Raw genomic sequence first — 487,587 nt, forward strand, 5'->3', positions numbered from 1 at the left:
AATCAACAGGCGAGCGCAACGCAACAACGCAACAACAAAGACCAAACCCCATTAGCCGATCAAAGCATCTTTAAGAGTCAATTTTGTGGCTTAGCATGCACATGCACATACAGATATACACAGAAATGTATATGTGCATATATGCTTACACATGTATGTATGTATATGTACTCACATACACATAAATGTTTGCTCTAAATGATGATCGGGCTTAGCGAAGCGCGTGACTAAGTTGCAACTTCGGAAGCATTTATCATGACGATGGCCAGCTGCCTCCGCCTCCGCCTCCGCCACCGTCCCCACCCCTCACCACTGCCACCGCTTGTGCCCTCACCTCAGACTCAGGCTCATCATGGCATGTGCTATGAATGATGATTAGAGCTGAGCTGCAATTGCTGTGTGTGGGCGATGTGGGCGGGGTCGCAGTTGTGCCAGAATGCCATTTAATGTTAACAAATTCATTTTTGGCGACAAACGGAAACGGAAACATTGCAGAGCTCAGCCGAACCGAGGGCAGTAGTTGAGCGCGACAGAGACAGAGAGAGAGAGAGAGAGAGAGATACCATGCCATATAGCAATTCACGGCTGCGTCGCCCTTTGGCCATGGCGAATGTCCATCAGTCAAGCGGTAGGCAGGCCCTGCTATCCGTCTGTCCGCCTGTCCGCCTGTCCCCACCCCCACTCTTGCCCCTTGCATCCTGTCCTGGCCTGTCCGGACTCTCCAGCCACTGATAAACGCACGTCACACGTCAGCTCTGGGTAGTCCGAGTCCTTTTGCCTTTGTGGATTGATGGCTGGACAGATTGAACATAGCACGTTGTTGTTGTTGTTGTTGTTATTGTTGTTGCTGTTGCTTGGCTCTGATGGACGTTTAATATGCGTTTTAGACAAGGATATACCTCACAGTTCACAGCAGTGCAATGCCTGCCTGGCTGCCTGGCTGGCTGCATTGCTGCATGGCTGCATGGCTCGTTGCATGGCCTTCGGCACCGCTCCCGCCCGCCATTGCCCAGCCAGTGCGTGGCTCGTTTTGCAACGCCTGTAAATGTATTTGGGCACCGAATTCGTCATGGCCAGAGATGTTGGTCAGCTGCAACAACAACAACAGCAGCAGCAGCAGCAAGAGTAACAGCAACAGCAACAGCAACAGCAACAGCAACATGCGCTCTATAGCATTGTTTTGTATTAAATGCTATCATGCTGCCGTGTCCGGGCCACATCCAACGTTGCACGTTGAACGTACCATCGCATATTGTTCATATGAACTCGGCTCGTTGTTCATAGCTTGTGCGTTAATGCCCCAAACCTCCGGCCTCCTCCAGTTGCCCGTTGCCCATTGCCCGTTGCTCGTTTCTTGAGGCTAGTCGTAGGTGTGAATGCGCGCACATGTGTCGAACAAAGGCGCAGTCAACCACCCACCTACCCCACCTGCCTGTCCTGTGTTCAACCCCTTGCTCACTCCCCTCCCCTCGGTACCCCGCCCTGCTCCACCAGCTACAGTCCACGCACACGAGCCACAACATCGAGCATTTCAAGTGTGGAGCCGCTTAAGGTTCCCGTTCGAAGCTGGAGCTGGGGCTCTGCTGGCAAACAACAGACACGCATGTGCATGTCCACAACATTAATAATGTTGCCCCGATATTAGCCACGCATATTAACTTTCCCATGTGTCGGTGTGTGTTTCGAGACGCCTATTGTTGTTATGGCTGTGCATGCCTATCTATACATGCATGTGTATGTGTATGTGTGTGTGTGTGTGTGTGAGTGTGTTTATGTTTAAGGTAACGATTTAAGATGTAATGTGCACACTTCCTAATTGCTGCTGCTTGTGTTATTGCCAGCCCAAATGTGAAATCAAATGAAATGTATCTTTAAGATACGAATACAGGGAAGTGTTTTTTCAAAGATACAAAAGTAGCTGAGAACTAGGAAATGCCATCAGAGCTATACGAATTGTATTAGATAGTATCAATTAAGAGCTATAAAAGTATTTGATGAAATGATATCGATTAGGCGTTGCAAGAGTATCCTAGACTTAACTCTGAGAGAAATAATATCAAATAATATCAATCAACAGATAAAAAAGTATCTGCGACCTATTAGACAACATGAAATTGTATCTAATATAAAATACAAACGTAACTTTCATATATTGAACGTAATTTTGTTTTAAATAATATTTAAAAGATTCAAATTTATCTGAGAGCTATTAGCTTTTCCTATGATATGCAGCAAATATCTTTTAGATACAGATACTTTTGTATATGAAATATGAAATAACGTAGTTGTTAGCCCAGAGCGCGAATATCTATAAATGGAAACTCTAGAGCAACTGCAATGAATAAAAATATATATAGATTTTTTTTTTTTTTTTCAGTTTCATAAAAGACGGCAAGTATTTTTACATAATTTTTTATTTCCATATCTTTTCCCTTCATCAAGGTTTTCTTTTCATCGTTTGTAGTAGCTTTTCTGCTTTTACCTTTTGTTTGTTAACAATTTTTTTTTGTTTTATTTATTTTTTTGCTTTGTTTGTTTATTATTGATTTGCTTGGCTTCTCCAACTATCATCTACAAGATTTTCCATGATAAACATACGGATGTCCTTATGCTTCTTCTAGTGGTTGTTGTTGCTCTTGTTGTAGTTGCTGTTGTTGTTGTTGCTGTTGTGTTTGCATCAATTAATAAACTTACGCATTAAGCTAACACTAAATACTTTTTACAATAATAATAATAATAATAATAATAATAATGATAATAATAATAATAATTATATCAATAATAAGTGTAATAGGGTGATGCGGCCCAGGCCCAGCTTCAGTTCCCGGGGCCAATCCATAATAATATCAATTGAAAACTCATATCGTTAGCTGGTTTCATTTTATGATTTCTATATATATATATAATTTTTTTAGAGATATATAGAAATTTATATTTGTTTTATAGCTGTTCTTGCATCTGCTTTCGGCTTCTCCTTAGATTTTGCATTTTTTTTTTTTTAATTTTTCTTTTATTTTCCTTTTAATATATATAATATTATATATATATTTTTTGCTAGTTTTACATTTTGATATTACATTTAATTAGCATTTTCAAATATTGTGTGTTTTTTTTATATATATTTTTGCTTTATTTATCATTCATAGATTTGTTTATAATAAATTATGTTGCTTAAAAGCTAGGACCACAAAAAAAAAAAAAAAAAATAGTTTACTATATGTGCTGTTTTATATAGCTTTACATACAATATATATATGCATACGCCTTTCCTTTTTATATATATATACGTCTTTTTATATATTCCGTTTCTTTTTTTTTTTTTTTTTTTTTTTTCACATATATATGTATGTATATATCGAAATATATATGTATATATATTCATATATATATGAACTTAGTGGCTAGAAAACTACACAAGTACATGCCTAGTTACGTTTATGTTGTTAGACAACGATTATAAAATATGTTTATTTATATATGTTTTTGTATAATAAAAAAAAAAAAAAGTAAAAAAAAAAAATATTAGACAAACAAATTTGTTTTTAATTATAAAAAATGTGCTAATATACAAAAAAAAAATATTATATTTTGTTTTTTTTCCACTTTTTTTTTTTCTTTTTGCTTGCTAACACGATTTTTAGGCTACGTATTTGTGATTTTGTTTTTAATGTTTTTCGAATTATTTTTACTGTTTTATTTTTATACACACATACACATAAATAGTTTATTACAGACAAGACGTTTAGTAATGTGTTTTACTTTTTTAGTTTTACATTTTTAGCTTTTCCTTGCATTAGTTAGATTAATAAAAAAAAAAAAACATTTATATATTTATATATATAAATATTTATAGATATATATATAGCTTTATGTGCAGCGCCCATTCAATGTACATTTAGAGATTTTTGTTTTGTTTTTGCTTTGCTTTCGCTATAAATTTTTAAAAATAATTTACAAATATTTTGGCGCAGTCGTAAAAAAAAGAAGACTAAAACAATAAACAGAATAATAATAAAAACAACGAAACCAAAGCTGAGCAGCTGTTTTTGGCCAAAGGCAGCGCATTTTGGTTTATGGGCTAGGCGTTGCGGCGGGGGTGCGGGGCAGGGCCAGCCAACGACGACGAGACTTCTCCTCATTTGAATTGCGAGAGAGCGAGCGCGCAATGCAACAGCCCTCTCGCTCGTATACGACGCGTGCTGCTTACGAGTCGCTAGTGTGGCGAAGCGAGATGGCAATAGTGTACGCGCAGTGGGCGGCGGCAGAGACGACGACGACAACGACGACGACGCGACGAAGCTTTGTCATTGCTGCTGCTGTTGTTGTTGTTGTGGTTGTTGTGGTTGCTGTTGTTCTGGCTCTAGCTGCTACTCCTCCTCGTATTGTTTTTGCTGTTGTTGTTGTTGGTGGTGCTGCTGCTGCCGCTGCGTGTAGGTCTTGAGAAACAGCAGGCGCGTTGCCAACTGTTTTGTATATTACCAAACAAGCCCTTCATTTTGCATATTCTGCGGTTCGCTGAAGTTCGCCGAGCTCATGAACTCTGGAGATGCGGTGCGCGGGCCATTTTGTTGTTGCTGCTGTTGCGTTTGGCTTGCTTGTTGCGCATTCTGGGCCGCCTGCTGCTGCTGCTGTTGTTGCTGCTGCTGCTGCTGCTGTTGCTGCTGCTGCTGCGCGGCCGCCTGTTGCAGCAAGTGCTCGGCGGCATTTGGCGGTGGCGGCGGCGGCGGCCCCACAGCCGTCTGCAGCTGCATTGGCGGTGCGCCCGCCTGACTCAGAAATGTTGACTCGGGCGTCAGGCCAAATTCGTTCACCATCGGTATGGGACCACTGTGATCCATTGGCCCACCTGTTTGATTTCAGAAAGAGAGCGAGAATAAGAGAGAGAAAGAGAGAGTTAGATATTTGAGCATTTTTTACAGTTTAATTTTTATATATCTCTAATTCTGAGCAAATACAATTACTTTATTATAAGAATTGAAGAGATTAAAGAATTTATTTTAATATTTTGACTGATTGCTGCCAGAAAATTAGAAACCGTTTTAATACTTTTGTTTAATAGTAAATAAGGTGAATTTTGAATATATGGAATGTATTTCTATATTCTAAGAATTTTTAAAATAATAGTAACTTTTATTTTATATTATTCTTATCATTATTATTGTGAAATATTAGCGTATCTCTTCAAATAGTTAAAGTTCGTGTGTAATTAAAGGTTGGCAAAAAAAATTCTTAAAGAGGCAAATAAATTAAAATATGCCTAAACTAAATTTAGTTTATCTAAAGAATGAAACATTAATTAAAATACAATTCCTAATTTATATGACTTGAGTGTAATATTCATCTAGTGATAAGCTCGAATTTAATGCCTTTTCCAAACTAACTTCTTCTGTCGTTGAATAATACTGTAGATAATATTGTATTATTGGTCATATATCATGTTATGGCTATATTACCTGGCGCATTGAAGGGCATCGGTCCGCCGGGATGGCCGGGAAAGAATGGGCCGTCGTGCGGATGGAAGGGCCCGCCGTAGCCAAACTCGAATTTAGCGTCTGCAGCAAAGTAGGGAAAGCCGGGTCCATCGTCTAGCCCGCCCGGCGAGAGATTCATGGGAAAGCCGCGCATCTTGCGCGCGCCGCCAAAGAACGGCGGACGGCCCATGCTGGTGATTTGCTTCATGCGACGCTCCTTGGATCGCTTGTTCTGGAACCAGACCTGCGGATAGATGAGCGGAGAGTGAGCCATGTTATATGTTGGATGTTGCTTGTTGTATGTTGTATGTTGTATGTGGTATGGCCAGTGTGTCAGTCAGTCAGTTAGTCAGTCAGCCCCCTCCCCCCCCTCTCCTTTGCGACCCCCCTCCAACTGTGTTTTGTTGTTGCATTGATGCTACCGCCAGCCACACCGGGCGGCCGTTGCAAAATTAGCCCTAGCCTCGGTCCCAGCTCCGCTCTGTACAGCGGATCGGGGCATTTTACGAGGTTCTGCATCGTTTCGGGTGCTCCAGAAGCACCGTGCACAGCATGCCAAGTAATAAAATAAAAACATATTTCAAAATTTTTAGTGGCACCTTTTCGCATTTCGCTTTTTGCCCAGGCCGCGCTTTGTCTCCTTTTTTTCCTTTTTTGGTTTTTGGTTTTGGGCTCATCGTTTTTAATATTTTGTGTTGTTGTTTTCATTTTATTTTCATTTTTTTTTTTTTTTTTTTTTACTTTTTGGCATTTTAATATTCATATCTTGGACGCGTTTTTAATGATCTTTTGCTGGCGGTCAACGAAACTGTTTTCAACTCGGACTTGAACTGATTTCTGTGCTGTGCTCTTTGCATTTTAGCTATGGCAAAGTTTTCTCAATGAAATGATTTGATTTATGTGTTTGGTTTTTGTGTTTTTCTTCCTTTTTCAGCTTGCTGTATTCTGTGTGTCCTTTCCGTCCATCCGTCCCGTCGCCCGTCCTTCCGTCCGTCTGTCTGTCTTTCTTTATATATTTTTGGCAAATAGCTTCCAATGAATTTGGCTTAGATTCTGCGGATTCAGCGTCTGGGGGCCTGGGCTATGGCCATGCAGCAGCATCATCAGCAGCTGTTGTTCCCGTTCCCGTTCTAAGAGGCAATTTAAGCGTGAATTTTAATGATGAGCGCCGACGTCGCCGTCGTCGTCGTCGTCGTCTGCAGTTCATTTGAATTTCTGAGCATTTTTATGAACTCAACTCGGCCGAAACCTACGCCAGCCTCAGCCACAGCATAGACATGCATATGAGCTGGGGTGCTCTGTCCCAGCCACTGCCCCACACACACACACACTCTCCACTCTCCTCTCCCCACTCGCCACTCTGACTCAAGAAACTGACATTTTGTGGCACAACGAGCACACATTTCACTAGAAAAGCCTTTCGGCCTGTGAGAACTCCAATTTTAGCATTGAGTGCGGCTGTCGGCGCACAGGATGCACACAAAAGGAAGTAACACGCTGTGCATGGCCTGACACCCAACCTGGCCACAGGCTCAAGCTCCAGCTCAGATCAGCGTTTGACATTAAGTCCGAGTCCGTGTCGAGCAGTTGGTCAAGCGTGTGACTCTCCTGACAGCAGCGCTGAGCTCGAATCTGAATCGGAATTTGGCTTTAACATTGACTTTGACTTTGACTTTGACTTTGAGTGTCGACTGAGCATTAGCCACATTCATGGCAGGCAAGAGCTCGCAATGAACTGGAACTAGTTCATTTGGATATTGATGAGCCGCAGTGGTTCAATTTGCGGATACAATTTAAGCTAGTTCAGTTACTGCACTGATTTACAAAAAGTGTGTAAACACTAAGAGGAACTGGTTCCTTTTATGATGATGAGCTGGAACTAGTTCAACTGGCTTTCAACGTAATAAATTAGATTTGCAAATATACAAATATAGATTTGAAAGCCTATGTGCTGAGCATATGATGAATTTGAACTAGTTCACTTCACTAACCACTGATCGCTGCTAAAATTTGATAAGTTCCTTTGCTAAACAGGTTCCATTTATGCTCATGAGTTGAAACTAGCACACATTCATATATTTATATATATGTATATGTATGCGGATTTAAAAACTAGTTTCATTTACTGCATGTGCATATAATGAACTTGAACTAGTTCACTTCCCCAGCTACAGATCCCTGCTAACATTTGATGACTTCTTTTGGCAAACACTAACATGAAATGGCTCCATTGCCTTTAATGAACCGGAACTAGTTCCATTTCGGTTTTTTGTTTGTGTTTACTAGACGTCACATTTCAATTACTTGGAAACCGCAAGATAATAAATAAAACCGCATAGCTGCAGACCCTGCACCCGCATTGGCCATTGGCCCAAGGCAAGGTACGTGGCACACACACACACACACATACATATGTGAATGCGTGTGTGTTTGTTTGCTTTATTTTTGCTATTTGCCCCTTCTGGTCCCTGCGGTCACACAATTTTTCATTTTCATATGCGCAACAACAATGAAAATAAAGGAAAACAAAATTGAGCGAAATACAAACTAGAAAATGGGCAGCGAATGGGGGCAGGGCCAGAGGGTGGGCAGGGAAAACAGAAGCAACAACTCTTTTCTAAAATATGCATTTACAATAGTTTGTTATTTGGTATTTGTTTTTACCGCAATGTTTCCATTCTTCTCCTTTTTTTTTTTGCAATTTAGCTGAAGCTTTAGTATTTTCTGTTTTTTTTTCTCCCACTTTTTTTTTTGCTATTGTTTTGCTGCTCGACAAAGAAAAACAGCAACAAATGGCAAAGAAAATGAAGGAAAGCGAATGAAAAAAGAAATAGAATAATGGCAAATGCGTGTGGGCGTTTAGAGTGGAAAATGGTGGGCGCAGTGGGCGGGGCGGGACACTCAATGGAGTGCGGTTAACAGTCAGCGACCGAGCTGTAGCTAGAACCAGATCCATTATGAACAGCGCACAGAAATATGTTTATACTCTATTGAAGCTGCATGGAAATTGAATGGCTCGGGAATGGATGTAGCTCGTTGTACTCCGAAGCCATTGAAAATGGGCGTGGCCATTCAATTTGTGTGTATTTGACGGAAGGAGGCGTGGCATATCCAGTACAGTATTAAATATAGTATTTATAGAGAGAGAAAGATAAGGATCAACAGCCAAGTCAATCTAGCTATGCTCGTCTGTCAGTCCGTCCAGCCTTCTCTTTGTCTGTCAGTGCGTTCATCCCTCAGTAGGCTGTCCGTCCGTCCGTTTATCCGTCAGTGTATTCGTCTATCTATCCTTTTGTCTGTTCATCTGTCTATCCGTCTGTCCATTCGTCCGTCACTTCGTTTGTCTCTTCGTTTGTCCGTCTCTCTGCACATCCGTCCGTCTGCTCGTATTTAGGAACCTGCTCTCCTTAAAGCCTCAATATAAAAAGCTCTTAAGAGTAATGCCCCACTATAAAGTCTATGGTATAAAGCCAACGCCACTTGAATAGTTCTCCTGTAACTGCCTTAAATATAGATTAAAGACATGGATATAGATCCAGCTTAGTTCTGATGTCTCTCCAAGTTCTGCTTCAGGGACTCGCAATATCTCAAGGCTCACTAAATACAATTTCAGCTTCAGCATGTTCCATCATTTATTTCCTATACATTATACACTTATACATATGTTTTTAAAATTTCCCCTAAGAAGCCCTTGCAAATTGCGCTCCTTATTTCGCTTGTCTGTGTGCGTCTGTGACTGATCGAACTTTAATTTTGAGGCTGGCTATCTATCTGATCCTGACGTTCGACGTGCGCCTCACAAGAGCTCTCTGGGCTATGCTGTGTTCCGATATGTTATGATATGATATAATATGATATAATGCGCTGCCAGCCAAATTGTTGGCCGTTTTGCGGTAATTTGGACAGCGCTTATAATATTTTATTTCCGCACTTGAGAGCGGCAATTGGGGAAGTTGGGAAGTCGGCCTGTTTGGCTGCCGAGCTATGGGGCTATGGGGCTGTCGGGAACGAGGCGCAACAAGAGATGAGAAATTTGTTTTCAATTTCGTGTAGCTTTCAACAAATTTGTTGTTTGAGGCGCAGGCGGCGGCCAAAGCTGCGGCCGGGTGCGACGGGGCGGCACTGCTCGCAAAACATTTGAACATTTAGTTAAATTATAGGTTAGGCCCTGACATAAAAGGGCAAACAACGTAACATAATGGCCGTGGTAGCAATCAGGCTCTCAGCCCGCGCCCCCCTCACCAAGCGAAACATAACAAAATGATTATTGCGCTTTTGACTCGCTCGAACGGACCAACTGGAGGGCAGACGATGGGGCGAGGGGGAGCGCGTGGGGGGGACGGAGTAGAGCCGATGGCAAGCTTGGAGGGTATGTGGATAAGGTGGCCCTGTTGTTGGCTGGCGGCTGCCACTTGGCAGCTCCTCGGCTCGGCGTTGTGTTGAAAATTATAGCAAATTATGTTAAACGGCAGCTCCTCGGCGCGGGTGGGGCTCGGGTTCGCCCCAATCGCCCCGCTTGGGCCGCCGTTTACCCCCGCGCTGACCCCGCTCCGTGGCCCCATTAAAGAGCTTAACATATAATTTGTGCCAGCGCTCAGCCAAAAGTCAAAGTTGCTTCATTGTGACCCGCTTGGGCTCTGGGCTTCGATTTCAGTGCCTGCCCGCCACATTTGGGGGCATGCGGCATGCTGCAAATGTGTGTCACGTATTCGCGCGCTGATTGACATGATTTGGCTGCGGCTCCATTTCCAATGCGATATATGAGCAGGCGGCAATCAGCACTCGGCACTCGGCAGTCGGCAGTCGGCATAGGAGCAATCGACCATTCGAGCATTTAGATTAAGATGCTCATCAGCGTTAACCCCTTGTTGCCGCTGGCTCTCAGCAGCTGCAACTGTATTGGTATGTCTACGATCGGATTATCGCTAATAGCTCACGTCAACTATGAACTATGAGCTAAAGCCAATTTCTCTTTAGCATTAGTGCAACTGTTCTAGATTTACTCTTCCCCTCTCTCTCTCTCTCTCCCTCTCCCTCTCCCCCTGTCTCGGTGATATTTTATTTACTATGCGTCTGCGTTAATGATACGTTTCTCTGTACAACTGTGTGCACTTGCGTTTCATTAGCTGATTTTTTGGGCTATTGTTGGCCCGGCTGGAACCTGCTGAGAGGCCGTGACTGGGCATTTCTCGTAGCGCCTGTCACGCCCCCATCGCGGCAGTACACGGACTACCAGCTAAAACAAAAACTATCGACTACCGGCCACAGCTGCTGTACGATATACATAGAGATATATGTCGGGGTATCTATATACTTGTAGAGACAGGCGTGAATTGGCTTCGAGTAAGAGTTAACAGATAATTAACTTTGGCTGCTGCTGCTGCTGCTGCTGGCCATTGGTAGCTGTTGTTTTTCCCATAGTTTAGTAGGTGTTGCTGCCGCTCATCAGTCAGCCGCAAGTCGAGGTAGCTGCTGAGCGGCTCCTCGGGCTGCGTGACAAGGCAATTCTCGCTTAACCCCAGATGAAATGGTCTCAAATGTTGGTTTCGATTTCAATGTGAGTTTCAGTTTGTGTGCTCTCTCTCTCTCTCTCTCTCTCGCTCGCTCTCTCTCTCTCTCTGTCTCTTTATTTGTGGCGCCTGGTCGCAAGAGAATTAATAGCCAGCTGATGAGTTGTTGAAATTATAATTTTCAGATTCGCCCAGCTCGGCCCTCCCTCCCTCAACCTCCTGGCTGGCGCATATCAATATCTATGTATATACACTACTATTTTCATGAACCCAGCTGTATGTATGTGTGTTTAATACATTGAGAAATTCATGCCAAGTCATGTTTGGCCCAGGCGCCGCCTAAGACCCGGCCACAGACTCCAACTCCAATTGTAAGTTTGGCCAACTCCATTTTCAGTTTTTGACCTCCAGTGTCTGTGCTTTGCTTAGCGGCGAGCTCTTCACATCTTGTTCCATGGGTAAATGCGTTAAATTAGCCGCTTTTGTGGTTCTTTTCAATGGGGTTTGTTGCTGTTGTTATTTGTTTTGGCCGCAACGAGTCTAATTGTTGCTTTCAAATGGCCAAAAGCCTGGCTCTTGCGGTTGCCGCTCACCGATAACATAATTAGCCACAATCAACAGATTCAAGACTCTTTTTGTTTCATTAGATTTAGTTATTTTATATTTGTATTTTTTTTTATTTTTTATTTTCATATATTTTTTATTTGGTTGTCCATAAAACTTGAAATGCAATCAAACAATTTCCGCTCAATTAATAAACGCGTCGTTCACCGAATCTTCGACTAATTAGTGCAGCAATTTTAACGCCACTTTCAAAGAAACTGAGAGGGAGGGAGAGGAAGAGACCGAGACGGGTTTGGTCAAAGTGAGGGCGGGAGAACAACAAAAATTTGTCAACTTCCGTGGCCCAAAATGCAAATCGACAGAAAAAAACAAGTAAGAAAGCTCCAGTCGAGACTGCTCGACTAGGAGATACCCTGAACCCTCCAAGCTGATATTCTAATCATTCTGCACTTCTTTTATGCACACATACATACACATGCATCCACACGCACGCATAAGCCTGCGCTCTGCTAACTGCGCAGTAAGCAGCGACTGCGCTTGGGCTGCGCTGCAGTGTGGGCAATATTATGAGAATTTATTTTTTAAATAATTTCTTTTGTAGACATAAGATCTTAATGAAACTTTCAGAGTGTAATCATATGATGAATATGGGTGTACATTCCAAAGCACAAGTCTCTAGTATTTGAAATACGCTTTTTACAAAAGTGAGGGTGAGGGGGTGAATTTAAGGGTGGGGGGTAAATTTTAACAAAAACCGAAATTGTATAAATTGCATATAAGCATACATTAAAAATTTGGAGACTCTAGCAATAAGGGTGTAGAAGATATAATTTTATAACTGGTTTTCGATAAGGGTTTTTATCGATAAAAAAAAGATCGGGATGAGTTATCGATTTTTAATGATAAACTTGATATGCGCGCTGTAATTACGGACATTTAAAAAAAAATTTGAAGTCTCTAGCTCTTATATCTTCTGAAATCGACGCGTTCATACATACGGACGGACGGACGGACGGACGGACGGACGGACGGACGGACGGACGGACGGACGGACGGACGGACAGACAGACGGACAGGGCCAAATCAACTCAGCTCGTCGCCCTGATCAAGAATATATATACTTTGTGGGGTCTGCCACGCCTCCTTCTGCCTGTTACATACTTTTAACAAAACCATTATACCCTGATTTCCCATTTTCAATGGGTTCAGGGTATAAAAAGAAACCGACAGCAATAAAAATCAGAAAAAAATAAAACTTAACCCAAAGTCGAATAAAAAAATTATTATAAATCGTCGCTGCGATAAAACCAAATGTAAATCAACTCGAAACGCGCTCGAGATTCGTATGTTGACAAATAAACGCCTCTGCGAGCGGCTCGTCTGGGCGACACTTGACAAATGCCTCGCGGCGACAGCGCCACAGCGTCTCCCCCACATCCGCCGATGGCGTCTAGCGGTATCTCCGCACAGATCGTCGCCGAGTGGCGCCAGTCGAACGAACGCACGCCACATTAAGCGGGGCTCCAGCTCGAGCGGTCATCCGTATGATTTGCCTCCCGCTGGCCCGCCGTACTCCCGCTCACCTCACAGCTCTCCCTCCCTCGTCCGCTTTATTTGTTTATAATTTTTCAAAGCTTAGTTTGCTCGACGTTGGCGTAAATGGAGCACACGCATTAAAACAAAAGCCGAACGACTCCAAAAGCCCCAAACACACACGTCGAAGCACCGAAAGGGCAGCCAACTGAAAGTCACACGAGCCGTGGCCTAATGGCTGATCCATTTGGGCCAAGTGCTCTGGTATCTCTAGCTGCAACAGGTTGCACGATGCGATAGCCAAGCTCGAGTCGTGACAGTTTGGATCGTCGTCGGCTTGCCGGAAGTTGAGGCCATGTCCACGGCTTGCTTTTATTTTCGGATTTTATTATAACAGATTGAAGATCTGGGCATTTCATTTATTTACTTTTTATTGTTGACAAATCGAGTGTGAACAAGCTTTTCAAATTGAACATTGTGGCAAAGCCGAAAGCTGATTGAATGCCCCGATAGATTATCAACAGATAGATTATTGAGCAAAACTTTCTTTATAAACGAAATAATTGACGATATTTTTTCCCTTTTTAAACCAAATAAGAATCATGTACATAATAAATAATAAATAAGAAATTTATTTGAAGCTGATTTGAATATTAAATAAAAATTCTGAAGATTAGGTGTATAAAGTAATCATGAAAAAAATTCAATAATAGTTAATTAAAGTTCTCGATCCTAAACCTCAGAAAAGTTCTATGAAAACTGTCTTACATGCCTTTTTCAAAATTTTTAATGAAGCATGTTCCAAAAGTAAACAAATTCTAATATTATTTTATTTTGTTGTGGAAAAAACTGAGTTTTAAGGAAAACAAATTGTGGATAAATAGCCCGAGAGATGTGGAAAATATGCAACATTAAGAGAAAGCACGATGGCTGAGCTATTCATAAAATGATAATATCTACTATATACAGGCACTCAACTCGATCATTGGTAACCCGTTAAGTCAAAATCGCGATAAATCGAAAAAATAATAGAAAATTGAAAAAGAAAAAACAAAAAAAAATTGCTATCGATAATTCTCGATAGTTTAAATTTGTATGTAAATCGGAAGAAAAAACTAATACCCTTGCCATATCGAACTATCGAAACTCGACTGCATAATTCTATTTTATTTTCAGTATTACTTTATTTGCAATAAGCATTTTTAACTATTGAAGTCTTTGCTCTATTTTCAAATTGACATCAACTCAAAGATTGCTCAAGCTGGATTTGTATTTCGTCTCAAGTCTCAAGCCGCCATCAAGGCGCAGCCAATGTCGACACTCGGCCTTGGCTGGCTTTGGCACATCAGGCCTGGCCTAGGCCTATTGTCACACTTTGATGGCGCCGCAATCGGCCGCCTTGATCGGCATCAACTTGTCGTTAGCAGCAAAAGTCACACGTAGCCGGCGAATTCTGCGAGTGCTCGACGAGCAGTAGTCAAGTAGCATTTGAGCCGAGCTACATACAAATTGACTTGGGCCATTGGGAGTTGGCCAACAAATTTGTGGGCCCATAAAATCAAATCAAAAACTTTTGCCTATTATTATTATTGTTTTTATTTTGATTTTTTTTTTCTGGTTTTGTTTTACCTTTTTTTGATGATGTTGTGATAGCTATTTGGCTATAATGCTCAAAGCATGCCAATGATTTATGTGTGGTGCGGCTTTTGTGGTTGCTGCTGGTTGTCTTGGCTTGGCCACGTAACTGGCCAGTGGCTAAGTTGACTCTCATACACCGTGTATGCCTCTCTCTCTCTCTCTCTCTCTCCCCCCTTTGGGCATCTTTAGCAGCAGCAGCAGCAGCCGCTCACCTGTCATGTCAACGAGTTATGCCTGCCAATCGCAGCAGCGCGTCAAATTTATGCAAAATTTCTCTCCCAACCCCTTGGGCCTCGGCCATCCGCCATCCGCACCGACGGCCCCCTCCTGTCAAGTGGGGGGCGTGTCAGGGCTGCCCCGCTGTGCGCTGTCGGCAAAGTTCTAAGCAAGTTTTTGTGTCACGCTGCTTCTGTCTGTGTCTGATGCTGTGGCATGTTCTTGTTGTTGCTGTTGTTGTTGTTGTAAAATTTATTATAAGATGTGGCGCATGCTGGGCAACAGCCGAGCGCACTGCTGGCCCAGAAATCGGCTACAGCTCAACTGCTTGGCGTTGACATTTTCGTTAGATGTTGCAGCAAAGCCAAAAGCAAATGCGGACAACAAATTGCTCCACGCTCTGTGGCAACTGTGGCAACTCTTTGATGCCACCAGGCACAGATCGAATTACCAAACGAACATCAAACATTTCTAGCCCCCTCTCTGTCCATCTGCAGCGGCGCTGAAGCCGCTGAGGGCAGATGGCCTCACATTTTGGGCGCACCGCATGCATTTTCCTGGTAGTTGCAGCTGACTGACAACTTGTTATTGGATATTGTTGATTGCAGTAACAGACAAGAGACAAGAGACGAGCGGACAAGCGGACAAACAGACTACAGCAACAACAAGTGATTCAGCTGTCAGCTGCTTGTCACTCGCAAAGTTTTTAAAGCCGCGCAAAAAGTAAAAAAGTGAAAGAAAAAGCAAAACAAAAATCAAAATAAAAATTAAATAAAATTGAAAAAAAAGAACAACAAAAATGCAACATTAATGAAGATGCAAAAGTTGACAGCGCACAGCTGTGTGTGTGCGTGTGTGTGTGTGTATGCATGTGTCTCTGTAAGCTGCTCGAAGCAAGGCGATTAAGTCAACGTCAGCGACATCGTCAGCAGGCGTCGCCTCCTCTTCAACTTGTTGGCATTTGTCACTTTCGTTTAGATTTGAAGAGGGCAACGGCAACAGTAACACCAACAACAACAACAACAACGACAACAACTGTTGCCCATAAAGAGGTGTTGATTGTGTCACACTTGTCGCGTTTAAAGACTCAACTAAAAAAGACGCGACACGCTGCCTAAATATCCTTTAACTGTAACCAATGACACATCAAAGGCGGCACAGCCCTTGCCTCTACCTTTGTCTCTCGACCCCTACCCCTACCCCTACCACTACCCCGGCCGCTGCCTGTGTCTGTGTCTGTGCCCCTACAACGGTTGCGCATGCGTAATCCCCGTTAAATGTTTCGTTTTCCATCGTTTTTCTTGTGGGAAACGCAACGAGAGCTGAGCACATTCAACATCTGTGTAGAGGCTCTAGCTGTGCGTGTGTATTTGGGGGCGTGGCATTGAGAATTTGTAAGTCAAACCTGTTGAAAATCGAGAACAAGGTGCATATCAATGCGCTGCCACAGCGCTAATGATGTTGTTGTGTTTAATGTGGGCCTGCGTATGCTGCGGATATCCCTGACAGCTCAACAGATGCGAGTCAGTCCGACGGACAGCCAGCCCAGGGATATCAATTGCCAGCCCATAATATCCTGTCATCGGTCTGCCAATGCCTGTCAATGCTTTGCTCTACTAACTCTGATCACATTGTGGGAGAATCTATTCAAGCTGTTGCCACTCTCCTCAGCTAGCACTGCTATAAACTTTAGTAATACTCCATGTTTATAGCTCTTATGCTGCTGGGCGTTTTGTTAGCCTCGAGACACGACACACGTGACAGCCGCATTCATTCAGTCGCTTTGCTAACTGCTGCAACATCTCAACATGCTCGCTTGCAATTAATAAACTCGACTCTGGCTAAGCCGTCATATGGCAATGGCTCATCTGCCGCGGCGGCTGGCTAATCATGGCCTGGCATATTGCCTCTATTTCCACACTTCCGTGTCAGCATTTTCACGTAGGCTCTCCAACTGGGCCGTAATTGGCCACAATTGCATCGCATGTTAGCTAACATTTGCATTTTACATGGCTGTTAGCCGTCGAGCGCCGTTCTCAGCGCTTCTCATGGCAGGCAGCAACAAGCTCGTTAAGGTTTTTAAACGTTTCTCTCTTTTCGCTATTCGCTCTGGCCGTTTTACCTTTACCCTCCGCTCTCTCTCTCTCTCTCTCACCCTCTTCCTCTACTCTTTTAATGCCTTTAGGACAGCCCTTTTATTTCGGTGGGCGTTGCAATGCAGCTTTTTGGGACTGAAGAATTTCTCAGCAAACATTTCACACACATTCGGAGATTTGATATATATGTATATACATATATATGGATGTATATTTGTATGGATACTAGTTGCTTTTAAGGCTCTTTCTTGTGTTTTTATTTTTATTTTTATTTTTATTTTTTTTTTTTTGTATTTTTGCAGTTGGTTCAGCGCAATGAACTTCCGTTTTTATGCGCGCCCCCGCCTTATAGACGCTATAGACGGTTTTGCGGGGCCGGCATTAATTTTATTTTTATTGTATTTGGTTTGTTGTTTTTACTGACATTTTTTCCATTGTTTGTTGTTATTGTTCTTGTTGTTGTTGTCGTTGTTCGTAAAACCACAGCGAAAGAGCAGTGCAATGAAGCGTTGCAAGGCGGCAACCACGACGTTGAAATATCGCGCCGGACTATTTTTTATGATTTGGCTTTTAAAAAATGTTGAAAACAACAACAACAACAACAGCAGCAGCAGCAGCAGCAACATCGTCAGCAACAGCAACAACAACAACAACAATAACTGGCTCGGGAGCCGCAACTTTGCTTTAGTTTAAACATTTGCCACTCGAAACGCGCTTAATTTATGCGTTTTTTATGCTGATGAAACGCAGACAGGAACTCGGCAAAACTAACCACGTCAAGCCAAAGCCAAACCAAAGTCTCTGTCTTAGTTTTTTTTTTTGGTCATTCTGGGGGCTAGCCGGGCCGAGCCCCAGCCCAGCGTACCTGAAGACAAATTCGGAATCGTTAAAGCGCAAAATTGAAGCATTGAAATTTTGAATAAAAAGGCAAGTTGAATCTTTTGTAAGTCGGAAGAAAAAGTTCATTTTGATGAGAGGTAATGCCTATTCGGCTACCTCTAATCACATATGCGAAATCTGAGAAACTCTTTTCAAAAACTGATGCTGATTGCATATACTCAAGATATCTTATTGATCTCCCTTCGAAGACTACAGTGATCCCTCCTCTAGAACTTCCCCTGGTAGTTAGAACTCGTTGAGGACTCTGTGGATTTGACCTCCCATTGGTCCTTTGCTTTAGATACTGGATCTAGCGAATATATAGATATGCTGCAGCTGACAGTTGTTGGCTACGCCTGAGCACACAATGTTTGGGTCGGCCGTTCGGTGCGAACCACCGAGCTTGAGCTGGGACTAGGCCAGCAGTTGGAGAAGGAAAACTCACCTGTATCACGCGCATGGGCAGTCCCGTTTCCTTGGCCAGTTGCTCCCTAATATGGCGTGTCGGTTTCGGTGTCTGATTGAATGCCGTTTTCAGTACCTCCAGCTGTTTGGCCTTGATGGTGGTGCGGGGTCCGCGTCGCTTCGAGCCGTTGGCATCGTCGGGACTTTTGTTCTCCGCCTGAGAATCGCCGCGTCCATCGGGATCACCGTCCAAGGAGCCCTGCAAGCACCAACGAAAATGATAGTTAAATGAGTAACATATTTCGATATATATGTATGTATATATGGAGTATATATAAATGTCTATACAGATATGTGGTCTGGAGCGAGCTGCTCATAATCATTTGCCAATCATTAATCAAATGGGGCTGACGTCGGGTCTACAAAGTGCGGCCCGCTTTCCCACTCCATGGCACTCAATTCCATTCATTACTTTGTCTGCATGCATATGTATTGGTTCGAAACGGAAACCTGTTAATGATGCAAGCCAATCCACTTCACTACACTCTACTCCACTCAACACACACACACACGCACACTCACACACGCAGACAGAGTTAGTTTACACTTAGCTCCCCACACACACATTCGGTGTTTATCAAGCGAACTTACCTGATCGGAATCGTCATGCGTATTTTTACTATCGGTGCTCATGCTTTGTACTGATATATCCGAGGTGCCCAACGGTCCACCCGCTGAGTCTGGCCCATTTGGTCCAAGCACGCCCAATCCCAGCGCCGGTCCACGCAAATGTGGCGGATCATCGTCGTCTTCGTCTTCGCTCGCCGAGCCCATTAATGAATCTGTGCGAGAGATGAAAGATTATGAGTTTCTCTTTACCCTCTTTATACATCTGTTGATGATATACATATACATATATGTATGTATATATATACACATTTATGAATATGTAGCAGAATGCAAATGGAAGGAGCTCTACAACGAATTGGAAACGAATTCTACAACAAATTGTTGTACAATGAAGGCCGAGAGCCACTTAAAATACAATTGCAATAAATAATATTTGTGCTGGGCTAAGCCAAAAACGACGCCCCGAACGTTCGTTTCGGTCACGTGTCGCCATTTCATGCACTAAGTAGCCCAAGCCCAGAGACCACACCGCACCGCAGCGTACCCCGCCCTTAAATCCAACTCCTGCTCCTGCTCCTGCTCCTGCTTCTGCTCCTGCTCCTGCTCCAGCTCTAGCTCGTTCCATGGAGTCACGTGTCAAATGCAGTGGCTCTAGCGCTCTGGTGTTTGCCGCTCCGTTGATGCCCAAATAAGTTGATTAAGGCCCTCTCCTTTACCAAACGGAACCAGACTCTGGTATGCCTGGTACGCCCGTCCGCCCGTCCGTCCGTCCGTCTGTCTGTCTGTACGTAACTCTTATCGCTGAGCTGTATGCCATATAAAATGCTGACACGCGTCGTTCACATTCCCATTCACATTCCCATTCACATTCACGTTCACGTTCACATTCACGTTCGCGTTCACATCATCGTCATCCTGCAACGCTCTAGATAAGCGCCGCACGAGGCCACAGAGTCGTCCATGGCCGTTGGCATAGCGTTGAAACGTGTCACTCAAATGGCTCGATTCGATTGTCTTCTCAGATCTCCAGCTCCCCCTGCTGCTCTAGCCCCCTTTTATTTTTGTCTTTTTAGCAAATCTCGGCCTGCGCCCCTGGGGACAGTTTGCAGACAGCGCATCCACCTGACTAAGGGTTGCGGCTGCTGGCCCTCCCCTGGGCAAGTCTGTTTCTCCTGCACGAGTTGGCCTCTCAGCCAGTTGGCAGCATTTGAGACTTGCCGAAAAATAAATTACACTTTATTATGCATAATCTAATCCGCAGCAGATGCGGCCCACAAGCACCAGCACGAGCAGACTCGATAAGGGTGTAGCAGGCGGACGGGCGAGACTTGGATCTGGCTCTGATTTGTGCTGCATGTCGCGCAATATGCCTTGAATTTGGCGCCCGGCTCGAAGTCATTAGCCTCAGTTGCAGCCAGCAGTCGCTGTTTAATTCAACGTCCCAGGCGAGTCATCCACCTGTCAGACAGTCAGCTGGCAACTGGAGATCCTGGAGGCAGGAGCGACTCGGGCTGGGTGGGGGGTGGTTAGAGGCATAGAGCCATACAGCCGGAGTCAGTGGCATCGCCACAGCCAAAGCTTAACGCATTACGAGCTGCTGTCTCTTGCATCAGCATGCAAATCCCAGCCAGATGATGACCATAATGCAGCTGTGTATCGCTTGCCAAATCGCAAGTGACGAGCAGGAAGAGAACTCGCTTCGATTCAAATACAAATGCTAATATGCGTATATGCCAGACAGCCAGACAGCCAGACAGCAAGCCAGCAGGCCAGCGGACAAGCAAGCGAGTGAAGGTTAATTGCACTCAGGTGATAGAACTGTTGAGCGTTTCGGACAGCGGAAAAAATTGCAAAATTGCTGCGATGCCGCAGTCGGAAATGCCAAAACTCTGCGAACTGTGTCGGAGCTGATGGCCGCTTAGGCGTTAGGCAAAAGCCGTCTGAGAGGCGAAACGAGTGACAGGTTCAGTAGAAGCAGAGAAAAAAAAAAACTGGAAATGAAGATTCATAATATCATATTTAACAAGGAAAAGTAAGTGAGGAGAAAAGAGAGAGGGGAGACAGAGGGAGATCCTTAAGCGTGAAGAAAATCTGATATTAATAAAAGGGAATTCTTAGTTAGGAAGAAGGAGAAAGAGGGACAAAGAGAGATCCTCAAGCGTGGAGAGAACTTTCGATATCAAAAAGGAAATCCTTATCGAGGAAGAAAGAGAGAGAGGGACAAACAGATATCCTTAAACAAATCCTTAAACCTGAAGAAAAGAATTTCTAGTTTCTGGCTACAAAAGAAGTTAATGATGTTCAGATATTTACGATAATGAAAAGAGGAAAGCGCACCAAGCAGCTCTATACATATGACATACTTCAACTAAGCCTCCTTAGGCCTTGCCTCATCTTAGTAGGGAAGCACTCGCTCTAGTAGCTCAGTGCCTGCTGCACTTAAGCTGCTTATCTTTTGAAGCAAAGCTTACAATCTGATCACAGCTTCAAGTAGTTGTTTGTTCTCCCCCGAAAAAGTTTCCCACGAGAGAGCCTCAAGTTGAGAAGTTCGCTTAAGTTGCGTCAGGTGCGCACCCTTCAGGCAGCTCACAGACTGCTTTGTAGTTGTATTTTCAGATCAAGCGTTTCTTTATAATCTTTCAATTGACCCGCAGCAGCGACCAGCCAGCTAAACCACCCAACCACCCAGCCACCCAACCACCCAACCATCCAACCAACAAAACAACAACAGCAAGTGAAACGAAACGGAAACTTGAAGTGTTTACCAGCATCGCTTACATGTCGCCAGTTGACAATAGAATCGAGAGCGCGAGGGAAACCCTTGGACCACAAGCGGAACCATCCAATATGGCATGGAAGCCTGGTCCATGGCGCGCCATGGCGTTCCATATGGGCGCTTTAAGTTGTTGTTAACACATGTTAATAAACACGCGACCGATGGGCGATTGAAGGCGACTCGGCGCTGGAAGGAGGGCTGAAGCAGAGACGTTACAGTTCAATGTGTGTGCGGCACGAGGAGGGTTGTCAGTACCAGCAACAGCAACAACAACAACAACTTGGCTGAAGCATCACTCAAATTAACTTTGAAAACCATTCAGGAACACTTCATTTGATTGCCACAAAAACCTTTGCAGCAATGTTTGCCACAGCCACAGCCACTGCCACTGCTGCTGCTGCTGCTGCTGCTGTTGTTTGTAATTGTTGTTGTAGCAATAGCAATTATGCCATTGAGAGCAACCCTCTGCCACACATTGCCACCCCCTGATGTCTGGCAGCGCCTGCCCGGCAGCCATAAAAGTTCAAACACTCATTTTTCGCTTAGGAAAATATATACATATATAGTAAATTTTTACTTTTTTTTTTCCTTTCGTTTCGTTTCGTTTCTTTTGCTTTTTGTATTTCGCGTTTTGTGTGTCGCCTTTTGCCCCCAGTGTGGAGGAGGCTCGTTCATGGCGAACGGCTCTGTTTGGCCAGCGCAAACAGCAGCCAGCGGCGTTCTCGAGGAAGTCGCACAAGTGCAGCGACGGCAACGACAGCATCCTTGAGCCTTGAGCCCATCCGTTTGACTGACAGCCAAGCAAACACACAAACAGACAGCCAATGGGCGGAGGGAGTGGGGGCAGAGGACTGGCAAATAAATAAACAGTGGCGCATGTTGGCCAGCCATGCCCCCAATTGAACGCCCACTTGCTTGTTTGCATAGTCAAGTGCGATGTTTGGCAACGCATCTTGCAACAGTCGAGCGTTGCGTTGTCAGCATCCCCCGACCCCCGACCCACAGGCCCACAACCCCCAACCCGCAACCCGCAACCCCTGAGCTGATTTCAATGCCAAGTCCCATTCAGTTAAGCCCATTCAAAAAGCCTACGCCCAACCCCTGAAAACGCTTCACAAATGCTTTGCATATTTTTAGACACACGTAACTCCACGGCTATGATAACACGTCTGCTAGGTTTACTTATCCAAGAACATAGAAAAATGGAACAGAGAAACTGTTAAAGGATAAAAGTCTTCCATTTCAGATTGTGTAAGACAGAGATATATTAAATAGGAATAATAAACAGGTAAAGAGAGAAAAAATCATGGAAATCAGACAATATTTCAACTACCTAAATAAACATAGAAGGCGAAATTCAATGAATAATAAAGTTCGAAGTGCTTTATATGAAAGAATTATGAATGAGTTATAGAATGAGTCGAGTAGAGCTTATATGTGAGGCTAGAGTAAACTGTGTGTCTAATATTCTCTCTCTCTCTCTCTCATATTACCCAAGGCTGAGCTACCTATGCATATCTGAATAGCACATCAGTAGACGGAGTTGCCAACTATATCAAGAATGATCTTCTGGATCTTAGTGTATATTGAAGAGGTGTACAACTATCGATGGTATTATTGCCCAATATCTCTTTGAATGTACTCTCTTGCATTATCGAAGGCGCCCACTATAGATATTTCTCCACTTCTAGTATATTGCAATAACTGAACAGTCTAGCATCACGATAGGATTGCCACCTATAGCTGACAGGGCTGCCACCCATGTGTGACTAGCAAATCATTTGAGAATTGCATCTCCTGCACTTTAGTAACAGCTTAACTATTAGTCAGGGTTGTCGCATCGAACTTAGCCAGAGCTTAAAGATTAGTCAGGGTTGCCACCTAGTCGAAAGACGTCGACTTGAGTTTCGAGCGCTATTTCGATGAGCAACTAAATACACCTTTTCGGGTGACAAGTGCACAAGTGGCTCAGGGGTTGTGTGGCTAAGCCACCCCCACACCCTTAACGTCAAATTACCCCACCCCTAAGCACTGCGTACCCCGCACGCCACTCGAAGAGGGCATAGACAAAGCGCACACACATTAATTTCGAATTAGTTTTGCATCATGTGGTTCACGATGCAGAAAAATCGACTCTGCCGCCGTAGCTGGCAACCCTCGACGATTCTTAGGGGGACGCAAAGATGATGATGATGGTGCTCCCCACCAGCAGCAGCAGCAGCAGCAGCAGCAGGAGCAGGAGCAGCATCGAGAGACTCGATGAATTGCGTTGGCTCAGCTGGGACTGGAACTGAAATTGGGCAGGGCCTGGCGGACGGGGAGCGTGTGTTTATGGCCAACTATTAAGTGCACACAACGTACGCGGCATGAAAAATGCGGCATGGACGTGGAACAGATCGCTGGATTTTCTACATGAGCGCATACTGAAAGTATCCGTGAGTCTTCGTCGTCGTCGTCGTCGTTGTCGTTGTCGACATTGCCGACGTCGTCGTCTTCATTCATGCAAGGCATAGAGAGAGGCGGCGCAGAGTGGCTGCGGCTCAAGTTTGTTGGCTGTAAAATTAGGTTAATTCCTGTCAGTGCGTTGCTGATTTGAATTGTCACACACACACGCAACCACACACACACACACACACACACACACACACACACACACACACACACACGTACGCACACACTCATATAGCCATGTGAACCATATACAAGTCAAGATATATGCACCTGGTTCTGCAAGAGCTTCAGCTTAAACCTGACTGCGCCTCAGCCACAGCTGCAAACATCTTTCGACCATGGGATTTACTTTTGCCATTCCCATTGACGGCCGTTGACGTTTTTACCTTTGCCTGAATATCACTGCTCACTTCTCAGTTCTCAGTGTTCGGTTCTCAGTTGCAGCTTGAAGCCCCCAGCTCCTCGTTCGCTGTCGTTCGGCTTAGTGCGCCGGCTCTAATCCGCATATATGATATGTCTCTGCTTCCTCTTCTCTACTCTACTTCTTGTCGTCGCTGTTGCAGTTGCCGACTGAGCTGCTCCAGCGAATTGCGCAAGAAATGGCAACGCGACTCAAAGTGAGCTAAAAGCTAGCTAGAGGAAGCCTAAGTAGGCCTTTGCCTATGACCAGACTATCCTGATCGTTACAGTATTGATGGATAATAAGTTTCGCAATAGATTAATGATTATTTATAATATATATTCATAATATATATAATTTAATGATATATTGTCTCATTTTGCAAATAGAACTTTTATATATATATAAGATTTAGTTACTCTTTTCTGTAGTATTCATATTCATTCATTGAAATTTCTTTTAGAATAAATTAATCATTATGCAAATAAATATTTCGGTCTCATTAGCTTTACATAAATTGAATTCCTAAAATTTAAAAACAAACTGTTTCAGTTGCTTAATTAAATTATGTTTCTCTTATGTTTTTTCATTAATTTTTTAATATCGACTGATTGAAGGGTTGAAGAAATCAAAATGAGTTGAGCTGTTAAGTTGAATGCTAGAGCCATCGATAGTTGCGCAAAAATATTTATTAAAATTTAAATATTAAATTTGTATTAAATATAGCCTATAGTTATAGCCTATAATAATTAATCCTGCCACTATCTTCTATTAATTATTATAAGTTCAAGAAATCATTAGAATCATCATTTAAATCAGACAAATTTGCATTTCATAAATTTCCGGCCAGATATTTGCGAATAATTTTGCTCTGCTAAAGTTAAAGATTTCCTTAGAGCTTTGCTGATATTTTAGCTATCGATTTATTGAATCTTTATCTTAAATTAAATGATACTAAATTATTGTTAATTTTTGCTATGAACTAACCAAAGACTGTAATTATCCAAGTTAACTAAAGACAGTTTCGAGAGAGCTGCCAAAACTATTCCAGAGAAACTTTGCCAATTCATTGTAAGCTGCCTCAAACTCTATCTTTGTGTTGAAATCAGGTGCAACTACTTAGTAGTTGTGTGTGGGTGTGTGTGCGTGTGTGTGTCTCGTCTGTGATTGCACTTAATGGATGCTGAAGGGGAAGCACTGCTGCACTGAGCACAAACAAATCTGCGAACCACAAGTTTCGCTTGGCCTTTGTTGTTGTCACTTTCATTGTCATTGTTCGAAAGCAGAAAGAGAGAGAGCGAGAGAGTGAGAGAGTGAGAGAGAGAGTGAGTAGTTGTAGAGAGTCGCTGACAGTTTATTTGTCATGCAATTTATGCTTTGACGCCTGCTGTTTCAGAGCTCTTCTAATGCTTCTTCTTCTTCTTCTTGTTCTTCTTCTCGTTGCAGTTGCTGTTGAATTGTGTGCAAAGTGCAGCGTCAAGTTTTGCAATTGTTTGACTGCAAGCAGCGTCCCACGCCCCACTATACCCCGCCCCGGCCGAGGCGCTGCCACAGCAGTCAGAGGGAAGAGTGAACCGAAAAACTGAAAACTGTTTTTGACACTTTGAGCAGACTTTGTTTGACGGCCAAGGAAATGCTGCCGACAGATACAGCCAACAGCCAACAGCCAACAGCTAACAGCCAAGAGCCAACAGCCAAGAGCCAACAGCCAAAGTTAAAGCCAAGGCAACGAACGCCAAATGAATTAAACAAACGAATTTCAGTTGCTGCTGCTGCTGTTGTTGACTATTTGCGAGGGTGCAGTAGCAACAGCAACAACAACAACAACAGCAACAACAAATACCACAACAATTTGTGACGCCGCATCAAAGCATGAAAAGCGCGCAAAGCAACCAGCAAAAAGGGAAACATGAAAATGCCAACGAAAATGAACTGTGCGGGCAGCAGAAGGGTGAGGGGGTGTGGGTGGCTGAAGGTGGGTGTTAGTGAGTGAGCAACTTCATTTGGCCAGAGGGTAGCAGCCAAAGAGCGAAAGAGAAAAGGAGTCTATAGCAGTGAATGCAAGAGAGAGAGAGAGATGGAGAGAGCGATAGAGAGAGCGGGGGAAGGGCGAGCGGTGGGGTTGGGGGAGCTAGTGTGCGTGCATGCCACACTTTACACATCGCTGGGCATGCCAAGTGGCTGACTAAGGGCAAAAGTGAAGAGTGGCTGGGCAGGAGGGCGGGACGTGGGGGAGTCCGCCCATACAGTGGGCGGGCGGGCGTCCTCAGTGGGGCGTCTCGAGTATTTGTCTATAAATTTTAAATGTTGCACGCAACATAAATCGAAAAACAAGCACAAACTAACACAAAAGACAACGGCACAACAAGCCAAGACGCCGACAGCCCGAAGGCACATGAAATTGGAACAGTTAACGTAAATAGAAAGTGGAAGTGGAAGTGGGGATGGGAGATGGCAGGGGAGGTGGGAGTGGAAATGCAAGTAGAGTTGCCAAACTGTCATTCACAATGGGCAAGCCGACAATCGGTGCACCGGACACCGCGAACACGTGCTGTGTCCCCCCCACTCCCCTCGGTTGACTGACCTTGACGTGTTGCCCTCCGCTCAGCTGTCGCTGTCGACGGGCATTAAATGCCAGCAGAGGCGAACGTCTGCCGCTGACATTTCGGAAAATATATTTTCGATCAATTGCTTTCCCCCAATTATATAGAAATACTCGAAATGCTTCTGGCTAAGCTCAACCATTGACATATTTCCACAGAATTGTTGGACTAACTAATGTCGAGTCCTGTGCCTGGCCTCAGCTAAAGTTCAACGTCATTAACTAACAAGACCCCATATACTCCCTGGATATTATCTATATATATATATCTATATATCTATTATATATATTGTCATCTATATCTAAAGAGGTATCAATAAATAAAAGCTAAGTTAACTAATAATTACGATTGTAATGACGATTCTATTGATGAAGCATCATCACCTGGCCGAGAAACGAGCGGTTAGGTTATTATAGACCTAACTTCTAGGTAACTATATGAGGTTAAGTGCTCTTCTCTTATTTATGACCAATTACAATGGGGGCCTGTGCTGAAGATACTACTGAAGCTCCCCAGCCCCAAGTGTCCAGCGCCCAGTGCCCAGTCCCCAGTCCCAATTCCCCATTGGCAAAGGTCCGCCCAAGACATTGTTTTGATTGGCAGGAGGAACAAAGGCGGCTTCCAATGATTAAGGTATAAAAGGCAAGGTAGTTAAGGGTTGGGGTTGAGCCTGGGCTTGGGGTTGGGCTTGCTCTAGGTTCAGAGTCGATTTCAGTTTCAGTTTCGGGTTCGAGTTTGGGTTTGGGTTTGGGTTTGCTTTTTGCTCTTGTATTTATTTTTATTCTTTTCTGTTTTTGGCTTGGGCTCAATGCGCTCTGTTACCTTTTGCTGTTGTTGTTTTTGTAATTGTTTTTGTTTTTGTTTTTGTTGCTGCTGCTGTTACTGCTGCTGTGGCTTGTCGCTTGTGGCAAATGCCGCTTGGCATGGCAGCAACAATAACAGCGGCAACCAAATTGCTCGCAAGTCGCATCAAAACCGGCCGCATTTGTGGGCATTTGTAAAGTGATCCTTTTTGCCATGTTGGTTTAACGGGCAGGACCTTTTTTCTGCCTCTCGCCGTGGCTGCTGTTGTTGTTGCTGCTGCTGTTGTTGTGCTTGTCGACGTCACCGTCGCCTAAAGCAACAGGATTTTCAGTCAACGCGCCCTGGCAAACGCGTTGAGCTGTGCCAAAAAGGATTTACATAGAGCACACCCAGGCCTACAGCTAAATGTGTGCCTGTGTGTGTGTGTATGTGCGTGTGTGTGTGTGTGTGTGTGTGTGTATTGTACAATATTTTAAATGCGCTCTGCTCTTATTTCTATTTTCTTTTCTCTTTTTTTGCTGTTGTATCTGAAATTGATACCAAGTTGCGTCTTTTTCCTCTCTCTGTCTCTGTCTCTCTCCCTCTCTCTGCCCTCTCTCACTTTCAAGCCCCATTCCCTTTGTTGTTTTTATTGCTGTTGTGTGTATGTGTTTTCTGTTATTCTTTCATTTCAACGCGCCTTCAAAAGGGTCGCTAAAGGTGTCTCAAAGACATGCAAAAACACAAAACAACACAAAAACTACATACACAAAAAAAAAGAGGAGAAGACAAGAAAAACAGCAACGGTAAACTTAACTGTAACAAAATGGCGTCCGACTAAATATATATATAGACTTTTTGCAAGGAAATGTAGCGTATATACACAGATGTAGCTGGAATATCTGCAGCCTGTGAAACGTTTACGAATGTCGTTATGAATAGAATGAGGCTGAAAATGAATGCATTGATAGGCATGGAAGTTAAAGAAGAACTATCATTAAATAAAGTTAACTTAAAGAGCAAGAGAAGAGAGAGAGAGAGAGAGAGAGAGAGAGTCAGAGCACAACGGAAAGAGGGAGATAGATACATATGTAAAGAGACATCGAGCAGAGTAATATGCTGATTATTGAATATCGAAAGATTTTGCAATTTATTTTGATTTCATTTCGTTCAAGCGACTTGTCTCTGAAATGCTGTTGTCATGCGGCTTAAGATTGTGAGGCAACAACAACAGCAAACATCCGAATGAAAAACAACAACAACAACAACAGCAACGAGAACTCAGCCGTTCTTCTGTCACATTGTCAGTCAGTAAGTCCGTCAGTCAGCCAGTCATTCAGTCCGTCGGCCCGTCGCATAGTCGAGCGCTGCTTCGACGGTTTCTCTCTGTGCTCCGTTTATTTAATCCGTAAAAAGATCTGTTTTTACAAATCCCCCGAGCTCGGTTCGCTGTACCATAATCTAGGCGCGCTGATCTCTGATCTATGATCGCGTGGGCAGGTAGACGACAACGACAGCAGCAACAACAGCAACAACAACAACAACAACAACGACACCAACGACAACGACAGCAACAACAATTGACTGTGGCCCGTTTAGGTTTACGTTGACGTTCCCAATTCCGATGCCGATACCGATCCGGGCAGGCTTAGGCTCGCTTTTCGACACTTTGTTTGGCACGGTTTAAGCCAATTGTTAATCGCCAGCCGGGCTACACCGCAGCCATGGGCGCAGCGCAAGGGGGTTACGAGACCGCCGGGCCGGGCCGGGCCGGGACGGGCTCGAGCCAGGGCATGTCCATGGCCATAATCCCAATTGACAAAAGTCAACAAAGCGCATCAATTCATTTGCAATTCATGCAGATGGAGATGGGATCTGTTGCTCTTGTTGTTGTTGTTGTTGTTGTTGTCGTGGCTGCTGTGCTGTCGTTGGCCTTGTTTCCTGCCAGCCTCAGTCTGCCTGCCTCAGTCGCTGTGCGTGTGGTCCTGCAGCTTGTGTTGTCAACAATTTGTCATGTGAGCAATCGAGCTCTGTGGCTTTGGGCGTGCCGGTGGGCGGCAATAGCGCTCGACTGGAGCAAGCGGCAGGGGGCGTGGCATTCGCAAATCGCTGCGAAATAATGTTTCAAATTAGCCCCAGAGACGTCGCATCTTTAAGCTAATTATGTTTCTTAATTAATCAAATGAAAGTGAAGATTTTCTTGGGAAATTGAGCTGAATGTAGGTAAATTCTGCTGCAGAGTCAAGTGAAGGCAAAGCTATTGCAAAGCACATTTGAAATGTGTCACAGTGAGGCAGATTATGCAAGAGATGTGTGCTATATAGCATCATATATAGGAGGATTACATGTGTATATATAGGGAGCTCATTTGAAGTGAGCAAATTGGCTCGATCAACTTAAATTCGTTTCCCTTTTTTAGTTTCTTTTTTTTTTTTAGCTTTTCAGGCCATGTGAGACTTGTTTAAGTTCGTCTTCGTTTCGTATATAATTTCATTGCTTTGTCTGTCCCACACGCCAATGTCCTGCATTTTCCAATTTTCCCAGCGGCCTTCGCTCACCCAATATATATATATATAAACATATATATATTTTCCGACTCTGTTTTGTTTTCTTCTTGCGTTTGTTTTGCTGTTGCTGTTGTTAGTTCTCTGATGCCTGTCAAACATATCAATTTCAAAGGGAACAACACATTTTTCCTGCACACACACACACACACATAGTCACTCTCAATAGCCCAAATTCGTGTTGTTCTTTTGTTGTTGTTGCATCTTTGCAGTTGTTGTTGTTGTTTATACATAAATTGTCTGTCAGCATTTTTGCCTACATAGATTTTTGACATATTTGTGTGATGGATTGCAACACCTGCTCCGCGCCCCCGCGCCCCCGCTCCACCGTTGCAAGCAAAACAATCGAAACAAAGTTTAAAAATATAAATCACAGTCAAATTTGCTTTCGGACAGGCTGCTGCTCGTTTTGTATCGCAAATTTATGTGTGTCTCCATGTGTGTGTGTGTGAGTGTGTGTGAGTGCTTTAAGCCCAGCCAAGCCAAACTACAACAGCAAATCGATTAACACATAAACGAACAAAATTATTGCGAAAAGATTCTTGTTGCAAATGTTTTGGAAACGATTTGCGACACTAATAAATAAGTCGGCCGATTCGCTGGGCCGTACATAACGCGCCGTCGGGCCATATCGGTGAATAGCGAGTAATTCACTCTTGCCGGCTGCTTATTTATTTATTTATATTTATTTATGCTCATTGCGTTTATCATTTGTGACATTTGCATAGCGCCGGCGGCGCGTGGGCTCCGCTCCCGGAACGCCAAAAGAAACGCCCGTGAAATTGTCACAGCTTGCTGATTTTTATGGCCATTCCGCCTCGGCCCCAGCCCCAGCCCCAGCCCCAGCCCCAGTCGCAGCCTCTGTTGAGTGCCGGTGCCCCCTCGTCGCGCTCTGCCGTCGGCCCGGCTTAAAAACTGCAGCGTCTCGAGCTTTATGTGACTGTAAAAATCTGCGCAAATTTATGCGCAAATGAATTGTGCATTTGATGGCAGCTGCCGATGCGAAGACCCAACGCGGGGCCAGGGGCAGGGGCAGGGCAGGGGCAGGGGGAAAAGGTAGCGCTGGGAGGAGAAAGCGAGTGAGTGAGTGTGGGACTGATGGGAGGCAGCCCCAGCAGCCCACTTGGTAACTGGCCAAAGCAAGCAGCAGCAGCAGCAGCAGGAGCAGCAGCCGCACGACTCTGCCCGGGCAGGTGGCAAAGCCAGCGGAAGAGTCGTGAAAGCCAACGGCAGCTCGAGTACTTGCTGCAGCGCATTCTGAATAATGATAAATAAAACTTGATGGATTTTCATGCATTAAACAGATTAAGACAACAGCTGCCAGGCGGCTTTTATGCCATCTCGGATCTGGCCATCTGAAATGCATTCGATAAATATTAAATGAAAATATTATGCAAGCTGCCTACCTATAATCTCTATGCGTCTATCTATCTTTCTATCCATCTAACTATCGATCTATATGTGTATCTATGTATGTATGTATCCATCTATCTATCTATCTATCTAATTACTACTATCTATCAATCTGTTTACCTATCTATCTAACTATCTATCTATCTATCTATCAATTTGCCTGTTTGTAATTTATCATATCTATATTCATATATTTATGTATTATTTTATATCTATATATATTATTTATATCCATATATCTGTACTGTGGTCTATTTTTCCAACAGCTATTTACCTTTGTCTATTTTTATCTATCCATATTCATCTATATTGAAACTCTCTAAATATAGAACTCTCAATCTATCATATGCATTTTCACAATGATATACATCATATGCAAATTTCATAAATAAATAAATATTCCTCAGCATATAGGTTATTCAAGTGGTTTAAGTAATTTGTGCAAAGCCCAATGTTACATCGATATATGTATATATATATGACTGATAATACTCTGTGTTGTATATTATTACTATAATATATAATATAGAACTATACTAAATTATACAATATATATATCTAAATGCAATATCTATCCACCTAAGTACAGAAGTTTTCGGATACAAATCATTATGAAAATCTATGATATGGTAGCTATACGTTATATCACTCGGATTCGATCCATTTGAAGCTACTCTCTAAGCGAATATTTATGGCAATGCCGTCTGTGAGCCAGCTCATTCTAAGCCATTGCAACACATATCGATGGCTTGCTCGGGGCTGTGGCCCACATTCGCGCTGAAATTGGAAATCATATTTGGCCATAATCATAATAATTAACGTTTCAATCTCCAGTTTCAAGTCTGAAACTCAACGGCAAGAGCCATGAAAATGCATTTGACCCACTTAGCGAGCAAAACGACCCACTCGAATGGCTGACTGACTCTGACTGCCTAACTGACTCCCTGACTCCCTAATTCCCAGTCGCCCTGACTGACTGCTGACAGTTGTCGTTTGCTATATATACATATACTATACATCAGCTTTTTGTTATATTTGTTTTCGTGTTTGCCGTGGCTTATCAGTAAAATACGAGCATATTTCGACTTATTTATTTTCCGTTTCATTTCGCTGTGTTGCTGTAAACTGACTCAGTGATCGACTGGCGGCAGGCTGAGGCTGGATAGCTGCATCGACAGTCACCCACAAAAAAAAAGTAAACCAAAAAGAAAAACTGAGTCACATTTTGGGGCACGGCCCCAGTTGTCAGCTGGCAGTTGGAAGTTTTTCATTTAGGCAAATGACTCACGTCAAATCGAATGAGTTGAGAATAGTTGGCCGAGAGCAGCGCACAACTAGCATCTCGGCCAACTGCTGCTGCTGCTGCTGCTGCTGCTGCCTATGATCGTAAGTAGTTGTTATTGCTGTTCCATTTATAGCCACTATTTAACGTTTTTTCAAGCGAAAAACTTTATTTTCACGCGCATTACAAGCACCTCAAAGTCGAAGTCAAGTCTGAAAAGTTAACCTAAAAACAAAGCGCAAGAAAATAAAAATTAAAAATATATATACCCAAAACAAAGCAATACACAGCACAAACAAAAACAACAACCAAAACCAAAAACAAAAAGCGAAATAAAAAAGGTTTCCCCGGTCGCTGTGTGTCTCTCTTACTCACTGTGGTAAAAGCCCATTAAAAATAGCTTTAAAGTGGCTGTAAAAATAAAGGCAAACTACAAATAAAATAAACATAAAATGCGCACCAAGTGCGGGCTTTGCCAGCAACGCCAAAGCAACAAAACACCAAAACACCAAACACGGTACACGGAATACAGAGTACGGAATACGGAATACGGTACACACCAAGCCAAGTGTAAGACAGTGCGCTCAGGTAAAGGCAAAGGTACACACAGAGGTGAGCACCTAGGGAAGCCAACACTGGATACGAAACGTGACAGAATTGAAAGACATCGAACATGAGGGCTATATATATATATATATATCTAGAGAAGTCTATATCTAACAACGTTAAAAAGTTATCTTTTTAATCGGCATTGACTAAAATATTTAGTATTTGACTAGAAGGAAATTCTCACGCGCCTCTTGCTCGAATAATTCTCGAGTTGAATTGAAAGTTTTAGCTGGACTTTGCTCATAGTTCGCTTTAGTTTTTATCATAATCAAGATATATGCAGAGTCAGAGCTACCTTCATTTTTGCTTACCAGACTCTAAGAACCCCTTTGAACCCATTTTCAATTGGTTCTGCGCATAAAAATGGCCACGCAGCAAAAAAAAAAAAAAAAATTGCTTTGATAATCGCAGACTAAAGGAAGTCGCCAAACTGAGAAAAAATAGGCAAGGACAAACGGCAATGCGAATGCTCGCAAATGACAGCAGAAAGGCATATGTCTGCCTGTGTGTGTGTGTGTGTGAATAACAACAATTATAATGTCAAAAAAACCACATACACACACACACAGAGGCAACCGCACACCACACACAAGCACAGCCACAGCTTGTCATTCAGTCAGCGATGCAGGCGACCGCAAAAAGCAGCCGCAGCATGTAAAAGCCCTCAACTGAAGCCGCTGCGAATGTCAGTGACTGCACACACACACACACACACACACACATGTATGTGATGTGCGCTGTACTTGTCAACTGGCTGTCAGTCAAAACTAACAAACTAAAATAAGCCAAACGCAGCTACAACTTTTCGTGTATATAAAATATCTGTGCTTATATATATGTACATATATAACATTTAAGCATAAGGTATCGGCTATATATATACCCATACATACATACGATATACACACAGTTCCGTTGGCAGTCTCAGCAAATGGAATTCAGCCAAGATTTGCTCTGAACTTTGCTTTGGGCCACAGCTTAAAGCCTTCCAGCTTAAAGCCAGCACAAGAATTTCGCAATCGCCCATGCCCGCCCTCATTTCCTTTGCCCAGGATTCTTGTATTTTATTTATGGTAACGAGCGGCAGCAGCAGCAGCAGCAGCAGCAGGAGCAGGAAAAGCAAACAAAACAGCAAAGAAGAAGCAGAAAAAATGGAGGAATTTTCAAAATCGATTTCGTATTTTTCGCAATTCTAAGCTTTTAGCCAGCTTTGTGCGGCCTTAAGCCAGCTTCATGCTACAATCCTACGGCACAAGTTGCCCCCATCCCCCGTTCCTGCGCACACCGTGTTGTCCACCTCATCGCCGCCTGTGCCACAGACATTTTGTGCACAAAGCTCTGCACATTTCCGTTTCCGTTTTGTATACATAACCTCAATTCAGCATTTTGGCATAGCCAGCACGAAGCACACGTCTTCACCAGTTCCCCTCTGCCCCTGCGCCATCCCGCTCGACACTCGACACCCGCCCGAACAGCGACCAATGTACTCTGCTCTCGATTTGAACACTCTGTCAAGCCAGCCAGCCAGCCAGCCAGCTAGACCTCCCCCCTCCCCCCTCCCCTTCCCATCCCCGTCCCTCTTCCGCCCCGCTGCCCAGATCACTCCCAGTGCCAGTTCCAGTCTATGAGCCAACAGCCTTACAAACGCCACCTGCAGCTCTGGCGCTTTGCGTGCTTTTGGTTTCGACAGTTGGATTTGTGCTGCGACCTCAGAGCAACCCCCAATCCATACGCCCACCCACCCACACACCCACCCACACACCTACACACTCGAAATGCTGTTCTATAGCTCAAAACTCCACTCGCAGCATCCATGGCCGCACAATTCTTTTGTTTCGTTTAGTTGAGTTTCTATTTTTTGCTGCTTCTATTATTGTTGTTGTTGTTGTTGTTGCTGTTGTTGCTGTTGTTGCTGTTGTTGCTGTTGTTGTTGCTGTTGCTGCCTTGTTGTTTTCTTAGCCAGCCGACAACGCCAAATCCGCCAAACCACCCTGTGGGGCTTAGTGCTAGCCAGCTGTGGGCCCCCTTCCCCTCCTCTCACTCACACTCCCAGCAACCCCAGCGCTGTGTCTAACACGATTTCTCTCTCGCTCTCGCTCTCTCGCTCGCTCGCTTGCTCTGTTCGTTTGCTCTCGTTCTTGCCAGCTGTATCTCTCTCCCTTGCACTTTTTTTTTTTTTTTTTGGCGCATTTCGCGCGTTTGTTGCCGCTGTCTCGCTCTAACCTTAGTTGCCGGCCCGCCTTTTTTTATTGTTGTTGTCGCAGTCGCAGTCGCTGTCAGCGTCAGCGTCGACGTTGCGTTTATCTCTGCGCTAGAGCCTCAGGGTTGCTCCCATTGTTGTTGCTGTTGTTGTTGTTTTTGGTAGTGTGCGGTGGGCTGGGCAGGGGGCGTTGGCGTTGGCGTTGGCAGCGCCATGTTTTCAGCGACAGTCCACGCACCAGTGGCGCCCTCTAGCGTCTCGTGCCATTTTTTGTTCATTCTGTTTCTCTGTGTGCCATTGTGGTTGCTGTTGTTGCTGTTGTTGTTGTTGTTGGGCTTTTCAAAATGGTTGGCCATGCTTGAAATATGACACGATTACACGTTGCCCGTTGGCGCCTGGGGGTTGGGCTGGACTGGCCTCGATTTGGTTGGGGGCCAAAGCCTTCGGGGTTGCCTGACAAGCATGGCAGAAGACCCAACAGCAGCAGCAGCAGCAGCAGCAGAGGCAGCAGAGGCAGCAGTAGAAGAAGAAGAAGAAAAGAAAAATGATGGCATGGGCAGTTTCCACGCCTCGCACGCTCGTAAATCTCACAAGTCGTGTCCCTTAACTTGGCTTGAAACAAGAAAAGGAGAGAAAAGAAATGAAAAGAAAAGAAATGTGCTCAACGACGAAACTTTAAGCTTAATTCTTGGCTTGTAGCTGAGGCTGTTTCATTTTAATGCCCAGCCAAAGACAATGCAACAAATTCATACACTAACTAAGCACGCCCCCCTCCCCCCACTCCCCTCTCGGTTAATAGCCACTCAATTTTTGATGGAAGATTTATGGGACAAGCAGCGACAGCATCAACAGCATCAACAGCACCAGCAAACAAACAGATAATAAGATCTGACTATAATGTTGATGGGCCTAAAGCGGGCTATGGGGCCTGTTGGCTGTAAAGTTCAGTCAGCCAGTCAGTCAGTCAGTCAAGCAGGCTGGCAGCCTGGCAGGCCTCGACTCGACAGTCGTTTGGGTCGAAAAGTCGCTCTAGTTTTAACGCCTCGGCAACGGGCTCGACAATGGCCTCGTAATTTGCCCTGGCACATCATCAACAAACACTTTGATGGGGCTCTCTCGCAATGCTTAGACACTTAAATGCCGTTGTTATTGTTGCCGATGTGTGGCGACCCTTTGAATGCTTACGAGTTGTCATTAAGCGCAAGTCGTTGCCAAACTCCCATAAACAATAACACCCAGAGCACTAAACTAATTCAAACCGAACCGAGCCGAACCAAACTGAGCTGAACTTCAACCTAACCCAATCTAAGCCAAGCCAACCCAACCCAGCCCAGCTCAGCCCAACCCACACCACTCAAACTGTTGTCGTGTCGCACGAGTCGTATAAAATGAGTGCCCGTAACCTGAGGACAGGTGTCGAATTGCCAGCCAGCAGGCGGGGCCCACTCATTCAAATATTGATGGATGAGCCGGGCGAGTGCGAGTGCGAGTGCAGCCGAGGCAGATCTTGAACAAAAGCCGATTTCAGTTAGCACCCAGCGGGCACATGAGTGCGAGTGGGAATGAGCAACGAAAATGAATCAGATATGCAATTTAAATAAATACTGAAATGCTGGTAAACTATATGAACTGATTAGATATATTCAATAAAAAAAACGGACTTCATTTGAATATATAAAGTGAATCATTAATATTCCATTAATATTCCAGGGGTGCTATTCATAATTCCTTTGTGAATGCATTCACAGTAAAGCACCTATATAGTTATAAATATGTATAGTTACATAAAATTTCTACATAGACTGTATATATATATATATATATATATATATATATATATATATATATATATATTATCTATATAGACTATCTACCTATATAGACTATTTATACTATTCACATCTATTCGAATTACATTCAAAATAAAGTGCCCTAGTTGTAAATCAACTGTTTATACCCTGAACCCATTGAAAATGGGAAATCAGGGTATAATGGTTTTGTGAAAAGTATGTAACAGGCAGAAGGAATCATCGCAGACCCCATAAAGTATATATATTCTTGATCAGGACGACGAGCTGAGTCGATATAGCCCTGTCCGTCTGTCCGTCCGTCCGTCCGTCCGTCCGTCCGTCCGTCCGTCCGTATGAGCAAAAGGATCTCAGAAGATATAAGAGCTAGAGAGCTGAAATTTGGCAAGCATACTCGTGTATACCATAGGCAGTACAAGTTTGCTTTATTTTTTCGATAACTCATCCGATAACTTTTTTATCGAGCATAATCGAAAAATCGACAATGTTTTTTCAGCTTATTTTGAACACTTTTAGACCTGGAGACTTCAAATTTGCGTTGTATATAAAGTTAATGGATACAAAGATTTTGTAATTTACAGATTTTGGATACCACGCCCCCTTCGCCCCCAATTTGTAAAAAACGCATTTCAAGTACTAGAGACTTGTGCTTTGAAATGTACACACATTTAAGCCATATGATTACGCTCTAAAAGTTTCATTAAGATCGTATGTCTACAAAAGAAATTATTCAACAAATAAATTCTCGTTATATTGCCCACACTGCAGTGCAGCCCAAGCGCAGCCGCTGCTTGCTGCGCAGTTTGCAAAGCGCGTGCTTATACGTGCATGTGTATGTATGTGTGCATAAAAGAAGTCCAGAATGATTAGAATATCAGTTTGGAGGGTTCAGGGTATCTCCTAGTCGAGCAGTCTCGACTGGAGCCTTCTTACTTGTTTTATTTTACCCCCATAATATGTGAGTACATTCTATGAAAAATATATGTGAATCCATTCAAATACATTCACTATTCAAACACTAATAACGAGTAAATCCATTGCACTCACATAGGCCACTTTTAGTCTATTCCGAATTTCAATCATTATATATATATGTATGTATTCTATTTATGCGTACAAAGTATATATAGTAAATATATGCAATTAATACTTTATCTAATTTAAATTTCATTCATTACATACCATATAACTCACATCTCTTAAAATACCATATAATTTCCTTCAACTTTAAAAGCTCAATTCAATATCAATATTCAATTCATAATCCAAACTTATTCACCTCCACACTCTATGAATACATTCAAATACATTCGCTATTCATACAGCATTAACGAGTGCATCAGCTACACTCGCATAGACGTATTCCGGTCTATTATTCATTTGATTCATTCGCATTGCCGGCGAGCATTCACTTGATTTACGACTCACACAAAACGAAGCAGAAGAAGATGAAGCAGCAGCAAAAAAAAGAAGAAGAAGAAAAAATGGCTATATAGTACTTCCGGTTTGGCGCTGCTCACAAATCAAAGCGCCTTTTATGTAAAATAGTTGGCAACGCGTGTTTAAGCAAATGATTTACGAATGCGTCTGGCATTAGATATGACAGCGGGGCAGGCGCTAGTTGGGGGCAGGCCAGGTCAGTAGGGGCCGGTGGGGCTGGGACTGCGGGACTGTGGACTGTAGACTTATCGCCGCAACAGCATCGTTCGCCAGCATCAAATTTTATTTTATTTTTATTTATTTTGGGCGAAAAATAGCCGCAAATTTATTGTCCAAAGGGAAAAAAAAAAAAAAAAACCAAAAATGCCGAAACGTAATGAAAAAAGAAGCAAAAAAAAAAAAAACAAAGAGAAGCCAACAGAAAAATATGTGAAAATATGCGAGAAAAGAGGTTACAGCTGCCGCACCGACTGCTGAGATGGGTTTAGTTGGACTTTCGGCTTTTGGTCATACGATGCTCTTGACTCTCACACATAAATGTATATAAGTGTGTGTGTGTATAAAATAACCCAAAGAGTCATAAAAATAAAAAATAGCCCAAGTAAATGTCAAATAAACTTTAACGGTTTTTCTTATTTTTCTTCGCTTACGAGTGTGTGAGTGTGTGTGTGTGTAACCAACACATGACTGTAGGCAGCTGGCCGGAGGGTGGGCACACGCAAGGTGGCCATAAAGTTTTTTTTTTTTTTTTTTTTTTTTTTTGAAGCAATGACCAAAAAAAGAGGCGAAAAAAACCGCCACATAAAATACAACAAACTGACCGAAACGAGCAGCAGCGACAACAACAACAACAACAAACAGTTGCTGCCACAGTTGCAAAAACTGAAACTGCAAATAAAAATAGTCCCCCCGAACGGTCAACAGCAGCAGCAGCAGCCGGCAGCAACAACAACCAGAACACAAGCACCCAACAGAGTGAGAGAGAGAGTGAGTGAGGGAGAGTGGAAGAGTGGGTGAGTGAGAGCCACAGAACCACACATAAGCCACATACTATATATTATGTGCACCGCCAAACGACAACCGTAAATCTGCGGTATTTTTCATGTGGCCATGAGGCAACAGCAACAACAACAACAGCAACAACAACAACAATGGTCAATGGCAGCTACGACAGCCTCTGGGCCAAGTTGGTAAGCTGGAAGCTGAAAGCTGTAAACTGTAAGCTGGCCAAAAGGGTCGGCTTGAACTTTGCCATTGCCGTTGTGCACTCTTTAATGTGGCCAGGATTTGGCTTTAAAGAGACAACAGCAACAACAACAACAACAACGACTACAACAACAACAGCCAGTCAAACTGTTGACTAAAATATTATTGTTTTTGTTGGTCAGCTGCGTCAATTGGCATGCTCAGAAATATTTGTTGTAATTTCATAAATAAACCAAATATATAATAATAAATATAAACAATTGGCTAACGATGTGCGCGACTTTTGAGCTTAACTGTTAAGCTTAACACTCGTGTCGTGGCTAGCATATGCAAAGAGAACTCTTGTGATTATGCTAGAGCTGAGTCTTGCTAGTCTCTCTAAAGAGACTTGGAAATCCTGCACAAATACGAGATATGTGAGATATTAAATGCTTGCTTTATTTTTACTAATCTTTTGCGAACTAAAACTTCATTCTTTAATTTGATTCTCTCTCTCTCTTTCTCTTTTATTCAGTTTCTCTGCGTCGCTCTTTGTCTCTGTCGCTTTTTGCCCGTCTTTCGGTCTCTTAGAATCCTTCACATATTTCTTCTTTCTCTCTTTCCTTATATCTTGTTCTTTCTATATATATCTCTCTCTCTCTTTCACTCTTTTTACCTTTCTCTCACTCTCTCTCACATTTTGGGTCTTTCTAGTTCAATCTCTCTCTCTCTCTAACTTTCTAGTCTATAAATGTCTTTCATAAATTTAACTTCTTTTCGGTTTCTTATCTATGTGGCTTATCACTTGCTCTCCAGCACTTGACTTGTTCTCTCACTCTCTATCCCTCTCCGTCATTCACTCTCTCTCTGCCTCTCTCTCACTCACTTTATTTAGTTTCCTTCTGTTCTTTTCATTGTTTATCGCTCGGCAAACAGTTTAATTTATATGACAAGCCATAAATTCACGCTTCAATTTTTCATTTCATCGATACTTCTTTTGGTGTTTGCTTGCATTATTATTCGCTATAGCTGTTCCATTTAGTCGGCGGTGCAATGCGGCGTATACGCAATTGGCTTAGTTTCTTTTCGTATCTATTTACGTTTTGTCTACGCACTTTCCGACGGCATTTTTCGCGTTGCATTTAGCGCCGCTTTTCCGTAGCACTAAGTGAAAAATCCGTTGCACGTAATTAACGCAATTAAAATCAAAACATTAATGACCTACGCTCGGTGCCAGGACGTCGACGCCGGCGTCGGCGCTGGCGTCGTCGTAAGCGTTGGCGTCAGCGCTGGCGCTAGAGCCCTCGTACACGTGAGCACACACACACACACACATACAGGCAAGTGGCAGCAGCGACGTTGATGCTGTCAACAATTTGGCCATCGTAACGCAAAAAATGTCCGAAATAAAATCAAGCCAAAATATTCTCAGCACAGCTGCTTAATGTTGTTTAATTGCCTGCATGTGCGTGTGTGTACGCGTGTGTGTGCGTGTGTGTGTAAGGCGCCATAAAGCATGCCTACTTATTGGGGCAGCAGCTCTCAGCCAGAAAACAAAAGGCAAAAAACAACCGAAAATGAATATAAAAATACAGGCAAAGCGCAGCCATTTTGTGGCTGAGCGCAAGGCAAATATTTCAGCCAGCGCTGCCAGCGTCGGCAGCGACGTCGCTGCGCAGACGCCAGGCTGCAGCGCCCCTGCGATGCGTGCGAGTGCGCAGCTGCCAGGAGAAAGCTGACAGAGCTAGCTCGCGCTCTCGCTCTTGCTCTCACTCTCACTCCTTCTCGCTGTCCTTCTCCTTCTCTCTCTCTCTCTCTCTTCCTTTCGCTCTCTTTTGAGTTCGGCGCTCGGTCGCCGCTGGCGTCGCCGTTGCCGTCGCTGCTTTCCCCAAGCAGCGAGCAGCGCCAACAAAAATGGCAGCGTTGAAATATTTAACGCCGCTAAGTATGCTACGAAAATATATCCCAAAAGCCACTGCCAGCAACAACAACAACAGCAACAGCAGCAGCAATTGCTGTAAAATTTAAAATTATTGCAGCAACACGAAAAACAAAGATGATGAAAATGAAAATATTCTGCGGCAGCCAAAAAGGAAATGCGAGGCGTTGCTGCGTGTGACAGCAGTCACCGACTCGCTCGCTCGCGCGCTCTCTCTCTCTCTCTCTCTCTCTCACACACTCTCTCTCTCTCTCTCGCTCACTCTATGCGTGTGCTCAGCATTTAAAGCTTTAATTGGCCCCCATAATTATGTCGCTCGGCAGCAACAACATTAAAGCAGAACCTTTAAGCTACAGACGGCTCTGAGCCCGACTGCCTCAGCCAGGGCCGTGCGAGGCCGTGCGAGCCGTCGTCTGCCTTAGCCAACTCTGCTTTTTTGGGCTTTAAAGCGAGCTGCAAAAGTGAAAACGATTGCCAGGCAATTAAAGCAGCTGCAGACTCAAGTGAATTCAGAATTCAGAATTAATTTGTTGGCTTGCATGGAAAACAAAATATATAGAAAATTGACTGGATATATTTCAGCATCGTAGTTTTTTCTTTCACTATTGTAGGGTATGTCAGTGCTCCCTAAGATAAACAGCCAATGTTTTCGCTCGCAAAGGTCAAAGCTAAAAATATTTGAAGCAGATTCAAAGTAAAGCCAAAAGGAAATAATTTCGATTGGCAGACAGAGAGAAATGGCTGCTGTAAATAGGAAAAGCTATTTGATTTTCTGTCGATACATATACATTATATTTTATTTATATATAATATGCGCCACATTAGCCAGTTTGAGCTTAAGAAAAATCGTTTCACATATGCAAACAAAATGCTTTTAATAAAACACAATTTATTATTGCTATTTAAAACGCTTTACGAATTTTGTTGAACTTAAGTCAACTTGAAGTCAAGTGTCTGACTGTGTGTGTGTGTGTGTGTGTGTGCGTGTTTGTTTGTGCGTGTTTGCGTGGTATTTCTATGCATGCGCTTTGCGTATTGTGTAAATATTTGCCAAGCATTTAGCTGCAAATGCTTAAACGTTTGCTGAGTAACTTCAAAAAAAAAATATAAAATAAAATAAAAAAATCAAATGAAACAAGTAAGAAAGCTCTAGTCGAGACTGCTCGACTACGAGATCCCCTGAACCCTTGGAGCAATAGATATTTCAATAATTTTTCGCGTCTTTCAGCTTACACAAGAAACACGCACACACACACACACACAGGCATACATACACACACACGCATACAGACACACGCATACATACACAAACGCATACACACACACATACACATACACACACACATACACAAACACATACACACACATACACAAACACATACACACACAAACACATACACACACAAGCATCCACGCATAAACGCATGGGCTGCAGTGTGCGCTTACTATGAGAACTTAATTGCTTAATAACTTTTATTGTGGACATACGATCTTCATGAAACTTTCAGATTATGATTATAACATGTATATGCATGTAATTGCCAAAGCACAAGTCTCTAGTATTTGAAATACGCTTTTTACAAAAGTGAGGGTGAGGGGGTGAATTTAAGGGTGGGGGGTAAATTTTAACAAAAACCGAAATTGTATAAATTGCATATAAGCATGCATTAAAAATTTGGAGACTTTAGCAATAAAGGTGTAGAAGATATAATTTTATAACTGGTTTTCGATAAGGTTTTTTATCGATAAAAAAAGATCGGGATGAGTTATCGAATTTTAATGATAAACTTGATATGCGCGCTGTAATTACGGACATTTTAAAAAAAATTTGAAGTCTCTAGCTCTTATATCTTCTGAAATCGACGCGTTCATACATACGGACAGACGGACAGACGGACAGACGGACAGACAGACGGACAGGGCCAAATCAACTCAGCTCGTCACCCTGATCAAGAATATATATACTTTGTGGGGTCTGCCACGCCTCCTTCTCCCTGTTACATACATTTCAACAAAACCATTATACCCTGATTTCCCATTGAAAATGGGTTCAGGGTATAAAAAGAAAAAAAATATACAAAATAATTCAATGGCAACAAAGCGAATTAACAACAGCAACAACAATGCCGGCCACTAATATCAAGAATTAGAATAACAAGCTTAAAGTTATTCCCACGATAATTTGAATGGCAAATATTTCTATATCAAACTATAAACAATTAGTGCAAACAAATGCAGCGCCACGCGGCGTTGGCTAAAAATTAAAATATTTGCACAAAGCAGCGGCAACAGCAGCAACAGCAACAACAACTATTGCAAATTGCGCCTAAATATACCCAAAGCGTCAACAGCTATCCCCTCGATCCGCCCGTTCGCCCCTCGCCTAGCCGCTGCAGTGTGTTTTGTTGCACGCGTCGTATGCGCAATTTTGTATTTATAGCTGATATCATTAGAGGCGAGGCGACCGCCCCATCAAAAAAAGAAAACAATGGGCAAAGCTTGATGCTGGCCCATGGAGCACATGGAGCGCCTCATCTCGCCCCGTCCCGCTCGCGCGCCCTGCAGGCGCAATTAGCATAGATGAGCCCCCAGCGAACGGAAGAGATTTACGATTTTCGGCCGGGCCGCACTTACCGCTCAGCGAGTTGTGGCCGCAGGATGGCGCCTTGCCCAGCAGATAGTCGTCCTTGCAGATAAACTTATTGTCATCCAGCACGTAGAGCTGCTCGCCGGTGCTCAGCTGCTTGCGGCAAATGCAGCATGTGAAGCAGTTCAAGTGGAACACCTTATCCCTCGGCTTACGCACCAGGTCCGAGGGCGCAATCCCTTGACCGCAGCCGCTGCACTTGGTGCCGTAACGTCTAAGCGGAGAAGCGGAGAAGCGGAGAAACGGGAAAGATAAGAGATTAGTGCGTTTGGTTGAATGCTTGATACTGTTGACTTATTTAGCAGAGCTTCTGGGAACGATTAAGCTGTTGCTATAGATATCTATAGCAAGGAGAAAGTTATTGGCAGTTGGATTAGCCGGATACTCTGAATGACGGAAACAGCCTATAGATGAAGTAACTGACAGATTGTCTGATTTACTAAGTGAATGCTTAGTAGTGTAACTGAATGAATGACTGATTCATTAATTGACTGATAAACTGTTTAACTGACTGATTTATCAACTGTAATACAGCCTGATTGATAGAGTTGCTGACTGACTGAAAGAGTTACAGACTTATTTAGTTATGATCTGATGGACTCTCTGGTTGTGGATCGTATAGCTGAATGATTGACCGCTGATTAATCTACAGAGTCATTGACTGATTGACTGATTGATTGATTTAAATATTGGACTATCTGATTGGCTAACAGACTAACTGACTGATCTATTGTTACTGACTGACTGATGGATTGCTAATAATAATAATATCTGATGGATGATTGGCCGATGGCCTGAATGACTGATGGCTGACTGGCTAATAGCCGTAGACTTGACCTATAGACTTATTTATTGATTGATTCATTGAGCTGATTGAATCATAGATTTGGATTGTTGACTTACTGATTGATGGATTGAACTGATTGAATCGGAGACTTGAACTATTGACTTATTGATTGATTGATTGATTGATTGATTGACCAGATTGAATCGTAGATTTGAATCATTGACTTAGTGATTGACGGATTGAACTGATTGATTCATAGATTTGGATTGTTGACATTTTGATTGATTGTTTGAACTGATTAAACTTTCTGATTTACTAAGCACAGCTCGATTCCTTGACTCACTGACTGAGTGATTGATTGATTGACTAATTGAATGACTGACCAAGTGAATGATCCACTGATTGATTGACACTGTACAGTACTGATTGATTACTTGCTGTACAGGCCAAGCCCTCAGACCTAAATGGCTTTAGGGCAAATTGATAGGAATTGACTTGAAGCCCTTTTTCCATACTCGCTCAGGCCTCAACTTAAAGCTCAGTCACTACAGTTGCTGTGTAGCTCTAAAGCTCAATAGTCTCGATTCTGCTTGCCAGCGACTCTTGCGCTTCAGCTAAAGTCACAAAAGATGCAAATGAAATGACCTGGAGCTGAATTGTGAATGCGTTTGCTGATAGCTGGCGACGAGTCTTGGCTATTATTGTTGTTGATTGGCTGTGCCAGTGTCCGGAGTGTCCAGAGTGTCCGGAGCTAACCATTGCCCATTGTGCAAGGCCCTTTGTCAGCTGCCAGTTGGCAATTGGCAATTGGCAATTGGCAGTTGGCTGTTAGCAGTTGGCAGTTGGCAGTTGGCAGCTGCATTTGATTTCATTTGATTTGTGCAGGTGTTTTGCATGTTAATTGATTTCGCTTCTCATTTCATTTTGCTGCTTCTTCTTTTGTTTTTTTATTTTTATTTTTTATTTTTTTATTTTCAATTAGAAAATTTTCTATGCAAAGTGAAATCAAATGGAAGCGCACAAAGGACTCTTGAGCCACAGCCAAAGGGTCCAAGCGTTGCTGAGCCGAGCTAACGTTCAACACTTGACTTTTATTCATCAGATTGATTGCTCTGGCTGGTTGCTTTGCTGATTGATTGGTTCGAGCTTTGATTTAAATGGCTGTCGCCAGTCAAGGGTCGCCAGCTCACTCACCTGAAGAAATCGTTGCGACAATACAGCTTGGACTCGCGGCTGAAGCATTTGTCTGTCAGGGGCTGCAGGCACTCGCAGCATCGCACACAGGACGCGTGCCAGGCTCGTTCCAGGACATTCAGCAGAAATTTGTCCAGTATCGGCTTATTGCAACCGGCACAAGGATCGCCCACGCCGACCGGCGGCTCGCTGCGACCTGCAAAGCAAATGCAAATGAATCACAATATAGTCGATGATTGTTTGTACGTAAGAGTAAAACTATCAATATGAGAGAAATAAATGAAGTTCTTAACAGACGATTAAACTGTTTAATGGGAGAATATGTGCTTCCCTCTCGCACTTGAACAGAGGAAAAGCTTGAGATTTGAGCAAAGCAATTTGCAGGAGCTGTTTACGGGCATTCCCTGCTCGAAATTAGCTTCGAGTGAAAAACGAAACTCGAGTGCTATTGTTGACCTTTGTTATTATGTGCTCTCTGTCCCTCTTGCTCTCCCTCTCACTCTTGACTGTTGAGCGCTAAAATCCTTTGAGGCGCAAATTAGCACCTCGCAGGTGCCTCAAGTAGAGGAGGGAGCCGGACGACGGACGACGCTCATTAAGCTTGCACATGTGTGCGTGTGTGTGTGTGTATGTGTGTGTGAGTGAGCAAATGAGCAATGCTTGTCTGAGCGCAAACATTTGACGTGCACTGTGCACGCAACGCATATAATTTACAAATGCACAAAAGAGAGAGAGAGGGAGATAGGGAGGGAAGGAGAGAGAGAATAAGTGAGTTAGAGAAGCAGGGGGCGTGGCTATGGCTATGGCCAATCCTCAAAAAAAAAAAAAAAAAAAAGAAAAGCAAAACAACTTAGACAAATTTGGCAAACGCACACAGTGGCAGCACCCGAGGGCTGCCCACTCATTTGCACCTTTTTCAAACAGAGTGTCCGACTGAGTGGCATATTTGCGCACAAGTGAATAACTTTGAATGGTGAATGGGACTGCTTGCTGCTGGCTGCTGGCTGACAGCTGAAGTTGAAGCTGAAACTTAAGCAGAAGCTAAAGCTGTAGCTATAGCTGGAGCTGTAGCTGGAGCTGTAGCTGTAGCTGTAGCCGAGGCTCGATTTCACCCTGCGGCCAGTTGGGGCTGCCTTGGCTGAGCTGGGCGTGGCGCACACCCCGATAACTGCAACCGTATAATGATAGACGCCAAGCACGGCCCGGGGGCTGAGTCGCCAGCTTGCCAGCTCGCCAGCTGAGGAGAGACCATAGTTCACCAAGAGGTTCCCATCTCCAACTGCTGCCTCTCTCCGTCTCTCTCGTCTACTGGCTCTGCTTTTGGCCGCTTCGGTCAATCAGTCAATGGGCAAAAGGCAGCTCCGCTTTGCGTTGGCCAAAAATGCAAAGGAAAAAACTTGCTGCACCCACGGGGCATATTTAAGCCGGGACCAGAGCTAATATATGTATAGGCGGAGGCGTGGTCATCATCATCATCAGCAGCAGCAGCAGCAGCAGCAGGAGCAGCAACAGCTCCACATTCAGGTAACAGACCGGTCAGACCGTTCGACTGTCTGTCCGATTGTGTGCGTGTGTGTGTGTGCGTGTGCGAAATGTATTTTCATTCAAAAAGTTTTGCACTTTATATGCCCAGGCAAGCGGAATGAGTCAAGTCAAGTGCAAAGGGCTGCCAAGGCAGAAGGGCACGGCCTCACATCCTGGCTAAGCCTGGTGAGAAGCAACTCCAAGCGAGCGCATTAATAATGCTATTAAAGACAAGTTTCGCGTTGCTCATACGCCCCGAGTGTCAGTAGCCAAAATGAATGAATGAATAGGTGAGCCAGCGAGCGACTGACTGAGTGAGTGTGTGAGTGAGTGAATGCTTGGACAAATGATGGAATGAACAAGCTGACAAACTGACAGCCAGCGCTCTCTGCATTATAAATGAGCGACTGACACACTGATTGATTGACGAATTGACTCATTCTGCAAGCAAAGAGCGGGCGAGCCAGATCCAGAGCCACAGACCCGAAGCCAACGACAGCCACAGCCACAGCCACTCCAACTTGGTCGCAACGTGGAGGGGGGGAGCTGTGTGAGGGGGCTGGGCTGGTGCTGTGTACCAGACCTCGCATATGTCAAAATTGACGGATGTTATCAATCATTTTATGCCGCTGCAGACAATTTTTAATGAAGGTTATAGACGTTTATAGACAGACGGACGGACAGACAGACAGAGAGTTCGACCGCAGCAGCAGCAGCAGCAGCGGCAGCAGCAGCGGCAGCAGCAGCGACAGCGACAACAGTTGCTGCAGTCCGTAAGACGTTTTGGCCCAGGTTAAACGGTTGCTTCGCTACATCATCATCTTCATCAACTCGCCCCAGCGAGCAGCCGCATTTGTTGCCTTCGCATTCGCATATTTCGGGGCGTTTACGTTGGCTGGCAAACTTTGCGAATTGTTCATAAAACAGCAGCAGCTGTTCCAAAAAAAAATTAAATAAATAAAAAGAAAAGTAAAAAGAATTCTCTTAACGAGCTCAAAGAGTTTACGTTTCGATAAGAAATGTTCTGGGAATCGAGCATCGTTTGTTGATGAATGGAGAGTTTATAGCGCTGACTATATAGAAGCAACTCTGCAGATGCTAATCGATGTATCAGACTCCACTCGAAATGATCTCTATGGGAACTCATGCTCTTTGCATTGGGGCAGAGCATTAACAATTCGCTATGAGCTTCTGTTTGCTGCCGGTTGTTGTTTGTTGTTTGTCGGCTGTCGGTTGTCGGTTGTCGCCTTTGTCGCTGCCTTCGTTGCTTCTGGCGCGTTTTTAAAACGCGACAAATTGTTGTTTGCAGACGCCGCCGTTGCTGTTGCTGCTGTTGCTGCTGCTGCTGCTGTTGCCGCTTAAGTGTCGCAATTTAAATATTGTTGAGTGCACTTTTGGCTACCGTTGGCCATTTATTTTGCGCTGAAATTTATGTAACGATGTGGAAAAATTGCCGCTACTGCAGATGCGACAAAGGCGGGACGAGACGCGGCGGCGGTGTGGCACGATGAGGCACGAAGTCAGCTCTAGGCAACGGAAAGAGCGTCCAAAATTCACTGTCAACAAAATGATTTGGTGTCTCGCTCGCACACACACACGCCGATATGGCAGCTCCCCTTCGGCGTGGCTGTCTCGCTTGCGCGCTGTGTGTGAATGGCAATCGCAATCGCAGGTTCATGGATCTCTTTTGGCCACTGTGCAGCCATTGACCGCTGGCAAGGAGAATGAAGCACGTACAAAGCATTTTGCACAACATTTTCCGCGCTCAACAAAGGCCAATAATTGTGTGTCCAGGCAGCCGAGTCGACTCCCAGAACCGCACAGACCTAGCTGCATTTATAATGCAGCAGCAGCAGCAGCAGCAGCAGGTTCTTCATGGCTCGCTGGGTCGGGCTGGGCAACACCCAAAAGGCCAGCCCCAAAACACAGCAAGAGGCAGCAACCATGGATGGACGATAGCAGCAGCAGCAGCAGCAGCAGCAGCAACACTAACAGCAGCAGCTGCCTGACCAAAACAATATATAAGTATACAATAGCAACTACAACAGCAGCAGCAGGAGCAGCAACTTTTTGCTTTGGCTGCGGACTGTGAAAAATTCATTCGACATCAGCGCAAAAAAATCTGCCTCAGCTTCAGCTTCAGTTTCAGCTTCAGCTTCAGCTGCAGCTTTAGCTTTTGTTGCAACTTGGGCCAAAAAGCACTTGTGCTGCAGCGGTTGCCTGCTGCGCCATGTTGGTTACGCCTATTGTATAAATCTCCACCCAGCCCGGCCCAGCTTACCCCTTAGCCCAGCCATCGCCTCCTTGCCCCCTTATAAAACGTGACTAAAATGTTAAAGCCACAAGAAGGAAAATCCAAACCAGCAGCCGTCGCTCAATCGCAATCATTATTTTTTTTCTCTCCCTCTGCCGCTCTGCCACTCTCCCTCTTTCTCTCTCTCTCTCTCGCTCGCTCGCTTTTCTTATGCTCTTTTCCGATAGCAAATCTTATGCAAAAATCCGAATGGAAATGCAGGCAGCCCACAAAAAATGAAGAAAAAGAAAAAAAAATAATAATAATAGAAAAAATACATAGAAATGAAAGCAAAGCAGAAAAGTGAAAGATATGGTGGTTGACAGCAGCGGCGCGCTCTACCAGTAGCATTTTGTGGTTATATGCGGCGTATGCGTAATGCCGTTTGCCAGCCAGCCGCAAGACGGCCAACTGCAAACTGCAAACTGCAAACTCGGCGCTGGCAAGTGATGTTTTCTCTTTTCTTTTTAGATTTTGGCTTTTAGCTATTTGCGAATGCTAATGAGGCACCCAAAATGCTAGGCACACACACTGAGCCAAAGCTGCAGCTGCAGCCGCAACCGCACTGCACTGGCAGCTGGAGCGACGGGCAACGGATTAGCAAAGGTGGCTTTAAGCAGTGGAGAAAAGCGGCGCATGAAAAGAGCTATAAAATAGTGAATTACGGATGAGGTCTTAGAAGCACGAATCTTAAGATGAGGAGGAATAGGAATATTTTAATAAGTATGAGAATCGAATAGAAGAGTTGCTCACTCGGTAAGCTATTACAAAACCCTTCACTCTCTCTCTCTCTCTCTATTTCTTTTACTCTTCCTCGCTGTCTATCGATATGACTTCGCGTTTATGTTTGCTTCTCTCTCTCTCTCTCTCTCACTCTCTCTCACTCTCACTCTCTCTGTTCCTATATTTCTCTCTCTTTCTCTCTATCTCTATTCCTTTATATCTCTCTATGGCTCCCTTTATATCTATAACTCTCCTTAAGCATGATTATAATTATATGTATCTATCTCGCTCTCCCTCTCTTTTACTCTCTCTCTCTGTCTCTCTCTCTCTCTCTCTCTCTCTCTCTCTCTCTCTCTCTCTCTCTCTCCCTCTCTCTCTGACTCTCTAGATCTGACTCCATCCCCATAGCTCTCTTTCTTTATCTTTAAACTCATCTTTATCTGTCTCTTTCTCTCTTTGTCTCTCTCTTTCACTTTCTCCCCCTCTTCATTCCTCTTTCTCTCTAAGTCTTTTGCAAAAGCTTTCCAAGTTTCTTTCCTCTTCAAACAAAAAAATAAAAAAAATCCAGCCAAAAAGTTGAAAACTTTCATGATAAGCTATACATGATATGGATTATATATACCAATATATGTACATATGCATATGTATGTACATGCATGTATGCGTGCACACTACTTGGTCACATAAAGACATGCGTTAACGTTAAAGAGCGCTCGTAAGTCTTTATGGGTCTCTGGAGGTGTTGTCACCTATCAAAGTGAATGCCTGCTTGGCATTTGCCTTTCTCCATGAACTGCGCCCTCGTCCCGTTTCAAGCATCTTGTGATGCGGTGCCGACGGTTTTTCTCTCCTCTCTTTGCATTTCTTTTGGGCCTTGGCTACTTGAGCTGCTATTTTTAATGCGATTCGCTGCGCCTGATTTGACATTTTGATTACATTCAGCGCGAGGGCTACGAGGGCATAAATAAATTAGTAGCTCGCTAGCACACCTATAAGGTGTATTTATATATACTAAATATATGTACATATATATACTAAATATATGTACATATATATATATTTACATATATATCTACGGAAAATCCATAAAGTATATTTAATGTTGCGTTTCACGCGTCTGAGCTTAAGTTCGTCATCGTCTTAGAAGTCAATGTTGTTGTTGTTGTTGTTGTTGTGTTGTTGATTTGGTTCGCTTGAAATATTTATACGAATCTAACACCTATTTCTATGGCCTTTTCTTTTCTTTCCTTTCTCTTCCTCTTTCTCGCTGTGCCGCTCACATTAGGCTGGTTAACATTTTAATTACATAATTAGCTGCGATTTCGTCGCAAATATTTTGAATATTTATGAAACAGTAGTCGAGCTATTCTCAAAGCTTTCAAGGGGTTTTAGCTGTTTTTCAGAATTTGATTGGACTAATCTATTCGGAAGGCAGACTGATTTATATTGGAATACAAATCACAAACCAGAACCAGATTCAGGGCATAAAATACTTTGCCATCTTGATTGATCTATTCGTTGATATGGAAATATGGAACTATATCATTAGAATCAACTATCAAGACATGCTTTGAATACATTCCAATGGAAACGGCACGAGAGGTCGATGCTTTTAACACATGCCATTCGTCATATAATTAAAACTCTATTTATAGAATTTAGATTTATCTATCTAGATTGCATATTTATATATATAGTTCGATTTCTAGGTTAGTATTTAAATGTCGGTATAAATATATTATTATAAAAACTTGCCACATAGCAGATAGCTTTATGTAGATATATCTAAATATATTTATACATATAAATATCATATATATCATATATAGATTTCAATATAGCTAGACTAGACATCTGACAACTTTCCTATAAACATTTCTACATTTATCTACATTTCTATACATCCATATATCTATCGATTATATCTAGATTCCTATGAAAATAGATTCGCAGTTGTTGTTCCATATGTTTGTTTGCTCCAAATATTCGCAGCTCGCTTGCTTTAAGAATCGTTTATCGATATAACATTTTAAGCAGTTGTCATTGCAAGGCAATCAAAATGAGTTGAATGTTGTATTATATGCATATTTATGTATGTATGCATATGTATGTCTGTATATATGTATATGTGCATTACTTGGTTCTTTGCTGCATTGTTTTTCTTTTGTTTTGCTTATCTTTTATCTCTTTCTTAGCCACTTGTTCGTCCAACTCTCTCGCTCTCTCTCTCTCACACACTCGCTTACTCTCAGCTTTGAATGCGCCTCAGCCATTTTCGCCATGTAAATTTTATATTTATATTTTGCTACATACAATCTCTCTCTTGTTGTTGTTATTGTTGCTGTTCGTGTTGCTGTTTTTATTTTATGCGCACACAAGATACAAAATACGCCTCTTTTTCTGTAACTCATGCATATAAAGTATCTGCTAGATACACAAGCGCACAAAGCGACATGAAAGTGGCTTTGCTTTGTTGTTGTTGTTGTTGTTGTTGTCGGAGTGCAGAAGGAGGCTAGGTGGAGAGGAGGCCTCGCTGCAGCAAAGGAGCAGCTCCTCCTCGCCAGCTGAAAGAAGGCGGCGGCAGCCAGAAGCAATGGCCATTGCCATCGTCGTCTCCATCGCGAAACTGTTTACTTTGCCATTATATTTCCAAAACCAAAACCAGTGGGGGCTGCCAGTCAGCTACCCCCATGCCCCGACCCGCCTGAATCCTGTGCCAGGGCAACAGCAACAAAAAAAAGTATATACATATATATATGAAGTAAAATAAAATAAAAGTATCTGCAGCTATCGCTCTTTGCCTATCAGCTGCCTTATATATCTGGCCATGCCCGACCGACTGTCATTGCCTACCCCCCAGCTCCGGCCCCTTCCCTACAACAGACAAACAAGTATGTTGTTGTTGTTGCTGCTCTGCATTAAAATTCATGTTGCGTTGCAAAATGTGAATGCGAGACAGCCGAGCAGCAGGGGAAAGGCCAGCAAAGCAGAGCAAAAACAAGACAAAGCGAGCGAAAAGAGTGAGCGTGGGGGGCGGGGGGGCGTGTGGGCGCACACACACAGCGTCCCAGTGCAAAGCCTTAGCTGCTTGGCATTGAAGACTTTTTGCTTTCCAGCTCACTTGATGTCCAACGTTGTCTGTCGTCTGTCGTCTGTCCCTTGACTTCCCCCTTGCTTCTTCTTCCCCGAGCAGCTGCGGACTCAGCAGGTTGCATGCAGCGCTCGGGTTTTTGTTTGATTTGTGAAAAGCGGCTTATTGTTGTTGCACGATCAGTTCGTCAACATGGCCATTAGCATATCCATGGCCAGTCACATTACCATACTCCATACATTGCACTCCATGATCCATGCTCCTTATACTCCATACTCCATGTCCCATATGCCCATTCCCATTCCCATTCCCATTCCCATTCCCATTCCCAATCCCAATCCCATGCTCATTCACATTCGCATTCGCATTGCCATTCCCATTTTCATTTCCATTTCCATTTCTCTGGCTCTCATCTTCATAGCCATCAGTCTGGCTGCCATCGTCATCAACATTGTCGTCAGAACGCACAGATTTTCATTTTTATAGGCTCGAGAGTTTTTTGTTTTTTATTATTTTCTGTTGCGTCCACATCAATGGGACGCAAGGCACTCTGTCTCCCTCTGACGACCTCTCTGTCTGTCTGTCTGTCTGTCTCTCTCGCCAGCACGGCTTTTGGGTGGTTCAGTGAAATGCGCCCACTCGTTTCATGATTCGCGTGGCTGTCGTGTCGTTGTCTCGCCTCGCTCGCTCGCTGCGCCCTCTCGACCAGCCACCCACCCGCCCACCTGCCCCATGTCGAGCTCGTCCGTGCCGTGGCGCTCGTCCTGCGGCTCGTCCTGTTGTGGCTGTTTGCGTTTGTCAGCAGACAGATAGCCAATGATAAGCCTTAGCGTATGAGTGATGTGCTCCTGTCCCGGCCTAAGCTGCCCTGTTCCAACCACCACCCTGTGCAGCCCGCGTGTGCAGCCACCCCCACGCAACCGCCCAACCATTCGATTGTTTCTTTTGGAAGATGGGCATAGCCCAAGTCCTACATACATTCATATTGAAATATATGCGTGGCCTTCAGTAAAGTGCGAATGCTGCTGTCAAACTTAGCTGGCAGTTTAACAGGGGCATGCATTTCAGTTAGTTGCTTGCTGATTAGATTAAATTTGGGACGGGTTGTCATCAAGTGTTATGGGACATCATAAGGACTTTCAGAGACGGTTCACATGGATTGCCAAAGAAAGCTCTCATCGATTTCAAACTCACTCATGAAACTACATAAATAAAATATAAGTAATATTTGTAATTTTCATCAGCTACATTAAGATATTTAGTTAAGTATATGATGAATGATGAATATGAAATTTAATAATAATGAAATTTACCTATCTATCTATATATCCATATATCTGTCTATCTATCTATTAATATTACTATTATTATTAATTTTTTTTTAATTATTATTATTATTATTATTATTATTATTAAAAAAAATTTTTTTTTAAAGATATAATATAGTTTTATTGCAGCTTCGGCAGAACATATACTAAAATTGGAACATTATTATTATATTTTTCGTTAATATGATGGTATTATTATTCTTAAAATTATTACTATTATTATTTTTATTATTATTATTATTCATATTACTATTATTTTTTTATATATATTGTCATCTATACAATTTTATAATAAAAACTTTTTTTTAAACATCAAATGAATAACCCAAATAAATTTGTCCAAAAAAGATTTCAGACTCGCGTAAAGCTTGCTAAATGCACAAAAAAAAATCCCTGTTTTTTTTATGAATCCATTGCAACAATTACATTATTTGTGGAATGTCTGGGCCAGAAGCGAAGCCCAGCCAAAATCCACAGACGTCTGCCAGCCATAAGCGACGAAGCTGTCGACCCAATAGCTCTGGCTCCTAAACCACATCACCCCTCCCTCCCCCTCCCACCGTTCACCATGCCTTTCCCTACCCTTCTCCTGCTGCTCTTAGAGTGCTGCGGCTGATGTCGCTGACGTTGCTTGTTTATTTTGTTAATATCAATGGAGTTGCGGCTGTGCAGGCAATACCCTTTGCACACACACACGCACACACACACATATGGCCCACACCCAAAAAGCTGGCAATGTTTGATGTGGTCGTTGAGGTTGGCCTGACATTGCCTATCGGTGCAATATATAACTATATAGACATATATATATTTCTGATTTATGTATACACATATATATATATATGTATATATAGCATATATGAAATCTATAGCTGACTTTTGTAGTGCTGCTGTTGTTGCTCTGGCAGCCGCTTGGAGCAGCCGCATTGATTGATTTTAAATGCTTTTGGTGTTGGCGATTCATTTAAAATTTATGTATTTGTAAATTTGCATTTTTCAATATTTAATGTGGCAGACATTGCTGCCACACGCACATGCACACTGCCAGTGCCACTGCCACTGCCTCGACTGTTCCTGCCTCTGCCCCGCCCCTAGCCATTTAGCTGAATGACTTTGGCAGCGCTTAATGCGATTAAAGGTTTAAAGTTTTGTGCCAAATAAAGCGTACGGCCCAAACACTCAGCCACGACCAGCCCCGCCCCCCAAACCCGCCAACTTGCCCCCAAACTATTGTAGCTGCTTCATTGCCCCGGCTGCAAAGTGCATTTCGTTAAATTTGCAATTGCAAATTTTGGCAATGGGCTGGCTCAAAGCACAATGCCAGATGCGATTGTAAAATGCTTTGATTTTCTAACTGGCCTAACCACAACAACAACAGCAACAGCGACAACAAAAGCAACAACAACAACAGCAACAACATCATTGAACCATTTACTTGGTAACATAATATTATGTTATATTCTAATTATGAACGCCTCCGACTCTGTATGCATATGCTTCTTTCTCTCTCTATCTCACTCTCACTCTCACTCTCTCTCTCTCTCTCTCTCTCTCTTTCTCTTTATATACACTTTGTTGTGAAAGTCTTAGGTCTTGCCTTTGCCTTGGCTATTTTGCCTATCAAATGTCTTTTAATTGGTTTTCACATTAATTTTGCAAATTTATTGCTTTTAAGTGTAGAGCCGCAGAGCTTCCACCGCCCTCCGATTAATGCCACCCCCCGCCTGTGCCAGCATGCAGCAATGCAATTAATAATAAACAACATGTGAGAAATTTGTTATGTGACTTTGACAGCCCAAATGATATTTGAAATCAACTCTCAAAGCGTTCAGCCGGCTGACCGCAAAACTTTGGTCCAAAACATTCAATTGCCCTGCAACGCCTGATTGCTTTAGGAATCCCCAAAGCCCCCCGCATCAGCCCACCCACCGCTCTCGCCCTCTCTCTTTGCAGCCCCTATTGCTGCTGCCCCTGGCCATTAGCTTCATAAGCTGCCGCAGAGTTGGCGATAAGCGCAATTTATGCGCTGCTCTGATTCTGGAATTCGGTTTGCTGACTTTCGCCCAAAGTCAAACAGTCGAAAAAAAAAGTTAAGCACACACACACACACAAACACACCCAGCGAGAGGGAAAATTTCGAAAATAGGAAAGTACTGAAAATACAGAATGTTCTTATCAGCATATCTCGGGTTCACTCGGGCGATTTTGTGACAAAGCATTAACCTTGACTGCGGCTATGCACGTAGAGCTGAGCAACCCTCAGAGGGCTGGAGCTGGAGCCGTGGACTCTGCTTAGGGTGGCAGAAGTCAACACAGAAACATTGCCTTATCGGCACCAGCATCTGGAGCAGCAGCAGCAGCAGTAGAAGCCGCAGCAGCCAGCCGCTAAATCTTGCCCAGCTGCCGTTAACGGCTTCGATTGTGCACTGAGCGATAGAGATAGGGAGTGAGAGAGAGAGGGCTATCTGATTACAGCACTTGCAGCCAGATATATAGAGCACAATAGAGATGGCAATAAATTTTGCTTGTTGTAGTTGAGTGCAAGAAATATGCAAAAAGATTTTTGTTTTTCATGAAAAAAGCTATATTTATGGCTGACTGACCAAAGAACATTTAACTAAATTTTTAAATAAAAACAAAGATTTGCTTTATTCAAAAATTGAATAGCTCAGAAGAAAGTGCTACATCCTTTGGAGCTCATTCCTGTGTATGGGAATTGGAATTGGTAAAAGAGTTAGTGGAGTTAGAGTGTTGAATGATGATGGATAGATGATAATAAACTGATTTTAGAATGTTTACTCATTAATATAGATAGATGATATGATATACAGACTAGTTTTACTTTGAAGTTAGACTTTATCTTGATATATAAATACATATACAGTATAATCCGGTTATTACCGTACGGTTATTGCGACGAAAATTCTGGTCCTCAGTAAAACCTATACGAGCAAACTTATACGGTTATAGCTTCTTCCAGGTATGTCTTCCAGGTACCCTTGAGCGTTGTTATAAACGGACTCTACTGTATATAGTATATATAATATCCATATTCACAATACTTCAATATACCAGAGACAATCTGCACTAGTCTCACTACTCTTAGAGCTTCTATCAGTAAAATAACTGCGCGTATCAGGAGATCCTAAGCTGATCCTGACAAGTTCAGGCGAATTTCGAGTTCAACCACTTTATAGTTTCCTTAAATTTATAAGGCTCATAGATTTAGGTATTTCTCGTGTTTTGGCGTTTCACAAAGATATTGCTTCTTAGGCATTTGCCACGCCTCCTTCTGCCTATTACATACATTTTCACAAACACATTTTATGCTGTTTTTCCAATGGGTCCAAGGTATGAAAATTTACACTAAATTCTCAATAGTTGCTTATGATATAGGATATGTAACATAAGTAGGATATATATAGCTAATGTTTAAGTCCAAGTTAGTTTCGATTTCATATTAATAAATGGAATATATGGCTGACTAAGCCGAAGTTCAGTGCTGAAATCAATTTGATTCTGTGTTGGAGATTGAGTCAGTTTGGCTCGGTTCGGTTCGGTTTGGACTCGGTTCGGTTCGATTTGGGTTAGGCAAACGTTGCGTTGCAATTCGCCATGGTTCGTTGCCAAACAAATTTCACGTTTACGCTGCTCTTCGGTAATGACGACGGCATTGCCGCCCGCTGCTTCTTCTTTCAATACAAATACACACACGTACACATATTAGTATGTGTGTGTGTAGCTAAAGATATATTCATATACATATACATATATAGTTATTTTCGTGTGGTTTGTGCTGCGTTTTGAAGTTTTGCCGCAAATGATTTGGCAACAACAACAAAAACAACAACAACAGCAACAACAACAGCAACAAAAACGAGCAACAGCCGCGACACGTGTATGCGCGCGATTTTGATTAATTAATTTGCATATGAGTATTAAAAAGTAAAAACGTGCCTTCAGTTGTTGCTGTTGTTGTTGGTTGTTGTTGCTGCTGCTGGTGATGAGAGGGCGCCTGCAACATGTTGCTGTGCGGCGTGTCAACAACAACGGCAACATGGGACGTCGTGCAGGCAGCGAATGCCTATAAATACCATTTGCCGCCAAGTTTATAATGCAGCCATAATCAAATTAATAAACGCACAATAAAAACGCATAACAAATTGCCGCTCATTGAGATCGAAGCGGCGAACAAAAGGCGGCGAGAGCCGATTGCCCCGAGATCTTCAACAAATGTTGAAAAGCAGCAAAGCGAGAACCGAGCTAAAGCTATTCAGATGAAGATGGAGACACACTGCGAAGGTGTTGCTATTGCAGTTGTTGTTGTTGCTGTTGCTGCTGCTGCTGATGTTGTTGTTATTGTTGTCATTGTTGTTGCTGCCGCTGCGATCGGCAACCAGCGACAGCAGCAACATTACACGCATCATTATGTTGAGCGTTTTTCGGTTATTGATGATATAGACCCGGTTCACAGGGACGCCCGCACCGTCTGCAATGCTTCACTTGCTGCACACACAGACAGAGAGAGGGAGAGAGAGAGAGGGTGAGAGAGTGCTATACACCGAAAATAAAGGAAAATAAATATATATTCAACCTAATGGGAGCACCACGCAAAATTGTCAATTTGTATCAAGTGGAGCTTGTCATGGGAGAACTGAATTTATTTAGCTCTTTTATTATGAAGATTTGTTGTATATGAATATCGATATATGTAGATGAATATATGTATTATATATATGAATATATCATTTTGCATGAAGTTCTCTAAAGCTTGTCCACTAGAACAGAGGAATGTATACATATTCTGATCCATAAGTCATACAGATAGCCATTTTTTAGATATTCCTTAAAAGATATTTAAAGTCTGATATAAATATTTATTTATGAATTTTAGTGTATAGCATTAGCAAATTAGAATCCCATCGTTCACTGCCAATTTGTACCAAGCTAAATCGCAAATCACTATAAATCGAAAAAAAATGCTATCCTCTTGGAAAAAATTCGTTTTCAATAATTCTCGATAATTTGAATTTCTATGTTAATCGAAAAAAAAAAAAAAAAAAAACTGATTGCTTGTCATTTCGAATTATTGGGACTCGGCTGTATTTCTATATATTGTATTTACTTCTATCTATAAAGATTAGCTATATATATATATTGAATACTTTGAATCAATATTATTTTAACAATACTGCCGTACTTGTCTTATCCTCGTTACCCTTACCCCTCGTTCTTTCTCTCTTTCTCTCTAGCTATATTTAGCAAACTGTTCTTAAGATCACACTCAATACAACCGTCTCTCTCTCTTTCTCTCTCTCTCTCTCTCTCTCTCTCTGTCTCTCTCTACCTCTGTTCGTCTCTCTATTTATCATCTTGTGTTTTCTGCATCTCCTTCTGTAACCTGCAAACTTTTCACAGCATGTTTCACCAATTAAGTAAGGATTATATCGTTTTGAACAACTTTGTCGGGTGGCTATTGCAGTCGCGGCTGCCTTGACTACGACTGGGACTGGGACTGGGACTACGGCTGCGGCTGCGGCTGCGGCTGCTGTCGGAGCACTCGGAACTAATCGCATTTAGCTGCGGTCATCTGCGCCGCGATCGTTTTTCTTTGGGCTTGGTTGGTTCCAGCCGAACGAGCGAACGAACGAGCGACCGAACCGAAGACAACTCGCAAGACGGGCAACCTGGGCGGGGGCAGAGGCCAGGCCCAGTCGACGCTGTCCTGACTTGGACTTGCAACTTGCGGGTTAAAGTTCATTACCACACCCCCTCTGCCCACGTCCCCCCTCCTCGACCCTTACACCCCCTACGGCGACTGTGGCTGTGGCTGCGGCTGCGTGAGAGCGCGTCAAGTGGCTCAATTGGGAACTCGCTACAAATTGTTGTTCGTTTTATTGGTTGTTTTTATTGTTTATGGGCAATAGTTGTTGTTGCTGTTCTCTGTTTCCCTGCGTTGGCGAATCACTTGGTTATAAATCAATTCCTGAGGCTTTGGCTACCGTTTCAGCTATGGCGGAAGCGTAATTTTAAATGAATAAACTCCTAACAAGAAAACAGAATGGGAAAAAATAGAAAAATAGAATAATAGTAGAAACAAGCAAAATCACAACAACAACAACAACAACAACAGTTGCCAGCTGCTCATTGTTGAGCTCTAATTAAGGAAAGCGAAAAACTAAATCAACTTTGTTGTTGTTTTTTTTTTATGGACTTCTAATTTCTGTGGTTTTGGTTAGTTCTCGAAAATATATTTATTTACTTCAAAGTCTGTTTCGGTTGCTCGGTTTATGGCTCCCAATGTCCCGTGTCAAGTGTTAAACAACCTGTTGAGTGCATTTAATGTTGTTGCTGTTGTTGGTATTGCCGGGGCTGTAAATCAAGCCAAAAAGGCGATAAGCCACACAAATGAATTGTGGACCAGTCGAAATGGTCACAGACAACAACAACAGCAACAGCAACAACAACAACCACGACAACAATAACTTATAAAAAAGCGCAATAGAACCTGTTGATGATGTCGACAGCAGCCACTGCCCCCTGCCCCCTGCTCCTGCTCCAGTCACAGTCTCAGCCTCAGCTAGTGAATCCATTCGTGGACTTTCCGCTAAAAAAAAAAAAAAATGCTGCCTGCGCTTTTTGTTATTGTTTTTTTCTGTTTTTCATTATTATTGTTGTTGTTGTTGTTCTACGCGAAGTCGAGCTCAAGTTGTGCTTGCACTGAAATTTATGGCGTATAAATTATCTCACACGTTGACTATTGACAGCTCTAAAATAATCGTAAAACGGCAAAGAAATCATAAAAGAGCCACGAAGCAGCACCGAAACGAGAACAGACGCAGCAGCAGTCGCACCACCGAAGCCATTCAATGTGAATTACTATTTCAGCTCCAAGCTAAACTGCAAATACCAAAAAACGAAATATATATATATATATACATATATATAGATTGTCAGACAGGCGACGACGTTGGCCCCAAAGCAACGTCCTATGTGGCCGTGTCGTGGCATAGGCCAGGCCAAGCCCCACCGCTCGCGGCCTGTACCGCACAGTCCTGGCCCAAGCGTTCTGCACAAAATGGAAAAGTTCCCAACAGTTGGGGGCCCATAACTTGCATATCGGGCCAGCCAGGGATCGGAAAGGGGCGGGACGGGCCGGGACGGGACGGGAGGCGACTCGTCGCCGAGTTTCGGAGACAGCTAGCGATAAGTATTCAATTCCTGACGGCCGTCAAATAATTTGTACTTTGGCCAGCTTTCGGCAGCGTCTCAGATCTGTAATATGCCAGAGATCGGCAGCCATTCGCTACCCTATAGCAGGCATCGGGCGAGCAGCCATGATTTATAATGCCAGCGCTATCATTAGCTATAGTAGTATATACACATATATGCAGCCGTATCTGCTTTGCATTTCATCTTAGCCCGAAACGAGTTTCATTACGAACGCTCAAATCTAAACTAATTTCGCGCTCGTATTATGACATTTGGCATCAAGAAAACAATCTGTCATTTCAGCCGAGAGAGAGATAGAGAGAGAGAGAGAGATATTTAAATGTGCTCGACTTGTTTGCCAGTCTTTGTAGATATGTACCGACATATGTATATCTATACATGTTTGTACTTTTAATATATTCCGATTTGGCATTCCTAAAACATTTTAGTTTAGAAATGCAAGCTAAATTTGATTTGACTTGAAAACAAAACTGAAATAAAAATACTAATTTGGTAAAGCAACCAAAATACCTAAATCAAAACTTATTTCGGTTTTTAATTCAGCAATTTTTATTTAGTTGTATTTATTTATTTATTTATTTATTTTTTCAATTTTAAATTATTACTTTTACAGAATCTATTCTATTTCCTGATGTTATATAATTTTTAAAATGTATTGTTTAGTATATGATTTAACAAAATTATTATTTTTATTATTTTAATAATATTATTTTTATTTTTATCATTTTATATATTTAGTTTTGTAATTTAATTTTTTAATTTTTAATTTACATTAATATTTGTATTATTTTTTTATCATTTCATATCTCAATTTGAAATGCATTTTTAAAAGCTGACATATTTTATATATTTAATATTATTTTATTTGTTTTTTAATATTTTATATCCTGAACGAATTAAAAATAGGAAATCTGGGAAATCTAATCGCTTTAATTTTTGTATTGTTATTTGTTATTTTAAATGTTGACATTTCTAATTGATTTCATTTGGTAATAGTTTTCATTCAATTTATTTTTTTATTTATTTTTAGAATTTTCTTTGCTTGGAAGTACGAAAACTGCCTTCTGATGCTTAAGAAACGACTCGCTGTTTATCAGATTCGATTTATATATTTGATAAACAATTTCTTGTGTTTAATATTATCATATATTTATTTTAAATAAATACACAATTTTAATTTCATATAATTATTGTACATTGACATCTAATTGCAAATGAAATATAGAACAAGAAAAGTGCATATAGCTATAAATATTAGAAGTGGCAATCCAACTTCTTCGTCTTCCATGTGGGCTGTGCAAAGCTGTGATTCCTTTAGAAGCAGCTGGACTCTTCGCAGCTAGATGAAAGGCACATCAAAGTGAGATTTGGACTGGAAGCGGCATCAACTATTTTGAGGTGACTTCAATCTTTTCATCTCAATCTCAACAGGGCAATTAATTCGATTTGATTGACATTCGACTGCGATCGTTCCGGGAACAATTAATGCAGAGCCTTTGGCGCATAATTTGTTTTCGCGAATTCCCAGAACTTTGCCCTAGCCGTGGCTATTTGTCGCGTGTCCGTTCAGCTACTTTAGGGCTACTGCATAATTTACGCCGTTTGGCACTTTATACAGATATCCACATGTGCATGCAGATGTATCGCAGTTAACCTGCAGATAATTCAGTTCGAAGGGCATTTAAGCACTCGACTTTTTGCTGTTTGTCCAACTAACTGCCCACAAATTGTGGCGGCCACCCAGTGGGCTGCTCTCTTCCCTCTTTCTCTCTTTCCTCTTGCTGTTGCGTTACTTTTTTTCTTTTCTTATGCATCTCAACGGCTCATTATGCTTCATAATTTATAGCTGCTTGCCACACCTATTTGGGGCGGTGGCGGCGGCGGCGGTGACAGAATGCATAGCCAAACATGAAATGCGCAATTCTTGAGGCTAAACGCGGCAGCCGGCTGCCGGCTACGCTTTTTGCCCAATAAATCAAAGGGGCTGTGCAAAAAATGGCCATAGAATCGACTTAAGACTGACAACTTTTTGTCTATTCAAGAATAGTTGCTGCCGTCGATGTTGCTGCCGTTCATGTTGCTGCTGCTGTTGCTGCTGCTGCTGTTGGTGCGGCTCGTAAACTGACTTGAGCAACTGTTGACCGTAAAAATGATGAAGAAAATGGCGCATAAAAAATGTTGACGTACTTGGAACTGCGACCGTTGACTAGAAGATCAGGCGAAGGTGGCAGCAGCAGCAGCAATTGCTATTGCAACAGCAGCAGCAGCAGCAACAGCAAATATTGTTGCCTGTGGCAGCTTGAGGCTTCCAGGCAGTTAGTCAGCCAGCTAGGCTCCACATGATGATGATGATGATGATGATCGTCATCATCAACTTGGAACAGTCATAAATGTTGATGAACAGCAGGCGAACTTTGTTATAGGCGTTGCTGCGCTTTTGTTGCCGCTGCTGCTGCTGCTGTGCAACGGCAACAACAAAATTGAAAAGATGCAACCACAAGATACAACAGAACGAACAAGAAGAAGCAGAGGCAAAAAGGTTGCAAATGTTTTATGGCTCTTTGGGCCGTGCGCTTTGTTCTATGTGTGTGCCCCATCTCTGTGGCCCGTTGCGTCGCATCTCAGTGCCGTTGACAGCTTTGACTTTTGACTTCTGTTGCCCCCCTTTTTGAGGCACGCCTAGCACTCCCGTCGCACACTCGGTGCAGCGGCTGTCCGAGCGAGCCCAGCAATTTATGAGTCGTCAGTTGGCAGTTGCCAAGTTGCCAAGTTGCCAAGTTGCCAACTTGCAACCAGCAGCAGCTACAGCAGCAGCAGCAGCAGCAGCAAGTTGCAAGCTGCAAGTCGGCAGTTTTATGGGCCGCTTTGAGTCCCATTTGGTGAAGTGCATGCACAAATCAGCAGGTTTACAAATTTGTTGACGCGATTTGTTGGCCACTTGGACAAAGAGAACAAAAAATAACAGAAGCGACAGCAGCAGCAGCAGCAACAGCAACAGCAGCAGCAGCAGCAAATGCTGTCAACTGGGTAACAAAATGCAAAGTTTTGGGCTGACATTAAACAGTCAGCAAAAGTGAAAATTTGACATGAGAGCAAATGAAATAAAACAAAGGCAAAACAGTCAAACAAACTACAACAAGCAACAACCAACAAACAACCAGCGAGCAGCAACAACAACCAGCAGTGGCAACAACAAGAAAACTTTTTGACAAGTCGCAGCAAACTTTTTAGCCCGCCGCACACAAAAACTTGTGCAAAGGCGCACAAAATGGGCGCAAACCAGGAACAAGAAGAAGTAGTAGAAGAATCAGAATGAGCAGAGGGGGCAGAGGGAGAGGGGGGAAGAGGTAGGCAGCAGCAGCAGCAGCAACAACAACAACAACAACAACAGTAGTTAGAAGAGTCCAGTGTTGGGTTTGGGGCTGGTGTGATACCCGACCCTGCAGCAAGTTCAAAAGTGCAAAACTTTGCTTCATGCTTAACCCAAAGCCGACGAGAGAAACTTTTCCTGTCCAGCCAAATCACAATCTTAACCCATGTGCGCCCCCTTCGCCCCCTCGCCCGATCCACATAGTTAATGCTCGTGAAGCAACAATTTGTAAACGCGAAATTTCTACAAATTCAAAAATAAAACAAAAAATTTAAGCACAAATCCCTAATGCAAAACAAACTTAATTTCAAGAACTTATGATTTATGTTTAACTAAATGAAACGAAATACAAAGAATTTTTTAGTTATATGTATAAAAAATTCAATGTCAACTATATATCCTCTACTTTAAAATACAACATTTAAATTTGCCAGTCTTTAGATATTCGAATACGAAATCCTATAGTACTATAGATACATAGTACATTATGGCAAGTATGATGTATTATATTATATTTTTATTTTTAATATCTTTATATTTTTAAGTTATTTTTATTTTTATTTATATACTATAAACCAATTTTTTTCCTAATCTGATATATATAAAATACACATAAAATATATTATTAGACTCCTCTATAAAGAACGTAAATTGAACTGAAGTCCCACTCGATTAGTTTATCACAATCAAAATTTGCGAAAATTTTTATAGAGAAATTGAATCGTTGCTAGATATTTTCTTAATATAAGAAATCTTAAGGAACTTGAAAATTGAGATTAAATATTTAGAGAATATTTAGCTCAATAAACAGCTATATAATTGGCTAAAATGTATCCTAGGTATCCCAAATCTTTGCTGATCTTTTGGTAGAGCTCGATCAGCCCTTGGATCTCTCTATTTACTGAGCCTTTATATAATCCCGATTGTATGAGTAGAGATCATTTTACTTTAAACTCTGAATATCATTCTGGCTATGAGCAAACTTTTTAGTCAGCTTTGCTGCAGATCTTTTTGTCAAGTTCATTGCGCATGCGTTTGGGTAATTGGGGCATTTGAAGCCTTGGGGCGGCTCATTTGAGATTACGCCCTTAGCCAAGGTCTGATCGGATCTGTGTTACTCACCTATGTTGTGCTGATTTGTGTGGAGGACCGCACCAAATGCCATTAGATCCTTGACGGGTGGTGCTCGGCTACCGAGGGCGGCAAAACCGTCGCCCAGAAATGACGCCAGCGCGACAGCCCTGAGGGGCGCTTTGGATGCCTCGGTGAGAATTTTGTTATCGAATATATCGAGGCTGGGGGGCGAGATGATAATGGTCACGCTGATAATGACACGCACACACACGCACTGACGCGACGAACGCGCACACACACTCACACACGGGGCTGAGCGTAAATGCGGATGCGGGCGCGACCAGTGGAGAGAGAAAGAGAGGTGGATACTAAAGGACAGAGCGATAAAGAGAGAGGGAGAGTGTGTGGGAGAGAGCGCGCGAGATGTGTGGAGCACGTGTGTGTTTGTTGTTGTGTTGTGTTTAATGCCGGCGGCAAAACACGCGACAGCTGGCAGCTGATATTTATTTGTTGTTGTTGTTGTTGTTGTTGTTGTTTTGATTTGTGTATGTTGTTAAACTTCTTCTTCTTGTTGTTGTTGTAGTTGATGTTGTTGTTGTAATCCACTTGGCACTTTCTTTTGCAGGCGAAGCTTTTTCTTGTTGTTGTTGTTGTATTCCTTGGCAAGTAACTCACTTGAAAAAAACTTGGGCAACAAATTCTTGTGTGCTCGAAAAAAAATCGAATCGCATCGAAACGCAACGCGACGCTTGGTAGGGACGCGCAACGCGACGGGGCAGCAGTTGGGGCAGCGAAACAAGAAGAAGAGAGAGTGCCAGAGAACAGCTGTTTAACAAATTTGGCTTCTTCTTGTTGTTGTTGTTGTTGTTGTGTTCGGTTGCACGGCTTTTTGTTGCTTATTTTGTTGTTGTTTTCGTTTTATTTACTTTTTTATTTATTTCGTTCTTTTTGGCAACGTCTTTCGAAAGAACGGCAGAGGCAACGATAACGGCAACGACAACGGCCACGGCAATGGCAATGGCAACGTCAACGGTAACGGTAACGGTACGTATCGATGGCGATTACGATAACGGGCCGCAACATGCGAGCGCACCACGCGAACGTCAAACAAAAACTGAAAACGGCGACGGCAACAACGGGCAGCAATAGCAACGAGGCGAACAGACCGAGAACTCGCTGCGTCGACAGCGACGGCGGCGACGACGACGACGACGGCGGCGGCAGAGCGAGCGCGAGCGAATGGCAATGCGAAGGCGAAACACAGCCAAACACAAACTGAACCGGTACCCGAGTCCGATACCTGATGCTGCTGCTGTTGCTGCTGTTGCTGCTGCTCGCGTCTGTCCTACCCCTTCTGAGTGCGGCTCGTGTACGAATCGCATGCGCGCTCACTCACACAGACGCAGGCACACACACGCGGCCTGCTCAATGGCAAACAATTTCCCCTGCGCATGCAGCTGCCTGCGCCAGAGCGAGACAACTAGCTGGTGCGCAGTATTGCTGCAAAAATAGCAATGGAGTCTGTTGCTGACATTTGTCGCAGTCATCGGCATCGGCATCGGCTGCGGCGACAGTTGCCGTTGCTGTTGCTGTTGCTGCTGTTGCTGGTGTGCTGCTGTGCTGTTGCTGTTGCTATTGCTGTTGCTGCTGCTGCTGCTGCTGCTGTCGACGTCGTCGTTTGCGGTTAGAAGGGGGCGTTGCTAAGCAACTGGTTTCGGTTTCGGTTTCATGGCAGAGGCGTTCGCATATCGCCGCCGTTGCTGCTCGCTGTCGCTGTCGCTGTCGCAGCTGCTGCGCATCCTCTCTGCCAGGCATTCGATTGTTGTTGTTGTCACTGTTGCCGCTGCCGCTGCCGTTGCCGTTGCCGTTGCCGTTGCTGGTTGGGGCAGAAAGTTTGTCGAACCAATGGCATTTTTCAATGTGACATTTGGCGCTTTTGCTCTTGTTGTTACAGTCACGTTCACGTTTCTGTCTCTCTGTCTGTGCACATGTGTGTGCCTGTGCGTGCAAGTGTGAGTGTGTGCTTGTTGTCTCTGTGTGTGCGTATGCCTGTGTGTGAGTTGTTGCCTTGCCAAGGTAAAATGTCAAATGCTTTTGGACTGTCAACTGTTGGTCGCAACTTTTCTTACTTGTGTGTGTATGTGTGTGTGTGTTAGTTTTTTTTTTTTTTTTTTTTTTTTTTTTTTGTTCTTTTGCATTTCTACTTTTGCTCTGTGCTTGCGCCAACTTTGCATTGGCAAGACGAAGCCGTAGCTTCTTAAAGCCCAAGTTTAAGCAACAGCAACAACAACAGCAACAACAAGAACAACAATAGCAACAGCAGGCTCTGCTGCCATCGCCAGAGTCTTGTCGTTAGCGTTGTCAAAGCCAGGAGCAGCAGCAACAGCAGCAGAAAAGCAGAAAAATTCAACGCCCCTTTGGCGTTTTAACGCATTGGAGCACAAAAAAAAAAAAAAAGAATTGGAAAAAAAAGACAACACAACACAGGCGTATATATGTATATAGAAGTGTGTCTTTGTGTGTGTGCGTGTATATTTGGTATTCCGGCAGCGTTCGCAGTTCGCATTCAACGTGACATGGTAATAAGCCAAAGATCAAGCGCAATAAAAAATGGGCAAAAAAAAGGAAAATAAAGCAACAAAAATAAAACCTTAAAAAAAATTCACGAAAAACTGCAAAAAAAAAAAATGCCAAACTTCAAATAGGGAAAGAAGAAGCAGCAGCAGCTGCTTGACACTCCCGAGGAGAGCGAGAGTGAGTGTGCGAGCGAGCCGGCACTAGTGCGACTGAGAGTGAGTGAGCGAGTGAATGAGCTTTGTTGTTGGCCAGTGGGTGGCGCCCGCTATCTTTCGCTGTATGTGTGTGTGTGTGAGTGTGTTTGCGTGCGTGTGAACGCCATTGTCGTTTGGTGCTGCTGTCGCTGCTGCTGCTGCTGCTACAGTTGCGGGACGCAGAGCGAAGCGCTGCCTGACTGACTGAGTGGCGCTTGGCGGCTGCTGCTGAAGCCTGATGCTGATGCTGATGCTGCCGCTGATGCGAGTGCTGCTGCTGCTGCTGCTGGCAACGCAGTCGCGCCTTCGCCTTCGACAGCTGGGGCATGTTGAGTGGGTGGGGATGGAACGTGAGCGGAAGCGGGAGCGACTTTGCCAGCCTTCTGTATTTCCTTTTTATACATTTGCTTTGTGTGTTTGCGTATATCTGTCTGTGTGTCTGTGTGTGTGTGTGTGTGTATGTGAGTCAAAAATATTGCACATTAGGGTGTTAAGCTGTGAAGTGCTTGGCTGCCTCTGCTTGCCCTGGTCCTGCGCCACATTGAGCACGTCTGCCTGCCATTCAGCGTATGTGCTTGTTTCTCACTGTGTGTGTGTGTGTGTGTGTGTGTGTGTGTATTGGCGCTTTAGTGTTTAGACCGCGCGCGCTCATTTGTCTGATGTTTCACTTGTCAATGTCCTTGCCCGTTGCAGTTGGCCGACTTACTCGCTTACCGCCCGCCCCTCCCTGCGCCCACTGCCGCCCACTCACGATACACGCAACGCGTGTCACGAATCCTGCGCCTGTCAGCTGTTGCCATTTAATACTAAATTGTTGTTGTTGTTGCTCCTGTTGATGTTGCCATTGTTGTTGTTGTTGTTGTTGTTGTTGTTGTTGTTGTTAAGCAATTTGCTATATTCGAAAGTGTTATCGAGGCGCGATTACTTGAGAAATATTAGAGAAATTAGTGTTACTTAAGTTATTGGCCAATTAATGCCTAAGCTTTGCCTATCTATCGCTGATATAATAAGCTGTATTCCCTTCTCAATCGAATTCGGAGATGCTAAGCTGATTTAAACAATTCCTGGAGCATGGAGCAGGGCGACCGAAATACTCCCTATTACTAAATAACTTTGCAAAATACTTATACCAAATTTGATCAACATAACTTTGAAAGTATTTGAGATATACTCTTATACACCTTAAGAGGAAGAAAAAGGACTTTTAAAAAAATCAAATTTATTGTTTTATTTATTTATTGTTATTTTTTTCTTATACTTAAAAATAAGTTGCACATTTGCCAAATTCAAAATATGGTGTAAATATGGATATCATATAAATTAAATAAATAAATTTAAATATATATGAAAGTGGGGAAAATTCTTTATGATGCTACACCACCTTATGAACACCTGATATATAATAATATTTGAGTACTTAGATATAATTTCTAAGGCTCTGGCTTGCTATCTAAAATTGCTGGCTTGCTTTCTATACGCTATAAATTTTAATCCCGCTTGCCACGCCCCCAGTAGCTACAGACATATGAGTGAGTACAAAAACTAGATGGACTCCTGACTCGACTCTTGATTCTTATCAAAAATATATCATCCTTATGAGATACTCGCTTTCTTATTCATATTAAAGAAATCCAATTAGGAAATTTGTCAATTTACTTTGATAAATTTGGATCCAGAGCCGGCAACGGCGCCCAACGACTGAATACATAGAAAGCATTCGGCAGAGAAATTCTCGCCTCGACTAGCAGCACAACTGTTCAAACACAGTTAAGTTTATTAAAAAAAAAATTATAAAATAAAAAAATAAAAAAAAAAAATAAATAATAACCAAGTTTAGGTGTCGAATGAAAGTCAATTATGGGGGTGAGCACTCTCTTTATATGATGTAAGTTGTCTGACGCACAGCCCCCGTTCGCCTCTTTAGCTCAGTGGCAGAGCACTGGTCTTGTAAACCAGGGGTCGTGAGTTCAATCCTCACAGGGGGCAATCTTTTTAAAAGTTCTGATAAGTGTTTATTAAATTTTTGCTTTTATATTAACAGCTAAACTAACAAAAAATATTTCAATTTTATTAAAATGACGCAATTGATTATTAATATATTCAACACTTTTTTCACACACTAATGAAAACTTTTCATGATTATAATAACTAATAATAAAAGTGGGGAAAATTCTCTCTATTATGCTACACCACCTTATGAATACCTGCTATATAATAATAATAATAATAATAATATTTGAGTACTTAAATATAGTTTCTAAAGCTCTGGCTTGCTTTCTATACGCTATAAATTTTAATCCCGCTTGCCACGCCCCCAGTAGCTATAGACATGTGAGTGAGTACAAAAACTAGATGGACTCCTGACTCGACTCTTGATTCTTATCTCCTGATATATTCTTATATATCATTCTTATGAGATACTCGCCTTCTTATTCTTATATATTAGTAATCTAAATCTTATATATTATATATTAGTAAACTAATCTACTTACGAAATTTGTAAATTTACTTTAATAAATTTAGATAAAAATACTTTTGATAGTTTGATAAATATCCATTAAAAATTAGGACTAAGGGTATTCAGTTAATATATATTTAAAATATTACTTCAGATCTTAAGTTTTTGTGCCTAAGCACTCCAAAGTTCCTTCAGTTACATCGTGATCAATGATCAATGAGTCTCCTTCGTTAGATATTTTAGTTTGCAAACATAGTTTTTCTTTTAATCTTCTCAATTTATTGTATTTTTATTTTAATATCTCACTGACTTATTGACTTGGGGACGTTTGGCCATATTTCATGATAGAAATGTTGCCCAGAGTCGAATAAATTTGGCATTTAAGAGCATTTGTTTGATTCCCATTGAGTTGAAGTGTCACAGAGATCAAATAATGATTCATATTTATTTTGCTTGCTTGTTGAACGATTCATAAATCCGTCAAAATATTAATTACCAAACAAAAATCTATTGAAAAACAAACATTGAATATCTTAACGATTTATCTACGAGTATTTTTCTTTTTTATTCACTTGTTTTTTCTACCATTGTTAAGCTCTGATATGTTGAGCTAACTGGCTTTATGTAACTGTAGAACAGTGTAAAGACTTCAGCTCCCGCCCGCTCAGCACTTGTCTCTGGGTTTCCTGTGAGCCGAGCTCTAATCTGAGCAAACTTGGGCGCAGCTGCTCCAGTTCCGCGTATCGGGCTGGCAATCTGTTTGCTGCACATTCAAATGGTTTGGCTAGCGGAATATTAGTTTTGGTGGTGCTGGTGGTGCTCACCTTGCGGCGCCATTTGTTGTAGCCGTGGCGGACGCCAAACAAATGTCAGTTATCAAAAATCGCTGGAGCAGACGAAAACGAGTAGCAAGAAAATGTTGGCCAACTGCTTGATATGGCCAGCAGCAGCAACAGCGACAGCACCACGCCCACTGTAAACGGCACTTCGATGGCAACAACAACATTCACAACAACAACAACAAGGATAACCACAATAGCTAAAGCAGCGAAACAAAAGCCGCGACGCTCCATAAACTTTTGGCTCTGGCGACGCGAGGCACGAGGCAAACAAAAAGGAGGCGAGTGTAGCCGAGATATGGCAGCTACCAGGAGTCAAGTGCCAGTGCCCCACGCCCACGCCCACGCCCACGACCCACCATTTGCCCTCTCTCTTTCTCTCACTCTCTCTCTCTCTCTCTCTTTCTCTGGTTCCGCTGGCTAAAGGACAGCCCCAATGGCAGGACGACCACGACTAGGACAACACTTGGCGATCGCAGAGCTCAGATATGCAAACACACGCGCGCAACGCCCTTCGCCTCCCCCGGGCCAGCACCACCTGCCCAGCCAATGTGTAGGGGGGGTTGGCATGGCGGGCGACCGACGATGCGACGCAAAGCGAACAACAACAACAATGCGACGACAAAAGCAACTCCTGCGACTGCAGCAACAACAATAGAGACTGAAGGAAAGAAATGGAAGGCGCAAGAGTCGACGACCACAAGATACCCTGTAGCCAATATGATTACTCTATAAGTTTAGATTGTTATCGATAATGAGTTTATGTTGATTATGTTTATTAATAACGAATATTAAATAAATTACAAAATGAAATACATTTATTTTTCAGAATTTTGGATTTTTTATAACTTAAAAAGTAAAAATAAAAATAATAGCATTTTACATATATTCAAGGCATATTTATAATATTAATAGGTTAAAAACTACCAAAAATGTACATAATTAAAAAAATAATATACTCGCTTTTTTATAGTCAATTTATGGGGTATTTAAAACCAAATCAAAGCCTGGCTAACAGTTGAGAGCGTTGTCGCTGTGTGGGCGGTGCGCAAGTGCCACGCCTAGCGTTGACTGCTTGGCGCCATAAGAGTTGCACCAACAATGACAATAGCTGCAACAACAACAACAACAACAACAACAACAATAAGCTGCTGTTGTGTGTCACTTTTGCTTGTTTGTTGCGGAAAAATACTTTTTCCTGAGATTTGAGCTCCGTTCTTAGCTTCGTGTGCGAGCTGCACACAATGGCTCGCCACTGTCTGTGTGAGTGTAAGTGTGTGTGTGTGTGTGTGTGTGTGCTGGCATTGCACTGATATGGCTGCAACAGCTGCACATGTGTGTCTTGTCTCTATTTGCGTCTCGCTCGCACATGGCACAGTCTTTATTCTAATATTTGCGATTTCTGATTTAGCCAGCGAGCGAGAGCGCTGCCCCTCACGTGCCACAAAATGTGGCACAACAGCACGCCCGCACTGCCACACACACACACACGCAGAGAGAGAGACACACACACACACACACACACACTCTCTCTAGCGCATGCAGTTACCGCAGCGCTTTGTTATTTGTTTTGGCAACATAAATGTCACTTGTTTGCAACTTGCTCCCCCCCCCCCCCCCCCCCCCCTCCATCTCCGTGGGCATCTTTTACAGGCCCTTGCCGCCCCCTGCCGGCCCTTGCTGCTGCCCATTCCTGTCCGTCCATTTACGGTATCTTTTCTCCATTTTGACATGTTGTCAACTTCACGTAACGTCATTCATTCCAAGTTTTGTGACATGCATGGCCCCGCCCATCACGCCTCTAGCTCGAGCATATCTATCCATGTACACAGTTAGCTAGTGCGTCACACGTCCCCCCCTACACCCACCACATGCCACGCCCCTCCTGCAGTCAGTTAAGCTCGTGCACTAGCCTTAAATTTTTGGAAAGTTTTTGGATCAGATTTTTGATTTCGTTACGTTTAGACAGACAAAAAGAGAGAGAGAGAGGGCGCAAGAGAAGGAGAAGCAAGGCAAACTGGTGAAGAGGGGGGGGGGGGGGGGAAGGGCAGAGAAAGGGATAGAGCATTTCTGAATCATGGCGACTTGGCATTTATTTAGTTGCGTCAACAATTCAAATGCAAATTTTCTCAGTTTGCAGTGCTTTGCTCTGCTCGCTGTCAGCCTCTCCAATGATACACACACACACATACACACACGGACACACACACACATACAGAGACTGTTATTTATGGTCTAGTTTTTGGCTTTGATTTGAGTGTCTCTGCTTTGAGCTTTAGTCTTCAGTTTTCGGTCTTATCGTCGTCTGCACTTTGCATTCGCTTGGCAAATGCCATTTTGTATCTGTATCTGTATCTGTGTGCATCTGTGTGCATCTGCAAATGCAGCAGTATCTGTGCAGCTCTATCTGTGCATCGGCTGAGTGAAGCATGCAAAATGCATTGTCAAATTAAACTGTGAACATTTTGCGCATAAATTGTGTCCATGTTTACAGCCAACGCCTTCGCCTCTGCCTTCGCCCTCTCCATGGCCCTTGCCTTCATTGAACGACACAGTTTTCGCAACATATGCAAAAGGTACGCAGACTTGGTTTTCATTTGTCAAAGCTCTACGCACTCCAGCGATTTGGGATTAATAGAAATTGTTATCAGAACATTGCAGTTCTGCTGCCCGATTAATAGTTCAACTCTTACACATGTCTGCCGCCAGCTGTAAGTTGTTGCAACAGCAAACATATTCTAGAACTTAACTGCATCCAAGTTCCACTGAGAAGATCGCAATTACAGCTTCAATTGCGTTGAGCTGCATTGCTTTAACTCAAGACTCAACTAGGCTCTCACACATACACACTACATATATACATATATATGTATGTATGTATATGGTTACATATATTTGTATGTGTGTACCACTTAAATGGATTTTCTACAGTTTGGCTCTCTTATTACGCATATTCAGTCCGAACATCTATTGTTGTCGTTGTTGTTGTTGTTGTTGTCGCTGTTGTTACTGCAACTTTTCGTCGGCCACAAAGAATAATGTAAAAAGTTGAATATGCATAAAGTTTCATTTGGTTTTTGGGCAGAGCCGTTAGAGCCCCGTCGGGACCAGCGCGCGCATCTCTCCGCTCCTGCTGCACACTTTGGCCAACAACAACAAGCAGCAACAACAACAATGAGCAAAACAGTAGCGATTACCAAAAAATAAAAATAAAATAAACAAGTGCTTGCAAGTGGGTTGTGAACGACTGCTAGATACGCTTTTGATTAATTGAGAATTTGGAATTATTTGCGGAACTGATGTGGATTTTTAATTCTCAACTCAAATTAAATAATCGCAGAATCAGATTTCTATTTATATACTTAATCAAAAAATATTCTATGTATAATTAGTCCAATTTTGATTTTATGCTTTTGATATATTTTTATATATTATATATTAAATGCTTTTGGCATTTCGAGCATTTTAATTCCATTATCCATTACTGATCTATATATTGAAATGATTTTGAGTACAACTTTAACCAAGTTAAGTAACAAGCATCGGAATCCATTTATGACATCCCAAGTTATTTTCAAATATTTATGAATCTATCAAAAAGTTCACAGATTTTTGTTATCGATGGAACTTTCTCTCTTTTGAAAGAACTGTTTTTAGTTAGAGAACATTTTTGACGTAATAAAACTTAATATTGTTACGTTACAATTCATCGATATAAGAAATCTTTTAAACTCAAGGAAATTAAGATTCAAGAATTTAATTTATTTATTTATTTCATCAGATTTTTTTTTTAACATAACATCTATGCTAAAGGAATCTGATGAAACTGAGTAAATGAAAATCTCCCACATATACTTCTCCCTCCTTATGTTACATACGCGTGCCGCAAAGCATTATACCTTTTCTTGCACCAGTTTCGATTGGGCTCAGCGTATAAAAAGACAAAGGTGTTAGAGCCACATAAATGTAACAAGATTTATGTTTGGTTTTCCGGCTGTCTGCTTGTTAGCCTAAAAGTTGGCTGCCTTTATGGTGGACAAAAGTAAATAACTGAAATATTTTGTCAAATACATTTCCCGTGCACTGCAATACGGCCTGAACTCTGGACTCAATGCCAAATGTGGGCTAAAGGACGTGGAGCAGGAGCAGGAGCAGGAGCAGCAGCAGGAGGAGGAGGAGCCCGTCGTGTTGGGTCAGGAAAATTGTGAACTACTACACGTCCCTTTGCTTGTTTCATGAGTTTTGGTGTGCTAATAAAATGGGAATCCCTCATGGACTTGACAACGTTGCCAGTTAAAAACGGAGCTTACCTATTCCAGCGCAAAACCAAACGATGCCTGAAACCGCAAGCGGGCCAATGGCGAGGGTGGTAACTAGAGTTTAAGAGAGAAAATAATTTGTAGATGTAAATGGGATAGAGAGAGAGAGTGATAGAAAGAGAAAGAGAGGGATAGAGTGTTGAAGAAGGAGGCAGATGAAGTGAAAGAGAGAGAGCGAGAGAAGCAGAGCAGCAGGCTAAGAAAAGGAAAGTAAAGAATTTAGAGAGAAGAAGAGAGACAGATAAGCGAGAAACATGTGCACAAACACGAAGGAAGGTAAAGAAACATAAAGCAAGCAAACCAGCTAAGGAAAGTAATGAAAAGGAAAGAGAGAGCACTACCAAAAGTCATGAAAATCTCATAGAAAGGCAGCAGAACGAAGCTAAATGTTTAACTAAGCTTTTTAGATTAGCATTAAATCAGTAGTCGCGCCTTGTGCGAAGTAAAACATAAATCAGTTGATATCAACGTCAAGTTGCAGAAAAAGTTCCTCCACAAGAAATAATATGCTCAGTCAATAAGCTGATTAATTGATGGGAATTAGCTCATCGTTAGTCGCTGATTTCAGTTGAGTTTAGCTTGAGCTGCAAGGACTTTTGAAGTTTTATAGCCATTGAGCTACCCTCGCAAGCTGGCATAGAAAATTGCTTGACGCTAACAGCGCTTATCTCTTTCCTTCTCATTCACTTGCCGTCCCGCTCTCCCCGTAGAGCAATCCAAAAATGTAGGTAAGTTCTGTTCCATGGATTTTGTTATTATTCTTTATACTTTTTTTTTGTTTTACTTCTGATTTTTTTTTTTTTTTTTTGCCTTTATTTTGTTTTGTTATTTTTGTGTTGAACATGGGAAAATGCTGGAAATTTATGCTTGCACAAAAAACGCTGAAAGTGGATACATTTACACAGAGCCGAACCGAAGCTGACGCTGAAGCTGGCTACGTGAGAATTATTGCGGCATTCGAAATGGGCAAAACGAATGTGCGGCTGGCTGGCTGGCAAAGGATAACACACGTAGCAGGAGCCGGAACTGGAGCGGGCATAAGATCCAACGAGCCAACCGAAGACCAGAGACCAGAGACCAGAGACCGGAGACCGGAGACAGGCGACAGCCGACAGTCGGACAGACACACGGACACACGAGCACACGGGCACAGAGTAGCTGCATTCCATAAATAAAATGGCGCACAAATGCCAGCCACAGATACAGATACAGATACAAATGTAGTCACAGGGCTAGAGCGAGAGGGCACATGCTGTGCGGCGCAAGGGAGACAGAATGAAAGAGAGAGAGCGAGAGAGAGAGAGAGTGAGCTGGCGTAAGCGAGAAAGAAAGCTAGGGAGAACAGGCATCACGAACGAAATCATCATGAATGGCGAACGTGACACAAATGACAAAATATCAGCCGCCCAGCTATGACTATGGCTGTGGCAGTGGCTGTGGCAGTGGCTGTGGCTGTGTCCGTGTCCTGCGTCCTGTGTTGTCCTGTTTGTCCCCATGTCCTGTGAGTCCATAGCTATGGCTATGGCTATGGCAATGGCTAAAGCTATGGCAACTGTTACTCTGCTCTGCTTGGATGCCGCTCCGGGGGCAGATTTGCGACCGACAGACACGCACACCCACATCGACACGCACCCACACACAAACACACACACACACACGCATAGCACGAACCACAGGCGAGTCAACTCTCTATATGTGTGAGTGCCTCTGTATGTGTGTATGTGTGTGTTTTCGATTTCGGTTTTATATCGCAACTGTGTGCAGTGTCAGCTCATTGTCCACTCAAGCTCGTCCCCCTCTCCGCCCACCCGCCTCCCCTGGCCACCGTCACATACATATCAGCTGCCCTCGGGCTTTGGCCATTTGCTCACTGATTCGGGCCACGCTGCCAAAGACAATATTTCAGATTTACAAGCATTGGCATTGTGCAAGTCATTGCGAAAGTCGTTACAAGGTTCCAGCCACAGCAGACTCGACTCTGTCCTCCATGGTCACTTTGCATCGCAGACACTCCTGGCCATATCTTGGCTACCAAAATCCAAAAGCCCCATGGCCATCATAAATACTGCTGCTTGTCGCATTGCTCTGCTGCCTGACATAAACTAAATAAGTTCATTTAAGCTGAAACAATTCGCATGGAATTAACGATTTTTATTCTGCAAAATTTGGGAAATCTCAACAGGATTTTCTATTATATTGAAGAACGAATAATATGAGTGGAATGAGTGTCTAGAAGGAGAATGAGTGTGAGAGCGAGAGAGAGAGAATGAGTTTTTAAAAGAGATAGGGAGGGAGAGAGAACTACAAAAAGAGAGAATGAGTGTGTAAGAGAGGGAGAAAGAGACAGAGGGAGAGAGCGAGTGATAGAAAAGGAGAGACGGAGAGAGCGAGTGATAGAGAGAAAGAGAGGGAGAGAAATGAGGAGAGCGAGAGATAGAGCGAAAGCGAGGAAGAGACCGAGTGATGGAGAGACAGATAGAGAGATATGTTGGAAAAGCAGCTACAGCTTGAGCATAACATATATGGCTAAGCTACCTAAATTTATGTGAATCGCGTAGAAAGGCGATTCTTTTCATGAATAGCAAATGCTTGATATATTCATTTCTTTTATTCTCTGATTCGCTATTTGAACAGACAAAGAAATTTACTTAGTGCTCATTAGACTTACATACAATTAGCTTCCACCTTTGTGAATCGCATAGAAAGGCGATGATCTTTGATTCAACTAGCGAACATAGAAATAAAAGTAATATAACATTTATGATCAGTAGCACGCTCAGCAAAGCTCTTTAAGATTTAGTTTAGTTCAAAGTTTGATTTAATATTGATTTCTGTAAAACATATATCAATGTACAAAAGCAACAGAAGTGGCTGTTGTTTCGCTGTGTTTGTACTTTGAACACGCCCACATTTGGCAGTGCCTAATCCGCTTGGTCTGGCATGTAGGGCCGGGAGTCAGCCAGTTTTTGGTTGGGTTAGTTTTTCTGTGTCATTAAACGGTCCATGGCTGGTGCTGGTGCTGCTGGGCTCAGTGTGGCTTTTATGGGATTTGATTTCTAATAAGCGGCAAGTGAGGCACGTCCAGAGTTGCCAGAAAGTCATTTGAGCGGCGCTCGTAGCTCGCCACTAGCTGCTCGGCATTTTTGGTTATGTTAGCCACGTTGACAGCCATTTTGTAGTTCCTGTTATTACTGGCTCTGTGTATGAGTGTCTGTGTGTGTGTGTGTGTGTGCGTGTGTGTGCACAGCAAGTCAGAAAAATGACACGAAAAAAATTTTACTTTTTGTTTCTTCTTCCGCTGCTCTTTCGCTTCGCGCTTCTCTCTCTCCCTCGCCCTCTCTCTTTCTCTCTCTATTTCTATCGCTTTTTTCGTTCTCTTTCTTCTCGTTTTTTTTTTGGTAAGGTTGCAAAAAGCTAAATTGAGTTTTTCCAACAACAACGATCTCTGCTGGGACTACAAACATGTGTGTCTGTGTGTGTGTGTGTGTGTGTGTGTGTGAGTGTGCGGGGAGTGAAGAGATAAAAGCAGCTGCCCATACTGCTTGGCAACGCGTACGTGTTTATGGCCACGAAAAGTTGCCGAACAAAACGATGCAAGCAAAAAAAAGACAGAAAAAAAGTAAGAATAAGTAAAAATATATGCATATATATACATATATATATGGAGAAAAAAATACTGAAATCAGAAGAAAAATGTGCGCACCGCACCGAACGAAGCAAACAGCATGCGAAAGCAAGCTGAAATGCGAATGCGAATGCGACTATGAATACGGGCACTCACTTGAAGAGAGCCAGGGGGGTGCATAAGAAGCGGCGGAGCAATTGCAGCAATCCGCAGGTCGACAGCACCCAAAGGAAACAATGACAGCTCGCAGCAAAAATGCGCTGCAATTGCAGTGAAATAAACTTGGCTACGCAAAGCCCTGCAGTAGATAAGAAGCCATAACAAAAGTCAACAAATAAATAAAGTGGGGAAATCAATTCAAGCTAAAATATAGCTCTATACCAAGTTGGTATTACCAGCTATATGTATTCTTCTCGTATATGCAGTCCATATATAACAATAAGAAATTATTCATAAATAACCAAATTACAAAACTAAATAACAATAGTCGTCAAATAAATATTTTAAGTCTTTTGAGAAGTTTGATGATTTGTATATTTGTTTTATTAACACAACTAAATTTTAATATTCCGATCATTTTGCTATTTATACACATTATATTATATATATTAAAATACAGTCAACTTTTTGTATATATAGCCAACCTCTGTGATTGTTATAATTGTTCAAGAGAAGTAAAACACATTAAATAAAATAAGTAAATAATTAATATCCAAATTTGTATATTATATTTTACTATATTTGATTACTATAATTTAAAAACGTTTTGCTTGTATATTGAACTATAACGTAATACAAGGATATAATAACTTTAAAATTATATATTGAAAATATATTTTACCATATTTTAATATTAAGATTTTTATATTTTTACTATTTTGTTAAAGTAAGAGGAAAACATTTAATTATTTAATTTTAACTATATTTTGATATTAATATTTTTGAAGAATTAAATGTTAAGCCCTACATAGTCAATGTAATATTTTATTGTAATATTTTATGAATATTACTAAGTTTTCTTACAAATTCTTAAGCTTCTGCCTCTCTAGCTTTTTTTTTCACTCAGGTTCTCTTAAGCGTTTGAAGCACTGAAATCATTTGTTTAGTGGTAAACGTTTTATTGATTACCTTTAGTCTATGGCCAGAAGAAGTGAACGAGAGAGGCAGTTTGAAGTGGAGAAGAAGAAGAGAAAACGAAAACCAATGCGTAAATGACAACGAGGCAATCCAAGTCGGTGAATGTTATGAATTATAGATATTGAAAACTATTCTATGTATGAAATTACCTACAAAAGTATACGTATATCTGTATAGATAAAGCTGCTATAAACTATCTATTTTACATCACGTTGTATATGCATGTGTATAAATGAAATGCACTGAGATTGTAATGCGACTCAATCGATAGGCCACGCATTCGGATTGTAGCTCAGTGCAATGAAGATGCTGGAAAAGAGAGTGTTTACTTTGTGCTGCGGGGCATAAAGTCCTCGTCTTGCCACATGTAGCTGCAACAAATAACACGCGAATATTGCGAGCGAGCGAACGAACCAACGAACGAATGAGCGAACGAGCTTCAGAATATTTCTCGTGGATTCCTTTGGCTTGGCTTTTTTTTTTTTCTTTCTTTTTTTTTCCTTTTTTTTTGCCGTTGCTGTTTGCGCAGACATTTATTTATTTACTCGCACTTGTCTTGAGCTTTAACAAGTTTTTATGAAAATTATTTATGGAAATATATGTATGTGTGTATGTGCCGGCGAACGGATGAAACTAGGCGGCTCCAGCTAGCTGTCCCTATCTGGCTAATATGGCGGCACCAGCACCAGCACCAGCACCAGCGCCAGCACTCAGTTTCGATGGCTTTGGTTAATTTCCAATTTGTGTTGCCATATTAAAAGTATTCTTGCGTAAGAAATTAGATGAGCAGCAGCGGCAGCCGCAACGATTTGCCGTCGGCCAGTTTTGAGCTGTCCAAGCGCAAATGTTAATCATACGCAACGTTGTGCACACAGCGTTAGCCTCAGCCACACACACACACACACACACACGCCCACTAGATTACAATTTGTGGTTTATTTGTTCAAGTGACGTTGTCTGTGCCTATGTCACTAAGAGCGCAAAACTGTAAGTACTTAAGGCAGCTAAATATAATTAAATATTTAAAACACATGCACATGCACATGCACATGCACACACACACACACACGCACTTGCAATTGCTTCAGGGGCAGCGCTTAATAACGTTTTAATGCATTTGCCAAAATTTATCTGCATACTTGCAGGCGCAACAGCAACGCTCATTAAATGCAGCAAATCAAAGCAATGTCAACGTTACAACAACAGGAACAACAACAGCAACAGCAGCAACTACAACGACAGCAACAGCAGCAACTACAACGACAACAATGAGTCTGACTAGAATCTGCTCAACGGTTGCCAAAGTACTTTAAACATAAACAAATTGAGGCTCAACGACTATTGAATACCCTTCGAAATGGGCTATCATATCATGTTGTATAAGGTTTTTTATCGTTATGGATATAATAGTATAATAGTGAAATAATAATATATGAACTATCTGAGAATCTGAGATGCTATTCATTAAAATAAAGATATGAGTGAAAGGAGAGAAAGGAGGAGAGAGCGAGAGAGAGAGAGAGAGAGAAAGAAAGGGACAGGGAGCGAGCAAGAGATTCTATGATAATAAACACTCATTCCTAGATAAATGCGATCACTTTAATAATTTCAATTCATCTAAAGTATGCGAATCTGATATCAAGGGGCTTTTCTAATTGGCCATTCAAATAAAGTCAAGCACTTTCAGATGTATATAGTATATATATGGCATATATAGTATAGGTAGTATATAGAACTAACGAGATTCCCCCAGTGGGCAGAGAATAAGAAGGATTCTTGATTATTGTTACTTGGAAAACTTTTATAATCTGCAGACTGTGCCTAAGTAGTCAAGTCTAAAGAGGTATATGAGGCAAAGCATGTATGAATATCTTAAATATGGCTTCAGTTGTTACAGATGTCGTACGCATTCCTACATACATAGCCACAGCCATGCCCAAGTCATTTCAGCTGCTCATCTCAGAGATCCTTATGAATATACATGCATGTATATGATTATGTATATGTATATGTATATGTTTGTATATATATGTGCATTTTGGTCTCAGCCATGGCCTTATCTATGTTGTTTATGTTAATTATATTTATTTTTGTATTGCTTTGTTTATATGCCAATCGCTTGATTAGTTTTCTAGTTGAGCTAATGGGCCATTCGTCTATGATCCAAATGGCGTCTAGTGTATGACGCTTAAGTGGCCAAAAGTGCAACTTGGTCAGAGAGAAGCCGGACGAGGGACAGCAGGGGGACACAACTTTCTGCTGTTGTGCGTAGTCCAGGTCCAGATTCCAGGTCCACTGCCACAATAACAATATAGAAACACACACGCACACACACACACACACAGGCACACAGGCACACTTAAATTACCTGGAGGGAATTTTATGAGTATCGTCGAGCAGCACTTGAAAGTTGAGCAGACGCTTCCTGGCACTGCGACAGCCACAGCCACAGTCATAGCTATAGCTATAGCCACAGCCAGCATGCAGGACACAGGCCACAGGACGCATGGGGCAGGCGAGACAGAGCAAGCAGAAAGGACGAACTCGTTGCTCATGTGTGCGCTGTGTGTGTGTGAGTGTGCATGTATGTGTGTGTGTGCTAATTGTGTATGCAACTTGTTGCATCAACGTCCTGGCACTGTTTTTGACACAGACACACACACACACACACACACACACACACACACTCTCACACTTACGCAGTGAAGCCCATTTTACAAGCAGAGTGCTGCCAACTGCTGCTTTGTTTGCACACACACACAAGCACACACATACACATACACAGCTACACTTTGTTGTTACTGTGCTTGTCTCTAAGTTACATTGTAAATGTTAGTTTTGTAATTAGAAAATTTTCTAACCAGCTAACGAATGTGATAAGGAGCTGTCAACATTTGGGGCCGAGCGGGGGGACAAGGGCAGTCTGTAGGGACAGAGATTTGAATAGGTTGGGCACTCACACATACACACACACACTCACACACACACACGAACACACTTACGTTGATGTGACATTTATTAGCTGCAACTTTTTTCATAAATCAAATGAAGAGCACGTTGGCAAAAAGTTGCGGCACTGCCCGAACCGAACCGAACCTAACCGAAGTGAACCACACCGCACCACAACGCAGCACACCGCACCGCACCGCACCGCAGCACATCGCATCGCATCGCAGCCGAACCGTGCCGAACCAGAAAGAACTAAAGCGAAAATGAACTGGCATTAAAAGCCATTAAAAGCGTAACGTGCCATTAAAAAAGAAACTTAGCGAACGCTGCCGACACATAAATCAATTTAGAAAATCAAACTGCAAGCGAACAGAACAGATTTAGTCGGAGCCCCCCCACAAAACTCGGGGGTTTTCGGTCTCAGTTTCAGCTCATTTGTCGGAAAGCTGCTGCGGCCCAAGACCCATAACTCATTCGGCCTGGCTGGGCTCCGGCGGGGCTAGGCGGCCTGGACGGGCCTGACGGGCTGCCAGCCAGCTGCCAGCTGGCTGCAACGTCTGATTGACTGCCAGAGCACTTTGGCCAAAGGTTGAAGATGCGACAGCCAGCGCCATTGCCACAGCATCCCATCGCATCGCATCGCATCGCATCGCATCGCCATCGCCATCGCCACTGACACATGCATTGGCGATAGCCAACGGCAGCTGTTTTGCTGCACTCGCAATGCAATGATTGCCCATGCACGGCTACTCGTCATGAGCTGTGAGCGGCGATTGCCTTGTGCACAGCCTTTTGCCAGCTGCATCAATTTAACGGAAGTTCCAATTTGCATTTCAACTTGACCAGATCTGGCACGTCGCGACGGTCACGTGCGCTGGCGCCAATTGTGATTTGATACCGTCGACGCAACCAATGCGTCGTATGCGTAATAAACAGACGCTGACAACAACAACAACAACAACATGAGCAACAACAACAACAACAGCAATGCGTACCACGCTGTTGCTATGTTGAGTAACTTGATTTTGCCTTGAGGCACATTTGCTTCCATTCGACTTAAGATATTGCAAAAAAAAAAAAAATACCAAACCAAGCAGACATACAAGATTCAATCTCTGCTACTTTAATGTAATTAGATATAAGCAAATTTGATTTGCATTAAATATAAACATATTTCGAAAATATTGCCATTTATTAATTTATGGATATAATTTAGCTCAAGTTTTTAGGGCAAATACAAAATTTTACTTTTAATTTCTATCGGATTTGGCGTTTTCTTATGCCTGTTCCATATTTAGTATATGGGCTAGTCTTGGTCACTGATAAACTATTTTTAATATATACACATCCTTGACTAATAATAATAGACTAATATTAAACTGAATAGCTCTTAAATACCATCAACTTATAAAAGAGGTATGAAGCACAGAGATTGAAGGAGGCCAAACCAATAATAATTACATATGATAGATAGTGTTCTAGTGTTATCAGACTCGAGCTAACAGCGAGAAAGTCGCATTCACCGACAGTGATGCGATTGTGGTTGTAAATGGAAACGATCGAGACATGAGCAGAGAGACGGTGCAGAAGGCAAGAAGTACGGTCTGTATTAAAGGGAGAGAATAAATTACATAGAACTGCGACTCGCTGCGAACTGAGAGCAAATGAATAATAGACAGTAAATAGAATCTGAAATGTCTCTTTTATATGTATCAAAAACAATCCATCCGAGACATAAACAATAAAGAAATAAACATATTTTATTAACGTAGTCATAAAAGTATAAATTCGGGCACAATGTATTGAATATATGAATATGTGTGCATGTATCCTTGTATATATGTATTTATATGTATATACATATATATTGTCTAAAATTTGCATATACAGTAGAATCCGGTTATAACGACGCTCAAGGAACCGTCGGTATTCCCGGAAAACGCTTTAACCATATAAGTTAGCTTATATAAGTTTGTCTGGAGACCGGAATTTTCGTCGCAATAGCCGTACGGGCTCTATAAGCGGAGTTGGTATAAACGTATTCTACTGTATAATATTTATAAGATCATTTAACCTTGCAAGGCCTTGTAGCACATAATAAAAACACAAATATAAAATCATATTTTCAAATTTCAAAACGAATATATTAATGATTATATTAATATATTTATATTGCTTTGTTTTCTTCTGTTACTCAACTTCAAAAGTGCCCAGAAAGACCTTTCATTTTGGTATATAGAAGATTCCAATTCAGCTCATAGAAGACGAGAAGTATTTAGTTCCTACATTCTGTTACTAGGGAATCTTTGGGTATGGACACTAGCCAATGACTCGAATTTTAAATTGTAAATCTCGTCTAGTTGAAACAATTGTCAATTAATTAATCAAATGCAAGTTTCACTTGAAGCGAACTGGCATAAATAATATTGGGCTCATCATTTGGCGAGCAAACCTCTGTTGCGCCGGCTTGATTAGAAACTATTGAATACATTAACTGTCATCGCCATTTCCTATGCCAGCAATCAATATGCGTTCTGTGCCAAGCGTGTGATTGAGTACGGCGCCCTCTGCACTTGAAGTTGAAAGTTTTCTTTGAGTTGAGTTTATGGGAGTGTCGATTGCCCGTGGGTTTTCAATTTTCCGCTTGTGTTCCATGTTCCACCTTCTGCAGCTCTTGGTTTTCTCTCTCTCTCTCTCTCTCTCTCTCTCTCTCTCTCTCTCTCTCTCTCTCTCTCTCTCTCTCTCTCTCTCTCTCTCTCTCTCTCTCTCTCTCTCTCTGTGTGTGTGTGTGGTTCTTTTGATATCGCGTGTTGAGGGAGCTGCGGGAGTGGGCAACGTTTTGCGTAATGCGCTCGACTGGCCGCTCGGTTTTTATGGGCCATTCGGAGCGTTTTGGCCATTTGTGATTTGTAATTAGATTTGCAGTCGACATTAACAGCAAACAGAAGCTGTTCCGTGGCATGCCCTGGCTACTGTTGCGCAACAAAGTGCGCGGCGGGACACCTCATAAAACGGCACTAACAATTGAAAATTCATTAGAGACGGCGACGATGACGGCAACAAATAGCAAATGTGAAAAACGGCCAACAGGCAAATGGCCAACGGCAAGCGGAAAAGCTGCAACAATACATACTTGCAGCCAGTGCACACGTTGCACGCACAAAAAGACCAAAAGCTAATTAGCCAAAACGTTAACGGCTGACGAGAGCCGGGGCTATGAAAAAGCTTCTCCTAATGACCCGCTGCATAAAAGTCCCAGCACCAGCTGCACACACACACACACACATACAGTCACTGTAAATGCGTCTCAGCGCTAATAACTCTCAACACATTGTATATGGACCGCACATGCAACGCAACACTTGCAACAACAACAACAACACCAACAACAACAAAACATACAAAGTTAACCAAAGGAGGCAATCAATTCTTAAGCATTTAGCAAATTATTTCCTAAAGTCCGAAAGGCAAAGAAATCTGCCGTGAATATTAAATGATATGTGTACTTAAGTATATATAGTATGTGATATCTGTATAATACATATATAGCAAACCTTAAAAGCTTCTTTCTCCCTCTCATGATCTAGTGTGAATATAGAAGCTTATGTATATACTGTGCACATATGTATATATGTGATATCTGAATAATATATAGCAAACCTGCAAATCTATCTATATAAAATTTGTCTCTCATGCTAGCTCTAGTGTCAATATTATATGATATATGTATGTATATATTTATATGATGTATTATGGGAATATAGCAAACCTGCAAATCTATAGATATCCTTCCTTCGAATCCATACATTCTCTATCTCTCTCTCTCTCTTTCTCTCTATCTCTCTCTCTCTCTATCTATCTCTCTATCTCAATATTTTTCTGTCTCTTTCTTGCTAACTCAACCTAATTTCAACAGCAGCACAAATTTTTTAGCACACAGCTATTTCACCAATTTAAAGGGTATGCAGCAGTCGTTCACTTGAGTTATATGAATGAGTTATTCTTAGCTATTTTTGCTTCAACTTGGAACGATTACTAAAAATGTTTATCATCACATTTAACTTATGTTTTACTTTGATCTCAAGTTTCAATTCCAAATATTTACTACTCTTTCTATCTATCTCTCTCTCTTTTTCTCTCGATGTCTATGCAAAATTTCAATATTGTCTGGGTGGACTGTGTACCTCATCAGTGGCAAATACTTTTGTAAGCAACTCTGTAAGCATACCGACAAGCCACAAAGTCCGTAAAGACAGCTAATCCGAATCAATATGTATCGATAAGCATCGAACAGCGTATTATGGGTAGCAGGAGCTGAGATCTATGGCAACAGCTCCGCCAGCTAGGCGCACAAACTTTTCTGCTGCGACTCAATGGCTCTGCACAAACACAGACACAGACACAGAGACACACACACACACACAGAAAGAAATAAAAGTTGTGAAATAAAAAGATGGGCAGAAGAAGCAGCAGCAGACAGGCAAACAGCCAGCTAACCAACCAGCCAACCAGCCAGAATGAAAAGAAGGCGCGCTCACACAGGAAATAATTTTGAAGAGCAGCGAGCCAAGCAGGCAACCAAAAAAAAAGCAGAAAGAAGTAAAGTACATATAGATATCTCTATATATACATATATACATACATATATCTGTATATACTGATATGTATATGAAGAAGGCGGCGAGAGAGGGAGAAAGCAGCAGCTCGAGTTGAAGCTAAACCAAACACGAAAACTAAACCAAAACCAAGACCAAAACTAAAGCCAAGGAAACATTGAAGAAACTTTACGTTTCGGTGGCACGTTTGAATTGCAAAACTACTAAAGCTGCCAGGCGAAGGGCTGGTGGGGAAGACGGAAGGCGGAAGAGGAGGCGAAGGCGAAGGCGAAGGCGGGGCGGTGCTGTAGGCAAGTGAATCGGTTATAGTCAATGCAAGGGCCAACCAGGTTCAGAGTCAGGTCCAGCCAGCAGCCAGCAGCCAGCAGCCGGCAGCCAGCAGCCATCAGCCAGGAGCAGAGCGCAGAAAACAAACTTCCAGAAGTTATTCAGTTCGCATAACGATAAACGCCCATCGTTTTATTTTGATTTCACAAACGCCCCTTGCCCCCTCTCTGTGTGTATGGGTGTGCAGTTGTAGTAGTAGTAGTAGTTTATATGCTGCTGCGTTTTCCGAGATGAAATTATGTTTATGGCTGCCGTTGCCATTGCCGCCGCCGCTGCTGCTGCTGCTGCTGCTGCTGCTGCCGCTTCAGTTGCCATTTGAATTGCACTTCTACTATCCACAAGTTGCAATTGCTCTTGCCTGCTGATGCTGATGCTGATGCTGTTGCCATTTCAAATACCCAGCAGTGTGCCATAGGTGGGGTATATAGAGTTGTTTAAGCTTGAACACTTCTTTGACTACAACCTCTAATAAGATTTCACTGGGATCTTAAAAGCATTATATCATATACATATAATATATTACCTATAGGTAAGCAAGCAAGATCCATTGACATGGGCAAATCATTGATCAACACGTTTTATACTCAATATACTACATATACTTAATATGCTATATATACTATAAAAATTTTCTATACTATGTATATTATATATATGTACTTTATATACTATACGACAGTCCCGAACGTGAAAGCGATTATATTTAAAGATTTATGTAAATCATTTGTTACCATTTGCTCCCATTATACGACTTGCGAAACCATGGTAAAAGGCTTACATTATATAAGAATATAAAATAAAATTCGTCGGTCTTCAGAGTGACGATCAGTTCAGCATAGATCGCTGTAGCTCACTCAGCTGAGTGCAGTATAAATCTCTATAGCTCATCGTCTCTGTTTGTATTACATATATAGATATATGTAGATATATATGTCTGCTCTATATTCGGTTCGAATTGTACACAATTATTTCTCATAAAGCTATTTCAACATTTTAGCATAGTTAATTCATAGACATATGTAGATCAACTAATAGATTTATGTAAAGATAAGCAAATAGATGGATAGAGAGATTGAGAGATTTGTTCTTCATATGAGTAAGCATATAGACAGAAAGAGAAACTGAAATGCATTGAAAAACCCCATTAAAATATGCTTTAATAATGCATTAAGAACTAACTTCACAGAGACAGCTTAAATTCATGCTGAGCAGAAACATCAAAGTTCTTCGTTAAGTTTAAAAATATATTAGTAACTCCATAAAAATGCGATAAATCAAAAAAAAAAAAAAATTTATCCCTTTAAAAAATTCGTTCTCGATAATTGTCGATAATTTGAATTTTTGTATAAATCGAAAAAAAAAAAACTGATTACCATTTCGAATTATCGGGACTCGATGGTATCTGTAAATATGTTGATACGGTTTGTATATGTACATATACAAACAATTTAGTTTTAGCTAATTATTTGAATTTTTTATTATAATAATTTATTTGTTAATTATTTAAAATTTTACAAAATAGTCTAAAATGACAGCAGCACTTTAGCGACCCAGCCAAATGTAGCTCTTTTTACCAGGGTATTTTAAATGTGAAGTTGCAGTTATTGTTGTTGTTGTTGTTGTTGCTGCACTGAAAATTGCTTGGGTTATGCGAGTGCGAGGAGCGCGCAGGCTGTGCAGCTCAAACCGCAACCGCCCGTAATCACGCCGCGTGCTGCTCACGTAGCAGCTCGGTCGAGAGCCGGGTCGAGTGCCTGGCCAGAGCTTAGACCCCAGTCGCTAGTCGCCAGTCCGCCAGTCCGCCGTCCACCAGTCCACCAGTCCGCCAGTCTGCAATATCAAATGGCCAAGCTGCACAAGCGGCAAGCTGCCATAGTCCATGCAGCGGGGCACGTCGCGATTGCGTCGGCTGCCGTTGCCATTTTTACCTTCACTTCAATGAGGACATTCAGCGCACGTTAACTTTTCGCTCAGCTCTCAACTCTGCTTCTGTAGTTGTTGTCGATGTTGTTGTTGTTGCTGCTGTTGTTGTTGTTGTTGTGATTATCATTATATCTGCAAGATTACCAATTATTTGTTGTTGCTGTTTCTGCTGCTGCCTGCACTATGCGCACTCCTGTTTTGCAACCATATCCAGCTCACACCCGCTCCCTCTCTCTCCCTCTATCTCTCTCTCTCTCTCTCTATCTTGCTATGTGTGTGTGCTTCTGCTGGTTATTTTTTATAATTCGCGTTAATTTTTCTTTTAAAATGAAATTGCATTGGTGCTGCAGCAGCAACAGCAGCTCCAATCCACAACAACTCGAACTCGAACTCGAAGCACTCCCGTCCAGCTTCGTTGTTGTCTCGATTATGTCAGTCGTGTGTTGCCTCCTCTTTGATGTTGCTTGCTTGATGCTCCCCAGCAGCTGGCTGGAACACGCTGCTGCTGCTGCCAATCTGAGCGTTTAACTTGGCCCATTCATTCGGCTCGCACTAATATGCATTATGCCCCTCTCTTGCCCGCTGCCCGCTCTCACTTTGCCTATGCTGAATGTAATAGTCGAAGCTCAGCGCTTCGCTCCGGCTTCGCTCCGACTTCGTTCCGGTTTCGTTCATTGAACTGCTCGACGAGCGTGTCGCATTTTTTTGGCCACTGGTCTTCAGATAAGACCCCATTTGGCCGAGGGGGCCAATCAATATCTAAGCTCTTCTAGGCAATTGAGCTATGGTATACAATATTTTGGCCACGACTGTCACTGAGCCAACACAAAGGAATGCAAATAATTGCTCGCAATTTCGATTTTAGTTTAAATCAAAATTCATTGAAGAGAACTTTAAGACACAAATCTAATTTCCTCTCTTTAGTTTTGCTTTGCATTGTGCAGGATATCTCTCTTTCGAGCCGTCTAGACTGCTGTCTGCTCCTCTGCTCCTCTTTTTCATTTTTATTTTATTTTTTTTTTTTTTTTTTTTTTTTTTTTTGCTGAATATTTTTTATTGCTTTCGTGTTGATGGGCAAAATGCATTTTGTCATTATTGCCATAAATAAATATTTGAATTAACGAGAGCTGGCGACAATGGCAACTTGCTGATGGTGATGACAACAACAACAACAATAGCAATAACAACAGCAACCACAACAACAATAACAACTTGCATAAAAATAAAAATAATAACAATGGCTTTAACTATGGCAATACATAGGACACGCACACATACACATATACATATACAGATGCATATGTGTTGATACGTATGTATGTGTGTGTTTGTACATATGTATGTAGCAATTTCTGTCAATATGCATTTTTGCAAAGATATATATGTATATATTTAAATATATATGTATGTATATGTATGTGTGTGTGGGCATATATTAATGTTGCATATACATGTTGCATGTGTTTGCTTTGTGTTTTTCATACACTCAAAGCGGGCATTGCGCTGGCTAAGTGAAACATCAATTATCGCTTCGCTAGAGGAGAGCTCATGTGACAATATGTATCCATATTTATCAGCTGGATTGATTAACTTTATCATCATGATATTTGATAAGCTGCATTAGCTCACTATATTATGTATAAAACTATATATATTTTATTAACTTTTACTCATGTTTTTTGCTTAGCAAAATCTGTCTACTTTTTAACAGGCCATAAACCTATATACATATATCATAATCTTCACATATATCAGTTGGGCAGAAAAGCAATATCATTTATAGACTGCATACAGGGCTGTCCATATTCGACGGACTTATTGCTTTTATGTTTTTAAATCAAAGAAGATTTGTTAACAGTACAAAGGATCGCTTTGAGCCTGAACGGCATATCGTGTCCGTCTCTGTCTATGTAGGTATACAAATGGGTCCGTCGAATATGGACAGCCCTTTATGCATATCAATATCTATCGATATCAATAGATCCCTTTGGTTCTACTTCAATAAGTGCCATACGAAGGCCCTACGATAGACTCTATATAGTAATACTAAACCTCACATATATCAGCTGCATCGTATACTGAACATAGAAAACATTATAATGAAAACTTTTTTTTTTTTTTACTTCCATAGTTTTTTCATTAAAATCAAAACATTTTCTCATTTATGGCTGCCACAATTACAGCCAACAATAAGAGCATTTCAACTTCAGTGTTCACTCTTAATTTTCTTTATTTTTTTCATTTTCATTTTATTTTTTAATACATGTTGCCGTGTTGTTTTTCGCTGTTGCATATGTACATATTTTGTTGTCGCAATTATTTTTGTTTTTTCTGCAGTTCTGATGTTGTTTTTTCTTCCTTTGCTTCCTTTTTTCATTTTTTTTTTTTTATGTTTTTTAATTTCATTTATAGATGTTTGTGCTGTTGCCCCTGCTGGTCCAATTACAATAATAATGACGATAATAGTAATAATAATAATAATAATAATCATTTTACGCCTCTGCAGTTTGGGTAAATATTTGAGTTTTTAAGCATATGCACATTCAGCTTCATTTCGTATTTTTCCTCCCGTTTGTTTGCTCTTCCCATTGTGCAGCAGTCAATGTAAACAGTCCGTCAATATTATTTAATTTTAAATTGCTTACGCCGTTGTCTGATTCCACGTAAAACTGCGGACAAAAAGAACACTAAATTAATTGAGTAATATCAGTAGCTAGTAAAGCTTTACATCATTTTTTGGTTATAAATGCAATTTGAAAGGCAGGTGATATTTAAGATATTTTGACTCAATAGGCATGACGAGTGCTTTTTTGTTTTTTTTTTTTTTTTTAGGTAATTAAGACATAAATCACATAAATTGTTGAAAGACTGAAATTAAGCAGAAATCTAAAAATTCCATTTGCAGCTTAATAAAGTGAATTCTGATTTAAAGTCAACTGAAGCTGAATATTTGTACTCAAAGCCCAAATCACAAGATGTATTTTGGTAGGACTGATCAAATACTTATATTATATTATATAGTTCAATATTCCAGTTCAGCATTTTAATTTCAAATTTACTATTTTTTTTATTATTTATTATTTTTATTTTATTTTTAAAATCTTTTTTATTTTATTTGTTTTATATATATTTATGTTTAATTTTATTTATTTATTAATTTTTATTTTTATAAATTTTTCCTCACATTTTATTTTTTTTTTTTTTTTCATTTAATTTTTTTTTTTTATCTATATATATTTACTAATTCATTTATTTTTATACCCTGAACCCATTTTCAATGGGAAATCAGGGTATAATGGTTTTGTTGAAATGTATGTAACAGGGAGAAGGAGGCGTGGCAGACCCCACAAAGTATATATATTCTTGATCAGGGTGACGAGCTGAGTTGATTTGGCCCTGTCCGTCTGTCTGTCCGTCTGTCCGTCTGTCCGTCTGTCCGTCTGTCCGTCTGTCCGTCTGTCCGTATGTATGAACGCGTCGATTTCCGAAGATATAAGAGCTAGAGACTTCAAATTTTTTTTAAAATGTCCGTAATTACAGCGCGCATATCAAGTTTATCATTAAAATTCGATAACTCATCCCGATCTTTTTTTATCGATAAAAAACCTTATCGAAAACCAGTTATAAAATTATATCTTCTACACCTTTATTGCTAGAGTCTCCAAATTTTTAATGTATGCTTATATGCAATTTATACAATTTCGGTTTTTGTTAAAATTTACCCCCCACCCTTAAATTCACCCCCTCACCCTCACTTTTGTAAAAAGCGTATTTCAAATACTAGAGACTTGTGCTTTAGCAATTACATGCATATCCATGTTATAATCATAATCTAAAAGTTTCATGAAGAACGTACGTCCATAAAAAAAGTTATTAAACAATTAAGTTCTCATAGTAAGCGCACACTGCAGCCCATGCGTGTTTATGCGTGGGTGCTTGTGTGTGTATGTGTTTGTGTATGTGTGTGTGTATGTGTATGTGTGTGTGTATGCGTTTGTGTATGTATGCGTGTGTGTGTGTGTCTGTATGCGTGTGTGTGTATGTATGCCTGTGTGTGCGTACGTGCCTGTGTGTGTGTGTGTGCGTGTTTCTTGTGTAAGCTGAAAGACGCGAAAAATTATTGAAATATCTATTGCTCCAAGGGTTCAGGGGATCTCGTAGTCGAGCAGTCTCGACTAGAGCTTTCTTACTTGTTTTATTTGTTTACGTTTTAATTTCATTTATTTATTTATTTATTTTTTAAATATTATTTCTTTATACCACTCAAAATGTGAGAAATTTCTATAATACTGTATATCATTTATTTAATAAAATCTAGTGTTGCCTCAGCTTCTGCTTGTTATCATCAGCTGCACCTTCTATGAAAAAAAAAAAAATCAAATAGTGTAAAACCAGCATCAAGCTTCTGCTGCTTCGCTTCGATCTGTTGCAATTCATTTTGTACACAGCGTTTTCTTGTGAAAACTAGACCAAACTTGACTCTTTATTTGACAGCAATCTCTAATATTAATTTACATATATTGCAGCAAGTTTAAAGAGATGTACTAGCTGATATACTTCTGGCTTTTTAGCAGTCAATTATTGTAGTAAATACTGTTTCTTAGTTATGATGGCAAAAGCTGTGCATATGGATATGCGCATATGGTTGAATAATAAATCCGTTGGCTGGGCTGGGGGAAAAAAGAAATGAAACGTAAAGTATACGCCCCCTTGGCCACTGGGCAGGGCTCGTTGGGCAAGCTGCGCATATGCCATGTAAATGTGACACGTAATGTTAATACGCGGCGCGCACACAAATCCGCAAATTCATTTTATATATAGAGAGAGATATGCACATATATATTCTATTATATGAACAGTTGCACAGATACATACATACATATATAAAGTATGTGTCTGTGTATTGGCTCGCATGAGATTAAATTGTAATTACTTTATTACTTAATAACAAAACCATTCATGCTGCTGAAGCTATTAAGAGTTATAAACTCGATTTTATTATTTTATTTTATATATATATATATATATCTTTTTTTGTGTATTTTTGCATTTCATTATTTTTTGCTCTTGATTACTTTAATTCCCAATTGATTTTTAGTGCAAATCATAAATGATTTAAATTTAATTGCAAGTGCGACTTCGATGATCAGAAGTGGGCGTGCCGCCGCCTGTTCGCAGGGCACTTTGATTGCAATCTCCGCTAAGTACGACAAATTAGACGTTTGACAAAGAAATTAATAGTGGAAAAAGCGAAGCGAGAAAAATGTGCATTAAAATGCAATATTTTATGCGATTTATGGGCTTTGCATTTTAATTGAATAGATTTCGATAGTCCGGTTCGGCCCGGCTCGATTGCTGTGGGCGTGGCATGCATGCTTTTTGCATGCACACACACACACACAGAGAGAGAGAGCTAATGTATATATAAGACTTTTGCAATCAGTTAATGGAATCTAATAAACGTGCGCGTATCTTACGGCCACATCTAATCGCAGGCGCACGACAGGGCTTGGCCGGGCCAGGCAAGACGGCCGCGGGGTTGGCTACAAGTACAACCAGCTACAGCTACCGGATCCCGGCTCCCGATATCTTCCCCTGCCACTGCCAGTGCCACTGCCACCGCCTCCTGCCTCCTGCCTCCCGTATCCCGTATGCCATATCGATGCCGGTCGAAGCAGCTCATATGCACTCAACACCAGCTACAAATGCTACTGCCAGCAGCAAGGCCACAGCCACTGCCATTGCCACTGCCACTGCCGCTGCCGCTGCCGCTGCCGCTGCCACTGCATCAGTGCTGCAGAGACTGCCACAACCGCTGGCAAGTGGTGTGTACTCTGTAATTAAGTCACATGGTCAACACACGGAGCGCACTGGGAAATAAGGCAACGCAGCAAGCAGCTCGAGTTACGCAACGGCAATGGCAGCGATCGACCCATTGAATGCGGCAGAAGGATGCAATATTTATCGATCGCAAAATGTCGGACGTCAGAAGTATCGATGGTGGAAGAAGAGTAACTAATGTTTATTATAGCTCATATTTTCTGGTAGTATATACATACAGGTATATGTATATGTATGTCTACCAAGCAGATTTCTTTTCGCAAATGAATTCGATCTATATGGCATATTTATTGTTATCGAAACTGAAGACATGAAAGGAAAGCAGCCTAAAAACAAGCATTCATAGCCAAAGATGTTTTAAATAACCCGTATGCAGTTATAATATTATTTCTATTCAAACCAATTATGAACAAATATAATACATATAAATTAAACTGATTTTGTTCCATTGATTTGATCCATTTGATTTGAGCAAAAATTACAATTTTCAACTAAAAACAAATTGAATATAAATAAATTAAAAGTAAATTAAAAGATGGAAAACTTATCTAAATTGTAAGTAAACCTGTATAATATATATTTATATCGAAAACCGCGACAAATCGGAAAAATTCGATCCCTTTGAAAAAAAAATCGTTCTCGATAATTCTCGACTGTATAATTAAACATATATGCATATATAATTAAACATATATGCAAATATTAATACATGAACAAAATGAAATATGAATTCAAAATAGCTGAGTATGAATAATTTAACTGAAACTGAATATGTATAGCAATTATATATATATATTTTGTCTGCATCAGCTTCTGCTTTTGTTATTATCTCATTTGTTTAGTCAGTCTTCCATTTGAGAATATCAGTGCATGCCTCTGAAAAATCCTTACTCCATACAAGTAAGTACAAACTAAAAGTGTAGTATGTTCTTAAAATATTTTCTGATATCAATTAGATATATAAGCCTGAGATGTGACAATGAGACGACCGCCTTGGCGCTTAGAGCAAGCGTATCTGTATTTAGCAATATGTATACAAATTTAGTTCCAGCAATTGCGAACAAGAGCGAGAAACCAGAAGGACTCTACTTGCTGAGAAAGCTATATTCCAACAGAGATTCAGTTATTTTAATCATATTATCATCCCAACTTTTATGTGTTCTTCCACTGCAATTTCACCCACATTTCATGTTTACAATATGTGAAAGAAAATTCTGAAAAGAAAAAGTCATGGAAATATCTTTTGCAGGCAATAGCTTGGCGTAAATTATCTAGACTCCCTCAAGAGTCATTTTCACCTCACCTTCGCCGTCACCTTCAGGAAATGTGGTTTCCAAATGACTTTTGCGCTTCAGTTTCAAATTTTCGTTTTTCGTTTTTTCTCATTTTTTTTTACAGTTTCGGGCAAATTGCTTTGCCTGCAGTTAATTAGTTGCTCGCTAAAGAAAGAAATTCAATTTCAAATTTCAATATTGAAAATATGTTTGGAAATGTTCTAAGAGTTTTTTCTTCTTTCAATTCGTGTCTTTTATTGTTATTGTGGTTGTTCTTTTAGTTTTTGACAATTTGGTGTGACTTGTGACGCGACTTGTTGGTTGATTTTTGATGAGATTTTCCCATAGTTGCTCGTTTGTATCTTGTTGTTGTTGTTGTTCCGCACACACACACACACATACACACTCAGAAATACATTTTGCTGCTGTCGCTTGAAGTGTCAGTTTTATTTCGTGTCCGCGTCAGTCAAGTCGCCAACAGTTTTGTAGCTGTAGTTGGGATTGGAGTTGGAGCTGGAGCTGGAGCTGGGAGTGGGAAAACCAACAAGCAGGACAGGCTAACAGCAAACAAAACTATGGGGACGATTTGGGCACCAAATGCCGCCGCGACTCTCCAGTCAACCAGCTAGCCAACTGTCGCCCAGCTACCACAGCTCCCCCTCCACTCGAACCTCCATCAGTGCCCTTAACATCCCCAGCGAGCAGCTGCCATCTGGCTGTCTATCGGTCTGTCTGTCTAGCTGGATGCCTGCCATTTGTTTACTGGGCCTGTCCATCTTTTTGTCACGAGTGCTGTCTGCCACGCCCACAATGAAGCGAAATTAGTTTGGCAGCCGGTCCACAGGTAGCACAGTGTGCAGCCAACAATAAACAACAACTTTTTCACACAAATGTAAAATTTTCAAACATTTTAAATAAATATCTAAGTAAACTATATTCATTTTTGATTATTTTTGTTTTTTATTTTAAAATTTGTTAAATATTTATCATTTACATCGAGTTTGGCCCCAGTGTGCAGCGACCGTTAATTAGCCCAGCTCAGCCCCAGTAAACGCGGCTGAAAATCTATTCGAAATTCCATTATTTTGTATTTTTTTTTCGAGCGCTGTTTTCTGCCTAAGTTTATTTTTTTTTATCATTTTTTTATTTTTTTCTTTTTCGCCATTTGTTTGTTAACTTTAAGATGCAAAGGCGATAAAAGCCGAGGGCATCATAAAGCGCTACAACAACAATTAACGAGGGCAACAACACGAGGTCGAGTGTGGGTCGAAGAATGCTTGTTGTTGTTGTTGTTGTTGTTTGCCTGCCCTGGCCTCGCCCGGTCTGGCCTTGTGGGCGGGGCAGCACTTGGGCTGCCGGCCTAACTGACTGACGGACTGGCTGGCTGCCTGGTTGGCTTATCGGCAGCAAGACCATCTCAATGACTTACTTAATCACATAGAGCAAATCTGGTTACAGGATATCCGCCGTGCACGGAGGCCATCAACATCAACAGGCGTTGACGACAGGACAGGACCTTTGGCAACAGCGACACACACTCACGCACACACACACACACAGATACACGCACGAACGGAAAGTCGCAGGACTAAGGACGGAAGGACTAACAGGCCCGGGCAGGAGGCACACAAATTGAAGCTCATCTACTTAACGCGGCTCGCTCGCGGCTGCCAACGTCGTCAGCGATGCGCTGAGTGTGTGTATGTGTGTGCGCGTGTGTGTGTGCGTGTGTCCTGCGCTCATCGTGTTGCCATATCCTGCGGCACAGTCGTCGCCCTCACACCATAATGGCCTCTCTCTCCCTCTCACACTCACTCTCTCCGTCTCTCTCGCTCTGCTTGGTTATGGTGTGCGTGTGCAGGTCTAAGGATAATCTTTGGCATAATTATTACAATGTCACCATGTTTCGGCCGCCGTCCTGGCGTCCGAGTGTCCTGCCCAGCCTGTCCTGCTGCCGAGTCTCACAATTTTTGCTCTCATCGCTATCATCTCATTTATTGCTTGCGGTGTTTGGCACGTTCCCTTGTGGTTTACAGCGTGAAATAAGATTTTCCTATGGCACAGCAGCAACACACAGCAGCAGCGGGACCTTTCTCCGCCTGCTCTTCTTCTTCATCATCTTCTTCTTCTGCTTCTTTATTATGATTATTTGTGCTCGTGTGCGTGCCGGTTCGAGCCCCGGTTGCCATGGTCCGGCAACTCTAGCTTCCCACACTCGCACACATCCTTGCTGCCCCGCCCACTCCCCGCTCTGGCGACAATGGGCGGTGACCTGCCACGTCAGCGCTCGGGCGAGATTTGGCTCCAGGTTCAAGTCACCAGCTCAGATGCTTGACACTTGCCTCGTCAGCGCCGACACTTGACACACGACACTGACACTCGCCACCGCTGCCAGCCACGTCCGGTGCCCATGTCCTGCCGGCTCGCAAGTGCGTTGATGCGTGCTCGTTGGCTCCGGCTGCCGCTGATGCTGCTGCTGCTGCTGCTGCTGCTGCGGTTACCGCCTCCTCCGAGAGTGGGCTAATCACGTAAGAAATGCGAGAAAGCCAAGAAAATCAAGAATTTCATGATTATTACAATTATAAAACTAATACTATGTGATCTGATGCGTTTCTTGTTGTTAGCCAAATGCGTTTGAAAACGATACTCTCTTTCGATTAAATCTTGGACAGCTTATTAAAATTACAGCTGATTAGAGGAGAATTGATTCAAATTGTCAAATCACATGCTAAAACATTTTAGGTTTTAACAAAATGCATGTAGAAAACAGAAGGAGGATATAGTGTTATATATATATATATATATATATATATACTGGATTGGGATAAAGAGCTGAATTTATATATTGGAGACACATCCATCTGTCTGTCGCCATCCTTGTGAAGTCTCATAACCCACAAAAGCTCGAGATATTTAAAATTCAATTTTAATTCAGTAGGCAGAGCAACGTTGAAGTGTGAATGTGTATATATGTGTATTATGTATGTAGAAGAGAGACAGAGAACGATTGAAATATCAGCTCTTCGGCTGTTCACAGAGGAATTCTGGGTCATTCTAAAGGGCTGAGGGTATATATAGCTTTTAATCGGTATATCCGGCTAATGCAGTCTAATTTCTTGATAACACTTTTTTAAATTTTTATTTATCTGAAATATTTTTGATTATTTTCAACAAAAATTTTTATTTACTCATATTTACCATAACTGTTCTTTTCTTTTTAATTTTTAATTTTTTTTTTTTTTTTTTTTGGCAAGAGTAACTAATTTTTAATTCTTCATTTAAATATCATTATTGAGTGTGGCTTGCATACCAAATATTTTAAATCTATCTTACTTGCAATAAAAATATGTGTTTATGATAAATACAGTAATGAAAATAGAATACAGTAATAAAATAAAATAATATATAAGCACTATATAAATTTACATAAATATACATTTATATATAAAGACAAGAATTCATAAACAAATATCCCCTTTTTATTGGGTACCAAATAAGCCTAGTGAAACTACGTTTTGTCTTAGTTCAATTTCGTTTGAAGTAAGTTTGAAGTTTTTAGTCAAGTTTTGAGGCAGCAAAACTGTGTCTTGGCAGGATTTCTGTTGTTGTTGTTGTTGTTGTTGTTGCTGCTGCTGCTGCTGCTGCTTATCCGGAATATTTGAGCACGCACTGACAGCAGAATGTGGGCTTAGGCCGTGGCAAACAAATTGCCAACAATAAGTCAGCAAAATTGAGCAACAACTGGGCGCAGGTAAAAATCGAAATGCTAGCTAAAGAGGCTGCCATGATGAGAGCCAGCTTAAAACCCTTTGCACATAATAAGAGTGAGACAGAGGCAAAGGCAGAAGCAGAGGCAGAGGCTGTTTTTGTGATTTAAGATAGCAAAGCGACCGGAACCCATCAGCTATCAAGCGGCACCCGCACTTGGCACTCTCAGTCGCTGTCTCTGCTGCCCGTCCTCGACTCTGCTGCGGTCCGAGCTGTGGCTTGACAAATGATGATGAGCCGCACGCGCAGCAGCAGCAACAACAACAACAACAAATGTTTAAAGACCATGCTGGCTGGCTTTGTATGCAAATCACCGTTGACACTTGCCGCTGCCACAGGCCGCACTCGGGTGCAAACTCTGTCTCAGAGGCAGAGGCAGAGGCACGGGCCGATGGCCGAGGCACAGGTACAAAGTGCAACCAGGCAGCAGCTGTGTGCCTCACACTAAGCTGTCGAGCTTAGCGACAAATCCACTCGTTGTTGCAGCCTTCGCAGCTCTTTGTCATCTTCTACATTCACATATGTACATATAGCTTGCTCTCTCTCTCTATCTCTCTCTATCTCGCTCGGCGTGCGCTCCCATCTGTTCGCTGTGGCCGCTTAATGTTTAATGCGCTTTTCGCATATCACACAATATGCAACAACAAAACTTTTACAACACTTTTGTTGCATTGACATTTTCGCACCTCTCGCACCTCGTGCAGGTCAATGAAATGAAATGCTCTCGGATTTTAGCCTCAGGCTTATCAGTTTTTTACTGAGTAAAGTACTTTAAAATCTGCATTGATGAAAAATATTGTCGATAATAATATATGACTGTGTATATACTATATAGATCCATCTGAAATACTACTCTGCATTGCTCGATGCTGTATCGAGAGGCAAATGTCTGCCAGTCTGTCTATTGCTATGATTTTAATATTTAATAATATCCTTATATTTAGATAAGCAATTGATGTTTGTCAAGTTTGCATCTGAATCAAAATTGCATTTTGTTAATTTGCTGCGCTGAACGCGAAAGCAAAACAAGCTGCAATTGAGAATCGAGTGGACACAGCCACAGCAACCAATCAGAGCGAGAATCTGTCGGAAATAAATATGCGAATCTTGTCAAAATATATGCGCATATAGTGAATATAACAATAAAAACAATTTATAGAAAAATCAATGCATGCATGCTGTTCAATTCGGTGTACTAAAATTAGAGTTAGCTATTGAGGGATCATCTTTAAAGATATAATAATTATATACTGTCAACTTTTATAGATATATGTATAAAGATCAAGTTTTTGTAGTGATTCATATTTTTGAAATATGTATTAAAATTATTAGAATAAATTTTAATCTTAATTTTAGTTGCAACAATTGAATTCAGTATCATATTCAATCTTATTAATTATTATTATTTGCTGCAAGAGTGAAGAATTCGTATGGGAAAACATTTATGCGGCTAAAAAAAATATTTATATGCAAGAAAGTTAGTTTTTATTATACATAATAAGTAAGTATTTTTAGTAAGTATTTAAGTATTTTTAGTTTTTATTATACATAATATAATATTATATAGTGTAATTTTGGGTTTTTTATGTATATATTTTCTCATAAGGATATATCAATTTTATTTTATTTTACTTTTTCTTTTTTTTTTTTTTTTTTTTTTTTTTTTTTTGAATAGGACTATATATTTAATTATGTATTTGCTTCATTTTCAAACTGAACTTACAATAATAATATAATTTTTATAAATATAGAAAAATATTCTGTGTGCTATTTATAATTTTAGGACTTTATTCTTATGTAATATTTGACAATGCCCTTAAGCATGTATGAGTATGTATATGTTACTTGTTAATTGTTAATATTACTTGTTATGATGTTAATATGTTACTCCACATCTGTACATTTAATGAAAATATAGTTTTAGAACCTGTTTATAAATATAAAATGTATATAATAAATTTGATGTCCATATAAAGGTTTTAAATGTCTGTAGATAATTTTATAATATAATTTCTAAACAGTGTACATATTTTTTTAAATTTTAATCTTTAAAAGGTTTATATTTTTAAATATTATTAATATATTATAAACTATTTGTTAATTGAGTAGTATTTAATTCATTAAAATTGAATTAGTACATCAAAATCAATGCATTTTTATATTTCCCGAAAATATCTAGTGAATTGTGATTTGAGCTCAAGCTCCCCCAGCATCCCGTAGATAATTAGAAAAATATACGCACTTGACTTGATTTATGCATAAGCATCTATCCAATTTGCCAGAGTCCGCAGTGGCTCGAGCGATTCTTACGTATGTTAGACATCAATTTCGAAATCTGCTCGTGATGAGTGTTTGAATAATTTACGCTTTTACATATAATTTAAATTGCAATTTATTTTTTCCTTTTTTATAATCAGATATTTTCCACAGCTCATCTTCATTTTTCCCCCCATTTTTTGCTGCTTTGCCATACGCGCTGCTCAAATGAAGCAACAGCCATTTTTATGACAGCTTTTCCCCACCTACCCGGAGCAGTCTTTCATGACAACTCATCTGCATACAACAAATTGACGCATCAGCAATTCACACACACACACACACACACACATGCTCACTCACAGTTACGCATAGATGTTACATGACAGCTCTTCATAATACTCTATAAAGTGCAGAGTCATGGATAATACTCTAGTTTTTCACTACTGCAAACCGTTTTCCAATCAATCAACATATTTGAGAATGTTTGACCATTTGTAAAATGTATTAGAGATATTTATGTAATTGTCTATAGATATAAATTGAATCTATCCGTTTGGCTTTGAAGTATTTAGGAAGGTATTCTCCTATTCGCATCCTATATAATTTACATTTGAATACAAAGCATATATCATATTTAAATACATAGCATACACACTTATATATATGTATATATTTAATATTATACAATATATATGTATATATACCGACGTTTTTTTTTTTTTGCAGTCGGCGTTCAATATATGAAGCTGCGCGCGTGTTTCTGTAAATATGCACAACTGAATGCGACGTAATTTTCTATTTAAAATTTCTATTTTAATATAAATAAATTGTGTTTGACTGTGCACATGTGTGTGTGTGTGTGTAAATGTGTGCGCAGCACGAAAAATTATTTTAATTTTCAATAAAAATGCAAATATTTTTATATTATTTATTTGGTGCCACATTCAATATGTGTGACACGCACATACGCACACTCACACACATGCATATATAATAGATATTGCACCACATTTGTTCAACTGTTCAGCGGATATTGGCAATCTGGCAGCTGCTACCTGCATTGACAAAGCGCTCATCCTTCAATTCATCAATTGCTCCAATACATAAATAGATCCGATATGATAAATATCAAAACTAATAATACTAATAGTAATCATTTCGTAATCATTCATAAGGCTATGCCTATTATTTAGCAAGCAAGTTATGATCACAAATTTCATCGATTTCCATCCATCGAGTGTCATATCATTCAGCTTCTGTCATGCAGTCTCTGAGCATTTAGCTTCTGCCATAGATTCGCTAGAAGATCTAATCTAAGAGCATTTATATATAGGTGAATCATGAATATGCTTTCTATTTCATGAACAATGAGTTCATATTATTCAGTCTTTCGCATTTATGTACCTTACATCGAGTCTTGTAGCATTCAGCTTTTGTCATGCAGAGTCTCGTAGCATTCAGCTTTTGTCATGCAGCTACCCGAATTCAAGAATTGTTTTTGTTACATTCACTAGAAGAGTTGAGCCTATGCCTAGGCTATGCCTTAATTTACCGAATAAATTCCGATCAATATTTCCACAAAGTTCATAGATGTTTTATCCATCGAGTATCATATCATTCAGCTTCTGTCATGCACTCTCTGAGCATTTAGCTTCTGCCACAAATTCTAACAGCATTTATATATCAGTGAATCATGAATATGACTCTATTTCATGAGCAATGAATTCATTTATTCAGTCTTTCGCATTTTATGTACCTTACATCGAGTCTTGTAGCATACAGCTTTTGTCATACAGAGTCTCGTAGCATTCAGCTTATGTCATGCAGCTCCTAATTCAAGAATTGTTTTTGTTACATTCACTAGAAGAGTTGAGCCTATGCCTAGGCTATGCATTATATTACCGAATAAATTATGGAAATGATCTAAATCGATAAATAGTTATCGAAATCGATAAATAGTTATCGAAATCGATAAATAGTTATCGAAATCGATAAATAGTTATCGAAATCGATAAATAGTTATCGAAATCGATAAATAGTTATCGAAATCGATAAAAATCATATCATTCAGCTTCTGTCATGCAGTCTCTGAGTATTTAGCTTCGCCACAAATTCTAACAGCATTTATATATCAGTGAATCATGAATATGATTTCTATTTTATGACCAATGAATTCATTCATTCAGTCTTTGACATTGATGCACCTTACATCGAGTCCTGTAGCATTCAGCTTCATGCAGTCTCTGAGCATTTAACTTCTGCCACAAATTCTAACAGCATTTATATATCAGTGAATCATGAGTATGATTTCTATTTTGTGAACAATGAGTTCATATTATTTAGTCTTTCGCATTTATGTACCTTACATCGAGTCTTGTAGCATTCAGCTTTTGTCATGCAGAGTCTCGTATCATTCAGCTTTTGTCATGAAGCTGCCCTTATTCAAGAATTGTTTTTGTTACATTCACTAGAAGAGTTGAGCCTATGCCTTAGCTATGCCTTCTATTTACCGAGTAAATTCCGATCAAAACTTCCGCAAGATTCATAGATGTACTATCCATCGAGTCTCATATCATTCAGCTTCTGTCATGCAGTCTCTGAGCATTTAGCTTATGCCATAGATTCGCTAGAAGATCTGATCTAACAGCATTTATATATCAGTGAATCATGAATATGCTTCTATTTCATGAACAATGAGTTCATATTATTCATTTATGTACCTTACATCGAGCATTCAGCTTTTGTCATGCAGAGTCTCGTAGCATTCAGCTTTTGTCATGCAGCACCCTAATTCAAGAATTGTTTTTGTTACATTCACTAGAAGAGTTGAGCCTATGCCTTAGCTATGCCTTCTATTTACCGAGTAAATTCCGATCAAAACTTCCGCAAGATTCATAGATGTACTATCCATCGAGTCTCATATCATTCAGCTTCTGTCATGCACTCTCTGAGCATTTAGCTTCTGCCACAAATTCTAACAGCATTTATATATCAGTGAATCATGAATATGACTCTATTTCATGAGCAATGAATTCATTTATTCAGTCTTTCGCATTTTATGTACCTTACATCGAGTCTTGTAGCATACAGCTTTTGTCATACAGAGTCTCGTAGCATTCAGCTTATGTCATGCAGCTCCTAATTCAAGAATTGTTTTTGTTACATTCACTAGAAGAGTTGAGCCTATGCCTAGGCTATGCATTATATTACCGAATAAATTATGGAAATGATCTAAATCGATAAATAGTTATCGAAATCGATAAATAGTTATCGAAATCGATAAACAGTTATCGAAATCGATAAAAATCATATCATTCAGCTTCTGTCATGCAGTCTCTGAGCATTTAGCTTCTGCCACAAATTCTAACAGCATTTATATATCAGTGAATCATGAATATGATATCTATTTTCAAATAGCAAGCAAATATTCCACAGTTTCATAGCGGTCGATAAATAGTTATCGAAATCGATAAATAGTTATCGAAATCGATAATAGTTATCGAAATCGATAAATAGTTATCGAAATCGATAAAAATCATATCATTCAGCTTCTGTCATGCAGTCTCTGAGCATTTAGCTTCTACCACAAATTCTAACAGCATTTATATATCAGTGAATCATGAATATGACTCTATTTCATGAGCAATGAATTCATTTATTCAGTCTTTCGCATTTTATGTACCTTACATCGAGTCTTGTAGCATACAGCTTTTGTCATACAGAGTCTCGTAGCATTCAGCTTATGTCATGCAGCTCCTAATTCAAGAATTGTTTTTGTTACATTCACTAGAAGAGTTGAGCCTATGCCTAGGCTATGCATTATATTACCGAATAAATTATGGAAATGATCTAAATCGATAAATAGTTATCGAAATCGATAAACAGTTATCGGAATCGATAAATAGTTATCGAAATCGATAAATAGTTATCGAAATCGATAAAAATCATATCATTCAGCTTCTGTCATGCAGTCTCTGAGCATTTAGCTTCTGCCACAAATTCTAACAGCATTTATGTATATATCAGTGAATCATGAATATGATTTCTATTTTATGACCAATGAATTCATTCATTCAGTCTTTGACATTGATGCAGCTTACATCGAGTCCTGTAGCATTCAGCTTTTGTCATGTTTGTCAAATAGCAAGCAAATATTCCACAGTTTCATAGCGGTCGATAAATAGTTATCGAAATCAATAAAAGTTATCGAAATCGATAAATAGTTATCGAAATCGATAAATAGTTATCGAAATCGATAGGTAGTTATCGAAATCGATAAATTGTTATCGGAATCGATAAAAAATCATATCATTCAGCTTCTGTCATGCAGTCTCTGAGCATTTAGCTTCTGCCACAAATTCTAACAGCATTTATGTATATATCAGTGAATCATGAATATGATTTCTATTTTATGACCAATGAATTCATTCATTCAGTCTTTGACATTGATGCACCTTACATCGAGTCTTGTAGCATTCAGCTTTTGTCATGCATTCAGCTTTTGTCATGCAGCTGCCCTTATTCAAGAATACTATCCATCGAGTCTCATATCATTCAGCTTCTGTCATGCAGTCTCTGAGCATTTATATATCAGTGAATCATGAATATGCTTCTATTTCATGAACAATGAGTTCATATTATTCATTTATGTACCTTACATCGAGAATTCAGCTTTTGTCATGCAGAGTCTCGTAGCATTCAGCTTTTGTCATGCAGAGTCTCGTAGCATTCAGCTTTTGTCATGCAGCACCCTAATTCAAGAATTGTTTTTGTTACATTCACTAGAAGAGTTGAGCCTATGCCTTAGCTATGCCTTCTATTTACCGAGTAAATTCCGATCAAAACTTCCGCAAGATTCATAGATGTACTATCCATCGAGTCTCATATCATTCAGCTTCTGTCATGCACTCTCTGAGCATTTAGCTTCTGCCACAAATTCTAACAGCATTTATATATAGTGAATCATGAATATGACTCTATTTCATGAGCAATGAATTCATTTATTCAGTCTTTCGCATTTTATGTACCTTACATCGAGTCTTGTAGCATACAGCTTTTGTCATACAGAGTCTCGTAGCATTCAGCTTATGTCATGCAGCTCCTAATTCAAGAATTGTTTTTGTTACATTCACTAGAAGAGTTGAGCCTATGCCTAGGCTATGCATTATATTACCGAATAAATTATGGAAATGATCTAAATCGATAAATAGTTATCGAAATCGATAAACAGTTATCGAAATCGATAAACAGTTATCGAAATCGATAAACAGTTATCGAAATCGATAATAGTTATCGAAATCGATAAATAGTTATCGAAATCGATAATCGTTATCGAAATCGATAAATAGTTATCGAAATCGATAAATAGTTATCGAAATCGATAGGTAGTTATCGAAATCGATAAATAGTTATCGGAATCGATAAAAAATCATATCATTCAGCTTCTGTCATGCAGTCTCTGAGCATTTAGCTTCTGCCACAAATTCTAACAGCATATCAGTGAATCATGAATATGATATCTATTTTCAAATAGCAAGCAAATATTCCACAGTTTCATAGCGGTCGATAAATAGTTATCGAAATCGATAAAAAGCTATCGAAATTGATAAATCGTTATCGAAATCAATAAAAGTGATCGAAATCGATAAATAGTTATCGGAATCGATAAAAAATCATATCATTCAGCTTCTGTCATGCAGTCTCTGAGTATTTAGCTTCGCCACAAATTCTAACAGCATTTATATATCAGTGAATCATGAGTATGATTTCTATTTCGTGAACAATGAGTTCATATTATTCAGTCTTTCGCATTTATGTACCTTACATCGAGTCTTGTAGCATTCAGCTTTTGTCATGCAGAGTCTCGTATCATTCAGCTTTTGTCATGCAGCTGCCCTTATTCAAGAATTGTTTTTGTTACATTCACTAGAAGAGTTGAGCCTATGCCTTAGCTATGCCTTCTATTTACCGCTAGATTCGCTAGAAGATCTGATCTAACAGCATTTATATATCAGTGAATCATGAATATGCTTCTATTTCATGAACAATGAGTTCATATTATTCATTTATGTACCTTACATCGAGCATTCAGCTTTTGTCATGCAGAGTCTCGTAGCATTCAGCTTTTGTCATGCAGCTGCATGCTACCTAATTCAAGAATTGTTTTTGTTACATTCACTAGAAGAGTTGAGCCTATGCCTTAGCTATGCCTTCTATTTACCGAGTAAATTCCGATCAAAACTTCCGCAAGATTCATAGATGTACTATCCATCGAGTCTCATATCATTCAGCTTCTGTCATGCACTCTCTGAGCATTTAGCTTCTGCCAAATTCTAACAGCATTTATATATCAGTGAATCATGAATATGACTCTATTTCATGAGCAATGAATTCATTTATTCAGTCTTTCGCATTTTATGTACCTTACATCGAGTCTTGTAGCATACAGCTTTTGTCATACAGAGTCTCGTAGCATTCAGCTTATGTCATGCAGCTCCTAATTCAAGAATTGTTTTTGTTACATTCACTAGAAGAGTTGAGCCTATGCCTAGGCTATGCATTATATTACCGAATAAATTATGGAAATGATCTAAATCGATAAATAGTTATCGAAATCGATAAACAGTTATCGGAATCGATAAATAGTTATCGAAATCGATAAATAGTTATCGAAATCGATAAATAGTTATCGAAATCGATAAATAGTTATCGAAATCGATAAAAATCATATCATTCAGCTTCTGTCATGCAGTCTCTGAGCATTTAGCTTCTGCCACAAATTCTAACAGCATTTATATATCAGTGAATCATGAATATGATATCTATTTTCAAATAGCAAGCAAATATTCCACAGTTTCATAGCGGTCGATAAATAGTTATCGAAATCGATAAATAGTTATCGAAATCGATAAATAGTTATCGAAATCGATAATAGTTATCGAAATCGATAATAGTTATCGAAATCGATAAATAGTTATCGAAATCGATAATAGTTATCGAAATCGATAAATAGTTATCGAAATCGAGCATTCAGCTTTTGTCATGCAGAGTCTCGTAGCATTCAGCTTTTGTCATGCAGCTGCATGCTACCTAATTCAAGAATTGTTTTTGTTACATTCACTAGAAGAGTTGAGCCTATGCCTTAGCTATGCCTTCTATTTACCGAGTAAATTCCGATCAAAACTTCCGCAAGATTCATAGATGTACTATCCATCGAGTCTCATATCATTCAGCTTCTGTCATGCACTCTCTGAGCATTTAGCTTCTGCCAAATTCTAACAGCATTTATATATCAGTGAATCATGAGCAATGAATTCATTTATTCAGTCTTTCGCATTTTATGTACCTTACATCGAGTCTTGTAGCATACAGCTTTTGTCATACAGAGTCTCGTAGCATTCAGCTTATGTCATGCAGCTCCTAATTCAAGAATTGTTTTTGTTACATTCACTAGAAGAGTTGAGCCTATGCCTTAGCTATGCCTTCTATTTACCGCTAGATTCGCTAGAAGATCTGATCTAACAGCATTTATATATCAGTGAATCATGAATATGCTTCTATTTCATGAACAATGAGTTCATATTATTCATTTATGTACCTTACATCGAGCATTCAGCTTTTGTCATGCAGAGTCTCGTAGCATTCAGCTTTTGTCATGCAGCTGCATGCTACCTAATTCAAGAATTGTTTTTGTTACATTCACTAGAAGAGTTGAGCCTATGCCTTAGCTATGCCTTCTATTTACCGAGTAAATTCCGATCAAAACTTCCGCAAGATTCATAGATGTACTATCCATCGAGTCTCATATCATTCAGCTTCTGTCATGCACTCTCTGAGCATTTAGCTTCTGCCACAAATTCTAACAGCATTTATATATCAGTGAATCATGAATATGATATCTATTTTCAAATAGCAAGCAAATATTCCACAGTTTCATAGCGGTCGATAAATAGTTATCGAAATCGATAAATAGTTATCGAAATCGATAAATAGTTATCGAAATCGATAAATAGTTATCGAAATCGATAAAAAATCATATCATTCAGCTTCTGTCATGCAGTCTCTGAGCATTTAGCTTCTGCCACAAATTCTAACAGCATTTATATATCAGTGAATCATGAATATGATATCTATTTTCAAATAGCAAGCAAATATTCCACAGTTTCATAGCGGTCGATAAATAGTTATCGAAATCGATAAATAGTTATCGAAATCGATAAATAGTTATTGAAATCGATAAATAGTTATCGAAATCGATAAATAGTTATCGAAATCGATAATAGTTATCGAAATCGATAAATAGTTATCGAAATCGATAAAAATCATATCATTCAGCTTCTGTCATGCACTCTCTGAGCATTTATCTTCTGCCACAAATTCTAACAGCATTTATATATCAGTGAATCATGAATATGATTCGAGTCTTGTAGCATACAGCTTTTGTCATACAGAGTCTCGTAGCATTCAGCTTATGTCATGCAGCTCCTAATTCAAGAATTGTTTTTGTTACATTCACTAGAAGAGTTGAGCCTATGCCTAGGCTATGCATTATATTACCGAATAAATTATGGAAATGATCTAAATCGATAAATAGTTATCGAAATCGATAAACAGTTATCGAAATCGATAATAGTTATCGAAATCGATAATAGTTATCGAAATCGATAAATAGTTATCGAAATCGATAAATAGTTATCGAAATCGATAAATAGTTATCGAAATCGATAAATAGTTATCGAAATCGATAAATAGTTATCGGAATCGATAAAAAATCATATCATTCAGCTTCTGTCATGCAGTCTCTGAGTATTTAGCTTCGCCACAAATTCTAACAGCATTTATATATCAGTGAATCATGAGTATGATTTCTATTTCGTGAACAATGAGTTCATATTATTCAGTCTTTCGCATTTATGTACCTTACATCGAGTCTTGTAGCATTCAGCTTTTGTCATGCAGAGTCTCGTATCATTCAGCTTTTGTCATGCAGCTGCCCTTATTCAAGAATTGTTTTTGTTACATTCACTAGAAGAGTTGAGCCTATGCCTTAGCTATGCCTTCTATTTACCGCTAGATTCGCTAGAAGATCTGATCTAACAGCATTTATATATCAGTGAATCATGAATATGCTTCTATTTCATGAACAATGAGTTCATATTATTCATTTATGTACCTTACATCGAGCATTCAGCTTTTGTCATGCAGAGTCTCGTAGCATTCAGCTTTTGTCATGCAGCTGCATGCTACCTAATTCAAGAATTGTTTTTGTTACATTCACTAGAAGAGTTGAGCCTATGCCTTAGCTATGCCTTCTATTTACCGAGTAAATTCCGATCAAAACTTCCGCAAGATTCATAGATGTACTATCCATCGAGTCTCATATCATTCAGCTTCTGTCATGCAGTCTCTGAGCATTTAGCTTCTGCCACAAATTCTAACAGCATTTATATATCAGTGAATCATGAATATGATATCTATTTTCAAATAGCAAGCAAATATTCCACAGTTTCATAGCGGTCGATAAATAGTTATCGAAATCGATAAATAGTTATCGAAATCGATAAATAGTTATTGAAATCGATAAATAGTTATCGAAATCGATAAATAGTTATCGAAATCGATAATAGTTATCGAAATCGATAAATAGTTATCGAAATCGATAAAAATCATATCATTCAGCTTCTGTCATGCAGTCTCTGAGCATTTATCTTCTGCCACAAATTCTAACAGCATTTATATATCAGTGAATCATGAATATGATTCGAGTCTTGTAGCATACAGCTTTTGTCATACAGAGTCTCGTAGCATTCAGCTTATGTCATGCAGCTCCTAATTCAAGAATTGTTTTTGTTACATTCACTAGAAGAGTTGAGCCTATGCCTAGGCTATGCATTATATTACCGAATAAATTATGGAAATGATCTAAATCGATAAATAGTTATCGAAATCGATAAACAGTTATCGAAATCGATAATAGTTATCGAAATCGATAATAGTTATCGAAATCGATAAATAGTTATCGAAATCGATAAATAGTTATCGAAATCGATAAATAGTTATCGAAATCGATAAATAGTTATCGAAATCGATAAATAGTTATCGTAGATGTACTATCCATCGAGTCTCATATCATTCAGCTTCTGTCATGCAGTCTCTGAGCATTTAGATTCTGCCATAGATTCGCTATCAAACAGCATTTATATATCAGTGAATCATGAATATGCTTATATTTCATGAACAATGAGTTCATATTATTCATTTATGTACCTTACATCGAGCATTCAGCTTTTGTCATGCAGAGTCTCGTAGCATTCAGCTTTTGTCATGCAGCTGCATGCTACCTAATTCAAGAATTGTTTTTGTTACATTCACTAGAAGAGTTGAGCCTATGCCTTAGCTATGCCTTCTATTTACCGAGTAAATTCCGATCAAAACTTCCGCAAGATTCATAGATGTACTATCCATCGAGTCTCATATCATTCAGCTTCTGTCATGCAGTCTCTGAGCATTTAGCTTCTGCCACAAATTCTAACAGCATTTATATATCAGTGAATCATGAATATGATATCTATTTTCAAATAGCAAGCAAATATTCCACAGTTTCATAGCGGTCGATAAATAGTTATCGAAATCGATAAATAGTTATCGAAATCGATAAATAGTTATTGAAATCGATAAATAGTTATCGAAATCGATAAATAGTTATCGAAATCGATAATAGTTATCGAAATCGATAAATAGTTATCGAAATCGATAAAAATCATATCATTCAGCTTCTGTCATGCAGTCTCTGAGCATTTATCTTCTGCCACAAATTCTAACAGCATTTATATATCAGTGAATCATGAATATGATTCGAGTCTTGTAGCATACAGCTTTTGTCATACAGAGTCTCGTAGCATTCAGCTTATGTCATGCAGCTCCTAATTCAAGAATTGTTTTTGTTACATTCACTAGAAGAGTTGAGCCTATGCCTAGGCTATGCATTATATTACCGAATAAATTATGGAAATGATCTAAATCGATAAATAGTTATCGAAATCGATAAACAGTTATCGAAATCGATAATAGTTATCGAAATCGATAATAGTTATCGAAATCGATAAATAGTTATCGAAATCGATAAATAGTTATCGAAATCGATAAATAGTTATCGAAATCGATAAATAGTTATCGAAATCGATAAATAGTTATCGGAATCGATAAAAAATCATATCATTCAGCTTCTGTCATGCAGTCTCTGAGTATTTAGCTTCGCCACAAATTCTAACAGCATTTATATATCAGTGAATCATGAGTATGATTTCTATTTCGTGAACAATGAGTTCATATTATTCAGTCTTTCGCATTTATGTACCTTACATCGAGTCTTGTAGCATACAGCTTTTGTCATACAGAGTCTCGTAGCATTCAGCTTATGTCATGCAGCTCCTAATTCAAGAATTGTTTTTGTTACATTCACTAGAAGAGTTGAGCCTATGCCTTAGCTATGCCTTCTATTTACCGCTAGATTCGCTAGAAGATCTGATCTAACAGCATTTATATATCAGTGAATCATGAATATGCTTCTATTTCATGAACAATGAGTTCATATTATTCATTTATGTACCTTACATCGAGCATTCAGCTTTTGTCATGCAGAGTCTCGTAGCATTCAGCTTTTGTCATGCAGCTGCATGCTACCTAATTCAAGAATTGTTTTTGTTACATTCACTAGAAGAGTTGAGCCTATGCCTTAGCTATGCCTTCTATTTACCGAGTAAATTCCGATCAAAACTTCCGCAAGATTCATAGATGTACTATCCATCGAGTCTCATATCATTCAGCTTCTGTCATGCACTCTCTGAGCATTTAGCTTCTGCCACAAATTCTAACAGCATTTATATATCAGTGAATCATGAATATGATATCTATTTTCAAATAGCAAGCAAATATTCCACAGTTTCATAGCGGTCGATAAATAGTTATCGAAATCGATAAATAGTTATCGAAATCGATAATAGTTATCGAAATCGATAAATAGTTATCGGAATCGATAAAAAATCATATCATTCAGCTTCTGTCATGCAGTCTCTGAGCATTTAGCTTCTGCCACAAATTCTAACAGCATATCAGTGAATCATGAATATGATATCTATTTTCAAATAGCAAGCAAATATTCCACAGTTTCATAGCGGTCGATAAATAGTTATCGAAATCGATAAAAAGCTATCGAAATTGATAAATCGTTATCGAAATCAATAAAAGTGATCGAAATCGATAAATAGTTATCGGAATCGATAAAAAATCATATCATTCAGCTTCTGTCATGCAGTCTCTGAGTATTTAGCTTCGCCACAAATTCTAACAGCATTTATATATCAGTGAATCATGAATATGATTTCTATTTTATGACCAATGAATTCATTCATTCAGTCTTTGACATTGATGCACCTTACATCGAGTCCTGTAGCATTCAGCTTCATGCAGTCTCTGAGCATTTAACTTCTGCCACAAATTCTAACAGCATTTATATATCAGTGAATCATGAGTATGATTTCTATTTCGTGAACAATGAGTTCATATTATTCAGTCTTTCGCATTTATGTACCTTACATCGAGTCTTGTAGCATTCAGCCTTTGTCATGCAGAGTCTCGTATCATTCAGCTTTTGTCATGCAGCTGCCCTTATTCAAGAATTGTTTTTGTTACATTCACTAGAAGAGTTGAGCCTATGCCTTAGCTATGCCTTCTATTTACCGAGTAAATTCCGATCAAAACTTCCGCAAGATTCATAGATGTACTATCCATCGAGTCTCATATCATTCAGCTTCTGTCATGCAGTCTCTGAGCATTTAGATTCTGCCATAGATTCGCTATCAAACAGCATTTATATATCAGTGAATCATGAATATGCTTATATTTCATGAACAATGAGTTCATATTATTCATTTATGTACCTTACATCGAGCATTCAGCTTTTGTCATGCAGAGTCTCGTAGCATTCAGCTTTTGTCATGCAGCTACCCTAATTCAAGAATTGATTCGATAAATAGTTATCGAAATCGATAGGTAGTTATCGAAATCGATAAATAGTTATCGGAATCGATAAAAAATCATATCATTCAGCTTCTGTCATGCACTCTCTGAGCATTTAGCTTCTGCCACAAATTCTAACAGCATTTATATATCAGTGAATCATGAATATGACTCTATTTCATGAGCAATGAATTCATTTATTCAGTCTTTCGCATTTTATGTACCTTACATCGAGTCTTGTAGCATACAGCTTTTGTCATACAGAGTCTCGTAGCATTCAGCTTATGTCATGCAGCTCCTAATTCAAGAATTGTTTTTGTTACATTCACTAGAAGAGTTGAGCCTATGCCTAGGCTATGCATTATATTACCGAATAAATTATGGAAATGATCTAAATCGATAAATAGTTATCGAAATCGATAAACAGTTATCGAAATCGATAATAGTTATCGAAATCGATAAATAGTTATCGAAATCGATAAATAGTTATCGAAATCGATAAATAGTTATCGAAATCGATAAATAGTTATCGAAATCGATAAATAGTTATCGAAATCGATAAATAGTTATCGAAATCGATAAATAGTTATCGAAATCGATAAATAGTTATCGAAATCGATAAATAGTTATCGAAATCGATAAAAATCATATCATTCAGCTTCTGTCATGCAGTCTCTGTGCATTTAGCTTCTGCCACAAATTCTAACAGCATTTATATATCAGTGAATCATGAATATGATTTCTATTTTATGACCAATGAATTCATTCATTCAGTCTTTGACATTGATGCACCTTACATCGAGTCCTGTAGCATTCAGCTTTTGTCATGTTTGTCAAATAGCAAGCAAATATTCCACAGTTTCATAGCGGTCGATAAATAGTTATCGAAATCGATAAATAGTCATCGAAATCGATAAATAGTTATCGAAATCGATAAATAGTTATCGAAATCGATAAATAGTTATCGAAATCGATAAATAGTTATCGGAATCGATAAAAAATCATATCATTCAGCTTCTGTCATGCAGTCTCTGAGCATTTAGCTTCTGCCACAAATTCTAACAGCATTTATATATCAGTGAATCATGAGTATGATTTCTATTTCGTGAACAATGAGTTCATATTATTCAGTCTTTCGCATTTATGTACCTTACATCGAGTCTTGTAGCATTCAGCTTTTGTCATGCAGAGTCTCGTATCATTCAGCTTTTGTCATGCAGCTGCCCTTATTCAAGAATTGTTTTTGTTACATTCACTAGAAGAGTTGAGCCTATGCCTTAGCTATGCCTTCTATTTACCGAGTAAATTCCGATCAAAACTTCCGCAAGATTCATAGATGTACTATCCATCGAGTCTCATATCATTCAGCTTCTGTCATGCAGTCTCTGAGCATTTAGCTTCTGCCATAGATTCGCTAGAAGATCTGATCTAACAGCATTTATATATCAGTGAATCATGAATATGCTTCTATTTCATGAACAATGAGTTCATATTATTCATTTATGTACCTTACATCGAGAATTCAGCTTTTGTCATGCAGAGTCTCGTAGCATTCAGCTTTTGTCATGCAGCTACCCTGTTGAGTTGAGCCTATATATATATAAAGTTTAATATAGAAATAATGAATTTTAAATTTTAAATAAATTTTCATTATAATTATATTGTGTTAATGCCAAATCTCATTAACAAGAATTGCTCCTCCCGCACCACACAATGTTATGTTATTAACAGCATTCTGTTGTGTACTGCTGAGTACTTCCTCTCACACACTTGTCACTTGCCTCTCCTGGTACTGACATTTCGATACAACTATATATTCACAATACTATACGAGCGACACAGCTCTAATCTACAAATAAAGACGAGGAAACTACAAGCCGGTCTTTTACTTATCGGCGACGCCATCACTCCAACATTTGGTCCTTCGAGCCGGAGCTTCATCCACCTTCACACCAGCATTCCATCGGCCGTCGAGATAAGTACCCCATTCTTGTCTAGAGTAGTACATACATATATATATGCATAAATACACTGGCACCTCTCATCCGCCTTCCCTTGTATATACATATATATGTACTAATCTAGCAATATTTCGACTACATGCCTATATGTATATATTCTTATATATATAGATATGTATTAAGCTGTGTTTAAATCCGATTAATATTTATTAACACGAGAAGAACAATATCCTTTGTTGATCGTTTAATAAATTTATTTACATATTCTGCCTTTTCATCCATCCGCACATACATACATATGTACTCATATACATATGTAACTAGTCGCCGGCTGCAGAGAGACATATATATGTATACATACATATATACATGCTCCTCGCTCAACTATTAAATAAAACACAGTATCCTTTGTTGTTTTTAATAGTTTTATTTTGCAATTTAATAATTAATTTCTACTAGTTTTATTTATCTATTTGCTAATTGTGTGTCCGCTTTCTTCTGTTTGTACGAACATACGCTCATACATACATACATTCATGTATGCACATATGAGCATCTTGAAACTTCTTCATATTTCACTCGCGTACAAACAGCCCAGCAACACAATTAACATATAAATTCACAATAGCAACTTCCACATACATATACACTACACATTTACTAAACAATAATCTTAAATTGTTAAATTGGTTGTTTTGTGTTGTGTCCAAGCAGCTGAGATCGTCACTAGTATCGATAACATTTTCAATAGCTATCAGCGGCCGCCACAATTTCGTAACGATAGTTGTGTCACGATCAGTATTTATCGTATTTCAAAGAGACATTGTAAAGCAAATTTAATTATTAAATTTATCCTAATTAAAATAATTAATTACAAAGTCGAATTTCAAATTAAGAATTTGATTATTTAATTTATCCTAATTAAATAAATTAAATTTTTTGCCTTTTCTTCTTCTTTGTTTTCGCTTTACTTGCAACAAGGCAATAATTCTTTTCTAATTTGCTCTACGTTCAGTTGACAACATTCTTGCTCTTGTCAACTGAATTACTTTGTTCTTTGAGTTAATTTCTGCCTCCATATCAGAAATTTCCAGCAGCTAACTTCTAGTTAGCATCCATGTCTGATCGTTCGGGTAGAGCGCAACTTAGTGTATCAGCTTCGCGTCTGATCAAGCGCAGTGCCTCTGCATCACCCATTCCGTCCGGGAAACCGCAGACAAGTAGCACTTTCAAGCGTAGTCCGGTCGTCACCCGATCCAGTCCAAAGCCCGCAAGTCCGTCTAAAATGTCGTTGTCTGACTTCATCTCGGCTGCGGATAGGCTCATCAAGTTTGAGTCGCGCATTGACGGTCCCGGAGACTCTAACGCCACCCAGGCGGCTCAGCTCCGAGCATTCGAGATCCGCCGAGATCGGGTCAAGGCATTGTGGGATGATGTTGAGCAGCAATATAAGATCTGTGCCAGAGCATTGAGCCAAGGGGCGAGCAGTGGCGAAGTTGAAGCCATGGAGGCCAAGTTCGACAACTGCTACGCTGTCTACGAGCGGTGTACGACCCACCTGAGTGTACAGATCGATGCACTTTCCGCATCGAGTACACCGCCCGCTCCTATGTCCGCTCCTTTCGCCGCGTCTGAAGGCTGTCGCCTTCCACCCGTTGATATGGAAGTGTTCCACGGCGACTACTTGCGCTGGCCAACATTCCGCGATCTTTTTACTGCGATCTACATCAAAAATCCGTGTTTAACTCCGGTGGAAAAGCTATTCCACCTTAATTCGAAAACAGCAGGCGATGCAAACGCACTAGTCGCAGAGTATCCTCTCACAAACGACGGCTTTGCATCGGCTTGGGTCTCTTTGTGTGATCGGTTCGAGAATAAGCGGCTGTTAGTCAACAGCCAGCTTAGAACTCTTCTCAACCTTTCCAAGATCACCAAGGAATCAGGCTCCGCTCTCAAAGAGTTGCATGGCACCATTCATAGATGCGTCACTGCAATCGAGCATGCTCAAATCTCTACGGAGAATTGGGACTGTATCCTTGTGTTCGTGTGCACATCCAACTTGCCAGATCACACTCGATCTCTCTGGGAGCATTCATTGACACGAAAAACCGAAATCCCAGTCTGGCAGGACGTTAGTCACTTCCTTAGCGAGCGCGCTCGTGCTCTTGAGGCTATGGAAGGTGACCGTTCTGTTCCAAAAGTTCCAAACTCAACTCCGAGATCTGCGAACCCTGCCTTTCCGAAACGACTGAACTCGTTCAGAACGCAAGTGGACACAATCGGTACAAGGTGCGATCTGTGTTCAAGAGAGAATCATCCAATCCGATTCTGCCCTCAGTTTCTCCAACTATCCATTCATGAACGAGAGAGTTACATAAAATCAAGGAAGCTTTGCCTAAACTGTTTCGCTAAAGGTCACCAGTTACGAGAGTGTACCAGTACTCACAACTGTTTCACGTGCAATGGTCGACATAACACCCTACTCCATAGGGACAATACTCTTCGGACCGCTGCTGCCTCCGCAACAGCTATAGCTCCGACTCGTACTCCAGGTATGTCCAACGTCCAAACGTATCTGGCTGCCAACACGCGAGGTGTCCTCCTCGGCACGGCGGTGATTAATATATGCCACTTCGGCGCAACCTATCCCGCCCGTGCTTTAGTCGACTCAGGGTCCGAAGCGACTTTCATTTCTGAGCGACTGTTCCATAATATCAAGTTGCCCTTCAAATCCGTGCATACTCAGGTATCCGGCCTGAATCAAGCAGTGACAGCTGAGGCACACAAGCTATGCAACTTTGATATTGGTTCTCCGTTGAAGCCGAGACTGCGAATCAAAGCTTCTGCTCTCGTCGTGCCAAACCTGGCTGGTAACATCCCTTCGTCCCCAGTTCCGCAACTCTTGTTAAACAAACTTCCGAAAGTTCAGCTAGCTGACCCCGAGTTTTACAAGAGTGCGGAAATTGATGTCCTGATAGGCGCGGATATCCTTCCGACTATCATTCAGGGAGGCTATCACCCTAATATTTGTGGGCCTCTTATAGGTCTGGAGACTATTTTCGGTTGGGTACTGACAGGCCCACTTTCACAGATGATACCAGGAACGGTCTCCTCCTTCACAACTCAAGTTTCTGTTTCGGAAGAGGCGAAACTTGAGTCTCTGCCAACCGTATCATCTGACGAAGCTCTTCCATTCCGAGCTCCCGACAGCACCACTCCGAAAGTGAGGGTCGGTTTCAATGCTCTCCGTCCAGCACTGAATGACAGCCTGAATAATATTCTTTGTTCAGGCCCATTATTCCAACCCGATCCTCGTCCTCCTTGTGCTGTCAAACTGACCTCCATGTTGTGTTCTAACGAGCAAGCAATTCAACCTCCAACTCATCCGATCTTCCAGATAAAGACGCCGTCATCCAAAAGCAGCAAGCCACGCGGTACCAATTCCTTCCAGTGCCGCGTGTGCCCAGGAACCCACGGACTCCGGAATTGCCAGCGTTTTCTGGGCCTTTCAGAGGAGAAACGGCTGAGTGCGGTACTTATGCATAAGTACTGCACGAACTGCTTGGCTCACGAGCACTCCGGGCAATCCTGCCGCAACAAGGGACGTTGCAAAACGTGTGGCCAGGATCACCACACGCTCCTGCATCTCCAGGGATCAGCACGTCACTCCGCCTCGGCTCTCAAAAAGGCGGTCACAGCTCCGCTGACGGCTTTGATCCGCACACCAAAGGGTCCCCAGCTTCAAACGCGACGTCCTAATTTGCAATCCTTGCAAGGGGGGGGAGTATGTTAATGCCAAATCTCATTAACAAGAATTGCTCCTCCCGCACCACACAATGTTATGTTATTAACAGCATTCTGTTGTGTACTGCTGAGTACTTCCTCTCACACACTTGTCACTTGCCTCTCCTGGTACTGACATTTCGATACAACTATATATTCACAATACTATACGAGCGACACAGCTCTAATCTACAAATAAAGACGAGGAAACTACAAGCCGGTCTTTTACTTATCGGCGACGCCATCACTCCAACATATTGTATTAAATATATATATATATATATATATATATATATATACAATACAATATAATTATAATGAAAATTTATTTAAAATTTAAAATTCATTATTTCTATATTAAACTTTATTAGAGTTTTTGAACAGCTTTTCCCATTATAGATATCTAAACTTAAGACAAAAAACGTTTATTCATGCAGTACACGACTTATTAAATATCTGTTTATATATATACATAATCTTATTTTTATTAATTTTATTTTTGATATTTACTAGTTATGCGTAGAATAATAATATACATATATTTTTGTAATTATTGCTTAATACTAACTTATTTCAGAGTGAATATGTTGCGACCACGCCTAAATTAACATCGATAGGCACTGACCGCTGATAACCTGGCCAACAGCCGTGACTATGCAAATTTTGAAAGCGTTTTGCATCGGAAACGGAAACGGAAAACGTTATACGAGTATAGACAGGGCAGATGCGACGGCTGGACAGACGGATGGGTGTACAAATGTATTTAGAAAACAAGTAAGAAAGCTCTAGTCGAGACTGCTCGACTACGAGATCCCCTGAACCCTTGGAGCAATAGATATTTCAATAATTTTTCGCGTCTTTCAGCTTACACAAGAAACACGCACACACACACACAGGCACGTACGCACACACAGGCATACATACACACACACGCATACAGACACACATACACACACACACACACGCATACACACACAAACGCATACACACACACACATACACACACACATACACGCACAAGCACCCACGCATAAACACGCATGGGCTGCAGTGTGCGCTTACTATGAGAACTTAATTGTTTAATAACTTTTTTTGTGGACGTACGATCTTCATTAAACTTTCAGATTATGATAATAACATAGATATGCATGTAATTGCCAAAGCACAAGTCTCTAGTATTTGAAATACGCTTTTTACAAAAGTGAGGGTGAGGGGGTGAATTTAAGGGTGGGGGGTAAATTTTAACAAAAACCGAAATTGTATAAATTGCATATAAGTATACATTAAAAATTTGGAGACTCTAGCAATAAAGGTGTAGAAGATATAATTTTATAACTGGTTTTCGATAAGGTTTTTTATCGATAAAAAAAGATCGGGATGGGTTATCGAATTTTAATGATAAACTTGATATGCGCGCTGTAATTACGGACATTTTAAAAAAAATTTGAAGTCTCTAGCTCTTATATCTTCTGAAATCGACGCGTTCATACATACGGACAGACGGACAGACGGACAGACGGACAGACGGACAGACAGACGGACAGGGCCAAATCAACTCAGCTCGTCACCCTGATCAAGAATATATATACTTTGTGGGGTCTGCCACGCCTCCTTCTCCCTGTTACATACATTTCAACAAAACCATTATACCCTGATTTCCCATTGAAAATGGGTTCAGGGTATAAAAAGCATATATGGCAAATAAAAAATATAAATATATACAAGCATATGCATACGTATGTATGTATGTACACGTGTGTGTGTGTGTCTACCATATCCGATCAGAGAGTCTGCCGGTCAATTAATATTATGTTATTTTGCTGTTGTTGTTGCTGTTTTGCTTCAGTTTCGTGGGCATCTGAAGTCGAACTGGCTCGTGTTATGGTCACATCAATTTCCAGCTTGCTTTTTATTTAAACGCATTTGTTTGCATAAATAAAGCGGGGCAAGCGCTACAAATGAATGGCGAAGGCAAAACGCCAAAGCAGCCAAATACAAATTTGGAAAATACAGAAAAAGAAGATGAAACAACAACAACAACAAGAACAACAAAAGCAACTAAACAAACGTCAAAACTTTTAAAATTTCAATTTCCGGTGCAACGACGGCAGGGAATCTTTACAGATCTACACAGAGAAAGAGATAGAGAGAGATAGAAAGAGAATGAGAGAGAGAGAGAGAGAGAGCTGGCCACAGACCCATTCATAAAATACAAGCAGAGCCAAGCGGAGCAGAGATCAAGATCCTTTTAGGCTCGCGCAGCATGCGAAGCAAGTGCAGGGCCGGACTGAGGTCGCTCTCTATATCTCTGTGTGTGTGTGTGTGTGTGTGTGTAAAAATCAACGAAATTAATTTTATTTTGATATTTGCGCAACAAATTCCCCAGCGAAATTATCACAACAAGTTATTTTTCAACGCACAAGCAACAACAATAGCAACAACAACAACAACAACAACAAAGGACACAATCCGCAACGTTGCACGTCAAATTTATCAAAAGCGACAGCCGTAAGAATGGAATCAGCGAGCAGTGCCCCATGCCTCATGCCCCATGTCTCTTGGCCGACTGCCTGCTCCAGTCGAGTCCAGCTCGAATGTCCAGTGCCTGGACCTGGACCTGGACCCGGCTCTTGGGCATCTGTCAGTGGCATAGCCTTGGCGAAATGTGCGAATCTTCTGTGTTTGCTATTTGCATTTATTCAAAATTAATCAAAAACGCTTGTGATTTGTGATTTCCTGCTGTGGTCCTGCCCTATGATGGCCACGGCCTCAGCAGATCGTTTCCCCTGCAGAGCACAACAAGAGGAAGAAGAAGAAGAAATGCTTGAATGAAATGCTCTTCAGTCTTGCTATGAAACTCCATTAGTCAAGCTTGGCCAACTGTTGGAAATATTATCAAATTATAGTGCAAATACAACAATTCCAAACTCTAATCAAAGTAAATCGAATCTTTAAGCATAACTTGAGGTGGGCTATTTCGTTAGATAGGGAATCACAGCTGCACTGAGTGCAATGGCTCTTGCCACAAATCAAAGCTGTCCAAGTGCTTTGCATATGCCACACGCAACATTCATCTGATTTGCCGTAGCAGGAGTTGCAGTAGCAGCAGCAGGGGCAGCAGGGGCAGGGGCAGGGGCAGGTTGAGGGCGCATGGACAAGACAACAATAGCAGACCATTGATGCCGGAGCGAGTTGAGCTCATTGAGACTCATTTGAAGCTTACATATCGCATATAAAGCCAATGTGGCATGATCATGCGGCAGCCGAGATCCAAATCGGAGCAAGAATATGGGAGCAGTGCGTGACGAGCAGCGAGCTCTGTCGACAGATGCCAGGAGGCGGAGTGCTGTGCTGGAGACGGCGTCATAAAGATGCCTGGCGCTTGATAAGCGCACACACACACGCACACCGACATACGCACAGTTACAACTAGTATTGAAGCAATAAAGTAAAGAGTATACATACATGCTCGTATCTGTGTCTGTGTGTGTGTGCACGTGTGTGTGTGTGTGTGTGCGTGTGCGTTGCCTAACTTTCTGGCCTGTTGCAGGCTTCGCACCCGCTCAGCGACAAAGATAAACAAAATGGCGCCCCAGCTGCAAGCGACAACAACAACAACAACGACGACGACGGCGACAACAACAGCTCCATTGGCCATTGGCTAAGTTATGGTTACTGGGCAAGGTCTGATCTGGTCCGGTCTGGCTTGCTCTGTGGCACAAAAAGGTTTTGGCATCGATATGGGCATTGCATGCAAATGCAATATATCTCCCTCTCTCTCTCTCTCTCTGCCTCTCACTATCTCTCTCTCTCGGCATTGAGCTTGGCGTTTGCCCCCTGCACGTCTGCAGCTGACATGATATACGCTTTGATGTCTCGTTTTTTTGATAAAGTACTCAATCTATAAACGCCAAGAGCAAAAACGTAGAGCCTCTTTTGCATTGCCTTCGCTCCACTTGCCCCTCGCCCCCGCTCTGCTCTGCTCTGCTCTGCTCTGGTCTGGTCGGCCCTGCTCTGGAGGTCAGTGCAAAAATATGATATGAATTGCCTGGCTGCCCAGCGACTCCTCAATGCTCAATGCTGACTGCCAACTACAAACTGCCAACTGGCGACTGGCGACGGCCAACTGCCAACTGGTCACTGCTCGCCGCTGACTGGAGAATGGAAATAAAATGAAAAAAAGAAATAAGAAAAGAGAAATACCAAGTGAAATAACAGAAAAAATGGCGCGCTCGCAACGCTTCAAAGGTAAACACTTCGCGTACGGCAACCGGCAACAGCTTTTGGCTAATTCGCGCGGCACCAAAAAAGCGACAAAGCAAACTTTGCCCGCACGACGAACTGAGGATACGCTTACCCAAATAGGGCGTGAACCATTGAGAGTTCATTCGAATAAGATTGAATCTGTAAATCAGAAGCAGCTACAATTGCCAAATTAAGCATATTTCTTAAGCTCCTAGAAGTATGCTATACTTTTTAAGCTTTCCATTATATTTGCAGTTGAGTATAAGAGTTCATTTTGGTATGTATATTCTAATACTCAGATAATCGGATATTCCTATATTCTTATATTTTGATATACTTATATTTTGATATTCTTATATTTTTAAAGTATTAAAAGTTTGTATTCTTATATTTTTACATTCTTATACTCTTATATTATAATATTCTTATATTTTGACATTTTTATATCTTTATATTCTTATATTCTAAGATTCCCAGATTCTTATATTCATTACATTATTATATTGTTTTATTCTTATATTATATTTTCACATTCCTTTATTTGTTTATTCTTATACACTTATACTTTTATATTCTCATGTTCTTATATACTTATCTTCTTATAGCCTTGTATTCTAATAATACTATATTCTTGTATTCTAATATTTTTATTTATGTATAATCAAATATTTTTATAATTTTATCTTAAATTCTGTTTTTACATTATTTATATTTTCATTTTAATAATTTCTTTTATTTTTTTGTAATCAAATATTTTTATAATTTTATAGTTACTCTTAAATTCTTTTTTTTTTTTTTAATTACTTTTATTTTGATTTTAATATTTGCCTTTTCTATAATCAAATATTTGTATAACTTTATAGTTACTCTTAAATTTTTTAAATATTTTCTATACATATATCTTATATTTTTGAATGCCTAACTACTTATACTCTTATACTCATACGCGCTTACTCTCTGTCACTCTTATCCTCTTACACTCTTATTTTGGTTTACTCTTATACTCGGACTGCCTTATAATCTTATACTCTAATTGGCTAATTTATATTATACTCTGGCAATCCTATACTCTTATGCCTTATACTCCACAAGAGTCTTTGGCTTCTTTATATATGTATATCCAACAAGATTAACTGCTACTATCTCTATTATCTGGCATATTGAATACTAACATAGCATCAACTGCACTCAAGTGTTGCTAAACAGTCAATGAAGTGCATGTAACTCTCGCTTGGTTAGGGCAGCCGTAAGCTGAAATGTCATTCATAAATCATACGCAACGATGCTGGATCGACTACGATTCCATTGCTCCAGCTACGTTTTGACTCGTTTTGTTTTGGTTTCTTTACATATCTTTGTCTCTCTCTCTCTCTCTCTCTGTCTCTCTCCCTCTCCCTATCTCTCTTTTCATTTTTGTCTTCTTTTTTTGGCGGGCGCTTTAAATCGATTCGCAAGCAAATTAAAACATTTCAAGATTTATACGCACAACTGTCAAAAAATGTTCAAGTTCGTTTATCAGCGTATTACCCCCGAGCTGCCCCCCCCCCCCCTTCTGTCCTCTGTGCTCTGCCCCTGGCCTTGCGCCTTGCTGCTTGCTCCTCGTAGCACAGCTTCATTCGCTGCATGCGCCATTCCCTGCGCCCCGCCCACCTGCCCCGCCTATGCCGCCTCACCTACACTCGCATTTGCAATCGCAAAGCACTTCCGGCATTCAATTTGAACTTTGCACACAAAAAGGGCACACAATTTGTTCATGTGACTATATATATCTATATATACTATATATATATATATTACTCTATATATGTATAACTGTATGCAGATATGTGCATGCGTACATTTAGATATTATTTTTGGTGCACTAAGCCGCGGGTGTTGCGTCTGAGTCGAAACTTTTGTGCGTGCAGCGAAAACATAACCCCAAAATTGGCTTTAACTTTTATGATTTTCAATGATGAAAGTTTTCCGCAGAAAGAGCAAAAATTACAAAAAAAAAATAAAAAAAAAAAGAGAAAGAAAACGAGATGAAAACGTGCAATAAAACGAAACAGCTAAAACAATTAAAGTCGAGTGCACTCGACTGTCCAATATCCGTTCGCAATCAAACGAAAAATCATATTTCAAATAGTTTCATTCGAATTTCATGTGAATAGCTGCAGGTAACGCTCACCCACTCCCTCTCACTCGCACTCTTAGCTATAGCCTGTAATCCAATATTCCCCTTTGACAGCAGCGCTGAGCGAGCATTGCAAATGGCAACAGCCGCAACGCGTTTTGCACAAAGCTCTGTGATAATATTTTTGCATAAAACGCGAAACTACAAATGAAATCATAATTTCATTAAAATCCAGCACGCACACACACACACACACACACAACTCAACACAAATGCGCAGCCTTTCATTCATAAATTTCGAAATTCATTTATATGTATGCAGATACATATACATATGTATTTATAGGTAAATGCATTTAGATATTTATTAGCGAGCTTCGCCCTGCCTTGAGCAATCATTTAAGATAGTTATTGTGCATATTAATGCATTTTAAGCAAATATAAATTTGCTTTGTAAATTTGATTTACAGCAAGCTCAAGCTAATATCTAAGGCACCATATGCCAACAATTTCAGCATCATTTAAGATAACAGCAATAAAAACAATAAATAATTATATATTCTCTTCCATAATTGACAATATTCTTAAATATATTTTTTCTGCAATTTATAAAATATTTTTTAAATATTCGAATTTAATCATTGATATTTTGAGCAGAAAATCAATTTAAATTTTAAACCATAACGTTCTACAGCGCCATCTGCTGGCGGGTAGAAATTTATGCCTAAAAGTATGCAACGCTTTCCGGCACACAAACCACTTCTTAACAGACGATATTACACTTTACGACATTGGCTAACATTAGCAGAAAATGCTACTCAAAGCTGCTGTTAACCCATTTTCAGTTAAAGTTTGAATATGGAAAAGCTTTAAAAATATCTAAAATTCTTGGTAGACATAAAACTATAGTATTTATTTATATTATATGGTTAAAATTTATACTAAAAGCATAATTAAAAATTTTGCATATTTTTAAGAAATCTTTTCTGTGAAAAACAAAAAACATTTTGTTGAGTTAACAAAAATTATCATGCCGTTCTAATACAAATCTTAAATGTCGCGTGTCACAGCTATGCGTATGAGTGTGTGTGTGTGTTTGTGTGTTGCGAGAAGCCGTTAAAGAACATTTCCAAACGATATTCTATGCCATATCCGAAACAACAACAAAACTTTACGCTTGCTGCGTCTGCGTGCTCCAAAGACAACAACAGCGACGAAGCCGTCAAAGACAACCGGTTTCTAGAAGCAGATACACTGCCTCAAGCGAGCATATGCACTACATGGCTTAAATTGCGAAAAGCTATAAATGTTTATTATCGATATTATCAATTTTATATTAATATAAAATTATAATAAATAATAAATAAATAATAAATAAACTACACTACAGAAAAACTATAAACGGAAATCAAAACCGAGAACAAAATAAAATAATTTGAATATAGTATATTCAACATGTGCATTAAATTTATTTATAAATAAAGTATAAAGATGTAATACTTAGTATTTAGGTAATTATAGATAATTAAAATTAAATATGCAAACATAAAGAAATAAAAATAAAAGCTTTGTATAAATAAAAAAAAAAATTGAAAATAAATAAAAATTTCAGATATTTTAATTTTTTAACCCCGCTAAATTGAAAAAAATTTTATCCCCTTGAAAAAATTCGATAATTTGAATTTCTGTGTAAATCGAAAATAACTGGTCCCCTTGCCATTTCGAATTATCGGGACTCGACTGTACTAGATAAAAACATTAAAGGCATACTGAGCATAATATCTAGTCTATAGAGAAATCGTATATAGATTATCAAAACAAAAAACTTTACATTTAAAAGCTCACAGCTATACTGAGAATTGAATTTATATTGGAGCTATGTATCTGGAAAACTTCATCATGCAAGCGAGAGACAAATAATATAAGCCTTTATAATACTTGGATCATTAATCATTAAAGTTTAAAAAGTTTAATGATATTACATTTAGAGCTATCAACATATACTTATCCTCCTCTCTCATCTCTCCCTACTCGATCATCGATTCCCCTACTCGATAGTTAGGGTATTATCGTCATCGGTGTGCATGTAGCGCAGCGTTGGTCTACTTGGTTTCTCTGTGAACGGCTTGGACTGGCGTCTTGGCTGCCGCATGTTGTTATTGTTGTGGGTCGCTTTGTTAGTTTGTGCGCGCGACTCGACAACGTTGGTTGTTGCACCAATCAGCGAACAACGTACAACGTACATCGAACAACGAACAACACCACATACCAAAATACCGAACCGTAGTTCTGAAACCGTTTATATATTTTTTTTTATGTTCTGCAAAAGTTCTGTTTTGTTTTGATTGGATTTTTTTTTTTTATATTTATTTGCGACATTTGTTGCCTGCCCAAAAGTCCTGCGACTCGAGTGTGCAGGTTCAGTGCCTCGATAATTGAGAGCACGAGAGAAACGTGAGTGCAACTTGAACATCTAAAGTGTGCGAGAAAGAAAGAGAGAGAGCGAGAGAGCGAGAAGGAGAGAACGGGAGTGAGCGAGCGAGCAGCTGTACGGGGCGGACGCAGCTAGCGGGTAAGCCAAATCTTCCACAACTTCCGTTAGATGATAAAAACACATTTTAAGCCAATTTGCTATGTGTGCCGATGTGTTGGCTTTTTATGACAGAACACGATCTAAATTTGATGACTGTGAATGTGCACACACACACACACACACACACATAATCTTTCTGTGTGTGTGCCACATATGTACAACAACAACAATTGCAATTGCAAGCGTTAAATGAAGCTCAAGCTGTGAAGCTTGCATGCATATTGAGTCTGTGCGGTGTCAAGCCGTAAGCCACGCCCACTTTCTAGACTTGCGATCGCCCAAAAGCCAAAAACCAGAACTCAACAGCATTTGGCCAGGTCTATGAACGCAGCCTGAGCTGCAGTTAGTTGGCATCAGATATGTCAAGTATTCAGCATGAGAAGCGCCGAGAAAGGCGCAATTGTGACTTCTGTTCGCATAGCAAAGCCTAGGCAAACGGTATGAAAATTGATACTATAACAGAGAGCAATAGCAGGTGTTAACTCAGGAATGTTTGAGGTGTAGAACACTTACTAGAAAGCTCTACAATTCTCTACAATCTATAGGTATATATATAATACAGAATACGCAAAAGAAAATAAAGGGATATACACCATATATATGTTAAAAAGATTGTTATTTTCGATAACTATGCTAAACTTCTTCATTTTTGGTATAAACAACCCGCTCTCAACTCTTTGATAGATGATACTTCCTAATTCCAACTGTATAAATAGCAAACTGAAAATTTGCTTAAATTCAAGATTTATCACGGAGACTGCGCTGTCTAGAAAGTTGCATTTGCCTGTTTAATTAGAAATGAATGCATGTAAGTAAAGTTAAGATATGCATATGCAGATGTACATATGGCACTATGTGGGTCTGTACCTAGGAAACGTATAGCTATGCAAATGTCTGTAAAAATCCAACACACAAAGACAATGAGCGGAACGGTAAGAGATGGAGAGAGACAGAGAGAGAGAGTGAGGGAGAGAGGTATGCAGAGAGAATCGCAACAGTTGCCCAGCTGAGCATTTCGATACATTGAGAATTGCATAGAGAGGCAGAGGCGAGGAGCAGCGAGCTGCGAGCTCGAAATGACTTTGACTCAAGACATTTGGCCTGAATTTTGTTTCTTTTCGGTTTGCAGGTTTTTCTTTTCGTATCTCTTTTTGTTTTTGTTGCTTTTCACGCTTCTCGGCTCAGCTTTGCGCGCCAAGTGAATGGGCTCTTGGCGATGCCAAGAAGGGGAGCGAGTAGCAACCGCAGCGACAACAGCAACAGCAGCAACAACAACGACCATAGCTACAGTGTCGTCCATCGCATTAGGGCAAGAAACCTTTGTCTATTAAGCCATGCTGAGGTGTGCTGCATACATGTGTGAGTGTCGGTGTGTGTGTGTGTGTGTGTGTGTATAGGTAATTAAACAGACAACATCTGCAGTTCAATTCACAGCCATTACTGCTGCCCCAGGTGCTGTTGCTGCTGCTGCTGTTGCTGTAGCTGTTGCTGCTGCGATGCGTTGCAAGATTTATTTATGACTTGACCATTCAGCCGAGGAGCTGCTCGCTGGACAGTGGGAGGCTGGAATGGACCTCTGCTTCGGCTTGATGCTGCACAACAACTTGACGCGGCGCGGCTTTAAATTCATAAACAACATAGAAATCAAGTTTAGCAGCAGCAGCAACAACAGCAGCAACAGCAGCAACAACAGCAGCAACAGCGGCAGCTGCTGCATCAACGGGTGCACCGTTGTTAGAAGGGACTGTGGCATGGGCTGGGCCGGGCTGGCCGAGGTGTCCAGTTGGGGTATATGGCAATTTACTGTGCAATTGCTGCGACGATGGCAGCCACGCAAAATCAAGATGTTGCTGGAAAATTCTTCGACACGAGCATCTCTGTTCGCCTCGCTAGCCACATCCACATCCACATCCACATCTACGTCCAGCTCGAGCCGCCATGGACTCGGCCAAAGAGTGTCTTTGGCTTTACGTTATTTATTTTTATCAGCATTTTTCTTGAGCGCAGCAAAACAAGTTTTCCAGCATATTTATTTGGCTTTTCTCTCGGCGTGCTCTCCACTTGGATTCTCTTCTTGGCTAATCCCTTGCGCCGGGCCTTCAAGTTTTTGGCATTCGATGCTGTTTTATTGTTATTATCATTGCCCAACTATTATTTTTATTTTCATTATTATTACTATTACTATTGCCGCATTGCTCAGCACAAAATGTCAAATAAATCATGGAGCATAACTGATTTTTGCATAGACAACTCGTCTAGCGGGTTTCCGTCGTCTCTGGATGCTGCTAACTCCTAAGGATAGCAACAGCAGCATCATCATCATTGCGGCTGATTAAGCAAACGGCATTGTGCATCGTCTATGTGCAACAGCGTGAAGAAGCCTGTTACCTGCCACACATGCACACACACACAATCACACACACACAAACATACACAATTATGTTGGCAACATGAACATCAACATTTATAGCCCAGTCACGCTTCAATTAAGAGTCCTCATAAATACAGCAAGCAATTAAAATACCATCATTGATTCTACATACATATAAAGTTCAAGCCAAGGAATTATATATATTTGAAGCAAATACCTGGAACACAGAGCTAGTCGACAGAAATTCTTCAAATATATCAGATGTTTCGAAAATTTATATATTTCTTGTGAAGTTTTCTTATAAAGAAAGCTTCAGGTTTCGTTTTCATTGCAATCAAATCTCAAGAGATGATAATTATCGATAACATAATTTAATGGATATTAAAAAAATACTTTCAATTAGTCAAACGAATACCTCCACTAAAAACATTTTTATTTTTAATATAGACAAAATTATATTCATTAAAATGTAATAAAGCATATATAGATATTTAAGTTGCGGTAATACCCCTTCTAACAGTTATTCCAGATGCATCATTACATTATTTAAATATGATGTTTAATACTCACTTGGAACTTAAAGCAAAAATACAACATACAAATGTTTCAGTTGTAGGAATACCCCTATTAAAGTCATATATAATAGTCATCCCTTCTGCTACACTGTCAATATCTCCAACATGTTTATGACTGAAAAAAAGCTTTTTGAGCAGCAAGAATATGGCTACTGTATACTTATGATTATGATATAAGTGTTAAATTTACATACATATCATTGCAAATACAATTATGAATTTTTAAGAGCACTTAGAATACCCTTATTAAATATGAATTGTATAGCAACTGCTGATTTTGCTAAACTCAGATTCTGCTGGATTATTTAAGGGCGAATTTGTCTATATATGTACCATCAAGATCTATTTATGCGTCCAACCACATTAACACAATTTCCAACTTCCAATTAAATTCATTTTAACTGCCTGTTAAACTTGACTTGGGGTAAAATTGCCAAAAGATTCCCACACCCAAACGAGAAAAAAAGAAAAAAAAAAAAAAAAAACAAAAACACCAACTTAAGTATTAAGTGAATTTGACACATTTCACTAATCCATCATCAGCTTGGCTTGGCTCGAGATGACATTCCACGTAAAACTTTCGCACAGCTTTTTAAATGCCAAAACTATCCGAAAGAGTCTAAGTCTTCGTCTGTCTGTGTTCGTCTTTTGTAATCTATTCGCGTTTAACTGTCAAAATCAAATCAAACAATCATTTAATTAGCAGCAGAAACAGGAGATGTAGATGATAATGATGATGATGCTGCTAAAGCTGATGATGACGAAGAAACGAGGCCGCCAACTTCCGCACGCTATAAAGTCACCCGAAAAAAAAAAACGAAAAAAACAAAGAGACAAATAAAAAATAAAAACAAAAATTAAAATTGGCCACTTGGCTGCTGGGCCATCATTGAGAGTTGTCTGTGTCGGAGGCCTGGGCGTTACCCTATTGGTGTAAACTTTCTAAGCTTTCAAGATTTTTAAAGTGTGCAAATATTTCCATATAGAAAGTAAATGAAATTTCTGCGCAAAATAATTGCCATAGATGCATGGCAGGGGCCATGTGTACTTGCTTGTTAATATGTATGTTTGTGTGTGTATATGTGTGTATGTGTGTCTGTGTGTAGCATACACCTGCAGCAACAATGCCAAAGGTCTGCGTCAACACCGCAGCCGACGCGAACGTCGACGTCGCGTCGTCGCATTGTCAACGGGCAATCAGTGAAAGTTAAATCGAACAATGCAGTCGTCTCTTCAGCTTGCGCCTTGCTGTCTTCTCCAGCACCACCAACTCACACACACACACACACACACACACGCTCTACCTCTCTCAGTCTGCGTGCATGTGTGTTAGTTGTTCTCTCTTATTTACGTTTCTTCACTCGCTCTCTCTCTCTCTTGCTCTCGCTCTCTCTGCCTGTCAGCCGCAGCTGGGAGCTGTCGTTGCTGTTGTAGGCGCGCCGCAGGTGCTATTGTTGTTGTTATTGTAATTTCACACTCTCAACGAGCAAAAGTGAAAAGAAAAGAATGCTTACGCACACGCACACACGCACAAATACGACGAGCTCTGACAGTCAGGCGGGCCGCAGAAGACGATGAAGAAGAAGAAGAAGACGAAGAGGAAGCAACGGCAACCAGCAACCAGCAACCAGCAGCCAGCAGCTAGCGAGCAGCAGCGGCGACAGCGAGCGTTCATCAATTTAATTAAGGCGCGTGTGAAGCGCTGCAACAACAATAGCAACAACAAATTTGACAGCGCTGTCAGTTTAACAGTTAAGCCAAAGTGTAAGACAACACAAAAGAGACAATGCCAAAGTAGTACAATAAAAATTTTCAAAATTAATTTAACTGTTTCGTATAATGAAACAGGCGAAATGCCGAATATCTGAATAAACATAATCATAATAATAATAATAATAGTAATAATAGTATTAGTCATAAAAGCTCTTTGTGGGTTAGCAGTTGGTTCGCTTCACTATCTCAATCTGAGATAAGCTTAACGCGACTTTCAAGGTGGCCCTTAATGGGCTGAGGCAGAATATTGAAATGGCGATGACGCTACATGAGATGGGTAATATTCTGGAACAATGCCTATGGCTTAAGTTTTCCAAAATGAAATATATCATAAAACGGTTTATGACTCTATTAGAACTTTTCACAGTTGCAGTAGCTCGAGTCGGAAAACAATTACTGAGAATTGCGTAGAAAGGCGTAGAATAGAGGGAGAGAGAGTTTTTAACAGTAAATATTTCGTATATAGTAGAATTAGGAGCAGCTTACAAACTCTTCGAAAGTTTTCGAAATAAACTCATTAATTTTGATAGTTTTGAAAAATGAGTTTTTCAGCAGATATTGTATATGAAATGAAATACTAACGGCCACATACACACACACACCCATTTTTCGACAATGTTTCGCCAGAGATATATCCGCTGTCCAGGTGTTTCGCCCGCATATGGGAGATATGTGCATCTATCAAATCAGAGTTCGCGTTGCTCTTTGGTTCGTTTGTTGGACTAACAAAATTACAATGCAAAATACAATTTATTGAAGGTGAACGGAAATGTGAGCTAATTTTTGAATGATTAATGCGTTTGCTTGGGCTCGCTGGCCAACAGTGATTTACTTTAATTAATTAAAATGCCAAGCTAATGCCAAGATACTCGTTAAGCAAAACAGCAAACCAAATGAATAAAATACAAAACGACAACACCTGGAAAACGGAGCCAACGAAGCGCTCAAAAGTTTCTTGACCTTCACGGCGGTGTTTTCTTTGCGCAACAACAACAACAACAACAACAAAAGCAACAGCAATGAGCGATAAGAGCTGTAACAGCAACCGATTCATAACTCACGACTTTCGCGACAATTTTCACCTATAACTCATCTAAATGGTAACGAAAAAACCCGCCAAAAAAGGCCACACACAAAAACCCGTTTGCAGCCAAAATGAACGTTGTTGTATTTTTTTTTTTTTTTTTTTTTGCGATACTCTTGGCAGCAAGTGAAAAGCGTTTTATGAACGGGTTGGCAGCGTAATCAAATTAAGTACACGTACTTATATAAATGCACTCTATTAAAAGCCCATGACTGACTTAACTAAACTGCTCCATAGAGCGTCATCAGCTATAAACATTGAAATATTGTCAACATAATGAATGCAGTTATTTGATATTATGATAATACGATATGATATGATGATATAAATATGTACAAATATGTATTTAAATTATATTCGAAATATAAGACTCATAGTTATATATATATATATATATATATATATATATATATAAGAATCATAGCTATATACAATATATTAAAGACCTTGATTATCAATCAGAATATAGAATAAATTCTATTTAACTACATAAGATTGATTTATTTTTTATTTTATTTGCTTCCAATAAAAATACAAATGTGCAATACCAGCTAATTTCTTCATATTAAATATTATAAAATTTACTAACAATATTGTTTACTAATATACTTGAAATATTCAAAACTCTTCTTCATCAGGAATCCATATACAAATCATACCTAAGCGAAAAATTTCAAAATATGAATTTAACCAAACACAGTTAAAAAACTCATTTTACATTATATATAAAAATAGATCAACAAAATTTTAAATTGATAAATTTTTTTGGCACAATTGATACAAAGTCGATCAATTACAATTTACTAGTTATAGTTAAATCGTATTGCCAGATGTTGAGATCGAAAGTAAGCTGTATTTTTATACCCTGAACCCATTGAAAATGGGAAATCAGGGTATAATGGTTTTGTTGAAATGTATGTAACAGGCAGAAGGAGGCGTGGCAGACCCCACAAAGTATATATATTCTTGATCAGGGTGACGAGCTGAGTTGATTTGGCCCTGTCCGTCTGTCTGTCTGTCCGTCTGTCCGTCTGTCCGTCTGTCCGTATGTTTGAACGCGTCGATTTCCGAAGATATAAGAGCTAGAGACTTCAAATTTTTTGTAAAATGTTCGTAATTACAGCGCGGATATCGAGTTTATCATTAAAATTCGATAACTCATCCCGATCTTTTTTTATCGATGAAAAACCTTATCGAAAACCAGTTATAAAATTATATCTTCTACACCTTTATTGCTAGAGTCTCCAAATTTTGAATGTATGCTTATATGCAATTTATACAATTTCGGTTTTTGTTAAAATTTACCCCCCACCTCTAAATTCACCCCCTCACCCTCACTTTTGTAAAACGCGTATTTCAAATACTAGAGACTTGTGCTTTGGCAATTACATGCATATTCATGTTATAATCATAGTCTGAAAGTTTCATGAAGATCGTACGTCCACAAAAAAAGTTATTAAACAATTAAGTTCTCATAGTAAGCGCACACGGCAGCCCATGCGTGTTTATCCGTGGGTGCTTGTATGTGTATGTGTTTGTGTATGTGTGTGTGTTTCTTGTGTAAGCTGAAAGACGCGAAAAATTATTGAAATAGCTAGCACTCCAAGGGTTCAGGGGATCTCGTAGTCGAGCAGTCTCGACTAGAGCTTTCTTACTTGTTTATATATATAGTAATAATAGTAGGCTAAAATTGACTAAAATATTGTGGAAAATTGGAATACCAAGTAGTAAATATATTTAGGAATGATCTTTTTTTCTTTGCTCATCCATTAATATTTTGGCTCAATATGTAAACAAAAGTTACAAATTATGCACGAAAAACTATTAGACTTTAAAATATGCAGTTTATGTCAATTAAATCGAGCAATATAAACTGCTATATGAACTTGAAAATATCCTAGAAATATGCTAGATAGAATTGCAAACAAATTAAATTTATGGCTATAGGCTATTTAGCTCATTCGAATAGGCTAGATATAGCCAGAAATAGGCTAAGCTGCAACACTGATTACACTTATTGCTTAATGTGATCGATATATAATCGATAAATGCCGCCTATGCAGAGTATTTCGGTTTCGTCGCTCAATGTGCGAGTCTCTTAAACTCGTTTTGGAGTATTTGTAATATAATAAATATTGCATTTTATTTAGACGTAAATTAAGTACTCGAACAACAGGTATACATATAAATACATGTACATGTATATATGTAAATTCATACAGATATATCTATGTAATTAATTTCAAGTCTGTTCGACGCGCTCACGGCTCACATAATTCAATATTTTTCTGACTTTCGCATATTAATTTGCTGCATAAATTTGACAATTTTATGACAGGATATTTTTTTTTTGGTGTTTGTTGTTTTTATTTTTTATTTGATTTCTTGTTGTAAATTTAGCTGCGGCTGCGGCTGTTGCGGTCAGTGCCAAAGGCGCAGAAATATTTATTGTACAAAAAAATATTAATAAAAAAGAAGAGATTTTTGTTCATTAATTTACTTTTATATTTTGTGAATTTTCGGTTTTGGTTTTGTTTTTGTGTTTGATTTTTTTTTTTTTTTTGGCTTTGGTTTTTATTTTTTATGTGCATCATTAGAAAGTGAATTGCGCGTGTGTTGTTGGAGTTGTTTTATTTATAGTTGTTGTTGTTGCTGCTGCTGCTGCTGCTGTTGTTGTTGTTGTTGTTGTTGTTGTTACTGGTTTGCTGTCTGATCGGCAGCACCTTTCTCTTAACGAGAGAGCGAGCCGAGAAACAAAAACAAAATCAAGACAAGACGAAAAATAAAGAAGAAGAGATGAGAAGAAAAACAGCTCAGTGCCAAAATCAATTCGCTTCGGTTGGAAATGGCCAGACTTGGGTATCTGGCCGATGTTGTAGCTGGCATTGGGAGTCGGACAGGGGGCCGTCTCTCGGATCTTGGGAATGGTATGGTACGCCAAAGGCAACGGTAGCAATGGACAATTTATGGGGGGCGCACTGTCTGCATTTTATGGCAAAAATAAATTAAATGCAAATTAACAAACGTTTTCGAGCGCTGAAACGAAACTGAAACAAAACACATTTTCAATGGACCAAGACAAGAGCTCAGCCAAGAAAGCCGCTCCTATCTGGCCGTCTAGCCATCTAGCCATGTAATAAGCATTGTCAACGGATTCGCTTTGCCAACACCCTATCAATTTTATGCCACTCAACTTCGTGTCCAATCAAGCCGAAGCCCAATCACAGTGCTTGGCCAGTAGATTAATTATGGCCGTCATATGTATTTTTTTGTATTTTGTATCTTGCATGAGTCAGTAAAGGGGGCACCAATTATTGTTTGTGGCATTTTATGTAACAGCTAGAGCTCATTTCCTTCCTTCATCCTAGCACACTTGCCACAAGACTTCGCCACAGAAACAGACGTAACGAATGGAGGGTGGATCTCCCCCTCTCTCTCTCTCGCTCTCTCTCTCTCTCTCTCTCTCTCTCTCTCCTTCTCTAATTCTCTTCATTTCATTTTCATCTCATTAAACAATTCCTTAGCTCCACTAAAAACATCGTCAAATCATAGATCAGATTTGATTATCATTTTCATTTCATATTGTTTATTTGCCCACACTTGCATATAAACAATATAGCCTTATTCTATTGTATTCTATTCTTATGCGAAAGAACAAGTAAAAAAAACTCTACTCAAATTAAGAAGGCAAGAATTAGTAATCGCTAATAATATTATTAAGCTGATTTGAAGGTCTAGATCCCTGTAGTAGCTTATCAAATACAACAAAAGTAATACTATTTGCAATAGTTACAATTTAGCAACTGCTGGACTTAGCGATATCAAAGTCTTTGGTAAAAGCTTCTCGAAAGAATATTTTTTTATTATTATTTTTTTTTTTATTTTTTGGAGTCCCAAATAAAAATAATTCAATTTAGCTTGCACTGACTTTCATAATAAGTAATACATTGAATAAACCATTAACAAATCCATTTCAAATTTTCAACAAAACTCTGAATACAACTATTTTCTATATTCTGCTTTGATAGAATGTTAACCGAACTTAACATTGGAGTTCACATTCTTAACTCTAACATTCAACTGCAAATGCTTTGCTAACAAATCAATCTCTTCATTTAAATCAAAACTGCTTCCTTCTATACACATTGGAATATATATTCAATGGGAAGCTCATCTTTGACTTCAAAGTTCAAAAGAAAACTAAAAGTTGTCTCTAGTTATGGACTCGGCCGGCTGGCCTGTCCCTTGATGGGCAGATCCAGTTTGTTGGTTGTGAACCTTGTGGCTTAATTAAATGTTAATATAACCACTTTTAGTTTTCAGAGAGCCCATGGCACGGGCAGCCAGGCACTTGGTGTCCAAGTCCAAGTGGTCCCCGTTGACCAAATCGTGTTTCACTTTTATTTTCATTAAAAAGCATAAAATTTCGTTGCTTGTTGTTGCGAGATTTTTTTTTTTTCTGTTTTTCATACATTTTTACGTTTGCAGTTGAACAATTCGCAACGGCACTTGGCTGACCCGTTTGGGTGGGGGCAAGTAGAGAGTGTGGATGGCGTTGGGCAGCGGGGGGCTGGCTGGTGCTGGGGGCATTTCTATGTTTCTCATGGCAAAATGCTGCCGACATGCGACATGCGACAATTGAAAGTGTTGTCAATTTTGCTTGTTTTTTTTCCTTTCTGCCACTTTTTTCACTTTTTTTCTGTTTGTCTGTCTGTCCATGTGTCAGCCGGTCTGGTTGTTTGGCTGGGCGCGCTGCGTCCACTTGGCGGCCACTTCAGGGTACTGCCTCAGATTTCCGTCATTACTGTCATGCGACATTAATCTTTGTTGTTGCTGTGTAGCTTGTTATTTTTATTATATATTTAGTTGTTGTTGTTGTCGTTGTTATCATTGTTGTTGTTGTTGTTGTTGTTGTTTTCCATTATTATGATTATTTCGCATTGTCTTTTTGGCAGCCGCGACAGCGTCCACTGCTCAGTTGGACAACCAGTTGACCCGGTGCCAGAGCCCAACAGCTCTGACGTCTTCCACGCCTTCCACTCGCCACTCGCAGAGCGTTTTCGTTTTCATTATTTCGCTGATCTTTACAGCTTTGCCCAGTGAAACAAGTTTCAGTTATAGCAACAAAAATAAAATAAAATATATATATATATATATATATATATATATATATATATATAATGTCTATGTACATATTTTATTCGAAATAAAAAAGCACAAGTTTTTGACAATTAAGTGCAATGCCATGCGTACAAAAAGTCTACAGATAGCCCTTGTTTTTGGCTCATCAAATATGATGCAAGCAACCCCAAGAGCAACGACGAAATACGCATATTTCATTGAACAAAATTGAGATTGCAAAAAGACTCAGATTAGGTGATGAAAAAAATAAATAAATAAATAAATAAAAAATAAAATAAAGAGGAAAAGGCAGCAAGAATCACAGAAACATCAGAGATTTATAAATCTAGAGAGAGCCATAGTCAGGGAGGAAGCAGAGAGAGACTCACACAAAAGATATATTATATAGAAGACCACTGAGCTGACACTGACACTGAAGTAAAACAATAAGCAGAGTCTGCATTGGAGAGAAAAAGGAATAGAGAAAAACGCTTAGGTGTAGATGAAAAGACTTAATGCTCTCCATGGAATAGTTAAAGAAAGAGTGATATAAAAGGCCCTGGAAAAAACAGCAGGGTGAGATTAAAGAATGCAGAGAGATGGGAAAAGAAAGAGAGAAATAAAAACTCCTTAAGAAAGGTACATGGAGAGATACGGTTAAGTCATTTGATTATACTATACATAGTATCAAGCAATGAGAGCCGCATTTGAATGTGTATTTGTTTGATCGGGAATATTTCTCTCCCTGTGCTAGATGTACGTGCGCTCGCCCGCTCCTTCTATTACGACTTATAAGAGCTAAGCAACTGAATATTAAAGGCATTGCTGAATCGAGACTCGAGGCAGATGGACGTTTCAGCATTTGGCTCCAGATATAAAATAGAGTTGCTACAATAAAGGCTAAAGCAAAAGACGAGAAAGTGATATAAAAAGGCTGAAAATACTGAGGAAACTGAAAAACAGCGGAATTAGAGAGAGAGAGAGAGAGAGAGAGAGAGAGAGAGGGATAGGCACAGGAACATGAAGAGAAACAGAGATGGAGTCAGAAAGACAGCGAAACAGAATAGGAGTAAGGGGAGGGAAAAACAAGAAGAGAAAGAAAATTCAAAGGTAAAAAATAATAAATAAAGCCATTAAAGTCTACTAATCATATTAGAGCCTATAGGAGTCGCATAGTAATGCAGTAAATCATTTCTTGTAACTTCAATCTAGACCCAATACACATAAATCACAAAAATGAACTAGCGTCTTAGTAATATGAACATGTATGTTAATATATGGAATTGGCCTTCACTTTGCCATCGATTTAGTTTCTTGATCAAATGCAATTTATTCCATTTGAGCCGCGGCTGCACCTGCTGTCAGCTGATGAGCATTTACAAAGGTTTAATAAAAATCACCTTCAATATTTGATAGTTTGTGCAAAATGCTGACTTCTGACCCCGCTGCAGCCCACCTGATCGACCCAGTTCAACTTCATTGTTCTTGTTGTTGTTTCTTGTTGTTGCCTTTTAGCGGAGTCAAGTGTTGTGCACAATCGATCGGATCATGGTATGACCTTTTCGGCATATTAAACAAAATGGATTTTTTTTTTTTTTGTTTCGATTCAATCTCTCATACATAAAAGGCCAATCAAAAAATGTAGTCGTGCAGAGTCGCTGCTATTGCCGTGGCTCTGGCCGTATCTGACTTCTTCAATGACCCACTAACCGTTGCTGGTTATCGAGCACGGAAGCAAAGCGTTTTGTATGCTTTTCATTTTGACTACACAAGGTAGATGAATATACATACATATAAATAACTATATATACATTTATCTGTTCTTAGACTCGCTCGTTACACTTTGGCTTGCTTTATATATACAATCAATATCCACAGTAAAAATAGCTAAACAAATTATTAAACCAATTTAGCGCACTTTAAAGCATTCTTGTTGTTGTTGTTGTTGCTTTAGATTATTTTGCTGCTTTCAGCTACAACAATTAATAACTTCTATTGTTGTTTGGGGCCCAGTTCGGTCGGCGCTTTTCATGCCATAATTTTCAGCTTCCGCAATTCGTAAATAATGGAAAATTTGGCAATAGAGAAACGAATCGTTAAATGATTCATGAGTTAATTTTTTATTTATTTATTATTATTATTATTATTATTTTTTTTTTGTTTTTTTTTTTTTTTCATTTTAATGCAGGTGATTTGCTTGAGTTTTTTTTTCTGTTTGATTATTATATTCGTATTGCGTATGCTCACTTTTTATACCATTATTACTCGATTACTATTAGTATATATGTTTGTTAATGACACAAGTATTTGAATTTTAAGCAATCTGAATATAGAGGATGAGCTAATGCTCAGACTTTAGTACAGATTTGCAGAGACACTCGTCAGCCTTTGCCTATTCAAGAGTTTAGACATCAAATTTTTCAATTACATTCATAATGATGATTTATAGAACCAGTTATTATGGCTGTTGTTGTTGTTGTTGTACATTACGCGTGCTGTTGTTACCTTGACCAGCTGCGCGTACCACGTAACTGAAAAGTTCCCACAGAGATCCAAAATATACGAAAAAAAATGAACAAAATCAAAAGATAAACACGAAAAAATCATTTCCCGCTTCGAATGCGATTTCAAGGCGAAACCTTTCAATCTCTGCAAAGGGTGCACGCGCAGGGGGGCGTGCCGGGGCTAAAAAAAAAATTTTTAACCAAAAACCAAAAAAAAAAAATTTAATGACAACAGCAACAAATTCACGAAGGCTACAATGCTGTTGAAGTTGAAGTACGCCTCAAGTCGAGAGACAAACAAACAGCGCAACTGTTGTAAAAACATATAAAAGCAAATCAGATAATCCTGTTATAGCTAAAATGCTGCACTTACGCATACCCTCGATGGTTGAGGAAGAGTTAAGAGTTCCTTAAATGGAAATTGCGAATAAACGTGAAATGCGAAGTGGCAGTGGAGACTTGACAGGTTAATAAATGTATGTTAGCTCAAAGTCTTCAGAAGACTTGAGTTTGAACACATTTATAGATCATTTATAAAAGTGTAAATTTGATTTCATATAGAGTTTTCTTTGACTGAAAACTCATCACCTTCCATTGTACATTAAGACTTCACACTAGAATAAAATATTTCCGCTTGGTTCTATTTGTGTTTCTGTGCCTTCAAATTGTAGCTAAGGTACTTTTTTCTTTCTTTTTGTCTCTTTCTAATCTATTGAGCGTTCACTGTAGCATCTCATGCAGTTCAACTACAACCGCCATTAGAGCAAACTGCAGCCCACACATGCAATTAATGCGGGCACTTCCGTAACGGAATTTGAGGCCCACGTCTTGAGGGCATTGCACCTGCCCCAGAGGTCAAAACAAGATACATTAGACCGATAACAGCTGAATAAAGACAACGAAAGACACATACACACTCATGTGAAGCTCAATGGGCTTGAAGTGCTGCTCGAAGGAAATACAATGGAACTATTAGAAGCAATCTGATTTCAAAGTATGCGATAGATGTAATAGCTGTTATGATAGCAGAGATACTATGAAGGTTGCTGATGGTAGAGTATGTAGAGTATAGAGTATATAAAGTATATAGAGTATACAGAGTGTATAGAGTATACATAGGGTATACAGAGTACATATAGAATACAGAGTATATAGAGTATATAGAATACATAGGGTATATAAAGTATATGAGCTATATAAAGTATATAGAGTTTGCAGAGTTTACAGATTACATTTTCACATTTATTGATAAGTCCATTATATTTATGGAGAATTTCATATCATCTGGATTCATTCACCTATTAATCCCCCACGGAACCTGTCCTGCTCAACAACTTACCCACTTATTGAGTGGCCCAAGCTTATGGAAATTTCAATTTGAATCGCCTTGTTTGAGCATCAGGAAGCGAACGGACAAAAGTGTGACATAATAACGAGCAGCAGCAATGATTGGTGGATTCGTTAGTTTCGTGAGTATCAATGCAAAGAGCACAGACATATGGCATGAAATCGTTTGCGGTTGAGTGCAGCGCCTAATACTAGACAATTATTGCGATTACGTGCTGGATATTCGATAAAAGACTGCATATCCATGCACACGCTCTCCCCTGCCCACCAATCGATACCTGTATTGAGCACTGAGCAGTGTGTGCTGCACATATCGATTACATCGCATGCAAACACTTCCCCATACAGTCAGTCCCCGTACCTAGGCCCAGGCCACACTCCCAATCTCAATCTCAGCCAGGGTTCGAGTCGACTGCACACGAAACGAACTAAAATCGAAACCGAAACCAAATCGCAAATTGTACGCAAAAAAAAATGAGACCTTAATTACAACAACAACAGTAATCACAACAAATGAAGTCAAGCAAAACCTCAGACCCAGTCAGCACTCATCAGTTGTGAGTAGTACTCAGTGTAGTGAATAGTGAATCGACTGTTCCAGTTCCAGGCAGGGCTATCATATGACCGCAAGTCGCTCCATTGAAGCATTGCAAATTTTTAAATACCCTGTATTCGGTGGTGTGCCAAGGTGTATATCAGCACTACACATATACGATTCGATTATAGAACTATAATAATATTTGAAGACAGAGTTGGTAGGCTTGCTTAATATAGAGTAATTGAGTAATATATATTATCGCTAGTTATCGATCAGAAATACGATATTTATCGATATGCATTGATTTAAAGAAAGTCAATTTAACGTCATCTAACACTATTTATCGATCAACCGTTGACTTGAGAATTCCACTCATGCTCACTGTAGGGTATCTTCTCGTCGGGCAATCCCAGCTTATTTGCATCTTTGATGTTTTAGCACAATACAAAAACGCGTTGGGCCGCCTGAGACGAAATCTTGGACTGAGACCCAGACTGAGAGTGGAAACAATGTTGGCAATAGCACCGGCCCTGTTGGCGCCCGTCCATTGTCTTTTTGCGGCTCTTCGATTATAATGATGTGACGCCAATGGATGATGCAACAATCCCAGGCCCTGGCGGACGTAATCGACAAACAGCTAAGCAACTCGCCAGCGCGCCGGCAACGCCAAGCAACAACTAAGCAACTTTGCTTAATTTGTTTACCCCCGATGCGGTTGATGCGACGCGTCGCTTCCTTTTTGGGCTTTTTGCTCAATTTCAGTTTCAATTTCAATTTGAGTTTCTTTAGCGTTATCTGCAGCCCGCTTCGTGCCTTATACAAAACATCATCCATACTTTATGATGTTGCCTCCATACACTTGCCGCACCAAATGCCAAACGACTTGTATAAGCAAATGTCATTTCCACTTCCAATTGAAAGCCAGTTGACTTTATGCACAGTTTAGCTGTGAGTTAATGAACTAAACTGCGCCATAAGCGACGCGAAAGAAAAGCCTGTTTACACCCTTGCAGAGCTGCGCTTCAGTTGCTCACGTAATGCCATAAAAGTCTCGCCATTCAGTTCCTGTAGTTATCGACGTTTGCTACTTGTTCACGATATGGGAAAAAAGTCATATTGGTTTTATAGAATGTCCATACGAATTGACTTGAAAGTTTTGGAATATTGCAGTATGAATCAAATAAATATAGATCTCATAATAAATATAGATCTTCTTATATGAACTTATTTAATACTTAATAATTTTATTCTTATATGAATTATAGTTATTTCATATTCAAGTGAAGAATAAATGTTCTTATTTATAAATACTTTAACTTCGATGCATTTCGAAAGCCTTCATTAAAAAAAAAAATATATTATAAATTAAACATTAATTTTTTAATAATTTAAATATGAATGTCTGAAAATATATATTTTTTAAATAATTTTTATATATTTATTATACAAACTCTGCTGCGTGTGTTTAATGTACTGACATTTATGTAATACAAATTTGTTGAATAATTTTTTATGTGTATTTATATACACATTCATAACATAAATTATATTGCTTAAATGCTAACGCATGTGTATGAATTTATATGATAAGCATACATAAAAATAAATAAAAATTTTAAATAAATATGTGTATATTAAGACATGCGTATATTTAATGACATAAGAAGACATTTACAATAATCAACAGTAAATTTGCTACTACAACCACTTCAAGCATCAACCACATTTAGTACAGGCCATTCGCTTTGAACCACTCTAAATCCACCTGCCCATCCTTTCGTTTCAATTAAAATATTGCAAATATATTTTGTTAGCTTCAAGCTGTCAATAAATTATCAAAGGCAATTAAATATATGGAATATTTTCTGGTCTGTCGCTCGCTGTCGTATACGTAATTACGTATACGCCGTGCAGAGCGCATAGCAATCGCACTCGCTTTTGAGGTCTGTTATGACTGTCATCCTTGACAAATTTGTTGTTTGATTTAATTAGCACTTGACTTTTAATTAGTGCAAATGTGTCAATGTTGTTGTTGTTGTTGTTGTTGTTGTTGTTGTCGCTGTTGTTGTAGTTTCTTGTGTTTGGTTGTCATAGGTTTGAAAGAAAGCGTGACTTGTGCTTTCAATGCACTCAAACAATAAAATGAGTTGCCCAAAATCGAATAAGTTTCGCCCACAAATTTCATAATCGAATTTCGTAAGTTTTTATTTTCTGTTTTATTCATATTTTTTTTTTTTATTATGAATAGCTTTGGCTATGCGCTATGTGAATTGGGCCCTGCCCAGCAGCCTTGTGCGGCTTGATCAGATGCAAAGAATTCTGTTAACTGGCACACAGTGGGCGTGGCATGCAACGGCTTTGGGGCGTGGCTGGCACAGAGAGCGAGGCAGTTGTGCATGATTTTGTCTTTTTTATCTAGTTTATTATTTTTTCTGGCTCGATTTGAATTATTTTCGTTGGTTTTGTTTTTCATATTTTACCCACGCTGGGCAAAACAAAAGACTTAGGAAACGAACTTGCCCCCAAGACAAGTGACGCAAAAAGACAAAATGTGGTACAGCAGTCGCAGCAGCCGCAGCAGCAACAACAACTACGAAATGTGAATAGGAACAAAATGCTGCGGCGAATTAGTTGCATGTTTGCTCGACTTTTTGTTGCAGTCATTGCTGATGCTGTTGTTGCTGCTGTTGTTGTTGACTCAATTGCCACTGCTGTTGTTGTTGCAGAACAAACCGCTCATTAGACGCATTAAATGCAACTGTGCATGTTGTTGTTGTTGTTTCTGTAGCTCGCTACGTAATTACCCGACAACGCGCAACTTTAATGTTGACACAAATTCTTCACGCACACACACACACACACACACACGCACGTATATGCCTATGCATATGCACACTCTTGATATCTTTCACATCGCATGAGCATGCATATGTCTAAGGTGAGGGCTATTCAGAACACGTTTTTGCTTGTCAAATATTTGATATAACTGCAAATAATGCCATTTGCTTAGCTGTTCTGGCTCTGGGTCCTTACTCTGTTCGAGGAGCTAGCTAGCTGTTGTTGGCATCAAACTGGAGTTTACATAATCTTCAGCTTTATAATTGACCTGAGCGTGACTCGTTGGAATTCTAATTTGAAACTCAGCTATCCACAACTGGCGCATGCAAGTCTCAATCTGGAACAGCAATTTCAACCATCATCTTTTTTGAAGACGTATGGACCGATGATTCCCCCAGCTCAGAAAGCGTTATTTTCTGTAGATGATGTTTCGATGAAAGCATATGTATTATCCTCCATTCAAATGCAACAATTCTGATTATTAATGCCTCCACTTAATTTAAATAGGGCTTTTTATATTATAGATACCATAAAACAAACAAACAGATTTATTATTTTGAATCCATCTATATGGAAAAGTGAAATTAAATTTCTCAATTTAAAAAGTAAGATTTATTAAATCGTCTTTCCAAAGCTTTAGAAAGATTTTTCAGGTATGAACATACATACACATATGTATATACGAAGACCGTATGCCCGCCTCCTACGTACTCAATGACCCTGACCCTCAGCAATAAGAATATATAAGAGACAAATGAGGCTTATAAACGCTGCGATAGATACACTAGATATATATATATAACCCGAGTCAGGCTATAAAAACCCGTACTCAGAAGTCAAGTGTATACGTTGAATGATCGTCAGCTACATATCATTAGGTCGATTATTAGGTAATATCGTTTGATGACAACAGCTGATCTTATGATATTTAAACAGCTAATATAGTAATACTTGTCTGTTGAAAATGATGTTAAACTTTTCCAAATGCTGTTGCCTTGTTGCCCTATCGAAGATGAAAGATCGACAACAACATATTTGACATATTTTTTTACTGTTTTGCTAGCGAAAGGGGAAAAATGCAGTTAAAGTAGGGCAAATGTTATGTGATGCATACGAATAAGATGTTTCGACCGATTTATATACTTACATATATGTATACATACATACATACATATGTGCAGTCTTAGGTTTATCTTCTATCCATATATCGCTTCACATAGCAATGCACCCAATATATACTCAATTCCCTTAAAGTTGGCTAATTACTTTTTATCCAAATATCATGCATAACATATAGTTTTTATGCACATTTCCTACAATTTGGCTTACAAGCTGCAGCGGCTGATGTTAACAGATCTCACATCAGAATTGTTTCTCAGCTAATTAGCTGGCTCTGTGAGCAGCTCTCCCATTTACAGCTACAGCTAACTAGGTAACTGGCTAGGCCCAACCAACATATATATGTGTGTATGTGTGTATGTATGTATGGTAGCTGCATGCATGTATTGTGGGACTGTGTCAAATTGTTGCTGTTGCGGTTGCTGTTGTTGTTGTTGTTGCTGCTGCTGCTGGTGCGGGTGTGGGAAAAGCTGAGGAAAAGTGCAGCATCTTTTGGCTCGACTTGGCATTGTCTGATATCTAAAAACTATTTGCCATGACATGAGAATTAGGCGCAAAAGCGCAGTCAAGTCGGAAGAGAGCTTGTGTGCTAGATATGCCTGCTAGTTAGTGTCTGACATTGTTGTTGTTGTTGTTGTTGCTACTATTGTTGTTGTCTTTGTCTTTTTCTATTGGGGTAACGTTCATCACGTTTGTCGATGCAATTTCACAGATAACTGTTTCTTCATGTTTGCCACTCGTGCGGTTGCATAATCCAGCAGCACCACCAGCACCACCACCAGCACCGCCAGACCAGCCAAAAACAATGCAAGCGCTTTAAAATGCCGCAATTATCCAGCTACAACGACAATTGAAACTTTTTCGGCCAACTGCTTCTTTGGCTGCTTCCTCGCAAGCTGCCAGCCTCCGACTGCCAGAAGCCGTTTGCTGCTGCTGTTGTTGTAGTTGTTGCTGTTGTTGTTGGGGCTGTGGCAGTCAGAATATAATTGTTGTCGGTTTGTTTATTTTTGTAGACAATTTTTTCATATTATTTGTGATTTAGTTATCTTTTTATTTTTTTAGCAGAAATATTTTCTGTGCCGTGGGCCGCTTTGGCATTTGCAATCGCATTTTTAGTTTATTTTTCCCCCTCTTTTTTTTGTGCTTGTTATGACATTTTTGTGTCTTTGTTTTGTTTGTTTGTTTATTTGTTGTTGTGTGACATTTGAATGATTGCCTGACATTTTGTCACTGCCAGATCAAGAGATATGCTGCCAAGAATTGCTCACATTTATCAAATGTTAATTGTTTATTTTATTTACCTTCTTCTTCTTCTTCTTTTGCAGATCTGTTACAGTTCGCTTGGCAGCTTGAGAGCTTGAGAGCATGTAAGTTAATGAAGCTATTTATTTTTGGTATTTTATTGTGATTTAATAACGTTATTCAACAAAGCTGATATATTATAAATAAAACTCTTGATCAAACTGATTTGCTTTCAGCTGCAAAATTTATTATTTATTATGAATTTTCAAGTAGTAAAAGCTCGCAGCTATCCAATAAATCTTAGTTAAGAATCTGTTATTTCAAATAACTTATTTGGCTTTATATAGAAAATAATGAATGAGGATTTGTTGCACTTTCTTCGCTTGTGTTTCCCCATTCTTCAGTCTATTGTAGAGAGAAAAACACATATTGCATAACAAAGGCTAGGCAAACATTTCTCACTTTCCCAACAATAATAATATTAATAATGCAAAAGAAATGTTTGAAATGTTTTGAAAATGTCATGCAGCAGATGGGAAAAATTTGTTTAAATATTTAATGCAATTTGATATTTAAATGCATTTTGAATAATATTATGTTGTGTTGTGTTGTATGGCATTGTCATGTTGCCTACTGCGCCTGCCTTTGCATAGTTTCACATGATTTTCCAAAATGCATTTGACAAATGCATCAACAGCAACAACAACAACAACAACAAATGGTAATAAAATAAAAAGCAACACAAAAGCCGCATTGAAATGACATACAAAATATTCGGGCGCTAATTTGTTGAGGCAACAATGCAACAACAACAACAACAGCTGCGCATAGAAAGCTAATGTTAATGAACTATTTTTGTAAGACAACAACAGCGACAACAACATCAATGGCAGCAAATGGCTGCAAATGTTCGCTAAATGATAATCTAAAATAATAAAAATAAAAAAACACGAAAAACACAAAAAAAATAATCACCTAAAATGCAAACTAAGAGCAGCAACAACAAATAAACAAAAACCACGTTGTGCATTCAAATTGAAGTTCAGTTTGGCAAGAAAATATTGTGTTAGGCAGCGCAGCAAGCAACAGGTGGAAGCTAGCAGGGGGGACGGACGGCATCAGGGGCAGAGGAGGCGGTGTGGGCGCCTCTTGATGTCGCGTCAAGTGGACACTTGGCAATCACAACAAGCAAACAAACAGGCAGACAGACAGACAGACAGACAGACAGACAGGCAAATAAAGCGGCTTGCACAATGCACAATTTAGGCATAGTTTTTAAATGTTTTGCTCAAATCACATGGCCGGCAAGCGGTGAGCAGCAAAAGGGCATATTAGCTGGGCCAAGCCATTGAAGAGAAGTCTGAGCTGTCAGCTGTTATTGTTTTGGCTATGCTAGAAGAAACAGTGCTATTCCATCTCAAGTGTTTAACCTGTTCTGCCATGCCTAACGATAATCTATATCTCTGTGGTTCCGCATTGAAACCAGCTCAAAACAAAAGAAAACAAACTACAACAACAACTAAATAGGACTTACTTATGATAGAACTGGTTCACAGGCATTTCCCCAAGTATTTCAGAGCTAATAACTTATAACGATTTAGCACACGCGATAAGGCAATTTAACATATTGACAGTTATAGTCCTGATCTACATATTAGCAGTAAACATAGCGAAAGAGAGGGACAGAGAGAGAGAGAGAGAGAGAGTGATGCAAAACTGGTTCAAATAGCATTTGCTATTAATCACTGGAATCAAACGAGATTTGTGACAGTAAAAGTTATAAATAGCTGATAGTGCCTAATAAATTGTCTATAATTTGGTATATATTTAACTAGACGCAATATAAATCAGTATATAAATAAATAATAGAAAAATAAATAAATAAATATAATTTTTTAAGAAATTAAAAATGTTATAGATTATGGTAAAGTCATGCTAGCATGTCTATATGGACATCTCTCTCAATAGTAGGTATACGAAGTACTCTCTATGATCTGCAAACGCCCTACCAGATTTATATACCACTTATATTATTTAGTTCACATTTATGAAAGAGTATCCACACGCACACATTCACATCAATCAGCAATGGGAGTTACTCTTGAAAATCAACTCCTTGTAGCAGCACTCTTCAAGTCTCGAATAGTTACACTTGCAGCCCAATTAAAAGCTGTCGAAATGGTCGGTCGAAATGCAAAGAGCATACCATTTTCGAGCCACTCAAACTTAGCTTTCCACTCATGTCGCTACTCAATTGCATTTTAACCTTCAACATTTCTCAATGAAATTTCAGCGGAGACAAAGCGACAGAGAGAGAGTGAGAGAGTGAGAGAGCGAGAGAGCGAGAGAGCAGCAACTTGTCTGCATGTGGATGGCATTTGTGATTGACATCGCTGGCTGAATGTCTGTTAAATTTTGTCGCCGCTGCTCAGCATGCATAGATAGCCTAGCCGAGAGAAGGAGAAGGAGGAGCCGCATGACATGAGAGTTTTGTTTTGTGCCAATGCCAGGCGTTCGGTGAAAGTTGTTAGCCCCTGTCATTTTGGGGCTCGTTGAATGCTTAATTGCTAAGCGCGCTTGCCAAACCTCTTTGGTATTGACCTTTTGGGCCACGTCCTTCAGCGATATGTGCCAGCTGAATTGGTCAGGTGTTTGGCTGCTTCACTTGCCACCACTTCAGTTGGCCGACTTGGCTGTCTGTCTGTCTGTCTGCCTGTCTGGCTGACTTGCTGAGTTGCGCTTCTTTTCTCTTCTCTAGCTGCGCGGTGTGGCTGTCGCCTTTCTCCTGCCACTTTTGCATGACACTTTGGTAATTTTTTCGATAGGTTTCGCTGCCATTTTTGGCTTGGTTATGCGAGCAGTCGAAATTAACTGTCTGCCAGGTAGCCCACATGCTACATGCTCGCCTCGACTGCAATTGGCGTCGACTTTCATTGATTTGCTGGCTGACAAAAACAAAACAAAACAAAACAAAAACTGTTTATACATATGTGTGGAAAAGTAAACAAACGTGGCCCGAAAGAAAAATACTGCTGAAAACTGAAAACTTATCGAGACAATTTCACTTTTCATTGTCTTGTTGGCTGGCTGTGTGTGTGTGTGTGTTTTTTTTTTTTTTTTTTTTTTTTTTCTTGTCTTGGCTGCGATAGTCTGCCTGCCTGTATCTTCAGCTCAACCCCTTGCGGATCGTGCCAAAGCAGTTCAGCTAGCTTTGCATGCCAGCAGCAAGTTTGTTGCCTAAGTCTTTTGTTTCATTGTGCGCACAGTGTCCTGCCTCGCTCGCAACGGCCGCAGCGTCTGCTGCCACTTAGAAAGTTGCCGAGACGCGCTCCTAATTGGCCAAAATGTAAATATCGCAGCCACAAATCAAAGTCAAAGTCCTAGACATACGAAAGCCCATTAGCTGTGCACGGGAGTGTGTGTGTGTGTGTTTATTTCTCTCTCCCTCTCTCCTGTTTCCCATTTAAGTGCCAATACGCCCATTTTCAGCTGCTCTAGCATTAGCATATTGATTTGTATTCTGCTAATATCTATCTGCTAATATCTATCGAAGTCGAAGTTTCGACTGGCGACTCTCGAGCAATCGGTTTATTTATGTTAACTTGGAACCTAACACTTCTCAAGTCCATTAACATAATTGTGCTACCAGCTATTAAGAGTTCAGATCTAGCTCAGAATAGACTTGATATAAATTGTTGAACTACATTTCAGATACCAGAAATTAAATAGCAGAAAATATCTATGGATCTGCCTTTGAATATTCATATATAAAATTATATTGTGATTAGGTTTACAGCTATAGCAATAAATTTAATATTTTCAATTATGAGACTCGGATCAAAACCCGAAAGTTGCTCTAAGAACTTTCCATGGAACTATGTTTACAAAACAAATATGAAGAACCTTAGTGTACACATGTGTAGATCGCAATTTATTATATCGATAGATAGAGCCATAAATACATATATGTTATGTGATCGAGATTAAGAAAAGTCTTTCTTTCTATTGATCATTTTCATGTGATATTTGACTTGGAGATGAGCTGGAAGTCGTTTACCGTAGGTGGCCTGTTCAGAAACCGTACGATCACAACTATTATATAATAACTGATTTGTGAATATTGTATGCAAATAGAGCTCTATTGTTAGAAAAGCAGCTCTCAGTTAGGCCCAAGTCTGGGCAATAATTTAGGCATTTGAAGTTTTTGGAAAAGCTCTTGAAAGAACTTTCTCAGAAAACAAAGCGAGTGGAGCTACAAACTTGAGGCGTAGGCGATGCGTCGTGACAGCTATGCGTACGTGTGTGTCTGTGTGTGTGTATGCGAGCTCCATTTATGGCTGTTAGCTGATTTTACAGTTACTTCTGACCAAGCTTTAACGGCGCATGCAAATTGCGTGCATGACAACGACAAAAGCCAAAATGAAAATAAACCAAAACCCAAGTCAAAGAATAAACATCAATAAATATTGAGCCTGATTGATTGGAAAGGTACGCACGCAGCTAACACGAGCCAAAGCAAAACAAACTAAATTGGAGAGTTTATTGTGAGGGTGTGCGAGGCAGGGGCAGGGGCAGTGGGCAGCGGGCAGCGGGCCAGACAATTAACCTTGATTTGCAGTACATGCAATGGACAGAGACCAATAAATAAAACAAAGCCAAGCAATACACAGTAAAAAGTTTAACAAAAAGCCATAGCGAGAGCAGCAACAACAACAACAACAACAGCAACAGCAACAAAAGTCGTGCAAATGAAGTCATTTTCAAGTACAAACGCCTCAAATGAGGGCAAATAGCAACAGCCAGCCAGAGCTCATGGCATATGTGCCAAAATCTGAGACCATTCCCAATTCCATTTGAGACTGTGGTGAAGTGCGAGGGGAGGGGGCGGGGCGAACGGAGCATAAGCTTTGATCGAGCAGGTGTTGCACGCTAGAACAGCCGGAAATTGCCGGCCAGAGGCCAAAAAGATACTTTTCAGCTCTTAACAGTTTGTTGCACAATAAGTCAAAAGTTAAGACGCAGACCGGTTGTAAAACGAAACCGAACCAAAAGCCAATTAAAGCATCTAATTGCCTTTAACTGGAAATTTAACTGGTATATTTATTAGATATTTTGCTTAAGAAACAAATATTTATGTATAAAATAAATATATTTATTAAATGACTTTTATATAATTTCCATAATTTACATTTTAATAATAAATTTAATAATTTCATAAATTATATATAAAATACTAAATATAAAATTTATATATGTAAATATATATGTTTATTATACTTAATACATTTTTATATGTACATATTATGCAATAAATAAATAATTATATAAATAAAATAAATTTTTATAGTCATGCTCTATCCCTAAAAGGCATGTAGAGCTTGCTCGTATTAAACTTAGAGATCTGAAGATTTTAACACATACTCTTTGATATTGTTATCTTATGAGGTATTGAAATTTTCCCATTATATCCGAAGAGGTAATGGCAAATTTAGAACTAAATAATTTATCTTGTGTAGCGAAATTGCTCCTAGGTAAACTCAGGCAACAATTATAATAGCTATAGTAGAGGCCAGCTCAGCTAGACCTTAGATTAAAATATTTTTGCAAGTTAATATAAACCCTGGAATAGAAAAGAAAATATTAAGTCCCATTTACCGCATAGAGGGTATCCCTAAGTTGAGCTTCCGACTCCAGTTTTCTTATTTGCTCTCCATATGTATATAAACATATATGTATATATACATATATATTTTTTGTTTGACTCTGATCCAAAGCTCAATAACTGTCTGCCATATCAATCTAAATCTAAATCGCATTTGTATTTTTTAACAATTTGAAAATCAAATTCAGCTACTGCACAGCACACGATTACTCGATTTCAATGAAGCTTAATGATATTTTAATATGCTGATCTCAATGTGAAACGAGAAATTGTTCACTGAATATTTGTGTAGAATTCCAATACACATTGCTCTTTCTCTCAGTGTTTAACGACTTATTTTTTTTTTTTTTTTTGCCTGGCTGATAAACAAAACGTTTTAATTATAAATGTGAAAAACCGGCTACCAAATCCTGTCATGACATCAGACGCGATGAAGGCATCGAAATACCGCAGCCCAGCAGCAGCAGACGAGCTATAGAACTAATAATTATCATCATTATGGGCATCAATTCCTAAGCAACTGCCCATAGAAAAAAACGAAAAAATAAAAACCCAATAAAGAATTAACAAAGAACCTGTGAAGTAAAATGAAGAGAGTCAAAAAATACCCAACTGAAGATCAAAAGAAAAATACAAAAATTAAATACATATGTTTTTAATTTGCGGTCGCCGCGGGGAGAATTTTTAGCCGCAAAGAATCTAACGATTCATGGGCTCTGAAATCGTCTTAATTTTGCTTCCATTTTTGCAACGCATCAGACTGAAATATTTGTCATTACATGACGAGGGGTGGCAGGGGAGTAAGAATAAGGGGCGATTGCTCCAGGCAGAAATACATTATCAATACATACATTATCTCCATTTCATACGCTGTGCCATATCTGAGTCGATTTTCATTTTCTTTCACGGATATCTAGAACATTTCTGTAAAAGTGTTCAGCAACCCTCGTTTCGCAGCAACACACTTGACTTCTGCGGTTGTAGATGGCTGGCACATGTGTATTGTACTTGTGTGCTGTGCTGTAGTATCATCCTCATTGTAAATGCTATCTAACGTTGTTGGGCCTGCTGTTGGTTTGCCTCTGAGCTTGGCTTTGCCTCCGTCTGCCTCTGTTGGCATTTGGATTCAGTTGCTGTGACTGCGCCTCTTTTCACAGTTGGCGTCTGGCGTTTGGCTTTTGTCAATTCATTGTCAACAAGTCAGTGAACTTGTGTGTGCGCGTCGGGTATGGTACCACAGCACTCAGAAGAAGGCTAGAAGACAGCAAAGGCGACAGCAGAGACAGCCGAGACAGCAAAGAAACAGCAAAGGCAGCCAAGCGACCAAGTGGGCTATCGGGGTAACAGGGTAGCGGTGGGCATGGTGTGGCTCTTTCTTTTACAAATAATTAACATAAATTAATAGGAAATGAGTAGAAACAGCGCATGGCACACCAGCAGCCAGTAGAGGTCGGTTACAGTTACAATAGCATTAGCATGGCCTGACGAAAATAAAGAAATACATAAAGTTCGTGTCTTAAGTCTTTTGTTTCTTTCGTACATATATGTATATAGCTATTTTTTCCCTATATACATATGCGCATTTTTTGTTCGCTATTTTTGTCTAGCATCTTGAGTTAGCTAGAGGCTGAACAATTACATAAGCTACCTCGAAATCTCGCCTAGTTATTTATGAGGCGCCACACACACACACACACACAGCGAGAGAGGCAGAGAATAACGACAATCGTAAAAGCGTACAAAATAACACTAAAACGCATTTGTGGTAAGTCGCGAAAAATTGCAGCAGCCATTTGGATGCATTCATCGTCGCGGTGTCAGCCAACTAATCAGCACCTGTCATGCGTGCAGCGCAATCAGGAAGCAAAACACAAAACCTAACCCACTGTGCAATAGTCTGACGCAGTCGCAGACGCAGACGTAGACACAGCCTCCGTCTCAGTAACCGTAATGGCCTGTGGCGGGGACTGCGAGACTCGCACAGATACTGCAACTCAGATGGAGACCGAGACTGGGACTCCTCCTTCTCTGGCACAGCCCACTGTAATGTGATTAGGTATGGTTTTTTATGGGCTTACGTATGTCGAGTCTGTCATGATGTAATGTTTATATGGGATAGCAGGCAGCTAAAATGTCGGCGACTAGCACACACCCCAATAATGAACAGGCCATCAATAGATAGCTAATGAACTGCCAGCCCAGACTAACCAAAGCTTTTAGCTTTTGGACAGCCACACTCACAGCATTGTTTTTGCGCAACCATCTTAGAATCCAAAGGAAAAAAAAAGGCTGAAAAAATTAATTAGCAAATTATGTTTCAACTTAATCTGCGTTCTCAAATGATTTATCTATTAATGAGTTGTCCGAGAACAGCAAAACTTTTCAGATTTTATGATTGATTAGCGTTTTTCAAGCCCTACAGCTGTTCGACCAACACCAAGTACTCGAAGACTATGAAATGGATTGGTTTCCGGCTAGCACTAGGCAGTCAATGAGACTTAATATATTAATTAATTTAGCTCAACTTAGCATTACCAATTACTGGTAAATAATTCCTTATTCTTCAAAGCCATATTTCAATTCCTAAGAGAGACCTTATTAAGGTAATTGTTAAAGAAGATTCAAGAGAACATGGTAGGCTGTCGGCCTTGCGCGGCATCAATATTCTAACTAAAGTCTCTCGTGATGCGCAAATTATCTTAATCGCTAGGCACAACAAGCTGTGCTAGAAATCGCCAAAGTTAATAAATTTGCGCTAACAAAAAATATCAATAAAATGAAGGGAAACAATAAAGAAAAGTACAAATATTGACTTGAATGTGCCGAGGCATGAAATCATCGATCTAGCCACACGTACTTGCCTATAATATACATATGTATGTACAGCCTCATCACATTCGATGTTGGAAATTAATGAAATTATATACAAATTTCTATTTATATAAAAAATTATTTAGTGAAAGTGCAACGATCGAGACAGACAAACAACTGCAAGCAAACAAATCAATTTTTGTGATTTCTGTTTGCGAACAATGAGCAAAAATTTATTTGCCTGCCTTATGTGAAGAGCTCTCCCCAATGAGTATGCTAGGCGTATACAAATAAACATATATATATTTAATATATTATATGTGTATAAATCATCTGCAATGTGATTGCTGATTGATTTATCGTTTGTTATGCATGTGTGTGGGATTTGAGAATTGCTGTGGCCAATCTAATGATCATCATCTTCTTTATTGTATAATAAACCTGAAGTTTCGAATAATATTTACTTTTAGAAGAGTAAAGAAAACCGAAATTCCTGAATTCAAAATCATAAAAATTGAATGCCAAAAAGAGAGAAAGTTCAGGGGAACTCAGGAAAATGATAAGGATAGCCGAGATACCCTCTCAGGTGCTTATGTAAAATGCGATCTTTTATTACAACGACCAGCCTCAGGTGAACAGCATGATTATGCATGCACAGTGTATAATTATTTTCTACGACACACTTTTGTTTAATACCCAGTGATTAGCTCTGCAGTCTTGATCATTGGCCAGGCATCTGCGGCTGCCGCCTTTTTATACGCATTTTATATGAGCGCGCATCAATCGAATCGCTTCTCAGCTCTTGAGATTGATTGTAAAATTTTTGATTAGGAGGCTTTAATGCAAATTAACAAATGACAGCCATAAAAACCGGGCGCTTTTGCTTATTATACAATCGATTCGACACAATGGGCAAGGCCATCAATGTGGCCGGCCACGCCCCTTTTTTGCTGGCTGAGTGCTGGCAGCAAGCACGCAAACGCATCCGCAGATAAATTGATTGATAAACTACACGCACTTACACACATGCAGATGGGCCATCAATCAAACAGGCCCGTTAATTGAGGACTAACTCTACTCTATTCCACTCGCCGCTAGATGGCGGTGTCGGTTAGTCGTTTGCTTATTTGGCCGGAAGAAAAGTTTCGGTTTCTAGAGCCATTTGCAGCCGCAATCAAATTGGACAATCTTTACGCGATGTTAACGCTTCGTATGGCAGACAATTACCAAAAACCAAAAACAAAATCAACTCTTAAACTCAAAAGCAGAGCTGCTGAAACAAGATCTTGGTGGTGCTGCGCAAGTACTCGCACATCTGTGATCGGGCACAGCTTAACTCAGCTGCTCTATGCCATACCCGAAATTAAATGATATAATTATTCCGCGTACAGTTCCCCCATCCAGCTCCTCATAAACATATTTTTGGCTACCTACTGAACGTTTTTTGGTAAGCTCTTTCGCTGTTGTGCTTCAAGAATTTTTCTCTCTTTACTTTTTTTTTTTTTTTGTTATTTAGGGCGCGTGTCTGTTCGCAAGGGTCAGAGTATAATAGACTTTATAGCCCCTTCTAAATTTTGGGCTTATTTTGCTTGAACTCTGTGCAGTTTTCCAGGAATTTTCACAATTGACAGCACATGCCAGATGCCACTCACTGACTCCAAGCGTTCAACTATTAAAGCCAGCCACTTTGATCCACTTATTTCGAGAGAGTAAAAGAGGCGAATTGTTTAACAGTTTTTGATGAACTCATTAAACATAAGTCGAAGAAAGTATCGATATCGATAGAGACAGTAGGGAAAAGGAGAAGATACAGATACAGATACAGATACAGATACAGATACAGATACAGATACAGATACAGATACAGATACAGATACAGATACAGATACAGATACAGATACAGATACAGATACAGATACAGATACAGATACAGATAGATACAGATACAGATACAGATACAGATACAGATACAGATACAGATACAGATACAGATGCAGATACACACACTCCAACAGATCCACACATTCCGCCAGTCAGTCTCCTGCTAGTATCCGCAGAGACAGATATAAATATACCCTGTAATCATAGGCTAAGTACTAAGCAGCCGACACGTTCGACGACGTCTCGCAGCCCTTCGATGATTACAGGGCATTCACGGGCGGGAAGTCTAAGTTGGTGTGATAGTAGCTGCCTTTGATCATGGACTCTCCCTAGTGATTAAGCCGCAACTTAACCACAGCCTTTGGCTGCGTATGCACAGCCAGGAGCAGCTGCTGCCACGCCCCCAAAAACAATCGAACATTATTCATTGTGCGTGTTGCTGATTGTTTGTGTGTGTGATTGTGTTGGGATTGTCGGTTGCGTGTTCGTGCTCGGCTCGAATCGGTGCGGAGTTGAGGTTCGCTTATGGCACACCCACATGCGTTTTCACCTAATCAATCGCAATGCTCAATCAATGAGCCGACACGTTCGGAGCCCCATAAACAACAAGCAAGTGGAAGTTGTCTGTCTTCGATCGGTGAGCCGAGCCAAGCCAGGCCAACCCAGGCCAGGCCAAGACAGCAGGCAATTTATATGCGCGCTAATCATATGAAATAGATCAAATTTCTATTTGCCGGGGCAGCGGAGCGATCTTCGCTCATGTGGATGGGAGTTGAGCGCATTAAGGCAATTTCACTTGCCTCGCTGTGGCATGCAACATGCTGTGTGTGTGCTTGTGTCTCTCTGTGTGTCTGTGTGTGTGTGCTTGTGTCTCTCTGTGTGGGTTGCCATCTTATAAGCAGGCAGTTAAAATGTTTTAATTTTATTTTCTTTGACTGCGATAGCGGCTTTCGGCTTTCGGCTTTTGTCGCACTCTCACCGACCGCCTAATCTATGAACATAGAGATGTGGGAATTGGAATTGGAAATGGAATTGGTTAAAGATGTTGACTAGTGGATTGGAGGTCGTTTACTGTCCAGCACTCTAGCTGATTGGAAGTTGCCATGCCGCTCTGCCTTAGCATCAGCATCAGCAGCAGCAGCAGCAGCAGCAGCAGCAGCAGCAGCAGCAGCAGCAGCAGCAGCTTCAGCCTCGGCCTCAGTCGCGGCACGCTAATGATGATTACCCACTTTTACCCAGGCGCTTGTGCCTGACATGGTGTACATATAAAAATCAAAAGCGGTTTAACGCGTTTCTCGTACGAGCAACTCTTTTTCATTGCAATTCAATTAAAATCGCTTAGCAGCTGCTGCACTGAGTCCCTGGCCGCCGATCGTCAAGCAGATCTCTCGCTCGCAAGTCGTCGCACCCAAAAGAAAGCCACTTGTTCCGAGGCCGTCACAAATCAGTTTCTCGTGTTGTTATTGTTGCTTTTACTGCTTGTAGTAGCGACATTGACTGCCAGCCAGAAAGTCAGCCAGTCAGCCAGTCAGCCGGCCTGCCAGGCCGTGGGCGTGGCAGTTGCTTCTACCTTTTGATTTAATGGCACACAGCGATCGACTTGGATGCATCTCGGCCTTGGCCACATGCGCTTTGCAGACTAGTTGGCTGGCCGATGGGGCGAGCAGGAGGCGAGCTGCCTGTCTGTCTGTCTGGCTGTCTGTCTGCCTGCCTGCCTGCCGCAGCTCTATAAAAGCGAGTTCGATTTTTGCACTTGGAAGAGCTTTCAGGATTTCACCAAAATCAAAATATGTATACGCATATATTTATATATAAATATCTATATATGTATAAATATTTATTAAAAGACAAAACAAACTTGCTTGCAACGAAGGTGAAATACCCTACTTTTTTGGATTTTTTTTATAAAAACATTATTAGACTTCTTTCCAAATTCTCTTACATGTTGTATTATATACATACATATGTATATATATTTTGTTTTCTTTGTTTTAGTATTCTTCATTAATGTACAATTTTTTCAATGCAATGCATTTTTTATTTTATTTTTATTTTTTTTGGTAATTTATTTGTATTTTAAAATTATATGCAGATAATTATCTAAAGCAGTACTGAAACTATATACAACCCTAGCCCTAGCGATAAATACACCGTGCAAAAAACTGAGTTTATTCATGCAACCAGTTGCCAGGCGGCGCGACCATCGACGAATTTAATAGTAAATTATTAAGTGAGCGCGTATAAAGTTTTTATTATCATTATTATCGCTATTATTATTGTTATTATTTTTATTACTATTATCATTATTATCTTTCGCCTTTTCGGGCATATTTTTGTATACTTCTTTTAGTTTTTCCATGAGTGAAAAGTGAAATTCCACTGTTGCTTTTTTGTAAAGTCGAAGAGGCGGGGCCTTTGGACCAATAGCATGTCAGCAGGTTAGCAGGGATTTGTCAAAAGAGCTGGTGAAATCTCTCAGATTGCAATTGCCATTGAGTTGTTGTTGCTGCAGTTGTTGTAGTCTCGCTTGTTGATATTATTGTTGTTGTTGTTGCCAGTGCAGTTGGCACGAAACGTGCTGCAAATGCATTTCAGTGCAACGTCTGTGCGGCCAAAAAGTAATCACAATTCGCTGACCAAGGCCAAAATTTTAATTTACGCTCTGGCATTTACAACAAATACGTATTGCGCAGGTCGGCCAGGTAAGACACCTGTGCATAGTATCATGGGAGAGCTTAGCACACACATGCGCAAGATATTGAAGAAACTTGATTTCATTTCATTTGCTTTCATTATTTTTGCCTAGCCAAAACTTTTCTTACAACTAGAAATTGAGTAAGGAAAATTCAAATTTTCAAATTGACAAAATACACAAAAAATACTGAAAATATATATAATGGGAATTGGCAATTCATAAAATGATAAATAAATTTATTATATTGAAGCAGATAATCTTGAAAGAGCTTTCCAACTATTTATAAAACCAAAACTTTTACTGATCTATGCCCATCTCCTATTAAATAAAATTAAAAAAAAAAAAAAACAAAAAAACAAAAAAAAATTGAATAAAAATAAAAAAAATTTTGAAAAAAAGCAATAGCTCACAAATTAATTGCGGAAACGTGTAGCACACATGATTTGATAAGCCCATAATCATTGAGCTTGAGAAAAGGGGGTAAGAATAGGAAAGATGTAGCACTAAAAAATGACAAAAAAAAAATTAAAAAATAAAACCTTATGACATTTTTCCACTTAGAAGAAACAACAAACAAGATGTGAGATAAGATAGAAGCAATTAAGGCTGCTTACGGCCCATCTTAAGTCGCAATTAAGCAATTAATCTACGTGTACTTACACACACACACACAGAGAGAGACAAGCGCCGACAGTTGCCCATTTTTCCGCCATTATGAAAAAGCTGAGAGGAAAACTTCTAAGACATTTGGCCTTAACTGAACTGGTTCACAATGCGCTCGCATTTCGAAAGTCTGCTGGAAATAAAAATGTGTGCCAGCAACCACAACAACCACAACAACAACAACAACAGCAACAAAATTGTATAAATATCGACACCTTTTGGCGGCAACTGTCGACTAAATTTGAGCATTTCCGTTTCCGTGGCCAAAAGCAACAGCAACAGCAACAAGCTAAACTATAAACACCAACAGCAACAACAGCAACACAAGATGTGCGCTTATAGGCATATAGAATAATTTTTGCAGATTTCACTCGCCAGTGACAGCCAAGCCAAATGCCAAGTTTTTCAATTTTGCAGCATTGCTCAGTGTGTATGTGTGTGAGTGTGTGTGTGTGTGGTTGGAAAACTTGTAGAATGCATAGAAACGATGACGGCTTTTCAAAGTGCTCAATGCTATATCAATAACAGCAGCAGCCGCCACAGCCACAGCCAGAGCCGCCTGCTGCACCTGTCTAAGCCAAAAAGAAGAAGAAAAAAAAGAGAATCATAAAAATAAAAATAAAATTTACACAGGCAAGAGCAACATCGACAACAACAACATCATGCACTGGCCTGGCCAGGGCCAACAACAACGACGCCGCTGCGCCCAAAAACCCAACAACTTTTAATTTCAACACATTCCAGCCAGCGCGACTTGGCAGCAGCAGCGGCAGCGGCAGCAGCAGCAGCAGCGGCAACAACTCTGTACGTGCGACTCGACTTTCTTTGCGGCGGCTTACAGCAACAATAACAACAACAACAGCACACACACACACACACAAAGTCACTCTGTATGTGTGTGTGTGTGCATACCTGTCCAGCAGTTAGCCAGGCAGGCAGCCGCAGCGCCAGTCGCTCGAGCTAAAGTCAGTCAATAACAGACGGCCAAAGCGTTGAGACGTCGTCAGTTGCGGGACGCGTAAAACGTGCTTAACGAACAAAAATATCAAACATTCAAAGCCAAGCGAGCAACGGAGCTCACATTTGCCAACAACAACATTGAAGTCGCTCTTTTATTTTTTTTGCTGTGCGCTGTGCTGAGCAAGCGAAGGTGTGTGAATAGTGTAAACTAAAGAGAGCCAGAGAGTGTGAGAGAGCGTGAAGAGCGAGTGAGAGAGCGAGGGAGCGTGCTCTCGCGCTGTGCTGTGCTCTTGCAATTACCGTTAATCAAATAAGTTTTGTAGAAATTTAAACACCGTGTGCATTTGTGTGTGTGTATGCTTCTCTGTGTGTGTATGCGTGCGTGTGTGTATGTATTAAACGGTTCATTGATCGAGCTCAGCTAAAATGGAGCAAATGCCTGTAACAAAACAACAACAACAACAGCGGCAAAGGCAGCCAAACAAACGCAACAACAACAAAAATCAAACAGTGCAAGTGCCAGAGTCGATGTGCGTATGAGTATGAGTGTATGAGTGTGCGAGTGTCTGTGTCTGTGTCACCAATTTGCTTCATTTGCGGCGTCTTCGTCAAATGCGCTTAACCCATTTTAATGAGAACACTTTGTGTGTGCGCGCGCAAAGCAAAATCCAATAAGCGAACTGAAGAGAATGCCAAAAGAATGACCGAAAGGGGGCGCTATGACAACAACAAGAACTAAAACAACAACAACGGCAGCAACAGCAGACAACAGGCGCGACTGCGCCGAAGAAAGCAAAGAAACGTGAATGAATGGATTACATACAAATGTGTATTGAATGTTTCATTGGTGCTTCGACGCCTATTTCTATGTTTGGGTACAGCTAATTTCGGAAGAGACTGGAGGAATAGAGCTTACGCTTTCTTATTGGAGTATATAGCATAATAAGTGCAGAATATCTTCGAGTACAGCCAATTTTAAAAGAGCAGAGAGATGAAAGAGACGAGTAACAGGTGTTGTCTATTTGACATTAATTGATTGCTTTTGATTTAGCACGATATAAAACAATATACAAAAAATGTGTTCCATTTTTTTTTTTTTTTTTTTTTTTTTTTTTTTTTTTTGAATGAATGAATGAACAAATTGTACATTTGCTTTATTTAATTTATCAATTTAATAGAGTATTTCACTTACCTGTGTGAACTTATACCTGGTTCAAAACACTTGCTAAATGTGTATTCTCTACCCTATATATGAAACTTCAGTCTACAATTTGACTTAGAAAAAACTCAACAAAATAAATATTTTTGAAATTACTAAAGAAGATAAAATACCACAAAGAAATACTACAAAGCTTGAAACAGACAGTAACAGTCATATCTCATAATAAATAAATACGTAATATCTGGTTAGGCACATGCACATTTCACATGCAATTATGAAATATTAGATTAGATTATGTGTTTATCTAGAGAAATTCAACAAATTGGATACACTCAGGCACGGCCATGATGCAGGCAAAGTATATGCAAAAACAATTGGAATTTCATGTATTCCACTCACGAACGATAAAAGCACGAATGCATGAACCCCCTCTTTATCGACAAATAAACACAAATGACTTCGAACACAAAGCGAATCAAGTAAAAGAAACGTCGTGGGGAGAGCTCGACTAAGAGATACTCCAAAGAATCATCATGAGAAAATATTTTAAGAGAGAGGTTAACTGAGATCGTTATTTTCTTTGCATATATGCAAAAAATATATAAATATAAAGTTAGAAGAGCTTTCAAGTATTACACAAGCTAAGTGAGGTACATTGATTGTTATCTATATATACATAGATACATGTACTGAGACAATCTGACAAGTAAGATCAAAAGGATTATTAGGACAGATATCGATCAAGTTTGTAGACTGAAAGAAGTTATCGATTAGTATGTGCAGAAGTGATCGATCTACACGCATTTATAATAGAAGAATGGAAATACTTGGCCAGTACCAATACTCTTAGATCTTAAGAAGATCTCTTAGATATTGAAGCAAATACAGCTTTTTATACTTCATAGAATATGCATGCAATATCCCCGTTCCGCTACAGTGTGTGCATAACAAATGGATGACATCAATTAAATTTTTAACAAGTTCTCAGTCAATCGCATGCAAATGAAACTTGAATACTAAATGCCGATATGAAAGAGCAGTCAAAAAACAAAAAAAAAAAAACATACAGAAAATATAAAATTATATTTAGATGTATATATTTACATATTGCTTAAGACAAGTTCTGAGAACATCTTGAAATGAAATGGAGTGACCAAATATCATATGCATATCAGATGATACGCTGACACCCGATACTTGAAATCATATCTTGAACAATTCGAATATCGATATCAAGAATGAGTCACAAGAGCGATACAAGTTTTCGGCTTGTGGCTCGATTCCAATTCGTTTGCCATTCTTCAAAAGCAATTTTCGTGTCAATTCCATGCTGTTCCCGCACTTTAAGTGTTTCTCTTTCTTTATTATACTCATTCACGAAAGTGAATCAGTATATTGGTTTTGTGCAATGTCCGTCTTGCTGTCCGTCCGTCTGTCCGTCTGTCCGTCCGTCCGTCTGTCCGTCTGTCCGTCTGTCCGTATGAACGCAATCTATTTCGGCGCTATTGAAGCTAGAGACTTGAAATTTGGAACACATACTCGTGTATATCTCCGGTTTATAAAGTGTTAAAATTTTCCCGATCCGCCCACTAGGGGCGTGGCAAATAGGAAAATGCATTTTCCGATATACCAGAAATCATGTTTGTTGAAGAGCTAGAAAGCTGAAACTTGGTATGTAGGTCCGCGTTGACCACCCAAGATCACGAGCTATGGCGGATATATCTACGCCCATTGGGGGCGTGGCAAATCAGATAAAACTGTATCTCCTAAAGTTGCAAACCTAGAATGCTGAAATTTTGCACGTCAGCTAATGGTATGATTCTATAAAGTCTGAAGATAAATTATAAGTCTACGCCCGTTGGGGGCGTGGCAAATCAGACCTGAAGATATAGTGATTTTTTAAATTCTCCTATATTTTGGACACTATTGATGACAGAGACCTCAAATTTTGTATATATACTCGGACTGATCACCCAAGACCAAAAAGTTTTGTCGGATATATGTCCGCCCACAGGGGGCGTGGCAAACCGCAAAAGTTTATATCTCCTAAAGTATAATAGCTAGAAGCTTCAAATTTGGATAGTTGAGTAGCTGGTAGCCTCCTCTATCGATTCCCCAAAAATAATTTTTACGCCTCTTTGGGGGCGTGGCATATCGAAAAATACCCTGCAATTTTCACATTTTTTTAGGGTAAGCATTCAAACTTTGCAGTTAGGGTAACGTTATCTCTTTCTAAAAACTGACCAAAAATGAGGTGTCTACGCCCAGTTGGGGCGTGGCAAATCGGAAAAACCTGTATATTCTACAGTATTAGAAGGAAACTTAACTACTAAATTGTTGATGGGATGTGAATGAGTATTCCGCAGTCGGTAACGCCCGACTGCAACGTTCTTACTTGTTTTTTATTTATTTTTTTGTTTCGTATCGGATTTTGGCTTGAGCACTAATGCGAATATCCATTAGTTTCGCGTTATTAACGGATTTTAATCAAAGGCCAACAAAGTTAATTCATGCTAAAAATAGTGACATGATGCATATTCAACGCATCTAAATAAAACAAAAGCCAACGATCCGCTCTCAAGTCTTAAACAAAGATATAAGTATAAAACAAAAGTGTGCATATACTTATATACATTCCGGTATATACAAACACATGTGCAGATTTCCGTTTGACTATTATCACTTTATTAGCACTCAAATTCAGGGAATACGAAAGTCATTTGCTGATCGCTAATTTTATACTTGAATAACTTAACTTTGCATTGTCTCGAAATGCCACAAAACCGAACCTATTTTGAATATATTTAAATTTGAGAAACTCTACTTGAATTATATACAAACGTTAAGATAATTAAGATTATTATTTTGAAGTTGTTTTGATATTTCGTATTTAAGCTTCAAGATTTCTAGTTTGGCAGCGTGTTTTGAAACTTTATGCAGATTATAGACGGGTATACCTACATTACTATAAATATATTCATATATATATATGTATGTATACTGCAGCAGAACGCCTACTTTTAGAACTTTTAAGCATGATTAACGTGTAGGCTCAGGGCCACGCTCAAGTTCAGCCTTCAGCTGAAATATACGAAAGAAAAGTAGAAACGTTGCAGTTGCAATCAGACAATAAAGACTTTATAGTGAGTGTGTACTGTGTATACCTGTAACTCTTAACCGAAACGAAAATGAAGTTTATTTATTGGTTGAAGAAACTGCATTACAATTTTATTTAGTAACTCTCAATCTATAATTTATTTTCGTGCCGTAGGCAAAAGTTAAAGAAACTTTAAGCAAAAAAATTTTTCACAATATATAAAGCAAATCGGAAAATTCTTTTTACATGCGTTGACAACTTAAATTAAATTAAAGACATATTCTAAATTTTTTCATTCTTCCAAAAATTTGCAATTTGAACAAAATTGAAAGAAATATGAAATATGAATTATTTAAAATTATAAAATATAAATATTGAAAAATTAAAAAAAATATATATATATATATATATTTATTTATTTATTTATTTATATGTATGTAAAGAAATTATTTTAATTAAACTATAAATTTGTAAACTAAAAACAAAATTAAAATTGATTTGTTATTTCGTTTACAATACAAAAATATATCTACCCAATCGGAAAAGCAAGTTAAAGATTCAGACATAAACAGCTTAAGCTCAAATGCTTAAGCTCATATCTCCTTTTCTTTCCCTCCCTCCCTCTCTCTCACTCTTTCTCTCTGTGACTGCCCAGGAACAGAGCATCAATAGATTACAAGAATGTAAGCTTCTGGAATTAGTCGATGTAAAACATAACTTTGGGTGTTTTTCCGCTTTTAGTTCAGCCTTTTTTTTTTTTGTCAGTTAGAAATTAATGTGTTTGTTTTGGGCGTGTGTCTGCCTGTCTGCGTTTTCTTCTAACAACATAAATTTAAAAACATTTTTTGAGGTTAATAATTTCGTTTGTTTAGCAGCTTTTGTGCGGTTGTTGTTGCCGTTGTTGTGACTGTGACTGTGACTGTGGCTGAGGCTGGAGCTGAGGCTGCGGCTGCTTTTGTGTCATATGTAAATTTTAAAGGCACACACACATGATGCCGGCCATATAACATTGATAAATATCTATAGGAGCCTGTGTGTGTGTACAAAATATATTCAGTTAAAAGCAAGAAGAATAAAGAGTAGCAGCAGTAAAACAGATAAAATAAAAAACATGATTCTTTTGGCCTACGCAAGACAACGTCGCACAGCAAGTTGTACAGGCTCATCGATTATGAATATTATTGAGAAGATATACGAGTATATAAACGACGACAAGTTCATACATGCATACATACATACATACATATATATGACGACTAGAAGATACACACATATGTAAAATGTGAATGCCGTTGCTTGTTGTTGTTGTTGCCCACTTTCCTATAGCACCAGTTTTTTTTTTTTTTTCTTTATGCATATGCTAGGCACTATAGCCATTATGAAACAACAGCTAGCTGGGAATTGGAAATTTGTGTCTAAAAGTATGCCGTTAGAGGAACGCAGTCATGCTCCCCATGAGCATAAATATTAAGCATTCCAGTTAGCTTATGCTGTGACTGCGACTGCGACAGCGCTCCTTTCCCAATTCAACTCCAATTAGATTTTATGTTTAGTGGCGAAATAAATCCACTTGACACTAAATCTTCAGTTTATTACGTGCTCTTCGTGCCTTCTGATGGATAATCATCCCATCTCAGCCATAGCAAATGCCATATTTAAGACACACTTGACTGTTTAACACTAAGAGGATTCATTTGCACATTCTTATGAAGCTCTTAGCTGCAATTATTTAGCATTTTCATGTCATTTCACTTGAACTTGGAAATCTGAGTTCTCATTTCATTCCGAATGCTTTTTGCTGTTATTTATATATACAAAGTAGTCTTTCGTGTATTTTATATATTTCCAAAAGTTTGTTCTATACAAAATTTATATTAGAACATTTAAAAGAGAAATAACCTATATTTCAAATATATTATATATATTAAGCTTTGGAGCAAGTTGTGAAAATAAAACAAGTAAGAGTTCTATAGGGCGATACCCCTGCGCTATTGTTATATGTGCAGTATTTACGTTATTTAAGCTATGCTGGAATGAAAAATCGAAAATAACGAGAGATCCAGATCACTGCGTATATGAGCAGAGGAAAAGACGGAAAGATGGACAGAGGCACGAGCAAAGGGATGAACGGACTGACGGGCAGGCAGATATACGATCATACATACATACAATGTAGCTTAGGTAGACCCAGTTCGTGGTCCATATCAAAACTATATAAGCATTATGAGACATGCCAGTACTTGTTCTGACTCTCGAAATATCCTGAATTCCCATTTTAATGGGGGACTAAATACATATTCCAATGCAATATTACAATATTATCTAGATATGTATACAACTTAAGTATACTTATCTCTCACTATAAAAAAAATATATTTCGTTAAGCCTTAGAACTTTCGTTGATTTCACTCTTTCATCTACTTAGAAGCACCCAGATAGTTGATCTTTAAAATTAAATGTTACCAATTTTGTTTCTTTCTGCAGATGCTGAGGTGTACTTGGTAAGCGTCTGGGTAGCCATAAATTGAAGTCAACTGCATAATCTAAATTGATCGCAAAGAAGAAGAAGAAGAGGTTGAAGAGAAGTTGAAGATGGCGCTACGTTTGCGTCGGGACGTACAGAAGGCCTCCTACTATGTGTGGTTCCTGGGCGCCGAGGAGGCGAAGGGATTGCGGGGCGCCCGCGTCATTAACTCAGTGCTGCCGTATCTGGTGGACAGATCACGGGGCCAGGAGCCGCTCAAGGTGACGCTCCAGGTCTCGCACAAAGGCATCAAAATCGTGCAGGTAAGTGCTGAGCATACGCCACACCCCCCAAAAAAAAAGCAGACACATACACAGACACACACTCATACACACCCGCACACACACACACCTTCTACAAAACATTCCTCTATGTTGTCGTTTGTTGGAAACAGGGCTCGTCGAAGCATTTAATACCACACAGTGCCATAACCAGCTCCGTGCAAACCGATGACATCGTTGCCTGTGTTTTGCTCCTCTACAATCCGGCCACCAAATGCCCCTTGCATGTGCACGCCTACCGTTGCGACTCGGAGACAACGGCCGAGGCGTTGCACCTACAACTACAAATCCTAATCAATCGGCCCGACAATCAGAAGCGCTTTGAGGAGCTCGAGACCAGGTTAGTTTCGAGCTGAATGTTATAGTACAATATATATTATATTATTATTTACCTCTGGCCTTGGCCTATGGCTAAGGCAAGAATTTGTATATCCATATCGCGCCCAACTCTAAATTTTTATACTTTTTTTACGCTCTAATGCACAGAACCTCATGCTGTGATCCCCAATTCATATTTCATTTTAAATTCAAAAAAGCGTATGACTTATTTCTTAATGTAAATAACATTATATAGGGAATCCCAATAAATGAGAGATAATATATGATAATCAGAATAACAATCGCAAAAGCTCGTGATTCCCAATTCTGATTATTGTTTATGAAATCGTAAAAGCTTCAATTTGCTGCCTCAACTTCCCTTTTAAAGTACAAATGCTTGCAATGAAATTCTTAGTACAGAACAATTTTGCAGATATTTATGGAATTCTTTTCTTTAATCAAAAAAGCTCATAAGTTTCAATAGTCAATAATATTTACGATTATATTCAATATCAATATCTATATAACTTACAAAATTCCAATATATACAATAGGACAAATTAAAATTTAAAAAAATTAATTTTCATCTTATATTCTTTTAATATAAGAAGATCTGTTAAGAGCTTTCATCTTATAGAGATTTCTTCAAGAGAGAATCGTTTGAGTCTTCCCATTAATGTTATGCTATGTAAATGAAGCCCTGCTTTCGAAATCTAACATAAATTGTGTGTGGAAAGGCAAGAATTTCGATTTTGCGCTTGACTTAGAGAGAATCTTTGAGTATTTGCTGGAGCATTAGATTTGAAACAAGGGAGATATAATATATGTACATACATATATAGTATAGTATATGCACGTTGTTCTGGAGCTCGTGGGAAAGCCAGCTGCAAGTGCAGTGGCATCTCGGTGTCATTATCATGAGTAGCAAATGAAACGATCTGCCGCGACGGGCAGAGATCGGATAATGGATTGTCTAAATGTCTAAATGTCTAAGTGGGCAGAGTTGGCTGCTTGGCTGCCACTCGGTTGGCTCGCTGCTTGCTGCTCGCTGCTCGCTGCTTGCCACTTTGTTTCCTGCTTGTCGGGCCGCAATTAATTTCAGCTTTGCGGTAAATTGTAGAAGATCTCCACATAGCCGAAATGTGAAGATGCCATGAGAAAGCGTTTTCGAGGCGGCGGCAACTCGAGCCACTGAGGCAACTGAACTCTGTGCGAGTCGACGCTGCTCGATGGGTGGCAAATGCCGAACTTGAGCAAAGATCAAAGCGTTTCACATGTGCGAAGTCCTATTTAATTTTCATGCGACTAGCCAGCATTTTCGAGTGATGTGGAAATCTGCAGGAAAATCTATGCGAAAAAAAATGGTGCTAACTTATTGACTTAGAGAGCCGAATTATCGTAGTGAATTTTAAAAATTTAGTAAAAAGTAGCTAGAAAATTCATTTTCATGTTAATATACATATATACATATATATAACGTTTTTTTTTATTTAATATTTTATTGTGAATAATTATGTTTTATTTCCTCTTTTAATGATATTTAAGATGATAGTGCTGTATATGGCTCAACATAAGAGAATAAGAAAAAAAAATTATATAAATTTAATAATATTTTACCAACTTAAAAAAGTTATTTCATCGATCTGCCTATCGATGAGAAAAGTGAGTCATGAAGTCCTTTAAGTAAAGGGAGAAATATTCATGAAATATATTTAGAAAGCTAAAATCTGATAGAGCTGAGTATTAGTATATACGAGTGGGTATAAGACTAAACATAAGTATAAGATAATACACACTCCAAAGTGCCGCAGCTAAGAAACACTCTGAGTAGACGCCCTTCTAACCTTATCTTCTCCTTTGAAGCTATCTCACTCATTTCTGTTCCTCTTAATGCTGTGCTCCCCTCCAATACTTCTAGACTTTACCTTAAGCTGTCTATCCAAGATTTCTCCGCAAGCGCGCAGCATCTTTTGTATTGTTTTTGTATTTGTCACAGCATTTAAATAGGGAATTAATAGACCGAATGAGACATTCGTAAATCATTGACCCAAGAGCTGGTTCGACATCTTCTAGCAGCCAGTTTTCACAAAAGATTTTCTATGATTTTCAAGTTTTCTCTTTATAGATACTACGCCATACATTACCCAAACAAAAACCAATAAAAAATAAATTAATTCAAATTAATTCAAATATGCTTTCAGCTGTATGAACTATACCAAACCAACAAAAATTTATTTTCTTTAATTTGATTTCATATGAATACGAATCGCATATGCTCATATATATATGTATGTACATATATATGCCTATGTATACTTGTATATAATTGTATACTTATATGATTGCAGCCTCCTCTTACCTCGCTCATTCCATGTTTTATCTTTTCACCTTGCAGATTGGGCATTTTGCCACCGCTGCCCGCTGGCGGGCCTCTGGGTCACAATGGAGGCAGCAGCAGCAGCAGCCACAGCGGCGGCGACAAGCGCCACGATTCCAGCCACAAGTCGTCGCACCATCAGTCACAACAGCAGCTGCACTCGAGCGGCGGCTATTCGCAGCAGCAGCAGCGCCGCCACGAAACGTCGCCGAAGCGCTTCAGCAGCTCATTGGGCAGCGACACGGGCAATAGCACGCGGGAGTCCGAGTGCAGCGAGGAGCACGGCCTGGCCGGCTCACCAGTCTCCCGCTCGCCGCCACATGGCGGCAGCAGCAGCAGCACCGGCAAGCATCATTCGTCACACCACGGCTCGCATCATCCGCATGGCCATCCGCACGGCCATCCGCCACTGACGCCACAGCAGAACAGCGATCTGTTCGACTCGCTGGCCGCCGAGCTGCGCGCCAAGCTGAATGGGAACGGGCCGCCGTTGCTGTTGCCGCCGCGCGACTACGACACAGTGCATCGCTCCAAGGGCAATCTAACGGCAATCGAGCTGCGACGCTGTCGCAATGCGCTCATTGTGGGCGGCGCGGGCACGCCCAAGGGCCAGGTGTCGCCTGGCACAGGACCAGCAGCACCAGTAAGCGCTGTGCCCGCCACGACGGCCAATGGCAAGCAGGTCTCGTCGCGCGGCTCCTCGGGCATTGGATCGGATCTGGCGCCCAGTCCGGAGCGGCAGGAGCTGAATAGCTCAAGTGGTATGTTGGCTATAGATATTATGTACACGAATATATATATATGTGCATGCAGCTTTTCACAGCCAGATTGGACAGCCAATCTTCTATTCAAGCTATCTGGCCAAGGGAACGTGTCCACTTCATTAAAACTGTCCTTCAAGGCAAACTTCACTGTATATGCATATCCATATCCATGTCCGTATTCACATGCACATCCACATCCATATTCATATATATGTATATCCCTATCCACATCCACATCCACATCCGCATCCGCATCCGCATTTACATCCATATCCATATCCCTATCCACATACACACCCACATCCACATCCATATCCATATCCATATCCATATCCATATCCATATCCATATCCATATCCATATCCATGTCCATATCCCTATCCACATTGACACCCGCATCCACATCCACCTCCATGTCCATATCCATATCCATATCCATATCCATATCTATATCCATATCCATATCTATCTTCATAAATGACATATCCATGGATATCCATATCAAGAAATGACATATCCATGGATATCCATATCAATAAATGACATATATCCATATCCATATCCATATCTATGTTCATAAATGACATATCCATGGATATCCATATCCATATCCATTTCCATATCCATATCCATACCCATTTCCATATCCATATCCACATCCATATCTATGTTGATAAATGACATATACATGGATATCCATATCCATATCCATATCCATGGATATCCATATCCATATCTATACACAACATATCTACCCTTTCCATATTCATATCCATGCTAAAATATCCTTGGAACTGTCATATGCATATCGATAATATCCATAATATGGCTTCCATCTCTATCTCCACTTCCATCTTGAACTTATCCAATCCACTATTTAACGTTGCAGACGACGAGCACTGGTCGAATGAGGCGGACAACTCGGTGATTGCGCTGAAGCCGTCACAAATCGCGCTCTCGCATCATGCGCAGCTGAAGCGTAAGAGCGCTGTGCAGCCGCCGGAGGATAGCTATCTGCGGGATCTGCCGGCCAAGCCGTATGTGCCGAGGCAGAGCGAACGCGTCAAGACGCCGGCAGCGCCGTCGAACAGCAAGTCGTGGTCGCGCGAGGACGAGATCAAGCCGATCATCATGCGACCCGCAGACTACGATGCGAAATTCAATCGGGTGATGCAGCTGGAGCCGCAGCCGGCCAAGCATGAGGCGGCGGCCAAGCTGCGCGACACCGACAAATACAACGAAATCAATCGCTTGCTGAACAAGAAGCTGTCCGGCCACGATCGGGATCGGCTCAAGGAGCGTTCGCTGCACGACGACGATCTGGACGACTTCGATGACTCGGATCCGTGCAGTGAGCCGCCGCAGAAGCCGCTGCCCGTTGCCAGCTATCGCAAGGAGAACCTGACGGACAAGCAAAAGTTCATGGAATACGCGTCCAAGAAGCAGCAGCAGCAGCAGCAGCAGCAGCTCAAGTCCTACGCAGCCGAGGAGGCGCAGCGCTATGGCGGCAGTCGCCATCGCTATGTGGATCCCGCCGAGCTGCCGTTCGAGCAGCTGCCGCCAGTGCCGGCGCACAACAAATACGCGGCCGTGCATCGCGGCGCAGAGCCGACGCGCAGCAGCAACAGCGTCGGCGGCGGCAGCAGCAGCCACATCAACGGCAGCAATCCAGATCGACTACGGGAGCGCCATGACAGAGACAGAGAGCGCGATAGGGAGCGCGAGCGAGAGCGGGAGAGGGAGAGAGATAGAGAAAGGGAAAGGGAGCGCGATAGAGATCACGAACATTCCAGGGATCGCAATCCATACCGCGAGGCAGAGAGCCTGCCCTACATCCAGAGCATGGAGAAGATGATGAAGTCGACGGGCATGCGCTATGGCGAGGAGCCGCCACGCAAGCCCAGCAGCCGGGATAGCCGCGACTACGTGCGGGAGTATCCGGCTGCGGCCAGCAGTCAGGTGTCGCCGAGCGATCGCTTCCACGATGCCAAGGACAAGTTCCGGGCCATGGAGCGCACCGGCGGCAGTCGCTATGACCTGGACGAGCGCGACAGCGGCAACGGAGTCGCACCGGTGGCGCCCACAGCCGACTACAGATCATCGTCGCGTCGGCGTCGCGGCTCCGTGGAGCCGCCCAGCTACGACCAGTGGAGCGACGAGGAGGAGGAGCCCGAGCAGCAGCTGCCCGTGCCAGTGCAGCAGCCGGAGCCGATGATGAGTCGTTCGCGTGCTCGCTCGCGCGACCACTGGGAGCAAGAGCAGCAGCATCACGTCAGCAATGGTGGCAACATGCGCCACGGCCAGGAGCGGGAACGGCGCGAGCGCGACTATCCCATGCGACGCGGCGACGATATGCGAGAGCCGCCACACGATGGCTATCGTCTGGAACGCGAGAGGGAAAGGGAGCGGGAGCGTGAGCGTGAGAGAGAGCGAGAGAGAGAAAGGGAGCGGGAGAGGGAGCGAGAGCGAGAGCGTGAGCGTGAACGGGACCGAGATCGGGAGCGAGAACGGGATCGCCATCAGTCGCAGTCGCGCCATCAGATGCGGGCACGCTCGCGAGAGTACATGCAGCCGACGGAGCCGGTGCCGCCCGTGGCCAAGTCCAGTTCGTCGCGCCTAAGCCATCATGCCGAGCGCTATCCGTCGCCGGCGCCGACGCCCAACAGCGGCAACAGCGGCAGCTCAAGCTCGGGCAAGCCGCTGGCCAGCATGCCCAAGGGCTATCGGCACAGCTATGCGGAGCCCGTGTTCGCGCGCTCCGGCGGACGCGTGGGCCTCGCTGCAGTCAATCCCTACTGATAACAAACGGCAACAACAACAACAACGACAACAATAATATTGCTTAACGAACATACTCAATAACTGTACATTACACACACACACACACACAAAAGTGGTCGAATCCCCATGCGGGGGGGATGCGCAGCAGCCACGATCCAAGCGCCACAAAGCAGCGGGGCACCAAGTGCTTCGGCGGTCAGCGCCTGTAATTATGTGCCTTCAAAATATGTTTTATATCAGTGCAGATGCATGTATATACATATACATATACATATACATATATACGTACACATATACATGTGTATCCATGTATATCGATGACATGTATATTTTTTATTTAGCTAAACAAAAGAAAACTAAAACAAAAAACAAAAACGAAACGCGAACAATCACAGTTGATATATGCATTTTTTTTTCATAGCCCTAAGTCGTGCGGTTGGTTGGTATATAAATATATGATATATTTACATATATATATATACTACACACATATATATGTATACTTTTTTTTGTAATCAACTTAATATTCGATACGTGTACGCATAATAAACGTATATAGCTGATGTATCTATTGTTATCAATTTGATATTTACATTAATAAAGCGCTAGAAAAAAATCTAACTTAATCTTTTAATTTGTATGCAAATCAAATATGAATTTACATTATGAAATTTAAAGTTTATAATGCGACAGAGCATTATTTTTACCACTGACCAGAGAACAGTGGTCAGTGTTTTTACTTATGATCGAATTCAAATGTGCCGCGCTTTGGTATTTTTTTTTTGCAACAGCGCCATCTATGGTCACTTTGCGTACAGCTTGACCGTAAATCTACTCTGCGCTGTGTGGCGGCATGTCGATAACAAGTAACAGGCACGATCAGTTAACCCGAAGGTGCAAAGCCTATTTGCCGTTGGGCGTCTGCCTTAACGTAATTGATTATTTTGCTTCATTGATTCTCAATTAATTATTCTATATAATTAAGTGTGCATTTTATATTATTTTATAACATGATTTATCTATTTGTATTTTTTTAATGATTTAAGGCCAGCTTGACTTAAGCTACGAATGACCAATCGGTCAAAACTATAATATTTAATAGAAGACAATAAATTTCCTTTTTATATCCATGTATCCGAATCGACTTTGATCTATCAATGAGTATAAAGATTCCACCAGAATATACCGATCAATCTCCCCATACCTTTCTACATCCGTTAAATTCAACTCTTACAACGAAAATTTGAAAACATCTTTAATCTTAAGGACTAACCACATTTATTCCTTAACACATTCTATACAAATTTCATCGATTTTTGTTTTGTTTTACATTTTATTGTTTAATTTAAAAACTCTTTGTTTGGTTTTCACAATAGTTTTTGTTTTTTGTAGATTTTTTCAAAACAAAAATAAAGAAGAAAAATATAGTTTAGTTAATATATTTTTATCCTTTCTCTCTCACTTGTGTTTTTTTCATTCTTGTTGTTGTTTGTTTTGTTTTTTTTTTTTTTTTTTTTGTAATAATATTAATTAAAAATATTGGTTTCGTTTTGTTTTTGTTTTTCTTTCGCAAGTTAATTTAAGAAACAATTAATCAAGTTCTTATTTAATTATACAAATTTAAAAAAAATAGTAATTATATAATAATAAAAATAATATTTATAACGGGGAAATGCAAATAGCTCTTCTTCATGCTGTTGTTGTTGTTGTTGATTTCTCAAGTTGCTATTGTTGTTGTTTGTTGTTGTTGTAGCTAGTATAGTTTGTTGTTTCTCTCATTTTGATGCGCGCAAAGAAAATATGTTGTTGGTGAGGGGCGTGTGGGGCGGGGCATTTACGACCAATTGAAAATATTGATATACTAAGTGAATAATGGAAGTCAGGATTCCGTTAGATTGATTGATTGTGTGATTATCGTTCAACACTTGAATGTCAAAACCATTTTCATTTATTTTCTTTTAACTAATACTCTCCATAAATACACACATTTTATTTCCCGTCCTCCACTTCTTCATCTATACAAAAGGTCAATTAAAAAAAAAAAAAAGATTTAAACAAAAGCTGCAAAAATGCTCGGCCAGTTGGCCTGCATCCATATATCAATTGAATTGGTAGTTGGCTATTGGGGAGTGGTAAATGGCGCGCTGCGTCGAATTTCATGGTGGTTAGATTGGCTTGGGATATAGGATATAGATAGTTCCATGTGTGGGGCGTGGCGAGCGCTTTACATGTTCTCAAACTGATCGACGCGACGCTTTGTGTTGCCCTTGCGGATCTCGCGCAACGTCTTGTACTTGTCGCGTCCCTGGCGCACATTTTCGCGATGAATCTTATCGTTGGCCGTCTCTTTCGTTTCGTCGCGTGACTGCGCCAGGTCTTGCTTCAGGGCCTGCAAATAAGCGAGAGAGCGAGAGAGAGTTCGAATTAGAAAGAGAAGGGGATAGATAGAGAGCACACAAGCAAATATATGATATATGATGTATAAGAAAATAACTCGACTCTTTATGTTGAATCACGACTATTTAAATATTTCGTTAACTACAATTTTAGAATATATAACTATTTGGAACTCACATAAATGTTTATCTATGACTTGGTAAACTATGAAACATAACTAAAAGTCTTCAGTATATAGGCTAACAATCTTGATATATATCTCAATTTCTACAAATATACATGATATTATATGTAGATGTAGAAATGTGTTTTAACGTTATCTACCCTTTACACCTTCTGTATTAAACACATATGGAACATTTGACAACAAAATATTTGCTTTACACATAATATGTAGAATGCAATGGAAGCTTTTTCAACTAGGTACATTCTGCTACATTCTTGAAATTCTTATCTATATCATCTAACATATGAAGAGCATACTCAATGTTTTTCTTTATGTTGTCTGTTGTTGGTTTTGCCACATAAGCCGAAAGCTTTTTGTCATGCCAATTATACAAAAAATGGTTGCTACAAAATAACTACATTGTCTGATAAGATAGATAAACAAAGTGCTTACTGCGCCCACATAAACAAAACAAAACCAAAGAAAATACAAAGAAAAAAAACCCAAGCCTGTTATCTGCATATTTTAAGAAAGCTATCTAAGGAGGTTATCTCTATTGGGGTGCGTAGCATATTCGCTCTATCTCTAATGTTTGCACGCACCTTAAGCTGATCGTGCAAGCGCTCGTTGCGCTCGGCCAGCGTGCGTCTGTCCTCGATGGGATCCTTGATATGCTCGTCTGTGTCCAGGTCGCGCGACACATCGCCGCCGGCATCGCCATTCGTCAGCTCCTCCTCGTTCTCGTTCTCATCCTCGGCCACGTGATGGTGTTGCGGCGTGGTGGATGCCGCCAACAGCGCAGCAGCAGCTTCGGCCTGGAAGATTACATAGATAAAAAGATAAATAATGCCAATGGAAATGGGGGTATAGACTGAATTAACCTGCTTGCGGCGTGCCTCCTCGACCTCGTCTTGCAGGCGCTTGGTCTCTTCGTCCTTGGCATTGACTTCGTCCTGAATGCGTTGCACCTCCTGTTGCTTGGCCATGATCTCCTCCTCCAGCTTGGCCTTCTCGACGGCCTCCATGTTCTTGGCCTCCTCCAAGCGCTGCAGCATCGATTGCAGCTCCTTCTGGCGCAGCTCCAGCTCATCCTTGGCGGCCTGCAGCTGCTTCAGCTGCTCCTCCAATCGTCGTATCATCTCCTGTGCCTCAAGCAGATCACGCTGCGAGCGCTCCATCTCCTCTTGCATTTGCTTGAGTCGATCCTCATACTCCTGCTGCTTCTTCTCGGCACGCTCACGTGCTGCCAGCGCCAGCTGCAGCTTCTCACTGTGGAGGAATTTATCCGATATTAGAGAACAGACTTTGGAAAAGTAAAGCTGATCAGACTTACCGCTCCTGCTGTTTGGCATTCTTCTCTTCGCGCGCCTGGGCCTTCATTTGCTGCACATCGATCGTGTCGGGCTTGCGACGACGCATGTAGAGCTCATGGTTGCCCATGCAGAGGGCCAGGATGCGCTTGTTGATGCGAACGCGCGGCGCAAAGAACATAAAGTCCGGCGCCTTCTTGTCAATGGGCTTGATGATGAACTTCTTCTCAGAGAACGAAATGTTACGGATCTCGGACCAGGGGAAGCCGATTTTGGGCGTTAGTCGATCGTCCTGCTCGTAAATGTTCAGGCCGAGCGCATCGACGCCCAACCAGAGGTCGGTGCCCTTCTTGTTGCGTATCTCGAAATAGTTGACGCCATACATTTCCAGATCCTGGGCAATCTTCAGATACTCCATCATGGCATCCTCGCGCAGCATGCTGCGATGCTCCTGCCACCAGGTCATTATCGACTGCTCCCATTCGTCCTTGGACATCTTGTGCTGATCGATGACGCGCTGTGGCAACAGGCGATCGTTCGCTAGGAAACCGGCTGTGTGAGTGGTCTTATTGTGATCGCCATGGCGCGCCTGCACCGCATAGGAGGCCAGCAGCACCGACGTCTCCGGCGGGCAGTAGATCTCATCGGTCAATATGGCATTCTTCACTTGCAGATAGAACAGGCGCAGTGTGATGTCCTGTATGAGCTCCTCGGCCACATCCTCCGGATAGAATTTGGCACGGAATCTGAATTGCAACGGATTCTCCTTTTTCACATCCTGATTCATGACCTAAACACACGAATGACAATAACAGAGATTAATATACAGGCAATACTGATGCATTCTCTTATTCATTAAACATATTTCATATATTATTTGGCACATTATGGGTTACCCATGTTGAGAACGGCATTGATCCAGTCTGTGCGATTTGGTTTGTGCAATCGTTTCAAATGTGTGCAGCATGTTTCAATAGAGAATCAATCAGAGATCAATAATAATAATTATACACATATTCAGTTTGTATTCGTTCGACAACTCTACAGAGCTGGGGCAGGGATCGTTGTTGGCATGCAGGGTTTTCTCTACAGACAATAGATTATGGGAACGTCAACTAAAACCTTAAGCTAGACCTAGACCTAGCTGGGAAAAGGGTTTAGCTAAGGCCACAAATAGCAATAAACATTTGCTGGGAATTGATTGATTGGTTTTGGCTGTGATATGTCGCCCACCATATCGTCGGCATCATCATCTTCCTCGCTCTCGTCCGTCTGATTGTGTCCATTGCTATCAGCGGTCTTTTTGTCCACATATTTCTTAACACGTTTCAAATATTTAATGGTCTTTATGGCCGGCGATTCTGGCTAAACAATACAATACGTAACACCTCATTATTCTCTAAGCAGTTAACAATATGCTCGGGGCGTATTAGAAACATTGGCAAAGATATTCATTTGTATATTCGGTATATAGTTGTGTATATTTGTAATGCTTACCTTTTTGTATAGCTTAATCCATGTGGAGTCACCCTTTGAGTCGGTGTACTGCAGACCAAAGAACCAAACCTCACGCAATCCAATCGTCTTGACCACCTGATCGAACAGTTGTTTACCGGTCGTTGTCGACTGAATGGCAAACTCCAGTTCAGCGTCCATTGTTGTGACGCGCACATTTAGCTACAAGTAGGAAGAGAATTTATATACAAATTAAAATTCATTGTTTAAGCTAGGAGATCGTTTATATTTGACTAGGTCTTTCTCATATACATATATCTCTAATCTGCAGATTACCTTAACCCATAATCTATTATCGATATTTATCGATTTCTTATTGTTAATTTGTGAGTTAATTATTCCAATTTATCATAATCATTTCATTTACAACAACTGTTTGTTTGTTCATTAAACCCATTTGATCTCTGGTATGCTATCGATATTCTTGATGAATGTCTATGCCTTTCATGTCGTAATTATAGTCCTCTATCAGAGTTCACGTGTCTGCTTCATGTGCTTTCTCTCCCCTTTCTATGGGTTTCACCTGCCTCGTCCACTTTTTCCACTCTGCTGACGTTAAGCTCCTCTCACCCACGCGCTGACCGAATTGGTCAAGTGACACACAAACACAGAAAGAGTCTCGCTCTTTCGCTCTCTCTCCCACTCTCGCTCTCCCTCTTTATCTGTCTGCCTCCATGAGCCCATGTGACTGACTGCATGTCCGCTTGTATAACGTTGACTTCTCTGCACACACTCACACTCACACTCACACTCACACACACACACACATTCGGAACAGCCAGTCAATCCATTTACTATAAACGTCTGATGTTGTTGCTGTTGCTGTCATGCTTGATTGCTTCTTTTTGTTGTTGCCGTTTTCCGAGCGTGATTTTCCTAGGCAGCTTTTCCCGGCCAGCCGTAATTAGCAGACACGTGCACTTCTCACATGTTTGGCGACTTTTACTTCCATAATCCTCCTTTGACACTTGCCGCGCTCTCTCGCACTACCAATTGCAATGCGTGCACTAATTCGCATTAAATGATCAATGAGCGATCGATTGTTGGAGATTCCTGTTATCGATGCATTCTCTTCTCTAATATGAAAGCAATTTAATATTGACTGATTTTGTTTATATAAATTGACTAACTTTATTACAGTTCTAAGTTTAATTGGCAATAACATCTCAACAACAACTTTGTTATCGATTAATTACAACTTTAGTTGTGTGTAAGAGCTTACTTGTTTTATGGCAATGTCTTAAATATCTGAGTGCAAAATTGGAATTCAAGAGCTGAACGTGATTCCCAACTGTAAACCGCAAATAGCAACCACAATTTTGTGGCTTTGTGGCGTTCATTAAGAGCGATAATAATGTTATCGATAGCAACGTTTTTGTAAGCTCAATAAATTTATAAAGTTTTTTCGTTATTTGCCTAGACGTTTCCAATTCTTTTTGATTTTTTTTTTTGCATATGTTTTGCTACGCATTTTAACGTGTTTTTATTTGTCTCTATTATTTTTTTTTTTTTGCTATTTTGTCTCTTTGTTGTTGTTTTTTTTAGTGCATTTTGTCGCAATGCAAATCAAACGTGACACAATGCAAGGAAATTGAAAACGTTCATTTCAATCCAATTAACGTTTTTGGGTTAATGCATGTTGTTGCTGGTGCTGCTACTGCTGCTGCTGCTGCTGTTGCTGTTGTTGTTGTTGTTGTCATGTGTATGGTACGTGCATACGAGCATAGCTCACTCATTGGCCCCACTGTGCAAGCGAGTGTGGCAACGGAAACAGCCGCATAACCAACCAGTTGCCATCTCGCCTCCCAACTCTAGCTTCTCACCCCTCTCTATCTCCCTCTCTCCCTGCTGCTGCAGCTGTAGCATGACAAATTGCTCTCAGCTATGCCAAAATGTTGACGTTACTTATGCATACATATATTATTCGACTCTAGTTGTTTCTGTCAAGCCGGAAACCATAAAAATGCATCACAACAACAACAACAAAACTAACACGAAAATAACTGTGCAAAAGTCGTATATTTCATGTAAATGCTGCTTTGAATTATTCAATAAATTCGTCATATTTTATATAACTGCAAGTTCCATTGATAGTTTGTCACTAATGTTTAATGACACATTGACTGAATAGCAGTTAAAAATATATAAATATTAATGATTCATATAGATATTAATTATAATGAAATTCTCTAAGAGATTACTGAGAAATACTTTAGTAAGCAAAATTATCTATCAAATATATATTTGTTATATTCTATTTTTAGATTTTAATTTTTAAACAAATATGAATAGCTTGACTAATTTGTGCATATCGCGAGATAAGATAAGATCACAATATCTTTATAAATATTGATATATGTACATATTAATACAAATAACTGTATCTATCAACTGTCCACTGTTCAAGCTAAAGACACGTTTACATAGCCTAAAACAAGCTAAAGAATTCCTTTAACGTGTGGAAGAACAAGTTTATCTCTCATTTATATGCTAATTTCTGGTATTTTCATAATACAAAACTGTAAAGAGAAAAAATGAATTATAGAGAACACACAACACCAAGATCAAAGAGCAGAGTGCTGAAACTCTTGACAGTATAAGCCCTGATAAATCGGATATCAAGAAATTGCAACTTTTCTAGGTAGAATATCGAGAAAATTGAACTAAAACATTGCTAAGAAATCCAAGAACTCGAACTTAAAAGTGCTATACGAATTCCATTAAGTTTTTATTGGAAATCCAGGAATAATTAATCTATGAAACCATTTCACAAATTCAGAAATTCGAATTAGAACTCTTGACAGATTTAGAATACATGTTAAATCAAATTTGAATTACAATAAAGAGCTCTAAATTCCAGCAATTCGCATTATTTCCTACACAAATAATCGCATACAAATACAAAATTCACTTAAAAATCCATATTTTTCAAAACTCTCATTATACTATTTAGTATTTCTAGTAAAATAACACTCATAATATTTCATAGAGCAATAGCTTTAACTTTCAAATGATATTCTGGAACTGAGTCGTATCCAATTAGTGAACGACAACTGGCAGTAATAGCCTAGGCAAGCTTCAGTACACTACGCCCCCATCGCCCCCACCACAAGGGTATTTCAAGGGGATAGATATGGAAGCTTAGAGCAGGCTCAACGCACCATTTTACGCTTAACGCTGCCGCCATAGCGCGAAAGACGCGCTCGACTGGTATCGGAGACGACGACCATTTTGGACGGCCAAGCGTTTTTCAGTAGCCTTTGAATAGTTACAGAGTTTTGGATGGCGCGTAATGCGCACACACATATATCACACACAGACACAGACACACACACGTACGCACGCACACTCGAGTAGCGAACGAAGTAGCAATATAAAAAAAAATGAAACGTAAATCGTAGAAAATTCCAATGCGCGTCGTTCTGCTGCCCAGCGTCAACTGAGGGAAATGGAAAAGCGACTCTAGGCTTTTAACTTAACTTAATGCAATGGCATAGTCGAAGAGACCCCAGGCCCCGATGCCAGATCCAATCGGGGCTGGTGGGTCTTAGGTGAAGGTAGACAGAGCAGGGGCACCCACGTCAGAGCTCAACAACTGTTCAATTTCAGACGGCAATACGGCAATACGGCAATAATGTGCCGCTCTCTGAACGACAAATGCTAGATTTATATTTTCATTTTCCCTCTGCTTCCATTTTAGTTCTTTTGCAATTGTATGTTAATTATGCAGCCAAAAATAGACACTGAGAAATATATAGAAACATACATATAGATCTATATATGCTCGCATGCATACAGTTAGCTGTGCTTTCTCTAAACCCACCTAACCCCACTTCCCCCCCTATCCGCACTTGGCTGACCAATCAATGGACAGCCATCGCGTTCGGAGAGGCCCGGCCTGGATAAACAAATCAACGTCAATCATACGACGCGTTGGCTGTCAGTCCTATTAGAGCTGCAATTAGCCAAGCCCATTAAGGTAAATACATCAAGCACAAAACTATGAAGGGGCATACATTATATTTGGAAACCTATTATTTTCACCATTTTATTAGCATTCACGAATAGTGCCTCCTCAAATATCATTCATCATTCGAGCTCTAGGTTCACATTAAACTATCTCCATTGTCTTACGAATCGCTTCGCATTCAGGAATGCAATTTGCATATAGAAAAGAACCCAAAGTGGAAGAGGATAGGAGTAGAAGACGTTTAAGTTTAAGAATATATTATGTGTTTATCTTTGGTAATTATTGTTAGATTTCTCTTTCTCTCGCTCTCGTCTTCTTTTCATTATCTAATTTCAATTCTTTGATTCGCTTTTCTATTTATCTATGTCGTTATGTTATCTTTCTCATATGATCTCTCTCTTTCTTTAGCTCTTTCTCTCTTTTCTCTTCTATCCTCATTTCTCATATTCTCTCAATCTTTCCTCATCTTTCTCTCTCTCTGTCTCTCTCTCCCTAAAATTTGTAAGATCTCAAAATTAATAATAAAAAAAAAACAATATCTGAATCACTTCATGATTTATAATAAAAAGTAAACTACACAGAATATATACATTTAGATAAATGCTTATATATGGGGCAGACAAAACCCCAATGTACTATATCTAATGAATCAACCGTTTTAGATAGTCGCAAAAGAAGATGACACTGAATGCATGGACTGATTTATTGTCTGTCCTGTTCGCTGTCAATCAAATGAAATGAAATCGAATCGAATCGAGGCAAATCAGTTTTCAGTTTTCAGTCGTCAGCTGATATCGACAGTCAGCGCCATCACAAGACGGCTAGCACAGACGCCAATGGGTCAAGTGGGGATTGTGGGGACTTTTCTGTATTATGACGTCGTCCACAAATCTTTGACGTCATCAGACTAGTTTCAACTTTTCTTTTTAATAGTTTGGCGCATTGCCAGAAGTAGAAAACGCCGGACTTTTTTTTTGTTTCTGTTTTTGATTTGCTAGTTCAATGACGCTGCAGCTGACGATGACGTCTTTCATATTTTTCTACTTTTTTTTTTTTTTGGCTTCTGCTGTCAATCATTTAGTGATAAGAAAGTACACACTCGTCGCCGTCGTCTTCCTCTTCTACCTCTTCTGCGATTCTATTTGCAGCAGTATCTGTGTGGCCACAAAGTGCTTGATAATCTATCAAAATTTACAAGCAGGTTTCGATTCGCATGCTATTTTGGTTTTCCTTTATCAGCTGCAGCTACTGCTGCTACTGCTCCAAACACAAAATGAGTTTTTCATTAATTTGATTGCTGCCCCTGATTGATTGCATAACGATTCAAATTCAATTTGATATCACAATTGTGCATACCGAAAACAATTTCCGATAATAATGTTTTATGTATCGCAAATTTGATTTGAGTAGATTTTCGTGTCATATTTCAGCTCATTTTGTTAAAAGGATTTCATGTTTGATGTTCTTCCGTACGTAAGGTGGCAACGCTTTGAGTGGATCTTTCATTTTTATTTGATGTATATTTAAATTATGGTATAAAATTCCTATTTTTCTTGACTTTGACAATCTTACTTTATCTTTAGCTTTTCTTCCCCGTAAGGTGGCAACGCTTTGTCAGTCTGAATTTCACTTTTAGAGAATATAGATTTGATCTTCAAATTCTTATTTTACGATTGTATTTGCTCTACATTTATACCATCTATATTCAATGTTGTATTTTCTCCTTTGGGGATGGCAAGGTGGCAACGCTTAATATTAATATTTTAGCTATTATAACATATTGTCATAAAAGGTTAAAACATTTCCTTTTAAATACTAAATTTTACTTAATTTAAATAATTTATTCCATTTGACATGGATGCAATATAACAACAATATGGCAACGCTGTCACATATACTCTTTCTTCTCTCTCATTGACCAACACTAAACTTGATTATACTTCTAGCTAAGCTTCACTACAACAAGCCGAACTTTTGGTAGCATTATCTCAGCTAGTTTTATAGCTTAATAACTTTGACCCACTATCAAAAATTGATCATTATAAGCTTTACTTACCGATTTGGGCGACATTTTGCTGCTTGTCTATCCTCACCCCGTTGTTGTTAATGGAAATTGTTGGGGACGTCTGTGTTGTTGTTGTTGCTTTCGTGTTTTGCTAATTGTTTAGACTGCAATGAGAATTGGTTGTAAGATAATTGATTATTAATGCTTAAATAAACAAAGTAGTTAGCATTAAATAATAAAATACGTAGGAACTAGTTTGGGCCAATTGGTTAAAGTTCTTGGCCAGTTGCTTTCTGCACGCGTCAGGCGACTGCAAATGGAAAGCTCACGATCATAATTCTTATATATAGGAACTGTTTTGTGCACACACACACATATACATAACACTTGGCTCGTTTTGCTATATCTGGCATATAATATTCGTTTATTTCTGATTTCACCTGGCACTTTGACAACCCTTTAAAACAGCGAGTATTTCATTTCGGTTTCCTTCTAATTAACAAATCGTGTGCACAAAAATTAACTCAAATTTATTTATTTATTTTTTTCAACTCAAGCACTTGAGAACTGTAGATAACATTTTGTCAACGGAAATGCAAAACAATTAAAATGAAATATAGTAAAATAAAATGCCAAAAAATGTTTAGATTACGACTGCGTATAAAGTTCTCCACTTATCGTCATAAAAATATATAAGAATTTTAATAAGCTGAGCTTTTTTATTGACAGCGACCCAGCGGAGGAGCCCTTGAACCCAGTTACAGGAAACCCGTAAGACCAACTATTTGAATTTGATTTGAAAAATCACTTAAAAATTCTTATTAAATTGTTATTATTGTTGTTGTTGTTGTTGTTGTTGATTGTAAAAACCTGTGCCTGCCATAATGAAAATTCAATTGACTTTTTGACACCTGACATTTTGTAAGCGCTTTGAAAGCAATTGTGACGTCACACGGCAGAGACGCCATCTTCATTTGATTTACGAAGCAAATATGCTGTGTTTACACACACACACACACACACACGCACACACTGTATGCTTGCTGAAACTGGCTTGAACAAACGGTTTCCGTCGAAATGCAAATTAATAATCATTAGCTGCAAAGGCAAAAGACATTCCAAAGTTTCGATTTTTATACCCTGAACCCATTGAAAATGGGAAATCAGGGTATAATGGTTTTGTGAAAAGTATGTAACAGGCAGAAGGAATCATCGCAGACCCCATAAAGTATATATATTCTTGATCAGCACGACGAGCTGAGTCGATATAGCCCTGTCCGTCTGTCCGTCCGTCCGTCCGTCCGTCCGTCCGTCCGTCCGTCCGTCCGTATGAGCAAAAGGATCTCAGAAGATATAAGAGCTAGAGAGCTGAAATTTGGCATGCATACTCGTGTATACCATAGGCAGTACAAGTTTGCTTTATTTTTTCGATAACTCGTCCGATAACTTTTTTATCGAGAATAATCGAAAAATCGACATTGTTTTTTCAGCTTAATTTGAACATTTTTAGACCTGGAGACTTCAAATTTGCGTTGTATATAAAGTTAGTAGATACAAAGATTTTGTAATTTACAGATTTTGGATACCACGCCCCCTTCGCCCCAAATTTGTAAAAAACGCATTTCAAGTACTAGAGACTTGTGCTTTGGAATGGACACACATTTTAGCTACATGATTACGCTCTAAAAGTTTTATTAGGATCGTATGTCTACAAAAGAAATTATTCAACAAATAAATTCTCACACTGCAGTGCAGCCCAAGCGCAGCCGCTGCTAGCTGCGCAGTTTGCAGAGCGCGTGCTTATACGTGCATGTGTATGTATGTGTGCATAATAGAAGTCCAGAATGATTAGAATATCAGTTTGGAGGGTTCAGGGTATCTCCTAGTCGAGCAGTCTCGACTGGAGCCTTCTTACTTGTTTTATTTATTTGTTGTTGTTGTTGGGTTTGCACAAATTATGACATCATGCCTACTTTATTATCGCTTCTGCGTGAACTTCGAGTGTACACAAATACATATACACCACAATATCTACACCAACACACACATATACAGACTTGAAGACATAAATAATATATGAAGTTATATTACACTGTTTTAGTTGTAGACATTCATGAGTCTTGTCGCTTTGTCTGCTTAGTTACACGAAATATTTCCGAAATTCCAAAGAGGTATGTGATAAAAAGCAACAACAAATTCTCTATAATTCAATAGATGAGTGTTGATAAGTATTCAAGTTTTAGCATTTGCCTTTTTCTCCCCGATCGAACATTAATCAGATTTTGTTGTCTGCTCTGATAAGAAATTCAATTTCAGACCCAACAATTGGCGGTTGTAATAGAATCATGATAAAGCTCTATGTATACTATCAGTACTATCATGACAGTGTTGGTAAACATACATACAAATGATTTACAAGTAGAAACTATATGGAATAAATATATTGTCATACATAGAGTATTCCATTAACGTTGGCTTGACTTTCCAGTTACTTCTTATTTTTGTTTTTTTGCTGTTAATTATTATTTATTTGCCTTCAAGTCAAGGGGGCCAAACAGTAAATTTGAAATGAGCTCATATTATTTTATTTTTATTTATTTTATTTTTGTATTTATTTTTTTATTGTGCCAGCTGTAAATGAGCGACAAATTCTTTCAGGTTGAATCAAGAGTTGAGGGCCAAAACGTGTCGTCTATTGGCAGATGAATCATACAAATGCCAAGTGAGTACAATCTGCCTCTCTCCCTCTCTATCACACACACATACACAGAGTAAGCTGTTAGCAATGCATCCTGCCTTAAATCAACGTATGCGTCATTTCCTACTTCAGTTGATTGCTATTTGATTTAACTTTATTATGCTTTTGCCTAATCTGTGACTGTGATTTCTTTATTCTCGTACAGCAAAGAGTGAGAGTAAGTGATAGCGACAGAGAGAGAGAGCGAGAGAGAGAGAGTAAATCTAGCTAGGGCTTTCAAGTTCGCCGCCAGAAACGGAAATGAAAATGATTCAGCGAAAATGCATAGTTATATAGTTATATGGCTTTACACACAATAGTTCAACAGTTGAAGTTCAGCTTAAGTTATCGATAGCGCTGCATGGCCCATAACTGTCCAGCTGGGGCTATGGCTAGTTATATTATGTTATGCACACGTTTACATAATCTCCGGAGTTATGGGGTTAACCCACGCGCAACATTTGCTCATTGTTTTGTTTATGTTTAATATCCATTAACTGCATTTAATGAGTTCAAGCTAAAAGCAGCAGGGCAAAAATCACGTTTTCGTTTACGTTTACGTTCAGTGCTTGACCACCGGAACCGCAAGAGAAAAGCACGCACATACACACACACACTCACACAGACACATACAGAAATCTGAGCTTACTATACACAGGCAAATGAGCACGCAGCTAATGAGATTTTGAGCGCTGAGCGGCGCACGCAAAGAGAGCGACAAGAGAGCAAGGCAAGGCAAGGCAAGACAAAGCGACGCTACGCGGCGAATCCCTCGCATTGCGTATGCGCAACGAGTGGAAGCCAAATAACTACATAAAAGCGAAATGACAACAACAGCAGCAGAGGCAGAGGCAGCAGAAGAAGTAGCCGCAGTCGCAGCGTGTGCCGTCATATTTTTTTTGCCATTCGCTTTTACTTTTCATTTACATTTGGTGTCGTAAAACAAGCATGAAAATAATAATAATAAATAATCATCAAATAAATAGACAAAACAATTTCTGCGCCAAACTTTTAATTTCAACAATTATGCGTCTTTTCATGCCGCGTTGATTTAGCGCAAATCCCAATCGCACGCTCTTTCTTCATCTTTCATTGTGTGTGCGCGATAGTGTATGTATACGTGTGTATGTGTGTTTTTTTCTTTTTGTGTGGTCAATAATTAAAATGGGGCAATCAAGCGTACCAATGAATCGCTGACCAAGTAAACTGTTTATTTTCGCATACCCTGTAAACAATGAGCAACTTAAGTGGCATGCGGGGTAAGAGTGGCTGATAATGGCATAGTTAATGGCAATTGATTAAATGTATATTACTATAATCAAAGAGATTCAGTTAACTTGGGTAAATTTTTGTGTATTACAGGGCATTGCCTAGTCGCATACTCCAGCTTAAGCACTTCTCGTTTTGTTTTGTGAATGAGTAGAGGTAAAACATAGGGCAAAGAGTCAAACAAGCAACTTAGCAACAAATGTTAATTACAGGTTCAAAACTATATTTTTAGAGCAGCTGTTAATTATACCTGTGTGTGTTTCGATACAAATTTTTATTTCTTCTAACTTGGCCTTTTAATGTGTAGATATATATATACATACATATATACATATGTAGACAACATTGGAATAAGATAGACGCATTAAGTATACAAATGTGACAATTTAATGAAGCAAATTAAGGCTTAAATGTTCTTGATAGCAAACAAATGGTATGCGCGCACGTAAAGAAAATAACAGCAGCCAAAGCCGAAACAACAAAAGGCAACTGTCAAAAGTTCGCTTTATATACAAATGACAGCGAGTGCGAGCGAGAGAGGGAGTGCAAGATATATAGACAAGACGACGGCAGCAGCAGCAGCTGCAGCAGCAGCAACAACATCAGCATGGTGGGTGTAGAGCAATGGCGGTGGGTTAGAGATGGGAGAAAATAAAAACATCAACGCGACCATAATTAACAGCGACACGCAAATACAAACACACATACAACAACACTCACACACATACACCTCAACACTTATGCATATCTATGAAGCTGAGTGCGTTTGGCATATTTCGAATAATTTCTTTTGACATTGCGCCTCACTTGGCGCATGATTATTTTAATTGCCAACATATAGCAGCAATTAGTTATACATGTACACATATATACTTACGCACATGTATACACAATCATACACTCAATGTTATTATTCATAATTTAAGTATCAAATAAATGAAAGCGAATTGGCAATAAAGCGCTTAAGAACTTCATAAATATTTGCTATGCCAAAAAGCTCGCTCTCTCGCACGCTACGCTGAAAACAAAAAGCTCTCTCCCATAGCTCACTTGAGCACCGTTAGTTAGTCACTAAGCTGGATCTTCGCTTGGCTTTGCTAATTGTTTTGGTCAATTTGGCATGCAAAACACACAAACAAAGCCAACATTGTAACTGACAGTAGTTTTTTTGTTGACAATTTTATTTACTGTATTATTATTATTATTCTTTTTTTTGGCTATTTGCAGCTTAATCAATGGAAAGTTTTGATGCGAAACCAGGTGACCGGCTAATTTGAGTCAATAATTACGTATATATGTGTGAGTGTGTGTGTGTGTATCGTACTGTTCCAGTTCATGATAATCTCAATTGGGTCATATTACGTAACGGAGACGTGCCGGTTATCAGTGTTGGCAACGTAATGTCATACTACGTGCATTCAAAAACTTAACTGATACACACACACACACGTATTTAAGCCGTTTTGTTTAGCCTGCTATATTGGCGTGCCCGCAATAGGCAATCAAATTAATGCTCACGTTTTTTGTTTTCAGTTTTATTTTCATTATTTTTAATTTTTTTTTTTTTTTTAGTTTAAGAGAACGATTTGCCTTTTGTTGAGCATGGCATATAGAAAAACCGATGTAATAAAATAAAATTGGCATTGCACTGAGCTTGCCCAGTATTATTATTATTATTAATTATTTCGATTGCTGTCAACGTCACTTCCGTTGGCAACTATTCTCCCATATTTGTACAATGAAATCATGTGCATATCTTATCTAATATATACACACTCACACATGTAAGTCTACACACACATATACACATATTTGTGTAGCAATTGCTCCAAAAATAATTTATATCAACCTTTTTCTATGCGGTCCGCGCCCGAAAAAAAAACTAGCTAGCAAAACAAAGAGTTCCGAAAAGGAAACAGAAATGTTCTAGGCGGGAGTATTCCGCTAGAGGATGAACTAAACTGTGCAGAAATGGAACGATACATCGATAAAACAAAATTATATATGTTGATCAAGAAAATTAACTCTGTAAATTTCAACTTTAATATAATTCTAATTTTATATTTCAGTCTCTCTACATATTACCTTCTATATGCTACACGAAACGAATATACCTTGTTAACTATTTTATGGGGTATAAAAACAATTACAAATTGGCAAATAGACAAATAATGAATGACAAAAAACAGACAAACAACGACAGACAATTGGGTCGCTTGTTCTTCCCCCCTTCAATTTTGCGCTATCGATAAACAAAGCCAAGCACGCACGCACTCACGCACCCACAACAATTTTGCCTCACTTCAACACCCCACAATTTTATTGTCTCTGTCGCACATACTACATTGCGTATGCTGAATTCGTCTGCTCTGTTGACGAATCAGCACATGCAAAGGGAGTGTAAAGCGCAGCAGCTATTGGCTAACTGTAGCAAGCCACGCATGGGCATAAGCGTAAGCATATGCAGCGCTGCTCTCACATCCTTAAGAGACCCAGAAGATAATGTGAGTGCGTTGAGCAAAATTCCCTTTCGTTTTTCTGTCTGCCCGCCCATTAGCTCATGCTAGGCTCACACTGTTCCATTCACTTCGCCCTACTTTAATTCGCTTTAATTTCAGCTCTATGGGTTTGCAAATTGAGCATAAGCACCGCTGCGCTTACATCCTTAAGAGAGCCAGAAGACAATGTGAGTGCGTTGGGCATAATTTCCCTTTCGTTTTTCTGTCTGTCCGCCCTTTGGCTCGAGGGCTAGGCTCACTCTCTCCCGCTCACTTTGCTGTAGTGTAATTCGCTTTAACTCCAGCTTTATGGGTTTGTAAATTTATGCACATTTTTATGTCATAATTTTTTGCAGGCATAAAAGCTTTTTTGATTATAAAACGACGATATTTGCATGCAAAACTGTGCGCCGGTTAATTTTATGATGCAACACAAGCACACACATGCACATTCATTCATTAAGCTTCAGAGCAACAGGGATACAGATAATAGAGACAAAGAGACAAACAAAAAACGCGCCACATCTGCCATTTGCTGTTATTATTTTTATTATTTGCAACTTATTTTATGATAGTCGCAACCGCAACTCGTTAGTTAATTTCATTTTACCTACAATACAAACGCAAATATTAATCGCCAAGACAACAAAACCAAATATAGCACAATAAAAACAAGTAAGAAAGCTCCAGTCGAGACTGCTCGACTAGGAGATACCCTGAACCCTCCAAGCTGATATTCTAATCATTCTGCACTTCTTTTATGCACACATACATACACATGCATCCACACGCACGCATAAGCCTGCGCTCTGCTAACTGCGCAGTAAGCAGTGACTGCGCTTGGGCTGCGCTGCAGTGTGGACAATATTATGAGAATTTATTTGTTAAATAATTTCTTTTGTAGACATACGATCTTAATGAAACTTTTAGAGCGTAATCATATGGTGAATATGTGTGTATATTCCAAAGCCCAAGTCTCTAGTATTTGAAATACGCTTTTTACAAAAGTGAGGGTGAGGGGGTGAATTTAAGGGTGGGGGGTAAATTTTAACAAAAACCGAAATTGTATAAATTGCATATAAGCATACATTAAAAATTTGGAGACTCTAGCAATAAGGGTGTAGAAGATATAATTTTATAACTGGTTTTCGATAAGGTTTTTTATCGATAAAAAAAGATCGGGATGAGTTATCGATTTTTAATGATAAACTTGATATGCGCGCTGTAATTACGGACATTTTAAAAAAAATTTGAAGTCTCTAGCTCTTATATCTTCTGAAATCGACGCGTTCATACATACGGACGGACGGACGGACGGACGGACGGACGGACGGACGGACGGACAGACAGACGGACAGGGCCAAATCAACTCAGCTCGTCGCCCTGATCAAGAATATATATACTTTGTGGGGTCTGCCACGCCTCCTTCTGCCTGTTACATACTTTTAACAAAACCATTATACCCTGATTTCCCATTTTCAATGGGTTCAGGGTATAATGAGAGAAAAAACCCCACAAACAATAGAAACACACACACTGACACCATAAAAAGGTAAGTATATAATATGCGTGACATTGAGTTTTGAGGTTATGCATATGATATGCAGCCGCAGTCGCCGCCGCAGTCGCCACCGCAGTCGCTAAGCACTTGAACTGTAGAGTTGCCTTAAGTCTCCATTTAGTATGATATATGTATATATTTGCATTTGTGTGTGTGTTTATGGTGCTTGATTAAACGTTAGTTAATTGAATAGGGAATTTCTTGCGCTTTTCCAGGGATTTATGCTCTTCACTTGATTTATGAAGTCCCAAAATAGCAAAGAGCAAATATCGAGAGCATGAACTTAATGAAAATATGCATTGAAACGCAGCGTCGGCAGCGACGTCAGCAGCGAGATCGTGTGCGTCACAGCTGTCATTAAAACAACATTAAAACTAAAGCAAACAGTGGCACAACAAATTAAACTCACACATATTAAAAACAACAAAAATGACAAAGCAAAGTAAATAACACTCTCCAATGGATCCCAATTCGATACAAAATAAATATTAACAAAAGGCAAGGCCAAGCACAAACACATTCGCGATCGCACGGAAGCTAAGTGTTGGAAAACGCTGACGTCTTTGGAGAGTTCTGCACCGAGAGTTGAGTTCAAGATCAAAAGTCAAAGGAATTCTTAGACCAAAGGAAATGTTGTCTATTGGCAAAACTTTCATTAAAACTTTTCCAATTTCTAAGCAAAATAACAGTAAAACTCAAAAGCTCCTCGAATTCTATGCTAATTGTGACTAATTCGCGAGCTCTACCAGCTCCGCTATTTTGGTACAGTTGTCAACACGTTGCCAGTTAATCAATCAATCAGTCAATCAATCAGTCAATCCCCTTGGCCATGTACCACTCTAAGTAGGCCAAATGATAGCGAAAAAGCAGTCGAAGAAGAGAAAATCGAATTGGTAAGAGCTGCGAACACTTTATACGGCAAATAAATTACAAATATTCTCGAACAAGTGAAGAGGCGAGCTGAACGACTGCCAGATACCACGCACAATAGGAAACTGCCGAGACTTGGCTGAAGCAGCTGAAATCTTGTTGCTTCTGTCGATCGAGTTATACCCTCTTTGTCATTCAATATGTACAGGGTATACCGAAAGAGGCGCATGCTGAATCACTAACCTTTTTTTTTTTTTGTTTTTTTTTTTTTTTCGGGCAAGTGCCGCATGTGGGTGTGTATGAATGGGGGTTTATACAAAAATACAATATAGTATATTGCCAGATATTTATCGGCATGTCTAACTGAGTAACCTGGCTATAAACGCGCATTGCCGTCATTGGATTCTGTTGTTAACTGATTCATCATGAAGCGCGTCAAGCTCCGTTCAAATTAAATTGTTTGCTACTGACGACGATATTTACCTTGACGCATGCAACGCCAACAAGCAAGCAAACGGAATCTAATGAAAGCTGAAAACAACGAAACGAAAATATAGCAGAAAAAAATCACAATTGTACAATTAGTCATTTCATCAATTAATAATTAACTATTTTTAAACGTGCGCGCGGCGCTGCTCCATTGGCTGATGAGCTCAGTTTGAAGCAATTTCCAAAGCAAGATAGAGCGAGATGGAACGAGATAGCGCGCGACACACAGCTCACATTTTATATAAAGTTATTAACAAGCATGTTTCAAGATTTATCGTATTTTTTACACCTTGAACTTTGACGCAACAGACTTTAAAAAAATATTTTTTTCTTAAATGAAAAAAAAAAAAAAAATTGCAGTGCAAAGCTCGACAAAGCAGCGAGCGCAGCTTGACAGCTTCTTGCTATGTGTGTGTGTGTGTCTGTGTGAGCGTGTGTGCTATATCAACAAGCATTTGCATGCAATAGGCTCAGCTGCACCTGTTACAACAGCAACAACAGCAGAAGCAACGGCAACAGCCGAAAGCTGTGCACATTTTTCGACAATGGCAGCTAATTTAAGAGAGCCTAGAGCCCCAGGCGAATTGGCCAATTCGCCTCGTCTATTTGCATTTGACATTTTCCAATGCTGAGAGAGAACGTACAATACGTAAGAGTTAGAGCGTCACGCCTACTCTTAAGAATTCAGCACCGCATGACCTTCAGAGATATTTTTTGTCTGTTTTTGTTTTGATTTTACAGTTTCTTTTTACTCTTTCTTAGGCGCATTCACTGGGATGCTTGAAAAAAAAAAGAAGAGGGAAAAAACACAAAAACAAAAAATTAACATAGCTCAGCTGAAGAAAGCTGCAATAAGGCAAAAGAAAGCTGCGGAATTTTAGCAATGCGGCCAACACGATGGGCAATGGCCTCCCCAGCCGCCAACACAAGGCCTTAACAGCCAGACCAGTCTAACTCTGCAGAGCGGGAGAGGGAGAGAGAGAAAGACAGAAGCGAGAGAAAAAGAGAGAAACAAGTGAAGATCGTTCATTGCCGTAAGAAAAAATCAACAAAAAATGTTGAAATAAAAACATAAATATATATAAATATACAATATATATGTATACATTTTCATATATATGTATGTCTATATTGGTTATGTCTTAACTACATTAAAAGCTCGTATTATAAATAAAACGAGGCAATTTAAATGCATTCGAACACGCTCACGCCTCACATGCCAGAGTCTGGCCATACATAGTCTATCTATGATGGGGTATTACCATTACCATTACCATCCATAGCTTTCGACATGCAATCTCTTGGCATTTTCACAATATACTATTATGTGATCTCTGTTCGATTCTCTGCACAACAAATAGACAATGATAATTTCAGTTCGGTTTAATTAAAGTTAAATTCGAGTTTGTAGAATGTTTAATTTATTTGAGAAATGATCTTAACTTTTCGAATAGCTTAAGTTAATTTGAGAAAGGGAAAGAGAAAGAGAGAGAAAGAGACAGGGAGATGGAGACCTCTAATATCATACTTTCCCACGTTAGCGTGGTGCACGTGGTTTCACTCACAAGCTTGAAAGATAAGTGGGATAACGTTCTGGCATTTCATGAGACTCATTTTTTAAATATCCAGGCAAAGAGTCTAAATATACTATATATGTATATCTATCTACGAATCTAATATCTTTATGAATCTTAAATCTTTCTCTCTCTCTCTCTCACTTTAACTTTAGCAGGATTCACAGAATTCAGTAAAGTTTTTGCATTTTTTTTTTGGCATTATTATAGCTGGATGATAAAGTTTTTCCAGCCAGAGACATTTGCTCCAAATGGTATACTCTAACTATCCAGGGAGTCAACTCTAGTTTGCTTCTCGTTTATCAACTTTCATAGAGCTGACTCTTGCAGCAACATTTTTGCGTTTTACAACACCTTTAAGCTGACAGATATGGAAGACTTTTGCCAATAGATACGTATATACGTATATACATATATCTATATATATAAATATATATATAGGTGACTGTGGAGCTGGCTGAAGTAGGCATGATTGCATTTTTATTTACAGTTAGTCGCTTGGCCAAACGAGTCGCTGAATAAAAAGCATCGTAGCTGTTGCCTCTGCCTCTGCCGCCGCCTCTGTCTCTGCCTTGTCGCTGGACGCTTCTGTCGCGCTGCCGCTGACTCTGCCTCTGCCTCGGTCTCTGCTGCTGCTACTTGACTGTCTGGCTGTCTATCAACTTGTTTATGAGGCACTGTCTCTGTTTCTGTGTCTCCGCCGTTGTAAGCTTGACTGCTGCAAGCAGCAGTGGCATTTGCTGTGGCACTTAGCCATTGCCATTACTGGTTGTTGTTGTTGTTGTTGTTGCTGCTGTTTGTTGCTGGTCAGATTTGCTTGTTGTTGTTGCTGCTGCTGCTTGACTAGCGCTTTTAGAAAGTATGTCAATTTAGAAAAGCCGTTGACTGGACAACGCACACACACACACACACACACAAACATGCAGGCCTGCATGTACACATATGAGACTTGTCCACATACAACAGTGCACATCTCTATATACATATATATATTTATGTATAAATAAGCCAATATATTTGTTATACCAACCCAAGCAATTTGTTGTTGTTCTTCTTGTTGTTCTATTTCTTGTAGTTCTTTTAATTGTTGTTGGCTTCATACAAATTGCACTTGAACACAACACACGAAAAAAAACGACATTTATTCAAATTGCAATTTCCATGGAAATAAAACCCAGGCGAATTCGAAACGTCACAAAAAAACTTTGCGTCTAATTGAAACGAGCGCGCCGTCGCGACTGTCTAACTAAAAGCTTGCTGCTGCGGCTGTTACTTCGGCGTCGTCGACGCTGCTGACTCCCAAAAGAGAGTGGCAGAGTCACAGAGAGAGGGAGAGAGTGACTGACTAGCTGCGATGCTGCTGCTTCTTCTTTGACTAACTCGAAACTCTGCTCAGCTAATAAGCGTTGCGTGCGGTGCTTTGTACAGACGCGTTAGCAAGTTTGCTGTTGACTAAATGGCAAATTTTATAATAGAGCACGTTGTGCGCTGAATCGACGCCAAAGCTTAGCAGCAGCAGCAACAGCAACGCCAGCTTACGCGCAGCCACAAACAGATAGAGAGTGAGCGAGTGCGAGAGAGCGGAAGAGCAAAGCGAAGCAAGAGAGCAAGGAAAGACAGTTAACAGCAGTCAAATAGCATTGTTGTTGCTGTTTCAAGATAGCACAGGAAATAATATCACACACACACTCATGTAAAGTAAGAGAGAGAGTGAGAGAGAGGGATATGCGGCATTTTGTGCGATATGAGCGCCAAAACATATCAATACAAGTGAACAACGTGAAGGGGGCATGCTTGGAAGCTTACGATTAACACCGGTGACGGCGGCAGCTGCAATCAATTGAAAGTTCGCTCAATGTCCCATAGATGGAGCTACAGCTGCAGGTGCAAGGTTGTGCGGCGAGCCAACCAATAATAAAACCAAAGTCTACACCAATACACACACATTATGAGAAGTAGATAGAGGCAGTTGCGATCACAACCAAAATTAGAACATTACGTATATATATAACCACTTTGAAAATAGTTTATCAATTTTGTTGTTCCTCTGCTTTGCTTTGATAAAAAAATATATATTAAGGAAAAAAAAAGCAACAAAATGATGAAGTAATGATTGAGCTGGAAGGTTGACGAAACGTGAGAAATATTTATAAATGCGCCCATAAAACTATATGTGTATATTGCAAGTGAATTTATACTCCACGGGGTTTTTCTTCCTCTATTTGTATGTTCTACTCACATGATTACCACATGATATATGCCTTAACATATCTAAATAGTCCAAATTCAGTTATTAATCAGTACTCTTATTTTATGTGTAAATAAAATAAGGTATTTTGATATACAGAAATATTTAACAACATATGATGGACGCCCTTTCGAGGTTAAGTTCAGTGGAATCTACAATTGCAATTCAAAATCACTCACAAAAGCATAAGTAAAGGAGAATGAACAATCGCTGTAGTGTTGTTGTTGCTTCTGTGTCTGCCTTGAATTACACTCTCCACATTCATCTCTCCAGTTCACTTCGCTCCTTACGCATTACCCTCGCTTGTACTCTCATTGTAAGGTCAACACAGCTTGACTCTCGACTGTCTGTCAGTCAGCGTCGCAGCCAGCATCGGTTCACTTTCAAAAGCATTTCGAGCAAAAGTAAAAGCTCTCCCACGCAGTTTTTAATGGTGGTATTGTTGGAAAGAGAAAGAACAAAAGCAGGAGCAAGAGCAAGAGATCGCATATCGTAAATGTTAACGTCGCCGTTGACGCCAACGTTTTAAGTGTGCTGCACGCAATGCTTAAAGACATTTTTGTCCAATGTTCCCAGATAAGATAACGAGGGCGCCAGGCATTGCTCTATGGGAGGGGTTTGACGATGGGACAGGCGAGGGCAGTGGAGGGGAGGTGAAGAACTGGTTAAAGTTGTATGTGGATCGGTTTTGGGGCGGCGTCGGAGGTCGAACGGCGATTGACCCACTAAACAACGTTGATGACGCAGCGGGTCTCTCAGAAAGCTTTTGCTTTGACGTTGATTAATTTCTCACACTTCACTAAGTGGGTTAAGGGCAGTTCTGATTGGGCAGAGCCGCTGCTGCTGCTGCAAGTGATAGCACAGCACTTTTAAGGCGTTGCCACCCACCCAGTCATACAACAATACACAAACTCTCACACATACACACATGCTTAAATTTCAGTTCCAGAAGTACACAAATATTTGTACTTACATGCAAATAATACTCAAATTATAAAACGATAAAAAGCGCGCGCCAAAGCTTTCGCTCGCAGCTGCGCTCGCGCTTTTGCACTCGTACTTGCACACGTGCAAACAAAAAAAAAAAAAAAAATAAACACTCACAACTGTTGTATTTTTCGACAATTTTTTTTTTTGCTGCTGCGCTGTCCGCTGACTTTACGTACCGAGAGTCAAATGCGAAATGAGCCGACGTCGCAGCGCAGCGCAGCGAATACGAACATACAACGCTTTTTATCTGTGTGCAACGGATGGGGAGGGCGATACGGGGTGGAAGGGGTGGCTTTCGATTCTCGAGAGATGCTCCACGAAATTGTAATGGCCGGCCAGCAGCCCAAAAAGCAAGTCACGCGGCCGACTTGAAGCTTCACACACATACAGGCAGACTCACATATATGCACAGCGAAGTGGAGAGCGAGAGATCGCAGAGCGTAACAAGTGTCAGTGGAGCTGCTGTCAGGTGGCAACACTGGCGCATTGAAATTTAAAAGCAGGCGCCCACTTTTAACGTTTTTCGTTTCGTATTAGTTTTGTTTTGTTACGTAATGCAGCCACCGTCTACGCCGCCGCTGCCACCACCACCGGCTTTGCTTTGGTGCTGTACTCTACGCGCCGCTGCGCCCGCTTAACTAGTCAAGCATATCAACAACCCGTTTTGGTTAATTTACATAAAATACGATATAACAACAATAGCAAGTCGCTGCACACTTGTTGAGCAGCCCCTCCCCCTCTCCCTTTACCTAACAATAAAATAAAAATGAAAATCTATCCTAACGCTGCGCAGTCGACGCATGAGCAAACAAACTGAGTGAGAGTGCCGAAACAGCGACGGCTGCGCAGCCGACTGTTGCGCTTCATGGCTAGCGCACGTGAAAGTACCAAAAAACATGAAGAGAGAACGACAGACCGAGAGAGGATTTTGTTTTCAAGTTCGAAACCAAGTTCGAATTTTTTGGGTGACTGTAACTTCTGCGTCGACGCTGTCGCATCGCTGTCTGCACTCAAAATGCAAATTGTAAATTCTGTTTTATTTCCATTACCTAAAAATATTCGCCTCGAAAATAAATTCAACAGGCGGCATAGTCGATGACGTCAGCGCGTCTTCTGCTGCTTCGTGTTTGTTGCTGCGCTGTGCAAAATTTCAGCGAATTCAATGCCAAACACACACACACACACACACACATAGGCGCAGCTGAGGAGCAGAACACAATATCCGAAGACCAAGGCGTCGACGAACGAACAACAATAGCGTCGCGTCGTTGGCGCAACTAGTGATGTGCACATTACTAGTCACGAGGGATGGCACGTGCATGAAAAGTGAAAGCCAAAAACAATTTGCATATCTTCAACCTGTAGTGCCATCAGTCCTAATTACACAATAATAAATTTTATAACTTTAATTGCCAACTCAAATTAACTTATTTTTAGAATATTTAACACAAATTAATATCGAATATTCAAGTGTTATTGTGCTAATTTATATTTCACGCTCACATATATACATACATCACACGCGCACATCAGTAGCAGCAACGTCAACGTTGGGTGCTTACCTGTGGCTGCTGTTGCTTCTTCTCGGCGTTTTGTTTTCTTCTCTTCAGCCCAATAAAAACAACAGAAAATCGTTGGGTAGCTACGCAAATTTCGCACAAAATGGCAACACTGGCACACAAACTGGTTTTGTCTCAGTTTGCTGGATGAACAGCAATGAATATGTGGAGATATATATACATAAGGTGTTAATTGATGAGAGCGATGGAAGAGGGAAAGAGAAAGAACAAGAGAGAGAGTAAGCGAGAGTGAGAGAGATAGAGATAGAAAGAGATTTTAACACAGCTTCGGTCACCCGCCCGATTTGGGCATGTTCAACAAGCTAATTACGAATCGTTCTACTTTTGGCCGATAAATCAAATAATGAATGAACAGACACACACACACACACACAGAGAGAGAGAGAGCGAGAGCCCATTGGCGTTGCCAGTAAGTGAGCGAGTGTAAACAACTGAGCACAACTGCGCCACAGCATCCGCTGCTACATCATTTGCCAGCGCCTGCCCCTCGCTCTCTCAAACGGGCTCAATGTTTTTTGTCTTTTTGCCTTGCGCGCACGGCGAAGAGCACGAAAGTGGGAAGATCTTGGCTGCTTTTAGAGCTTAGAACTTGGGTGCCCATAGGCTTCGCTTTTGTGGTTATTTATTTCTTGTTTTGCCTCTTTTGCGCTGCTTTCTTGCTGCCACAAGACAAACCGTTACAAATGGCATGGGAATGTCAAGCCATTGAGATGCTGAACAAATCAGAAAGAACCAGAACAGCAAAGCGTTTAACTAATGTCCCGGTTCAATAAATTTCGAAACTTTCGTACACAAACACACACATGCATTCACACATATATGCATGCGTGCATGTGTGTATGGTAGAAGCAGGCCAGCCATCAAACCAGTGCTGCCAGGTTTTTTTCTTAGTCAAATCAGGATTGGGAATTTCGTTTTGTTCTCTTTAATCCACCTAGCACACATGTATATGTATATGTACTCATATGTGCATATATAGGAATATACATATGTGTTGGTAAAATGTGAATTTATTAGACCGTATTCAAAACTCACACAGAATCCAAACAAATTCTGTAAAATGGTTCAGCTTATAAATTGGAACAATGTTAAGACTTCTAACTGGAAAATGCGTCTTTATGCTAATGAGATAATATGCTGTTGTTGGACTAGCATACATATGAATAGACACACATACACATAAAACGGAAGTAAGCGACCTGCAGACACAAAGAAAGACAGTAACACAATACAAGACGACGCAACATAACGTGTATATGTATGTATGCGTGTATGAGTAAGTGAGTAAGTGGAAAAACTTTGAACGACCCGCTGGAAAAACGGTGGTTGCGAGGCGGCATTGACTGCAATTTTCACACGCTTTGCCTAACGCAACAATAATAAGCAGCAAAAGGTAACCGGCGGGCAGCGACAGTGATTTATGGCAGCCGGCACACCAATAACAAATATATACATACATAAGTATATATATATTTATACATGTACACAAAATACAAAATGCATATATTAGTTCTCACATTATTTTCCATTGTCTCGCTCTAGCGCACAGCGCGCGCGCTTAATACTTTAGGGAGAACTCAAGCTTGGCACTGAAATTCAAATATTTAACAGACTTTTTGGCGAATTTGATTTAAAACGGCGGCGGCAGTAGCAGCGGCGAAGAGAGCTAAGCCGTAGCATGCAGCGAAATGTCTCTCACTCTCACTCTCACTATCTGATTTGTTGTTGTTGCTGTTCGCTGGCAGACAACGAAACTGTGTTAGTTGCATGTTTTAGCAAGTAAATACAACAAATATAAAAAGTGTCAACGGCAAATTTGCCAATTTGCAATGCCAAAAAACAGAAAACGTTGACAAAGCGGCGCGCAGGCCGGTTAATGACTCACTCAAACCAATTCAACTCAAGTCGCGCTCTCTCTCACACTAGCACACATTCACGCATACTGGCACACACACACGCATACTGGCACATGTATGCACACTGACGCCGCGCACACCGGTATTTCAACATTGCGTTACACACTCATTCCGTTTGCTCGGTTCTTGGTTGCTTTCTTGCCATCCCACTTCATTTTTATTGCTTTTAATGCTGCATGATCACACACAAAAAAAAAATATTTAAAAAACAGAAAACCTTCTGTACTAGGTACTCTCGTACGACTGCATATACCAGGAAAAGATGTAGGATATGAAAACCAATTAACTTGGCTGAACTCACCTGCAATTTTGGCTGACACCGGCACAAAGTGTTTGCGTGGAGTTTTTCTTTCGTTTTAGTTTTATGTACAACGCAACATACACTCACAAACGCCAAAATACTATCGCTGTTTGTTATTGGCTATAAATGCGCAGAAAATCACACAAAAGTTGAACGAAAAAAAAATAATAGAATAAAACTGCTTCAGTGGCGCGGCGGGCACAAAAGCACAAAAATTACTTCGTTGTCGCTGTCGCTAGAGCTGCACCATAATCGATAGTATCGATAATTTTGTCACCCAAAGCACGAATAAAGACAGCACCACTGTCTGCTGGCGGCCCTTCTCAGTGTGTAAAAGTATGGCGAACTGTTATTGGGTGCCTTCACCTTTGTGCCTAAACAGACTTGCGTATGTGTGTGTGACGGTAACTCAATGCGCAATGCGATGTAATTTGAATCCAATTTTTATATAAATTCCCCAACGCGCTGTTATTTGTTATTATTATTAGTAACTTAGTTAAAGGAAAGCGAGCTGGCGATCAGTTATATTAGAGATGGATACATATTTCGATACATAAAAGAAAGAACTCGATATAATTTCGATATCGTAGGATTATTTTACTTTATCGGCAGCTATTTTTTACTGCTGGTATTTAATTGCTTGCCCCCACAGCCTATCGATAACTGTGTTGGCGGGTGCAGCTGGTATTTGAAAAATGTCGGCCAAATGTAAATTTAGATACGAAAAAAACAAATTTATTTAGCTTCAATTGAGGTGAGTATCGGGCGTCAAAAATAACTTATAATGCGCAACATTTCATGCTGGGCTCACTAATTTTGTACTCATCGAGGTCACATAGAGAAAGAGAGAGAGATAGAGATAGATGGAGATAGATTCAACTCGAAGTAATTAAAACAAAAACACTTATGCTACGTCCAGGCGCTCCCGCAGCAGGCGCTCGCGACTCTCCTGCGGGTTGAGCAACACCTTCACCAGATGCTCCACCGTTGGGCGCTCTGCGGTACACAGTACCTTCAGCCCCAGCGACTCCAGGGCGCGGCGAGTGCTAGGCCCAATGGCCACCAGCTTCCACTGATCCGGCGCAATGTTGCGGGCCTTGAAGTATTCATACGCACAATTCACACCGGAGGGTGAGAAGAATGCCAGGAACTCAATATTCTCCGCCTTCAGGGCACGATCCATACACTCGGCCAGCTGTGGGTTGCACTTCGTCTCGTACACCTCGCACGCATCCACACAGAAACCATTCTCCGCCAGCTTCGAGAGCAGCGTGTCCGTAGCCAGATTGCCGCACGGCAGCAGCAACGGCAGATTCCGTGATCCATCGAACGTGTCCACAATAAAGTCGCCTAGATTCCGGGCGTTGCCCGTCTGCTTGCCGTGGGTGAATAGCTGCTGCAGCGTGCTCATGGCCAGATTGTGCGTAACCTCGCCGACGGCATAGTTATGCAATAGCTTCCAACCGCTGGGCAGCTCCGCCAGCTGCAGTGCCTCGGCAACGGCCTCAACACACCTCGGACTGGTGAAGATGATGCCCGCATATTTGTCCGGCGTCTGCAGCTTGGCCCGCAGCTGTTCAAGATTCTTGAAGCCGAAGCTCAGCGTCGGCACGAACAACGGCTGAAAGTTGTGCGCCAGCAGTGTCTCCGCGTAGACATCCGTGCTCTCCGATTCCGATTTGAATATAATCACCGTCCGCTGCTGGCTGCTCATCTTGCTGTTTGACGTTTGCTCTCTGTCTCGTCACGATCGATCGCCGATTTTCGCTATATCTATATATCTAAGTATGCCGATTATATAGTAAATGCAGTCGCAGTTCCTATGCAACTGCAGCGCTATTTTTTCCTTTCTTTCTTTCCTACTTTCTGCCTCCTTCTTATTACTGCCGCCGTTGGCCAGTGGCCCAACGATTTTTATTTTATTTTTATTGTTGCTGCTGCACTGCTCGCACAGCTGTTTTGCCGGCCTGCCGCGGTGTTGCCAGATAGTGCAAAAGTAGCTCCGCTCAACGCGCCAAAGCCACAGTGGGCGAAAGCAGAATTTATTTGAAACTTACAAATGAATGTAGAGAATAAAATTTAATATTTTTCTACAATTGCTAAACAAATGTAAAAAAAAAAAAAAAAAAAAACTAAATATTTCTTTTAAGCTTGAATGAATTTAATTTTATTTCGATTTTAGTTACGGCAGTCTCATACTTTATTAAATATATTTTTTATTAAATTTTATATCTTTAGATAAAAATATAAACATATTTTATCAGTTATTCATTCATTTAATTGTTACCACATTAGGAAACTTAAATATTTTTTAATGATGAAACTAAAAGAAAACCTAAAATATTTGATCAGTCTCATATGTTTTAATCTCTTTTTTTTTCTATTTTAGTTATTTCCTTTTTTTTAATAAAAATAAATTTGTTTCCAAATATAAATGCATATATTTCTTATTTCATTCAAAAGGTAGAATATTGAAGTATTTGTTGTTTTTTTTTTTTTTTTTTTTCTATATATATAACAATATTCTGGCAGATTGTAATAAATATTTGAACTATTCTGTCCATTATATGTTAGGATATCTTTTAAAATAAAAATTTGTGACTTTGCTGGGGAACTGGACCGGGGTAGTTAGTATATCTATATATATGTTTTTTTCTCAGGTTTTTTCTTTTCAACATTTCTTAAATTTTAAGATCGATCCAGTTCGGTTAGCTTTAAAAACTATTCTACAATTAATTATAATTTTAGTTTCAAAAGATATCGTTAATCAAGATCTTAATATAGTAAATATATCTATGAAATATAGCGTCCTTGATTCCTGAGTCGTTATACTATTATAGTTATATAGCTATAGTAATATGGTTAGTGTTTCGTTTTTATTGTTCAAGCCAACAAAAAAAAAGAAGAAGAAAAGAAAAAGAAAATAAAAAAATTAGAAAGAAAAAACCTGAAAGTTTAACGAATGAACACAAACCAACTAATGAACTAGAAGAAGACTAGATGATTAATCAATTGGCCTTGGCGGTTCCGTCGCGTTCCATCCACTTGCGCAACAGATCCCCGGGACGAATATCGTGAACCACCTGTCCAGCGTACGGCGAGCCCTGAGGCGATTGCACGCGCAACGGCAATGGGTAATCGCGTCCCACACTCGGATTCAGATTGTTCAGCGATGCCTGGTCCTGTCCGGATACTGATCCCCACTGTGATGGCTCGGGACGCTGATTGCCCAGCTGCGACTCGAAGCCTGAGGACTGGGACGAGGTGCGTGAGAGGTCGCGAGTGTTGTTGTTGTTGCACTGCAATAGATTGGCGGTGTTGGGCTCATGTAGCAGTTCCGGCTGCGTATGGACACTGGTGGCGTTCACCCAGGCGGAGATGTTGCTCTCGCGCTGCTGCTGCTGCAATACGAGGTGCGACGGATAGAGCAAGTTGTTGTTGGAGCGCGTCATCGGACGCTGATCAAGGCCATAAATTGTCTGTCCAGAAGTCTGATAATTGGAGTTAATGCCGCTGCGCTGCCAAATACCATCCTCTCCAATCGTGCTCACGCCCACGGCATAGTTGCGGCGCCAGCACTGTTGGTCCAAGCTGCCGGCCGAGTACATGGACGTCTGGGTGTGATAGTTGGGATTGTAGCTGGAGGCTGGCGTCGGTGAAGGCACCGGGGATGGGGACATCGGATTGAGGTGTGTGCGCTGCGAAGAGACACGCAGCGAGCCCATGGACAACACCGAAGGCGCAATAAGGGGCTTGCCCAGACTGTTGAGGCTGCCGCTGCGCAGCTGTGGGGCCGGATTCGGTCTCGGGGTCGGGGTCCGGGCTGGCACTTGAGTCGGGGCCGGGCTCGGAGTCGGACAGTTGGAGTTCAGCACGGACAGGTTGCTGGCATTGCTGTTGTTGCTCGCATTGCAGCTCAGCTGCTCGCTGATCATACTGATAGTCTCCTCGTCGTTGATGCACTCGTCTGTGCACAGGCGATGGAAGCTTTCGGAAGCCGACAGATGCTCCAGGCGACTCTCGTCGCGCATATACAACAGGATCAGGGTGGACAAGCTGCCCAACAGCTTTGGCAGGAATGGGATTAGTGAAGCTTGGAGTAGCAATTGACATGGAAGATTAAGAGTACTCACAATGAAGGTGATCCCATTGATGGCCTCAAAGATCAAAAAGGAGCCTTTGGCATAGATGCTCCACAGGACGAGCAGCACGGTATAGCGAGTCAACTTGAATCCAGAGACAAGGTTACTAATCAAACTGATGACCAGCATGGCATACGGATAGAAGCTGGTGTAGCAGCTGTTGAAGGTGACCTCGTCGGCTAGGGACTGCGGCGTGCCCACGGTGTAGAAGACCAGTTTGCCCACGACGGCGGCAAACATCCAGAGCTTTGAGAGGAAGGCCTGTGCGGCCAGCCACTCGCTGGCATAGGCGATGGTCAGATGCAGCATGGTCAGGGCGTGCGTGTAGACGAAATAGGCGGGCTTGGCCAGTATGTTGCCCAGCAACTCGGTGAACTGCTCCGGTGTGGCCGTGGGCAGGGTGCACAGCAGACAGACGATGTTGACCATTGTCATCAGCTTCATCCAGAGCTGGTAGCGCATCAGGCAGCGCTGCTTCTGGGCATGAGCGAGACGCTCATAGTGCGGCTGCTTGAGCAAGGCGGCGCCCTTCATAATGAAATTCAACAGCTTAGCGCCCAGCACCATTTTCTTCTTCTCGTGGAGCACACGGTTGACATGGCGCTCACAGGTGGTGCAGAGGCGATAGCGCTCTTCCAGCTCTTGTCTGCGGGCAAGCGAATGAGTGAATCTATGGAGCAGAAGAGAATACTCTCTGGGCTACTCACTTAAAGCGTTTCAATTCCTGGTCGAAGCGCGCCTCGATACGCGGCTCGAACTGGGCCAGCTTCTCAATCTTTAGGCGCTGCGCCTCGTTGCACTGGTCGCACAGTCCGTTATCTTGCGGTGGCGGCGTTCCGCCGGCCATAGCGTTGCCATAGTAAGCATTGGCACAGAGCCCGTTACGCATGATGCCGCTGTTGCTCTCCATCGAGGAGTCGCAGCGTATGCTGCAGTCGCGCTGAGCGAATATATCACGATTATAGTCACCATCGCCGGTAAAGCCATTATACTGCTCGCATTCGGGACAGTTCCAGCTGTTGCGATTGCCGTACGGCACGCGCGAGTTTGTGTTACAGAACCAGCAGTTTACCGTTATGCCGAAACGTGAGCTAACCACGAAGATACATACATATATATCATAAATTGAAGCATAATTGTTACCTCAAGTCCCATACCGATATACATACATACATACACATTATGTGAATAAAATTTCTGTCTTACTTACCGCACGTGCACGTACATCTTGTAGAGCAGCAGACAGAGCACAAAACTAAGCGCCAAAATCGGCAGCGCCTTGGCGGCAATCATTAATAGAAGCGATTTCATAGTTTTTGGTTTTTTTTTTTCAGGTTGTAAAAGTTTTTTAAAATATTTTATTTGACTTGTACTACTTCCAGCCACAGCCACGATAAAATGTCAGAAAATAAACGTCAAACTATTTTATATATACGTATGTATATTACAACTACAGAAAACCGGGCAGTGACAGCGGCTAGCTCTTGTGTCCTTGTATGTCAGTTTTTTTAAAGCAATATCGATGTCGATAGACTTAAATGACATACGGTCAACACGACTGGCGATAGCCGGCACTATTGAATAAAATGTCTTAAGCTGTGTGGCAAGGTATGCTGCTCAACATGGCAGCGGTGAGCAATTGGCCACTTGCAATTTTATTAAAGAATAATAAATGATTTGCCAAGCTACCCAACACTATCTTTACTGCACAGCATTAAATAAGTAATATATTCATGCTTATTTATATAAATAATAATTTGCATGCAAATTATAAATCTGCGTACATGCAAAAATATTGACTGGTTGTAATAGGACTATGAATGAAAATGCTGTTATAATATTAATTGTACTAAATTAATAATATACATTTTTGCATAAAAACAGTAAATTAAGCATTGGAATCATGTCATGTTTCGCGTGCAGCGTATTAGTTGCATAGACAAAATGTATATGTTATCGATATATCGATTATGCTAGGTGGCCACACGAAAACGTAGACATGCGAATGCTAAACACGAGCCGTGTGTTTTGAAAGCCGCTAGCACGTTGCACGTGTTAACAAAAAGTATTTAATTTGATTCATAATATACAGAACTGAAACGTTAAATCAAAACATTGAGACAAAATGCAACACGACGATGTGAGTATGCCAAATTCAATTAAGTGAAACCTAAATAAAACTGTTCACTCCCGCCCAGGTCGTTTGGAGCATCATCAACAAATCCTTCTGCTCACACAAAGTCAAGTAAGTGCCAATAAATTGAATTAAAATGGAAATGACATTAGGAACAAACAAACGTTTCCTTGCAGAACTGATACGCGCACCTTCTGTCGCCATGAATACAATCTGACGGGCTTGTGCACGCGTCGCACCTGCCCGCTGGCCAACTCACAATATGCAACAGTGCGCGAGGAGAAGGGCATCATTTATCTGTTCATCAAGACAGCGGAACGGGCACATATGCCGAGCAAGCTGTGGGAGCGTATCAAGTTGTCGCGCAACTTCGAGAAGGCCATCCAGCAGATCAACGAGAACTTGGTATTCTGGCCCAAATACATGATAGCCAAAAACAAGCAGAGATTCCTGAAGATCACACAGTATCTGATGCGCATGCGAAGACTGAAGCTGCGCCGCCAGAAGCTGATTGTGCCGCTGTCCACGAAGATCGAACGACGCGAAGCGCGTCGTGAACAGAAGGCGCTCATCGCGGCCAAGATCGATAATCACATTGAGAAGGAGCTGCTGACGCGCTTGAAGATGGGCACGTACAAGGATATCTACAATTTCTCACAGACGGCGTTTAACAAGGCGCTGGAAGCGGAGCATGTGGACGAGGATGAGGACGAGCGCGAGGAGGAGGACGAAGAGGAAGAGCGCGAGCATGAGACGGAAATGGAAGTGGATGAAGCCAGGGAGCTGCGACGTGCACTCAACGATACAGAAGAGTTTGTCGAGGCGGACAGCGATGATGATGAAGACGAGGAAGAGGACTACGGCGATGATGATGATGAAGATGAGGAGAGCGATTCAGGCCAGCGCGAAGAGGTGGAAATGGACAGCGACTTTGCGCAGTCCGACGATGATGATGACAATGAGGATGATATTGAGGTACTAACTCAGATTGTTCAGATTTATTATGTTTTTTTAGTTTTTGTTTTCTATTTTTCACTTCAATTGGCAATTTTACATTCGACTGAGTTTATTATTGACATTTGCATCGCTCAGAATTTGTTTTGTTTCGCATTTGTTTCTTATGCAAAAATCAGGCACTGCCCAAGTCTAATTACCATAATTTGCAATGAAAACAAGACAAGTTGGTTTTTTGTTTTGTTGCCGGCCGGCAGAAAGTAGACGACAGCGCTGCCGGCGTCGCTGCCGCCGTTCTCGACTGCTGGCTGCGGCGCTGATAGCACCATGCACATCAAGCGACGACGGCGACGGCAGTCGATGAACGCGCGCGCGCGCATATTGACTCGAAACCTAAAGCGCGCTTTTCGAGTGACAAATTGCCAAAAACAGAAAATAAAAATTCATAATAATAATTGAAAAGAACGACTATAATAAGCAGTGCTAAATAACGTAAATGTTTTATGCAGGACACCCACGTGCCGACGAAACCCACAAAGAAGCGCAGCTCCGAGGATAAGAAGTCAAAGGCAACAACAAAGGATACAACAACAACAACAGTTGCAGCTAAGCGACGCGGCAAACCGAAACTGCAAGTGGAATATGAAGTTGAATATGAAGCTGAGGCTAATCCAGCACGGCAAATGCGTCATAAGTGAGGTAGAAATAACGTTTAATAAAGAAGAGGAGATAATATACGACTATCATTTTTGTTTGTATAGATCTAATTAAATTGTAATGTGAATAAGAAGGAAAACACAAGAAAAAAAAAAAAAAAAAAAAAACAAAAAAAATCAGAAAAAACCAAAGCTTTTAAAATTCTACTCTAAAACGAAAGAGATAGCAATAGCGCTTGCATTTCAAATCTCATGCGTGCGCGTGTGTGTGCGTGTCTGTGTGTGGCCAAATATGGCATGAACTTGACATTGACATTTGTTGTTGTTGCTATTTGGCTGCCTGGCTTTAAATGTTTGCTGTGAAGTCGCAAAAACCAGTTCGCAGTAACTATATTAAATTGCTTAGTTTTTTACATTCAATTACAACAAAAGTTGCCTGGCCAATTAAAAAAATGAAATTAAAAAAAAAATAAAAAAAAACGAACAAGAACGATAACTGAATATCTCTATGTATGTATACATATACATACATATACTTATTTATGTTTGTATTTATATAAAATGCACGCCAAGTTCAATGCAGCTGTGGCGACGCTAACTGCGACGGCGACGTCGACGCAGACGCCCCTCAAGGCTTTTGCTGAGCCAGCTTCGGCTTCAGCTTCAGCTTCAGCTTTGCAATTGTTGTTTGTATTTTGTTATTTATTCTCGTTACGGGCTACTGACGCTAATATCACCAAAACGACCAAAGGTTCTATATATCATAAAACAAACACACACACACACACGCATACGCATACTTACCGATAAAATAAAGTTGTCAACAATTGCCAATTAACAAGATTTTATGGTTCTCACTTTTGCGGTTCAAACTGCAACACTGAAGGTGAAGCGATTGAACTCAATTTGTTTAGCTAATGGCAAAAACTTCATTTTCCTTTTAGACTTGGCTAACATCAACTAATATCAAGTGCTTCGCTTCATTTATAAAATATAAACAAACAAAAACAAAATGCAACTACGCAGCATCCACTAAACTAGACTTTATTGGCTAAACAGTTATGCACATACATACATACATTGCTAGCTTAGAGAGGGAGGGAAAGAGATAGACATACATATAGATCTTGACCGCTATTAGAATAAAATAAAGCTTTTTTTTATTAAAATATTAGTACAGAAATATCTATGTATATACATATGTATGTATAAATTTCTAGCACTTGTCTAAGCAAATATTTATATACATACATATGCATACGCATTGCTGTTGAGAGAGATGTACATATGTATGTGCATATATTTACATATCTTGACTTATTTTATGATGAAAGTAAAGTCTAAACTTTTCAAGAGCTTTTTTGCTGCATTGTGTGATAAAAATTGCTAATGTTAAACACGGCAGCACATGGGATTTTGTTGTTGTCTAATAATATATTATCATTCTAATTGGAGATAGCTAGGCTCGTGTCTCAGCAGCAGTTGTATATGTGTATTTTTTTTAAGGGTAATGGAGTGTAAATCAAATGAGATTTATATATTTTTAGTCTTCAAATGCATGCAAAAGTGACTCCGGGTAATATCAGATAAATTATATTTAGCTAGACACTTGTGCAAATAGTAGTATAGTAGTAGTATATATTTACTACTATTTTCTTGATACAAAAATGCCAATTCAAAAATGGGAGTAATTGGACAACAAAATGATGTAAATTCTGATTAATTCAATGCCAATACGACCAATGCAAGGGAGTTCTATTTAAAGTTAATTTACGATTTACAAGAAATTCTATTGATATTTGTAGATTTTTCTGAATTTGTCCCAGTTACTTGTACTTATTTCACGGCAGAAATTCATATAAATTGCATTGAATAGTAAAAATAAAGATTTACACACTCCAATATTTTCTTCAATTTTTTTTTTTATTAAAATAAAATATGATAGAGGCTTTTCTACATATCTCTCTAAATCAAAATAAAATTATGTATTCAATAAATTTAAATTTAAATTTCGCTTAAACCTACATTAAATCTAACAAAATATGTCATGTTATGTCATATCATAGCATTTATATTTAATTGGGACTGGGAGAGGCGGCAAGCTGTCAATACGGCAGGCAGTGTTCAACCAAATAGTAGTGGATATGCTTCGGGCAGAAAAAGGAGTAAAATTAAAATGAAATACAAAATTCAATATGTATTTATATATATAGTGGTAAAACAACTGAATGTTGTACAAAACAAATATTAATATTAACATATATATTGTTAATAATTTCTATGTTGATATCGAGCCCAGTATTCATAGCTCATTTTCACTACTGTTTCAATGACTGCAGCTGTATTGACCAGAAATACGCTTAAAGTATTATGCATTATAATGCAATCATATTTTCTTATGCTCAAGAGATAATTATTTCTGTAATTGTAACAATTTTAACATAATCATTGTTGATCTTTCACGTATGATCGCCCAATCAAATACAAATGTATGTATAATAGATATTCTTACATACATAGTAGATTAAAAAAAGAACTTTTTCACTTAGCGTCCGTAGGTGCACATGCCTATACATATATAGTATATATATATATATATATATATATATCTATAAAAAAAAAACAACAAAAAAATGGCAGAAGTAATACACTCGCTGCCTACGTTCAGGTAAGATTGAAATTAGAATCCAATATTCGTCTGTCCCATCATCTCACACTGCTGCTAGTAAATGAATATTATTCTCCTTCTCATTTGCTTTTTCACAATTCAATTCACAATTAGCTGCAAATGACTGAAGTTATTGATTGATGATTATTGAATCAATGCAGTATCTCTTTCCGCACTTTCTTGTTTACTGTTGTTGTTGTTGTTGTTGCTGTGTTGCTTTTATATCTTAGACCCATTGAAACTGTGATATTAGGCTATGATGGTTTTTTTTTTTTTTGGTTGTGTTTGGCTAGTCAGCAGTGGAGGCCATCTCAGGCATTTGGACTGAACGCCGCCTGCCGCAGCAGAACATAGATCTTCTCCTTGATCCAGTCCTTGTTGTAGGGCGCGTAGGTATTGGTGCTCTTTTGATAGACCAGACAGCTAATGTCGATTAGCGTATCGATAAAATCGAACAGCTGACTGATGTCGTACGTAATGGTGGGCGTGTTCGGATTTCGTCGCTTCAGATGCTCCTCGTAGATCTTGCAGACGCCCTCCATGCACTCATTGACGCTCTCATAATCGCAATAGGTTCGCGTCTCGGGCCGCGCGCCCGGCTGTACCAGCAAAATGGTGTGTGACATATCTATGCTATCTATGCAGTAAAACAAAACAAATACAAAGAGAAATAGAAAATAAACCAACAGAAAAGGAATAAAAACTAAAATTTCAACCAAAATATTAGCGCCTAGAGCAAAAGAGAGTTTTGGGTTAGTCTTCATGCTTTTTCTTGTTAAATGTTATTTGTTAAATGCATACCGTTCTCTTACTGTACCTCTTGCCTCTGCTGCTGTCGTAGTTGGGCTATTGTAGTTGTTGTTGTTCCTGTTGCGAAGTTCGTTGAATTCAGTACAGCAAACGCATGAATTCTAGAAGCGAGAGGAAAACACAAACATTATTGTACACACATGCTCATCACTTAAGTATGCAAATTCAAATTAAATAATAATAATAACAAACGTTGCGTCCACTGCAATTTTCGTCTATTCTTTTGACATTGTCTGCTCCAATCGCCGCTGAATTTACATACATACATATGTACATAGATTGCGATGCGAGACACCGGCAGCGCCAGCGGCACATTTTTTCTCCCTCTCTCTTCGCTGTCGTTGCTTCTGCCGACAGGCCCACACAAGCAAACACGCGTATACATATACAGGCGGCGGCATAATTGTTGGCCATTGTTTTGCTGCAAGACTAACATGTGTTTCATAAGACCAAACTTACCTGCTTATTAATGTAAAATTTTGTGTTACTGTGTGGGTTGTGTGTGTAGTGTATATATTAAACGTTATAATTTTTCCATTTTTCTAGTGGCTTGTGGTTGCATCTGCTGCTTCTGTACAGCCAGTGTTGCCTAACAATGCGCATCAGTGTTGCCGTGCTCCCGCCGGCTGGGCTGTCTGGCAGCACTGTGCGCGTACGTTGCCACCTAGCGTGCCGTTCAGAGCGGCCAGTTAGACACAGCTGATTCAAACTGATCGTCTCCATGGACCAATTGGAGAGCGGCGCCAGTTGCGAGCGAGCGAGTCGTTTAAGTAAAATTAAATTGCGGTTGTGCCTGATTTTGCGTGTTGTTGTTATTGTTATTGTTTTTGCTGCTACTGACTGCTGGCTGCTGGCTGCTGCTGTCGCAATGTTGCCGCATTGGGCAAGTGAAATGCAAAGTGAAGGCGCAGCCGCAGCATAATGTTTTGTGCATGTGGCACAAACATATTAATTAAACAAGATAAATAACAAAATCATAAGCATCGTTGCCTCAGCTGTATATATTTTGTTTCGGCTGCGTTTATGTCTTTTCTTTTTTTTTCGTTTGGCTCCCCTCAAATTTTTTTTTGCCGCTGCCCAACGCGACGCGACGCACGCGTGTTGAAAGTTTTTGTTGCTTTTTTTTTATTATTTATTTTTATTTTTATTATTTGTTGTGTTGTGCTGTGTATATACAAACATACATACATATATTACAAGTTGACGCCGCTGAGCGTGTTATGTGGTTTTTCTAGTAGTTAATATTATTGTTTTCCTTGTGCACTGCTCTCTGACAAATGTTCTCTGCGGCCAATGGCAAAATCAAGGTGCTGAATCCAATTCCAATTCCCAATATTTAATTCCAATTTGAATGCCAATTGGCGACACACGCATATACATATATCTAATTGGAGTTTGTTATGCTTGTTGCAGTTGCCGCCACATGAGACGGACGTCGTTGCTTCGTCTACGCTGCGCTGCCTCTTGCACGGACCCTTCCGCGACCTCCACTTCAATGTCTCCGATCATCGGCTGATACCCGTGCACGATGTCGTCTTCCTGGACGACGTCGAACGCAACGTTAAGCCGCTCATCTACAGGCCCGTGCTGCCCGATACTGTGATAACGACGTCGACAGAGACGTCAACGGAGACGTCAACAGTGACAGCGTCGCTTGTGACGTCGGCGCCGAAGCCAGCTGCTGGAACAGCCAATGGCAGGTGAGTGTCTCTGTGTGTGTTTGGCCTTGAACTTGTTTCTCTTTTTTTTTTTCATTTTTGATTTTGATTTGTCGCGCGATCTCTTTCCTTTGCATTTCATCCAACGTTCTCTCATTATTCAATTCCCAATTGATTTGACAGCTGTGCCAATTTTTAATTTAACAGTTATTCCGCGAAAAAAACCGTTAAGCTTTGGCATCTCGTTTATGACGGCACTTCGATTTTAAGTGTTGCATAGCAGACGAAGAAGAAGAAGAAGTAGCAAAACAGTTCTCCAATTCGATTCAAATTGGAATTTCCCTAATTATAGTAGTTTGCCGGACTTATTTTACGGCTAGTTTTACTGCTAATTCAATTATTTTTTATCACGTTCAAATTTCAATTATTTAGCCCCTTAAGAATTAATGTTTTTATTTCAGTTTTTGTTTTGTTTTACTGTGAAACTTGACTCTGGGGTTTACGAACTCGTTTCCTTAGTTTCATTTCGTATTTCGTTCAACCAAATTCGCAGTTTTTAATTATAAATTTATTATAATTATTTCCACATTGTTAATTTAATTGCTAAAATGAATTGCTTAAAGAGCTTTGACTTGCTCTATAAGCTGCTCAGGTGAGTTACCTTAGTTAGTGCGATAATATTAATAGTGAGCATCGTTAAACCCATTGTCCTTGTCAGGGTAAAACTTATAATTGTTTCCTTATTTGTGAGATAAGGTGGAGTGAGGTGAATGAACTTTTATCTATTTTCCCAAGTGTTATGCTAAATTCTAATTGGAATAACATTTTGAATGTGTTTTTAAAAGTGCTTTTTCATAAAGATTTATCATATTTTACAGAAAATATCGAAATAACAGTATAATAAAATCATTAATTGTTCAAAATATCGCAAAGTCATTCGCCAGCCATTCGGGAGAAATATAAAGAAGGCGTATTAAAATATATAAAATTTATATGTTGTATTTTTGATATTTGTAACAATAAAAATGATATAAAACATTAATAAAAAATATATAAAATGTACTTTAATATACAAAAGTATTTTAAAAATATTAATGGAATTTTAAAATTTTTTTTTTATAATATATAATTTTTGTTATATATATTTTTAAATTACTACAGGCTTACTTTATTTTAACTTTTAAAGTCCGCTATTAAATTTCGCCTATCTATCAGAATGTTAGCGAATAGGATATTAGAAATCCAATCATAAGTGATACGAAATAATCTATTTTTCTCGTTTATTCGCAACATTGACATACGCCCATGCTTTCTCTGATTGGATCACCTAGAATCGATGGTTTTTATAATTTTTATTATTATTAATTTATAATATTGTTTTGTTTTGAGCATGAGACATTTTCAATAACCGGTTCGTGGCGAAAATCGTGTTGGGAAATTGAGACCTTGTCACCTCGCACACTAATTGAACGTGTTTAACGAGCGTTTAGTGGTGCTCGCGCAACCTGTTCGACGATAAGCAAAGCAAATGCTGATAACGTTGCGTTATCATTGCTATCAGCTCTGATCTGATCATCGTCACAGGTGCGACGTCATCGAAATTATAATTATTTTTTAAATTATATGTGAATTTGCATTTGTTGTTGTTATTGTTACTTGTTATTGTTGCTGTTGTGTCGTGACTCTTTCGCCCAGCTGGAGGCGACATAACCACTTGTATAAGATGCGCACATACATATATACATACATGCATACATATACGTACATGTGTCTATATAGATATAAATAATTAAATATTATACCTACACATGAGTGTGTGTGTGTGTGTATATTTTATGTGGGTTCATTTATGGCTTGTTGAGAGGGTGTTCCTCTCTGTATGTGTGTGGGTGTGTGTGTTGGTGTGTGTGTGTAGCAATACTCAGAATTCGCAACGTGGGTTGCTTATCAAATTTGTTTATTTTATTTATTATATGTAAATACATATATTTTTGTTGTTTTTCTCTGTCTATTTTGATTTTATTATTATTATTTTCCATTCTGACAGTTCTAACTTTTTGTACTCCAACGAGTGCTCAATTAATGATTGATTTTTAAATACCCTGTAATTGGTATTTAGTGTGTAAATGGTATTTAAAAGTTTATAAAAAGAGATTTATATATGTTTTTAGAGAAGGACAAAGAGAGAGAGAGGGAGGGAGGGAGAGAGGAACAGAGAAAGAGAGACAGAGAGAGAGAGAGAGGAACAGAGAAAGACGGTAAAAGAGCGAGAGAAAGATATAGAGAGATAGAGAGAGCGAGGGAAAGAGAGTGATACAGACAGATAGAGAGATAGAGGGATCGAGCGCGAGAAAGAGAGAGGGAGAGACGGAGAGAGAGAAGGAGAAAGAGCAACAGAGAGAGACAGAAATTGGGAGAGACAAAGAGAGAGAGGGGAAGAGAGAGAGGCATTGGGTGAGAGATTGAATGAGAGAAAGAGGGGCAGAGAGAGAAAGAGAGAGAGTGAGAAAGATGAGTAACAATATAATATGATGGGTATTTCATGTGCATGTTCCATTTAGCCTCGCTCGATACATTTACGAGCTGTTTCTGCATTTCGCTGATGTTATTTTTAAATTTAATCCCCCGTCTTGCTTGAATTGGCTCCAACGCGCTGATAATGGCCGTCAGCTTTAATGGTTAACACACGGATTTCATAAACATTTTGTAAGTTTCAGTGCGCCAATTAAGAGGAAGATTGCGAAGATGCGAAGATGAAGATGATACGATGAGATGAAGATGATAATGAAGATGATATGAGATGAAGTTGACACCTTTCGTTGAGTTGTTGGCCGCTCTTTGCTCCGTTTTCCTTCTCTTTTCCCAATATGGTCGATCTTCGTCTGGCTGCGACAGTGCCTCATGGAAGTTGGCCTTGACCGTGGCATTGGCAGTGCCATTGGCATCGTCGTCGCGTCATCTCGACGCTCGCCGCTTGGCAGGCAGCCATATGGGAATCGCCTGTCTGCGCGTGCAGTGCGCGTGCAACGCGCTTCACTTAATTAATTATGCGTTTAAACAGACATTCGACACTCGAGCTGGCATCTATAATTGCCATTAATCTAATTGCCATGCGATACTCTGACCCGATGCGTTGCATGCCTCGCCCCACATACGCCACTTGCCGACACCGCCTCCCGGCTTCGGTTCCAGCTCCAGCTCCAGCTCCAGCTCCGGCTATAAATATCTGCAATTGCAAAAAGCAATTGCATGTTGTGTCAATAATACACGTTTACCTAATTACCCTCAAATGCTCCAGAAATAGTTGCATTATTTCCGCCCGAACTTAACGCACGTTCATTCATTATGCTCGCCATTGTTCATTGGCCTAATTAGCTGTGGCATTCACTGCATATTCGCTTTTTACTCTCTGCTGCAAATTTAAATCGCTTTTTTGCTAGGCAGCCTGCAGGCAAAGGGACGCGTGTCTACAGGCTGGAGGAGCAGTAGAGGCTTTAAGGTCTTTAGGTCTGCCATACCCACTCAAGAAGTTAGAAGAGCCTATTAGTTTCATACAATTGGCTCCAATTGAAGCTGAAGACTTGAAATTTGCCATATGTACTCTCTGATTGGATACGCCCACTTGGGGCGTGAATATGTATATCTTATATATCTGAAATGCTATGACTAGAGGTCCTAGCGATTTGAATTTATATATATACAGACAATCCGGTTATAACGACTCCGTTTATAGCGTCTGTACGAATATAGCGACGAAAATTCTGGTGCCCAGACAAACTTTTATGAGCAAACTCAAACAGTTATAGCACCTTCCGGGTATAAAGACGGTCCCTTGAGTGTCGTTATAACCGGATTCTACTGTACTTGTACAGTAGAATTCCTATAATACGAAATGGCAAGGGGATCAGTTTTTTTTTTCGGCTTACACAGAAATTCAAATTATCGAGAAATATTGAGAACGAATTTCTTTCAAGGGGTCGAATTTGTTTTTCGATTTGTCGGGATTTTCCATTTAGCAGGGTACGAATTATCGAGACTCGACTATATATCGTTTGTGGAGGTAAATTTCGTTAAAGAAATTTATAGTAGATACAGACTATATAAGTTTAAAAAAAAAAAATAAATAAAATAAAATAAAATATTTTATATATATATTTGATAAAACTAGGACTTCCACGGTTTTTTTTAAGTTTATGTATGTGCCTCTGGTGGGCGTGGCAAATGGATAAGGGAGCTACACTTGCGAAATTTGAGAGATTTGAGAGAGAGTCTGCAGTAAGAATTCCTGAGCTAGCGATGAAGAGTGTTAAGTTCTATTCTCTAAATGCTTAAATAGGTATTTAATGAAAGTAAGTAGTTTATATGAAAATCATAGTTGGATCTCAACTATGTCTCATTAAATATGAGCTGTGGCATCTAGGCCCCTTTAGTTGTCTCTTGCCCTGGAATATTCAACTGGAGAATTCGACCGTCTAAATAATAGAATAATTAAAACTCTATCAAATCTGATTAGCTGAAACAAATTCTTTTACTTAAATTTTACTATCCAAATAAATTTCCATTATCTTCTATAAGTTTACACATGTTTGCTATATATCTAAGATCCAAATTCTTAAAATCAAACAATTTTTGTACATTTAAATACGTTCAAGCATATTTGTACATATCACTCGCCATGCACGAGAGCCACGTACAGGGTATAATAGCATTTTCAGCTGGCTGCACACTGCGCCTTGGCATTGAAATGGCTCATTAAATGCGCGCGTTTTTTGTTTTTTTTTGTTGTTTTTTTTTTCCTTTGTGTCTTGGCTCAGCTCATTTTCAATTTTATGGTTCTTCTGGCTCGCCGACAACCGGAAGCCAGAGCCACCGCCAAATCGTCAAATGGCCAAACAGGCGAATCGCCAAACAGCCGACCGAGCCAATATACGTATAAATTTTAATAAGTTTCAGCTTTTGCTTCTGCCTGCAATTAGCTCATACAGAAATCAATGAAACTACTGGCTAACGTTAGGCTAGTAGATGCGCTGTAAGCAATAGACTGGTCAGACCCTAAACAGATACCCTGTAAACATAGGCTTGTTATGACTATGATCAAGCTATAAGCATTGTTGCGTATTCAAGTAAATGTATTAGGATACAACATTCATTTGGGTAAGTGGGTTTTCCCCGAGTAGATGATACTCTGATTCACTCTGACTCACCTGAATATTAAAGTGTTTATTATTCAATTTCTGTCTATGCTTAAGCAGTATCTTGCTATCAATCTGGATTTGTTGACTCTACCAGAAGTTTGATATGAGTTGTAATTGATCTTGATTTATATAGCTAATTATAAGCACTACTTCTCATAGAGAACTAGATCAATACTCTTACACATGCAAATACCCATGATGCTGAAGCTTGTTTAACCTGAGCTTGGACTACGCCTCTGCTCACTACACATTATATAGGGGTATTATACTGGAAGAGCAAGAGCATCGATTCATGTTTCACTCAGTAGAGTGAGCTACACAGATCTACGACCTATACTGAGCTGATCGTATGTTTTTTTTAATGTTGGTGATCTTATATGCAGTCAGATCAATACTCCTTGATATGCGAATGCACACTGAAGCACAGCAAGATCTGTTGAGCTGGTTCAACCAGTTAATATGAGGCCTTTGATGATGATGAGTAAGCTGCAGTGATCTATGCAAAGCTGGTCATTGCTCTGTCTGTCATGATCACTTTGCTTATTGCTCTATAGCTCTATAGATATATATTGAATTTATATAAACAGTTAATGATAAGATAAAAAAAGTTTGTAAATTCTCTTAAATTCTGTTCAGGTTAATGAAATTAATAAAAAATTTGCTCAGCCAAGAACTCATTTATTCTTATATATTTGATTGACTTTGAGTTCAGCAAGTTATATATGTATATTTATATACGTTGAGTAATTGTTCATAAGAAAATAGAAAATAGCTCGTTTCCTTTATTTACTTTTCTATAGAATTCCATTTTGGATTGTGCTTATAACTGAAATAATTGTGAATGAATGTGCAATTGCGCTTTGTTCGATATAATAATGAATAAGCAATGCTATTATTTGAAGAAGAAATTTATTTGATATGATAATGATATTTGATACCATTTGTGGTCATAGATACATTTATCTATCTGCAGTGAGCATTTGTCCAAACATAAATATATTCCTTCGGGAAAGCATGGAGCTACATTTGACCATCCTCATGGTCAAAACGATCGACTACAGGAATATAAGTGAAACACCTGTGTTCTATGCCGTGGGAAATCATGTCAATAGACGTGATATATATATAAGAGTGTCGATCAATGCAACACAATATGTGGTAGCTTAACAATTATAAACATAATTGTGCAATATTTTGAATTGTTAAACAACTGGGAGACTAACTGGTTTATATGGCAGACATTTTAGAGTCAAGTTTATATTAAGTTGGCTTTTTTTGCGCACTAAACACAAGCTTTATATACATATGTATATGTTTTACATATATCCTAAGCTAAGCTAACACGATCAAGGGATTGCATATATCAAATTCCCCAGTCAGATAAGGCACACTTTAGTTAAAATACTGAATCTTTTATAAACTATTAAAAGTGTCTTTCAGATACAAACCTTAAGTTTTAAAAAGTATCTATCAGATACAAAAAAAACAACTCTTTTTTAGCCTAAAATAATAATGTTAATAAAAGCCATCTTTTAGATACAAACATAAAATGCTGATACTAATTCATATATTACAACGTATCTTTCAGTTTAAGAAATAAATTTAAGAAAAACTAAGTATTTTTGATATACAGACATCCATTTTAAAATGTATCTATCAAGCAAGCATTAAATTTTAAGAAATATCTTTTGGATATAAACATCACATCCAAAAGTATCTATCAGATACAAAAATCAAATATAAAAAAGTATCTGTCAGATATAAAAATCACAAATAAAAATATCTTTCAGATAAAACAGCATGCTTTAGAAAAAGTATCTTTCAGATGCAGACATCTAATTTTGAAAAGTTGCCATCTGATACCAAAACATACATTAAAAAGTATTTTTCAGATACTGTCGTCTCATTTTAAGAATTATCTTTCAGATACAAATGTCAGATTTTTAAAAGTATCTTTTAGATATAAACATTACATATGAAAGAGTATCCTTCAGATACAAATATTTTTCAGATACAAGTATCCTTCAGATACAAGTATCTTTGAGATACAGGTATTTTTCAAATTAAAGTACCTTTTAGATTTTAGTATCTTTCAAGTACAAATGTCTTTCAGATACATTTGATACATAGATTGATAAAAACTATCTCTCAGATACCAAAATGTGATATTGATAATAAGTTATCTTTCAGATAAAAACATACCACATTCAAACATATTTTTCAGATACAAATATCTCATATTAAAAACTCTCTCAGCTACAGCAATCAATAGTACTTTGGAATCTGTTAGATACTCTTTTGCAAATGTATTTCAAGTTTCATTTTGTTTGTAGCCATTTTCTTTTTTGTTTTCGGCCACAAACTGGGGCTTCCTACTGCTTAGCCATGCCAGCTGTAATGGCCGCCAAAAAATGTCGCCCCCAAAAATCGCTGACCCCATTCAAAACAAAAAGAGCAAGAAGAAGAAGCAGAAGCAGAAAAAGCAATGCTCTAGCAACATACACAGCTACAGTTACAGCTAGACATTTGCCCGCACTCTGTGGCTGGGCTAATTGAATTAGCTGGAATGAAATCACCTGGCGGCCTTTTCGAAGCCCCATCGAGTCAATTGGCCACTTTGGCCGCTTGCTGCCAACTGGCGACGCACTCGCAGCGCCAATTGCAGTTTTGGATGCGTTCGGTGCAAGTCTCTTCAGCGTGTGGCAAGTGTCTGTGGCAAGTGTCGTGTCGTGCGAAGAATTGAATTGGAATTGAGTTGGAATCGAATTGGAATCGAATTGTCTCGAATTGGATTGGATTGAATCTCTGTTATAAATCGTGCCATATATATAAATATATAAATATCAATTTTTTTTTGCTTGTGCGTGTGTGAGTGAGTGAGAGCAACAGAAAGAAAGAGCGAGCGAGAGGGCGAGAGATATAAAGTTAAAGCGATAGTAACAATGCCGGAGCGCAGCATTAGCCAACGCGATCTCGACGAGATCGAGATCGAGAGCGACGAAGAGGAGGAGGAATTGGAGCAGGGCGTCGGCCTGGCCGTGCAATCGACAATGCGTCGCCGTGCCGCCGCTACCGCTCAGGGGCGTGGCAGCACCAGCAACATTAGCAACAGCAACGAAGGCGGCCAGCAGAGCCGCGAGCGCAGCCGCGAGCGTTTCGGCCCGGTGAATGCCGCCCAGGAGGCGAGGTTCTATGACGACGACGAGGAGCGACGCGATGGCGGCTACGATGACAGCGACGATGAGGATGACATTGAAATGTTGGATTAGTAAGTGGCCTGACGCATGTTTTTATACATGTTGTAGTTGTTGTTGTAGTTGTTGCTGTTGTTGTTGTTGTTGTTGGGTTTTAATCTAATTAGCCGCGCAGCTTATGTGCATGTCAGCCTCTGCCTATGTGTGTGTGCGCGAGTGTGTGTGTGGGTATAACATTTCTATGGCCCATTTCGACTTTTCCGCAATTTTTATGATCTCTACTATTATTGTCGTTCTTCTAGACGCTGTCGCTTCTACAGCTGCGATTTCAATTTGCTAGTTTTAGCACCACCCACCGCCCACCGCCCACAATTCCTAGCCACGCCTCAGCCTCAGCCTCAGCCTGCCGCAGCCAAGCGCACATTTCATTCCCTCGGCATTTTCATGGCGTTTTTCCTTAATTTTATTTTTTATTTTCTGTCTGCATCGCACGCGCGCTTCAATTAAAAAAATTTCTAATTTAAATGGATTCTCTTAATTCCAGCGCATAGGTTTTAATAAAGGATATATGTATATATTTTTATACATCTGTCTTTATAAGCATACCTATATATATTCGTATATGGTTTATAACTCTTTGCATTCTTCATCGTCGCTCAGCTTTAGCTCTTAATTATTAAATGAACATTTCTAACAGTTTTACACCTAAAGACTCCAAAAGTTGTTGCTGGCCTCCTGAAGTATTGAAGGGTTTGGTTACCATAGAGGGTTTCTAGTTGAGATTTATATGTCCTGGGAGCGATATTATGAGCATTATGCACTCGATAAGTTCCAAGTAGTCTAGAGCTAGACTGTGTTTTAAATACCTAAACGGTTACACTTCAATAAATCAAGTCAGCATGCAGGACTATTAGATACTCTAACGCCTAGATCTCAGAAGATATAAGAGCTAGAGATCTGAAATTTTGCATGTATACTCGTGTATGCCACACGCAGTGCGAGTGTATCTTATTTTTTCGATAACTCTTCCGATTTATTTTTTATCGAGAATCCTAGTCGAGCAGTCTCGACTAGAGTCTTCTTCCTTGTTTATGTGTATATAGAGTAGCTTTACTAAATTTTGCAATTTCTTTTTGAGTTCTCTAAGTATTTGTCGCTTTTGTCCAAATAAACTTTTATAAACTACAAACTTTATTTGAACTTCGCTCACTTTTATTATTTGTATAGTTAACTTAATTCACACGTTTAATACAAGTCGATATTCGCTGCCATTACAAACGGCTTAGCTCATTTGTCAATAAGCATTTAGCAGCAGTTGAAAACTTCAGACGGCTCGCCAGCCAGCCAGCTATTAATTCCCCAACAATTTGCAACTTTACTTCAACTTCAGATTTTCAACAGATGCGTCCAAGTCCTTCATGGTTACTTATTTAAGAGTTGGACTTTAATGCTTGTCACAGTTCCGCTAAAGCTGCTAGCCGACTGCTGAGCTACGGTCTCTCAAATCAACCCTTCACGCAAATGATGCCCCGCCTCTACGCCTTTGCGGCTCTGGGTCCACTCAATTCTCGGTCCTGAGTCAAAGTTAAACCATTTCGCAGCCAAATTGAAATGTTTCAAGTTTTGCGGTTTTTGCGTTGCGCCAAAAAGTTAAATGTATGACATGAGATCTACATAGATGTTTATTTATGTTCTTGGTAGCAGCAACTCCCTCGACATATATATTTACAAGGCATCGCCTGGAACTAACAAAGCAAATAAAACTACCTAAGAGAGGGTAATATTATGTGTACATACAAATTGAGAGTCAGGGCGGGGATAAATGGAGTCGAGTCAGCAACATTTATTTATTATTCCCTTGAAAATCTCAAGGTTAACCCAAAAAAAAAAAAAAAAATAAATAAAATAAAAAAAAAATAAATAAAAAAATAAAAATAAAAAACAAAATATGTAAAAAAATAAATCGAAAAATTGCCAGCTGGCAAATGTTGAAATGTTCAAGAGTAAAAAGCTAAAAGCTAAAAAGCCCGCGACTAATTTGTCATTAAAAAAAAATAAATAAATAAAAAAATGTGTGCCTACTTTAAGGCGCGTCTAGGAATGTGCTCGTGCCTCAGGAAATATGCCTCTAGAGTAACAATAGACAAGGAAACAGAGAATAATAAATATATTAAATTATAAGTTTAGCGGAATAACTGTATTAATTAACTTAAAGGCAGAAATGAACAAAACACATTCACAATTTATTTATTGAGATGAATATGATTTGATATATTTATATGAATACGTTTTTGTAAATATTCAATCCTCAGAGTAGATCAGCTACTCTTAATATGCCTTTAATATATATCCGGCCTTAGCTACGCTTTTTTCTGCCCTTTAAATTTGTAGCTCTGTAGCATCTGCAGACATGTGAAATACTTTCTTATTTTTTTGTTGCTATTTTTATATATGTATATATATATATATTTTTTTTTATTTTTTTTTATTTTAATTTTTTTTATTTATATATATATATATTTTTTTTTGTTGTTGTCCTGTTTCTAGTCACCTTCAGTCAGACTTCAGTCAGCAGTCAGCGCTTACCACTCACCCGTTAGCAGGTACCATTTACCAGGTGGCATTGGCACAAAAGTTGAAATTTTTACGGCCTACCTCACATTTTGGGGCTGACTTTTGTGTCATGCTGTGGGCGCTTAATTAAAATTAATGAAGTACGTTGGCTTTTTATCCTTTTTGCCAGGACGTTGGCAGCAGTCACATTGGCCCCCATCTTGCGCCCAGCCACCATTCGTCACATACACACACACGCACACATACTATCCATTTCCACATTTGCCCTAGCCGAGTATTTACCATTCTCCAGCTGAAGTCGTTGTAAATATTTGCGACTGACTTTATTTTAAGTCTGTTAATTGAGCGGCAGCTGTCGTAGCGCTCTCGCTCTCGCTCTTTCTCTCTCTCTCTCTCCCTCACTCTTTATGTTGTCTGTGTCATTTCGTTCATTTAGTGCTCTTAACTGTTATGATTGACCAAATAAAGGAAAGGTCAGCTTGCTGAATCTTGAATCCAATTCACAGTCTGATTGATGGAGTGAATGGCAGATTAACTGAAGCACTTGTGCTTCGTCAGAGAAAGTGATAAGCTGATTGACGCCATTGTAGCTGTTGATTGACTACAAGATAGTTGCCTTCCCAAAGAATTGACGATGTGGTTTAAAGAACTATAAATATATTGATTGACAAATGGATTGATATAGACAAAGTATTAAGCTGAAAGCGAAATAAAAACTGATGAAAGAGTTGATTCAATGAGAGATTGACTTGACTACAATTTTCCCCATTAGATGTTTTCAGAATACTATTTGAATATATGGATTGATTATCAACCGTTAGTTAATTTAAATATATCATAACAGAGCAGCGACTGCATTCAATTATATTTAAGATTTATTTTCTGCTGCTCGCTCCCTTGGCTTTATATCAGTGTCATGGCAAAGTGCAGTGCAATAAATATTGCTTTTACCTGGCTTTGGCTTTTTGTGTCACTTGCTCTACATTTCATAATTAATCATATGTTTAAAGCCGTTTTTTGGTTGCATTTGTAGCTGCATTTGTTAACCTTTGCATTGGGGCTTCGCCAGCTCCAAAAACGCTGCACGCTGAACACTGAAAATGACCCAGAAAATGTATTTCACATGCACACGTGCCTGCCCCTCTTTAATCTTGACGTCTCTCTGTGTCTGTCTGTGTGTGTGTGTGTGTAGCATTTTATCTTGCTGTCGCAGCGATAACAAATGAAATATTCATAACATTGTTGCCATACATAAATTTATACACATATTGGAGCAAGTGGAGTGCTGTGAGTACCGTCAAAATAAAAATAAAAAATTAAAAAAAAACTTAAAAAAAAACAAGTAAGAAAGCTCTAGTCGAGACTGCTCGACTACGAGATCCCCTGAACCCTTGGAGCAATAGATATTTCAATAATTTTTCGCGTCTTTCAGCTTACACAAGAAACACGCACACACACACACACACACAGGCATACATACACACACAAGCATACAGACACACATACACACACACACACGCATACATACACAAGCGCATACACACACACATACACATACACACACATACACAAACACATACACACACAAGCACCCACGCATAAACGCATGGGCTGCAGTGTGCGCTTACTATGAGAACTTAATTGTTTAATAACTTTTTTTATGGACGTATGATCTTCATGAAACTTTCAGATTATGATTATAACATGGATATGCATGTAATTGCCAAAGCACAAGTCTCTAGTATTTGAAATACGCTTTTTACAAAAGTGAGGGTGAGGGGGTGAATTTAAGGGTGGGGGGTAAATTTTAACAAAAACCGAAATTGTATAAATTGCATATAAGCATACATTAAAAATTTGGAGACTCTAGCAATAAAGGTGTAGAAGATATAATTTTATAACTGGTTTTCGATAAGGTTTTTTATCGATAAAAAAAGATCGGGATGAGTTATCGAATTTTAATGATAAACTTGATATGCGCGCTGTAATTACGGACATTTTAAAAAAAATTTGAAGTCTCTAGCTCTTATATCTTCTGAAATCGACGCGTTCATACATACGGACAGACGGACAGACGGACAGACGGACAGACGGACAGACGGACAGACAGACGGACAGGGCCAAATCAACTCAGCTCGTCACCCTGATCAAGAATATATATACTTTGTGGGGTCTGCCACGCCTCCTTCTCCCTGTTACATACATTTCAACAAAACCATTATACCCTGATTTCCCATTGAAAATGGGTTCAGGGTATAAAAAATACTTAAATTGATAAAAGCTCGAGACAGAAATAAGATTAGGTAGAAGTAACTCCTGTTTAATATTATGCAAAGTGATATTATCTCATTAAAGAGATTAACCTTAATTTATTAGTTTATCTTTGGGCAACGAATGAAAACAGTTTGTTTATTCAAATATTTCAAATGTGAAAACTATTTAAAAAAAAAAAAAAAAAAAAAAAAATTAAGCAGAGCATTCGAGTCGAAAGATAAGATGAATCAGGGCGAAAAGGCATATTTGGCTTATACTTTTAATGATGAAAATAATTTACTTAAGTAGGAAATGAATATATTGTCTTCATCAAGTGGCTATAATATATATATATATATATAATATACAGAGGACGCTGAATGAATCGGGAAGGTATATGCTTAATATTTATATAAAGCCTGTCCTAACTTATAAAAATTGTGAACCGTTAAGTTCTTTACGCTCGGTTTGCGCAATCAGAACTATTATACTAATATATTCGTTTTACTTTCGTGAATGAGTATAAAAATCATAAAAATCATGTACAATCGACCCTCGCTCTGAGCAAGAATCTTCGGAACTTTTCGTTTTTCGTTTTCTGTTGAGCGTCTGGAGTTGAACTGTTCGTGTGACGCTCTCTTCACGAACATCGTTTAGGGAGCGATACGATTGATGTTCACACAATGAGAGTCAATCCAAACGGTCTTCACATGCACATACACATACATGCCCATACTTACGAAAGACTTGAGCAGAATAAAGGGTTTCTGTTCGATCGTAAAAAAAAACTCGTTGCAGAACCGATGCAATGGGTTGCTCTCTGAGTTTTTTTTCAGAGTGTGAGTGAAAGATATCTATTGACAGACATCAAGAAACGGTCGACAATTATTTGTTAGCTATAATTTTCACAAGTCTGAGCTCTTAAAATAAAATAACAACAAATAGATTATAACGACACTCAAAGGACCGAAAACGTTATAACCATTTAAGTTTGTCTAAGAATCGGGCTCTTTATAGCGGAGTTGTTATAGCCGGATTCTAATGCAATTCATGCTCACATCATTATAAATTGCTCCCCCCAAAAATTTTAATAATTCATAAAAACAGTTGCCGCCTTGGGTAATATTCATTGATTCGTAAGAACTCCATAGATTTTGATGCCGCCGTTGATTCGTAGTAGATTTATTTATTTATCGATGGAATTCTTTGGTATGTTTGAAATTTGTATTTGTCAATTATTCCCTAGGCGACAACGAATTATTGAGGTTTTTATTTGGATATCATATAAAATTCAGTTCTCGCATTCCGAATTCCTTGGACAGAATTTTGTATGACATGAGAGTAACCCCAATAATTCGTCGTCGCCTTGGGAAAAACTCGATTGCTTATGAGAAATGTAGAATAGAATAAAGAAGTAAGTGTGTTTTAGTCAAGTCTTTGTGACTTACGAGATCTCTGGGTTCTAATGGACGGGCGGACAACGGATTAAGAACTATATAATTTAATCTGCTAATTTAAAAACTCTACATGTGAAAGTCCTGCCTGTCACATAACTTTTGTCCAAATATTTATTTTTGTATTCCCCTGAATCCATTAAAAATCAGGGTAATCGGGGTGTATTGGTTTTGTGAAAATGTATGTAACATATAGAGTAGAACATGTATACATTCTAGGTGAGCGCGACGAGCTTAGTCTAGCTCCCACAGTATAAAAGTAGAATGAAAGGAATATGGGAATATCAGCTCTTTGCCGGGTTCAGAGGATTTCCAGTCGAGCAGTCTCGGCTCGAGCACTCTTACTAAATGAATTATTTAGTTCGTTAATGAATCATCTGCCAATGAATAAGAGATAAGTCGCAAAGCGCAGAGTTTAGCTCTGTTCATCTGTAGTATAGATACTTGTATATATTTAGCTGCAGATAGTACGGCTCATCTGTCGTCTACATATAGATAAAAATGTACTCATCTATAGTACATATACTGCAGGCGGAGATCTAACCCAAAGTTAGTCGTATTTGACTGAATTTCATTTGGCTCTCAAATAGTTTTACTACTTGCATCACATATACGGCTGCTGTCCAATATTAAAAGCGAAACGTTGAAAGTTTTTATGTGGTATTCGTGGCGTCTTAGCGCTGCACCACCACCAACACCACCAGTACTACCACCACCACCTCCACTTGAATGGCGCTGAGCGTCACACAAAAACACACACATAAAATGCTAGCGCATTAAACTGCAGTGAACGAAATATGCATGTCGCATGCAGCATGCAAAGTGCAACTGCTGCTCACTCTCCAAAAAATATGAAATATATGCCAGCAGCAACAACAACAACGACAACAACAACAATTCTTGCAATATTGCAACATGAAGTGCAACAAAAACAAAATATGGTCCAACAATTTAAAGTAAATATGCGCTTAGAAATTGTTGGCAAACAAAGCCATGAGCGTCAAATACTTTACTGCATCTTCTCTTTGACTCGCAAGTGTGTTCAGCACTCTATATATGTATGTGTGTGTGTGTGTGTGTGTGCGGCGCGCTTGCTGGTCTTTGCACATGCCAGCTACATTTCTGGCGCCTGTAAAAATATTTGTTGCCTGCAGCAGCATCAGAAGAAAACTGAAAAACTACAAGAGCAACGCGTTGACAGGCCAAAATGCTTTGACCTTCAGCTTTCTAAAAGTTTTCGCTTTTTTTCTTTTCTCTCTACTCATTTTGGTATTCGTTGAGGAGTCAGAATGTGCATGGAGGCTACATTAAATATATATTGCAAATATATAGAGTATCAAATGTATTTGCGACGAATCGAATTGAGTCAGCGAATGTAAATAGCTATTATCATATGCAGCTAATGCAGAGGAATTTGTTTACTATAAAATGTGATAAACTACAAAATATATATTAAATAAATTAAATTTTTTGTTTGTATACTTGTATATTACAAAAAAAAAAAAAAAAAAATTAAATAAAATAAAATAAAATTTATTTAAGATTTGGTTTTTTTTTTTTTTTTATTTAATTTAATTATTATTATTATTATTATTTGATTTTAATTATTAAATCCTCAAGGATGTTCTGGAGCTTTGTGAGGCGTCAATGTCATTGATGAAAACTTGAGCTAGGTTCTACTGTCAAAATTTAAATCCAAGACAATAAGTTAGATCCGAGACAATAATCAGAAATCGTTAAAATCATAATATCGTATATATACAATATATATGCATGTATGTATGACAAACATTTTAACTATATCTATTTTATAATCCACACTTTTTTCTATGAGAACTGAAACTTGATTTATTTTAAATTTAATTAAATTATAATTGATCATTTTTATTAGCACAGTAGTAAAAACTTAATTTTCTTAGACTCTCTGAATTCTTATAATTAAAAGAAAATTTTGTTAGCCGAAATTTTAGTTATATCCAATATATAGCATTTGACTTATTTATTTAAAACAAAGCTTGAAAAATTGACTTTAAAACAAGACCTTGTCACACACACACACACACACAGCCCTCCAGCATTAACAACACTTTAAGTGAAATTGACGTGTGAGGAAAGTTTTGCCACGTGGACAAGTTAATGTCAAGTCTAAAAAAGAAAAAACTAACAACAAATGCACACAATGCGCCGACTGCATGCGAAATTTGATTTATAAAATATTTATTACTAAATGCATTTGATGTATTTGGCTTTAGTTATTTATTTCCTATGCGAATAGCATTTCTGTTAATTGTACTCGATCAATACGCCACATCTCCTATCCTCTGATTATCTCACAGGAAGCAGAAACAATGTGCAACTTAGGTGACATCCTGTATTTGTACGTCCTGTAATTATTTGAAATTTATAGAACGAAATGAGCCCGCACACTGGAGCATTCTTGCAGTGTAGCTACAATGTGACTTACAGTTGGGGGTATTTTCATTGCAGCTTAAAATTTCAGTGTGCCAAAGAGGTCAAGCTTGTTGCCTCGAAATATGAGTTGAGTAGAGGTATATTGCATTGAGAAAATACATACATATATGAAATGAGTGTATCAACTAAGTTAAGCCGGTTTCATGTGGTATAGTACACATAGACATGTACGTAGACTTAACTGTTAACATTTATTATTCTGATGCCAGACCTGAGTTGCAAAAAGTTAATAGATATTGGACAACAAAAGCGGATGTTCTTAAAGCATTCGACAGAGCTAGGTGCTGAAGAGGAAGCATGATATCTAATATTGTTGTATATACGTGGCTGTATGTGTGCTTGTGTATATATAAGACTTCAAGCAGAGGTTGTCTTTAGAGATGCCTTTAAATTGTCCTTAATGCATATATCTATAATATAATATATCGATTTATCTATATCTATCCATCTTTATATACATCTATTCATCGATCTATCTAACCATCAATCCATCTTTTTATCTCTCTATCTATCCATATATCTATCTATAGGATAGTTGTATGTCCTATATTTTTATATAATATGCATTTTATTCCACATATTGCATTTTATATATTTTTTTTATTGATTGACTTTATTTATCTATCCACCTAATACGATTTAAATCTTGTTTCATTGCAGTGATACGTGAGTAGAGCGATGTATATTACATGTTTTGGTACTTTAAGCCCGTTTATAAATAGAATTTCGCCGACAAATATCAGGTATTTACAGTGAGATCTTCGAATGAATTAAAATGCCAGCATCGAATTTGCGGTCTATTTAATAAATACAAAATGTTCGTTTATCTCTTGACCCGGCGCGAACTATTTGTAATATTTACGTGTTTGTCTACACGCGTGAAAGGCAAATTGCAAACAATGCTTTTAATTTGTGCTTAATTATATAATATAATTAATTACGCATGGCGCAGAGTTCATGAAAAATTTACACGTTTTACGCAAAATAATTACAAACGAAGAACAATCGAAAAACGAATTTCAAAATTAAATAAAGCTGAAAATATAAAAAAAAGAGCGAATAACAAAACGACAATGATGCTCTTTCCAGTCGAGCGATTAAAGATATATATGAAGAATGTTTTTATTGGAAGTTCAAATGTAAAATATAAAAAATACTCTTAAATTTTTAAGATATAATAATAATAAAATAAATAATATATAAATAATACATTTCAAACAAAATAAAAATATAATAAAAAATTAGTAGGGGTACTTTTACATTTATACATAATAAAAATATTAAATTATATACTTTTTATTTTTAGTACATAATAAATAAATCTTAATATATTAATAATTCACAATTTTAGTCCATTTTAAATATAATTTTTAGATATTTAAAATGGACTTAAATTGATATTAATATACGATTAGGATTTATTTATTATGTATTAAAAATAATATAATACGAAAATAATAAAAATATAGTTTTTAATGCTTATATTATTAAATACATCTAATAAGTAAATATTGAAACAAATATATTTACATTTATATATATGTATATACATATATATAATTTTTTTTTTTTTTTAATTTTAAGCCAAATAAATGATGTAATAATCTAAACTGTAAAAATATTTTTTGCGGTTAGGGTATATAGCGTATTCATTTATTATTAAGCAGGCATTATTTATTGTTTATATGCATATATGTACATTTTTTATGCATACACATATGTATATCCTTCTATATATGTTATATACATAAACTGCCACGCCCACACAACAGACAACGCAGACCGGGCAATATATACATATGTGACAAGCTTTCCACCTGGCACTGTTCTGTGTCAACCATTGTAATCATATTTCCCTCTTCACAACAACAACAACAACACATAATACGAAAGCGAAAAAGGCAGCTGGGATTGTGAGCAGAAAGATGTTTTGATTATGGTGCGACTAGGTAATGTGGGCGGTGAAGCGAGGCGCGGCGGTCCCCCGGTTTGGTTAGCATGTTGGGGTTTTTGTCACAAGATTAGGGGAGGTGGGGAAATGGTTGGCTTAGGCACCGCAATATGCTTTATAACGAAAAAAAAAATCTATAGAAATTCGTTGCCTTTCCTCACCTGTTCCACATCGAAATGGATATTGATGTTCTTTAAAGCCTTTTTAAATGAGTATTTGAGAGTATTTTTAATAGAGAGCATGTATTTTTATCGTCTTTATTGTAAATTTTATTTTTTATTTTATTTATTTATTTATTTTTTTAAATATACATTTTTTAAATATTTTTGTACTCTTTCAAGAAAGTGAAATGAGTATATTGGTTGGGTGCAATGCGTATACCTTCGAATCAACAAGTGTTGTCCGATCCACCCACTACATATGGCGTATGTATATATGCCTATTAGGGGCGTGGCAACTCGGAAGAAACGTTATCTTTCACAGCTTTAGGGCTAAAAAGCTTTAAGTGTGCATATGGATTATTGTTATGATCCTGAAGAATTGTTCAAAATCAATTAGGGACATGGTAAAGTGGATCTGAATATAAAGCGTTTTATTTGGGGACATGGTAAATCGAAATAAAATGAAATTTACCTTTAGAATAGCTATATATCCCAATTGGGTCGTAGCAAATCAGAAAATAGATCTGTCAGCTTTAAGTGTAGCCGTGGATGAGTATTCTACAGTCGGTAATGCACGACTGAAATGGCTTTACTTGTGTTCACATAAATCCATGCCCCATCCACTTTCCTTAAATTTGTTGCATTATTTCGCTTGCCACTTCTTGGCACTAGATTCTGGTTACGCATACGACGCGTTGTATTGGCTTCTTGGTTTCGTGCTCGTCGATTTCGATTTCCTGTCGGCAGACTTCTTAGGGCCCGTAAAATGTCTTACAGCCAATGTCAATAAATTGCTGGGGCCAAAGACGTGCGCCAGTTACGTGGGAAATTGATATCATTGCATAATCGTTGTTTGTCATTTCTGTGACCCACAAAAAAAGAAAAAAAAAGAAAAAAAAAAACATTTGCTGTCGAATGCCGAAGGGAAGCACAAATGAAATAGAAACATGTTAAGGGCACTGCCAAATAGTAGCTTTTATTTTATGAGCCACGAACCTGATACCACCAAATAGAAGATCAAAATCAAACGCAAATTCCACCTCTATAGTTGCATCAATTTAAATATACCATCTAATGTTTATAAATATTTATATATAAAGGTGCTTATAGATATCTTTCTCTCTCTCTCTCTCTCTGTCACGCTGTATATATAAATATGCAGATTTTTTGCTGAAACTTTTTCGCGGGCCTTTGAATTGTTGCTCGCATTTTGCTTTTGCTGTTGACATTGTCAGTGCTCTGTTTGTTATTGTTGTCAATTGGATTTAAATTGCACAACCAACAATAAACAGTTAACTGTTGGAAGGCAATCAAAATATGTTGAATGTCGTCGCCCGCTTGTTGTTATTGTTGATGCTGTCATTGCGGTTGTTGTTGTTGTTGTTGCCGTTGCTGTTGTTGTTGCTGCCTGCTGGCTCTTGGTAGCTCTCATGTTGTCAACACTTTGCTGTTTTCCAATGCATTTGATAACTTGTTCGAACAGTTAGATGAGCATATTAGCTTAGTTGATTCATCATCATGTGCATATCTCTTGTTGGCGAGGCTTCTCTGTGGGACTGTGTCTGTCCTTCTGGCTGTATGACTGTCTGTATGTATATCTGTCTGTATGTCTGTAAAGTTGAATGTCTGTAAATCTGTTTGTCTGTCTGTCTGTATGTATATTTGTCTATATGTCTGCCTGTAAATCTGTTTGTCTGTATGTATTTTTGTCTGTATTTCTGATGTCTTTATGTCTGTCTATCTGTATGTCTGAAAATCTGTCTGTCTTTTAGTCTGTAAATCGGTCTGTTTTTCTGTCTGTCTGTCTATATGTCAGAGTTTCTGTCTCTCTGTCTGTATCTCTGTTTTTCTGTCTGTCCATCTTCTCGGTTTCTCTGTATGTCTGTCTCTTCGCCTGTCCATTTCTTTATTTGTCAGCTGTTGTTTCTCTGTCTGTCCGCCTGGAGACTTACGTTTGGATACCCCGAAACCATTGAAAATGCGATTTCAGAATATTAGATACATACTTGCTTAAATATACGTAACTGATATATAATAAAATGCGGGGTCGACTTCATAAAATCCATAGAAAATATAGAACATATATTGAATTCATACATGTAAAAGTGTTAGACTCGATTCCTTCAAATCAAAATTTAAATATACATATATGTATATCTTTGTTTATATATATAAAGAAATAAGCTGCTGCTTTATTATTATTATTATTATAATTTTTTTTTTGCTGCTCGCTATGAAGTTTAGTGTATATCCTAGTCGGTCAGATTTGACTCGTGCATTCTTTTCTCTTAATATCTCTTCCGTTTGCTGTGGGAGCGAAAAAGTATTCTCATCATAATATCTCAACTCATACCCAATTGATTCAAAATGCAGCTGAAGTCCTATCACAGTGAACACACCTTTACAAGATTCAGATACACTCGACAGGCAACATCTTAGCTCATCTTTAGATGGTTTATCTGTCAAAAGTGAAAGGCATTTCCTGCAGATATTTCATTCATGCAATAACAACAGCAACAACAACAACATCAACAACAACAACAAGGAAATATAATCAGCTCAGTGGAAAAAATGAAACTATTGACGCAAGTATGCCCAGGTTAATTGCGTACAATCAATATTAATAAGCAGCTTAGGATTAGCTCCTGGCACTGGGCTGCTTTATGGAGGCCCACTTGAAATATATATAGGTTATTAGGTAAGTGCATAATGCATTTAAACAAAATAATATGCATAGAACAACTTTATTATACGATACAATATAGTGTAAATTTAAATGGATATAACTTGCTTTTAAAGCAATCGAAATCTGATAAGATATGATGGCTGCTGTCACTTAAAGCTCTACGAATATTAATTAACAATATTTTTATCGATTCCGTGTGAAATATTTGCGTGTCTCATGTGCTTTGCGTGTCGGGCATTGCCTATCACGTCTTCATCTTTCTTAACGTCTGTGTTTCTGGGGTGGCTGGGGTGGGTTGTCTGTTGGCCGGATGGGGGGCAGGTGGGGCTGAATCGGTCCGGAGCTCAACTTGAGCAACCCCATGCTAACGTTCGCATTAAAAATGTAAGCGCCTTAAATATTTAATATTACGCATACGACATGTTGCGCCAGTTTGGTGCGCTGCGCTGCTCATCTCAACTCTGCTCAGCTCTGCCCTGCTCAGCTCTGAGCTGTTCTACTCTGCCTCGCTGACATTTAAATGAATTTTCAATAATTTTTTGTTCATTTTTATTTTGCCCACATTATGCTCTTCGCACAGCGGGCTCTGCATACAGCTGGGCACAGGCAAGCACTTAACGCCTGGCAGGCGACAAGAGTCAGAAGCTGTTGGAATAGTAAAGTCTCGGCTTCACTCATTCTCTCTTTCTCTCTCTCTGTGACTAGGCCCAAAATGCCATTTGTGTAAATCTAATAAATAACAAACCGCATTAAATTCAACAACAACAACAAGCAGCTGAAAAACGAACGCCAAAGGGGGCCTGACACGGCAGTTCGCACGTGTCAATGCGACCGGGTCACAAATTTCATTATGAGAAAGAAAGTAGAAAAAAAAAAAAAAAAAAAATTATAAAAAAATTTAAGATACAACAAAATCCACAGAATATAAGCCCAGTAAGAGTGTGCGATTTGATGATACCCTGTAAATTATGAATGTTTGCTCTCTTATGTTTTCTTACAATCTCTATATTCTGATAACACTGGATTTAACTATAGTTAAATTGAGGTACATGTATACAAGCAAAGTGTTATCTAAGCATATCAGTTGGTAAGATAAGAAAATGATATAATCTTGATACATATGGATGAATGTATATATCCCAACTGTTAGCCAGGTAGGCCAGACTAGCTCAGTTACTTGAAGTCTATCAACACTTGATTGAAGTCATATAGATCTGGCCCTGAAGCACTTGTACGAGGTATATTATTATTGTTGCTGCTGCTGTTATTATTATTATTATTTCCCGTTTTTGGCAGCTCGAGGATTTTCTTTGGCAACGGCCACAGCCGAGCACCGCTGTGTAGTTTAGAAGCAAATTAACATATCACACAGGCCGCAGTCGTTGGCGCAATCATTGGCGAGGCCAATCCTTGTGGCATGCCTGGTGACTAGGTCGCTCTAGCGTTGGCTCTGGCTCTGGCTTTGGCTCTGGCTTTGGCTCTGGCTTTGGCTTTGGCGCTGGCTTTGGCTCTGCTTGACTTGTCTCTTTGAGGCGGCACCAAGGCAACTAACTATATATGTAGATATGCATGTAGCCGCACTACATAGGCCTAGGCAATGGGCCGGCCCTCAACAGCTGCTCTCGTTTCTGGCCCAGACACACATAAACACACACACACACAGACGCACGCATACATACATATATCTACAGCCCAAAACGCCTAGACGCCCAAGACGTCTAAATTCGGCGCTCGGCAACGTCATGGCTCATATCACATTTTTGCTGCTGCGGCTGCCTTATGGCCTGACATTTCTTATGAAGCCTGGGGGACTGGCAGCCGAAAGTCTTCTTAACGTCAAGTGCTTTTAAAGCAGAAGCATCCGTGTACTTAATTTTGCATAGGAAGCTTTTGTAATGCTTTCACTAAATGAACCACTTACACGCGTAACATATATCATCATTTAAATATGTGTGTATGTGTGTGTGTGTGTGTGTGTGTCTTATATACAGCCTGTGCGCTATATCTGAAATCCAAACATTTTCAACATTTCTGTTAGTCGGAAACCGTTCGTGGAGTGTTCATTAACCGACTAAAATAACAGATAAATCAGTTAATGAACCAGTCATAATTTATAATATTCTAATTTGAGTAGCTTTTTGTTATGACAATTCACCTAATGAACCAATTACGAACAGTAAATAAATCATTTTGAATAATTGAACTATTTCCGGTGACTATGATATATGATCATTTAAAAATTTGTTTTTTAGATAGCTGAACTAGGAAATGAACCACAGCGCTTTAGATAATCTAGATGGAATAGCTTTTTCTTAGATCAATTTCAGTTATAACATCTTATGGTGGCAAACTTTTATTTAAACAGTTAAGGAAACTAGTTCATATTTGTTCTCAATAATAAGAATAAAGAATAATTGAACTAGTTCCAGTTACTATAGTCGAGTTTTAAAAAACTCATGAACAATTTACGCAATAACCCTGAAAATTGCATATATCAAATCAAAACAAACTGAACAGCAAAACGAACTAACGGAACTAGTTCAAGTTGCCAGTTAACGTGTACGTATCTAAGAGTGAGAGCAAAGTGCAATGCTCTCAGCTGCAGTCAGTTGAGTTGAACTCGAGTATTATCAGCTGATGCTGCAAATCAAGCAGCTCAGTGCTTGAAGACAAATGCTAGCAATTTTGTTAATGTCTTGCACTGGTGGTGAACTGAATGAACTGATTCACTGGTTCAATGGCAGCGAAATGACAAATAATTTGTATTCAAATCTTTCTATCTTAGCGCAAAAGTCTTTCACTTTCTCACTCTCCATCCAATGCATTGTGGCGCTGGATCCTGCCAGCTCTCTGTCTATCCCACTCTGTTTCTCTGTTGCTGCTTCTTTTTGTTTGTCTATCGTAATGCACACCCATACACAGATGTACGCATAACATTTTGACAGTCGCTGATAAGCGCACAACTTTCAGCTCTCACAATTCCTTGGTATTCTTTGTTCTCGAATCCCCTCCCACCCTGCCTCTGGCACCACACTCCCGCCCCTCGTCATGCTGTCTCATTCTGACAGCTGTGCTCTGCATGTGCGTGCTATATATTTGCGTGTGTGTGTGTGATTCGTGTGCATGTCCCTTAACCAAGCAGATTAATGAAAATTGAAATTGCATTTATCGTTGATTGCTTAAAAACATTCAAACACTATATTTCCTTCTATCCTCTCCTTCACAAATGTCGCGCCATTTTGTTGCCATCCCCTAGTACCCGCCCACCTTGCATTCTTCTACTCCATTGCTGCTGCCCACTAGCACACACACATACACACATTTAAAACAAAGACCAAAATGATTCATTGTATTCCCTGAATGCAGGTAATATTTTTCAATTCGCCCACTCTCTGTCCCTCTCTCACACTCTCTCTCTCTCTCTCTCCCTCGGTCTACAGCTGTCTTGCTTGCTCAGTTTGCTTTTTGTTTTATGACGATTTGCTTGCTTTTGATACACTTATAGAAATTAAGGTATATAGTATATCTATATTCGTGGCCAGTATTCCCATTTGAGTAATTCGAACCGTATCCATCTGTCTCTGTGACAATTGGCCAAAAGTCATTAGAGCGTATTGCTATATATATGTTAGCTCGCACTTTACTAAAGTTATATACAAAATTAGTTGTTGTATAGAAATTAGATCTGTTGTTAAAGTTATCCTAACTTTGTCTTTGGGAACTTCGAGCTTCCATATATATAATATAAAGCCATAACATAGAGTTCGTTCATTGTATAAGATATAATTTATCGAATGATAATTTTCAGGTTCTTTTCGATAAATATTGTATGTATATAAAGCAGAGTTCTTTTACTTCTAATTATAAAAGTAAAGGGTATTTAATATTCGTCCTGTTCATTATATTTGATTATTTTTTTGTTTTTATTATTATTATTATTATTATTATTCCCATTGTTGTTCTTGTTGCTGTCAGTTTGCTGTGTACAGACAATAAAAAGCATTTCATTTGAATAATGTGAAAACATTTTGTTAGACAACACCGTCACCTTCGTTAGCCTCTCCCCATCCATCGGCATCTGGCTACATTTTCAAACTGCACAACGAGCCACAGACACTGTGACATGCACTCTATATGTCTCTAATATACCGCCACATTGATTGTCCATTGATAGCAGGTCGACAAACAGACAGACAGACAAGCAGACAGACAGACAGGCAGGCAGACAGACAGACAAACAGTCGCAAGTACGTCCATACATACATATGTATATCTAAATGACTTGGTCATTGTGCCAATAGCCTAGAAAGCTGAAATTATAGGGCCTATGATGGGCCACACTATAAAATGTTATATGTTATTATTAAAAAAGAAAATCCTAGAAGTAGATAACATACACCAAACGAAAATATACTATAAAATACATGTTAAAAAATATATTTTAATAATAAAGTCAATTATAATTCAAAAATTTTTTATCAGTTTCAAGTATAGAAGAAAAATTATTTTATGATATAATAATACACATATGTATGTATAAAAAAAAAAGTCTAAGAAATATATTAAAATAAAATAAAATTCACTAAAAATTAATTCAATTAAATTTATTAAATAAATTTAATAAATATAAATTAAATACAACAGTTTTTTAAAAATACCATGAAATCAACAGTAAAACATTTTATATATTTTTTATTACACAAAATTATAAAATATAAAAAAAATTTTGAAAATCAATGAAATTTCGAACTAGTTTTCGATTTTATTAGTTTCTTCTAATTTTCAGTTTCTTCAGCAATTTAGTATAGTGTATATCTACATATATCCGGCGCACTTAGCTTTTACAACGATAGTTCCTTATTAGTCGGGCTCTACTGTTTGTGCTGCTCCTGAAAGTATGCCACACCCTCTGCCCACATTAATGTGCAGCTGTGGGTGAATATTGTATTCCGTTGTCACTTGTCAATTGGGCGCATATACATATGAATTATTTGTGACATGCAGGTGGAGTTCGGGTGCTAAATTGACGAACGGACATAAACGGGCACGAAAGCCGGTCACACATCTGTTAACCTAAAACAAATAATTGCTTTGTTAAAATGCACGTTGGGTATGCTGTGGTTGGCTGGGGGGTACCCAATTTCAGACCAATCGATTATGATGAATAATGAATGATCGATAAATGTTATTTATATAGAAAATCACACGCGTGACGCGTATGCGGCTCAGACAAATGTCAATACTTCAAATGGCGACAAATTTTTCAAATACCAATTCATAATTTAGACGTGTTTCTAAAATGTTTATGAGCGTTGTCTGAAAAAGCAATTTGTTCTAGATAAATTTCACTGCAGCAGTGAAATGCGGAGCTCATTGAACTCATTGTTATGTGTATGATATAGATGTTATTATATATTTTTGTAGAGTTTAAATGGGAAAGTTAAGAGATTTGCATTCGTGAGAAGAAGTCTTACAAGAGGTTTGACTTTGTCTATCGATAACTTATCGATACGTGTTTAGATTAATTAAACTGAACAGATATTCGATTTGTTTTAGTCGTTTTACCTTATGACACTGCAAATAGTTGGTCAAATTTTAATAATTTACTAATCAATATAGAAGGAAGAAGGCATTGAAGCTACTGAAGCAATGTAAGAAGACATATGTTACCTATGAGCTAGATCAGTGGCACTTAAGTAAAGTGAAGCTGGATATGCCAGTGTAGCTTGCCAGGATTCACGTGGCAGCCATAAAGGACGGTTTCCACTGGTCTGTTCTAGACAAGCGCCTCTTAACTGCGTCGCAGACAACACAATAAATATCTGCAAATTTTGTTGAGGAAGTGCAAAAAGTTAATTAAAATAGTTGTAAATAAATCAAAGCTTATCTCATACGTCAAAGGTGTTGGCGGCTGGCTAAACTGTTGTGACGGCTTTGACTATAAGTAGCGACGATTTTGGCCAGAGCATTATAGAAGCGAATATACACTGAAACTGAGATGCGTTGCCTTTTATTGTTGCTGTTGCTCTGCTGCTGTTGTATCCTGCAGTCGGCCACTGGGGAAACCGATCTCTCCCAATTGTCGAGTGAGAGTGCATCGAAGGTGTTGGAAGACAGTTCCACCGAAAATATTCACCTGGCTGAGTTGTGGTCAAAGCTGCGCACGAGGGACGCTCGACAAACCATGACAACTCCGAGGCCACCAAAGCCAACGTCGGACAAGGATTTTGAGAGGAAGGTCCGACGGGTGCTGCGACGTCAGGGCCTGCTCAGGAAGCAATTGGCCGAGAGTATAGTGGAAGCGTTTGCGAGAAATAAATATCAGCTGCTTCGCTTGGACGAAATGATGCATAGTGCGGCTTTGGGGCATGATATTGCTTACTCAAACATTTAGGATACGCATCTATATACATATCTACCTATGTGTGTGTGTTCAATAAATGCAATAAATGAGCTTGCCATAAATTGTATGGCAAGGCATCAAGCAAGCAACAACAAGTAGCGGCCGTAATGTGCCAACTGTTGAGTTTCCTTCCGCTTCCGCGAGCGCAACTCACGCGCGCTCTCACTCCCTCTCCCTTCATCACTGTGTCTCTCTTTGGCTCACTCTATCTAGATATCTCTCTGTGATGCTCTCGCACGCTAACAAATCACATACACGACTGTGCCGGCATTATAGCGGCAGCAACAACGACAGCGGCGAAAGCCGAATGCCAAACGACGAGTGTTTACAGGTGTTTATCGTGTGCTTCGTTTATAGCTGCGTTCGGACTGTACGCTCGCTAGCGTCGTTCGCCTCGTTCGCCTCGTTCGCCTTGCTCGCCTTGCTCGCCTTCTTCGCTTTGTTCGCCTCGTTCGCTCCGTTCGTGCTCGCTCTTTGGCTGTGTGCGTTCGTTTTATGGCGCTCTTGTCGTATGTGTGTTTTGCGTGTGCTTTATATTCCTGCGACTGTTGCGCTATCGCATCAGTTTCATTTGAACGCTCGTCAGGGCGAGTTGTGCAGCAGCTGAGCAGAACCCCTAGATAGAGCCTGGCAAAGCGCTCAACATTCAAAAACTCATTCAACTCTTCAAACTTCAACCGAAATTCTCAAACGCTCACGTTGCTTGCCAATCATCATCACAATATAAGCAACAGCAAAACTCGAATTCGCAGTCCATACATTTTTTTATTGTTTTTTTGTGGCAAGTGCAGTGCTAAAAATCATTAATAAACAAAACAAAATAAAACAAATTTGAAAAAAAAATAAATAAAAATAATAATAAAAAACAAAAAACAATTATTACTCGCCAAAGTGAAAAAGAAGAAATTTTGAAAATCAGCTCCAAGCTAAACTATTTATATTATTTTTGGTTTTACCACTTCTTTGGCGCGAAAATTCCAAGTTTCTGGCGTCGCTTTTAGTTTGCACAACATTTTGTGTTTTCTTTTTGTGTTTGGTTTTTATAATTTTTTTTTTTTTATTTCTCTACTACTATTACTATTATTTTGCCGGTGTGAGAATTTGTTGATTGTTTACGCACAAAATGTGCACAAAATTTTCATTGGACTCGAACGACTGAAAAGTGCGTCGTTCTCAGGACCTTTCCACAACAGTGAGTACGATATCATAAATATATCCCAATTTATATTCGCTTGTCGAAACCAAACAAAACTTTCCAAATATTTATTTGATAAATGGGGTTTTCTAAAAAAAAAGAAAGTAAAACAGTATTACAAAAACAAAGTTTCTGCAATTCATTGTAGATGAGAATGTGAGTGTTGTGTGCATGTTTTGAGGCCACAAAAAAATGAAATTAGTGAAAAGGTTTTTCGGTTTTTATTATTATTTCATTTGTTGTGGGCCCCCAGTGCTACCCCAGGGCTAGCAACATCTCTGCGTTATAGCTAAAAACATATTTGTGGTCAGTTTTTGTTGAAGGATTTTGTTGTCTGTTGTCGGTTTCAAATAAAAGCGTGGAAAGTATTCGAAAAACATATTTAAGCAGAAATTTTTATCGTGATAGAAGTTACTTTGTTTTCATTAACTTTTTAAAATATTATATGCTCTATTTCTTTTTCCATTTCATTCCAAATAACTTTTGGCATCTGTAATTTGTGTAAAATGGGAAATGCTCTACTGTTCTCTCTGCTTGAATATTTAGCTAGAAGATGCCAATTGCAATTACTAAACGCAATCATGATAGCGTAGCAAAGTCAATGAAAATTGCTAGAAAATCTCTGTAACTACAACAACAACAACTGAAGAACCAACAACTACTTTGACAACATGAAATCATATTGCTTGGCACACGAGATTTAAAAGGGTTGATTCATAACGTTTGTAACAAAAAGTTTCGAAATATTAAAGTTAGTGAAAATAATAAAATATTTTTTAAATTTATTCATCTTCTGACAATGACTAGTTAGAGATGATATATATGAATTTATCTATATACTATATACTATATATATATATAATATGTCTTTGTTGAAACAAACCACAAATACTCTTGTTTGAATTGAATATATTCTTTATATCATGAATTTTTTGTAAATCTAAAAGAAGAGCTTAACCTAAAAACTAAGGCATATCATTAATGCCTTTTGCTACGTTCCAAACTGATCTTAAGGTTTGTTAATCTTTCACAGATTTGTCAGTCCTTATAGCGAAAGGATGCCTAGTTTATAAGTACTAGCTTAGCCAAGCTCTAGGTTGAGCGAGAGCAGGAGCAGGAGCTATATATAAAATTATTTCAGAAAGTAATTTCAAATAATTCTATAGGTGACTCGTTTCATTCTTTATTTCTGGCTTTGAATTTGAGTTTAAGCATTGCTCCTCCAGGCTGGCAGCGTGGAGTAGAGCTAAGTAAGTGCTTGCTTTGCAAGTTCTAGAGCAGCCCTCGTAGCCACACAATTGGCATTTGGCAGCTTCTCAGGTTTGCCGGTGGTTTGGCTCGTTAACCGTTAAGTTCGCGTGTGTGTGTGGGTGCGTGCCTAGGCATGGTGTGCATGTGTATTGTTATAGGTGAGCGTGTCTCTGTGCGTGCATCCTGTACGTGTCCTTTTGCTAATCGCTGCGTTCAAAGTGTTGCGCGGAATATAAGTGCAGCACAACGCTTTCTGACCCCCAAAAACACGCGACCGCAAGCGCCAGCATTGCATGTGCTGGAGCAGGAGGAGGCGGAGGAGGAGGAGGAGTGCATGTGAATGTGATCTTTGATTTGGCATCAGGCAGCGGCGGCGGCAGCGGCGGCAGTGGCGGAAATATGGCAATGGCAAGCATATGTACGTGCAATGGGTATTCATTGCGTGTCGCCACCTTTTGACGCCAAACTTTTCAAGTTAGTTCAACTACAGCCACAATTTGTGCACCGTTTCGCTGCAGCTGCAGAGCTTGTTGCACGCCGTCGCCTGTCTGCGGTTGCCACTTTTAAGTTCTACCCATACATGCACTCAGATGTTGAGCTCTTTTCGTTTCGTTATTTGTTTTTTTTTATGCTCATTTTTTGTTTCCATTTGTTTTCCTTTTCGTGTTTCTCCTTTTTGGCATTCAACATTTGTTTGGCTGTCGTGAAAAGTTGCCAAGCGCCATAACTCATCGGGGTGTATTTGCTCGTTAAACTCTTGCAAAGAAAATATCAACTACACTAATTAATTACAGAGTTTAATAAAAAAAAAAAAATTATAATAAAAATAAACAAGAACAAAAAACAAACAAAAAATATGACCCTAAGCAAAATTTCAAGACGCATTAAGATGATATTAATTATGTAGAAAGACTCGGCTTGACATGTGACAGAGGAAGTTCTCAGAGGTTCTCTAGTTGAAGGTAGAAAAAATAAAAAATTAAAGAAAATTTTACAAAAATTGTAAAGGGAGATAAATACTTGCAGATCTTGAATAAAAATTAAAATAAATTAATAAAAATACATAAGAAGTATACAGAAGACAGGACGAGCAGGGACAAATCGTCTCAGCTCGTTCAGGGTAGCAGGAAAAACGAAAATGTTCGAATATTTGAGAAATGAGGAAATGAAATTTATTTTTGAACACCTCATAAATTCAAATTATTTTTATCACAAAAAAATGTTGAAAACTTTTGTTTAAAGTACTGGAAATTGACAACAAGCTGATTAAAGCCAGCAACACAAAAATTAATTTATTTTTGGTTTTGTTTTGTTTTGTTTTGTTTTGTTTTGCCAACATATTTGCTTATGTTTTTTAATTGAAATTCTTGAGCTTATCTCTAGGTGGGTGTGTGCTCGTGGCAGCTGTCAAGAGCTGCGCAGTGACACTGAGTTGGGCAACTGTCTGGAAAATTATCAATATGATGAGTACACGTGTGATAAATGGCTAAAACGTTTTCCTGTAAATGCCAACAACCAGAAGCTGATATGATTCCTACACCAACCAAGGCGGCATTCCTAACGACCAACTGGTTCACACAGAGCCCCGCTGAGAGTCATCCAATCCAGCCGTACATACATAGATATATTATATTGACTCGTTGACTCGCATATTTGATAACTAACATATGTACAGGGTCGTTCTTTTATCGAACTGGCCAGTCAATCAAAGTCAATAAATTGCCTTACTCTTTAAGCCACTTTTTGACCTATAATTGAAGGTTGAACTTCAGACTGTGAACTTTCACTAGACAGCCAAGCTGACAAGTGGGTGGCCTGAGGTCATTTATGAATGAGTTTTATAATTCGCTGTCCAATGTACTCAAAAATGCCTTTAAATATTTGAGAATTTCCATTAAATATTGATTGGCTTAAATGCACAAAGGTTTGATCGGGTCGTAGCATATCGTCAGGATCTATTGCCAAAAGTCTTTGATGTCTTTCAGAACAGCTCGCAATGTCTTGGCTTGGCATATAGATTAACATTATCATTATATACATATATTCATATTTTCATGAATAGATTTTTGGCACTGTGTTACAAAGCAGATGGATGTCTCATCAATATTTGCTTACTAAATTGTTTTATATTTTAAATATAGTCTATTATTTATATATATTTTTTTTTAAATTTTAACTATAATTTATTATTTATGTAAAATTTGTTGATTTTATTCATAAATGGTTTGTTTTTATATCAATAAATTTTAATTTTTAGTTTAATTATTATTATATATATATTTTTAATTTTATTATTATTATTATTATTATTATTATTATTATTTATTAATATTTTTTGTTTGCTATTATAATATAATTATATAATATTATTTAAATTAACAAAAAAATTGTTTAGTTTTGTACATAATTAAATTTTAATTTTGAGTTTTATAATTGTTATATATTTTTGAAATTTCATTTTTATTATTTATTTATTTTTTGATACTTTTTTTCTATTATTAATTTGTATCTTTCAAAGCTTAGGCATGAACGTTAATATATATTATTATTGTTTGTTGCATTCTTAGATGAGCCGCTGTCAATTGACAACTTCTACAGGGTATCTATTAGTCGTGCCGGCTGCAGTCTTGCACTTTTACTTGTTTTGAAGTTCAGCTTTTTGCAAAAAATTCGCATAAAATATTCAATTTCCATTTTTTTACGTTCGCTCTAAAAAACAAAACAGAGAAAAAACCAATGAAAATACTCAAGCATACGCACACATACATATATAATTTCACACATATATATATATATATATAAAGATGTATAAAGAGAATATGAAAAAAGAAAGTAAAATAAAAGAATATTCAAAACAAAACACAAAAATTTTCGCTTGTTGCGTCCTGTGGGCGATTGCCCCGGGTCGCGCTGGTGCTGGGAGCTGCGACTGGGGCTGGGAGTGGAACTGAGACGTGGAGTGGGAGTGGGGCGAGTCTGAGATGTAGACGCGGCCAGCAGTGGTGGGGCGTTGGCGTTAAGGTGCGTGGCGATGCGTAAAAGCACATGCAGGCATTTGATTGCAGATTGTGTTTTGTACAATATGTGAAAAAATATATATAGATGCCATATGCATATATATATGCATATGTAATAATATATATAATTTTTATAATAATATATAAATGTGTATTTCGTATTTTTATATATTATATTTTGTTTTAAGCAAAGTCAGCAAAGTATATAGAGTAGATTTTCTAGAGCTTTTTAAGTATTACATCTTGTACAGTAGGAACTTCTCTTAACTATTGACTGCCGATGCAGCCAAAAAACTTTGCCATATTATAGCGTAATAGAACTATAGATTTCATAGAACAGGCGAGTCTCGATAATTAAAAAAAGCAAGGGGATCCGACTTTTTTTTTTTTTTTGTTGATTACACAGAATTTCAAGGGGATTGAATTTTATTGCGATTTATCGCGATTTTTGATATAGTGGGGTACAAATTACCGAGACTCGACTGTATTAAATCTGAAGTCCACAGGGAATGCAAACATTAATCTCTTTAGAGAGACTCATACAACTCTATCGGAAAATGTGAGCGAGCATTTTGCAGTGGTTGCTGCCCCAATGCAATATTCTTGCTTGTGCAGTTTGTTGTGTCCATGTGTGTGTGTACTAGGCTGGCACATGCATCGTTGCCAAAAGTTTACGTTGCAGAACATCTCGAAAACAACAAAAATGTTCTTTTAGTGCACACAAAACAAAACCAATTAATAGAAATGGAAAAAGAAACTGAAATTGAAAATGAAATGAAAATGAAAATGAAATGCAGCACGCAATTTCTATAGATAATACCTATGGCTATAATATGCTTCCGAGTCTTATTGTTGTTGTAGTTGTTGTTGTTTTGTTGTGGCTATTGTTATGATTGTTATTATTGTTTCTGTTGTTTATTTGTATTGCCTGACTGCATCAATCACAATGTGAAATAACGATAAATGATTCGGGGTCTCCACAACTAGATAAATATTATATACCATTTTTATCGAAGTATACATCTATATATTTCATTGTGTGTATATATATATTTATATCTACACACATCGGTCAAACCTTTGGCAGTTTAAGTGGAAAACAATGTTTTTTTGTTATTTTTCTGTATGATATCAATTAACTGTTTCATCAGATTAATAATATCTATATAAGATTAACAATTCGACCATAATGTACTCTCGTGATTGCAAGACGCCCGATACTTAACCAATTCATAGCAGCAATCAATATGAATATTAATATGAGTTTGAAATTATTTTCGTGTCAATTGAGTTTAATTGTATAAGTTTGCAAAAACTATTCACACAAGAAGAACTTTCTGAAACTTTTGATAAATGTAAGTTGAATATAACTTTATCTATCTCTGTGTAATTTACATAAGTCAAATTTTGGTATGAGTGATACACTATCCATAGCATAGTCGAAAGAGCTTAAGCAATAAGCTATAACTTAGTTTAATGTGAATGCACTGGTCGGTATTGCTCGACTTGGAAATACCCTGGGACACATTTTGGCAGCTATATAAATATGCATGGATTAAAGTTCATTTTTAGTATAATTAAAGTGCCAAACTAAAAGAAACTTAAGATAAGCAATTGTAATAAAATTTCAAATTAGCTCTCTACTCGGGAATGCTTGACTAGGAGATACTCCGTGGTTCACTTTGCGAGAACTGAAATGACTCCTTGACATGTCGATCGAAATAAATCTTTATGGTGATTGACTGACTTGGAAGAAGTTTGCTTCATTTCATGTTCACTCGTAATATTTTTAGACTTTTTATCCAATTTTTACTTATTTATTTGCTTAGCATTGGAGCTAATATAAAATTAAAAGTAACTTTTAAATTTAACACTGGGTACTGGAGCCTTTGGTTTTATTTCTGTTCGATTTTACGGCATTTCTTTGTAATCTAAGGCCAATACAAAAAGTTCTTAAACAACTTTTAATTTGTTTCTAATTAAACTACATTCTATAATAATTACCAATTGCTTTATCATGCCCCACCTTTGCTTTAATCCAATTTGATTTGTCTAAAGTTAACCAACTCCGTTATATTATTATTTGCCTATATCAGCTAGTTCAGGTCACTCGGCTCTGAGTAGTTTCGCTTTGCCCAGTAGAGGCAATCAAGTTTTCTGCTAGCTGAACAAAAAACATTTAAGCGAACTTTGATGCCAAACTAAAATCTATCTGATCCGAGAGTTTGGTAGCAAAAGTAAAGAACAGAACTTGCTAAGTAAACATTCCCGGCATCGGCATATAGTATAACAGCCTTCTGCTCCTTCGTCTTGGCTAGCTGAAAGTTGCCGGCGCAAGTTTTGTGCTCACAAATTGAATTTGTATCAGAGACGCGGCAAATACTATTAACCTTATCTATACAAATATAACTCCATTTTTCATTCATTTCAATCAGTTAAGCTTCCCGGGTGGAGTGCTCTTACCAGCTTGTTTGTTTTCTTGACTCCAGCGCTTGAAGTGTTGGCTAGCGTACGAAACTTGGACTCGAATTGTCGAGTTGCTGTTTTTATTATTTACTTTATTTGTATTTTCATTTTCTGTTTATTTTTATTTTGCCCGCTGTTGTTGTTGTTGTTGTTGATGTTTTTGTTGATATTGTTATTGTGGTTGTTGTTTGATTTTCGTGTTGAACGCTGTCTGAGGGCAAAGTTAAGTGATTGCTGTTTTGGGGGTTTGTTGTTAGTTATTTGGCGTTGTTTTGCTTACGGTATTGGCACACATTGAGCCATATTTGGTATTGGCTTTTACTTACTGGCTCGCTGTCAGGACCCTTCAGATGTGTATGTATGTGTGTGTGTGCGTGTGTTTATGTTTATGTATTGTTACGCTCTGGCTAAATATTGTAACTGTTGTTGCCGGTGCTCACTGAAAAGGTTAAATATCTTGGCCCAAGTTGCAAACTAAAGAACCCATTCGCTAGGCTATTTATTTATGCTCAAGACGGTGCACACATGGCGTATGCTTTATGTGCGCAACATTAAAGCCACGCCAGCTAGAACAAAGCAGTTATGAGCCTTTAACAGGCCATAGCAACGGCAACGGCAACGGCAATGGCAACGGCAACAGTAAACAAGTATGTTGCCCCTGACTTAGCAACCGCTATGCCCGTAATAACTAACGTAGTTTGCCCAAGCAATTTGGCACTTGTGTGTGTGTGTGTGTGTGCGCTCTATGCTATGGGCTAACTCGTTCACAACTCGACGCTCCTTAGCCCAGACACACACTTTGTACTTTGTCGTTGCCACCAGCCATCCAGGCAATCCGACAGCCAGACAGCGAGACAACCAGACAGCCAGCCAGACAACGAGCCTGTATAATAGCCAATATACGGCTGCAGGAGACAGTGGGCCAGTCCTTTGATATGCATCGATGAAATTTTGGAAATCAGAGTTAAGCCAATTACGCAAAGGCCTTAGGCATTTCAGCTGGCAGTGGGCAGAAACTGAATAAAAAATATGTTTGAAATTCGAGTTGCATGCATAGTTCACAATTAATTGAATGGCAGCGTTTGGCCACATTGATTGACACGGCATTTGTCGTTTTCATTATGTCGACCAATTATCATAATTGAAGCTAACTGATTTATTTAATCTGACCCAACAAAATCAATAAAACAATTGAAACTTATCAGCGTTTGGCGGGCGCTAGCTGAATGAAAAAAATATATATAAAATAATAATAATAATAATATATAAAATATATATGTACATATGCATACTGTTTCGATTTCATTGGAATTTTTTTTTTTTTTTTTTTTGCAAAGAATGTGTAAAATGCGCCCAACTGTAGCTGTTGAGAGGGCGATTAGGGAGGGGAAGGTGACGACGCCCTGTGGGCAGTAAATGATTGACGTACTGATCCATTTTGCATGTGAAAGTCTTATAACAGCTGCTGCTGCTGCTGCTGCTGTTGCTGTTGGCCAATGATAGATGCAAATGGTCAGGCAGCATAGCTCTAAAATTACGTATACGCCACACAGCACTAAAACTGAGAGAGTGGCAATTGATTGAATCACTGAGTGAGTTGATCGGATACGCTATTTAAGCGGTAAATGGCCATCGTAAAGTGTTAATCGCTAATCGCTAATCGTTAATCGTTAATCGTTAATCGCTAATCGTTAATCGTTAATCGTTAATCGCTAATCGTTAATCGTTAATCGAATTTGCCTTTGTCAAGTAGACAAAGCGCATTTATTTAATAAACATAAACCAGAATACGATGACTAATAGTAAAATAAAATAAAGGGAAAAAAAGAAAAGCCGAGCAAACGATAACAAAAGCGCAGACAAATGTTGTCCCAGTTTTCTGCGTATGTGTGTGTGTCTGTGTCTGTGAGTGTATTTGATAACAACAACAGCTACAACAAAGCAGAAAATAAGTCTATGGGGAATTCCGTCGCGTGGCCTGCTCATTGTTGTAGCTGTGATCTGAATGCGAGCGCATACCAAAAAAAAAAAAACCCAAAAAATAAATAAATAAATAAAAATGCTTTATCATACTCTGGCCGAGGGGTGTAATTACTTTGCTACAACAAAATTGGAGCTATTTAAGGCAATATGTAATTGAACTCTGTTTAGTATAATTTGTGTGTATCTAGCCTATAGATTATTGATTATATAGTACCTTTTTTTTAGCATAGATTATGTTTGCAGTTTTGTATGCATACCTAAAGCTAACATGCTTGTACTTGCTTGTTTCAATTAGAGTAGGAATGGGTTGAAGCGTATTATCATATATATGAGTACATTTGTATATAAAAAAGTTTACTTGTTTTTAGGACACAACAAGCCTTACTTTGCCATATGCTATACTATCTTTAGAAATACAGAAATAGAATGCGGTTATTGCATCCGTCGCACTTGGAGGACGCTTTAACCATATAAGTTTACTCGTATACATGTAAGTTTGTCTAGAGACCAGAATTTTTAACTCAATAACCATACGAACGTTATAAGCGGAGTCGTTATAACCAGATCCTACTGTATATCTTAAAATTTCAGTACTTAGTTCTGTGTTCTATGCAGCTCACAGCAGAGTATACAGTCTTCGTTGTATTATTTCTTTTGCGCTTGTTTGGTTGACATATTGCAGCTGTTTCTGTCTTCCCCCCTGCTCCAACGTTGTTCTTTCTATAAATGTTTGCTGCTAATAATAATGCTAGTTTTTTTTTATGTATTGTGCTCATTAGCTGCAGACAAAGAGTCCAGTTCGAATAGGCAAATCTAATATATAACTGTATACGTATACAACTCTACTACAATATATGTAGAACTGTAGTAGAGTGAACTTGTCTACGACAAATTGGATAGATTTTTTAACAATGCTGTTGCAGTTTGTATAGCATTAATTGTATCAAAGTTCTCTGCACTCATTAGCCAAAGCAGAGCGAGGCACTTCAAAATCAGTCCTGGCTTCGTTTGAATTAGACGACTTTTGTTATTTCAGTGGACGTCGCCTTCAATTCCACTCGAACTTGTTTAGCACAAGCAAACAATAAGTACTTAAAGCTAACTCTTGTCCAAATTGTCTCGAAATAGAAGAGTAAAAGTTTTGCAGCATAGGAAACTCAAACAAGCGACGGCTGCTAGCCAATTGTAATGAACTTTCAAATACTAAGTGAGCTCGGGTATGAATTACTTGAATATGAAGAGCATGCGAGAGTTAAACTAAAAGCAATCGATGATTATATCGGAGCTTGTTCTTTGGCGCATTGTAGTTAAGCAATAAAAAGTTAAGTGTCACCAAATGATTATTTACAATAATTTTTCAGATATATCTAGTTCTTTTTAAATCCTCTAATGATTCACACTGCACAGATTTGCATGTCAGAGCGCAGAGGTATGTAACTAGTTCTTCTGAACAACACTGAGGCTAAGCGATACAAGCTATAAATAGTTAAGCATTGAGATGCCATCAAGTGATTATTTGCATTGAGCTATTAAGAGATGAGTTTGCCTTCAACTAGTTCTTTTGAACAAGTTCTTGCCTCTCCTGTTCTGGCGCAGCTTCGGCCAATTAAGAAACTGAATGGACTTTAGGTCAGGATATTGCACTGCACGCTGTTGGCCAGCCAAGGCCATTTCCAACTGAATGTCAATTGTCTTGTACAACAACACACATATAAATAAATGTATGTATGTGTGTGTAAGTTGTTGTGCCTGCTCCTTACATATATAATTGTGTGTGTGTGTGTGTGTGTGTGTGCTTTTTCTTGTTGTTTTTAAGCAGTCTATATGCAAATTTGATGAGCTGCCAACATTGCAATGACTTGTCTCATATTTAAGCCAAGTTTTTACGAGTATGACAGCCACACATACACTGATAGACCCCAGCCAGAGCATAGACTCTGATAGCCAGTTGCTGGCCTCGGACCTTCTGTAGGCATTACGTGCTCAACACTTTTACTTCAATTATTCATGCGACAAAGGGGCACAGCGGGACGATTCAGTCGATGGCGGAGGTGAAAGGTCAAGTGTGTGCGCATACATGCATGTATGTGTGCATGTATGTACGAGTGTGTATGTGTGTTTGCTTGTACGCGTGTTGTCTGAAACTATGCAATTAAGTCACATTGCAAGACATGAGAGGCACAAAGCAACAGACTAAGACAGAGACGCAGACAGAGCAGAGAGAGAGAGAGAGAGAGAGAAAGAGCAGATTGTGAAGTAGATAGAGACAGAGCTATGCGCATATAAATTGCTTTGATGAAGATATGCAAAAATTGACATGGACATCGTAAGCTGCTAACTAGCTGTCAGTGAATGCTAGCCAAAATTTAGATGGGAAGCTCTACAAACACACACACACAGGCACTGAGAGACACAGACACAACCACTTGCAAACATACAATTATACACACACACACACACACAGCAGCTGCATCAAGCACGAGAAAAATGCCGTTTCATTGGCATAGAATTTGATTATTTTGCACACATACCCAAGGCACACACTCATAAATATTGTTTTGTATGTATACTATGTAGGTATATCTAAATACGTCTGGAGTAATAGGCTTAAAATGGAATTTTTATGTTCATCCATTCGTTTATTGATAACTTCAAAATGGGGGCAAAGGGCAACTTCAACGGCAATTGGAGCTTGTGGGTGTTTTGGACCCAGCTGAATGCAAATTAAATAATTCCTTGCCGAAAAATTTAAGCTATTTATTTTTTTATTTTTTGCTCAGAGTACAAACACTTTTCTATTTTATGTAAAAATAATTCATACTTCGAAATTGACAAGCGCCTAAAAAGGACATAAACGAAAATCTAACCATAATGGAAAGTAAATTTGTTTTCAAGTTTATTCTTATAAATAGTATAGCCGTTGCTCTTACAGGTAATCTTTCAGATGTTGGCATAAGATTTACATAAGCATTTCTTTTTTTTTTTTTTTTTCTTTTTAACTATATATAGATTTATCGATTTTGGCACTGAGTAAAGTATTTTCAAGTATTTTCATTGCAGTCGTTTCAATTTAGCTGCTGAAAATTTGGGGCTCTTTAAGAAAACTGAAAGTTGCATTTGGTTAAAATTAAAAAAAAAAAGAAATGATATAAAATATACTATTTATTTAATGGATTAAATAGACAAAAATATTCAAATACAAAAATAATTTAAGCTTTTCTTTATTCACGCTCACTCGTTAAGCATTATTAAAAGTATGTAAATATGTATATATAACAAAAATACATTTTCCAAAATTGCAGAATCTCAAGCAGAAAATAATAAACAATTTAAAGCTGCTTAAGCATAAAATCTGATTTCATTGTCTGAATTTTGCAAATTTAAAATAAGCCAAAATACAATTGAAATTTCTCGCAACTAAATTGGTCAACTGTTTTAGCCATATATCTTGTTTGCGAACTTGAATGGCAATAGATGTGTCTTACAATATTTAGTGGTTGGGTCAAACGGGATTAGACCCACATACATATCTCTAAAGGTATGTAATACATACTTTGTATGTATGTATGTATATAAAAATGATTTCCTTGGCTCTTCGCTTTCCTACCAGTTTATTTTCGTTGAATATTTGGCCAATTGATGTTTGCAGCAGGCTACTTAAGTGGCCAATATAAGCTGCATAAATGCAATTTTGTCATCGTCTCTGTTGTTATCGTATTTGCTGCTGCTTCGGCTGCTGCTGTTATGGCCAAATTGAATAGATTGCTGCAGGCATTGGCCAAAAATCTGTGTTTGGCCATGCGGTGCAAAGCTTAAGTGGTTGCCAGCAAAATGGCTTAGTCAAGCGCAACGTGCAAAACGCTCGAACCGAAATTAAAGTCGTTCGTTTTTTTTTTTTTTTTTATCGAGCTGGTGCTGTTGGAAATCCAAGCAATAGAGGAGCTCACTGCATAGATTAAGGATATGCGAGTAGAGTGCTTAGTCAAAGCAAGACAATAATCAAGTGAGAGCTCTCACTCACTCTCTCACTCTCTCACTCTCTCTCACTCTCGCTGTCTGCATCATGCATATCTAGTTCAACCTTTTAGATGTTTTAGTCTGAGCTCTGACAAGCAATATGCGTGCCAGATAAAGAAGCTGCGGGGGGAGTGCTCAAACGTGAACAAGTTTCGAGTCGGAACAGGACAATAATCAAGGATATAATAATAAATTGAAACGCTTGAATAAATATTTTCTGTCTGCACATTCAGATCTGTCTCACTCAGTCTCGCCCTGTCTCACTCTCTCCATCATGCCTAGCTTAGCTGTGCCAAGGCATTTGCATTTCGGCAAGCTATTCACGCTCACTCCTTAAGCTTTTTTAGTTGCCTTATTCATATGCGCCGTGGCACACATCTGTTTCATAGCCGTGCATTGGCTCCTGCCTCGTGTGTGGCCGTTGATGTATTTGTTTTATCTGACACTATTTGATGGCAATGCTGGCAGCGTATACAATCGTGAACTTGACTAGATTTACGAGGCGTTGAACTGTGCGAGCGTGATAGCCGTGCGACCTAAGGATTTTGTTTTCCCTTTTCTTTTCTTATGTCTTACTTGTTGGGTTTTTCTTTTCCATTTCTGTTCTTTTTGCTGCATGACTAAAAAATGAACTCAAATGCAATTTATCAAAGTTATACAAGATGAATAAACTGAAAGCAGCTAACAGGAGGTAAAAGACATGGACATAGGACAGTGCCTGCTAGACTTTTAGATATCACGCATTCTAGACGATTTCATATATAATTATATTGAATTTTTTATTATTAATATATATGTATTATATTTTGTATTATTTGTTATTACATTTCTTTTATCATAGTTTTTTTTTATTTATTTATTTATTTATTTTTTTAAAGTTATAATAATATATATTTTTGTTGCTGTTGAATCCTTTAGACAATTTTTCTTAATTTTGGTTATCTTTAATAATATTAACAACTTTTTTATGTCCTCTATGCTTAGTTCTGTCCATAGACTTTCTCCAGTTAAGGGTTTAAGCCAAGAATGCATAGACTAGATCCAAGGTCAGCAGCCCTAGCGCTTACAAGCAATTTCGTAGAGTCTCAGGAGTCGGTTATACCCGTTGAATCTAATAAAGTAAGCAGACAATGCCTGTTGGGAGTCTTTGCGCCGTCTACCAAAACGGATTCAAGAAGAAAAGAATATGGAATAGAAGAAAAAAGAACGAAAAAAAGAAAAAAGAAAGAAAAATGAAAAAGTAAAGAAAATAGAAAATGGTGCCAACTTTGGCGTTGCTTTTCTTAATGTTGTTGTTGTTTTTGTTGCTGTTGTTCCTGATGTTGATGTTATGTTTATAGTTGGGAGCAGCGGGTGGGCAGCTTTTAGCTGGCGTCTCAAATATGTCCACGCCATTGATTGTCAGCGTTAACAGAAGCAGCAACAACAACCAAGCGATGTTGCCTGATGACAAACGCCTTTTTTATTTAAATGCGTGTAGCATTTGGCGGCGCCATTAGCTCAATGGTCTTCATTATCATTATCATTATCGTTATCATTATTAGCATTATCATAATCAGCTGCGTGCGTTGACCGCAGCCAAAGGTATTGCGAAAATATTACTTATACGTTAAGTATACGACCCGCTGGACAGCCAAAAAATAAAAAGCCAAGCAAAAAAATTTATAAAAATTTAATAATTCAAATAGATTTCTAGCAGTTAAAGTCGCTATATTTCGTGCTAACTGTTAACTTAATGAAATATACAAACTCTCAGTTAAAGCCGTTCTGGAATCGAACGCAATCAAATCTATTGCCAAGCTGAATGCTTGACCATTTCCATATATTCAATTTGGATTTGTGCACACACACACACACACACACACACACACACACACACACACACACACACACACACACACACACACACACACACACACACACACACACACACACACACACACACACACACACACACACACACACATACACACTCAGACACATATGCATATATTTGATTGTTTGGATATTTTTGGCCGTGTATTTGCAACGCTCTTGTTCAAAACGAAAATAAAAACATATATTTTCAATTTCATTTCGCAGCACCAAAAATAAAACACAAACATTTTTGCTGACGACAAAATGCCAATAAAAGGCAAAAATAAAATTTCAGCTCAGATAGACAGACAAACAGACAGTGCAAAATATGTTCAGTTACATATGAATCCACTTTCTTTTATTAATTTATTAATATACATTTATACATTCTTAAATGCGATCAACGGTCACAAAAAAAAAAAAAAATGCCGCCAGGTGTTTAAGTCGTGACGTGTTTGGTTGAAGGTTGAGCACATGACGCAGCAGCCGACGGCCAATTCGCTAAATGGCAGCTAGATAAACACACACACATACCCAGGTGCACACTTAATCACACACACATGCACACGAATAGAGATTTACTGTGCGAGGCGAAATGCGAAACATGCCTTCGTCTGGGTCGGTTGCGCTTCGATTGTTGCCACAGCTCTCTCTCTCTCTTTCTCTCTCTCTCTCTCTCTCTCTCTCTCTGTACAGATCACACGGAGCGCTTTATTTATAGTCAAAACAATGCAGACAGATCGCTTCAATTGCGGCTAGGATGATGGATGATGAATTGTATTAAATGCCAATGTGGACCATACAGTCGACAGCAGGCGGTGTCGGCTGCGTATAGACTGTCAATGCAGCAAATACGATGGGCTCTGTTCACCACTGGCCTGGCGTGTGTGTGTGTGTCTAGTCCCTACAATAATTGAAGGCATTTCAATATGCGATACACACACGTGACGTCTTATGAGGCGGCATTAATTGCCCATTCGTGCTATAATTAAACAGCAAATTCTTATTTCTCGGCATGGGCCACAAAAACAGAAGACGAAAAAGAAGAAGAGAAAAACAAAGGCGAATGAAAAAATGTATTCATCCGATTTGATGTGCCCCACGTCGTGTAATGTGATTAAATTAGCATTACATTCTAAATCCTATCACATAGTGCACATTGGGTTTCACTAGGATATATATTGTATTTATTTTTCTTTCTAATTTGTAGTATGTCATTTTGTTGTAATTTATTACTAGTTAGTGATAAAAATAATAATAATACAATTGATAATGACAATGATAATAACAAAAACAATGACAATGCCAATGAAAATGACAATGACAATGACAATGACAATGACAATGACAATGACAATGACAATGACAATGACAATGACAATGACAATGACAATGACAATGACAATGACAATGACAATGACAATGACAATGACAATGACAATGACAATGACAATGACAATGACAATGACAATGACAATGACAATGACAATGACAATGACAATGACAATGACAATGACAATGACAATGACAATGACAATGACAATACAATGACAACGACAATGACAATGACAATGACAATGACAATGACAATGACAATGACAAATAAATTCATAAATAAATAAATCTAGTAACAAGGATAATAATGATAATCATGATATGACAATAATTTCTCTAATATGAAGGTTATCAGAAAGTGATTTATAATGTGTCATTCCCTAATCTAATATAATAGATAAGTGGACCGTCACTTATACGTCTAATTCGAATATTTAATTGTGATAATACAATAAGTGAATTATCGCAATTGCAATTCATAATTGCAGCTCTAAATTAATCATTTGCTTCTATCTGTCTGGCTGCACTTCCGTGGTTTGTGATGGCTTAATTGAGTCGCTTATTTGCATTAATTGAATGTAAAATGTAAACAAATGTAGATTAAGTCGTTGGTTGTTAAGCTTAAGGATTTTGCGTTGGAATCTCATGGCTTTTGTGGATGGCTCGATTAGTGACGGTTGCTTGTCTTTGGTTGAATGTTGGTAAATAGCAGAGCATGGGCAAGCTGGCTTTCTGAAATGCGCAGCAGTCGTTTAGAGGCAAAACAACACTGGGCAACAAAATTGCTATTGTCTGGGCTGCCAGACGACGGCATCAACGTCTTAAGCTTGCTATTAATCGGCAACACCAGAACATAAACAGATCAGAATGCAATAACTAAAATGCTTGGCCACAAATGAGGCGGAGCGACGACTGCCGGGCCAAATTGCATTTTGATGTGGGCTTTGCTCAACTGTCTTGGCAAATGGCCATAATCTGTGTGTGTTTGTGCGTGTGTGTGTGTGTGCCAGAGAGAGTGTGGAGTTCCACGCTTGTTACACTTATTTGCATCATCAGTTTTAGCCAACGCAAGAATGCGGGCAGCAATAACAAGGACAATGCTAAAAATAACTAAGTGCTGCACTTGAGCCGCAAATATGATGGGCCAGCAACAAGATGAGCGACGGCCAACAACGCGTTGGCCATAAACGTCAACGACGAAGACAGGGACGACGGCAACGACGGCGACGACCGATGGCCGACACTTTGCCACAGCTCAGCTCAGCCGTCTAAAGACAACGGACGCTGAACGGCTAAGGACGACAAATGTCGTCGCCGTTAAGTCGACGACGCTGACGAATGTTGAGCAACAGCCAACCAGCGACGCGTCGGTCGCAATTCGCCTTTGTGGCAGCCACTCCGGTTGCCACTCACGACTGCTGTTGCAATTTAAGCGAAGCATGCGGCCGGGCTTACTTATTTATGATTTTCATAAATACCCTAGCATTGGATATCATTGAGTCGACTGAACTCTCTGCCTGGGGCAGTCAAATTCTCTAGAATATCAAGTTCTGTCTGAAAGGTTTTAAGTATTAATATTTCGAATTGATGATATTTTCTTTTTTTACCTTTCGAAATATAGCAATTTTTCTCAATTGTAAACTCAATTCAAATTTGGGATTTTATATTTTGTGTATACTTTTTCTTTAATATATTTGCTGCTAGGGTATTTCATCTTCTTGAAGCTTCTTGAAACTGTTTCAACTTTTGTCGCCTTAGCGCTGAAAAATCAATAATCTAATTAAATATTTATGACGTTTAAATGTGAGAGAGATATGAAAGGAAGAAAATGCTGTTCAGTTAGATACGTTTGGGTCTTTAAAAGCTTTTAAAATGAAATGAGGCCAACTTCTTGCAGAGCGTATGTTATCCGAATATAGGCTATAAAATATGAAATATCATATTTACCAAATGGCTTGCATATAGTATTAAGCTACTACAAAATCAATATATTTGAGAGCTTGCAAGAGTTTAAAGAGGAGATTGGTGTAAATATAGATAATGAATACTGCAATTGACATCTCAATATCAAAGTGTTAAATTTAGTATATACAGCTGAGACTTATCTTATGAACTATCTGTCAATCTTCTTTCCATATGACGATACGATTGAGCTGAGTTTCTCTTTTCTTGACTGCAAGACTTTTGATAACTGATAAAATAATTAAGATATGTGAGTCAATCATGGCAGAATAAAATACTTTTAAATAGAGTGCATCTTCTAGAATTTCATATAGAGTATCTCTTGGTCTTCTACATATTACATACCGAGGCTAAGTTTTCTTTTCATGTGAATCAATAATGGGAATCAATATTAGCTATGCTTCGGCTGAGTCAATCAGATGTAAGTAGGTCACTCCCCCAGCAAGTATTCAAATGTAAATAATAAGACTTATAAATTATGTGCAACAAAAGGAAGAAAAAAAATAAAATAAAATAAAATCAAAATAAAATAAATATGTAAATTACAAATGCGTCGCAAATCTGTTAAAAGTTAATTAAAGCACCGCCGAGAGCATTATGAGTGCTTAGCTGATTCTAAGAAATATTCCAAGTTTGCTATCTATGGCTCAGCTCAGAGCCAGCCCCAGCAATGGTCCGACTGACTGACTGAATGACTGACTGACTGAATGAGTGACTGACTGTTTGTTTGCCTGGCTGTCGGTCTGCTTGTCGGCTGTCAGTTGCCATATAGCCCTGGCATGGCTGCTGTCGTCATTCGCTGCACGTCCCTTGCCCTCTTCCTGTCAGCTTGCGCGACTTATTTGCTTAAGGATGCAATTGCAGCTGCAGCGCGTTTTACTCTCTGCTCTTGGTCAGCGTTTAGTTAGGGTTGTGTGCAGTGGATGCGCGGCGTGGCTGTGGGTCGATGGGGCGGTGGGCGTGGCTGTGATGACTGCTTAGTTGACAATGTTGCACATCATTAAAAGTTGCAACGTGCCAACTAATTAAGAGACCTGCGAGTGCTTAACATAATTTTCTCTCTTTTTCTCTATTTTTTTTATAATTTTAAACGGTTTTCATATTTGTTTTTGTTGTTTGTTATTGTTGCGCTTAGCTTGCAGTACTTTGAACGAACAGTTGCCCTTTAATTATAATTATTTGCTTTATTTTTATTTTATTTTGTATAATTTTTATATATGTGAGTTAATTATCTTAAATATAATATATAATTTGTAAATATATATATTTATGTATATATTTGTATGTGTAAGGGACACTGGGGCTGGCAGCCCGCGGCGTTGAATATCAAATTAAATGCACATTAAAAGAGCGCACAATTCGAGCGTTAATTAATTTTTAATGAATATATATCGAAAATGCATTAAAAAATCTGCTGCTGGGCCAGCTTGATGACGGGGCATCGCCGCGGGCGTCAGCGAAAAAACACCATTGTAATGGGAGATATTATGCCAACGTTTCGCCTTTGTTTGCCTTTTACAAAAGTGAAATAATACAATTAAATTTCAACTTAAAGCCCTCTGCGCAGAGTAGTTGCTAGTCCATAAAGCCTACTTTAAGATATATGTACATATGTATATATAAATATATGTGTATGTGTATAATAAGTGACACAGCTCAAGCGGAGCATAATACAATGAAATCGCGCTCTGAGCGTGTTGCACTTAAGCATCGGGTGAGGACGCTTAGAATAAGCGAAGGTAGACTCTAAGTTGAAGGTGATAGAAATACTTAAGTAAGAGTGTTATTTTTATTGCTTTAGTTGAGCGAACTCAACGAACGTGGAGTTACCCTAGACAAGTGTCTTTAATAGCTGGCGTACGAATTTACGAACTCTATGGAGACGGGAGAGATATGAACTTTGCCATCGATGCTGTTCTTAAATATGTTATACAAAATTATTTTGATTTCCTTACTTTATAACATATATAGCCCCATTCCGAATTGCTACAGGGTATTAAAAGCCACAAGCCATGTGATAAGCAGCTGAATGCCAACTTTGCGCATAGAGCCAACTTGAATCTCTAGACACACTATACACTACATTTTGATAAACAATGATTATAAATATAATACAACATTTTAGTTTTAAAATTAATAAAATACGTGTCTTGATTAACTACGCCTTGTTCATAATTTATCGTGGAGTGTGCATGCATTATTCAAATGCAAATTTTTAAATTATTTCACAAAATTTTAGCTACTGCTTCGTTTGTTATGTACATAAATATTTATTTAGATATCGTAAAATACGTAATAAATATTTATTATTTTTATGATGTTGTACAATACTTAATAAATATTTATTGAATATTTGTTGAGGTTTTTAAGAAGTCGTAAAAACATAAAGAAATCAAAAGAGAAACTGAGAGGAAGCCATAAAGATAGAGGAAAGGGAGTGAGAAAGTGAGCGAGTGCGAAATATGTATAGGGAGTGAGAGAGAGACAGAGACAGAGACAGAGAAAAGGATAGATAGCAAGAGAGACAGAGAGAGAGAGAGCGAGCGATAGAGAGAGAGAGAGAGCGATAGAGAGAGAGAGAGAGAGAGAGAAACTATAAGAAATAAATCAAAGTGAGACGCTGAAGACATAGAAAGCAAAAAGGGAAAGGCACATGTACTTAGAGATTGTTGTTGTCATTGCTATTTAACATTTGATTATTTACAAAAAAAAAAAATTTAAATTACATTAAAATACAAAAAAAATTTTTAAATTACATTGAAATAAAAAAAATAAAAAAATTGTAAATTAGATTAAAATAAAAAAGTTTTTAATTTTCATATATATTATTAATTTTTTCATAATATAAATTTTTCTATTATGGCAACTTATTTGCAGAATTCCTTATTATAGGGTATTGCATATGCGTTCATATTTCGTCATTCAACTTTTGCAGTTTGTTGTTCGTTGTGCTTTTGCACTCAATTGTTGCTGTCAGTGTCGCGTTGTCTTTGCCAATTTGTTTGCCTTTCTTAATGCTGTTATTGTTATTGTTGTTGTCGTTGGCTTTGTTGTTGTCGCTGTTGGCACTTGTCTACTGTTGGCTGCTGTTAGTTGTTGGCAATGGCTGCTGTGGTTGCCTCAGATGCGCGCATCTTAGACTTGGCTTTAGCTCAGCTGAGCTGAGTTCAACTGCCGTCATACTCTTGTCCACATTTGCAAGTCAAATGAAATTATTTTGTATGTGTGTGTGTGTGTGTGTGTGTGTGTGTGTGTGTGTGTGTGTGTAAGTGTGTTTGTGTGCGTTTGTGTCTGACTTGTGGAAAATATGACAAAATATGTTCAGGGCATATTATAAATAAGCAATATTCTGGCATGTACTTAGATATGCGTAGAAACGCAAGTCACTCACTCAGGCCATCAGGGCCGCAGAGCGCAGAGCGCAGAGCGCAGGGCAAATGCAAATTCCAAGCGCTCGGCTAATTAGAGTGGGTGGCTGAGTGGTTGGATGGTCTGTGTTGGGTGCGGCCACAAAGCTGATGCCAGTCCAAATGCATTACGCAGCAGATGTCGGAGAAGAACTAGCTCCTTTCGCGTTTGATCATAAGTGCTTATGGCACTTACAGGCAACACCAAGAGCAACAGCAACAACAGTGAAATAATCCCAAGGAAAGTGTTGGAAAAGACGAATCAGAAGCAACGCAAACATAGTTGCGGGATGATGGTCGATGTCGATGAAGATGAAGAGGACTTGCAGTAGGGCAGAAATACGAATGGGAGTAGGAGTAGGAGTAGCTCTGCTTGGTCGTGAACTTACCCCTGGGTATTCTTAATGTACATTTGCTGCATTACATTTTATGATGGCTGTTTCGCATTTCCGTTTTAAGTTTTCCATTTCCGCTGCACAGCTGCAACTGCTATGCACAGATTTTTGCATTTAATTATTGCACAGTCACACAAACCCCGGCACCGTGGAAGCCAGAGAGCTTACCGTTGTGCCAGTGTGTGTTCGGTCACAAAGCCCTTAATCTGTCGTTTCGCTTCAGCTTTTGCATATGCAACAGAAATAACCAAAATGCATTAACAATTAGTGGAAAAAAAGGAAAGCAAAAGAAAATTGAAAATATCAATTTGCATGCGATTACAAACGGACGATTACACGGCGATCTTTACACATAGCATAATAAAATGCATATGCAACCACGAAAAGAAATGAAAATATTAATAATAAATTTTAGCGAGAGAGAGCGAGCAAAGGCACGTCAAGAGATTTGTATATGTATTTAGATATTCAATCTCTAAAATTACATGTGAATTTACAGTTTACAGCAGTTTCTTTTTTTTTTATCAACTCGGAAAGCTGTTCTGACAACTAATTAGCTAGCTGTCAAAAAGGCAAACACTTTTTGATATTAAAACACAGCAAATCTCTTGCTCACTCACACATACACACACATATATATATTAATGGCAGTCAAAGTGTCAGCTGGCGAAAAGCTACCTTCACACCAGTTGCCATTGGCGGCACAAAATCTTTTGCTTGACATGTTGCGCATTAAATAATTCACATGCAGCTGCCGGGCTGTTGCCTATTGCCAGTTTTATGCTCTTTTTAATATACTCTGCACATAAAACAGTGGCTGAAGGAAAATAGGGTAGCGCTGGCTGCTGCTGGAGCTTAAATGAGAATGACAATGCCTAAGTTCTTAACCCAACTTTACTGTTGACATATGCACATATATTTATATATATTATATATATTTTCAAATACTTCGCTAGTTGAGGGAATAGATGAGAATATCTGTAAGCTTGTAAGAGCAAGATTAGGGCACTCTTCAGCCAAGTTTTACTAATCTTTGAGCTTTTTAAGCAGTTGTAAGTAAAATAATGGCTCGATCAGTCTATCCATTCAGCTACAAAAATCTTTTCTAAGCGATAAGACCACGCAAAGCTCTTTTAACTGCCCGATTAGGCCATCCAGATCTCTGCAATGGAAATGACTGCGCACTCGACGCTCATTGGTATAAGGAATTTCCTAAGCTTACTCTTGGGAAAATCTACCAGTTCATGATATATTATGTTTTATATTTATTCAAATTTTTTTATGCATATCTATATATGTATACCCCATGTTACAATACTCGTATAATAATAGACCTCCTCAATTTATACCCCAAATACACTTAAAATATTATTTATAGATTATTTATATTGACTTTCGAAAACTTAGGGTATCTTATAGTTGAGCTCATGCCTGACTTCTACCATTTGTTTTCATATATATTGTATATATTTTTTTCGTCTTGGTTGGCTTTTGTTTTATGGCAATATTGCCAGCTTGATTATAATGTTTATGTGAATTACGCATACGCCGCGTGTTACAAAGCTGGGATTGGTAGCATTATGTTGACAATGATGAGCGGCACTCAAGTCAAAATTTTGCTAATTAAGTGTTAAATCATGCCGAAAATCTGCCCATTCAGCGTTGGGCGCTCACACACACACACACACACACACATAGACCTGTGTTGGTTGGGGGCGAGGGCGAGGGCATACGCAAAGTGGGAACGGGCACTCATTCATATGAAAACGAGTACTCATATAACAACTGCCTGATTGCCTGACAGGCTGACTCAGAGGCAGCCTTTAAGCCACGCCCAAGTAGCACGCACTTTATGCGCAAATGAACACGCATTCACACTCTTTCGCACACAGACACACACACACACACATCAACCCACAGCAGCAGCAGCAGAAACTCATTTATGAATATGCTACCTCATGTCATGTGTGCACAGTAATGTTTTTTTTTTTTTTTTACTTTTTATTTCTTTTTTCTTTTTTTTGCTTTTGGGTTTTTATAGTGCACTGACAGAAAACAAATTTTGAGGTATCAGGTGTTGACAATGTAGCTTGTAAATATTTGCAACGCTCTTTTATAATTTATAGTGCAAACTTTGCAATGAAAAGTGAAAATTAAAAAAATAATTCAATGAATATTGTGAACATTTTTAGAGATAAGATAACTTGACTGTGTGGCATTTAAAGATTGAAAGCATGTCAACTAGAAGATAAGTTAAAAAAAAAAACAAAATAAAATAAAATAATAATAATAATAACTTTTCTGCTCGTTTGCTTCGCGAAAAGTTTTTCGATTAGCTGCGCCTGCTTCACAATAAGATTCAACAGCGAGCAGCATAAAAGTTCTGCCTGTTTATGGGCAGCTTAAGTGTCTATAATATATGCGTGTAATATAGATATAGTATATGTATATGCATATAAATATATTCCATTATTTCTTTTCACTATGACATTTAGTTGGCTATAAAAGCAAGAGCATTTAATTTTCGTTTTGCAGTCGGTTGCTTTATGTGTGTTAGAACTTTGCTGTAGTTGTTGTTGTTGTTGTTGATGTGCGCCTGCTGGTTGCTGGCTGCCTGCCTGCTTACGCTTTTATGGCCAATTTGAAACTCATTTTATTACGCGGCTACAGCAAAAGTAGCAAAAAGCACAACAGGAAGCGAAAAAAGATGTTGCCTACTTTTTTGGGCAAACATTTGCTATCTCCCCAGCTCTCTCTATTTCTCTTTACATCTCTCTCTCCCACTCTCGCTCTCTCTCTCTGTCCCTCTCTCTCTCTGTGCGTGTGTGTATTTAGCCGAGCATCATTAACATTTGGCCTTAGCAACATCTTTGGCTTCCTTTCTCTCTGTGCGCCTTGCTTAAGTGAAATCTTCTTAATATGTTGTTAACAACTCATATGGGGTTTAGGCCCTTCAGCAATTTTCATTTTCAGTTCACCTTTTTGTCTTTTGGCGTGGCGAAAACAAGAACAACAACAACTGCAAGACAACTCTATCTAAACATTCATGTTTAATTCTTGCGAACTTTTTTGCCCGTCACTGTGCTGCTTCTTCTCCTTTTTTTTTTTTGTGGCTTTGCTGCGTATATTATTTATAGAGCATTGGGCTGCCCTCGCTACGCAGCGTCTGTCCACTTGGCCAAATGGCTGTGAAGTGGCAAATCTGCGTTGTAATGTGCATATATAATTTCCCATACTATGCGCACACACTCAGTGCTTTTGCTCATTTTCTTTTCGTTTAACGCTTCAATGAATTTTGTGTAAGCATATTTTGCGTTTGCCTTCAATTTGCTTGTTTTCTTTTCTTTTTTTTTTTCTACTTTTTTTTTTTGATTATGACAGAGGATATTTGAATATTTCGTGTGCTGACTGAGGCAACTGCCGAGTTGAGCAATTTGGGTATCTAACAAGAAATTTTAAATGTTTATGGGTCGACATGTAAATGGCAAGGAATGGATTTTACTAGTTCAGTTGCACGTGTGAAGCTCAATTTAGATTAAAATGGATTTTTTTTTTTTGGTGTGCTTTTAACACTTTTAAAAGTTGGCTTTAGTGTCAATTTATGAGTTAACATTGCATAAATATTTAATGTAAACGCAATTTATATGCAAGGCTTACGTGTTGTGGCGAATGGGATGTCATAAAGGAGGGAAGGTGTGGTTCTCGAAGGCCACCCGCTGATGTTATAAATAAAAATAATTAATTTTATAATGTAATTTAAATTTCATAAATATTTAATAATGGTTCACAGTTGCTGTACATATTTAATAATGAAAGAAAAATTGTATTTTTCTAATTAATTAATAACAATACCAAAAAATAACATATTAAAAAAAATAATAAAAAATATTTATAAGTAAACAAAAATTGTTTATTTCATTATAATGTTTAATTCATTATTTTGTAAAATAACAATTAATAATAATTAATAATTAATTCATTTATTTTTAAAACAACAATTAATAATTATTGGAAGCATTTTTATTTATTGAAAAATTTATAATTCGTGGACCAATAAACTAATTAATTAAACTATCTAAAAAATGTCTTTTTTTTATATTTTTTATTTTTTTATTTTACTATGCAATTATTTAACATTTAAGTCCCAAATGCAACACTTTATATATCATATATCTTATATCTAATTCAAGCATCATTATACTTATATAAATTTGATTTAGCTTGTCCAAAAAAAGAAGCGTATTCAATTGTCGTTATTCAATTTTCTATGATATGTCTCTGTTTGGTTTTGGGCCTGGCCTCATCTTATTACACTCTTTGGCTGTCTATTATTGTGCATGTCATGTGCTCCTAGGTCTCTATACATATATATATGTAAATATATTCGCATACACATGTGTGTATAAATATTCATATATGTATATGTAGATGTGAATTTGTTGGGCTCCTGAAACTATGCAACGGCCACGCACAGAATGAAGAAAAGCAGAAAAAGGCGCTAGTTAACAGACCAGACAGAAGCAGCTACTTTCTTTTCCCTTGCTTTCCATCTATATGCACAGATGTCTATATATGTGTATGTGTGTACATTTCTATGTATATATAAAGTATATTTTTGATGCGTATGCAGACATGGTGTGCTGCGATAAAGTGCTTGCTGTCAGCTGTCTGCTTGTGCTTATTAAAATTATTGAAAAGCTGGCTTCTTGGACGTCTTTGATTTGATATTAAGGCAAATAAACTTGGGGAGCTGCTGATGGTGGGCGATTGCGTCACTTTTGAATTTGTAATGTATTCAAATAAATTTGCAGCAACTGCTGAAAACTCATCATCATCATCATTATCATCAACAGCAGCAGCATGACAGCTTGAAGCTGAATTTGTTTTGGCCGCGGAGCGCCTGATGGCTGTTTAATCATCAATGATTGAAATGAATTTGAGCCACCGGAAATGTGGCGTACTTTTTGATTATAGCGCATACGACGCGTTGCATCAGCACGTAGAGAGAGATAGAGAGAGAGAGAGAGAGAGACAGAGAGAGAGAGAGAGAGAGTGAGGGAGAGGTAGACAGCGGCCAACGGCTACGTGCCAAGTGCTGTTCATAGCGAAGCGTGTGCAACGCTATGTGGGTCAAAAGCGCATTCACCCGACAAAATGGCTAAAAGGCGACAGAGCTCAGCGCTTATACCGCAAGTCCCCAAAAAGCCAGTGTAGCCACCCATCAGCCCATTGCAGACGAATTCCGAGTGCTCTACTACTAAAAATTGTGCTTGACTCGAAATGCTCGCATTTATTTTGCCAAACTGGAATGCACTCTCGCCCCCTACCAATGGCAATTAGCAGCGTTTTGAATGCCTTTCTCTACTTTTTTTTGAGGTTTTTGGCTAGCATCCAAGCGTGAATGAAGTGGTTTTTGTGATAGATGGACTGAACTTTAAGTTTTTCCATTTTTGGCTCACTCACAGCTCGACGCGTGCCACGAATCGTAAGCGATTTCACTTAAATAGTTTCCAGCACTTTTATGCAGTATGCAAATCGGATCATAAGCCAAGCAGATATGTTGTAGATGTGTGCGTGTGTGTAGGGCTGGAACTGTTATCCGCTACTCAGTAAGTCACTCCGCTATGCTAACTCCTACTCAGCGCTACATTCACAGCTATATAGTATATATAGCTTATGTACATTTGCATATGAAATGATAATGCCTTATGCGTGGCTGCGACATGCACTTTACCTTGGATTCGATTTGATTCGGTGTAGTTTGCAGCGCAGCGCAGCGGCTTGCTACATTGTGTAGCTATGTTTGTCCACTCTTGATCTACTCTATGAAAAAGTGACTAGATATATAGTCTTTATATATAGTTTTTTCTTTGGCGGAGAAATCAAAGCTAAGGCTTGCCTTGATGCTCGAGTTGCAGCAGCAAAAGATCGTTATAAATGCCGATAATTATAGGACAACTATTATTAATTTTCTTAAATATCAAGAATTCTAGGGAAGAACTCTATTTTTAGTAGAGATAAGCGATTCATATATAGTGAGAAGTGCAGGTGATTTGCACTACTTATCTTCAGTAACTTAGGAACGAGCCTAATTTATAAAGCTGAATATCAGTTTCAGATTTGTCTTCGAATATCATCTTCAAGTAGACTTTTCTGTTGAAATATGTATGATCTATAGCTGTCGTATCTAGTTAACCCAAGTTAATACAGATATCTAGTTTTTATATATTTCCTTAAAGATTTCTGAATCAAATCTGAAGTCTCGGAATATCAGCAAGTATTTTACTTATAAGCAGGGTGATATTAAGACAGCTGAGTTTTCGTTTAGACATTTCCTATACAACCTCCCGAGCCCGACTGTTATCATATAGCATGCCATTGTAGCTAGTTTGTTAGAGTATTTCATCTCCGTCACGCCTGGGCTCCAGCTCCTGTTGTCAGTTTAGTTTTATGGCAGCTTGTCGCTCGTACTTAAGAGAGCGAGTGAGAGAGAGAGAGAGAGAGGGAGAGAGGGAGACGAGTTACAATAGTTCCCAGACAAATATGTCTTCTCAGCGAGCGCATCACGTAGATGAAGAACGCAATAATTTAGTGTGCACAGGTACTACTACTAGTACAATGACGTCATGAACAGCAGCTGTAAGTGTGTGTAACTGCATTATTTGCGCTGCTGAGATTCGAGTTGACATTTGTTGCTGTCAATGGAAGTGGCCATATAAACAAGCATAAACTAACCCCGTCTGTCTGTGAGTGTGTGTGGGTGTATGGCATAAAAATGCTGGCACTTTTTGTTTTTTTTTTTCGTTTTTGTTGTTTTGCAATTTAGAAGTCATTCACATTGGCCTCAGCGCCAAATGAGCAACGAACTCTCAACTTAGCTAGACAAACAACCACAGCAACAACAATAGTAATCAATGTCAGAGCACACACAGACGTTGCCTGTTTGTGTGGGTGTGTGTGTGCACAGTTCGTTGTCTATTTTATTGTATTTTAATTTTTGTTATTTACGCCAAGCAAAGTCAGTGTACTTGCCGCATGCTATATCGCTTACCAGCTCACTTACTCTCTCTCTCTCTCTCTCTCTCTATCTCTCTGTGTGTTTGTGGCTCCTGCTCCCGCTCTCTTGCCTTCACTCTCTTTCTCTGTCTCTCTCTGTCACTTTCTCTCTGTCTGGCATCGTCACAGTTGCGGTTAGTGTCACCCAAAGGGATTTGTACTTTAATTTCTTTGGCAATGCCAAAGACCGCCCACAGTTGCCGCAGCATCTCAGCATCTGTTGTGTGGGCTGAGAGATAGAGAGATAGAGAGCGAGAGAGAGAGTGAGAGACTGAATCCGCTCTTGGCTTTTGCGTCAGGTTCGTCTTAGCCACGTTTGTGCTCGCGTGTCAGCGCCAAGTGTTGCGCCATAAATAAAGCTCGTTAACGGCCTGTAAATTGGGCACTGCGGCGCATTTTAATGTAAATACTTTAAGGCCAAAAAGGTTGCTGCTGCAGCCACTTTGAAAACTTGGCTCGCTCGCTGCCATCGAACGATGGCCCGAGGTGGCTTAATAAGCACGCCCTTTAAATGCTCTCCCAACTGCCGTAAGCATCCATCTGACGGAAGTAGTTCATCTAGTTAACAGTTCATTTGGCTGCTTATTTACGTGGCAAACCTACGGTTTATTACCGTTACTTGTTGTTTCAGACTCTTGATGTGTGGGCGGAATTCGCGTTCCCCTCACTCTCATATATGTACATACACACATACATACATACATATATCTTGACTTTAGCTGCTTTAAAGCCAAGTTTGCTCACACGCCTTGTTGTGGCCCATCAATTTGGGCTTGTTCAATAAACTCTAAAAATAGTTTCTTCCTTGGCTTGTTATATATGTATGTGTATCTTGTGTTGTTCTTCTTGTATTCTGTTTTTAGCACTCGTTGGACCGTTGCTGCGGTTTCAGTGTCACAACGCACAGCAGCTGCACCTGGTCTGGCTCCATTGCCACATTTCCATTTCAAAGCGAATGCCATTGATGTTGCTCTGTCAGCGAGGAGTTCCCCTTCGTATTATGTGCTATCAATAGGGCTATCGTTTTTTTTTTTTTTTCGTTCTTCCTGTTCTACTGGTTTCATTTTTCCTGTTTGCTTCCCCCGTCACATTTTGGTTTTCCGCTTTGGCATTGCTGCAGCTTTAAGAGACGCGACAGCATGAGAATTCCAACAATTTTGAACGCTTGCACACGCGAGACACCAACTCGCTCGTTTATTTAGCGCTCAGTTTTGATTTAAACCATATTTTTACTGTTAGCCATGCAAATCAGTTGACAGCGCTTAGCAAATTGATGGCACATTTTTTGATTGCATCAACACATATTCTGGCTTCTAGCTAAGTGGGCCAGACACGCACAGACTGCTGCGACACGTCAGCTCTTTCAGTTCCAGTTACCACTGATACCCTGTAGTCCTTGCAATGCAGGTTGCCAAGACGTTGACTTCATGTCTAATAGATGTTGCTTCAATTCATATACAGTCGAGTCTTCATAATTTCAATCGAAAAATAAATTCTCGCTCTCGATTATTCTCAATAATTTGAATTTCTGTGTGAATAAAAAAAAAAAGAGATCCCCTTACCATTTCGAATTACCAGGACTTGACTGAGTGAAACAAATGAAACAGCGCACATACATTGAAATTTGTATACAGCTGAATTCGGTTATAACAACACTCAAGGAACTGTCGTTATACCCGGAAGGTGCTATAACCGTATAAGTTTGCTCAAAAAAGTTTGTTTGAGGACCAGAATTTTCGTCACTATAAAAGTACAGACACTATAAGCAGACCCGTTATAACTGGATTCTACTGTATTTAAAATATTGCTGGCATTTTCTCAATGTCCCAAAGTATTTCGTATTCAATCACTACTCAGCTTACTGCACAGATTCCTCCGATGAATACTCCGATTATGATATTATACGCATATATCGGATTGTGAATAGCTTCCTCCATTTCCCATGAAAATGAAAACACTCATTAAACAGTACAGAGTGCCTTGTGCAAATACATACATACACATACGTAGGTATGTCAATATTGCGCTCTGAAAGTTGCATAAGGCAAGTGCATATAGAACAAAAGTTATTCAATAAATAATTTCACATAGTCGAGTTCATAATGCAGGCGCTGCGTGAAAATCGCAGATTGCGATGAGCGTGTGTGTGCGTGTGTGTGTGTGTGTGTGTGTGTGTGTGTGTGTGTGCATAAGCTATTGTATATGCATACATGCATGTACATGCAAACAGTTTGCAATGAGTAAAACACAGCTGCCATATGCAGGGTATCATTTGGTTGGGTAGTCCCAACTAGATCACTCTGATTTATGATACAATTAAAGTGTGTAATCATCATCATCATCATAGTCATTGTTGATTGACATTTGGAGGTATTTCCCGAAACATGCAAAATAATAAGACTAAAAGCGCTATCAAATATTATTATTTCTCTGAAATGAAGCTGATTTAAAATTGACTATTTTGTAGTTACCGCAAATGCTGTCATTTTGCCTTTAATTACTAGCTAAAAAGCTATTTATGTATTCACATTACTCCGATTCATTTGAGTTGTTTTTGAGGTAATTTATTAGCTCTGAATTAAAGCTACAAAGCAGAGCAATTGCTCTGGCAGCTCCCACACAGTGGGAGTGTGCAGTAGTCTGGCAACTTTTTCAATAAGCTGGCAACGCTCTTGCATTATTTCACTTGACTGCAAGAGCAAACTACTGTTACTTTGCTTTATTGTTCGCCTAGCAAAATTCTAAATAAAAATATTTTCGCTTTGCTCAAATGTCGCAATCTTTAAGCTTTCGCGCGTCAGCACAGCAGAGAGAACGAGAGGGAGATAGTAATTTTCAACGGTTGTAGCTCTCTCTATCCCTCTCTCCCACTCTCTCTGTCGTTGTAGTAGCTCTGGTATGCTGCTCAAATGGCATTTGTGAGCACCTTTGGGCCTCTGTCAGACTTTTTAATAACTTTTGACTGTTGCATAACACGGCGCGTTCTGCGCATTTTTGGCTGCTGCTGCTGCTCCTGCTGCGGTGGCGGCAGTGGCATGGGCGGCGACCAGTGGTGGGCGTGGCTAAAACGAATTGCATTGCAAATGTGTGTTTGGGGCAACGAAAATGTTGGCTCCAGCGTAGTTCGTCCAACTAAATTTTAAGTCTTGCACCAAAAGTTGGCGACTTAATAATTTACGTTGACTTTAAAGCAACGGCAACGTCAACAACGACAACAGCAACAGTTGCTGCGACAAAAAGTTTTTAAATTAGAAATATATAACGGTTGCCCAAAAAGAGCACCAAACGAACAGCATGAAATGAACAGTAAATAAAAGAGGCCACAAAGCAGCAGCCAGCAGCCAGCAGCCAGCGGGCAGCAGAAAAGAAGAAAAATGCTGTTAAACGTGATCCAGTTCTGAGATGTATCCGGCTTGAGAATACCCTGCAATTCGAATGCAGACTATCAGCTGACTTGGAGCATATTTTAATCGAAATAAATTCCATCAATTTGTAGCATAAAGTAAATCATTTTATGTTCTATAGTTCCTTTATCATATAAAGCATATACAAATTAGTTTCAGCTGCCTGCATTTGTCAACTGCGTAATCTATATGCCGTTAGGTCTGGCACAAACTTTGGCCATACGCCATTTAGTCTCATGTTTTACTGAGAGCATCTGAGTGTGGCGGCAATGCATGTGACTTTTGTCACATGTACACAGATAGACACACACACGGCCAGCTCAGGAATGTCTGCCAGGCCAAACAATAACAGCGCGCAGCATAAAAGTTCGTTCCAGTGTATGTTTACCACCTGGCTGGCGCTTACGGGGCGCAGGTGACTCTGCTTAGGCTACTCAGTGCCAGCGCAGAGAAAGAGAGAGAGGGAGAGGGAGAGTGAGATAGAGGAGGGTAGGCTGTGCGGCAGTTATGTGTTGCTGCAGATGGACTTTAGCATTTCGCTGGCGGCCAAAAAAGGCCACTAATTTGGCCATTATGGCAACACTTGTCGCCCCACTGATGATGCTGCTGCTGCTGTTCCTGTTGGTATTGCTGTGATGCTAGGGGCGTGGCTCTGGCACCTGTTGCGGTCGGTTAAACTTTTAACTTAACTTTTCGTGTACGAAAATTGCTTTTTTTTTTTTTTTGGCGGGTGTGTTGCCTTTGAGCAGTTGTTACGATAATGAAGCAATTTTTGTTTCTCGTTTACTCTTATGCTACCCATCATATTTGCAAGGGGAAAGTCGTCTGAGTGCGCTGTGTCTAAGTAGGCCCATATATTTTATTTCAATATGAGACTGCCTTTGCCAAGAAAGTCATTTTCACTCATTCACTCTCTTTTTTCTCTGTCCCTCCTGTTCTCTCCCTCTCTCTCTCTCTCTCTCTGCTCCTCTCTCTCCCTCTTAATATGAAACTATCTTTGCTAAGAAAGTTATTTTCACTCACTCTCTCTCTGTCCCTTTCTATCTGTCCCTCTTTATCTGTCTCTCTCTCTCTTTGTTTCCTTCTCTCTCTATTTCTCTCTCTTAATATGAAACTATCTTTGCTAAGATAGTCAATTTCACTGATTCATTCTCTCTCTCTGTCTCTTCCTCTCTACTTCTCTCTCTTTCTCTTTATCTCCCTCTCTCTCCGTGTCTGTCTCTTTTTGAAAACTCTCTTAAGCAAAGCTTTTCACACAGGACTCACATTTGACCTGCCTATTGACTCACCTTTCCAGGCGATTCTCAAGTTCTTTAACGGTTGCTAAGCTTTAATGGAATATCTACTAATATATAGCAACTTTTTATACTGCGTACAGGATATTCACTAGTCGTTCACTCTGTTTTAGTTCAGTTGCTGTGTGTGTGTGTGTGTGTGTGTGTTTGTGGGCGCAAAGCAATCGTGTTGGGCATATTAAGAGAGTATAAGCTGTAAAGTATGCTATGAAATTTTGTGCGCGTCCAGATAATTGATAAATTATGCAAAAAAAAGTTGCGCGTTGCGGAAATGATGTCCAAGGCAACAAGAGCCTGCCAAATTGTGTGCCTGCATGTGTCCCTGTGTGTGTGCGTGTGTGTGTGTGCGAGTGTGTGTGCGTGTGTTTTCCTGCATTTGACATACATAAATCGAAACATTTTGACGGCAGCATGAGAGTGCCATGAAACTGAAATCGAATTATGATTATGTTCCACTCGCCCTCGCTCTGCCCCTCTTCATCTGCGTGTGACAAGAGCCGCCCGCAGTTCCCCAGGGGCGTCATAAATACAGTTGATTCGACGCAGCTTAAACACTCACTCTGCTCTCTACAAATACATGTATGTATCTATATGTGCACATCTGTGCGTGTCCATATGTATGTGTGTATTTTACTGCAAAACAACGGATTGCAAAACGCTCATAAAACGCGAGATTTATAATTTATGGCATTTGTTTTTGATATCCTTTGGAAATATTAAAAGCCCATATAGCAAGTCGCCCACTGATGATAGTTGGATTCGTTTGATACTCAGAATCACAGCTTAAATCTCGTTCTCGTCATCTCCCTGTCTCTCTTTCAGTCTCTCTCTCTCTCTCTCTCTCTCTCACACACATTGCTTAATGCCAACTAATTTGATATGTGCCCAAGCCACATTGACCAACGCAAGAAGTTTTACTTTATGCGCGAAAAATGGAAAAAAGAGGAAAATTGTTGAGCCTGAAGTTGACTGAGGCTTTAAATACCCTATAAAATGACAGCCACTGAGTCATATAATACAAAACCCTAAAGCTTCTGGGACATCTATTCAAATAATGCGCAGCATGTAAATCTTGATTATGATACCACGTATATTCAAAATAAAGAACTTCATAAATAAATAAAATCAACTGACGGCCAACTTTGCATAAAACGAGACAGGACAAGAGCAACTAGACCACGTGACCAAATTATATAATAGCCTTAACAAGCGCAAAAAAAAAACCCAAAAGATTTCATTCAGAGAATTAATTTAACGGCAAAAAATGAAGGAAAAAAAAATGTAAAAAGCCTCAAAAAAAAAAAAAAAAAGGAATATATAAAAAAAAAATAGTGGTAAAGAAAAAACCCGTAAAACATCAAGAGCATTCTAGTGGGTAGTTCCACGTCAAGTGCTGGGGCGTGGCATTGGCACTCGCACGCCTTTTCGCCCTCGCACTCGGCAACAAAAATTGCAGATACACTCGCTTTGTAGTGGTTTCCCTTCTCATTGGCCTCACCGTCAATTTAATTTGCTGTGCAGTGCTGCTTTTTAATATGCAAAGGCAATCGTTTTACTTTAATTGCCCAGCACTTGCACTTGAAGCACAGCACGTCAAAAAGAGACAGACAAGGCGAGAGCGGGAGAGAGAGAAAGAGCGAATGAGAGCGAGCAGCGAGAGATATAGTCGAAAATTTAATGAATTTTTATAGTAAAAATGGATGAATTTATTCCGAAATAGAGATGGGAAAAGCAGAGTTCAGTTTCTCCATAAACGTTGAGTATGAATTCTTCAAGCTATAATTTTTTGCTCTATTAAAGTTTGTTTTTTTCTTTCGTCTAAAATAAAAATAGAATTGTTTTCTGCATTATTTTAGCCAATATATTGTAAGCTCTTGTTAAAAAACTTGGCTGTTAAAAATTCAATAATCAAAAGAGCGCATTCACTTCAAATTTAAAAACAAATTTATCCATTTCACTTACATAATTGTCAAATTTTTAGTAAGTGGAAATCTTTAATTTTTACTCAAAATATATGTTATTCTGAGCAAGAATCAAAGTTAGGTATAAAATATCTTTGTATCGTTGGAGTAAGAATTAAAGAGAAGTATAAATATATATTAATTTGCTTCTCGACTATAAGAACTAAAAACTAGAAAATCTATGTAAAGTGGAAAAGCTGATTGAAATTGGAAATCTATTATTAATTTTACTGAAATACGCAATCTTGTTAAAAAATTACATTTTTAGTAGCAGGTATCAGGATAGAGAAATACATTCCATTCACACTTATTCTCTTTGCATTTCTTAACATTCTTCGATCTTGAAAAGAAAACTGAAAAATGTATTCATTATAAATATACCAAATTAAATTTGATAAATACTAAATAATTATAAGTTTTGCCCCACAGGCGATAAATCGTTTCTATTCGACTTGATTTACTTCTTCCTCCAGCCCCTTATAGCTCTCACAATTTGCAATTGAAGCTCTTGACAATTTCGTAGGACATATTTTCTGTGCACGAATGCCGCATTGCTTTGGTACTCTATACCAAAGATACTCTAGATAATTAATTAGTTAAATTAGTTGGTAGCTGGTGTAAAATGTATTCCATTACGGCAGACTTAATTGGATTTTCAAGAGTTTTGTGCTATCGTTGGCTATGTTATTATGTAATTTGTTTTCAGCTACGTGTGCTGCTTGATCATTAGTTCTTATTTGTTTGGCCCGGCCGAGTGTTGAATATCTGCTGCTCTAGGCCCGGTTGCATATGCTTTTAATTAACCAAATGCAATTGGACTATAGTTGGAGTCCAATTAGAAGGCAACGCCTTTTGCTTCCAGAAACTCAATATTTAATTGGCATCCATCAGTCGGGATTGATAGACCAAAAAACCCGCTAATTATCAATGTAAACTCAGTGCCAAGACCAGCCTGCTGCAGCAGTAGTTAACGCTCAGCTTTGACTTAATCGACTGTTTGCCCATTGACAAGGCATTCGTAAATAGAGCACTAAGCCAAATAGCGTAATGTAAATAGCAGCAGCAGCAACAACAATAACAACAACAACAACAGATAGTGTTTGTCCATTTGGGTTTTTGATTGGCCGACCAGAAGTGGGAAACATTTTGGTATGGCCAACTGCCATTTAGGCCCAATTGTGCTCGGTTCGTGTGCCCTGGTGTGTTAGCAGTAGCTGTCTAATTAATTTCAACGCCTTGTAATAATAAATACGCTGACGTGCGCCAATAATTAATGACAAAATTTCCAAGCGCTACGCATGGCGCTGAATTACATTTTCATTTTCAATTAAGTTCGCTGTTGTTGCTCGAACAATCTGGCGTATGCGCAATAATCAGCTAGATATCAAATTATTTGAATGCATAATTGATTATACTTACAACATTTTTGATTACACATAATACATATCTAGATCATTAACTGATTAAAGATCAATTTTGTATAAGAAATGAATTATTTTCTAGACCCAAGTAGAGCTCAGTTATGTCTGTCGGAAAGTTGAAGTTTTGAATGAATTTTAAATATACATATATATTGTTTTGCTTAAAATTTAAATAAATCTCTAACTAAAAGAAAAATAAAATATCAAACTGCTAACTGCTGCCAATTAGCTATTCTTAAACATGATTAAATATTTGCGCAACGACTTCGCATTGAGCCCAATCATAGCTCAATTATCAATTACCAATTTGCTGGCCAAATTGCTGCGGCAGCCACTTAAAATGCGAAGCCTTCTTAAAACTGCTCCGTGCTGGAGCAACTCAAGGCCGCAACAATGTCAGCACGAGCTCATAAAACAGTCGCACCCACTCCATCTCCAGCTCCAGCTCCAGCTCCCTCTTCCTTCCCTTCACTCACTGCTTTTACCACTGGCAGTGCCACTTCGTCAATGCGCTCTACCCACTTCAGAAAGAACTTTCACAATTGCTCAACTTATCAACGCGAGTGTCAATAGCGCTCAAGTTATGGTCATGGGAATGGGAATCGGAAGAGGAATGGGAATGAGAATCGGAATGGAAAGGGAAAGGGAATTGGAACTCAAATGGTCGTGCCACTAAAGTTTAACAGGGTATACTATTTGAGGGCGGGCGCCTGATATAGCTGCCCCGGCTTTATGGAGCATGGTGGGAATGGCTTCATAACTGACACGCAATCGACTAGAACAAGAACAAAAAAAAATTGCCTGCAAAACCGTCATTAAGTTGTGGCAATAGCAAAGGATAGGCAAATAGTTGTTGAAAATATTTCAGCTCCCCGTCCCCGCCCCCGTTCCCGTCCCCCCGTCCAATTTCTTATTTGTCATCGTTCTCATGGCTTTCGGTCGTTCCATATGCCCATATTGCATGTCAGTGAACTTTTGCTGTGGCGCCAAGAACTTCCGGGTGAACAATTTAGTGGGCTGCCACATTGACTTCATACCCAGTTCAAAAACTAAAGCTATGTGTGCGTGTGGGTGTGTGGGTGTGGGTGTGCGTATGTATATGCTGTTGGTCATGTTCATTGCAATTACAGTTTGCAATTATTTGGTTTGCCTCCCAATCGAAATTGTTTATTAAAACCTTTAATAGACCATTTTAGCCGGAAAATCAATTTGAATTGCAATGCGCATATGTAGGCATATGTATATGTATGCCTATATATATGTGTATGTATATAAATTTGTCTGCCTGTATGTATGGATGTATGTATATTGCATAATCTTGGCAATTTCATAAATTGCTTTGGGTATAGACTAAAATAAATAAATGTGGATGGCTAATGGAGGTTGAGCAAGCATTGCCGATTTGGCCATAGCCCTGACCTTCTGCTGGCCGTTAACGTTGGCTGCCTTCGGGGGCTTATACACAAATTAACTGGCCTGGGCGGCTGCTCAGCTGCTCAGCTGCTCGGCGAGGCCAAGAAACAGACAGCACTGTCTTTTACCCTTTCGGGCTATGCCACATTTTTGTTATTTTTTAATTGTGTGCGTTTTTAGACCTGTGTGTGTCTGTGTGTGTGTGCGCGCGCTTGTTGTTATAGCTGTTGCCGGTGGCTGCTGCTCATTTCAGTGCCGGTTCTTTTGTGAGTCCTTCGCCCTTTGTTTAACTAGACCAGACCGAATCATACCACACCAGACCAGACCAGACCAAGCCAAGCCAAGCCATGCCCAGCCAAGCAAAGCCAAACCAAACCAAACCAAGCCAAGCCAAACAGAAGCGAAGCCCAGGCCAGCACCACATCAGAGCCATCAACAATCCATCCCCGGACCATTTGACAGGCGCTTTGCGACTGCGTTGTTTCCTTCTGTCGAGAGCTAAAAAGTTCACAGTTGCACGGTACAGGTGTAGAGGATGGCTTGGCTGCCCGAGGAGGGTGGAATTATGCCTTAAAAGCAAAACAAAGAGCATACAAGAAACCGAGTCTGAAACATTTTCAACAACAATGCCCGCAGATACCTCAGACACACACACCCACACACACCCACACACACACACAGACAAGGGCAAAGTACGGAATGAAACTTTTGCCCGAATAAAAATAAAAAATAAAATAATATTAGCTTAAATGGTTCCCTTTCTTAATTTAAATGATGGAATGGAAGCCTCTCATATCTTATGTATAAGCCGGCATACATTGCCTACCACATATGTACAGGGTATCGCACGAGCTCAACTCAAGTCAACTCAACTAAACTCTACTCCATCCCACTCCACTCCACCTCACTCAGAAACAAACGCATTAATATTTAATGAAATATAAATAATACATTGAAACAACTGACAGTGGGTTAAGGCAAAATACCGAGCCGTGCAGCGAGCAGAGGAGCACCGAGGGAAGTTTGGGTTGCCCGTTAAAAAAGGGACGCACTGGGTTCTCTGACCACATTCAAAGTAGCAACAGCAACGGGAACACCATCGGCATCAGCATCGGCATCAGCATGAGCATCAACATTCTCAGCGATGTGGAAGCCATTGTTGTTCTTGGCCATTTGCTTTATTTTCTCTTGGAATCTACACTAAACGAAAATTAAGTGATATATCGAGACGAATTACAACGAGCTTAAACAGAAAGATGCTTACATTTATTTGAGCTCAATTATGTCTTCATTAAGTATGATAAAAATATTGAAGAAGTTCTTTGAAAAATTCTTTTGCCAAGTTTTTGAGAAATAAAATATGGATATATATTTTGATAATTGAATTAAAGTAAATTAAATTCGAATGCATTTCAAGTGTGTGAGCTTTGTGTCAAACATTGCCTAAAGATTCTCTTTGTTTTGTGATATTGTTACCGGGAATTTCTTTGAACTGTCCCCCAAACATTATTATTTTCTGTAAAAGCAAGCCCCACCTAGCAGAGCAAATACAGTTCATTGCCATCCCAGCTGCTCGACATTCGCATTTCCTTTTCTTCTGGTGGGGCAGTCCAGAATTTCATTAGTCAAATGGAAAAGCAATAACTCATGGTCGAGCACTGTTGTATTATGGACTCTTTGCATCTTTCAAGCGTTAAGTGAATGCATAAATCTGTAAAAAGGCCGCTTATCGTCGGACTTAATTAAGACTTAGGACTCGACAATTTCGCCAAGCCGCAACTTTTAATTTCCGACCTCTGGCAATTCGTGGCCAGTGTTTGTATTTGTGTTGCAGCTGATTTATGGACTGCTGGCAAAGGCGGCTGCCTAAGTGTAACAGCAACAGTAGCAGTAGCAGTAACAGTAGCAGTAGCAATAGCAGTAGCAGTAGCAGTAGCAGTAGCAGTAGCAGTAACAGTAACAGTAACAGTAACAGTAACAGTAGCAGTAGCAGTAACAGAAGCCATAGCAGTAACAGAAGCCATAACAGTAACAACAATAACAGTAAAAGTAACGGTAACAGTGACAGCAACAGCAACAGTAACAGTAACAGTAACAGTAACAGCAACAATAGACAAAATAATTAGCGTCTAAGCAAAAAGTTCTGCTAATAATAATATCAACATTTTCGTTTCATATGACAACACATTTAGGTAAAAGAGTCGCATTCCAGCAATACGGCATGACAAAAGACAACTTGGTTACAGTTACAGTTACATTTATGAATACTGTTGTGGTCACTGCAGTTGCGGCTTGCGGTGCATGTGGCACATAGTTCTAAAGACCCTCAAAAGTATGCTATACAAATCAAATGTCCTTTTGCGGTCAACCATGTGTGTGCGATGGTTTTTCAAAATGCGTGTGTGAGTGTGTGTTGTGTTTGTGTGTTGTGTTTGTGTTTGCCTGTGATTGGCCTTGCGTTATTTGTTTGCTAATGTAAATTGATAAATTACATGCTAGCTAAGTTTACTTCTATGAACATTGGACGAATGCAGCCTTAATTAATTAGTCAAAGTGCTTGACAACAACAACGAACAATACAACAAAATTGTACAAAGCTAACGCAAAACTCGCATGTCATTTGAAAATGTTGCTTAAATTGTTTGCATGACTGGCAAGAAGTAAACGCAAACAGACAAAAGCAATTTACATTGATTTTGTACTGATCAATCAATTGTTGTTTCACACACACACACACACACATACACAGGCACACATAGACTCAACCTTGTGTTCATTCTTAGCATGGAAATGCAAACATGACGAAATGACATTTACTTTTCCAGAAAGCTGGCAAAAGTTAAGGCTTAAGTAATTGCCAGCATATGTCCACAGTGAGCAAACCAATCAAAGTTCGATTAAATTCACGAATAATTGTTATTTGTTTACCATCTCGATGAAATATGCAAATACAAAAACTAAACTAAATTAAAGCTAACCAGAAATCTCAAAGGAAGCTCAAAGGAAACGATTGTCAGGCTCAAATTGAAACGTGAACATTAAAGGCTTTCCAATTGACTGTAATTTGGAACTTGAAATTTATCGAACTCATTGAAGCGATGCCGAAATCCATAAAACTTATCGAATGTTAAAAGGCTATCAATAACCATAATAGACCAATTCGCGGGCTACTCGAGGAAGTGTCATTAGTGGGGCGTGATCTTGGGCCTTGGCCAGTTGTGGTCCAGTTATCGAACCAGTTCGATTTATATGATTTTCATGGCGCTACCTTGTCGGCTCTAGCTTTCGTACAGTCCCACCTAGGGGGAATTACGTAAATAGTGGGCTGAAGAGCTGCGTTGGGCTGACACTCGAGCTGAATTATTGAGTGGCATTGACTACGTTCACAGTTGACGATTGTGAATGAATGAATGATTGGCCGTCATTTGAATTGTAAAATGTGCACTCGATTCGCTGAGTCGAACGATTGAAAATTGTGCAGCTTTAGCGCTAGAGCAATGCGAGTTTGCCTGACTGCCACACACTCTACCTTCAGCTATGAATGACTTCATCATATATATATTTAATATACTTCATGTATTCAGCGCAATCCCAACAATGATGTTCTATGCAGTTGCCATAGAGATTAAATACAATTGGCTTTGAGTTCTCTTAAGCATAGATTTTGCAGTTGCTGCTCTTCATATATCTTGAGTGAGTGTGTGTGTATATGGATGGAGCCTTCTAGCTGTTAATGTCCATAAATATGCGAGATGAGCCTGCAGCTCTGATGTTTTCTCTGTTCTTTCTATTTGCTTTGATTTTATTTTTCTTTTTGATTTGCTTGATTTACCTTATTGGCTGCCCAAAAAAAGACGAAATAATTTTATTTCGAATTTGTTTTTATTTATTTATGTCTTTTCTGTTTTTGTTTCTTGTTGTCGTTGTTGTAAATTTTTGTATTTTCGCTCGTACGTAATTGTTCCTGTTTGTGTTTTGCTCTCTCTCTCTCTCTCTCTCTCTCTCTCACTCTCGCTCACTCTCACTGCCTCGCTCTCTGCAAATGCTTCAGTTGACTATGTTGATGACAAGTCCCCGGGCATATCTACGCCGTGGTCGACGGCTGTGGCGGTAAAGAGAGTTGGATAGGTCCGGATAGGGCACTTCAAATGCGCCTTTATGCCGCTCGTGCATGATTGCCAGACGCCCAACAACTTTAGGGACATTGCTCATACGACGCGTTCTCCTTGTTGTCCTACGCCGCACGTCCTGTGACTAAAGTCAAATAAGAAAACTAATTCCATTGGCCGCCGGCGTCAGCTGCTGCAGGTGGCCAAGAGTCTCAATGGTCTCGCCTATTAAATAGCCCCTGTTTTTGATTTATGGCTGCCAATGAACTGGGGCCTAGCCCCTAGCTTGGCTGCTCTGCTCTGACATTGGCCAATTTGTTAGTTTATTTGCTTATGCGAGTCCGCAGTGGTGCCCAGTTCGCAAATTTTCGTATGCCCTGGACGTTTAACCCAGGAAAATCAAACAACAACAACTACCATATAATATTCATTCAAAACTAATGATGTGGAAAATAGAAAAATTGCCTGCAGTTAGCTGCCATACGAAGAGGCCAACGACAGCAGCATCAATATCATCCATAGCAGGAGCAGGAGCAGCAGCAGCAGCAGCAGCAGCCGGCTAAACGGAAACAGCATTGAATTGAGATTAAGAGCTGCTAAGAAGTTTTCATTTACTCTGCTCTCAGCACAATTTCTGTATTTTTTTTTTTTCTCGTTTTTTATTCACTTGCCTATGGCCTCTCCATGTCTCGCTTTCCTTTTCTTTCGCCTGCCCACCCAGACAATCGCTGTGTAATCGCATACATTTCAAAGTCAGCTGCCTCTCAGCTCTTTTGCAATTGTTGACATGACCGAAGCCCTTTTTTTTATAGACTCAATAGACTGGGCTATCAGGGGAAGCCATAGTGTCAGACGCCTGGCTGCCAAGTTATTGTTGACTGGTAGCAAAAGACAATTTCAATTTGAGTTCATTTAGCATTGAGTATATATGTAGTCAATATATATGTATGTAGATAGTTTTTATCTAGTAAATAATATAATATTAGTATGTACCAGAAAATACTTGGCAATGCTATATTCCAAATTTCTATGAGCATAGTGGCTTAAGTATTTCTCTCCCATAATTCATACTCAACTCAATCACTTTTTTTTTTAGCAGAAACATTACGCACAAGGGGAATTTCCCGAACCGCCAGAGTGCAAGTAGTTTCATATTGTTGGCCTGAATGCCAGAACGCAAAAAGGTAAAGAAAGGAAAACACGAAATCATTGGCAATTTGGCACTTGATGTTACGCCCATTAGACACAGAGTGCTTCGTCGTGCCGAAACGAGCGGCGACTGCAAAATGAACAAATAAACAAAACTTCAGTCAATGTGCTGATTGATTTTCAAATGTGCGCAATCAATAAAATAAAAAAAAAATAAATAAATAAGAATAAAAATAAAATAAATAAATACGAACAACATACAAAAAATGAGCGTACAACAAAAGTCTGCCTCAGTTTCGGGAGACCTGCTAAAAAAAGAGAGAGAAACAAAATTTATGCGTCATGTGGAACGAAAACTTAAATAAATAAATAATATATAACACAAACTGACTAAAGCCAGCAAAATAAATATTAATATAGCATTTATTATGGCTCTTCAGCTAATTTCTGTCTAAGTGAATTTCGGACCAAAGCCGAATGCCCCAACAAGTGCCGCGACGCTGAGTAGACAAATTCTTTAAAGCTTCGAGCAGGACTGTATGTATGTATGCGTGTGTGTGCGTGTGTGTTTGCGTATGGCAAATGTATATATGTATATTTATTGCTGCTTTCATCCACATTTGTCTTGTAATATAATCAATTTTGATTCAATTCATATTCAATTTGTTTGACTGTCAATACGCATACAACATAAAAAAAGAAAAAAACAAGTAAGAAAGCTCCAGTCGAGACTGCTCGACTAGGAGATACCCTGAACCCTCCAAGCTGATATTCTAATCATTCTGCACTTATTTTATGCACACATACATACACATGCATCCACACGCACGCATAAGCCTGCGCTCTGCTAACTGCGCAGTAAGCAGCGACTGCGCTTGGGCTGCGCTGCAGTGTGGGCAATATTATGAGAATTTATTTGTTGAATAATTTCTTTCGAAGACATACGATCTTAATGAAACTTTCAGAGCGTAATCATATAGTGAATATGTGTTTACATTCCAAAGCACAAGTCTCTAGTACTTGAAATGCGTTTTTTACAAATTGGGGGAGAAGGGGGCGTGGTATCCAAAATCTGTAAATTACAAAATCTTTGTATCGATTAACTTTATATACAACGCAAATTTGAAGACTCCATCTCTAAAAATGTTCAAATTAGGCTAAAAAAACAAAATCAATTTTTCGATTATTCTCGATAAAAAAGTTATCGGACAATTTATCGAAAAAATAAAGCAAACTCGTACTGCGTATGGTACTCACGAGTATGCATGCCAAATTTCAGCTCTCTAGCTCTTATAACTTCTGAGATCGACGCACTCATACGGACGGACGGACGGACGGACGGACGGACGGACGGACGGACGGACGGACGGACGGACGGACGGACGGACGGACGGACGGACAGACGGACAGGGCTATATCGACTCAGCTCGTCGCGCTGATCAAGAATATATATACTTTGTGGGGTCTGCCACGCCTCCTTCTGCCCGTTACATACTTTTTCACAAAACCATTATACCCTGATTTCCCATTTTCAATGGGTTCAGGGTATAAAAAAATGATAAAGTCCTGCAGCACTTTGGGCTGTCAACACTTTTGGCTTTGCTTTTGAAACTAACTGAATGATTGACATTGAACGATCTGAATCAAATGTATCTCAATATATATATATGTATATATATATATATATATATATATAGCCTACATGAACATGCTTGAATATGTTTTTCTAGTGAGGTCAAAAAGTTTCTTGGCTTATATTCATATATATATAAACATATATACATCAGCTGCAGCTCACTTTTTAATACTCCCATATCACTGCGACTTTTCGTATTGCAATAAAAAATCTCAATCAAGCTGAATCCTCTGTTTGCTTTTGCGTCCATTTCACACTATTCCCCTTGGGTCACTCTTGACAGTGGTACAAGATATTTGAGTTGCCGCTCAAATACCATGATTGCTCTGTTGGCTATCAGTCGAGGCTATCAGCTTGTCATCGTTTGGCAATAATTTAATGTGGCCATAATAAGTGCCGCTTAGAGACTTGGCGGCGAATAAGCCCAGTCAAAACACATCAATCTTACTTATCTGCCATTACAAAAAAAAAAAAAACTTTATTTATATAAATGAATAATATAATATAAACACACACACACACATACAGATATCATCTGAAGCTTATCTTATCAAGCTGCATAATATTTATTATTATATCATTTACTTTATCCATATTATCTATCAATTAGCTGCGCAGACAACAAAACTTTTCTCTTGATGCCTTTCTTTCCTTTCCTCTCCTTTTTTTTTTTTTTCTTTTTTGTTGAAACTCGGCCTGGACTAGTTGCTAAATTTTTAATGAATTGTTGAGCACTGCAGCAATCAATTTGCGTAATTAAAAGCAAATTTTTCTTCTCCACTTGAGCTAAGCGAGCGACTGAAGTCAAGTAGATAGATATCCTCGTAGCAGCAATTAGAAGCTAACCGCAAAATATGTCAGGCAGACGAGGAGACAGTGGGAGACTGTATATACCCTATACAGGTTATATACCTATAGCTAGACTTACTATATGTATGGTATATATACTCATTTTTAATTGATTCAAGTTGATTTAAAGAAAGCAAATATTTTTGAGTTTAAACACAAAATTAGTTCATTAATGATGGATATTCAGGACTTTCTTCTTTTTTTTTTTTATACATATATTGTAATTTTTATATATAATAAATTTCGATGCAATATGATATACCCAATATATATGATATATTAAATCTAAAAATTATATAAGGTTCAGGTTCAGTCAGGGTACACAAACTTCGGTCTTCTTCGCTCTCTCCGATTATTAATTGAGCCAACTGTTGGCATTGTCATTTGAAATATTAATTTGAGTATATATCTTGCATCGCACTCGCACGCGCACTCGCACTCCGGTTCCAGTTGTATTCGCGTTCCATTCACTTTGCGACTCGCAATTAGCTCGAAGTGCTTGAAGCGTGTCAACAACTTTTGCATTTTGCAAATTTGATCGACAAGTCAAGAAAGTCATCCTATCCTATTATAGAAATTGGGAACTTTTTAACAAGTTGCGACTCAGTGTCCCGTCCAGTTTGGCTGCTATATAAACGGAATGTGTCGCAATACAAGTTTAAGAAGTTTTTAATGTGCTGCTAGCAGAACTTTAACTTTTAAGCCCAACAGCTCCGAATCGGTGTTAAATGAAAGCCTTTGCTAAGCTCTGTAAGTACTATTCAAGTTATAGTCAGAGTTTATTTAGTTAAGTGCTCTCCATATGCTAACAGAACTTTCAACACTTTTCACTTGACTTTAAATAATATATGTGAATGATTTGCATTTGACCAGAGTCATGTTTTATTTATATATTGTTTAATACGTGGAATATTTAAAACAGATGTTTCTCTATTATGCTCCCCGCTTCATTGTTAGTTTGCTGCGAATGTCGAGCACCTCGTCGCCAATTAAAATTACATTGTTATCGAATTCAATTAATATTTTATGGAAACGTCATGCTAGCTGTGGAAAATGTTTTATTATTATTATTATTGCAGTTATTTGATGGACTCGATTCATTTGAATGGCTGCAGCTGAGAGTTTCCCGCTGCGTGAATAAAGATGAGCTAGTGCGATGGACCGTCTGTGTAAAGTGACGGAGAGTATTGAGCGAATATGGTAATGGTAATGGTAAATATTAGGTATGGGTATTTGATTTGTTTCCCGGTTAGCATAAAGAGACAGATGTATTCAGTCAGAAAGAGAGCTATTCCTAACATTCAAGATGTCAGAGAGTATATTGGCTTTCCATTCTCTCCATTCATACATCCATCTATCTGTATGTCTCTCCTTGTCAGATACGCCTACTAGGGCAACCTACATTGCTCTGAAGCTGGTAGTGTATTCTGCAGTCGACAGCGCCCAACTGCTGCCTTCTAATTGATATTTTCGTGGAAAATACAAGAAGACAGTTTCGCGTAAATCTAAAGCGACTTACAGTCGCTGTCCCATAAACCGATTATAGCGACCCTTTGTTGTGCTTGAGACGGAATCGATTAGATTCTATAACAATAGCAGCTCACTCACTCAGTCAGACGCTGACTGAAATGAATGAAGTTTGTCTCTGTCTCGGCCAGCTGTAACTAGAGTAGAAGGCAGTCTGCTTCCTTATCCTATTGCTGATGAAATGTCGACTTTCGTATGATATTTCATTGCTATCAAAGTGCCAAAAAAAAAGAGTAGTTGTTCGTTAAAGGGTTCGTCTTTGATTTTCGCTTGACAAATCTGTGAGCCGAGTGTTTGAAGTCTGCCAAATGAAAAAATGCCATGTTTTTGAGTTGACATGTTTATTGATTTCTGACAATGATACAAAACGCACTCTTTGAGCCAGTCGACAGTGCCGACAATTGAGGGGCGTGTGAAGAGGCGAGCGAGCAGCAAAGAGACTGCAACCATTTGACAGTTGACAATTTGTTCTTTTCACCAGCGTTTTGCCACTCTACTCAACTCACTCCCTCCCTCTTTCTCTCTCTCTCTCCCTCTCTCTCTCTCTCGCTGCAGTGCTGCTCAAGGTGCAGTTGGCAAATAAAAAAAAAAGTTTGCCGAGACGATGGCATGGCTGTTGTAGAGGCCGTTTAAGTTTCAAGAATGACATGCAGCTGTTACAGTTGGGAAAAAAGCTATCAACGGCATAGCACAGCCATCAAGCCAACAGCCCATCAGCACAGCGACTGTGGGCGTGGCATTGAGAGCCACTCGACAATGCTTGAAAGTGCGTTGGCCTGTGCCACACAGACAGCCGCAGCCGTTGCTTCACTATTTCTTTTCAATTTTTTTAGCATAGAAAATATGTGTGAATGGGGTATGAAAGTTTAAGGAGTACGTATGCAACAAATCGAAGAAAAGTTGATTTCGATAACTATGAGAGCTGCAATTGTTTGGTATTTATTTTAAAATAATCTTATTGATTGGCTCTTCAATTAAATGTGAGCATAGGCTCTTATCCTGTTTCTTAAATACCAACTTGAGGCTACCTTTAGCAATTACAGGGCATCACTCAGCCGCATACACCTCACTACATTGCTTCTACTTATTTTTTCTATCGCTATGCATATATACATATACATTTTTGTAGCTTTTCCACATTTTTCTCCCACTTTTTCTTGTCGCTTGGCGTGTGCTGCATTTTGGACAAATGTCGCTTGCCGCTGACAGCTTCATTGCACCTGAATAGTCTTTGGTTGAGCTCGACGATTTAACGAGCTGCCGCAATGCGGGGGGCGTATGAGTAATGCTGATAATATGTAGTATGTGTATGCATGTATAATTGCAAGCGAGCTCAGCACTTGAAAGGCCTGCTCGAGCAACAAAGCAATGCGGGCCAACCAGCTGTGCCACGTAACTAGATACAAAGGCAACAAGTCAAGAGCAGAGCACAATGGGCGCCAGCACAATGCAGTAGTAGTAGCAGCAGCAGCAGCAGCAGCAGCAGCAGCAGCAGCAGCAGCAGTAGCAACAGCAGCAGCAATAGCAGCACCAGCAATAGCAGCATTAGCAATAGCAGCAGCAGCAGTAGCAATAGCAGCAGCAGTAGCAGCATCAGCAACAGCAGCAGCAGCAGCAGTAGCAGTAGCAGCAGCAGCAGCAGCAGCAGCAGCAGCAGCAGTAGCAGCAGCAGCAGCAGCAGTAGCAGCAGCAGCAGCAGCAGCAGCAGCAGCAGCAGTAGCAGCAGCAGCAGCAACAGCAGCAGCAATAGCAGCAGCAGCAGCAGTAGCAGCAGCAGCAGCAGCAGCAGCAGCAGCAGCAATAGCAGCAGCAGCAGCAACAGCAGCAGCAGTAGGAATAGCAATAGCAGCAGCAGCAGCACCAGCAGCAATAGCAGCAGCAGCAGCAGCAACAGCAGCAGCACCAGCAGCAGTAGCAGCAGCAGCAGCAGCAGCAGCAACAGCAACAGCCGACACTTTACTAATAGTCTTGCAAATTTATTTTATTTAAAGGATGACGCCATTGTCTGGCGCCATATTGTTGCGGAAACGGAAGCGGAGCTGCTCAGCAGCAGCACCTGCTGCGTTTCTTGGCCAAATGGCGTTTCTCTTCCGCTTGCTGCTCGGCTGCAGCGTGCCTGCCCATAAATCGATATGTGGTATGTGGCTAAGCTGCTTAGGATGGAATAGAATCTCGAGCGTTTAATAAAAATCTGTCGGATTGTGCAGTTCGTTGCTGTGGCCGATTCACAAATGTAACAAATGGGGCTTTTAAGCCTACATTTATGACTAACTGCGGCGCAATGACCTTTATGCCAATTTATCCCGTAACGGACATTTGCTAAAAATAATTTCATTCACGAATTCAAATTGACTTTTTATATAGCAGAATTCCAGTTTCAATGTAGTATTTGTTGGCCCTCTATTTTGCCCTTATAAAACAGGGCTTAGGCTTGCCTGTCTAACAGACACACACACACACAGAAACACGCTAAAAAAAAAAGTGCGCAAATGAAGGAAACAACTTTTCATTTCTCTTGCTCAAACTTACAAACAGACACACACACACACACACACACACACACACACACACACACACACACACACACACACACACACACACACACACACACACACACACACACACACACACACACACACACACACACACACACACACACACACACACACACACACACACACACACACACACACACACACACACACACACACACAGACATACATACACAATTGTGCACCCATTAAGTACTGATTAGGGTAAAGCTGAAGTTTTCTGCGTGGGAGTTTTTCGGGCTGCTTTTGCCTCTGGAGTTTACATTTCAAGCGTATGCTGAAAGTACTCAAAATGTGGATATACTTTATATATGTATATGTATATAAATATATATATAGCGCACATTAAGAGGCTTGATATTGAAATTACCATTTTTTGTGGTATGCTAAGCGTTATAATAGTTTGAATTGATGGAAAACTGAAAATGAATTTAGCATCGAAGAAGAAGAAGCGCGCGCCGCAAAACCCTATGGCGGGAGATGCTAGAGGTAACTTAACCAAATGTTTGCCAAAGGCAACACAAACACGGCTCAGAGTGCTAATCCCGCTTGCTGCAACTTATGCATGAAATAGTTAACTATGCGAAAATTGAAATCCAGATGGCTCGCCATTTGTAGCGCAACTTACTCAAAGTGTCATGATTCCGTTACGGAAATCGATTTACATACATACATATGTATTTCAAAGTAGTTCACACATGAAAATATTTGAAAATGCAGAATGAATTCAGTTTGGCTTTGAGAGGAATCGCTAGATATCCGAATGTCACCCGGCCCACTCACTCTCAACGGGTTTGTTCAGCTCAACTCGAGGCAAGTATTGCATTTTATTTTTAAGCTTGAGCGAATTGTGTTAGAGCGTGTACTAGAGATAGAAAGGAGAGAGTAAATTCGAGAAGCAACGAATGCTGAGCTCAGACGAGTGAGCCACAGCGATCACTGCTGAACTCTAACGCTTGAGTTCAAGCGGCTTGTAGCGCTCCGAAGCGCGAGGCCTTTCATTTAAAATTGTAATCCGTGTACGTCTAATGCCATGGTTACCCATGCTGAGTAGTTGGAGCATCTCTCTGGATATGGTCGTAAATATCTCAATGCTCTACCCCGCAGTTCATTTGACGGCGCCTGGAGGCGGCCTTCAATGCGATGTTTCTGCTTGAACAGCACAGAGTCTGGTTCGAGCATGTTTTACATTTAATCTGCATGAATTTAATTGCTCAGTCTCATATAGAAGGTTGGTTAAGGTCGACACTCGCATAATCTTGTATTCCTTTAAGAACGGCAATGAGAATATTTGACCTACGACTCAGCTCTTTAGCACTCTCTGTCACAGCTCCACTGGCTGCATCTGGACTGAGTGTTTGATGACGCTTGGCTTTAGAATACTGTACACTGAGCTCGCTTGAATAGACAGCACACTGTACAGCAAATCCGCGTAATCAGTTAATGTTTTCCCGGAAAAAGTTATTGTCGATTCGCAGCGATGCAGTGCAAAAGTCAGGCATTTCAGGCTTTTGGCGAAAGCTTAGAAAATGTTGATGCGTGATGCTGAATTTTTAAGCCGGGCAGCCATTTGTGGCAGCGACTTTGTATACCCTGAACCCATTTTCAATGGGAAATCAGGGTATAATGGTTTTGTTGAAATGTATGTAACAGGCAGAAGGAGGCGTGGCAGACCCCACAAAGTATATATATTCTTGATCAAGGTGACGAGCTGAGTCGATTTGGCCTTGTCCGTCTGTCTGTCAGTCCGTCTGTCCGTCTGTATGAACGCGTCGATTTCAGAAGATATAAGACCTAGAGACTTAAATTTTTTTTTAAATATCCGTATTTACAGCGCGGATATCAAGTTTATCATTAAAAATCGATAACTCATCCCGATCTTTTTTATCGATAAAAACCCTTATCGAAAACCAGTTATAAAATTATATCTTCTACACCTTTATTGCTAGAGTCTCCAAATTTTTAATGTATGCTTAAACGCAATTTATGCTTTTCGGTTTTTGTTAAAATTTACGCCCCACCTCTATATCCACCCCCTCACGCTCACTTTTGTAAAAGGCGTATTTCAAAAACTAGAGACTTGTGCTTTGGCGAATACATGTATATTCATGTTATAATCATAATCTGAAAGTTTCATGAAGATCGTATGTCCACAAAGTGTGTGTGTGTGTGTGTGTTTCTTGTGTAAGCTGAAAGACGCGAAAAATTATTGAAATAGCTATTGCTCCAAGGGTTTAGGGGATCTCGTAGTCGAGCAGTCTCGACTAGAGCTTTCTTACTTGTTTGTATTCGTATTTCTCATTTTATTCATTTTTTTTGTTGCTTTTATTAAAATTCGAGCGAAAAACGCTATTAGATAATTCCCAACAAAACAATGTTTAGCAAATTCGATTCCTGGTAAGAGATTTTCCATGTAGATTAGCCAAAAGCTTTTAAGCAGAACTCGGCAAAAGCATTCCATTTACTTTATTTACGCATCTAGCCAGGCTACAGGCGAATTGTAGTTGTTTGGAATTACATTTGTTGCAGCTGCACTGGACATGCAAATGCAGGTGTTTTTTTGTTAAGCCTTAAATACTAATAGTGAATGCAAATATGCGCAACGAAGGCCAAATTTAACCTGCAAAGGTTAGCTAATGTATGACTATATATATGTATATATTTATATACATATTTCGTTATTAGTCTCTTTCCACATAACCTTAAAGTATTACAATATTATCCATCTATGGCAAACAGTCAACAAATCTAGTTCGCTTCATTATGTAAATGTTGAGCAAACATTGTCGACAATGTTGGACAATTCGTCAAATGTTTTTCCAACGAAATTCCATCTGCAGCGATGCTCATGTGTGCACTGCATGCATATTTGTCTCCAATTTGATTGTATTTCATAATATTTGAGCACGTTGACAGCAGGCAAATCTGCTGCTTCTCTCTCTCCCTCTCCCCCTCCCTCTCTCTCACACTTTGTTTGCTTTTCGAAATGAAATTTCTTTACAATCGTGCGTTGCAGTTGAAACTCTGACCAAACAGCAGGCAGCGCAGCTCACACCAAGCTTATAGCAGGCTAGTCATACATACATACATACATACATATATAGACGTTTATGCTATTTGAAGTTACAAAATTTTAATGAACGAGCAATTAGTAAAGTAGCTAAATGTGTATGTATATATATTAGCTCATTATGAGTCTGGCTGCCACTTAATTAGGCTATTAATAAGCTGAATAGAAAGTGCAAAATGCTTCGCAAAACTCTGAGTGATGACGATGTGACCCTTTGGAAGTGGATTCTAAATAGAAATCTCTTTGAAGCGCACGAGAGGTATGTGAGAAGTGTTTATCCTTTAATATATAATTATTTTAGGCTAAAGATAAATATAGAGGCATTTCATCTATAGCAGCGTAACTAGCCGTCCTGCCACTTGACATTATTCGAAATTGACCGACATAATTTGCAGCATATTAAATTCAGCGAAAATATCTGGAATTTCTAAGGCAGCTGGTAATTGGGCAATTATATTAAATTGACATTCGCAGAGACATTCAAGGGCTGCTCTGTGGTCAAATATATACATATATCAAATATCGCATGCTATATGTGTTGTGTATATTTTAGCAAATTTTCTGCCAACTACCGAGTCCCTCGAGCCAAATGTTGCCAAAGACGCTGCGACTCAAGTCAAAAGTAGCGCATTCAAAAATTCCCATATCTAATCAGTCAAGTGCTCATTGCTTAAGCAAAGCCCCTATGGAAAGTGCCTATGCATATATATACATATACATATACATCTTCTTCAGGCAAACCACAGAGCTCAGCGAGCCTGGGCTCTCGGTTGCTTCCGCTGCTGCTGTTGCTCCGGCTCCTGCTCCTGCTCCCGCTCCTGCTGGCATGTAGTGTGCTAAAAGCATATTAAGTTGGTAAACAAATTTTTTCATTTTTTTATATTATTTTTTTGAGCTTACAAAGCAATTGCATACCCTACTGCATCGCTGTGGCTGATAACCAGCAGAAAGATGCTCCAGAGACCATTCTTAGATAACAGCTAAGTGCTCAAGTCAAACATTATTCAGCTCGGGGCAATCAGGCGGCAGCTAATGCCATTTGGCAAGTGCTCCAAGGATATAATTGAATCGAGCTTTCAGTTGTGCGAGCTTTTTATTCAAAGCGTACTTTGAATTGAGCAAATCGAACTTTTGTTAGGGCAACTTTAAAGTCGGCTTGTGTATTTTCAATATCTCCTGTTTTTGGTATACGAAAACGACAGAAAATTTTATTTTCGTTTTATTATTTATTTAAGTAGTTTTTTTTTTTTTTTTTTTTTTTTTTTAAATTCTGTTTGCATTGCCATCAAGTGCATGGCCACTGTTCCCTCTCGATTGGCCGCTCTATCAAAGCACATTTTATGCAATATATGTATGTTTGTGCACGTGTGTGCATGTGTGTGTGGGTGCTCTTGTGTGTATGCTCTGTTGTCATTCGGTAGCTAGATGTCGATACCAGGAGCACTAAATATAAGTGAATAACTACAGCAACAACTACAACGAGCGGGACCAGCAGCAGGTCAGCTCGAACAGCCGCCTAAATTGCTTAAAAATGCCTTTGTACAGGCCTAAAGCGAGCCAACAAACCACACATCTGCACCCATACTAACACACACACCCACACCCATTGAAATTTTGGTGCACAAACTATACAAAATTATCCACTGGATTTTGTGTGCAGCCCGAGGCTGCAGACAACGTTTGACCACATGCATAGGGGCCGGGCCATAAGCCAAACAATGTCCTGGACAAAGGTCACCGCCTAGCTAGGCCAGTGCCTAGCTAAAGTAAACGTAGAAAACAATGTTGTATGTGACGTATATGATGCTAAACACAATGTCTTCTTCTATCTTAAATCATATAAACGAGTTTCCGTATATGAATTGCGTATGATTTCCCCAGATTTTTCTGATTTTACTTTTGAGCTCATAAATGGAGTGAAAATTGCACAAAAATTTGCATGAATATTAACGCAAATTCAACATAAATTATACTCATTCTCGAGTGTGACAAGAGCATATGGATTTTGTGTAATCTTATGTATGTAAGCCAATAGCGTGTGATGTATATATCTATGCCCATTCGGGGCGTGGCCATTCTGAAAATATATCGAACAGCATTTCAGCCGTGAATGAGTATTCTGCAGTTGGTAAAGCCCGACAGCAACGTTTGTACAGGCTTTTATTTTATTTTTATGTCTAATTCTTAAGCTCAACAAACTCAAAAAAGTATTTATTATTTAAATACATATATTCTGTATATGCCCAGCCAGTTATATTTTTGCTAAATGAGTTTCCAAAAGCCAAGCGCTGCACAGGCTACATTAGGCCATGTGTTACCCAAATGCTTAATTCACATAATTTATAATTTATTGCCTAGAAGTGTTGTAATAAATTCTAATTGGCTAATGCCGAGACTTGTGAAAGAAACTTTTGTCTCGAGTTCTCAATTTCGTTGTGGAAAAATAAAATATTCATGGCATAAATAATATCGAATGAAACCTAGGATGGATCTAGATTTTAGCTGCAGTAATTAATCTGAAATTCAATGAAAACTTTGGCCTTTTCCCTTTATTGGCAATTTTCTCGTAAATTTTAAAAGTTTCTTCAAATTTGTAGTCGTAGTAAACTAGACTAAAGTCTTTAAGCCTGAATATTAATTTGAAGTTAGGCGGTGCAAAAACTTGAACTCAAAACTTAGAGATGACTTATGAGCTGCATATGTGTGTGTGTGTGTGTGAGTGTGTGTGTGAGTGTTCAATATTTGCTTAAAGCGGCTGCCTCATGCTCAGCTCAAAGTGTTGAATGCAATTTTTTTTTTTTGTTATTTTCTGTTGGTGCTGCGCTGCTTTGTTGTTGCTTTTGTTGTTGTTGCGAAAAGTTTGTCCTATATGACATTTGTCATAAATTTAATTAAAACAAAATGCCGGAAATAAGTGAAGTGAAGTGCAAAGCTGCGGCTGACAAAACTTGTCTAACTGGGTGCCTGACAAGCGCATAGACAGCAGCAGCGCTGGCAGCGCTGGCAGCAGGAAGTGAGAGGCAGGAGCTGGGGCCGGGCCGAGCGGTCGGGCAGACAAACAGCTGCCTCATGGGGCTTAAAACAACGCAGCTGCCAAGTTGTAGGCAGTGTGTGCTCGCTCTGCCCCAACCACACTGCCTGAACCTATCAACCACACACACATGCACGCACACACAGACACACACACGCACACTGGCAAGGGCTGCTCATGTGGGTGTTACGAGTAGCAACGCAGCGCAAAAAAAAAAAAAAAAAGGATTGCTATGCGCTGTCATTAAAAGGTTTGAAAAAAGTTTGCGTTTTCCGCTGTAGCCAAAGAATTTGTATGGCAACCGAGCAAAAGCTGACAAAGAGGGGAAAAGAAAATACGCCAAAAAAAAAAAAAAAATAGGAAAATAAAGAAAACATGGGGGAAAAGCAACAGCGAGTTGTGCTGGATTGTCCGACAGCGCTTTACACGCAAAATAAACCTCTGGCAAAACGTGTGCACTGGAATCGGAGTGGCAGAGTTAAGATCTGAACTTTGTGCTGCTAATGTTGCAATTTCGTTAATTAAACAACATTTTTAACGTGTGTGAGTGTGTGTGTGTGAGTGTGTGTTGTTTTTTAACAGAGCTCAAGGCCTGACTGAGTAGCAAATCGTGTTGAGATCTGCCGTTAGGAAGCTCCTCATGTGGCTCCAAATCGACTGAGTCGTTTCTAAGCGCATTTCGACTCTCTTAATCAGCTCTATTGAATTGGAATTAAAGGCATTAGACAGCAGCAGCCATAGATTAGTTAATTAACTTATTGAAGCACAGCGCAGTGCATAGAACGTTGATTCAATTGACAGATAATACCTACCTGAAGATTTCCGAGATTGATTCTTTGCTTTTGCCGCTTATGCAACCCTTTTTACATTATTACATGTTCTATTCAGCTACAATCAACAATATTAAGTATACGCAGTGGGCGAGAAATTCTGAGAAATAAATCACAAATAAAATAGATACAGTTTACATGAAATTCTCACCCTCAATCAGCAACTTCTGGAAACTATCACCTGTACAAAGCAAACACTGCACATTAAGTAGGAGCATGGGCCAAGAGACCTTAGCAAACGGAGCTTTGCTCTTTGTTCATTAGTGTTGTGTTGACAGTTTCTTTGCTCGGCAGCCAACTGTATTATTACTCTGCCAAATATTAGACAAAAAACTTGAAGTTTACTCAGAGAGAGAACGGGAATGTTCTAATGAATTCGTTAAAGTGCTAGTTTGCCAGTTAGCTGAAGGACACGCGCTGGGTGGGTGCAGGGTATCAATTATTCAGGGAGAGCCATTCTGAATATTTAACATGTGCTGCTAACAAGTCAATATTATAGCTCTTGGGCTGGCTAATTGAAGTATCGATTGGTCGCGTATTAAAAATGACTAGCCGCAAGGTGCGTGGGGCGTGGTGATTGGTGTCGGTGTTTGGGCCACTGTTGAGTGGCTCTGTGGTTGCAATAACTGTTCTACAGTCCGTTATTAATGTATGAAACTGAATTATTTATTTGACGCTGTTGTTGTTAAACTCTAACGGCCAATAATAACATCAACAACAATAATCATAACAATTACAATAAAAATGAAATGTGCCCCGCCCAATGGCCCCCCCAACTGCTACGCAAACAAGTCAGGCCCAAGGCACACAAACAAACAAACAAGCTGTACGAGTGTGTGTGTGTGTATTTATTTGTGTGTATTTATGTGTCTGAGTGTGTGTGTGTGTGTGTGTTTGTGCATTGAGTTGTCAAGTTCATTTGATTGTTATTAGGTGTTGATTACATAGCCTAAGCAACACCAGCAACACCAAGAACAACAACAACAAGAACTTCAAGCACGTGCACACTTCATATCAGCTGATAAGCGCTATCAGTACCATTCGCCAACCGCACGCAGCGTTATCTCCTGCACCTGAGTATGCGGCGGAGTTGAGAGCGCATAGAGCATCGCCTGAGCCACATCGTCGGCCTGCAGGATGACGTCGCCCAGCTGGGCTTTAGTTTCGTCTGGCACTATCTCCGTGGACACCCAGCCGGGGAAAATGCTCTGTAAAAGTAGAAGAAATATTTATTTTGCTGCTCTCTTTGGCTGTGGGGAGTTCAGGGAGCTGATTGGGCACTCTAATTGCTCCGTCATTTTCGGCAGTTCTGAAATCTAATATCTATACGTCGTAATACTGTAAGTTAATTTACCTCTTGCCTATGGCCGCATAATTATTATCTGCTGACTAAGTGTTATTATGATTTATACTACTTATGTATTTATAGTAGGAAGATATGAAAAGCTACTTAACTCGACATACTCTTTCTTTGGGTAGTATAGTAATTACATGAAATATGCTATTCATAGAAAAAAAATTCTTGAATCTCCTCAAATACAGTGGTGTTCATGAAAATACTACTATTACCTACTACTATCAACTACTACTATTCCTATGAACAAAGGGTACTTTTTTGCACCAATTTCAGTTTGAAATAAAAAGTAAAGAAGAAGAATTATATGGAATTGATAATTAGCTACTATATATAAATATAATTTTTTTACGATTTTAAAGAGATATATTAAAATAGTAGTGCCGCATAAAAATAGTAGTAGTAGTAGGAGTAAAATAGTAATATAGTAATAAACAAAAAGCAAAAATAAAAAACAATAAGAAATACTATTAAAAATATTTTTATATATTATATAAATAAATAAAAATATATTTATAATATTTCATTGCTATTAAGCAAAAACAGACGAATCTCTCAGAAAGAAAATATTTTGTATAAAAAAAAAAAAAACAACAATTTTTGTTACAGACCCTTTTAATCCATGACTAGGCACAAATTCTATTATCAACTGCAGGCTGTTTATATATTTAGAAATCAAAATTCTTTAATTATTTAAAGACGTAATTTAAGCCTAACTGATATAATATTTGACTTCATCAAGCAAAGCCATTGGAAGTATTTCTCACAAATGGGATTTGAATAGTTTCCAAACTATTATCTTCACTAAAAATTCAAATACTTTAACTTTAATTTCTCTGCTGAGCTTCAACTCTTTATCAATTTTCTCTCTTCGACTTACCGTTGTCTTAATTTTCAACTTCTGTGTGATCAGCTCCTGGCGGCAAATCTCGTGCACAGCGGTCAAGGCGAATTTGCTGGGCGTATAGATGTTGAGGCTGGGATCGATGTGGCCGGGATTGTAGCCAGCCAGGCCGGCGGTGCTGTTGATGAAGAACAGATGGCCAGCCACTTGACGGCGACGCATGCTGCTGGCGGCCAGCTTGGTGCAGTAGATGCTGCCCATTAGGTTGGTCTGGAGCACATCGGTGATGTCCTTGGTGGGCATGTCCAGCAGATGGCCGTCGCGCAGGATGCCCGCATTGTTGATCAGCACATCGATGCCGCCCAGCTGCTGTTCGATCCACTCGAAGGCGCTGTTCACCTGCGCCTCCGCCGAGACGTCGCAGGTGCGCTGATGGAAGCGCGCCTGCTGTTCCTTGGGCAGTGATTGACGCAGCTGCTCCAGTCGCTCGGTGCGACGTGCCAGGCCAACGACCTGCAAGCCGGCGGCCACCAAGACTTTGGCGCAGGCAGCGCCAATGCCCGAGCTGGCGCCCGTTATGACCGCAACACGATTCTGCCACCGATCCATGCTAGACAACTGAGTGAATGAGTCGATGCGCAGGCCGAGCGACTTATTTATACAGAGAGAGAGAGCGAGAGAGAGTGAGAGGGAGAGAGAGAGTGAGGCTGGCCGCTTATCATTCGCTCTTCTGCTCGCTTTCTCCCTCTCTCTCTCTCTCGCTCTGCCGCTTGGCCTGACGTGTCGCTCGCTCACTGCTCTGCGCTGCGAAACAGGCCACCTCATAACAGCTGCTCCGCGGTTCAGGTTCACTGCGCCGATCCGGCCGGAGGGCTTGTTTGTTTGCCAGCTCTCTGCTGTTATCAGCTCACTCCGTCCGTCCGGCTGGTGATAAGTGCCCCATAGTCTGTGGGTGTCATAAATTGTGAGCGATTTAACATTTAGCAATAGGCTGGCATGAGATTATCATATTCGGCTATGTAGTATCATCATCAAAAACTTTTTGATGAAGAGCTCTTTATTGCATTACAATAAACAGTGTCGAATATTATTGCAGCAATATAATTATAAAGTTTTTGCTTGATTGCTAACTGTTTCTCTTTGGCACACAGCGCTGAAAGTTATTAAAATTTCAGTTTTCTTTTTGTTTGCTCAGTTTTCAGAAAAGTTTTGGCTTCACTCAGCTTTGCCTTTGGCTTTGGCTTGGCTTGGCTTGGCTTTGGCTTTGGCTTTAGAGCTAAGACTGACTTTTAAATTAGCTGCTTGGCAAATGGGCTAATAAGGGTGCCGGCAATATAACCACACGGAGACAAACAGCCGGGCATGTAGATGCACCAACACATGCATACATATATGAATATGTATGGGCTATTAAAAAAAAGCCAACGTGCAGTGCTGTTAAACGACGCCTCAATTTATGCCCAGCCCAACAGGCGATACACACACACGCACACACATGCACACATGCACACCTAAGTACACCTATTGCAACAACTAAAGCACTTCAAATGGTATATGGCAGCCATATGTTGTCGGAGGATCTGCTTGGGTCTTTCTGCTTTATCGCCGTTTTTCCTTTTTTATGGAACGCTCGTAACATTCAAGAGATGCTTAAATGGGAAACAATAAAAGCCCGATGAGTGTGTAGGTGTGTCAGTGTGTGTGTGTGTGTGTGCGGAGTGGTGTATGGCCACAGCTTAAAGGGTTGACGAAGCGCGCGGCAAAGCACTTGGCTCTAGCTTAAGGCCAAATGGGTGCAGCTTCACACGAGTTTCTAACGAGCAATCCGTTTTTTATGCACACTCCTTCTCTCTCTCTCTCTCTCTCTCACGCTCTCCTACTCCCTCTCGCCCAGTCAGTCTGTCTGTCTGGCGGTTTTCTCTGTCTCTTTGGTGTGCTGCTAGTGTTGCAACATGTTGCAAGTGTGTGGTCATGTTCATCAAATCACGACCGTCACTTGGCAGCACTTTATCATGCAATTACAAGTGCGAAACGTTTCGCAGGCGGCAACTTGGAAAGGGAAAATGTTCGTTACGCCCGCACACCAACAACAACAACAGCAATGGGTAATAGAACAACAACAACAACAACAACAACTACAATGACATTATTCTTGCTATATCGATACACAAATTGCTTTACATTCTATCAATCAAGCTGCCCCATCTGATTAACACTTGGCACACCCAAGCGTTCCATTGTTCTTGCTGCTCGGATAGCAGATAGAGAACTTAGCAAAAAAAAAGAAGAGGAGGAAGAAGAAGAAAAAAAGCAAGCTTACTTCACTAAGCCGCAGCTCACATACCCTTATCGAGCCTGAGTGCAGCTTATGGCAGCTGAGTTGACTCGACTAACTGCTCCAGCATTGTGGACAGATCGCAGCGAAAGCAAAAAATCTCGCACAGCATCAACAACACAGCCACATTGTCTAGCCCCTACTCGTGCTGGGGGACACAATTGTTCGGAATGGCCACTTGTCAGGGTATCCGAAAATGTGGCCCGCCAAGCTGCGCTCATCAATAATTTGATGGCAATTTCTCGCATCTCATATTGATGCATGGCAATTTGTATGGATTTTCCAGGTATTTCACCTAAAGATAAACGAATCGACCAAGATTCGAACTGTGCCAGTTTCCACTAGCCCACTAGACTACCAGCCCACCTGCCCACCTGCTTACCTGCCCACGTGCCCGCCTTTGGCTCCAGCGACTGTCACGCGTACAACGTTTTGTTCCTTTCCATTTTTTCCTCTTCTTTTTCCCACTTTCTTTTTTTGCGCTTGCTTTATTCTTTTGTCTTAACGGCTTCTTGTTGGCGTTGCTAAACGTGTCAATAGACCTGTGCTTAAGTATGGCACTGCATCCGCCCCCAACCCCGTCCCCGCCCATACGACTTGTTCTCTTTTTGGTTTCTTCATTTCTTCCTCTCTCTTTTTTTTTTTTTTTGCATACTTAAAGACACTCACTAAAAAATAACAGAAAATCTGAAGCCTCCGGCAGCGATTCTCCAAAGGAAAACGTGAACTTGTCGCATATGGGCGGCATGGCAGGTGGATTGGGCCAGGTGTGTCAGGCTGGCCAGGTGGATTCAGTAGCTACCTAAACGGTGCTTTCTCTGTTATTTTTAGCTTAACTCATATTATTTTATTTTATACTATTTGGTTTTCATTTATTTGCATGCCACACACATACGCACATACACACACACACACACACTTATATCGGAACTCTCATGCTCTTAAACACGAGCCAAAGAAAACAACAAAAATTGACAACGGCAAATAGAACAAAAACATTTTGACAGCACAACGGAACGGCAGACACGCAGGCCGGCAATAAGAGAGAGAGAGAGAGAGAGAGAGAGAGAGAGAGAGAGAGAGAGAGAGTGAGTGAGACAGTGATAGAGGTATAAATTATGCGAATTATCAAGTGTGAGAAGGGGAGGCAGAGGTAAAGGCAAAGGCAAAGCAAAGGTAGAGGCAGAGGTAGAGGCAGAAGCACAGGCAAATGTAGAGGCATAGGCAAAAGAAGAGGCAGAGACTGAGTGAGCTTTAAACAGGTGAGAAATATAGTGCCAATCCCGGCAAAGCGATGCCAATACGAACTTCAAAGAGACAATGGAAATCTGGGAAATTTTAACTGAGAGGAGGAGGAGTTTGCTCTTGGATTTTGTAAATATTCAAAAAATATCAATGAAAAAATCAATTAAATCTATATAGTAAAAAATAAAAATTATTCAAGTTTATTATTTGCATATTTAAAATGGATAAAATTGTAGATTTATATAAATAAAAAATTAAAATGAAACAAGTAAGAAGGCTCCAGTCGAGACTGCTCGACTAGGAGATACCCTGAACCCTCCAAACTGATATTCTAATCATTCTGGACTTCTTTTATGCACACATACATACACATGCACGTATAAGCACGCGCTTTGCAAACTGCGCAGCTAGCAGCGGCTGCGCTTGGGCTGCACTGCAGTGTGGGCAATATAACGAGAATTTATTTGTTGAATAATTTCTTTTGTAGACATACGATCTTAATGAAACTTTTAGAGCGTAATCATATGGCTTAAATGTGTGTACATTTCAAAGCACAAGTCTCTAGTACTTGAAATGCGTTTTTTACAAATTGGGGGCGAAGGGGGCGTGGTATCCAAAATCTGTAAATTACAAAATCTTTGTATCCATTAACTTTATATACAACGCAAATTTGAAGTCTCCAGGTCTAAAAGTGTTCAAAATAAGCTGAAAAAACATTGTCGATTTTTCGATTATTCTCGATAAAAAAGTTATCGGATGAGTTATCGAAAAAATAAAGCAAACTTGTACTGCCTATGGTATACACGAGTATGCTTGCCAAATTTCAGCTCTCTAGCTCTTATATCTTCTGAGATCCTTTTGCTCATACGGACGGACGGACGGACGGACGGACGGACGGACGGACGGACGGACGGACGGACGGACGGACGAACGGACGGACGGACGGACGGACAGACGGACAGGGCTATATCGACTCAGCTCGTCGTCCTGATCAAGAATATATATACTTTATGGGGTCTGCGATGATTCCTTCTGCCTGTTACATACTTTTCACAAAACCATTATACCCTGATTTCCCATTTTCAATGGGTTCAGGGTATAAAAATGTGTTTCGCTATAAATTCGAGCAAAATAAAATTGATAAAATTGATATTTAAATTGAAAACAAAATTTCAATTAGCGAAAATATAAGCCGCATATACCTTATTAAGCCAATTGTAATGCTATAACTAAAATTAGAATTGATAACTAGATCCACATCAGTGTGGAAAAAAATATATAATAATTAAAGTTTAATAAACCTTCTATTAGCTAGTTGTGTGGTCAGACCGACGCTTAATGTGGGATGAAAACAATTTAGCGCATGCCACATATGTACGTACATGTTTCTGTGTGTGTGTGCCTGTGTGTGTGTGTGTTTGTTTGCGATGCAGCGAAAAATCTACATAAATTAGTTTGGTTCGCCAGGCATGAGGCAGGCAATGGCGTAATTTTATGTAAATTTCATTTAAAAACTGTTCTGCAAATGCAAAACAATCAACAACAACAACAACAACAACAGCAAGTTGCATGTGGTATGTGGCATGTGGCATGTGGCATGCAGCATACGCCATGCGGCGATATGTGAGACACGCGCTTCCATACAAGCAAAATAAACCTGGGCCTGTGCTTGTATTAACCTGCTAGCTATTAGCTGTGGCTGACTCTGTGTGAGTGTGTGTGTGAGTGGGCGTGGCTGGCTGTATGAATGCATGTAATTGCCAGCTTACATCTGCTTATCAGCTGTGTCAAAGCAGAGCACAATTTAAATCACTTGTACTTTCTACTCTCTCTCTCTCTCTCTCTTTCTCCCACTCTCTCTCCCTCTCTCTCTCTCATTCTTTGCCTTTATATCATTTGATAAATTTTCGTTTTTCATGCTACAATTTGCATTTATTTTTCAATACTTGCTGACACAATCACAACAGTAACTTCTGCTGCCTCGGCTCCCTCTCCGTCTCCCTCTCTCTCTATAATATACATTTCCCTCCCTTTCTCTCTCAGTCCCTTGTGTGTTTTCCACACTGAATCGCTGAGATTGTTGTTAATATCGCAATTTGCTATTGCACTGCCAGCAGCCATTGGCCTGCCATCATTAACATCTTCGGCATTCGCATTCATTTCGCCAAGACGCTGACAGGACGTCAGCGCTTAGCACAGCCCAGCCGAGCCCAGCCGAGCCCAGCAGCAGGACGATAATATCCTGGCGCTGACAGCCAGCAGCAGAAAGCAATCGAAATATTTCAAATACCCAATACAAATAGTAGTTGAATTTACATTTGCTCGCCGTCTTTCACTCAACTTGGCTTACATTCATTTGTCTCTTTCATCGTTTCATTGGAAAATTAGTTATTATTATTGCTTTTCCGCGAATCCACTTGTTTGCTACTATTTACTATTTACTGTATAGCTGTAGTTACATTAGTTACATTTTGCCATGGAAAAAATACGCCATTCATAATTTTTTTTCTGCGAATTTATGCCTCTGTTGATTTCAATCAGCATGACAGCCAATTCGCGGGTTTTTTGCTTCGTTCCGAAAATTGTTTTTAAGAGTTTTTCTCCGATTTTGTGCTCTGTCAGCTGCAATCTAATTTGAAATTTCGTTCGCATATTCGAATGTGTTTTGCCAGTAAACAAGCAGATTTAAATGGACTTGAACGACTTTAATACCACAGTTGGTTGAGAAAGTGTAGAGAAATAGTTGGTTGTTTGGAATGAATATAATATGACTTGTTCATATAGTGCAAATGCAATGCCAACTTTTGTCGGCCTCTCTATTCTCATATGTAGTTTGACGATGAATTCTTATAGGGAAGCTTCAGTCGAACTAAAATGTTTCATCCAACTTGTTAGCTAGACCTAGAGTTACTAGAAGTCATTATTTGAGAGTTAGTGTTTCGAAACCACTCGAAGGCTGCCCTTGCCTATAATATCAACCTTCGATCGTCTTACCAGGTCTAATTGTAATGGGAGAAACTTTTTTCCTTTTGGCCTTTTACATTTTTTCATATTTAATAAATAATGGAAAAGAAAATTTAATATAAACAAATGATTAATTTAAAGGTAATATTTTGAGCTTTATTATTTTTAATTTTTATTTATAAAAATACACATACATAATTTTTACTACTACTAAAATATTGAAAATTAAAAAAAAAAATTAAAAATAATAAATAAATGGTTTCATATGTTTTTATTAATAAGGCAGAAAAAAGTTAAGCTTTTTTTCAAATTAGAGTCCAAGCTCTAATCCAAATTCACATGATTGCTGATCAAATTTTTCGATATAAAGGAGGTTGCTGGAAATGACAGAAAAATATGGTTGCTTACCGAGAAACTTAGTTAGATTCATTTAAGCAGTAAGACATGCGACATAAGACCTAAGGCATAACACGAAAAGTTGATCAAATGTTATATAGTGGATCGCTTGGCATTTGGGTCGTTTTTCGCTGAGATGATATTTCAATATCGAACACAATGCATTGGTTTCTGCGCTCTTCTAGTACGCACCTCATATTCTATTTCATCTATATTAAATTTAGCTTAGGCTTTCACTAAATACCTCAACTATGTGCAGCGCAGCAAATAAGCATATACAAATATGCATAGAAGTCAGAGCTCCACTGGCATTTATGGCCTTTCGCGTAGGTTGCTCCGCAAGTGGCCAGCCTTGTTGTTGCAGTTGATGAGTGCTTCCAGCAGAACGCTCTTCGCACTTGCAACGACCTTTGCCGTCTCCGTTTTGAGGGCTAACAAAGCCTGCACTTGCAATACTTAAGTGTAAATTGTTAAAATGGTTGCTGCGGATGGCATTGCGGGAAGGAAGTATTTAAAGCCAACAGCAGCGCGCAAAGAAAACCAGTTATAAAACAGGTGAAATGCCAGCAATATGAAAGGGAGAAGGAGCACGAGCAGGAGCTGGAGCTGGGGCTGGAGCAGGAGCTGTCGAAGGAGCTGCTCATAAAAGAGGCAACAAATTTTTTAAAAGCGCCGCGTAGTTGGTTTTGCCTGCTTCCCTACTTTTCTGCTTATATATACAATATACTTTCCTTCTTTCTTTCTTCCTTTTTTTGTGCTTCTTCTTCCTGACAATACAATGTGGCAGCCGGAGGGATTGATGGGCATAATGGCAGCAGCAGGATGGGCAGATAAAGTGTGCGCGTGTGTATGGGTGCGTGGGTGTGTGAGTGTGTGGGTGTGTGTGGGTGTGGGCGTTGCGGGTGTTGTGGGGGCACGTGGAGTGCTCACTTTTCGAATTGTTGTTCTTGGCTGTTTGCCATTTGTTACGCATACAAAGCGGCCATCATTTGGTGCTTTAGTTTACAGGATCTATAAAATTATCGCAAATGAGGCGAGCGACGGCAACAATGTAAGTTAGCCATGGCACCAACACCACCACCACCACTACCACCATCACCACTCGCCCAATCTCCTGCACCCACCGCTGCACCGCTGACCGTTCGGTAATGAAGTAAAACGAAGCCAACAATAACAGGGAAATTGTTTTCACCGGATGAGATCATAAAAATGCATTTACCCATAGCTTTTCCTCTTGTTTGTTTGTTGTGTTTATTCTTCCAGAGATCGCATTAAATAAGAAAGAAAAAACAACAAAAAAACAACAACAATGTAAATGATAAATTAAATACAAATTTGAGTGCTGGCAAATCTGTAATAATAAATATAGTATTGGAAAATATAAAAAAAAAAAAAAATAAATAAAAAAATAATGAAAATAGATGCAGTTTAGAGGCTGAATGAGAAATATTTAAAAATAATCAGAGCAGTTTCATTTGCAACTATTCTTTATATTAATAGTGAAAGGATTCCATAAAAAAATATACATGAAATGCAAATTTGTATAAGATTGGGAATACTATATAGGCTGGGCTATTGATGTAAGTCAAGTACATATAGTAGTATATCATAATATTCGAGGCATTCTTCAAAATAATGCATTACCCGATAAAAATTCTTGCTTTAAGCACATAAACGAGATTCACTCAACGCGACTAAGCAATACCCTGAACCCACAGTATATCGAAAATTGATAGCTCCTCAGGCTAAAAAATGAAAAGTGATCGATTTTTATCGATACGACCAATTATCGAAAAACAACAGTTATACATGAATATACATATATAATAATACCTTCAAGCTCTTAGCCTTTGCTGGGCTAGATCGACTGAACTCGTCGATCTGATCAAGAACATATATGTGTACTATCTGTGGCCTGTTAAGCTTCCTTCAGCCTTATAAAAAAAAACTAATATACGCTGAATTCTCATTCTGTATGCGTTCAGGGTAAAAAATGAGGGAAACAATTGAGATTTTGTAAGGAGTGAAAAGCCGTTTGAATCTGGACTAAGTGGTATATATATACATGTAATTTATTTTTATAGTCATTTATATTTATATTACATATTTACATATATTACATATTACATATATAATATAAATGTACTTTGGCATTTGATAAAAATTATGTAACTCATTTTTTCCGCAATTCTCGTTATATTCCACTCGAATGCTTTATAAAGCAAATTAACGCTGTTGGAATGCCAGATATGTTGTTGTTGCTTTACACACATTTTGCATAGAGTGGAAAAATTAGCCATTGGGGAATTAACATGCTTAAGCAAATTTTTTTTTTTTTTTTTCTCTTTTTTTGGTTTAATGCAGCTCGTTAATATCTGTTGGCAGACCCATTAACTGTTTCATATTTATGCGCAATTGAATGTGACCAACACACACACATACACATACACATACAAAAAGAAAGAGAGAGCCACTTAATGAATTTGTGGGCAGAACATGGCAGCTCGACTAACTGACTGGGGTAATCAGTGTGCGCCAAGCGGAGCGCTATAGCGTATATCACTGCCAGCTAAAAAGCTAATCAGCTATTAGTGGGCCGCACAAAATACATACGCCCCAGAGACAAGCGTGTGCTGCTGCCCCTCGGAGTTGGCCACAAAAACCGAATCTACTTTGCTTGAACTGTGGGCTTGGCACTTTTTACACACTTAACTCAATTTGCTGTGCCGCGCATAGTAAAGCGAACCAGCCGGCCCAGTGGACTGGCCAGGCCTGGGCTGGGCTGAGCTGGACTGGGCTGGCCAGTGGGCAGATCTGCTGCTGGCAGCTTTGCTTGGCCAGTTGGCACCTTGGCGCTGGCGGAAGGGGGCGGTTGGGTGTGGAAATGCCAAGGGAGCCGAGCTAGCGGCAGCCAGCACGGCAAAGGTATAGAAAATTATTGCTCAACGGAAAACAATTATTTCGTGCCGGTTTCTGGCATACTATTAAACGGAGACCGGCCCAGTGGGGCCAAATGAGGGCGTGCAATGAGGCTCACAGGAGTCCGGAGTCAGTGTGTGTGTGTGTGTGTGTGTGCCGGTGTGTCGTGTAATCTAAATATTGCCGTGACTCGCTGCACTGCTGGCTGCTTGCTATTAAATTGCATTTGCCTAGAGGGCGGCAGCTATTTGGGTTATCGACACGGCTGACTCGCCAACTTGGCTAGCTGAAAACTAATGGAAAGAAACTCTATATACACACATATATGTATTTTTATATACATCAATATGCACATGGAAATATAATATGCATATATAAATATATATATACGGAGAGAGAGACAGAGAGAGAGAGAGAGATATATATACTTGTCGAGCATCTAAATCTAAATGCAATTGGTAGCTTCGTTTGCTCGATTGCTAGTGTTTTATATGCCGCTCTCTCACCCCGCCCCTCCCCTCCGCCGTCTCTGTCTCTCACGCTGTCTGCGTGTGAGCCACATCAAACATATCCATGTCATTGAACCGAAGTAATAAAGCCCAGAACTAGTCGGCGCCAGTTGAATTAGGTGTGAAGGAATCAATTGCGCTGATGGCATACAAATTGAGCTTCGTCTTGCGGAGGGGGAGGGGCATGAATTCCATTTAAGTAAATAAGCTTAAATCAAAGGCAGCAGCAATACAATTTGTGTCGCATGTCATATGCGGAGGCATAACACAATATGTATTCGGCTTTTCAGCTTTTTGAGTTTTCGTGCTAATAAAATATCATTAGGAGTCGAGGCAATTATACTGTGAGGGCATTTAATCTTCGTTAAAGTGGGCATGTTAGCTGCATGTACATATATTCGCATACCTTTCCTTTTCTTTTTTATAGTGATTTAGTTTGACTGGGATTGTGCTGGCTGCCATGCCGCTGGCCACATGGCGTATGTGTGATATTTGGTAATGGCCTGTAATTAAGCATCACGTTCCTCACATCCCAGCTGACTGCTGACTGCTGCCTGCCTGGCAAATGTATGTTCTTGTTGTTCTTATTGTTCTGGTTGTTGGTAACGCCTGCGAGCGGCTTCCGTTTGTTGTTTGGCTGCGAAACATGAAACTCTAATTACCAGGAAAAGAGGCTACCCGAAAAAGAAACACGGAACAGGAACAGCAAAAAAAAAAAAAAAAAAGAAGAAAATGATGAAATAAAAATAAATAAAAAAAGAGGCATATGTATGTTTATATGTGCGTGTGTGTGTGTGTGCGTGTATGTGGCATAGGTAACACGCACTCACATACTCACACCTGTTTGGGTTTCCCGAGGCCAAGCACGTGGGTCGTCATTATGCAAACGGAACGACGCACGACGTGAACAGGAGTTGGGGCGGCGATGGTGACGGCGACGGGGACGGGGAGGAGGGCGGGGGTGACATGAGGTTAAGGATAAGCAACTGGCTGGCATTTAAGTAGGAACAGTTGTAGCTGATCCGAGTTGCTCCATGGCTCTGTTCAATTATATGGCTCCGCTTCTCATTATAATTTTCCTAATGTTCGGTCAGCAAATGTCGTTTGCCAGTGTGTGTGTGTGGGTGTGGCTGAAAAGTATGGATAGATCGTTGAGGGGTTGCTGATAATATTATTTTGCCATAAGCACCCACTCGTAAATGTTTAATGTGCAGTTAGTTTTCCTCACTAATGTCTAATGACGCTAAATTGTCGCTGATGCGTGAGTGAAAGGGTTCCGAAGCAGCTGCCTGGCATAAAATATGCAATAGGGAAATTACATACACTTAATGATTGCCTACCGAGCATACATTTATGCCATGTGTGTGTGTGTGTGCGTGTGTGGGGCGTGGCAGTAGACTTATTTATGCCATTTGTTAGCTTTTGAATGTCGGCTGCTGCGCGTCATAAATATACGCTCGAGCCCAACAAATGTCTGCACTTGACGCTGTTCGTTAATGTTTTCATAAATAAATATGAGAGTTAAATATATACCAAATATTTGAGCTCTTTTCACAATATTTTCATTCATTTATAATTAGCAGTCTGTAAACGTACTCAAGAGCTAACTGCCTCAAGTGCTAAACTCTACGAAATATTGTATTTTGTGAAACTTTGATAGTTTTGATAATCAGATCCTAATACTCCTTGTCTGCTACGTTCATCTTGCTTTGGCCTACAAATATATGTTATATTTAATTGATTTCTGTTTACATTCAGTTGCCACAAAGGCAGCCAAAATTTCAACACTCTTACTAAATTGTTGCAGCATTTTCATGTGTGAAAAATCTTGGGAAAAGTCTTTGAATACTTTAACTGTGCATTCGTCTGGCTTCGGATTTATTTGGGCTTGCTTAAGCCAAAGAATTTTCAGCATCCCTCGACAAAGACATAAAAGTTGATTCGGCTCCAGCGAATTGGCTGTGCGGCAGCTGCAATAGAATTTCAAGTAGCAATAAATTAATTTCCAGCTAGTTAACTAGACTCTCCTGGCCATTGTTACGGCTCATGTTTGCCTTTATTTATAAAGCTTCAACATTTGCGTGACGTCAATTGACACTCGATTAACATCATCTGGAATGGCCCGCGACATTTTGTATTTGCATTTCTCGCTATTTGTAATATAAATACTTTTCGCTCGAATTTGTGGACCGCTGCAATTCGCTTCACGCAGAAGTCGCATTACGTTCGTTTATAAATACTATATAATTGCATTTCAGCTCACTGTCACACACTCACTGAACACAGTTGCGCTGTAATCCCTCGAAATCAGCTCAAGTTGCATATTCAAATGAAAGCCAAGAGCCAGCGTGTGAAAGCGAGCCGTAAATCGTTTCACATTTGCGATGCAGCTGAAATCCTAACTAAATATGATTGAGATGCAAATAAAAACAAGCGGAATTTTTTTTTTTTTTTTTTTTTGCATATTTTTCGTGCTATTTTCGAGTTGGTGGAGCTGGACGTGCGCGTTATTAATGCTTCGCTCCTGTAATCCATTTGGCTGCCATTGTTTTTATATCTCTCTATGCGCGAGTGGGTGGCCTAGCCTTGTCAGGGTGCTTATGTGTGTATGAGAGAGAGAGAGAGAGAGAGAGAGTGTGGGTGAGTGGGTGGTTTGTGCTGCGCTAATGATTTATTTGCACGTCTTCCAACAACAGCTCTTAACTTTTATTTCTAACTAGAGTTATTTTTAAATTATGACTTGGATTTTTTTTAGATTGGCTTTAATTAATGTTAATTTTTTATATCTTCCGGTCCTAATTTTTTGTCATAATTTGGCGATTTTTATTTTGTGCATTTTAATTAAATTAAAAAGAAAAAAAAAACACGTTGTAATATAAAATAAAATAGTATTTTTTCTGACATTAAAATTAAAAATAAATTTTTAAGTTAATATTATTTTTATGTATATTAATAATACAAAAGAGATATAAAAATAATAATGTAAAATAAAAAAATTCAACAAAAATATAAATATTTTTTTAATATATTTTGTGTATTATTTATTTTATATTAATATATTTTATTATTTTTATTTATTAATTTGTTTAATTCTTCAGTACTATATTTATTTTTTGTATTAATTTATTTTTTAAATACTTTTTTATTAATAATATTTATTTATTTTATGAGTTTATTTATTTTGATTATTTAATTAATTTTTATTTAAACAGATATCAATTAAATATATTTTTAGCACTATGGAATACAAAATACATTGTGTAGGCGAAGAAAGTGAATATTTTATAGTTTTTATAAGTCAAGAGTTTTTTCAATAGGTGTGAGCTGAGGATGGTATCATAATATTTAAATAGTTGAAGTATATCAGGCTGTTGGGCCCCATATAAATGTGGTTCAAAGAGGTGGCTGTAGACTCAGTCCTACTGCAGTATGTTAAAAGCTATTATTTAATTTCTCTGCTCAGCACAGGGTATCTGACAGTCATGCCCAGTCACAGCTGCAGTTTCTTTTGCTGTGTGCATGGCATGCACAGGATAATTAAAAATACGCTCACAGAGCTGTAAAAAATCAGCTGCACGCTTTTAGGCAGGGGCGTATGCTAAATAGTTGTTTGTTTGCCATTGCTGTTGCTCGTTGCTGGTTGTTGGTTGTCGGTTGTCGGTTGTTAGTGCTCTGATCTGTGAGCGGGTGGAGGCTGTGCGCAGTGCCAATGCGAGCAGCTCAGGAGCAATGCACAGCGTTGCACTGGCGTGGGAAAAAAGGGAATGGTAATAAACAATAGCAGAAAAAAAAACGGAGCAAAATATTTGCGTGTGGCAAGTGCAAAGGCTGTGGCAGTGGAAGATAGAGTGAGAGAGAGGGAGGGAGGCAGAGTGAGAGGAGCAGCAAATTAAATGCTCTGCGTGGGCCACTTCAGATTCATTCAGACAAACTGTAAACACACTCGAGACTTCAAAGCGAAATCGAATTAGCCAAAAAATTCTTGGGGCACCGGGTTTTCTTTTTTCTCTTTTTTCCTTTTTCCTTTTTCCTTTTTCCTTTTTCCTTTTTGGTTTGCCTTGGCCTTAAACAAACTGGCTGTGAGTCTCGATATGTGAAATGCTCTTCTGCTCTCTTCTCTGCATTTTACACGTGCAGCATGCAGCTCAAACAAATAATGCTCACATCATCTGCTGAGGACATGAACAAGCAACACTACAAATTTGCAGCATTCCTTTGTGGCTGCTGTGAGGCCAACAATATCCGAGCGGATTGATTGTGCTCTGCTATTTATGCTGTCACCGTTTGTGTTTGCAAATGCTGCTGCTGGCCATGGCTAGTTGTCATGGTAACAGCAGGTGCTCCCAGTGGGTGAGCACGACACAGAGATAGAGAGAGAGAGAGAGAGATAGATGGAGTTCAACTTTATTGAACATGTAAATTTAGATAGTAGTTGAAGTAGATATGCAGCAGCAGAAGCTGACAATATTTAAGTAAACTCCTTTGATAGCCTCCCGAAAGGCAATTCAATTCAATTGCTAACTAAACAGCTTTAGACTTGGCTCAGTTACCAACTTCCTGCCTGTGCGAGAACTGCCCCCGCCAGGTGTGCCAAAGACAAATGTGCCTTTGCCTTTGGCTTTTTGGGGCACGTTACATTGATACAGTAGAGTCTATATATTAGTGTATATAACTTGATATATACATATATACATACAATATATACTGGCACGTATTTTTATCTTGACTCTGGCCAAATGGGCGTGGTTTTGGCGTCTGCTTTAGTCGCTTAGCTTTGTGGCTTGCATGCAAATTTTATGTTTTAATAACAAGTCTCTGGCATGCAAGCGGCGCATATTTTATGCCAATTGCCGTGCCACGCTCCAGGCCAACAAAAACAACAGCTACAAAAAAAAAAAAAGGGAAGAGCAAGAAGAAGAAGAAGGTTAGCTGAAAAAACACGAAAGGAAAAAAGTAAAGGCACAGAAGCAGCAGCAGCACGCCCAATGCCACGCCCACAGTCAGCCTAAGGGATTTCGTTTTGTCTTCGCTTTTGGGTTTTACCTGCGTGCCTTTGTGTATGTGTGTATGTGTGTATGCGTGTGTGTGGGTAGGGGTGTGTGTGTGTGGGGAGCTGTGTGTGGCTGCCCCAAAGCTGCTTATTTTTTAACCAAGCTCTCTGCCCTGTAAATCAGTCACGCCCATATTTGCTTAACCGTAAACACACCTGCCAACCGTTGCCCGCCCCCTTCACTTTGTACTTGCTTGGAAAGTATTTTTCTTGGCTTTGTGCTAATTAAGTTTGATTTGCTCCCAATTGTTGCAAGCACTTAAGTTGCACAAATTTCCAAGTAATACTTGCAAATTTATAAGTAAATATATGCATATAGTTATATTTATATATGCTCCTCTACATACATATATATGCATGTATGTATGTGTGTATTCCCCTGCCATGCAAATTGAGCGATGCGTGCCGCATGCGAGTCAAATGTAAATGCAAATGCGACTGCGACTGCGACTGCGAATGCAAATGCAAATGCTGCATAAAATATGATTGCCACAATTATTCGTGTCCAGCCAGCGACAATGTTGCAAGTGCCACATTCGTCGTCAGCCATTGTGATTGCTGTGCGGCGCGCTGCCTCCTGCTTCCCGCCTCCCGCCTCCCGCCTCCTGCCTGCTGCTGCTCTGTCAGTTGCTGAGCTGCTCGACTGCTGTTGCCTGACAATTGCCAGCGTTAAGTCCGCTTTCTTCTTAATAATGCACACTCACCCATTCAAATGTATTAAGAGCAGCAGGTGGAAGAAGAGCACAAGAGATAAAGACAGGCAGCCTATGGGCGCCTGAGTGTGGGAGAGTCTGCAGTGATCTAGAGCCATACATATGTACATACATAGGTAACACTAATTTATTGAGCTCTTTAGCCAAATAGAAATCATCGCTCAGCTGTTGCGTATCTCTAGTTAAGCTAGTTAGTTAGTCACAAGGCCCAACTAGTTAGGCATTTGACTAAGATTTATACTTGCATTGTAAGTTACAATTTGTAATCATGCAGTGATTCATCAGCTTCTTGTATATTCATTTTAAATCATATATATCAATTTTATTTTATATTTAATGTTTTTAATATTATCAATATTATTTTATAATATTCTTTATTTTATTATTATCAATTTTATTGTATAATAATTTTTTTTTTTTTTTTTATTATTATCACTATTATTTTATAATAATTTTTTTTTATATTATCAATATGATTATTTTCTCTTTATTTATTTATTTTGTTTATATAAAAAAAAATCATTTTTGAATTTTTCATAATTTCCAACACTATTTCACTATATTTTAGCACACTGTGCCACGCTTTGCCCAGTTGTTGAGATTTGTGTTTTCATTTCAGTTTGACTCTTCCCAATTGTTGTTATAGCTGACTTTAGTGGGCAGCGGTCTCGACCAGCAATGTTTTCAGTTGATGCGGGCGTTGTCAACCACCCCACTCTATTCTATGTATATATGCATATATATTTTTTTTATCATTTGTTTTCTGTTTTTTTGTTGTTTTTTTTTTTTTTTTTTTTTTGTTCGCTGTTTTTATTCAATTGCAACATTATAAACTAGTAAAAAAAGCAAAAAAAAAGAAGGAGAGTTGTTAAACAAAACTCGACTGCTTAACAGTGCTTGATGATGGTGCAGTTGACCTCGTAGTGGCACATGGCCCGCCTGCTGCCATTTTTGGGATTCAGTGAGTAGACGGTGCCGATCACCGTGTAGATCGCATTCGGCTGATACATGAACTTCAGTATGGATGTGTCGGGCGGCACCTGGATGACGTTCATCATGTAGGTGCCGCGCTTGAGGGGGCAGTCGAGACTCATGTTGCTGCCGCCGCCCGATATGATCAGCTTGGCTGCATTATTCCAGGCATTCACGCGTCGTATGTATTTCCAAAAGTCACACGTCTTGATCGTCGAATTGTAGATTGTACGAACCGTGTCCGATCTCATTCCATTGCGTCGCTTGCTCGGATTTTGTATGAAGATCAGATGCCATTGCGGCACGGGCACCTCCTCGAGCACCGTTGTCACCGATGACATCGAATTGTTGCGCACATGCAATTTCATTTCGAGCTTATAGGTGGGCGTGTCCCAAGAGCTGAAGCTTAGCAGCTTCATGTAATAGCAGTACTAAAATATGCAGAAAGAGAGACAGAGAGTGAGCGAGAGAGGGAGCGAGAGAGGGAGGGAGAGACAAAGAAAGATGAGCAAACTGAGCCTATATTGAATTTACATTATTTAAAATATAATGAATATATTTAAATAAAATTATAGCTAAATATAAATTTAAGTAAGCAAATCAGTTTCTAGCTCCAAGCAGCTTCCATCTAGACTTTCCACTCCAATTCCTTTTGGCCCAGTACATAAGACTCACCTGCTGAGCCAGCTGGACAATGGCTAACAGTATCAGAGATCGCAGCACACGTCTATTGCAGTTCATAATGTACAGCGAACTGTTCCAGTTTGCAGTCAGCTCTGTTTCAGCTTAGCCTAATGACTTTATAAGTGATTTCTGATGCCGTTTATGATATAATATTTGATGTGACGTACCCATCTCATTATGGGCATAGCCATTAAAAAAGTTCATGAAAAATATGTATGTGCAACAAGGCAGCTTTACAAAATACAATTATAGCATATGACCCCTCATATAAAACTCATACATAACGACAGATCTGTGTGACAGATTTTACATGGTCTTTATTTACTTGGGTCCTCAGTCAACAACAACAACAACAACAATAATCCGATTTAAGCTGTTAACAACATTTTTGGCTTTTACAGTGGGCGAGGCAATGGAAATTTGTTTGCTTATCAACATCATCATCATTTGAGCTGCTTTACAGTTGTGCAACTGTAATTGTTAAACTTTTATTGTTGATTTAGCTAATTAGCTTTGGCATACAACTGACTAGCTGGCTAGCTGGTTGGCTAGCTGGCTGGTTGACTGGCTGGTTGACTGGCTGGTTAGCTGGCTGACTAGCTGCTAGCAGAGATGCCGCATCTCGAACATATATCCGTAACAGTAACAGATTTTTCCCACACACACACACACACACACATACATACATATATCCGTTATGCTTTATCCGGTTTCCGGTTTTCTGTTTGTATTGCTGGCATCCAACTGGGCTCGAGCATGCAAAGTGTCGGCTGCTGTGACACCGCAACAACAGCCGCAACAAGCATAACAACAATGACCGCTTCCAGCTATCCAATGTCCTTTGTTGACTGACACACACACACACACACCCACACAGACACAGACACGCATTCTCACCCACTCACACATATACACACATATATATTCAGACACACATTCCGCTTCGCTTCAATTCTCATATTTACTTACGGGTTATTTTCCAGCAAATATTTGCATTGCTTACCCGCAGCGTCTATAGCATTGGCTTTTCACAATTTACATTTTGCCCATTTCCCTGTGCTGCTCAACATTTTCCCACAGTTTTCCCTAGCCTACTTTTGCGGATGTCTCTTCCGAGCTTGTTGTTGTTAGCTTTTCGCGTTTATCAGTTGCACAACAACAATTACGTGTGTCTCTTACCCCTCCTCCCTCCTCCCTCCTCCATCTCCCCTCCGACTCGTGTTTGATTTATAATACAAAGCAACATCATAAAACTGCTTCACTCAATTTTCAATTTTCACACACACACACACACATCTGTGCGAGTGTGTGTGTAAGAGAGATAGAGCATGTTACAGTTTTCTTTATCCACTCTGAACAATGGCAGCCAATGCAAATGGCCGTCGTGTCGTTTGTCTGTTGGTTGTCTGGTTGTCAGGCTCTCTGGTTGTCTGGTTTGTTGGCCCAGATGATTGGACTCTGCTCTTATTGTTGCTGTAGCTTTTGTTGTTGCCGCCGCTGCTGCTGCTGCTGCTGCTGATGATGATGTTTTGCGTAACTTGCTTTTTGGGCTTGGGTTACTTGAGCCATTTGTTTTGCTGCCCTTGTTACAATTCTGTGCCAAAGAGTTGAGCGACTTGCCAGACTTCAGCTGAAAATTGCAAATATCATAAAAGGGAAAAAATTGAATCAAATTCATTTTGCAGCATTGCATATCTTGTGGTGGTAACAGCTCTTACTATTTATGTAGTCTAAACCGACAGAGATATGAATTTCCTTTTAGTGCTAAGCCTTGACTTGAGAGAGATATGAATTTGTGAATTTTTGATCTGTTAGGAATAGTTGATCCTTTTGCTGGTATACCATGTGAGAGAAGGCAGAGTTTGATTAGTTTAGTGTTAGATTTATTAATTAATAATTAATTCGAATTAATGTGCTTTAAAAAATATTTCACAGAATTTGTTATACTGCCTATCCTACCCAATATCCTGAGTTTATTGAGATCTAGAAGGAGCTTTGCTGACAGTAGATACAGTATATATATGCAGAAAGCTTTAAGAAGCTTTTAGCTAAGCAACTTTTAAAGTTCATGTTTTATGTAATATATTTTATTTTATTTAATATAAATGAGAGTAAACTTAAATTTGAATATTGAAATCTTTGTAAATATTATACGAATCTGAAAGCCTTAACAATTTCTCTAATGTATTCATCACCTATGCAAAATTAAATGTATATTTCCAAGAGCAACTGCAGTGAACTCAATCAGCGTCTAGCTCTTACTGCTATCATTGTTTATATGGCTTTGCCATCTCGCTCGCACTTGCTCTTTCATTCTCCCGCTATTACTTACTCTCTTATTCTTTCTCTGGTCGTTTTTTTTTTTTTTTTTTTTTTTTTGGTCCATTACTTGGATTTGATGGTGTACAGCATTATTAGAGCTGCCACCCCGAGCGCCATTCATTTTCGAGTGTAAAATTTATCTATTTGGGCTGCTTTTATTTCGCATTCTCGGCTGCTCCGCTGCGTCTTTGTGCTTTGCCGTTGCTGTTGCCGTCATTTTTGATTTGTTTCAATAAGCTTTTATGGGCTTTTAGTTGGTCGATTGGCGGCCCAAATTGTTGTTATGTGTTTATTTTGTTGATTCTGCGGCCAGCAAAAATATGTCAACCGACCGACCAGGCGGCAACGGCCAATGATGTCAATATATTCGGTATGCCATTTGAGTGCCGTACGGGGGCCAATGCGCCGAAAAGCATGCCACATAAGTGCCAGCCTTAATGCACATCGTTTCGTTCGCTCCAACGCCAAGGACTGACACCCCTTTACTGGGCGTCGCGCTGCTCGCTCTCTGCTCGCTACTTGCTGCTTATCGCTGCATAGCATGGGGGCCTTGAACGTTTTATGATTGCACTTTTCAGCAATAAAATAAAGCATTCACATGCACTAATACACACGCAAACACGCAAGCCCACACACACACACACACATACACGCACAGGCAGCTGCTTACGTCGTCACCATCATCAGCAGCAGCCGCAGGCAATGAGACTTGACACCAATCCTGAAACTTTAATAACCTCAGACAGTGCGCTGCCCAGCGCACATGCAATAAAATGTCTGCTGGCTCATAAAAACCCACCTACTAATGCCCATACCTCATACATATATGATACAGCTACACGCCACACGCCACACGCCCAATGCCCGCATCCTGCAACACTGCCAGCTGCATGGATACAAAGCGAGAGAGTGTGAAAGAGAGGGAGAGCGAGAGAGAGTGAAATAAAGAAACAAAATTCAACTAAGACTGTTTTATGTAGACGCTAGTGTTTGCTCTGTAGACACACTAAATGCTGTTGATTCTATGTGATTTTGAGGATTTCCAATTAGATTCCAATTAGAGCGACTTTATAGAATCAGCTTGGATAACATAAGATCAACGAGTTTCTCGCTGTCTCTCTTTCTCTCACTCTCTGATATGAGAGCCTGATGCAGGCTTTAACTCTATCACAATTTCTTATCAAGAGCTGTAAGTGGCCAGCTGGATAGGGTATTAAAGAGCAACAGCATTTCGAGTCTTTGGGGTCAGTGGAGCGGGTGGTGCTGTCAGCTGTCAGCGCGTCGCCAGTGCAGCTCATAAACATGAGGGTCGTCTATATATACATGCACACATACAAATGTGGAGCAGCTAGCTGAGCACATCAACACCCGCTCAGCCCCGCCCAGCGCGCCCTCTTGGCATCCACTCAACGCTGGATTGTTAACCATCGAGGACGGACGGTCGGGCGGTCGGGCGGTCGTGCGGCTCGCTCTGTCAGTTGTTGTTTGGACCATCACGTCATATTTATTTCCAGTCATACGAATGCCTTGACATTGCTTGCATAATTGTTCAAGCTTATCGGGCGTGTTCTCCCAACCGATATCGCTGCACAAATCGCAATTTCTTATATATGTCGATTTTATAGATGTGCATCGAGAGTCATATCAGTTAATTAGATTGAGAGATCATTGAGTTTGATTTTAGCAGTTCCAAGCACTATGTATATTCGCTTCTGCTGACTTCTTGCGTTGGCTTGGCGAGCTTTTCAATTATCGCACAATTAAATTATTGAAATTGATTTTCGGAACACTTTGTAATTGCCTGGATAATTGCGAGCTTCGTTCGCCATTGGCTCAAGCCAAGCGTTTAATTGCATATGTGCAGGGCCAATGATGGCCCAGTCTAGTTGGTTCTGGCTGGTGCCAGCCATTATCCCATCATTGGCCTGGCCACATGCCACATGCGATACGCTTGTGTCTGTGTATATGCATATATTTATATGTATATTTGTTTATGTACATGTTTGAATATCACACATTCGCCACGTACGCCACTTCATTACATCAGCCTGTTATTGTTATGGCTGCTGCTGGTGCTGGTGCTGTTACTGTTGCTGTTGTTGTTGTTGTTGTTGCTGCTTCTCTTATTCTGGTTGCTGCTCTTGTTAAATTCCCGCGTTGCCGTCAAGACAAAACATGGCCCATCAATCTCTGACACTGCCTATGCAAAATTTGCTTTGCGTGTGCGTGAGCGTCTATGCCTCTCTCTCTCTCTCACACTCACTCTGTACGTGTGTGTGTGTCTGTGACTGTGCCGCCTTCAGTTCCCTGGAGGTAACGCATAGGGCACTCGTAAATTTCATTTAATCACTCGAACCTTCGACTTTGATGTAGTACGTAAAAATATTAAAGTCCAAACTGTCGGACTGTCGGCCATTTAATGGCCAGGCCCTAGCATGAGCACGAGCTACAGATCCAGCTCGAGTACGAGCCGCACACAATTTATTAGCGCTGCTCATGAGCCAGGTGAAAAATTGGGTCAGCTCTATGGCAGCGTTGAGCCTCGTCCACTCAACATTGTTGCCGTCCGCAAGGTCAAATCCGGCTGCCAGCTAAAAGCTCCCAGCTCCCATCGGCCGCCTCTGTGTGGCTGTTGCTGTGGCCTGTTGCTGCGAGTGCAAATTTATGTTGAGATTAATTGCAACAGCCATTGCAAAATGTGGCAGCAGGCAGCAACTTTAATTAGCAAGAAACGTCAACAGGTCTGTGGTAACACAAAACACAAAAAACAAAAAAAAAGCAAAAAGGCTGAAAATAAAAATAAACAAAAGCAGCGACAACAACAACAAAATGGTCCACTTGCCGCCGCCGCCTTGACGACCTGAGCCTCACGGCTCACGGCTGCTAAATGAAGCATTCAGGTTGAGTTTTCCATCGCACAACAGCATTCGCGACTCGCAGTTCGCAGTTCGCAGTTCGCAATTCGTTGCCATAAATTGCCCATTGAAATGAAAATCGCTGCAGTTGCACTGATCAATATGTTATATGAGTGCGTGTGAGCGTGTGCGCCTTGCAAATAGATTAATTTCACACGCTGCATGAACAGCAAACGGAATAAGCATCATCCACGCTCAAACGCCGCAGCAACTTAAACATATGCCAAGAGTTTCGCACTCAAACGAATCAAAGCGCCATAAAATCTATAGAAATTAATAAAAGCAAAGCAAATTGAATTATTTGTTAATTAATCAATCTCGGCTACAATCAATTTCTGCAAAACTTCGTCAGCAAACTAAAAGCTCATATGAAAATGCCATATTTAAATAAAGTATAACTTATCCCGTAATATCAAGTATGTTTTCTTTTATTGCTTGGCTAATAGTGCGTGCTTAAATGAAATCAATTGGAAAATTTAAGAAATAAATATTTCCCTTTTGGCTGTTGCCTTGAGCCTAACGCATTTGGACAGTTGCCTTTCCACTCAATTTCATTCATATTGCAAAGCCATCTATTATTCAGGCTCTCAAGTGCTTAAGCACATGCTTCACTCTCTCTCTCTCTCTCTCTCTCTCTCTCTCTCCTCTCTCTCTCTCTCTCTCTCTCTATCTATCTCAGCTGCAGACACCCAATTGTAATGCTGTGTTTATTACAAAATCGCTCAGAAATTTCCTGTTTGGATAGATAACATGCGGCGACGTGCAATGCATATCAAGTATATTGCTTTAATTGTGATTGTTATCGATTTGCGTAGCAGCTGCCAGACAAACGAAAATTGTGGGTCGGAAATGTCTTTTCCTTTCGTTTCCTTGGCGAGCCGATTTGGGGGACAGCTCGGCCATTTGAGTTGAGCTGCTGACCAAGGCTTTTTGCAATAGTTTTTCCAATTACAGCTGCGCTCCTGCCACGCCCAGGGCGCGCATTACGTTATGCAAGTTGGACAAAAGTAAAACAAACAAACAAAACTATTTGGCCAAACAAATTGTATATAAATTGAAAGTTTGCCCACCTTTTTTCGTGTGCCAATTTATTGAAGTATTTTATTTTCGGCTGCAATTCCCCAATGCTGCAAAAAGAGAATCAGAATCAGAATGAGACTGAGAACAAATACGAACAATGCATCCATAAATCCATTTAAAATGTGCATAAATCTCGAGAAAACTTTACGAAATGCAGACAGCGAGAAGACGAGAACACAAAGCGAATGGAAAGCTGGAGGATTGCTATGGGAATGGGCCAGAGCGAAACGGAAAACAGACTTTTAATCAGTCGCAGCGGCGCTGAGCCAGTGTTGGCAAGTGCTGCGCCTCACCAACACTGGGCCGCATAATTCGCCATTAGCTTGCGGCCGACGCCCCATCATGCGCCACAGCATCTTCGTCCACTTGATTATGCGCTCAAACTGTTGTTTATGTTTATGGAAATTATTTCGCAACTCTCCATACGTCACGCCTCTTCCGCTTACATTCGACCCAGCTGCTGCCCCATTGCTGCGTCCACACTAATGTGGCCCTTCGGCAGGCTTATCCACATTTTATGGACCTAATTGTGGGCTTTGACATTGTTAGCTTTGCCCGCCCACATCAGTTGCGGTTCATTTCTATGTTCATAGGTCAGGCATAACCTATGTATGTATGTTTGTGTATACATGCACACACTTACGTATATAGATGTACAGGGCTTTCATAAAAATATAAATTCACATTAGTTTTTTAACACATTTATTTTACAAGATGTACAAAATGCCGAAGGAGTCGTGACCTGCTCCATACACTTGTATGAAGTTATTGAGATCTCGAAATCCCGGATGGTCTTTCTTTTAATTATTTCTTGTTCCCTTTATATTCTCTATTCGCTATTTTTCATTCTCCTCCTTCTACTTATGATATGTAGATAGTGATGTATTATAATATAATATTGGCCTTATCGTTCTCCTTTCTCTTTCCCCTTTCACAATCCCGTTCTCATTCTCTTTCTCATTCTACTTTTTCTCCTCCTCCTTTTTCTATTCCTTCTCTTTTCTCATACTATTTCTTCTCCTCTTTCATCTCCTATTTCTTCTCCTGTCTCTCCTCCTATTTCTTTTTTCTTATTGATTCTCTTTTTCCGGTTAGTTCTTCTCCTTTTCCTGTTATTTCATCTACTTCTCCTTCCGACACTCCTACTCCCACTACTACTCCTCCCCCTGCTGCAGCTCCTTGTCCTACTTTACTGCTTCTCCTACTCCTCCTTCTTCTTCTTCTTCTCCTCCTTCTCCTTCTCAAATCATCATATGAATCATTATATCATATATTGTGAAAATTAACTTACTCCCTGAAAGTTCAAGGCAACTTCAAAAGAATTTCAATATGAACTAACTTTGGGTGCTCCAACTCAAACATCAACTTGTTCGAAACATATGAAATTATTAAAATTCGCACACAGATTCTTCGTATATTTCTGTGAATGTACATACATACATATATGGGAATGTATATATATTTCTCGATACAACAGCTTGCAGAATGTAAGCCGAGCTCGAGCAAAGCTAGCTCATTATTGTTATACTATAAGGCGTGTGCGTGTGCGTGTGTGCGCGTACACACATACACACATGTGTGTGCGTGCCATTGTGTTGCTGGTTCCTTTGTTGTTTAATGGAAAAAGTGCCTCGCCTGTTGCTGATTGCATTTCTAGTTTGTTTGCACCAATAGATATTACACTAAAGAACCGCACATTGTTGGCATCGGCCATGGCCAATGGGAGCTGCTTGTTGCTGCCCAAAATTCATTTTCAGTTTTCATTTCCACAAGTTCCACAAGTTGTTGCTGTTGTTGCTGATTTCGTTGTTGCTCTCGCTGGAGTTGCAGTAGCAAATAATTAGCCATCATTTGCCAGCAAACTCATGAGATTTGCAGCACGATGTGCCGACGCGCACTAACGAGTTGGCCAATTATAAGCCGACGCAGCTACAACCCGTTAACGAGTTCGATTTTCATTCAATGCTGCTGCTGCCTGGCAGCTGATGCTGAAATTCCTAGTTTCTAAAGAAATTAGAGCCTCAGCTCAATGGCCAGACAACTCTGAGCAGGGCAATTGAATGGACGCTCATTGTAAGCCAAGCCATTCAAAGCCTATTATTGAACTTTGACTCTTGCTCTTTAGTATTTAAATTTTCAATAATATAATTATCTTGCTAGTTGGTCAGAGAGAGACAAATCAAAAGTTGTTCAGGAGAACTTTTGTTTTCTAATGATAACAAGAAGGAGTGCTCTAGTCGGAACTGTCCGACTAGGAGATACTCTGAACCTGAGGAACCCTTGTTCATGTGCAAATTGTTCTTCTATGTGAAATTTCTGACACTCATATGCAGGGCTGTCCATATTCGACGGACCCATTTGGCAACCCTATATCTTTTAACAGAGAGGTGGGTATAATTCGTCGTACAGGCTCAAGAAGACCATATGAGTGATATATTCAAAGAGTGATATCAGCAAATGTACTTAGGCCAAATAAAAAAAAAAAAAAATTAATAATAATAAATAAATTAATAAAAAATAAAATACATAAAATAACTATAATCATCATTGTGTTTTTCTTTGATTTAAAAAAGAGAAGTAAAATAACTATTATCGTCTACATAAAAAATCTTTGATGACAAAAAAAGGGAAAAAAAATAAAAATAAAAAAAAAATAAGAAAAAAATAATAAAATAAAATAAGAAAAAAATAGAAAAAAAAATAAATAAAAAAAAATGGTCTCATTGAATATGAGCAGCCTTCTAGGATTGCCAGATGGGCTCGTCGAATATAAACAGTCCTGTGTGTATGTTTTTCAAAGGACGAGTCTCGGAAGGACAGCGCACATGACTAGATCGACTTTATTTTGTCCGATATACAGATGTGCCACGCCTTGCTTCTAGCTGTTACATTCATTGTCACAAAACCAATATGCTCTGATTTCGTCTTTTTGAGTGGGTTCAGGGTATGAAAAGTTGATTAAGCCCGAGTTTAGCTGGCAGTTGGCATTATCCTTGAAGCACTTAATTTGCACTTTACGTAAAGTTTGCTGTTTCGCGAGGTCCTTGGTTGCTGCTGTCAAATGAATGCAATTGACTAGATGAGGCATAGCCGCTGTACTCAATAAAATACACAAAATAGAAATTCTGGATTCTATGATATTTGTGCTCTCAGCTATTCCGACATCTTGCCAAATTCATTATTTGCGAGGACCACATTACCGAGCACTATGAAACACTTGAAAAAAATATAAAGTAAAGTGTATGTGTGTGGGTGTGTGTGAGGGTGTGTGTGAGGGTGTGTGTGTTGAGGTGTTGCTTCGAACCGCTCGAGTTGAAAATTGCCGCACAACTGAACCGAACTGCAGGCGAGTCAATGGAAATTCGTTTCGACTGCTTTGTTTGCTTTCCGTCTTCTCCCTATATGTGAGTGTGTGCGTGTGTGTGTGAGTGTATTTTTTTTCCATTGCTCATTGCGTGAATTGGATGCTTTCTTTGGGCATTGTTGTTACTGTTATTGTTGCTGTTGCTGTTGCTGCTTAAAAATTGATTAACGCTTTGCCTATAACAAGTTTCAAATTACCAAAAGGCGTCTAACTGACGCTCGGCTCAGCGACTTTGCTGCCAAGTCTCAGCTCCACTTGCCAGTTTCTTTTACTTTTTGTTTATCGTATGTGCACAGTAATTTAGCACCTGTGCTGCGCATGTGTGTGTGTGTGTGCGAGTGAGCGCATTTAGGCGTATCTGTAATTCTTGGCTTGTTAAAGAATTTCTATTGATGATTTCTGGTTTGCGGGCCATAAGTCTAAATGGCTTCTCATTGCCACTTCGTTGTGTTTATTGCCGCAACTATTTAACACATTTGGCCACGCTGTTGCCACGGCCAATGCGGGTATATTTGGTGCTAAGAATGACTCAAATACCCTGTAGTTATATCACAGCTCAGCTCTCAGTCGGCTATGAAACTCTGCTTAGAGTATGGAAGCAGAGTATGAAAAAACTGTTTTTGACTTGTTTTTGTTCACATTTTCTATTTGCCCTGAACAAGGAAAATGCCCAAATTATATGTATGCATATGCTGCTTGCTTTTTTTTTTATTTATTTATTTTTTTTTGGTTTTTTTTTTTTTTTTTTTGTATTTTTTGCCAGCCGCATGTTAAATGCCCTAATTTCTCGACCACTTTGGCCCTGCGGCCGCTGACGTCGCGGTTTCGTCAGCTGCTTCTTTAGCACCTCGGTGTGATTTGTTCAGCTTGTTTATGCTACACTCCATTGCCATAGATACTGATGCGATTTGTTGGGCCCTGTCATTGTACCGAGGCCCACGCCCACGCCTACGCCCGCGCCCACGCCCACGCCTTCGCCCATGGGCTGTCATTTGGGCCGGTGTCATAATTGCAAGCAATATCTGCCGAAGATTGAGCCGTGGCTGCTGCAGCGGCAGCTGAACCTAATGCCTAATATGCTGGCACTTGAGTGGCTGCCAGACGCAGAATGTGGCTCGCTCGATGTGTAATGTGTAATGGGTGGCTAAATGTGCCTAATGTGCGCAAATCATCAAGGATGTCAAATACAAACAGACTGGCACCCACACGCCCACACACACATACACAGAGTTAGCTCCCGTATAAGTAGATACACACGCTGAAACAGGAGTGTTCGTATTTATGAGGACAGGCAAGAGTAAAGCGTGTGCTACATGAGTGTATATGTATGTCTGGGTGTGCGTACTTATATATACATACACATAGAGACAGCACATCATCCGATTATGAACTCCAGCCATGCACATGTTTCGCTAAATCCATCGAAATTCCGCTGAAAATTACACTTCAAGCCGTTCAGAATACAAGATCAGGCCAAAGCCAACTCGTGAATTCTATTCGAAATGCGTAGATGCCTTTCGATATGTAATTTCTAGTTTATAGAATATACCCTACTGTAGGCGGCCTGGCAGGGTAGTTGAAGTAATTCGAGCTGTATATATATTTATAAGGTTTACCTATAAGCTCGGCTGTATAATAAAATATTGAATGACATACATAAGAGTTAGTTTAACAGATTTGCAATTATCTGTAGAATATGAATGTGCTTCAAACTATCTAAGAACGATTTGATACTTGGGAAAGTTAAGAAAAACCGAATTTAAATATCGCCACAGCTTCACCTCTGTAATATGCCCAGCTGTCGGGTCTAGGGGGTATTCACCTGTCCATCATTGCGCTTAATAGTCGCTCAAATCTTTTGCTCAAATTATAAGTCGGCCGTCTTATGCAAAGTCTCAGAAAGTCGATAAAAATCAAGAGAGGAGGCTGGGGAGGGGCACAGAAAGTTTCAATAAAATGTTGTTAAATATTTAAAAGCAACGCCGCTTTTCCGGTACCCAGACTCGGTTGCTAGCACCGCCCCGCCCCTGCGAACTGCCCCCACCCCTTCCAGTGTTGCCCCTGGCTGGTGCGTGCTTGTCGATGCTTAGGAAATAGCAAACACGAAATTCATAAGGCAAACAAAATGAAATGTCGGTCAGCAGCTGCTAAGGATGTGAGCTCGGGCAACTTTGGGTTAACTTCGAGCGAGGGGGAGGAGGGGGGGCCAGCCAACCCAACAATGCCCCATGGCATACTTTCGGGCGGACGTACATAGCTGCACAGCACTATGGGTCAAACGCCCGATTTTTTGGAATTAATTAATAACTTTTAAATCAGTAAAGATAATTCAATTTGTTTTTTTGCATTTGACTTTTGTTTGCAACACGCATTTGTGATGAAAAAATGGGCGTGGTATCGCCCCTCTTTCATATTATTAGCTGTCATAACTTTGGTGCTTTTTAAGTTATTTTCACCAAATTTACATATTAGATGTGTTTTCATGTTTTAAAGAATCTGTAAAAAAATTATCAAAATCGGTTAACTACATCATATAGTTTTTATATGTAGAAGTTGAGAAAAAATTTTTTCAAGGAGTAAAAGGTTATATTTTAAGATCTTAAGAACAAATAACATTAAAATATATCTCTTTTATTGCTAATCATCGTATTCTTCATTATCTGAAGCTAGCATGCCATAAACCTCAAAATTTGAAGTGTCCTGCCTTTCGAACAGGCTTATTTCCTCTTCCTCACCTGCGACGAGGTTAGTTGCTGAAAAATGAAATTGCGCAAAAAGTGCGCAAAAGTGCACGTTGAACTTATAGATCTTAGCTCGGAATTGAATACTTTATAAGATGGGCGTAAATTCATCGCTACAAAATGCTACAAGCACAAGTTTTCTCTTATCAAAGACAAAAATTTTTTTTTTAATGATGTCAAAAGCAGCTTTTTAACTTACTCAAAACTTCACATCACATAAAGATTTTGGACAATACAAACACGTAAAAACAAAGAACATGCCCGATTCTATATTTTCCACCACAAATTTTGATCTAATTGTCATTATTTTTATTTCAATTGGCGATTGAAATTCATATAAAGTTTTTACAAAACTGATGATGTGCGTGTCATGCATAACAGCTCTGTTTAACAGCAGTTTTGTTAGCAGATCGCGCCTCTGTTAAGATTCTGAGTATGTAACATTTATATATAGAGTATTTCTAATAGATTGGCATTAAAATTTTGTAAATTTTTTCAACTTGAAAATAAGACTTTTTTCCAAAAAATCGGGCTTTTGACCCATAGTGCACAGCCATAAGCACACACACACACACACACATACACAGAAACACAAAGCAGAAAAAGTGAAACAAAAGCACAACTGTACAAAATAGAGACAAAAAAAAAAAGAACTAAATGGGGAAATGGGGAAAATGGGAAAGCACCTACGACGATGTCAATGCGGCAACGAAAGGGCGCAAAGCAGTGTTAAATGCAGGCGCAAAAAGTCATTAATAAAATGCCAAATATGTCGAGGCGGCTGTCAAATTGTCAGCCAGCATTATTAAATGTGAAATGAAAACAACTTTTAAAGAAATAAAAATCTGTAAAGCTTTTAGCCCCAGTGCTGGCCCTGGCTCACTGGATGCCATTTGCTGGCCTCCGGCTTAACCCTATACACATCTACTGCAAGTAAGCAAATCAGCTGGGAATTTGTTTTGCCTTACTCAATACAAGTTCGTTTTACAACACTATTCTCGACTCGTGCTATTTTGGTCTTTGCAGTCAGTTTCAATAATTGCGAGAGCCAAATGAAACGCAACGTTTCGCTTGGCTGCGCTTTTGCGGCATACGCAAATCGATGGCGACACTAAAATTTCACACTTAACCTGCTCCACTAGCCGAGCCACACTTCAGACGCAGCAGCAGCACCACCAGCACCACCAGCACCACAAGCAGCAACAACTTGGCATCGATTCACTCGATTGAAGCCTTTGGCCGATTTTCAAGTATGCAGAATGCCAATGCGGCAAGCGGCAAGCGGCATGCGGCTTGCGGCATGCTGCATGCGGCAGCAACCCTTGGGCCGTCAGCGCTTCAGCTTATGTTTGAGCATGCAACCTGGCAGCTCTTGAGCACTCGCAAACCTTTCATACGGCTCGCACACTCACTGACTCTGAGTGTTTAGTTCTTGCTGCGCCAAATTGTGCCCAGGCCCAGGTTCAGCTCGGCATAGAATACTTTGGCTGACTAACTGAAAGGCGGTCAAGCAGCAGTGCTTAAATGAACTTTATATATATATAAATTTATATGTATATCCTGAAGTATTTTCAGCCTTTGTCTTTGAACAATTGAAATGCTAAAGCTAAAGAAACAAACATGATTTTTGAAATACCAAATTTAAATGAAATTGGTTGAGCAACGAAAAAATAAATACATGTGGGATGTGGGATTAAAAACAAGAAAATGCAATCAAGATCTATAGGCAGCTGTATATATATATAGAATTATTAAATATACAATTAGTAACATTCTCTGCTATATCCATGTATTTACTTTGATAATGAGGATGAAACTGGAGGGTCTATTAAATTTGTTCAACAAAATTCGGTAATATGGATTATCTCTGACGGATCAGCGTGGAGCTGCAAACTCTATCAAATACAACCAATAAAAGTCTACGTTATATATAAAATTCCCTCTGCTTGATCTCTTTACTTTGGTAGCAGAATCGAATTGACTTGGCAAACAAATGTGAATCTCTTTAAAGCTCTACAAAGTATTGATCATCAAATTCATATTAAATTTACTCATACTCCCTCTGCCAGATTATAATTGCCTTGGTAATCATAGTGAAGCTACAATTCTTATCAAATATAACTTACAAAATTCCAATTGTAAGATCTATTTACTTTGAATCGATCCTCAATCTATAGCACTTCCAGTGCATGCTCTTGCTCCAAAGTGAATCATATACTTTTGTTAACCAACACTGGCCAATGTGAAGCTCTTAAGTAGCTTGTACTCAACTTTTCACTTTCTGGCATTAACGGCCTTGTATCGTGCTCAGGCTCCGGCTCTGGCTCTGCAGAGAGTTACCTAAATAAGTATAGACTAATATATACAATCAATTTGACGTTAGGGCTCACGGGGGCGCAGCAGTAAAGAATTTTCTTTTCTGGCTAATTTTTTGTTACATTTTTTCATGCTTATTCTTCTTGTTCTTCATCATTTTGTTTGTTTGTTTCTGGTTTCTGTTGACATTTCTTGAGAGTTTTCACCCGCTTTGGCGACCTGCTGCTTCCACTTGCTTTGGGTTTTTATGGCACTGTGTTCGTTGATAAAAAAAAAAAAAAATTGGAAAAAGGGAGCACTGGAAAATTGTTTCTGTTGGACTGCGTGTTGTTGTTATTATTGTTATTGTTATTTTACTGTTGTCTTTTGCACGTCCAACCGCTCGACACGTGTCCACGTGGACCGTGCGCATTTCGAAAAGGCGGAAAAAAAAAAAAAGGAAAGAGGAGAACAAATGCAGAGAAGGGCAAAACTTTTCTCATTCGCTTTCGGGCCTTTCACCAAAATCATTTGATTCCCAAGTTTATTTTCCAGTTGCCTTTCACTGACTTTTTCCCACAACTTTCGAACGAACTTAGACCAAATATCTGGCGCAATGTTTTGCATTTAAATATTTTCTTTCTTATTTTTTTTTTTTTTTTTGGCAATTTCAATAGCATTAGCACTCGGTTAACTTGCAGCGCTGGCTCGATTCTGTTTGCTCAACAGTTAGCATTTTCCTTTATAATTTTTCGCGTGGCAATGCTCTCGCTCAAAACGCTTCGTGTTTATTAATTTCCCCAACAGCTATTAGCTGCAACAAACCACTTTTGGCACTGACAAATAGCGGCAAATTATGAAGTTCCAGTTCCATGGCAGCCCCAACAATCCGACCCGTTGCCGGAAATGACCCAGTGCCAAAACAGCTCAGTAACTTCGGCCCGCCGCTCCGCCAAAAAGGAAAACTTTTTGGGCAATTTCTTTTTTTAGCCGCGCGCCAACAATTAATTGAAATTAACATATTTTGCTTTTATTTAAGGCAACTTATCAGGCGAACCGCCGCCCGCATGAGCGACCAAACCATTTCACCACCCACATCGCACGCCCCACGCCCCACGCCCCACTCTGCTTTAATCTCCTACTCCTGCTCTCGCACCCTGTCGCGCTCATATTTCAGCTGTCATGTCGATTTCCATGACTGAATTTCTCTGCAACGCAAAAGTTTTAATTTTTTGAAGTTCTGGGCATACTTTTCACATAGGCGTCAACTTTGCAGCCATAGCGGCCAGCTCATCTCCTCCAACCCTTTTCCTAGGGCTGGCCTAACCCTTCTTTGCTGTGCGGCCGTGGCAGCTGTTACGCATTTCAATCAGCATTAGGTTGCTCGAAACACTTGGCTATGGGCGCCGACTTTAAAGCAGTTCATATCTTGCGTAGTTGCTTATCGCGTTTGCTTAGCGATAAATTTGTATATCGATAAATAACCGATTGTTAGATGAGGCGGTTTGGGTTAGCAGTGGCCATTGGCAATTGGAATGGAGAGAGATATAGGTAGAGAGAGAGAGATGTAGATAATAAGGTATATATTATACATCTCAGTTTACAAGGCAAATTTCTTATCTGAAGGACTGCTGCTCTTAGACCGCAACAGCTCCAGCTCAACATCTTGGCCAACTTATTTGAGTCTTAAGTGATGCTAAGCAAACTTTTTAAGATCGTCAAAGTTGATTGAATCAAAATTACAGTTTTAATGTGCTTCAACAGCAATAAAAGCTCTTAATGAGTGTTGACAAGTTTGTCTACTTAAGCAGCTTAATTTGGCAACCATTTAATGAGCTCTTTGTTTTCATTTACCAGGGCATTCATATCTTCAGCATTGTAGCCTATCATTGCATATAAATCATAGCAAATTTGAGGAACTGATTGTAGCTATGAAATCCAGGAGCAAATTTATTGAGCTTTCACTAGCGGTTTCAGCAAACAGTTAACGCTTCAGCTGGGGCACAGATTCAGCCCGCTCGAATCAGAATTCCCGGCGAACACGCCTAAGGGGGCTGGCTGGCTGGTTGGTTGGTTGGTTGGTTGGTTGGTTGGTTGACTGGTTTGGTTGGCTGGTTGGCTCAGTTGACTGGGTTGGTGGGCAGACGCCATTTCCGAGCTGCCACAACTCCCATATCGCGCATGATGTGGACATTGCTCATACGCCAGCGAGTCCCCAGTTGCCCCATTTGCTTGGGCTTGGGCTTGTGTTGGCTTTCTAGCTGGCATTTAGTTTGTGTTATTGTTTGCCCAGCTCTTGTTGTTGTTCCTTCTGCCCTTTATGAAAAATTATACGAAACTTTGAACTTAGTGTGCGCGCAGCTTAACAGTTATGGGGCCAGGCCATGGCTCCATAGGTGGAGTAATGCCGGCTCAAATCCCAATGCGGCGGCTGGTTAATGTTCAAGTCGGCCGAGACGGCGGTGCGTGGGCTAACGGCAAATAAATTACGTGCTTCTACTAAGTGCGCGCTCTGCACTCTGAGCATTTGATTTGCCTCTTAAACGTGGCCGAGCAGAGCCGACAGCCGAAGGCGAATCAGGTCAAGCAGTGCGGCCTAATGATTGCACTAGAGCAAGGCTGAAAGCTGCAATTCGCTGGCAACTCAACTGAAGCTGCCTTGAAACAGAAACAACAGAGCAAAACGTTGAATTGAATAATTTTCAGCCAGAGTTCCTCCAGAGTTCCTGGAGAGCTGAGTGTAATGCAATATGATATTGCCATGCAAACCTCAACGTCAACTCTGAGACTGCACTGCTGACACATCCGGTCATTCAAATGCGAATCAATGTGCACTGCCCACATACGCAATCCATTACTGATATTCGACTCTGCAACTGCCGCCTAAAAGTAGGCAATGCCTTTTTTTGCCGTATGGCATTCGTGCTTATAGAGGTGAAACCAATCTGTGCTTTGTGCTCGCCTGCGTCTCGGCAAGTATTTTAGCGCGATAATTACGCGCTGCTCAAGTTCCGGACCGCTACCTATAAGGGGCAGCAGCACGGGGGCGGCTCGGTGTGGGCGTGGTAGAGCAGAGCAGAGCTAGCCATGAGTACTGCGCGTTGGTTGAACTTTCGGCATTTCTGTGGAATTCAATTTCAAAGCTATATCATTTTCATTTAATTTCACGCTTTCAATTTGCCAACCGAGCGACGACAACACACACACACACACACACACACACACACACATACAACTAGTGGAGGGTCTTGTGGGCTATCCTTTTTGACTGCCTCTCCACCTAGTCGCCCCGTGCCACAATTCCTTTCACAGCTCTTTGTGTACAGCTCTCTCTCTCTCTTTCTCACTCTCCTTTTCTCTCTCTCTCTCTGTGTGTGTGTGTGCGTTTAGATGACCTCGTCCGTGCCTCGCCGTCGGCGTGCCATAATAGATTTTTGCACCTATTGTCTGTAAAACGAAACCGTAACGAGCTACTAAAATCGCTGATACCCATAATATGCATGTGGAAGCACATGTATTTTGCTCTACCTTTTGCCATCCATCAATTTGATTGACGGCCAACATTTGAGTATTTTTCGCTTCTCACGTTTTGTTTTTTCCTCGAACTGATTGCAGATATTATGTTCGCATTCGATATGCCCTGCGCGCAGATTTGTGCGTGGTATTGCAAGTGCATTGAGGGCTGTGCATTGCTTGATTGGATGCTCTTTTGATTCAGTCTCTATTTTTGGCTCTTCACGTCGATCTCGCCTACATGGATGCGATGAAAATGTTTTCCATTCACATGGGTTTCTATCGTTATTCTGTCAGCCAGCTCAGTTTAACGGGAGGTTTAACAACAGAGAGAAGAAACGAGCTCGTCTCATATTCATGAATTGTTTCATAAGTTGTTGCTTATATTTTTATTTTTATTTTCGCCTTCTCATTTTGCTGGGCCTAGTAAATTAAATTTTAAAGTTACCTATTTCCGACCCTAATCAAGGCAGCAGCTGTACGTGTGTGTGTGTGGGTGCGTGTGTGTGTGTGTGTAGGTTGATGGTTGCAAATTTAGTTATTATTGTGAGGGTTGAGGGAGGGCGGGTGATTGGCTAAATGATGATGAAAACTTAAATGCTTTATATTATGAAAAACTAATGTAATCAATTCTTGCTTTCTCTCTCTCTCTTTCCTTCTCGCTCACTCACACACTTGTCACCTCTTCTTCCGTATTTAATTACAATATATAGCGAAAACTTTGATTAATTAAAAGTAAAGAAAAGCACAACAACAAAACACAAAAGCAGCTCAATGCCGAGGAGCGCCAAGCAACTCTTCGTGGACTTTTTGTGCGTTAGCCTTGTTCGCCCGTTTGCCAAGGACACCATTCAATAAACAACAACGCGAACAAAGAGCAAACACAAATACAAAAGAGCAAAAAACAGAAAAAAAAAAAAAAACAAAGAACTTAATCAAATTTCCAGCAAATCATCGAAATGGAATTGAGCATCGGAATTGCCAAGCATTTAGCGAGCTATAACAACAGCAGCAGCAACATCAACAGCAGCAGCAGCAACATCAACAGAAACGGCAACAGCAACAACAACTGCATCAGCAATAGCAGCCAGATCACTATTCGAAGTTGTTCGAAAACTGAGTTGAGCCATTGCTGCAACAAAAACAACGACAAACATCAACTGAATACCAAAAGCGACAACAGCAGCAGCAACAGCAGCTACAATAACAACAGCAAAAGTAACAATAGCAATAGCACAACGATTCCGATATCAGAAATAGCAACAGCAACAACAACAACAACTTCAAACATTACTAACCAGCTAGATCGAACAGCCGATACGGCAGCAACAGCAACGACTGAAGCTGAAACAGCAACAGCCGCAACAACAACAGCCACATCAACAGCAACAGCAACAACAACAACAACATTAAAAGCTGCAGCAACCGTCCATCAAGCAGCTGACAGCCTCAGCAACACCTATAACAGCTACAACAACAACTACTACTAAGTCGGCAATAGTAACTGCAACAATCAACAAACCGGCAGGAACAACAACTCCCAGCTACAACAACAACTGACAAACAACAAAGAATCGCGATGCAACGTCTACGTACAACATTCACGCGTTCGCGCACGCCGACGGGCGCCGAGATGAAGATGCAGAATAGCCTCGAGGTGCCAAAGCAGGTACAATGTCCACAGCAGACTCATATATCGATTAATTATCTGAATTCGCTTAAAGTTGAGCTATCGATGAGTTATCGCAATCGATAACGGCTCACATATCAGCTCATCGATATATTGAAGCGATCGATAACTGATCCTGTATAATCGATAGTTATTGTGTTGTGTTATCGTTATTTTCTGTGCATGTTCCTGTTATCGATTTTGTTTAAATTTAAAATTTGTTATCGTTTATCGAGTGTTTATTTTTTTGCAACTTGTGCCAAGCTTTTCGTTTTCTTATCGATAACCTGCAGCATACTAATCCCAGCTATTGGCAGTGCTGCATGTTCGATAACTTATCGCTTTTGTTGTTGTTTCTGTGATTTTGTGTTGGGCCCGCATAACGGTAGCCCCTCCTTCCTCTTTCTCGACTTCTCGGTGTCTTTGTCCCTGAGTAATGAGCAGCTATGTTTTACTCTCTCTCTATCTCTCTCTCTTTCTCCCTCTCTATTTGTCGCGTGCTTGTGCTGTTCATTCGTAGGTGCGCTCCGCCTCGTTCGACGAGATGCAGCTGGAGGCGCAGCGCATGTCGGCCCATCTGCTGAAGCAGCAGTCGTCCTCGTCGGCGGACGAGAGATCATCGGAGGGCGGCTATCTGCAGGTGCCGCAGGCGGCGCATGCGCAACGCTCGCACAGCTTCGACTCGGCGGCTGCCTCGGTGGGCAGCGACGATTCGGGCGCCTTCTTGGAGGTGCCGCGCCGTCTGAAGGCGCGACGCAGCTCGTCGACCAAAACACCGCCGCCCTGCATCCATTGCTACTATTTGGAGCAGTACGAGAAGCAGATGAGCGCCGAGCAGCGCTACTTCATTGACCATCGCGAGCTGTCGACGCTCAGCTACAGCAACACCAGCTCGGAGGCTAGCGACGAGGAGGACATTACCGAAGCGCTCGAGGATGACGAGGAAGACGATGGGGCGGAGGGGCCAGCAGACGCCGATGCAGAGCCCGATGCGGAAAGGCATAGGGAAGGGGATAGAGATGCGGATGCGGATGCGGATGCCTGCGCTGAGGCGGATGCCAGCGGAGGCACAGAGCTCGATGACGATGCGGCCGCCGAGATGGACATACGCATGTCCAACCTGAGCATGGGCAGCAGCATTGAGGAGTCGAGGGCGCGTCTGCCACGGCAAATGCGTCGCCACACGATCGGCAGCTCGGTGACCACCTCCGAGGATGAGGGCCTCGAGGGCTCCGACCACGGATCGCCGCACTTCGGCAACACGCTGCTGCCGCCACAGCCGACCACGCCCTGTGGCATCACCTTTACGCTGTCGCCCACCAACGGCGACTATCCGCCATTTCCGACCTATGCGTTTCCCATCGACCCCAGCTCGCCGCCCATCACGCCCATTACGCCCACGCCGGCCGTGGTGCGCTCCAGCCCGCTGCTGGAGCTGCCGCCCTCGGCTGCCAGTCATCTGCAGCTGAGTGCCACCGCCGCCGCGGCAGCTGCGGCGCTGTCGCTGCCCGCGGCGGGCAGCAGCGGCGGCACCACCACCATCAACGCCAGCCCCATTTGCATCAGCGGCGATGTGGATGAAACGGGCGTGGCGATGGGCGTGCCACCGGGCCGGGCGCGGCGTCGCTCCATATCGCGGCAGGAGGCGATATTTGTGGAGCCCACCGGCAACTCGCTGGAGAATGTGTCGCACGAGGAGGTGGACAACACCAAGTCGTCGGTGGACACGGCAGACTCGCTGGACGAAGCCTCCACGATGGCCACCTGCGGCTCCCCAACGGCCGCCAATGCGGCAGCTGCGGCAAACGCCGCTACGGCTGCTCATCACGCCGGCTTCGTGGTGCGGGACATTTATCTAACTGTGCCGGATCTGAAGCGAGATCGTGCCGCCTCGGTGGACTCGTGCTTCACGAAGCTGTCGTCGGGCGGCAAGACCGAGGAGCTGCAGCCCACCGGCGACGGCTGCTTCCTTACCGTGCCCAACATCAATGCAACCCGATCCCGCTCCGTGGACATTGTCCTGCCCACCGACGAGCAGGCGCGCTACAAGGCGCTCGCCATGACGGGCAGCGGCGGCGGCGCCAGTGGAGCAGCCGCTGGTCTCTATGCGGATGGGTAAGGCGCTCTCTCTTAACCTACATCAATTGTTTGTTTGTTTGTCTTTTTGATTGTTTTTTTCGTGTTGTCTTTTGTTTCATTTCGTTTGCTTCAGTTTGGGCGATTTACTAAATATTTAACCAAAGAAATAATGATTGCTTTAATTATCGATATATCGATAAATGCATAACAAACTGCTTGCGCGAGTGCTTGAGTCAGGGCAAAGCAGCTCATGATCTTCCTTTTATAGATATGCTTACAAATGAGCCGAGGAACTGACAAATGGAGCTGGATTATCATCCAATTAAATTGGGGCTACTTATCGATAAATATTGATATCTTTGGCTTGCAGCCTTTGGCCATATCATTTCGTAATCGGGCTAATCGACATTGAAGTCGATGAATTCGTTGAGCTTTGCCTAGCCCTATTAGCATTATCATCTTAGCCCGACACGTGTCTGCCCCTGCGATGTGGGCGAGGTCTTGCGGCTTTAAGCCTAATTAGAAAAGAGGCTCGGTTAACCGTGGGTAGCAGAGAGTGGAACCGCATTTCATAATTCACAGGCGGTGCGCGGTCATTGACTGGACGGCTGGCTGTGCTGTGCTGTGACAGGAGGCGCACAGGGTGTTTCGGCTGACGCATGTATAAATTATGGCGGCTGTTGTTGAAAAAGCGAGTCAGCCAAGCGATTTCCTTGAATTACAACAAAAGTAGCCCATAAATAACATTCAAACAAAGTGTCCTGTTGCCCAAACTGACAGCTAAGCGAACAGGACGAACGAACGCCGACTCCTGTATACGAATGTTGGTGGATACCCGTATATACCCAGATAGTCAGCCGGACAGCCGGACAGCCTCGAGGACAGACGACAACCGCTTCACGCTGAGTGTCGCCCGAGTGTGGCCAATTGTGGGCAATTTGTAAGCGGGCGAAATGCTAAGCTTGGGGGTGTGGCAGCCGCTGTTGCCAAATATGGTTAAGCCGTTGTACAAACTTGTTTAGATAGATTGATGATTATGAGTTTTGCGACAGGCATGCAAGTTAATCAGCCTGAAAAAGACACAACTTTCTGATGGATAGCCAAGTTAAGCGGCTAGTTATTTGTTCTCCTTTTTTTTCTTTCTTCGCTTTCCTCTTGCCTATGTCTCTGTTAGACATATCTGGAAAAGTTAGCCGGCACATAGATTTTATACTTTTGACGGAATCGTTGTTATCGTATCAAATCACAGCTGCGTCAAGTGAGGACAAAGCGCTTGCAGCTTTAAGTGAGATTTATTGCATGTCGAGCTGCAAATTAAAAAGCTATTTTGAGCGTTAGTTTTAAGGCCAAGGCACTCTGGATATAGACTAAGGGACTTTAAAGTCTTTGTAATTAAAATGTAAATATTGTAAATATGTAGACTGAGCTGCTGAAATGCTGACAAATTTAAAGCCAAAGCTCTCGTGTGGACTGCCTTAAAACTAGCTAATTTAGCTTATATTAAAGCTCATGAATGAGTTAAGAGACCGCTGACTACACTACAGCCATTAGAAAGCTCTCGTGTGAGCTGCCTTAAAGCTAGCGACTCTAACCTAAGCTATAAGTCTACAAAGCTCTCCAAAACATGTATAGAATTATATTAAAGCTTATGAATGAGTTAAGAGACCGCTAACTACACTATAGCCATAAGAAAGCTCTCGTATGTGCTCCCTTAAAGCTAGCGACTCTAGGGTCTAATCTAAGCTCTAACAGCACAAAGCTCTCCGAAACATTTATACAATTATATTAAAGCTCATGAGTTAAGAGACTAACTACTCTCTGGCCATACCCCAAGTCTTATATGTGAGCTAGCTACTCTAGGGTATAAATATTTACACAATTACATTAAAGCTCATGAGTGAGTTAAGAGACAACTGACTCCGCGCTGGCCATACGCTAAAGCTCCTGTGTGAGCTGTCTTAAAGCTCTCTACACAGGAGCCTAATACAAGCTCTACATATAACTGACTAATCTTTAATATTTACAGATTTTGTGTGTGCTTTTGTTTACATATTTGAGATTTATGTTAAGTTCTTGACTTTGCCCACACTCAGCATAATTTTGTCTAATACTTACACACACACACACATACACCCTGACATATATTTCCCAATGCCTGGTCAAGTTTACTAAGATTTCTCTTTCATCTCCATTGCAGGTACGTATATATGTGTATATATATATCATGGTCAACTGAATTTGAACTGCCCATAGGCCGGCAGAAAATGAAACCACAGTCAATTTGCGCAGATAAGTATTGAAAGCTGTTAGCCTTAAGCGGGGCCGAAAGACAAGCAGAAGAAGAAGAGGGAGAAGAAGGAGATGCCACTCAGTATTGTATTTACACACGAGAGATTTCCTTTTTAATTTCCGATTCATGTGGCTACGTGGTGCAGGCACAGATCGGGCAGTGGGCGGGTGTGGGTGGGCGCGGGCGTGTGTGGTTGGGATGTTCATTTATGAACGGATTTCTATATAAATATTTGCTCATGTTTATTTTTTTGTAATCTTGATTTGTTGTTCTTGTTGTTGTTGTTCTTGTTGTTGTTGTTCTTGTTGTTGTTGTTGTTGTATTTGAGGGTATATTAGCAGGCAAGTGGCTGGGCATTTGGCTTGCGCCCCGAGCGGATGCCAATGGCCATCATAAAGTTGATTTTTGATTTACGATGCTCAAGCGTGACATGTTATTGTCTATCTGCACCACCCGTCGCACCAACGAGTCCGTTGAGGGGTGGAGTGGTTGGCCAATGGCCACCCCCAGCTATTAACTGGCCAATGATATGTTTAATTTTTTGACCTTTTGCTCAATAAAATGGAAAATATTATAAAATCATTCAATCATGCGGCGCATGTCGACATCGCAGCCAGCCATTCATCCAGCCAGTCAACCAGGCTGTTTAGTTTAGTTTTTTTCTTGTTTCTTTCTGCTTCGCTTCCCTTTTTTTGGTGGCTATATGCGGCTCATTCATGCGAATTCGACGGCCATCATTGTGGCCGTGTTTTTTTTTTTTTTTTTTTTTTTTTTTTTACGCTCCCTTGGGCAGCTCAAGCAGCAACAGCGATAACAATAATAATAAAAAAAAAAAAAAAAAACAACAACAACATCAACAACAACAGCAAACAGTGAACTTCATTTTTATGACAATGGCGAAAATAATTTTATGAAAATTCTCCCCAGAGGCGCAAAGAATTGCAGGCATCTAAATTACCATAAATACCAGAGGCGTTGTGGGAGCATTTGAAAAGTGGAGAAAGTGCGAGGCGTGGGTAAAGCGGCGTGAGCGGGTTCATTATAGCCACTGACCCGGCCATTAAGGGGGCACTTATAGCCCAGAGGCTGGCGCACGGCTCATTGATGTTAATCATTGTAACAGCTGTAAATAGCCAAAATGTGATAGATTAGCAGTGTGAGATCACAAACGATCAACTACTCGAACTGAAATGTAGAAAGTTAACTGTCAACTGATCCAAGCAATGCAATAGCTATTCACAATGGGAGGCGTGAGTTGGGCAATCCTTTAGTAGACTAATTGTAGAGCTCGATCAGCGATCAATGCGACACGGCGATATTTGATTATAGTCAGAAGAGTTTTTCTTAAATCCCTATACTCAAAATTCTTGCACGTTGGGGCTAATGCCCTTTATCATGCCTTAATACTAACAGAGGTGAATGATGTTCGGTAAAATATGAAAAAAAACCTATACTTCCTTGAAAACCTATACTTACTAGAAATCCGATATTTAAATAATAAATTGAAAATAAGATAATAATATCCCCCACATACATACATAATATTGTAACGGTATTATATATGAGATATAAGACCTCATAGACATTTTTAAAAAATTTTCCGTGCACATGTCATATAGAAGATCTCAAATACTCATTGTAATTGAAATTACCTGGTTCTATAATCCATTTTAGTACTACAACATTAGCCTTGCCAAAGTCCAAAAAGTTAGCATTGGTAAAACTATATATAATGCAAAATTGATTAATTATAGATGATATAAAATACGCACAACATTGATTTCAATATTTATATATACATATATCGAGTATTTATAGATTTCTATAATTACAGACTCGTTTCAGTTGAGCGATCTGTGAAATATTTTTGCATTTGATCTAATATTTAATAATAAGCGCACAAATGGTTTCGCTTCACTGTGAGAGATCATGTGATTCGAGTATGAATTATATGCCCATAATATTCGCATTTAAATCAAATTTTCGGTGTATTTCACCCGAGTGAGTAACGATCTATAATTTTGATGGGATGGCTTCAATACGTTTGATCCATCATCAGATTTATGGAATCAATGATTGGCCTATAATTGAAAATCCCTAATGTAGAGCTGACGTCATCTCATATTAAATATAATACCCAAGATGAAATATGTATATAAATTAGTTCTATTTCATTGAATTACATTCCATATACATACATATATTGTGTGAGGCGTTAATCTGGATCGTGTGTGCGTCCATTTGGATGCTGCATATCGCTGCACTCTAATTGACTTCTGATGGCCACTCAATTTTTCGGCTAGACCATAAAAATGTCTATCGTAATGCTGTCGATGCTATTGTCCATGTCCCGGGCCCGGAGGGGCTGGGGACGTGCTCTGCTCGGAGTTCCAGTTCCGGATTGCTGACGCACACCGCAAATAGCCAGCGCAACAAGAGGCAGCTAAAACAACAAGCAGATTTCTGTTTTTTGCTAGCCCATACCCTGGACTCACTACACGTGTGGCGGGGAGTATTGGGTCGCGTGTTTTAGAAGAAAAGAATGATTAGAAGTATTTGAGATTCAATGGAGATTCATTTTGATGACTGAATTAGACTTTTCCGGGCTGGTCATATAGATTAGGCATTATTATCTAATATATTGGCCGCAAATGCTCATTAGCTATAAGTGAGGCAGGTGCTTGTTACAGGGCATCTGTTGGTCGGTCAGCTTAAGGGCTGTGCTTGCCTTCACTTGTCTGGCAACTACGTCATCAACAATCGTCAATCGTCAGTCCGTCAGTCGTGTGTGTACGCGTCGTGGCGGCGACTGCGGGGACTGGGGGGGGGGGCTGCAAAACGCCAACAACAAAGGCAACAAAATTGAAATGCAAATTGAAGGCACAAAAGCGAAAAATGCCAGCGAACAATCAAAGCGAGACAAAAGCAGCGCAGCGCAGCTAAAAATGTCACCATGGAAATATGAAAGCAAAGCAGCAGGCGCAAGAGATCCCAACAAATTCACAAATTACCCCCCCAGCCAGCCCACCCACCCACACGAATGAACAAGCGAACGAAAGAGCACGATCATACAGTACGCACACACACACACACACACACACACACATTAGCCGCACTAGAGAACGTCACACAAAACTCACCACAAATCGGAGGTGACAAAGCGCGCAACTTGGCGATCTGCTGACGCTGCCGTCGACGCCGACGCTGACGCCGACGCAGACGACCGGCGCTGGCTGCCGCTGCTTGGCTGCTGCTGCGTCAGCCGCCGCTCGACGGCCGATCGCTGCCTCAGTTGCCGTGTGTGGTTGGACGCCGCCAGCCAGCGAAAAGAACGTGAACGTGAACCGTAAAGAGTCGCAGCGTATTAACTCACGCACGCCCGCACGCTAGCACGAGGCACGCGCCGGCTCGTGAGCATAACAAAAGAAATATTTCAAATTCTATTGAATATAGATTTAATGCATAAATCACTGTGACAAATGTGTAAAGAAGTGTGTGCGCCAATACGAAATGATTTTTTTTTTTTTTTTTTATGGTTACTATATTATTTTGTTTGTTTGTGCAGTAACTGCGACTGCGACTGCGCTCAGGCAGCGGATCTATGAGCAGCGCAAAATTTAGTTAAACTAGCAGCAAAATAATTTGTATGCAATTTTGCTATCAACTCATGTAACAAAACTTGATGTTGTTGTTGTTGCAATTGTTATTGTTTTGATCTGCTAAAGTGAAATATGTCAAATCAAAACAACAACTAACCGTGGGCGTTAAGCAATGGGCGTGTCGCTCACTGTGCGCTCTGGCTAATTGACAGCATTTCAGCATTTGATATTTCACAGAACATTCGGTCAATTGACTCGCTTAGCAGGGGCAATGTTTAATTTAATTAATCGATGAACTTGAAAACAAAAAAACAAAAAAAAAAAAAACACACACACACTCAAAAACCACGCACACTCACACACGCACTCACACACACACACACACTCACTCACTCACACCTCATCGCACGCTCAAACTAAAAATAAGCTGATGAGTCGCTAGCGACGTAGACATGTAAACAAACGCACGAGCAGTGTTGTAAAGCGCGCTTGGAGTGCTCCCGGCAATATGGCCGTAACACTGAATTTAATGGAGCAACACAGCTTAGGCAGTTTTCGAAGCTTGGAAACCCATTCGATCAGTAGCCAGTCCAGTTTTTGTTGCTGATTCGCAGCGCCAAGTTCATTCAACTCGATTTAAGCACTGTGTATTCCAGTATTTCAATTAACTTGAAAACAAATTATTTTCATAAACTGGGATTGTTCACACTTAAAATATACAACAAGTGCCTGCAGTTTGAAATGTGATCTGGCTCACAGCTTTAGAAATGCGGCAGACATATGTATTGACGAAACGTTTAACTCGTTTCTTCCTTAAGTTCATTGAAGGAGTTCTATATAAAAAGAAGTATGAAATAGTTTTATATTCAATACAAAATATTGAAATATTAGCAATCGAGTTGTGAACATATTAATTGCTAGAAAGTTGTTCCTTTAAAAACTAAATTAAGTTGACTTCAATTTCACTTCTTTGCAGGATTTGATTTCTAAATTCCTAAATTTTTTGCATAAACTTAACAAAGTTAATAAAGTACTAAAAATAAATTTAAAAAAATTTAAAATAAATAAATAAATTTAATAATAATAATACAAATATTTAGAAATAAATAAAATAATAGTAATCTATAGAGATCTTCCTTAAGCGACTAAAAAGTGATTTGAGCTTAAAAATCTGCAAAACTATTGAAAAGTGAAAGGAGAAATTTATTTCCAAATTTGATAAATAATATAATAATAATTATATTTAATAATTATATAAGAGAAAATAAAGAAATCCGTCAATTTTAGAGCCCTTTAATACTGAATTTTAAAATATAAAAATAATAAAATAAAATATTAAAATATTTTCAAATTAAATCTTTAGATTTTTTCCATAAGCAGAACTACAAAATTCATTTGCTTTATTTATACATATTTTTATTAGAAAAATTCGCAAGCTTCATAAATCTAACAAAGTCAACATTTTCAGTGGTCTTCATTAATAAATGTTAAAATGCATTAAAATATATAGCCAGCCAGCCGCCAAAGCAGCTGTAAAAACAGATTTTAATACAAATTTCTGCCCAAATATTTTGATTTAGGAATTTCGAAATTAAGCGCATAAATCAAACAAAGTCAACATAATTATTTAGAGCTCTTGATCATTGTATCATTAGTGGACAAATGTCTGAGGAACAAGCACTAGAAACGCTTCAATCAATTCTAGAGCAACAATTCGCTAGTCTAAAGTTCAAGGAGATTTCTATCTATTATTCGAATAGTTCAACTCAGGTGATTTAATTTCAATTTGGCTCAGCTGTGTCACTATGTAGCAGCTTGTTTTATACATTTTACCTTTTGTTGCTGCTGTTGCTGTGGCAGAGTGTGTGCAACACTTTGTGGCATGTGTGTGGCGCAATGCTGCTGTTGTTGGCGTCGCAATAGTTTTTGCTGCTCGCTGGTGGGTGTGGCACTTGAACCAAGAGGCTAACTGCCAGCCATGACATTTCGAGAATTTCGCACTTATTTAAACGATCGCAGCAGCAGCAGCAACAACAACAACAACAACAACAACAATTACGTCGCGTTTCGTCTATTTGGCTTGATTTATTATGTTTTTTTTTTCTTACGTTTTCTTTTTTTTTTTTGCCTTTGGCGTTTGCTGTTGCCAGCGTCAGCATCAGCGTCGCTGCTGCTGTTGTTTTTGTTGTTGTTGGTGTGATGGCAGCTGCGCCAAGAAAACATCAGAGGGCAGCCAGCCAAGTCGAGCACGCCCCTCACATTTCGAGTGCGAGGCGGATCGCTGGCATGGCAGCCAACCGGCATATTGCGCATACGCCCAGCGAGCCAAATATTGTAAATGTGCAATTTATGGCCAACTAATATCCAGTGGCAATTTATGACTGCATAAAATTGTACATTTTAATCAAAAGAGCGCTCGCTTTTGCGGCCGCCGGCCGACGGCCAATCGGCCAACCGGCACAAGGCACGCTTCCACCTGCCACCGGCCCAAAGCCCCAACAGAAATTCAACAACAACAACAACAACAAAAAAAGAATAATTTGTGTAGAAAGCAACAAGCGAGGAAAACAGGAATAGAAATGTGAAAATACAAAAATACTGAAAATTATGTTAAAAATAAATATCAAGTCACACACATGTTTTAGATTTGAAACGTTCGACTCGCTGCTGCTGCTGTTGTTGTTGTTGTTGCGGTTGCTGATGCTGGTGTTGTTTCTTATAATTAACTTAAGTATTTTTAGCAAAAGAAATTAACAACAACAGCGACGGCAACGGCGACGGCGACAGCGACACCGACAGCAGCCGCAGCCGCAGCACCAACAACAACGCAAACGCAGACACTAGAGCAACAAAGCAACAACAGCAGCAGCAACAACAACAACAACAGCAAATCGCAAAAGGCAAATCAAGTATTTCAATTAAAATACGAAAAACGTAAATTCAAATACCGCACCGCAAAAGCACAGCAAGTAAGAGCAGAGAGTAAGAGGCGAGTCTGCTCGACTAGCTGATGCCCTAACCAGCTGTACATATTCATAAAAATCGAATTGAAAATGCGTCAAATTAAAGATAGCCAAGCAAGTGAGAGCATTTCAAGCGGGTCTGCTCGACTAGCTGATGCCCTAACCGCTAGACATATTCAGATCAACTAAATAATTTGAGATCGAGCTTAAGTGAGATTCCCAATATAGAATTCAAGAGTCTTGCATGTAGAAATGGTATACAAAGCATAATAATCTCTATAAATATATATGTATATGTATATATATATATAAATATATATATATATATATATATATATATATTTGTATACATATGCATATGCAACTCTAATATTGTTGCACGCTGCACATAAACCACTTTCAACCATTTACGTGCCCTTGCAGCGACCACTTATGCCCGTCGCTCTGCACTCAGTGTATAAAAACCAGAAAAAAACATTTTTTTTCTCGCTTAACGTCGCCAACAAATTTGCAAATCGCACAAAAAAAAACTGGGAAAAAAATAAAATGCGCACACACACATGTTAAGCTCTTACTATGTGTATGTGTGTGTGCGTGTTTCGAAATGTTACATTTTTTTTTTTACTCCTGCGAAATACTGCGAGAGTCCAGCTCTTGCTCTAATCCTGATGCCCTTAGCGCTTTGTCAGTTTATTTATTAGCCGGCTAAAATCCTTTACATGTCTCTATGCCCTGACCTCGCCCCCTATCTGGCGCTTCCCTTCTCTATCTAATTCTGTTTTAGTAACTCTTGCGCTCTCTGTCAAGCTTGTTGTTGCTTTTTTGATTTGTTTGCTCGCCGCTTAAAATTCATTCATAAATTTTCCAGTCTGTGATAAAAATTCATTGTGCAATAGATTAGAAAACTGTTTCCATGTTGACTTTTCAGCTGGCACACACACACATACTTACACAAGCTCAGCCAGTTTAAACAAATTTGAATCAACAATCGCTAGATTAGTTTTTTAGCGCTCCCCGTTGTTCGTTTGTTCTTTCAAAGGTTTATCGGGCCACAAAACAAAATTGTTTCACTGTTTGCCACCGAAGCACTCTAAACTTAAATTTGTCAAACATTAAGGTTCCACGCAAGGTATTCTCTGGAAAGGTGGCTGTAAAAATGAAATAGAACATGGTGAAAGATGAAAAGAACTTAGAGTTTTATAGTTAATATCTACAATTAGGTATAGTTGGATAGATAGATAACACAAATGCATATATACACATATATATACAGCTATTATATTTTTATATATACATATATATATACATTTTAAGTTCAATTTATTTACTTTTATTTCTTGTATAAATACACATAAATTGGGGCTTGGCATAGACAGAATATTTACACGGCTATACAGAGATATGTTTGTACTTGGGCAAACGCTACTCTTTCTTGGAATTGGCATATTTATGTATCAACAATTCGATTATAGAGAATGCGGGCTGCCATTACTTTAAGATCAACACACACTCGAACTGATTTGGCCTGCTTCTGTGTCGTTTCTCGTTTCCTGCTCTCCAGCTGCGCCCATTTTCCAATTTTCCGTGAGCTTTGCTAATTATGGTCTAACTTTTTGACACAACAGCAGCAACAACAATGGCAACAGCAATGGCAACAGCAATATCTCAAATGGAAAATAAGAATATCGCCTCCACGTAGAGCTAAAGTGGCCGTAGCCTGACCTACTTGGCATCCCAGCACCCAGCCCAGTTACCATTTCCCAGTTCACAGTTGCCACCTGTGCTTCCTGCCAGCCCTTGTCACCGTTACCAACACCAACACCAACACCAACACCGACACCGGCTTTGGCATCGGCAGCTGTTTCTCATCAGTGCTTCGCTCTGCTTATTCTGCTTCGGTTTGTCTGCAAACTTTTGCTGAAAATCTGCGCAATCGCTCGACGTCCTGTTCCCTAAAACCCCAACAAAGCCAACTGTCTCGCGCTGGCTACCCTCTGAGGGGGAGACGCCTTAGCCCCAAAGCCTAGATGCCAACGCAAATTTCCGTATTTCTTATTGAAATGTTTGCAATCGTTTTGCGTGCGTCGCGTCTCGCTGCTCGCTGCTCGCTGCTCACTGTTTGTCCTTGGCTGCGTCCTGCTGCCCGTTTCATTTTCAAATGCTCTTCCAGCCAAAACGCTTAATGCCAATTAAGAATATTAATGTCATTGGCAGCGACGCTCGTTTATTGTGGTGTGCGCCTGCCTCTTCCAATCTGCGAGGCAAGCCCGAGGCACTTCCACTCCAGTGTCCGCTGGCTGCTGACTGCTGGCTGGCTCCTGGTGCCATCTGCAGGCTTCGTTCGCTTTGTTGGCACTGCAGATGCATTGCTGAATCTCGAGCGAGCATCAGTGGGGCAGCTCTTCGAATGCTCGTTCGCATTGTTAATATTCATTAGCCTCGAAATCCTTACTCGAGCTGTTGCCATTTGCACGAAAGAGCTTAGAGCTCAAGTTGCCAGTTGCCAGTTGCCAGTTGCCAGTTACCCTTTTTCGCTACCTCTCCGCCTCTCCGCCTCTCTGCCTCTCTGCCTCTCTCCCTCTCACCGTCCATCAGTCTATCTCATTTGTGCTCTGTCGTTCGGCACGTTCTCCCACTCCCAACAGCCACCAATTGAATACACAGGCACCATTAATCGCAATCACAAACGAGAAGACGTGCAGATAATTTTTCATTTTGCGCAGCTCGAACGTACTTTTCATTGGCCAAATAAATTCTATATAAATCTATATATATGTATATATTTATATACGTCTGTCCATAGACTATTCACTGTAGAGTTGTGACCGGTTATTAATAGCAGTAACTGTAATTGTATCAATATGCCAAGCCAAGCCACACAAAATTCAATGCCGAAAGAGACTTCAAGCTGTTGCGTGCGCAACGCTGCGTATACGTTACTTTATTAATTAGACAGCAGCATAGGACGAAAAGCGAGAGAGGCAGCGAGAGAGAGGAGAGTGCAAGGGTGACTGCCACCAAGCAAGCTTAAATTAGTCACTTTCATACAATTTGCAAACTTTCCAAGTATTTACTTCTTTTTCTTTTCTAACTGAGTAGAAGGCAAAAGTTCTTGGCGAAGTAAATACGGTCGAGCTATTTAGAGTTTTCATACATAAAATTTCTTATCGATTATATTTGGTGACTGCAGACTTAGCTAGCTGTAGGGAGAAAGGACTTAGCTAGACAGAAGATTTTGGAATTGCTCTAAAGGGAATGAAACGAAGATATGAAACATCACATTTTGGTGCTTCAATACAGTGGAGTCTCGATAATTTATACCCCGCTAAATAAAAAATCACGATAAATCGAAAAAAATTTTTTTTTTTGCCCTTGGACGAAATTTGTTGCTGATTATGTAAATTGTGTAAATAAAAAAAAAATAAAAAAAAGATCTCCTTGCCATTTTGAATTATCGGGACTCCACTGTACATGTTACGAGTCTTCCTTATACACATGATATCTTTACATCCATGACTTTTTTTTATGCTTTTAGCTAGTGCCAAGTCCGAATAATTTTGATTAATCTAAGGCTTAACTTCAGCAGTATTTTTGTTGCCGAGCAGCAATTCCAACTGCGTGTTGGGCAAAAAACTTTTCAGCACAACTGTTATACGCACTATGACAGCAAAAAGCCGCAAATCTAAGCTCAGTTGATAAAAAAGTTGAACAGAAATTGAATTTGTTCTGCACAATATATGAACTACACTAAGGCACGGGCAGTGCATCAAAATACTTTGTTAACATGCAAAAATAATATAAAATCAAAAAATATTTTAGCGCTAAATTTACTGTCCTGGCAAACAATTACACGCAATATTATTTGTAGGTCCTGTTTTTCGAATATAAAAAACATATTCATTTGCTGAAATGAAACAAAATGTTATCTCACCTTGTTTCGCAAAGAATAAAGCAGAGTTCAGCACAATATGGAAATTATATAGTAATAATATAGCAAATATATTCAACATTAATTAACGAAGAACGGGAAGGCGAAGCACCTTGAAAATTCTTGATTGTCTTTGAGTTTGTGCCGTTGTAACTCGCTTTGAGTACGCTCTAAATGGCAAATGCTTATCGTTTACGAGCACACAAAGGAATATATGCAAATATTTATTATATATGTACATATATACTAAATGCGATGCGGCTCTTACAACAAAGTCATAATATTATTGGCAAGATATCGCGATATTCCCGCAGCAAAATTCTTTTCATAATCATTTTGGCTGCTCAATAGAGCGAGAGAGAGGGAGGGACAGCGGGAGAGGGTGGGCAAGAGCTAAACGATAATAATAATATTTTTATTATGTCGCAAGAGTCGGCGAGTGTCCGCTGAGTGAATTTCTAGTTCGTGGCGTAAACGTAAACGTAAACGCAAACGTAAATGCAAATTTGCAAATTGCAAAGTGTCATTTATTGAAAAGAGTACGAAAATGTTCTCAAGGTTTTTATTGATTTTGTCAGAGCGGACCGAGAGCAGAGCAGTTGGAGACGCAGAGACGTGGCCCAGTTGGCATTGAATGCGATGCGGTCTCCGCTCATCGCTCTGCACCGTCTAATCAGCTGGCCCCGACACAGATAGAAAGGCGTACAGTCCGCCTGGACAGCCGGACAGTTGTCCGTCCCTTAAACGATGACCACTCAGACTCAGACACCGACTCTGAATCAGATTCAAAGTCAGATTCACGCACTCACTCAGCTTTAGTTTCGAATTTGGAATCCGATTCCGATTCCGATTCAGATTCAGGTACATATTCCCCATTTGCATATAGCGCTTTGTCCGTACAGCCAGCTTCAAAGGCGGACATCCAAATTAATCGCATTTGGATTAAAATTACGCTTCGGACCATGTTTGGCCCACTGGCTAATGATAGCGGCCAAAATACTCGGCTGTTCCGCCTGCTATTCGGGAATTGCTTTTATGCTGCGCAATGGCACGGCGCGTGCTTAGATGGGCTTGGCTGCTATTGCGACAGTCGATTATATTCGATATTCTATATACAATTATATTTCCTTTGATCTGATTATGAATGAGAGATAGAGACAGAGAGAAGTGTAGGGAGAAAGAGAGAGAGAGAGAGAGAGGGATAAACTGCGCAATACAAATTGCAAGTGCTTTGCATGCTATTTGGCTCTCTGATCAGAATTGATTGCCATTTCAAATCAGGATGCGCTTATTTTTTATTGGAAACTATTTTTATATTCGTAAACAGGTATTGCAGTCAATATCCAATTTACTAGCATAAGCCATTGGCAGCCGGAACAGGCACAGGTGGCCCATAAGCCCCAAAGGGCTGTGCCGGCCTCTGTGCCCGTGTAAGCCCGGGGCTCAACTATGCCAAAGCGCTAAAAATATCCGCAAATGCATCGAAAACTATTAAATTCCAAAACAAACTGTGCGCTGGCCAGGCTGAAACGAGGCGCCTAGTTCATTGGCTGTGGCTGGTGCAGGGGCGGAGGCGGAGGCGGAGGCAGCTGAGCTGGTGTGAAAGTGAGGCAGGTCATGGGCAAAGTCCACGTCAATTCCAGCCATACACAAACAGAATGCACGCCATGTTTGAGTGGCGAATCAAACAGGGTTGCCACCTAACAAAAAAGAAACTAGGAGAAAAAGGCAAATGCGGGAACTGAAATGAAATGTGGGCGTGTCGAAAAAAGGTCCTAAAATCGCAGACACTAACGACAAACGCAGCACAGAGCAATGGGACACTTACACCCAACCCTCCCACCCACACACACATACACTGATATACTGGCTGTATGTATGATATGTATGTGCGTTGAGCAATCGACAAGAAACTGCAAATGGACTCGGGACGTTTTGTTGTTTTAGTGTTTAGACGCCTTAAACGCTGACAATTGACATGCAAATCCCAGCAACAACCTGCAATTCGCTTGGCCAACAACAACAACAGCCCGGGCAGCTCTCCACTTACTTAATTGCCTTGCCATCGTAAGAGGAGTGTGACAGAGAGAGATAGATAACTAGAGAGAGACATGCTGATGGAGAGAGAAGAACGAGTCACGCTGTGTTTTTTTTTTATTATTATTATTGTATTATTATTTTCATCTTGGTTTTTATTTTGTTGTTATTCTGTTTTTCATCTGAATCTGATAAGAATTTAATTACAATGCATACAATATACAAAATGTATACAAATGTATTAAGCACGCACACAAACAAAAGCAAACACACACACACACACACACATACAGACAGAGACAGCAACAAGCCGAGCACGCACAGACAAGCCTCTGCGCTCGTGTTCTGAATAGCAGCGGGTGAAACAATTACAAAATGAGAGAAACGAAGTCACAAAAAAAAAAAAATAAATAAATAATAATAATAATAATAAAGAAGAGGAAGAAGCGAAGTCAAAGTCAAATAAATTTGTGAAAGTAATAAAAATAAAAACCAAATAAATATGAAAGTAATTATATTAAATGCAGAGAGGAATTCTCCAGTCGGACACTGAACTAATATGCCCGCTTCACACTGCACGCGTGTGCTCCATTGTCTCCACATTCAATTGTCTTTTCTAGCTGACTTCTCTCAGCATTCCATTTCCGTTCGGTCCCAAAATACATTTTGACATGTTCAGACAATTATGAAAATTGACGAAGCTGGAATGAAATCGAAATCTATTTGTAGTTAGTCAGTCAATTCTTTATGCTGCTATAGATCTGTTCCAGTGCCGAGCGTCTCAGCCAGACCTCAAGCAGAGCACAGCTGATATTAGCGAAACATTGGAATGAAACATAAATGCTGTCTTCCAATTGTACATATAGAATACTCCACGAAACTTTCAAGCAATGCAGATCTCTGAGTGAGAAACTAATCAACTTTCAATACTCACCTCGCTTAGCTACGATATCTGTGTTGATTTCACATTACTGTTGTATCTCTGGGCGCCATTATGATAAGAAGAGTCTCTGCTGACGTCGCCGTCGCGGTCGCAGTCGCAGTCGCAGTCGCTGTCGAGGCAGGTTAGCCGGGTGAGAAACTATGCCACAATGTGGCCCACGAACAGCTACACGAATCAGCCAAAACTCTACGCGATGCCAAAAGCAATAGCAAATGCAAACAGAAAATCAAATGCGAATCTAATGAGTAATCCAAGTGAAGTGAAATGAGATCGTAGACGAAGAGAGCGCGGCGAGCAGTTCAGTTCAATTCGGTTCGGCTGTGAGTCGACGCGGGCTAGCCATGTTCATATCTTATTTGAACTGTGACAGCGACGGCAACAACAACAACATCATCAACAGCAACAGCAACAGCAGCAGCAACAGCAGCAGCGTTGCGAGCATCGCTACGCCAACGACGACGCCGACGTCAACGCCGCTGCTGAGCATGGAACGTTTGCTGCACGTGGTGCACGAGGAATTCCAAACGGAAGATGAGGAAGAAGACCAGAAGGCTAACGTCAGAAGAAGAAGAAGCAGCAGCAGCAGCAGCAGCAGTAGCAGCAGCAGTAGCAGCAGTAGCAGCAGCAGCAGCAGCAGCAGTTATTCAGCGTTGACGTCAGCGTCGAATCAGCAGGGCGAATTCATTGTCGCATCGCCTGCATGCAGTGGTGCAGCTGCCGCTGCAGCTGGAGCGGGAGCGGGAGCGGGGGGAAGTGCAGTCGCAGTGCGTCGCTTTCGACGCTCATCAATTGGCATGCAGAGAAAGTCGGCTTTTCGTCAAAGGAAACTCGACTCGGTGGGCGCTTGGCGGCGTAAAAGGTGAGTCCCGTTGCTGCACGCGCCGCACCACCCGCCCACTGAAATTTGGGGAAAAGCAGCTGGGATTGTCGTGCGCCACAGAGCTGACAGCTGACATTTCCGCTGTCTTTCCAAATGGACACTGATTAAGACACATTCCAATAAGAAGCATTCCCATTGAGTTGGCAAGTGTGCAAATTAATCAGATATAAATATATATATATAGATACAGAGGTGTATCTGATTGGTGGCTGCACGAGGGCAGTATGAAAGACTTTAAAGTCAGTCGAATTAAAAATATTTCAAATAATTTTAATAAAGATTATGCGTAAGAGTTATAAATTTTGTAAGTGTATCGGTGAGAGATGTGAACAAAGGTTTATTTAGAGAATTCAAATCTATATACCAGATATATGATAAGTAAATATGTATGAAATTTTGTAGAAATTATTATTTAGAAAGTGCAATTGACGTGGTTTCAAGGCGGAGAAAAATGTTTTATATATGCTATGCATATCATTGAATAACTAAATATACATATAGAATGCTAACTTTTCCCACTCCAATCTTAACCGTTTTCAATGCAGACGCACGGCCTCGTCGAGCAATGCCCGTAGACCGATTCGCATTGTGCCCGACTGGACGGAGAATGCGGTGCAGGGCGAGCATTACTGGAAGCCCACCTCAGCCTCGGGCGATCTCTGCTGCCTCAACGAGGAGTGCATTGTAAGTACAACACACACGCAGCACACACACACACGCACAGTTAGTCATATGGGATTTGGACTGACGATATTGGACTGAGTTTTTTCGGGGCTTACAGCTAATTCAATTACGGCGGGGAGCACAAAAAGCGAAAAGCAACAAGCAGAATGAAACTTCATGTAATCGTGTAATTTATTATTTGCGTGCTTGTTCCACATACACAAATATGCAGGATATACATATGCAGAGTCATATAACATAGTGTATGTACATATATCTGTAAAGTACATATATAACTTTGTTAGATGTTGTTGCGTTTGCAAACACGCACGATTGGGGCTGAATAAAAGGTTTTCCCTTTGTTTTTCTTCTTTTCCTTTGTTTTTTGCTTGTTTTTTTTCTGCTGTCAAAAGTTACAAGTAGTTTGTCATTAGGTAAATATAAAGGTAAAGTTCAGCAGCAGTTGATTAAATAAAGGCAAGAAACTGAATTATCAGCATGTGTGGAAAGCACCTTCACGATATGGTTTCAATAAATTTGATTAGATCTCGAGAGTAAATGCATGTGATTAAGGTTAGAGCAAGGGAACACCTATACACATTGGCCAAGAACATGAATCAATTAAAGAACAGGAGCAAGAGGGAGAGAAAAAGAAACAAAAATTATTAATATAATATTATGGATATTTGAGCTTTCAGCTTAAGTGAGCTTTAGTACTGAAAGGAAATCTTCTTATAGCTAATCCAAAACATACGAAAAGTGGAGAGAAATATAATCACTTGAGCTTTAGCTGACATAGAATATTAATTTGAGCTTTCAGAAGCTTTCAAAGCACGCCAAACTCACTCAACTGAAACGGGCAATGTGTCAAAGTTTTCTAGAGCTTTCAACGGCACAGACAGAGCATTAAATCTATATCAAACAAGTCAAGTACCACGTGAAATGTCAACTACATATTTCGTTTAAAATATGCTGGGAATAGAGCCCGAAGTGAGTTTTTTTTTTTTTTTCTTTTGTCGCTGAAAAGTAACTCACCTTTCACTTGCCGCGGCACTTGCAGCCCCTGTCTGCTTGCCCCACACCCCGCTCGAGAGCAGCGAGCGAGCTGTGTGTGCGTGCTGCGTGTGACAGATTGACTGACTGACGAGCTTTCAACGGCACAGACAGAGCATTAAATCTATATCAAACAAGTCAAGTACCACGTGAAATGTCAACTACATATTTCGTTTAAAATATGCTGGGAATAGAGCCCGAAGTGAGTTTTTTTTTTTTTTTCTTTTGTCGCTGAAAAGTAACTCACCTTTCACTTGCCGCGGCACTTGCAGCCCCTGTCTGCTTGCCCCACACCCCGCTCGAGAGCAGCGAGCGAGCTGTGTGTGCGTGCTGCGTGTGACAGATTGACTGACTGACTGACTGAGTTGAGATTAATTGCACAAGTTTATTTGGAGACAAGTGGCGGAGCAGCTGCTCAATGGGCCAATGGACGTCCAGTTGTCTGGCAGTCAGCTTAGCTAACCAATTGGCCAATTGACTGAAGACAAACTGCGTTTATGCGTTGCTAATGTACACACCTGACTCCATCTCACTCTCTCTCACCCACTCGCTATATATTTCTCTCTCCCTGTCTAACTAATCCAATCGTGCACTTGCAGAAGAGCGGACAACGCATGAAGTGCTCGGCTTGTCAGCTGATTGCACATCAGAACTGCATTCCAATGGTGAATGAAAAGACTCAACTAGCGTGTAAGCCAACATACCGAGATGTGGGAATCAGGCAGTACCGGGAGCAGACGACCACCCACCATCACTGGGTGCACCGCAAGCTGGAGAAGGGCAAGTGCAAGCAGTGCGGCAAGGTGAGTGCCGATGAGTGGTGGCCGAACTGATAGTCATTCGCATTACCATTATCATCATCATCATCATCATCATTATTATTATTGTCATTATTGCAGGCGGTGCAGAGCAAGCTATTCGGATCGAAAGAGATTGTGGCTTTGTCCTGTGCGTGGTGCCACGAGATATACCATAACAAGGAGTCGTGCTTCAATCAGGCCAAGATTGGCGAGGAGTGCCGCCTCGGTAAGTTTAGCTTTGCCCATTGTCCTTATCGATGCCCAGGCAGCCGCTGCGGCCGCCATTGTTCGCCACTCTCCATTGTCCTGTCTGATTAATTACGTGACGTGAATGCAAATAAATTCCGGCCCGTTAACTTAATTAAAATTTGTGCATTAAAATAGCGCCTCGCAGTGCCGCCAGTCGCCCTTCGCCCTTCGCCCTCCGCCCTTCGCCACTCGCCACTCGCCGACCCAAGTCCATTTAGCCACAAGGTAGATTGAAAATCCACCTCTAGACCCTTTTAGCCCATCGCCCATCGCCCATTGCCCATTGCTTATTTCCCATTGCCAGTCCACTCGCTCAGTGTCTCATTGTCTTAATTAACAACAGCAACGCGTAGTTTTTTATTTTTATTTTTATTTTCTTGTTCTGTTTTATTTTTCATTTTATTTTAATGCATTATACACTAACCTATGGGGCATGGTATATTAATACCAGCTTAAATTATATTCAAGAAAAACTCTATATCAGCTATAAAGTAGGCAAAGTCTCGAACTCCCCATGTTCTTTTATGAAAAGGCTCCTTTTGGTCTATCAACTAGAATATATATAACATAATGTATACCCTTCATCCATATCTATATTATATATTTTCAAATTTTGATTTTATTTTTACATTTATCTATATTTATGTCTATATCAAATAATTATCATATAATCAACTAAATAATTGGTTAATCAAATTTTTACTTTTTATTCTTACCATCATATTCAAGTCCATCATTTTCATTTATTTTCATTCTTATATATATTTTATCACATCTAACGATATCATATAATTTTCCCACATTTCTTTTTCTTATGTGGCATCTTTTATCTATGCATATCTATAAGGTAAATTGATATTTAAACGCCTATTTTTTTCGATTATTTGCTTGAATTTTTTATCTTTATCCACATCATATAATTATCATATACTTAGTTCAACTTTTAAATTAATTAATTAATTTCCATTATTTACTTTTTCTGTCATCCTTATATATAGTTCAGCTAAATTTAAATAATTCCAACATTCTCTTTTTCCATCGTCCACTCTATCATCCATTTATACATTATCATACAATTAGCTCTTTAATTATATAAACTAATTAATTCATTTTTAAACTCTTTCATTTCCATTATTTTCCATTTGTATCGCTTCAAATGAAATTCACCTTTTTCATTTAGAGAGCGAGTAACTCTAAGTTTTTCTTCGCTCTGCTTCTTCCGCAGCATCTCATGCATCGTGACAGTTTGTTTGGCCCTAAAGAGTATTTCCGCTTTGCTTAATTTCGTTTCCGCTTCGGCCTCTTTGACAGCTGCTTGTCTGTTGTTGTTGTTGCTTTTACTTTTGGGTCAAGTTCTTAGGTCATTAGCATTTATTTCGCGGAATTGACAATTTGTCAAGTTCTCAGCTTTGACGCCGGCTAAGTCAATAGATGAGCGCAATACGTGTCCTATGAATCGTTTGCCGTAAAAACCTTTTTGTCTCGGTGCCTCGGTGACGTCACGGGTGACGGGCGAACGTAATTAGGGAATCGGCAGTCCCTTTATAATTGAAATGCAAAGCACACACACACACTCACACTGATTGAAAGTTTTCCTAACTGCACTACAACTGATTGGGCCTTTGAGCAGTCTAAATCATCTCGTCTATTGATTGCCCGCTGTAAAATAATTCTAAACAAATAGATGATTTTTATTGTTTTGCTTGATTTTTATTTTTTCTATTTTCAATTTGTTTAATTGAAAAAAAAAAAAAAAAAAAAAACGCACTGAAAGCTGCACAAAAAAGAGCTGAAACAAAGCCAACTCGAATGGGGATTCTCCTTTGTTGCTCGGAATCCATTTGCATAACGGTTCCTCTGTATTGTCCCTGTACGCAATGGATTCGATATGGAGTCACAGCACCTCTAACTGAAAGCATATAACACACCTATGAGTGCTCCATTGAGAACTGAATAGATTTGTATAATCCGCACTATATCTATGATTCATTCATTCTGCAATCAAATTAAGTTTAGCTTTTAGCTTTTCACAAGAATTGTACCTATATAATTGAAAAGTTAACTGTTTCGCTTTGGGCCACAACTAAATGGCTTTTCACATTTCACAACCCGAAATTGTAATTGAAATATATTTTATGACGCCATAAAGCAGCTGCTGATGAGATTCGAAAGTCGAGCTCGAACTCGACTCGGCCTTGCATCTCTTTAATCCCATTGCAATATCCAGGCCCAAGTGCTGAGGCCGAGCTGCGTGTGTCTCGGCCAGATGCGAATGGGCCTTCAGCAGGCAAGGAAAGTTTTGCAGTGGGCGCTGCACTTGGTGTTGGCCGGCCTCTAAGAGGTGCTCTTGAGCAGTTAATATTGGAGATGCCAAAACTTGTGACTGTCAGATGAAAATACTTCTGCCGGCTGCTCTGGCTCTGGTTGTGGCTCTGGCTCTGGCTGTGGCTGTGGCTGGCGCTTCAACAAAAGGAAACCCCGGAGCGGCAAAACAATTGACCATGGACAGCTCGGCAAACTCGATTGTGGTTGAATTGATGATGATGAGACGGTGCGGTGGTTGGATGGCTGTTCAGCTGTGTGGCTGCCATGATGACCCCTCGCACAATTGTGTTGCCTGTGTGCATGGGAAATGCGTGCGGAGCGGAGGCTCTGAATGCTTTTTATAAAGTGTCTCAATGAGCGTCTTGTTAACACACTCTCTTCAGCATCGCATTACACACAGACGAAACACACACATACACACACACGCACACTCGCACGAGCCATGAGACAATGGCGTTGCCACAGGACAACGGAATAAAGCGCAAAATACAATTACAGGCGGGCATCCGTAAAGCCTAAAGCAATAACATAACCACATATATATACCCCCCTCCCCCCCCTCCCCCTCCCCCCTCCACCCTATACCCTGGCCACCAGACTGCCTGCATTGCGTATCTCAACTTGATCAGCTCGGCGGCTGGCTTTGTCTTGCTGCCGCCATGGCCTGTCTTGCAAGTTGGCTAGCTTCATCAGGCCACCCTTCGCCTCCTCTCTCTCTCTCTCTTTCTCTCTCTCTCTTTTACTCACTCGGCACCTGCCCGCTTGCTGTTGTGGTATTCATAATTGCGCCTTGACTTGGGACAAGGGCCTTGGTATCTCGTCTCTGTGTCTGCTTCGTGGTGGCACATGGCTTCATCTCAATTTCTATTGTTTGCCACTGACTCGTGACTGACTTGTGGCATATTTTCTATGCTATTAACTTGCCTTGCCTTGCCTTGCCTTGCTGTTGTTGTTGATTGCTTTGAAGGTGGCAAATGGAACTTGCTGCTCCTTGTCATTCCTTACTCACTCTAGACGAGCTCTCAATTAGCCGTACGGGCAATGAGTTGGTCAGCTGCCAATGTTGACACGCATCTTAAAGCAATCGACCATTTATCAGCTTAACAACCATGCCTTCCCCGCAATCTCTCTCTCCCTCTCTCGTGCTCTGGCCACCTTCTTAATCTGACGATTTTGTTGTATGCTTGCAGGCAACTACGCGCCCATCATTGTGCCACCATCGTGGATTGTGAAGCTGCCGACCAAGGGCAACTTCAAGTCGTCGATACGCGTGAGCAACAAGAGCAGCGCGGCGGCCGGCGCTGGTGGCGGTGCTGGCGGGGGCGGTGCTGGCGGTAAGGGTAAGAAGCAGACCCAGAAGCGGCAGAAGGGCAAGGAGGAGAAGAAGGAGCCGCGCGCCTTCATTGTGAAGCCCATTCCATCGCCGGATGTAATACCGGTCATTGTCTTTATCAATCCCAAATCCGGTGGCAATCAGGGCGTCAAGCTCTTGGGCAAGTTCCAGCATTTGCTCAATCCACGCCAGGTGTTCGATCTGACGCAAGGCGGTCCCAAAATGGGGTAAGTGGAAGTCCTTCATGGCACCACATGCACTGGGCTAAAGAACTACATATAAATCCAATTACCAAATTTTATAAATACTAAATGAACTAGTTCGCACACGTGCCAGAAACGAAACTAGCTAAATGAACTAGTTCGTGAGCTCACTATCCTATTTACAGTTAAAATTAACTGAATGGGCTTTTAACAATTTGAACTAGCTCATGAACTATGTTCATAGAAAGCAAATGAAACTAGTTCATTAACTCAAATTTGTTATTAAATTATAATTATAATTTTAGAACTAGTTCGGAACTAGCTCACAATAGCTCACATATTGTGGAACTAGTTCATTTTTTATTCTTGATGTATAATCGTTATCTTTCTGCAGTCTGGACATGTACCGCAAGGCTCCGAATCTGCGGGTATTGGCCTGCGGCGGCGATGGAACTGTTGGATGGGTGCTATCCGTGCTGGATCAAATCCATCCGCCGCTGCAGCCGGCGCCGGCGGTGGGCGTGCTGCCCTTGGGCACCGGCAATGATCTCGCCCGATCTCTCGGTTGGGGTGGCGTAAGTGAAAATCCTGATGAATCCCTTTCGATCTCTGACTGTGATTTGTTCCCGCAGGGCTACACGGATGAGCCCATTGGCAAGATACTGCGAGAGATCGGCATGTCGCAGTGCGTGCTAATGGACCGCTGGCGTGTGAAGGTGACGCCCAACGATGACGTCACCGACGATCACGTGGATCGCAGCAAGCCGAATGTGCCGCTGAATGTGATCAACAACTACTTCAGCTTCGGTGTGGATGCGCACATTGCGCTGGAGTTCCATGAGGCGCGCGAGGCCCATCCGGAGCGGTTCAATTCGCGCTTGCGCAACAAGATGTACTACGGCCAGATGGGCGGCAAGGATCTGATTTTGCGCCAATACCGCAATCTCTCACAGTGGGTGACGCTGGAGTGCGATGGCCAGGACTTTACTGGCAAGCTACGCGATGCCGGCTGCCATGCCGTCCTCTTTCTCAACATACCCAGGTAGGGCGAGCCACTGTCTGTGTAGCTCCATCATTTGCTGACTGATTGCCATCCACAGCTATGGCGGCGGCACACATCCCTGGAACGACTCCTTTGGCCAGACGAAGCCCACCATCGATGACGGCCTCATGGAGGTCGTCGGCCTGACCACCTACCAGCTGCCCATGCTGCAGGCGGGCATGCACGGCACCTGCATCTGCCAGTGCCGCAAGGCCAAGATCATCACCAAACGCACCATTCCCATGCAGGTCGACGGCGAGGCCTGTCGCGTCAAGCCCTCCATCATCGAGATCGAGCTGCTCAACCAGGCGCTGATGCTAGCCAAGCGCAAGCACGGACGCGGAGATGTCCAGTAAGTAGAGAGAGAGAGATGCCCTGAATGAGCCTTCTTCTTCTTCTTCATATGGAGCGAGCTTCCTTTAGATTGATCCCTCCTTTTGCCTCTCATTCCACCATGATAGTCCGCAGTCTAGTCCCTTTAGCTCTCTCAGTTGCCTGCCTTTGCTTTCCATTGCTCTAACCGTGTCTCCCGCCCACAGAGTCAATCCGCTGGAGAAGATGCAACTGGCCATACTGAGGGTAACCATGCAGCAGTACGAGCAATACCACTACGACAAGGAAATGCTGCGCAAGCTGGCCAACAAGCTGGGCCAAATCGAGATCGAGTCGCAGTGCGATCTGGAGCATGTGCGCAACATGCTGAACGCCAAGTTCGAGGAGTCCATATCCTATCCGAAGGTCTCGCAGGACTGGTGCTTCATTGACTGTAAGTGGCCGCAGCCCCGCATGCCCCTCTTTCCATCCCTTCCATGGCTAAGAAACATTCGTTCGCTCCACTTTGCAGCGTGCACCGCCGAGCACTATTTTCGCATCGATCGCGCCCAGGAGCACTTGCACTACATTTGCGACATTGCCATCGACGAGCTGTACATACTGGATCACGAGGCGGCCACCATGCCACAGACGCCCGACCAGGAGCGCTCCTTTGCGGCCTTCTCGCAGCGGCAGGCGCAGAACGAGCGACGGCAGCTGGACCAGGCCCAGGGCCACAACAACGGCAACACGGGTAGGCTTCTGTTATCACGCTGTTGGCAACGTGCGGCGGCCCAAACGCCGCCGCCACCGACGCCCCCAGAGGTGACGCTGCAGCAGCGGCTGAACCTCTACCAGCAGCAGGCGGCTGAGCAGCTGCCCTATATAGATAGGCGCATGTTTTGTCACCTCTATTATCGCAAGAAGCGCATCGAGCTTTAAGCGACCAACCGCAGCAACTCCCCCTGCCCCTAGTCTAATCAAGTCCCTTCTCTGTCTATCCATCTCTCTCTATCTCTCTCTCATAAGTTTATTTTTGTTCTTTTCCGTTCGATTTCTTGTGTTTTGCCTTTTTATTTTTGCATGTTTACTAACTAAACTAAGTAACTAACACTAACTGAGACACACACATACGCACACTTACACCTACCCACACACATATACACATACCAAAAGACCCTCACCCAGTGCTCACGTCGAGGCGGGAGCGAATACAGCTTAGTCCTTGCCACGCCCACATGTAAGTAAAGCATTTCTATATGAGTATTTTCAATATATTTGGTATATAATCGCCGCTTACGTTAACAGTTACACGTAACAGCGACAAGGGCTAAACCGTATTCCGTTCTCGTCCACCACAAAAAAAAAAACCCTCACCACCAAAAAATACTCCAAAAATCCAATATCAAAAAACAACAACAACCAAAAAACACAATACCAGACCACCTACTGTTTTCAATAGCGATGGGGTAGGTTTGCCACGGCGTTTATCAATGGTTTAACCGATTAAGCAATTAACCAATTAACCGATTAACCGGTTAAACTTAATTTAGATATTTGTGTTCTGCTTGCTGCATTCCTTATGTAAATAATCGATGGTAAATGGTGTACTAACAATTTGTCAATTTCTTTTTGAATTTAATATATCAACGCACACACACACACACATGTATATAAATAAATATCTGTGTACATATACACGTACACCCACACACACACATACAAAAAGATGAGGACTTGCAAATCGGTTCCAAGCCCATTAAAGTGATGAAGTGGAAGAGGTAAACGGCCATAGAGAATTTAAGCCTCAGCAATCGCAATCGCAATCTCAAATCTCATTCTTCATGCGCCCCACAAAATTGTCAACGAAATTGCAGCGACATAAAGCTGCTTGCTACGGCACTGCCTAGCCAAGCAGTCACTATTCCTCTCTCTCTCTCTCTCACACACTCTCTCGATGAGCTAGCTAGCTTTAAGCTTTACCTACAATTGGCTGTGCTGCTCTAACAATTGGCGCTTGCATCACTCATACTCAACACAGTACTATCTCTCTCTCTCTCTGTCTGTCATTCTCTGTTTCATTCTATCTGCAACTCCTGCTTACTTTTCTCATTAAAATGAACTTTTTCTTTTCGCTTCTGCATGCAGCAACAAAGATCGTTTATTCAGTTTTAACGAAGATGTTTTTGGTTGTGGATTCAGGTACTCTGTATTTTATCTGTTGCACTCTTGCTCTCTCTTTCTATCTATCTATCTATATATAATATATACATATATGTATTTATCTGCTCTATCTCTATCTCGCTCATACACTGATCATTTCTTGCAGAGATCTCATCCTCGACTTGATCTAATGTCAAATGAATCAAAACTGATGCTTGAATTTTTCTTTTTTATTTCTCTACTTTCTATGCACACACACACACACAACCTCTACTTGTGCACATTTGACGTTACACGCACACATACACACACGTACACATACACACATATATATATATATAACAAACGTACAAATAACAGCCCTATACTGGAGCAAACTTCCGATGCCGTACTACTAGCGGCCCAGCGCGGCGATCTGAATATGGTAGCTTCAACTTTTCTGTTCTCGTACCGATTTTTGTCTCTTTGTTTCGTCTGCTTTAGTTCTGTGTGCGACGCGCGCGCTTTGTAGCTCCTGCCCGAGGCTATTCCTCGTTATTTCCCCCGTTATTGTCGCTCGTTCTCGTTCTCTCTGTCTCTCTTTCTCTTACTGAGTCGCGCTCAGTCTGTCTCACGGTCTAATGTGCTCGTTTCGATGTGCGTCTCTTGCAGTTACGTGCACTACATGAACAAGGATACTCATTACAATCAGTGAACAAGAACGGACAGACGGCGCTGCACTTTGCGTGCAAATACAATCATAAGGACATTGTCAAATACATCATCTCATCGGCCACACGACGTGTCATCAACATGGCGGATAAGGAACGGTAAATTGCAGCTCTCTATCTCTTTCGTCACTCTGCCTCTGCCTCTGCCTCTGTATCTTGTCTTTTGTCTCCTAATAATAGTAAACTAAACTCTCGTTCTGTCTCTTAGCGGTCAGACAGCTTTGCACATTGCCGCCGAACAGAATCGCCGGGACATCTGCGTCATGCTGGTGGCAGCTGGCGCCAATTTGCAAGCGCTCGACGCCGAGGGCAACACGGCCATGATGGTGGCGTTCAACAAGAACGCCAACGAGATCGCCACCTATTTGGAAAGTAAGCTGCAAGCTGAGCTGGCCAGCGGCCGGGCCAATACCCAATAAGCGATAGCTCACCATCCATCCAATCCAGCGCAGTCCATGTAGTGCTCGAATAGAACATCCATCTAACATATAACCATTCGTCTGTGTGTGTGCATCCAGCATTCGAAATCCCAGCTGCGAATCGTGTCCACGTTTACATTTCTAATGCGCAAACACTTTACTCTTTTGCTGCCCACCAAATGGAAACGCGTCTGCGAACTTGGCAAAATGTTCAACTGATGTAAAACTCAACAACAACCAACAACCAACAACAACCAACAACAACCAACAACAACCAACAACAAACACTCAATGCGAATATCAACATTCCAACTCAATTCCAAATGCGACAAAACTGAAACAATTCGCTGCTGGCCGAAGGTCAAGAGCGTTTCATGCATTTGGAGCTGCAAACCAGAATTTAGACTTAAGAAAATTCATTAGAAAATTAACAACAAAAACCATTGGAAATTCAGCTAAAATGCGAAAAGAAACCAGAGGAAGAATCTGATGAACAAGATAAAGAAAGTGTTGCCTACTTCCGGGCGCATGAATTTAATTTTCAGTTCCCAAGTTTTGTTTGTTCAATTCTTACTTTAGTTTGACCTTGATATATATGTATATCCATATATATATATTTATACATTTTTTCTTTTTGTGTCTATATTCAACTAATGGAAAAAATGCATAGCTGCATTCTAAGCAAAAGCAAAAAAAATTAAAAAATTCAATATAAAATTATTTTTAAATTTAAGCAAATCAAGAAAAGGAAAAAAAAAATACAATTCTCAACCCAAGAAGGCGTTGCTTTAGCACTTAAGTGACAATTTATTTTATGCAAGAAACTCAATAATAAGTAAGGGCAATTGTTCTCCCCATGCACACCAATACACACCAACACACACACACACATATATATAACTTTTTTTTTATAATATTTTTATTATTGTTTTCACTTCTTTGGCAAACAAAATTAAAAGATGATTATATTGTGATATCTAAATTTAATTGTACTAATACCCACAAAAAGCAAAAACAAAAACAAAAAACAAAAAAAGAAGAAGGCGATGAAAACCCAAACACAAACAACAAACAATTCAAATGCAAATTTGTGGGAATCGAGCAAAGGCGACGGGCCCATGCGGCGTATGATTGATATTAGCCAAAGCATTTGTTTCACATACGAATGCGAAACAATACAACAAAACCAGCAGAAATAAAACAGCAAAGTATACAGATATTCGCGTATAAATTATATAGATGCACATACCTAACCGTATATAATAACTGTCTATATACATATATATATATATATATTTTTTTTTTTTTTGAAACTTAATTCTAGTTAAGTGTAGTAGAAAGCATATAAGAAGAAAACAAAAAATGCGAAAAAAGAAAAAAAAAACTATTTGTAAACTGTTGTAAATTGCAATACAAGCCAAAGCAGAGAAGCAGCAGCAGATGCTATTTTGTCAGTTACATAGATGTAATCAGGATGCATTATTGTACACTACACTTATCCACACTCACACTCACACACAGGCATAGACACAAACGTATATAGAGTCCCATGCGCACACTCAATTTAAGCAATGCACAACCCAGAAAGAGTTCCGCGTTCTCTGGCTAAGCCGCATATTTCTTCACATTCTTCTTCACATACAAACATATATATGCATATATATATACATGTGTATATAATAATCATAATATATGTGTATATGTAGATATATATGTACATGTATGCATATATCGATGTGTTTCAGATTCAATCAAAGACTTTCACAGAGACTTAAGCGCCCGTCCTCACCCGCCCAGACCCTCAGGCTGTATAGAAGCCCCAACTATCCTACGAACAAAACAACAACAAAATCTAATACCTATACAAACACCTATATACACATATAGCTATATATATTTAAAGACTATTGGAAACTCTAAGCGACTTTATAACACGACTAACTACCACAACAGAAACTACAGCAACAACAACAACAAGAACAAGAACAATGAACAACAGGAATAGCGAAATAGTTATACACAGCTCTAGAACTGTAAGATTATACACACATATATGTATATATATATATATATATATATGAACTTATACATATATAGATATGTATACATAATTACTTTATGAAAAAATAAAAATAAATGAAACACATTTGCATAAGAAATATTCCGATAAAAACTTATAGAATCGCAAATAGGAAAGCAAAATCCAAGATGAACTTATCTGATTGTATATTAAATATATCTATATATATATATATATATATATATATATACATATATATATGTATCTATGTACATATATATATATTATATTCATTTATTGGAGATTTTTTCATTAGATCACCTTTTGCTAGTGCTTTGAATGTAAAACGCGCTAAAGTCAATTATGTTTCGAAAATTTGCAACCCAATTGATTTAAGATATTGTTGAAAACAAAAACAAAAACGAAAAGAACAAAATCAAATCTCACTATTGAATATAAGGCAAGGTAATTAACTAAGCAACTCAAATCCTTAATTACTGTAAACCCTAATCATAGTTCGATTTAAGCCTAATTTAAGTACACACACACACACGTAAAAAATAATATATATATATACATATATATAACTTAGATGAAGATTGATGCGAAAACTTTGGCTGCCGCCCGGTCCTATGTAGCTCTTGGCTCGAGCTCGCTTTCAGGCAGCGGGCGGCACTCAGAGCTTTCGACTTGGTATTATGTTTTGGATTTCATGCATATAGATAGACATAAGAGCATACATGGATATATACTGCTGGGTGCCATCGCCATGTAGGATGATTTGTGGCAGCTCTCCTTGGATCGTGCAGCAAATGCCCCGCTGTCATGTGCCCCGAGGCTGCCACGAATCGTGCCAATCGAAGCGCACTCAGCGCAACGGATTAGAGGAGGGAGCTGGGAGAGCAGAAAACAGAATAATATTTAGCAAATGACAATCTAGTGAATTTATTAGAGAACACAATACGTTTGCTAATTGAACACAGAAAAAAAATATATATATTCAACTTTAACTTAACGGTAATACTAAAAAAAAACTCAAATAAAATAAGGATTCCTATCAGTTTTCTATTTTCTTTGTTCCACTTTCACCTGCGAACAGAAATCGTAATTGTAATTGTAATTGGAAATTCTTTCCGCTATCGCTTCACATTCTGATGAGAAGAATTGAAATCGAAATTGAAATTGAAATTGAAATTGTAGTTTGAGGGTATATGAGAAGAACACGTGCAATGGGAAACAGTGTTGCCATGCGTTGCACACAGTGTTGAGCAACGCACTGTAAGTGGGTTTAACAAACACCTGTTCGGAGAACAACCGGGTCCAAGACAAACTAAGGAATATATTTTCGTGTATTTTGTATAAATAACGAAACAAGTCAGACACATATGACACCATACCGTATTATATTATGACAACAATGCCTTGACAACACCTACACAGATACAGAGACAGACACACACCCACACACACACACACACACACACACATACACTCATTGACAGACAGACGCATATAACCTGATGAATGTTCTACACATAAGCTAGAATTGCGAGGAATGTATATGTGTGTGTAGAGGCGATCATACATACATACATATATGTATATATACATGCACACACACACACATATATATATACATACGTACATACGTACATACATATAGATGGTAGACCCATACAAACAGACATACATACATACATACATTAACACATAGCATATTTACAAGAATATATATTTTTTTCTATGCATATAAGGGAATTGTTGAACAAAATGGAAAACAACATGAAACGCAAGTCTTATGAAAACCTAGAAACTAAGGCAACAGAAATTGTAAAGGAAGTAATAGCAACAACTAAAAGAACTACACAATTTATTGGATTGTAAAGATTAAAGAATATATATATGTATGTAAAGAACTATATGTGTGTGCAACCTACATACATACAAATATATATATATATATCTTCATAGATAAACGAGTTAATGCTTCTAGTGAAAACCTAATTCTAATTGTAATTTATTTATTTATGCTTTAAGAAATACCAGACACACTCACACAAACACACTCACTCATACACTCACACACACACACACACACTCACACGTATACTGAGAGAATAAATATATTTTATTTTCAAAAACAATTCAATTCTTAGAGCATGAATTTATGTGTGTACATAATTTCTTTTCAGTTCTTTTCGTAGCTTTTGTTTCGGTTTTTGATCTTGCAGCTAAACACAATTGGAAAGCATCGAAACCAAAGACAACTACTTTTCCTTTAAGTATACAACTTTATATATATATATATATCTAAACTAAACGTTGATACAAGATAAAAACTTACGCAAGTCTGAAAGTATTTCTATCGAAGAGTTCTAAACTGCTTAAACTGTAAATTGTAAATAGTAACTGAAACTAGAAAGTTCTTCATCTAAGCGCTATTAGCTACATATATATATACATATGTATATGTGAATGCTTTACGCAATGTAATATACTAAACACACACACACACAGAAATATATATACACTATTGAGCAAATAAATATATATATATACACATATTACGTACATATACAAAGATAATACAACAAAAAGTTAAAATTTTTTGGTAGCTCTTAAGTGAAACATAAACAGACAAAAAGCAAAAACAAAAACAAAAACTAAGTACGGTATGCACTGCAAGCACTGAGGAATTTGATTCAATTTTACTTAAGATTAAACGAAAAGAGAAATTGAAGTAGCATTAAAAAAAAAGAAACAAAAATTAAAATTTAAATTTAAATTATGGCATAATATATGAAAATCATATTTGGAGAAAGAAATGGAATTTTTTTAAAACAATTTCGACAACAAAAACTAAATTGTAACAGATGAAAATGTTCAAGCAATAACATCAGAAAGGCAATGGGCAAGCAATGAATGAGTCAACATACATACACACACACACACACAGATAGACAGATACTGATGTACCGATGTATGTATGTTTTGTATTTGAATGGATTTGCTAAGCAGAAAGTGGCTTCGGCCAAATATCAAATAGCTCGTACTCACACACACAAACACACACAGAGACAGACAGAGAAAGAGAGAGAGAGAGAGACATCTGAACACACAATTTACTCTGCATTAAGCATCTCAGTACCAATACATACAAATACAAACATACACACACACACACACAGATTATAAGCTGGCACTTCCGTCTCACTCCACCTATCTAGCTATCTCTGTCTTCTTGCACATTACAAATGTCATCAACAGCAACAATAAGCATACAAAAATAAATTAACTGCAAAATAAAGACAAAATAATTAAACTCAATGGAAAATGAATAAGCTTAACTATGTTAATTAAAAGAAGAAAAAATCCATTTTATGCCCAAAACCTAGCTACATTTTTAATAAATATGTATATATATATAAATAAATATATACATGTATATATATTTATATATGTATATATATATATAAGTTCCATCATATAAAAAAAAAAAAAGAAAAAAAAATACAAATTGCTATTCAATACATTTTCGGATACTCTATTATAAAAGAAATAAAAATTTTTTTTGGTAATTCAAACTTAAAAGAAATTGTTTTATTTTTATATTGAAAAATTTAGTTTGGCTTTATTCGCATTGAAGGTTGGCAAATCGGCATAGCACAAAGCACATACATATATGAATATGTTATATGTATATGCTATACTCGAGAATATGTATTCAGGACTAGCTTGAAGACGCCTAAAAGTGAGCTCATATACATACGCATAATACTCTTTATATGGGCCAGCCTAAAAGTATATGCGAATGGATGGCTAATAACGCTCTTGCCGAGAAACAGTCAATGTTTTGCATATGAGCCATAAATCACACGAACGAGTAAATAAACAATTGGGTAGAGTTAATTGATAAGCATTTTTATTGCGACGCTTGAGCAAACTCAGTTTGAATTGCTTAAATTGCTTATCAAAATTATCAGCTGATATGAAGTCGCCTGGCCAAAAAATTGTAGCCGAGCAAATGCCTGCGGCTACCTATGCTAAGCTCAACAGCATTGGCATTGCCAATGGCAGTGGTATTGGTATTGGCATTGCAATTGATATAGGTTTAAGTGGTTAGATAGGCAGCTCGATAAACAGGTGAGTTGTCTTAGCAATATTGCCTTATCTATTGGCCCAAACGGTAGCCAGAGCTATAAAAGCGACCCATTCGGTGGCGCAGACCAAAGAGAAGACTTTTGATAGCCTCAACATGAAGTTCACACTGTTTGCTCTGCTTGCAGCTTTCTGCGTGCTCAGCGTAAGTATGGAGCGAGTGCTCAGCTGTAGAATAGAGGATTAACTAGATTGCGCGCTTGCAGGTAAATGCCGGCACCTGGCAACCGCTGAGCGGTGTGCCCGAGATTGACATGGAGTTCCAGCCCAGCGACTTTGCTGCTGTGGATGGTGAAGTGGCATTCGATCCGGAGGTCTTTGGCATCTTCTCGACCGTGTGGTGGAGCATCAAGGCGGCACTGCGCAGCGTTAAGGGCTTAAACTGCATCATCAAGTGGGTCGTGGGCATCCAGGACAGTGCTCTGCAGTACAATGCTGATATCGTCCAATGCGGCGTCGATGCCACCAGTGACGTGACCAATCTGATCAATGCCAACCTGAAGATCATCAACACCGCCAGCAACATCATCAATCTGAAATCCACCATCTGTGCCAGCACCGAGGACGCCGAGCAGCAGTCGATCACAAACAGCTGTGCCGTCAAGACCCTCGCCCAGGTCTTCAGCCTGTACAAGCAGGTGAAGTCCGCCATTAAGCTGGCCAAGAAGATACCGCAGACCGGCCCCAATGCCGTCTCCTGCATCAGCGATGCCACCAACACCCTGACAAGCTACTACACCCAGTTCCCCTCCAACATGAAGACCTGCTCCAAGCTGACCAGCAAGTAAGCAGCTGTCTACCAGTCTACCAATTCATCTTTTTTCCATTAACATGTAAGCCAAGCAAATAAAAGATATATAAAGCAATAGTAATGAGTTGTAATCTCTTTTGGGTCTTTCATGAACGATAACAGCAGAGTAGCGCACGAGTCTCAGTTCACTTTCTAAATTATTAATAATATATAATATAAATTGTTAATATAATATGAATCTCCAAAGTTTTTACTTCTAGTATTCCATTGACCTACTTGACCTTCATTGATTTAGCCATATATGGTTAACAGTCAGATATGATATTATAATCGATAAGAAAGAGAATGTTAGTATCAAAGTTGAGGAGCTATTGGGTGTAATGCACAGGGCAGGATTTGAAGACTCGGTCCAGTAGGTGTGTGGGTCTAACAGACCTTTGAGCTGTATCTTAGGCTATTTGTTTAGCTGATCTAATCTCTCGATATATTTGTTTGTCGGCTCTTGAGCTTTATCTCTTAACTTCACGCTCAATGTGCCTGATGCTCACACATAAACCAAGTGCACCCAGTTGACTTCCTCTGCACCTTGGACTGAATAGCACGCAGTTTATTTATATGAATCAGCAGCTATAGAAATTTTATTTTCCTCTTGCACAAAACTTTAATTACATTTTCCACAATTAATCAAAGCAGGCATTGATATTGGGCACAAAGCTGTCGTAGCTGGCCTTCACCTCGCTGGTGGCATTGACAAAGCAGGAGCTAGTGTCGGAGGGCAGTCTGGCGATCTGCCTGCGGGTGGCTCTGATTGTCCTGGCCAGCCTTACGACTGCCTTGAGCAGCTGCCAGGAGCACTTCTTGGGGGACGGCGCATTGGGCTTGGGCTCAACCGGGATGGCACATAGCTTGCTTTGCATATTGATGATGTCATTGCAGATGGCGATGATGGTCTTGCAGTTCCTGACAATAGCAGCCACATCCTTGGTCAGGGTCACCCCGCAGGCATCGATAGTGTCCACATACTTGGCGGTGGCATTCAGTATCTCGGCAACCTCCTTGATGGTGCAGTTGACACCGCGCAGTGTTTTCAGCACCACCTTGAGGGCATCGTGCACCGAGCTGATAAAGCTGGACTCCTCAACGTCCACATAATCGTCATCCAGCTCATCGATCAAATTTGCCAAATCAACAGCCTCGAAATTAACCAGCTCGGCCCCTGCTGTTGCTGCTTGCTTGCCCTAGAAGAGGATACAGATCAATTTAATTATTGGCAACTACCAATCGAAGTGCTTCTTATCGCCTGTTGTTAACATACACTCGAGCCGATCAGGCAGCTGGCCGCGGTGAGCAGCAAGAGACAAATAGTAACGCTTCGCATGGTCGACAATCAAAACGTTGTTTATTCTATGATCGATGATACCGAAGACTCTTCACTTTTATAAAAATTGCCCTGTTTGCCCGATCTATCATGCTCGGGCCCGATTTAACTATGACCAGTTTTATCAAAATCAACATTTCGCACACTCTCTTTATCAATAGCACAATGGGCATAGGCATCGGGCCAACCGCAATAATTTATCACTCAAAGTCTGCCCAATTAATCAATTTCGACTGCCTACAAATTTAATTTCAACCTGATTGAGAATACGCTCCGATATCAATGATTGACAACTGACATTATCTCCTTACAGCCTACAATGGTCCAAAGACGAAAATTCAAGAAATATATTTTCATGTTGTCCCTTTATAGAATTTAAAAATATAAATTTACTTCTATAAAAAAGTAAAAATACACGTTTTTCGATCTATCTAAAGTTTGGCTTCGACGGCATATCTATTTTCATATATCACTAATTTCTGTCAATATTTTGGGCATTTACACCACTGTGCAGCACTAGGTGGGAAAACCCGTAAGAGAAAATATTCTATTTAACTTGCTTATAAATAATTTGCTTACCTAACTCACTCAATGTGATACGACGATCAGTTAAAAAGTATATGAATATTTATAAATTAGGTATTTCGTCAAATTATCAGATTGGAAAGTATTTTTCTTAGACTAGATATAACACACTCATAAATAACATAGAGGAAATAATATTCAGACAAAAAGAAAACAAAATGAGCATTCCCATTGAAAAAGACATTAAGCCTATTAAAACTGGAAGGTCGGGGCATATTGATTTTGTGAAAATGTATGAAACATGCAGATGGAAGTTTGACAGATCCCATAAAAAATCATTATTTTGTTTATCAAGAGAACAAGCTGGGTCGAAATAGCCCTCAGCATATTTAACCGCCCGTCTGTCCATCCAAATTATATATATGCATAAGCTTATCGATAAAAATCGATAGCTTGTCTGTATTTTTTTAGCGGTGTTCCCAATCGAGCAGTCTTGACTACAGAGCTCTTACCGCTCATATCAATCCTATTTATCAAGTTGTTTTTAACCGCCACTAAATAAAAAATTCCGTTATGCCTAATATGTATAGTAAAATTTTAATCATATTATTGAGCCAAGTATAAAAACAAATAACAATGATAAAAAAAAATTGAAGCTTAAAATAGGTAATTATGTATTAATTCGATAGTAAGATAAAATCGTTAATGTATTATAATAATCGATAATCGTTAATTGATAGTCGATAATCGTTAATCGAGACTCGCGCAACACCCAAATGGAATTTACTGCAAAAGTTTAAATAATTATGAATATGCATGCAAACCGATTCCGATCGCTCGATTGTTTATCGTTTTTTTTTTTAACATAGGAATAACAATAAAAAAAAAAGTTGTATGCGTATATTAATCATTTCTATATAGTACATATACAATGCCATAATCATGTATATATGTTTCTTCTCTTTTCTTCACTTCTTTTTTTTTTTTTTAAATGATTTTTCTCAATTTTGTTTTGATCTAAAGCTTGCCTTGGATTTGGAGCAGGTTTAAAGAATCGCACAGCACTCCTCTGGAGCCCATCGATCTCTTCACCAGATTACAAATATAGATTTCTTATAATTATGATATATATCCATTAAATACGTATATATCCCTTAGCATGTGTGATTGCACGTTCGTTAAGTTAAGTATTTTCATGTTGGAGTAAAAAAAAAAAAACAAAAAAAAAATTTGATGATTTGAAAAAAAAAATGCACTACAAGAGACTTAAACGCGTATTCGGCTGCAGCTTAGATCAAGCTCAGGCGACTGTTGGTCTTGCGCAACTGTGCCCGCCATGGAATGATGTTGTCGCTGTCGTCCTGATCGTCATCGTTTTGATCAAGTGCATCCTGCTTCATCTGCTGTTGTTGCTGTTGCTGTTGCTGTTGTTGCTGTTGTTGTTGCTGCTGTTGCTCTGAATCGTTGGCTTTGCCAGCAGTGGCGCCATCGCTATGGTTCTCCTTGTTGAACTGGGCACTAGCTGGCGTCGGCATCACCTGCACCTGCTGGTAGTAGTGCTCCACATTGCAGCTGGCCAGATTGATGTTGTCGATGGACATGGCGCGGTTCTTGAGGCGCCAGGTGTCCGCGACACGGTTATTCTCCTCCACCTTGGGCGTGTAGATGGCCGCTCTGCAAAATGGCACAGATGGCGAGATGGCGACGGATCAGAGAGTGAGAGTGGTGTGGAGGTGTGGTGTGTGGTGTGTGATGTGTGGAGTCCGCTGCAGCTGCGCCACAAGGCCCCCTAAAACAAACGAATGTAATGGCCCGCCCACTTACTTCAATTTGTTTTCAGTTTCTTCACGACGCGCCAGCAGATCGCGTTTCCATTGCGGTATCTGTGAGAGGCGGCGCGATTCGGCCTCCTGGGCCATGCGGTCCTCGAAGTCCTTCTTGGCGCGCTCGGCCGCCTTCTTGGCCATCATCTGGCGCTTCCAGTCGGGTATGACGTTGCCAGCCTGATCCTTTTCTGGTATCTGCAAGTAGATCTTTGATACGTATGACAATCCAGCTCCAGGTCCCCAACCCCCCACATCATTTCCCACTCTGCCGACCCAGTCGACACCTGCGACTCACCTGGTCCACATAGTTGTTGGCAGTGAACTGCTTGGTTATCTCCATATAATGCTCCGAGTCGATGCGATTGGCCATCTGCTGCTCCACCTTCATCTTCTTGATGCCGGGTATGTCCTTGGAGATCTTCAGCTCAGCGATCAGATCGGTTTTCAAGTATGTATCCGTACTGGTAGTCAGGCACTGCATACTGAGACTCCGTGCGGGCATCTGATAGGGTTTCGGCACCTTCTGCGTATCCGTGCGGCGCAACTGTATGGAAAGTGCAGCGGAATCAGCACACAATTGGATTTGAACACAAACTGCATTTGCAGCCATATCTAAACTAGAATAGGTTGACATCGTTCTACTCTTTGCCTAAGCTAAGATCCTGCCGTTCATACCAAACCTACAGCAACTCGACGATTCAATGGATTGTCCGCGATTGTTCGATATTGCGATACTGCGATACTGCGATATTCGACTATGGTTTATTCGCGTGTGTGTTTCGTGTTTTGTGTTTGTGTTTTCGTGGAATATTTTTCGTGTTGTAATTTAGAAAAATGAAAATGTATTAGAGCTAACGAGTGAACTCAATGAAAATCGGAATACTAAGGATTTTTCATATCGAACAATCCCTGTTGCTCTCTCCCAGCTAACTAGATTAGATCGAAACGCCCTAAAGTGTCTACAAGGTTGAGTCAGCCCATTCCTCCCCTCTCTGGCACTCACCTGTACGCTGTTCAGATCCTGTATGGAAATGGCGGACAGCGGCTGGTGCTGCTTGCGCGTGGCCGTATCCTGGCTGCTGGGCGGCGTCGAGCCGTGCGGCTTCTTGGGCTTCTGTGACTTGCTGGTGGCATCGCCAGCCAGCGGCGAGAGCAGCATCGGCATGGGCGGCGGCATCATGTGCGGCAATGGTGGCGGCGGCGGTGGCAACGGCGGCTGCTCACCTACGCCCAAGGCATGCGAATGATGCTGATGCTGGTGCTGGTGCGGATGCTGGTGATGGTGATGATGCTGCTGCTGCTGCTGGGCGATCTGGATTTGCATGTAGTCCTCCGTATCCGTGGAGCTGCAAGGAGACCAGATCCATGAATGAATGAGTATTTGTGAGTGTGGGTGTGTGTGTGTGTGTACGAGTGGGTGTGTCTGCTGTGTGTGTGTGAGTGTGAGCCAGACCTGCGCCAAGCATGTCGTGTGCGCAGTATCATCTTCGGATTGCAACTGACTTTAGCCAGGCGCAGCAGCTGGCAAAAATTGGCCTGGCATGCAGCACGCATAAAATTTCATGCACTCTGGAGCCGAGCAGAGCCAAGCAGAGCTGAGCCGAGATGAGCTGAGCTGAGGAAGTGGCTGACTTGTGAGTGGTGCTGTTAATTGCCCCGCGCTGCAGCCAGCGATCGGCGTGAGCATGAGCTGCATTGCATTGTCTGCTGGCTGCTTAATTAAGGCAACAGTACTTCTGCCACTTTTGGTGGTAATTACTTATGTTGCCGCCGCACGAGATGTGCAGCTAAATTGAAGCAACTGTCGGCTGTCTGCTTGTCTGCTTCTCTGCTTGCCTGCTTGTCTTTGCATGGCTTTCTTAACTTACCGGGCCGAGGATGGACACGAACGCTTATCGCTGATGCTCTTCAGATACTCGGACGGCTTGATGAGATGCGTGACGCCGTCTTGTGATTTGTTGGGAAAACTGGGCGGCACAAACGGCAGCACCAGCTGCTTGTTGACCAAATTGGGGCCACCTGAACGCACGGCAGCGCCCTCGCCATTGTAGCTGCCGCCATACTGCGACTGCTGCAGCTCATAGTGATCCTCCGCAGATGAACCCACGCCATAGATGCTGGGCGAATAAATGGATTGCTGCTGCTGCTGCTGTTGCTGTTGCTGTTGCTGATGCTGCTGCTGGTGTTGCTGCTGGTGATAGTGCGAGGGCTGGTAGCTGCTGCTGCTGCTGGCGCCGCTGCGCTGCTTGCCGCCAGGGCCCTCCGCGTAGCCATAGATGCTGCCATTCGAGGCATGCTGGTAGTGCGGCTCACCATTGCCAGCGGCGGCGGCGGCAACAGCTGCTGCTGTTGTTGCACCAGCAGAGGCGCCAATAGTACCGTTGCTGTTGCCGTTGCCGTTGAGGAGCTTGGCTTTCTTGTTCGCTGAAATTGAACAAATTTATTTATGAGATTTAAGTCTTGTCTGCGTTAACTACTTATTGTGGGTTAGCAGTTATCCCAGCTCTTTGGTCACGCTAGCTTGAGTCGCATTAACAACAATAACAACACACACGCACACACACACACACACTCGCAGATACAACTCATTGCGTATGCAGCGTGTGTCGACGCCTTTCACCAAACAGCAGAATGGCGCTAATGGATTTCGGCCGCATCCTAATCAAATGAAGTGCTCCGAAATGCAATTGCAGTAATTGAAGCGCAAACAGAAACCAGCAGCTGCAGCGGCCGTGGAGGCGTGGCGGCAGGGGCAGGGGCAGGGCCAGTTGGTTAATCAAGGATTTCGCACAGCCGCAGGCATTCAGCTTGCACAAATGCAATCAGGACTAATTAAGCAGCGAGTCTCAGCGAGTCTCAGCGAGGTCCCAACTCAAATTCAAAATGTTTGCCTGAATTAATATTCAATTATCTGTTGGCACGACAATTGGCCAAGTCAAGTCAAAGCATTTAGCAGACAACCAACAAATAAATAAAATGGAAATTCAAATTCATATAGCGGCGGCTCAATGCGAAAAGGTCAGCGAGTGGAAAGCATTGGGAGCATCGCGTACAAACTGTAAATTTCGAAGCACAGCTAAGGAAAAGCCACTAAAATGACAGCTCGCATGATTAGTGGTCAGCGAAGCGAAGTGGTGCACATGTTTGTCAGTTAATTGGCCGCCACCACCACCGCCGCCGCGCACCACTCGGCCTGTGTGTGTGTCCTCGGCATTGCAACTTTCACGGCTCAGCAACCCGTTTCATCGACTTGGGGGCAGAGCAAACAAATACATATAAATATAAAATGTATATGTATATGAAAAGCAAAAAGCGTATATGGCCGGAGCACTTAATGACGCAGTGCAGCGGGTTCGTGTTCGGGATTGAGATCGGAATCGGTATCGGCATCGGCATCGGCATTGGCATCGGGTCTGGCCTGTTTGGCCTAGCCAATTCGATGGCCAAATCAAAAACGACATCGATTGCAGCAATCGCCGACGCTTGCCACTTTTTGAGAGCAGTCCAACTGGAAGCTGGCCGCGGTCCCCATTTGGAAATGGAATAATTTGGCTGGGTCCAGTTTGAGCCTGGGCAGCAGCAACTGGTTTCAATTTCACCGTGAAATTGTCAATGTGGAGCAACGGCCAGGGGCAAGGGAGGCTAGGCATGCATACAGATGAGGGAAAAGTGCAATCGACTGGATACCAATATTTAGTCACAGATATTAAAAATCAAGAGCTATTTCATAATGTAATGATGTAAGTATGTAAATTCTAAACATTTATCAACTAAACACTTTTCACCATATATTCTCCAATTCTAGATTTCATTGGGCTATTCAAAATAGATCTTTAAACATTTTCTGTTGGATCGTACTTTTTTTTTGGATCGTACTTACAACGAAATATATCGAAACGCTGAAAGCTCAGCGTAAAATAGTTGCGTCGCGTGTTCTTATGGATTTTCATCGAGCCCGCCATATTCATGGCGTCTGAGCTTGAACTTTGAACTGTCGTCGTTTTGTTAGCACACACACAGCAGTTCGATGACAAATCACATGATCAGCGATTGCACAAATTCACATAAAAGAGATCAAATAAAGCACACACACACACACAAAAAAAAATAAAGAATGAAGGAAATATATCCACCGAGATTTATTCGATATATATTCGAGTCGCGAAGCTGAGCTGAGCTGAGCGCTGTGCACGTTGACGATGTTGCCCGGGCGAGCGTTGCTGGCAGCCTGATGCGAGTTCAAGCTATTGCCAAAGTTATTCACCCAAAGCGCCACAAGCAGCGGCGGCAGCAACAGCAACAGCAACAGCAACAACAACAGCAACAACAACAACAGCAACAGCCACTCGACTCGTGTGCACTCCGAGTCTTGTGGCAGGCGCAGCGCGAAGACTTGTCAATGGCTGTGCGAAAACCAATAAAAAAATTGAAAAACAAAAAACACGTTCACTTTCCTTGGGTAAAAGTTGTGCAGCGCGAGCAGCGCGGGTGGCTTGACTGGCACAGCCCACATGCAGCCAGCAGAGGCCGTAATTGCCATGGCATTGTGCCCCCTGTGGCAGGGGGCGGGGCAGCAGCCGCTGTCAAATGGCCGAGCTGATGTGCTTCCGCCTTGGCCGCTGACAGCGCCAAAGGATCCGCAACGGCTTCTGATCGGACATGCCACAGGTTGGCAGTGTCAAGTGGCAACAGGAGCTACTGCTTGTTGCACTTGCTCTATTGCTCTCCCTCTCTCTCTCTCTTTATAGCTCTCCCTCTCTCTCTCTCTCTCTCCCACCCTGTCCTTTGTACTAATACTTTCCCAGTGTTTGTTTTAGTTTTTCTGCTTTTCGATTGTTAACAACTTCCACTTCTTTGTTTTGCAATCTCAAATGCTTTTCCGTTACTCCGATTTTCCGTTTTTCCTGCTACTGCACTTTTTTTTCACAACGTGTGAACTTTTTGCACTGAGTTTTGTTCGCCTGTCTATTTAATTTGTCCAACTTATTCTCTTGGCAAACAGACACACACACACACACACACACATACACATAATGCGAATGCATAAGCCATTTACGAATGCATATTGCAAGTCAATGCATGTCAAATGTCTGGCATTCATTGTCTTGGCCAGGTTAACAAACTCGGCAACTCTGTAAACTGATGTTTAAATTGCTCGATGCGACGTTTGCCTGGCATGCGGCAGTCAGTCTAAATGAAAATTCAAACTCTTGTAGTCTCGAAAAAAAAGACCACTGATTTTATAACTGTTGAGAGCTCCAATCAAAATAATATTGTATATTGAACGGTTTTTCGACTATTTTAACCAGAGTTTTCACGGCTTTGAGGGCAACTCAGCAGATCTTACTGCCATGGGATCATCATCATCATGATCGTAGACAAAGGATACATCAACTGATCCTAACTCCTGTATATCCACAGTCGGTAGGTTTGATATAAGAATGTCTTGTAGCTACTTAGTAAATTTTTAAAACCTTTCAACTGCCTAGAATTTAATTTGTTTGTCTATACTTTGTTATTTTTTAGTTTTGGAGATTTTTTTATCATGACGTTCGTAGCCAAGGGCAAAGTTTATTGTAATTTTTTTTTTATACTCATTCACGAAAGTGAATCAGTATATTGGTTTTGTGCAATGTCCGTCTTGCTGTCCGTCCGTCTGTCCGTCTGTCCGTCTGTCCGTCCGTCCGTCTGTCCGTCTGTCCGTATGAACGCAATCTATTTCGGCGCTATTGAAGCTAGAGACTTGAAATTTGGAACACATACTCGTGTATATCTCCGATTTATAAAGTGTTAAAATTTTCCCGATCCGCCCACTAGGGGCGTGGCAAATCGGAAAATGCATTTTCCGATATACCAGAAATCATGTTTGTTGAAGAGCTAGAAAGCTGAAACTTGGTATGTAGGTCCGCGTTGACCACCCAAGATCACGAGCTATGGCGGATATATCTACGCCCATTGGGGGCGTGGCAAATCGGATAAAACTGTATCTCCTAAAGTTGTAAACCTAGAATGCTGAAATTTTGCACGTCAGCTAATGGTATGATTCTATAAAGTCTGAAGATAAATTATAAGTCTACGCCCGTTGGGGGCGTGGCAAATCGGACCTGAAGATATAGTGATTTTTTAAATTCTCCTATATTTTGGACACTATTGATGGCAGAGACCTCAAATTTTGTATATATACTCGGACTGATCACCCAAGACCAAAAAGTTTTGTCAGATATATGTCCGCCCACAGGGGGCGTGGCAAACCGCAAAAGTTTATATCTCCTAAAGTATAATAGCTAGAAGCTTCAAATTTGGATAGTTGAGTTACTGGTAGCCTCCTCTATCGATTCCCCAAAAATAATTTTTACGCCTCTTTAGGGGCGTGGCATATCGAAAAATACCCTGTAATTTTCACATTTTTTTAGGGTAAGCATTCAAACTTTGCAGTTAGGGTAACGTTATCTCTTTCTAAAAACTGACCAAAAATGAGGTATCTACGCCCAGTTGGGGCGTGGCAAATCGGAAAAACCTGTATATTCTACAGTATTAGAACGAAACTTAACTACTAAATTGTTGATGGGATGTGAATGAGTATTCCGCAGTCGGTAACGCCCGACTGCAACGTTCTTACTTGTTTTTTTTTTTTTATTATTTGAGAAAATAAAATCTGTTATCAAAGAAGCAAAAATGTCGAATATTTGTTCGTTTGACCTCACAGCTCTACTAAGATAGAGATTTCGTAGAGCAGAATATTCAACAACTTCCACGCTTCCATAATTAACCAAGATCACGTCTATTTAAAAAATGTTCTAAATAACAAAGATCAATAGTTGATCGATTTCACAAACTACCTAACTATAATATACCTATATGTCTATATATGCAGTTATGTAAATAGTATTACAACTAAACACTACATGTTTTAGAGAAATAAAACCTAAGCTACAATCGCTATATCAACACGTAAATGAATTATAATATACATATATGCTATTACTATACATTTCGAATAGTTTTCAAAGTATAGAGTCTATCATTAAGTTAGTTTATACAATATTTACTGCTGTTGTATTACTATTTTGATGAGCTCGACTGTGTAAATCAAGTATGATTTGCACTTCTGCATAAACCTGGTATGCCCACTGCAAACATTACTCAAGATCTTTAAATGATTTCCGCGGCAAGCCACTTGTGAGTCAAAATATTGATCTGTGTTCGATTTTAGTTGGTATGGCTCTATGGGTATTGCATGTTAGTTTAGTTGTTGTTGTTGTTGTTGTTATGTTGCCACTTTGCCACTTTGCCAAATGGCAAACAAAAAGCTAACCAACAGCTGCACAGATTGCCAAGTCTGGTTGTTGGGCAATACCAGTTTGAGGCATGTTTGTGTCGCTAATTGATCAATCAATATCTAGCGCCCCCTCGCCCGCTCGTCAAAGATGTCAAAGACCCCCTCGACAGTCGACAGTGAGTGGCTGGCTGGCAGGATGAGCTGATGCTAATGATGAACGAATGCAATGGTGCTATAGGGCAATGATCGGTTTTACTGATTGAACGAGAAGGAAGCTCGAGAACAGATGCAACTGTGCTGCACTGGTATGGGGAAGTTGCTTGGCTCAGAATTTATAATGCTGCTTGGTGCGCCTCTTCTTGCCCAGCTTCTTGACGCACTTCATCTTGGCGTGGCATCTGCGACTTGGGGTCGATGTGACTACGGTTGCGGTTGGGGCTGCGGCCGCTGAACTGGTACAGGGCACCTCCACATCGAACACATTGCGCATGCCCAGGGTCAAGATGTCCGGATTTGGCCAGAGGGGCTTCTCCGGATGGGCGATCTTGACGTCCAGCAAATGGCGATCGAGCAGCTGCAGCTGGGGCTCTGTGGCATATTGGGTATCCAGTGAGCTCAGGCAGAGCGTTGTGTTGCCCACGCTGTAAATGACATAGGTATCCTTCAGGTTCAGATTCTCTGGCAGCTTGTCGGACAGATCCTCCAAGCTGGGCGCCGACGTCTGCTCGGTGGGCTGTATCATCACCTCCGACTCGGTCGGCGACAAGTTTCCGGACGTCGTTTCCTCCGAGCTGCTGCTCGGCGGCTGGATATCGACCAGATCCGACCAATCCATACTCGAACCCTCCGTGCTCATGGTTTACAACACCCGCCGCAGTTTGATTTGGACTCGGATGATATATATATATATTTTTTTTTGTAATTTTCTATTTTTTCTTTTTTGTTTGGTTTTGTTTTTGGGTTTAGTGTTGAATTTTTGATTTATGAAAATTGATTGTCGAAAATTATGTTGTGTGGCCGAAATTGAGTGATCCAAAATATCTGATGTGACACTAAGCCCACTGCCAGCTGAGCGAGATGACAAATTCTACCTCTACTACTCGCAAGCATACGAAATTACTTACCGGATATGGTGGACATGGTGCGATTGTGATTGCCACGCACCAGCTCCGAGGGACGCAGGCTGGGCTCCTCGACAACCTCCAGGCCCGAGTCCGAGTCGACGGCTTCATGTGCACCACTTGAGGCGGCATTTGTGGGCGTGGTTTGAGCATTTGCCGCTGGCGATGCGAGGCCAAAGTGATTCTTCTTATAGATGCTGTTGTTTGAGTTGTTGTTGGAGCTGTTGTTCGAATTGTTGTTCGAGTTGTTGCTCGAACTGTTGTTGTGGTTGTTGCCAGAGTGCTCCGCGTTCAAGTTGTTCCGTTGCACAGGCGCACGCAGTGGAGGCGGCAAAGGCGGCGGCGGTGGTCCATTGACTATGAAGACAGAAAGAGAGAGAGAGAGAGAAAGGGAGTGCGCGTGAGAGAGTGGAATAGTATGGTTATAAGACTGATATTATAACTTATTTTATATTAAAGAATTGTGAGACAGTTGTACTAGAAACAAGTAAAAAAAAAAAACTTGTCCTGTTACTATATGATATTCTCTAGTAAACTATTATATCATGCAAAATATGAAAACCATATCAAACGAATTGGGTGTTTTAAGCTCAAAATTGTTGAAGTATAATAGACCAAAAGCAAGAGAAATGAAAAATGAAATTCTGTGTATACTAGAATTAAAATAAATATATAAACCATTTTTTTTTTTTAAGATAAAAAAAAACTATAGAAACTCAAACAACCACGTAATATTCACGGCACTTGCAGCACAGATAATATTTGAATAATATTTTTTCGACATTTCACTAAACTTTCTCACTCTTTTTCTGTACAGTAAAATTTTCAAATAATCAAAATATATATGGAATGGACATCTGGGAAAAATCTCCGTTGTCTCTATAGTTTACAAAATAAAAGCTACCTGTTTGATCTGAAGATTAATTCATGTCAGAAAGTTTAATAATATTGTATTAATACTATATTATTGATGTCATGTTTGACATTAAATATAAGCATATATGGATCAATCAGATAGCTTTATTTTTATAATTTTAGATAAACTTTACAACAATAGGGAAAACTTCATGACCAGTACGAGAATATAATATCAATGGACATCCTGATCTGATTTAGGCGCAGCCAACTTAATGCGATGCAGTGCTGCCAGATAGTTACAATTTGAAGCCACAGCCAACTTAATGTAAATCAACTTAAAGAAAGCTATTTCTATGTAAATCTCAAGGAGATTTCTAGTAACAATAAACAATTAGTGTAATACTCCTGAACAATTTGATCTGGTTTTTAGCATTTATAGATAATCGCTCATAAATTGATCGCAATTACAAGTGAAATATATATTCAGCGATCTCTCTCATCTCATCACACTTGACTTACCCACGGCCAGATTCTGCATGGGCGGCGCCGAGGAGACACGTTTCAAGTTTCTATTGATGTTGTTGTTGTTGCTGTTGCCGTTGTTGGCGCCATTTTGATTGATGCTGTTGCTGCTGCCGCTGTTGGTGTTGCTGATCATGTTGATGTTGCCATTGCTGCTGCTGCTGTTGTTGTTGTTGTTGTTGTGACTGTGGTTATTGCTGTGCATTGATATATTGGGATTGCTGCTGAGCAGGCCAGCGTCCGCCAGATTGTTGCGTATCATGGAGTTCTTGTGCGTCTGCTTGGTGCGCTCGGCCACATCCTCGGGCGGGCAGACACTCTCGTAGGTGTCGCTCTTGATGCCGCCATTGAGCAGCTGATTCTTCAGATTCAGATTCACGTTCTTGGCGCTGTAGCTATCCTTCAGGCTCGAATCGTATTTACTGCTGTGCAGGCCAATCATCGAATGCGACTTGTTGCGATTCAATACGCTCATGTTGCCGTTGTTGTTGTTGCTGTTGTTAGTGTTGTTGTTGTTGCTGTTATTATTATTGTTGTTGCTGCTGTTGTTGTAATTGCTGCGCTTGTTGTTCAAGTGCTGGAGGAGGAGCAGAGAATAAGAGAGAGAGAGAGAGAGAGATGAAATCCACTGACATGAGTCACCCTGTTTAATCGCTACTCACATGATTGCTGTACTGCAGCACAATATCGGTGCTGCGCGTGGAGCTGGCGCTGGCCGAACGCGAATGGGAGCCACTGTCACGGGAACGCGATCTGCCCACGCTGTATTTGTGCTGCAGCTGTTGCTGCTGTTGTTGCTGCTGCTGCTGCTGCTGTTGCTGTTGCTGCTGCAGCTGATGCTGGTGCTGATGTTGCTTGCGTGACTCCTCGCGCACCAAATATATATCCTCGTAGTCGTGATCGCCATTCTGATTGCCATTGGTGCTGATGTTGCTGCTGCTGGTCTTGTGCTGCTTGTAGTTGCTGTTGTTATTGCCGCTGTTGCTGCTGCTGTTATTGTTGTTGTTGTTGTTCTTTAGATTGCTGCTGGTGCTGATGTTGCCGCTGCTGCCATGCCTATTGAAGCTCTGGCTGCGCAGCTGATGCTGCTGCTGCTGCTGCTGCTGATGCTGATGCTGGAGATGATTGTGACTGTGATGATGACTGCTGCTCTTTGGCGAGTTGAAGCTGGACGCGATGGAGACGGACTCGTCGGAGCCGCTGCCGGCGCCACTCGAGCTGGAGTGGACATCGGCCTGGATAGTCATGATCGCATTGCCGGCCTTCGATTGCAGCGAGTGCAATGGATGCGGCATCTGGTGCTGCTTCACGCTGCTGCAGTCCGAGTCGACGAACAGATCGCGCACCCGATTGTAGATGATCTCCTGCGGATCGTGCAGGAAGAACGACTCGCCCGAGATGCTGCCGTTCGGCGAGGGCGTGGCATACATGCCCCCATTGCGCATCGGGTTCACATAGAGCCCATCGTTGGGCAGCAGTGCGCCGCCGGCGCTCGAGCTGCCGCCAGCACCACCAGCCCCGCCCGCTGCCCCATTGCAGCCGTAGAGCTTCTCCGAGGAGCTGCGTGACTGCTGCGAGTACAGGGCGTCGCTGTTCTTGCGCGTGATGCCGACGCCCAGGCCGACGCCCGCTGCGGCAGCTGCTGCCGTCACAGCTGGCGGATGCAAGTAGAAGGGCTCCACATCGGAGCTGAGCGTGGATGAGGACTTTGACTTGATTGTGTTGCTGCGGCTCGTCTGCTTGCTCGAATTCGTGTTCGAGTTGCAGCTGCTGCTCATGTGCTGCAACTGTTGCTGCTGCTGTTGCTGCTGATGCTGATGTTGGTGCTGCGACTTGTGGCGCTGTGTGTTGTTCTTGTTGTTGTAGTCGACGGTGGTGCCGTGCTGCACGAGCACGTTGAGACACTGCAACGAAGAAAAAGACGTTGATTAAATTAGAGTCCCTCTACCCATTGGCAGCTAGCGTCGCTACTCACCTCCACCTGCTGATTCTCGGCCGCATCGTTGATCGGCGATTTGCCATATTTATCCAGTGACAATTTGGCGCCGTGGTTGAGCAGCCACCGCACCACCGACAGATGGCCACGCGAGGCGGCAAAATGCAGTGGCGTGGCACCGTCACCATCGCGCAAATTCGGATCCACGCCCTGATCCTGGACCTGCAGATGCAATCAAAGAAATGTTTGAATTCCAAGAGATAAATTAACTAAAATCGATGTTTGCTGCTGCTCATTGAGCTTAGACAAATCGCATGGAGAGGCGCTGACTCGAAGAGAAACTTCTTAACAGGCATTTGGTAACATCTGTTAACTAACAGAGAGAGAGAGAGAGAGAAGATTGCCATAGAAGTAATGTAAGAAGCGAGACCTCGTAGGACAGCATAAAGGCTGTCCAAGTTGCCCTTCCTCGGCGTTTGTCAACTGCTCCACAAGGATCCATTGTGAACTGTCAGTGGCTGTGACGTGTTGTCGTGTGGCTCGACTAGACTTGACTCGCTCTGTGGACACAACTCAAGCCAAGCTCAGCTCCACTCAACTCACATGAATGTGGAAAGTGGTCGCCTTAGTGTGTCTGTGTGTGTGTGTGTAATGCAAAACTATTTAGCTCAATTTAGAAAGGTGATTTTCAACTGGCACCCAAAGTCGGCCTGGCGAGATGTCCAGTTTATGTCGTTGGATCTATAAGAAATACAGAAAGAGACAGCCCACGCTTGGCGGAGAAAAGAGTCAAAGAGCGAAGAGAGAAGAGTGAAGAAGCTGCAACGGATAAATTCGCATTCTCAGCGGATATAAAGAATAAAAGAACAGAATTTTAAGACTTTGACTTTGACTTTGACTTCGAGTTTGACTGTTGCTGGTCCGATGTGGGAATCTGGTTAGCGGCAAATGCTAAACGGTTTGATAAATTGCATAGGCCAGGCGACAAACGAGTCGGAGAACCGGGAACCGTTAGTTGAGCAAAGCGAAACCAGGACAAGAACCAGCTAACCAGCTGAAGGCCATGCGCCTAGCGCGCACCAAACGAGTTCAGATTTGGTTGTTGTTGTTGCTGTTGTTGTTGGCCCCATTTTTGGCACATTTGGCAATTGCAAATTTTTGCTACAGTTCAGCAAATGCGTATATATGTGTGTGTGTGTGCTTTGGTATACTCACCATCCATTTGAGGCAATCCAAGCAGCCCATTTGTGAAGCGGCATGGATCGGTGCCATTCCGTCGCGTGCGCGCACATAGAGCGAGCCGCCAGCTTCAAGCACCAGAAACTTGAGCACCTCCAAATGCCCCTCCTGGGCGGCCAGATAAACGGGCGTGACATCATTGTCCATTTGCGTATTGGCGCTGCAGGGCAAGACAGATATATAGATAGCATATAGTTAGATCAGTATCTCTCTCGAAATAAATATGAGAGGAATCGCAGCTATGTTATCTGCGTTTGGTTTCAATTAGCTAAGGCCAAATTCGTTTGCAGTTGGCTAATGAGCAAAAAGTCAACACAGCCAGCTCCATGTGGCATGCACCCCCCGCGCCTGCTGCCTGCTGCCTCCTGCCCCTGGATTCACTTGCAGACAAAGATTTCGCAAGCAGCAAGAAATAACTACATACATATACATATATAAAATGGCTAATGGCTGCCATATCGAGAGACTGCTATACATAGATATAGTAGATACAAATTAAAGTATCATCAATGCCAACACACAAGACAAAAAAGCTACAAAAGAAAAAGAAAACTGCGAACGGCCAACAGCAAACAAGTTGACAGCTCTTTTTCATTGTTGTGCTAGATGATAGATGCGCAAAAGTGAATGATAGGCATTTACTACAAGTCTGATTATACAAATATTGCGATAAAATATATGCATCATATATCTTATGTTAAATATATCGTATATATATCACATAAAAGACATCATACATAAAGGCTCACTTAGTATGATATGCAAATAATATATAATAATATATCATATAGCATACATATACAAATGTATCATATATACACGTTCATTCTTCTAGAAGCACGATAGTAAATGATAGACATTTATAGCTACAAGTCATTTATATATATAAATTTACAATATAGTTATATACATCATATCATATGATAGTATATATAATATCATTTTCCATATATGTATCATATATATAGATTTAGGTTTAGGTAGGTATAGGTAATTGATAGACAATTGCATGAATATGATATGATATATATCTCCTGGTAATATATCATATAAATCATATACATAATATCACAGATATCATATATATTGGTTCATGAAAGTGAATGGTAGACACTTACTATAAGTCTACCATGTTCAAATTTCTTATTGCTAAAGGCTAAGCTATCATATAAAGTGTATAAAAACGACATCTTGTTATTCTATTGCTAGACTATCCTAATCTGGGCTCAGACAAAATAAAGCTATTTGCTTTAAGGCACTTTAATCTAGATATTCTTTTAAAGATAACACAAATGCATATCATCATCAAGAATGGGGCTACGTAGATCTAAATATAAACTTTGACTGAGCCACAGCTAATCAACATCGGCTCAGGCAGGACAAGAAAATATGATCTTAATTATGATTCTATATCAACCAATATTAGAGGAAAACATGTTCGATCCTCATCAATTACAACTGTTCGAACTTGCGCATTCATGAAAAAGTTAGAGATATAAAGAATTTTCAGTAATTTGCATAAAATCCAGCAGATAATCGATTTATAGAATCTGTTTATAACACTTGATAATCTAAGCAGATAACCACATATATTTATATGTCAGTTATCAAGATGAGGCCCACAAATAGGTAAGGAAATTTCTATGTTTACATTTCATTTATAGAAGTCACAGCCTGTAGACAATTTCTGTTACTTTTTCTATTATGTTAACCGAATGTTAACTAAATTAGCCAGATTCATTCCCGCAGCCATTGCCGCCATCTCTGTTGCTGCTGCTGTCTCACCTCACGACGCTGCGTCGATTGTTCTGCTCCTTGCGACCCTGGCCAGCGCCCGCCACTAGAATGGGCGTGGCCTCGTCGTCATTGGAGTCGCCGTTGCCGGAGACCTTGCGCTGGTGCGCCTCCATCATGCGCTCGCTGAGACTGCTCAGATTCTCACCAAGCTTGCTGTCCTCCGGATGGCCGCTGTGCTTCTGGCCCGGACTTTGGTTGGAGCTGTGTGCGTTCGCTGTGTCCGGCCCCGGCTCGGCATCAGGATCGTGACAGTTGAGGTGGCTGCCGCTGCCGCTGCTGCTGCTGCTACTGCTGCTGCTGCTGTTGCTCTTGCTCTTGCTGTGACTGAGTATGGCAGTCGTAACGCAGTTCACTTCCGTGGAGATGATGGTGTGTATGTCATTGTTGGACTTGCTCTTCTGCTTGCTGCGGCGGTACGAGGTCAGACTTGTGGTCATACGGCCCAGCAGGCCCTTCTTAACGTTGATGGTCGAAAAGTAGCTGCAGAGTGGGGGAGTTTTTTGTTTGTCTTTTGTTGGATTGCAGCAGGACGTGCCAAGTGTGTGTGTGTGTGTGTGTGGGTGGGTGGGATGGCATTTGGTGTGGGCGTTTGCTCAAGGAGGTGTGACGCGAGCGTGTTTCAAGTATTCATTGTGCATGGAGTAGACGTCACGACACGACGCGAGAAAAATTGCATTGCGAGTGCATTACAAAGGGGCGGTGGGGGGTAGGCGTGGTTGTGGTGCAATTGTTGTGCTATATTGAGAATGCTGATGAATGCCTTTTGCTTACCTACGCACAGCTATTGTTACCTATGCGACTTTCGCTTTCACGTCGCCTATGCGATAATATAGTTCATATCACAACAGAATCAACTGGTTTTCGTTGGAGTTTTCCCCAATACCGTTACCGTTAGACGCGCGCACATACACAGACCAAAAAAAAAAACAAAATGAATAAGTAGATAGATAAATAAAATGCTGAAACGGTTAAATGAAAAATCACTTTGATTCGTATTCGTTTCGATTGTTTTTCATTGCGTTTTTTCGAGTTTGGACTTTTAACTGTTTTCGGCTTCCGTTAATTTGCATTTCGAGTTTGGAGCCCGGGCCTCATACATATTTCGTATATCAATCTCGTTAGCTGGCTGCAGCAGCCGTCACTCGAAACCGAAAGTCAAACTGTCTGTCGCTGGCTTGCCAGTTGTTGCCGGGCGCATCAATCTCAATCTGCATCTGCAACTGCAACTGCAACTGCCACGGATGCTACAGGTGCAACTGACTCTCAGCGGGTACGCCACGCGATTGAGCCAGCGTCTGGCTGGCTGCCCCAGCAAACTTCTAGCGCGTTTTGTTTCGCTTTTGCCCCTGCTGATGCTGATGCTGCTGCTGCTGCTGTTTCTGCTCAGCTTCTTTTTTTCGGTGTGAAATTAACGCTTAAATGCGCCAAATGCACAACAAAAACAAGTAAAAACATTTACTCACAAAAAAAATGGAATGAAGAGCAGATCATACGCCAAAGACGCAAAGACTTTTCTCTCCATGTTACGCCCGGGCGAAGCGGCGGAGCTCTCTCCGCGTCGCTTCTCTGCTCGACTACAGCAGCCGCTGGCTATAAAGCGCAATTGCTACCATTTGTCTGCGATATTAGCCACAGCACAGTGTGTCGAGTAGCGAAATAAAGACTAAAATTTTGTTAAATAAACTTGCTCATTTCAACTAGAGATGGCTAACTATAATTATACAAAATTACTTTAAATGAACTATTATATAATTTTAAATATCTAATATCTCAAATGCAGAAAAATCTATAAGCAATATAGTTTACTATATCTTACAGTATATAAAAAATATATACATCATAAACAAAATTGGACATATTGGCAAAATTTAATAAGCCTTGAAAGCAAATATATAATTTATGCCAAAAAAAAAAATACATATACCATGAACATGAAAGGTTAATCAAATAAAAAATCTGTATTTATAATCTATATCAAGTTTAAAGGAAGCTCCAATAAAATAATGAGCTCGAATGAAACAGTCCACAATATGCATAAATATAAATATATGCATAGATAGTACATATCAATATATATATATTTTTTTTCACCAGCCTAATTTATAAATGTTTTTAAACTCCCAGCACATAAAATATCAGAAAAATATATATACTAATTATTAGGCAGTTTTCACTAAATGTCTGTTAATTTAAATTTCAAAAGCTAGGGAAAGAGGCAGATAGCACTATCCCCAAGGTTTACTGAACAGCGTCTTGACATCAAGTCCCTCAAAGTCTATTCTTTATATTTAAATTGTGAGAGTTATAGCCAATAATCCAGTCTATCCCCAATGACGTCTTTCATAGATACTTAATTAATTTCTGTTTAGACTAAGTTACCCAAAGGGTAGCAGCACACTAATCAGCAAATATTTCATTAAATAAGCAAAGTCTGCACACTTAATGGCATAGTTATGCCCACTGTGCTTTCCCTAATTCACGTTGGCGGCGCTGCCTTAGGCAATCGACTGAGTTCAGCTCGGCTCAGCGGCGTCCGCCGCCGCTTCATGGATATTGCACAGCAGACACTTCAACTTCAGCTCGAGTGCTGAGAGTGGAGCAGGCGCTGCTCCGGCTGCTGCGGCTGCTGCTTTCTTCTCGAGCGGCTTGGCGACTTGTTACATTTTCCAGCTTTTCGCTACAGAAATGAATTGTAAACCAATTAAAGTTGATTTTTCATCTTCATGTTGTGCTTTTTTCTCCACTTATTTCTCTGCTGCTGCTCTCATGTACATGTATATAGATTTTATAGTCGCAGACATCAGATTCAGCTCAACTGGCCCCTCCTCCTTCCCCCGTCTCTCGCCTAGCCAGCCCAGCCTCCCCACCCGCCTCGGCTGTCCGTTTGGCAGTCGCGTGTTTCTTCTGCGCCTCGGCAGCTTCTTTCTGGCTTTGTAGGTGAAAATACAGTAAACAGCGAGTACATACATCTCAAGTAATCCAAATTTCTTGTGCTCATTTTGTAATTGCAATTTAATAATTATACCATTTTTTTCTACTTCTTCTCCTTCTTCTTTTCAAATATATTATTTGTTTGTAATTTCTTTTGTATTTAATATTTTTAATCGCAACTCGCACAAGTGGAGATAAATTGAAACGCAAGTCTCGAAAGGCCGATAATTATGATGAGACTGGCTCGTTACCAGCTCAGTTGACAGTTAGCCGAGAATGCCACAGAGCTCCACAGATCTCGAGCGCATTTAGCATTTAATTGAACATTTGCGTGCCGAACGAAAGCAACTCTCGACACAAATACAAATACGCCAACGGCTGACAGAACTGAGCGTAGTTAGAAGAAAACATTTCTCAAATCGATTAGTCGGTTCTCAATATATATATATGTATATGCATAGGTATACACATATAGATGAGCTCGCAGCTGACTGACTGCCTCTCTGTTTGTTTGTCTGCGAATTTTTTAATTTGACCAACTTTCTATTCTTTCATCATCTTTGGCAATATGAAATAATTAAGTTTTACGTATATAGCCAGACTCTTCAATTCGAAGGTAGTTTTCCTGTCAGCAATATGCCTATAAACGTTCTTTGTTTTGTATTTACTGATTATTTACTAATTAATGTGCTACATAAGATATTTCCTTTAAGATACATTTAACAAAAAAAAAAAAAAAAAAAAATCGTTTCTGTATATTTTATATACTCTATACATTCTATTCTAGAACGGATTTGCCTGTATATATGTATACATGTATGTATATATATTTCAGTTCATATACTATATATACAATATATCTTTATAAATTTTCTTTAAAATATTATTTAATTAAAGTTTTCTATATTTAATTATTTTTGTATATATTAACACATATGTATATGTACATACATACATATTTTTACTACTTTTCATGCCAATCATACTTTTCTCTTCCTTTTCTCTCATAGATCTGATCTGATCATATATATATGTATGTATATTATATTTCTTATAAACCAAATATAAAAAAAAATTATATTTCTTTTCATACTCTATATTTCTTTTGCCTACCTATCGATAATGCCTTTTATTGATCGTTCTTAAAACTATTATTTTATTATTTCTTTCTTTCCTTTTCATACTATTTCATTGCAATTTCAGAAATCATAAATGTTTTAATCTCTCAGATTATTTTCATCCTCTTCATTCTTACCTATTCTATCCCATATATAAATCGAATGCAAATGAATTTGCTACTATGTCTTGCAAAAATCTCATATTAAATTATTACAGAATTCGAGTTAAGAATTTGCTAATTTTACGTTTATCCACAGTGCCTGAAGCCAAACAAAACAGCATTCATATCATATATATTAGGTTCTGATTACCCTTTGACATGATTAAGTCTTCTATATAGACACGCCCAACTGCACTATAGCTTTTTTTTTTTTTTTGTATATTTATGAAATATATATTTGTATAATTCCGTTTTGTTCAGCTCATCACGACTTTTGTTGTCCGAGATTGTTTATATATTATTATTTCCACACATTTTGTATTATTCGCAATTTATCGCGCGTTCGTTTCATTTAATCCATGCACAATTTTTGCCACTGGAATTCGAGCACATTGAAATTTTCATTGTCGCTGATTTTTTGTGGGTGTTGGCCTCCATTTGCCGCGCACACACACACCCACACACACACACACACACACATTGTTTTGAATCACATAAAAAAAAGAATATATAGAAGAAGGGTAGAGCTAAATGTAAAGGGAAAACAATAGCAACAATTGCTATGCGGATCCGTATGTTGCTCCGGCTTTTGGCTACTCGAGGGGCAGCTGCACAGCGCTTGGCCAATTGATTATTGTGACTGACGCTCGAGCTACCTTTTCATGGTTGCGGCTTGTGGCACACAGGTTGTTGCTACTGTGTCTTCTTGTACGTTGCCGATGATGATGATGATGTTGTTGTTGTTGTTGTTGTTGATGTTGTGGCTTGCAGTTCTTTGGTACACTGAAACTGTTAATTAATTCGCGTTCCGATTCGTTAACTGCATTCGAAGCACTTTGAAGCGCGAAATTTTGTTTGTTGCTGTTGCTTCTGTTGTTGTTGTTGCTGTTTGCTGACCAGCGCGGCGCGGCGCGTACTTTCAACGGCATCGAGTGGGCGGGTGGCATGAGGGGCGTGACCGCACGGCAACGCTACAAACACTGCATTGAGCATTAAACTGCAACTACACTTCACTTAACCAAAGCCACAACACAACAACAGCAAAACAAGCAAACAAAACAAAACAAAAACAAAACAAAAAACAAAAAAAAACTGCTCAAAATTCAAATTCGTCTATGCGTCGCATGTTGTTGCTGTTGCTGTAGGTGTTGTTGTTGTTTGATGTTGCTGCTAACGGTTGTGCGATCGGTCAGCGCTTGGCAAACGGTAACAGCGTCGCTAGTGGAAAGCACAGACGGCCACGGTAGACCACGAACAGTTGCAGCTGATGCCAGACGAAAGCACCGTTCGCTTCGAGTAACCAAACGCGAATAGAAGACACCGCGGCCAGCGGCCAGCAACCAGCAGCAGTTAGCGACGACAGCAGCGGCAACAGCAGCAGCAACAGCAACAAGCAGCAGCAACAGCAACAGACGATGAAGCAGCAACACACAACGGCAACGGCAACGGCAACAGCCGCCAAGAAGCTTAGAAACCCGCTCTGCCACAAGCGTTTTCTTGGCCACAAGACAGAGCCAGAGCCAAAGCCAGAGCCAGAGCTATCATCAAATGTTTAGTATATGATATTATTCAATGGTCTCTTATGCGATTGGCCCCAGCGTGGGTTGCCACACAAGATCGAAGCGCAATCAAGGTGAACTGAACTTAGAGCTAATTACAGTTTTAGGTAACTTAATAGATATAGCATGGTGCCTTCAAATATTGGTAAATATTTAATAAATATATTAATATAATATATATTAATAGTATATTCAGACGGCTTGGGCTTTGTATTAGCTAACTTATAGTTATTATACGATTTATTTTTAGATGATATCCAAATACTAGATTAGATAATGATGGAGAAGTATCGATTAGGTTTAATAGCACACTATCGCTCACTCCGTATCTCTCTCACTCTTTTTTCAGGCGGTCACTTCCTATCTCTAGCTTTCTTAGTGTTTCATTGTCTGTCTCTCTCTTAATTGCTCTCAGTCTGTTAATCTCTCTTTTCTTAGTTTAACTATCTTTCACTTTGTGTCTCTTTGTCCCCAACTATCCCTCTGTCTGTGTCCATCGATCTTTCTCTTTCCCGCCCTCACATTTTATTCCTCTCTCTGACTCTATCTCTCTCTCTCTCTCTCTCACACGTCTGTCACATACTCTCACTTCCCTTTTCCATTTCAATGTTTTACATCATAAATTCTAAAGGAGTTCCTCTACTCAATGTTATGTTCATTATAACAACTTGTTGGGCAAACCTCGCAGTGGAAATGGTATTTATAGCACTTGTTGTTGCTGTTCTCCGAGCCGCCTGCTATCATGTGTGCCGCTTGTCAGTTGTCATGCCAATTGAACTGGCGTGTTTAATAAATATGACTTCTGAAAGAGAAGACCCCAAACCAGCTGGATCAGCAGATCTGCAAGAGCAGAGCTCCAAGCAGAGAGTCAGAGCTGGCCAAACCAGACCAAAGACGAGGCCAAGCCAAGTTGGACTCCTGGTGTAGCTGCTCCACTTGCAATGGGCAACTAGTTGCAACGGTTCTTTGTGCTTGTCTCCCTCTCATTATCTCTTTCTCTACTTAATAATCTCTCTCTCACTCTGGTTCTCCTGCTGGCATCCAGTTCGATGGCAGAGAAATAAATAGCACGCCTGGATGCCTGCTGGACTAGCTGCTTACCTGAAAAACTAGCTAAGCGGTCTGGCTGACTGGCTGACTGGCTGACTAGCTGGCCGGCTAGCTAGCCTTGGCGGGTTTTAATGAATCAACGCTAAGAACGCGTGCTTCATGGCGGTATTTGGGTGATCGCTGACCAAAGTTGAGCAGCAGCAGTAGCAACAGGTGGGCACCAAGAGCTGGAAAGCGATCTTGATCGGTCATGCATTCAATACAACAGCGATTGCATGTGCTCCACTTGCCTCTAATGGCGTCTTGTTCTCCCCATTGTTTGCAGCTCTAATTAGCAACGATCTTCGGCTCTAATCACCACACATTTAATTGCCCTGGCCGCTGACTGAGTGTGTGCCAATCCCACAATCGATCAGTCAGTCGATCAGGCCACTCAAGCAGCTGTCGGCAAGCTCAAAGATGAGGAGCGATTCAGCTGGCTAATAAAGAATTTCTGGCATATCGATGACAATCACAATTTCAGTCAGTCAATCGAGCACCGATCGCCGATCACCGATCTCTGATGATCCTGCTGTAATCTGGCTTTATTCATTAGTCAACGCCTTAGACACTTGCGACGGCTAAGCTAAGCTGTTTCTGATGCCAACATAAAATTGATTGATCAGTTTGGCATTATTTATTATTTACTATTATGTATTATAACATTTATTTTAATATTTATATAAAAGGATGGCATAGTCAGGGTCTAGCCATATTAATACATTTTCCAATAAGAAAGCACAGTCTAATTAGCTGCTAATGCAACTGCTTTTTACATTAAAATTTGAAGATCTAGTTGAACGCAAAAATCTGTCTAGGCTTGCGTATAAAATTTCATGTTTATGGCCAACAGATGTAGAGTGAGAGGGGTAGAAAAACACAGAGAGCGAGTGAGAGAGAGCGAGGGGGGGAGGGGGGGGAATGTCAACCGTTGGCAAATACGCTAATGAAATGGGGCAAGTGAATGCCATAAAATTGCATTAGCCGCAAATCACGGCAAAGCCGACAGCAGCATTAGCAACAGCACCACCGGCACCACCGGCAGTCACTTAAGTGGGGAGAAGCTGTGCATTGCAATAGCTCTGATTCCGCTTTGGCGTCTATGTTTGTCGCAATCATTTAAATAAGCGCAGCTCCACAGTCTGGCCGACTTTTACCCGACGCCTCGGCCAAACGCAATCCCAATTGCTGCTTAGCGCGATAAAGAACAAAGCTTTCACCCCATCAACAGCTAGAGCGGAGTCGGACTCGGCTTGTGTGCGACTTTTGCTTTTAATACTTCGCCCAGTTAACCGAAATTGGCCAACTGCATTTGCATGCGATTCACTTACCAAATGTCTACAGATGCGGCTACCAGCAGCTGAACGCAGTCCAGGCAGCCCCTTGCCGCCGCATAATGCAATGCCAGTGCGCCTCCGTTGGGTCTTTCGTTGCCAGAAATCGAACCCGGATGCATTGGCCCGGGCATGTTCAGGCCGATGGGCATGCCCGCCAAGTACGAGTCCAGCTGATGGGCATGCATTCTGCTCAGATTGTGATTGCTTTTGCTCTTAATATTGTTGTTGTTGTTGTGGCTGTTGTTGTTGTTGATGTTGTTGCTGTTGTTGTTGTTGGTGCTGTGACTAATATTGCTGCTGCTGCTGTGCAGCTTATTTAGCTTAATGTTGTAGTTGTGGCTGTTGTTCGTGTGCTTCAAGTGCTGATTCGGGTTGAGCGCATAGTCATTGATAGTTCTGCAAGGGAGTAGATCAAAATATTGCTGATTAAAATACATACTAAACTTATTTCAATTTTCTCATATTCGTAAATATGTAATAATAAGAAACATTTAAATGAATTAATATTATTGTCGTCAAAGTGTTTCCAAATTATTTTGTCTCTTGAGCACTAAATATTAACTCATTCGCACTGTTGCTATTGTCACGGGCTTACTTAATATAGTTAATTTTCTTTCACAAACTCTAGTTTGTAAAAAAAAAAACCTAATAAATAATACGTTAGTGTTCATGATTTATATTGCTGTTTTTTTTTTTTTTTTTTTTTTTTCGTATTTAATATTGTGTTTTTATATAATTTTGTTATGCAACATTTTGCACTACTATTTTTATGAGCAACTAAATTTAGTTAATTTCATATCTCAGGCACTGAAGTTGGTAAAGTAACAATTTACTTCATATACTATTTATAAAATAATTACAAATTTTGAATATTGCATATAAATTATACATATTTTAATATTTGTTTTAAATTGTTTAAATACTATTGTGTTATCACAGCATTTTATTTTATTTATTTATTTTAATGAAAGAAGCTGTACATTGAAGTCAAGCAGATTAGTTCAGTACAGGACTGGACCCTCCTATTTTGTACATTCTAGATCCGAAAAGTGTGTCTAAGGTCGAATTTTCGCACAAGCTACTTTAGGTCACATGGGATATCTAGGAACTTACTGAGGCGGACGAATATTTATTTATTTATTTATTTGTTTATTTTTTTAGTTGTAGCCTTAAATATTTCCTTACAAAATAAAACCAAAATAAAATCAATTTGTAGCTACAAACTGAAACAAAGATTAGCTCGAGTCGAAACTTAAATTCGTTTCAGTCTTAATTCATTAATAATTAAGTTGAGCTTTTATAATATACGAAAAAAAAACTATACATATGCTTAAGAGCATAAGCATTTAACGTGTTCGATAATAACATATCAATATAAAAAAATTTTAAATTATGTTTATATTCATACATAAGTATATTCATGCTCTATGCATTTTTTATTATTGTTTATTTTAATCCTTGAATCTGTACAATACAAGTATAGTACCTTAACAACACAGTTAGATTATATTATATAGAGCCTAACTTTCTGATAAACCCTATAAATATCACCAACAACTACATATACAGATACTCAATCTAAACTGAAACATCTCAAGGCGTTTGTCTTTGTGAAAGAAAAAAAAAACTTTGCATACTTTTAAAGTGCGCTTGGCGCGCTTTTGCTGCATTTTTCTGTTGCAGCCTTTGCAGCTGCAAACGAAAGACTTAAGACACAAACTTGCTGCCAGTAAACACACAACAGTTTGGGCCACATTTTCAGAGAGTTGCGGAAAATGTGCCAAAAGTTGTGAAAACATCCAAAATGAATTTGCCAATTTGCTGGAAGCTAACGGGGTCGAGTTAAGTCGAGCCGGTGGGCAACCGCTGAGTCATTGCAACAGCACTTGCCCCATGGGCAAGCCCACTTTGGATTGGGCGCCACTTCCGCTAGCTCAGGCAGCAGCAAAACTCGGGCAAAAGTCGTAAACTTGACTCCGCACATAAGCAGCAAATTAATTGAGAGCGGGCGCAGCGACGAGAGAGGCAGCAAAACAACAACAACAACAAATAGAGTGATGTTGTTGTTGTGTGTCAGTTAAGCGCAGAAAGAAACTATATAAACGAACGCCACAAGCCAGCCACTTTCTTTCACTTTATTGCGTCAACACATTTGGATTAGTTTGTCAAAACGAGACGATTGCTTGTAGCAGGTGCCACCAGGGGCCCCTGAGCGGCAGGTGAACAGCTGAGAACACAATTCGGTCACACAGAATGCGGGCCACTTGGTCAGCCAAATGTACGAAAATGTGAAAAACAAATGAAAATCCCCAAAACCCCAAAAAGAAAAACATTACAAATTATTATTGTGCTAAATGAAAACAGGCAAAAGAGCAAAGCACTTTGAATACCCTAGACTAAACATAGATTAAGCAACTGATTGACAGTGTGATTGCTGATGGAAGCAAGGAGATCTAGCTGTGAGAGATCTAGCAATTATTCTTTTCAAATATTAAATAGAGAAAATAGTGAAAAATAAATCTATATTTTATATCTATAGCTAAATGCGCTACAAAGTCTAGGACAGCTGCAAGAACTGAATAAAATAAAACTTAAGTCAAATATGAAACAAATAAATTAAATTAAATAAAGACAACTTTCATCGATTGATCTACTGACTCAGCTGCAAAAAATGAACTAAATAAAAATAAAAATTCCGCAATCAATCGACACAACTTCAAGCTCATCTGAGCTGAGCTGACCATGATCGGATATATCACGAGCTACTCTACCATGATCTTATCTATCATAAACTGCTCCACGATCATCTGCTCTACCAATATCTCCTCTACTATGATCTGCTCTACCATGATCTAATATACCATAATCTAAACTATCATTAATTGCTTTAATATGACCTGCTCTACCATGATCTACTCTAGCATGATCTGCATTACCATGATCGGAGCTGCTCTACCATGATCTTAACTATCATAAATTGCTCCACTATGATCTGCTCTACTATTATCTACTCTACTATGAGCTGCTCTACCATGATCTACTCTACTATGATCTGCTTTACTATGATCTAATATACCATAATCTAATCTATCATTAACTGCTCTACTATGATCAGATCTATCATGATCTGGTCCGCTATGATCTACCATAATCTGCTCTACTCTGAGCCATTCTACCATGATCTACTCGAGCATGATCTGCACTACCATGATCGGATCTATCACGAACTGCTCATCATGATCTTAACTATCATAAACTGCTCCACTATGATCTGCTCTACTATTATCTACTATACTATGAGCTACTCTACTATGATCGACTCTACCACGATCTGCGCTATCATAATCTGAGCCATAATGATCTACTCTACCATGCTTGGGCCTATCTGTTCTGCCATTATCTGATCTATCATGAACTACACTATTATGATCTGCTCTACCACGATCTGCAGCAAAAAATTAACTGAAGAGAAACTAAATAAAATGAATAGAAACAGCCTCAAGCTAGCTGATCTTTATACGAGTTATAAGAATCCATAAAATCAGTCTGTCAGAATCAGAAATGGATGGATGAATTTAAAGATCACTTTAGAATGAGGATCGTAAAACTTGAATTAAACTTGCATAGCTTTTAGAGTAAATCGAATATGAATAGGAGACTTATCTTAACAGCTACAGCTACAGTTATATCCACTACTATAGCCATAGCTACACACGCGCGCACTTCACACTTGTTACAGGGTATCTCTGAGTGCATTGTCACTAACTTTTGCTCTCACTGGCAGTTCACACTCACAAAAAAAAAAAAAAAAAAAAAAACAACAAAAAAAAAGAAACATGGAGCCTTGACATTTTACCTCAATTTGATGGCAATATCGCGACACTTGACACATGGCACTTTTGCAGCTGGCTGCGCTTTGGCTGTTTCCTCGGCTGTGACGAAGGATACTTTGCTCTGATCCGCTGGCTTCTTTTCGCTCGACTGCGGCTGCTCCTGTGGCTTGGCCTGCGGTGCATTCGCTATCGTTGCGTATTGCGTCTCAGCCTCTGGGTCTTCGGCCTCAGTTTCGCTGGCGAAGTCAACCACCAGCTGCTGCTGCTCGTCGTCCTGCGGGACAGCATCTGGCTGGGAGTTCGAGCGCCTGCTGAAGTAGCCGACGTGCTGTTCGACGCCCGCGTTGGCGTCCAGCAGGATGCGCTCGTAGGCGGCGCTTTCGTTCTCGCTGATCGCGAACCGCTGCTCGAAGACGCGCATCGGCAGCGCCGTCTGCCGCAGCAGCTCCATGCGCTTGTGCCGCAGCTCAATGGAGAATATGAGACGCACGCGCACCTGGCGCCGCAGACCCTGCTGCGTGGAGCGGGCTCGCTGCAGGCGCCGGCGATTGTGGCGCAGCTCGAGCTTCTCGAGGCCACGCAGCGTCTTCTCTGCCACGTGCAGCGTCTCGCTGCCACGCCCACTGTAATCCGCCACCGAGCTCAAGTCCAAGGCGCTGCGCGTGCGCCGCCACGGCACCAGATCGAAGTGCGAGAATTTGCGTTCGCCCAGCTCCGTCCAGGGATGAAAGTTAATTTGGGAGACGCTGCTATGGCCCTGTCGCAGTATCCAATCTGAGGCAGCCGGAGCCGTGCTGCACGGTGCACGCGTATGACGCACGTGCGCGTTTTTGGCGCTCGCCTGCGGCTTGTGGCGTTTGTAGCGCGGCACCAGCGTCGCCTCCAGCATGCGCTCATCCAAGCCGTAATCACGTCGCAGCAGCTCCAGCTCCAATTCCCTGCTGCTCGCCGTATACTGAGCGCCGTTCCAAACGATGACCGGTCGCGCCGAGAGACCCGCGGACAGTGGCCCGCCGCTGGGCATGTTCGTGCTCGAGCTCGACTCGGACACCAGCTCGCATGGAGCTGTCCGTTCGAGCTGATGTTGCGGTTGCTCTTGCTGTTGTCGTTGTTGTTGCTGTTGCTGTTGCTGTTGCTGTTGTTGCTGCTGAGCTCGTGTTCTTGTTCTCTGCGCGTTAGCGAGAATTTTCGCCCGGTTTTCGGGAAACGGCAAACGGGAAACGGGAACGGGGCTCGGGTTCAGGTTCACGTTCGTTTCGTGAGCGCGTTTTACGTTTTGTTCTGTCGCAATTTGCTGATTGCTTTTTAATATTCGCCGTTGTCGCTGCTTTCCGGTTTCCGTTTTCTGTGTTTTTTTTTTTTTTCTACCGTCCGACGTCTGCGCGCCGTGACGCCGTCGCCGCAAATGCTGCTGGTCAAAATCCGAAACTAACTCCAACTGCGGCTCCGACTGCGACTCTAACAACGACTGAGTGCTGGTCGAGCGAGGGTTGAGCGCGCCCTATGCAAACCTGCGATGCCAGCGCCGCAGTCGGCGTCGCTGTCGACGCTATTGCGATGATTAATTGTATGCAAGCGCGCTTTGAGTTTATACAACATAATGTTGCTGTTAGTTTTTGTTTTTCTTTTTATTTTGTGTTTTTTTTTTTTTTTATTATTTGTTTTTGTTTGCTCAACATTGGTAGACGCAGCAGCAGCAACATCAACGAATCCCCACCTAATACCCCCCTCGGCTTTTATTGTTATTTATTTATTTTTCACGCTTGCTGCCATGTCACCAGGTCGCGGCGACTGCGCTGCCAGCAGCCAACTGACTGCGCAGCCCTCGCGGCGCTCATTTCAAATGTTTCACTTCGCTGCGCACGCGTCAACAACAACAGAAACAACAACAATAACAACAGTCATCATTGGGGGCCGCCGCCGGGGCCGATTAAAATAGTTGTTGTCGTTGTTGTTGTTGTTGTTGCATGCCCCATTCAAAAATTGCGAGTTCACAGTTCTATTCTCAGCTAATTGACAGCCGCAGCTCATTGACATGCTCATCATCATCCAATAATGTGGAATAATGAAGGCTTTATAGACAGAGACAAAGTCTATGGAGCTTAGCTCCCATCAGGCTAAAATTAACTCATATTTCATTAGACTAGAAAATTAAATTTAAAAAAAAATAAATAAAATAAACTAACTATCGAAGTATTTCTTGCATAGAAGTTCTATATTATTAACGAAAGTTGTTAAATAATATTTATTAAAAATAAATATTAAATAAATAAAATTAAGAGAAATTAAGATTATATTTTTGTTTACTTGCGGTATTTTAAAAATATATGAAGAAGTATGTATGATTAACAGCAACAAAAATACTAATAAATTTTTTTTTAATTTATGTAATTTAATAAACATAAAATATGTAAATATGTATTATAGATAATTAAAAGATTGCAAAACACAAGGTAGCAAGATATATACATATGTATTATTATATACATATATCATGGTAGATGAACTCCAATATGATACTATGATAATATGACGTGATAATGTGTAATGAATGGGAAAGTTTGTTTTCTAACTTTCCTAATTCTATTCAATTTCGTCATGATTGCCTCTTGCTGTAGCTTGTACAGAGCTGTTGTAAAAATGTTAATCAAGTGATTTTATTATGCTTCTCGTTTCATTTGACTGGTATTCGCAAATTCTCACTGCATGTAAGAGAGAGAGAGAGAGAGAGAGAGAGAGAGAGAGAGAGAGGGACATAGGTATGTATAGCTATAGACAGCATCGGCTGCTAGTGAGTTAGAGCGAGATCGTCAGTCGGGCCACTCGGACAGGGTCGTTATAATACTCAATGCATGAAGAGAAGCGACTAGAATTTATCTTTCTAGAAAATCGCGTTGTGAAGGACGAATAATTCCAGCGTTTCTTTATCTAGAATTAAAGTTTAATAAACGGAGACAACCCAGATATATATAAATGTATAATTTATATGAACGTGTTCAAGTCGGTTGAAGAGCTTGCTTATTTATATCTATATTGACTGCCCTCATTCAAATTCGCTGCAAAATAAAAAAACAAATAATTATAATACAAAAATAATGAATTAATTCTCAGTTGAGAATTCACTAAGAATCCGGAAATATACAACACAATGCATATTTAGATAAATCCAGATATAAACATGTGCATATATATATCAATATATTTCTAAACATCACCTAGGTATGTCACAAGCGTTGCTTGTGATTGTTTTTGGTCGATATCGGCGAGCGTCAACCTTGGATTGGTGTCAATTTGAATATGGAATGGAGATGCGTGAAATGCGGTAGAGTCGCAGTCAAAACAGATCTATTATACTATGGACATTGTTGTGGATATATAGATGTAGATTTGCATTATAAATGCATTGGGGCAAACGTTTAGTTTATGGCCTGGCCGCCTTTCTAAGCCAGCTGCTTGCGGGCCAACTTCAGCTGTTAATGCGGCGCTGTTGTGTTAACTGAAACTTGTTTGGCCCGCAGTTGGAGAGGTCTCTTAATTGCAGGCCTCAAGTGTCAGTGGATTGGCCCGAAAGTCAACCTCAGCTAATGAACATCATCTTTGACATTTTCATCTTCATTTTCATTTTCATTTCCATTTCAATTTGAGCTTTGACTTCGTTATAAAGCAAAATCTGAGCAAGCGATTATGAAATTATCTCGAGCTAAAACCAAATTTGGACAGAAATAAAATTGCGAAGGTCGAGGACTGTCAAAAAAAAACACGCCGACACACAAAAGAGGCGAACAAAATTGTATAGGGAATGAGGGACAATGAGCATGTTTCATCAGGCCCCGAAATACGGGCGGTGACATTCACCGAAGCTATAGAGCTATAGATGCGAAGAGTTGCAGAGTGGAGCCATTGAACCAGAAATCACGAAAACGCTTTACGCTGCTTGAGCATGAATCACGCCCTAGCCGCTCGCATGACAGACCTGACAGAGGAAGCAGAAGTTTTCGACTGGGCAGGGGCTTTACATGAGCCATGAGCATTCAATCGACTCAAGAAGACCAAGAGATATAACTTCTCCCAGCTCCCCATCGGTTCACTCAATGGAAACGCACCAGCTGCCCACTTGAGCACTCCCTGCTCATTGAGCTGACTGAGTGACTAAACTAATGGCTAGCAAGTAGCTACTAACTACTAACTAGTACTACTATCTACTAACTACAGCGGCTCAACTCCTGGACAAAGTCTGTTGGAGAATCAGCGTCACGCCTGAGTTGAGCGACATGCAAAAGTTCTACAAGCTGTACCACGGCTCGATAGCTGCCCATATGATATACAAATATATACACTTATTTATATATATATATATATATATATATATATATATATATATATATATATAAAGTCAATAGTCCAATCAGTGAAACAATATAGAAGGTAAATAGAAGAGAAAAAAAAGCAGATTAAAGATACAATATACAAGATACGAGATATGAGATACAAAATAACATACAAATACTAGATACTAGATACTAGATACTAGATACTAGATACTAGATACTAGATACTAGATACTAGATACTAGATACTAGATACTAGATACTAGATACTAGATACTAGATACTAGATACTAGATACTAGATACTAGATACTAGATACTAGATACTAGATACTAGATACTAGATACTAGATACTAGATACTAGATACTAGATACTAGATACTAGATACTAGATACTAGATACTAGATACTAGATACTAGATACTAGATACTAGATACTAGATACTAGATACTAGATACTAGATACTAGATACTAGATACTAGATACTAGATACTAGATACTAGATACTAGATACTAGATACTAGATACTAGATACTAGATACTAGATACTAGATACTAGATACTAGATACTAGATACTAGATACTAGATACTAGATACTAGATACTAGATACTAGATACTAGATACTAGATACTAGATACTAGATACTAGATACTAGATACTAGATACTAGATACTAGATACAAGGTACAAGAGAGAGGTACAGATAAAAGGTACAGATAAAAGGTAGTAGATATAGATAAAAGATACATATAATAGATAAAGATAAAAACACATTCGTAAATTGAAGATACAAGATACAGATAAAACATAGAAGATGCAATATAGAAAATAAAGATAAAGATACAGATAATAGAAACAGATAAAAATACAGATACATATATTAAAGATACAAGATACAGATAAAAGATATAGAAAAATGATACAGATATAGGATACTGATATAAGATACAGATACAAGACACAGAGACAAGATAAAAGACAGAAGATACAGATTAAGATATAAATACAAGACAAGATACAAGATACAAGATTGAAGATAGATGATAAAAGATAAACGAAATTATCTTATTTGTGAATGGTAATTTTCTCCAGACCTAAGCAAACAGATATCAGCCAGTCAGTTAGTCAGTCAGTCAGTCAATAAATAAGTTAGTCAGAACAACTTTGTATACATACATATATAAATATAAGCTTTGTATACATACATACATACATACATACATACATAAATACAAATACCATAGACCAATATATTTATTGCCCTATTGCTACAAAGTGGATTCATTGACGGTTTCTCCCTGTTGTGAGTTATTTCTGACTTTGGCCGAGCTGGCTGTAGCTGTTGGAGGGGTCGTGGGGCAGGGCCGGAGGAGGGCGGTCTCGACACTTTTACTTTTTGGGCATTGTTATCAAAAACAGAACACCGCTAGCATTGAGCGCTGTATAACGGTAAGTGGTAGCAATAGATGTCGCGTCGTCTTCGTTTTGATCATCGTCAGACGCCATTCAAATGCAAATGGGCCCCAAGAATCGATGGGTCAATCGATGCTTTGTTTCACTAGCCGGACAAATTTTCACTTTCCGCACTCGAATAGAAAAGAAAGCAAAAGTGAAAGAAATTGCTTAGACCTTAGACTCACGATCAAGACCCGCCGAGAGGAAGTTGAAGTCGAAGTTGATCAACTAGCTTCCGACTAAGATCTAACGCAATTCCCAATACTCTCACATCTATAAATACCGATATAGTCAAATGAAATGAAAATATCAAAGCTGAATTGGCTAATAGGCTTTGCCAAATAAGCCACTCGCAGGGCCGTGTTCATTCATCACGCCAATGCGCGTGCATCAGAGGTTCATTCATTTATTCAATCAGTTCATCAAGCGGAGGCCTCTGGGCGACTGGCGACTGCCGTGAAAGTCCAAGGCAAACAAAACATTTTCTTTCAGAAATACGAAACAAAAACGAAGAGCAAAGAGAGAAGAAGAAGGAAAAAAAATACACAAGCAGCATTAACTAGCAGCAGGTAAACAACATAGCAAAACAAACTAGCAGCAAGACAAACAGCTGCCACATCAGCCACTTGCCACTTGCTACTTGCCACTTGCCACTTGCCACTTGCCGCAGCCCCGGCGGAAACTTCATGCAGAACCGCACAATTCACAGGCAGCGCACAGATAAGAGAACTGAAGATGCATCAACTGCAATGCGAGCACCTGTTGCATCTGGTGGCAGCTCGTCGTCCCGCCGTCTCGCCGCCTCATGGACGAGTTGCACGAGCTGCAGCCATGCGCCGTTCCAGCTCTGAGCGAATTGAACCAAATTCAACGGACTACAAAATATTCTTATGCAATTTTTACTGTTTAGTATTTGATTTGGTATTTTGATATACTGTTAGTGGAATGCGTGCGGAGGCTGCGGAGCGTTGATTTTCTGGGGCTTTTATGCTCGTTCAAAAAGTGAAAGGGGCATATTGGCTTTGTGCAGTGCTCGTCTAGCTGTATATCTGTCTGTCTGTTTGTATTGTTAGCGTTGCGCTAGAGACTTGGGAGCTTTTATCAATATCTTTAACAATGTATGGCCTCGTCTTATAAACCCTAAGGTTCAGATTGGGAAACTCAATATTATATAAAGTTGAACAGTTAAAATCTGATAACTGTTTACTGTTCATCTTCTCTACGGATGGAATTGAAATTATATTTTCAGCTCATTAATTTTCCTTACTAGTGCTTGTCTAATCTGATCTACTAATATATCGATATGCTATAAAGTGCGCCTATTGGGGCGTGGCCAATTTGATATTAAAGGATAGTCAGCATTCTTACAGGTTTTTAATTTATTGTTTGCTTTTTTTAATATTTCTAAAAAGTCTTTAAGCAATTTTTAAGAATTTTGTTATATTTTGTTTATTTGATGTTTTCTTTTTTTTTTTTAGAATCCACTCTGATCAATTTGAAAATGATTGCAGCTGGGATTAGCAAAAGCGGGTGAGCAAATGACCAATTATGACAGCGACTGCAATCAACTGCAGCAACATGAAAAGCATGGGAAACCTGTTGAGAGCTGTGCTTTAATATGGAAAATGAAAAGCCAAAGTCATGAACATCCACATCAACAACGACATCGGCAACGGCGGCGATTTCTAGTCAATCGAGTTAAAAATGTCGTATGTAAACGCTTTGCCTTAATACTTAATTGACATTGGTGGAAAGTTGCAGCGGCAACAAGTGCAACAGCAACAGCAACAGCAACTGCAGCAACAACAGCAACAGACTCGAGCCGGTTGTTGACCGAGAGATTTGCTCAGCGCGCTTATGGCTAATAGCCATCGCCCGCACCTTGGCTCCAATGAAAGCAAAAGGATGGCCAGGCTCAAGAGCTGGAGGCATGGCGCGACCCAGGGAGGGGCGTGACGCGATTCAGTTTGCTTGCGGTTCGGGCCAAAACGAGTTGCGGCCAGCCAAAGCCGGCCAAAAAAAAATTTCACTTTTTCTTTAGCGTCTCATTTTTTTTTATATATTTTTTTTCTTGATTTATATTTATTATTATTTTTGTTTCTATTTATATATATAAATATCATTTAAGCTGCATGCTTTCGAGATTTCGATCAGAGAGCGTCGCTAATTAGCGCCAGGTAAGGCGCAAAATAATAACTAAATACACGTTAAGACAAACCCATTTGGCCAGTTGGCCATTTGCCACTTTTGGCCATTTATCTTGTGTGTGAATGCGTTTGCCTAATCCCCGACTTATATACTTTTTTATTTGTATTTTGTTTATCTCGCATTTTCCTCTTCTTTTTTGTTTTCTTTTTAATCTCCCTGTGTCCGCTGCACGCAAGTTGAATGGACTGCAATGTGCAACACGCCGCGCTCAACTTGCAATGCGTTATGCGATTTACACCGCACGGCGAATTGCGAATCGCGAATTGTGGCTGCGCAGCTTTGGACCCTAATTGAAAATGTGTTGGACAGACACTAAGACTCTCCCTCTCTCCCTCTCTCTCTCTCTCTCTCTCTCTCTCTCTCTCTCTCTCTCGCTCTCTCTCTCTCTCTCTCTCTCTCTCTCTCTCTCTCTCTCTCTCTCTCTGTATATACATAGATTGTTATATAAATTATAAGTTATTATATATTATTATTTTACTTAGATCTGTATATATTTCTTCATTTATTCTATTCTTTACTCTAGCATCTATATTCTATATAAACTACAAAATTTATCAAGAAATTTGTATCTATTTCTTTTTATCTGTGTGTAATTATATATCCAGAAACTACTTTTATATGTATACATATATATTTTTATCTAGAATTTTTTTGTGTATAGGTGTGTGCGACTATACACACTATAAACTTCTATTTTGATGATCATTATCATTATTAGCATATGGTTCATTTCTATTTTGCTTCAAGTCACGTTTTCATTTTCCAGAACGAATTGTTAATCTAAGATTTAAGCTCAGCTTTTTCTTCTTTTATTTAACTGTCTAAATATTTCTAAGAATTCATATATATTAAGTATTTTACTAGTATTACTCTCATAAAAATATTTTTCTTTCTATATATCATATCAATCATATAAAATCAATAACGAGCTATACAAAGTACCCTTCAAACATACTATTTTGCAGAGGTCAGTTTAGTCGAAGTTATAATACCCTGTAAATTACAAGTATAGCTGTACGCACTAATTATTTATGACCCTAGCCTAGCCTAAATTAAGCCAAATATAGTATTGTTAATAATACTAAAATCCAAATTCATATTGCGCTCTGCCTCTGCCGCTCCACTCTGCCTCAATCTAGTCACGTTTGAAGCGTCTTTATCACATCCAAGTTATAAAAGCTTTCAGCTGTCGAAATAAACTTCAACTGAATAGACATAGATATATATACATGTTTACCATGTATATACACATATATACATATATATAGTGTTATAATCACTGTATCATTAATCTAAGCGTGCCACCACCGCACATCCATGAACAATCTGTTCAGCTCCACTTCAAAGTATCTTAATTAAGAAATTTTTATTAGCTTTTCTTTCTTATCGGCGCTCAGGTTTTTATCTGCGTATTTTGCATTTGAAAGTTTTTGCTTTGAGAAATTCCCTTTGGCGCCGTTATCTGGCGTATGATTATTGTTATTATAATAATAATAATTATTATTATCTCGCAGTTGCCAAAACCAAAAAAAATAAAAAAAGAAAGAAATAAAATAATATTAAATTATATTCTGTAAGCTTGAGCTTACTTCTAGGGCATTTCCGCAACTTCGTTTGCCAGCAACAACAAACAACAACAATCTCAAATGTGGCAATAACTGCAACAACAACAACAACAACAGCAATAACGAAAGAAAAATAATTAAAGTAAGTATTTCACGTCTATGTCTAAAGAAATAATCGCTAAGACCACGCCGAGTGGCTTGTGGCAGGTGGCAAGTGGCAGGTGGCAGGTGGCGGCAGGTGGTAATGGCGGGTGGTTAGCTACGGCTACAGCCAGGCAACAGGCGTGTGCAACACCGAAACAAAATACAATTTAATGCGCTTTTCGAATTCTACAGCGCCGCGCTCTGATCACATCAGTAAACATGGATATGGATAGCTGCCCGTTCATATATGTGTATATGTAGATATGTATGGAGTATATACTCTGAAATCATACATGCCATTACTATTACAATAATGATACGATTTCTAAGGTATTGCAGATGTTATATAGATGAGGCAAAGGTATCGACACGATATACATATATGTATGTACATATGTGTAAACAGATACACATGTATATTGAAGAAAAGTGTTCGATAGAGCAGTTGGATATCATGGTATAAACGTTCTCTGAATTATTTATATATAGATACTATCTATAGAAGTGGTCTAGGAATTGTATGATTTATTGTAATACTTGTTATGATCCTAGACTTGGGCTAATTAAAGCTTATAGACAATATAGATCTGTTATCGGATGGTAGACCACTTAATCAACTATTGTCATAATATACCATAGTGTTGATAATGAGTCTAAGAACTACAAATGTAACTACAGATCTAATAGCTTGTTTGTATTATTATATATTCGAATTAGAAACGACTTTCAAATTAGAAAATTACCTTGAATTATAAATAAATAATCACAGATCTTTCTCTACCTGAGTATGGTACAATTATCACAGCTTGTGGCTCAATCAAATATGGTTAAGAGAAATGCCTAATTGTCTATCCAAATCTCTGCCAGACACGCCCTAGAAACTATTGGGCATCATTTTAATTGGATTATAGCAAAATAACTTTCACTTTTATTAAGCCAAAAAGAGAAGTTCTGATAGATCATCGCACGATTTGATCTGCATTTATATGACAATACTTTCTAATACTACAAATTGACTAAAATTTAAAAAATATATGTAAAGCATATGCATACATATACAATCGATGTAAATGTAGTTTATAATCAGCAATAATTGTTTATGAAATCAAATCAATCGATGCATTGCCAATATTTAATAAAAGCCTTGGCTTACATTTTAATTAAGTTAATTTCATGTATGCATTTCTACATATTTTGTAATTCACCTATTTTCTTATTATCTCTCGACTTTCATATTCCAAATGTAATCAAAGTGCAACTTACTCAGAATGTTTGCTTTATCCAAGAAGATGCAAGAGATAAGCTCACAAATTACTGTATATCGCGTAAACATAACACACACACGCGCACTATCTCTCTCACATGCACACACGCGCTTACACATACATCGATATGCGTGCATGAATAGCACAAGCTTTACAAATATCGAAAACGTTTGATCCGCGACTTTTGCAATGAATACGAAGGAAATAAAAAAAAACAACAAAAACAAAAAATAATGCATCAACAAAAAATAATAACAATAACGTATAGTACCAGTGGGTATATGCACGCCTAACTAACACAATTGATGCAACATTTTGAGGCAACGGTTAATTTGTGTTAACTGTTTGTTGCTGCCGGCAAGAATCGCTGTTGAAAGAGAGACGCGCGCGCGGCACGTGCTATGCGAACAATGGTCGACGCTTGTTTAAGTCTTGAATCTTTTAGTCTGCGGTCGGCGAGTCTCCGATTTCGACTTCGAGTTCGACTTCGACTCTGACTCCAGCTTTGGCCACCGGTCGCCAAAGAAATGTAAAAGCCGCCGCAGCCACTGCCGCTGTTGACGTCGCTGCTGCTGCTGTTGCTTTCAGCGCTCAAAGCGTCAGCGTCGTAGCAACAGGCGTGAAAGCTCGAAAGCTTCTGCTCGTTTGTTTACATTGCATATTTGTTGTTATTATTGTTGAGGCTACTTTGGAATTACATGTGTGTGTGTGTGTGATGTTTTTAATGCGTCGATGCGCTTTTTGCACACTGCTGGGCTTTTTCTGGCTTCTGCTCGCTCTCTTTTTTACGTTTTTCGAAATTTTTTTGATCTTAAATTATGCCCCATACCCTATGCAATTGTCGTATTGGATATATAGAATCATAGGTTTGGTTCCACTAGCTAATAAGAAAATTAATATAAAAAGGATAAATGGAAAATGTATTAAAACTGAATTTTGCTTTTTTTTTTCAAGTTAAGAATTTCGCCTCATTTTAATATTTATATATATATATATATATATATATATATATATATATATATATATATATATATATATATATATATATTTTTTTTTTTTCAAATTTGATCTTTTAGTGAAATCTATTTGACTTCTCTCTTATTTCCATGATATTAGCCTAGTCATATTCATTATTATAAGATGCACTTGCCAGGGGAGCTAATACAGGGTATCTGCCAACCAACCACTGTTCGACTCAAGCACTCTTACTTGTTCAGCTAACTTTATTCAATCGAGTTTATGTTTTTTTGAATGCTTTTTATAGCCAGAGCCGCGTCATGCGCTTCTAGGCAGCTGGGCAGCTGTTTAGCTACCATTGTTTGGCTGCTTGTCTAACGGAACCAGCGTTTCTTCTTCTTCTCTTAGCCATGCTAAAGATACATATTCCATTTACATAAATACCAATAAGCATTTATGCATATGACCAAATCTATTTTCTATGCACTTCCAAAATCCCTTTCATCAACTGAATTAGGTCTTTTGCAACTGAACTCAGTCTTAGCTCCGATTCGTTCACGAGACCAGTTCGACTCGCTGCAGTTCATTTGAGTTCAATTCGGTTTATAATTGGTTTGCTGATCTTTATTTTCTATTTAAATGCAATCAGTTAGCTAATTGTTAATTGCAATTGAAAACTATTTCATAAAACACTTCATTAGCAACTGCATTATGGCCAATTATCATTATCTTTGATGATGATGCTGATTGATTATTATATCAAACTCATGATTGAGCACCTCGGAAATTGATTCCAACATATTGACTTTAGCGGCATGGTCATTGAAAGTTGCTTTAAATTTATATGATATATGTATATATATCGTCTTGGATCTGTTATAAGGTTATCATGACAGCCATCTGCGAATTACACTGACCTACACATTCCGAATCATACACTTCTTTTAATACCATCCCACTCCGATGAGAAAAGGATAAATGAGAAAATAAAAATATTTTCTATCTCAAGTAGGCTTTTGTAAGGCTACGAGCTATGAGCTATACTTCCCAAACTTGTAAAAAAGAAAAAATATATATATTGTGTTGGTACAGATCAAATTCTCAATACAAGTCAAGTCTCAATATTCGAATCCAAAAAGCTGCAAAAACTTCGAAAAGGTAAAAATCTTCTTACTTATTACTAAATTACATTTGATTTTATAGTCCAAAGAGGGGGTGGTGTATGACAATCGAGCTACATATTTCTCTCTCTTTCTCTCTCTCTCTCTCTCTCTCTTTTATGCGTTTCAAGTGCTGTCTCGCTGTCGACTTCGCTCGAATTACGAATTTCTAAATTCGTATCGAGTTTTACAACACTAGAAGACTGCCCTATGCAATTGCCACTGGTTCGTTCGTGTGAACCTCTGCTCCTTTTAGTCTTTTTTGGCTACGTAATGTTACTTAACAGTTCTTAAGGGCTAATGTTATGCTAACATTCGCTGACCTGTTAAACTTGTAAGCATAAGCTAGAGTATTATATATTCGGCATATATAAATGTGTTAATGTATGTATGATGTATAACCTACCTGATAGCACTTGCTGCTGCCAGATTGGGCGGGTGGAGCCTGGTGGCGCCTCCAAAGCGCTGCTGATGATGATGTGGATGAGGATGTGGATGCGGATGCGGCTGATGCAGCAGCTGCTGCGCACTAAAGTCGAGCTCATTGTCGAGTAGGCCATAGTTGTTGTTGTTGTTGCGATTGCTGCAGCTGAGCCGACTCGCATGGGAGCCGCGCTCCGAGTTGCACTTGGAGCCGCAGAGCGAATTGTCGCAGAAGCGGCAGCACTTGTTGTAGCTGAACGTGGAGGTGCAGAGCGTGCAGAACGAGTCCAGCTGCGATTCGGCATGATCGTCATCGAGATCATCGCCATCCATGTCTGCGTCGTCTGCGTCGTCGCCCTCTGCATCCACCTCCGCGTCCGTGTCCATGTGCAGCTTGTGACAGCGCAGCTTGAGTGTGTGCGCACTGCTGCTCTGATCCTCCGATCCGTCCGAGCAGAAGTTATACCTGTCGCTCTCCGTGTCCTCAGCCAGGCTGCTGCCTGCGCTGCCCTCCGCCCGCTGAGGCGACAGCCCGAAGCTGCTCAGCGGACAGGAGGGGTAGCGCGTCAGGGGAAACTGTCGTATATTGTACTTGCTGGTCATCGATAGATTCTCGTTGAAGTATATGACATTCGAGGTGCCGTTCGGCTCCAGCTCCAACTCGCGCTCTCGCTCCCTCGCTCTGCTGATGCTCAGGTCGTGATATTTACGCAAGAAGGCTGCATTGCAGTCGGCTGCAGTATATTCATGCAGCTTCTTCGGCTTCGGCACGGGATGATGTGAGGAATAGAGCTGCTGCTGCTGCTGCTGCGACTGCTGATGCTGTTGCTGCTGTTGTGGTCCATTGCTCTTATTGTTATTGCCATTTCCATTGCCATTGCCATTGTTGCTGTTGTTGTTGTTATTATTGTTCTCGCCGACAGATATGCCGCCGGATCGCAAAAGATCAAACAAGCGCTGCTTGAGATCGCGCATTGCGTCGGCATGGGCGCGTTGCCTAGCTGACTGTCTGCAATAATAGACGAATAATAACAATATTAGTATTTAATTTACAATAATAATCAATATTCATTTAGTTAGGTAAAGCTCTTTTTGTATATTCTTACGCGGCTATTTTTAAGAAAGGAAAGCTTTTTAAGTGTCACAGCGAAGAGTTTGTGAGCGTTAGCAGCGATATGAGTGCCATACGATATATCTGACCAAACAACATTCAGTGCTTAATGCTGACTCGTGATGTAGCAGTCAGCTTGCAATCGTTAGCGCGCACATGTTGGGCAACCATCTGGATTTACCAAATTGAGTAAATTGCGTGTTATCGATTATTTAATTTCTGCACCAAAACATTTAACAAAATTTATAAGCGAAGCCTAGACAAACGCTGTTTCTTCAAAAACCCTGAGCTAAGAGTAAATACTGCATACAATAAATCCAAATTCGAGCAAACTAACTTTCTGCCGTGCCGCATTTACAGATACAACAACATGAGCACACAGCGCGGCAACGCGACTCGCACACGTGCACAAAAACACAAAAATCGTCATGTATTTAAAAACGATTTGCATGACAAGACGCCACAGCAGATGCGCCTCAATAAAATGCATGTGTCGACCGTGTGCCAGCGCTGCAAGGAGGTCATCGAGTGGAAGATCAAATACAAGAAGTATAAGCCCCTCACGCAGGCCAAGACGTGCGCCCGCTGCCAACAGCGGACTGTCCGCAAGGCATACCATGTCATCTGCAAGGACTGCGCCGTCAAGGATCATGTGTGTGCCAAGTGCCTTAAGAGCGCCGACGAGGTGGAAATTGAGGCGCCACAGCCGACGCCGCAGGAAGAGCAGCAGCTGCAGGTCGAAATGGATAGATTAATCAAATCGTTCTCAGAGCGCAAGCGACGCGCCTTTCTACGCTTCATGGAGAAGGGGCGCAAGCAGGAAACTGAGGAGCCACTCGACGAGGAGGAGCGCGAGGCTCAAGAGAAGGCAACACGGGTTAGGCATACACGTGAGGAGCTGCTAGATAAGATCAAACAGCTGAATCTCGCCGAAGAAGACGACGATTATGGCGAAGATGAGGATGAGGATGAAGACGAGGAGGGTGAATCTGATTTCGGTTCAGAGGAAAACAGCAGTGAAGAGGACAGCGAAGAAGAGCCGCAAAAAGCGAAAACTATAGTAAAGAAGTAACGTTCAACTGCCTTAACACTGTGCACTTAGAGTATAGGAAATTTTTTTTATTTGTGTATATACATACAATAAATATAAAATTATTTGAAAATTAAGCTCATAGTCTTATTTCATAAAAATGTCATTTAAATTGCATTTTGTTAGGCGCATGAAAAGCTTTAAAAGTTTCAATATGCGGCGAAGTTTTATTTTCTGTTGAGTTTATTCACGAAATTAGCGAAAGCTATAATCGATTAAGTGTAATCGATTTCAGTCGCTCACAAGCTGACTGCTACAGCATTTAGTTCTGGCCGCTAGTAGAAATTGCAACATTCGCATGCTAGATAAGGTCTGTCCTTTCTTTTGGCAGGAACATCGAAGAGTGATAGGATAAGTACGGCAAGGCTTGCAACATGACAAATAAAAAGCCGAAGACCGGCCGAACTCGCCGGAACAAGTCTAAATCAAAGACTGACATCGGAGAAGTCATAGAGTCAAATCCGGCACCGACACCAAAACCTAAAACCAAACAGAAAAAAAAATTAAATACGGACAAAACTAACAATCTTGACCAACAAAAGCTGACATTTGAACAGATACATCGTCTGCAACAAACTGTGCTCGATTTTATAAAAGGAGACGAGCTGTGCCAAGAGATATTCGGCTTAAGCAATATGGAGCGTAAAGAGATACACCATTTTGCTAGGCAGCAAGGCGTAAAAACGCGCAGCCGTAACGATGCCGGCGACCGAGTGCTAACACTCAGCCGCAGCAATACCTATCGCTTGAACGCGTGTCTCGACAATGTGAGGCTGTCGGTGACCTTGCAGTTCCGCCGTGTTCTTCACAAGGCACTAAACGAGCTGGGCCGCCGCAGGACAGTGCCCATGCAGTCGCAACGTCGCAACGAGTCGCTCGTCCAAACTGGAGGTCTGCTGGGCATACCGCGCGTGCCGGCACTTTCGCGCTGCACTAATGCAACGCTGACTGCCGAACGCAAGGATCTGCCCATATATACAAAGCGCAACCGCATTTTCCAACTGCTTGAAATGTCGCAGGTAAGTGAGACTTCCCGTGACAATCAGGAGCCTATGGCCACATCTCTCCTGTCACATTTAATTCGTTTTCAGGTACTTATTATTAACGGCGCCACAGGCTCCGGCAAGTCGACCCAATTGCCGCAGTATCTGCTCGAGGATGCGGCAGCCATGAATAAACCGGTGCGCATTGTGGTCAGCCAGCCGCGCCGCATTGCCGCCATCAGCGTGTCCGGGCGCATTGCCGAAGAGCGTGGCGAGTCGCTCGGCGACACCGTGGGCTATATAATACGCATGGAGAGTAAGTATTGCAGCAGCCCACCCGACCCGACCCGACCCCGTCCCATCTCACCATCTCATCTGCTCTGCAGGCAAGTACAGCAATAATACTGTGCTGTCACTGACCACAAGTGGCTGCCTGCTGCGCACCCTGGCCATGAACGGGTCCGAGTTCTTTGAGAATACAACACATCTGGTTATTGATGAGGTCCACGACCGCGATCTGGACACAGACTTCCTACTACTAGCCATTAAGTTAGAGCTCGAGCGTAACAAATCGCTCAAGGTGATACTCATGTCGGCCACCATGGATCTGTTGGCCTTGTCCAAATACTTTGATGATGCACCCGTCCTCAATGTGGAGGGTCGTAGCTTCAATGTGCGCGTCTATTCGCTGGAGGATATACTGCACATAACTGGCTACTTGACTCCGCAGATGTCGAGTCTGCTGGGCAATCACAAGAATCTTGAGGGCGAGCAGCTGTTGCGCGCCTATTCCCTGGCTCACAACATCAACGAGATGGATATTGACAACTCGTTGATTGTGTCGCTGTTGCAGGTGCTGCTGCTCATGGGCATGAAGGGCGCCGTTATTGTCTACTTGCCTGGCTACCAGGACATGACCAAATTGATGGATCAGCTGCAAACGGCTCTGCCCACGGACTTGATCAAAGTCCTGCTACTGCACAGCCAGGTCGACAGCCAGAGGCAGAGGGATGTCTTTCGTGAATATCCAAACGTCCAGCTCAAGGTGGTGCTCAGCACCAACATTGGCCAGACCTCGATCACCATACCCGATTTGCTGTATGTGATCGATACGGGTCGCGTCAAGATGAAGACCTACGACCCATCGACTAGCGCCTCACATCTGGCCTGCACCTGGATATCCAAGGCGGACGCACAGCAGCGCACCGGACGTGCCGGCAGGCGTAAGGATGGCATTTGCTATCGCCTGTACAGCAACGCTCAGTTCGAGTCCTTCAATTGCTTCACCGTGCCGGAGATTCTGCGCCATACTCTCGACGAGATCTGTCTCTTGGCCAAGATTGCAGCCCCGAACAAGCCCATCGAACAGTTCCTGGCCCAGGCTCTGGATCGTCCGCAGCCCGCCGCCATTGCCCAGTCGTGCGCCATGCTAAAGCTCTTGGGCGTGCTGCGCGATGAGGACGAAAGCGTCACCCAGCTGGGCCATATCATAGCCCAGCTGCCGCTGGATGTGCAGCTGGCGAAGTGCATGATCTATGGCATCTACTACCAATGCGTGGGCAGCCTGAGCATCATTACCGCCTACTACTCGGTGCGAGATCCGTTTGTACTGCCCAGCGATCGCTCCGGACGCACCGAGCAGCGCAAGTCGCGCGACTTCTTTAGCATTGAGACGTCCAGCGATTCGATTGGGGTCCTTCAACTATATCATGCCTACATGTCCGCTGACACCAGGGGCAGCCGCGAAATGGACCGATTCTGCGAGAGGAACTGCCTCTGCCGCAAATCCATGGATAATTTCGTCTCAGCTGTGCACACCCTGCGCCTCACTCTGACGCGCTTAATCAAGTTCGTAGACATGCGTATGGCCTACAGGTATGACAACAACTTAAACATGGTCCGGCTTGCTCTGGCAGCTGGCCTTTATCCGCGCATCGTCTACGTCGATCATCCGCGTCACTCCCGTCTGGTCGACGAGAGCGATCCGCGTGTCCAGCTCTCTCGCAACTCTATCTTGCCGCTATGTTTCGCGAAGCGCGCCAAGAGCAACATGAGCGAATGGCTCGTCTACGTGGAGAAGACCCGCTCGGCCGGCCTCGTCTCGCACATTGAGCATGCCACGCTGATCAGCACCCTGATGGTGGCGCTGCAATGCGGCAAGACAGTCAAACTGGAGCAATATGTGCCGGAGCTGCTGTTCCACGAGGACGAGACCTACAATAAAGTGGAGCAAAGCATCCTGCGCCTGGACTCCAACCTCAGCATTCGCCTCTCCACTGAGCTGGGCTCCAACCTGATCAGGCTGCGCTCCCACATTGCCCGGGAGTTTGATGAAATGGTCGCCTCCCGCACCATGGTGCCCTCACGCTGTCCATCCGTCGACTATGTCCAGAGACTGCTGGCCCTCGACACCGACATGTCGGGCCTATCGGCCACCGACATTATATTTTACTAAAAAGACGACAGTTTTTAACTTAGCCAAGGTCAAATGGCCTTGCAGCTTATTTATGTTTTTAGTTGAAATTTGACTAAAACTTTCCATTTCAATCCAAGTATGGAGAATGCCAAACAACTGTGACATGGTGACTTTTGTTGCCATGACTGCATTTTCGATATTTTTTTGTAGTATTTAGTGTACCAATTGCAATTCTGTGAAATCAAAGGACTAGTCAGATCCACTCAACCACAACACCAACGCAATAATGTCTTGAACAGCCTTGACTCGAACTACAGCCACTCACTGTAAATCCCATCTTGAATTGTCAACACCCACGTGAATCGATTCATCAAATGAAGTCTATATCAAAGTATGTACGCATGATATAGATGTGCATGTTGACATTCCGAATGTATTTGTATGTCCTAAGATATTTCATTTCAATCATTTATGTATATATGTATACATGTTACATGATTATACCATAGACCTGAATGTAAACCCTTGAAATTGTGCAAAATACGTGCAAAATAGATTTAGTTATACAGGCAAGTCTCTTCACACTCACGCTACTATTTGCAATGTACAATATCAAATATTGATGGAAATGTGAATCAGTATTAACATGCGGCGATCGTATGACCTAACTAATTGTGAAGAACTTGTGCATATCTCTAATTCGAATTGTAATGTCTAACATAAATGATCTTATCGACAGACTGCTGTGAATGCTAAAACAAAACAAACAAAAAAAAACAAACAAAAAACAAAAAAACAAAGAAAAAACAAAAAAAACAAAAAAAAAAAACAAAAAAAATAGGTATAAATACTCAAGTACTTGGAGTTTACTCGATTTGCTAAACTCGTTAATGCTCAACGATAGAGAGCGAAGAAGACGGAGGGAGAGAGGAAGAGAAGGAGACATACTTACGTATGTAAGGAAGGCTATGAATACAAAAATACATAAATATAAATATGTATAATCATGAATGTGAATAAAAATAAGTTTGTTTTGCTACATGAACGAATTGATTGATTGATTGATTGGCGCTCAGCTTAAGCAGCTGAACTCAATATCTGATACTTCAGAAAGTCTAGATGTAAAGTTGTTAAATAAAATAGCGAATAATATAATTTAAATAGCAAATAATATAAACAACATAATAGCTTTTAGCAAATTATAAGATAGTTTTAGTAGATGCTAAATTTATTGACTGATATAATTAAGATACTGGAGAGAACAAGAGAGATAAGGTGAGAGAGAGAGAGAGAAAGAGAGGATGTAGCAAAGGCCTTAAATGTAAATAGAACTATGAATGTATATACATATGTAAGTACTGTATGATATAGTTCGGCTTTATGCACAAAATGATTGACTGACTGATTCGTTGATAATCTTAGGTAGTGCTGAAATAAATATCTGATCTTACGCAGAGAAACTGTCGAGGATGCCTAATTTATATTATTTATTTATATAAAACAGTTGCAGCTGATTAATAAAAGAGAGAGAGGGAGATGGAGAGAGAGTGTAAATATATATCTGACAATCTAAAAATCTAAATATATAACTGATTGATGGCCACCTAAGCTACGATGAATAGCTGATATTGTAAAGAGAGAGGATGAGTTACTAAATATATATGTACATACATACATATATATGTATATAAGATATTGCTTGTTCAACTCATTGACTGATGAATATGTGCAATGAGGGATCTTTTAGAGGGAAATAGTCAGAGTAGGAAGTCTGTGATTGATCTTGGCTTGGCTTACGACTGTCGCCACAATGAAATGGAAACCTTTGTGGATGCTTTGGCTGCAGCTCGCAGCTCTGGCAGTGCGTGGCTTGAAATATGCCAGCACTTTAATTGCTGGGTGAAAAGATGTGTGCCACAAGTGCATGGAATGCAGCTGCCACTAAGTCAGCGTCAGCGTCAGTGTCAGTGTCAAACCTGGCGGCAGCGCCCAGTTCGGCGACGGCTCCTTCGTTAGCCCATTGTGGCAATGCTGGGGCAATTTTCATGTTTCGCTGCCACTTGGCAGGGGAGAGGGAGGCAGGCCCAGCCCCCTGGGCCAAGTGCGACCCATTGAGGCGCAACAGAGCAGCAAGCAGCAACAGCAGCAGCAAGCAGCAACAACAGTTTGTAATTGCACAGGCAACGCTGTTGTTGGCGCATGCGCGCAGTCAATAAACCTGAGCAGCCTCGTTGCTGTTGCTGCTGGTGCTGCGCCCCCCGCGCTCTAACAATGGCAGGCAGCCAGGCCAATTTTGTGTGATGAAAAAGACAACGTGCCACAAGCAACAGAGGCAACTCCGGCAACTGAGGCAACAACAGCAACAAATGCAGCAAAGAAAGTGAAATTAATTTGTTACTTGTCTCCGAGAGCTCAGTCTGTCTAACTGTCTCTGTTGTTGTTGTTGTTAGTGTTGTTGCAACTGCTGCTGCTGTTGTTGTTGTTTGCTGAAGTACCTTTCAATTATAAGCCAAGTTTTCCAAGTACCTACACGCATGGCTCTAGAAATGATATGACCAATTGCCATTGTCTATTAGTTCCACTATTAGTTCCACTGGTTTCTTTTGCAGCTGCTCAATTTCGATCTGGTTCAACTGTAGCACATTTTGGGATGAGCTTTGTACCGGAACCAGCACAGTTCATAGTCGACATCATATGGAAATACGTTTACATCATATGAAAGTAAGTTTGTTTAATTCAATGACAATATATGCATAAGTATTCAAAATTCAAGCCAACCTTCCAGATGATCCGCTAGAGTCTAAAGAACTAAATATTATACTTGAATCAGAGATGCTTATATGTATGTATGTATGTACATGTATATGGACAATTTCCTTTTGTCATATATATGTCTAAGGGAAGTATGTAAGTATGTACATACATATATTTAAAATGATATAATGGTATTCACTATATCAGTCCGTTAAGTAACACAGGTGATATCAGACGTTTGGTCATGCGCGAAATAAGCTCGATTGTTGACAAAAATAGGCTAAAAGAGGCTGATGTAGAAAAAAATGCTAGAGCAATGGTATTGAAGAAAAAGGGAGCAAAACATACAAGTAGCAAATATATTTGATAAATTACTTCCAGTCACCTTTGTTTTGCTCATATTAATAATAAAATACAAAAACAAACTTAAAAATTTCCCAAGTATTTTCCCCCAAGTATTTCCCCTAAGTATTTTCCCCGAAAATTGCCTCTGAGTATTGCCACTCAGTATTTCTCCCAAGTATTTTTAAAAGTATTTCCTATAACTATTTCCTCTAGGTATTTCCTCCAAGTATTTCCCTTAAGTATTTCCTCTTAGTATTTCCTCTTAGTATTTCCTCTTAGTATTTCCTATAAGTATTTCCTCTAAGTATTTCCTCTAAGTATTTCCTCCAAGTATTTCCTCCAAGTATTTCCTCTAAGTATTTCCTCCAAGTATTTCCTCCAAGTATTTCCTCCAAGTATTTCCTCCAAGTATTTCCCTTAAATATATCCTCTAAGTACTTCCACAAAGTCTTTAAGTCCGCTAAGGTCGTGCACATACTTCACATCACTTCACTTTACTACACTACACGACTGACCCAGGCCCACCAGACTTGGGCGACTGAAGAAATGCTGCAGCTGCTGCCCTTTATATAGGGCGACTTTCACTCAAACCCTAAGGTGCGCTCAAATGTTGGGCCTGACGTCAGAGAGGGGTCGTTGCAGTCGAGCTTTAATGGACCAATGGGAAGGAACACTCTCTGCTGCTCTAAGCATTCCAACTTCGTCTTACTCAAACACCAAAGGAATATTGCAGCATACACATAGACAGATTAAATGATCTGCCTTAGTTCTTCAGACAGATAGAGAGACAGACAGAGAGACAGACAGACAGGTATACGAACAGATATACATATATAGGCAATCAAACATAATTTGTGAAATCCAAATCCCTCATTACGCTGCCTTATTTGTTTAGTATTTTTAGCTACACTTTTATTATAATATTTATAATTATTATATGGCATAGACAGCTGTTGCTTTTGCTCTATAGTAGTATAGCTCTTTTATGATCTAAGACTTCTGCATAATTTCCCTCTTATTCTTGCTATTCCAGCCCATCACGTTCAATGGACTTATTATCAAAAGGCTAGATCTAGCTTGAAATAGGCTAAACTGGCTAAACACTGCTGCACAGAGACATTTGAATGTGCGAATTCCGTATTGAATTACTAAATTGGCAGCTGGAATTGATTTGAATTTATGCACACATATGAACGGAACACACGTGAGCTCAATCTCTGATTGCCTTATGCATATACCTATATATGTATGCATGTATTTATATGTGTGTGAGTTGGGAAAGAACGAGTTCGAATCCTGTGAAGTGCTTCCATTTAATGAAATTATGAAAAACGATGCCGTGCATAAAATTTGATTATGTAAAGACGAGTTCGTGTTTGGGACGAGTTTGAATTTGAAACTAGTTCGAATGTATTTTCTCTTCAAATAGACATTTGAATGCTCTCAATTATTTTGTAGTAGATCATACTTATGTATATTATTAAGGTTTTGTGACACAAATTTTATATCGTTTATATACATACGGGCAAATCACTTTCACAAATCACAAATCACAGTGGATCTCATCTGCTCTATTCTACTTTCCATATTGAGTGTTTGTAAATACATTAAAAATTTTAAATAAGTTTTAGTAAATATAATACTAATATTATATTCATTAATTATTAATATAATTATTATTAATTACTTAAAGCTGTAGGAGACTATCGTCAGACATTCAAGAAGAGAACACAACCAGTCAAGCCCTCGATTCATATAGCAATGAGACAGAGAGAGAAAGAGTTTAGATATAACTATTACTAAATGTTTCAGTAGTATGCATAAGTTAGTAAATTATTTAACTTCAATAAAATATTAGTATAAATTTATATAAAAGCAGTTGCATTCAACGTAGGGTATCTGCCTGTCGGCTACTACCGACTGCACTTGCATTACCCTAGTCATGATATGTTTAGCTTCTTGTAAGCAACATTATATATTCCCAAATATAATTTTTAACCAGTTTGAAATGAATTTTGAATCGGAATTCAGCTTTTAGCCAATTCAGAAATATACCTATCATATACCTCTCTTCTCATAGCCAAGTGGCAAATGGCTATCAAGTGCTTGTCCCACAGCATGTGAAATCTATCCTAAGGCACTGTTCACATCACTTGATCAGCTGTGGGCATTCCAGGGCACCGACTTGCCGGACAGCCACTGGGCAAGGGTCGAGGCTGTCGCATTTGTCGTGGCCATGGCCATTATGGCCGGAACCGCTGCTGACCCACAAATGCAAATGTAGCATGTGGCGAGTGCTTATAGCATGCGGCTAGCCAGCTAGACAAACAGACAGGCGACAGACGACAGACTGCCAGCCAGCCAGCCAGCCGGCCAGTCAGCCGGCTAGCCACCCGCCGAACAGGTGCAACTATGTGTTGAATGATGCTGCTTGCAACACCAGTGCGTTCAACTTGTGGCATCCACTTCCACTTGCTAGCCAAGTTTATTGTCCAGCCATTAGCGCGCCGCTGCACTAAGCTGTTGCATTTCATTTTAATTGAGCATTCAGGCCAATTGCCAATTGGCCTTAACTTTGTCTCTTGATATTGTTTTTGAACTCGCGCCTTCGGTTCAATCGGTGCCCGCGATTGACAATGGCTCAGTCAATCATCAGTCAGCGCAGCAAATTGATTTTCAGCCACAAGAGTTTGCTTCTATTTTACATTGGAACATTGCTTATTGGCTTATTGGTTTTGTGGTTTTGTGGCTTTGTGGCTTTGTCGTCGGCCAATTGGCCGTTAGCTGTGCCCAAATGCTGTACAGGTAACCTAACTGTATTCGCGTTTGTCTGCGATTCGCGCAATACCCAGTGATTAGTCGCAGCTTGTTGGCCATGAAATCGAATGCTCAGAGCGCAAAATCTGAAACCGAAAGAGTATTCTGCCAGCATTCGAATTGCTGAGACTAACTATCTGGGCAATCGCCACAGTGAACTCTCGGCTAGCTGAACTTTTGGCGCTCTGAATGATTGTCAACAACGATGGCCGATATTGATTGGTAAGCGATGAAACCAGATCGGAGGCAAGCCATTGAGCTCTTTCGAATGAATGCTATTGATTGGAAAGAGTTTTCTTCTGCATTCGTTAGTGGGTTGAGAAATACCTGCGGCCCAGCGTGCGTGCGTGTGTGCGTGCGTGCGTGTGTGTGTGAGTTAATGAAGCAACTGGCGCTGATGAGCAGCGATGTGACTTGACGAAAATGCTGATTGATAGATGTGTGTGTGTGTGTGTGAAGCTTGGAGCAGCAGTTACAGTTACATAATTACACAAATTGATTTCACAGAGGCCTGCGGTGTTCGGCTGCTCCCAAATACCAATGCGAATGATGACATCAGCCGCAACAGCAACAGAGGCAGAGATAGTCGGAGCAGCCGGAGCATCTGCCACAGCAGCAGCAACGGGCACGACATCACGAAATGCGTTTTGGTAATTCCAAATTGGGAATAATCATAATACATAAACTCAGGCTGGAGCATGTGCAGGCTGAGCAGCCAGACAATGCCCGCGTGATCGGCATGGCAAGGGTCGGGGTAGGGAATAGCCGTGGGCTACCCTGTCACGCCAGCGATTGCCAGTGAACCGCCTGGCCCGCCTAGCCCACCTGCACCGCCTCCCCCCGCCTGCACCGAGGCAGGCTGCCTGCCAGCGGCTGCATTAAGAGCATAGCGAACGGAGCGCACCGGTGAAAGTCTAGCCGGGTCAAATCAATCAGCCTGGGCGGCGACCTGGCCAAAATGCCAAATGCCTTTTCGTTCCATCACAGCCACAGTCAGACGCTGTCATACATATTTCATTTACGTTAGGTTTGCTCATGTTGTGACTGCCAAACTGCCAAACAGGCAGCTAATTAATTTTTCTCATTTTATTTTCTGTAGTTTTCTTGGTTGATTTTTGTTTTTATTTTTTTTTTTTATTTTTTTATTTTTTACTTTTATGCTGCTGCTGTTTTCCTCCTGCTCCGCGGCCATAACACCTTTCGCAGCGCCTCGATTGCCTTCAAAAGCTACGCCTAATTATGTCATTAAAAGCGTTTTCAACGATTATGCGTTCCATGGAGCTGCACAAAATTGTCGAAACTTCTGCGTCAGTGTGCAAATGTGTGTGTGTGTGTGTGTGTGTGTGTGAAGTATGACTATGATAATGATAGTGACCCAATCGAGATGAGAGCGAGCGACTCATGATATCACACATCATATACGAGCTATTTTCAGAGAATGACTCGAACTGTTGTTTTTATTTTTAAACATCAAATTGGAGCTAAGCGCGAATTATGCTGGATGAATATATAGAACTACTAATTATTATATATAATTATATAGATACTCTGTATGAATCAATCATCGTTTCGACTCAAATGTACATACATATACAATATTGTTTATCTATTTCTGGGTTTCTTTAAAGACTAACTTGAACTTCATTTACTTTGATGATAGCCTGATATGCTTCTGTTGCAGAGATTATGACAGAAATGTATTGACTGTATATTTATTATATGTATTTATAGCTGTGGTAATTAAATTAGCTGTGCTGTGCTAGAGAATACCAGAATCACACAAATGATTCATATAAAGTAGAAAAATTGCAAGCAGATCCTTATCTTTCTTTCGGTCAAAATTAATTTATTTTCGCTAATTTTTAGACAGGTGCATTGCAAATTTTCTTTGCATAGAAATAAACATAACACAAATATACATATATGTCTATATATATATAAATATCTAGAAGTAAAGTTTCAAAATATTTATGCCCTAGATTTACTTTAAGCTCAAATTTTTTAAGTTTCTGGCAAGAAATAAATATAATATTCGGACTACCATTTATTTCGGTGAATGCAGAACTCCCTTAATGGAGTAAAGTTGGCTTCAAGAGAAGCCTGTGAAAATTACTTGGAGCAGTTTTTCAAAGAGAGACCTCAAAAGTTTTACACGAATGGCAAAAGGTGGTCGACCAAAATGGTGCATATTTGATTTAATAAAGTTTATTATAAATATTAAAAAATATGATTTGAAGTTTCATTACAAATGCGAAAAAACTTTTCCGACTACCCAATATAAAATGCAAATAAAATTATATGAATTTCTATTATCTATATAAACATATATACATATATATAAAAAGGAAAAAAATTAACAAAAATTCTATCTAAAATCATTTAAAAGTTCTATTCTGAATACATAAATACATATGCCTCGACTATACTTATATATGTATGTGGTATATTTGACAAATTAAAATTGATATACAATATTTAAATATAGATCAAATAAATTTGCGAACAGCTAAAAGAAATAAAATTCTTGAAAATTGATCGCATCCAAATTAATTTGCCATATCTTGGGTATTTGAAATTCAATTTTGATTCCATTTGTCGTCTTTTTTTTTGGAGGCTGCTGACTTGCGTTAGCGCGCGACGAAAACCTTTCTGCAAATGGTAAAAGTAAAGCGTATTGTGCGATTTACAAAAGCCACTTGCAACGCAGAGCTCTGGCTGCCAAATATGTGGCCGAAAGTAAAAGCCAAACGAGAGCGAGGAGCGTGGTGTGGCGAGAGGGGGAACGGGGAGCGGGGCGCTGGCAAACAAGTCGTGACATCCGAAAGTAGCAGCAGGCAGTGGCTGGTCGCCTTGGTCTGCATTTGGTCAATGACAGCAGGAGCCGGAAATGACCGGCAAGGCTTGCGCAAGATCTGCTTATGACGCTGACCCAAGACGTCACAGCCGGGGAGCTCCGATTGTGGCTGAGGCTGAAGCTGAAGCACGGAAGTGCCAAAGCTGGCGCATAACGATCAATCAATAGGCAAATTATTTATGCATAAGTATATATAAATCGCTTGCAACATTATTGGGTCTTCCCCTCCGTTCGCTCAGCCCCTGCCATCTGTCGATCTCAGCTCGTAACTTTGTTTGTTTTTTTTTTTTTTTTTCGTTGACAACGAAATTTGTGTATTTATTTTTATATTTCATTTTGTCTTCAGTTTTCTGCTTTTTGTTTTGGAGCACAAATTCGACCGGCCATTAAAATGCCAAATGGACAAACTGTAAAACGGTTGCTGTTGTTGTTTTCATTGTCTTTGAGGTTTTTATGTGCCATGCGTTAGTGCGAGACAAATCAAAGCTACGTAATTACGTAACAGGCACGACACTGCCACAAGACGTGCCATAAATAAGACAACATCCTCTTCCATCCAGTGTCAAGTGCCTCCATCTCGATGGGTCAGCGTCGGCGTCAGCTCCAAGCTGGGTATTAAAGCAGCACAGGCAAAGAGCATTATAATCGCCAAATCTGCTAACGCCTGACCTCTTAGCCACTAAAGTTTTAATTAACAAGCATCGCTCGGCTGCCACTTGACGTCTGATGAATGGGGCAACACTTCTAGCTGCAACATTGGAGATGATAAGCCCCAGGCAGGTGCTACAGCTTTATGGGCAATTCATCAGAGTGGAGATTTACTGTATTTTCAGCAGAATTTGTATGCCTCTGATAATTGTTTCTATTAGGGTCAAGAGGTGCCGCTGCAAGCGTAATAGAAACCTCAATTACTATTATTCGGGTTTAGATAAGAGTCTTAGCTACTTTTCCACATTCATCGAGTGTCGCATTTTACACATAAGCCCTGTTAGTTGGGAAACTGTTTATCGATCGAAAGTTTTCCACACTTCTTCATCTTCTTCTTCTTCATTTTTATTTTTTTGTGTATGAAAATCGAAAGGTTTTTGCCCACCAGTAACAATAAAACCACTAAAGTCGAGCGCATCGAGTGGCCCTGATTTAATGGGCCTATGCTTGATGTTTATCGTTGGAAAGTTAATGCCACTTTACAATAAGCCAACTGAAATGCCAGACCAAATCAGCTAACTTGGTCTCTCTACCCTCTCCCCGCTCCCCCTCCTCACGCGCTCACTCGCTCTCTGCATCTCTTTGCCCGTTTGAGCTGAGCCTCATTGTGCTGACTTATTGGGCCGCAGCTTATTTATATATTATTATTATATTATAAATATATATATGTATTTTTTTATTATCGCATACAATACGCTCTGACGCGCCAACAAATTTCACTTTCGATCTGCAAACAATACTACAACAACTTCGACTTTGACTCCAAACGTGCCACACTATATATATATATACACTGTAGATAATAGTATATAGTTGTATATGTATTTATATATATTTATTGTTGCCCTTTATCGATATGTCATTGTGTCGACTGGCAAATGCCGAAAAATGATGATGAGCCCCATCAGACAATTACATTCTTGGGGCCCATGGGGCTTCAGGGGCTTCAGCGGCCGAAGGTGAAGGGTTCAGACACAAAAGCGCCAGAATTGCTGTCCCGATGTTGAAATGGCAACAAAACAGCCAAGCAGACAATTGCGGCTGATGGGGCGTTTTGTCTAAACGATTCCGATTTCAATTCCAATTCGAAAGCGAGCAGAAAGCAGAGAGCGAGCAGCGAGCAGCGAGCAGCTAGCGGCCAATACCAGAGACGTTGAATTATTTTATGCATAATTCGTGTGACAAATGCGACAGCGAAAAGAGTGAGAAATGCAGTCGAGCATTGATAATTATGTTAATTGCCCAACCGAATTGTACGGAATTATACAAAAAGATGAACAACAAAAAAATAAATAAAAGTGTAAGTATAGAGGCGGGGAGTTCCCCTCGATAAATGTTGCTGCAATAAATAAATTGTCGCCCTGAAGCGGACAAAAGAACTTGAACCTGCCCCCGAAAAATCTCGACGCGTTTCGTCGTCGTCCAAACCGTTGCAACAATGATGAAAGTATGCGGCTTTCAGCTGAACTTGGCTCTAGCTGTTTTGTGTATTGTCGGTACTAACAACAACAATACCTACAACAACAACAACAACAACAACAGCAGCAACAACAGCAGCAGCAGCGACAGCAGCTGACTTTCATTCTTGGGCCCCTGTGATAAAGATACATTTTGTAGCGCTGTCTTCGTGTTCAACTGTTATTTTGCAGCCGCTTTGTTGCTGTTGTTGTCATTTGTTGTTTGGCTTTTTGGGTTGCCACAGCACTCTGATTATATGGTACGTACTATTTCATTTGCTGACAGATGCGCACGTACAACCAAACTAACCAAAACTAAACAACAACAACAACAACAACAGCAGAAACAGCAGCAGCAGGCAACTTAACCACAAGTGCCACAGTAACAGCAACAAATAAACAACAATTGGCAACAAAGCAACAACAACAACAAACGGAGCTAATGACGAATGTGCAATACCTTAAGATAAATAATAATAATAAACACTACCTCAAAAAGTGTCAGATGGAATGCTAACAACATTGTCGTATATCATTGAAAATAATATGAAAGTTTAGAAATAGAAATAAAAAAAAAAAAAATAAAATAAAATAAAATAATAATAATAATAATAATAATAATAATAATAATAATAATAATAATAATAATAATAATAATAATAATAATATAATTTAAAATAATCATAATAATCTAAAAATTATATACAAATATATTTATGAAATCTACAAAGTATTTAAAAAATACATACAAATATATTTACAATAAAATAAACTATGTAGCATTTATTAGAAAATATATGTATTTAAATAATATATATTCAATATGTTTTTTTTTGTTAGATTTTTAAAAGTATATCAACAAATTTACAATATAAATCTATATATACACAAATAATATATATTTTTAAATAAATACTTTTGTATTTGTTAACTTATGTAATTTATAAAATATAAAAATAAATAAAATGCTTAAAAATATAAATAAATAAATTTTAATAATTTTTATAGGTTTTAAAATTATTAAAATTTATTATACATAAATATCAAGTTTATAAAAAAAATATTGAAATATATTGGAAGTATAGACGAACATATTTAAAATATACACAAATATAAATATGTATAAAAATATATTTAATAGACAAATCATAATATTTAAACATATTAAAATATAATCAATTTTAAAATATGTTTAAATATTTTTAAATAATTTGTTTTGTAGTACTTTGAACATCATTTTCATAAAAATTAAAATAAAAATATATCAATTACTAATTATATTTAATTAGATGCCGAATATCTATCTATTACAGTATAAATATTAAATATAAAACTTATCGAATGTGTTTAATAGGCCAAAACCCTCGGCTAGCTCACCTGATGGCATTGGCGAGAAGAAGTAGCAAGTGATTGAGTACATAGAATTTACATACCAATATTAGTAAATACATATAGGCTTATTTAAATATGTATGTATGTTTATAAATACAAAGACAGAATTAATATAACTTTAACTTTAGTTTAGCTTGCATAAATCATTTGGGTTAACTTGGCTTGTCGAGCTTCTCAGTAACTGTTATAGAACTTATTCGTATGATTTGGCATATTGCTTGTGATTATTCTTTCAATATTCTATATCAACAATCTTAACAGTCTTTGCTTGTAGAGCCCATTTAAATGAAAAGCGCTTCACCTAGCACCAGGTTGACGCAGCAAACATGCCGCCAGTTGCATTGGACCCAGCCAAGTAGTTAGGCACGGCTCAGTCAATGAGCAGGCACATCAGCGTGGCGGGCGAGTGGCTCGATGTGTGCGGCTGCATCGTGTCGATGACGATGTCGATGTCGATGTCGATGTTGATGGTACACGATAGCTGGATGCTCAGAATGCGAATGAGTGCTATGCAATTATGATCCGCTAGCTGAGCGCTGCTCATGGGCATGTCAACGACGCCCAGGAAGAGGTGCTAGGCCGCAGCCGCCCTCAAGCGAACAGTTCCCAGCAGTTTCCTGACTGGGAAAGACAGATAGACACACACACACACACACACATACACATAGCTGAAGCTATAGACATTGGCCAGCAAACTATATACAATTTATAATAGAAAATCTAGCTCCACTTATGTTTAATGAATTGTAAACCTGACGCCAAGGAGTTTAATTTGCAAACAGTAGACGAGAGAGAGAGAGAGAGAGAGAGATAGACAGAAAAAAAAGTGAAAATGCGAGCGAATGACAACTCAATGTGCCTGTCGCTGGGGACAGCCGTCTGTTGGCAGTGCGTTCGGGTGGTGGCGGTGCAAATTATGAAATTAGTATTATGCGAAATGGAGTTAAAAGTGTGATTAACTTGGCGCGTATGTAAAAACCGAGTGGCAGAGGCAGAGGCCGAGGCAGAGACAGTGGCAGTGGCTGTGGCTGTGGCAGTCAAAGACAAAGGCAACCGAGCATTAGATATAAAGCATACGGCATAATAAGTCAGCTAAACAAACGGCAAACCGCAAAGACAATGAAAGTCAACTAGCTGCGTGTGTGTGTGAGTGTGTGTGTGTGTGTGTGTGCGAGTGGCAATTAATAGCATTTCAGTTAGTTCAGTTTTCGCAGGCAGCAACTGTTTTCCAAGTGAGCAAGCATGCGATTTCGTCTCCAGCTGCCAGCGCTGCAAGAAGGCGACCCACACACATTGTTGCTGTTGCTGTTGTTGTTGTTGTTGGCTTATTAGCAGTGGCACTTAGAATCGGCACTGGGCTTGTCAAGTGGAGAAAGCCACGCAATACGGTTGCCCAAAACAAAACAGAATAACAGCAACAGCAACAACAACAACAACAACAAATATGAGTAAATAAAAACAGAAGAAAAACCGCAAGCGCAGCGTTCCAGCCGCATGTTATTTCAAGTTCGTTGCCTAAGTCTTTTGTTCTGCACGCAAATTGCTGTAGAAATAAACACGAAGCAAGCACACAACATTGGCACTGCATACGAGCTGCAGGTGTGAAACAAATCGCATTAGCGGACACGCGAAAATCTCTCGCATTCATTTCAATTTCAATTTCGATGCAGGAATTGTCCAGCCGCAGGTGATTGATTGTCCCGCTGCAGCAGCTCCAGGCAGGGCAATGTCTGTTGCGCTTTGCTTGCTTGCCTGATTCACTCTCTCGGCTTGGCCAGAAGCCCAAAAACTGCGGCCACACACATATATAAATTATGATTATTAAAAAGAAAATCGGCAGACCGACAATTAATAGACCATGAACAGCAGCTAGACGTTATCGCTGGCCATGGACTTTCATAGAAAATTGCACACACTTCAGACGAAGTTTCAAGCATCACACACACATGCACAGCTACAAACATTCCACATGACCATGAACAGGGTTTTATAGGGGGGGAGGGCGTGCTAGACGACAAAATCTATTTTTACTTTATTTTAATGATTTTCGTTGCTTATTAAAATTTAATAATGAAAAAAAAATCTATTTTCGCACTTATGTCTTCCTGATTATTTCCAAATTGATGTTAAAGTACTTTGAACTCAAATGCTGAAAACAAAAAAGAAAAACAGCAAAAAACTAACCTTTTTTATTTGAATCGTGCTGCGTCAATTGTTTGCAAAAATAATTAAATGATTGTTGAACTGGTTGCTTTTATTCCGTTGTTGTTGTTGTTGTTGTTTGTTTGTTTATTAAACATGGATAAGCAACTATTTTGAATACTTGTCGACTTCAGCTCACACAAAACATTTTCCAGCGGCTTTTGCACATACTCTGCCAGCCACAATTAATCGCATTGCGCGCAGTGTTGTAAATGAATGTTGCATAAAAGAAAGAAAAAAAAAAAAAGAAACGAAACACGAAAAAAAACACCAACACAAACACTTAGACACAAAACAAAATAAATACAAGAGACGCGCACGAATAGCAGATGCAGGCTCTGCCTCTGGCTCAGGCTCAGCAGGTTAAGGCAAAGGCAGGCAGGTTAGGAATCCTTTTTATTTTTTACTTTTTTTTGGCAGCAGTCGAACAAACGTAACGGCTACACGTAAAGCGCACAAACTGCTTGCAACCAGTGCGCGCGCTTGCAACAGCTCGAGGCACGATAACACGACGATATGGAGTTGCTGCCTGTGAACCGGCGGCGGTTGCAATCCGTCAGACACGTTTCCCAGTTCCCACTTCCCAACGGAATGATTTGGCCAAATCTGCAGCAGCGCCAATGAAGCCCGGCTTAAGGCAGCCAGCGACAGCAACAGCAACAGCAGCGCCCACCGCATGTAACGCGGCGCCGGCAAGCCAGCGAGAGCGTGCCAAGCCAGAGAGCGAGCGAGAGTGAGAGAAATGGGGAGAGAGCTCTCGCCACCCAATGCTGGCTGCCCACTTGTCTAGCCATCACCTGCCAACTGCAGTGAGAGTAAAAGCAGCAAAGAGCGAGCGCAAAGCAGACACAAGTAGAGAGAAAGACTAAGTGTGAGTGTGTGCGTGTGCGTGTAGACTCTCCGTCACGACTTTCATGGGAGCTGAAGAAAGTAGCGAGCTGCTGTGCATGCGAAGCACCCTATAAACCCATGAAATATGAGCTTTATGAGCAAATGCTCAGAGCAGATCTGACTCGGCGGCTACTGTTGGCCGAATGTTTGGCTGCTCAGACTCAAATCGAGTGCATCTACGACGATAATTAGTCAACTTTGCTTAAGTGGTTCCGCTGCAGAGGCCAGTGATCTGAAATGCCTTATCGATAGCGATATGTAACGGGTTTGCCTTATCGATAACGATATGTAACGGGTATGCTACTGGCTGAACTGCCTCATCCATTTGATTCCCATAGCACTCATAAGTCAACCAATAACTAAATAGTTTGTCTTTTCTCATGGCTGCGGAGCAAATGAAAATTGTTTTGTTTAACATGCTCACTTTCAAGCCCTCCGAACGACAACTGTAAATTTTCTAGAAAAATCTCTGGGCTTATCTCTTATCAGGCCTATCTCTTTCTGTGCGGCCATAAATTATCATCTGCTTTGCTATCGGGTAAGGCTTATAGCTCAGGCTTATTTTCTGTCCCTATTACTATGAATCAGAGTATGTCTTATCTTCTTCTTCTACTCGTTACTCCACCTGTGCATTCTGCCTCTGTCTTCGCCTCCCTCTCTATCTCATCTACTGTTTGTCCTTTTATTTCCTGTTAATTCCTTTTCTTTATATTCATCTACCTCAGTCTCTGCCTCTGTTTCTATCCCTGTGGCTGACTCTACCATTGATTTGGTATCTGTCTATGCATCTGACTCTACTTCTTGCTTTCTTCTAACCCTGCTCCTGCTGTTGCCTCGACTATCGCCTCTCCAAGTTGTCTTAACTTCTACCTTTGTATACTTCTAGTTCTACATTATCCTAAGCTTCTGCCGCTGTTTTGCTTCTGTCTCTGTCTCTATTTCGGTATCTAGCTCTGCCTCTTCCTCTGTGTATACTTCTGGCTCTGAATCTTCCTCTTAGTCCGCCCTTGCCTCTACTTATTCCTTTTTATTGGTCTGTGCTCTATTGGTCTTACTTTGCTTCAACCTTTCAACCCTCTCTATCTCTATCTCCATTTCTGCATGTGTCTCTGCAAATCTCTATCTCTAATCTCTGTCTCTACTTCTGTTACCTCTCACACATTTGCCTCTCCGCATCAAATCCTTTTACTGATTCAACTAAGAGTTTTGCTTTCATCAATTCCTGATTTATTTAATAGTATAATACGCTTTTATTATAAGCTCCGACAACTCTATGAAGCAATAAAGTTTTGATATTCCAGTCGATTCGCTACCGCATCTCAATGCAGATTGCCTAATATAAGAAAATCCAGCTTTAAGTATTTTAATATACATTTTTTAGATGATATTGGTATTAAGTAAATATTTATTGCATTAAGATTGAGTATCAATGCTGTTGATAAATGAAAAATATTTTATATCGACTTTTACAATGAATTTGATCACAAATGTTTACAAATATCTAGTCAAAATGTAAACGGATTATTATATACCAGTATGATTAGAGGTTGAGGCAGCTGGTTATAGAGTTTGTTACCGCGCTTATCCCAAAACCCGGAGCTACTTGAAAGCTGTCACGGCTTCAGCTTATATAACAAGAGCAACGGTATTTGCCAACATTTGCAGTTGTTTGGAATATTTCGGGAAGTTTTTAGCATATTGTTGCATCATCCAAGCTCTTCAAGTACATGTGTCTGAGCTCACTTTCAAAAAATATGTAACATAAAAAAAAGATCAACAAAAACAAAAAACGAATCAGAAGAAGGAATGGAAAGGGAAAAACTCGCACTGTTGGCAGCTCTGCTGTTTATCCTCGGCCCACGCGGCGCATGCGCAATGCGAAATGCGCAATTCAGCAGCCATACCTTTCAACTGCAGGCTCGGCGTCCAGTCGGCGTTGCTTTTAAGCCAAGCAGCGCGCCAGATTACGCAAAGCGAGCCGCAGGCAAATTGCCGTCTAATTGCCGTCTTTTGGCCAATAATTAATTTTTATATTTCTGTGTCTCTCTTCACTTAATTTGTCTTCGAACTTTTAATTAAAGGCACCACACACACACACAGACAGACACACGGCGCTGCTAAGCCACGCGGCTCTGGCAGGCGCTCGGCTAGAATCGAGCGATAAGCATCACAACACAAAGCAAAACCAAAGCGGAATCGATGCCCTTCTGCAGAGAGTACAACAGCTAGGGTATGAGATAAGCTGCAGAGGAAGGGTGATCAGGTGAAGAAAGAGGGATGTCGAAGTCGAAATCGAAGTGAAAATCGAAGTCGAAATCGAAGTAATAATCGGAGTCGAAGTTAAAATCGAAGTCGAAGTCAAAATCGAAGTCGAAATCGAAGTCGAAATCGAAGTCGAAATCAAAGTCGAAATCGAAGTCAAAATCGAAATCGAAGTCGAAGTCGAAGTCGAAGTCAAAATCGAAGTCGAAGTCGAAGTCGAAGTCGAAATCGAAGTGAAAATTGAAGTCGAAATCGAAGTAAAAATCGAAGTAGAAGTTGAAATCGAAATCGAAGTCAAAATCGAAATCGAAGTAAAAATCGAAGTCGATGTTGAAATCGAAGTCGAAGTCGAAGTCGAAGTCTAAACGAATTAAAATCATATGGGAATTTGGAATTTGGAAATTCTACTAAGGGTTTTGCAGGATTGATTAGTCTGTACAGCAATTAATATAAGTATATTTTTCGCACATAATAAAAACTTGGCTCACATATGCAAATTTTCAGAAGAGTATTAGAACTCATTCACAAAGTTATATTTCCACTTACATACTTATGTATATCAATTTTGTCAACTGTGATATTTAAGAAGCGTATTTGATGTGCGGCACTATAAACTAAACTTCTTTTTTCTTCTTCTATTTGATTTTTATTTTTAGTTAATTTTTTTTCTTGGTTTAGTTTTTAGTTATGTTTTAAGTTTTGATATTTTTGTTTTCTTCTTTCAATTAATTTGAGTATTTTGTTGTTTTCTTTGTTTATTTTTTCCCCTATGTGTTTTCCATTAGAAGTCGAAGATCATTAGCAATATTGAACGGAATTTTCAGCTATAAATTGTGCTGCCTGCCAGCCAAGAAGCATCACAAGCTTTTGGAGCAGCGCACCGAGAGCTACTGAAACAACAACAAACCAACTGCAAAATCAAAGCATTCGATTATCAACATGAAGGTAAAAGGATTTCTTGAAAGGACTCTGCCTGGGGCTGGCCGACTAACGTTTCCACTTTCAGGTCTTTGTCTGCTTGCTGGCCACCTTGGCTCTGGCTAATGCCGGACAACGCGGAGGTGCAGGTGGCGGTGGCTATCTGCCAGGCGGAGGACACGGTGGTGGCGGCGGTGGCGGTGGTGGCTTCAGGAATGGCGCCGGACTCATTTCGCATGTGTCGCAGTCTCACGGCAACACAAAGGTGCACATTGGTGGTGCTGGAGGTGGAGCTGGAGGCCATGGTGGCGCCGGAGCCTATGGCGGCGGCGGCGGCGGTGGTGGTGGTGGCTGGCAGGGTGCCGGTGCTAGTGCTGGTGCTGGTGCTGGCGGCTGGCAGGGAGCCGGTGCTGGCGGTGGACGCGGCGGCTATGGTGGTGGCGGTGCAGGAGCCGGCGGCTGGCAAGGAGCAGGTGCTGGTGGCGGACGCGGCGGCTATGGCGGTGGTGCAGGCGCCGGTGGCTGGCAGGGAGCAGGTGCTGGTGGCGGACGCGGCGGCGGCTATGGGGGTGGTGCTGGTGCTGGTGGCTGGCAAGGTGGTGCTGGAGGTGCCGGTGGCAATGCCTGGGGCAATCCAGCCTCTTTCGACTATTCTGTGAACCATGGCGCTAGCTCCTCCGTCGGTGGCGGCTCTCGCGGTGGTGCTGGCTGGTGGAACGATTAAGAATACTCGCACTGCAAAACAAATTGGATAACCGAAACGAATAAATAATTGCTTAACTCTCATCGAAAAAAAAAATGTATTTGAATTGAAAAGAGTTGCCAGATCTTTGATATTGGCTGAGTAGCTTTTATTGTACTTAAAGCTTTTGCAGTCTGGCAGCACAGCTCTACAAAAGCAATGTCTTGAGCTGAGCTTAGCTTCTGCCGCTAGCTAGCGCTAGGGGGCGCCATAGATGAGCAAGTTCGTTGCTTAAGCCTTTTACGTCTTACAGTTCAATGATCTTGTTAGCTGCAGAGTGCGCTCGATTCAGGTAGTACGTGAACTGGTCGGTAGAGGGCGCCTCGCGTGTCGCCATGTCTTTAACTGCAGGTGGCGCCAGCGGTTAAGCCGGCAAGTTCGTTGCTCAAGTCTTTCGTTAAAGGTAAAAACCGGTTCGCTTAACCATCTCGCGCTACTTGGACCCCATTCAGGCCGGGTTAATGAAGTTCAATGTCAGAGCGCGTCGCTTCGTTGTGGAAAGCGAAAGTTGAGCTCCGGCTTGGACGAGCCCCAGTCCCAACGGTATCCATGGCGCGACAGTTCAGTGTCACGCGGCAAGGATAAACCTAAGCTGCCAACGCATGCACCGGCCCAGCAGGCTGCATTCTATTGCAGTCGATTGTCGAGCTGGTGCATTTGGATAGCAAAGCACCTAGCAACTAAATCACTTTGTTTGCTGTTGCTTTTGCTTGCCTTTGTTTGCATTTCTTGTTGATTTATTGCCATCTCCACTCCACGTGTGTATAAATTTGACTTTGCTTTTTGCCTTTTTGATTTTTAGCTTCCGCCGTTTGCTTTTGTTTGAATCGCTTTGCCTTTTGTATTTGCTTGATATTGAATTACCAGTATACCTGTCTGCGTGCGTGTGTGTGTGTGTGTGTGTGTTTGTTTGTTTGTTTCTTTGTGGTCTACTACTGTATGGTCAAAGGCAATGCTTGACTATCTTGGCGTCATCTTGTCTCACATGAAACGTGCCCAGAACCTTGGCCATTAGCCACAACCACTCGAATGGCTTTTTGCATTTTGTGCATAAGCCCACAAAATAATTACATAAGTAAATACACACAGACTGCTGTTGATTTTGAATTGTATTTTTATTGTTTAATTTATTTTCCACCCAGTTTGTGTATTTGCACTTGATGTGTTTTGGTGCTGTTCAACTGGTTTGCTAGCAGTTAGCAAATATTTGCCGCATTGCATGTCTATCTCAAACACCGAGTAAGCTTTACATGGCGGCATTGAGTGATGACCATTTATTTCGTAATAAATAAAAATTGGTTAATGAAGAATACATTCGATTTAAAGCGGCCAAGTTCAAGGACATTTTATGTAGAAGTTCTTTGCGAAGAATATGTGTGTTAATGAAAATCGAAAACAAAAATTATTTTTTTTTATTTTTTTTTTTTATATTTACTAATATTGACAAAATGAAAATAATTTTAATTTTATTTTATTTATTTACTTATTTATTTATTTTTGAGTAATGAGGAATTTAAACCTGACCTTCAAACTTTTTAGATCTGAGTTAATTATTTATATTTAACATTTAATATCTATATAAAATTTATCTATTTATCTTAGAATTTTATAGCTATACAACCTTTGCTATTTATTTTTTTACTACATACTAGCTTTATTGCCTAATTGAAGTCTTTATGCCCTTCTCCCAGCTACCGAGTTGGCTCTGTAACTGTTTGAAAACAGAATTATTCTAATGAACCTGGCTGCAATTAAGGCCTCATATTTATGGGCCAGCGCTGCCTTTATTCTATTTCAGCTATTTCAATGTATATGTTTTGCATTCCCATCAATTAGCAATTTCACATATATGTATATGCCCATACATGCACACACATTCAAATATATAGATTTGCAAATATGGATAGTTATTTATGTGTACGTAATTGCTCTGGGAAGCTTTAGCTTGACAATCGTTTATGCAAATCGATTACAGCGAAGAGTGCTTTGCACACATATATATGCATTAGAGTACACACACATATACACAATCTATGAATTCACATAGGAATGGCTTGCTTAAGTGCGAGCAGAATTTATAATATATGCCGCACGGCTGCATTAGGTTTAATTATTACTATGCGCCAGCTATAGTTTATGAGTGTCATCAATTCCGCAACCCTATAATGACAACGCTGGGTACTTGGCGAGGGTGGATCGAAAGCTAACTGAATGCAATGCTAGTAATGAACTCTGATGTAGAAATACATTATTTTTAGATAAAGTGACGTGGATATGATGTGAAAATTCGAAAAACATAACGGAAATCTCGAATATAGAAAATTGAGATATTAGTATTGAGAAGTTTTTAGTATATTGTAGCAGTAGATAGTAGGGGAGAGTAGCAGTATAGTCTACTATTACTAGCAGAATTAGTAATTGTGTAGTATAGTAGAAGTAGTAAATAGTAGTATAGTATAATAATAGTAGTAGTAGTAATAGTAATAGTAGAAGTAGTAAATAGTAGTATAGTATAATAGTAGTAGTAGTAGTAGTAGTAGTAGTAGTAATAGTAGAAGTAGTAGATAGTAATAGTAATACATAGTAAAGTATAGTAGAAGTAGTAGATAGTAGTAGTAGTATATTTTAATAATAGTAGTAGTAAATAGTATAGTATAGTATTAGTATATAGTACTAGTATATAGATATTGTAGTATGGTATAGTTGTAGTAGTAGATAGTGTAGTATTGTGAAGTATTACAATATGCAATATCATATTACCATAAGGTATAGAGTATGGTATTAGAGCATAATAGTATACTATAATTGTAATATAAAAATAGTAGTAGTACTATATATTAGTATAGTATGAGTCATATAATGATCTTTTGTGTATGTAATTTATTTGTTGACAAACTTTAGATATACTGTGGGTAAAAGAGAAGAAAATAATAACATTAGCTTAAGAAAGTAATTTACTGAAATAATTATTCCTTAATATTCGGTCTCTCTCGGTCTCACTCTCACTCTCTCGCACACATCCTGTAGCTAAATCCTTATCATTGCCAAGCCTAGACAGCTTGATATCAACCAATTAAACGCCCCTCTCTCACATAGGTTTGTGACGACGAGACCACCACCACCAAAAAAACAAAAACAAAAGATGAAAAGCTGAGAAGATGACTTCATAAACTGCAAGTTTGCATTCACTTTTATGCATTTGTGCATTTGGCCAGTAATGTTATACGAGTTAGTGCATAATTAAATATGATAATTTGATGAAAGCCTTCGAATTGAAGGCGATGCGATGGGAACTACTTTTTACGATATCCGTAGCGGCTGTGGCTGTAATGGAAGTATAGTTCCATTGTAACGAAACGTGTTACGCGCCAGCCGAACGAACCTATCTCCATCTGTAGGTCGATCTAATGAACGTGCTGAAATAACAAAGGCACATGACTTTTTTCTCTTAATTTTTGACCCGTGAGGCCCCAAAAAAACAAACGAAAAACAGGTTAAGAATATTGCTGAATACAAGGCGAAACAACTAAGCATCGCAAGAAAAATAAAGTATATACATATATACAGATGTGTGAATATATAATGTGACCTTAGATACAGATCGTAAAGCAAGCGAGATTTGTTTCAGTTTAGCCAAGATGTTGTGCAACGCAAAATAATAAACATCATAGCTTTTTTTTTTTTTTTTGTACTTAGCTATAATCACATTTTATAAATCATTTGCAATTCACATTAACAACTTTAATTAATATTATAATGAATATATATAGTTTTAGTGCTCATAAAACTCGAGTTATCAGTCCATTGCGGATGCTTCGTATAGCCTTAAATTAGCTGGAAATTATCATATAAGTGTTATTGTATTTTTATTTACTTTATAGGAATACATATATAGTATAGCTGTTAATAGAAGAAGTTCCGTTATTGTATTACTCTTTCTACACATAATTAACTTTTTTATTAGTATTTTTTCACAATTTGAATGTGAATAAATTAAGCTAAGCTAGAAACAAAAAAAAATATTTTTTTTTTTGAATGATAAATATTATTTAGTCTTTTTGTTATTGTAATATTTGAGCAAAAAGGAAAAAGACATATCAATTATAGGAAATAAGGAATTATTCTATAGCTGACCTTAAGAGTCGCCTAATTGACATATATCAAATGCGAACTGAAGATTTCCTTAATCGATATGGCTAATGAATCAATTGTTACAGCAGACACGCAGCATATATACATATATCTTTCTATAAATATATATTCATATTTATAGAATTATAAAATATAGCTAGTTGTTGTTGTTGTATTAAACACCCCCCATAGAAGCGTAGCTTAGCATAAATATTCTGTAAGCTTAAAAGTGCATTGAACTTGGCAAGCTGTCGGTCTCTATAAGCAAAGTACATAGGCCTCGATATGTATGTATATATATATATATATATACGTCTATATCTATGTATATATACTGACAAGTCAATTGACTATGCAAATATGTGCCAAAACATTGACAGCGCCTAAGCGTGGAGCATGAGCTTGTCCAAGAGCCTGTTCTGGATTGCGCCTATTTTTAAACGATGATGCTGATGGGAACGTTCTGACAGTGGGTCAAGCCTAGGCTGATACTAACTGTAGCTACTCGCTTCCTGATTACTTGATCTAGCGTTACAGTTTTGTCGTTTCGCCAGCTTCCATATGCCCGCTGGCAGACCTTGATTTGCAAATGAGCAGAACAACGGCCGAGCCGCAGAGCCAAAGAGCTGAGAAGCTGAAGAGCTGAAGTCTAGTGCTTGAGTGGCCTGTCAAAATATCATTTATCAATTGTGCAAGCTCTCAGCTCAGCTTGACAAACTGTCCGTTGCTTGTTGATACTCTGTTTTAGGTCTTACCGTCCTCATGCGATCAAACGGCGTTAATTTGTTTGATTTGTGGCCCAAGCTCGATGCTAACTAATATTTGAGCAGATAACGAACATGCGAGAAATTGATCGATGACTGGCATATACCCTCTGGCAAGAGTGAATGTCATCTAGAATACTCCTCTTATTTATTAGAAATACTTATTATATAAAGAAGTCTTTGTTTGTATTTGTTCTCGTTGTAAAGTTAGCTTAAGCTGCGATTTGTTTAATAAAATATGCGATATTTTAATATTTTTATAAATTAAATTTGATTTTTTGCTCCTCAATTTCAAATTACTTTTCTTCTCGACTTTGATTGCCCTTAAAGCATGCACATAATATAGCATACCCAGCGCTTATTCGCTGATTCCAGGGTATTCACAATGACCAAGTCCAAGTCGCGCATGCGTAAAGATTTGCATAGTTATCGGAGACAATCGGCAAACAAAGGCCCGTCGGCAGCTGCTCAATATATCTTCAGCATCGTCGCACGCATACAGACATAAATGTGGGTTATTAATTCTTTTAATTGCTTAAACGATCAAAGGCAACTAATTGCTGAAGTCAAGCTCGTGGCACGAGCATTCGTGAGTTCAACTGCAGCCTTATATCAGTGAGCACCAGCCTCATTAACTGGAATGAGAAACCTATAACCAAATCTTAAGAGTTCATCTCTGTATCAAATTGACCAGTTCGTGCGCTCGATTGTCGTGCTCGTGACTCTGCTGCCCTCACGCGCCCATCTCTACGCATCGGCACTTGCTCTATCTACTCCCTGTGAGGCTGAATCTGTTGCTGATGCTGGGCATTGAAACGCGTGCTATTGATTTATTCATGCTTTGCGATACTCGTATTTTGGTTTGGAGTATTGATTCCGTGCACGTTTTTTGGTATAAATGCGTGTGGGCATCATGGCTGTAGAAGTAGTCAACGCTTCTGTTTGTCTTGAGCACCATATCCAAATCGAAATTCAGATCGTCTTCGAGATCCGAGCTTAGAGCAAAATGAAACCGTTCGCATGCATCTTTGTTATCCTTGTCGCTCTGCTGGCCGGCAGCCAGGCCACGTTCGATAGTCTCCTTGGCGGCGGCGGTGGCGGCGGCGGCAACATCAATGGCGCTGGTGGTGCTGGCGGCATTGTCCAGCTGCTGCAGAGCAAACTGGGCAGTCTTGGCGGCGGTCTAGGCGGCGGTCTAGGCGGCGGTCTTGGCGGTGGACTTGGTGGTGGACTTGGTGGTGGACTTGGTGGTGGACTTGGCGGTGGACTCGCCAGCAAGCTTGGTGGCGGCGGCGGCGCTGTTGGTGGTGGCTACTCTGGCGCACGTTCCGGCGGCTACTCTGCTGGCCCATCCCGCGCCTACTCAGCCGGCCCATCCCGCTCCTACTCAGCTCCATCCAAGGTCATCGTCCTGGAGGTGGTCAACCAGGCACAAAGCGGCGGACATGGCGGCTACTCCAGCGGCGGTGGCTATGGTGGCTACTCGGGCGGCTACGCTCGCTCCTCCGGTGGTTCGGGCTGGAACAAGGGCTGGTAAACGGCCTCAGGCTCAAGTTCAAACAGGGAGTTTAGCTAGCATCTGCAATGTTGTCTAATTATTTCTAAGTTCCAAGTTTTTTTTTTTTGTTTGTTTATTAAATGATTTTATATGTTAAAAATGACAAATTTTTTTTTGTTAATCTTAAGCTGAATACAAACAGAGAAATATGAATTGATATTGACGGGTTTTCAATGAGACATCGTTGCCTAAAACTGGTTGGGAACGGCTTCCTGATTGACCCATTGTCCAATAAGGTGAGCTCATGGCAGAAGCAACTGCCGACGGCTGACGGGTAGAGGCCGTCTTGACTGAATTGCCCACACTTGATTGGCATCAATTGCAATTGAGGGGGCCACTAATGCGACATTTATAGTCAGCCGTCAATTGGCCCAAAAGCGCAGACAATTCAGCCATTTAGCCCAGTTGGGCTCCGTTGCTGCTGCAATCGGTCGACAGTTAAACGCTTTGTTACGGAATTCGCAGTTCGAGGCAATTGATTGATTGCCGGCCATTGATAGATCGGCTAAATTGGCAACGAAATCGATAGCACAAAGCACCGATTTTGATTTAATGCCGCCCATGAAAATTCACAAATCTCCTACCGCAAAGCAACGACAAACACGGACAAAGAGTCAACAGGTTCAGCTTCGGCTTTGCATTTGTATTCAACTGATCAACTGGGGGCAGTCCCAGCAGCAGCAGCAGCAGCGCCAGTTAACCATCTTTACCATCATTTGGCAGAGTTGTCCATTAGGTATGCGCCGAGAGTATACCCTGTAGAAATGTGAGTTAGACTCTGACTACGCCTAATCGGTTATTAAGTGTTGGACTTGAAGCTGTTTATCTATTTTACCTATTTCCACAGACCAACTCAGCTTAAAATTTGTATTTTATTTTATATTTATTTAGATTCTTTTTATTTATGTTTATTATTAATTAATTATTAATTATTTATTATTATTTTTCTTATTTATTTTTATTATTTACTATTTACTATTTATTATTAATTATTAATTATTAATTAATTATTTATTATTTATTATTTATTATTTATTATTTATTATTTATTATTTATTATTTATTAGTTATTATTTATTATTTATTATTTATTATATTATTTTATTATTTATTATTTATTATTTATTTATTTATTATTTATTATTTATTATTTATTATTTATTATTTTATTTTATTCTTCTTATTATTTATTCTTTATTCTTTATTCTTTCTTTATTATTATTTATTACTATTATATTATTTTTAAAATATTTTTGCAATTAAATGGAGCTAACCTGTCACTCAACTTCAAAATACAGAAATCTTAAAGCTGACTATGAAAATATTCAAATTTCATTATCTTTGCCCTGGCAAATTCATTGTATAATTCATAGCACTTAATATTGATGGCCTGAGTGATTGATCGCTGTGCCGTTGACCCGATTTTAAAGTCCGACACGAAACTGTTGCAAACTGTGTGGCAACAGCAGCAGCAGAGAACAGTAGCAGCAGCAGCAGCAGCACGTGTGCAGCCAGCGGCTGGCTCATTGATTATGAGAGCTAGAGAGCTCAGCTGTGCTCGGTTAATGGCAGCCACAAAGAATGGGCCGTCTGTCAATCGATTTGCCCCCAAAGAGTTGTTACATAAAAATGGCGCGCCAATAAATCGATGCTGGCTGGCTATTTGTCAGCGCTGGCCTGGCCAGAATCTAGAGTCTGGGCTGCGTCAGGTGGAAGGTTTGGGGCGGGGCGCTGCCAACAACAATAGATGGCCGCAAAGTGTACGAAATTGAAAGTTGGCATAATGAGGGCCGACTGCACAGAGCTCCAAGAACGGAGCGAGCGCCAGATTTGGCAATTACAGCTGATTACACTGCAGCCACGTCGCAGTCGACAACAACAACAACAGCAACAGCTGCAGCGGCGTTGACGAGGCGACGGCAACAACAGCAACAGCATCTGCACTGCTGCTGGCAGTTAGAATCTTAGATGCGCTGCACTCGGCTGGCTGTATAAATAGCCGTGAGTGCGCCCAGTTGTAAATTAGTTAGTGCACAGCAGCAACATCAGCAGCAACAGCAACAGCACCATCGGACAGCAGCAACAACAACAGACAGCAACAACAACATCTCTCGCATAGATGCAGTCAATACGTCGCTTGGTTCTTGTCGGCCTCTTGGCCGCGCTGAGCGTCTGCGCCTTTGCTAAGCCACATGGCTGGAGCAGTGGAGGCGGCGGTGGCAGCGGCTGGTCATCGGGTGGCGGCGGCGGTGGCTGGAAGAGCGGCGGTGGCTCCTCTGGCTGGTCATCGGGTGGTGGTGGAGGCGGTGGCTGGCCTAGTGGTGGCGGCGGCGGTGGCTCCTCTGGCTGGTCATCCGGTGGCGGCTCCTCTGGCTGGCCCAGCAAGATAAGCATCAGTGCCTGGCCGTCCAGCGGCGGTGGCGGTAGCAGCGGTTGGTCCTCTGGCGGAGGCGGCGGTGGCTGGAAAAGCGGTGGAGGCGGCGGCGGTGGTGGCTGGAAACTGAGCTCCGGCGGCGGTGGCGGCGGCGGATTGGGCGCTGGTTGGTCTAGCGCCTTGTCTAGCCTCTCTGGCTGGAAATCTCAAGCGCTGTCTGGTCTCAGCAGCGGCTGGAAGTCTGGCGGCGGTGGTGGTGGCGGCTGGAAGTCTGGTGGAGGCGGCGGCGGTGGCTGGAAAAGCGGCGGAGGAGGTGGTGGCTGGAAGAGCGGCGGTGGCGGTGGCAGTGGCTGGTCCTCCGGCGGTTCAAGCGGCGGCTGGAGCTGGTAGAAGTCCATCCATAACAAATCACTGAGGCGACACTAAAAAGAATCTACAACTGTACATAAAAAAAACAAACAATCTCTACTGCTTTATCTAGCAATTTTTTTTTTTATTTTTTATATCTCAATAAATATATATGATAATCTAAAATATGTGAACATTTACGGGAGAAGCCAACGGAAGGCAACATCAAATAATCAATTGGAAGTTAAGAGTTGGAGAAGTAAGAGAGAAAAATAGAGGGAGAGAGAAGGAGAGAGAAAGAGAGAGAGAGAGAAAGAGAGAGAGACAGAAATAAGATAGAGAAAGCGAAAGAGAGAGAAAGAGGGAGAGAGAGCGAGTTCAAGGAAAATCAAACTCAAATTTATTTATGCAAATAAAGTTCAAGTCGTGTATACCCCACATGTGAGCTATTTCCACATAAAGAGTTTTCATGCATTTTATATTCATATCGGCTACATCCTTTCCTCAATCGAGGGAAGGGAAATGCATATATTGCATCTATTCAAACCATTTCAAACCATTTTGAAACTGCTGAAACTTGAGTCTTGAAATTTAAAATATAGACTCGTGTGTACCCTCAACTGAAAAAGTGTCAACAGTTGTCCAATAAGTCTACTTACTACCTTGGGCAACAAGGGGCTATAAGCTAAGTGGGCTAGTCAAGACTTAATATGAGCTCTATTTATGATTTGAAGTAATATGAAAGTAGGAGGCAGCTAAACATTTTGGCAGCCTTCAGATGATCAGCTCATATTAGGATAATCCATATATGAATTCCAATTGCTTATGGATAACTTCTACAGAACGAGAATGCTTTATGATAATATTCAGCTATTGTAGTAGGTTTCATATGTTAGAATGAGCGAAAATAAAAATTTTCTTGCCTTTAGAACATATCATCATCATCTAAGAAAGGAAATTAACTAATTCCAGCTGTTCAACAGTTTTTTTTTTTTTTTCATCTACTTTTAGCTGCTTTGGAGTATTTTGCATATTGGATTCATTATAAGCTGATGCTGATCAATCTAGTTCAGTTTATCAACAAATCCAAAACAAAGACTTGCTGGCCTATAAGGGATATACTATACCATCTAAGCTTTCGATACCCATAGTCCTATATTTTCTATCCATGCCTAGCTAGGAAATCTTCAAAAATAATCTCATATCATGTTCCTTGAGTGCAACACTTTCTATTGAATAGGCACTTAAATACACATAGATTTTAGCAAAATGAACATTTCTTTATTAGTACATATAAACATAAAGTATGGGAGAGGATTGAGAAACTTTGGGTACAACTAGGTAGGTAGCAAAAAAAAAAAACGTTAGTCATAGCACTTGTGGGAATTGCCTCTAGCTCTATGTCTAGACGCCGTAGAACACATGTCAGCCGAGGGAGCAGCCGGAGTATTTACATTTCGTTTCGTCTTGGAGTTCTCGTTGCTGTGGCTCTGGAGTGTGGTTTACCAGCCACCACCGCCGTGCTTGCCACCACCTCCACCGCCACCGCCGTGCTTGCCACCGCCTCCATAGCCGCCACCACCGCCGCCTCCGCCGTGTTTGCCACCTCCTCCGTTACCACCTTGCCAGGACACCGAGCTGCCCCGATTGCCGGCCAGGGACTTGCCGCCGCCACCACCGCCGTATCCACCCTGACCGCCGCCGCCTCCTCCGCTCTTTTGCCAGCCACCGCCGCCGCCTCCACCATTCTTCTGCCAGCCGCCTTTACCGCCGCCGCCACCACCGCCGTGTCCACCGCCACCACCGTAGCCCCCACCGCCGCCGCCGCCACCCAGCAAACCAGCCGAGGCGATGGCGAACATGAGAGCGCACAGGAATACGACGAGCAGAGCGTAGCGCATGTTGAGCTGCAGAATCCTTCGATAGATGAACTGTTTTGGAACTGTTTTGTTGCTGTTGGCGCTGTTAGAACCTTAGCTTCACTGATGCCATTATCGGGCCCAGCGCTGCGCTTTTATAGCCGTCAAAGGTGCACGGAATAAATCAAACTCCCGCTGAGTCATGCTGCTCCCAAACACTGATTGGGCATAAAACTAAAGCAATGTGAGATGCGATCTGTCTGGCTGTGAGTGTGTGCGTGTGTGTGGGAGTGTGAGTGTGTGAGTGTGTGGGGGAGCGACGCACCCAAAGGCTACTCGGAAGGCTGAGAACTGCACACTCAAGTGGCTGTCGAAGCCCGCGCACTGCACTCGCTGTCAAGAGCGCGGCACACGCGGCGCATACGCAACGTTTATGCTGGGAGTACTCGGAGCATGCGCCGCACAGAGCCGCACGGGCAACCACTTCTAAACTGCTGAGCCATAGCGATGTCATTAATTACAAGCGTTTGTGCAGCCACACAATTTGTTTTACAATTTACAATTTAAATTCTGTAATTTTTCATATTTTTCAGATATTTCTGCATAATTAATTTGATTTTAGTTTTTGCTGTTTTTCTGTATTTTCTACTTGGATTTGTCGGTATTCGCATGCGAGGCGAGTGCTAGACAAATGTGTGTGTGTGTGTGTGTGTGTGTGTGTGTGTGTGTGTGTGTGTGTGTGCGTGTGTGTGTGTGTGGTGCACGACTCAACCACATTCGCATGCGACGAGTTCAATGTCAATTGCTGTGCAAGCACTCACACACACACACTCATACACACACACATGCAGACGCAAAGGCCTAACAAATGAGCTGCCTGCTCAAGAGAATTACTCAACTAATATATTGCCGCTACTTGTCCACCGACTGTGTTGCATTCAACGCATTCAACGCGTGCGGCAGCCAAACATGGCTCAAAGCCACAAATAACCTCACAGCCAAGTCCACAAGCCGACCTCAACCACCGGAGCAGCAAATATGTTTCGCATATGCAGCACAGTGAACTAAAAGTCATATTTTTAGTCAGTTTTTATCAGTGGTCATATGAAGAATTCATGACAAAAGGGAACGGAATTAGGAATCTTGGAAATCAGAGTTTTCTGGCAGCCCTTTAATGTTGGATGGACTCATGTTTTTTTTTTTTTTCTTTATCAAAGAAAAACACAATATTTTTGTTTGGCGGTACCCATTATTATATATGTAACAAATTTATTATTTATTTTTCGATTTACACAGAAACTCAAATTATCGAGAATTATCGAGAATGATTTTTTTTTCAAGGAAATAGACCTTTTTCCATTTATCGCGATTTTTGATTCAGCAGGGTAAAATTGATCGACACTGAACTGTATCCCAAATGGCCGCCTTGTGTCTGTACGGCGTAGTATTCCCGTCCCTGTTACACGATATAGGGTTGCCAAATGGGTCCGTCGAATACGGACAGCTCTGTATATATTGAATATTGGATATTCTGGAGTATTATGAAATGAGCATTTCCAAGTTTCCTAATTCTGTTCCACTTTGTCAAGAATGCCTCCTGCTGTTGCAGTAGTATTAGTGTACAGCTGAGTTTTTACAGAGCTGTTATGCGAGAGATGTTGTCATGTTTATGGTTTCCTGTTGCTCCGTGTGTGAGAGAGAAAGAGAGAGAGACAGAGACAGAGAGAGAGAGAGAGAGAGAGAGAGAGAGAGAGAGAGAGAGACAAAGATAGCTATTGCTTAGAGAGACTGTTAGTCTAGAAAATCTCTATTTCTAAATATATTTTCAATTGATAAATCAGACAGCTGCTGCATTTCGTGTCAGTGTGCAACTCAATGAGTGATGAGCACTGAATGCTCCACGAGCACTGAGAATGCGCAAAGTAATAGAAATAATTACGACGTTGGGTTAGCATTTTAATTGTTATGGACCATAATTCAAAAATGCATTTATGTGAATTTCGAGATCAGCGAGCACACAGCACACAGCCTCTCACTGCTGGGCCCCACACTGGCAATTCTCGATCTGGTTCCCAGGCAGACGTGGGCAGCGGGCGGCGGGTTTCTGAACTTGAAGATGTTGCAGCTATGTTAATATCTGTGCTCAATACTATTTTTTTTTTTTTAATTGCTCTCGACTGGGAAATGAAATATGGCAAGCCGAAACGTGTCTGGTGCAGTCGCTCGTCAATCATTTGCCAGCATTCGAATAAAAATCTGGCAATTTCTTGCTTATTTTACAATTTACAATTTAAAGTTTATATTTGTTTACAAAAAAAAAAAAAAATAGGTTTGTTGGTATAAAAAAAAAAGTTGAAAAAAATTATAAACTCCCTTATGCATATACGTAATATGAAAGCAAAAATCAGTAATCAATTCGAGTCAGCGCGCGGTGGAGCCTTTGGCAAAGCCTTTGGCTGCGATCCTCACTACCAGCCGCTGCTGCCCCATCCGCTGTTGCCGCTGGACCAGCCGCTGCTGACGATGCTCGGACTCGACCAGCCACCACCATTGCTCCAGCCACCACCATTGCTCCAGCCACCGCCGTTGCCCCAGCCACTGCCGCCGCCGCCGCCGCCAACTTTGATGACCTTGATGATCTTCGGCTGGGAGGACCAGCCGCTGTTCCAGCCGCCGCCGCTGCCCCAAGGATTCGAGCTCCAGCCGCCGCTGCTAACGATGCCGCTGCTCCAAGGATTCGAGCTCCAGCCACCTGTGCTGATGCCGCCGCTGGCCCAAGGATTCGAGCTCCAGCCGCTTCGGCCACCTGACCAGCCGCTGCTGCGAATGAGTCCAGCCGAGCTGCAGGCAATCAAAGCGCTGAGTACTATGAACAGTTTCATTTTGCCTGATCTTTAGGTAGCTTTTAGCTATATCCTGGCTGTCTGCGTTGTGGGTGTGAGTTTTGAAGTGCTGCAATTGAATGATCTGAAAACACACGCAGCATACGCTATTTATCTAAATTTGCATAGCCCCAGCGACCGTCCATCATATGTAGGGGAGCGGCCGTCCAGCTGACCGGCTGACTGGCTGACCGGCTGACTGGCTGAACGACTCATCAAGTCAAGAATCCACAAAATAAATCGCACCGCTTTGCAGGTGGGGGCTGTTGTGGTGCGGTCTTAAACCAGCTGCGCACATAGAGTGAGAGCAGCGAGCGGGAGGTAATTGCAGTTTATTAAACCACTTTGAGCGTCCGATTCTTGACCAGGGTCAACTACTTTACAGCACTTTACGACCGTCTCATTGGCAATAGCATCTGCAGTAGCAGCAGCAGCTCATCCCATGCCCCGTCTGACCCCCCCCCTCGCCACATGGGGGCCAGTTCTTGTTGCCGAATTGCGCATAACTCACACGGTTGATGGATCATTTCCTCGCCACGCTGTTGGCTTCTTACTGCCGACTTCAGTCAGCTGGCGGAAACAACGAGCGCAGTTGACGGCTGCTTGGCACGGTTAACTCTAATCTCCAACATGCCCACAGAAGCTCGCGACGGGTGACTCATTTGTCATGTTGCCAGCTCAGCCAGGTGAAGGGGCCCGCCAACTGCAAGCCACAGCACCGCAGCAACGCTGCTGCTGGCACCACAGTAGCCACCAGTTGGCAACGAACCAGAGCAGAGAACTCTAACGAGTTTCAGTAACAACTAATCCAAAGATATTATTTAATTTTTATATTTTCTTTTGCAATCAATTGCTAAGATTTAAAAAACAAAATATTTTTAGTGAGATTTTTGTTTTAATTTTTAATATTTGTATAAATCGCTAAATTTTGTATTTATATGAATATTTATTTTAATTGTTTTTAAAATTATTTTCTTTTTTTTTTTTTTTTGTTAATTTAATATGTATTTTATTGAATTTTTAAGTTTATATTCAAGTTTATTTGGAAATTTAATTCATTTTATTTTTTTATTTACATTTTCATTTATATTATATTATATCATTTTTATTTCATAGTTTTATAGTCTATAATATATTTCTATCTCCGAAGTTCATAAAAGCAAAATGCATATTTGAAATTATTTTATTTTTATTTTAATACAATTTTTTTGTGTTTGTATTATTTACATTTAATTTATTTTATGTATTTGAAAAAGTTTTTTTTTTCATATACGTAAATAATTTATAAGGTAGTGTTCATAATTTTTGCTAAGAAATTTTATTAACAATATAATCACGTTGCTGTAAACAGATAATTAGCAATAAATATAAAAATATGCAAATTAAATATTCTATAAATAAATACAAACAAAAACTCTTTAATAATAAAAACAAATGAAGTTATTATATAAATAATAATTCATAATTTAAATGAGAAAATCCAGCAATAGCAAAAGTTTTTAAAATTATGTTAAAGGCTTGCCAAGTTTCATTTCATGTGTTTTTTCTTTTTAACATTCTTTTTATTTATTTCTATAAATTTTTATTTAATTTTTAACATTATTTCTATTAATTTTTATTAGTGTTCATTTAGTTTTCTATAACTGTAATGTTTATATGAGCTAAATTTAAATTGTAGCATGAAATGACATTTTTTCTTGATCTCAGTGTAAATTACTTGTTTGCACTCATTTTCGAGGTGTCGTCAATGAACAGGATGTATTCCTTGACTGTCGTTAATCGCATTTCAACATTCTCTTATCTCATTCCAGTTGACCTCGCCCATTCGATGCGCTGCAGTTGCCGTAGCCGATCGCAACTTTTGAGGCTCACTGTACTTTGGCGCCTAGACGATCGTTACAATCTATATGTAGGCTTGTGTGTGTGTGTGGCGGCCTCTATTTCATAGATCTTAGAGAATTGTTTTTGCTACTTGTGAAGTTTTATTTTTTTTTAGCATAGGCATTATAAACAAAAATTAATTGAATTGTCAACGCTTAACATGCAAATTGTATTTGGGGGCCCATAGTTCAGGCCAAGCAAATATCTGACAAAAAAAAAAAAAAAATAGCTTATATGTAGAAGAAATTAAATACTATGAAAAAAAAAAAAAAAACTTTATAGCGAATAATAATTTTTGAAACTGCAATATTATCGGCTTATCGCAGTCACAAAATTGCTATCGGATTTCATAAGATTTCTTAAGCCTATATTAGTTGGTAAGTTTCCTTTCGCATGCAGCTCTGAATTCACATATTACATGAATTCAGAATTCTCCAAGTCAGAGGCAACCGCAAGTGGAACGGGTATCAGGTATCGATTCAGGTTGGGATCTCATCACCAAGTGCCGCCTTTACTTTTCACAAACACCGCACTTGGCGAGTCGGGCTGAACGAGTGCCCGATGATTGCTTGCCATAGGGCTTGATGCTGTTGACCTCCAGGAAGTAGTTGCCCTTGATGTTGTGGGGCACAGCATAGCCCATGGGATACTGTTCGCCCGTGCAGAGATCATCGCGCAGCCTTCTCAGCGAGCTGCAGCGTGTGGCCAGGAAATTGCGCTCGTTGCCCGGATAAACGGACTCCTCGTAATACTCCCAGGCACGGGCATGGGCACAGGTCACCGATATGCAGCCGACGGGCAGAGGATCCAGACCGCCCGGATAGAAGTCCACATCGCCCATGGGATCCCGTTTGCCCAGCACGCCCGGATTACTATGGATGACATCAATGAACTTCGCGTCGCCACGCTGCAGGCCCGACAGAACCTCGCCCTCATTGAAGCACGGCTTGGCCGGATCCAGTCCGGTGATGCGCGTCAACGTTTTGCCAGTCATCTGCTGCAGATAGCGGCCCGCCGAGCCCACAATGTGCGCGCCCAGACTATGGCCAATCAGATGAATTTTTTCCACACTGACCACATCCAACAGCTTGACCAGGCCCCGAGCAATGTTTTCGCCAATCTCGTCTGTATTGAAAGCGGACCAAGTGTACAGGGTATCTATGAATTTGGCAACATCCACAGCCTGCAAGATGGATAATGGATTTAGATAGGCTAGATAAGTGTATATAATGAATAGAGGAATAAGCAGAAAGGTTGAGAGATATATGGACCTTAATAGAGATACCCAGATAGATAGCTGGATATGAATAAATGGATAGATGGATGAATGAAGAGATGGATTATGGATAGATGACTAAATGGATAGAGGGATACATGGAATTGTTAGACAAATAAATAAATAAATGGCTAAGTGGATAGATGAATACATCGATAGACTGATAGATGACTAAGTGAATATGGGGATAGTTGGATTCGTAGAGAGATGAATGAAAAGATTGTCAAAACTAAAGGTAGAGCAAAGTCCGGAATTTTCTAAATAGACTATGAGAGAGACATTAGCCAGTCTCTTTTGATCTCAAAAACAGATAGACATGAATTCAAATATGGTATGTATAATATATAACACCATTCTATTTACCCATACTTTTATCGTATTCTCCATAATGATTATATACAGGGTATCAGCTGGCTAATCACTTTTGGGAACTTCTCTAGCTTCTCAAGTTCAAAGACTATCGACTAACGCGTCATAACTTTCGTTTGGCATTGAGAGCTCGGCCTTCCTAAATTATTGATAAGAACTAAAACTTGCAACAGATGCAGCTAAGGTGATTAAATGGGAATTGAATGACATTTTGAATGAATTGAATGACATTTTAATAGACCTAAGCTTAATATAATATACTTTGGGTTTATAAAACTGCCTGTTTCAAGTTCATATGCAATAATATCTCGTTTTCAAATAGACGGCGGGTATATGCGCTTTCCAATGTGATTTGCAATTTGTCTTAATTCGGTCGGCACTCAGAGGTAAGGTAAGGTAAGTCATAAGCAGCGTATGTGCAGGTCGGGACTCACCACAAAGTTAACATCGCCGCGACAGTTGTAGGCCTGGGCAAACTTATCGATGGTGTCGTCCGTGTCATTGATGCTGGTCGTCCAGCCAGTGGCCAGAATGACAACGCCCTTCTTGGGATCAAAGTCGGGACTGCGCCATATGGAGTCGGCTTCGAGAAGTGGAAAGCTCGTCTTGTTGCAGGCGGTGCGCAGCTGGAACTTCATTTGTTTGATGTCCGGCGTGTACTTGGACTTGATCTTATTGGAGCTCAGCGCTTGAGAGCCTGTGCAAGGAATGAGACACGAAATGCGTCAGTTTGATTGGAGTTGTTATTGTGTTTGGTTGCTCACATAGAAAGTTGATGGAGGAGGAGACGTATTCGAAGGGATAGCCGGCGATCAGATTCTTGCTACCCTCGAGCAGGCCCTGCGGCGTGGGCAACGTCTTCGTGTCGATGATGGAGGAGCCCACATTCCGCAGCGAGCCCACAACATCGGGCACCGTCCATTCGATGCCCTGGCCCAATGCGGCGAACAGCAGCAGATGCAGCAGGCAGGCTGAGAGATTAAGGTTCGGACTTCCCATGCTGAGCGACAGTTCCGAGCGCAATGAATACCGAATGCCACACGGAGTAAGTATTTATAGGCCGGTCGGCACCTGAAAGGCGCATACGAGCATTGCGGAGAGAGTGAGTGCGAGCAGTGCGACGCTTCTGGAGAGAGTGAGTGAGAACGGCCGGCCTAACTGTGACCATATACATAGGTGTATTTCATGCGCAACACGGCAATCAGATAAGGTGCACTTGTCTCTTAATTAGATTCTACAGTTTCACTGACGACTCACACACACACACAGACAGAGGGAGACGCACACACACACACATAGACATACCCCTAGTCTAATGGACTAATATGCATTTTATTCAAATAATAATTGTTAATCCACATCCAAATCTGAATAGAAACAATTGTCTCTCTATCTCTCTCTCTCACTCTCTCCCCCTTGCTAGCAACCCGATCTGTTTGTAAATAATTCATAGCTCACAATATACCCTTTACGATTGTTTTGATAACATATCATCAGCTTAGCCGATCTACTTGAAGCCAACGGAATCAAATGAGAGATCACATCGATTCCACTCAAACGACAATCTGTAAATTATTGCTCTACCTGATTGCAAATAAACAAGATTTGCAAAAATTGTCACAGCTTATATAGTAAGTGGTCAGCCTTCGCGAGAATATCACGCTTACCTCACAGTTCATAGGGTATATCGATCGATGGATGGCATGATGGCATACTGTCATATTGTCTGCTGCTGCCGCCTACGACAATATCATATTAATGGGGGTATTCCGCACTCATTGCTATGCTGCTGACATGCTCCACCCGCCCCATTTGGAGTGCTCCGAGCGTCACAAAGAACTCGTTGACATCAGCGCAGTCGGCGAATTCTTAAGGCAACTCACGAATGCTCAACCCACTAAAGTTGATAAACAAAGATGAGCTGTAATTATATAGTCAAGATATAATCAACTATGCGAAAATCCATTTCAATACAAATCTGTTATCTCGGCTGGTTTGCATACATTTTGTGCTCGAGTATATTTTATTTTACAGGGTATTTACTCGCCTGTTTGACTTGCCAGTCGGATGCATGACAAATAATGTGGCATGATATGGTATTTCCCATCATTAAATACTTCATATCAGAAAGCGGCAAAATTGATATTTATCTACTATATACCAGATACTGCGCTGATTTAGTGATATCTGATTTAGTACTTTTCTTCTCAAACAGGAAATGATCCAGTTTGTGATTGTGATTGAAAACTCATTTAGTTGAAAGCTCTCACAAATGATGATTTAGCGCTAGCATGAATATAAATGATATATATACATATGTATATAAGTATGTTCTACCTGCAGCTGTTGAGCCATAAGTAATCTACCTGTACGAGTACGACTTCTCAAAAAACGCATTAAAAAACTCTCTTAGATCGCTACTCTTGCCTAGCTAATATAGCCTTGGTATACTAAGGTCAGGAAGGTCAGACCTCTAATGGCGATGCACCTTCATAGTCAGGTAGCTGATAATCCCAAGCAAAGGAAAGAGAAAATTCAAAAGAAACATAAAATTAACGTTCTTCTTCTTTTTAATATTCACCGATTCGATTAGGGTTTATGGTTGGATATATGCATGTATATATAAGAATTCGAGAAGCAAAATAGAAGATATATATAGCCATATGAGCACTGCGCTGAGACGCTCAGTCCTCCGCACCGCACAGACCGCAAGCGCTGTTGGTCGATGTGAAGCTGTCCGGATTGGCATTGGTGCCGTACGGCTCGGCTGCATTGGCATCCACGTAGAATGTGCCCAGTTTGGAGGCAGCATAGCCCATGTAGGCGGTGTCGTCGCTTCGGCAATTGGCGCCAGTCCAGAGATCGACATAGTTGTCGCAGCGTCTGCCCACAAAGTTTTCCGTATTCGTGGGATACACGGACTCCACGTAGTAGTCGACGGCGCGCTGATGCGAGCAGGAGAGGACATCGAGACCACTGCAGCCGGACTTGATGGGAGCCAGGCCCTGGACAAAGAAGCTGCCATCAGCTGCTGAGTCGGCGGTGCCTGCTACGCCCGGATTGGAGGAGATGGTGTCCACATAGACGGCATCGCCCCTGCGCACGCCCGGCAGCTCGTTGCCATCGTAGAAGCACGGATTGGCCGGATCCAAGCCAGTGACGCGCGACAATATTGCGCCGCCCGTCAGCAGCTTATAGTTGCGTCCCGTGGAGCCCGCGATCTGGGCGCCCAGGCTGTGGCCCACGATGTGCACGTGCTTGGTCACATAGTCGCGGTCCAGCTGCAGCAGCGCCTGGGCCACGTAGAGCCCGATGGCCTCCGTGTTCAGGGCCGACCAGGTGTAGAGGGTCTTGACATAGTTCGCTGCATCCAGCACCTGTTTAACGAATCAAGGAAATATGTCAAGGAGCTAATCTACTGCGAACTAGTTCCATTGAAAGTTCAATCTAGTTCAATTTGAACTCACCACAAAGTTGGTGTCATTGCGACAGGCGAATGCCTTGGCCACTGGGCCGCTGTTGGAGCTATCGATGGTGGAGCCCCAGCCGGTGACGTAGATAACCGTCGGCCTATCCTGATAGAAGCCCGGCGTATCCCACAGCTCGCTGGCCCGGGTCAGCGGAATGCTGACATTGGTACAGGCATCGGGACGCAGCTGGAAGCTCATCAGCGACATATCTGGCACGATCTTGGGCTGCACCAGACCCAGATCCATAATGGTGCTGCAGATGTACGTCAGTGCAGAGAGGCTGATGTCGATCGGCAGTCCAAAGATGATGCCACGCAACTGATCCTGCAGCTGGTCGCGCTGGAGGCGCAGCACGGCCGTATTCCTCCTGCCGCCTCTCGTCGAGTTCTGGCCTAGGGCCACGTCCACCACGCCCACCACAACAAGTGCCGTTATCAACAGGGCTAAGGGCTTCATGCTGTTGCTCTAATTGGCAACGAGGCACGCCCTTATATACTGCCCATCAGACGGCCAGAGGCACGTGTTAATATTGATCAAAGCCGCACAATGACGATATTTGGTCTTCTGCATGAGAATTTCGCTTAATCAGCTGCTCCAGTTACAATGGACACAATAGAACCCGGCCACGTGAGCAACTGTTTAATAACCAGGCCAGCAAAAATCGAATTGTCTAAGCGTTTGCCCAGCGCTCAGCGCTCAGCGATCAGCGATCAGTTCATTCCCAGCTGGCCCATTGCAGCAATAGCTCGTTGTGGGTGCTCCCGACTTGGCCAAGCAAAAAACAACAACAGAATAACAAAAGCAACAACAACAGTTAGAAAAGTGAAGAAAACAAAAATTGAAATATTTGCGTTAGGAAATGCTGCCGACAAAATGCGAATTAATAACCAAAAGTTGTTACTGTTGTTGCTCCGCTGTGGGTGTACGCGCAGCAATCACTGCCAGCAACAACAGCAGCAACACGAACAGCAACAACAACAACAGCAGCAACAACAGCAGCAACAACTTATTACATTGGTAATTTGTGTGCGCAAAAGTTTTGTGGGGCGTCCCACTGCCCCGCTTGACTTGTTGCTGCTGTTGTTGTTGCTGTTGCTGCTGTTGTTGTTGCTGAGACTATTTGTTGCTGCTACATCGCGACGGCTGGCACGCCAACAGCAGTAGCAGCAACTGCGCCCGCTTCTTGTTGTAACAGGCAACGTGTCAAAAGATTTGATGAATAAAAGTGTAAACTAATTATAACACCGCAAGTCGATTGCACTTGCATTCGCCATGCCTCGAAAGAGTGGCCAGCGCTTATTTTGATTAGCCATATATACATACATATACATATATGATATACATATATAAACATATATGAAAACAGAAAACAAACTTAATTAGCTAAAATATTTTAAACAATTTTTATTGCCTGTATCATAATGCATACTTATGTTCGTATATCATATTTAATTATCATGATGAATGCTATAAAAATAAATGGCATTTTTTATAGAATATTTAAGAATACAAGTGGACACATATATATGTTTGTGTATATTAATTATAGAGTATAAATATTTGTAGAATGTTAAAGAACACAAATGAACATGTGTATATATATACATCAATAAAAAAATTGCTTATATTAAAAACAGAGCTCGTATTCTTCCTGAAAGATTAAGCTAGCTAGCATATCTGCAGTATTTGAATACTTTAAGAAATCTTTATTTCAAATACAAATTCATAATCAAATATATGTAAATGAAACTCAATAGAGGAATTAGTATACAGATGCAACAATAGGTTTGTGTTTAAACTTTATACATGTTCAATAAATAGGGAGACTCAGCTAGCGAAGATAAGAAGATAAGATAAGACAGACCAGATATATGGCAGACTTGAACCGTTTGATCATATAGTAGGATAGCCCATGGCTGAAGCTCTCGCATAAACTAAATATTCATTGCTGCATAATTTGATACAAAGATCTTATTAGAAATTGCACTAAAAAATCAGAGTTTCGAAATGTATAAAATATATGTATATATGCAATATGAGCAACATCAAAATTCTGTGATACAAAAATTATATAAAAAAAAAATTATTATTATTATTATAATATAATAAAACAATAACAACAATTTTAAATGCATATATGTAATATTAATACATTGAATGAATTGAAGAATTTTTTTTTTAGGCAGTAGACCATTTAGTTATTTATGAAAATAATAGTGCGAATAAGCACTAAATTGTTAAACAAAAAAATTTTATGAAAGAAACAAAACAAAAAACTTCAAATCAATTTGAAATGAATATCAAGATTAACATATTTTTGTGTTAATTAATTTTTTTTTTTTTTTTTTTTTTGCAAAACAAAAAATGAACAAAATTTTAGTTGTTTATGAAAACAGCAGTGACTACAAAAAAAAACTATATATATATATAAGCCAACTGCCTTGTGCATAAGAGCTGAGCTATAGCATTATATAATGCTTAACTTACTGAATCAATAAAAATAATAAAAATTATATTTGAGCCATTTTCGCAGCGTAAAAAAATTCGCACATTTTTCAGTGCAATGGCAAATTGTTTGGCAGCCCCATTAAAGATTGTTTACAAAGAGACATCGTTTATATATGTATTTGTGTATGTATAACATGTAGCTATACACACATGCTGCTGTTGTTGTTGTTGCTGCTGCCGCTGCTGCTGTTGGCTTTGTGGCTTCTGCAATCTTTGAGAAACATTTGGCAAGTGAGTGCGCACTGTTGGCATTGCCATGTCTCTTTGTCTATATATGCGTGTGTGTGTGTGTGTGTGTGCATCTGTATCTGTGACTGCATTTTGGTCGCTCTGGTAACGCTCTTAATTGCCACCCCAGAGCTGGGCCACTGTTGCTGCACAGGTTGCACAATCGCCTCAACTGCAAGGAACAGTAGTCGCACATGTGGCTCGGCTCGTACTGTTCGAGCCACCCTCGGTGGTTATCTTTGCTTTTCTTTTTGCCATTTTGTACGATTCTACGCGCTGAGCCATCCGTTTCCGTTTTGTTGATCAACTCAATTAGCTGCCAATTGGCGTGTGAGTGCGAGGTGGTGCCACGGCGGTGCCCAGAGTTAGATGCGTGGTGCTGCTTGCCATTGTCATTGCTGCTGCTGCTGTCGCTGCCGCTGCTGCTGCCGCTGCTGCTGTTGTTGCTTCCGCATCGATGTCTATGCGCGCTTTGACAAGATCAGCATAGACAACGATCAAATGAATGGCGGTGTTTGTGATTATGTAAGCCTTTGCGCCTGCATAGAACTGGGGCCAACCGCACATACATTACGTATACGCACATTGCAACAGCTGCTATTGCTGCTGCTGCTGCGGTGGTGGTGGTGGTGGTGGTGGCGTTGCTGGCAGTGTCGGCGCCTCTTATAATTGCGGCTATTCAATGGTCAGTCGGCTGGCTTGGCTTGCCTGGGTGAGCTGCCCGCGCAGGCCACGCTGGCGTATACGTAATCTGCACAATAAGTGCAGAAAATTATCAGCTGCAGCTAAGCGACCGCCTCGTTTCCAACGTGCTCGTCGTCGTCGTCGTCGTCGTCGGCAGATGTCCATTGCAACATGGATGGCCCAGCTAAGCCAAGCCAAGACAAGCCAAGCCAAACAAAAGCGCTGCTCAATGCGTTGTTGTTGCTGTTGTTGTTATTGCTGTGGCTGGAAAATGCAGGAAAATGTGTGCCAAAAGCCAGCGTATAAATGCCAGAGCTCTTGTCGAAAAGAAAATAGTCGACTTGCACCATTTCGCCGCGTCGGTAGCCAACTAGAGAAAAGTCCACAGACAGCATTAGAGTCAACATGTTCACCTGGCGCTTCAAACTGATCCTGCTGCTGGCCCAGGCGCTGAGCGGTCAGGCGGGCTACATTGGTGGCGATGTGGCATCCGGTGTCCATTCCCCCGGACTGCTGGGCAACTATGCGGGCGGCCTCAGTGGCGGCGAGGCGTTGGCCAAGCTGGATCTGGGATCTGGAGCGAGCGAACTGCATGCGGATCACGAGCAGCTGGGCGAACTGGGCGATCACCTGAGCGAGCACAGCTTTCCGGCGGATTATGGCAACAGCGATGCGGGCGTGGAATATGCCGAGGCGAGCGAGCTGCATGCGCACTACGAGCCGGAGCTGGAGCACTACGAGCACCATGAACACCATGAACACCATGCCGAGGAGCCGGTGCCCGGCATTGATCACGGCAAAGGCGCCTTCAGCTACAGTACGCTCTACGAGTTCAAGGATCGGCAGGAGCACGAGCACCACCAGCTGAAGCATCAGCTGGAGGAGCAGCACATCCAACAGCAGCAGGAGCTAGAGCATCAGCACCACTTCTTCGAGCACCAGCTGGACTCTCACTAAGTCCCTGTGATGATAGTCAACGTTTCTACTAGCTAAATTTTTTTTTATTCCCAATACAGATATATATACATATACATACATATACATATATAAGAAAGACACTTTTTTTTTTTTCAATAAATCAGCCAAGTTTGTCGTGTAATCCGTGGAGCATCTCCTTAGCGTCCATGGGACGGCACATAGTGCGGCCAGTCCAGATTGTCGCTGACTGTGAGTCGCGGCTCGGCAGCTGCTGGCGTGCGCACAGGCAGCAAATCCTCCAGCCTGTAGATGTGCGGCCAGTTGGCAATGGGCCCGGCTGGATGAGATGAGCCACTGTGGCCGTTGCCGTTGCCTGGGAGCAGCAAATGCGTTTGCTCATCTGGCGCCAGCTGCAGCACGGCAGAGCTGATGTGGATGATCGGAGTGTAGTCTGAGAAGGAGAAGAGATATGTATATTAGACATAAGTTAATTATAATCCTAGATATATTTACCATTTTCCATGCGGTGTCCATCGCTGCTCAGCTGGTGGTGCTGGTGGTGCTGTTGCTGCTGCTGCTGGTGTGGTTGTTTTTGGTGGGGCCATGCCTCGACACCCGCCAGCACTAGCGCCAGCAATTGCATTAAGTATACGCCTCGCTTGCACATTGTGTCTTAGGCCAACTGACAGCCGCAGCACACAGCGTTGGGTAATTTATATGCGCGGCCAGCGGATGTCTCGCGTCTTGGCTGAACGGCTATTGGGGTCCCAGCGTTGACAACTTGATCAGCTATCAACGAGCGTGTCAAGTGCAGATAAGAATTTACAACTAGCTGCGCCAATAAGTCACAATAATTGCCCAGTTTGAAGGAATAGTTTGAAATATGCGGGAGAAGTTTGAAGAGAATTTCAAAGAGAAATATTGAAATTTATTTTGTAATGCTAATGCATAGATTGCGGTCCATGTGAGAGGCCTTTAGTGCACAATCAACAATTTTTATTTTTTATTTTTTGTATTACTATTAATTCACTCATTCTTAATTTGCATTATATTAAATACCAATTAGACAAGGAGAAGTGGTTCGTTTGCTCAGCGTCTATGCCGCACTCAGATGAGTGAGCTGAAGCGATTAATCATCGCTCCGCTCTCTCTACCTTTCCTTAAAACTGATGAGGGTTACTAGGAGCAGTTCGCAGGAGCAAGTAAAACTTCAGTTTTTCAGGTCCTACTTAAATTGAAAATTAAGTACGCTTCGATTTTACTGTTAAGACCCACTTAGACATGCCCAAAAAGAGATTTGCAGTCTGTATCATATTTAAGCTTCTGATATGGATGTATCTGAGACCAACCAATCACAACAGAGTTTTCGCAAGCGGAGGATAACAATTGATCAGAGTCCCATTCCCAATAAGAGACTGAAGATGGGCATACTTGCATACATTCTCATGTACATGACTTGGCTGCTTTTCGGCAACACTTCAGGAAAGGCAATTGACTCAAAATAAACAAAATGAAATTTATTTTTATAGACTGTATGTTAATAAATAACTTATTCAGTCTCGTAAGGCAAATGGAAAATATAACAAAGTTGATTTATTTTTTTGACTAGAATTTATATAAAATGAAAACTAAATTGACATTAAGTAGGCACGGACTACTGAAGCCTTTGGATTAACTTATTTTGATATGATACTATGTTTCGATACGTTTCGCATTTTTAGGAAAAATGTTTCGATATTTGAGAAAAATGTCGTAATTATATGTAGTAAATACTCTACATTATAGAGGCTTTCATATAGATTTCTGTGATCATCATAGATAATATATTTGTATATATAAAGTTATTGTAGGACTCTAGTGGTTAAGTAACTTTTCTCTCCACTTTATATAATAGTTTAGGTATTTTAATCAATATTAGATTACTGTCAATTCCATTTCCATTCATCTCGTAATATTACAAATTCTGATTTATGATCAAATATTTCCCATAGTGGAACAGTCCCACTCAAGTCCAAGTCCGCGTCAGTGCCAGCGATTGATTAGCATTCGCGCTTGATTACATTTAGCAGTTAGGTGATAAATTTTCTAATATGTACATATACATACACACACACATCTACATATGTCTATTTATGTAGAACACCTCGAGCCCAGCCCAAAACCCCAACAAACTAAACAGAAATGCTCAAACTAAAAATTCCCCAAAAAAAAAAAAAAGGAAAAAAAAAGCAAATTAAAATACAACGGCAGCTATTCAAGTTCTCGATTACATAACCATATAAGGTCAAAATAATTTGCGGCTATTTGGTTTTGAGGATATTGCACAATGAGCTGACTTTTATTCTCGTTTTATACTATTTACACACAGTTGAGAAGACGAGCAATTTGGGAGAACATTTATTCGATAATGTATTTAAAACTAAAAAAAAAAAGATTAATAATTTTAAACAGTTGAGTAGATATACATAGATCGTGGGCAGTTAGTGTAGCAAGCTCGTGGGGGCGTGGGGGATAAGGGTGTGGCAGCTGCTGAGCTGCTTAGCAGCCGGACGCCAATTTCTCCCAGATGCCGCCGCTCTTCCAGCCGCCGTTGTTGTAGCTGGCACCACCGTTGTTCCAGCCAGCATTGTTGTAGCTGGCACCACCGTTGCTCCAGCCACCGTTCCAGCCGCTGCCAGCGCCCGCGGGCGGTCCGTAGACTGGGCTGGGCAGGTGGTTGGCGCCGCTGTTGGCATCGTCGACAATGACCTTGATGGTCTTCACGTATTGGCGCGACACGGGCTGTGGTGCGGGCACTGGATATGAGACTGGAGCTGGCTGCACGTTCACCACGGGCTGTGGTGCGGGCACTGAATATGAGACTGGAGCTGGCTGCACGCGCACCACCGGCTGTGGTGCGGGCACGCTGTATGTCACTGGTGCTGGCTGCACGCGCACCACCGGCTGTGGTGCGGGCACCGAGTACGTAATCGGAGCGGGCTGTGGTGCGGGCACTGAGTACGTAATCGGAGCGGGCTGTGGTGCCGGAGCGGAATAGGTCACTGGCGCTGGTGCGGGAGCGGAGTAGCTTATGGCTGGCACGGCCTGAGCCACAGCGCTGGTCTGGATGGTCTGCACGGGAGCGGCACTTGCGTAGCTGCTGGAAGAGGCATAGCTGCTGCTGCTGCCGCCGCCATAGCCACCGCCATAGCCGCCGCCATAACCACCACCATAGCCACCGCCATAACCACCGCCATAGCCGCCACTGGAACGAGCATAGCTCTGAGGCTGCTCAATCACTTTGATGACCTTGATGACTTGTTCACCACCGCCATAGCCGCCGCCATAACCACCGCCGTAGCCACCGCCATAGCCGCCGCCATAACCACCGCCGTAGCTGCCGCCATATCCACCGCCGCCTGAGCTATAGACTGGACGGCTGGACTGTGTATAGTAGCCCTGGTTGTATCCGCCGGAGTAGCCGCCACTGCCATAGCCGCCGCCGTAGCCACCGCCACCACCGCCGCCGCCGCCGCTGCCACCACCGGTAATGGCCTTCAGCAAGGCCAGCTTGGCGCCCAGGAAGGCCTGGGCGGGCGCACCGAGCGCCAGCACGGCAACCACAATGCAAACGAAGAGCTTCATCTCTTTGAACTGAACTGGATACGGATATGGATAAGTGCGTGCGCTGCCTGGTCTAGACAAAACTCAACTGATGTTCCCAAATGCCGATACGCACAAATTTATAGGCCAACGCAGCAGCCAGCGTCGACTGCGACGCTGTCCCTTGTGTCCGTGTGTGTGTCTGTGTGTGCGTGTGCGTTTGTGGTTCTAATAATACAAATCTTATGCTTTAAGCTGGACCCGATCGACAGCAGCAGCAACAGCAACAGCAGCAGCAGCAGCAGCAGCAGCAGCGACACTTTGGAGCTCATCAATCTGTTTGCTTAATTCATAAATAGTTACTTATGGGCCACACCGCAATGCCAAAAACTAAGGCGCGTCCCAACAGCCAGCCGATTGTCCAACTATCCAGACAGTCAGCCATCCATCCATCCGTACAGGTAGCTTTTTTAGCTAGCTATGCATTTGTGTGTGTGCGTGTGTGTGTGTTTGTATGTGTGTATATATTTGGCTAGCTATCCAGCGATCTGTCGCCCTGTCGCCTCGATGTGTGTCTGTCAAGTCTACTACTTAACCATAAACTGAGATATTTTCTCACCTCTCTGGGCAAATAACACTTGCGTTTGCTGTCAGCCGTCAAAACGATTCGCAAGAAGCGCAGGTAATTCCCAAAATGTCATTACACTGCAAGAAACAGTTGATCGCTTTGTATACATCTATATATAACAGAGTCGAACTGTCATAATCCTCGCTTAATTTCTCAAGACTAAAGTTATGCTGAATAAAAAATATTTCTTTAAAAAAATTTTTATTTTTTATTTATTTTTTATTTTAAACTATAAAATGTTTTATATGTAAACTATTTAGTAAAATATATCTTATGCTTATATTTTTGTGTTTTTAATTTGATGTATTAAAAAAAAAAAAAATCTATTTTCAATTTAAAATTCTCATAAAATTCTTAAACATTTACTGCATAATCTTTTCTAATTTTCTCAGACAAATTTGCAAGGTAATAAAAATAATAAATATTTTATTTATAATTTGCTGAATCATAAGAAAAGTAAATAATTAAATATTTTTGTAATTCTAATTTTATTTAAGCTATTTTACTCAGTGTTTATTATTTTAAAGCTATTCCTAATTTAAATATATTGTAAATATTAAAAAAAAAAGATAAAGTTCTTAAAATATTCCTATGCAAAGGCCCCACCGTTTGTCCATATGCATGGAGAAACCCAATTAAAATTGTTATTTATTTAATATTTAGTTTCTTTTTTGTTGGAGTGTACGGCTCGATCTTAGGTTCTTGATGAAGATTGATAACTTTTAATTAATGTTAAATATGTTAAAAGGCTTTAGAAACTTTAAAACTTTCTATTGCTACTTTTCTTATTTACTTTATTTTTACTGAACTTATTTTTTCAATTACTTTTAATTTGTTTTTCTTATTTTATTTTCTGTGATTTTTATTTTATTTTTTTTTTTTCTTTTTTTTTTTAGCCATAGTCAAAATTTTATAATTTGTAATAAAAATTGGCTTGATTTTTATGAAGGGTATAAATCTGTTGTTTGCATTTCACACTCGATTAGGCTTTTCCCTTGGCAATATAAATATCTATATATGTATATAGTATGTATGTATGTATATATGTATGAATATTTTTTTTTTTTTTTCTCAGTGTCAACACATTCGCACATCAGCCATTGTATATATGTATGTATTGAGGAGCTGCGACCCAAGCGCCCATTGTCGCTCATTCCGGCTAGATCTTGTGCATGGCTCCACGTAGCAGACGGCTTTGGCCTCAGCTCCCGCTGTGGCTCGATGTGCTAGCCGAGCGAGCAAAATGCTGTGCAAACAGATTCCAGCATTCAGCTTAAAGTTAAGCCGAGTCTAGAGCGTAAGCCACGTCCGCTGCGCAAAGGGCGCGTATCGCTGCCATTTTTAGGGGCCCACGTCTAACAGCCATTAGTAATACCCGTTTTCATTTTTGGCCCAAACGTGTATGCAAATTGATTCGTATATCAATTTACAAAGTTTACACCAGATGC

At 40.3% G+C, this 487,587-nt stretch overlaps 27 protein-coding genes, 2 long non-coding RNA genes and 1 other non-coding gene across 70 annotated transcripts; 15 read left to right on the plus strand and 15 right to left on the minus strand.

The window, feature by feature from the left end:
* Positions 1-2,396: 2,396 nt before the first annotated feature.
* Positions 2,397-68,950, minus strand: Lim1 (LIM homeobox 1). 3 transcript variants are annotated; one of them, XM_018017011.2, is made up of 7 exons: positions 67,708-68,950; positions 47,024-47,219; positions 45,030-45,256; positions 18,964-19,154; positions 18,353-18,571; positions 5,454-5,715; positions 2,397-4,846 (listed from the first exon to the last, which is right to left on the minus strand). In XM_018017011.2, exons 1-7 carry the CDS (start codon positions 67,748-67,750, stop codon positions 4,476-4,478), a joined length of 1,509 nt encoding a protein of 502 aa, XP_017872500.1. In that variant the 5' UTR covers positions 67,751-68,950; the 3' UTR covers positions 2,397-4,475. The 3 variants fall into 3 exon arrangements, with proteins under 3 accessions (XP_017872500.1, XP_089332143.1, XP_089332142.1); XM_089476017.1 differs by lacking the exons at positions 45,030-45,256; positions 47,024-47,219; positions 67,708-68,950 and adding an exon at positions 41,557-43,897; XM_089476016.1 differs by lacking the exons at positions 45,030-45,256; positions 47,024-47,219; positions 67,708-68,950 and adding an exon at positions 41,343-41,532.
* Positions 68,951-72,344: 3,394 nt separating this feature from the next.
* On the plus strand, positions 72,345-72,416 carry TRNAT-UGU (transfer RNA threonine (anticodon UGU)). Its single transcript has one exon. It is a non-coding gene; the product is annotated as a tRNA-Thr (tRNA).
* A 60,647-nt stretch (positions 72,417-133,063) lies between these two features.
* Positions 133,064-183,767, plus strand: LOC108619061 (uncharacterized). Of its 3 annotated transcripts, XM_089473049.1 has the most exons (6): positions 133,064-133,459; positions 154,076-154,117; positions 175,408-175,710; positions 175,842-176,068; positions 178,442-179,184; positions 180,077-183,767. In XM_089473049.1, exons 3-6 carry the CDS (start codon positions 175,516-175,518, stop codon positions 181,984-181,986), a joined length of 3,075 nt encoding a protein of 1,024 aa, XP_089329175.1. In that variant the 5' UTR covers positions 133,064-133,459; positions 154,076-154,117; positions 175,408-175,515; the 3' UTR covers positions 181,987-183,767. The 3 variants fall into 3 exon arrangements, with proteins under 3 accessions (XP_089329175.1, XP_089329174.1, XP_089329176.1); XM_089473048.1 differs by lacking the exons at positions 133,064-133,459; positions 154,076-154,117 and adding an exon at positions 168,647-168,854; XM_089473050.1 differs by lacking the exons at positions 133,064-133,459; positions 154,076-154,117 and adding an exon at positions 174,766-174,881.
* Positions 183,768-183,867: 100 nt separating this feature from the next.
* Positions 183,868-211,887, minus strand: Moe (moesin). Of its 10 annotated transcripts, none has more exons than XM_018015333.2 (9): positions 211,365-211,887; positions 193,383-193,495; positions 187,339-187,518; positions 187,075-187,206; positions 186,738-186,764; positions 185,865-186,631; positions 185,413-185,800; positions 185,134-185,346; positions 183,868-184,357 (listed from the first exon to the last, which is right to left on the minus strand). In XM_018015333.2, exons 2-9 carry the CDS (start codon positions 193,395-193,397, stop codon positions 184,193-184,195), a joined length of 1,887 nt encoding a protein of 628 aa, XP_017870822.1. In that variant the 5' UTR covers positions 193,398-193,495; positions 211,365-211,887; the 3' UTR covers positions 183,868-184,192. The 10 variants fall into 10 exon arrangements, with proteins under 10 accessions (XP_017870822.1, XP_089329180.1, XP_089329179.1 ...); XM_089473054.1 differs by lacking the exon at positions 211,365-211,887 and adding an exon at positions 207,682-207,772; XM_089473053.1 differs by lacking the exon at positions 211,365-211,887 and adding an exon at positions 207,551-207,695.
* On the plus strand, positions 195,531-198,985 carry LOC149267995 (uncharacterized). The gene is made up of 2 exons (XR_016270837.1): positions 195,531-197,947; positions 198,565-198,985. It is a non-coding gene; the product is annotated as an uncharacterized LOC149267995 (long non-coding RNA).
* Positions 211,888-212,077: 190 nt separating the features above from the next.
* Uros1 (Uroporphyrinogen III synthase 1) lies at positions 212,078-213,352 on the minus strand. The gene has a single exon (XM_018015345.2). It carries the CDS (start codon positions 213,076-213,078, stop codon positions 212,269-212,271), a length of 810 nt encoding a protein of 269 aa, XP_017870834.1. The 5' UTR covers positions 213,079-213,352; the 3' UTR covers positions 212,078-212,268.
* A 355-nt stretch (positions 213,353-213,707) lies between these two features.
* On the minus strand, positions 213,708-217,078 carry LOC108619045 (uncharacterized). Of its 2 annotated transcripts, XM_089473051.1 has the most exons (5): positions 216,717-217,078; positions 216,214-216,597; positions 215,498-216,152; positions 214,339-215,431; positions 213,708-214,212 (listed from the first exon to the last, which is right to left on the minus strand). In XM_089473051.1, exons 1-4 carry the CDS (start codon positions 216,815-216,817, stop codon positions 214,373-214,375), a joined length of 2,199 nt encoding a protein of 732 aa, XP_089329177.1. In that variant the 5' UTR covers positions 216,818-217,078; the 3' UTR covers positions 213,708-214,212; positions 214,339-214,372. The 2 variants fall into 2 exon arrangements, with proteins under 2 accessions (XP_089329177.1, XP_017870820.2); XM_018015331.2 differs by having other exon boundaries at positions 213,782-215,431.
* A 409-nt stretch (positions 217,079-217,487) lies between these two features.
* Rbm13 (RNA-binding motif protein 13) lies at positions 217,488-224,281 on the plus strand. Of its 2 annotated transcripts, XM_089473059.1 has the most exons (5): positions 217,488-217,646; positions 217,705-217,751; positions 217,817-218,615; positions 219,104-219,293; positions 224,142-224,281. In XM_089473059.1, the coding sequence occupies exons 1-4, from the start codon at positions 217,632-217,634 to the stop codon at positions 219,290-219,292; spliced, it is 1,050 nt and encodes a 349-aa protein (XP_089329185.1). In that variant the 5' UTR covers positions 217,488-217,631; the 3' UTR covers position 219,293; positions 224,142-224,281. The 2 variants fall into 2 exon arrangements, with proteins under 2 accessions (XP_089329185.1, XP_017870829.1); XM_018015340.2 differs by lacking the exon at positions 224,142-224,281 and having other exon boundaries at positions 219,104-219,756.
* Positions 221,155-223,348, minus strand: e(r) (enhancer of rudimentary). Of its 7 annotated transcripts, none has more exons than XM_089473063.1 (3): positions 223,188-223,348; positions 222,736-222,829; positions 221,155-222,555 (listed from the first exon to the last, which is right to left on the minus strand). In XM_089473063.1, the coding sequence occupies exon 3, from the start codon at positions 222,542-222,544 to the stop codon at positions 222,230-222,232; it is 315 nt and encodes a 104-aa protein (XP_089329189.1). In that variant the 5' UTR covers positions 222,545-222,555; positions 222,736-222,829; positions 223,188-223,348; the 3' UTR covers positions 221,155-222,229. The 7 variants fall into 7 exon arrangements, with proteins under 7 accessions (XP_089329189.1, XP_089329191.1, XP_017870843.1 ...); XM_089473065.1 differs by having other exon boundaries at positions 221,155-222,648; XM_018015354.2 differs by having other exon boundaries at positions 222,720-222,829.
* A 7,895-nt stretch (positions 224,282-232,176) lies between the features above and the next one.
* LOC108619055 (uncharacterized) lies at positions 232,177-252,824 on the plus strand. The gene is made up of 2 exons (XM_089473073.1): positions 232,177-232,849; positions 242,189-252,824. Exons 1-2 carry the CDS (start codon positions 232,524-232,526, stop codon positions 242,196-242,198), a joined length of 336 nt encoding a protein of 111 aa, XP_089329199.1. The 5' UTR covers positions 232,177-232,523; the 3' UTR covers positions 242,199-252,824.
* A 148-nt stretch (positions 252,825-252,972) lies between these two features.
* On the plus strand, positions 252,973-350,622 carry LOC108619057 (uncharacterized). 5 transcript variants are annotated; one of them, XM_089473069.1, is made up of 3 exons: positions 252,973-253,921; positions 297,370-297,457; positions 349,846-350,622. In XM_089473069.1, the coding sequence occupies exon 3, from the start codon at positions 350,092-350,094 to the stop codon at positions 350,620-350,622; it is 531 nt and encodes a 176-aa protein (XP_089329195.1). In that variant the 5' UTR covers positions 252,973-253,921; positions 297,370-297,457; positions 349,846-350,091. The 5 variants fall into 5 exon arrangements, with proteins under 5 accessions (XP_089329195.1, XP_089329197.1, XP_089329198.1 ...); XM_089473071.1 differs by having other exon boundaries at positions 297,373-297,457; XM_089473072.1 differs by lacking the exon at positions 297,370-297,457 and adding an exon at positions 300,987-301,107.
* On the minus strand, positions 311,745-313,754 carry LOC108619049 (farnesol dehydrogenase). Its single transcript, XM_018015343.2, has 2 exons — positions 313,152-313,754; positions 311,745-312,125 (listed from the first exon to the last, which is right to left on the minus strand). The coding sequence occupies exons 1-2, from the start codon at positions 313,722-313,724 to the stop codon at positions 311,949-311,951; spliced, it is 750 nt and encodes a 249-aa protein (XP_017870832.1). The 5' UTR covers positions 313,725-313,754; the 3' UTR covers positions 311,745-311,948.
* On the minus strand, positions 329,738-332,083 carry LOC108619054 (uncharacterized). The gene is made up of 2 exons (XM_018015349.2): positions 330,894-332,083; positions 329,738-330,649 (listed from the first exon to the last, which is right to left on the minus strand). Exons 1-2 carry the CDS (start codon positions 330,957-330,959, stop codon positions 330,134-330,136), a joined length of 582 nt encoding a protein of 193 aa, XP_017870838.1. The 5' UTR covers positions 330,960-332,083; the 3' UTR covers positions 329,738-330,133.
* A 45-nt stretch (positions 350,623-350,667) lies between the features above and the next one.
* LOC108619059 (eye-specific diacylglycerol kinase-like) lies at positions 350,668-384,956 on the plus strand. Of its 10 annotated transcripts, XM_089473047.1 has the most exons (17): positions 350,668-350,801; positions 351,322-352,916; positions 370,066-370,204; positions 371,836-372,039; positions 372,136-372,262; positions 375,801-376,170; positions 376,541-376,721; positions 376,779-377,188; positions 377,247-377,540; positions 377,728-377,954; positions 378,033-378,254; positions 379,230-379,281; positions 379,649-379,702; positions 380,024-380,087; positions 380,315-380,472; positions 380,582-380,745; positions 381,153-384,956. In XM_089473047.1, the coding sequence occupies exons 1-17, from the start codon at positions 350,712-350,714 to the stop codon at positions 381,194-381,196; spliced, it is 4,395 nt and encodes a 1,464-aa protein (XP_089329173.1). In that variant the 5' UTR covers positions 350,668-350,711; the 3' UTR covers positions 381,197-384,956. The 10 variants fall into 10 exon arrangements, 9 of the variants coding, with proteins under 9 accessions (XP_089329173.1, XP_089329166.1, XP_089329168.1 ...); XM_089473040.1 differs by having other exon boundaries at positions 376,541-377,188; XM_089473042.1 differs by having other exon boundaries at positions 380,582-384,956.
* Positions 384,957-386,961: 2,005 nt separating this feature from the next.
* LOC108619051 (uncharacterized) lies at positions 386,962-387,838 on the plus strand. Its single transcript, XM_018015346.2, has 2 exons — positions 386,962-387,115; positions 387,177-387,838. The coding sequence occupies exons 1-2, from the start codon at positions 387,068-387,070 to the stop codon at positions 387,756-387,758; spliced, it is 630 nt and encodes a 209-aa protein (XP_017870835.1). The 5' UTR covers positions 386,962-387,067; the 3' UTR covers positions 387,759-387,838.
* Positions 387,839-388,327: 489 nt separating this feature from the next.
* LOC108619053 (uncharacterized) lies at positions 388,328-389,191 on the minus strand. The gene is made up of 2 exons (XM_018015348.2): positions 389,037-389,191; positions 388,328-388,959 (listed from the first exon to the last, which is right to left on the minus strand). The coding sequence occupies exons 1-2, from the start codon at positions 389,097-389,099 to the stop codon at positions 388,402-388,404; spliced, it is 621 nt and encodes a 206-aa protein (XP_017870837.1). The 5' UTR covers positions 389,100-389,191; the 3' UTR covers positions 388,328-388,401.
* A 1,318-nt stretch (positions 389,192-390,509) lies between these two features.
* On the minus strand, positions 390,510-452,455 carry f (espin protein forked). Of its 7 annotated transcripts, XM_089476126.1 has the most exons (13): positions 451,849-452,455; positions 431,721-432,746; positions 414,392-414,793; positions 404,382-404,565; positions 403,206-403,388; positions 401,893-403,134; positions 401,228-401,807; positions 399,854-400,207; positions 393,319-393,874; positions 392,454-392,796; positions 391,746-391,994; positions 391,449-391,657; positions 390,510-391,298 (listed from the first exon to the last, which is right to left on the minus strand). In XM_089476126.1, exons 2-13 carry the CDS (start codon positions 432,710-432,712, stop codon positions 390,914-390,916), a joined length of 5,679 nt encoding a protein of 1,892 aa, XP_089332252.1. In that variant the 5' UTR covers positions 432,713-432,746; positions 451,849-452,455; the 3' UTR covers positions 390,510-390,913. The 7 variants fall into 7 exon arrangements, with proteins under 7 accessions (XP_089332252.1, XP_089332254.1, XP_089332253.1 ...); XM_089476128.1 differs by lacking the exons at positions 431,721-432,746; positions 451,849-452,455 and adding an exon at positions 429,196-429,733; XM_089476127.1 differs by lacking the exons at positions 431,721-432,746; positions 451,849-452,455 and adding an exon at positions 418,254-420,044 and having other exon boundaries at positions 391,449-391,645.
* Positions 423,535-426,141, plus strand: LOC149267996 (uncharacterized). Its single transcript, XR_016271427.1, has 3 exons — positions 423,535-424,009; positions 424,089-424,584; positions 425,494-426,141. It is a non-coding gene; the product is annotated as an uncharacterized LOC149267996 (long non-coding RNA).
* On the plus strand, positions 432,985-434,015 carry LOC108618355 (uncharacterized). Its single transcript, XM_018014327.2, has 2 exons — positions 432,985-433,143; positions 433,209-434,015. The coding sequence occupies exon 2, from the start codon at positions 433,219-433,221 to the stop codon at positions 433,918-433,920; it is 702 nt and encodes a 233-aa protein (XP_017869816.1). The 5' UTR covers positions 432,985-433,143; positions 433,209-433,218; the 3' UTR covers positions 433,921-434,015.
* On the plus strand, positions 434,183-438,382 carry LOC108620161 (3'-5' RNA helicase YTHDC2). The gene is made up of 3 exons (XM_018017054.2): positions 434,183-434,957; positions 435,030-435,237; positions 435,308-438,382. The coding sequence occupies exons 1-3, from the start codon at positions 434,313-434,315 to the stop codon at positions 437,374-437,376; spliced, it is 2,922 nt and encodes a 973-aa protein (XP_017872543.1). The 5' UTR covers positions 434,183-434,312; the 3' UTR covers positions 437,377-438,382.
* A 3,359-nt stretch (positions 452,456-455,814) lies between the features above and the next one.
* On the plus strand, positions 455,815-456,736 carry LOC108619462 (uncharacterized). The gene is made up of 2 exons (XM_089476133.1): positions 455,815-455,964; positions 456,026-456,736. Exons 1-2 carry the CDS (start codon positions 455,959-455,961, stop codon positions 456,659-456,661), a joined length of 642 nt encoding a protein of 213 aa, XP_089332259.1. The 5' UTR covers positions 455,815-455,958; the 3' UTR covers positions 456,662-456,736.
* Positions 456,737-462,487: 5,751 nt separating this feature from the next.
* On the plus strand, positions 462,488-463,293 carry LOC108618156 (uncharacterized). The gene has a single exon (XM_018014059.2). The coding sequence runs from the start codon at positions 462,581-462,583 to the stop codon at positions 463,109-463,111; it is 531 nt and encodes a 176-aa protein (XP_017869548.1). The 5' UTR covers positions 462,488-462,580; the 3' UTR covers positions 463,112-463,293.
* Positions 463,294-465,130: 1,837 nt separating this feature from the next.
* On the plus strand, positions 465,131-466,040 carry LOC108619460 (uncharacterized). Its single transcript, XM_089476132.1, has one exon. The coding sequence runs from the start codon at positions 465,252-465,254 to the stop codon at positions 465,894-465,896; it is 645 nt and encodes a 214-aa protein (XP_089332258.1). The 5' UTR covers positions 465,131-465,251; the 3' UTR covers positions 465,897-466,040.
* Positions 466,041-467,113: 1,073 nt separating this feature from the next.
* On the minus strand, positions 467,114-467,862 carry LOC108619463 (uncharacterized). Its single transcript, XM_018016054.2, has one exon. It carries the CDS (start codon positions 467,753-467,755, stop codon positions 467,357-467,359), a length of 399 nt encoding a protein of 132 aa, XP_017871543.1. The 5' UTR covers positions 467,756-467,862; the 3' UTR covers positions 467,114-467,356.
* A 2,114-nt stretch (positions 467,863-469,976) lies between these two features.
* Positions 469,977-470,694, minus strand: LOC149267997 (uncharacterized). The gene has a single exon (XM_089473990.1). It carries the CDS (start codon positions 470,593-470,595, stop codon positions 470,182-470,184), a length of 414 nt encoding a protein of 137 aa, XP_089330116.1. The 5' UTR covers positions 470,596-470,694; the 3' UTR covers positions 469,977-470,181.
* Positions 470,695-472,554: 1,860 nt separating this feature from the next.
* Positions 472,555-475,167, minus strand: LOC108619456 (vitellogenin-3). The gene is made up of 3 exons (XM_018016045.2): positions 474,886-475,167; positions 474,556-474,818; positions 472,555-473,659 (listed from the first exon to the last, which is right to left on the minus strand). The coding sequence occupies exons 1-3, from the start codon at positions 475,118-475,120 to the stop codon at positions 472,988-472,990; spliced, it is 1,170 nt and encodes a 389-aa protein (XP_017871534.1). The 5' UTR covers positions 475,121-475,167; the 3' UTR covers positions 472,555-472,987.
* Positions 475,168-476,673: 1,506 nt separating this feature from the next.
* On the minus strand, positions 476,674-478,068 carry LOC108619457 (vitellogenin-1). Its single transcript, XM_018016046.2, has 2 exons — positions 477,589-478,068; positions 476,674-477,498 (listed from the first exon to the last, which is right to left on the minus strand). Exons 1-2 carry the CDS (start codon positions 478,045-478,047, stop codon positions 476,806-476,808), a joined length of 1,152 nt encoding a protein of 383 aa, XP_017871535.1. The 5' UTR covers positions 478,048-478,068; the 3' UTR covers positions 476,674-476,805.
* A 2,932-nt stretch (positions 478,069-481,000) lies between these two features.
* Positions 481,001-482,108, plus strand: LOC108617990 (uncharacterized). The gene has a single exon (XM_018013894.2). It carries the CDS (start codon positions 481,417-481,419, stop codon positions 481,966-481,968), a length of 552 nt encoding a protein of 183 aa, XP_017869383.1. The 5' UTR covers positions 481,001-481,416; the 3' UTR covers positions 481,969-482,108.
* An 18-nt stretch (positions 482,109-482,126) lies between these two features.
* Positions 482,127-482,596, minus strand: LOC149267998 (uncharacterized). The gene is made up of 2 exons (XM_089474212.1): positions 482,443-482,596; positions 482,127-482,380 (listed from the first exon to the last, which is right to left on the minus strand). Exons 1-2 carry the CDS (start codon positions 482,594-482,596, stop codon positions 482,127-482,129), a joined length of 408 nt encoding a protein of 135 aa, XP_089330338.1.
* A 1,636-nt stretch (positions 482,597-484,232) lies between these two features.
* On the minus strand, positions 484,233-485,717 carry LOC108619455 (uncharacterized). Its single transcript, XM_018016043.2, has one exon. The coding sequence runs from the start codon at positions 485,551-485,553 to the stop codon at positions 484,468-484,470; it is 1,086 nt and encodes a 361-aa protein (XP_017871532.2). The 5' UTR covers positions 485,554-485,717; the 3' UTR covers positions 484,233-484,467.
* Positions 485,718-487,587: the final 1,870 nt, after the last annotated feature.

Source organism: Drosophila arizonae, chromosome X, assembly GCF_054131065.1.
Source record: "Drosophila arizonae isolate 15081-1271.41 chromosome X, UAZ_ARI_1.0, whole genome shotgun sequence".
Lineage (NCBI taxonomy): Eukaryota > Metazoa > Arthropoda > Insecta > Diptera > Drosophilidae > Drosophila > Drosophila arizonae.

Coding starts and splice junctions, on each gene's coding strand:
- LOC108619051 (XM_018015346.2), top strand. CDS start 387,068: ATGAAGTTCACACTGTTTGCTCTGCTTGCAGCTTTCTGCGTGCTCAGC. Junction 387,116..387,176: donor CAGCTTTCTGCGTGCTCAGC/GTAAGTATGGAG, acceptor GCGCGCTTGCAG/GTAAATGCCGGCACCTGGCA.
- Moe (XM_018015332.2), bottom strand. CDS start 190,586: ATGGTCGTCGTCTCCGATACCAGTCGAGCGCGTCTTTCGCGCTATGGC. Junction 187,519..190,517: donor GCAGCGTTAAGCGTAAAATG/GTGCGTTGAGCC, acceptor TCCTACTTGTAG/CTAAATGTGCGCGTCACAAC. Junction 187,207..187,338: donor GGATTAAGCTATACAAAAAG/GTAAGCATTACA, acceptor TGTATTGTTTAG/CCAGAATCGCCGGCCATAAA.
- LOC108619463 (XM_018016054.2), bottom strand. CDS start 467,755: ATGCGCTACGCTCTGCTCGTCGTATTCCTGTGCGCTCTCATGTTCGCC.
- f (XM_089476125.1), bottom strand. CDS start 419,254: ATGCCCAGCGGCGGGCCACTGTCCGCGGGTCTCTCGGCGCGACCGGTC. Junction 414,794..418,253: donor GATATTGCCATCAAATTGAG/GTAAAATGTCAA, acceptor ACTCCCTTGCAG/AACTATCAATGACTATGCGC. Junction 393,875..399,853: donor CACCATGTCCACCATATCCG/GTAAGTAATTTC, acceptor GTTCAATTTCAG/CGAACAAGAAAGCCAAGCTC.
- LOC108619057 (XM_089473070.1), top strand. CDS start 350,092: ATGGAATTGAGCATCGGAATTGCCAAGCATTTAGCGAGCTATAACAAC.
- LOC108619059 (XM_089473039.1), top strand. CDS start 350,712: ATGCAACGTCTACGTACAACATTCACGCGTTCGCGCACGCCGACGGGC. Junction 352,917..370,065: donor GCTGGTCTCTATGCGGATGG/GTAAGGCGCTCT, acceptor TTTTCAATGCAG/ACGCACGGCCTCGTCGAGCA. Junction 370,205..371,835: donor GCCTCAACGAGGAGTGCATT/GTAAGTACAACA, acceptor GTGCACTTGCAG/AAGAGCGGACAACGCATGAA.
- LOC108619053 (XM_018015348.2), bottom strand. CDS start 389,099: ATGCGAAGCGTTACTATTTGTCTCTTGCTGCTCACCGCGGCCAGCTGC. Junction 388,960..389,036: donor GCTGCCTGATCGGCTCGAGT/GTATGTTAACAA, acceptor ATCCTCTTCTAG/GGCAAGCAAGCAGCAACAGC.
- LOC108619460 (XM_089476132.1), top strand. CDS start 465,252: ATGCAGTCAATACGTCGCTTGGTTCTTGTCGGCCTCTTGGCCGCGCTG.
- LOC108619049 (XM_018015343.2), bottom strand. CDS start 313,724: ATGGATCGGTGGCAGAATCGTGTTGCGGTCATAACGGGCGCCAGCTCG. Junction 312,126..313,151: donor AGTTGAAAATTAAGACAACG/GTAAGTCGAAGA, acceptor CTACTTTTACAG/AGCATTTTCCCCGGCTGGGT.
- LOC149267998 (XM_089474212.1), bottom strand. CDS start 482,596: ATGTGCAAGCGAGGCGTATACTTAATGCAATTGCTGGCGCTAGTGCTG. Junction 482,381..482,442: donor TGGACACCGCATGGAAAATG/GTAAATATATCT, acceptor TCTCCTTCTCAG/ACTACACTCCGATCATCCAC.
- LOC108618355 (XM_018014327.2), top strand. CDS start 433,219: ATGAGCACACAGCGCGGCAACGCGACTCGCACACGTGCACAAAAACAC.
- LOC108619455 (XM_018016043.2), bottom strand. CDS start 485,553: ATGAAGCTCTTCGTTTGCATTGTGGTTGCCGTGCTGGCGCTCGGTGCG.
- LOC108619045 (XM_089473051.1), bottom strand. CDS start 216,817: ATGAAATCGCTTCTATTAATGATTGCCGCCAAGGCGCTGCCGATTTTG. Junction 216,598..216,716: donor AAGATGTACGTGCACGTGCG/GTAAGTAAGACA, acceptor CTTCGTGGTTAG/CTCACGTTTCGGCATAACGG. Junction 215,432..215,497: donor TCAATGGGATCACCTTCATT/GTGAGTACTCTT, acceptor TTCCTGCCAAAG/CTGTTGGGCAGCTTGTCCAC.
- LOC108619456 (XM_018016045.2), bottom strand. CDS start 475,120: ATGGGAAGTCCGAACCTTAATCTCTCAGCCTGCCTGCTGCATCTGCTG. Junction 474,819..474,885: donor CTCCTCCATCAACTTTCTAT/GTGAGCAACCAA, acceptor TTCCTTGCACAG/GCTCTCAAGCGCTGAGCTCC. Junction 473,660..474,555: donor GCGGCGATGTTAACTTTGTG/GTGAGTCCCGAC, acceptor TCCATCTTGCAG/GCTGTGGATGTTGCCAAATT.
- Rbm13 (XM_089473059.1), top strand. Junction 217,752..217,816: donor TTCTGCTCACACAAAGTCAA/GTAAGTGCCAAT, acceptor GTTTCCTTGCAG/AACTGATACGCGCACCTTCT. Junction 218,616..219,103: donor ACAATGAGGATGATATTGAG/GTACTAACTCAG, acceptor TGTTTTATGCAG/GACACCCACGTGCCGACGAA.
- LOC108619055 (XM_089473073.1), top strand. CDS start 232,524: ATGCCGGAGCGCAGCATTAGCCAACGCGATCTCGACGAGATCGAGATC.
- LOC149267997 (XM_089473990.1), bottom strand. CDS start 470,595: ATGAAACTGTTCATAGTACTCAGCGCTTTGATTGCCTGCAGCTCGGCT.
- LOC108620161 (XM_018017054.2), top strand. CDS start 434,313: ATGACAAATAAAAAGCCGAAGACCGGCCGAACTCGCCGGAACAAGTCT. Junction 434,958..435,029: donor AACTGCTTGAAATGTCGCAG/GTAAGTGAGACT, acceptor ATTCGTTTTCAG/GTACTTATTATTAACGGCGC. Junction 435,238..435,307: donor CTATATAATACGCATGGAGA/GTAAGTATTGCA, acceptor TCTGCTCTGCAG/GCAAGTACAGCAATAATACT.
- LOC108619054 (XM_018015349.2), bottom strand. CDS start 330,959: ATGAACTGCAATAGACGTGTGCTGCGATCTCTGATACTGTTAGCCATT. Junction 330,650..330,893: donor TTGTCCAGCTGGCTCAGCAG/GTGAGTCTTATG, acceptor TGCATATTTTAG/TACTGCTATTACATGAAGCT.
- LOC108619457 (XM_018016046.2), bottom strand. CDS start 478,047: ATGAAGCCCTTAGCCCTGTTGATAACGGCACTTGTTGTGGTGGGCGTG. Junction 477,499..477,588: donor GCAATGACACCAACTTTGTG/GTGAGTTCAAAT, acceptor TTCGTTAAACAG/GTGCTGGATGCAGCGAACTA.
- LOC108617990 (XM_018013894.2), top strand. CDS start 481,417: ATGTTCACCTGGCGCTTCAAACTGATCCTGCTGCTGGCCCAGGCGCTG.
- LOC108619061 (XM_089473049.1), top strand. CDS start 175,516: ATGGCGCTACGTTTGCGTCGGGACGTACAGAAGGCCTCCTACTATGTG. Junction 175,711..175,841: donor AAGGCATCAAAATCGTGCAG/GTAAGTGCTGAG, acceptor TGTTGGAAACAG/GGCTCGTCGAAGCATTTAAT. Junction 179,185..180,076: donor GGAGCTGAATAGCTCAAGTG/GTATGTTGGCTA, acceptor TTAACGTTGCAG/ACGACGAGCACTGGTCGAAT.
- LOC108618156 (XM_018014059.2), top strand. CDS start 462,581: ATGAAACCGTTCGCATGCATCTTTGTTATCCTTGTCGCTCTGCTGGCC.
- Lim1 (XM_018017011.2), bottom strand. CDS start 67,750: ATGGCATTTGGTGCGGTCCTCCACACAAATCAGCACAACATAG. Junction 47,220..67,707: donor CACAAATCAGCACAACATAG/GTGAGTAACACA, acceptor TTTGCTTTGCAG/GTCGCAGCGAGCCGCCGGTC. Junction 19,155..45,029: donor CGGCCACAACTCGCTGAGCG/GTAAGTGCGGCC, acceptor TCTCTCGCACAG/ATTCATTAATGGGCTCGGCG.
- Uros1 (XM_018015345.2), bottom strand. CDS start 213,078: ATGAGCAGCCAGCAGCGGACGGTGATTATATTCAAATCGGAATCGGAG.